Source organism: Ranitomeya variabilis, chromosome 7 (genome assembly GCF_051348905.1).
Source record: "Ranitomeya variabilis isolate aRanVar5 chromosome 7, aRanVar5.hap1, whole genome shotgun sequence".
NCBI lineage: Eukaryota > Metazoa > Chordata > Amphibia > Anura > Dendrobatidae > Ranitomeya > Ranitomeya variabilis.
The window spans coordinates 163643967-164146884 of NC_135238.1; the positions used below are offsets into that span (position 1 = coordinate 163643967).

Consider the following 502918-nt stretch of genomic DNA (forward strand, 5'->3'; position numbering starts at 1 on the left):
CATGCCGAAGTCACTCTGTTAGCACCTGAGCATGCTCACATAACACCTTATCTGTGCACGTTAAACCATCACTAATACCTAAGCTTTGTTGCATCGTCTACACTGCTGTTAGTGTATTAGACTGCGGATTGGTCACTGGACACATTAATATTGATGTTTCAGAAGCAATAGATTACCTAATGGAAATGCAATCTACATACTTGGTGAAGCGGGTGTGATAAAGCATTAACACAACGATCAGTTTGTAGAGCGGAACTGGTGAAAAATACTAAAACATGTCGACCAGTGGCCTCGACTTCTATCTGTAGCTAGACAATGCCACCTAGTGGTGAATATACTGTACAGCAGGCGTTGCATGGCTATTCTCAGTAAAGCTTTGCGCCTACAGTTATCAAAACAGTTGAAAAGAAAAGGTGAAAAGATGTGACATAAGACAGAACGTGTGCACAGCGATGTGTTGTCGTTTGGACTATGTTCATTTACTGGGGCACTCTTTTCGGGTTATTTCTTATGCAGAATCCTCTTGAAAAAGACGCAATTAGCTCCTACTTACTGTGTAAAGTATTAGACACTTTTTCCTAACTAGAATCACTCACGGGAAGCATTTTTTGATTTTTGGTAAACTTCATGACCACTAAACAGATTAATCAAAAGTAACAAACAAAACACAGCTATATTATAAAACACTAAAATGTACTCGCCTCTTTGTTTGTATCTTCTCCCTGTGTTTGCGTGGGTTTCCTCTGGGATTCTCCGGTTTCCTCCCACAATCCAAAGACATACTGATAGGGAATGTAGATTGTGAGCCCCATCGGGGACAGTGATGATAATGTGTGCGAATTGTAAAGCGCTGCGGAATATGTTAGCGCTATATAAAAATAAAGATGATTATTTCCCTGGCGATCCAGGGCTGCTCCTCCGATGGTCGTCTGATCTTTGTTTACTAGTAATCAGTACTGCAGCCAATAAGTGTCTCAGGGGTCACATACCGCAATACTGGCACTATGGCACCTATTGCTGAGGGGTGGTGCCAGTAATACTTGCATAGGAACGTCAGAGCATCCCACAGGTGCCGTTTTTTTTTTTTTTTTAAACAAAACTTGGATAAGCTCTTTAATAGCTGAACATGGGGGATTCCCAACAGCAGGACTCAACTATGAGGGCACACTCAGACGTCTGTATAACTCGGATGGAGACCAGAAAGCAGTGCACGGACTGGCAGGTGGCTCTCTCCACCCGAGAAATACATGAAGCTGTCATGCTCAGGTCAAGAGAGCGGCCAGCCATCCATACACTGCATTTCAATCTCCGTCCGATTTACAGTTGTACTCAAAAGTTTACATACCCCGGCAGAGTTTCTGCTTTCTTGGCCTTTTTTCAGAGAATATGAATGATAACACCAAAACTTTTTCTCCCTCTAACATCAATGACAGCTTGAAGTCTTTTGTGGTAGTTATGGATGAGGTTCTTTATTTTCTCAGATGGTAAAGGTGCCCACTCTTCTTGGCAAAAAGCCTCCAGTTCCTGTAAATTCCTGTGCTGTCTAGCATGAACTGCACGCTTGAGATCTCCCCAGAGTGGCTCAATGATATTGAGGTCATGCGACTGAGATGGCCACTCCAGAACCTTTACTTTGTTCTGCTGTAGCCAATGACAGGTCGACTTAGCCTTGTGTTTTAGATCGTTGTCATGCTGGAAAGTCCAAGTACATCCCATGCCAGCTTCCGGGCTCATGATTGCAAATTTGCCTCCAGTATTTGCTGACAATGTGCTGCATTCATCTTTCCTTCAACTTTGACCAAGTTTCCTGCGCCTTTATAGCTCACACATCCCCAAAACATCAGCGATCCACCTCCGTGCTTTACAGTAGGAATGGTGTTCATTTCATCATAGGCCTTGTTGACGTCTCTCCAAATGTAACGTTTATGGTTGTGGCCAAAAAGTTCAATTTTGGTCTCATCACTCCAAATTACCTTGTTCTAGAAGTTTTAAGACTCGTCTCTGTGCTGTTTTTTTATATTGCCAATTATAATTATATCTTTGCCATGTTTGTCTATATTCGTTGACAGTATCCATATTTTCATCTGTATGTTCAGCATACATACATTCTTTCTGCTTAGGGCATCTTGCAATTGTTCAGGAGACAAAGAGTCACAGGGCCATTTGTATGTGTTATATTTGTGCTATACCTGTGCTTTATTTAGTATATGATTATTATATCGATATGCCATTAGTTTTTTTGGATATGTATATTGCTTAGGTATATGACACTTCATTTTGTACACAGTTTCTATAGGGCATTTACCCTTGTTTGGCCACTATATTAGTCATGGATCATTGTGGGGATTTGTGGTGTGCCATTTGTTTTTAATGTTTTTATTATGTCAATAAAGTTTACCTTTTTATATTGTTGATACGTATTGTGGTGTGCAGCAGTTTTCAGTGGACTCTTTTCTTGTTTTTTCTCAGGTTTCTTTATATTGTTCTGCAAGATACTTTGTGGCATTTGCGCAGTAATGGCTTTCTTTTGGCGACTCGACCATGCAGCCCATTTTTCTTCAAGTGCCTCCTTATTGTGCATCTTGAAACAGCCACACCGCAAGTTTTCAGAGATTCCTGTATTTCAGCTGATGTTATTTGTGGGTTTTTCTTTGCATCCCAAACAATTTTCCTGGCAGTTGTGAACGACATTTTTGTTGGTCTACCTGACCGTGGTTTTGTTTTTACAGAGCCCCTGATTTTTCCATTTGTTAATCAAAGTTTGAACGCTGCTGGCTGGCATTATCAATTCCTTGGATATCTTTTTGTATCCCTTTCCTATTTTATACAGTTCAACTACCTTTTCCCATTCATCTGTTGACAATTCTTATGCTTTCCCCCATGACTCACAATCCAGAAATGTCAGTGGCTGGATGAAAGATACCAGAGTCTGTCTGGATCCCAGAAACTCACTCAGCTTTTATGCACACACTGATTACAAGCAAACAGGTCACAGGTGAGGATGTCACCTTTAGTAGCCATTCAAACCCATTTGTGTCAACTTCTGTGCATGTTATCAGGCCAAAATCACCACGGTATGTGATCTTTTGATCAGGGTCATTTGGATGTTTTGGGTTGTCATTATGAATTAAAAAGAGAAAACACAGTAGTTGGACAATAAATGGCTTCACCCAACCACTAACCATGAGTGGAGAAAAAGTTTTGGTGTTATCGTTCATATTCTCTGAAAAAAGGCCAAGAAAGCAAAAATTCTGCTGGGGTGTGTAAACTTTTGAGCACAACTGTATTCTACTGTCTAAATGCGCCTTTAAACGGTAGCCAGAGACCTAGTAACTAATCATTAAAACTTAAAGTGACCCAGATTATGACGGCATAACAACAATCACTATTGAATATCTCATTAACAACACTCAAAAGTGTTCGCATCTCGGCTTCAGGAAAATGGCCGCCGCGATCTCCATCTGCGCACGCGCGGCATCCCGCGGCCATTTTCCTGAAGCCCCGGGAAGCAGAGCACTCCATCTGCGCACGCACAGCCTCGGGAAGATGGCCACCGCCACCGATAACCAGGGGAATAGCACAGATCGCGCTCTTTTTCGGCTGTTGCGCATGCGAGAACCACTACGCCAACGCCGGGAAGATAAGCAAGAGGTGGGGGAGAAACAGCCATTTCACCACGCCCTTTTGACCAGACCAGCGTGATTGACAGGCGAAAACGGCGACTTTTGTAAGGTATTTCGTCAGCATAGGTGGGGAATCAGGGGACAAAAAATACACTATTGTAAAGCACAGCTCAGGCCCTATTTAACGGTATTTTTATCTCATACTGAAAAAACGGGGTGACAGGTTCCCTTTAAAGTGATAAAACAGGGGCGAACGCCAAGATTTTAGGCAAATATTATTTTACGCTTTTTTTTTTTTTTTTTTTTTTTTTTTTATAGTTGCAATTCTGTTTCCCTAGTGTGGCTGTACGAGTGGTTTTGCCGTATCAGTTATCAAACTACAGACAGACACAGTTATTAGAAGACCTTTATTGACCTATAAAAACAGTTGAGGTATAGACAGAACAGATTCACTGCTCTAAAGTCCCACTTAAAAACAAGTGTCATTTTTTTCTACAGTGGAACGGTGTAATATATATATTTTCTTTTTTTTTTTTTTAAAAAAAAAAAGGAAAAAAATCACTTATAGAAAACTAGTGACTTATGCATATCAAAATATTAATTGCACAGACCGCTCACCAAAAATTAAAATGTACTTCCACAGTGATGAACCAGCAATACCTAAAGGTGATTTCTCATAATTGGGGGTCCGATTTTCCTGTGTGAACAAAGGATGTGCACTGCCGATCCATACAAAGGCTATGGGACTGAGAGACAATGAACTCCGCTATTTCCAACAGTCCCCTAGACAATGAACTGAATGGCCTTCATACAAGCGCACAACCACTCCATCCACTGGGGGTCCCCCTTTTTCTTGATTCCAGGGGTCAGACCCCAATCAGGCTCTTACTACCCATCTGATTGGTGGGGGATAAGTTCATTTATGAGAAAACCTGCTCAGCAAGGCATATGGCACATTTATCTTAGTACTAAAGATGTCTACAGTCAAAGCCTGTGGGGTAGGGAGGATGGAGACATATAGGAGACAGAAGTATACGAATATCACACAACGTATCGTCATATTGGAACAGGAAAAAAAAACAAACAATGAACACAAATATTAAATGTGGTTTTACTACAAAAACCCAATAAAGACCCCTGTGAACATATTTTGTGCATTATGAGCTTCTTCACAACCCAGATTGTCCATGAATATACATGTATTCTCCGCACCAGTCTTTTCAATTATTTTTTATATATTTTTTCTTATCTCAAACTACTATTCGCTGTTGGTCATGTAACCCGTGTTAATACTGTGTTCACAAGAGACAGCACCAGAGCTAAGCCCGCTGAGGCTCTAAGGAAAGATATCCCACGTGAGAGTGCCAGAGAGTTAGACAGCACACAGAGGTTTTCCCTTTAAACCCTAGCATGGGATCCGTGGCCTCCCAGGGCAGGGGGTCTGTGGAGGTCAGTACACGATTTTCCAGTGTGTGGGCTGCTCACAATTCTTTTCTTTGTCTCCACAGAACCGGTTGTAGGTCGTCTTTGGATCGAAGCCTAAAATCTCTCGCTCTTCATGAATACGGAATGAGAAGGTGGAGACGGAGGTACCGATGAAGTATCTGTCAAGGATCAGAAGCGAGATAATGAAATAGGTCTACACACAATGATATAAAGACTGCCCAACATGAAAAACTAAACTCCAGACCAGGGCTGTCCTACTCCAGACAATGACCTAAGTGTTGGGGTTAGAAATGAAGCCTACTTTAGTATCAGTGGGATCCAAGAAGGCATAAGCGTCTCCACTACGTTGGGACCTAGAAGGACTGCACTATCCACCTTCTACCACTTGCCAGATCTATCTAGCTCAAGGAAAAAAAAACAAAAAACAGCTCGTTGCTGTCAGAGAATATTGGGGGGGGGGGGGGGGGGGGTTGGGAGGGAGAGTTTTGCAACTGCCAACGAGCCAAAGGCTGGAGACCACTGCTTTATACAATGCAAGGGATGACAAGGATTTTTTAACATGGCGATACAAAAACTTGAAAACATTAAGAAAGTCTGTCACCAGTTTTTTGCTACCCCATCTGAGAGCAGCATAATGTAAGGGAATAAACCCTGATTCCAGCGATGTATCACTTACTGGGCTGTTTGCTGTAGTTTTTATAAAATCAGTTTCATCACCAGGAGATTATCATTAAGGGACTAGTCAACCTGCTGCCATTTAGTCCTTTGTATTCATGAGATCTGTGTAAGGCTATGTTCACACTTTGCGGTTTTTGCTGCGGATCCGCAGCGGATTTGCAGCTGCGGATCCGCAGCCGTTTTCCATGCAGGGTACAGTACAATGTTACCCTATGGAAAACAAAAACCGCTGTGCCCACTTTGCGTTTTTCCACTTGAAAATCCGCGCTGATTTTCTGTGGAAAAAAAGAAGTAGCATGTCAATTCTTTCTGCGGATTCCGCAGCGGTTTTCCACCTGCACCAATAGGAAAGTGCAGTTGGAAACCCGCAGTGGAATCCGCAGTAGAAACCGCACAAAAAACCGCAGTGAAAACCACCGCGGTTTTGCAATGCGGTTTTTCCAAATCCGCAGCTGAAAAATCCGCAGCAAAAAAAGGAAAGTGTGAACAAGCCCTAGCCCCGCTCACACCACTGACTGGCAGCTTTCTGTGTACACTGGGCATAGGCGGTGTTAAATATTATTTAAGGCTATTCATTTTTACTCTTAGCTCTGTACTAAGTATATTTGCGGACATGTAGGTTATCTCTGTACACTTGGCTCAGGGTACATGGTAGCGCCATACATAGAAACAGGTGCTATGTGACATATATAAACCATGTGACACACAGAGGAGGGTGGTCTCTTCACTTGACTCCTCATTCGAGGGTCTGTATGCTGAGCCGCTGACATGTACTTCTAAAGGCCTGATCCACGTGCTCCCGCTCCTGCAACATTTTAAGCTATAACCTTCACATTGACACACACAAATTTCTATTCAGAACCCAGGAAAGATGAGGGAAAAAAAAAAAAAACTTAAACCTTTTTAATAAGCTAATTATGGACAAATTGACAATTTCTTTGTAACTACTTCACCTATTACTTTTGGGGGATAATCCAATAAACCACTACATTTTTTAATAAGAATTATTGTGATGTTTTCATTGGAGAATTGCATCTGGTAAGAAGTCCTGAATAAATGTAAAGTATATTTAACAGGCAGAAAGCTGCCAATCAGTGTTAGGGGAGTAGCTGGACTACATGGCTGCAGGTTTACTAGTCCTCTAGTGATAATCTCCTGCTGATAAAACAGTGATATTATTAAAACTATAGTAAGCAGCCTAGAAGGTGACATCACTGGAATCAGGGTCTCTGTCTCTTACATTACGTTGCTCTCAGATTAGGTGGGAAAAACCTGGTGACAGATTCCTTTTAATGGGATTTTCCACTTTATGGGGGAGTGGAGTGGCATATAAGGCTATGTGCACACGTTCAGGATTTCTTGCAGAAATTTCCTGAGCAAAGCTAGATATTTTCTGCAAGAAATCTGCATGCGTTTTTCTCGCGTTTTTACCGCATTTTTACCGCATTTTTTTTTGTGGATTTTTCCGGAGGTTCCCAATGCAATAATAAAGTGGGAAATCCGCAAAATGAATGAACATGCTGCGTTTTTTACCACGATGCGTTTTTTTTCGCAGAAAAAAACGCATCATGTGCACAAAAATTGCGGAATGCATTCTAAATGATGGGATGCATAATGTATGCGTTTTTTTCGTGTTTTATAGCGAAAAAACGCGAAAAATCTGCTACGTGTGCACACAGCCTAAAAGCATTTTGTGTCTACTTTCCTTTAAGTGGAAAAACGTTTCAGGTCCATTTACAAAAAAAAACAATATTCAACAAATGAGTATATATAAGAACACTTGTTCCTGATCATTAGGCTGTGTAACATGCTGCAGATTTTATGTGGGCCATTAAATCATTGCCACTTGTAAAACAGAGTACATGCATGTTGCATCGTGACAGCAATTCTATTAATGATTGTTGTATTCCGGTAAAGTTGTGTTGGCCCATGTTAACGGATGCCCATCACCTTACAAACAGACGATCGGTGCTCATGTATGGGCATAAGCAAATTGCCTCTTCAGAGAAAAAGATGACAAACTCTATAGCGCCACCTGTTGGAAGTAGCGATCCTACAAGTCACAATCAACCCTTTAACGAGTCGTGTAATATGACTTAGGTTAAAAGCCAGATCAGTCTCTCAATTCGCAGACACGGTGTTTCGGGCTGTTGGCCCTCGTCAGTGCGAAGCATGAGAACTAATTTGGCTAGATGAGAGGCTCTGGAGTGGGGTCTAAGGGGCAACGTTCTCATATGGTGAAGGGTTGATTGTGACTTGTAGGATCGCTACTTCCAACAGGTGGCGCTATAGAGATTAAGTCCGCTTTTCTTCTGAAGAGGCAATTTGCATATTTAATTTCCCAGAGGAGCATTGCACGGTGAATAATCCTCCTTACCCTAACAAGCCAGAGCTGGTATGTCACTCTCCATAAGGAGAAACGTTGCCCCATGTATGGGCAGAAATCTGCCCTTCTAGATGTAATTTTAAGACCCATATTTACACTCATGCTATTGGGATGAACAAGACGTGTGCGTTACCTGGCATGGGCACAGATCCACTGATCTATGATTGCAACTCCTCCGTCCTTGTACAGCTCCAGTTCCTCTCCGGTAGGTTCAAACCTCACCATTTCAGGGATCAGCTTTTGCAGCTCCTCAAGGTCTGACATAAAGGATTTAGAAAACACTTCATAAAAGTGGCATTACTCCATATTCCATGTGCTCGGGCTTTGTACACTTTTAAAAAGGTAGATAAGAAATAATCCAACAAAAATCAGAAATAAAAATAATGAGGGACAATTGAGAACAATGGTGCCGAAGGTTATTATACAAATCTATAAAATACACCATTCACCATGACATAGGTAAAGCAAACCTGCTTGGACAAGGCATTATCCGAGCATGGCTGTGTGCTAATAGAGGGTCTTCTGAGTGCTCGTATAACATGTTCCAGTCCCCGCAGCTGTACATCTCACAGCCGTAACACATTCATTCATTCCCTGTTTGTTAGACAATCCCTGCATGTGTTGTGGCTGTCGAATAGCCATGAGAGATGCAGCCGCAGGGACTCGGAACATAGTATTCGAGCACACTGAAGTCACTTGGTTAGCACATGAGCATGCTCAGATAACACCTTATCCCAGAACATTCTCTCATCACTAATAGGCCACTATATGGCATCCATCGGTGACTTCATTCGATGGATGATTCCTTCTGATAGGTCATCAATGTAAGATTGGTGGGGGTCCCATACTGGGAACCTTTACTGTTCATCCATTATTGGCTGGGTATAAACACTGAATGGAGCAGCACTGCACAACTCCGCTCAATACGTAGCAGTCACTGCTGGGTAATGTGCATCAGCTCCTATTCAATGATTCCATCTGGCCAGGGCCAAATACAGCAGGCTGGTGGGGGGGCTGGGTACTGGAACCCCACCGATGAATTATTGATGACCTGCACTAAAGATAGGCCATCAATATCACGTGACCGGAGAACCCAATTTACCGTATTTTTCGGACTATAGGACGCACCGGACTATAAGGCGCACCCAGGTTTTAGAGGTGGAAAATAGGGAAAAAAATATTTGAAGCAAAAAAAATGTGGTAAAATATTTAATAACATAAATAACATACTATTATATGTGGTGTTATTATATATAATAGTACGTTATTATGTTGGAAGCTGCGGGACCAGTGTGGTGTCTGTGAAGTACTATATGAAGATGCTGGAGGGTGAGTATAAGAATGGGGGCACAGGGCTTATAGTGAAAGCACCACTCCAGCACTGCAAAATAACACTGGAGTGCTGCTTTAAAATCCCATGGGAGAACTATAACTCCCAGCATGTCCTGCAGATCCTATGACATGCTGGGAGTTATAGTTCACCAAAGGAGTGGCAGAGTGCTTTATTGTGTTTTGTAAAGACTAACCTCTTAATTGTGGGAGCCAGCCTGTGGTGAGGTAAAAGCTGGAGCATCCCATGGCTGCACACACAGAGCCCTCTCTCTTGTTGCCTTTCCACAGCGCACGCGCAGGACATAGGAGGAAGCTGCAGATTCTAGGTGGGAGTCTGAAGGACCTGTGATGATGTCAGAAGAGGGAGGGCTCTGAGCTGCCATGTGATGCTCCAGCCCGCCCACTTCTGACATCACACAGGTCCTCCTTGTGCACCACAGACAGCTCAGCGTCCAGCACAGGCAGGTATGCAGCGATCTCCTGGCCCCTGCTGCTGCTGCCTCCTCCCCCAGAATCAGTGCTGGGGAAACTGTGTGGCTGCTTAAGTGCAGTATTCATTTGCTGCTCCTGGCTCACCGCTCAGCTGATCGGTGGGCGGGGAGCCGCTAATGAATATTCACTGCACTTAATCAGCGGGGCCATGTGGTTTCCCCAGCAGCTGATTCCGGCAGCGGGGACATCCTGAAGTGGGATATCATTGCGATCCCACTCGCTGCTGCCCCCCTCCCCACATGCTATATCCGTACTATAAGACGCACCCACACTTTCCTCGCAAATTTGGAGGAAAAAAAGTGCGTCTTATAGTCGGAAAAATACGGTATATGATGTAAAGAAAAAGATAAATCCTAATAAAATCTGTACACCTGCCTTGTCTGTCAGCATCTGTAGCAATAAAAACCTTCTTTAGCTTCAGTTTCTTCAAAAGACTGTGAATTTCTTCTGTTGCCCGTCGTAGGCTGGGTACATCATCTCTGTGCCCCCAAATAAAGTCTTTTCTTCTAAGGTGAACACCAAGGTAAGGTCCTCCTAATGGTGCGCTAGGCTTCTGCTATACAGAAAACACTGGACATGAATACTTTGCCTCCTTCTTGGCCGCTTATTCAGGTTATGCCCCAAAATATTTAGGAGATTGGTCACATTAGGTGATCTGCTAACACCACTATGTTTATTTCCATCACTAATGCAATAATTAGACATTTATTACCTTCGCTTTGGTCCAGTCTTCATTGAACACTGTTTTGTCATCTTCATCATTAGACTCCAGAAAGTTGGCCCTGAACTCATCCCCCACTATCCTCAGATGCCGAGCAAACACCATACTGCGACGTGTCTGCAGACAGAAAGTATGACATTGGGTTAAAATATATACATTTCAACATTAAAATTCTGATCATAAAGGAGTTATCCAGGACTAACTTAGTTTTTTGGCTCATAGTACAAAATACAAGCAGGTACCTTCCTGTTCTCTCCGGCGCGGGTTCAGAGCGGCCACTCATCGCTCCTGCAAGCCATTTAGCTCCTCCAGGTTGAGCAGCCAGCTTCCTGCAGTTTGGCAGTGGGGAGCTGGCTGTCAATCATCATAAAGGCAGTTATGCCCATCAACACAGCAGAGTGGAAGAGATGCTACTGCTCTGTCAACAGTCTGCATTGGGCAGAACAGGCAGGTAGTCAGCAACTACCTGCCTGCTAGTCCTTAAGCCCATAGTAAAGAACTAATGTAGCCTGGATAATCCTTTTATTACTTGAATAATACACAAAATACAGAATACATCACTCACAATTCTACACAGTACACACAAAACACATAAGCCTCAGTTCATTTGAAAGTCTTAATGAAGGAAATGATGGAGTAACAAGCGCCAAATTTATTAAGAGGTGTTCTCTTAGTGAATTTGGTTCAACTACTGTGCATCAGTGCCAGAAATGAACGCCAGTCAGTGATGGTCATGATTTATTTCACTTTTATGACATAAATGTTGATGAATTTGTCAGAGGAGACTGGTCTCGATCAGTCCGAGCTCTGCACACTGGTCTCGATCAGTCCGAGCTCTGCACACTGGTCTCGATCAGTCCGAGCTCTGCACACTGGTCTCGATCAGTCCGAGCTCTGCCCACTGGTCTCGATCAGTCCGAGCTCTGCCCACTGGTCTCGATCAGTCCGAGCTCTGCCCACTGGTCTCGATCAGTCCGAGCTCTGCCCACTGGTCTCGATCAGTCCGAGCTCTGCCCACTGGTCTCGATCTGTCCGAGCTCTGCCCACTGGTCTCGATCAGTCCGAGCTCTCCCCACTGGTCTCGATCAGTCCGAGCTCTCCCCACTGGTCTCGATCTGTCCGAGCTCTGCCCACTGGTCTCGATCAGTCCGAGCTCTGCCCACTGGTCTCGATCTGCCCGAGCTCTGCCCACTGGTCTCGATCTGCCCGAGCTCTGCCCACTGGTCTCGATCTGTCCGAGCTCTGCCCACTGGTCTCGATCTGTCCGAGCTCTGCACACTGGTCTCGATCTGTCCGAGCTCTGCACACTGGTCTCGATCTGCCCGAGCTCTGCCCACTGGTCTCGATCTGTCCGAGCTCTGCCCACTGGTCTCGATCAGTCCGAGCTCTGCACACTGGTCTCGATCAGTCCGAGCTCTGCACACTGGTCTCGATCAGTCCGAGCTCTGCACACTGGTCTCGATCAGTCCGAGCTCTGCACACTGGTCTCGATCAGTCCGAGCTCTGCCCACTGGTCTCGATCAGTCCGAGCTCTGCCCACTGGTCTCGATCAGTCCGAGCTCTGCCCACTGGTCTCGATCAGTCCGAGCTCTGCCCACTGGTCTCGATCAGTCCGAGCTCTGCCCACTGGTCTCGATCTGTCCGAGCTCTGCCCACTGGTCTCGATCAGTCCGAGCTCTCCCCACTGGTCTCGATCAGTCCGAGCTCTCCCCACTGGTCTCGATCTGTCCGAGCTCTGCCCACTGGTCTCGATCAGTCCGAGCTCTGCCCACTGGTCTCGATCTGCCCGAGCTCTGCCCACTGGTCTCGATCTGCCCGAGCTCTGCCCACTGGTCTCGATCTGTCCGAGCTCTGCCCACTGGTCTCGATCTGTCCGAGCTCTGCACACTGGTCTCGATCTGTCCGAGCTCTGCACACTGGTCTCGATCTGCCCGAGCTCTGCCCACTGGTCTCGATCTGTCCGAGCTCTGCCCACTGGTCTCGATCAGTCCGAGCTCTGCACACTGGTCTCGATCAGTCCGAGCTCTGCCCACTGGTCTCGATCTGCCCGAGCTCTGCCCACTGGTCTCGATCTGTCTGAGCTCTGCCCACTGGTCTCGATCTGTCCGAGCTCTGCCCACTGGTCTCGATCAGTCCGAGCTCTGCCCACTGGTCTCGATCTGCCCGAGCTCTGCCCACTGGTCTCGATCTGCCCGAGCTCTGTCCACTGCTCTCGTTCTGTCCGAGCTCTGCCCACTGGTCTCAAAGTTATCAGGGTTGACCAAGACTTACATAAAAATCCGCAAACGTTGCACAACTTAGAGTTGTGCAAAATGTTCTTGTGTCATTTCAAGCAGCTTTAGTTCAGAGTCCAGCTGAAATCTGCTTGATGGATCGCAGCCACAATGTATAATCGCAGCCCACTGCGACACACCACAATCGGCTTATCTTGGGAACACGGCTTCTAAAAACATGGACTTTGGAAACTATTCTGCACGTTTTTGTGTCTAAGTTACATAGTAAACACATGTGTTTAGCTGAAAGGGAATGAATCATAAGAGAACTACATTATTTTATCCACATTTTTATAAATATGCAGGTTCGATAAGGTTTTCATATAAAAAAAAAAACCTAAGTATTGGCCTCTGATATGGCCGCTTCTAAAAATTAATAGCTAAAATATTTTAAAAAATAAAGCAAAATGTTACTTCTCCACTGCAGAATACATCTTATTAAAGGGGATAAGTGTGTGATTGCTGGGGGCCTGAAAGCTGGGAGAGGATAAGAGTCCCGAGTCCCATGTTTAGATGGTACAGTGGTTATTCTGCGTCCGACCACTCTCCTCATATCCCTGATGGAGGTAACGGACTGCTTTACTTGGCTGACAAAAAATGAAGAACAACAACTTCTGCTTCAGAAATAGTGCAGAGGCTGAGCACGTACACCTGCGCTACATTCAAGACTGTTCTGGGGGTTTCTGAGCCCCATTCTCACAATGGCTGGGGTCCCAGTGGTCTGACTCCCAGCGATGAGCTAGCAATCCCTTATTTTTCGGACAGGTAAAACATGAGACTTTGAGAAAGCCCATTTAAATCAATATAAAGATGTGCGTCCCAGATACACACATCGTACACACTAGGCATAACACACGCTCATTAAATATTGGCTCATAACACGGATATCCAGGTTGTAAAGAATTTGGTGCATATACATACATTCCAGTAATTCCTTCCGGCATAGTGATCGTGTAGAAGGTTTTCAGCTCTGTCCAACATTATGGACCTAAAGATGAAAAAGCAGAGCAGTTAGCGGGACTGCTGGGACAGGGGCCTGCGGACCAGGGCTGGGTGAATGGGCGTTTGTCTGCTCACCTTGCAGTGGTGTTCTTCAGTAGTACTGGAGCCATGATAGAGGCAGAGCCTTGTATAGAGAGACAGCTGACATTAAGCCCTCTGGTCTCTTCATAGCCCCAGAACCATCCCCTGCAAATAAACACACGTAGTAGTACCACTGTAGCAGTCCTGCCATAATAATAATAATAATAATTTTATTTATATAGCGCCAACATATTCCGCAGCGCTTTACAAATTATAGAGGGGACTTGTACAGACAATAGACATTACAGCATAACAGAAATCACAGTTCAAAATAGACACCAGGAGGAATGAGGGCCCTGCTCGCAAGCTTACAAACTATGAGGAAAAGCGGAGACACGAGAGGTGGATGGTAACAATTGCTTTAGTTATTTGGACCAGCCATAGTGTAAGGCTCGGGTGTTCATGTAAAGCTGCATGAACCAGTTGACAGCCTAAGTATGTAGCAGTACAGACACAGAGGGCTATTAACTGCATAAAGTGTATGAGAACATGATGAGAGGAACCTGATTATGTTTTTTTTTTTTTTTTTTTATGATAGGCCACACAGGGATCGTTAGGTTAATGCATTGAGGCGGTAGGCCAATCTGAACAGATGAGTTTTTAGGGCACGCTTAAAACTGTGGGGATTGGGGATTAATCGTATTAACCTGGGTAGTGCATTCCAAAGAATCGGCGCAGCACGTGTAAAGTCTTGGAGACGGGAATGGGAGGTTCTGATTATTGAGGATGCTAACCTGAGGTCATTTGCGGAGCGGAGGGCACGGGTAGGGTGGTAGACTGAGACCAGAGAGGAGATGTAGGGTGGTGCTGAGCCATGGAGTGCTTTGTGGATGAGGGTAGTAGTGCCATGACCTGAAATCAATGCTAACCATAACAAATGTGCCATCTAAACGTCTTTAAATACGAATATTGGTTTTGCCAGAATTTTTGGACGATTGCCCATGAAAAGGAAATGGGATAAAATAAAGAAGTAACCTACACTCCCACATTTAAACCCACACTCACTCTGCCATGTTCCCATGGCTGCATGTCTAGTGGCTTTTCGACAGCCGCAATACATGCGGGGATTGCCTGTTTGTTAGGAAATCCCTGCATGTTTTGCAGCTGTCAAACAGCCACTAGACATGCAGGCGCGGGGACTCGAACATAGAGTATCTTCGTGTGCTCAAAAACTATTAGCACATGAGCATGCTCGGATAACACCTTATCAGAGAATGGTCGCTCATCGCTATCTATAAACCTTTGTAATACATTGTATATTGGCAGAGGCTCAGCCAAATAGGAGGATATTCCTTGCCATTTTAAGCATAGTCTGTGCTTGACAGGCATGCATAGAATTGGCGTACATCACTAGACCAGAAAGCTGGAAACATAAGTGAACGTCAACCTGTGATGACCCTAAAATCTAGAGAACGGAGAATGAATGGTTTTATCGTCCTGCACATGCCCCGTATGCAATGCGCTAACTACTAACTTGTCTATGGCCATTAGCGGCTTGCAATAGTCTCTCATGAAGTAGGACTCTCAGGTACAGACCTGTAGTATCCATGCTTGTCCTCCGAGTACATGAGCTGATCGATACATGGTCTCGGGTCCACCTTCTCCTCCCATGTGCCTTCCTTCCAGCCCTCAGAGTAACCTTGTAGAACATACACCTGCTCAATGAATGGGCCTCCAGATTCTAGAAATTAACAAAAATGCAGATTATAAGGCTCAAAAAAAAGGATTGTGCTAGAACTAAAAGTTTAGAATTGTACACTTGAATTAGTACAAAAAACAGACAGACTTGGACAAGAAAGGAAAATATGCTATTTTGCCCAGATTTAGCTCTCCTTAAAAAAAATAAAAAAAGTAAAAAAACTCAACAAGTGATACATTTATGATGAATTTGGGTTAAACTGATGGACCCACACCATTCATAAGAACAAGTGAACAAAGTGGTACTGCGCACATCGGACCACCACTCTGTTCACTGTCTACGGGGGGATGGTCACTGCTCCATTCACAAGGGACCTTAGGACCTGTTTTCGGGGTCCATTGGAGCCTCATTGGTTGAGCGCCCACTAACCATTCATTTCTAATCTTGGACAAATGTTGCTCATGAGACAACCACTTTAGAGTAAGGCTCTGGTGGGTCGGTCAGATTGCACCCGCAAACCTCAGCTGTTATGCAGCTGCACCGTCTGGTCTTAACCTAAATTTTAGTTTTGGGAATTAAACTTTTATCTTTTTTCGACTTTGTAATAGTCATTGTTTTTAGTATTAACCCCTTCACCCCCGGAGCTTTTTCCGTTTTTCCGTTTTCGTTTTTCGCTCCCCTCCTTCCCAGAGCCATAACTTTTTTATTTTTCTGTCAATTTGGCCATGTGAGGGCTTATTTTTTGCGGGACGAGTTGTACTTTTGAACGACATCATTGGTTTTACCATGTCGTGTACTAGAAAACGGGAAAAAAATTCCAAGTGCAGTGAAATTGCAAAAAAAGTGCAATCCCACACTTGTTTTTTGCTTGCCTATTTTGCTAGGTTCACTAAATGCTAAAACTGACCTGCCATTATGATTCTCCCGGTCAGTACGAGTTCATAGACACCTAACATGACTAGGTTCTTTTTTACCTAAGTGGTGAAAAAAAATTCCAAACTTTGCAAAAAAATAAATAAATAAAATTGCGCCATTTTCCGATACCCGTAGCGTCTCCATTTTTCGTGATCTGGGGTCGGGTGAGGGCTTATTTTTTGCGTGCCGAGCTGGCATTTTTAATGATAGCATTTTGGTGCAGATACGTTCTTTTGATCGCCCGTTATTGCATTTTAATGCAATGTCGTGGCGACCAAAAAAACGTAAATCTGGCGTTTCGATTTTTTTTTTCATTACGCCGTTTAGCGATCAGGTTAATGCTTTTTTTTTATTGATAGATCGGGCGATTCTGAACGCGGCGATACCAAATATGTGTAGGTTGGGGTTTTTTTTTATTGATTTATTTTGATTGGGGCGAAAGGGGGGTGATTTAAACTTTTATATTTTTTTTATTTTTTTCACATTTTTTTTAACTTTTTTTTTTTAACTTTTACCATGCTTCTATAGCCTCCATGGGAGGCTAGAAGCAGGCACAGCCCGATCGGCTCTGCTACATAACAGCGATCATCAGATCGCTGTTATGTAGCTAAAATGCAGGTGTGCTGTGAGCGCCGACCACAGGGGGGCGCTCACAGCCACCGGCGATCAGTAACCATAGAGGTCTCCAGGACCTCTATGGTTACAATATACAAGCATCGCCGACCTCCGATCATGTGACGGGGGTCGGCGATGCGCTCATATCCAGCCGCACGGCCGGATGCGGTAGTTAAATGCCGCTGTCTGAGTTTGACAGCGGCATTTAACTAGTTAATAGCGGCGGGTGATCGCGATTTCACCCGCCGCTATTGCGCGCACATGTCAGCTGTAAAAAACAGCTGACATGTCGCGACTTTGATGTGCGCTCACCGCCGGAGCGCACATCAAAGCGGGGGTCCCGACATGTGACGTACTATTCCGTCACATGTCGGGAAGGGGTTAAAAATGGCCATGCTGGCGATGGGGGTATATGGGGGTTTTGAGGGTCTTGAATGTGTCAACATAATCCCAGAGCAAGTCTAATGAGATTTGGAAGCCCAACTAAAAAAAATATATATACACTCACCGGCCACTTTATTAGGTACACCATGCTAGTAACGGGTTGGACCCCTTTTGCCTTCAGAACTGCCTCAATTCTTCGTGGCATAGATTCAACAAGGTGCTGGAAGCATTCCTCAGAGATTTTGGTCCATATTGACATGATGGCATCACACAGTTGCCGCAGATTTGTCGGCTGCACATCCCAAAGATGCTCCATACAAGGCAGGATGGATCCATGCTTTCATGTTGTTTACGCCAAATTCTGACCCTACCATCCGAATGTCGCAGCAGAAATCGAGACTCATCAGACCAAGCAACGTTTTTCCAATCTTCTACTGTCCAATTTCGATGAGCTTGTACAAATTGTAGCCTCAGTTTCCTGTTCTTAGCTGAAAGGAGTGGTACCCGGTGTGGTCTTCTGCTGCTGTAGCCCATCTGCCTCAAAGTTCGACGCACTGTGCGTTCAGAGATGCTCTTAGGCCTACCTTGGTTGTAACGGGTGGCGATTTGAGTCACTGTTGCCTTTCTATCAGCTCGAACCAGTCTGCCCATTCTCCTCTGACCTCTGGCATCAACAAGGCATTTCCGCCCACAGAACTGCCGCTCACTGGATTTTTTTTCTTTTTCGGACCATTCTCTGTAAACCCTAGAGATGGTTGTGCGTGAAAATCCCAGTAGATCAGCAGTTTCTGAAATACTCAGACCAGCCCTTCTGGCACCAACAACCATGCCACGTTCAAAGGCACTCAAATCCCCTTTCTTCCCCATACTGATGCTCGGTTTGAACTGAGGAGATTGTCTTGACCATGTCTACATGCCTAAATGCACTGAGTTGCCGCCATGTGATTGGCTGATTAGAAATTAAGTGTTAACAAGAAGTTGGACAGGTGTACCTAATAAAGTGGCCGGTGAGTGTATATCACATAAAAGACAATAAAATGGTGGTTATCTAGACATTATAATAGTGGTTATCTAGACATAGTTTGTAGATGTTAAACTTTGCAATAAAAAAGTATTATTACATTTCTAAATATACATTTGATGATTCGATATACCCGCCAAGAATTCTTCATATTCAATCACGGGGATATTTCGGCTCAGACTGTCCATATCGAAGAATTCAGCCCAAGGAATCCGCACTTGATGTATGTCAGGACTCTGCCAGTGATAGAGACGACCCCACGGGGGTAAGACCAGGACCCAGTCTGAGCTCCTCTGTAAAGTCTTAAGGAGGGAAGCCATGCGAATATACACATCTCTGCGCAGGTTAAATCCTTCTGGGGGGTTCACGTCGTACAGCAGGTATCTAAGAGAAGAGCAATCACTTTACTTTACAGCTTAGGTATAAAATAACCAACTGAAACACTAAGAAAATGTCAGGCTCTTACTTGTCTGCACCATGTGGCCATGATGGAAGATATCACAGTGTGACTCCAAAGTGAAGAGAAAACTGAGCAATTCATTGCACCTCTGCTAAGGTTTTAATAGAACCTGTCACCATGCTTTTGCCACCTCATCTGAGGGCAGCATGATGTAGGGACAGCGACCCTGATTCCAGAGATGTGTCACTTACCAGGCTGCTTGATGCAGTTTTGATAAAATCTCTGTTTTCTCAAACTGATCTAGCAGTTCTCTGAATGCTGAGCTCTGTACAGCCCCACCCAATCCACTGATTGGCAGCTTTCTGTGTACACTGTGCATAGGCAGAAAACTGTCAATCAGTGGTGAAGGCAGGGTTATACAGAGCTCAGGAATATGGACGACTACATGGCAGCAGGTTTATTAGTCCTCTAGGATCATCATTTATGATCATCTATTACACCAGGGATCTGCTGTGGAGAACACCTCTCGCTCAGGGGAACCTGACATCTTAGAGTTAAACTGAGTGCAGTGATTTCAGTGGCCTCCGGATAACGCTACAATTCCCCATTTGTGACCATGTAGGAGAATGTAATGTCACTGATCGCTGGGATTCTAGCAGCCGGACGTCATGATTGGCTATTGTCAGGGGATTCAGAAACAAAAGGGAAGTGTTCAGAGTGGATGGTCTCCAGTATTCCCCTTCTAGCCACGTTAATAATCTCCAGTGAAATCAATGCTGATCTCATATGGAATACATTGTGTCTGGCAGTGTTATGTGGGATCAGAGAGATTTTCAATAGCCAAGATCTGATTTTTATGCCTCACTGTGTAAATACAGTGGCATGTAAAAGTTTGGGCACCTCTGAGCAAAAGTACCGTTATTGGGAACAGATAAGCAAGTTGGAGATTAAATGATCTCTAAAAGGCCTAAAGTTACAGATGACACATTTCCTTTGTATTTTAGGAGAAAAAATATATATAGTCTTTTTTTTTACATTTTAAAAAATACAGAAAGGAAAATGCGCCGACGCAAAGAGATTTGAGGGTATGTGCACATGTTGCTCGGATTTTTCCGTACTGATTTTCGGAAATCCGCACTGCGGATTTACTGCGGAATTACAGCGGTTCTTGTGCGGATTCCACCTGCTTTTTTATACCTGCGGATTCCTATTATGAAGCAGGTGTAAACCGCTGCAGAATCCACACAAAAAAAATTGATGTGCACTGCGGATTTTGTTTTCCATAGGTTTACATGGTACTGTAAACACATGGAAAACAACTGTGAATCTGCAGCGGCCAATCCGCTGCGGACCCGCAGCAAAATCCGCAACGTGTGCACATAGCCTGAGTGTTCAGATAACTTTGTCCAAGGCATCAGACCTTAATTAGCCTGTTAGGGTTATGGCTTCTTCTTTATCATCGTTAGGAAGCCATGTGATGCTAATTCCCAACTTTATAAGAACCCAGCCTCCTCCAACCTGGTGCCAAAAAACAGCAGTGAATTGAGAAAAGCCCAGACGATTTCAAGTATGGAAATCAGCTGCATGTGGTCACAGGAATATTTGCACACACTGGAAATCATCACAGAATACAAATCTGGCAGTCTGCAGTCTAAGGCCATGTGCACACGTTGCGGATTGGCCGCTGCAGATTCGCAGCAGTTTTCCATCAGGTTTACAGTACCATGTAAACCTATGGAAAACCAAATGCGCGGTGCACATGGTGCGGAAAATACAGTACGGAAACGCTGCATTGTATTTTCCACAGCATGTCAATTCTTTGTGCGGATTCCGCAGAGTTTTACACCTGCTCCTCAATAGGAATCCATAGGTGTAAAACCGCAGGTGAAATCTGCACAAAAAATGCAGGAAATCCGTGGGTAATACGCAGCTAAAACGCAGGGCGTTTTACCTGCGGATTTTTCAAAAACAGTCTGCACAAGAATCTGCAACGGGGGTACATATCCATAGAGTGACTGCAGACTTCTGTCCCAAACCTGGACAACCCTTTTAACCTTCCATGACGTGTATATATACATATCATGGGGTGGATCAGGCTGACAAGCTGTGCATGCTCCACACAGGACAGGTGCTAGCTGTGTCATACAGCTGCCGCTAAGAGCAGTGAATGGAGATAGCTCCTGCTTAAATTCTTAAACCTCTTGTCCACGTTCAGGATTGCATCAGGATTTGGTCAGGATTTGATGCAGGTAAAATCCTGACCAAAGCTGCACCTGAGGTCACTGGCAGGTCACCTGCAGTGTTCTTGCGTGTTTTGCTCATTGTAAGGACATGCTGCGTTCGTAAAAGACGAGCCACATGTCCGTTTCCGTGGGTATGCCGCATGCGTCTTTTAATGCATATTAGAAGGGATTTCATGAAATCCCCTCCACTATGCTGTAAGGCTATGTGCACACGTTCAGGATTTCTTGCAGAAAATTCCTGAGAATTCCGGACATTTTCTGCAAGAAATCCGCAAGAAAACCGCATGCGTTTTTGCCGCGGTTTTGCCGCGGTTTTTTCCGGACACTTCCCAATGCATTTTGGAGTGGGAAATCCGCAAAAAACCCGCAAAAAGATAGAGCATGTCCGGATTTTGTGCTGTATGCGTTTTTTTTGCGGAAAAAAACGCATCATGTGCACAAAACATGCGGAATTCATTAAAAATGAGAGGATGCATAATGTATGCAGATTATTTGCGGTTTTATAGTGTTTTTATAGGGAAAAAACGCGAAAAAAATGCGAATAATCTGCAACGTGTGAACACAGCCTAACATCTGGACGCTGCGGGTTTGACGCTGCGGCTCTGCGCAGCGTCAAACACGCAGTGTTTCCTGAACATGGAAACATACCCTAAAAGGGAACCAGACAGGTCGCCCATGTCCTCAACTCACCAGCATTTGTGGATTCCTTCATAAACATCCAACCTAATAAGCCCTTTATAGTGTTTATTTATTTTAGTCACCTATATACCGCCATTAATTCCACAGCGGTTTACAGATAATATTTTATTTATATAGCGTCAACATATTCTGCAGCACTTTACAATATAGATATTGTTATCACTGTCCCCATTGGGGCTCACAATCTAGATTCCCTATCAGTATGTCTGTGGAGTGTGGGAGGAAACCGGAGAACCCGGAGGAATAGCCGGATTACTTACGGTAATGCTCTTTTAATGAGTCCATGACAGCACCCACTGGAGAGATAGGGATCCGCCCCAAGGAACAGGAAACCTACAGAGACATAAAAGGGGGCGGTCCCCCTCTCCTCCTCAGTTTAATTTCAGAGTACCCGGAGGACCGCCAGTGTTAGTCAACCATTACAATGTATCATCAGAATATAAACTTCATAGAAGTAATTACATTGGCTTTTATTAGGGAGGGATGTGACTGGGTGCTGTCATGGACTCATTAAAAGAGCATTACCGTAAGTAATCCGGCTATTTACCCTTCGCCATGACAGCACCCACTGGAGAGATTTCCAGAGACCAACACCTAGGGGGGGACCACCGTGCTGAGGATAGTCCTGCCAAAGTGTAGGTCAGAGTCGGAAGACAGGTCAAGCCTGTAGTGATTATAGAAAGTGGAAGGAGCCAACCAAGTTGCAGCCTTACATATATCCTCGATTGGCACGTTCCCTTTTTCGGCCCAGGAAGAAGCCATGGCTCTGGTGGAATGTGCTTTGATACCCTCCGGAGGTTCTTCATTTTTCATGGAATAGGCCAACCGGATAGCGTCTCTTATCCACCTGGATAATGTTGCTCTTGTGACTCCATATCCTTTCTTTTTGCCCTGGAAGGATATGAACAGATCCCTACTCTGCCTCCAACTACTAGTTTTCTCAATATATTGCAAAACTACTCTCCTGACGTCTAGAGTATGAAATTTTTGTTCTTCAGGAGTAGAGGGGTCTTTAAAGAAGGTAGGAAGATGTATCTCCTGTGACCTGTGGAACTTCCCTGCTACCTTAGGAAGGTATAGGGGGTCCGGTTTTAAGATTAGTCTGTCATGAAATGTGAGAAGGTAAGGTTGATCTATCGACAAGGCCTGAATGTCGCTGACTCTTCTAGCCGATGTTAAGGCTACCAAGAAGGCTGTTTTTAACGACAAGTGTTTCAAAGATGCTGTGTCTATAGGCTCAAAACGGAGATTCTGTTAGAGAGTCTAAGACTAGATTTAGATCCCAAGGAGCTACCCTAGGTATGTGGACAGGAGTAACTCGTTCACAGGCCGTGATGAAGCGGGATACCCATTTATTACCAGCAATATTATGGCCATAGAGGGCACCCAGAGCGGACACATGGACCTTTAGTGTATTAACCGACAGACCTAACTCTTTCCCTTTCTGTAGAAATTCTAGTATAGATTTTATTGGGACTTCAGAGGGGTTTGAACTAGTATGGAACTGAAGAAACTTTTTCCATATTTTGGTGTAAATTTTTGTTGTAGATGGTTTCCTGCTAAGCAGGAGTGTATCAATTAGGCCTTTTGAAACCCCCCTGGAATTTAATATCTGCCTTTTAAATTCCAGGCCGTCAGGTGGAGGCTGTCCACCTGAGGGTGGAAGAAAGGTCCCTGAGAGAGAAGGTTTGGGATTGAGGGAAGGACCCAAGGATCCGTCACCGACATTGACCGCAGGCACGAGAACCATGGTCTCTTGGGCCAGAATGGTGCTATCAGTATTATCCTGGCCTGCTCTTCCCTGATCTTTCGTATTACTTGTGGAAGCAGAATTATCGGAGGGAAAGCATACGCTAGTTTGAATTGCCAGGGTGTTTGAAGAGCATCTAGAATGTCCGGGTGATCTGCACGGGACCGAGATGCGAATTTCTGGACTTGTTTGTTCTGTTCTGTAGCGAACAGGTCTATTTGGGGCTTGCCCCATAACAATGTTATTTTGTGGAAAATGTGAGGATTGAGACACCATTCTCCTTGATGAAGAGTGTGTCGACTTAGAAAGTCTGCTTGTTGAATGTTCTCTCCTTTGATGTGGACTGCCGAGAGGGACAACAGATGCTTTTCGGCCAGGATTAAGGTACTGTTTGCAGAAGACATTAGAGCGTCTGATCTTGTGCCGCCTTGTTTGTTTAAATACGCCACTGTCGTAGTGTTGTCTGAACAGATTCTGACGTGGCTTCCTCGTAACTGTGGGAGAAATTGACGCAGTGCATAGTTTACCGCATTCAATTCTTTCAGGTTTGATGAATATAAATCCTCATTTTTATCCCAGATTCCCTGGCAGAATCTATCTCCCATGTGTTACATCCTCCGCTACGCTCCAGCGTCCTCGTTCCATCGCTCCAGCGTCCCGGTCTGCACGCTCCAGCGTCGCCGTTTCCACCGCTCCAGCGTCCCGGTCTGCACGCTCCTCTGCAGGTGTTCTTTCTCTGCGCAGGCGCTCTAGCTTCCCTGTAGCTCGCAGGCCCAGCGTCTCTGTTACCTCCTCCTGAAGTCACATGTTCTTTCCATCCAATCCTGTTCCTGCTCCTCCTATAAAAGGTAGTTCTTCCTGCTTCCTGGTGCCTGATTGTTTTAGCACGTTTGCTATTACGTTTGGCCCTTCGTATTCCCTGCTCAAGTACCTGCACTCTGTGCCTTACCGTGCTACCTTCCGGTTCTCTCTGGTTCACTCCGTTTCCTCCTTGTTGTTACCTGCAGTCCCCGTTCTTCTTTTCCTGTAGTTTTCCTATGGTCTTTGTTTTGTTTTCCTTCCCTCAGCTCAGCTCCATTCCTGCCTCCCAGCCCTCCGGGCTCTCTAGCTGCTTCCCGTATTTTTCCTCAGTATCCTGCCTTCGTTTATCTCCCTTCCTGGAGCCGTCCCTACTGGTATCTCACCGTGGGTAAGTGACCTCTGGGCTTGCTCCTTGCGGTCCCTGTATAGGGGTCGTTATCTCCTAGGTCGCTCGCCCAGGGGTAGGGCTCCCCACGGTCCAGAGGGTCCACTCTTGTCTCTCCTAGTTCGCTATAGTACAATCAGGCCATGGACCCCGCGGGTACCCCTCGGCCCAGAAAGAGCTAGCCCATTTGCGTGAAAACCAACGGTGCATAATGGCTTTTATGAAGTCTATGGAGTCCCGCCTTACCTCGATACAGACTTCAGACCCAGTTAACGCTGCCCAGTTAGCTAGTCTCCAACAAGAGCTTGCCCAGCAACGCGATACCCAATCCCGCATGCTGAGTTATATGGCCTCTATTGATGACCGTTTGTTTAATCTCCAGTCTGCCCCAGCTGTGGTCACACAAGCCTCTTCCCTTGACTCCAGTCCTCCGTCTACCGCTCACCCTCCCCCTCGTTTGGGTAAACCTCCCAGGTACTCTGGCGATCCAAAACTTTGCATGGGTTTTTTAAATCAATGCCGCCTCCACTTTGAGCTTCTCCCACTTCAGTATCCATCAGATCGGGCGAGAGTGGCGTTCATAGTGTCTCATCTTGAGGGGGAGGCATTAGCTTGGGTGAACCCCTTATGGGAGCGTGACGATCCCGTTGTCAGCCACCTGGAGGACTTTCTTGAGACGTTTCGGAAAGTTTTCGATGAGCCCGGACGTTTAGCCTCTACGACCGAGTCTCTCTTTAATCTGCGTCAGGGTTCTTCTTCCGTTGGACAATATGCCATCCGCTTTCGTACTTTGGCCTCGGAGTTAGGGTGGAACAATGAGGCTCTTGTGGGTGCTTTCTGGCGAGGCCTGTCCAGCCGTATTAAAGACGAGCTCGCCGGTCGTGACACTCCAACTACCCTGGAGGACCTTATCTCTCTCGCCACTCGGATCGACCTCCGCTTCCAGGAGCGTTCGCGGGAGTCTGCTAGAGAGAGGAGATCTATGCCTGTCTCCGCTACCTTCCGTCAGTCTAGTATTTCTCGTGCTCCCGTTTCTGTTCCCTCTACTGTTCCAACCTCTGAACCTATGCAAGTGGATCAAGTTAAAATGGCGGAACAACGCCGCAAAGAGAGACGCACCCAGGGCCTCTGCTTCTATTGTGGTATTGCAACCCATTTACTCCGCAGTTGCCCTGACAGACCGGAAAACTCTTCCGCCTAGGACAGGTAAGAGAGGCCTCCCTAGGTGCCCGCGTTTCCTCTCAACCTTTGACTCTTTCCATTCTTTTTTTCTCTAACCAGCATCAATCTTCCGAGGTGGCGTATGTGGATTCTGGAGCGGCAGGCAATTTTATCAGTCTTGAGGCGGTTCGGAGGCTTCGCGTACCAGTAATCTCTTTGGACACCCCCCGTCTAATCGCCTCTGTGGATGGAAGACCTTTACAAGATGCAATTTCCCTCGTCACTGAAGAGGTGGAGATACAAATTGGGGCCCTTCATCGCGAGAAGATCGCTTTTTATGTTCTGCCTAACCTTTCCTACGCCTTCCTGCTGGGTCTCCCTTGGCTTCGACTACATGAGCCCACACTGAATTGGCGCACTGGAGATGTACTTCGGTGGGGTCCTTCGTGCCATGATCGTTGCCTTCGGTCTGTATGTCCGGTTTCTCGTACCCAGCCTGCTGAAGTTCCTGACGGGTTACCTTCTCCTTACTGGTCTTACGCTGACGTCTTCAACAAGCGAGAGGCTGAGAATCTTCCTCCCCATCGTTCTTACGATTGTCCTGTGGAGCTTCTTCCCGGCCGTTCTCCACCTAGGGGAAGGATTTACCCGCTTTCTGCAGCTGAGACCAAATCTATGTCTGAGTACATACAAGAGAACCTAGCTAAAGGATTCATCCGGAAATCCTCCTCCCCTGCTGGAGCAGGGTTCTTCTTTGTGAAGAAGAAGGACGGTTCCTTAAGACCTTGTATAGACTATCGGGGTTTGAACAGCATCACGATTAAGAATCGGTATCCTCTGCCCCTTATACCGGAGCTCTTCGATCGCCTCCGTGGCGCTCGTATTTTTACTAAGTTGGATTTACGAGGCGCTTACAATTTGGTCCGGATCCGCTCTGGTGATGAGTGGAAAACAGCTTTTAACACCCGGGATGGACACTACGAGTATTTAGTCATGCCTTTCGGTCTCTGCAACGCTCCTGCGGTTTTCCAAGAGTTCGTTAACGATGTGTTCCGGGATCTTCTGTACTCTTGTGTTTTGGTTTATTTGGATGATATCCTTATTTTTTCTTCTGATCTTCCGTCACATCGCAGGAGTGTCCGCGAGGTCTTGCAACGCCTAAGAGAAAACCACTTGTATGCCAAGATAGAGAAGTGCTTGTTTGAGCAAACCTCACTACCTTTCCTTGGTTACATTGTCTCTGACTCCGGCCTTAAGATGGACCCTGAGAAGGTGAATGCCATTATTAACTGGCCACGGCCCTGCGGAGTGAAAGCCATTCAACGCTTCATCGGATTCGCTAATTACTACAGGCAATTCATCCCACATTTCTCCTCCATGATTCGTCCTCTCTCTTCTCTCACTCGCAAAGGTTCCTGCTCCAAGGATTGGTCTCCTGAGGCCGAGAAGTCCTTTGTCCTTCTCAAGAGATCTTTTTCTTCTGCCCCAGTCTTGCATCACCCGGAGGTGAACAAGCCTTTTATTCTGGAAGTTGACGCCTCCTCTACCGGAGCTGGAGCTGTGCTCTCACAAAAGACTCCTGAGGGTCTAACGGCACCGTGCGGCTTCTTCTCAAAAGCCTTTTCACCCTCTGAACGAAATTACACAATTGGAGATCGAGAATTGCTGGCCATCAAATTGGCTCTAGGCGAGTGGAGATATCTACTGGAGGGCTCGGTGCACCCGTTTGTAATCTTCTCCGATCACAAGAATCTTACTTACCTACAGACTGCGCAAAGATTGAATCCACGTCAAGCTAGATGGTCCTTGTTCTTTGCTCGCTTTGAGTTCGAACTTCGTTTTCGGCCCGGCAACAAAAACATAAGAGCTGACGCCCTGTCCAGGTCCTTCCAATCGTCAGATATCGTAGAGGAGCCAGCTTACATCATTGACCCTACTAAGATGGTCACCGTAGCCCCTTTACGGATGTTCCAACCTCCTCCGGGCAAAACTCTTGTCTTGGATGAAGACACTAAGAGGGTCTTATCTTGGGGCCATTCTTCCAAATTGGCTGGTCATGCCGGTACTAGAAAGACTTTTCTTCTCATTTCGCGTTACTATTGGTGGCCTACTTTACGTCAAGACGTAAAGGACTTCGTAGCCTCTTGTCCTTCTTGTGCTAGAAACAAGGTACCCAGGCGACTACCGCATGGAAATCTCCTTCCTCTTCCTGTTCCATCCGCACCTTGGCAACACATCGCAATGGACTTCATCACCGATCTACCTTGCTCTTCCGCCTGCACGGTCATCCTCGTCGTTGTGGACAGATTCTCTAAGATGGCTCACTTCATTCCATTATCCGGTTTACCTTCAGCTCCTGAGTTGGCTAACATTTTTATTCTTAACATCTTCAAATTCCATGGTCTTCCTCAGCACATCGTGTCAGACAGAGGGGTTCAATTTACTTCCCGCTTTTGGAGAGCTTTGTGCAAACTTTTAAAGGTGAATCTGGACTTCTCTTCCTCGTATCACCCTCAAACTAACGGTCAAGCAGAACGTACCAACCAAACCTTGGCTGCTTATCTTCGGCATTTTTCTAATGCTCACCATAATGACTGGGTCGAACTACTTCCTTGGGCGGAGTTTGCCTATAACAACCATTCCAGCGAATCCTCCGCAAAGTCTCCATTTTTTGTTGTTTTTGGACGGCATCCAAGTGTTCCCCTACCGGTTTCTCCTGCCTCTGGTGTTCCAGCTGCTGACTCTACGGCTCTCAACTTTTCTTCCATCTGGAGCGAGGTCAAAGGGACCTTAAATCTAGCTTCTTCTAGAATGAAGAGACAAGCAGACAAGAGGCGTTTAGATTCTCCTCCTTTTTCTCCTGGTGACAAAGTTTGGCTTTCTTCAAAATTCATCAGACTCAAGATTCCTTCCTACAAGCTTGGTCCACGGTTCATCGGTCCTTTTGAGATTCTACGTCGAGTCAACGATGTCGCCTACAAGCTGAAATTGCCTGCTTCGCTCCGTATACCCAATACGTTTCATGTCTCTCTTCTCAAACCAGCCGTCTTTAACCGTTTTCATTCTCCCTCTTGTTCCTCTTCTCAACCTGCCAGCACGGACAACATTTTTGAGGTTAAGGACATTTTGGCTGTTAAAAAGGTTCGGGGAAGAGAGTTTTTTCTGGTGGACTGGAAGGGTTTTGGTCCGGAGGAGAGGTCCTGGGAGCCCTTGGAGAACATTGATGCTCCTCGTATTCTCAATAGGTTTTTTGCTACTCTTCGTAAAGGGGGGTGTAAGAAGGGGGGTACTGTTACATCCTCCGCTACGCTCCAGCGTCCTCGTTCCATCGCTCCAGCGTCCCGGTCTGCACGCTCCAGCGTCGCCGTTTCCACCGCTCCAGCGTCCCGGTCTGCACGCTCCTCTGCAGGTGTTCTTTCTCTGCGCAGGCGCTCTAGCTTCCCTGTAGCTCGCAGGCCCAGCGTCTCTGTTACCTCCTCCTGAAGTCACATGTTCTTTCCATCCAATCCTGTTCCTGCTCCTCCTATAAAAGGTAGTTCTTCCTGCTTCCTGGTGCCTGATTGTTTTAGCACGTTTGCTATTACGTTTGGCCCTTCGTATTCCCTGCTCAAGTACCTGCACTCTGTGCCTTACCGTGCTACCTTCCGGTTCTCTCTGGTTCACTCCGTTTCCTCCTTGTTGTTACCTGCAGTCCCCGTTCTTCTTTTCCTGTAGTTTTCCTATGGTCTTTGTTTTGTTTTCCTTCCCTCAGCTCAGCTCCATTCCTGCCTCCCAGCCCTCCGGGCTCTCTAGCTGCTTCCCGTATTTTTCCTCAGTATCCTGCCTTCGTTTATCTCTCTTCCTGGAGCCGTCCCTACTGGTATCTCACCGTGGGTAAGTGACCTCTGGGCTTGCTCCTTGCGGTCCCTGTATAGGGGTCGTTATCTCCTAGGTCGCTCGCCCAGGGGTAGGGCTCCCCACGGTCCAGAGGGTCCACTCTTGTCTCTCCTAGTTCGCTATACCATGTGTGCGCCCCACCCGTGGGGACTAGCGTCCATAGTTATCGTGTGGGATGGTGATATTACCCAAGGGACACCCCCCGCTAGGTTGTTTTTATCTAGCCACCACTCTAAGGAGGATAAGACTTTCTCGGATAAAGTTATTTTTGATTCAAGGTGCCCCAGAAATTTTCTCTGTTCCCGAAGTATCTGGTGTTGCAACGTTCGGGTATGAAGTTGTGCCCACTGAACGACTGGAGTACAGGAGGAAAGGGATCCTAGCAAAGACATTCCTGCCCTCAGGGACATTTTTGGTTTGTGAATGGCCGCCACTACTTTACCCTCTATAAGAGATATTTTTTCTTGGGGGAAGTAGACATTTTTGTTTTATGGAATCTAGATTGAACCCTAAAAATGTCTGAAGAGAAAGTGGGATGAGTCTGGATTTTTTATAGTTGATGATCCAGCCCAGGTTTTCTAAGGACGAGACAGTGTCAGCTAATCGTTCCGCACACTGAAGGGACGAATTTCCTACAACTAAAAAATCATCTAAGTAGGGAATGATTAAGGTGTCTCTCTGGCGAAGGTAGGCCATTACTTCTAACATTACCTTCGTGAAGATCCTAGGTGCCGTGGAGAGACCAAAGGGCATGGCTGTATACTGGAAATGATGAATCTCCCCCTCAAGAGTTACTGCCACTCTTAAGTATTTTTGATACCTGCTATGGATAGGGAGATGGTAGTAGGCATCTTTTAAATCAATGCTGCCCATTTTACAATTTGGAAAAAGGAGCTTAATGGCCGATCTAATAGACTCCATTTTAAACGTATAATTTTTAATAAACGTATTGAGTTTTCTAAGATTTATAATTGTTCGAAATGAACCATCGGGTTTAGGGATTAAAAATAACGGAGAGTAGAACCCTCTACCCTCTTGTCCCTTTGGCACCCTAACTAAAACATTTTTAACTATGAGACTTCGAATTTCCAGTTCAAGGGCCTTCTGTTGCACTGGTGAGGAAAGGGCTGTTAAAATAAAAGAGTCATGGGGAATTTGGAGGAATTCTATCTTCATTCCTTCCTTAATAATATTTAGCACCCAGGAACTTGACGTGATTTTTCGCCATTGGGGAAAGAAAAATTTTAACCTACCCCCTACTGGGGTGTCTGGTGTTTTACAATTTATTGTCTCTACCGAAGGGGGGGCCTTTAAACATAGTGCCACCCTGTTTTCCCTCTCTTGTGGCCCATCGTGACAATCTTTCATTTTGTGTTCTTTTCCCGAACGGCCTCTTCCTAAAGGTCTTCCTATAGAAAGGAATTGAGGGGTCAGGAAAGGCTTTTTTCCTCTCCTTCGCTTTTTTGAGGATCTCGTCTAATGCTCACCCTCACATGGAATAGCACAGATCTTAGCCTTTGACTGCGTATCCCCCTTCCAGCTCTTCATCCATAACGCACGTCTGGCATTATTAATCAGACCCGCTGATCTTGCTGCAAGGCGAAGAGAGTCAGCTGAAGCATCGGCCATGAATGCTGCTGCACCTCTAATTAGTGGTATCGCATCCCGCAATTTTTGTCTGGAGACCCCCTGTTCGATCTGTTGATCCAGCTGATCAATCCAAACAAGCATGGATCTAGCTGTGCACGTGCTGGCAATTGATGGCTTAAATATGCCCGTGGAAGCTTCCCATGATCGTTTTAGTGACGATTCTGCCTTTCGATCTAGAGGATCAGAAAGTAGGCCCGCATCCTCGACTGGTAGAGCTGACTGTTTTGAAGTGGAGGCGACTGCATCGTCCACCTTAGGAATTTTAGTCCATGAAATTAACTCATCATTAAAGGGGTACTTCCTTTTGGAGGCTGACGGGAGAAAACCTCTCTGGTCCTGTTTCTCCCACTCCCTCTTTATCAGTGCCTTAACTGCAGGAATTACTGGGAATGCTCTTCTCTTCCTCTCTGCCAACCCTGCAAACATGATGTCTTGTGCAGTTTGGTCGTCTTTTGCATCCTCACAACCTATAGTATTCCTGATGGACTTTACTAGGTTGTCCACCCCATCAAGGGGAAAACAAGCTCTACCCTCAATGTCCGATTGTGTCGAGGAAGAGGATGACGCCTGCGAGGAGTCTGAGTGGATAACGCCTTCCTCCTCGGACTCAGAGCTGGATACTGCCTTTTCTTTACCGGATTTTTTAGGGGGGGGTACTGGTTTGTGAGATGGCCTGCAATTCTTCTCTAATTATGGCCCGTATATCTGTGACCGACATAGATGGACTCTGCATTGTTTCCGCTATACATTGATTGCAGAGTTTTTTGGGGTGGGAATCTGGGAGAGGCTCGTCACATAACGCACACTGTTTGTGCTTAGATTTTTGTCTCCTTTTGGCCTGGGTGAAGAAGACATTTGTGGAAAAGAGTGTCAGCTTTATAGGCAGAGGGGAATTACACTCACCCAGTGAAGCTGTACGGTACCGAAATAGGAGGTTGCGACTTTCTGGATCTTGAATCCTTGGTCTCGCTCCTGTGGCTGGCATCTGAGGACCTTTTGCTGGCTGGCTCACCTGCTGGGTCCACTGTTTTGCCTGGGGATGACATGTTGCATCGCCTGTGCGTTTGCAACTGTCCCCTTTTTATAGGCCAAGATCCGGTCAGCTTTTTTTTTTTTCGTACCCCACAGCTGTGTACCGCGCTTTCCCTCACCGCTGTGTGGGTGACCCGGAAGTGCTCACCCGCCCCAGGGCAGTATGGGGATTTTTTCACCGCTACCACGCACGCGCGGCCGCCATCTTGCCCGGCCTGCGCTATGGAGCGGTGTGCCAGCTGCCGCTGCAGCTGTGCCTCAGATCCCGGACCTCATACCTGCCGGTCCGTGTCTGGAGCTCCTTCAGGGCCGCACCTCTGCCGGGTTGCCTCGTGGAACCGAGCGGCCTCCCCGGACCAGGCGTTCCACATGCCGGCCAGACGAGGGGGGAGCCGTCTAGCGGAGTCTCCCCCAACGCTGCTTCTGGACTGCATCCCCTGCCGTTCTCGCGGAAACCGCACAGGCGGATGCTTCTAGCCCAGGTACGCTGTAGTTCGGAGAATCCAGAGATCCTGTCCCCTGGGAACAGGAAACCTAAACTGAGGAGAGGGGGACCGCCCCCTTTTATGTCTCTGTAGGTTTCCTGTTCCTTGGGGCGGATCCCTATCTCTCCAGTGGGTGCTGTCATGGCGAAGGGTAAAACCCACACTAGGGGAACATACAAACTCCTTGCAGATGTTGTCCTTGGTGGGATTTCATCCCAGGACTCCAGCGCTGAGAGACTGCAGTGCTAACCACTGAGTCACCATGAGGCTGTGTTTGACACTCTAAGAATGTTTAGAAAAAGTATTTCTAAAGTTCATTCTTAATATGCAAATTAACGTTTTGACTAATAGATGGGGCTGTAGACCAAGCTTGTTCGCTGCTTGCAGACATGTGTGGTGCACCTCCGGGGCCAGGAAGCGTACACCCAGCTTCAGAGTAGGAGTCTCATGTATGCAAGAAAGTCGCGCACGCCGCAAGCGATGACTCCGGCTGTTGTAAATCTCAGGGACATGGTAACCTGCTGAGTGGCACCAGTAGTCTGGGGAAACCAACGCCCCATCGACTAGTCAAAATGATAATTTGCATATTAACAATGGACTTTAGAAATACTTTTTCCAAAGATCTGCTAATGTGCCAAACACTATAAAGGGCTTGTTATAGGCAGGTAATTTATAAAGGAAGAAAAATGCTGGCGATTTGGGGGACCTGTCAGGTTCCCTTTAAATATTGTTAGAAATTTTTTTTAGTCATTAAAATAATGAAAAAAAAATCTACAACAAAACTATACACAATATTCCAGAAATCGCACCGTCCCAGGGAATCACCTCATCAGCTCCTTTTCACTACACTATAATTCCTGTGAAAACAGATCCCACAAAACAATGGCGGAACTGTGGATTTCCCACGTCATCCACTTGGAGGTTTTTGTTCTTCGTCCTCCAGTGCATTGTATGGTAGAATAAATGGGGCCGTCCAACCTACAACAAGTCCTCAACCCAACAAAAAGTCATGGCACCTGGAAGACGGGGATGAAAACATGAAAGTAGTCAGCGTCATTAAGGTCATTTCTGTCCTTCCACACACATCCTGCGGGGTTAGGAGTAGTCCCCTGGTCACCATGGCCGCCAGCAACCCCCCCCCCCCCCCGGTCACCATGGCCGCCAGCAACCCCCTGGTCACCTGCAACCCCCCCCCCCCCCCCCGATCACCACGGCCACCTACGACCCCCCTGGTCACTGCACCCACCTAGTCACCACGGCCACCAGCAACACCCCCTGGTCACCACGGCCACCTACGACCCCCCCTGGTCACCACGGCCACCTACGACCCCCCTGGTCACCATGGCCACCTACGACCCCCCCAGTCACCAAGCCACCTGCGACCCTCCTGGTCACCACGGCAACCTGCAACCCCCCTGGTCACCTGCGACCCCCCTCCTGGTCTCCACAACCACCTGCACCCCTCTGGTCACCAGGGCCCCGCACTGCTTCTCTGTTCCTCTATGAACCCTCACAGAAGCGCACACATATATACTCTGCAGTTCTCACTGCCAATACCTGCGGTCAGCTGCGGCAGTCACGACAGGCAGGGAGTGCACGGAGTGTCCAGGACTGAACTCTCCCTGGTGGCCACGGACCTTGGATAACAGGATGAAGAACCAAAGTCTGAAAACCTGGAGCCCGGCCTGATCCCTACCGGCCGCCATATCCAGCCAGACCGTACTTCCGCTGCCGGGACCTCGGCATTTCGTTACTATGACGACCCCCAAAATCAGGCTGCTCTCCAGCTCATAGCTGTGTTATTGTAGAGAGGTCACGTGGAGGAGGAGCGGGGAGACGCGGCGCTGTACTGGGAGGGGCGGGAGTGTGGACCTGCCCTCTGTGTGGGGGGTACGCTTGGTCCTGGGAGGGCAGGGCTCTATAAAGGGCGGACATGTGTGAGGGGGCAATTGGTAGGGGGGTCTGAGGCTGATGTGTGTATATAGAAAAGTCACTGAATGAGAAAACAGCTGACCGCACCATCCAATTTCAGGCTTTGTGAACCCACCGGCTGTCAGCAAACACTGGCCAGCTGATCTCGGGTGCTGAGCCCAGAAGAGAAGGAAGAAGTGGCAGCACTCACCGATCTTCAAAGCTGATGAATCTTTAGTGCATAAAAATCTTCACGGCTCGGGGGTGCATATACAACGGAGTGTATATGCACCCCCTATACAACGGAGTGTATATGCACCCCCTATACAACGGAGTGTATATGCACCCCCCTATACAACGGAGTGTATATGCACCCCCTATACAACGGAGTGTATATGCACCCCCTATACAACGGAGTGTATATGCACCCCCCTATACAACGGAGTGTATATGCACCCCCTATACAACGGAGTGTATATGCACCCCCTATACAACGGAGTGTATATGCACCCCCCTATACAACGGAGTGTATATGCACCCCCTATACAACGGAGTGTATATGCACCCCCTATACAACGGAGTGTATATGCACCCCCTATACAACGGAGTGTATATGCACCCCCCTATACAACGGAGTGTATATGCACCCCCTATACAACGGAGTGTATATGCACCCCCCTATACAACGGAGTGTATATGCACCCCCTATACAACGGAGTGTATATGCACCCCCTATACAACGGAGTGTATATGCACCCCCCTATACAACGGAGTGTATATGCACCCCCTATACAACGGAGTGTATATGCACCCCCTATACAACGGAGTGTATATGCACCCCCTATACAACGGAGTGTATATGCACCCCCTATACAACGGAGTGTATATGCACCCCCCTATACAACGGAGTGTATATGCACCCCCTATACAACGGAGTGTATATGCACCCCCTATACAACGGAGTGTATATGCACCCCCCTATACAACGGAGTGTATATGCACCCCCTATACAACGGAGTGTATATGCACCCCCTATACAACGGAGTGTATATGCACCCCCTATACAACGGAGTGTATATGCACCCCCTATACAACGGAGTGTATATGCACCCCCTATACAACGGAGTGTATATGCACCCCCCTATACAACGGAGTGTATATGCACCCCCTATACAACGGAGTGTATATGCACCCCCTATACAACGGAGTGTATATGCACCCCCTATACAACGGAGTGTATATGCACCCCCTATACAACGGAGTGTATATGCACCCCCTATACAACGGAGTGTATATGCACCCCCTATACAACGGAGTGTATATGCACCCCCTATACAACGGAGTGTATATGCACCCCCCTATACAACGGAGTGTATATGCACCCCCTATACAACGGAGTGTATATGCACCCCCTATACAACGGAGTGTATATGCACCCCCTATACAACGGAGTGTATATGCACCCCCTATACAACGGAGTGTATATGCACCCCCTATACAACGGAGTGTATATGCACCCCCTATACAACGGAGTGTATATGCACCCCCTATACAACGGAGTGTATATGCACCCCCTATACAACGGAGTGTATATGCACCCCCTATACAACGGAGTGTATATGCACCCCCCTATACAACGGAGTGTATATGCACCCCCTATACAACGGAGTGTATATGCACCCCCTATACAACGGAGTGTATATGCACCCCCCTATACAACGGAGTGTATATGCACCCCCTATACAACGGAGTGTATATGCACCCCCTATACAACGGAGTGTATATGCACCCCCTATACAACGGAGTGTATATGCACCCCCTATACAACGGAGTGTATATGCACCCCCTATACAACGGAGTGTATATGCACCCCCCTATACAACGGAGTGTATATGCACCCCCTATACAACGGAGTGTATATGCACCCCCTATACAACGGAGTGTATATGCACCCCCTATACAACGGAGTGTATATGCACCCCCTATACAACGGAGTGTATATGCACCCCCTATACAACGGAGTGTATATGCACCCCCTATACAACGGAGTGTATATGCACCCCCTATACAACAGAGTGTATATGCACCCCCCTATACAACAGACTGTGTATATGCACCCCCTATACAACGGAGTGTATATGCACCCCCTATACAACGGAGTGTATATGCACCCCCTATACAACGGAGTGTATATGCACCCCCCTATACAACGGAGTGTATATGCACCCCCTACACAACGGAGTGTATATGCACCCCCTATACAACGGAGTGTATATGCACCCCCTATACAACGGAGTGTATATGCACCCCCTATACAACGGAGTGTATATGCACCCCCTATACAACGGAGTGTATATGCACCCCCTATACAACGGAGTGTATATGCACCCCCTATACAACGGAGTGTATATGCACCCCCTATACAACGGAGTGTATATGCACCCCCTATACAACGGAGTGTATATGCACCCCCCTATACAACGGAGTGTATATGCACCCCCTATACAACGGAGTGTATATGCACCCCCTATACAACGGAGTGTATATGCACCCCCCTATACAACGGAGTGTATATGCACCCCCCTATACAACGGAGTGTATATGCACCCCCTATACAACGGAGTGTATATGCACCCCCTATACAACGGAGTGTATATGCACCCCCTATACAACGGAGTGTATATGCACCCCCTATACAACGGAGTGTATATGCACCCCCCTATACAACGGAGTGTATATGCACCCCCCTATACAACGGAGTGTATATGCACCCCCTATACAACGGAGTGTATATGCACCCCCTATACAACGGAGTGTATATGCACCCCCCTATACAACGGAGTGTATATGCACCCCCTATACAACGGAGTGTATATGCACCCCCTATACAACGGAGTGTATATGCACCCCCTATACAACGGAGTGTATATGCACCCCCTATACAACGGAGTGTATATGCACCCCCTATACAACGGAGTGTATATGCACCCCCCTATACAACGGAGTGTATATGCACCCCCTATACAACGGAGTGTATATGCACCCCCCTATACACCGGAGTGTATATGCACCCCCTATACACCGGAGTGTATATGCACCCCCTATACACCGGAGTGTATATGCACCCCCTATACACCGGAGTGTATATGCACCCCCTATACAACGGAGTGTATATGCACCCCCTATACACCGGAGTGTATATGCACCCCCTATACAACGGAGTGTATATGCACCCCCCTATACAACGGAGTGTATATGCACCCCCTATACAACGGAGTGTATATGCACCCCCTATACAACGGAGTGTATATGCACCCCCTATACAACGGAGTGTAAATGCACCCCTATACAACGGAGTGTATATGCACCCCCTATACAACGGAGTGTATATGCACCCCTATACAACGGAGTGTATATGCACCCCCTATACAACGGAGTGTATATGCACCCCCTATAAAACGGAGTGTATATGCACCCCCTATTCAACGGAGTGCATATGCACCCCTATACAAAGGAGTGCATATGCACCCCCCTATACAACGGAGTGTATATGCACCCCCTATACAACGGACTGTATATGCACCCCCTATACAACGGACTGTATATGCACCCCTATACAACGGACTGTATATGCACCCCTATACAACGGAGTGTATATGCACCCCTATACAACGGAGTGTATATGCACCCCCTATACAATGGACTGTATATGCACCCCCTATACAACGGAGTGTATATGCACCCCCTATACAACGGAGTGTATATGCACCCCCTATACAACGGAGTGTATATGCACCCCTATACAACGGAGTGTATATGCACCCCCTATACAACGGAGTGTATATGCACCCCCTATACAACGGAGTGTATATGCACCCCCTATACAACGGAGTGTATATGCACCCCCTATACAACGAAGTGTATATGCACCCCTATACAACGGAGTGTATATGCACCCCCCTATACAACGGAGTGTATATGCACCCCCTATACAACGGACTGTATATGCACCCCCTATACAACGGAGTGTATATGCACCCCTATACAACGGAGTGTATATGCACCCCCTATACAACGGAGTGTATATGCACCCCTATACAACGGAGTGTATATGCACCCCCCTATACAACGGAGTGTATATGCACCCCCTATACAACGGAGTGTATATGCACCCCCCTATACAACGGAGTGTATATGCACCCCCTATACAACGGAGTGTATATGCACCCCTATACAACGGAGTGTATATGCACCCCCTATACAACGGAGTGTATATGCACCCCTATACAACGGAGTGTATATGCACCCCCTATACAACGGACTGTATATGCACCCCCTATACAACGGAGTGTATATGCACCCCCTATACAACGGAGTGTATATGCACCCCCTATACAACGGAGTGTATATGCACCCCTATACAACGGAGTGTATATGCACCCCCTATACAACGGACTGTATATGCACCCCCTATACAACGGACTGTATATGCACCCCCTATACAACGGAGTGTATATGCACCCCTATACAACGGAGTGTATATGCACCCCCTATACAACGGAGTGTATATGCACCCCTATACAACGGAGTGTATATGCACCCCCTATACAACGGAGTGTATATGCACCCCTATACAACGGAGTGTATATGCACCCCCTATACAATGGACTGTATATGCACCCCCTATACAACGGAGTGTATATGCACCCCCTATACAACGGAGTGTATATGCACCCCCTATACAACGGAGTGTATATGCACCCCCTATACAACGGAGTGTATATGCACCCCCTATACAACGGAGTGCATATGCACCCCCTATACAACGGAGTGTATATGCACCCCTATACAACGGAGTGTATATGCACCCCCCTATACAACGGAGTGTATATGCACCCCCTATACAACGGACTGTATATGCACCCCCTATACAACGGAGTGTATATGCACCCCTATACAACGGAGTGTATATGCACCCCCTATACAACGGAGTGTTTATGCACCCCCTATACAACGGAGTGTTTATGCACCCCCTATACAACGGAGTGTATATGCACCCCCTATACAACGGAGTGTATATGCACCCCCTATACAACGGAGTGTATATGCACCCCCTATACAACGGAGTGTATATGCACCCCTATACAACGGAGTGTATATGCACCCCCTATACAACGGAGTGTATATGCACCCCCTATACAACGGAGTGTATATGCACCCCTATACAAAGGAGTGTATATGCACCCCCTATACAACGGACTGTATATGCACCCCCTATACAACGGACTGTATATGCACCCCCTATACAACGGAGTGTATATGCACCCCTATACAACGGAGTGTATATGCACCCCCTATACAACGGAGTGTATATGCACCCCTATACAACGGAGTGTATATGCACCCCTATACAACGGAGTGTATATGCACCCCCTATACAACGGAGTGTATATGCACCCCCCTATACAACGGAGTGTATATGCACCCCCCTATACAACGGAGTGTATATGCACCCCCTATACAACGGAGTGTATATGCACCCCCTATACACCGGAGTGTATATGCACCCCCCTATACAACGGAGTGTATATGCACCCCCTATACAACGGAGTGTATATGCACCCCCTATACAACGGAGTGTATATGCACCCCCTATACAACGGACTGTATATGCACCCCCCTATACAACGGAGTGTATATGCACCCCCTATACAACGGAGTGTATATTCACCCCTATACAACGGAGTGTATATGCACCCCTATACAACGGAGTGTATATGCACCCCCTATACAATGGACTGTATATGCACCCCCTATACAACGGAGTGTATATGCACCCCCTATACAACGGAGTGTATATGCACCCCCTATACAACGGAGTGTATATGCACCCCCTATACAACGGAGTGTATATGCACCCCCTATACAACGGAGTGCATATGCACCCCCTATACAACGGAGTGTATATGCACCCCTATACAACGGAGTGTATATGCACCCCCCTATACAACGGAGTGTATATGCACCCCCTATACAACGGACTGTATATGCACCCCCTATACAACGGAGTGTATATGCACCCCTATACAACGGAGTGTATATGCACCCCCTATACAACGGAGTGTTTATGCACCCCCTATACAACGGAGTGTTTATGCACCCCCTATACAACGGAGTGTATATGCACTCCCTATACAACGGAGTGTATATGCACCCCCTATACAACGGAGTGTATATGCACCCCCTATACAACGGAGTGTATATGCACCCCTATACAACGGAGTGTATATGCACCCCCTATACAACGGAGTGTATATGCACCCCTATACAACGGAGTGTATATGCACCCCTATACAACGGAGTGTATATGCACCCCCTATACAACGGACTGTATATGCACCCCCTATACAACGGAGTGTATATGCACCCCCTATACAACGGAGTGTATATGCACCCCTATACAACGAAGTGTATATGCACCCCCTATACAACGGAGTGTATATGCACCCCCTATACAACGGACTGTATATGCACCCCCTATACAACGGAGTGTATATGCACCCCTATACAACGGAGTGTATATGCACCCCCTATACAACGGAGTGTATATGCACCCCCTATACAACGGAGTGTATATGCACCCCTATACAAAGGAGTGTATATGCACCCCCTATACAACGGACTGTATATGCACCCCCTATACAACGGACTGTATATGCACCCCCTATACAACGGAGTGTATATGCACCCCTATACAACGGAGTGTATATGCACCCCCTATACAACGGAGTGTATATGCACCCCTATACAACGGAGTGTATATGCACCCCTATACAACGGAGTGTATATGCACCCCCTATACAACGGAGTGTATATGCACCCCCCTATACAACGGAGTGTATATGCACCCCCCTATACAACGGAGTGTATATGCACCCCCTATACAACGGAGTGTATATGCACCCCCTATACACCGGAGTGTATATGCACCCCCTATACAACGGAGTGTATATGCACCCCCTATACAACGGAGTGTATATGCACCCCCTATACAACGGAGTGTATATGCACCCCCTATACAACGGACTGTATATGCACCCCCCTATACAACGGAGTGTATATGCACCCCCTATACAACGGAGTGTATATTCACCCCTATACAACGGAGTGTATATGCACCCCTATACAACGGAGTGTATATGCACCCCCCTATACAGCGGAGTGTATATGCACCCCCTATACAACGGACTGTATATGCACCCCCTATACAACGGAGTGTATATGCACCCCCTATACAACGGAGTGTATATGCACCCCTATACAACGGAGTGTATATGCACCCCCTATACAACGGAGTTTATATGCACCCCTATACAACGGAGTGTATATGCACCCCCTATACAACGGAGTGTATATGCACCCCCTATACAACGGAGTGTATATGCACCCCCTATACAACGGACTGTATATGCACCCCCTATACACCGGAGTGTATATGCACCCCCTATACAACGGAGTGTATATGCACCCCCTATACAACGGAGTGTATATGCACCCCCTATACAACGGAGTGTATATGCACCCCTATACAACGGAGTGTATATGCACCCCCTATACAACGGAGTGTATATGCACCCCCTATACAACAGAGTGTATATGCACCCCCTATACACCGGAGTGTATATGCACCCCCTATACAACGGAGTGTATATGCACCCCCTATACAACGGAGTGTATATGCACCCCCTATACAACGGCGTGTATATGCACCCCCCTATACAACGGAGTGTATATGCACCCCCTATACAACGGAGTGTATATGCACCCCCCTATACAACGGAGTGTATATGCACCCCCTATACAACGGAGTGTATATGCACCCCTATACAACGGAGTGTATATGCACCCCCTATACAACGGAGTGTATATGCACCCCCTATACAATGGAGTGTATATGCACCCCTATACAACGGAGTGTATATGCACCCCCTATACAACGGACTGTATATGCACCCCCTATACAATGGAGTGTATATGCACCCCCTATACAACGGAGTGTATATGCACCCCCTATACAACGGAGTGTATATGCACCCCCCTATACAACGGAGTGTATATGCACCCCCTATACAACGGAGTGTATATGCACCCCTATACAACGGAGTGTATATGCACCCCCTATACAACGGACTGTATATGCACCCCCTATACAATGGAGTGTATATGCACCCCCTATACAACGGAGTGTATATGCACCCCCTATACAACGGAGTGTATATGCACCCCTATACAACGGAGTGTATATGCACCCCCTATACAACGGAGTGTATATGCACCCCTATACAACGGAGTGTATATGCACCCCCTATACAACAGAGTGTATATGCACCCCCTATACAACGGAGTGTATATGCACCCCCTATACACCGGAGTGTATATGCACCCCCTATACAACGGAGTGTATATGCACCCCCTATACAACAGAGTGTATATGCACCCCCCTATACAACGGAGTGTATATGCACCCCCTATACAACGGAGTGTATATGCACCCCCTATACAACGGAGTGTATATGCACCCCCTATACAACGGAGTGTATATGCACCCCCTATACAACGGAATGTATATGCACCCCTATACAACGGAGTGTATATGCACCCCTATACAACGGAGTGTACATGCACCCCCTATACAACGGAGTGTATATGCACCCCCTATACAACGGAGTGTATATGCACCCCCTATACAACGGAGTGTATATGCACCCCTATACAACGGAGTGTATATGCACCCCCTATACAACGGAGTGTATATGCACCCCTATACAACGGAGTGTATATGCACCCCCTATACAACGGAGTGTATATGTACCCCCTATACAACAGAGTGTATATGCACCCCCTATACAACGGAGTGTGTATGCACCCCCTATACAACGGAGGGTATATGCACCCCCTATACAACGGAATGTATATGCACCCCTATACAACGGAGTGTATATGCACCCCCTATACAACGGAATGTATATGCACCCCTATACAACGGAGTGTATATGCACCCCTATACAACGGAGTGTATATGCACCCCCTATACAACGGAGTGTATATGCACCCCCCTATACAACGGAATGTATATGCACCCCTATACAATGGAGTGTATATGCACCCCCTATACAACGGACTGTATATGCACCCCCCTATACAACGGAGTGTATATGCACCCCCTATACAACGGAGTGTATATGCACCCCCTATACAACGGAGTGTGTATGCACCCCCTATACAACGGAGGGTATATGCACCCCCTATACAACGGAGTGTATATGCACCCCCTATACAACGGACTGTATATGCACCCCCTATACAACGGACTGTATATGCACCCCCTATACAACGGAGTGTATATGCACCCCTATACAACGGAGTGTATATGCACCCCCTATACAACGGAGTGTATATGCACCCCCTATACAACGGAGTGTATATGCACCCCCTATACAACGGAGTGTATATGCACCCCCTATACAACGGAGTGTATATGCACCCCCTATACAACGGACTGTATATGCACCCCCCTATACAACGGAGTGTATATGCACCCCCTATACAACGGAGTGTATATGCACCCCCTATACAACGGAGTGTATATGCACCCCCTATACAACGGAGTGTATATGCACCCCCTATACAACGGAGTGTATATGCACCCCCTATACAACGGAGTGTATATGCACCCCTATACAACGGAGTGTATATGCACCCCCTATACAACGGAGTGTATATGCACCCCTATACAACGGAGTGTATATGCACCCCCTATACAACGGAGTGTATATGTACCCCCTATAGAACGGAGTGTATATGCACCCCCTATACACCGGAGTGTATATGCACCCCCCTATACAACGGAGTGTATATGCACCCCCTATACAACGGAGTGTATATGCACCCCCTATACAACGGAGTGTATATGCACCCCCTATACAACGGAGTGTATATGCACCCCCTATACAACGGAGTGTATATGCACCCCCTATACAACGGAGTGTATATGCACCCCCTATACAACGGAGTGTATATGCACCCCCCTATACAACGGAGTGTATATGCACCCCCTATACAACGGAGTGTATATGCACCCCCTATACAACGGAGTGTATATGCACCCCCCTATACAACGGAGTGTATATGCACCCCCTATACAACGGAGTGTATATGCACCCCCCTATACAACGGAGTGTATATGCACCCCCTATACAATGGAGTGTATATGCACCCCCTATACAACGGAGTGTATATGGACCCCCTATACAACGGAGTGTATATGCACCCCCTATACAACGGAGTGTATATGCACCCCCTATACAACGGAGTGTATATGCACCCCCGAGCCGTGAAGATTTTTATGCACTAAAGATTCATCTGCTTTGAAGATCGGTGAGTGCTGCCACTTCTTCCTTCTAATGTGTATAGAAAAGGTAGTAGCTTTACAAAGGGGGCACTTATAGATGAAGAGCAGTTCTGTATGAGGGGCTGGTGTTTCTGTATGGGGGCAGTTCTGTATGAGGGGCTGATGTTCCTGTATGGGGCAGTTCTGTATGAGGGGCTAATGTTTATGGGTCAGTTCTGTATGAGGGTCTGGTGTTTCTGTACAGGGCAGTTCTGTATGAGGGGCTGGTGTTTCTGTATGGGGGCAGTTCTGTATGAGGGTCTGGTGTTTCTGTACAGGGCAGTTCTGTATGAGGGGCTGGTGTTTCTGTACAGGGCAGTTCTGTATAAGGGGCTGGTGTTTCTGTATGGGGCAGTTCGGTGTGAGGGGCTGATGTTCCTGTATGGGGGCAGTTCTGTATGAGGGGCTAATGTTTATGGGTCAGTTCTGTATGAGGGTCTGGTGTTTCTGTACAGGGCAGTTCTGTATGAGGGGCTGGTGTTTCTGTATGGGGGCAGTTCTGTATGAGGGTCTGGTGTTTCTGTACAGGGCAGTTCTGTATGAGGGGCTGGTGTTTCTGTACAGGGCAGTTCTGTATGAGGGGCTGGTGTTTCTGTATGGGGCAGTTTGGTGTGAGGGGCTGATGTTCCTGTATGGGGGCAGTTCTCTATGGGGGCTGATGTTCCTGTATGGGGGCAGTTCGGTGTGAGGGGCTGATGTTCCTGTATGGGGCAGTTCTGTATGAGGGGCTAATGTTTATGGGTCAGTTCTGTATGAGGGTCTGGTGTTTCTGTACAGGGCAGTTCTGTATGAGGGGCTTGTGTTTCTGTATGGGGGCAGTTCTGTATGAGGGTCTGGTGTTTCTGTACAGGGCAGTTCTGTATGAGGGGCTGGTGTTTCTGTACAGGGCAGTTCTGTATGAGGGGCTGGTGTTTCTGTATGGGGCAGTTCGGTGTGAGGGGCTGATGTTCCTGTATGGGGGCAGTTCTCTATGGGGGCTGATGTTCCTGTATGGGGGCAGTTCGGTGTGAGGGGCTGATGTTCCTGTATGGGGGCAGTTCTCTATGGGGGCTGATGTTTCTGTATAGGGGCAGTTCTTTATGAGGGGCTGGTGTTTCTGTACAGCGCAGTTCTGTATGAGGGGCTGGTGTTTCTGTACGGAGCAGTTCTGTATGAGGGGCTGGTGTTTCTGTACAGGGCAGTTCTGTATGAGGGGCTGGTGTTTCTGTACAGGGCAGTTCTGTATGAGGGGCTGGTGTTTCTGTATGGGGGCAGTTCTTTATGAGGGGCTGGTGTTTCTGTACAGCGCAGTTCTGTATGAGGGGCTGGTGTTTCTGTACGGAGCAGTTCTGTATGAGGGGCTGGTGTTTCTGTACAGGGCAGTTCTGTATGAGGGGCTGGTGTTTCTGTACAGGGCAGTTCTGTATGAGGGGCTGGTGTTTCTGTATGGGGGCAGTTCTTTATGAGGGGCTGGTGTTTCTGTACAGCGCAGTTCTGTATGAGGGGCTGATGTTTCTGTACCGGGCAGTTCTGTATAAGGGGCTGGTGTTTCTGTATAGGGGCAGTTCGGTGTGAGGGGCTGATGTTTATGGGTCAGTTCTGTATGAGAGGCTCATGTTTCTGTACAGGGGCAAATCCAGGTTCAAAATAGAACTTTATTCCAGTGAGATTAAAAAATGAATGGTATGTTCAGCTTTATCCATTTTTTTCCAGTCAGAAATGCCTAGGAAATTTATTCTGTATTGCTGGACCAAATTGAAGATGTCATTCATTTTTATATATCACTGGAATAAAGTTCTATTTCTTTACGTGGATTTTCAGCTGGAGGAGTTTTGTCTATTGGGTCTTCAGATCAGTACAATCACGGTGATACCACACTTGTGTAGTTTTTTATTACCGTATTCCAGTGGTATTAAGAAATTAAGAACTGTAAGAAAAATAAATAAATTGTTTTTGTCACCACTTTCTGAGACATATACCTTTTTTACATTTCTGGCAGTGCGGCTGTCTCAGGGCTTGTGTTTTGCATTGTGATACGGGGAACATCTACTATATAATTGTCTAAGGGGTACTTCCGTCTTTCTGTCGGCAACTTCCGTCACGGAAATCCTGCATCACTGATTGGTCTCGCCAGCTGCCTGCCCTGGCTGCCACAACCAATCAGCGACGGGCACACGAGAATTAGTCCCTCCCTATTCCCGTCCAGTCAGTGCTTGGCGCCCGCTCCATACTCCCCTCCAGTCAGCACTGACAAAGGGTTAAGGACCGTTAACGGACCGCATTATGCCACGAGTAACGCACTCCATTAACGCTGCTATTAACCCTGTGTGACCAACTTTTCACTATTGATGATGCCTATGCAGCATCAATAGTAAAAAGATCTAATGTTAAAAATAATAAAAAAACCAAAAAAACCTGCTATTCTCACCTTCCGTTGAGGCGTGTGCGGCTGCCGGCAGCTTCCGTTCCCAGAGATGCATTGTACGCTACGTCCTCTGGGTAATTTTGCAATGCATCCTGGGAACGGAAGATGGCACCAGCCGGGCGCGCATCGACAGAGCTTCGCTGGATGACGGAGGGTGAGTATAGAACTATTTTTTATTTTAATTATTTTTTAAACAGGGACATGGTGCCCACACTGCTAAATACTACGTGGGCTGTGTTATATACTGCGTGGGCTGCGTTATGTACTACATGGCTGCTATATACTGTGTGGGCAGTGTTATATACTACGTGGGCTGCTATATACTGCGTAGGCTGTGTTATATACTACATGGGCTGTGTTATATACTACATGGCTGCTATATACTGCGTAGGCTGTGTTATATACTGCGTGGGCAGTGTTATATACTACATGGCTGCTATATAATACATGGGCAGTGTTATATACTATGTGGGCAATGTTATATACTGCATGGGCTGTGTTATATACTGTTTGGACTGTGTTATATACTGTTTGGGCTATGTTATATACTGTTTGGGCTGTGTTATATGTAGCGCCCCCACTGTCGCAGGGCCGAGGGGTACCTGGTACCGGGCCTGTGAGTCTCTGCTCTGGGGTTGTCACGGTGGCTAGACCCAGTCCGTGACCCTGCTGAGGGGCGCACAATGAAAGATGGTGGTATGGTGCTGATGTTACGGTGCGGTGTAGTGCCGGTCGCGGTCAATAACGAGGACACCAGGTTGCAGTCTCTTTACCTCTTTACTGAAGGCTTCTGAGTCCTCAATCCGGAATACGGTTAACAGGGCTGCGCAAGTCCGGCCGGTCCGATGGCACCTCCAGAGTTCCCTTTGCAGGTGGAAATCTGTGCCTACCTTCCTGCGCTTGTGTGTTGTGGTCCTCCCCTGCTGTGCTTACGGGATAGTACCCACAACTGTTGTGTCTGTTTCTCGTGTTCCCTCACAACTCGATTCTGATGTTCTCCCTCTACGTCCCCCTGATCTTACGGTTAGGACGCACCCGTATGACGGGGAGGCTCGGAGCTCTTCCGGGACACTAGCGTTGCCCCACTCCTGTTGTTACCCCCCCTGTGTCTTCCTGGGTCTGGGTGAGACAGCCCGCCTGTAACTGACTGTCCTGCCGTAGGTTTGAAGTTTGGCTTGGAGCTCTATACTTCCTCGGTTATGCGCCTCAATAGGATGTTGCCTCATCTTACAGCACGACTCCTACTGGTATTCTCCTTCTTGCGTTGATCTCGTTTCTCACTCAGCACAATAAACTTCGCTTCTTATCCTTTCTTGGGGTACCGCCGCTATATCGTGCAGGCACGGTCCCGTAACGTTCTCTCTGGTTGCTAGGCCTCTGTCAGGATCCCACCCCTGACAGGGACCCCTCTGAATCTTCCCCTACAACACCCTCTGCCACAAGGTGTTGCCTGGTTCCAACCCAGTCAGCTTTCTGTCTCACTTCCTGCCTGACCCCCAGTTTTACCAGACTGTGAGGAGTGGCCTACTAAATAGAACCCTTAGCTCCCCCTGGAGGCCAGACTGTGAAATTGGTATTGGTGTCTGTGATACCAGTGGTCAGATGAACTCCTTCAGTGCCATCAGACGTACCATAGCCCCCCTTAGTGGCGGAGCTACAGTACTGCAACGACCAGGACTCTGGGGCGCTGCATATATACTGCGTGGCCACTGTTATATACTGCGTGGCTTGTATTAACGCATCGGGTATTCTACAATATGTCGTGGCCTGTGCTATATACTATGTGGCTGCTATATACATACATACATACATACATATTCTAGAATACCCGATGCGTTAGAATCGGGCCACCATCTAGTTATGTTATAATCGCTTTTCATTGCATTTTTTCCAGACAGGTGCGGGGAGCAGAAAATGGCAATTCTAGCATTTCATTTTTTTAGACACTTTATATTGTTTACCGCATGCATTAAATATATATATATCTATTTTCACAGTATCAGTTTATGGATACGATGATTCTAGATAATTTAAATTTTTCTTTAGTTCTTTATTTTTAACCCATTAGTGACCACCGATACCCCTTTTTATGGCGGTCTTTAAGGTCTCTTAACTCCTCAGCGCCATTTTTTACAGCTCTTTTAACACCTTGTATACCGAGGTCAATAGCGACAGCATTATTTAGATAAACAGTAACCCTCATTTTAATTTTTATTTCATAAATCAACAGTACACATGAAAATAAGCAACTTTGTAACAGATCTTATCAGAGAAATTTGCTTCTTTCTCCTCCTGGACTGATCAGTCATTCCCAAAATTCTCAATTCAGGGGTAAATTCTGTATTCAGTGAAGACTGATTGTCCCATTACTGAGGAGAGGAGATGGCAGCTGCTACTGGTAAGATTCTATGGAGGGGGAGGGGAGGCAGGAGCTCTTTCTGTACCTTTTCCTACCCCTCACCTTTCGCCCTCTACATAGAACTTTATGAGCACCAACTGCCATCTCTTTCAGTAATGGGAAAAACTATCTTCACTGAGTAAAGTTTTTACTCCTGAACTGAGAATCTTGAAGCTGCTCACAAAAAGCAGGTTTTGCTGCATTTTTATCAGGTACACTTGTCTCTTCTGCATGCTGTTAAAGTTTAGTGCCGCCCCCCCCCCCCCAAAAAAAAAACACAATGCAACCTCCTGAGATTTCTGCACCAAAAATTCAGCAAAACCTGATACCTGCATTTTGCACTTATTCATTGCTTTGTAAGGGTGAACAAATGCTGCAAAAACACTGAAAAAAATGCTGATAGAAATGACATGCAGCAGTTTTCCAATTCAGTAAGGAAATAAAACCAAGCTGTGTGCATGAGACTTCTGAAATTGCATAGCTTTTGCTGGTACTGTAAAATACAGCTTAAAATTTGCATAAAAAATGCAGAATATACACCTAAGGGCTTGCTCACCCGAGCGTGGGAGAGAATCCAGTGGATTATGTTAATGACATACTGATCAAACTTTGATCACCCTGTCAGCTTAGTGTGAGGGTACCGTCTCACAGTGGCACTTTTGTCGCTACAATGGTACGATCCGTGACGTTCCAGCGATATCCATACGATATCGCTGTGTCTGACACGCAGCAGCGATCAGGGACCCTGCTGAGAATCGTACGTCGTAGCAGATCGTTTGGAACTTTCTTTCGTCGCTGGATCTCCCGCTGTCATCGTTGGATCGGTGTGTGTGACACCGATCCAACGATGTGTTAGCTTGTAACCAGGGTAAACATCGGGTTACTAAGCGCAGGGCCGCGCTTAGTAACCCGATGTTTACCCTGGTTACCATCGTAAAAGTAAAAAAAAACCAAACAGTACATACTCACATTCCGGTGTCCGTCAGGGTCCCTCGCAGTCTGCTTCCCGCACTGACTGACTGCCGGCCGGAAAGTAAGCAGAGCACAGCGGTGACATCACCGCTGTGATCTGCTTTCACTTTACGGCGGCACTCAGTCAGAGCGGGAAGCAGACTGCAAGGGACCCTGACGGACACCGGAATGTGAGTATGTACTGTTTGTTTTTAGTTTACTTTTACGATGGTAACCAGGGTAAACATCGGGTTACTAAGCGCGGCCCTGCGCTTAGTAACCCGATGTTTACCCTGGTTACCCGGGGCCCTCGGCATCGTTGGTCGCTGGAGAGCGGTCTGTGTGACAGCTCCCCAGCGACCACACAACGACTTTCCAACGATCACGGCCAGGTCGTATCGCTGGTCGTGATCGTTGGAAAGTTGCAGAGTGTGACAGTACCCTGACCCATATGGTGTGTACGTCTCCTGCAATGTATGTGCCCCCAGCGTCTCGTATGTATGTGCCCAGTCTCCTGTGATGTATATGCCCCAGCCCCTCTTGTGATGTATATCCAGCAGGGCCAGCTCCAGGTTTTCAAGGGCAAAAGAGTCTCAGTGGGCCCTTTTAACACATACCACGATTCATGATGCACAGATACGGCAGAGAAATATAGGTATGGTACAATGCCAAAGATTTCACTTCTTACATTACATGAGTGATGTCTATTGTAAATTTTACAATAGCTCAGAAACCGGACAGTATAGTCCTCTATACAGTATTCTGGGCACCACATAGCTCTTCATACAGTATAATGAGCCCCATATACTGCTCCATACAGAATAATGGCCCCATATATTGCTCCATACAGTATTATGGGCACCACATAGTGCTCCATACAGAATTATGGGCACCACATAGTGCTCCATACAGTTTTATGGGCACCACATAGAGGACCATATAGAATAATGAGCCCCATATATTGCTCCATACAGTATTATGGGCACCACATAGTGCTCCATACAGAATAATGAGCTCCATATATTGCTCTACAGTATTATGGGTCCCACATAGTCCTACTGTAATAATTATAGGGGATAACTCAGGAGACTCTTTGAGTGGAACAAGACAACTACAGGACACAGTTTTATAAGTGGTAAAGACTATATTATCACACGGTGATTCAAACAGGTGCAGAGAGAAACTCAAGTCCACAACACTTGGTGCAAATAATAAACGCAGCTTAGCAGTCTATAGGAAACTTCAGAGGAATCAAGCAGAAAGTCTATGAAGCACAGTTATTCTTGAGGATACTTGACAAATAAATCCTTGTCTTAGTCCAGACACAAATAGATATGCTTATTAGGCAGTTCAAATCATATCTTAGCTCAACCAGGGAGGCCTGGGTAATAGTCTCAGGTTATTGCAAAGCAGCAACAGCTTACATGTCCAACAAGTGCAGATGGAAGTAAACACGAGCAGCAGATGAAGGAGGATTACTGGAAACTTGTGTATGCAGCAGGAACTCAGAGCAGAGTAGCAGGATCACCACACAGGTTCACAGGAGCAGGTATATAGCCAGGGAGTAATCAGAGGTCAGGAGCTGGATGCAAGGCAGAATACTCTAGCACAGACTGAAGGCTGGGGTGGAGTTTTATAGCAGGAAGACAGAGAGCACATGAGACCAAAGACGCCATCTTGGAAAAGGGCAGTAATGCACAAAAGGTAAAAAATGTTCAGAGTCCTGACATTACTCCCTCCTTAGAAGCAGCCTCAGGACGATCCTGGACCTGGTTTCTCAGGGAATCTCTGATGAAAACGAGAAATCTTCTGTTGGACATTGATGTTTTCCACAGGTTCCCAAGAGTCTTCCTCAGGGGGATATCCCTGCCATCTTATCAGATATTGGAGCCGATTCTTGCGAATCCTGGAATCAATAATTTCCTCCACCACAAATTGTTCTTGCCCATCAATCACCACAGGCTGCGGAGGTGGCATAACACATCCCTGGAAGGTATTAGGAGATACAGGCTTTAGTAAAGATACATGAAAACTGGGTGTACCTTCATTGTCCTAGGCAGCTTCAGCCGGCAGGCCACAGAGCTCACAATACCGTTGATCTTGAAAGGGCCAATGAATTTCTGTCCAAGTTTTTGTGAAGGAACGTTTAACTTCAGATTCTTAGTTGCTAACCACACGGAATCTCCTACCTTGAACATGGGTGCAGGTTTACGGAATCTATCAGCCGATCTCTTATAACGTTCTTGAGCTGTGGTCAGGGATTCCTTCAGAACCTCCAGATTTTGTCTCATCGCAGTCAGCCTTTCCTCCACTGCTGGAACCGGAGAATTAATTGGAGACCTAGGTAAAATACATGGATGATAACCCAGATTGGCAAAGAAAGGTGTAAATTTAGTGGAGGCGCTCTGAAAATTATTATATGAAAATTCGGCTAACGGCAACAACTCCAACCAATCATCCTGGAGATGGCTGCCATAGCATCTTAGATATTGTTCCAGCGTCTGGTTGGTGCGCTCAGTCTGACCATTTGTCTGGGGATGGTAAGCAGAAGAGAGACAGACATTAATATTGAGTGCAGAGCAAAACCCCTTCCAGAATCTTGAAGTGAACTGTACTCCACGGTCAGAGATGATCTCATCAGGAACCCCATGCATCCGAAAGACATTCTGTATAACCAAGTTAACTGTATCTTTAGCTGAGGGGAGGCCGGTGCACGGAACAAAATGAGCACCTTTAGTCAGGCGATCAACTACCACCATGATTGTATTCATGCCCCCCGATGTAGGCAGCTCCACAATAAAGTCCATTGATATAGACCCCCAAGGGCGGGACGGAACAGGTAATGGTTGTAGAGGACCCGTAGGTGCCACATGAGGAGTTTTGTAACGGGCACATACCTCGCAAGAGAGAACATAGTCCTTGGTATCCTTCAGGCAAGTTGGCCACCAGAAGAATCGGCTCAGCAACTCTTGTGTCTTTTGTACCCCCCTGTGACCAGCCAACTTGGAGTCATGTACCAACTTGAGGATCTGCAGACGGATGACCTCCGGGACGTAGATACGTCAATCTCTGAACCACATGCCACCCTTAAAGACAAGATTAATATCCACAGGTGGGTTGGCCAGAAATACATAACCTTCATAGGCCTCCCTGCACTCCTTCCACAAATCCTGATCGTGGATAACTCCGATGAAATTGGCATCAGATAGAATGGTCTTGGATGGGGCTCCAGGTACGGAATCCGCAGCATGGATTCGGGATAAAGCATCAGCCTTCCCATTATGAGAACCTGGACGGTACGAGATAACAAAGTTAAATTGATTTAAAAATAAGTTCCAACGAGCCTGACGAGGAGAAAGACATCTAGCGGATCTAAGGAACTCTAGATTGCGATGGTCAGTTAGCACTATGATCTGTTGTGCAGCTCCTTGCAGATGATGCCTCCATTCTTTGAAAGCCGCAATAATAGCCAGCAATTCCTTGTCTCCCACGTCGTAATTCTTCTCTGCTGAGGTTAGTCTACGGGAAAAGAAAGCACAAGGATGTAGCAGACCCTTCTCTCCAGTTCTTTGGGAGAGAATAGCCCCCAAAGCATTATCAGAAGCGTCCACCTCCACAATGAAAGGAAGTGTTGGATCTGGGTGTATCAACAGCGGTGCTGATGTGAAACAGATCTTAAGCCGATCAAAAGCTTCTTGAACCTGTGATGACCACTTAAAGGGCTTTTCCTTCTTTGTCAAGGAAGTAATGGGACGGACAATATCAGAAAAATTTCGAATGAAGCGTCTGTAGAAATTTTCAAAACCAATAAAACGTTGGACCTCCTTAACGTTCTTGGGTACCGGCCAGTCAAGGATAGCCTGAATCTTACCAGATTCCATGTTCAGCCCCTGGGGAGAGATGATATAACCTAAGAACTGTATCTCAGAATGATGGAACTCGCATTTCTCTGGCTTAATATACAGATGTTCTCTTTCAAACGTCTTAAAACAGTTTTGACATGTTCTTCATGTTCCTGTAGAGAGTCAGAAAAGATTAGCATATCGTCCAAATAGATCACTACAAACTGGTCCAACAAATCTCTGAAAATGTCATTAGCAAGGTGTTGAAACGTTGCAGGGGCGTTACAAAGACTGAAGGGCATCACCAGAGATTCAAAGTGTCCATACCGGCATCTGAATGCTGTCTTCCACTCATCCCCTGGACGAATACGCACCAAATTATAAGCCCCACGAAGATCCAGTTTAGAGAACACCTTAGCATGGCGGACTCTTTCCAGTAATTCGGGAATCAGAGGCAAAGGGTAACGGTTTCGTACGGTTACCTTATTTAGTTCTCGATAGTCAACACAGGGTCTCAGGGTCCCATCCTTCTTCTTTACAAAAAAGATAGGTGCCCCTGCTGGTGAGGAAGAAGGACATATGAAGCCTTTGGCCAGATTTTCATCAATATACTCTTTTAAGGCTTGAAGCTCAGGTGCCGCCAAAGGGTATACGTTACCAAAAGGAATGGCTGCCCCGGGAAGCAGCTCAATAGGACAGTCATAATGCCTGTGTGGAGGAAGCTGATCTGCATTCTTCACAGATGTCAGAGAACTCTTTATAAGCTGGAGGTAAAGAAAATACCTGTACATGTGGTTCCGTAGCCGTGGACTCAGGGACAGCTTCTGTTAGCGCTGAGTTGCTCCTTGTTGGGAAGATAATCTCCTTGGTCTCCCAGTTGATAATTGGGTTCTGAGAATGCAACCAAGGAATGCCTAAAATCACAGGTAAATGAGGAGAAGAAATTAGCAAGAAAGAAAGTTGCTCCTCATGATTAGGCTCCAACAAAATTTCAAGGGGTACGGTCTCCTGATCCACAGGCCCAGAGATTAAAGGTGACCCATCCACTGTTTCCATGGTAATTGGAGAGGCTCTTTGCTGAATTTTAATACCATGTTCCTTGGCAAATGCGATATCCATGAAATTACCACCTGCACCAGAGTCAATCATAGCTGAACTGGAAATCCACTGTCTTGAACACAGGATCTTAATAGGGAGAGAACAGTGAGTTTTTTTCCTTCAGCTCCTTGGGGGGTGAAGTCATAGAAAGTGAATGGAATACAGCGTTTAAAGGCAGGCTACATTCAGAGATGTCAGATTCATCACCACAGTTGTCATACTCCCCTATTGCTGCTAGCACCTTGTTAGGCCGTCTAGGACACTTAGGACAATTGATCAAGAAGTGGTCAGACTGGCCGCAGTAGAAACATAGACTTTCACGAAGGCGATGCTCCCGGCGCTCATTGATCTCGCGCCTCTGAACAGAATCAATTTGCATGGGCATTTCCTCCACCTCCCGAGAGGTTTTACCTGCAGGCTCTTTGGAAGGAAGGGAAAAGTTAGAAACACGGTTATATGCAGCCAATTTCTCCTGCCTACGCTCAGTAAGGCGAATGTCTATGCGCACACAATGCTGTATAAATGTCTCTAGCTCTTGTGGTGACTCAGAGCGGGCTAGTTCATCTTTTACAATACTAGACAGACCCCTTTTAAAAATAGGCAATTGTGCATAACTGTCCCAATTGGTATCTACTGCTAATCTCCTGAATTCAGTGGCATACTCAATAACAGAACGTTTAGCCTGGCGTAAAGACAACAAAGCAGATTCAGCGGTTGCACGGCGATTAGGGTCATCAAACATTAATGCCATAGCGGCCAAGAAATCATCCAAGTCATTTAACCGTGGGTCACGAGACTCAATCATCGGATTTGCCGAGGCGAGCGCTCGTGAGGTCAGTAGCATTATTACACACAATACTTTGGATCTATCAGTAGAAAAACGGTCAGCATGCACATCAAAATATAGCATACATTGATTCACAAAGCCACAAAATTTGTCGCGAATGTAAATATGTAAATTGGCCACCAATAATTACTCCTACTATGTATACCCAAAGCAGCATATGACAAGAAAATAATGCATTATAAGGAGAACAAGCCAATATATTTATCAATGTATATATGTAGCAATATAATATAGCTCTGTCCACCAAATCCTCTCTATATTAAGGGCCAGTGTCTTATCCCCATATGTAGGTATATAAATATATGGTTAACCAGTAGAAGACCGCCATTGTCACATATAATAGGAATCAATGTGCAAATACTGCAGTATATGAAATGCTAGTGCCGACAATGACAGTCTCCTATAGTACAAGGGATTGCTGAAAAATGGCATTAATAGCAAGTGCCAGTGCCGATAGGTGGATATTATAAACAGAGAGGTTACCGCCAAATGATGCCTGTGTCTGGTGTCCTTCCCTCCCGCCCAACGGGCGCCGTTTCGCTTCTCGCTTCTTCCGGGGGCCCCTGGGTATACATAGTAGGAGTAATTATTGGTGGCCAATTTACATATTTACATTGTGTCTGCATAAATTGTCCCTCCCTATGGAGGTTTTTTAGCCCTGTTTATGGATTAGGTTTTTAATAATTTTTGCAATAAACTATATATTTTTTTAAAAAAATCTTTCTGCCTGTACCACTTATTATCCATGGGCAATTGCATATTGCTGTTGCATACAGAATAATGAGCCCCATATATTGCTCCATACAGTATTATGGGCCCCACATAGTGCTACATAATGAGCCCTATATATTTCTCCATACAGTATTATGGGCCCCACATAGTGCTACATACAGAATCATGAGCCCTATATTGCTCCATACAGTATTATGGGCACCACATAATGCTCCATACAGAATAATGAGCCACATATATTGCTCCATACAGTATTATGGGCCCCCACATAGTGCTACATACAGAATAATGAGCCCTATGTATTGCTCCATACAGTATTATGAGCCCCACATAGTGCTACATACAGAATAATGAGCTCCATATATTGCTTCATACAGTATTATGGGCCCCACATAGTGCTACATACAGAATAATGAGCCCTATATATTGCTCCATACAGTATTATGGGCCCCACATAGTGCTACATACAGAATAATGAGCTCCATATATTGCTCCATACAGTACATACAGTATAATGGGCCCCACATAGTGCTACATAAATGAGCCCTATATATTTCTCCATACAGTATTATGGGCCCCACATAGTGCTACATACAGAATAATGAGCCCCATATATTGCTCCATACAGTATTATGGGCCCCACATAGTGCTACATACAGAATAATGAGCCCTGTATATTGCTTCATACAGTATTATGGACCCCACATAGTGCTACATACAGAATAATGAGCCCCATATATTGCTCCATACAGTATTATGGGCCCCACATAGTGCTACATACAGAATATTGAGCCCTACATATTGCTCCATACAGTATTATGGGCCCCACACAGTGCTACATACAGAATAATGAGCCCTATATATTGCTTCATACAGTATTATGGACACCACATAGTGCTCCATACAGAAAAATGAGCTCCAAATATTGCTCTACAGTATTATGGACACCACATAGTGCTACATGCAGAATAATGAGCTCCATATATTGCTCCATACAGTATTATGGACACCACATAGTGCTCCATACAGAATAATGAGCCCCATATATTACTCCATACAGTATAATGAGCCTCATGTATTGCTCCACACATAGTGATCCCCAGATAATTCTCCATACAGTTTATCACACTTAAATGTTTCAGATCGCCAAACAAATGTAATTATTAGACAAAGATAACACAAGTAAACACAAAATGCAGTTTTTAAATGAAGGTCTTTATTATTAATGGAAAAATAAACCAAACCCTGCAGGGTCCTGTGTCAAAAAAATGATTCCCCCTAAACCTAGTAACAGGTTTGGCCACCGTTTGCAGTAATAACTGCAATCAAGCATTTGGGATAACTGGCAATGAGTGTTTTACAACCCTCGAATATTGGCTGACTCATCTATGCATAAATGTTGTAATTCAGCCACATTGGAGGGTTTCCGAGCATGAACTGCCTTTCTAAGGTCATGCCACAGCATCGCAATCGGATTAAGGTCAGGACTTTGACTAGGCCACTCCAAAGTCCTAATTTATTTATTTCCTAAGCCATTCAGAGGTGGACTTGCTGGTGTGTTTTGGATCATTGTCCTGCTGTATAACCCAAGTGCGCTTCAGCTTGAGGCCCTGTACATTGTTTTTTTCTTGTCTTCAGTATTTTGTGCTTTGCATGTTTTTGCACAATGGAACATGTCACTTCTTTCAGAGTTTTTTCAGTGTTTTTCACCCATCGAAATGAATGGGTGGTGAAAAAATGCACCACGCAGGTATCATGTTTTGCTATGTTTTTTGCGCCAAAACCCGATTCTGTGGAATGGGACATTTTTTTTTCAACACTAAACTTTATCAGCATGCACAAGAGACAAATCTAGCATGCCAAAACCACCGCAAAAAAAACAAACAAGAAAAAACAAGGAAAACATGCTTTTTTTTCTGCAGCGTTTTTCCTGCCAAGAGATCAGGTTTTGCTGCAGAGAAAAAAACACCTAGTGTGAACTTCCCCTTACATGTTACGGCTCACAAAAGAAGCCTTTTCTGCTGGTGCTTGTACTGTGCACTCAACTGCACAGAATTCTGCAAGTGGTAAAGACTGAGACGTAGCATGGCTTGTTAATGCCACTTTCTATCTTTCCAGCAGATGGCGATCTTGTAATAGAATTTCCTCGCCTTTGGAAAGAGGGGTTTGTAGTATTCCTCATTCCATTTTAGTAATTAACTCCTTTGTTACTGGCAGAAATTCTTTTAAAGGGGTTGTTCTGTGAAGATAGGTAATAACTTATCTTAAATAATTTGTAGATTCGTGGGGATCTGACCACTTGGATCTGCACCGATCAGCAGAACAGGGCGTTTTTACCCCCATTAGAATGGAGCAGTAGCGTGCTTGCTTGAAAGCTGCTCCATTCAGCCTTATGCAGCTGCTGCACTCAACTTTTTTCCCAACTGCCCCACAGAGAATTAATGGATCAGACTTCATTTAGTAAGAGAGATGAAAGTGTCCCGTTATGGATAAATCATTTATAGTTATGCCCTGTATTGCATCAGTGGATCAGTGGTTAGCACTATTACCTTGCAGTGTTGGGGTCCCTGTTTCATATCCAACGAAGGACAAAATCTGCATCAACTTTGTATGTTCTCACCATGTTTGCGTGATTTTCCTCTAGGTGGAGTTTCCTTCTGCATTCCCAAAGATATACTGATAGGGAATAGATAAATGTTGTTTGTTTTTTTCTCAACACATCCACTGTCCAAGTGGAAAAACGTTCACGTGGATGTAGGACTTATTCAGACATCAGTATTTTCCACGTACGGAGAAAACGGACCGATCATTCTGATCGGAGTGTGGTCCGAGTGGTGTCACTTTTTCTTGGTCTTGGAAAGAGAAAAAAAAGTTTTTCCACCTTCTTCTTTCTGTCAGTCTGTGGAAATCGGACAATCTTGTCGTCTGATCTGATCCTCTACCTTACATTGTTCCAGAACCTCCAGTCTACCAGTGATATGACAACCACTCACCTGAACTGCATTTAAAGGATATGTACTTATTTATGGATATATTTCTTTATGTAAATGTATGCAGTTTTGACTAAAGAGTTTTGGCCAGTTTGGCTTCTACTGCCTCTATGTATAGAGTACATGGCAGACTTCACAGAGGTCTTCTAACAAAAGAGTCTATAACACTTTTCTCCTGAATTATATAAGCTGATTTATGACCAAACCAGATAAAATTAGATGATTGTCCATAATTTTTTATTCTTTTTTAAACCATTTTGAGACCTCGGCTGCAACATTTTCCCCCACTAGGCAACTCAGTAAACTGTTTTTCTACATTACTAAAGACTGACTCCACCAGAAAAACTACTCTGCAGCCTACTCTGATTATGTCCTTTTCCTGCAGATCACTCACCTGTGCTTCTCGTGTTATTACAGCGTATATATCTCACGGCACAACTGTTGGGTGACCTGGGACCAGGGGCTCTTTCCCTGTCCCTAACACTAGGGGGCACCCTAGCTTGGTCTGCTCCCCGGGATACTTGAGATGGTGAAGATGTCGGGGCCTCCACCCTTGCCTTATCTCCTGACTTAGCCCTCCGTCTGTTCTCATCCCCCACCCAGGAAAGAGGGGGCACTACTGTGCACCACAGTACACCAACCTGACAAACAAGGCAGCACAAACAAGGGTTAAAAGAAAACTCCATGAATACAAAATATTTATTCACATGTAACAGAGGAATGCATCAGCGTGTGAAGGTAGGGGAATAAACAAAAACAGAGAAGGATAAGGAATTACCTCACATACAAACCAAGCAACAGTCACTAATAACTCCTCCAACTCTCCTTCTCATTTGTGCTCCTCTCCTACCATTAGCCATGCAGCAAATGCTAGCTCTGACAAGGATTTATAACAGAGCCCAGATTATAAAGGGAGTGACTAACCGAGCTCAGCTGTGAACACAGGGATTTCCGACATGGCCGATTAACGCCTATTCTGCCAGAAGAAATAAACACATTTAAAATGAAGGAGATGTGTTTTTTCTCAGCTCTGGAGTAGGAGCAATTAGATGCTGCGGTCTTTTGGCTCCACACTATTGCAGTAACCCTGTGACAATATACATATAATAGTCTCGTTAGCTGAGCACATTCTACTATTCTGTGCAACATGGAACAACATATACAGAAAATGGGGTGTATGGGAGGAACAAGAAAATCTGGCATATTTGCTAAAGAAATTTGCCATTTCTTTTTAGCAAATTATTGGTGTACGTCATTTATGTCAGTCATAAAGTGGGGCATGGAAAAAAGCCTATCACAAAAATCGAGTTAAAGGATCCCGTTTTCAATAAATCTGTGTATATGTGTATGTATTGCAGTGTGTATGTGTTAATATACTCATCTACCTCCACTCTTTCCAATATTCAGGGCCGTTCTTCTTTTTTCAGTGTCATCACCGCTCTGCAAACTCTGGATCGCGCTGTGCTCTGTTTGACCCAGAAGTGGCTTTTATAATGAACGTCTATGGAGCATCAGAACAAGGGTCCATAGACTTACATTGTATAAGAGTCTTCTGGCTCACCTATAGAGTGAACCAAATAGTCTAAAGAGCGGTGACGTCACTGAGAAGAAGAGCAGAACTGCGCTGGATACAGACAGTGGTAGATAACTATATTAATATATACACGCTACATTACATACAAATGTACACAGATTTCTTTACAGAAAAAACTATTCATGTGAGCTCTGAGGACCTTTCACCAAAGTTTTCATGTTGAATTGGATACACCAAATAATGGCAATACCAGAGTGGAATATTATTTTTTTATTTCGACTCTTCATTGCGGAGAAATTAGCAATCAAATATTTGGTACCTAATAAGTTAATTTTAGTTAAGTCCAAGTGGGTGTTGTTAGCTAGTTTTCAAGGGGGGCGTGTACTTCTGCCTCCTGTATCATGCTGACCAATCATAGGCAGGGAACAACACAGAAGGGTAGAAGGACCTGTGATGTTGTCATCAGGATCACATGACCAGAGTTCACAGGCCCTGCCAGCAGAAGTGTGCAGCCTAAATAAGCACTGAAGATATATTACACAGCACAGAAGTGTGGAACTATTAACTCCAGTCTTCTGTAGGCTGCTAAGTCATACCCACTAGGGTTGAGCGAAACGGATCGGACAAATTGAAAAATCGCCGACTTTCGGCAAAGTCGGGTTTCATGAAACCCGACCCGATCCCAGTGTGGGATCGGCCATGCTGTCGGCGATCTTCGTCGCGTTTCGTATGACGCTTTCAGTGCCATTTCTCAGCCAATGAAGGAGGACGCAGAGTGTGGGCAGCGTGATGACATAGGTATCGGTCCCCACCATCTTAGAGAAGGGCATGACAGTGATTGGCTTGCTTTCTGCTGCGTCACAGGGGCTATAAAGGGGCGTGCACGCTGACCGCCATCTTACTTCTGCCGATCTGAGCATAGGGAGAGGTTGCTGCAGCTTCGTCAGAAGCAGGGATATAGTTAGGGGGGGAAGATTAACCCCCAAACCGCTTGTGCTGTAGCGATTTCCACTGTCCAACACCACCTTTTTTTTGCAGGGACAGTGGAGGCTATATCTATGTGCATCAGCTCTGTAGCTTATAAGGCTCCCTGATAGCTGCATTGCTGTTTGTACGCCGCTGTGCAAACCAACTGCTTTTTTAAAAGCAAAAATCCTGTTGCTCCTTTCTGCACAGTTCTATTGTTTATTTGTCCACACTTTTGTGTGCAGCAGTCCTTTTTATTGCTGGCTGCCATACTCGTCCTGAGATCATTGTAGGGAGATCATTATTGTAGTACAGTCCCTTTTTTTATATATATATCTTCCAGCCACGTTCTGCCACTTACATTGTGTAGTGTAATACAGTGGGTCTGGTTTTTGCAGCAGTCTCCCACATAATAAAGGGAGATTTAAATTGCCCCTAAGTGGATCTGCGTCAGTTCTGTTTGTCGTATATCTGCCAGCCACTTTCTGCCACTTACATTGTGTAGTGTAATACAGTGGGCCTGGTTTTTGCAGCAGTCTCCCACATAATAAAGGGAGATTTAAATTGCCCCTAAGTGGATCTGCGTCAGTTCTGTTTGTCGTATATCTGCCAGCCACGTTCTGCCACTTACATTGTGTAGTGTAATACAGTGGGCCTGATTTTTGCAGCAGTCTCCCACACAAAAAGGGAGATTTAAATTGCCCCTAAGTGGATCTGCATCAGTTCTGTTTGTCGTATATCTGCCAGCCACGTTCTGCCACTTACATTGTGTAGTGTAATACAGTGGGCCTGGTTTTTGCAGCAGTCTCCCACACAAAAAAGGGAGATTTAAAATGCCCCTAAGTGGATCTGCATCAGTTCTGTTTGTCGTATATCTGCCAGCCACGTTCTGCCACTTACATTGTGTAGTGTAATACAGTGGGCCTGGTTTTTGCAGCAGTCTCCCACACAAAAAAGGGAGATTTAAATTGCCACTAAGTGGATCTGCGTCAGTTCTGTTTGTCGTATATCTGCCAGACACTTTCTGCCACTTACATTGTGTAGTGTAATACAGTGGGCCTGATTTTTGCAGCAGTCTCCCACACAAAAAGGGAGATTTAAATTGCCCCTAAGTGGATCTGCGTCAGTTCTGTTTGTCGTATATCTGCCAGCCACTTTGTGCCACTTACATTGAGTAGTGTAATACAGTGGGCCTGGTTTTTGCAGCAGTCTCCCACACAAAAAAGGGAGATTTAAATTGCCACTAAGTGGATCTGTGTCAGTTCTGTTTGTCGCATATCTGCCAGCCACTTTCTGCCACTTACATTGTGTAGTGTAACACAGTGGGCCTGGTTTTTGCAGCAGTCTCCCACACAAAAAAGGGAGATTTAAATTGCCACTAAGTGGATCTGCGTCAGCTCTGTTTGTCGTATATCTGCCAGCCACCTTCTGCCACTTACATTGTGTAGTGTAATACAGTGGGCCTGATTTTTGCAGCAGTCTCCCACACAAAAAAAGGAGATTTAAATTGCCAACAAGTTTATATACACCTTCTACCTTGTTTTACAGTACCATATAACGGTTGTTAGTTTGGTTACATTTTCCCAAAAATGAGGAAGTCTGGTGGAAGAGGCCATGGGCGGTCATTGCCAGCTGGTAATGATGGTGGTGGTGGTGGAGCATCTGGTGGTAGTGGGAAAAGCAAAATAGCACCTAAGGCTCGAGTTGTTCAGACAGCGTCATCGTCTGGCTACACAAGGCCTCGAAGGCTCCCTTATCTGGGAGTAGGAAAACCGCTTTTAAAGCCGGAGCAGCAGGAACAAGTTTTGGCTTACATTGCTGACTCAGCCTCTAGCTCTTTCGCCTCCTCTTCAGAAAGTTCGAAATATAAAAGCAGCGCGTCGTCAGTGGATGCTCCCGGTCAGGAACAAGTCGCTTCCTTGTGTCCTTCACCCAAAGCAAAAGTGAAGGATGCGGCAGGCGACACTACAGTTTACTCCATGGAGCTCTTTACACATACTGTGCCTGGGTTAGAAAGGGAAATAGTTAACATCCCATTACAAGATGAATCGGACATGGAATGCACAGATGCACAGCCACAGCTAGATTATTATGCTGTTCCATTGACTCAGATCACTACATTGCCCTTGCAGTGTACTGAGCCAGAATCTGACCCTGATGAGACTATGGTGCCCCGTCCCGAACGCTATAGCACCTTACACGGTGACACAGAGGAAGGTGCACAGGACATTGAAGAGGAGGTGATAGATGACCCAGTTGTTGACCCAGATTGGCAGCCATTGGGGGAACAGGGTGCCGCTGGCAGTAGCTCTGAAGCGAAGGAGGATGATCCGCAGCAGGCATCAACATCGCAACAGCTTTCATCTGGCAGGCCCGTATAAGGCCAAAAACGTATGTCTAAAACAAAAACAGTTTTAGGACAGCGTGGCCATCCGGTGAAAGTAGCACAGCGTGCAATGCCTGAAAAGGTATTCGATAGTAGGAAGAGTGCAGTGTGGCAATTTTTTAGCCAAGATCCGAATGATCAGTGCAAAGTTATCTGTAAGAAATGCTCAAAGACCTGTAGCAGAGGGAAGAATCCCCTAAATTTAAATACAACGTGCATGCGTAGACATTTAACCAGCATGCACTTGCAAGCCTGGACTAACTACCAAACGTCCCGTAATGTTGGTGCACCCGCTCAGAATGAAGGTAGTCAGCAACGCTACATTGCTTCCCTCACTGTAAGCCCACCGTTTAGGACACCACCTGCAGCAAATGTCGAGGTATCGTCGCAAGGCCAAGGCAGTCAGGGAATCACCAGGTTCTTGGTAGGAAACACTGTATTTAATAGAAGAGAACAAAGGAAGCTTTCTCAAATATATAAAAGCGATAAATTTATTAGTTACAAAAAACACTCATACAAAAAAGACCAATAAAATAGACATGATACAAAAACACATGAACACGTTATCTGTAAATACCCGTGTACAAAACACAAGAGTGTAAAGAAAGACACCAGGATTAATAGAGGAGCGTACCACATAAACCATTAGCTGTACATGTTCTTAATGTGGACCATAACTAAGGTGCTACCAAGCTAGTCCATGAGCCAAGAACCAAATTTGACGATATCGGTACCAAGCGGAGTGACTAATTCTCTTTGGTATTTTTAGGTAGATGCATGTCTGTAGTTTATTTTTTGATATGATAGCCCTTACATATACGTAGCTTATTAACCCCTTCAGCCCTAGGCCTATTTGTACCCAAGTGCCTAAGCCAATCTGACCTGTGCCACTTCATGGGCTAATAACTTTGGAACGCTTTCACCTATCCAAGCCATTCTGAGATTGTTTTCTCGTGACATATTGTACTTCACGTCAGTGCTAAATGGGAGTCAATATATTTTACCTTTCTATATAAAAAAATGCTAAATATTCGGAAATTTTGGAAAAATCGGCAATTTTTTAACTTTGAAATTCTCTGCTTTTTACAAAAATACTGATACCCCCCATAATAGTTATTAATTTACACTCCCCACATGTTTACTTCATATTGGCATCATTTTGAAAATGAAACCTTATTGTTTTACGACGTAATAGGGCTTATAGTTTTATGCGCAATTTTTCACATTTACAGCAAAACCCACTTTTCAAAGGACCAAGTCACTTCTGAAGTCACTTTAAGGGGCTTACATAACAGAAACCACCCATAAATTACCCCATTTTGCAAACTACACCCCTCAAGCTGTTCAAAACTCATTTTTAAAAACTGTTAACCCTTTAGGTGTTCCACAGGAATTTTAGCAGAATGAAGGCGAAATTTCAAAATTTCATTTTTTTTCCAGATATTACATTGTAATCCAATTTTACCTGCAACCTAGCAAGGGTTAACGGCAAACCCAAACTTGGTTACCCTAATTCTGCAGTTTATAGAAACACCCCACATGTACTCGTAAACTAAAGTATGGGCACACAGCACAGCTCAACACGGAAGGAGCGCTATGTGGTTTTTGGGTGGCGGATTCACTGGAAGAAATCTAGGGGGCCATGTCACATTTGAAGGCTGCCTGAGGTACCCCCACAGTGGAAACCCCAAAAAGTGACCCTATTTTGGAAACTACACCCCCAAGGAATCTTTTAGGGGGTATAGTGACCACTTTGACCCAACCAGTGTTTCACAGTAGTTGGAAACACTTGGTTGAGAAAATGGAAAAAGTGCATTTTTTACATGAAGGTGTCATTTTAGGCTCATTTTTTTATTTTTAAGAGGTGTACCAGCAAAAAATGCACCCCACTATTTGTTCACCAATCTCTCCCGAACACAACAACACCCGATATGTTGTCGTACACTGCAGTATTGGGGAACGGCAGGCCTCGGAAGGGAAGGAGCGCCAAATGACTTTTGGAGTGCAAATTTTACTGGAAGAAATCTAGGGGGCTATGTCACATTTGAAGACACCCTGAGGTATATTGACTCCCATTTAGCACTGACGTGAAGTACAATATGTCACGAGAAAACAATCTCAGAATGGCTTGGATAGGTGAAAGCGTTCCAAAGTTATTAGCCCATGAAGTGGCACAGGTCAGATTGGCTTAGGCACTTGGGTACAAATAGGCCTAGGGCTGAAGGGGTTAATAAGCTACGTATATGTAAGGGCTATCATATCAAAAAATAAACTACAGACATGCATCTACCTAAAAATACCAAAGAAAATTAGTCACTCCGGGTGGTACCGATATCTGGCCCGGCTCATGGACTAAGCCAAAATCTCCATGTGTAACTATGAATAAAATACTATGTCTATCACCCTCTGTGTGTCCTATGCCATATGGACACGAGTAGTGAAAGAGCTATAGACCATGCGTTATGTGCACCCTAAGGTCCTAGACACAAAAACCTTGTGGACCCTGGAAACGCTAGTGGTCCTGAAAAAACGGTTATCATATTGAACACATGGGAGGCATTGGGGTGCGTGCTGGAGCGTCCGCATACCAGGTGAGACCAGCCTCCCATGTGTTCAATATGATAACCGTTTTTTCAGGACCACTAGCGTTTCCAGGGTCCACAAGGTTTTTGTGTCTAGGACCTTAGGGTGCACATAACGCATGGTCTATAGCTCTTTCACTACTCGTGTCCATATGGCATAGGACACACAGAGGGTGATAGACATAGTATTTTATTCATAGTTACACATGGAGATTTTGGCTTGGTAGCACCTTAGTTATGGTCCACATTAAGAACATGTACATGTATTTTATTGGTCTTTTTTGTATGAGTGTTTTTTGTAACTAATAAATTTATCGCTTTTATATATTTGAGAAAGCTTCCTTTGTTCTCTTCTATTAACTATGATCTATAAGGAGGATGTTTATGGTTTTTTGTGACATATGGGGGTCACAATGATGTTTCTGGAAAATTGGTTATTTAGGAAACACTGTATGTAGGCCAACATCAAGAATGCCATCACCAACCCTCTCTCAATCTGCCATGTCCACCACCACCTCCGCTATTTCCACCATATGCAGCTCTCCAGTCCAGCTCACCCTACAAGAGACTCTCGTTAGGAAAAGAAAGTACTCATCCTCTCATCCGGGTTTGAACGCCCACATTGCTAGACTAATCTCGTTAGAGATGATGCCCTACTGGTTGGTTGAAAGCCAAGCTTTCAAAGCCCTGATGGCCTATGCAGTACCATGCTATGACCTACCCAGTCGACACTTCTTTGCGAGAAAAGCCATCCCAGCCCTCCACCAGCATGTCAAAGACCGCATTGTCCATGCACTCAGGCAATCAGTCAGTAGAAAGGTGCACCTCACAACAGATGCATGGACCAGTAGGCATGGCCAGGGACGTTACGTGTCCATCACGGCGCACTGGGTTAATGTGGTGGATGCAGGGTCCACAGAGGACAGCCATAGTGGGACAGTTCTGCCTAGCCCACGGTCTAGGAAACAGTTGGCAGTAGGCATTCGACACCCCTCCTCCTCCTCCTCCAGAAGCGAAAGCTCGTCCACAGAGCGCAGTCGCCCTACCACTCCATCCGCAGGTGTCAGTGTTGCACACGAGGTGTCTCATTATGGAACAGCTAGTGGTAAGCGTCAGCAGGCTGTGTTGGAAATGAAGTGTTTGGGCGACAACAAACGAACGGCGGAAGTACTGGCAGAGTACTTACAGCAAGAAACTCAGTCATAACTGGGCAGTGTACATCTTGAGGCAGGCAAGGTAGTCAGTGATAACGGAAGGAATTTTATGGCTGCCATAGCCCTTTCAGAACTGAAACACATACCTTGCCTGGCTCACACCTTGAACCTGGTGGTGCAGTGCTTCCTGAAAAGTTATCCGGGGTTACCAGCCCTGCTCCTGAAGGTGCGAAGACTTTGCTCGCACATCCGTCGGTCGCCCGTACACTCCAGCCGTATGCAGAACCATCAGCGATCGCTGAAGCTTACCCAGCACCGCCTAATAATCGACGTTGCAACAAAGTGGAACTCCACACTGCACATGCTTCAGAGGCTGTGCGAACAGAGGCGTGCTGTAATGTATTTGTGGGAGGATACACATACACGGGCAGGCAGTTGGATGGCAGACATGGAGTTGTCAGGTGTGCAGTGGTCGAAGCTACAAGACCTTTGTCAAGTCCTTCAGTGTTTTGAGGAATGCACACGGCTGGTAAGTGCAGATGACGCCATCATAAGCATGAGCATCCCACTAATGCGTCTGCTGATGCAAAGTTTGACGCACATTAAGGAGCCTCCTGGATCCACGCTACAAAGGGAAATTACAAAGTATCATGCCACATGAGAACCTTGAGCAAATATTGGCTACCAAACAAGCAACTCTTGTAGACCGTTTGGTTCAGGCATTCCCAGCACACAGCGGCAGTGATGGTTCTCACACGAGCTGCAGGGGGCAACATGGCAGAGGTGTTAGAGGTGCACAAATCAGAAGTGGCGTTGGACAGAGGGGTTTTATGACCAGGTTGTGGAGTGATTTCGCAATGACTGCAGACACGACAGGTACTGCTGCATCAATTCAAAGTGACAGGAGACAACATTTGTCCAGTATGGTTACAAACTATTTTTCCTCCCTTATCGATGTTCTCCCTCACACGTCATTCCCCTTTGATTACTGGGCATCTAAAATAGACACCTGACCTGAATTGGCAGAATATGCATTACAGGAGCTTGCTTGCCCAGCTGCTAGTGTGCTATCAGAAAGAGTCTTCAGTGCTGCTGGTTCAATACTGACCGAAAAAAGGACTCGTCTGGCTACCCAAAATGTTGATGATCTAACCTTCATTAAAATGAACCAATCATGGATTTCTAATTATTTCGCCCCACCTTCCCCTGCTGACACGTAGCTTGCCTGAAAAATGTCTTGCTTTTGGCCTCCTCTTACTGACTGTTCCAATTCCTCCATTTGCAGCTGCTGAATGTCCACCATAGGCCATTTTTTTACCTCCCTAAATGGGCTGACTCCCCCCACAGGGCCGTGGTCACCACCTAGGGCAAGCACCCGTGCGAGTGCCGTTTGCCTGGACAGGTGGGTGTGCCCACTCTTGGGCGACGGCACTGGCACATGGTCCCTCATAGTACAATGAAGTGTCTCTGACGGTAGTGGTGCACAACCAACGTCAGACACACCGTCGTAATATGAGGGGCCCAGGGCCAGTACCGCCGCCCACGAGAGAGTGTTCCTCCCCTGGTCGAACAGTGCTCTACCACTTGCAATACTTACCTCTCCCTGCTCCACCACAGTGTAGTCTGTGCTGATAAATCCTTCAATGGCACTGCCAATACAAATTAGTTGAAATGATAGATGATATTTAAAATATACAGGGGCCCTGGCCTCCATTTAGACCATTTAATACTTTGCGCCAACTACCACTGTCTGCTACTCAGCAGAGGAGCCCACCCCTGTAAGTAGCTATGTCACCTGTTTATTTTTGAACATTTTTTTGGCAGACATTTACCTCACTTTATTATTTTGGCCTACTAACTGTGTCAGCCACGCCTTACAGTTGTCCTCCGCTGAACAACGCTATGCCGCCTGTGTACCCCTGTAACCAATTTTAAACTGCATTGAGCCTACTTTTTTAATTTAGGCCTGCTAAGTCTGTCTGCGCCACTCATTACAATTGTCCCCCGCTGAACAATGCTATGCCGCCTGTGTACCCCTGTAACCAATTTTAAACTGCATTGAGCCTACCTTTTTATTTTAGGCCTACTAAGTCTGTCTGCGCCACTCCTTACAATTGTCCTCCTCTGAACAACACTATGCTACCTGTGTACCCCTGTAACCAATTTTAAACTGCATTGAGCCTACTTTTTTATTTTAGGCCTACTAAGTCTGTCTGTGCCACTCCTTACAATTGTCCTCCGCTGAACAACGCTATGCCGCCTGTGTACCCCTGTAACCAATTTTAAACTTTAATTTGGCCTACTTGTTTGGTTGGGCCTACTAACGGTGTCTGCCGCTCCTTGCTTTTCTCCTCCACTGAACAAAGCTGAGCTTCAATTTTCAGCCTATATCACATATTAAACTGCATTTGGCCTACTAGTTTGGTTGGGCCTACTAACGGTGTCTGCCGCTGCTTGTTGTTCTCCTCCACTGAACAAAGCTGAGCTTCAATTTTCAGCCTATATCACATATTAAACTGCATTTGGCCTACTTGTTTGGTTGGGCCTACTAACGGTGTCTGCCGCTCCTTGCTTTTCTCCTCCACTGAACAAAGCTGAGCTTCAATTTTCAGCCTATATCACATATTAAACTGCATTTGGCCTACTTGTTTGGTTGGACCTACTAATGGTGTCTGCCGCTCCTTGCTTTTCTCCTCCACTGAACAAAGCTGAGCTTCAATTTTCAGCCTATATCAAATATTAAACTGCATTTGGCCTACTTGTTTGGTTGGGCCTACTAACGGTGTCTGCCGCTGCTTGTTGTTCTCCACTGAACAAAGCTGAGCTTCAATTTTCAGCCTATATCAAATATTAAACTGCATTTGGCCTACTTTATTACTTGGCACTACTAACTGTGTCTGCCACTCCTTACAGTTGTCCTCCGCTGAACAAAGCGATGTCGCCAGTTTACTCCTGTTACCAATTTTGAACTGCATTTAGCCTACATACTTTTTGGGGCCTACTAACTGTGTCTGCCACTCCTTACAATTGTCCTCCGCTGAACAAAGCTATGCCGCCAGTGTACTCCTGTTACCAATTTTGAACTGCATTTAGCCTACGTACTTTTTTGGGCCTACTAACTGTGTCTGCCACTCCTTACAATTGTCCTCCGCTGAACAAAGCTATGCCGCCAGTGTACTCCTGTTACCAATTGTAAACTGCATTTAACCTACGTAATTTTTTGGGCCTACTAACTGTGTCTGCCACTCCTTACAATTGTCCTCCGCTGAACAAAGCTATGCCGCCAGTTTACTCCTGTTACCAATTTTGAATTGCATTTAGCCCACTTTATTATTTGGGCCTATATCTGTGTTTCCTCCTCATCCTGCCATTGCCCAGCCACTGCTAGATGAGTCTGCTGGTACATTGACCCAGACCACTACATTCCCCTTGCACTCTACACAGCCAGAATCTGACCTTGCTGAGAGTCAGGTTCCCCTTCCCGCATACTATACCACCTTACACGGGGACAAAGAGGAAGGTGCAGATGAAAGTGCAGGTTCCTTCATGAGGTGGGGGGCATACTTGTTGGCAACGTCACTGGCACAGGGCCCCTCATAGTACGCAAAAGTATCTCCGCCGGTGGGAGGTGCCCCCGCCATCAAACACACCACCGTACTTTGAGGGGCCCTGTGCCAGTGCCAATGCGAACGAGTGGGCCCCCCTGCTTGCTCAGGATCACAGCACTTGCAAAGTTGAAATACTTACCTCTCCCTGCTCCACCCCCGTGACGTAGTCCGCGTTTCCTGGGCCCACGAAAAACTTGAACCAGCCCTACCCCCCCCACAACTTTAGCCAAATGACCCCCAATTTTCAATGCGTAACTATTATTATAAAGTTAATTAAGATTGACAAGCTTCAGTAATAAGAATTGATGTTTTTGGCATTAAAATAGGCACTGTAGGTGTTTTCCTGTCCTCCATTCTCTGCCAACTTTGATTCCCCATTGACTTGCATTGGGTTTCGTGTTTCAGTCGGCCCCTGACTGTTCGCAATAATCGGCCGATTTCACCAGACCCGACTTTTGACAAAGTCGGGTTTCACGAAACCCGACTCGATCCTAAAAAAGTAAAAGTCGCTCAACTCTAATACCCACTTAACCAGTCAGGAGGAAATCATTTTTTAAAATACATAATGTTGTGTAAGGTATGTTCATCATCAAATTTATTTATCTGAGTAAATCTCCCTAAATGTGCAAATGTTCGCATACAACAAGAGGATTCTAGTATTAGCAAAAACTCGGTGTCTAATTTGAGCTATGATTTAAAGGGGTTGTCTGGTCACAACAAACTGATAACCTATCCACATGGTACGCCATCAATATGAGATTGGTGGGATTCCCACATCTGGCAACCCAACCAATCAGCTGTTATTTCCCTTGGCAGGGACAGGATGTAAGCACTTTGTAGTGGCTGCTGCTGGGTACTGCAGAACACATCTGTTCTCTTGAATATGAGATGATCTGCAGTACCCAGCAGTGGCTGCTACACATCTAATAGAGCCTTCTTTTCACATGTGGGGTGAAATGTTTTACTTCATGTGAACATACTCTTAGGCATCCGCAGCGTCCAACCTGCAGCGGCCAGATGTTAAAGCATAGTGAATGAGATTTGAAGGAATCCCATCTCCACTATGCATGCAGGGATGCCCCCGGCTTCCCTGCAGAGACTGATATGCGGCGCGTCTTTCAAGACCTCAGCATGTCAATTTATCTTGCAGAGATGCTCCGTCTTCGCAAGATAAATTTCCCATCCAATGTATTGGGCGCGGTAATTCCGCACGGTTCAGTGTGAACAAATGCGGAATCACCTGCGTTCAAAAGCCGGCAGCGTTTTGGACTCGGTGGACATGTGCTGCGTCCAAAGTGCTGCCTAGTACTAATACCCTTGAAAGTCTGTAGTAATGTAAACTTCCATGAGGGACTGTTCTGCCTTATAATCCAGTTTGAGCTTTTTTGTCTCACCATTTGCCTGTTGTGCGACTTTATGCCATTTGTCTACATTGAATTCACAATGCTGTTATTACAGGAGTATGAAAGATGAACTTTGTAAGAAATGGTCACATATACTGTCAGTATAGAGGCTTCACGAGCCTGTAGTTAGTTAGGTTACCACATGGTGTCATGCAATAATGCATATACCGTCCAGACATCCACAACAATATACACCATGCTAGACATTACTAAATCAAGAAAATAGCTAAGCCCTGAGCAAAAGAAAATGTTTCAGCCTTTTACATTCTATGCATTACTAGAATGGCTGCAAAAAGCATGCACACCATAAATATATCTTACATTCATTTCTTTAGCTTATTTTATGATAATGTGCAAATCAGCAGCACACCGACACGCCTTACAGAACAAGAACACAAAGATAAAATAAATAACATATACTACAGTGTGGAAAAAAAAATTAGTCAGCCACCAATTGTGCACGTTCTCCCACTTAAAAAGATGAGGGAGACCTTTAATTGACATCATAGGCAGACCACAACTATGAGAGTCAAAATTAGAAAACAAATCCAGAAAATCACCTTATCTGATCAAGGCTTGGTAAGATTTATTTTGCAAATTAAGGTGGAAAATAAGTATTTGGTCACCTAAAAACATGCCCAATCGCGGCCGGGTGTCAGCTGATTATCACAGCTGACACCAGGCACTATGTGCCAGGAGCGGTCATGGACCACTCCCGGCACTTTAACCCCCTGGAACACTGAGATCAAACAAGATTGCAGCGTTCCGGTGTGGCATAGGGAAGCATCTCACAGGGAGGGGGCTCCCTGATTGCTTCCCTGAGACCCTCAGAACAACGTGATGTGTTCGCGTTGTTCCGAGGGTCTCCTCCCTGCAGGCCCCCGGATCCAAGATGGCCGCGGGGTCATTTCGGGTCCTGCAGGGAGGTGGCTTGTCAGTGCCTGCTGAGAGCAGTACCTGAGAAACCTCCTTCACTGCCTGTCAGATCGCTGATCTGACACAGTGCTGTGCAAAGTGTCAGATCAGCGATCTGACTTTATATAGTGATCTCCTAACCTGGGACAATGTAAAAAAGTTAAAAAAAATAACGTGTAAAAATATTTTTTTTAAAAAAAATTCCTAAATAAAGACAAAATAAATAAATATTTTTCCAAAAAATACATTTCTTTATATAAATACAACAAACAATAAAAGTACACATATTTAGTATTGCCACGTCCATAACGACCCGACCTATAAAACTGTCCCACTAGTTAACTCTTTCAGTGAACACTGTAAAAAAAAAAAAAAAGAGACAAAAAACAATGCTTTATCATCATACCGCCGAACAAAAGTGGAATAACACACGATCAAAAAGATGGATATAACTAAACATGGTACTGCAGAAAACATTATCTTGTCCAGCAAAATCGAGCCGCCATACAGCATCATCAGCAAAAAAATAAAAAAGTTATAACCCTCAGAATAAATCGATGCAAAAATAATTATTTTTTATATAAAATAGTTTTTATTGTATAAAAGCGCCAAAACATAAAAAAATATATATGAAGTATCGCTGTAATCGTATTAACCCGAAAAATAAAACAGCTTTATCAATTTTACCACTGCCAAACAAAAACCCGCTATAAAAACCCTCTGTAAAGAATAAATCAAACCCTCTTTATCACCCCCTTAGTTAGGGAAAAATAATAAAATAAAAAACATGTATTTATTTCCATTTTCCCATTAGGGTTAGGGTTAGGGCTAAAGTTAGGGTTAAGGTTGGGGCTAAAGTTAGGGTTAGGGTTGGGGCTAGAGCTGGGGATGGGGTTAGGGTTTGGATTACGTTTACAGTTGGGATTAGGGTTGGGATTAGGGTTAGGGGTGTGTCAGGGTTAGGGGTGTGGTTAGGGTTATGGTTAGGGTTGGAATTAGATCGCATATGGATTATCCAGCAGAGTATTGGGAGAATGTCATATGGTCTGATGAAACTAAAGTAGAACTGTTTGGTAGAAACAAAACTCGTCTTATTTGGAGGAGACAGAATGCTGAGTTGCATCCAAAGAACACCATACCTACTGTGAAGCATGGGGGTGGCAACATCATGCTTTGGGGCTGTTTCTCTGCAAAGGGACAAGGACAACTGATCCGTGTACATGAAAGAATTAATGGGTCCATGTATCGTGAGATTTTGAGTGCAAGCCTCCTTCCATCAGCAAGGACATTGAAGATGAAACGTGGTTAGGTTGTTCAGGATGATAATGATCCAAAGCTTCGTAAGAAGTATATGAAGGTCCTGGAGTGGCATAGCCAGTCTCCAGATCTCAACCCCATAGAAAACCATTGGAGGAAGTTGAAAGTCCATGTTACCCAGAGACAAGCCCAAAACATCACTGCTCTAGAGGAGATCTGCATGGAGGAATGGCCAACATACCACCAACAGTGTGTGCCAACCTTGTGAAAACTTACAGAAAACGTTTGAACACTGTCATTGCCAACAAAGGATATATAACAACATTTTGAGATGAACTTTTGTTAATGACCAAATACTTATTTTCCACCATAATTTGCAAAATAAATCTTGCCAAATCAGACAAGGTGATTTTCTGGATTTGTTTTCTCATTTTGACTCTCATAGTTGTGGTCTACCTATTATGTAAATTACAGGCCTCTCTCATCTTTTTAAGTGGGAGAACTTGCACAATTGGTGGCTGACTAAATACTCCCCCCCCCCTGTATTTCTAGCACAAATGAGCATGTGGCCTGTCTAACTCAATGGTACCTGTCTAACTCCATGGCACCAGTCTAACTCCATGTCACCAGTCTAACTCCATGGCACCAGTCTAACGCCACAGGACCTGTCTAACTCCACTGGATCTGTCTAACTCCACGGCACCTGTCAAACTCCACGGCACCTGTCAAACTCCATGGGACATGTCTTACTCCTTGGGACCTGTCTTACTCCTTGGGACCTGTTGAACTCCATGGCACCTGTCTTACTTCATGGGACCTTACTTACTCCATGGAACCTGTCTTACTCCATGGCACCTGTCTAACTTCATGGTACCTGTCTAACTCCACGGCACCTGTCTAACTCCATAGTACCTGTCGAACTCCATAGTACCTGTCAAACTCCATGGCACCTGTCTTACTCCATGACACCTGTTTAACTTCATGGCACCAGTCTTACTCCATGGGACCTGTCTTACTCAATGGCACCTGCCTTACTCCATTGTACCAGTCTAAATCCATGGCATCTGTCTAACTCCATGGCACCTGTCTTACTCCATGGGACTTGTCTAACTGCGTGGCACCTGTCTTACTCCATGGGGCCTGTCTTACTCCTTGCAACATGTCTTAATCCATGGGACCTGTCTAATTCCATGACACATGTCTAACTACATGGAACCAGTATAACTCCATGGCAGCTGTCTAACTCCACGGGACCTGTCTAACTCCACGGGACCTGTCTAACTCCACGGGACCTGTCTAACTCCACGGGACCAGTCTAACTCCACAGGACCTGTCTTACTCCACGGGACCTGTCTTACTCCACGGGACCTGTCTTACTCCATGGCACCTGTCTTACTCCATGGCACCTGTCTTACTCAATGGCACCTGCCTTACTCCAGTGTACCAGTCTAACTCCATGGCATCTGTCTAACTCCATGGCACCTGTCTTACTCCATGGGACTTGTCTAACTGCATGGCACCTGTCTTACTCCATGGCACCTGTCGAACTCTATGGCACCTGTCGAACTCTATGGCACCTGTCGAACTCTATGGCACCTGTCGAACTCCATAGTACCTGTCGAACTCCATGGCACCTGTCGAACTCCATGGCACCTGTCTTACTTCATGGGACCTCTCTAACTCCATGACACCTGTTTAACTTCATGGCACCTGACTTACTCCATGGGACCTGTCTAACTCCATGGCATCTGTCTAACTCCATGGCACCTGTCTTACTCCATGGGACTTGTCTAACTGCGTGGCACCTGTCTTACTCCATGGGGCCTGTCTTACTCCTTGCGACATGTCTTACTCCATGGGACCTGTCTAACTCCATGACACATGTCTAACTACATGGAACCAGTATAACTCCATGGCAGCTGTCTAACTCCATGGCACCTGTCTAACTCCACTCCACCTGTCTAACACCATGGGACCTGTTTTACTCCATGGGACCTGTCTAACTCAATGGGACCTGTTTTACTCCATGGCACCTGTCTAACTCCATGGCACCTGTCTAACTCCATGGCACCTGTCTAACTCCATGGCACCTGTCTAACTCCATGGCACCTGTCTAACTCCATGGGACCTGTGTAACTCCATGGCACCTGTGTAACTCCATGGGACCTGTTTTACTCCATGAGACCTGTCTAACTCCATGGCACCTGTCTAACTTTATGGGACCTGTCTAACCCCATGGCACCTGTCTAACTGCATGGGACCTGTGTTGATCAGCATTATGATGGGTCGGGGCTGTGTCACTTTCATTGCTAACATTTTGACATCAGTTCTTTACTACATCTCAGTCCCATTCGAGTGCACACATCACAAATTTTACACATTTTAATACATTAGCAAAATGCATGTCCTGCAGACACTGTGATTGATCTGCCCAGCATAAATAGAATCGGCACAATTACTGTTGTGACTGCACTTTGACTTTGAATTGACATGCACAAATTTTATTGCTCTTTGATAAGAATTTTTCCAGGTGGGTAAACCTATTCATATGCTTTATTCGCTCTACTAGACTAGATGATTATGAATAACATGGTCACCTTTTCATTTGAATGTGTTATTCTGTGCTCATTACTCGGGTTTGCCTTGGGTGCTCGGGTATGCGGCGCTCGGTGGTTGGCGCTCATAGCAAGTGAGCAATTCTGCTACATACAGGTGATCTGATCATCACATGTGTGTAGCAGAGGTGAACAGGCTATCACAGCTTCTTGTCTCCCATGGAGACTATTAAAGCATGCAAAAAGTAAAAACAAGTTTTTAAAAAGATTAAAAAATAAAAAAATTAAAAAAGTTCAAGTCACCCCCCATTCGCCCCATTCAAAATAAAACAATAAAAAAAACAAACATATTTGGTATTGCTGCATTCAGAATCTCTCGATCTATCAAGCTATAAAAAGAATCCGATCGGTAAATGGCGTAGCGAAAAAAAAAGTCAAAATGCCAGAATTGCGTTTTTTGGGTCACTGCAACATTGCATTAAAATGCAATAACGGGCAATCAAAAGATCGTATCCACACTAGTATGGTATCATTGAAAACGTCAGCTCGGCACTCAAGAAATGAGCCCTTACCCACCCCAGATCACAAAAAATGGAGATGCTACGGGCCTCTGACAATGATGCAATTTTGTTTTTACTGACTTTGGATTTTTTTTCACCATTTAAAGGGAACCTGTCACCCCGTTTTTTAAAGATGAGATAAAAATAGCGTTAAATAGGGGCAGAGCTGTGCTTTACATTAGTGTCTTTTTTGTGCCTTTATTCCCCACCTATGCTGCCGAAATACCTTTGTAAAGTCGCCGTTTGGGGCTGTCACTCACGCTGGTCTGGTCAAATGGGCGTGGTGACATCGCTGTTTCTTCCCCCAAATCTTGCTTATCTTTCCGTTGGTGGCGTAGTGGTTTGCGCATGTCCAACTGCCAAATCCACTGCGCAGGTGAAGAAAAAGAGCGTGATCTGTGCTATTCCCCTGGTCATCGGTGGGGGTGGCCATCTTCCTGAGGCCGCGCGTGCGCAGATGGAGTGCTCTGCTGCACGGGACTTCAGGAAAATGGCCGCAGGATGCCACGCGTGCGCAGATGGAGATCGCGGCGGCCATTTTCCTGAAGCCGAGTTAATGGCTGCGGGATGCCGCGCGTGGGCAGATGGAGATCGCGGCGCCCATTTTCCTGAAGCCGAGATGCAAACTCGGCTTCAGGAAAATGGCCGCCGCGATCTCCATCTGCGCACGCGTGGCATCCCGCAGCCATTTTCCTGAAGCCACGTGCAGCAGAGCACTCCATCTGCGCACGCGCGGCCTCGGGAAGATGGCCGCCCCCACCGATGACCAGGGGAATAGCGCAGATCGCGCTCTTTTTCTTCACCTGCACAGTGGATTCGGCAGTTGGACATGCGCAAACCACTACGCCACCAACGGAAAGATAAGCAAGATCTGGGGGAAGAAACAGCGATGTCACCACGCCCATTTGACCAGACCAGCGTGAGTGACAGCCCAAAACGGCGACTTTACAAAGGTATTTCGGCAGCATAGGTGGGGAATAAAGGCACAAAAAAGACACTAATTTAAAGCACAGCTCTGCCCCTATTTAACGCTATTTTTATCTCATCTTTAAAAAACGGGGTGACAGGTTCCCTTTAAATAAAAAACAACCTAGGCATGTTTTGTGTCTTCGAACTTGTAATATCCTGGAGAATCATAATGGCAGGTCAGTTTTAGCATTTGGTGAACATGGTAAAAAAAAATCCAAAAAACAGTTGTGGGATTGCACTTTTTTGCAGCAATTTCACCACACTTGGATTTTTATTTCCTGTTTTCGAGCGCAAGACATTGTAAAACCAATAGTGTCATTCAAAATTACAACTCGCCCCCAAAAAACAAACCCTCACACGGCCATATTGAGTGAAAAATAAAAAAGTTATGGCTCTGGGAAGAAGTGGAGCGAAAAGCAAAAATGAAAAAGGGCTGCAGCGTAAAGGGGTTAAAATCAGCCTTCTATAGCCACAAAGGGCATTCAGAGGAATTCAAGCATCCTTTAATAACATATAGCATTTTGCTAAAAAAAAACCTTTTCTGATCAATATTGGCAATGTGCCCACTGTCCGGATTCCTCTCTATTTCCAACACGACTGTGGGGTCATTTCACCACAAGCATGAGACTGGCATATATGCGGTCACGTGCCGACCAGATTCTCACCCATTTCTTTCAGAAGATCATTGAGAAACTGGACAGCACATAGCCACAAGTATGTACCGTGTATATTTGTGGTCAGATGAGCGTCCACTCACACCAGACTCAGCAGTCTGCAGAAATGTGACTGCAGAAATGTCTCTGGTGCCCCCAAAACCCTTTAACCTCCTTTCTATGAATTTTTTCTAGTTCTTTCAAAAATTTTTATAATCTTGTGCCCCAAACTTGAATCCATGGTCAAGGTGCTTCTGTATCAGTCCTTTATAAAGCGCAGAGGTAAGCGCAGAGGTGAGCGAATATTTCAATATTCGGTTCAGATTATGATCGCTTGTATTTGCAATATTCACCAAATATAGCCAAACGCAGATGGAGTCAATGGGAGTAGAGATGAGCGAATATGTACGGAAACGATCAACAAACAGAAATTCGGCCCAAAAATGGTGCAAATATGGTAGATTTGTATTCCGCGATCGTTTTCCGAACATATTCGCTCATCTCTAATAAAGAGGTAAAATAACGCGAATATGTGATGTAAGAGTCATGTCGGTCTGGTAGTCGGGGGCAGGTATATCTCGCCCAGGTATTTGTCCTATGTGAATTAGGCCGCTCGGTATCTTCAGGATACCGAGGGGTTAATAAGTACAGGAATAAAGGCTGACCAGCTGGAGGTTTCAGGTGTCAGCCTGGGGCACACAGAATGCCTGTCTGTGTGAGACAAACGTGAGTGAGAGCTGTGCTCATTATCTGTGTAATGTTAGCTGGGAGGGAGAAGCCCCCCAGTTGTTAGATAGCAGCTTATTTGTTTAGTTAGTGCCGGACAGGCAAGGATTTATTTTTATGTTTTGTTTTTCCTATGTTGCTTTCACGTTAATAAATCTGACCTGAGGTCAGTCATCTTGGAAACCTGCTGTCGCCTCAGAGTTCAATGCACAAACCACGTGACCTTTGACCCCAACAAAGGCGATCCCGGAGTGTTTTGTCACATTGTGGTGGAGAATGCGGGCATCGCGTGGCACAGGCGACAGTATGGAAGACGTGGTGAAAGCCCTAGTACAGTCCACTGCCGTACAGCAGCAGGCCACTGCCGCACAGCATGAAGCTAATCGCTTGATGGCCGCACAGCTGAAGGAGTTAATGGACATGACGGTTGCAGACCGCCAGCTTCTCCAACAGGTGGCGCAGCGCCTGGTGAGCATGCCTGAGGTAGACCCGGAAGCAGAGTCCAGAAGGATCCATGTGAGTCAGTACTGGCAAAAGTTGACTGCAGAAGATGACGTCGAAGCATACCTGACAACGTTCGAGCGGACAGCGTTGAGGGAGAAGTGGCCGAAGGCACGATGGGCCGATTTGATTGCTCCGTTTCTCTCCGGCGAGGCCCAAAAAGCTTACCATGACTTGGACCCGGAAGTCGCTCAGGACTTTGAGAAGCTGAAAGTTGAGATCCTGGCCCGGCTAGGTGTGACGACGGCTGTCCGTGCGCAGAGGGTACACCAGTGGACATACCAGCCAGATAAACCGCCACGGTCTCAGATGTTCGACCTGATCTACTTGACAAAGAAATGGCTGCAACCCGAGGTACTGACAACCCCAGAAATAATCCAGCGGGTTGTCCTGGACAAGATTCTGAGAGTGCTACCTCCAGCGCTGAAAAGGTGGGTAAGCCAAGGAAATCCCACGACAGCGGATCAACTTGTGGAGTTGGTTGAGCGTTATTCCGTGGCAGAAGGACTTCCCGACGAAACAGCTAGCACCCGGTCTGTGCCTTCTCCTCATGGAACCGGTAAGACTGTTCCAGCAACTGCGGGTGAAGGAAAATCGCCAAAAACTGTGGGGGAGGAACCCGGGACTGCTCGCACTCCGAGACCGAGAGTATGGGATGGTGGTCTCAGTAGGGGGCCTGTTAGGTGTTTCCGTTGCCGTGAGAAGGGCTGTTGTGAATTTACCTTTTGGCTCCCTCTAGTGGCTACTAGTGATTTGACTCTGGGTATGTCATTCATCCCTTGTATGCTCACCTGGGTCGTTAGGTCAGGGGTGTTGCTATATAAGCTCCCTGGACCTTCAGTTCAATGCCTGGCAACGTTGATATCAGAGCTATCTGTAGTGCTCTTGTCTACTGATCCTGGTTCCTGCTTGATTAAGCTAAGTCTGCTTTCTTGCTTTTTGCTATTTGTTTTTGTTTGCATTTTTGTCCAGCTTGTATATAATCTGTTTCCTGACCTTGCTGGAAGCTCTAGGGTGACTGGTGTTCTCCCCCCGGGCCGTTAGATGGTTCGGGGGTTCTTGAATCTCCAGCGTGGATTTTGATAGGGTTTTTGTTGACCATATAAGTTATCTTACTACATTCTGCTATTAGTAAGTGGGCCTCTCTTTGCTAAAATCTAGTTCATCTCTGTGTTTGTCATTTCCTCTTACCTCACCGTTATTATTTGTGGGGGGCTACTATCCTACTTTTGGGGTCTATTCTCTGGAGGCAAGAGAGGTCTTTGTTTTCCTCTTCTAGGGGTAGTTAGTCCTCCGGCTGGCGCGAGACATCTAGCGACCAACGTAGGCATGTTCCCCGGCTACTGCTAGTGTTGGCGTTAGGAGTAGATATATGGTCAACCCAGTTACCACTGCCCTATGAGCTGGATTTTTGTACGTCGCAGACTTACTTGTTTCTCTGAGACCCTCGCCATTGGGGTCATAACAAAGGGCCATGTTTCTGCGAACTGTCCTGTTACCACTGAACCCATGCAGTGCGATGTTATAGACTCTAAGAAACGCATGTCTTTGGTTACACGGCTGGTGAATGTGAATGCGGGCCAAAATGATATAGCAAAACACCTGTGTGAATTATCTGTTGATGGGAAAAGTGTTGTGGCGTTACTAGACTCTGGAAGTGTGGTGACTCTGGTGAAAGCTAGTCTGGTGGCACTTCCGTCTGGTTCGTCTGACAAATTCTCTGTAACGTGTGTGCATGGTGACACCTGCTCGTACCTAACAGCGGTCATACCGATTTCCACTCCCTATGGGTCTGTGCAACACAATGTGGGACTCGTTCCCGCATTGTTACATGATATAATCCTGGGTAGGGATTTTCCCCATTTCTGGCAGTTGTGGGAGAATCAGTTGCTCCTTCACCGTAGCTGTGAATCTGTTCCCATGCCATCTGGAGATCCCGAACTCCTAGAGGAGGTCCCACAGGCAGACGTTACTGGGGAGGTTATTGAATCTAACCTTCAGTTCCCCTTCTCAGTTATGGCGGGGGAAACTGAGGAAACTGAGGAAACTCAGCGAGAGGCGGAGGCAGACAGCCATCCAGCACCCTGCCTACCAGATTTGGGAGTCCAGTTGGATGACTTCCACAGCGAGCAAATGAGAGATCCTACCCTGACCCCGGCTAGGAAAAATGTAAAAATGATAGATGGGGTACCCGTAGAACCTGACACTAGGCTAGCGTACCCGTACATGGTTCTTGAAAATGATTTACTCTACCAGGTAGAGAAAAAAGGGGAAGACACTGTGCAGCAGTTAGTGGTACCCAAACCTTATCGGCGGAAGGTACTGGACCTGGCCCACAGACATATAATGGGGGGACATCTGGGGGTACAGAAAACCACAGAAAGGATATCACATTGTTTTGTGTGGCCCGGAATACATAATGATGTGCGTAACTATTGTGAGTCCTGTCCAGAGTGCCAAATCTCTGCGCCTAAACCTCGGTTCTGCAGCCCTTTGGTACCTCTCCCTATCATTGAAGTCCCATTTGAGAGGATTGGGATGGATTTGGTTGGGCCCCTTCCCCGGTCCACACGTGGGCACCAACATATTCTCGTCATCATGGACTATGCCACTCGTTACCCAGAAGCCATCCCTTTGCGTAACACTGCTACCAAGACGATTGCCAAGGAATTGGTACAGGTGTTTAGTCGGGTGGGAATTCCAAAACAGATACTCACCGACCAGGGGACTCCCTTTATGTCAAGGGTGATGAAGGAGCTCTGCAGACTCTTGCAAATAGACCAGTTGCGTACGTCTGTCTATCACCCTCAAACAGATGGCCTGGTTGAGCGGTTCAATAAAACCTTAAAACAGATGCTCCGGAAGGCGATAGACAAAGATGGGAAGAACTGGGATTACTTGTTACCCTATTTGCTGTTTGCCATTAGGGAAGTTCCCCAGTCTTCCACAGGATTCTCGCCTTTCGAGCTATTATACGCCCGTCGTCCCCGTGGACTGTTGGACGTCGCAAAAGAAACCTGGGAAGGTCAAGTCACTCCCTTTAAAACGGTGATAGACCATGTAACGCAAATGCAGGACCGGATTGCTGCTGTCATGCCCCTTGTTAGGGAACATATGTTACAGGCCCAGGGAGCCCAGAGGCAAAGTTATGATAGAGGCGCCAAAGTCCGTACATTTGCACCCGGGGATAGGGTGTTGATCCTAATTCCTATGGTGGATAGTAAATTTCTGGCGAAATGGCAGGGCCCCTTTGAGGTCATGGAACGAGTTGGTGAAGTGAACTATAAAGTGCACCAGCCTGGTAAGAGAAAACCAGAACAGATTTATCATGTGAATCTGATAAAACCCTGGAAAGACCGCGCTGCCCTAACAGCGGATCTGCCCCCTCCGGTTTGCTCACCGACCGTACCGGAGGTGCAGATTGCCGAGACTCTCTCTGAACGACAAAAATCTGAGGTTAAGCAGTTTTTGTTACAGAACCAACAGTTTTTCTCGGAAAAACCTGGCCAGACTAGGCTAGTGAAACATGAGATTGTCACAGAGCCTGGTGTCACAGTTCATGTGAAGCCATACCGGATTCCAGAAGCACGCCGTGAAGCCGTCTCCCGGGAGGTGAAGGCAATGTTGGACTTAGGAGTCATTGAAGAGTCGCACAGCGCCTGGTCCAGTCCAATCGTGTTGATACCTAAGCCGGATGGCTCTATACGGTTTTGCAATGACTTTAGGAAACTGAATGCGGTTTCTAAATTTGATGCGTACCCTATGCCCCAGGTCGATGAGTTGATCGACCGGCTTGGTAAAGCCCGATACATTACGACCCTGGATCTAACAAAGGGGTACTGGCAGATCCCTCTGGCCGAGGCGGCCAGAGAGAAGACGGCATTTGCTACACCGGAAGGGCTGTTCCAGTATATCTACATGCCGTTTGGACTTCACGGAGCCCCAGCAACGTTCCAGAGATTGATGGATCGAGTCTTGAGGCACCACAGGCAGTACTCTTCCACCTACCTAGACGACATCATAATTTACAGCGTGGACTGGGAAGCTCACCTCCAGAAGGTACAGGCGGTGATTGATGACCTGAGAGACGCAGGCTTAACGGCGAATCCCAAGAAATGTCACATCGGCCTTGAAGAAGCCCGATACTTGGGCTACGTGATTGGCAGAGGAGTGGTTAAACCCCAGATCGACAAAATACAGGCAATTCAGGGCTGGCCGCAACCAGTGAACAAGAAACAAGTTCAAGCTTTCCTGGGCATTGCTGGCTATTATCGCCAGTTCATACCCAACTTTGCGGCCATGGCTACCCCCTTGACGGATCTTACCAAAGGGAGGGATTCCGTCATGGTAAAATGGTCCTCAGCGGCTGAAGAGGCCTTCCACAGTCTGAAACGGGCTTTGTGCTCTCAGCCCGTACTAGTGACTCCTGATTTCAGCAGCGAGTTTGTGGTGCAAACTGATGCTTCTGATACTGGTGTCGGAGCTGTACTTTCCCAGGTAAGGGACAGAGTCGAACACCCGGTCCTCTACCTCAGTCGGAAACTGAATGTACATGAGCAGAGGTATGCCGTGATTGAAAAAGAGTGCCTAGCCATCAAATGGGCTCTCGACTCCCTCAAATATTACCTGGCAGGTAGGAAGTTTAGGCTGGTCACGGACCATGCCCCTCTCAAGTGGATGCATCTCCACAAGGACCGTAATAGTCGGGTAACCCGGTGGTTCCTTGCCCTGCAGGCTTACTCTTTCACGGTGGAGCACCGCCCCGGGGTGCAGATGGGGAACGCTGATGCCCTGTCCCGAGTACACTGTTTTGAGAGTATTCTTGCTCGACCTGAGTGGTCTGAGCAGGGGGGGAGGATATGTAAGAGTCATGTCGGTCTGGTAGTCGGGGGCAGGTATATCTCGCCCAGGTATTTGTCCTATGTGAATTAGGCCGCTCGGTATCTTCAGGATACCGAGGGGTTAATAAGTGCAGGAATAAAGGCTGACCAGCTGGAGGTTTCAGGTGTCAGACTGGGGCACACAGAATGCCTGTCTGTGTGAGACAAACGTGAGTGAGAGCTGTGCTCATTATCTGTGTAATGTTAGCTGGGAGGGAGAAGCCCCCCAGTTGTTAGATAGCAGCTTATTTGTTTAGTTAGTGCCGGACAGGCAAGGATTTATTTTTATGTTTTGTTTTTCCTATGTTGCTTTCACGTTAATAAATCTGACCTGAGGTCAGTCATCTTGGAAACCTGCTGTCGCCTCAGAGTTCAATGCACAAACCACGTGACCTTTGACCCCAGCAAAGGCGATCCCGGAGTGTTTTGTCACAGTGACGCCATGCCTCTTCTTATATGAGACAATTTTAGGTTCGCTTTTAATGTGGCAGACTAGCTCTAGGAGCTGTAATTTAGTTTATTACCAACAATTATACTTTATGCTTCTACAGTAGACTCAGCCGGTGGTGATATACAGAGGGCATTATAACGTAAGTAATCCCTATAATTGGTGCCTAATAGGTACTCCAGCGCTGTGTTAAAAACCATGCATGTTAAAAGGCACAGAATGACTGCAAAACAAGTCCAGCCGCTCGGTGCACCCTTGGGGTGGCCAAACACTTCAGCACACTTCCCCACCTATTTGTTTTCCCTCAATCTCTGCCCTTCTCTGGCTCTATAAAACCAGATCTGTCAATCAAAGATGAGGTTCAGGGAGTGGAGGTTGCGGGAAAACACGTAGGTGGAAGTCTGGTTTGTGGCACAGTGGGGTCACAATCCTTGCTCGCGCCAACCAGTCTAGGCGCAAGCGTTACACTGACACAGTCCCTTTAACAATATCCTACAACAAGTCGTGGTGCTATCACGCAGTATCCATAAAGGGAACCCTTCAGCAGATTTTTCTATGTATTCTGACGGCAGCATGAGGTAGGGACAGAGACCCCGATTCCAGCGATGTATCACATAGTTTATTGGGTGCAGCAGTTATGGTGGAGCTCTGCAGATCTAGCAGTTGGCAACCCTGCCCACTCCTCAGCTTTCTGTATACATTGTATAGTGACATATCTGCTAACCAGTGCTGTGGGCATGGTTGGACTACTCTGCACAAGGCAGCTTGTCCACTAGTGATAATCTCCTGCTGATGAAACACTGATTGTATTGAAACAGCAAAACACAGTAAGTGACACATCACTGGAATCAAGGTCTCTTCCAATACATTATGGTAGATTACATAACGAAAATTTGCTGACAAATTTCCTTTAAGCGGAAGAGCTGCTTTGCCTGTTATTTAGGAGGAATGGACATGGGAGGAACAAAGAGCACATTAATGAACCTAGTTCATTGCCTAGATACTGTAACGTAGAATTCTCCATTTATTCTGTTTTGGCAGGTAATGAGATATGCTGGAGATTGAGGTGCCTTAGTCTTATTTCTACGGCACTGGAACATCCACCATCTCCATAGAGGACTAGTCTACATCTTTCTTGATCTTTACTTGTGGCTCACTTGGGACATTGTGGTTAGCTGCAGTCAAACCTGAATTTTCAGATTTGACTGATCTGTTCCATGTAACCGGGGAAAGCTACATAGACTCCTACACAGCAATACCCACAGATGTGTTTGCATGATATAATGTTGGTGGCCATAAAACATTGTAACACTGTAATATGTACAGGAAGAAGAGCAGGGAATTAGCAGCTCATGTTACATAAAAAATGATTAAGTGCCACAGAGAGGGACACACCTTGTACTTAGGCTTGTCGCATAATTTACCTGGGTGTTTAGCAAATATGTCACATCAGGATGTGTTATTATGAGTAGTAGGACTTCCTAAAAACTGGATTATGTACTTTAAAAAAAAATAAGTGAGCTAAGCATTTTCACAGATCTCAGTGTGTGTTCGGGGCCAAGATACATGTGAAAAGAGTCCAAAAACCACCTACCATTTGTTGTAAACAGGAAATCCGCGTTGCCATTAATGTGGCTAAATATTTTTCCCCCTACAAGAACTTATTTAGCATATGTGCATATGACTTCTTTTTAAAGCGGATTCCGCCATGAATCTTTATAAAATAGTCCAGCAAAACCAACACAAAAATGTACATAATGCACAGCAATGTAAAAGTTACATAGCTGTGCACATGCTCATTTTTTTTGTTACTTCTTTTAATCACTTCGGGGTTAAAAGAAGTGACGTGTTCATTCTTCATGCGCCTTCATTTGGAAGTCACCTCCGTGGTTGGTCTCACAGGCGTGTGAGCTGTAGTCCAAGCAGTGATAATCTTCTTGTGATACAACCTTCATTGTAAGTAAACAGCACACAGTCTGGTAAGTGACACATCACTGAAATCTGTGTTTCAGCCCCTAACTCCTGCTGTCTTCAGATTAAATAATACATTTGAAAAAACTGACCGTCACATCCAAACATAGACTAAGTGTGAACAGGTGCTGAACCTAGAGTCATCAACTCTTATATAGTCAAGCAAATAAGGCAGCACACTGCAGCGCTAAAACATGCAAACATGAAACACGAAAATTGAACTGCATTACTGCACTAGAAATATGAAAAATGAGACCGTTTAGCACATAAAAATGGCCAATTTTATGTGTACCTGGTAGCCACTTTACGGCATCTCTCTTATACCAGGTCCTACGCTTTCCTTTCCTCGCTGAGAATAAACTTCTCCATCTGAATGGGTACCTATGAAAACCTCTTCTTAGACTAACATTCTCTCTCTCTGTGGAGGGGTAATGGACCTGTTGCAATTAAAACACCTGTGGCTAGGAGGCGGAGTGCTCGGTCAGAAGGCTAAATAATACATTTGAAAAAACTGACCGTCACATCCAAACATAGACTAAGTGTGAATAGGTGCTGAACCTAGAGTCACCAACTCTTATATAGTCAAGCAAATAAGGCAGCACACTGCAGCGCTAAAACATGCAAACATGAAACACGAAAATTGAACTGCATTACTGCACTAGAAAAATGAAAAATGAGAGCGTTTAGCGCATAAAAATGGCTAATTATATGTGTACCTGGTAGCCACTTTACGGCATCTCTCTTATACCAGGTCCTACGCTTTCAGGTTTTCATAGGTACCCATTCAGATGGAGACCTGGTATAAGAGAGATGCCGTAAAGTGGCTACCAGGTACACATAAAATTGGCCTTTTTTATGCGCTAAACGCTCTCATATATAAGGATGCAGTGCCTAGTGAAAAGGCTATAAACGTAAGGATGAATGACCTCGTGGAGATCAAAACATCCAACACCGCAGAGACACCATCACGTGTTTCTCAACACAGTGATCCAGAACACTGCCCCCATCCCTTATGGGAAATATGGAAATGCATGTAGAAAAGCCGCGGAGACACCATCACGTGGTCCTAATAGCCAGTTTCCTACTCCACACTGATGAGGGGCAAATACCCCGAAACAGCTGTCTGTGGATGGATACCATGTTTTGGCATAGGTGGTTTTCCTTTATTGGATGCTGCCCTTCCCGTGGTTGTTCCTTCCCGGTGAAAGACCTGGCTATTCATTGCTTGCGTTGAGAAACACGTGATGGTGTCTCCGCGGCTTTTCTACATGCATTTGCATATTTCCCATAAGGGATGGGGGCAGTGATCTGGATCACTGCGTTGAGAAACACGTGATGGTGTCTCCGTGGTGTTGGATGTTTTGATCTCCACGAGGTCATTCATCCTTACGTTTATAGCCTTTTCACTAGGCACTGCTCCTAATAGCCAGTTTCCTACTCCACACTGATGAGGGGCAAATACCCCGAAACAGCTGTCTGTGGATGGATACCATGTTTTGGCATAGGTGGTTTTCCTTTATTGGATGCTGCCCTTCCCGTAGTTGTTCCTTCCCGGTGAAAGACCTGGCTATTCATTGCTTGCGTTGAGAAACACATGATGGTGTCTCCTCGGCTTTTCTACATGCATTTGCATATTTCCCATAAGTGATGGGGGTAGTGATCTGGATCACTGCGTTGAGAAACACGTGATAGTGTCTCCGTGGTGTTGGATGTTTTGATCTCCACGAGGTCATTCATCCTTACGTTTACTTCAGAGACTGGCAGGACAGCTAATTGCATGTTACTTGTCCGCACCTACACCCAGGAGGCACAGTGGCACCCCACAGAGCCGGCTTATCTAAGAGACCCTATAAACAGGCTCAAGTCACCAGTCATACGGGTTTTGTCCTATCCTATACGGGGGACAAATAGAGAGACACCACATCTGTGAGGACCTTATTTGAAGCTTATGCAGTAAGGGACTACACCACTACAGCGCTAGGGAAGGCTATTGATTTCCACCTGGATAAGGGGACTCCTAACTTGCCTCTGAACCGGCCGGACTCTGCCTGCCCTGTGATCTGGTGCTCTGGACTGTGGATGCTGAAGTCTTCAGTAAAGGTAAAGAGACTGCAACCTTGTGTCCTCATTCTTCACTGCACCATTCTCCATCTACACACTGGGAAGCCCTGGGGATATACTTCACCTGTGGAAGGTATACCATCTAGCTGCCATAACATCACCTAAGCGGACCCCTTAAAGCAGCGTCGGTCACCCTGACCGAATACCACAGGTGGCGTCACGAACATAAACTTTATCCCTTAAAAGACCTTTCCCTTTTATACGGATGTCCCTGGGCCACGGACCGGGTCAGCCACCGTGACATCCCCCCTTTGAGCCTACCGGACCCGATACCGAGTACCCCTTGCCTTTGCTGGGTGCTCCACATGTAACAAAGTTTGTTAAAGGGTCAACATTGACTTTTAGGATTGCTGCTTCCTATAGGTGGTGCTAGAGTTCTAGTCCTCTTCCTCTCTGAAAAGGCAGTTTGCATATTTCCCAGAGGAGCATTGCAGCTTGTCTCCTCATCTCAGCATGCTTAACATATTACTCTCCAGAAGGAGAAACGATACTTCTATGCTCCTCTGGGAAATTAAATATGCAAATTGTGTCTTCAGAGAGGAAAAGGAATTGAACATTGAACTCTATAGCGCCACCTATAGGAAGTAGCGATCCTACAAGTCACAATCAACCCTTTAATGAGCCTTGCTATATGACTTAGGATAAAAGCCAAATCAGAATCTCAATTTACAGACACAGTGTTTTGGGGTATTGCCCCTCATCAGTGCAGAGTATGAGATCTGATTTGGCTAGGTGAGAGGTTAAGACTCATATGTAAGCGGTAATGTTTCTCCTTGTAGAGAGTGACATGCCAGGTCTGACACTCCAGTATGAGGATTACATGCCACTCTGGGAAATTAAATATGCAAATTGAAAATTCAGAGAGGAAATCACATATTCATGTCTAACTTTAAAGCCTGTGATATATTATATTGTAGACTATCAGAAATAATGGAATTCAGATGCAGTGACTGCAATGGATACGGCATCTCCAGAGTTTTATGGTGAGTATTATATATTCTACAACACTCAGAGGAAAAGAGGGCCTAGGAACAGGAATGACACGGGGAACGATGGCCACCTCAACATTTTTAACTATGCCTGTGGCAAAGAGCTAGAAAGATGGGACTGACAGAGACTGTAGACATCGTAGGAACTGCCTGGTATGAAGATGTGTGTAACAAGACAGTACTAATAAGTTATAACCATCCTTCACTGATTTATATGAATTGGGGTGTCTGGATATTTTTACCATTTAGCAGGGAGTGTAACTGCTGGGATCCTAATGTACAGGATTCTGCTGTTTCTACACTGCCGGCACTCGTCATATGACAGCTCATCTCATCTCATCATGCAACCTTGCGATTCCATGTTGACCACTTTCTCTTCCAATTCTCTCAATGGTCTCGATGGTGAGATTTTGTTCAATCCTTTTAAACTGAAGGTCTTATTACCATAATCAGGAATTGGGGGTCCATGTGTGGGACCCCCTTTTTTGCTCTAATAGGACTTAAGAATAAAAGTTGCTATTAAAGCAATCGCTTTGAAAAGAAACTACAGAACCCAAAATATAATATGACATTGAGACAGAAGCTCCTGTCTGGGGTTCCAGTGAATATGCCGCCCTGTGAATATCAAGTGCTGGAGCAGCCCAGACATGGTGTCAGTTAATATGCAATCTACATAATTAATCGCCGCTCCTCCTGGAGGTAGAGCTGGTCTACGAGGAGTGAGACAATAAGCAATCGCAGCCATAGAGAGATTGAAATTCAACAGGAATCTTCTACAAGGTTTTACATTCAGCTGTGAGACATTACTACAAGACCTTCAAATGATGGAAATAAAATACCAGTAGCATCTCTCTAATTACTGGTCTATGTAGTGTCGGCTATAACACAGTGGTTTCTAATTTAGACAATTGAGTGAAACAGAATTGTTCAGATGAGACCCAGGGGTGTCGAGGGCTCAGCTTAGTTACCTTTAGGCTAAGTTCACATGAGCAGTACTTTGGTCCATGTGCGCAATGGAAAGTACACGGATCAATGTTAGCCCATGTGCTAGTGCTCATGCTTTTTTCCCACATGGATCTCATACACTAGTTTTGAGCTACAGAACAGAATAGTGCATGCAAATTGAAAAAAAAAAACAGACAGAAACATAATGATTAAATAAATAGCATAGTTCACAAAAATAATACACAGTACTTAGTCTCGGGACGAGAGTTCGTTGCAGAGATCTCAATCTGAGCATGCGCTGCCCATTTTCCTGGAGGCCCCCAGGAGTAGATCCATGGATCCATAATAGTAATGGATCCATGTGCAGCGCCCCAGAGTTCTGGTCGTTGCAGTGCTGTGGCTTCGCCGCTAAGGGGAGCCATGGTACGTTCGATGGCACCGAAGGAGTTCCTCCAATCAGGTATCACAGACACCAATATGTTTCACAGCAGGGCCTCCGGGGGGAGCTAAGGGTGCTATTCATTAGGCCACTCCCCACCATAGTGGGTAAACTGGGGGTCAGGCAGGAAGTTAGTAGAGAACGCTGACGGGATTGAACGGAGCAACACCCTGTGGCAGGGGGTGTTGTGAAGGGAGAGACTGTAGGGTCTCTGCCAGGGGTGGGATCCTGGCAGAGGCTTGGCATTGAAAGAACGTAACGGGTCCGCACAGGCTCCTGGAAGCGGCGGGACTCAAGAAAGGACTAGAAGCGAGATAGATTGTGCTGAGTGAGAAACGAGATCAAGCAGAAGGAGAATACCAGCAGGGGTTTTGTTGAAAGAGGCAGCACCCTGCTGAGGCGCAATACCGGTGGCCGGAACGCCGAGGGAGTGGATTAGAATACAGCTTCAAGCCATACTCCAAACAGCGGCAGGACAGTCGGTCTCAGGCGGGCTGTCTACCACATATCACCTATGAAGTCTTGGGGGGCAATTGCGGGAGAGGGGCGACTCTAGGGTCCCGGAAGAACTCCAGGCCTACCTGACAAACGGGTGCCATTCCAACCTGAATACAGGGAAGGGGTGGATTGCAGAGGAACATCAAATCGAGTTGTGAGGGAACTTAAGAAACAGACACAACCGTTGTGGGGTTACTTTCCGTAAGCACAGCAGGGAAGGACTACAACACATAGCGCTAGAAGGAAGGCACAGATTTCCACCTGAGAGGAGAACTCTGGAGGTGCCATTGGACCGGCCGGACTTGCGTAGCCTGGTGAACCGTGTTCTGGACTGAGGACTCAGAGATCTCCAGTAAAGAGGTAAAGAGACTGCAACCTGGTGTCCTCGTTATTTACCGCGACTTACACCCCACAACTGCACCGCTTCACCGCTATCATTACTACCACCTATTACACCGGACGTCCCCCACTGACGGACAGGGCCACGGACCGGGTCTAGCCACCGTGACAACCTCGAGACTGAGAACTAGAGGCCCGGCTCCGGGTACCCCTCGGCCCTGCGGCGGTGTGGGGGCGCGCCGCAGAACTTGGCGTCACGAACAGGATCTACTTAAGCCTGAAGAATCAGGTCATGTGTGCCTAGAGACTGTGATTTACTGTGCTTGGACTGTACTTTATTGCAAGACTGTGTGCTGTGCCATTTGCCGCCAAAATCCGCCGCCATTGCAGCGCTGAGGAAAGCGCAGGAAGAGAAGAGGGGCGTGGAGTGGGCGTAGACGAGCTGGAGAGCGCGAACAGTAATGGCCGCCCAGTCTAAATATTTCTGTGCAGTGAGGACGTGTCCGTCAGCAGCCGAGATCCGCCTCCTAATCCTTAATGGGGGGCGGAGGCAGAGAAAACGAAACTGCTCACGCAGGAGAGAGCGGGAAAAAGACCAGGAAGCGACCCACGTGGAGGACGCTATGGCCAGCAGCTCCGAACCCGACAGCGGGGTTGAAGTGGAAGTCTCCCCTGACTACCCGGCTGAGCCCAACAGCTTGTCCTCCGTGGATAACACCAAATTCCTGAGAGCCGAGATGGAGGATTTATATAACCAGCTCCTCCAACTGCATGTAAGAGTCCAGGCCCCGCATCAGGTGGGACCGGCAGTGGATTCCCGGACATCGGAAGAACCAGCGGGACCTGTTGCGGAAAGTGGAATCGTACCAGTGGGTGAGTCCGCCGATCCTACCCCACTAGCAGAGGGTGTGTTAGTGGGTCCCGTAGCAGCACCACCTCTCCCGGGGACCCATAGACTTCAGCGCCTGTTACCATGGGAGGAAGCCACGGGCATGGAACACCGTATGCGAGCCCCAATCACCCCTACTCCCTTGCCGTGTGAGGTCAGCGCGGAGCGCACGGTGTGCCGCTGGGTGAACCCTGGATCCAATCTCATGGGGTTCCCCGGGGTGGAGACCCAGAAGGGAGAAATGGTGCAGGCCCTAAGCTGGGAAGAATACCAGATCCAGCTAGAACAGCGGTGGCGAGAGGAAGAGAAAACACATCAGGCTAAACGGGAGGCCTATCATCAAAAAGATTTGGCGGTCAAGGACCGGGCCCGTAAGGACCCCACCACTCACCAGGCCCCGCGCAGGCAGGGCATCATCACCGTCTTTAAACTCCAAGGAGGCTGGGGCTTCATTAAAGAACCGGGGCTATACGCGGAGGTCTTTGTTAACCGACGGGATGTCGAGTCACACCTTAGAGAGGGTCACCCCGATCGAGACCTCTACCCGGGAGACAGTGTTACTTACACTCGGCATTTTGGGGAAAAAGGGTGGTTCGCCCTGAACGTCTACAAGAAAGAGAAACCAGCCCCTGTAGCCAAAGTGCCGCCGTGTGACCGACCTGTAACCACCCTGGTCGCCTCCACCTGCCCAACCACAGAACTTGCGATCTGCCGCCCGATCGCCGCAACCACCGTAGTGGCTAAAGAAGTTCCTCTTCGGGGGATCAATGTCCCTGATGTACCAGCACAAAGAGAAGTGGGGACACAGACCTTTATCGCCGCGCACGACCTGGTCGTGCAACAGACCCGAACCCATGGGGTGTATCTGGCAGCGGGAGTGGACCTGAAACCTGAATTGCAGGGGTCCGCCCGCCAGGTGGCGCCTCATGGAAATTTCTGAAAGAAGAGTAAGATTTTAAGATACTCTGAAAAATGTAAATAGTTACTGTTTGTTCTTTTAAGTTGCTGCTAAACCCGCCCAGGGTTAATGGATCCCTCTGTTAACCCGGGATCCTCTTTGTTTGTTTTCCTTTTCTGAAGTTGTTGCACAAGAGTTACACAAACTGCAGAAATCATGGACTGTGCATGATTCGAACTTCCTTTGTAAATAGTTTGCACCTTCTTAAAGGTGCTCCCTACTGGTTTTAGCCAAAGACACTTTGTGAAGATACCTTTCCTACCGGTTCTAGTTAAAGACACTTTGCGAAGATACCATGCCGGAACCTTTGCATGGGCCGGTAGGCTGAGAAGACGAGCTACCTTAGAAAGACTTGATCTCCTCTTAAAGGGGATGTGAGAAACTGAACGTGAGAGAGATACTGTTGCAGAACAGTAATGCCATAATGATGCTTTGAAAAGAAATGTAACTGTTTTACATGCTAAGTTATATGTGTTGAATTTGTTGAAATGTCTAAATAATGTTTTGCAGAAAGAAGAGATGCAGAGAGCCCGTAGGGGTAGAGATAGAGGTCTGCATAGTTGAAAGTAAGCGAAGTAATAATGAAGGTGAGGATAGAAGGTAAACCCCGCGTCCCCATTGAAAGTTACTTTGTTACTAAGGACAGAGAGTGAACCCGTAGGGGTTAGAGAGTGAGTCCTTAAAGGAGCCGAGTAGAGCTGGCTCAGAGTTCTTTAAACGAAAGGAATGTTATGTCTATACCATGTATAGTAGAGAAAGGCAGTAGGCCCTGGCTGAACGGGGCGGTCCTGTAAAAGAAAGGAGAGGCAGTAGGTCTGGTGCCATAGGGACAGGCGGTCCTGCAGGTTCAAAGTAGGAGAATGTGAAGTTACCTTACCCTGTAATGTGATTATAGGAAGGCCTTTGGTAAACTAAGAGTGTATGTTTCTTAAAGGCAATGTTAATTTATTGTTCCAGAATTTGCACTAAGTAGAATACCCGGTTGGGTAACAGGAGTTATGCATAGCCTGTAATTTATAATGTTGACCATGTTTGTAACGTTAAAAGTGTCCTCACCTCCCCTAAAGGGAAGCCTGTTCAAGTATACTTATTGTTTTGCACTCAACAAAATTGTATGTCTTTTTGCTAATCTGTATTGTTGTTTTTCTTCCCAGTCCCGGAGTACTGTGTTTAACCAGGGGGGAGTGCAGCGCCCCAGAGTTCTGGTCGTTGCAGTGCTGTGGCTTCGCCGCTAAGGGGAGCCATGGTACGTTCGATGGCACCGAAGGAGTTCCTCCAATCAGGTATCACAGACACCAATATGTTTCACAGCAGGGCCTCCGGGGGGAGCTAAGGGTGCTATTCATTAGGCCACTCCCCACCATAGTGGGTAAACTGGGGGTCAGGCAGGAAGTTAGTAGAGAACGCTGACGGGATTGAACGGAGCAACACCCTGTGGCAGGGGGTGTTGTGAAGGGAGAGACTGTAGGGTCTCTGCCAGGGGTGGGATCCTGGCAGAGGCTTGGCATTGAAAGAACGTAACGGGTCCGCGCAGGCTCCTGGAAGCGGCGGGACTCAAGAAAGGACTAGAAGCGAGATAGATTGTGCTGAGTGAGAAACGAGATCAAGCAGAAGGAGAATACCAGCAGGGGTTTTGTTGAAAGAGGCAGCACCCTGCTGAGGCGCAATACCGGTGGCCGGAACGCCGAGGGAGTGGATTAGAATACAGCTTCAAGCCATACTCCAAACAGCGGCAGGACAGTCGGTCTCAGGCGGGCTGTCTACCACATATCACCTATGAAGTCTTGGGGGGCAATTGCGGGAGAGGGGCGACTCTAGGGTCCCGGAAGAACTCCAGGCCTACCTGACAAACGGGTGCCATTCCAACCTGAATACAGGGAAGGGGTGGATTGCAGAGGAACATCAAATCGAGTTGTGAGGGAACTTAAGAAACAGACACAACCGTTGTGGGGTTACTTTCCGTAAGCACAGCAGGGAAGGACTACAACACATAGCGCTAGAAGGAAGGCACAGATTTCCACCTGAGAGGAGAACTCTGGAGGTGCCATTGGACCGGCCGGACTTGCGTAGCCTGGTGAACCGTGTTCTGGACTGAGGACTCAGAGATCTCCAGTAAAGAGGTAAAGAGACTGCAACCTGGTGTCCTCGTTATTTACCGCGACTTACACCCCACAACTGCACCGCTTCACCGCTATCATTACTACCACCTATTACACCGGACGTCCCCCACTGACGGACAGGGCCACGGACCGGGTCTAGCCACCGTGACAACCTCGAGACTGAGAACTAGAGGCCCGGCTCCGGGTACCCCTCGGCCCTGCGGCGGTGTGGGGGCGCGCCGCACATGCTTTCACAAAATGCCAGCGGAGCACCCCGCACCACAGAACACTTCCGAACTTGGCGCACCAGCCTGGTATGAGATTTCCCGGAGGCCACCGCATCACAGCAATGGATGTGCGGGGGGCTCCGGGCTTTCACAAAATGCCAGCAGAGTCCCCCACACCACCTAGGACCACCAAACCTGATGGACCAGCCTGGGATGGGAGTCATATTGCCGGACCACCGAACACTCCCTGTAACCACACTCTACCAGCGCTGCCAATCCCCCAGGAAGCTAAATTCAGACCCCCATTTGACACATTCATTTTTTTCCCTATTTTTCTTCTGAAAATTTGGGGTGTGTCTTATAGTCCAGTGCATCTTATAGTCCGAAAAATACGGTATACCTTTAGACTTGGGCTACAAAGTGACTATGGCCATGACACCTGTTGCACGACCAAAGTTCTCAAAATGGCACTGCTACATCATAGACCACACAGAGTATAATCCTTGTGTAAATATTTTATTAAAGGCAAATAAACTTGCACACATGAAAAATACACCAGAAAACTAAAAAAACTACTGGATACCACAATCCACAGGTGACGCCTCCTGAAGAAGTGAAAACGAAACGTGCGTTGGGGCGGCGGGGACCTCTTGTTTCCAGCACTGTGCCTGCTCACTACCTCTGTTTATACCTTTGTAAGTATTGCTCACCTTCTTATTGCTTGCTAGCTGACTTTCAGCTGTGACAAATAGCCCACTATGGGTATGTTGCACGTGGCATTGTTCTTTGTCAAAAGACGCTACTAAAATCTAACTAGCATATGCATGGCACAGCTATATATTATAGGTCATTCTTTTTAGAGGTTTGAGCATTATTTAGGCATTGTCACATGCTGGTTACAGGGTCCCTGTGGATTGTGGTATCCAGTAGTTTTTTTAGTTTTCTGGTGTATTTTTCATGTGTGCAAGTTTATTTGCCTTTAATAAAATATTTACACAAGGATTATACTCTGTGTGGTCTCTGTACCGCTTGTTGAACATATGCCTTATTGAGTTTATGTCCTATATAGTTTTGGGGTATTCTAGTTTTGTTGTTTAGACTGCTACATCATAGTGCAATATAGGTGAATGGGGTTGCATTGCAGTCCTGATGGTACTGCGACCACAACAAGCAAGTCACAAGAAGTCCAACTGTATTGGATTTTTACCTATCTACCTATTATCTATCTATTATCTATCTCTCTAGCTATCATCTATCTATCTATTATCTATCTTTCTATCTACCTATTATCTATCTACCTATTATCTATCTAGATATCTATCTATCTATTATCTATCTAGATATCTATCATCTCTCTACCTATTATCTATCTATCTACCTAGCTACCTATTATCTATTTATCTATCTATCTATCTATCTATCTATCTATCTATCTATCTATCTATCTATTATCTATCTATCTATCTATCTATCTATCTATCTATCTATCTATCTATCTATCTACCTATTATCTATCTATCTATCTACCTATTATCTATCTATCATCTATCTCTCTATCATCTATCTACCTATTATCTATCTATCTATCTATCTATCTATCTATCTATCTATCTATCTAACTATTATCTATCTATTTATCTATCTCTCTATCTATCATCTATCTACCTATTATCTATCAATCTATCTATCTACCTATTATCTATCTACATATTATCTGTCTATCTACCTATCTATCTATCTATCTATCTATCTATCTATCTATCTATCTATCTATCTATCATCTATCTGCCTATTAATTCAATTCAAATTCAATTCAAATGAGCTTTATTGGCAGGACTAAGTACACGTTAGCATTGTCAAAGCAAATGGTAAAAATACGGGGGTGGGGGAGGGAGGCATATAGAGGTCCAGGATATCTCAGACTCCTTTTAGAGGATAGGGGATGTTTCCAGAGTGGGGTATAGGAGTCCATGACATATCAGGCTCTTTAGTCGGGGGATAGGGATATGTCCAGTGTTGGGGTACAGGAGTCCATGACATATCAGGCTCCTCTTAGTCTCTGGTGGGCACTGACATATTCCGCTGCTACGGTCACTGCACTTTCCTCTTCCCCCAGTATTATTGGCAGTTTCTCTTCCTCCTCCATGGAGATGAAGTCTGGGAGGAGATCAGACAGTCTCTTGAAGTGAGTGTCCCTCACTGCGGAGTATTTGGGGCACCTCAGCAGGAAGTGGGGCCTCATCCTCCACGGCCTCCTGGAGGCACTGCTGGCAGAGTCTGCTCTCTCGGGGCTTGTAGTTCTGTCGGTGCCGCCCGGATTCGATGAGTAGGCTGTGGGTGCTCAGTCTGTACCGGCTCAGGATCTGTCGATCTTTGGGGTTTTCTAGTTTCTCTAGATATGGGGCCAGTTTGTACTCCCTCTGTAGATTCTGGTATATTGTCAGTTTCTTGGATTTGTTTATGTCATTCCTCCAGATGCTGAGATATTCCTCTTCGACTTTGTGTACCGTCTTCTGGATTTCACCTTTTGTCAGGCCATGTAGGTTGATGGCTTGGTCTGACTGGCTTTGGGTACTTTTTCTTGGGAGGCTTCCTGGGGCTTCCTGGTGTAGGAAGGCTTTGTGATGGTAGGAGCTGGGACTGCTACTTTGTAGATGAGCCTTGAATGACAGTGCCTTCTTCTTTATTGCGATGTAGTGGGAATCTGCTCAGCTCTGCTCGGCAGGCACTATTTGATGTGCTCCGATGGACTTGGAGAAGATGCTTGCAGAACTCTAGGTGGAATATTTCTGTCGGCCCAGCGTCCCACTTTGACCAGTTTGGGTATGAGACTGGGCCCCAGACCTCACTACCGTACAGAAGGATTGGGGCAATGATGGAGTCAAAGATTTTTAGCCAGACGGTTACTGGTGCCTTGAGATGGTACAGACGCCTTCTGATGGCATTGAAGGCTTTGGATGCCTTGTATTTTAGTAACTCTATGGCTTGCTTGAAGCTCCCTGACTGGCTGAGTTCTAGGCCCAGGTAGGTGTACCTGTTGGTTTCTGTAAGTGGACGGTTGTCTATCATAAAGGTAGGATGGCCAGTGGGTTTCTGCTTTCTTTTCTGGAACACCATGATATTAGTTTTTTTCTCATTGATTGGCAGTGCCCATGTGCTGCTGAAGGTCTCTAGGATTTTCAGATGATCTTGGAGGCCTTTCTCAGTTGGTGATACCAGCACGAGGTCATCTGCATACAGCAGAAACTTCACCTGGGTGTCATGGAGGGTGAGTCCTGGTGCTGAGGAGGACTCTAGGGCCACTGCCAGCTCATTGATGTAGATGTTAAAGAGCGTTGGACTGAGGCTACAGCCCTGTCTCACTCCTCGACTCTGTTGGAAATAGGCCATCCTCCTTCAGTTGACCTTCACACTGCAACTGTTCTCAGTGTAAGAGCTTCGGATGACGTCATATGTTTTGCCTCCTATTCCGCTCCCCAGCAGTTTTAGGAATAGTCCTGGGTGCCACACTGAGTCGAAGGCCTTCTTGAAGTCCACAAAACAAGCGTATATCTTCCCGTTCTTTGTATTGTGGACTGTTATGAGCTGGTGGTTTAGGAGCAACATGGGACGTGCTCTGGAAGAGGTGGTACCTGTACTGACCGCAGTTCCTGAGCTTAACACAACACTAGAAGTAGCCGTGGGATGTTCCTGTCACTCCCTAGACACCTCGTCACAGCCGGAGGACTAACTACTCCTAAAGATAGAAACAGGAAAGCTATCTTGCCTCAGAGAAAATCCCCAAAGGATAGGACAGCCCCCCACAAATATTGACTGTGAGTGGAGAGGGAAATGACATACGCAGAATGAAACCAGGATGTAGCAAAGGAGGCCAGTCTAACTAGATAAATAGAACAGGAAAGAATACTGTGCGGTCAGTATTAAAAACTAGAAAAATCCACCACAGAGTTTACAAAAATCTCCACACCTGACTAAAGGTGTGGAGGGTAAATCTGCTTCCCAGAGCTTCCAGCTTAACTGAATAAATCCATACTGACAAGCTGGACTAGAAAAAACATAGAAAGTGCAGAAAGATTAAGTCCACAACAAGTGGACTGCAAAAGAACAAAGCAAGGACTTATCTTTGCTGAACTGGACAGAATATCAGGGAAATCCAAGCAGAGATGTGAATCCAACCAGGAACCATTGACAACTGGCACAGGCTGAAGGATAGAACCAGGCTAAATAGTCGAGCCAGAAAGACAATCAGTGGAAGCAGCTGCTGACTACTAAATCCAAGGAGCAGCAGTACCACTTAAAACCACCGGAGGGAGCCCAAGAGCAGAACTCGCAAAAATGCCACTTACAACCACCGGAGGGAGCCCAAGAGCGGTATTCACAACAGTGGACGTGGCTCTTGATGAGTCTGTGCAGAGTGTAGATGTGGTCAGTGGTGCGGTGGTTTGGCATGAACCCTGCTTGGCTCTTGCTGAGGACGTTGTGCTCGGTGAGGAAGGTGAGGATCCTCTTGTTGAGGATGCAGTGGAAGAGTTTACCCAGGTTGCTGCTGACACATATCCCTCGGTAGTTTGCTGGGTCGTACTTGTCCCCATTTTTGTGTATAGGGGTTATGAGGCCTTGGTTCCAGTTTTTGGGGAAGCAGCCGGCCTGCAGTACAATATTAAATAGTTTTGTTATCGCAGCCTGGATGTCTGGAGGGCTGTATTTCAGCGTTTCTGGGAGGATCCCATCTGGACCGCTGGCTTTTTTACCTTCTGTGTGACCCTTTCTGTTATTTCTGTCAGTGTGATTGGTGTATCCAGAGGATTTTGGAAATCTTTGAACTTTTCCTCCATATCTTTCAGTTTTCTTCACAAGCTCTTTTTGTGCCAGGTTCAGGTCTTCACTTGGGATGTCATTGTAAAGGTCCTTGAAGTACTGGAGCCAGATGTTGCCGCTCTGGATGTGGAGGCTGTTGCTTTTCTGGTTGAATCCAACGTGATTCCACAGTTCCCAAAATTTGTTGTCTTCAAGGGCATCTTGGAGTTGGAGGAGTTTGGTAGAGATGTCGTTTTGCTTTTTTTTTTCTGAGGATGGCTTTGTAATTTCGTTGTACGGTGTGGTAGGCTTCTCTCAGAGTGGGGTTGTTGGGGTCTCTGTGTTTTTTATTTGAGGCCATTCTTAGGGCCTTCCGTATGGTCTTGCATTCTTTGTCAAACCAGTTGTTGGGATTTTGTTTACTCGGTCTCTTGTTGATACTTTTTTTCAGGTCAGACATTTCTGCCATGGCATATAGAATGTCGTTAAGGTCTCTTATCGCTAAGTGTACTCCTTCTGGGTTAAGTTCATACATGTTATTATGGAAGCATTGGAGCTTCTCCTTGATCTCTGGTCTGTTGATGGCATCTTTGTATTTTGGGGCCAACATCTTGGACCATTTGAAGGATGGTGGCAGGCTAAAGAGGCCGGTCTTTTGCGTGGTTTGTGAGGGTGATTTCTTTGTGGATTTGATGTATAGGAGCAGTTGGTTATGGTCTGACAGATGTGTTTGTGGGGTGACTATAAGGGCGCCAATATTTGTAGGGTCCATATCTGTGATGGCATAGTCTATCACACTGCTGCCCACATGGGAGTTTAGGGTATGTCTTCCCAGTGAGTCTCCCTTGGTGCGGCCATTGAGGATACGAAGTCCAAGGCTTCGGCATAGGTTCAACAGCGTTCTGCCGCTTTTATTAACTGTGCAATCATAGCTGTTCCTGTCGGTGTGCACTGGGTTGTCACAGTCGGTATCTGCTCCAAGTATATAGATGTTTCCATCATTGGTCAGGTAGTCTCTTTCTCTTCCCATTCTTGCATTGAGGTCTCCGTAGATGAGAACGTTGCCAAGAGTCTGGAAATGGGCAGCTTCAGTCTTTAGGGTCTCAAAGCTGTCTGGGTTGAAGTATGGAGACTCTGGGGGAGCTACGTACACTGCACAGAGGTAGCTGTCGGCCCAATTATTATCTATTATCTATCTATCTATCATCTATCTCTCTATCTATCTACCTATTATCTATCTACATATTATCTATCAACCTACATATTATCTATCTATCTATCTATCTATCTATCTATCTATCTATCTATCTATCTATCTATCTATTACCTATCTATCTATTACCTGTTGTGGATTCTGTTTGCGGGCTCCCTCTGGTGGTTACTGCTGGTACTGGGTGACTTTGGTGGGTTGCGGCCTTTGGTTTCCATCTGTCCATCAGAGGCTGGGTGTTTCCTATTTTACCTTGCCTTTCTGTCATTTCCCTTGCCGGCTATCAATGTGTTCAGATGTGCTCTGTTTGGTTCCTGCCTACCTGCTCCCAGATCTTTCAGGATAAGCTAAGTGCTGATTTTCAGTTGTTTGTTTTTTTGTCCAGCTTGCTTAGAATGTCTCTTTGTTAGCTGGTTGCTCTAGTGGACTGAGGTTCTCCCCATGTGCCATGAGTTGGCACATGGGTTCTTGTAATCTCAGGATGGTTTTTTGATTAGGGTTTTTTGCTGACCGCTCAGTCCCCTTTTGTGTCATTCTGCTTTCTAGTTTTCAGCGGGCCTGTATTTGCTAAAACTATATACATCATCTCTATGTGTGTGCCTTCCTCTCATTTCACCGTCAATACATGTGGGGGGCAACTATACCTTTGGGGTTAATTCCTCTGGAGGCAAGTGAGGTCTTTGTTTTCTCTGCAGTACTAGTTAGCTCTTAGGCTGGTGCGTGGCGTCTAGAACCAACGTAGGCACGCTCCCTGGCTATCTCTAGTTGCGTTTGTCAGGCGTAGGGCAGCGGTCAGCCCAGGTTCCATCACCCTAGAGCTCGTCCGATATTTATTATTACTTTGCTTGTCCTGTGCTATCCCTAGCCATTGGGGATTCATGACAGTATAGCCGGCCCACAAAGTGTTAATTGTTTGGGCTGAAGCAGGAGAAAAAGAAGTGTTCAAGGAAAATTTTTTTTTTTTTTTTTTCCTTCAGAGTTTTGCTGCCTAGCCCTTAATTGCTGTCTAGCTGCTTCTTACCTCCTCTTAACCCTTGAATGGCTCTGATCTTAGCTGTTTATCATGGATGTCCAGAGTTTGGCTTCCAGCCTGAGTAATCTCGCGGCAAAGGTTCAAAACATACAGGATTTCGTTGTTCACACTCCCATGTCTGAACCTAGAATTCCTATTCCAGAGTTTTTTTCTGGAGATAGATCTACCTTCCTGAATTTCAGGAACAATTGTAAATTGTTTCTCTCTTTGAAATCTCGCTCCTCTGGAGACCCTGCTCAACAGGTCAAGATTGTTATATCGTTCCTACGGGGCGACCCTCAGAATTGGGCATTTGCATTGGCACCAGGGGATCCTGCATTGCTCAGTGTGGATGCGTTTTTTCTGGCATTGGGATTGCTCTATGAGGAACCTAACCTAGAGATTCAGGCTGAAAAGGCTTTATTAGCCCTCTCTCAGGGGCATGATGAAGCGGAATTATATTGTCAGAAATTTCGGAAATGGTCGGTGCTTACTCAGTGGAATGAGTGCGCCCTGGCTGCAAACTTCAGAAATGGTCTTTCTGAGGCCATTAAGGATATTATGGTGGGGTTCCCTGCGCCTACAGGTCTGAATGAGTCTATGGCTATGGCCATTCAGATTGATCGGCGTTTACGGGAGCGCAAACCCGTGCACCAGTTGGCGGTGTCTTCTGAACAGGCACCTGAGACTATGCAATGTGATAGAATTCAGTCCAGAAGTGAACGGCAAAATTATAGGCGGAAAAATGGTTTGTGTTTTTATTGTGGTGATTCAGCTCATGTTATATCAGCTGTTATGGTTCTCAATGGCAAGAGAACATAGCCCAGCAAACATACGAACTAGCTCTTGGAAGGATGGAAACTAAACTGACCATGAACTAAACCTGCCGCACAACTAACAGTAGCCGGGTAGCGTAGCCTGCGTTTTATCCCTAGACGCCCAGCGCCGGCCGGAGGACTAACTAATCCTGGCAGAGGAAAATATAGTCCTGGCTCACCTCTAGAGAAATTTCCCCGAAAGGCAGACAGAGGCCCCCACAAATATTGGCGGTGATTTTAGATGAAATGACAAACGTAGTATGAAAATAGGTTTAGCAAAATTGAGGTCCGCTTACTAGATAGCAGGAAGACAGAAAGGGCACTTTCATGGTCAGCTGAAAACCCTATCAAAATACCATCCTGAAATTACTTTAAGACTCTAGTATTAACTCATAACATCAGAGTGGCAATTTCAGATCACAAGAGCTTTCCAGACACAGAAACGAAACTACAGCTGTGAACTGGAACAAAATGCAAAAACAAACAAGGACTATGTCCAACTTAGCTGGGAGTTGTCTAGCAGCAGGAACATGCACAGAAAGGCTTCTGATTACAATGTTGACCGGCATGGAAGTGACAGAGGAGCAAGGCTAAATAGCGACTCCCACATCCTGATGGAAACAGGTGAACAGAGAGGATGATGCACACCAGTTCAATTCCACCAGTGGCCACCGGGGGAGCCCAAAATCCAATTTCACAACAATCAGCATGCTCTAAACGCACAAAAAGGGTTGATAAATCTTTTGCCATTGATACTCTGCAGTCTAAGTTCATTTTGTCTGTGACTCTGATTTTTTCACTGTCTTCCATTTCCGTCGATGCCTATGTGGATTCAGGCGCTGCCCTGAGTCTTATGGATTGGTCATTTGCTAAACGCTGCGGTTTTAGTCTAGAGCCTCTGGAAGTTCCTATTCCTCTGAAGGGAATTGATTCTACACCATTGGCTAGGAATAAACCGCAGTATTGGACACAAGTGACCATGCGCATGACTCCCGTTCATCAGGAGGTGATTCGCTTCCTTGTACTGTATAATTTACATGATGTACTAGTGCTTGGTCTGCCATGGTTACAAACTCATAATCCTGTCCTGGACTGGAAAACAATGTCTGTGCTAAGTTGGGGATGTCAGGGGGTTCATAATGATGCACCTCCGATTTCTATCGCTTCATCCACTCCTTCAGAGATCCCTGCATTTTTGTCGGATTATAGAGATGTTTTTGAGGAGCCTAAGCTCAATTCGCTCCCTCCTCATAGAGAGTGTGACTGTGCTATAGAATTGATTCCTGGCAGTAAGTTCCCTAAGGGTCGTTTATTTAATCTGTCACTGCCAGAGCATACTGCTATGCGGAATTATATTAAGGAGTCCTTGGAAAAGGGACATATTCGTCCATCTTCGTCCCCTCTGGGAGCAGGTTTTTTTTTCGTGGCAAAAAAAGATGGTTCCCTGAGGCCTTGTATAGATTATCGCCTTCTGAATAAGATTACAGTCAAATACCAGTATCCATTGCCATTATTTACTGATTTGTTTGCTCGCATTAAGGGGGCTAGGTGGTTCACTAAAATAGATCTTCGTGGTGCGTATAATCTGGTGCGGATAAAACAGGGTGATGAGTGGAAAACCGCATTTAATACGCCTGAGGGCCATTTTGAGTATTTGGTAATGCCTTTTGGACTCTCCAATGCTCCGTCAGTCTTTCAGTCCTTTATGCACAATATTTTCCGTGAATATCTGGATAAGTTTATGATTGTGTATTTGGATGATATATTGGTGTTTTCTGATGACTGGGAGTCTCATGTTCTACAGGTCAGGAAGGTGTTTCAGGTTTTGCGGGCCAATTCTCTGTTTGTGAAGGGTTCAAAGTGTCTCTTCGGAGTCCAGAAGATTTCTTTTTTGGGGTACATTTTTTCTCCTTCTACTATTGAGATGGATCCCGTTAAGGTTCAGGCTATTTGTGACTGGACACAACCTACATCTGTTAAGAGCCTTCAGAAGTTCTTGGGGTTTGCTAATTTTTATCGTCGGTTCATTGCTAATTTTTCCAGTATTGTTAAACCTTTGACTGATTTGACTAAAAAGGGTGCTGATGTTGCTGATTGGTCTCCTGCGGCCATGGAGGCCTTTCGGGAACTTAAGCGCCGGTTTTCTTCTGCTCCTGTGTTGTGTCAACCAGATGTTTCACTTCCTTTTCAGGTGGAGGTTGATGCTTCCGAGATTGGAGCGGGGGCGGTTTTGTCACAGAGAAGTTCTAATGGCTCGGTGATGAAGCCATGTGCTTTCTTCTCTAGAAAATTCTCGCCCGCCGAGCGCAATTATGATGTGGGTAATCGGGAGCTTTTGGCCATGAAGTGGGCATTTGAGGAGTGGCGTCATTGGCTTGAGGGTGCTAAACATCGCGTGGTGGTCTTGACTGATCACAAGAATCTCATTTACCTTGAGTCTGCCAGGCGTTTGAATCCTAGACAGGCTCGTTGGTCGTTATTTTTTTCTCGTTTCAATTTCGTGGTTTCATACCTGCCAGGTTCAAAGAATGTGAAGGCAGATGCTCTTTCCAGGAGTTTTGTGCCTGACTCTCCTGGAGACACTGGGCCTGCTGGTATCCTTAGGGATGGGGTAATATTGTCCGCTGTATCCCCAGACTTGCGACGCGCATTGCAGGAGTTTCAGGTGGATAAACCGGATCGATGTCCACCAGAAAGACTGTTTGTTCCGGATGATTGGACCAGTAGAGTCATCTCCGAGGTCCATTCTTCTGTGTTGGCTGGTCATCCTGGAATATTTGGTACAAGAGACTTGGTGGCCAGGTCTTTTTGGTGGCCTTCCTTGTCTAGGGATGTGCGTACCTTTGTGAAGTCTTGTGAAGTGTGTGCTCGAGCTAAGCCTTGCTGTTCACGGGCTAGTGGGTTGTTGTTATCCTTACCCATCCTGAAGAGGCCTTGGACGCACATTTCCATGGATTTTATTTCTGATCTCCCGGTTTCACAGAAAATGTCCGTTATCTGGGTTGTGTGTGACCGCTTTTCTAAGATGGTTCATTTGGTGCCCTTGCCTAAGTTGCCCTCCTCCTCTGAGTTGGTTCCTTTGTTTTTTCAGAACGTGGTTCGTTTGCATGGGATTCCGGAGAATATCGTTTCTGACAGGGGATCCCAGTTTGTGTCTAGATTTTGGCGGACGTTTTGTGCCAGGATGGGCATTGATTTGTCTTTCTCGTCTGCATTCCATCCTCAGACGAATGGCCAGACGGAGCGAACTAATCAGACCTTGGAAACTTATTTGAGGTGTTTTGTTTCTGCTGATCAGGATGACTGGGTTGCTTTTTTGCCACTGGCCGAGTTTGCTCTTAATAATCGGGCTAGTTCGGCCACGTTGGTCTCTCCTTTTTTTTGTAATTCGGGGTTTCATCCTCGTTTTTCCTCTGGTCAGGTGGAGTCTTCGGATTGTCCTGGAGTGGACGTGGTGGTGGACAGGCTACATCACATTTGGAATCAGGTGGTGGACAATTTGAAGTTATCTCAGGAGAAGACTCAGCAGTTTGCCAATCGCCGTCGCCGCGTGGGTCCCCGACTTCTTGTTGGGGACTTGGTGTGGTTGTCTTCTCGTTTTGTCCCTATGAAGGTCTCTTCTCCTAAGTTCAAGCCTCGGTTCATCGGTCCTTATAGGATCTCGGAGATTCTTAACCCTGTATCTTTCCGTTTGGATCTCCCAGCATCGTTCGCTATTCATAATGTGTTCCATCGGTCGTTGTTGTGGAGGTATGAGGTGCCTGTTGTTCCTTCGGTCGAGCCTCCTGCTCTGGTGCTGGTGGAGGGAGAATTGGAGTATGTTGTTGAAAAGATCTTGGATTCTCGTGTTTCCAGACGCAAACTCCAGTATTTGGTTAAGTGGAAGGGTTATGGTCAGGAGGACAATTCCTGGGTGGTCGCCTCCGATGTTCATGCGACTGATTTGGTCCGCGCCTTCCATGAGCTCACCCTGACTGCCCTGGGGGTTCTCGTGAGGGTTCGGTGACCCCTCCTCAAGGGGGGGGTACTGTTGTGGATTCTGTTTGCGGGCTCCCTCTGGTGGTTACTGCTGGTACTGGGTGACTTTGGTGGGTTGCGGCCTTTGGTTTCCATCTGTCCATCAGAGGCTGGGTGTTTCCTATTTTACCTGGCCTTTCTGTCATTTCCCTTGCCGGCTATCAATGTGTTCAGATGTGCTCTGTTTGGTTCCTGCCTACCTGCTCCCAGATCTTTCAGGATAAGCTAAGTGCTGATTTTCAGTTGTTTGGTTTTTTGTCCAGCTTGCTTAGAATGTCTCTTTGTTAGCTGGTTGCTCTAGTGGACTGAGGTTCTCCCCATGTGCCATGAGTTGGCACATGGGTTCTTGTAATCTCAGGATGGTTTTTTGATTAGGGTTTTTTGCTGACCGCTCAGTCCCCTTTTGTGTCATTCTGCTTTCTAGTTTTCAGCGGGCCTCTATTTGCTAAAACTATATACATCATCTCTATGTGTGTGCCTTCCTCTCATTTCACCGTCAATACATGTGGGGGGCAACTATACCTTTGGGGTTAATTCCTCTGGAGGCAAGTGAGGTCTTTGTTTTCTCTGCAGTACTAGTTAGCTCTTAGGCTGGTGCGTGGCGTCTAGAACCAACGTAGGCACGCTCCCTGGCTATCTCTAGTTGCGTTTGTCAGGCGTAGGGCAGCGGTCAGCCCAGGTTCCATCACCCTAGAGCTCGTCCGATATTTATTATTACTTTGCTTGTCCTGTGCTATCCCTAGCCATTGGGGATTGATGACAATTACCTATCTATCTACATATTATCTATCTATTTATTTATCTATCTACCATCTATCTATCATCTATATATCTATTATCTATCTATCATCTATCTATCTACCTATTATCTATCTATCTATCTATCTATTTACCTATTATCTATCTATCTATCTATCTATCTATCTATCTATTAATCTATTATCTATCTATCTACCTATTATCTATCTACATATTATCTATCTACCTATTATCTATCTATCTATCTATCTATCTATCTATCTATCTATCTATCTACCTATTATTTATCTATCCATCTACCTATTATCTATCTATCTATCTATCTATCTATCTATCTATCTATCTACATATTATCTCTCTATCTATCATCTATCTACCTATTATCTATCTATCTATCTATCTATCTATCTATCTATCTATCTATCCATCTACCTATTATCTATCTATCTATCTATCTATCTATCTATCTATCTATCTATCTATGTATCTATCTATCTACATATTATCTATCTATTATCTATCTACCTATTATCTATCTATCTAGCTACCTACCTATTATCTATCTATCTATCTATCTATCTATCTATCCATCTACCTATTATCTATCTATCTATCTATCTATCTATCTATCTATCTATCTATCTATCATCTATCTATAAAGCAATCTCCCTACAACGCTGCCTGTCTGTTGTGCAGAGATTCTGCCGTGTCCCCTCATTGATTCCATAATTGCCCATCTTGCGGGCAGACTGTGGTAATTGCAGCAGCTTCTATGTATTGTATTTATTTGTGCCCAGATTTTCTAATGAAAAGTAAATGATGATTTGTAATTATCATCACTTATAAAAATGGAGTTAACATAATCAGGAGAAATTGTCAGGACAAGGACGACATTGCATTTGTTAGGAGATGTTGTGCTGTTTGTTCTGCCTGTAACATTCAACATGCACAAATTGCAGAGACGTCCCTGTAGTGCTTGGTATTCACAGAAGGAGAATGGAGGATCTCATCCTTGGGCACTTGCGCAGTAGGCCGGTTGCTATAGAAACAAACTGTGTCACAGCTGAGCGGAGAACAAACGAATGAACGAGTCTATTTGTGTGTCTGACAAATAATATTTGTATGGATCCTGTGGGATCTGAAGCCGTTCCGGGAACCTGACTGACTTTCTACCTTTTCAGAAACCTTCACATACAGATATATGCAGTTGTGTAGTAATTAGAAGAAATGTTCCCGTAGACACAAGAGGATATTTGTTAGGACCTTAGGGTGATTAGGTTTGGAGATGATGCTTTTCCACGTCATGACACCCTCCACTGAGGAAGATAAGTACCCCGAGGTCCCTGTATCACAGAAAAAGCCTACACATTCAAATGATCTGATGTTACCTTAGCTATTCCTCCGAAATCTTATCATGTTTCTCGACAAAACACAAACTGCTTCTTTTGCCGTCTTATTCTATTCAAGGGTCCAAATCCCTCTGCTGTCACAAGTGAAGCCCCTCTGACTTTTAATATTACAATTTCAAGTGAAGTATTTCTTTCACATCTTCCAAATTAGCTTTTCTGCTTATTTCCCCCTTTACTTACGTTACCACAAGGTCAAACCAGCCGAGAGCTCTACGGTCCTGGCCAAAAGGTTTGAGAACAATACAAATTTTGGCTGTCACACAGTTTGCAGCTTCATTGTTTTTAGATCTTTTACTCTGATGTTTCTATGGTTATTGAAGTACAATTATAAGAATTTCAAAAAGTTTGTACACTTTTTTTGCAAAGACTCAATATGTATAGGGATGATTTTTATTTTTCAAGACTACTGCACTTGATATTGGCACGTGGGATATCAGTTTCTAGTGTATATCTTGACTGATGACAACACATTCATTTCTCCACAGTGCTTGGAGTTTATCACATTCTTTGTGTTTTTGTTTGTCCATCCACTTTTTGAAGATTGACCACAGGTTCTCAATGACATTGAGATCTGAGGAGTTTCCTAGCCATGGACCCGAAATTCCAATGTTTTGTTCACTGATTCCCTTAGTTATCACAAAAATGCATTGTTCATCACCAAATCGCTCCTGGATCATTTAGACAAGTTGCTCTTGAGAAAGGCTCATTTGGAGCCGAAACGTTGCCCAGACATGTGGGTTCAATAAATCCTGCACAGTTCTATCTATCCCATATCTATCTACTATCTATCCCATATCTATCTATCTATCTATCTATCTATCTATCTATCTATCTATCTATCTATGTAATGGAATGTGGGTTGGACAAATGTAAAAGAGGAGGTTGGACAGAAATGACATCACAAATAAATAGGGGAGGGAGGGGTCTGGGTGTGTTTTGGAGTGGGTGTGCTAGGTGCTGGCTTACAGGCCAGTGCAATGCATCATGGAACTTGTAGTATTAGAACACAGTAAGTCAGGAGAAAGGAAGTTGTCGATTAACCCCATGAGAGCTGGAGCCAGCACTGAGGATAAAAGGTAATATTGCTAAAATAAACACAGTGGATGTTTTGAGTGGCACATAATAGCAAGATTTATGGAAAAAAAAAGTTATAGTACTGGACAACTTCTGTAACAGTTGTCAACTCTGGCCACCAGTAGCACACTATGAGTTTACCACTAGTGATGAGCGAATGTACTCGTTGCTTGGGTTTTCCCGAGCACGCTCAGGTGACCTCTGAGTATTTGTTAGTGATCGGAGATTAAGTTTTCATCACCGCAGCTGAATGATTTACAGCTACTAGACAGCTTGATTACATGTGAGGATTCGCTAGCAACCAGGCAACCCCCACATGTACTTGGGCTGGGTAGTAGCTGTAAATCATTCAGCTGCCGCGATGAAAACTCAATCGAACACTAACAAATACTCGGAGATCACCCCAGCAACGAGTACACTCGCTCATCACTATTTACCACTAAACCAACTTAGACATATTAGCTATAAACGTATAACTAAGGCCACAATGAACAACGGATATCAATGTTTGCCTTTTCAACATGCTAAGTCAATACAGGTACTAGATATTAACTCAAGATATTTTAGACCTTGAAGGGTATTACAGTAATACTATGATTAACCTGTGAAACCACAGCACACCAAAATATGCAATGCAGCACATGTTCTCATTCTATGAGCTATACAGTGCCTCTGTGCTGTACTGCATTCTGCACTAAAAGCAATGATTCTATAGAAATATTCCTTATCTCTGTAATATGGCATGCAAATGGCACCTGCTGCAGTTTTCTCTGCATGTAAGTGAAGGAACACACATAGATTATGGTCCCATAAATTTTCTAGCTTGTGAGCCTGAAGCCTCATTAACACACGTGAACATCTAGAGAACTAAATCAACGGACACGTAAACTAGTGCACAAAACCTTCCAGCAAAAAGAATTGGCATATTATTGAGGAAGGGATACTTTTCATTGTAAATCTTTTCAAGATCATGAAAGTACTGTTCAAGTTCAGGGATTCTTCTTCTACTGTGTCCACCCCTCGTCTCGAACTGTGTTTGTAACATTTTTAATGCCAGGCATTTTGCACATGTCAGACCAAAGCATGTTCATCTCTAGGACACAGAACCTGTCTCCTTCCTGAGCGGTATGATGGCTGGACATTCCCAGCTTGTTTGTACTTGGATATAATTGTTTGTATAGATGAACGAGGCACCTTCAGGTACCTTGAAATTGTACCCAAGGATGAGCCTAACTTGTGCAAGTCTACAATTCTCTTCCTGATATTTTGGCTGATTTCTTTGGACTTCCCATGATGCTACACAAAGAAGCAGTGTGTTTCAGGTGTGCATTAAACTAATTAACTCAGATATTGCCAAAAAAACTACCAGAAGCTCCCAAAGACATGACATCATATGGGCAGTCCAGAATTGTTTAAAGGCATTGTAATCTTAGTGTATGTAAAGTTTTGACTTTGCAGTAAGTAATAAAATGCCTTAAAACATTATCTCTCTCTCTCATTATTCTCAATCAAAGGAACTATAGGAGAAATCAGCACAAAAATAGGGTTTTATCCCAGAAACACAATAAGCTTTTGCTCACATTAAACTAAACTGATTTATCCATTAGGAAGACATGGAATGTTAGACGTGAGCTGCAGCAGATGCACGGGTCAGCAAGTGACCATTAGAACATCAAAGAAAATGAATTAGTGGACGGTTTTGTGCTGCTAAATGTATTGAGACATATAGCCCAGTAAAAGTTGGAAAGGTGGTGGTTTATTCAACACTTTTCAAAGTACAACGTTACTTCTTCTTCAGGAATGACCACATGTATTCTTCCTCAGGAAGAAGTAACTCTGTACTTCGAAACACCTGGAATAAACCTCCACCTTTTCAACTTTTACTGGGATATACGTCTCAATTTAGCAGCGAGGAAACCGTCCACTTAGGGTATGTTTCCACGTTCAGGAAACGCTTCGTGTTTGACGCAGCGTTGAGCCGCAGCATAAAAAACGCAGCGTCCAGATGTTACAGCATAGTGGAGGGGATTTCATGAAATCCCGTCTCCACTATGCAGTAAAAGACGCATGCGGCATACCCGCGGAAACGCACATGCGGCGCGTCTTTTAAGAACGCAGCATGTTCTTACATTGCATAAAAAACACAAGGACAATGCAGGTGACCTGCCAGTGACCTCAGGTGCAGATTTGGTCAGGATTTTACCTGCATAAAATCCTGACCAAATCCTGAAGCAATCCTGAACGTGGACACATACCCTAAGGGTATGTGTCCACGTTCAGGCTTGCTTCAGGCTTTGGTCAGGATTTTATGCAGGTAAAATCCTGACCAAAACTGCACCTGAGGTCACTGGCAGGTCACCTGCGGTGTGCCTGCGTGTTTTGCTCATTGTAGCAACATGCTGCGTTTTGAAAAAACGCACCGCGCATGCGTTTTCGCGGCAAAAACGAATGCGTTTTTTAACGCATAGTGGAGTCAGGATTTCATGAAATCCCCTCCACTATGCTGTAACATCTGGACGCTGCGTTTTTGACGCTGCGGAAGAACGCAGCGTCAAAAACGCAGCGTTTCCTGAATGTGGAAACATACCCTAATTCATTTTCTTTGAAAAATCTCTCATTATTCTGGCATTTGGGAAATACTAATAATTATGGTAAGCCTAATTGACCTAAAACGGGAAAGGTTTAGGCTATGTGCACACATTCAGGATTTCTTGCAGAAAATTCCTGAGAAAAACCTGAAATTTTCTGCAAGAAATCTGCATGCATTTTTGCCGCGTTTTTGCCGCGTTTTTTTCCGGACATTTCCCAATGCATTTTATAGTGGGAAATCCGCAAAAAAGACGCAAAATTAATGAACATGCTGCGTTTTTTACCGAGATGCGTTTTTTTCCGCGTCATGTGCACAAAAATTGCGGAATTCATTCTAAATGATGGGATGCATATTGTATGCTTTTTTTTTGCGGTTTTATAGCGTTTTTATTGCGAAAAAAACGCAAAAAATCAGCAACGTGTGCACACAGCCTAATTCTGATTTCATGTCAGATATTGAGAAAAACATGCAGATGTGTCTTTTCATATAGTGTATGTAAACTTCTTGTTTCAACTGTATGTATATTTTTTTAATTGTCTTATTTTTAATGGGGCAAAAGAGGGGTGATTTGACCTTTTTTTGTTTTACTTTTTTTTATACTTTTACTGTCTTCAATAGTCCCCTTAGGAGACTTAAAGCTACGATTGTCCAAAATTGCATCTCAGAAAATACAATCTTCTATGAATGTCAGCCACGAGCCAGCGTTCAAAAGAGTATTATAATGACAGGCACAGGGGTCTTCTGCAGAACTCTGGCTGTCATGACAACCCATCAGAGCACCGCAATCATGTGACAGGGACGCTGATGGGCGGGATTTGTGACGTGCTTCCGGCCAGCGTGTGTTAAATTCTGCTGTGATTGATAGTGGAATTTAACTGGTTAACAGCCGCAGGTGGAATACCGGCGTGCAAACCCACATCAAAGGCAGAGACACTACCTTTGATGTACATGTATGTCAAAGGTAGTGATGGAGTTAAAGTTCTCAAAAACATTTAGACAAGAATGTAACATATTGAGAGAATATAGCCTAGTTAGATGAGACCAAAATTGAACTCTTTGGATGCCATAATATACACAATGTTTGGAGGTAAAAAGGCACTGCATATCACCCCAAAACACCATAGCAACAGTTAAGTTTGGAGATGGGAACATCAAAATGTGGGACTGTTTTTCAACATACAGTACAGACCAAAAGTTTGGACACACCTTCTCATTTAAAGATTTTTCTGTATTTTCATGACTATGAAAATTGTACTTTCACACTGAAGGCATCAAAACTATGAATTAACACATGTGGAATTATATACTTAACAAAAAAGTGTGAAACAACTGAAAATATGTCATATATTATAGGTTCTTCAAAGTAGCCACCTTTTGCTTTGATGACTGCTTTGCGCACTCTTGGCATTCTCTTGATGAGCTTCAAGAGGTAGTCACCGGGAATGGTTTTCACTTCACAGGTGTGCCCTGTCAGGTTTAATAAGTGGGATTTCTTGCCTTATAAATGGGGTTGGGACCATCAGTTGTGTTGTGCATAAGTCTGGTGGATACACAGCTGATAGTCCTACTGAATAGACTGTTGGAATTTGTATTATGGCAAGAAAAAAGCAGCTAAGTAAAGAAAAACGAGTGGCCATCATTACTTTAAGAAATGAAGGTCAATCAGTCTGAAAAATTGGGAAAACTTTGAAAGTGTCCCCAAGTGCAGTGGCAAAAACCATCAAGCGCTGCAAAGAAACTGGCTCACATGAGGACCGCCCCAGGAAAGGAAGACCAAGAGTCACCTCTGCTTCTGAGGATAAGTTTATCCGAGTCACCAGCCTCAGAAATCGCAGGTTAACAGCAGCTCAGATTAGAGACCAGGTCAATGCCACACAGAGTTCTAGCAGCAGACACATCTCTACAACAACTGTTAAGAGGAGACTTTGTGCAGCAGGCCTTCATGGTAAAATAACTGCTAGGAAACCGCTGCTAAGAACAGGCAACAAGCAGAAGAGACTTGTTTGGGCTAAAGAACACAAGGAATGGACATTAGACCAGTGCAAATCTGTGCTTTAGTCTGATGAGTGCAAATTTGAGATCTTTGGTTCCAACCACTGTGTCTTTGTGCGATGCAGAAAAGGTGAACGGATGGACTCTACATGCCTGGTTCCCACTGTGAAGCATGGAGGAGGAGGTGTGATGGTGTGGGGGTGCTTTACTGGTGACACTGTTGGGGATTTATTCAAAATTGAAGGCATACTGAACCAGCATGGCTACCACAGCATCTTGCAGCAGCATGCTATTCCATCCGGTTTGAGTTTAGTTGGACCATCATTTATTTTTCAACAGGACAATGACCCCAAACACACCTCCAGGCTGTGTAAGGGCTATTTGACCAAGAAGGAGAGTGATGGGGTGCTACGCCAGATGACCTGGCCTCCACAGTCACCAGACCTGAACCCAATCGAGATGGTTTGGGGTGAGCTGGACCGCAGAGTGAAGGCAAAAGGGCCAACAAGTGCTAAGCATCTCTGGGAACTCCTTCAAGATTGTTGGAAGACCATTCCCGGTGACTACCTCTTGAAGCTCATCAAGAGAATGCAAGAGTGTGCAAAGCAGTCATCAAAGCAAAAGGTGGCTACTTTGAAGAACCTAGAATACAAGACATAATTTCAGTTGTTTCACACTTTTTTGTTAAGTATATAATTCCACATGTGTTAATTCATAGTTTTGATGCCTTCAGTGTGAAAGTACAATTTTCATAGTCATGAAAATACAGAAAAATCTTTAAATGAGAAGGTGTGTGCAAACTTTTGGTCTGTACTGTAAGTCATTGGAAAACTTCATATAATTAAGGAAGGACCAATGGACAAATGTCTGGAGACATTCATGATAGAAATCTACTGCCATCTACCAGTAAAACAATGATCCCAAACACACAGCAAAGGAAACTCTCAATTGGTTTCAGAGAAAGAAAAGAAAGCTATTGGAATGGCCATTGTGTGTATGTGTGTTTGTGTGTGTGTATATATATATATATATATATATACTGTATATACAGTATGTATTATGATGTATCAATACACTAGTGATTTCGGTATTTCTCTTTCTTTGCATGTACATCATAAGTGCGGTGTTGCCGACAACATTAACTCTTCATGAATAAATAATAACGGTGACAATAATTTTAATCATGTTGCATGCATATTATATCAGATCTTCGTCGTAGGTGTTCTTTATTCCTTAGTTAATTTACAGTCTGGCTAATATGGAGTGTGCGGAAGCCTCAGGATCTGTACATCTCAGAGGTATGTGTCAGTATCACTGGGGTCTGAATATGAGGTTATTAAAAGGGACAACTGCATTTCTTCTGAACTGAGAGCCATGTCATGAAATGTCAGCGTTTATTCACATGGACACAAGTGCGGCTCTTAGGAACATTTCTGCTCGCTTGTTTCTATGGTAACATAGCTTGGTAAATACAGCGGCGTCACCTGAAAAGAGACATGTATGGAATCGGAAGGTGATGGTTTAATTCATTTGCTTATCAGCCAATAGAAGGTTCTCTTTTTGTAATAGGCACCAGCTTATGACGCACATCGTGCTACAATAATATTTGTTCGACAGCTAGCAATGAAATTTATACACAGAGGTTGATAAATAAATATATAATACATCATAACATGACATCCCTGAAAAGACAACGTCCTTTTTATGCATTCACTCGGACAGTAGTTTTTTCTTTAAAAAATAGGCCTAACGTATCCAAAGGGACCTATTGGCTAAAAACATGCTAAAGAGTGTCCATGTGCCATTGCTTTACTGCATGTATTGCTTTACAATGGGAGCCTATGAGCGAAATATGCCGTACTATGCCTATACATTGGCTAATATCATTGCCTTTCATTGCTGCTGTAATAAGAAAATGAGTACTAATTTTTAAATAAGGTTTTTGAGTTAAATGTATTTCTTTATATTTTTGGCAAATATATATATACTAGATGGTGGCCCGATTCTAACGCATCGGGTATTCTAGAATATGTATGTATGTATGTGTATTAGAGAAGCGATTACAAGGGTGCTCACTGCCAAAAGGAAGGTGCTCAGGAGAAAATAAGTCGAATGTAGTATAAGTAAACTCCGGCACACTAAAGTTGCTTTTAATAATTGCTACTGTTTTATTTAAAAAAACATACGATGGTAGGATTCCACTCAAAAAGATTCTGCAAATTATATGATAGACACATGTAAAGTTTTCCCAACGTTTCGGCTTATTTAGCCTCTCTCAAGGGACATCTGTCTTTTTGTAGATACGATGAGGAGCAGGTGGGAATCCCACTTAAGTATGAGTCACTGGTGTATACCGAACATACGTTCGGTGGAATGCTCCGGGTGAGGACAGGTGACCGCTGAAGGAAGAGCAGGACCTGTAGGATTCCCACCTGCTGCTCATCGAGTAGCGAGCATTTGCGCTCAACACTAGCCTTTATATAGTCTTAATTTTTTTTTACTTTTGAAAAAAATCCATTTCTAACTCCAACCCTTACACAACACTAACTCCAACCCTAACCCAACCCTAACACAGCCCTAACCTAAACCCCAACCCTAACTCTAACCCTAACACAACCCTAAGCCCAACTGCAAAGAATAGAAAAAAACTATTTTTTTTATTTTCGAATTTTTATCTAACTAAGGGGGTGACAAAGTGTGATTTGATTTACTATTTTTTTTTCTTTTGATCACTGTGATACCAATAAGAAAAGTTCCCTATTGTTGCTGGGTGCCGGCCGGCAGAACTCTGAGGGCGCACTGCGCATGTGTCCCAAATTTGTTTCCAAGAAGATGACGCGGAGGGCCGGGAGACAAATATCAGGCAGTGGCAGATGTATCATGGAGGCTCAGGGGACCCCATTTTTCTCTTCTCTGAGAATTTTAAATCTGACTTTTTTTTACATTTTATTTGTGATCACTGTTACTCACTGAATAACGGCAATCACATGACAAGGCACCGTGAAAAATGGCCCTGATCATGTTCTCCTGGGTCAACTGAGACCTCAGAGACTTTCCAACGCTGGGGGCGTTATACCCTTATTTATAAGCGCCATTAAAAAGCTGCACTGAGAAAGAAGTACTCTTAACTGTCACCGTTAAAAGGCGTATCGGGGTGATTAAGCATTCCCTTTATTTATTTTATTAGTGTATATATATTGTGCAGCATAAATGAGTTCGAAAAGTAAGATTTCAATCAATATCTCACTCAACACAAGAATAATTTCCAAAATTTTGACAAGATTGAGTTTCATAGAATATTTTTTATCCCATAACATGAAAGTAAGGTTAATAATATAACTTTAATGGTTAATAATATAACTTTCAATATAACTTTCATTAGAAGTTTTACTCAAATTAGTTGATGCAAAAATAAATACACCCCACATCAAAAACTACTATATCTATTATTTTGTATGACCTCAATGATTTTTAAGGATAGCAACAAGTCTTCTAGTCATGGAATAAACAAGTTGGGGACATATTGCAACATCTATCTTTTTTCATTTTCCAAAAACAACCTCTTTTAGAGTCTGGATGCTGGATGGAGAGTGATGACAATTACAGTTCCCTGCACCACCACAATGACTGGCAGTGAGCAGCTGCAGGGAGAAAATAACATCATTATCTCCCTATAGCTGTGCTTTCAGTAAGCTTGTGAGATATGCTATTTACCTGCAGGCTACCACTTTATGTGCAGGTAAATAGCATTTTAAAAGATGACAGGTTCCTTTTAAAAGAAGTCTGCTAAGTAAACCAAGTAAAGAACCATTCCATGGTACTAAAACAGTACCATGGTGCCCCACCGTAATACCAGATGGTATCCCACTATGCTTGATAGCGCTGTACAGCAATACTAGTCAATGCCCCGCTGCAATTCCATAGAGTGCCCCACAGCAATGACAGTCACAGAGCCCCACCGCAATGACAGTCACAGAGCCCCACCGCAATGACAGTCACAGAGCGCCACCACAATGACAGTCACAGAGCCCCACCGCAATGATAATCACAGAGCCCCACCGAAATGATAATCACAGAGCCCCACCGCAATGACAGTCACAGAGCCCCACCGCAATGACAGTCACAGAGCGCCACCACAATGACAGTCACAGAGCGCCACCACAATGACAGTCACAGAGCGCCACCGCAATGATAATCACAGAGCCCCACCGCAATGACAGTCACAGAGCCCCACCGCAATGACAGTCACAGAGCACCACCACAATGACAGTCACAGAGCGCCACCTGTTGTGAATTTGGTTTCTGGGCTCCCCCGGTGGTCACTGGTGGTACTGAACTTTTGTGCTTCATCGCCTCTGTTCACCTGTTTCCATCAGGATGTGGGAGTTGTCTATTTAGCCTTGCTCCTCAGTCATTTCTATGCCGGCCAACAATGTTACCAGAAGCCTTTCTGTTGCATGTTCCTGCTCCTAGACTACTATCAGCTAAGTTGGACTTGTAGTCCTAAGTTTGTTATGCATTTTTGTTCCAGTTCTCTGTGTTTGAATATTTCTGAGGCTGGAAGCTCTTGTGAGCTGAAATTGCCACTCTGGTGTCATGAGTTGATATTAGAGTCTTAAAGTAATTTCAGGATGGTGTTTTGAAAGGGTTTTCAGCTGACTGTGTAGTTCCCTTTTCTGTCTTCCTACTATCTAGTAAGCGGACCTCAATTTGCTAAACCTATCTTCATACTTCGTATGTCAATTTCCTCTAAAATCACCGACATTATATGTGGGGGCTACTGTCTGCCTTTTGGGGAAAATTTCTCTAGAGGTAAGCCAGGTCTGTATTTTCCTCTGCTAGGGTCAGTCAGTTCTCCGGCTGGCGCTGGGCGTCTAGGGATAAAACGTAGGCACGCTACCCGGCCACTGTTAGTTGTGCGGTAGGTTTAGCTCACAGTCAGCTCGAGTTCCCATCTTCCAAGAGCTAGTCCTTTTGTATGCTTTACTACGGTCTCTTGCCATTGAGAACCATGACAGCCACCACAATGACAGTCACAGAGCTCCACCGCAATGATAATCACAGAGCCCCACCGCAATGACAGTCACAGAGCGCCACCACAATGACAGTCACAGAGCGCCACCACAATGACAGTCACAGAGCGCCACCACAATGACAGTCACAGAGCCCCACCGCAATGATAATCACAGAGCCCCACCGCAATGACAGTCACAGAGCGCCACCACAATGACAGTCACAGAGCCCCACCGCAATGATAATCACAGAGCCCCACCGCAATGACAGTCACAGAGCGCCACCACAATGACAGTCACAGAGCCCCACTGCAATGATAATCACAGAGCGCCACCGCAATGACAGTCACAGAGCCCCACCACAATGACAGTCACAGAGCCCCACCGCAATGATAATCACAGAGCCCCACCCCAATGACAGTCACAGAGCGCCACCACAATGACAGTCACAGAGCCCCACCGCAATGATAATCACAGAGCCCCACCGCAATGACAGTCACAGAGCCCCACCACAATGACAGTCACAGAGCCCCACCGCAATGACAGTCACAGAGCGCCACCACAATGACAGTCACAGAGCCCCACCGCAATGATAATCACAGAGCCCCACCGCAATGACAGTCACGGTGCCCCACAGTAATGACAGTCACAGAGCCCCACCTCAGTGACAGTTACAGATTCCCACCGCAATGACAGTCACGGTCAGGGCTGGATTGGGACAAGAAACAGCCCTGCCACACACCCCACCAGCCCACAAACTATAACACTCCCCACCCCCGATCAGAGAATTTTGCTTTACTTTGTCATGCCCCTCACACTCCTAAAAGGAATTATTTGAAGAGCCACATGTGAATGCCGCCACAGTGCGTATGATCGACCACAGCTGCATTTACAATGTGCTCTACAGAGCTCCGATTTTCAGGATCATGGGGATCCCAGCAGTATTATGGGCACCACATAGTGCTCCATACAGAATAATGATGCCCATATAAAATAATGGACCCCATGTAATGCTCCATACAATATAATGATCCACATATATTGTCCCACACAGAATAATGGACCCCATATAACGCTCCACACAATATAATGAACCCCATGTATTGTTCCTTACAGAATATTGAGCCCTATATTTTGTCCAATGCAGTATAATGAGCCCCATATATTTCTCCATACAGTATAATGAGCCCCATATATTGCTCCATACTGTTTAATGGGCCCCATATAATGCTCCATAAAGAATAATGAACCCCATATATTGCTCCATACAGTATAATGATCCCCATATAATACTCCAAACAGTACAATGAGCTCCATATATTGCTCCCTACATAATATGTCCCATGTAATGCTCTATACAGTATAAAGAGCCTCCTATATTGCTCCATACAGTATAAAGAGCCCATATAATGCTCCAAACAGTAAAATGAGCCCCATGTATTGCTCCATATGCAGCGCCCCAGAGTCCTGGTTGCAGTACTGATGCTCCGCCGCTAAGAGGAGTGATGGTACATCTGATGGCACTGAAGGAGTTCACCTGGCCAGGTATCACAGACACCAATACACTTCACAGTCTGGCCTCCAGGGGGAGCTAAGGGTGCTATGTATTAGGCCACTCCTCACAGTCTGGTAAAACTGGGGGTTAGATAGAAAGTTAGACAGAAAGCTGACTGGGTTGGAACCAAGCAACATCCTGTGGCAGAGGGTGTTGCAGGGGAAGATTCAGGGGGGTCCCTGTCAGGGGTGGGATCCTGATAGAGGCCTAGCGAACAGGAAAGAACGTTAAGGAACCGCGCCTGCACTACATCGCGGCGGTATCTCAAGAAAGGACAAGAAGCGAGGTTTATTGTGGAGAGTGAGAAACGAGATCAAAGCAAAAAGGAGATAACACCAGTAGGAGTCGTGCTGTAAGATCGAGGCAACATCCTACTGAGGCGCGTAGCTGGTGGCCAGAACGCCGAGGAAGTATTAGACTCCAAGCAATACTTCAAACAGAGGCAGGACAGTTGATTTTAGGTTGGCTGTCTCACTAAAATCACCTAAGAAGACATAGGGGGCAACTGTGGGAGAGGGGCGATGCTAGGGTCCCGGAAGAACTCCAGGCCTTCCCGTCATACGGGTGCGTCCTATCCATATCATCTGGGGGACGGAGAAGAAGATCAGAACAGACATAAGTTGTGGGAAATAACATCAGAAACAGACACAACAGTTGTGAGGACTATCCCGTGGTGCTCAGCAGGGAAGTACTACAACACACAGGCGCTAGAAGGTAGGCACAGATTTCCACCTGTCTCTTGCAGCCCTGTTAACCGTACTCTGGATTGAAGACCTTGAAGCCTTCAGTAAAGAGGTAAAGAGACTGCAACCCTGTGTCCTCGTTATTCATCGCGACTTGCACCATGCACCACCACTTACAACTTTCATTGGACGCCCCTTAGCAGGGTCACGGATCGGGTCTAGCCACCGTGACAACCCCAGAACTGAGACAGAGAGGCCCGGTGCCGAGTGCCCAGCGGCCCTGCGATTGGGGGCGCTCCAAACTCATAATGAAAACCATATAATGCTCCATACAGTATATGATGGGCTCCATATAATGCTCCAGTATATGATGGGCCCCATATATTGCTCCAAACAGAATGGGGCCCATATAATGCACCATATACAATGGGCCCTATATAATGCGCCATATATTATGGGCCCCATATGATGCTCCATATATAATGGGCCCCATATAATGTTCCATATATAATAGGCCCCATAAGACGCTCCATATACACTGCTCAAAAAAATAAAGGGAACACTAAAACAACAGAATATACCTCCAAGTAAATCAAACTTCTGTGAAATCAAACTGTCCACTTAGGAAGCAACACTGATTGACAATTAATTTGCAAATGAAATAGACATCAGATGGAAATTATTGGCAATTATCCAGACACCATCAATAAAGGAGTGGTTCTGCAGGTGGGGACCACAGACCACATCTCAGTACCAATGCCTTCTGGCTGATGTTTTGGTCACTTTTGAATGTTGGTCGTGCTTTCACACTCATGGTAGCATGAGACGGACTCTACAACCCACACAAGTGGCTCAGGTAGTGCAGCTCATCCAGGATGACACATCAATGTGAGCTGTGGCAAGAAGGTTTGCTGTATCTGTCAGCGTAGTGTCCAAAGGCTGGAGGCACTACCAGGAGAGAGGCCAGTGCACCAGGAGATGTGGAGAGAGCCATAGTGTCAGGACTCTGAACATTTTTTACCTTTTGTGCATTACTGCCTTTTTACAAGATGGCGTCTTTGGTCTCATGTGCACTGTGTCTTCCTGCTATAAAACTCCACCCCAGCCTTCAGTCTGTGCTAGAGTATTCTGCCTTGCATCCAGCTCCTGACCTCTGATTACTCCCTGGCTATATACCTGCTCCTGTGAACCTGTGTGGTGATCCTGCTACTCTGCTCTGAGTTCCTGCTGCATACACCAGTTTCCAGTAATCCTCCTTCATCTGCTGCTCGTGTTTACTTCCATCTGCACTTGCTGGACATGTAAGCTGTTTGCTGCTCTGCAAAAACCTGAGACTATTAACCAGGCCTCCCTGGTTGAGCTAAGATATGATTTAAACTGCCTTATAAGCTTATCTATCTGTGTTTGGACTAAGACAAGGATTTATTCGTGTCAAGTGTCCTCAAGAATAACTGTGCTTCATAAACTTTCTGCTTGATTGCATTTTCCTCTGAAGTTTCCTATAGACTGCTAAGCTAAGCTTTAATATTTACAACAAGTGTTGTGGACTTGAGTTTCTCTCTGCACCTGTTTGAATCACCATGTGATAATACAGACTTTACCACTTATAAAACTGTGTCCTGTAGTTGTCTTGTTCCACACAAAGAGTCTCCTGAGTTATCTCCTATAATTATTACACATAGGAGGGCAACAACCCAGCAGCAGGCCCGATTCCTACGCCTTTGTGCAAGGAAGAACAGGAGGAGCATTGCCAGAACCCTGCAAAATGAGCTCCAGCAGGCCACAAATGTGCATGTGTCTGCACAAATGGATAGAAACCGACTCCATAAGGATGGTCTGAGTGCCCAACGTCCACAGATGTGGGTTGTGCTCAAAGCCCAACACCGAGCAGGGCTATTGGCATTTGCCACGATACTAGGATTGGCAAAGTCGCCACTGGCTCCCTGTGCTCTTTACAGATGAAAGCAAGTTCACACTGAGCACATGTGACAGATATGACAGAGTCTGGAGACGCCGTGGAGAGCGATCTGCTGCCTGCAACATCCTTCAGCATGACCGGTTTGGCAGTGGGTCAGTAATGGTGTGGGGTGGCATTTCTTTGGAGGGCCGCACAGTCCTCCATGTGCTCGCCAGAGGTAGCCTGACTGCCATTAGGTTCCGAGATGAGATCGTCAGCCCACTTGTGAGACCATATGCTGGTGTGGTTAGCCCTGGGTTCCTCCTAATGCAGGACAATGCCAGACCTCATGTGCCTGGAGTGTGTCAGCAGTTCTTGCAAGATGAAGGCATTAGAGCCATAGACTGGTCCACCCGTTCCCCAGACCTGAATCCGATTGAGCACATGTGGGACATCATGTCTTGCTCCATCCACCAACGTCACGTTGCACCACAGACTTCCAGGAGTTGGCAGATGCTTTAGTCCAGGTGTGGGAGGAGATCCCTCAGGAGACCATCTGCCGCCTCATCAGGAGCATGCCCAGGCATACAGTAGGGAGGTCATTCAGGCACGTGGAGGCTACACACAATACTGAGCATCTTTTCCTTGTCATGAGGCATTTCCACTGAAGTTGGATTAGCCTGTAATTTGATTTTCTACTTTGATTTTGAGTATCATTTCAATCCAGACCTCCATGGGATATTAATTTTTATTTTCATTGATAATTGTTATGTTTTATTGTTCTGAACACATTCCACTATGCAATGAATAAACATTTGCAACTGGAATATTTCATTCAGAGATATCTAGGATGCGGGATTTTAGTGTTCCCTTTATTTTTTTGAGCAGTGTATAAAGGGCCCCATATGATACTCCATATATAATGGGCCCCATATGATGCTCCAGTATATAATGGGCCCCATATGATGCTCCAGTATATAATGGGCCCCATATATTGCTCTAAACATAAAAAAAAAACAAAAATGAAATATTCACCTTCCTCGCTGGCTGCTGCTCTGCTCCGGACTCCTCAGTGTCAGCATCTTCCGGCTCTATGCCTTATGACTGTTCAGAGCAGAAGGCCCACACTAGTGACATCATTGTGCCCTCTGACCTGAAAGGTCACAGTCAGAAGATGCGAAAGACGCTGTAGCAGAGGAGCTGGGAGAGGTAAGTATCGGAAATGCCGGGGCCCTAAGCAGGGTCGGACTGGCCATCGGGCACTTCTGGCAAATGCTAGAAGGGCCGGTGCCAGTAGTGGGCCGCTGCACTGTTCCTCCCCCTCCCCCCGCCAGTGCCGCCGCATTTAACTATACCGGCGTCTATGACGCCGGTATAGTTCAATGCAATGATGGAGGAGAGAGCGTCTCCTGACGCTCCCTCTCCCATCATTCCCCGCTCTGCCTCTGACAGTACACTGCGGGTGCGCGATGACGTCATATCATCGCGCACCTGCTGTGTCCTGGGCAGACTGCAGCCGCCGAGACAGGAGCAGGGAGCAGCGCGGGCAAAAGGAAAGGTGAGGAGAGTGTTTTTTTTTTTAACTGGACAGTGGGGCCATTACCGGGGGGGGGGTTGGTGAGGGAGAGATGAGATGTGGGCTGTGCTCTATATATCCCTGTGTGGGCTGTGCTCTATATATCCCTGTGTGGGCTGTGCTCTATATATCCCTGTGTGGGCTGTGCTGTATATGCCACTGTGTAGGCTGTGCTGTATATACCCCTATGTGGGCTGTGCTGTATATGCCCCTATATGGGCTGTGCTGTATATACCCCTGTGTGGGCTGTATTCTATATATCCCTGTGTGGGCTGTGCTCTATATATCCCTGTGTGGGCTGTGCTCTATATATCCCTGTGTGGGCTGTGCTCTATATATCCCTGTGTGGGCTGTGCTCTATATATCCCTGTGTGGGCTGTGCTGTATATACCCCTGTGTGGGCTGTGCTGGATATACCCCTGTGTGGGCTGTGCTCTATATATCCCTGTGTGGGCTGTGCTGTATATACCCCTGTGTGGGCTGTGCTGTATATACCCCTATGTGGGCTGTGCTGTATATATCCCTGTGTGGGCTGTGCTCTATATATCCCTGTGTGGACTGTGCTGTATATACTCCTGTGTGGGCTGTGCTCTATATATCCCTGTGTGGGCTGTGCTTTGTATATCCCTGTGTGGGCTGTGCTGTATATACCACTGTGTGGGCTGTGCTGTATATACCCCTGTGTGGGCTGTGCTCTATATATCCCTGTGTGGGCTGTGCTGTATATACCCCTGTGTGGGCTGTGCTGTATAAAGCACTGTGTGGGCTGTGCTGTATATACCCCTGTGTGGGCTGTGCTGTATATACCCCTGTGTGGGCTGTGCTGTATATACCCCTGTGTGGGCTGTGCTGTATATGCCCCTGTGTGGGCTGTGCTTTATATACCCGTGTGGGCTGTGCTGTATATACCCTTGTGTGGGCTGTGCTGTATATAGCACTGTGTGGGCTGTGCTGTATATAGCACTGTGTGGGATGTGCTGTATATAGCACTGTGTGGGCTGTGCTGTATATAGCACTGTGTGGGCTGTGCTGTATATAGCACTGTGTGGGCTGTGCTGTATATACCACTGTGTGGGCTGTGCTGTATATACCACTGTGTGGGCTGTGCTGTATACTACTACGCGGGCTGTGCAGTATACTACTACGCGGGCTGTGCTATATACTATGCAAGTTGTGCTATATACTATGCGGGCTTTGCTATATACTATAGGGGGTATATTATATTCTATGGGGGAGGCCGTGTTATATACTATGCGGCTGTGTTATATACTATTGCGGGGGTATATTATATTCTGTAGGGGAGGCTGTGTTATATACTGTGGGGGTATATTATATTCTATGGGGGAGGCTGTCTTATATGCTATGGGGGGCTGCATTATATTCTATGGGGGGCTACATTATATATTATGGGGAGGTGGGCTATATTATATTCTATGGGGGGCTGTATTAGATTTTATGAGGGATGATTGCATCATACTCTGATGGGGCTGCATTATATTCTATGGGGAGGTGGGCTGTATTCTATTCTATTCGGGGCTACATTAAATTCTATGGGGGCTGTATTATATTTATATTCTATGAGGGGTGATTTCATCATACTCTATGGGGGGGCTGCATTATATTCTATGGAGGGTTACATTATACTCTGGGGTGGCTGCATTATACTCTGTAGGGTTGTGGCTGCATTATACTGTATGTGGGCTGGATTATACTGTATCGAGGACTATGGGGAATACGTTATACTATATGAAGAACTACGGGGTGCATTATACTATGGGAAGTGAATTGTACTACATGGATGACTATAGCGGTGCATTATACTATATGGAGCACTATGAGGAGTGTATTATGCTCTGTGGAGGACTGAGCAGTGTATTTTAATATATGGAGGACTATAGGGAGTGTATTATACTATATGGAGGACTGTGCTGCGCATTATAATATATGGAGGACTATGGGGTGTATTTTACTAAACAAGTAAAATGCTGCATATTCAGATTGTTTTTGCCGGAACAAAAATCATTGTTCTCAGCAGCACATCGCCAGCGTAAACTGTAAATGTGCTGCTGACAACATGATACTGTATGGTAATCTGTTAGTGATCGTTCTGTCCCATCATTCTGTCTCAGACGGTGGAAAGAGGCCGAGAAACAAGCGTTGAACAACTTCAGTATGGTCGATCAAACTCATTTAGCGGCCTGAACTCAGCGCATGTAAATACAACCGAAATGCTTTTGTGTGATGTGCAATATGTTAGCATTTGGGGCCCCATTTTAAACTTTGCCTAGGCGTAGGGCCCCACTTTGCCTAAAACCCGCCCTGCCTACAAGTGTACAAAGATATTATACAGTCACCATGTGACAAGTGGGCCTGTGTAACTTCAAATGCCAGGGCTGAATTTTAGTCCCAGTCCGACCCTGGCCCTGAATGAGCAAGCAACATTTCAGTACCATAGCAGAGAAATTTTCTGTTATGGATAAGAAGCATTGCCACATGGGCTAATAAAGAGTCTGGCACTTTTTTTTTCACAATTTATATATACATACATAATAAGAGCAGATACTGAGAATTACAACATGTACAGTATACAGGACAGAAGTATACCCAGCATGCATAGCTCCACAAGATATACTGTATTAAGGAATATAGAGTGGAGCTGTGTATATAGTATATAGTGTAGAGATGTGCCAGTGTATATGTGACGCCCCAGGGTCCTGGTCGTCACAGTGGCATTGCTTTCCTCACTGGGAGAGTGATGTCACGCTTGGAAGCGATGAAGGATATCTTTCACCAGGTAATAACATACACACAACATGTTCATATTCCAGGCCAGAAGGGGGAGCTCTAAACCTGGTTTAAGGTGAACTCCCCTATAAATACATTCTGGTCTGGAGGGAAGGGGTTCAGTTCAGTCAGACTGTCAGAGGACAGAGATGAGAGCAGACAGACATAGAGTGTCAGAAGGTCTGAAGGGGTTCTGTAATCTGAGGTACTACAACCCCTGGAGAAAGAGAAACTTAGAAGGAAAGAACAACTTGTGGAAAGTGTGCATGAGAGAAAAGGCACAGAAGAGTGATACCAGCGGAGCAGAGCAATGAATTAGCTACCTCCCTGGCCTGCGCAGATTCCGGTAGCCGGAAGACCGTGGCTGTGCTGAACTCTAAGTGGCAGAGCTGAAACCGGCAGGACAGCTGAACTTCAAGTTACCTGTCTGCCCTTTACAACCAGAAGACACAGTGATACTTATAGGGCCCAGGCCGTGATAGAGATCCTATAAAAAGGCCTGCTTCACCTGTCATATGGGTTGTGTCCTAACCTTTATGGGGGATAGAGAGGAACTGTGAGGACCTTATCAGAAGTCATAGGCAGTAAGGGACTACATTACCACCACGCTTTGAGGAAGGCTTTCATCTCCACCTGGTAAATGGGAACTCTGGATTCGCTTCCAAGCCGGCCGGACCCTGCCTGTCCTATGATCTGGTGCCCTGGACTGCAGTTGCCTGAAGCTTCAGTAAACCAGGTAAAAGACTGCAAACCTGTGTCCTCGTTCTTCAAGGCATCATTCACCATCTCCATCTACACACAGGGGAGCCCTGGGGACCTACTTTACCTGTGGGAAGTTATACCATCTAGCAGCCATACCCCAGAGGACCCCTTTAAGAAGCGTCGGTCCCTACTGACCGAATACCACAGGTGGCGTCACGAACAAACTTTATTCTCAAAACCCCTTAAAAGACTTTTCCCTTTAATTGGGCGCCCAGGGCCAAAGACGGGGTCGCAGCCACCGTGACATCCCCTTTAAGTGTGACCGGACCCGGTACCGAGTACCCCACGGCCCTGGGGTATACTCGGCAACATACTATATAAACATCTGTACATTCTATATTATATATACACAATGCTACAATATAGTAAGACAGCATTATACTATATACATCACACAGGAGTCACACATATATATCACATAGGAGACACCACGACTGCTGAATATATATATATAACATGGACACTGCTGTATATACACATTACAGTATATAAGTGATACTGTGACTACTGTATATACATTATATAGGTGATTTTGCAACTATACACAGAAGTCACAGTATCATATTCATACTGTATATACAGCAGTCGCAGTATCACCTGTATAAGGTATATAGCCACTTGTGTATACATTATATAGGTGGTACTGTGACTGGTGTGTATAGTCGCAGTACAGATTCAGCTATGTAGCATATATACAGCAATATCGCCTATATATTGTATCTATAGCAGATGAAGTATCGCCTATATAATGTAGAGAGACTGCCGTATATACATATTATCAGGGGCGGATTATAATAGGGTCAATCTGGGCGGTAGCCCAGGGCCCAGTGGATTGGGGGGCCCTGGGCTACCGCTCAGATTGCCCGCCGCCATCAGGGCATTACTGCCCTGACTGGCGTATGGGCCCGGTGGGCAGAGAGGGGCCCGCATCGGGCCCCGTCTCATCTGCTCACCGGGCCCCTACCGGCGCTGAGGCAGCTTCACCTATTGACGTGCGGGCGCGCGCCCGCACGTCAATGATTAACAGCCGCCAGCCAATTGGAGGCTGTCAGCTGAAGTCGGCCGCAGGCGCAGCGCACACGTCGCCGGCGTCTGACGTCATTGTCAGTCGCCGGCAAGTGCGCGCTGCTGGAGGGAGCTTCGCCGTTGGAGCGCAGGTCAGGTGAGGAGAACTCAATTTTTTTTTGTTTTTTGCGAACGGCAATCCGGGGGGCCCAGGGCAATATGCTGGACACACTGGGGCAGATTGCTGGACACACTGGGGGCAAGGCTGGACACACTGAGGCAGAATGCTGGACACACTGGGGGCAATTCTGGAGACACTGGGGCAGATTACTGGACACACTGGGGGCAATGCTGGAGACACTGAGGCACATTGCTGGACACACTGGGGGCAATGCTGGAGACACTGGGAGCAATATGCTGGAGTCAGACACTGGGGCAGATTGCTGGACACACTGGGGCAATATGCTGGACATACTGGGGCAGATTGCTGGACACACTGGGGGGTAATATGCTGGACACACTGGGGCAGATTGCTGGACACACTGGGGGCAATATTGGAGACACTAGGGCAGAATGCTGGACACACTGGGGGCAATATGCTGGACACACTGGGGCAGATTGCTGGACACACTGGGGGCAGATTGCTGGACACACTGGGGGCAATATGCTGGACACACTGGGGGCAGAATGCTGGACACACTGGGGGCAATAAGCTGGAGACACTGGGGGCAACATGCTGGACACACTGGGGCAGATTGCTGGACACACTGGGGGGCAGGATGCTGGACACACTGGGGGCAGGATGAGGGACACATTGGGGGCAGGATGCTGGACACATTGGGGGCAGGATGCTGGACACATTGGGGGCAGAGATGCTGGACACATTGGGGGCAATGCTGGACACACTGGGGCAGAATGCTGGACACACTGGGGGCAATGCTGGAGACACTGGGGCAGATTACTGGACACACTGAGGGCAATGCTGGAGACACTGGGGCAGATTGCTGGACACACTGGGGGCAATGCTGGAGACACTGGGGTAGATTTCTGGACACACTGGGGGCAATATGCTGGAGTCAGACACTGGGGCAGATTGCTGGACACACTGGGGCAATATGCTGGACATACTGGGGCAGATTGCTGGACACACTGGGGGCAACATGCTGGACACACGGGCAGATTGCTGGGACACACTGGGGGCAGGATGCTGGACACATTGGGGGCAGAGATGCTGGACACATTGGGGGCAGAGATGCTGGACACATTGGGGGCAGGATGCTGGACACACGGGGGCAGGATGTTGGACACACTGGGGAAGGATGCTGGACACACTGGGGCAGGATGTTGGACACTGGGGGCAGAGATGCTGGACACTGGGGGCAGAGATGCTGGACACTGGGGGCAGAGATGCTGGACACACTGGGGGCAGGACTGGAGACATGGGCAGAATGTAGATACGGGGCATGATTGGAGACATGGGGCAGAATAAAAGACATGGGGCAGGATTGGAGACAGATCGTGCAGGATCATGGGGCAGGATGGATACGATGGAGACTGATGGGGCAGGATGGGGAGATCATATGGGGCAGGATGGATACTCATGAGGGCAGGATGGGAGAACATATGGCTGGAGCCAGGAATGAGATACACGGGGCCAGGATGGGGGATATTATTATTACCATAGGGGCTAATTAAGGGATATTATTACTGCAGTGATGTATTTATTTTATTTTTTGAGGACAATGTTTTAAATGGGGGGGGCGGTCCTGTTACTGTGTAGAGTGACACTATGTCGCCTCTTTTTCTTCATGTGGTGTAATGTAGAAGTTGGGAAAAATTAAGTAATGTGTTCTACAAGCGGAGCTCGAGATAACTGTGTTATTTCCTGCAGAGACGAGTCCTGGCTGGATGAAGTGATGGCGGTCTGTGCTGGATGAAAGATGAAGGACTTCACCTAGAGACGTCACTGGTGAGTCAGTGTTACCTATACACTGACACTATACACTGTATACTATATACTGAACTGAAGGGTAAATTGACTAGATCAATGGATGTTTGACAGGTTATAGTTTCACACAGCAACTATTTTTCTGGAATAATCTGGTTCAGGTATATAATGACCCCGTCGCATGACCCCGTCATGACCCCATCACATGACCCCGTCACATGGCCAGGGGGCCCACAATGTCTGAACAGCCCGGGGCCCTGGCTACCCTTAATCCACCCCTGCATATTATAGGTGATACTGTGACTGGTGTTGTTTTGTTAAGTTTGTAAGCTGCTGTGCTGCATCACAAACAGGGCACACCTGGCATTTATTTGTTTGTCCCAGTTTTCCATTTAAATGCTCAATAGCCGCACTAGAGGGATGAACAACTTGGAAAATTGCAGTAGGCAGTCAACATTTCTATGTCTACTGAGTGATGCAGCTCAGTGGTCCCGGTCAGTCCTGACCAGGTGTGTGTGAATTAACCTATTACATTTTGGTGGTTGGTGGAAACGCACTGAGTCTGAGTTTAACAGTAAAAGTTAATTTGACAATTTTAATGTTTACTGCTTTCGTTGTCCACGGCTTTGCTGTATCTGGGGAGCCCACCCTGGTCCACATGTGCCTCATCATATTGCCAGATACAGAGCCCCAACACGCACATTACCTTTACAGACAGCAGACGTGTGGAGAGACAGACTGGACTTTCTAGAATTGCTTCTACCTTAAGGGAGGGGTGGCACTACAAGGTCCTTGACGCTCAGTGGCAGCACAAATTTACTGTAAAACAAGCACAAATCTCTGGGTTATCTGTATTTTGTATAACCAGGGTGCATTTACACTATCGGATAGTGCACACCGGCTGCCAATCATTGAAATGATTCTTAGGCAGGATGTACAGTATGCTGCTGAGAACAATGACAGTCCATGTGTAATGCAGGAGACCGAATGCAACACACAGAAAAAGCGAGAAAATCAGGGAACAACAGAACTTTGTTAAATGCATCAATAATTTACAGCAATTCTGGATCGTAAGTAATAGGAATATGATAAACCAAACAATAAACCAGAGACTGCTATGAGTCACTTAACAACGGAAGTTCTTCACTTATGCGATACTGGAGTTCTCTGCACGAAGGAGGTACGCCCGTTCACTGAGGTTACCACATAGATGCTCTGGATCTCTTTTCAAAATTCTGGCCTTAGCGGGGGTCACCGGGTTTTCCCGCTAGGCCACAAGTCTCTCTCTGATGTAGTCTATTAGGGCACGTTGAGCATCCCGCACCCCAAATGGCCCCCTTCCAACCTATCATCCTAACCCCGGCCAACCCCGGTACCATATGTCCAGGTTGGAAGTTCACTGAGGTCGCAGTTGTGCCTCCTGTGCCTTATCTCCTCGAGGTGAACAAAAAAAGTGAGCACTGCTACAGTGGTGCACAGGTAGGTTCCCACACCTTAATACCATAAATGTACAAGAACCTGGCACTCAACTTCAATGCGTATAGCTTGAAAATGTATTGCGTAGTACCCACAAAAAACGTTTCGCTCTATTCGTCCTTCTTCAGTTATGTACTTAAACGAAGATTGCGTGTCACTTCGTGGAAATGTCCAGTGGGTATAGTTAGAGACACTGGAGTACCGGTGCCCTGCTAATGGGATGGGCTGAGTGCTGTATCCGTCTGGAGCTTGACGCGGTGTCCACCGCTGGTCAGCGAATGTGGAGTCACATTCGCTGACCAGCGGTGGACACCGCGTCAAGGTCCGGACGGATACAGCTCTCAGCCCATCCCATTAGCAGGGCACCGGTACTCCAGTGTCTCTAACTATACCCACTGGACATTTGCACAAAGTGACACGCAATCTTCGTTTAAGTACGTAACTGAAGAAGGTCGAATAGACCGAAACGGTTTTTGTTGGTACTACGCAATAAATTTTCAAGCTACACGCATTGAAGTTGAGTGCCAGGTTCTTTTACATTTATCTCCTCGAGGGTCCTCGCGGCCTGACTGTCAGCAGTTTTCTGCCAGACCTGGAGCGGAGAGGACTGGGACTTGGCTCTTGACTGGTGAAGTCTGGCCTCCGGGTCTCCTCAGACGTGGTCTAACCTTTAACAGGTGAAGTCCTGCATTGCGGTGGCGTAGGCGTCCCACTGAGGCCTATCGCGCAAGCCTTTACACCATTCTGGGTCTGCGCCTTCTTTCCTGCTGCTCTTGGCACCAAAACCCCTTGTGGTTTGGCACGCAAGGGCTTGTTCTTAGAGAGGTCAGTACGATTACACCAATACTAGATTTATATAATTTTTATGCTTTGCTCTTTTTACAGACTAAAAACAATATTTTACAAAAATTAGTTTGTTTTGCATAGTCATATTCTGAGAGCGGTAACTTTTTTATTTTTTTGCCGAATGAGCCATATTAGAGCTTGTTTTTTTTTTGCGGGACGGTTTGGCATTTTAATTTCTACCATTTTTTTTACTTATGACTTTTTGATCGCTTTTTATTCACTTTTTTGTGAGTCGGTATAATGAAAACTACATTTTTGGCATGTTTTTTATTTTATTTTTTTACAGCGTTCGCCAAACAGAATAAATAACATGTCAGTTTTATAGAGAGAGTTGTTCCGGACACGTCGATGCGAATTATGTGTACTTTTTTTTTCTTTTAACACAAACGCTGCGTTTTGACTGGCGAAACAGATTTTAGTGATTTCTGTGCCCTTTTTTGTGTTTTTTTTTTTACATTTTGACATAGTTTATTTAACTTTTTTCACTTTTGTACTTAGTCCCACTGTGGGACATGTATAATTTTTATTTTACTCACTTGTTTCATACACTGCTGTACTTACTGTCAGCTTATTGCTGGATCTCACATACCACAGTACTGTGAGGTCATCACATGACCTCAGGGTACCATGGGTAACCATATGGCCCCTGCGATTCTCATTGTGGGGTCTGATGGTTACTAAGGGGGTCTTGTTCTGATGGCTACTAAGGGGGTCTTGTGACCCCTTTGTGACAACATAAATACCGCTGTCACGATGCACAGCGGTATTTAAGGGGTTAATCGGCCCCAGTGGTCACAAAACCAGTTGGGGCTGATACTGCAGGGTGTCAGCGGTTATGTACAGCTGACACCCGTAGGAATCGCTGAAGCTCGGCTATACTCTTATTCCACATCACGTTTTAAAATGGCAATGAGAAAATAAGGCCCCTTAACGACCGCCGTTTTAATGCTTATCAACGGTTGTTAAGGGGTTAAATATACAATGAATTTCAACTATAAAAGCAAAGAAATACAATAATCGTGAAGGAGGATGACTGTGCCTATGTGGGCTTACAATTAACAATGAAGGAAAGGGAAAAATAAAAATGGGGATGAGTAGAAGTTGCTTTTGCAGATATTATTGCTGTACGTTGCTCCATTGTCTTGCTGTAAGTCCCGGAAGATTTATGGTCACTAGTCGGCTAGTCAAGTGTATGTAAATGCGAAATAATCATTCGCCCCTTTTCCCACCCATAATCCCACCTACCCCTTTGCGTCACTGTCAGTGATACTTGTGGAGGCATAAAGGTTGCTCTTGTCTGTTGGCCTGGCCAACTTTAGAAAAATGTACAGGCCAGGGCCCATCCCACTGAACGTACATGCTACTTCACCATGGACAGAACACTACTCAAACAACACAGGGTGAGGGAATCACATTCTGGAAAGACTTCATTGGATCACCAACAGTTATTAGCATATAGTACATTTCCAGCATGGACACAAGATGGTGCATGTGACATGTGACAGAGTCTCACCCTTCCACTGGCTCGCCAGGGATTAGAACCTCTGCGACTTTGGGGCATTCAGGGCCAACTACCACAATCAGCAGCACCCCACCCTGTTCGTTAGTTCAATTAGATTGCATAATTGTACTCCAAGTGATGCAGACTAGTTATCCTCAGGGGGATGATGAAATCCGCAATCAGCAGGCATTCCACAAATTAGCATACCAAAAGGGGCACCGGATAGTCTCACGTGAAACGATGGCTCATGTCCCCTGAATTTCTGAAAAAAGGAATAGTACGTTTGGCATAATTATCAATTTTTCACCCCCGCACAAGTGGCAAAATTTTCCTCATTGACGCTGAGTGGTCACAATAGAAAATAGTCAAGCATATATACATGAAAAATGAATAATCACCCCTTCCCCAGCAAATAATCCCACCCACCCCTCTACACCGACGTCTGTGATTAAGTGCAGTCAGACTGCCGTATTACTTCCTAGATGATTGCATCACAATGCTTGGACTGGCTATTACGCTGAGGTCAGGAGAGCAGACGGCCAGTCCGAGGACTGCGATGTGATCCTAAGGCGAGTAATATGGCACGCTAATCACTAATCATTGTCACCCGTGTAGAAATGTGAGCAGGATTATGGGCGGGGGAAGGGGTCAATATTAATTTCACATTTACGTGTGCTTAACTAGCCCAAGCACAATTATAGAATGTCTCTATGATCTGCACTCTCCTGATCCTGCTGTGTGCACAGACCAGTGTGTCTCTATGATCTCCAGTCTCTTGCACCTGCTGTGTGCACAGACCAGTGTGTCTCTATGATCTGCAGTCTCTTGCACCTGCTGTGTGCACAGACCAGTGTGCCTCTATAGGTACCTTCACACGAAACGACTCTACAACGAGAACGACAACGATCTGATCGCTGCAGCGTCGCTGTTTACATCGCTGTAGAGATGTCAAACACAGCAGCTCCAGAACGACGCAGGAGCGATCCTGTGACGTAGCGGTGACGCACTTATCGTTCTCACAGGTCGTTAGCTCCATGTTTAACATTGCTGGCATCGTTGCTTTTGCTGTCAAACACGACGATACACGCCGATCTGACGACCAAATAAAGTTCTGGACTTCTAGCTCCGACCAGCGATATCACAGCAGGATCCAGATCGCTGCTGCGTGTCAAACACAACGATATCGCTATCCAGGACGCTGCAACGTCACGGATCGTTGTCGTTCTCGTTGTAAAGTCGTTTCGTGTGAAGGTACCTTATGAGCTGCAGTCTCCTGCACCTGCTGTGTGCACAACCAGTGTGTCTCTATGATCTGCAGTCTCTTGCACCTGCTGTGTGCACAGACCAGTGTGCCTCTATGAGCTGCAGTCTCCTGCGCCTGCTGTGTGCACAGACCAGTGTGTCTCTATGAGCTGCAGTCTCCTGATCCTGCTGTGCACAGACCAGTGTGTCTCTATGATCTGCAGTCTCCTGCTCCTGCTGTGTGCACAGACCAGTGTGCCTCTATGAGCTGCAGTCTCCTGCGCCTGCTGTGTGCACAGAACAGTGTGCCTCTATGAGCTGCAGTCTCCTGATCCTGCTGTGTGCACAGACCAGTGTGCCTCTATGAGCTGCAGTCTCCTGATCCTGCTGTGTGCACAGACCAGTGTGCCTCTATGAGCTGCAGTCTCCTGATCCTGCTGTGTGCACAGACCAGTGTGCCTCTATGAGCTGCAGTCTCCTGCGCCTGCTGTGTGCACAGACCAGTGTGTCTCTATGAGCTGCAGTCCCCTGATCCTGCTGTGTGCACAGACCAGTGTGCCTCTATGAGCTGCAGTCTCCTGATCCTGCTGTGTGCACAGACCAGTGTGTCTCTATGAGCTGCAGTCCCCTGATCCTGCTGTGTGCACAGACCAGTGTGTCTCTATGAGCTGCAGTCTCCTGATCCTGCTGTGTGCACCGACCAGTGACTCTATGAGCTGCAGTCTCCTGATCCTGCTGTGTGCACAGACCAGTGTGCCTCTACGAGCTGCAGTCTCCTGCGCCTGCTGTGTGCACAGACCAGTGTGCCTCTATGAGCTGCAGTCTCCTGCGCCTGCTGTGTGCACAGAACAGTGTGCCTCTATGAGCTGCAGTCTCCTGATCCTGCTGTGTGCACAGACCAGTGTGTCTCTATGAGCTGCAGTCCCCTGATCCTGCTGTGTGCACAGACCAGTGTGTCTCTATGAGCTGCAGTCTCCTGATCCTGCTGTGTGCACAGACCAGTGTGCCTCTATGAGCTGCAGTCCCCTGATCCTGCTGTGTGCACAGACCAGTGTGTCTCTATGAGCTGCAGTCCCCTGATCCTGCTGTGTGCACAGACCAGTGTGTCTCTATGAGCTGCAGTCCCCTGATCCTGATGTGTGCACAGACCAGTGTGTCTCTATGAGCTGCAGTCTCCTGATCCTGCTGTGTGCACAGACCAGTGTGTCTCTATGAGCTGCAGTCCCCTGATCCTGCTGTGTGCACGACCAGTGTGTCTCTATGAGCTGCAGTCTCCTGATCCTGCTGTGTGCACAGACCAGTGTGTCTCTATGAGCTGCAGTCTCCTGATCCTGCTGTGTGCACAGACCAGTGTGCCTCTATGAGCTGCAGTCCCCTGATCCTGCTGTGTGCACAGACCAGTGTGTCTCTATGAGCTGCAGTCTCCTGATCCTGCTGTGTGCACAGACCAGTGTGTCTATATGAGCTGCAGTCTCCTGATCCTGCTGTGTGCACAGACCAGTGTGTCTCTGTGAGCTGCAGTCTCCTGATCCTGCTGTGTGCACAGACCAGTGTGTCTCTATGAGCTGCAGTCTCCTGATCCTGCTGTGTGCACAGACCAGTGTGTCTCTGTGAGCTGCAGTCTCCTGCACCTGCTGTGTGCACAGACCAGTGTGTCTCTATGATCTGCAGTCTCTTGCACCTGCTGTGTGCACAGACCAGTGTGCCTCTATGAGCTGCAGTCTCCTGATCTTGCTGTGTGCACAGACCAGTGTGTCTCTATGAGCTGCAGTCTCCTGATCCTGCTGTGCACAGACCAGTGTGTCTCTATGATCTGCAGTCTCCTGCTCCTGCTGTGTGCACAGACCAGTGTGTCTCTATGATCTGCAGTCTCTTGCACCTGCTGTGTGCACAGACCAGTGTGCCTCTATGAGCTGCAGTCTCCTGCGCCTGCTGTGTGCACAGACCAGTGTGTCTCTATGAGCTGCAGTCCCCTGATCCTGCTGTGCACAGACCAGTGTGTCTCTATGATCTGCAGTCTCCTGCTCCTGCTGTGTGCACAGACCAGTGTGCCTCTATGAGCTGCAGTCTCCTGATCCTGCTGTGCACAGACCAGTGTGTCTCTATGATATGCACTCTCCTGATCCTGCTGTGTGCACAGACCAGTGTGCCTCTATGAGCTGCAGTCTCCTGCGCCTGCTGTGTGCACAGAACAGTGTGCCTCTATGAGCTGCAGTCTCCTGATCCTGCTGTGTGCACAGACCAGTGTACCTCTATGAGCTGCAGTCTCCTGATCCTGCTGTGTGCACAGACCAGTGTGCCTCTATGAGCTGCAGTCCCCTGATCCTGCTGTGTGCACAGACCAGTGTGCCTCTATGAGCTGCAGTCTCCTGATCCTGCTGTGTGCACAGACCAGTGTGCCTCTATGAGCTGCAGTCCCCTGATCCTGCTGTGTGCACAGACCAGTGTGTCTCTATGAGCTGCAGTCTCCTGATCCTGCTGTGTGCACCGACCAGTGTCTCTATGAGCTGCAGTCTCCTGATCCTGCTGTGTGCACAGACCAGTGTGCCTCTATGAGCTGCAGTCTCCTGCACCTGCTGTGTGCACAGACCAGTGTGCCTCTATGAGCTGCAGTCTCCTGCGCCTGCTGTGTGCACAGACCAGTGTGCCTCTATGAGCTGCAGTCTCCTGATCCTGCTGTGTGCACAGACCAGTGTGTCTCTATGAGCTGCAGTCCCCTGATCCTGCTGTGTGCACAGACCAGTGTGTCTCTATGAGCTGCAGTCTCCTGATCCTGCTGTGTGCACAGACCAGTGTGCCTCTATGAGCTGCAGTCCCGATCCTGCTGTGTGCACAGACCAGTGTGTCTCTATGAGCTGCAGTCTCCTGATCCTGCTGTGTGCACAGACCAGTGTGTCTCTATGAGCTGCAGTCCCCTGATCCTGCTGTGTGCACAGACCAGTGTGTCTTTATGAGCTGCAGTCTCCTGATCCTGCTGTGTGCACAGACCAGTTTGCATCTATGAGCTGCAGTCTCCTGATCCTGCTGTGTGCACAGACCAGTGTGCCTCTATGAGCTGCAGTCTCCTGATCCTGCTGTGTGCACAGACCAGTGTGTCTCTATGAGCTGCAGTCCCCTGATCCTGCTGTGTGCACGACCAGTGTGTCTCTATGAGCTGCAGTCTCCTGATCCTGCTGTGTGCACAGACCAGTGTGTCTCTATGAGCTGCAGTCTCCTGATCCTGCTGTGTGCACAGACCAGTGTGCCTCTATGAGCTGCAGTCCCCTGATCCTGCTGTGTGCACAGACCAGTGTGCCTCTATGAGCTGCAGTCCCCTGATCCTGCTGTGTGCACAGACCAGTGTGTCTCTATGAGCTGCAGTCTCCTGATCCTGCTGTGTGCACAGACCAGTGTGCCTCTATGAGCTGCAGTCCCCTGATCCTGCTGTGTGCACAGACCAGTGTGCCTCTATGAGCTGCAGTCTCCTGATCCTGCTTTGTGCACAGACCAGTGTGCCTCTATGAGCTGCAGTCTCCTGATCCTGCTGTGTGCACAGACCAGTGTGCCTCTATGAGCTGCAGTCTCCTGATCTTGCTGTGTGCACAGACCAGTGTGTCTCTATGAGCTGCAGTGCCCTGATCCTGCTGTGTGCACAGACCAGTGTGCCTCTATGAGCTGCAGTCTCCTGATCCTGCTGTGTGCACAGACCAGTGTGCCTCTATGAGCTGCAGTCTCCTGATCCTGCTGTGTGCACAGACCAGTGTGCCTCTATGAGCTGCAGTCTCCTGATCTTGCTGTGTGCGCAGACCAGTGTGTCTCTATGAGCTGCAGTGCCCTGATCCTGCTGTGTGCACAGACCAGTGTGCCTCTATGAGCTGCAGTCTCCTGATCCTGCTGTGTGCACAGACCAGTGTGCCTCTATGAGCTGCAGTCTCCTGATCCTGCTGTGTGCACAGACCAGTGTGCCTCTATGAGCTGCAGTCTCCTGCGCCTGCTGTGTGCACAGACCAGTGTGTCTCTATGAGCTGCAGTGCCTTGATCCTGCTGTGTGCGCAGACCAGTGTGCCTCTATGAGCTGCAGTCTCCTGATCCTGCTGTGTGCGCAGACCAGTGTGCCTCTATGAGCTGCAGTCTCCTGATCCTGCTGTGTGCACAGACCAGTGTACCTCTATGAGCTGCAGTGCCCTGATCCTGCTGTGTGTGCAGACCAGTGTCTCTATGAGCTGCAGTCTCCTGCTCCTGCTGTGTGCACAGACCAGTGTGTCTCTATGAGCTGCAGTCTCCTGCGCCTGCTGTGTGCACAGACCAGTGTGTCTCTATGAGCTGCAGTCTCCTGATCCTGCTGTGTGCGCAGACCAGTGTCTCTATGAGCTGCAGTCTCCTGCTCCTGCTGTGTGCACAGACCAGTGTGTCTCTATGAGCTGCAGTCTCCTGATCCTGCTGTGTGCACAGACCAGTGTGTCTCTATGAGCTGCAGTCTCCTGATCCTGCTGTGTGCACAGACCAGTGTGCCTCTATGAGCTGCAGTCTCCTGATCCTGCTGTGTGCACAGACCAGTGTGCCTCTATGAGCTGCAGTCTCCTGCTCCTGCTGTGTGCACAGACCAGTGTGTCTCTATGAGCTGCAGTCTCCTGATCCTGCTGTGTGCACAGACCAGTGTGTCTCTATGAGCTGCAGTCTCCTGATCCTGCTGTGTGCACAGACCAGTGTGCCTCTATGAGCTGCAGTCCCCTGATCCTGCTGTGTGCACAGACCAGTGTGTCTCTATGAGCTGCAGTCTCCTGATCCTGCTGTGTGCACAGACCAGTGTGTCTCTATGAGCTGCAGTCTCCTGATCCTGCTGTGTGCACAGACCAGTGTGTCTCTACGAGCTGCAGTCTCCTGATCCTGCTGTGTGCACAGACCAGTGTGCCTCTATGAGCTGCAGTCTCCTGATCCTGCTGTGTGCACAGACCAGTGTGCCTCTATGAGCTGCAGTCTCCTGCTCCTGCTGTGTGCACAGACCAGTGTGTCTCTATGAGCTGCAGTCTCCTGATCCTGCTGTGTGCACAGACCAGTGTGTCTCTATGAGCTGCAGTCTCCTGATCCTGCTGTGTGCACAGACCATTGTGCCTCTATGAGCCGCAGCTTCCTGTGTTGTAGATGACAGTTCTCCCTGCTGTCAGCTCTTGTCCTTTCTTTGGGGACATGGGCGGGGACTATGCACTGACGTCATGCCGGCCAATTACACTCTCTACTTTACTCCAGAGGGCGGGGTTATGCTGATAGTGGGCGTGGTCTGCTATGTCCCCAGCTTCTCCCAAGCTGCAGCTGATCAAAGCGAGCAGAGCATCACAAGTGCAGCAGCCGGAGACAGCGAGCAGGTGAGTGCAGTGTGCTGAGGCCGGGGGTCGTGTGCAGGGTGCTGTGCATTACTGGGGTACACAGCTGTACAAGGCAGAGGTGGGCTACACCAGGAGCAGATGTGCTGCCTGCCCCATGTATGTCAGTGCCCGGGCCTGGGCAAAGGGGATCACTGGTGCCCCCTCACAGCCAGCACCCAGGGGAGTGCCCCAGTCACCCACCTACACCTGCACCTGTGTGAGGGCACCCATAATTACAGCATCACTAGCTCTCTTATCTGTCTATGTATCTATCTATCTATCTATCTATCATCTATCTCTATCCCATATCTATTATCTATCTATCATCTATTTATCAATAATCTTTGTACATATTATGTATGTATCATCCATGTATTAATCATCTGTTTATCAGTTATCCTGGTATCTATTAATGATCTATTTTCCTCTCTATCACTCATCGATCGTTCCTTCTGTCTTTCTTACATACACACTTAGGATTCTGAATCCTTAACCCTTTCCCACTCGGGCTTCATCCAGTCTCCCGCCTCACCTGCATCATTTATAAGCCATTTCTTACTGCCCCTATGAATGGGCCATGCTCGCTCACATCACTAGCTGCCTGTCTAAGCTCCTCTGCACAGGATTCTGGATCTCTCTGCTTCCCACATGCTTTGTGGTACCTCCACCTTGGCTTTGCATTATGCAAATGACCCTCTTTTACGGCCGTACTCCCCGGTACTCCGGATACCTCCCTTGGATATTGGCTGTCTGCATTGCAGTGTCTGACATCCATTGTCCAATATAAGTGACCATTGCTGAAATCCGTCCTGATGTAGCAGACATCTGTGTGATTAGACAGTGGGAGTTGTTACACTGCACATACCGGTACTTTTATGTCTAACATCCCTGCAATGCATCTACCTATCCACCCCAGCCCGGGGCGCATTATGCCTGCAGTGCACCAGTGCTACTCACTGACAGGCTTGAGAAATGGTCACATTACATTGTGCAGAGGACGGTAAGGAGGGCTCTGGGGACAAGTGCAATCCTACAACCCCAGAGTCCAGAATGGCACCTGTAGCCGGAGGCACCGCATCTGTGATAGCAAGAACATGGAAGAAAATACTAGGGGGCAGCATGTGCGTCTGCCCTCACCCATGTTATCATACCTGCAGGCCCCTATTGCAGAGACTTTAATGCCCATCTCCTTTAAAGCCCTGACTTTGGGTATCATCCGCACTGTGTCCATGTGGCGGAGATGAATCGCCCTCCGTGGACCATTTTTTATAAGATTTATTGCCTTTAGCGCATAAAGCCAGAGGTTACTATTAAAAGAGATTTCTCTCCATTAGTCCTGTGAATATAAAAGCTGACGATCCTTGTAACGTCTGCTCTGACTCTTCAGTAAGAAGAAAATGCAGCCTGGTGTTCTGTGCACATGTGTGACTATACCCGCCGGTGCCAGCCTGTACATGGCGTAGGTGCCAGGATCATGCAGAATAATAGGGCATCACATGCTGTCACCGCTCACACACGACTAGCACTTGTTAATTATTATCTAATGGTATAACTGCAAGTGCGATCCATCATAAGAAATCTGGGACCTAACAGAGGTGAGGGAAGAGACGAAGGAATATTCTAGATAAGATAATGCTGTTTGGAGAAATACAAGCAGGAGACAAAGGAAAGCAAAGCATCATCTCACTCCGGAACAAAGGCGCATGCTCAGAGAAAGGGAAGCTTCCTGATCCCTTGGTTAGATGCACACACAGCCCAGCCCTGCCTTCATGATGGCACCTGCTGGTGTGGGGGAGTCAGCATAGCCCCCTGTATACCGTGCAGCATGGATGACACTGACTGTGCACGTCGGGTTATGTCATCTTCTATCTATCTATTATCTATCATCTATCTATTATCTATCTATCATCTATCTATCTATCTATCATCTATCTATCTGTTATTTATCTATTTATCATCTGTCTACCTATCATCTTCCTTCCTCCCTTCCTTCCTTTCTGTCCTTCCTTTTTTCTGTTTCTCCTTCCTTTCTTTTTTTCTGTCCTTTCTTTCTTTCTTTTTCTTCCTGGCCTTCCTCCCTCCTTTCCTTCCTTTTTTCTTTCCTTCCTTCCTTCTCTCCTTACTCTTTATTTCCCTTTTTTTGGTCCTTCTTTCCTTCCTTCCTTCCTTCCTTCCTTCCTTCCTTCCTTCCTTCCTTCTCTCCTTCCCTCCTTTCCCTTCTTACTTCCCTCCTTCCTTCCTAACCTCCCTCCTTCCTTCCTTCCTTCCTTCCCTCCTTCCTTCCTTCCCTCCTTTCCCTTCTTCCTTCCTTCCTTCTTTCCCTCCCTCCCTCCCTCCCTCCTTTCCCTCCTTCCTTTCCCTCATTCCTTTGCATTACTTTTTAGGGTACGTTTACCCTCACCCTTATTACCATGATGACATCACACGTTTCCATTTATTTACTAGAACAATGACCTGTAATAAAGTGATATTTCATTTATGAGACATATTTCCAATCCTCCAATTCACACATTACGCTTTTATTCTTTGCTGGCCCTATTGTTTCTTCACACCCATAGAATGACACAAAGCCTGTTGATTACAATGCACGGGATTTAATTAGGAAATAAAATAGGATTGAAAACTTGATTGTTACTTCAGTGTATCATTAAAGGGCTTACATTGTAACAATATATGAAATGTAACTCTTGCTTCCCTGGAAAGAGCATCCTATAATCTTTCCGTCAGCAATTTACCAGTCCTTCTAAACCATTCAGTGGTGATATTTTCTATGAATTCTTTGTTGGCCTGGAAAGGGTTAGTATATAGATCTATACACTGCCTTGTCTCACAGCTGTAGAGATGGTAGATATAGTATGCATGATCAGACTGTCATCTGCCCTCTTCTACCTGTGATAAAAACAGATTTATTAAGCAGAATGTGAGATAAATGTCATCAGTGGAATATGAAGTCCCGGGGTTATAGCATGTGTGAGAGATGGCGGCGTGTGCATCTGGCATGGAGTTCTGCTTTGTCATATTCTAGCACCCAGATAGGGTTTATACCATCAGTGTAGTAGATGGAGAAGGGGAAGAAATGAGGAATGAAACCTGGCGGATGGTGCACACACAGAGATCAGGCCTGTAATGTTAGCAGTATCAATAATGCAATAATCAGGCAGAGCAGCGGTACCATTTTGCTAATGCACAATGCTCTTCAAAGTGCAAGTTCCATGTAGAATTATTTAGCATTTTATATGAAGAATTTGGTGTAAAAAATGGTGAGAATGCACATTTTCAGGATATTTGCTTTTGGGCTTCCATACTTCATTTCTATTTTTCTGCTGTTTGCACGATGTAAATCCAGCTATAAATTGCAGAATACGCTTCCTAACATCTACATCCTATTAGATAAGGTTGCCGTGCTACTCACGCCATGGATAATTCAGATCTGCGTCATGTTAGTTTAAAAGTCTTTAGCTTAATGAAAATAATCACTGATCTAAAGGGAGAAGAAGAAGAGTTGGCATCTTCCTTAGCCATGCCCCCATTGGGATTTGGGAGGGGTCATTCATTGAATAATATTACACCCAGCAACAGTGGGGTAACTGGAGTCCAATGGGCCCCGGTGGAAAATTTGGACCTGTGCCCCCCTGCATGTTTGTCTGATGTATGGGCCCTTGTAATGTTCCAGATCCTGTGAAGACATAAGTGTTTGCCCTCTATGTAATAGCGTCCCTCTTCCTGTAATAACATCCCCCATCCTATGCCCCTTTCCTGTAATAAAGTCCTTCATCCCGACCCCTTACTGTAATGATGTTTTCCATCCTGGGACTTTTCCTGGTATAATGCCCCCATCCTGGGCACCTTCCAGTAATATATGTCTCCTTCCTGGTATAATGTCCCTCCTCACAGGCCTCTTCCAGTAATATATGTCCCCCATCTTGCTATAGTGCCCCCAATCCTGGGACCCTTCCAGTAATTTTATGTCTCCCATCCTGATATAATGTGCTCCATCCTGGGCCCCTTCCAGTGATATATGTCTCCTTCCTGGTATAATGCCTCCATTCCAGCAATATATGTATCCCATCCTGGTATAAGTCGTCCCCCATCTTGGACCCCTTCCAGTAATATATGTCCCCCATCCTGCTATAATGCCCCCCATCGTGGGCCCCGTCCAGTAATTTTATGTCTCCCACCCTGATATAATGTGCTCCATCCTCGGCCCCTTCTATTAATATATGTCTCCTTTCTGGTATAATGCCCCCCATCATGGGCCTCTTCCTGGTATAATGCCCTCCATCCTTGGGCCCTTCCTAGTATAATGCCCCTATCCATGGCCCCTTCCAGTAATATATGTCTCCTTCTTGGTATAATGCCCTCCATCCTTGGCCCTTTCCTAGTATAATGCCCCCATCCTGGGCCCATTCCAGTAATATATGTCCCCCCTCCTGGTATAATCTCCCCCATCGTGGGCCCTTCCAGTAATTTTATGTCCCCCCTCCTGATATAATGTGCCCCATCCCAGGCTTTTTCCAGTAACAATGTCCCTGTTCTGCAGCTTTTCTCCACATATATAAAAAAATAAACAATACTGCTCACTTTCTCCCGCCCACGATGGGCAGCTCATGACATCACTACCATACGCCGCCACTGACTTGCACCCCAACACAAAGTCAGCAATGCTCAATATCTTACTGTGTTATGGTGACTGTAGTCTGCTCTTCACATGGTCAGTATTTTAACTAAAAAGGTGAATTATAAATGTAGTATTAGTGCAAAGCCTCATTCAGATGTCCGTGTAACACAGTTGCCGCCGGACTCCTGACCTGAGATATGAGGCTGCCATGTTCAGGTCGCGAGATCTGGGGCCAGTCCAGTATTTACTCAAGAATATTCACCTATTACTTTACATATGGCTGTCTAGACACATATGTAGGCTTTCGAGAAATGTGACTAATAAGATTTTGTTTTCAATAGCCCAGAACCATTAATTAGAGCAGCATGCCATATCATATAGTTTATAGACAGGACTTTTAGATTTTTTTTTATGGTAAATTTGTCAAGTATGCAAACAAATATATATAACATCATAAGTTGAAATTAATGGAATATAGTTCTGTAATGACCTCACCGGAATTTTCCATGAGCCGTTATGTTTTGTTACATTAATAGTCATCCAAGTGTAGGATTGTGATGTGTCTTGTGCTCCTGTGTAAGCAGGAGGAGGCAGGACCAGTGTCTAGACAGAGCTGCCTGCTGGCAACCCAGCTCCAAGACTACCCCAGCGCTGCAGTGTCTGCTTCCAGCTGGGTGGCTTAATCGCTGACTAAGTGGCTGACCTGCGGTCTGATTGAACGCCTAGATAGAGGTTGCTTCGCGTGAACTTTGCGTCTTTATCATATGTGGCTCCTATAATTATGTAGGAGGAGAACATGGGACCTCAGAATCAATTAGATGTAACCGATGTTTCAATATTTACAAATAAGCAGCAAAAGGAAATAAATATTCAGAAAACTAATAGATGCTAAAGAGTGTAAATGTATGCAGGCCCTCAATGTCGCGCACAAGAACAATAACGGTATCAGTAATGTGACCGTTTGCCTTTGTTCACAGTCGTCTTTAAACACTACAGTCTGTAAAGACGCCTTGGCTTCTCGGCCAGTGGATTGTAAAGCTGGCCCTTATCCAACCAATATACAGAGTAGCCGGGCTGAATGAGCGATACTGATGATTAGTCTTCGGTTTTGAAGGGCAGATCATCGGAGGGCTTCATCAGCTCCTGCCATCATGTTTTATGTATAATCACAAGGATACAAATTCATCATCTAAGATGATTTTTAGCGAGGGTCTGCATTTACCAGGGATGCCATAGGCAAACACATCTCCTTAGAGGGCTATGTAAATCAGCATGTGCATCCCTGTCATTATGTGATTTAGATTGAGGGGGTGTTTGATGGATCTGACAGCGGCGCTCCGAGCTGAGTTGTGAGTCAGAGCCACACAGGCAGATTATGGCGACACTTATTTTCTCCACGCTCAGTTGTATGCGCTGGGAACTTTCTTGCACTTTAGGAAAGTAGTGTCTTATTTTCAAGTGCAGCATAATCTTGGGGTAAATTAAGCGGTTCCCCGATGATACGATATTGGCGACCTATATTTAGGGCTCGTGCAGATGACCGTAAAAATCGGACAAGTGATATCCTTTCTTTTTTTTTTTTTAATAGCACTTGTCCCCATGTTATTGTGTGGGGCCGTGCACATTTCTGATTTTTTTTTCCGCGGGCCGAGTAGTCCTAGGAAAAAAAAATTGCAGCATGTACGAATTGCATCCGATTATTGGGTTACACTTGGCCATTCATGTCTATGGGTACGTGGAAAAAATCTGACCGGACACAGATAACATCTAAGCGCGATTCGATTTTCTCAAAAGATGGAGAACTTTTTAATTTTTTATTATTTTTCACATCCGATAAAATCGGATCACACTCTGATCAAGCAGTGATCGGCGTTTGATCAGAGTGCGATTAGCTTAATCAGAACGATATTCTCAGATGAGAGAAAAATGGATGTATGTCTCAAGCCACAGATCTCTTGGGGTCCGACACTCTGTGACTCCACGATCAGCTGGCATTAGCTCCATTGACCAGAACGTGGCTGCGATCACCACGTGGCAGCTGCTGCTGACTCATCACAGTGCGGCCAGTCTTTCTTATTTATCTGATCATACATATTTTTTTTATAATATTTAGATTTTTCTAACATGAAAGCTGCATTTTGCCATTGTACAGTATATGCCATGCACAACTCGAAATGGCATTTTTTTGTAATACAATTAAAGAGTATCAGTAACTAAATTTCACTGAGTACAGGCGACTGCATCTTTCCCCAGGGTGTTCTCTGCTACATTTTACTTAGCCCATGGTTATATTTCTCTATGACAATTAAATTATTTGCAAAATGCAGTTTTCTTAGGCTCAGATGGAACAAGTGATCCAATGCATCAGTTATGCAAACGGAAGCAGAAAGGCCCATTGATTATTCTTGGATCTTTTTGATCAATATTTTCTTAAAATAGGGTCACGCAGCCGTTTTTCCAACATTTGAGAAAAATGGCCCACTTACTCTGATCAGAGTGGGATCAGTTTTTCTCTGACGTGGAGAGAAAAAAAAAAGTTTCTCCATCTTCAATATTGTATAATTTTTTTTCTATGAACCCATAGATTTCCATTGCAGATTTTGATCCCACACTTGGATCAGTATCGGACATGTCTTGGACATGTGAACTGCCCCAGACAATGTTACAGGTATGAAAACATACCACAACCAATGAAATGAAGTAAAATACATATTCCTAAATCAAGGATAATCTCAAAAAATGCTATAAAAATGCATAAAGACCAAAGAGAGATTTAAAAAAAATAAAGCTTAGTTATTAGCAAATAGTTATTCTGTAAAGTTACAAACTGTCTTTATTAATCCAAATATCAAAATACAAACAAAATCCATGCAAAAATACAAAATTGAATCCATACTGAAAATCAATTTATATATAAAAGGGACAGGCGTACCGTAATGTAACCACGGAAGCAGTGGAAGCATACAATATGAACACATGGTGGAGCCTCAGACATGCAAAATAGAACACTGTTCATTAATAAAGTGCATAGTGCATAATGTATCAATAAATATACAGTATATATGCATGTACTGGGGTATCGCCATAAGTCACAAAAAAGTAGGGTGAAAAAACAACGTATGATATCAACACAGACTGTATTGAAAAAACGTGATGTCATATAGATGTGGCTATAATATAGTGACCCCAGCTGGTAATAGTGGTCAATCAAATGCCAAAAATACATAAAAAACAGTAACACCACAGCTTCTTAACCATACTGATGCCCAACCACTGCACTGGTGCCCCGACGCGCGTTTTGCTGTTGCTTCCTCTGGGTCTGCCGAGGAATCATTGCGTAATCAATGGACCCTCTGCTTCCATTTCCATAACTGATGCAATTGATCACTTATTCCATTTGTTTGTTCCTAAAACGGAATGGACAAACTGAAAGCCTTGTTGGACATGTGAACAGAACCCTATAGTTGCAGTGCACGCTGGACCCTTGCTTCTCAATCAGGTCAGCGCATGATGTAATAGATCACGGGTTTGGTCAGTTCGGGAGTGATTTATATTTTCAAGTGCTATTTACACTGTACAAATGAACTATAAAAAGCTGATCGGTTGGCATAATTTGCTGACACCCTCACGCCACCTAAACAGAAAATGATTAGCGCCTTTGATGTTAATGATTGAAGTCAATATTAATGCTTATTCTTTTTAATCATCATCATTGTGCGTTTAGCTCCAATACTTATTATGCAATTTATTATGAAGGTTGTAGATTGCTTATTCTACAAAGGCAAACATATCATTTTCATAGCTTTAACTCTGATGCATTGCTTGTTCCTAGAAGTACGTTTCAAGAATCTGCTGGAAGTCCAGTGCACACCATGTCTTTTTCAGACAGGTTTTTGAAATCCGCCTAAAAAAGAAATCAGAAAACGCTCAAAAGAAAAATGCAAAAATGTAAAAATGACTTACTGGTCAGGTTTTGAGTGTCTTTTAACTGCTTCAAAAGATGCCAAGCAGTTAAAAGAAGTGACCAGTCCGTTCTTCAGGCACATTCCGCTCTGAAGATGCTCTATACTTAGATGCTCTTGGAAAAACCGCTGGAGATCAAAAATATCCAAGCAAGGTCTCGGCAAACAGTCAAAATGTGGAGAAAAAGAGGCTTTAGGACAAAAATTCCGATATGTCCTGAAGTGACTTCCTCTTGTAAATCCCAGTGGATACATGATCAGCAAATAGGGATGTGTTAGATGCATAGTATCATGTTACTTCTCCATGCTTGGTCAATGTGGACTTGCATGTTTCTACAGTAAGTAGGGGAGACAAGCCACCTCCAGATCACTCTGAAATTCAAGATTGTTCTTTCCCAAGACATCTTCCATCTGGGGAGAGTTGGGATCCCTGATACACATTTGTTGATCGATCGATCACTTTGGAATTCATCCAACATTTATCAAATATAAATGGACATCCATAGACAATAGATTGTGGACTTGTATTGGTGTGTTTACACATAGTATAGTCAAAGGATATACATACAGTATCTGAGGGAGCATCTTAGAAAAATCATAGGTACGTCTTCACTCACTTAGGTGTCTTCCTAAAAATTTTAAGGTTTGTTTAGTTATCCAAGAATTGGTCATTAGGGACACCTCATCCAACCATTAGAACAAAAAGGCTGTGGGATGTGCGATTCTTCAGAGCAGCATGCCCCCTCCCTAATGCTGCTCCCTCCGGAGAGATCCAAGACCAATTACCGTATGGTGTTTTCATTCTGGTAATCAATGGATGTCTCAGCATTGATCATATCTTCCCTCATGTCTAGAAGATATCATTTTATACACAAAGGTGAATCTATACGTTAAATACCTCAAAGTTTTTTTTTCATGTACTGACATTGGGGCCTGTGGCTGAATTGAGGATTTGAGGAGGGCACTGTTTGTTAGCGTATTCTCACCATATGGACCATAAACTGTGTATTCTCTAATCCCTAGGAATATGACTAATACCTATTGAGAACTCCATCTTATGTAGACATATTTTATTTAACATTAAAAGGGTTGTCTGGAATGTTTACATTGATGGCCAATCTATAGGATGGCTCATCAATGTCTGATCGGCAGAGCTGCAACTCTCGACCGCTCAGCCATTCCTGGTGGAGATGGCTGTCAGAATTGCTCAATTGCCGATCAATATTGTATGGGCATGCAGTGCTCAGCCTCTATACTGTTGATTGAGTTGTTCAATGCAGCTCCACAACTGATCACTTCCGGCTGCCGCCAACATCGGGTACAACTGATCGACAGAGGTGCCATGTGTCCCACTCCTACGGAGCAGATATTGATGACTCTTCCCTAGGCCATCAATGTAACGCCTTTAAAAGGAATCTGCCAGCAGGTTTTTGCAATGTAATCTGAAGACAGCATTCTGTAGGGGTTAAAACACAGACTTCAGTGACTTCAGTGATGCCTCTTATTATCAATCTCTGTGGCTTTGTTTGCTTGCAATGATTGATTTAGCACCAGGAGCTTATCATTGCTGGACTCAGGAGCGAGTGCCTCATGGTCCAGGAACACCCCCTCCTGTGATGAGCAGCTCACAGTCTATGGCCTTTATCCATACAGAACCTGGTGTGGGCGGGGATAGCTGTGTTGTGGGCGGGATTAGCTTTCTCAGCTCTGCTTCATGCTAAATCTAAAAGCTCTGATTGTATCAGAACTGCTTCACCCAGTAATCTAAGTGATACATCGTTGGATTCAGCGTCTCTTTCCCTACATCAGGCTGCTCTCCCATGAGGTAGCAAAAAGCAGCTGACTGATTCCTTTAACCCCTTTCTGCCAGCTGACGGAATAGTACGTCAGCTGGCAGATCCCCTGCTTTAAGGTGGGCTCCACCTTAAAGCCGTGACATGTCAGCTGTTTTGTACAGCTGACATGTGCGCGCAATGAGCGCGAGTGGAATCGCGATCCGCCCGCGACCATTAACTAGTTAAATGCCGCCATCAAGCGCTGACAGCGGCATTTAACTAGCGCTCCCGGCCGCGCGGCCGGAGTTGCTCGCGCTGCTGACCCCCGTCACATGATCGGGGGTCAGCAGTGCATTGCCATAACAACCAAAGGTCTCCTTGAGACCTCTATGGTTGTTGATGGCCGAATGCTTTGAGCGCCACTCTGTGGTCGGCGTTCAAAGTACACGACCATTTCTACTACATAGAGGTGATCTGTATGTCACCTCTATGTAGCAGAGGCGATCGAGTAGTGCATGCTTCTAGCCTCCTATGGAGGCTATTGAAGCATGCCAAAATTAAAAAAAAAGTGTTCAAAAATATAAAAAAAAATAAAAAATATATAAAAGTTTAAATCACCCCCCTTTCGCCCCAATCAAAATAAAACAATAAAAAAAAAATCAAACCTACACATATTTGGTATCGCCGCGTTCAGAATCGCCAAATCTATCAATAAAAACAAAGGATTAATCTGACCGCTAAATGGCGTAGCGAGAAAAAAAAATCAAAACGCCAAAATTATGTTTTTTTGGTCGCCGCGACATTGCATTAAAATGCAATAACGGGCGATCAAAAGAATGTATCTGCACCAAAATGGTATCATTAAAAACGCCAGCTTGGCACGCAAAAAATAAGCCCGCACCTGACCCCAGATCACGAAAATTGGAGACGCTACGTTTATCGCACAATTTTTTTTTTTTGCAAACTTTGGAATTTTTTTCCACCACTTAAATAAAAAAATAACCTAGACATGTTAGGTGTCTATGAACTCGTAATGAGCTGGAGAATCATAATGGCAGGTCAGTTTTAGCATTTGGTGAACCTGGCAAAAAAGCCAAACAAAAAACAAGTGTGAGATTGCACTTTTTTTGCAATTTCATCACACTTGGAATTTTTTTCCCGTTTTCTGTTACACGGCATGGTAAAACCAATGGTATTGATCAAAAGTACATCTCGTCCCGCAAAAAATAAGCCCTCACATGGCCATATTGACGGAAAAATAAAAAAGTTATGGTTCTGGGAAGGAGAGGAGCGAAAAACGAAAACGAAAAAACGGAAAAAGCTCCGGGGGTAAAGGGGTTAAAATGAATGTGATGTTCTAGCAAAATTCTACTTGGTAATAGTCTGGCTTTTTAAACAAATAAAACTATTTCTGCAGTACGACCTGGTATCAGCCAGTTACTTCTACACATATACATATGTATACACACCCAGAAACTAAAGCTGTCTAATGTAACTGTGTCATGTTTGTTTCTCTGCCTGATTAGTGTGAGATAATTAGAGTTGATACAACATTTATAGGGCACAGATTGTGTTTGCAGGTTAACACATGATGCAATGTTTTGTCTTTGCGTACTTTCTGATTTCACCTATCTTCAATATGGACATAAAGACCTCTGAAAACTGGTCAGCGTTACCATTCTAGTGAAAATTTGTATTCTATAAAATGTATTATTCGATTTAGTGAAAGAAAACAAGTAACTTCATTCATAATGTAAAACTGAGTGGCTGCTGGTTGAGTTGTACCGAAAACATAGCTGTTATTTTAGATGACTGTTCAAAAACGCTGTCAAGTATGTGTATGTGAGGGGTAATATTTCTAGCTTTTATATGACTTGTGTCCTAGATTAGTTTTCTCCAACGCAGGCTCTATCTCTAATCTCCAGCTGTCTCAGAGCTAGTGAGTGGAAACTAGGTGATATGAGGTTCCTTATACACAGCACACATAGACATGATGGATTCCTGCTCTCCTGTTTTTTCTCTTTGTAGCTGAGGTTCAAAAGCGGCTGCAGCAAGGTCATTATTAAACAGCAGTACTGAGAATTGTTGCTGTGCATCTACCTCTTGGGTAAGACAAACACTTAGGGTATGTTTCCACGGTCAGGATTGCATCAGGATTTGCTCAGGATTTGACGCAGGTAAAATCTGCACCAAATCTGCACCTGAGGTCACCTGCGTTTTTGATGCGTTTTTACATGCGTTTTTGATGCGTTTTTCATGCGGATTTGTGTGTGTTTTTGTAAGCTAAATAAAGTTATTAAAAAAAAAAAAAATGGTGATGTCATTTCTTGTCCAACCTCTTCATTTACATACTCCATTGAAGAATAATGTTTAGACACACAGATAGATAGATAGATAGATAGATACGATAGATAGATCTATCTATCTATCTATCTATCTATAGCTCTATCTATCTATCCATCTATTATCTATCGTATCTATCTATTGTATCTATCTATTGTAGCTATCTATTATCTATATATCTATCTAGCTATCTATAGATATATCTATAGATAGATATATTTATAGATAGATATATCGGTAGATAACAGATAGGTAGATAGATAATAGATAGATACAATAGATAGATAATAGATGATAGATAATAGATAGATAGATAATACCAAGCCCGATGTTTAGTAATAAACATAATAAAATGTTAATAAAGAGTTAGGCCGGGATCACACATGCGAGAAACTCACACGAGTCTCTTGCCTCAATACCCAACACTGCCGCCGGCACTCGGGACCAGAGCGTGCGGCTGCATGTATTTCTATGTAGCACTCGCAAGTGTGACCCTGGCCTTAAAAGCAATATCTGTTTAATTTTAAAAAATGTGAAAAAAAAATGGCGTGGGCTCCCACGCAATTTTCTGCGTCAGAGAGGGAAAGCCAACGACTGGGGGACTGATATTTGTAGCCTGGGACAGGGTTAATACCCATGGATCTTTCCCAGGCTATGAATATCAGCCCACAGCTGTATATTTAGCCTTTACTGGCTATACAAATATGGGAACCCCCCCCAAAAAAATGACGTGAGGTCCCCCTATAATTTATAGCCAGAAAGGCTACACAGACAGCTGCGAGCTGATATTCATAGCCTAGAGAGGGGCCATGGATATTGCCCCCCCGGCTACAAATACCAGCCCCCCAACTACTCCAGAAATGGCGCATCTGTAAGATGTTAGCCTTTCTCTATTCCCACTCGCGAGTAGCGGTGGGGTAATAAGGGGTTAATGCGGACAAAGCCGAAAAGCATTACTGCGCATGCGCCCGCGCACTATGTCCCGGAAGTATTTTGCTGTGTTCCGGGACATGGTACGCAGGCGCATGCGCAGTAATGCTTTTCGGCTTTGCCCGCAGTAGGGCAAAGGATGCTGCGCGTGCGCCACCGAAGACTGCATGGCGCACGCATACTCATATTCACTAAAATATAGCGGAAAACAGGGACGGACGGGGTGGAGAAATGACGAGGATACGCCGCCCATCTGACCGGAAAAAAATCATTTTAATATCCCGCCAATTTGAGGTGACAGGTTCCCTTTAGAAAAATGTTTAGAATTGAGAGTAGAGGTTCCCTTTAATAACCCACAATGAGTGTCCCACAACGAGTCCAGCTCTGCTACATCTGGATGCCTGACATCCAGACATAGCAGAGCTTGTAGATAATCTCTGGAGATAACTCTGCGGCGATCACCTACACTGAAACATTCTCACAATCAGCTGATCATCTGATCGTGAGAACCAGATTAGTGACCGGAGATAACCCCCGGTCACATGCATGGCAGTTCTCGCGGTAAGCAAAGTTATCGCGAGAACTTAGCTTACTGCGAGAACTGCAGTGGACGCGGGACTTCCGGCGACAGGACAGGTAAGAGCTTAATTAAATTAGGAGACATGCGTAGTAAGCTGCCTTTGTGCAGTTACTACGCATGTGACTAATCATTAGATGCAATTTTACCGCATCTAATGATTATCTGTGGGAAATTTACGGAGCGTCGCCGCATTGTAAACAGACATGCTGCATTCTGAAAAGACGCGCCACATGTCCGTTTACGCGGGTCTGCCGCCTGCGTGTTTTAACACATAGTGGAGACGGGATTTCATGAAATCCCCTCCACTATGCTGTAACATCTGGACGCTGCGTGTTTGACGCTGCGGCTCTATGCAGCGTCAATCACACAGGGTTTCCTGACCGTGGAAACACACCCTTAGGCCTGTTTGACATATTCCAACAGTTACAGTCCAAATATGGACTGCAATGTTAGGACTGGCCACATGGGCCAAATTCAGCCTCATAAATGAGGCTATTGATTTCAGGTTGGAAAACATACGGCCATTCCAAATATTGTGGCTTGTACTCAGATTGTGAATGTCGAATGTGTGAAGCCGGCTTTCCTGGAAAGCAGAAACAGGAACCGTCTCTCTGCTTCTCTGTTTCACTTTACTCCTCTTCTGTTTCTCCCTCCACTTCCTCCCTCCATAGACTTCAATAGGCAGCTGTAATCTATTTTGTTTTTTTACCAAGACAGATTTTAGATGCTCAGGAGACTTGGGGAAGAAAAAGAAGTGAGAAGTGACCGATAAGTGGAGAAAGAAGTAGATATCTCTGATATGATATGTTATAAAGTTTCTTACATTTACCATATGCAAAGTTTGTTGGAACAGCAGTTTCCAATTAGAGGGAGGGGGATTTGCCATCATTTAAATTTTCATGTATTAATAGGATATAGGTATGTATATGAACATTGTAAGACTGCCACGATTTGTAAAATGAAGGTGATGTAGCATTCTTTCATGCTTGCCCTTTTTGAGGGAACGTCGGGTGGATTATCAATTCTTAGTGTCATGATCCAGACCGGGTTTTGAGTCTTGTTTTCCCTGTTTCCCGGTCTGGTCATGTCAAGAGTCAACCTTTCTCAGCCTCTGTCTGGGATCAGGTTGGCTATTTATCGCCGCTGCTTCCTGCAGGCGATGTCAGTTATAGTTTTTGCCTAGTGCTGCTGTAGCTGACTCTGATTGCTCTGATTTGTCCTGCTGCGTTTGCTGTCTGAACCCGTGTCTCTGTTTTCCCCTATTCCCGTCTTGACTCCGGGTTTCCCTTTAGAGTGCTGACTCCCTGGTTTTGACTTGGCTTGTATCCTGACCTGCTTCTGTATTTTGGCTTATCCGCTCCTGACGGTTACCGACTCCCTGGCTTGTCTCTGACCATGAGTTTGCTTTTTCCTTTGGTACTGCGCTACAGTCTAGGATTTGACCCGGCTTGTTTTCTGCTGCCACCTGTGATAGCCTCACTGCTGCACAGAAGGCCAGCTCTGTTTAGGTGCAGCCCTGCTTCCACTCTGCTGCCTTCTAGTGGAGCCTGCACCTACCTGCATTGCAGCAGCGTGACACTTACCGTATATTTTGGACTATAAGAAGCACTGGACCATAAGACACTCCCCAAATTTTCAGAAGGAAAATAGGGAAAAAAAAGTGTCAAATGGAGATCCGTCTTACAGTCTGAATTCAGCTTACCGGGGAGGGTTTTCGGCACAGGTGGAGGAGTGGTCACAGGGGTTGTTCAGTGGTCCAGGCTGGTGGCCTCTGGGAAATCCCATCCCAGGCTGGTGTGGCGGGGCTCCACCGGCATTTTTCGACAGGTGCTCTGTGGGGCTGCGGTGCTCTGTGGGGCTGTGGTGCTCTGTGGGACTGCGGTGGCCTGTGGGGTGGTGGTGGCGGTGCTCTGTGGGACAGGGGCAGCGGTGGTCTGTGGGGAATTTTGGGGGAAAAAAGTGCGTCTTAGGCCGGCCTCACACTAGCGAGTTTTACGGACGTATGAGCGCATAAACTACGTCCGTAAAATTCGCATTACACATGGCCCAATGATTCTCTATGTCCCAGCTCCTATCTGCCGTATATTACGCATCCGTAATATACGGTCTTGTACGGCCGTAGAAAATCGCAGCATGCTGCGTTTGTCACCGTATTGCGCAAAATAATCGCCAATGAAAGTCTATGGGGGCGAGAAAAATACGGATTCCACACGGACCAGCAGTGTGACTTGCGAGAAATACACAGCGGTGTTAGTGAAAAGCCGGTAATTCAATTGCCGGCTTTTCATTTCTCCTTCCCAAACCCGACATGATATGAGACATGGTTTACATACAGTAAACCATCTCATATCCCTTTTTCTTTTGCATATTCCACACTACTAATGTTAGTAGTGTGTATGTGCAAAATTTGGGTGCTGTAGCTGCTAAAATAAAGGGTTAAATGGCGGAAAAAATTGGTGTGGGCTCCCGCGCAATTTTCTCCGCCAGAATGGTAAAGCCAGTGACTGAGGGCAGATATTAATAGCCTAGAGAGGGTCCATGGTTATTGGCCCCCCCTGGCTACAAACATCTGCCCCCAGCCACCCCAGAAAAGGCACATCTGGAAGATGCGCCTATCCTGGCACTTGGCCACTCTCTTCCCACTCCCGTGTAGCGGTGGGATATGGGGTAATGAAGGGTTAATGTCACCTTGCTATTGTAAGGTGACATTAAGCCAGATTTATAATGGAGAGGCGTCAATTATGACACCTATCCATTATTAATCCAATTGTCTGAAAGGGTTAAAAAACACACACGCATTATTACAAAGTACTTTAATGAAATAAACAAACAGGTTGTATTAATATTTTATTGCTCTCTCAATCCATCCGGAACACCCTCGCTTGGCAAAATAATAAACACACAATATACATACCCTGTGATGAACTGTCACGTCCCACGAGGTAATCCATCTGAAGGGGTTAACTCAATTTACAGGCAGGAGCTGTGCTAAAGCACTCGCTCGTGTCTGTAATCCCCCGGGTGCTGAAAGGAAAGCTGAGTGATCTGTACTTACATTGAGTTGCGGTGAGGCGCCCTCTGGTGGATGTCCTCATGAACTGGAGCCTTGGAAAAGTTCCCACGCTCGAGTTCATATGAGTTCATCCACCAGAGGGCGCCTCACCGCAACTCAATGTAAGTACAGATCACCCAGCTTTCATTCATTCCCCAGGGGTTACAGACACGAGCGAGTGCTTTAGCGCAGCTCCTGCCTGTAAATTGAGTTAACCCCTTCAGATGGATTACCTCATGGGACGTGACAGTTCATCCGAGGGTATGTATATTGTGTGTTTATTATTTTGCCCAGCGAGGGTGTTCCGGATGGATTGAGAGAGCAATAAAATACTAAAACAACCTGTGTGTTTATTTCATTAAAGTACTTTGTAATAATGCGTGTGTGTGTTTTTTAACCCTTTCAGACAATTGGATTAATAATGGATAGGTGTCATAATTGACGCCTCTCCATTATTAATCTGGCTTAATGTCACCTTACAATAGCAAGGTGACATTAACCCCTCATTACCCCATATCCCACCGCTACAGGGAGTGGGAAGAGAGTGGCCAAGAGCCAGAATAGGCGCATCTTCCAGATGTGCCTTTTCTGGAGTGGCTGGGGGCAGATGTTTGTAGCCGGGGGGGCCAATAACCATGGACCCTCTCTAGGCTATTAATATCTGCCCTCAGTCACTGGCTTTACCACTCTGGCGGAGAAAATTGTGCGGGAGCCCACACCAATTTTTTCCGCCATTTAACCCTTTATTTTAGCAGCTACAGCACCCAAATTTTGTATATGCACACTACTAACATTAGTAGTGTGGAATATGCAAAAAAAAGGGGGATATGAGATGGTTTACTGTATGTAAACCATGTCTCATATCATGTCGGGTTTGGGAAGGAGAAATGAAAAGCCGGCAATTGAATTACCGGCTTTTCACATATATCGCGCTGAATTAAAGATAAATACAGAATATATATATATGTGTCTCAATGACATATATATATATATATATATATATATATATATATATATATATATATATATATAGTATATATGTTTTCTGAACATTTGAGCACATAAATCCATTAGATGTCGGTTTTGCAAGCCTGCGAGAAAATATCGCAGTACGGATGCCATACGGATTACATACGGAGGATGCCATGCGCAAAATACGCTGACACACCCTGACTACGGATGACATACGGACCACTATTTTGGGGACATTTCTGCGTATTACGGCCGTTAAAAAACGGATCGTATTTTTATACGCTGAGTGTGAAGCCGGCCTTATAGTCAGAAAAAATACAGTAGGTTGTTGTCATTTTGTACTAGGATAAAGGGGGAAGGGTTGATAAAAAAAAAACTTTGGAGAGGGAAATTGTCCATCCCCTCCTTGCAACCATAGAATTAACAGCAAAAAGTCATTATCGAACAGTCCCTGGTCTAGTGACTATTTTCCAGGTGTGCGTGTCAGACAATCATTGCCACCAGCCCTTTAACATTTTTAGATATGACCTCCTCATCCCCCGGTGTCAGGGCCGGCTAACAGTAAGGCCGGCCTCACACTGGGCGTAAGACAATACGCCACGTATTATACGTCCGTACTACGGCCGTAATACGGAGAAATGTTCCCAAAATATTGATCCGTAGTCAGGGTGTGTCAGCGTATTTTGCGCATGGCATCCTCCGTATGTAATCCGTATGGCATCCGTACTGTGAGATTTTCGCGCAGGCTTGCAAAACCGACATCTAATGGATTTATGTGCTCAAATGTTCGGGAAAACATATATACAGTATATATATATATATATATATATATATATGTCATTGAGACACATATATATATATTCTGTATTTAGATTTCATTCAGCGCGATATCTGTGAACAGCCGGTAATTCAATTGCCGGCTTCTCATTTCTCCTGCACAAACCCGACAGGATATGAGACATGGTTTACATACAGTAAACCATCTCATATCCCCTTTTTTTTTGCATATTCCACACTACTAATGTTAGTAGTGTGTATGTGCAAAATTTCAGCGCTGTAGCTGCTAAAATAAAGGGTTAAATGGCGGAAAAAATTGGCGTGGGCTCCCGCGCAATTTTCTCCGCCAGAGTGGTAAAGCCAGTGACTGAGGGCAGATATTAATAGCCAGGAGAGGGTCCATGGATATTGGCCCCCCGTGGCTAAAAACATCTGCCACCAGCCACCCCAGAAAAGGCACATCTGGAAGATGCGCCTATTCTGGCACTTGGCCACTCTCTTCCCACTCCCTGTAGCGGTGGGATATGGGGTAATGAAGGGTTAATGCCACCTTGCTATTGGAAGGTGACATTAAGCCAGATTAATGATGGAGAGGCGTCAATTATGACACCTATCCATTATTAATCCAATTGTAGGAAAGGGTTAAAAAACACACACACACATGATTGAAAAGTATTTTAATGAAATAAACACAGCGGTTGTTGTAATAATTTATTGTTCTCTCAAATCCATTTGCAGTCCCTCGCTTGGCAACATAATAAACGCACAAGATACATACCTTCTGATGTACTGTCAGGTCCAACGAGGTAATCCATCTGAAGGGGTTAACTAATATTACAGGCAGGAGCCCTGCTAATGCAGCTGTGCTCCGTGCCTGTAATCCCCGGCGAATGAATGAAATGTAGGTCATTGACCTACATTTCCTTCAGTCGCGGTGAGGCGCCCTCTGGTGGATGTCCTCATATGACCTGGAGCGTGGGAAAAAGTTCCCAGGCTGCAGTTCATGAGAACATCCACCAGAGGGCGCCTCACCGCGAATGAATGAAATGCAGGTCAATGACCTACATTTCATTCATTCGCCGGGGATTACAGGCACGGAGCACAGCTGCATTAGCAGGGCTCCTGCCTGTAATATTAGTTAACCCCTTCAGATGGATTACCTCGTTGGACCTGACAGTACATCAGAAGGTATGTATCTTGTGCGTTTATTATGTTGCCAAGCGAGGGACTGCAAATGGATTTGAGAGAACAATAAATTATTACAACAACCGCTGTGTTTATTTCATTAAAATACTTTTCAATCATGTGTGTGTGTTTTTTAACCCTTTCCTACAATTGGATTAATAATGGAGAGGTGTCATAATTGACGCCTCTCCATTATTAATCTGGCTTAATGTCACCTTTCAATAGCAAGGTGGCATTAACCCTTCATTACCCCATATCCCACCGCTACAGGGAGTGGGAAGAGAGTGGCCAAGTGCCAGAATAAGTGCATCTTCCAGATGTGCCTTTTCTGGGGTGGCTGGGGGCAGATGTTTGTAGCCACGGGGGGGCCAATAACCATGGACCCTCTCCTGGCTATGAATATCTGCCCTCAGTCACTGGCTTTACCGCTCTGGCGGAGAAAATTGCGCGGGAGCCCACGCCAATTTTTTCCGCCATTTAACCCTTTATTTTAGCAGCTACAGCGCAGAAATTTTGCACATACACACTACTAACATTAGTAGTGTGGAATATGCAAAAAAAAGGGGGATATGAGATGGTTTACTGTATGTAAACCATGTCTCATATCCTGTCGGGTTTGTGCAGGAGAAATGAAAAGCCGGCAATTGAATTACCGGCTGTTCACATATATCGCGCTGATTGAAATCTAAATACAGAATATAATAATAATAATAATAATTTTATTTATATAGCGCCAACATATTCCGCAGCGCTTTACAACTTATAGAGGGGACTTATACAGACAACAGACATTACAGCATAACAGAAATCACAGTTCAAAACAGATACCAGGAGGAATGAGGGCCCTGCTGCTCGCAAGCTTACAATCTATGAGGAAAAGGGGAGACACAAGAGGTGGATGGTAACAATGATAAGAATATATATATATGTGTCACAATGACATATATATATATATATATATATATATATACTGTATATATGTTTTCCCGAACATTTGAGCACATAAATCCATTAGATGTCGGTTTTGCAAGCCTGCGCGAAAATCTCGCAGTACGGATGCCATACGGATTACATACGGAGGATGCCATGCGCAAAATACGCTGACACACCCTGACTACGGATCACTATTTTGGGAACATTTCTCCGTATTACGGCCGTAGTACGGACGTATAATACGTGGCGTATTGTCTTACGCCATGTGTGACCCCAGCCTAACCCATACTTGTGGAGTCCGGAGGACTGTAATGAATGATTATATATTTCGCTAGTTCCTTATCAAGCTTAATTCAGTCAGAAGAAGATCGATAATCCCGACTGCATTGCAGCTAGGCCTGACATCTCCCGGAGGCGGCGTGTCTGGAAGTAGGAGATTGATGTGAAGAAATGACTTCTTCTTCGGTGCTGCCCAATAAGCGTCTCCTCCGTCCTGCCCTGCATATGGCCGTGCTCGGCACAGGCTGTGTAGGCTACAGCGTCTCTCTCAGGGTGGATGCTGTGAACAGTGTGATTCACGCCTCTGAATCATCCCTTGGCCTCAGGGGTTTCAGTGGAGGCCGATCATTTCTATATGAGCTTCTGGAATGGAGTGTGGTGCTCAGCCGAATATATCCCTCGAATGTAGAGTTATAACCATACGGTTAATAGAAATAATATGCAGCTTTCAATTACTCCCCATATGATGCTCATATTAACACCCCATACGGCAAAAAAAAAATATATATATTTTTTTAATCTTTTAATTATAGCTTTGACTTGTTTTTTTATATGTGTTTCTGAGTAATTGACCAGTAATTCTATTCTAATGATGTATAAATGTACTAGGCGTGTATTCTGTCTAGAGGAGCGAGCGCAGATTCTTAGCTCACACCAAGCCTATGTATATCTGCGCTGGCATCGCTAATTCAGATGAATATTGACCTCCATAACATACATCAGATCAGGACATTTTAACCAGTCTTACCAGGTCACACCTGATATTCCTAGCCCACGCCAGAAATGCTAGGCAGCACCCATACTTGTCTTAGCAACCGATGCGACTTATACAAACCTAGAGCTTTTATATGTATATAATGTCAGGTATAATCCTCCGACACCATATCTCACTTTTAGGTTCCATATAATTATGAAGACCATACGATCGCCTTGTAGTGTCTGTATTACAGCCAGAACATGCAGACCCCCATACTGTTCTGCAGAGCCAGTTTTAGATGTTTTTACGGTACTCCACATTTGACCATATTGCACCTTTTTAACCTCTAAATAGAATGATGGGAGCCCTCGGAGTATTACTGCCATAGGCATCATTTACATTTGTGTATATTGGCTTCGTATTTTATACATTGTGCATTCCTGTAGCCTTGTAAAGGGAATCTGTCACCATATTTTGCTGTTATCTGAGAGCAGCATAGTGTAGGGGCAGAGACCCTGATTCCAGTGTCATGTCACTAAAGCTGCTTGTGTCATGTCGGACACTGTCCAGACCAGGTTGTCTGACAGACAGCGGTAATTCCGCGTTTGACCACTGTTTGCTCATTGGCGTCGGCTAGTTTTCGTCTGGCTGCTCCGGGGTTAATTTACCTGATCCTCGGATTGGAAGCTGGGCCATGCCCATTTCCTTTAAATGGTTCTCCTGATCTTTGGGCGTCGCCGATTATAGCTTCTGTCTTATCCGTAGTCATCTCGGTCCGGAGTGGAGAGCTGGTTGTTGGAGAATCGTTGCTGGTGGTGTATTTTCCTTTGTCTTATTTACTCCTTCCTATATTTGTATTTATTTTGCCCTGCACATTTATAGTGTATTCCTGATTGACTGCGGCGTGGTGTATATTTTCCTTTATCCTTGTTTGTTATAACGGTGGGTATTGGTCTATTGCATTCACTGGGTGGTGGGCGGTGGTGTTCAGTCTAGGGCTGAATCAGGAGTCAGGGTGAGGGTGGAGGCCTGAACATGCACATCATCAGTGTAAACTTCAGGTAGAGGGTCAGACAGGGTTTCTCTAGTCTGAGGGAAATTGCAGGGGCCCGGGTTATTAGCTCTCGCTCTCCTTGTATCCTCGTGACAGCTTGCCACAGTTTTGAAAAAATCCTTGTTTTATCTGCTGCAGATCTACCATTTCTCTGAATGCTGAGCTCTGTATAACCCTGCCCACATCACTGATTGACAGCTTTCTGCGTACACTGTGCATAGGCAGGAAGATTATGTGATGCACAAAAAATAATCCTGTAGTGATAATCTCCTGCTGATAAAACATTGATTTTATTTAATTAACAAGCATTCTAGTAAGTGACACATTGCTAGAATCTGGGTCATTGCACCCACATCACGCTTATATAGCAAAAACCCACTGAAAGTTTCCTTTTGATTAGGCATGAACGTAACCAATATGTTTACCTATGTCGTTGAGTTTACTGGTCAATCTCATATAATTGTGAAATGTAATTTAATGTGTATGAGTCCAATATTAACTGTAGTCACTAGATGTTGCAGGAACTAGGGAGCCTATATAAAGAGCTGCTGGCAGGAAATGAGATTGTGAGTGGTCAAGTTGCAGCAGATGCCTAAAGGACCTGACCTGTGACTGGCATGTGTACCGGTTAGGCCAGGTTGTCGTGGACTGGGAATGAAATGGGCTTCTTCATGCTTTTGGAGGTCCACAAGTGTTTCATTAAAGAGGTTGCCCACTACTTTAGCATTGATGAGATGACCTATCATTTGGATAGGTCATCAATGTCTGATCGGTCGGGGTCTGACACATGGGACCCCTGCCTATCTTCTTCTCAGTGTCGGTGGCGGATGCCGGCTGGAAATGATCACTTGCGGATCTGGCCGTCTTCTGATAGTTGCTGCAGCTCGGTGCTACACGTCTGACTCATATTGATTGGAATAGGCTGATGGGCAGTACCCTGCGGCGGCCAGTATCAGAAGGCGGCAGCTCCGCAGATGAGCATTTTAGGCCGCTGACACTGAGAACTGCTGATCGGCAGATCTTTAAACATTGCCTTGCAAGATGAAGAAGCAGAAGGTGAGTGACTTAGGGATTTGTTTCGGCTATCATTGTAGCAGTGTTCAGTGGGTTTTCAGCCAAAGGGAGGATTCACTTCTCATGGAGTTTGATGGGGTTACTAGAGACGTTAGCATGGAGGTGAGCCAATGTGGCTGCTTATGGGTTGTGGCAGGCAGCAACCCTGGAGAGGCTACTGCCAATTCTAGCTTTATTTGTAAGGTTTATGTGTAAGACTTGGTACTTGACTCGGTGATTCACTAGGCTATGGTTTGGTACTTCCCTATTTGATATACGCATTGCAGCATCACAGCTTGTCAATGCGATCATGATGGGCATGTGACATAGTGCACACCAAAACCCAAACCTGCTGGATGTCTGGTCATAAGTCACACGCAACGTTGCCATAGTAAACTGCGCTGTAAATCATCTGTGACTGCATCTTCCTTGCAACTTGACTGCAATTTCATTCTATGTAAACTGCCAATTCCCAGCCTTATAATGGTAGCAAGGTGCAGGCAAACTGTGCAGTTTTTCTGGTTGCGTGATTTATTCATGACTTCACCATGTAGACTTAGTCTTAAAACGTTTAAAGGGAATCTGTCACCAGCTTTTTGCCTTTTAATGTGAGAGCAGAATAATTTAGGTGGAGACACCCTGATTACAGCAGTGTGCCACTTACTGGGTTGCTTAATGTAGTTTTGATAAAATCAGAGTGCTCTCAGCAGGAGATTATCACTAGAGGACTAGTAAACCCACTGCCATGTACTCAAGTATATTCATCAGCTCTGGATAACCCCGCCCCACAACTGATCGGCATCTTTCTGCCTATGCACAGTGTACACAGTAAACTCCCAATCAGTGATGTGGGCGGGGTTATACAGAGCATTTAGAAAACCAGTAGATTTGCAGCAAAGAAAACAGGGATTTTATCAAAATGATAGCAAGCAGCCCAGTAAGTGACCCATCACTGTAATTGGGGTCTCTGCCCCCACATAATGCTCAGATGGGGTAGCAAAAACAGGTAACAAATTCCCTTTAAACTGAGTTTTGGAGTGTTTACTTTTGCCATGCCACCAACTATGATCAGCAAAATGTGCCAATATGAGTCTATGGGTCCATGAAAAATGTACGGCACACAGATGGGATCTATGTGCTGTCCATATTTACCTTGGTAAAGGATAGGAGAAGCTTTGTATTTTATTTCTCCATCCATGAAAATCACTGATGGTAAAAAACGGACACACGGACCGAATACTGATGACACACTGATCCAAAAGCAGAAAAGATAAGGGGGTAATGTTCAGCTCACCAGTGTGAAGGCGATGTTCCTCCATCGATGATACGCGGTGCGCGGACTCCAGGACAGTGGCTGGGCAAAGTGCAATGTGAAAAAAAAACCAAAAAAAACATTGATGACACTGATGCCATTTATTCACATGTGTTTAAACCTGGACGTGTGAATAAAGCCTAAAACTGCAATGATTACTGATAGGGGAACCCTCGCCCTGCTATTACCTCTTCCAGACTCTGCCTCTTACATGCTAGGTACTTTAGTTGTTTCTCACATTTCCACGTATCTTTGTGTAGCCCCCAACATTTGTTTGCTATATAGGGGGCTCCTTGGTTTAATGCTCATGTTTATGTAAAGAAGATTACAAGCGAGCATGGAGTATTGAAAGTAAGTAGAGAATAAAATAACACAGAAGTGGAGCTGGATGGAGATTATGGGGAAGGTTACTGTCTGATAAATGCTTGTAATCACTTCCATGAAGACACCTATTTGTCAGGAAATAGTTACATACAAGAAATCACGGGAATATTCACATTTTTGGAGATTGGGGAAATATAGTCTAAATTTAAACCAAGTGGGAAGAGCTCTCCTGGAATCTCTCTGTAATTCCCAGTGTGGTTTGGGGTCAGCCGAGAATAGTCACGTTCTCAGGACCTCCAGACAACACTGTAACCCAGAATAATCCCGCTGCACGACAATAAGTCATCGCTTCTCTGTTGTAATTCACTCCGAGGATATGTGCATTGTACTGATCAGTGAGTCTGTCGTCACTTTCATAGGAAATAAACCTGACATGGCATGCAGGTTATTCACGAGGGATGAAAATGCCTAAAATCATCTCTGCTATCTGTATCATCAGCAAGCCAGGAGGTCAGCTAGAGATTAGTTCATGCAGGAATTGTCCAGGACTATGTTGCTCTTTTTTTTTACTATGGGCCTAAAAGATAATAGAGGCAAGTACCTGCCTGTTCTGCCCATTGCTGTCTCAGAGCAGTCACTGACCGCTCCTGCCAGAGCTTCAGCTGCTTCACACCAACAGGGCAGCTCTTCTTCTTCTGTGCTGCTGTGTCGGCGGGGCATGACTGCCGACATCATACTCATTGACAGCCAGCTTTCCACAGTTAGGCAGCAGGGAGCTGACTGTCAATCAGTATGATGTTGGCAGTCACGCCCCATCTACAGAGCAGAGTGGAAGAGAAGCCACTGCTCTGTTGACTTGAATCCGCAGAATCGCCGACAAGAGCGATCAGTGCAGAGGTCAGCACAGGGCACAGCAGGCAGAAAGTTAGCGACTACAAACCTTTAAGTCCTTAGGCCCATAGTAAAAAATACAATATGGATAACCCCTTTAATCACCTTGCCATGACATGTTGCTTGCTTGCTCTCTTGCTTACAATGTTGTGCACTTGAAGGTTAGGCAGGACTGTTCTTTGCCACGGATTATCCTTTGCCCAAACTTACATTTCTAATTTTCATAGATTTCAGGTTAAGAATCAAACCAAAGATCGACTTATAAAAGAATGTGAGAATATAGAATATGACCTGCACAATAGGTGATGATGATTCATGCAGGAGAAAGGGTGACAAATAATAGAAATAATAATGTCAGTATTATCATTATGTGCATTGCTGCTACTCTGGGGCCACAGTCTCGGGGCCCTGGGATGATTGGCGTGCTGCCAACTTTACTTACATGCCTGCCTTTGTAGGATGTGAGCACAGGCCGGCCTGATGCAGTGACTTCATTGCACTTACCTGGCCAACCTGCTGTCTGTAGGGACGTTAGTGGGACACTGTGGGTATATTATCAATTTTGGAAGTTTCCCCCTACATTTTCTTATATGGTCTGTATTTGGGTTTTTGGGACACTATGGAAGCATCATTACTGTGTAGTGAACAATAAGGCGGCATCATTGCCGTGTGGGCAGCATCTCGATGTGTGGGGCATCCTTCCTATGTATGGGGTTTTCTTACTATGTGCGAGCGCTAAGAAGTCTTTTTACTGTTCGGAAAAAACGAAGTGGGGTCCTGCCTTTGTAAGTTAAACCCTTTATTGTTGTTTAGGGAGTTATACTTGGCCAACATATGGCACGCTGTGGTGATTATCTGGGCACCGTCAGGGATAACATTTATTCTTCCTTTGAGCCTGTCAGCTCATCTAAAATGGTTTTAGACCTCTGTTTCATTTACAAAGTCGACTTAGACACTTCTGTTCTCAAGATTGCTGAAGATCACAACGGTAGGACCCCAGCAATCACACAAGCATCGGAAGAAAACCCCTTAAAGTGGGAAAATCACAAGGGTATAAGAAGAAATATTATTTTCACTGATTATTATTTGTTGATTGCTCTTTGCACCCTAATATGAAACAATCAGCAACTTTATTATACAGAAGGATTATTTTCTCTGGATCAATAATAGGGTACATTTGATGGATCTGTGTCTTTTTTTTTTAGCGCTGCTGTTATGTCTTAATAAATGTATTGCCTCTTCAGGCTTCATTCTCACATCCTTGTTTAAAGACTGCATGAAAAAATGGCACCGGTGTCATCAGTGTATTAGATCGGTGTCATCAGTGTGTGCTCAGTGTGTCTGTTTTTACTATCAGTGTGTTATGGACGAATATATAAAAAAAGACAAAGCTTTTCCTTTCCATTGTTAAACATGTACAGCAGCAGACTGTACACTGACGCCATCCGTGTGCTGTACGTGTTTAGATTTATATTGGCACTTTCCATCCATGATACCGGAAAAAAAAACAGACAGGTCCTCTGTGAAGAAAAAAACAGACACATGTATAAGACCATAGATTATAATGGGTACGTGCTGTATCAGTGAAAAATACGGATACAACACGGACGTCTGAATGAGGCCTTACACATCAGTGTTGCTTTTCAGAATGTCCACAGGCCCCTTTTCCTCTTGACTTCCTTTTTACACAAAGCATCTTTTTTTTGCATTGTCTACATATAGAATTGTACCTCTGAAAATCTGAACTAAGAACCTTTTTGAAGCTTGTTCGGTGCATTTTCTGGCCAGTTCATAAGATTCCAGTAGGTTGGAAGCAATCACTACTGGAGATGAGTACGTCGATTTGCAGAGCTTTGGTCCAATAGCCACACAGGTTCAGTGATCACTTGACGGGAGTCTGCAGGCCGCCTCCTACCTGCGGGCATCCCTGGCGCCTCTTCTGATTTCTGCAGGCTACCTCCTACCTGCGGGCATCCCTGGCGCCTGTTCTGATTTCTACAGGCCACCTCCTACCTGCGGGCATCCCTGGCGCCTCTTCTGATTTCTGCAGGCTACCTCCTACCTGCGGGCATCCCTGGCGCCTCTTCTGATTTGTAGGCTTCATGTCATCGTTCCGGAGTGACGCACACAGGATGTTACCCTGGACCTATTAATTAGAAAAGATGCCGGCAGCTAGGAGGCAGGTCCCTGGACTCCCATCCGTTGGCTATGGAATATGGACTGGGCCGCCGGACCAGGGTTCTCCAAACCGATTCGCTCATCTGAACGCATTTCATTACCATAGGTGATCAGGTTGTATGAATGGGCGGCATGGTGGCTCAGTGCAACCCTGGCGTCCTGGGTTCAAATCCCACGAAGGACGACATCTGCAAGGAGTTTGTATGTTCTCCCCGTGTTTGCGTGTTTTTCCTCCGGTTACTCCGGTTTCCTCCCACATTCCAAATACATAGTAATAAGAAATTTAGATTGCCCCAATAGGGACAGTGATGATAATGTCTGTAAAGCGCTGTGGAATATGATGGCGCCGTATAAGCAAACTAAATAATAATAAAAAATAATACTAATAATATGTAAATATCATTCATAAAAGCTAAAATATCTCCAAGTGTACAGCTTCAGTAGGATCGGACATAAATAAACTGGGGTGAAAGATAGAAGGTAGAAATTATGATGAATATTTTCTTAGAGGATTGTATTATTCTGTGGCTGCGCAGTATGAACATTCCTGGTAGCCTACAAACTGAATGTGTTATTAACCCAGCATTCTCACTGTTGTCTTTCTACGTTCATTATGTGTTTGTTTTCCTGATGAAAAATGTCACTTTTTCTTGGCCGCTCACCGTATCTGCTCTTTTTTTTTTTTTTTCCATAAATCCCTGCAGCCAGCAGCTGCATTGTGGTTGGCGAGATGAGCGGCGCTCAGACTAAATAACAGACATGGCTTATAGAGAAGAAATAATACATTCCTGCAGCGGTGAGAACTGGAAGAAAAACAAAGTATATCTAACGATAAAAATAAGATGACGCATAACCCGTACAATACAAGAAAAAACATGGCATCCTGGCACCAGACAGGATGGTATGACATGTCGCCATTAGTGAATTTAGTGAAGGCCATTATCGGTCACCAAAAATAAAACAGGTAGTTGTAATAAAAAAACTGAGTTTATTTATTTATGTATTTTTTTTGGGGGTGGGTTGGTTGGTACCAATGTTTTTAACGAGACAGCTGAGTTTTGTGGCCCGCTATGCTCTCCAAATAACTAGCAAATAAAGTTGCACCCTGTAATGCAGGGGTGGGGAATCTTTTTTCTGCCAAGAGCCATTTGGATATTTATACCGTCCTTTGGGGGCCGTACAAATTCCGCCCACAAAGTGCATCCTGGCTCTGGCACTGGTGTCTGGACGTAATCTTTCATTGCATGCCCTTCAGTTTTAAGTAGTGAACACTGTGTGTGTGTGCTAAGAGAGCAAGAAGAAACTAATGTGCTGGTTGTAATCAAAATACACCTCCCTGCCCAAGAATGCGGTCCCTGAGAATCTGCCCGGGGGCCCACTAAAAGGTCATCGAGGGCCGTAAATGGCCCTGGGGCCTGAGGTTTCCCACCCCTGCTGTAATGCTATAGCATGCAAACATGAAATATATGAAATTGGAATTGCATTACTGCTCTAGAAAAGCAGATTAAAATGAAGATACTTAGCACAGAAATTGGTCAATTCATATGTGCCCAGCAGCCACAACAAGGCAACTTTCTTTGCTGGGAACCTAACGTTAGTCCTCTCTTGGGCTGATAGCCAACAATTATATGGGTAGATAGGAATCTGCCGTTATTAAAACCACCAAAGGCTGATGAGAGGAATACTTGGTCAGAGAGCCAATGTATACAATTATCAAAGACTGACCGTGACTTCCAGACAGAGACCAGGTGTGAACAGGTGCTTACTAAGGCTACTTTCACACTTGCGTTTTTTTGAATCCGTCACAATCTGTCACTTTTTGAGAATGCAGGATCCTGCAAAAAAATTTGCAGGATCCTGCATTTTCCCATAGACTTGTATTACCGACGGATTGTGATGGATGGCCATTTGTCGCGTCCATCGTGCACTGGATGCGTCGGTATTTGGCAGACCATGGGCACAAAAAAACGTTCAATGTAATGTTTTTTCATACGTCGGATCCTCCATTTCCTACCGCGCATGCGCGGCTGGAACTCCGCCCCCCTTCTCCCCGGGACTTTACAATGGGCAACGGATGCGTTGAAAAACTGCATCCGCTGCCCACGTTGTGCATAATTTTCACAACGTGCGTCGGGCCGTCGCGCTACGGCCCCGTACCAATGCAAGTGTGAAAGAAGCCTAAGAGTAGCCATCCTGTAACGCTATAGCATGAAAACATGAACTCTGTGAAATCGGAATAGCATTACTGCTCTAGAAAGTAGGAAAAAGCAAAGATACTTAGCACATAAATTGGCCAATTCATGTATGCCCAGCGGCCATGGCAAGGTGATCCTCACAGCTACGACAAGGCGATCCTCACAGCCATGACAAGGCGATCCTCACAGCCACGACAAGGCGATCCTCACAGCCACGACAAGGCGATCCTCACAGCCACGACATAGCGATCCTCAGAGCCACAACAAGGCGATCCTCACAGCCACGACATGGCGATCCTCAGAGCCACAACAAGGCGATCCTCATAGTCACGAGAAGGCGATCCTCAGTAATGCAGTTCTAATTTCCTATACTCTTAGTAAGCACCTGTTCACACCTGTTCTCTGTTTGGAAGTGACGGTCAGTCTTTGATAATTGTATACAAAAGTTCTCCAAATATGCCTCATTCACATGTCCAATCCTTTAACGTATGAGTAAAGCGAACCAATTATTCTGATCAGCGTTTGAACACACTCTTGTCCGAGTGTCATCTGATTTTCTCGTACATGGAGAGATGAAGAAAAATATTCTCCACTTTCTCCATTCTGTCAGTCCGTGATGTAACCTGAGTGTGGTCCGATTTTTTGGTTTTTTTCACTAACCCATTGACTTGCATTGCCGATTTTGATCCGATCCTTGGTTCAAAATCGGACATGTCTGATATTTTCTGCAGATCACTTGGTCCAAGGAAAAAAATCAGGCATGTGAATAACCCCATAGACTATCACAGGTACACGAGTCCTATCCGTGAAAAGCACGGAGGCCTTAGGGTGGATGCTACAGCCCTATCTGTGCAGAAAGAATGCTGCAGATGATCATGAATCTCATTGTCACACCTGCATTTATTTGTACACCGACACTGTTTTATCGCACCGCAGGCTGTATGCAGCCATCTTCTAGCACAAGATAGTAGTAATCATAATCTCAGGTCTATGGTGCCAATAGATTCTGCAGCTCGTTACATGGCAGAAGGTTCATGAATAAATACAAATCAGACAGAGCTGAGGAGCATTTAAAAAACAAAATGATAGGAGTGAGGGTCCGGATCACACGAGCTTCCAATATATGCGGGGATAGAGGTTACATGAAAGGGAAAAGCACTAGTTCTGTAGCCATAAAATAACAGCATCGTATATACCGTAAGTCGCCATCCACTACCTGTGCCAGATATCAGGTGCCTGATGGGGCAACAATGAGGAGGACACTGTTAAATGAGGAATGTACAAACATCGGAAACTGAAGAGACATGGTATGCTTCTTGTGTCCAGACAAAAGCATTAAAGCATTGTTCATGGAAAAACCACCCCTTTAAGGCACAACCATGAATAAAATTGTAAAGATTTGGAACTGATAATTGTCGCATTTTACACTTGAAATTGAATCTGTCACCAGGTTTTTGTTACCCCATGATGTAGGGGCAGAGACCCTGATTCCAGCAATGCATTACTCACTGGGCTGCTTGTCGCAGTTTTTATAATACTGCTGTTTTCCCTGCTGCAAATCTGCCAATCCTCTAAATGCACAGCCCTGTATAATCTCACTCCCACCTTTGATTGGTGTACATTGTGCATAGGCATAAAGCTGCGAATCAGTGGTGGGGGCTGGTGTTATATAGAGCTTGATTAATATGGAGGACTACATGGCAGAAGGTATGCTAGGCCTCTAGTGATAATCTGCTGATAAAGCAGTGATTTTATCAAGACTACAGCATGCAGCAGAGTAAGTGACACATTGCTGGAATCGGAATATCTGCCCCTAAATAATGCTGCTCTCAAATTAGGTGGCAGAACCTTGTGATGGATTCCCTTTAAGGAGTAAATGAAAAATAAAGGACCTTTTTCTCCCAAATTTATGAGCCAAACAAAAAAATTGATAAAATTAAATGTGTGATCTAAATTATTATTATTATTATTATTTATTATTATTATTACTATTATAGCGCCATTTATTCCATGGCGCTTTACATGTCAGGAGGGGTATACATAATAAAAACAGGTACAATAATCTTGAACAATATAAGTCACAACTGGTACAGGAGTAGAGAGGACCCTGCCCGCGAGGGCTCACAATCTACAAGGAAGAGGTTTTAAAGGGAACCTGTCATCCTCTTTTGGCTTGTGAAGCCGGTGCCCTGCTCATACAGGTTATTAAATACTAAATTCAATCATTTCCTTGTAAAAGCCATCGCTTTTGCTATTTTCCCTCATTTAATCTTTATATGTAAGTCATCGGGCATGGTGGAGTAATTGATGCAAACACGACCAGTCCAGGTCATTCCCTGCCCCTGACAAAGCAATAGCGAAACGCAAACCTGCCAATTAGGCGGGGCATCTATGGTCTTTATCTACTACTGCACCTTTGATGTATTTTCTTCTAATTTTATCACACTTTTGATGACTAGAACTAGTTCTCACAAATTGATTCTGTTTTTAGGTGATAATATACACTCACCGGCCACTTTATTAGGTACACCATGCTAGTAACGGGTTGGACCCCCTTTTGCCTTCAGAACTGCCTCAATTCTTCGTGGCATAGATTCAACAAGGTGCTGGAAGCATTCCTCAGAGATTTTGGTCCATATTGACATGATGGCATCACACAGTTGCCGCAGATTTGTCGGCTGCACATCCCAAAGATGCTCCATACAAGGCAGGATGGATCCATGCTTTCATGTTGTTTACGCCAAATTCTGACCCTACCATCCGAATGTCGCAGCAGAAATCGAGACTCATCAGACCAAGCAACGTTTTTCCAATCTTCTACTGTCCAATTTCGATGAGCTTGTACAAATTGTAGCCTCAGTTTCCTGTTCTTAGCTGAAAGGAGTGGTACCCGGTGTGGTCTTCTGCTGCTGTAGCCCATCTGCCTCAAAGTTCGACGCACTGTGCGTTCAGAGATGCTCTTAGGCCTACCTTGGTTGTAACGGGTGGCGATTTGAGTCACTGTTGCCTTTCTATCAGCTCGAACCAGTCTGCCCATTCTCCTCTGACCTCTGGCATCAACAAGGCATTTCCGCCCACAGAACTGCCGCTCACTGGATTTTTTTTCTTTTTCGGACCATTCTCTGTAAACCCTAGAGATGGTTGTGCGTGAAAATCCCAGTAGATCAGCAGTTTCTGAAATACTCAGACCAGCCCTTCTGGCACCAACAACCATGCCACGTTCAAAGGCACTCAAATCACCTTTCTTCCCCATACTGATGCTCGGTTTGAACTGCAGGAGATTGTCTTGACCATGTCTACATGCCTAAATGCACTGAGTTGCCGCCATGTGATTGGCTGATTAGAAATTAAGTGTTAACAAGAAGTTGGACAGGTGTACCTAATAAAGTGGCCGGTGAGTGTATGTATTATTATGTATATTGACTTTTTAATTTACTTATTCTTATTCCTGTATTGTATCATATGCACCAGCATTTAACGATTGCTGATATATTTAAGATTTATGGTAATTTATTAATCATGGCTATCAATCGGGTCTAGATAACGGGTACTTATCATTTTTAGTTATCATTATAATTCCTATATGGATTATTGCACTTATGCTTTATTATTTTCTTATATATTGTATGTTGGAGTGACAGTACTAATAATTAATTTATCACACAATTTTTTTATTCACATGTATGGTGACCAGTTTATTTGTTTGAAATGTTTTTATGATACTTATATGTATATTCAAAAATAAAGTGATTTTTTTTATAAGTATTATAGAGAATTTTATTATGCTTACTTGTATGGCCACGACATGTATCACAGCACTTTACAGACATTATCGTCACTGTCCTCATTGAGGCTCACAATCTACATTCCCTATCAGTATGTCTGTGGAGTCTGGGAGAAAACCGGAGAACCCGGAGGAAACCCACACAAACACGGGGAGAACATAGAAACTCCTTGCAGATGTTGTCCTTGGTGGGATTCCAACCCAGGACTCCAGCGCTGCCGGGCTGCAGTGCTAACCACTGAGCCACCTTGAGGACATGAGATGGATTTCATACATGTTAGGGCTGACCTATTCATGCTAGGAGGATGCAATACATACATGTTTACAGCAATGACTCCATGACGCCACCTTGTTGCTGCAATGCCCGATAACTCAGGGTAGCTGATTAACATACATGGTGCTAAAATTTTAAAAAGTTACCTCTGAAAAATGGCAAAATGGTCAGTTTTTAGAGGACACAATAGCGTTCAGTATTTAATAACAAACACTCGCTTTATATGCCAAAAGACAGGTTCCCTTTAAGGCAAATCTGTCACCAAATGCCACAATACAGAACAGCATCCATTATTAAAGAAATCCATGTCTGGTTGTATAATCCTTCTATTACAATGAGCGTTTTATGAGTCCAACTATACAATGAGAGCGCTCACAAGTCCGAGTGTCTCCAGTCTGTACGCACCCAGCCTCACTGACAGTTGCAGCTTGTACAGAGCAGTGTGAGATCTCAGCAGCAGCAGAGTCACTGAGGAAATGTCAATCAGGCTAAAAAAGAGGAAATTTAGTTAATTTGAGTTAAATTTTTGCAAAGAATTATATAACTGTTCTGATACCATCAGCTCTAGATATATATATATATATATATATATATATATATACACTGCTCAAAAAAATAAAGGGAACACTAAAATCCCACATTCTAGATATCACTGAATGAAATATTCCAGTTGTAAATCTTTATTCATTACGTAGTGGAGTGTGTTGAGAACAATAAGGCCTAAAAATGATCAACGTAAATCACAACTAATATCTCACGGAGGTCTGGAGTTGGAATGATGCTCAAAATCAAAGTGGAAAATGAAGTTACAGTCTGATCCAACTTCAGTGGAAATGCCTCAAGACAAGGAAATGATGCTCAGTAGTGTGTGGGGCCTCAACGTGCCTGTATGACCTCCCTACAATGCCTGGGCATGCTCCTGATGAGGTGACGGTTGGTCTCCTGAGGGATCTCCTCCCAGACCTGGACTAAAGTATCCGCCAACTCCTGGACAGTCTGTGGTGCAACGTGACATTGGTGGATGGTGTGAGACATGATGTCCCAGATGTATTCAATCGGATTCAGGTCTGGGGAACGGGCGGGCCAGTCCATAGCTTCAATGCCTTCATCTTGCAGGAACTGCTGACACACTCCAGCCACATGAGGTCTGGCATTGTCCTGCATTAGGAGGAACCCAGGGCCAACCGTACCAGCATATGGTCTCACAAGGGGTCTGAGGATCTCATCTCGGTACCTAATGGCAGTCAGGCTATCTCTGGCGAGCACATGGAGGGCTGTGCTGCCCTCCAAAAAAATGCCACCCCACACCATTACTGACCCACTGCCAAACCGGTCATGCTGAAAGATGTTGCAGGCAGCAGATCGCTCTCCACGGTGCCTCCAGACTCTGTCACATCTGCCACATGTGCTCAGTGTGAACCTGCTTTCATCTGTGAAGAGTACAGGGCGCCAGTGGCAAATTTGCCAATCCTAGTGTTCGGTGGCAAATGCCAAGCATCTTGCACGGTGTTGGGCTGTGAGCACAACCCCCATCTGTGGATGTCGGGCACTCAGACCATCCTCATGGAGTTGGTTTCTAACCGTTTGTGCAGACACATGCACATTTGTGGCCTGCTGGAGGTCATTTTGTATGGCAGTGCTCCTCCTGTTCCTCCTTGCACAAAGGCTGAGGTAGCGGTCCTGGTGCTGAGTTGTTGCCCTCCTACAGCCCCCTCCACATCTCCTGGTGTACTGACCTGTCTCCTGGTAGCGCCTCTAGCCTCTGGACACTACGCTGACAGACACAGCAAACTTTCTTGCCACAGCTCGCATTGATGTGCCATCCTGGATGAGCTGCACTACCTGAGCCACTTGTGTGGGTTGTAGAGTCCGTCTCATGCTAGCATGAGTGTGAAAGCACAACCAACATTCAAAAGTGACCAAAACAGCAGCAGCCAGAAAGCATTGGTACTGAGACGTGGTCTGTGGTCCCCACCTGCAGAACCACTCCTTTATTGAGGGTGTCTTGATAATTGCCAATAATTTCCATCTGTTGTTTATTCCATTTGCACAACAGCATGGGAGATTGATTGTCAAACAGTGTTGCTTCCTAAGTGGACAGTTTGATAGTTTGATTTCACAGAAGTTTGATTTACTTGGAGTTATATTCTGTGGTTTAAGTGTTCCCTTTATTTTTTTGAGCAGTGTGTGTATATATATATATATATATATATATATATATATATATATATATATATATATACAGTATATATACTAGCTGAAGAGCCCGGCTGTTGTGAACTCTGTTTTTGGGCTCCCTCTTGTGGTCACAACTGGTACTGTGTGAGTGCTGTCTTTGGGCTCCCTCTGGTGGTTCTTTGTGTCATTCTGCAGGTCTGAGGCAGGATCAGCTGTCTCGTTATCTCTTAGCTGGTTTCCTATTTAGTTCACCTGGACTCTCAGTTGTTGCCTGCTGTCAATGTCTTCAGTGCTATTTTGGAGCTCTCCTGCAGTCCTTCGTTATCAGTCTCTTCAAGAGAAGCTAAGTTTTGCTTGGTTCATTTTTACTGTTATGAACTCTGTTTTTGGGCTCCCTCTTGTGGTCACAACTGGTACGGTGTGAGGGGAGAAACTCAGCCCCCTAGAGCTACCAGCAAGCAAGGAAATCACATATTAGCAAGCTGGACAAAAATAAACCAAGAAACATGTGACCACTGATGGTCAAAAAATGAACCAAGCAAAACTTAGCTTCTCTTGAAGAGACTGATAACGAAGGACTGCAGGAGAGCTCCAAAATAGCACTGAAGACATTGACAGCAGGCAACAACTGAGAGTCCAGGTGAACTAAATAGGAAACCAGCTAAGAGATAACGAGACAGCTGATCCTGCCTCAGACCTGCAGAATGACACAAAGAACCACCAGAGGGAGCCCAAAGACAGCACTCACACAGTACCAGTTGTGACCACAAGAGGGAGCCCAAAAACAGAGTTCACAACACCCGGCGTTGCCTGGGCATAGTAAATATCTGTGGTTAGTTATAGCACCTCACTTCTCTTATTTTCCCATCACGCCTTTCATTTTCCCCATCACATCTTTCATTTTCCCCCTCACATCTCTCATTTTCTCCCTCACACCTCTCATTTTCCCCCTCACTCCTCTTATTTTTCCCCTCACTCCTCTCATTCCCCCCTAACACTTGTCATTTCGACCTCACATCTGTCATTTTCCGATCACTCCACTATTTTCCCTCACTCCTCTCATTTTGCACTCACACCTTTTCATTTTCACCTCACACTTCTCATTTTCACCTCAGTATATACATGTTTGTCATCTCCCTTATATATAGTATACAACTGTATGTCATCTCCTGTATATAGTATACAACTGTATGTCATCTCCTGTATATAGTATATACCTGTATGTCATCTCCCCTGTATATAGTATATACCTGCTGTGTGTCATCTCCCCTGTATATAGTATATACCTTGTAAGAGTCATGTCGGTCTGGTAGTTGGGGGCAGGTATATCTCGCCTAGATACCTGTCCTATGTGTGTTAGGCTGCTCTGTGTCTTCAGCATACTCATGGGTTAATTAGTGCAGGTTTAAAAGATGACCAGCTGGAGGAATCAGGTGTCAGCCTGGGGCACACAGAATGCCTGTCTGTGTGAGACAAACGTGAGTGAGAGCTATGCTCATGATCTATGTAATGTTAGCTGGGTGGGAGAAGCCCCCCCAGTTGTTAGTTAGGAACGTATCTGTATAGTTAGCGCCGGACAGGCAAGGATTTCTTTTTATGATTTGTTTTCTGTATTTGCTTTCACTTTAATAAATCTGACCTGAGGTCAGTCTACTTGGAAACCTGCTGTCGCCTCAGAGTTTAATGCACAAACCACGTGACCTTTGACCCCAGCAAAGGCGATCCCGGAGTGTTTTGTCACATTGTGGTGGAGAACGCGGGCACTCCGTGGCACAGGCGACAGTATGGAAGACGTGGTGAAAGCCCTAGTACAGTCCACTGCCATACAGCAGCAGGCCACTGCAGCACAGCAGGAAGCTAACCGCTTGATGGCCGCACAGCTGAAGGAGTTAATGGACGTGACGACTGCAGACCGCCAGCTTCTCCAACAGGTGGCGCAGCGCTTGGTGAGCATTCCTGAGGCTAACCCGGAAGCAGAGTCCAGGAGAATCCATGTGAGTCGGTACTGGCAAAAGCTGACCGCAGAAGATGACGTCGAGGCGTACCTGACAACGTTTGAGCGGACAGCGTTGAGAGAGAAGTGGCCGAAGGAACGATGGGCCGATCTAATTGCTCCGTTTCTCTCCGGTGAGGCCCAAAAAGCTTACCATGACTTGGACCCGGAAGTCGCTCAGGACTTTGAGAGGCTGAAAGCTGAGGTCCTGGCCCGGCTGGGTGTGACGACGGCTGTCCGTGCACAGAGGGTACATCAGTGGACCTATCAGCCTGATAAACCGCCGCGATCGCAGATGTTCGACCTGATCTACTTGATAAAGAAATGGCTGCAACCCGAGGTACTGACAACTCCGGAGATAATCCAGCGGATCGTTCTGGACAAGTACCTGAGAATACTACCACCGGCGCTGAAAAAGTGGGTGAGCCAAGGAAATCCCGCGACAGCGGATCAACTTGTGGAATTGGTGGAGCGTTATTCCGTGGCGGAAGGACTTCCTGACGATACCTCCACCACCCGGTCTGTGCCTCCTCCTCGTGGAACCGGTAAGACTGTTCCAGGGACTGCGGGTGAAGGAAAATTACCTAAAACTGTGGGGGAGGTACCCGGGACTGCTCGCGCTCCGAGACCGAGACTGTCGGACTATGGTCTCAATAGGGGGCCTGTTAGGTGTTTCCGCTGCCATGAGAAGGGCCATGTTTCTGCGAACTGTCCTGTTACCGCTGAACCCATGCAATGCGATGTTACAGACTCTAAAAAACGCATGTCTTTGGTTACACGGCTAGTGAATGTGAATGCGGGTCAAAATGATGCAGCGAAACATCTGTGTGAATTATCTGTTGATGGGAAAAATGTTGTGGCGTTACTAGACTCTGGAAGTGTGGTGACTCTAGTGAATGCCAGTCTGGTGGCACTCCCGTCTGGCCCGTCTGACAAGTTTTCTGTAACATGTGTGCATGGTGAACCCTGCTCGTATCCTACAGCGGTCATATGTATTTCCACTCCATATGGGTCTGTGCAACACAAAGTGGGACTCATTCCCACGTTGTTACACGATATAATCCTGGGTAGGGATTTTCCCCATTTCTGGCAGTTATGGGAGAATCAGTTGCTCCTTCACGGTAGCTGTGAACCTTCCCCCATGCCGTCTGGAGGTCCCGAGTTCCTAGATGAGACCCCACAGGAAGATGTTGCTGGGGAGGTTATTGAATCTAACCTTCAGTTCCCCTTCTCAGTTATGGCGGGGGAAACTGAGGAAACTGAGGAAACTCAGCGAGACGCGGAGGCAGACAGCCATCCAGCACCCTGCCTACCCGATTTGGGAGTCCAGTTGGATGACTTCCACAGCGAACAAATGAAAGATCCTACCCTGATTCAGGCTAGGAAAAATGTAAAAATGATTGATGGGGTACCCGTAGAACCTGTCACTAGGCTAGCGTGTCCGTACATGGTTCTTGAGAATGATTTACTCTACCAGGTAGAGAAAAAAGGGGAAGACACTGTGCAACAGTTAGTGGTACCCAAACCTTATCGGCGGAAGGTACTGGACCTGGCCCACGGACATATAATGGGGGGACATCTGGGGGTACAAAAAACCACAGAAAGGATATTGCATTGTTTTGTGTGGCCTGGAATACACAATGAGGTGCGTAACTATTGTGAGTCCTGTCCAGAGTGCCAAATATCTGCGCCTAAACCGCGGTTCTGTAGCCCTTTGGTACCCCTCCCTATTATTGGGGTCCCATTTGAGAGAATTGGGATGGATTTGGTTGGGCCCCTTCCCCGGTCCGCACGTGGGCACCAACATATCCTCGTCATCATGGACTATGCCACTCGTTACCCGGAAGCCATCCCTTTGCGTAACACTGCTACCAAAACGATCGCCAAAGAGTTGGTACAAGTGTTTAGTCGGGTGGGAATTCCAAAACAGATACTCACCGACCAGGGGACTCCCTTTATGTCAAGGGTGATGAAGGAGCTCTGCAGGCTCTTACAAATAGACCAGTTGCGTACGTCTGTCTATCACCCTCAAACAGATGGTCTGGTTGAGCGGTTCAATAAAACCTTAAAACAGATGCTCCGGAAGGCGATAGACAAAGATGGGAAGAACTGGGATGACTTGTTACCCTATTTGCTGTTTGCCATTAGGGAAGTTCCCCAGTCTTCCACAGGATTCTCGCCTTTCGAGCTATTATATGCCCGTCGTCCCCGTGGACTGTTGGACGTCGCAAAAGAAACCTGGGAAGGTCAGGTCACTCCCTTTAAAACGGTGATAGACCATGTAGCGCAAATGCAGGACCGGATTGCTGCTGTCATGCCCCTTGTTAGGGAACATATGTTACAGGCCCAGGGAGCCCAGAGGCAAAGTTATGATAGAGGCGCCAAGGTCCGTACGTTTGCACCCGGGGATAGGGTGTTGATCCTAATCCCTACCGTGGATAGTAAATTTCTGGCAAAATGGCAGGGCCCCTTTGAGGTCATGGAACGAGTTGGAGAAGTGAACTATAAAGTGCACCAGCCTGGTAAGAGAAAACCAGAGCAGATTTATCATGTGAATCTGATAAAACCCTGGAAAGACCGCGCTGCCCTAACAGCGGATCTGCCCCGTCCGGTTTGCTCACCTACCATACCGGAGGTGCAGATTGCCGAGACTCTCTCTGAACGACAAAAATCTGAGGTTAAGCAGTTTTTGTTACAGAACCAACAGTTTTTCTCGGAAAAACCTGGCCAGACTAGGCTAGTGAAACATGAGATTGTCACAGAGCCTGGTGTCACAGTTCATGTGAAGCCATACCGGATTCCGGAAGCACGCCGTGAAGCCGTCTCCCGGGAGGTGAAGGCAATGTTGGACTTAGGAGTCATTGAAGAGTCGCACAGCGCCTGGTCCAGTCCAATCGTGTTGATACCTAAGCCGGATGGCTCGATACGGTTTTGCAATGACTTTCGGAAACTGAATGCGGTTTCCAAATTTGATGCCTACCCTATGCCCCGGGTCGATGAGTTGATCGATCGGCTGGGTGAAGCCCGATATATTACGACCCTGGATCTAACAAAGGGGTACTGGCAGATCCCTCTGGCCGAAGCGGCCAGAGAGAAGACGGCATTTGCTACACCGGAAGGGCTGTTCCAATATATCTACATGCCGTTTGGACTTCACGGAGCCCCAGCAACGTTCCAGAGACTGATGGATCGAGTCTTGAGGCCCCACAGGCAGTACGCTTCTGCCTACCTCGATGACATCGTAATTTACAGCATGGACTGGGGGACTCACCTCCAGAAAGTACAAGCGGTGATTGATGACCTGAGAGACGCAGGCTTAACGGCGAATCCCAAGAAATGTCACATCGGCCTTGAAGAAGCCCGATACTTGGGCTACGTGATTGGCAGAGGAGTGGTTAAACCCCAGTTCGACAAAATACAGGCAATTCAGCGCTGGCCGCAACCAGTGAACAAAAAACAAGTTCAAGCGTTCCTGGGGATTGCCGGCTATTATCGCCGGTTCATACCCAACTTTACAGCCATTGCCACCCCCTTGACGGATCTTACCAAAGGGAAGGATTCCGTCATGGTAAAGTGGACTTCAGCGGCCGAAGAGGCCTTCCACAGCCTGAAACGGGCTTTGTGCTCTCAGCCCGTACTAGTGACTCCCGATTTCAGCAGCGAGTTTGTGGTGCAAACTGATGCCTCTGATACTGGTATAGGAGCTGTTCTTTCCCAGGTGAAGGACGGAGTGGAACACCCGGTCCTCTACCTCAGCCGGAAATTAAATGTACATGAGCAGAGGTATGCCGTGGTTGAAAAAGAGTGCCTAGCCATTAAATGGGCTCTCGACTCCCTCAAGTATTACCTGGCAGGTAGGAAGTTTAAGCTGGTCACAGACCATGCCCCTCTCAAGTGGATGCACCTCCACAAGGACCGTAATAGTAGGGTAACTCGCTGGTTCCTTGCCCTGCAGGCCTACTCTTTCACAGTAGAGCATCGCCCAGGGGTGCAGATGGGAAACGCCGATGCCCTATCCCGAGTGCACTGTTTCGGGAGTGTCCTTGCTCGACCGGAGTGGTCTGAGCAGGAGGGGGGGATATGTAAGAGTCATGTCGGTCTGGTAGTTGGGGGCAGGTATATCTCGCCTAGATACCTGTCCTATGTGTGTTAGGCTGCTCTGTGTCTTCAGCATACTCATGGGTTAATTAGTGCAGGTTTAAAAGATGACCAGCTGGAGGAATCAGGTGTCAGCCTGGGGCACACAGAATGCCTGTCTGTGTGAGACAAACGTGAGTGAGAGCTATGCTCATGATCTATGTAATGTTAGCTGGGTGGGAGAAGCCCCCCCAGTTGTTAGTTAGGAACGTATCTGTATAGTTAGCGCCGGACAGGCAAGGATTTCTTTTTATGATTTGTTTTCTGTATTTGCTTTCACTTTAATAAATCTGACCTGAGGTCAGTCTACTTGGAAACCTGCTGTCGCCTCAGAGTTTAATGCACAAACCACGTGACCTTTGACCCCAGCAAAGGCGATCCCGGAGTGTTTTGTCACAACCTGTATGTCATCTCCTCCTATATATAGTATATACCTGTATGTAATCTCCTCCTGTATATAGTATATACCTGTGTGTCATCTCACCTATATATAGTATATATCTGTGTGTCATCTCCTCCTGTATATAGTATATACCTGTATGTCATCTCCTCCTGTATATAGTATATACCTGTATGTCATCTCCTCCTATACATAGCATATACCTGTATGTCATCTCCTCCTGTATGTAGTATGTACCTGTATGTCATCTCCTCCTCTATATAGTATATACCTGTGTGTCATCTCCCCTGTAAATAGTATATACCTGTGTCATCTCCTCCTGTATATAGTATATATCTGTATGTCATCTCCTCCTGTATTAGACCTCGTTCACACGTTATTTGGTCAGTATTTTTACCTCAGTATTTGTAAGCTAAATTGGCAGCCTGATAAATCCCCAGCCAACAGTAAGCCCACCCCCTGGCAGTATATATTAGCTCACACATACACATAATAGACTGGTCATGTGACTGACAGCTGCCGGATTCCTATATGGTACATTTGTTGCTCTTGTAGTTTGTCTGCTTATTAATCAGATTTTTATTTTTGAAGGATAATACCAGACTTGTGTGTGTTTTAGGGCGAGTTTCGTGTGTCAAGTTGTGTGTGTTGAGTTGCGTGTGGCGACATGCATGTAGCGACTTTTGTGAGATGAGTTTTATGTGGCGACGTGCGTGTAGCAACTTTTTGTGTGACGAGTTGCATGTGACAGGTTAGTGTAGCTAGTTGTGTGCAGCAAGTTTTGCGCATGGCGAGTTTTGCGCGTGGCGAGTTTTATATGTGGTGCCTTTTGAGTATGTGCAAGTTTTGTGTGAGGCAACTTTTGCATGTGTTGCAACTTTTGTGCATGTGGCAATTTTTCCGCGTGTGCAAGTTTTGCGTGTGGCGAGTTTTCCATGAGGTGAGTTTAGCACGTGTGGCGAGTTTTGCATGTGGAGAGTTTTGCGCATGGCGAGTTTTGAGCGGCGACTTTTGTGTTTCGACTTTTATGTGGCGAGGTTGGTGTATGTGTGGTGAAATGTGCGCTAAGGGTGGTATATGTGTTCGAGCACGTGGTAGTGTGTGGCGCATTTTGTGTGTGTGTTCATATCCCCGTGGTGGTGTGGTGATTATCCCATGTCGGGGCCCCACCTTAGTAACTGTACAGTATATACTCTTTGGCGCCATCGCTCTCATTCTTTAAGTCCCCCTTGTTCACATCTGGCAGCTGTTAATTTGCCTCCAACACTTTTCCTTTCATTTTTTCCCCATTATGTAGATAGGGGCAAAATTGTTTGGTGAATTGGAAAGCGCGGGGTTAAAATTTCACCTCACAACATAGCCTATGATGCTCTCGGGGTCCAGACGTGTGACTGTGCAAAATTTTGTGGCTGTAGCTGCGACGGTTCAGATGCCAATCCCGGACATACACACATACACACATACACACATTCAGCTTTATATATTAGCTATATATATCGTTCTTTTAAAAAAATGTTCAAGTACAAGCGTAAGAAAAACATTGCAGCAATTCGTTTCATAGAGCATAATTCAGGTGAACCAGGTAAGATGAGGAGGATGATAAAAAAACAATTACATAAAAAACATATGTGCTTGTGTAAATTACCAATTCAGCTTTTCATATAAAACATTATGCATACAAGTAAAGGGAAAGTGTCAGTGTGATTAACCTCCCCAAACCACATATATGAGCACGCAGGTCTTTGAAATGTGAATCTATCAACATCTTTATATGTTCTATCTGTTGTGAAATTAGCATTTTCATTCATATGCAAATGAAGCACTAAGTGCTTTGGGCGCGACAGAGCACTTAACAAACCACTGCCTCCTTAGGTTGTTTCCCCGCCTAGTACCAGCCTCTTTCTCTTGATTGATCTCATTTCCTTGCGTGACGTCACACAGTGGGCTATCAATCAAGTCGTCATGAGTGAGAGTGGTTTGGGAGGCATTCCAAGGGGCCAAGATTATCTATTTTTATGACCTTTTCAATTAGTGCATATGACTTTTTTGTAACATTGATTTGTTTTATCCCCTGAGAACAGGGAGGTGCGGAAGGAGCCTTCCATCCTTACAATACCTGTGCAAAGCCATGAATAAAGATTCTCGGAGCATGATTAACTGGTGGTGTGACCACAGATCAATGTCCTCAACAATACCAAATAGACACAGCTTGGGATCTAGTAGACGAGCAAAGCATATTCCCAGCAAACTGACTTTCAGAATGACAGGATTGGGGGGCAAGCCCAGATCTGATCCTCGAATTCACCATTAGAAGATCTATTTAATCTATGCAGTCTGCCTAGTGAAAGTTGTAATTCAGAAGGACCATAAGTGATGTTCCTAGGATCCACATATCTTTAAAACTTCCTATGATTCCTGGTGCCATCTGCAACTTCCGAGAGTGGTGTCAGAAAATTGAGAACCATGCACCACGTTTATGTTACGACCATGCACCACGTCTATGTTAGGACCATGCACCACATCTATGTTAGGACCATGCTCCACGTTTATGTTAGGACCATGCTCCACGTCTATGTTAGGACCATGCTCCACGTCTATGTTAGGACCATGCTCCACGTCTATGTTAGAACCATGCACCACGTCTGTGTTAGGACCATGCTCCACATCAATGTTAGGACCATGCATCACACCTATGTTAGGACCATGCACCACATCTATGTTAGGACCATGCACCACATCTATGTTAGGACCATGCACCACATCTATGTTAGGACCATGCACCACGTCTATGTTAGGACCATGCACCACGTCTATGTTAGGACCATGCTCCACGTTTATGTTAGGACCATGCTCCACGTCTATGTTAGGACCATGCTCCATGTCTATGTTAGGACCATGCACCGCGTCTATGTTAGGACCATGCACCACATCTGTGTTAGGACCATGCTCCATGTCTATGTTAGGACCATGCACCGCGTCTATGTTAGGACCTTGCACCACGTCTATGTTAGGACCATGCACCACATCTATGTTAGGACCATGCACCACATCTATGTTAGGACCATGCACCACGTCTATGTTAGGACCATGCACCACGTCTATGTTAGGACCATGCTCCACGTTTATGTTAGGACCATGCTCCACGTCTATGTTAGGACCATGCTCCATGTCTATGTTAGGACCATGCACCGCGTCTATGTTAGGACCATGCACCACGTCTGTGTTAGGACCATGCTCCATGTCTATGTTAGGACCATGCACCGCGTCTATGTTAGGACCATGCACCACGTCTGTGTTAGGACCATGCTCCATGTCTATGCTAGGACCATGCACCACGTCTATGTTAGGACCTTGCACCACGTCTATGTTAGGACCATGCTCCACGTCTATGTTAGGACCATGCTCCACGTCTATGTTAGGACCATGCACCACGTCTATGTTAGGACCTTGCACCACGTCTATGTTAGGACCATGCTCCACGTCTATGTTAGGACCATGCACCACGCCTATGTTAGGACCATGCACCATGTCTATGTTAGGACCTTGCACCACGTCTATGTTAGGACCATGCTCCACGTCTATGTTAGGACCATGCAGCATGTCTATGTTAGGACCATGCACCACGTCTATGTTAGGACCATGCTCCACGTCTATGTTAGGACCATGCTCCACGTCTATGTTAGGACCATGCACCACATCTGTGTTAGGACCATGCTCCACGTCTATGTTAGGACCATGCAGCACGTCTATGTTAGGACCATGCATCACATCTATGTTAGGACCATGCACCACATCTATGTTAGGACCATGCACCACGTCTACTGTATGTTGTTGTTCCAGTTCCATCTCGTAACAAAGCAGCAGACAGAAAATATCTATGCATCTATGGATTGTTTTCAGCTAATAATTTTTAATTGGAGCTTACAGAGATTAGTACTGCATTGTGTTTGATCATTCTCATCATTGCAGTTTTGTCCCCTTTATTGTCCCTGGGGTATCACTCGCCTCCCTAAATACAAAAGGAGGAATTCTGCTGTGTTTCTGATGTGTGAATAATGACTGCATTGTTTGTTCTCTGGTTTCAGAAAACTCTCCTGGCCTCAGCGCTGGATGCCTGATTGAACCCTGGTAAGCGCTCCGAGAAGCTTTCTATTGTTATAAATCATAAAAAATTAGGACAATTTCATGTATTCATTAGATGAAAATCAAGCTGATGAAACATTTTGAGGCAACCCCAACTAATAAAAGTAAGTAATCCACAGTGACTCCCTTCATTGATCACAGGATAGCCTGCTAATACAGTGATATTAGTGACACAAAAGGCAAATACTAAAACATAGTCCTGCGACCCTGATTCTGCCAGCACTATAGGTCCTGGAATATAAAGCATAGTCCTGCGACCATGATTCTTCCAGCACCATAGGTCCTGGAACATTAAAGCATAGTCCTGCTACACTGATTCTGCCAGCACAATAGGTCCTGGAACATTATATACCTCACTTCCTGGGACTGCATTGCTCCTACCATTGTCCAATGGATTGCCAGGCATTAATCTAAAAGGAAATCCCCTTTCATAAAAACGTTGTTTTCCCATAGACTCAGCTATCTGTATAAAAACAAACAATGCTTTACTCACCCTCACCTGGTCCAGATCTGTGTCTCTGCTGCTGCCTCAGTCTCTGTTGTTTGGCTTAAGAGCATTGCATGCAATCACTGAGTTCAGTTGTTCTTCCAATGTTTACTGCTTTGGCCTCTGAGCTCTGTATTTGGCTGCAGCACCGTCAACGTGGCGTCACCTCTACAGCCGATCAATAGACACCAGGACAGCAGTGGAGACACAGTGCTGGACCCCAGGAAGGTAAGTAAAGCTCAGGCTGTTTTACTTACAGATAGCAAAGTCTATAGGAAAATGTTTTTTGGAAGGGGACAACACCTTTGAGGCCTGCTTTCTGTTATGTTTGTCTGCAGTTTTGAAACATGAGAGAAAAGGATAAAGAGACAAAGACTCATCCTGACTTCCTGTCATTCGTAGTCTTTGCTGATAGATATGGATTACACTTGACAACAGGCAGTGTACGCCAACTTCTCCAGGAAGACTCCTAGTGGCTGAAAATTGGGAGTGATATTTGTGTGATAAGTAATTGTAAATAATTGATTGTCTATTAAGCACGAGTACAGTCATCAATTAATCGTCTGAAAGAACCAAACTGATGGTCTGAAAGTCAAAGGTGACACAAAGATAAAAGGAAAGATATCCGCCACCATTAGTGATAATATGCTTCATTGGTCCCCCATTTTACATGTTGTAGGGCGGTTTAATTGATTTCACACACTAAGGCTATGTGCACATGCAGCATTTTTGCAATGTTTTTTTTCTGCAGCCAAAACTTCCTCTCTTGACAGTAAAAACGCTGCGTTCACAATGCAGGTTTGCTGTGTTTTTGCATTTTTTTTTAGCTTTATTCTTTCTGGTTCACATTACATGTGTAATTTTTCTACAGTACATGTTTAATAAAGCTAGCTTTGTTAACCAAAAACTCATAAAAAAAGCACTGCAAAAGCACAGCAAAACCTTTTCGCTGTGTTTTTTTTTCCAGCGGTTTTGCTCTGCCTTTTTGCTTTTTATGGATAAAAAAAAAATGCTGCAGAAGCGCTGAAAGAATTGACGAGCTGGAGATTTTTAAAAAAGTTGCTATTCTGAATTGAGTCAGGACAAAAAAATTGCGCATGAGTTCTCTGACATTCATAACATTTGTTTGTACTAGAAAAAAATGCAGCTTCTTATTTGCATTAAAAAGCTGCAAAAACGCTGCATGTGAACATAGCCTAATATAGCTTTATGAGAACATCCTATATGTGCCCTGGGTCTCTTTTCTGACAACTTCTCTACCATCCACCATTTCTCACCATAAACATTACATAGGTTTTTGAGGGGGACATAATACCTACTTCCTCATGATGTCATAATATGTCATCTGTATGAAAAAAATCCATAACATTACAGGACCCAGAACAGGGAGTATTTCTTTCTACAGGTAATTGGGAAGCCCAAATTAGACATGTAGGAGAGCCCTTAATATTTCACATGTTTAAAGGGGCTGTCCACTACTCAGACAATCCCTTTTAAATCCCTATGTTTCCTCCAGTGAAATAATAACACCTATACTCACCTCCTGTGGCGTGTTTCAACTGTATCGGCAGTGTCTTTCCCAGGGATTGCATGACACTGTTATGTCACACAATCCCTGTGGCCAGTCAGCTCTGGCTTCACTCTCCTTCGGATGTAATTGACATCTGGAGGAAGTGAGAGAGCAGCAGCGGTTTTTACTTCCTCTAGATATCTGATTTGTCTTGTTTGAAAGCAGGGAGAGAGAAGCCAGCATTGATTGGTTTCAGGGATTGCGTGACATAACAGTGTCAGGCAATCCCTGGGAAACACAGTTAGAGACGACACCTTTGGAACGGCGCCGGCATGGGAGGTGTATAGGTGTGCATAGGTGTTATAGGTGTGTATAGGTGTTATTTTTCTACTAGGAAGAAATATAGTGATTGAGAAGGGGTTATCCGAGTAGTGGATTCCAGCTCATGATTGATTTGGATAGCGGCAGGTAGACAATTAGATGTACAGCTTAGGACCCTATAAATGTATAAACGTATAGTAGACATTTTTTGCACTAAACTCCCGATATATTCCATGTAATAGGTTTATTGCAGCGATTGCCTGCATTTGTTACATCAGTAAATCGTAGAAGAAGCTGCTCTGGGCTGATCTGTGTCTGTGACTTGAAGATATGATCTCATTACCGCGCTGTCTACCGCTTGTCCTGATGAGAGCGGAGCGCCTTTGTGACTGCTCGCTGCCAGAATTGATTACTTGTCTTAGACATTGAATTCACTTTGATCCCTGTCTTGTACCTATGGAGCGATAGGAAGTGATTCTGTCATCTGATTTCCAGAGGAGATTACTGCTTCTACCACTGTGATATGTCTGCGAGTTCAGACTGAGCCGTTGTGTGATGCTGTGTCTGTACTGTTCACCATATCTGCAATGTTAAGGCCATATTGCTTTGTTATGGAGACTTCATATGGCCATTTGCTGGCTTTGGGTAGACGATCTGATGACTACAGGGTCACTGTGATTTGACATTTCGCACTGTTCTGATACTAAAACGACACATTGGAATAAAGTCGTCTGTCCACACTGATCTATATCTCTGTGCTAGAATAGATTTCTATGTCATATGACGTGATGGAGAATGACACACTATCATCGCACTGGGGCCTTATTAGTAGCAGTACCTTAGCACATTGGGTAAAGGTCCTCCAGCGGCTCCGACAAAGCTGGATCAGTCATGGACTAATGTGTAGGTGATGGGGTTATTATGTTGGATCATTTTATTATGTAACTGTGTTGTGCTTTTCCTCTGTTAGCGCGTGTTCTCACATTGCATTTTCGCTGTGATTTTCCCATGCATCTTAGTGCGGAAAAAATGCCATGTTATACAGTAGCAGAAAAATAAACCAGATTTCTAAAATCTCACCATTTTTTCTTATTCCTTTTTTTTGAGCTGTGGTGCTTTTTTTTAAAATGCAGATTGTCGATTCTTCCTTCGTTAATGCTGTTTTTTTTACCAATAAAAAAGCATGAAAAATGCACGAAAAAAGCATGTAATGTACACAGCGTTATTCTTGCAAAAAAATCTGTGCTTTTTATGCAAAAAAAATGCTGCAAAAAAGCACTGTGTGAACATACCCTTATTCCTGTGGAAATGAATGAAGAAATTAACAACTGGCTATTAGGATTTTACTTGTCAGAAGGGGACGGCTCTCATTCATCATTGATTGGTCAGTGTCAGACTGTAACGATGCACCTCCGACCCTAAATTGTCAATTTGTTCTTCCAATTCTAGTAGGAATGACATAGAAATGATGCAGCCCCAGCTTCTAAGAAACGATTACTCTCTAGAATTGTTATATAAAACGGAATACATTTATTTACTAAACGAGAGCTGATATGTCTTCTACAATACAATGTTATTCATTGATACAATCTTTCCCACTAATAGAACCCCCTCCTCTATATTAATCTTGACAGACATATTATTAGTTATTGTTGTACTTACTCCATGGTCCTGAAGGAACAAATACCATTGCTGAATGGAAGCCCACCACAAAGGCTGAGGGGTAGAGAACCACCACCTTTGTTAATAATTTGGGCTACTATTTGGCAGTTTGAAGAGCTTCTTACTTGGTGTGATTGCACTTACTTAGGACTCCTGCAGACATACTTATTTTTGGTCCGTGTGCGATCCAAAAAAACATAAGATCGCCCTCGGACCAATGTTATTCTATGGGGCTATGCCTATGTCCAATTTTTTCCTTGTACCAAACAGATCCGAAGAAAAAATTGCAGTATGTCCGAATTTGATCTGATTATCAGATCGCACTCGTCCATGTACGTCAATGAGTCTGTGGAAAACATTTGACTGCACTTGGATGACATCCGAGTGCCGTTTGATTTTCACGGATTCACAGAATGGAGAAGATGAAGAATTATTTTTTTTCTACGTCTCTCCTCATCCAAGGAAATCGGATCACACTGATCACACTCTGAGCAAACTCTGCTCAGAGCGTGGTTAGCATAATCGTCCCGATTCTCTCGGATGAGAGAATATACTCTTGTCTGCACCTAACCTAATATAGTTGTATTGGAGCATCTTATACGTTTAATGGGAATGAATACAGGCCCAGGGTCTGAGTTCGGGATCAGTGTGAATGCAATGAGCACTTTAGCATATATTCAGAAAATGGCGAACAAGATTTTGCAGCAGCGCTTGTTCCTTTATATCAGCAAATCCAAACAGATCGGCAATCAAACCAAAAATTAGCAAAATGCTTTTTCGCTGGGTGCTATGATCTTTACACATGCATACAAATCTAAAAATCATCATTACTGGCTGCACATGCTCCGGTGTAAACAGTATATGTGCTGCCGATAGCATGGTACTGCCTGTGACAGAGTGATGGCATTGGCCATCATTATATCTCCATCATTGTTCATCAGACTGTATAAACAGGCCAGAATCAACCAACAACCACCAATGGGCGTGTAAATAGACGATTGTTAGTCACTTAATCGCTATTTTTCTACAAAGCCTCCTCATCTCAGGGTCAAAAGAAATTGAACAAATCAAGTTTACCTTGAATAAAATGTTCACTTTTAACACTTTGTAGAGAATCCTTGGCAGGCAATGACTGCCTGAAATCTGGAAGCCATGAGCATCACCCAATGTTAGGTTTCCTCCTTTGTGATGCTTTGCCAGGCTATTACTGCAGCTGACTTCAGTTGTTGCTTGTTTGTGGGTCTTTCCTCCTTAAAAGGGTTGTCCACTACTAGGAGAACCCCTTCGTCATCAAAATGTTTGGCCCCAATAAAATAATAATGCCTATACTCACCTCCTGTTTCCACAGTGTCGGCACTGGCTCTCCCGAAGCTCTTGTGACACATGACTCCGGTGCCCAATCAGAGCCGGCGTCACTGTCCCCGCCTTCGGACAAATAGAACATGAAAAGGAAGTCTGGGCTGCAGGTGATCTCGGACTTCCTCTTCCTGCTTTATTTGACAGGAGGCGGGGACAGTGACGCCGATGCTGATTGGCCGCCGGCGTCACGTGTTGCATCAATAGCCTGGGAGCTCCGGGAGAGCGAGTGCCAGCACTGCGTGAATGACGCCAGCACGGGGGGTGAGTATAAGCATTAGTATTTTATGGGAGCCAAGTGAGGGGTATGAGAAAAAGTTGTCCAAGTAGTGGACAACTTTTTTAAAATTTTGTCTTAAGCATGTGAAGTGCTGCTTGATGTGCTTGAGATCTGGTGATAGACTCAGACATTGCAGAATATTCCAATTCTTTGTCTTAACCCCCCCAAAAAAACAACTCTTTTCGCAGTGTGTTTTGGGTCATTTTCCTTCCACACTGTGAAGCACCATCCAGTCAACCTTGCTGCATTTGATTGACTCTGAGCAGGAAGCATTGCCTTGTACACTTCACAATTCATTTGGCTGCTTTTTGCAAAATGTACCAACTGTTGATTTGATCTCTTTTAATATTTCAGCCATCTCTCTAATGGATTTCTTCATTTTTCAGCCTAATCTGGTCTGTTTCACTTCTATTGAGAGTTTGACCACATTTAGTGGGTTCACAGAAACAATTTCCAAATGCAAATGCCACACCTGGAACTGCTCCAGACCATTTACCTGCTTAACTCATGATGATTAACGCGGGAGAAGCCAATCGAAGAGCTTTTGAAACAATTGTCCATTTACTTTTGATACCTTGAAAAAGAGGCAGCTACATATTAAACAGCTGTAAATCCTAAACCCTTACTCCAGTTAAGATGTAAATAACCTCAAATTAAAGCTGAGAGTCTGCACTTTAAGCCCCTTATTGATTATATAACTATATATTGAATATGTTTTAGTAAACCGCTAAAAAGCCAAAACTTGTGGCACTATCCAAATATTTCTGGACCTAACTGCGTATATACACATATACTGCAAAATGAAGTTCAAGGAGAACATAAGAGAAGCTTAATGTGCTTTCAGTGCAGCAGCCAATGCCCAAACTGCACTGTCTGAATAACAGAGGTATTCAGGCATTGGGATCAGTGATCTGAATCTTATTAAGATGGATGGCTCAGATCCTTGTGTGTAAAGTTGCACTTGAGAGCATCCGTCTAACTTTGAAAACCACCATATTGCTTCCAACTATGTTATTAAGGGTAACAAGTTTCTTTCCTTTTAGAGGCTTTTTTGCATAATAGATAAACAGATATATATTTTTTTCTATTTCCAAGCATTCTGAAATCTGTCCTTGAATCTTCCATGTGCTTGATAAAAAAAACCTCTTCTCTAACGTTCTTTAAAGTGCATAGGAACCAGACGCACAGATTTCCTAGCGCTACAAATCTGCCCCCCAGAAATGAGGAGTTAATAAGCAGAAGGTGGCATCTTGTTGGTGGCACATTGTCTCATTGAGCTTCTTCGCCCGTGTTTCAGCCTCTATTATCAGAGACAGTAAACGTTACTTGAAAGATGATGTGAATCTTGCTGAGTTGGTTTTTCTACTGTGCTCACATAAATATCTCCCAAGCTGTGCGAAAAATGCAGGTGCCACGGGGCTCGCTGGGTCGCAATTAATGAGGATGCAAAGATATTTATTAGAAGAAGAAAGGTAAAGGCGGAAAATCATTTGTTTTGGAAGGAGATCATCCATTTGTGCTCATTAGTTTTTTCCAAACTTTTAAAGACTATTTTGTGAAGTGATGCTATTACATTGTAGCCAAGGAATGCAGATAAAGATTAAAGTCAAAATTTGTATTGTTTAAAGTGTTTAGGCAACAGAGCTAATTGTTTCTGCAACAAAAACAAAAAGCATTCAGTCTGTCATAAAGCTCGGTGATGTCACCAGCCAAAGGGTGGAGCTGTTTTTTTTGTGAAAGCCAAGAAATGGGGCGAGGCTCTCTTTAATGAAGCATTGCAGACATACATGTCACCTTAGCTTTTGTATTGTATGTAGAGATTGTATACACCTAGTAAAACCCACGCCTTCATTCTGTAAATATTTTTGGCCAGACACGCCTCAAGGTTATCCACACTTAATAATACCAGACAAAATGCATGGCTGCATGTCACCGATTTGTTTTTTTCTAGATTATTGCAGGAATTTGTTGGGATGTTTTATATTTTACTTAAAATATAGTGATCTTGAAAAAGCCCATATACTATACATAGATGATTGCTGCTGGTTGCTGACCCTGAGATAGTTATACCAGAGCCTCTTTTGATTAGCGGGCCTGACGCTATGTAGTCGTAGAGTTATGTCCACTTTAAAAGAATCGGGTAATTTAAATGCCAAAATGCAACACAGACTTGTAATGACAGTAACGTTTAATGTTACTCCATTATTCGTTGTCATTTAATTAAAATATTTCATAATTTTGTTTAAAAAAGTTGTGACTTTAAGTTGAGAATTCAAGTTAATTCTGTCTTACAAATAGCCCTCTGTTAATGATCAATGCTTAAAGACGTTGTCCACTACTCGGACAACTTTTCATCATACTAATACTGAGGACAGAGAAGACCCCTGACCCACATAGCACAGGATGAACCAGAACTGACCAGCTCCAGTGATCCCACAGCCCAAGCCTCCCATAGTAGCTAGGATTACAGGTGTGCGCCATAGCACCCAGCAACTTTTCATCATACCCATGACTCTAGTATTATGCGCACCAGCCGCCATATTCACCTCTTCCCAGCGCCACTCCGATCCCCTGCTGCCACTTTGTAACTGCAATTTCTGACTAATCGGAAGTCAGTGGTAACTCTCACACACCCTCAGTGTAAGTCTACGAGAACCTCGTTCTGGCTCTCAGAGTTACATTGAGTTGTGACCTCTGGCTCGTCCAGCAAACAGTGGAGCTGTCACAACCTGCAGAAAATGACTGGAGTGGCGCTGAGAACAAATGAAGGCAACAGTTATATGACACTGGGGTCAGGGAGCTTACATTAGTGACACCACTAGAGTGCTGAAATAAAGAAACTGCTGGACTGGGGCTTTAAAGGGAACCTGTCACCCTCCCCCGGGTGTTTTTAAGTAAAAGAGCCACCTTCTGCAGCACTAAGGCTGCATTCTGTCAAGGTGGCTCTTCCCTGCTTCCTGCCTGTAAAAGCTGACTGGGAGAAACATATGACAAGTAGGAGTCAGGGGATACAGACTAAAGTTGCATTGCACACAATACATTGAGACTAAGTTAGGTGACAATAATTCTACATCCATAGTTATCAACATTTTAATGCATAAAATGGAGATATTCATATTGAGCCTAGCCATTAAAGCCAGCATAAATTCCTGTAAATTCCTATTTTGGGTGGTATGTGTACAAGGAGATGGAAATTATGCCCATGTTCCCCTTTGAAGACACTTGTATAGTTATAATGTGTGTGTTTTTATTGATTTACATTGTTAGTGATGAAGTTATGTTCTGCCAAGCAACAGGTAGTTGACAGGGAAAGTTAGAGTTAATGGTTGGGACTTGCCCTGGGTGGAAGGGGTTAATCTGATGGGACAAGAAAGATTTTCTTGGTAGTCAGGAAGAGTCCAGAGTGTGCAGAGAGAAGAGCTAAGGTCTAGTGTGAGCAGTACTGCATGCAGTGTGTGTCACTGTGGCCAGAGTGGAACTACTGGAGCAGATAGTAAAAGCCCGGAAGAGACGAGACAGCAGAGAATAGAAGCGGTCAGCAGTCCGGAATAGGAAAAGAGAGTGAAAGAAAGAATATTGGGGTCTGGGGCAGGAAGTCTAGCAGTATGGTACAGAGTCTTCAGACAGTGAGGTAACAGAAGACAAAGGTAAAGGGAAGCAAGAGGAAGAGATTATGTATGGAATCTATGACACTTCTGGACTGGACTTTGGAAGTGCTATTGAGGAGTCATATTGATGAACCCCAATTCATGGGGTCCTCATTAGTCATCTGGGAACTGAGACTAGCTGTGACAGGCCCTAGCGGTACACCTCGACCCGTACAGTCCCTAAAGAGGAAACAGTTGTGAGGGGCCATAGCGTTATACCTCGATCTGTGTGGTCCCAACAGAGGAAATTGTTGTGAGCGGACGCCTCGACCTGTGTGGAAAATGGAAGCTCCCAAGAGAGTGTGCTGGGCTGTGGAAAGAGTAAGCGACAGAGATAGTGTTTACAAGGAAGAAGGAGATGTGTGCCATGATGTCGCTTGTTAAAGAAACGTCTTTGAAGATAAATGCCTACTATCTGCTGTATGTAGTTCATATCAAGTTATTCTTCAGTAAAAAGAAATTTATTTTTAAATGGTGGTCTCCATCATTGAACTGTGAAACATCTGGTCCTGGCAAACCATCAACATCGATTACATGTGGCCAGCATGGCTGTAGCACCCTCACAACACAAGCCCACACACCCAGCCGGGACCGCCACTGTTATGTAATATGTATCGAACAAGTACCTGGCCCACGGCTACCGCCCCGAGCCATGTTACATGTGCATAACCCCCTCCCCTTATTGTCGTTCGGTTTGTGTTATCGTCCTGACAATATGCGGGACTGTAGGCAAGTTTCTATATCTCTGATGTATCACTACTGCCCTTACATAGTACTCAGAGCAGAACACGGGTGATGAAAGTCCAACTCCTTCTGCAAAGCCAGAGGAGTGATAGAAGTGGAGTCTGTGTTAGAGGAGCCATATCGGGGGGCAAAGGGGAGACAACCCAGACATGGCAATAGATTAAAACCAGTACACACAAGAGCCTCTACATTATTTTTTAAATCATTTTCTTGCCTATTTCAGCAAAGGCTTTAATTGTCCTGCATTAAAGTCCTAACTAGAGACATATGCAATATGTGTGATTACACTCTAACTATAGAAAAGAGGACATAATTATAAAAACAGCGCTACGTGTGAACTCTTCCTTTCATTTGTATAATGGAATTGGTTAAATAGTAATTTGTTATGAAGCATGTTTTCACAGAGAAATGTTCACACCGCTTCCATGGACTCATTGTATGACGCCCCCACCTCCTGCCTCTTTTCTTAGGGAGCTTTTAGGTTCTCGAAGTCAGCTAAGTGGTAACCGGCTCCATGGAAACTAGAAGAGAAGCAATTTAGATTCAAGCAAGTCAGGCGTATTTACCCTTTCATTTCCTATTCTACATCTCTTTATAAATTGTATTATGATATGGAATAGCTTAACACGCAACAAAATATCACATGTCCTGATATATGGCACAAGGGCTCAAAAAGAAGACTAGTATCTACCTTAGACACCTAAGATAGTTATGTTATTGAAGGATTAGCCATGATAGGTCTTAGGTTATCATCAGAGTCAGAAGATGGACTCTCGTATGAAAGATTGTGATCTGTAGTCAACTTTTCATCACATTTATGAACAAACTCATTGTGAATCTGCTCATAGTTTTCTATATGAGTAATCGATGTTTTCAATAAATTGGTTTTGCCTTTCTCTGGACCAACACTTTAGTATGATAGTGGATTATGATGCATCGGCATCATTTTTTTTTTTATCCTATATTACTTTAATATGAAATTGGCTGAAGAATGGGAAATTCACTCAGAGGACAATGGAAAAGTGTTCTTAAAATGTAACAATTAAAAGCAGTAGAACTGTTTCTCATTTTAAAACATTTCTATGTCTGTCCCAAATTAGATCAATACAAACCAACTGATTACTTTAAAGCCAGGTGATTATGTGTTGAGCTTGTATATCTTCATGAGATAGATTGCTCCAGATCCAGGGTTGGCAGTAATGAGTTTCGCCACATTTATAAGGAGCAAAGTCAATGGCGCATGACCACAGAATACATTTCAAAAGAAGCAAATTTGTTCTTTATAGTAATTTCAAAATAACCAATCACAAATACCGCAGTATGGATATTTCAGCATGACACAGGGCATTAAATTCAGTAATGACAAGGTTGAGGATGCACAACCTTCCTATTCATTTGTTTGAGTAGACAGGGGGTAATGAACTGCTTTGAGGGGCACTAATTCGGAACTGACATATTGATGTTTTGTAATGAGAAACTGTTAGATTGTTTTAGTTAAATCGGTTAAAATAAATAAAGAAATAAACTGCAGCAAATGCTATAAAAAAAGAAACAGAACAGTTCTTGCCTATTAAAGTGGTTGTTCACTACTTGGACATCCCTTCTCAATCTTCATGTTTCCCCCTTGTAAAATAATAACACTTGTACTCACCTCTGGCACCATTCCAGCAGTGTCGGCACTGGCTCTCCCAGGGATTGCATGACACTGTTATGTCACGCGATCCCTGCTGCCAATCGGCGCTGGATTCACTTTACCTGCCTCCAGACAAGTTGCATGCATCCAGAGGTAGTGAGAGCTGACATAACAGTGTTATACAATCCCCAGGAGAGCAGTCCCGACACCACTGGAATGAAGCCCGCACTGGAGGTGAGTATAGGTGTTATTATTTTACGAGGGGGCAACATAGGGATTGTCCAAGTAGTGAACGACCCTTTAATGATCCATTACAGACATGTCAGCAGTCCTCCTTGTCTTGTTATTAGGGGGCCAGCACATGACTGCTGCAGTCAATCAGTGACAGCAGTGCAGTACTTACTGGTATTTGGCTCAATGCTGAAAAGGGGTAACAGTTCTACGGCACGTGTCAGGTTCAGCCACTATAAAAAAGGTCCTCGTTTACAAGAGGCGAACCAGTGGCTGACGTTGACATGTGCCGTAGAACTGTTACCCCTTTTCGTGTATATATATTGTGGTCTGTGGACTGGAATCCTTACTAATGCCATGAGCTACGTATGGTCCCAACATTTATTACAACCAAACCTTTACACCTTTTTGGATTGTTCAGCTGTGAACAGCTAATTTGCTTCATTCCATGTAGGTTTTTTATTATGTAGATTTTACATCTGAGGTGCTGTATTATAGGGAATCTTCAATCTGTGTTGTAAGTCTGTATTCCCAGAACTATGATTATTTTCTAATCTACGTAGTGAAAAAATATTATTTAGTGCAAATAGCAGCTGACAATAATAATTATTACTGCAATTATACGAAGTACAGTTTAGAAAACCATGTCTAGCTGTTGGGATTTAATCGGTTTTATCAATATTTTTGAATAGCATTTTAGGTTTGCTTTTTTTCAATTATTAGTTCCAGATTCTTAAATATAATTACTCCAACAACCTTGTCCAGCAATACCATGTATGTTTTATTATTATTCTGTCTGCTTACGTCTCTCATAATTCAATTGGCACACTTTTCTTGTAGTTGTAGACTATGGGGTACATTTAAAGGGAATCTGTCATCAGGTTTTTGCTACCTCTCCTGAAAACAGCATAATATAGGAAAAGAAACCCTGATTATTGCAATGTATCACTCAATTTACTGGGTGCAACAGTTGTGACACTATCGGAGTTTTTAGATGTAGCATGAGGCAGAGGTCAGAAAGCTGCCCCCGCCCACACCACAACTTCCTGTATACATTGCCTATTACCAGTGAGCTGCTTATGAGAGGAGGGGCCGTGTTCAGCAAGGGCTCTTGTGCTCTGTGGTCCTGGCAGTGATAATCTCCTGTTGATAAAACCTTCATTGCATGTAAACAAAAGCACATGATCTAATAAATGACGCATCCCTGAAATCTATGCCTCAGCCTCAACACTATGCTGTACTCAGACTACATAGCAGAAACATGCTGACAGCTCTATTTTTTAAATGACATACTTGCACCTATGCCAAAGTGGCAATTCATTCTATCAATGGCGTACCACCAATGGCGGCAAGCCTTGCGACTGCTATTGGACCTGTGAGCAGGGGGATCACGGTGCTAGCGCCCACATCGGGGCTTCCCCACCATTTTTCATCGCGAGCAATGAGGATGGAGGAGGGAGTGTCAGCTGACACTTCCTCCCCCATCATTCTTCCTTGGCGTCTGACGTCTCAGCGCTGTAATGTCATCGTGCCTGCTGTACTGAGATGTGCGGCGCATCACACCCCATGCTGAGGAGTGCAGAGCATTGGGTGGAATGAGGAGGAGTGAGTGTTGTTTTGTTTTTTTTTTAAATCAGTAACTGGTGGCCAAAATGGAGCATGGAGGACCATGGGGAGTGCATTATATACTATGGAGGACCATGGGAAGTGCATTATATTGTATGGCAGACCATGGGTAATGCATTATATTCTATATAAAACCATGGCAAGTGCATTATATTGTATGGAGGACAACTGGGAGAGCATTATATTCTGTGGAGGACCATGCGGAGTGCATTATATTCTATGGAGGACCATGCAGATTGTATTATATTCTATGGAACACCATGGGGAGTGCATTATATTGTATGGATGACAAAGGGGAGTGCATTATATTCTATAAAGGACAAAGGGGAGTGCATTATATTCTATAAAGGACAAAGGGGAGTGCATTATATTCTATGGAGGACCAAGGGGAGTGCATTATATTCTATAAAGGACAAAGGGGAGTGCATTATATTCTATAAAGGACAAAGGGGAGTGCATTATATTCTATAAAGGACAAAGGGGAGTGCATTATATTCTATGGAGGACCAAGGGGAGTGCATTATATTCTATAAAGGACAAAGGGGAGTGCATTATATTCTATAAAGGACAAAGGGGAGTGCATTATATTCTATAAAGGACAAAGGGGAGTGCATTATATTCTATGGAGGACCAAGGGGAGTGCATTATATTCTATAAAGGACAAAGGGGAGTGCATTATATTCTATAAAGGACAAAGGGGAGTGCATTATATTCTATAAAGGACAAAGGGGAGTGCATTATATTCTATGGAGGACCAAGGGGAGTGCATTATATTCTATGGAGGACCAAGGGGAGAGCATTATATTCTATGGAGGACCATTGAGAGTGCATGATATTCTATGGAGGACCATGAGGATTGCAATATATTCTATGGAGGACCATGGGGTATGCATTATATTATATAGAAAACCATGAGGAGTTCATTACTTTGTGTGGAGGACCATGGAGAGTGCATTATATATTAATTAGAGACACACCTAGGGATGTATTTTAATGCAAACCTGAAATACGTGAATAATGTGATCCAGTGTTATCTAGATATATATTTGTTATATTCTGTTGTAATTATGCGTGTAATAATAAGATGAATGCAAAAAAGTGATTAAGAAATATCAGTCTAATATTTGGATTAGAGGCCAGAGTGAAAATTGTATGTATGTATAAAAATGTATGAAGGGTTGTGTTACATTTAAAAAAAAAATGTTAAAATCTGTAACAATTGTTTAAAACTGTGTTAAATATTTTCATAGAATTTAATAATTTTCTGATGCCGTTCCCCATTGGTAAAATTCAGTACCACAGGTGTTGACAGTTATTTAGATAGCGCCACCTATAGGTGTCAGTCAGTGTAATGGAAGGGTAAGAAACGTTTCCTGACTCTTCTTCACCACCACTGTATGATATGATTCCATTCTGCATTATTCTTAGGTTTGCAGTTTTGCGTTTGTCCCTCACTTTCTCTAAGGATCTTCCTTGCAGCTACAGAGCGATATTATTTGATTCAGCATATAAAATTCTGCTTCAAACAGCAAACGTATACATTTTTCGGATCATTGGATGGCAGCCCATTGTCACGTCTGGTTAATTCAGCATTAATTTTATTTTTACATCAAAAATGATCCTAAACAGAAACCCGCCACCACCACAACAGAGAATCTTTCCTGTGCAGATAAACTTCATAATTTTAACTCGTTATAGGTTTTTTATTATGCTTTTGTCCAAAATTCTAATTTCACAAGATTTTAGAATGTATAAAAAGAGAGGCAAAATCCCACAATCCCAACATATTGTTACTTCTTTATAAATCACCGGAGGGGCCACATCTAGATTATGGGATCCAGTTTTGGGCTCTACATTTTAAAAAGGATATTCAGAAGTTACAGTCAGTTCGAAGGCGGCAACTAGATTATTACAAGGAATGGAAGGCCTCTCATATGATGAGAGGTGGGAAATGTTGGGCTTGTTTAGCTTAGAATAAAGAAGTCTCGGATCTCTTTACATGTATAAATACAAGTGCTTCTCACTAAATTAGAATATCTTTAAAAAGTAAATTTATTTTAGTTCTTCAATAGAAAAAGTGAAACTCCCATATTATATAGAGTCATTACAAACAGAGTGATCTATTTCAAGTGTTTATTTCTGTTTATGTTGATGATTATGGCTTACAGCCAATGAAAACACAAAGGTCATTATCTCAGTAAATTGGAATAATTAACAAAAACATCTGCAAAGGCTTCCTAAGCTCTTAAAAAGGTCCCTTAGTCTGTTTCAGTAGGCCCCACAATCATGGGGAAGACTGCTGACTTGACAGATGTCCAGAAGGCAGTCATTGACACACTCCACAAGGAGGGTAAGCCACAAAAGTTCACTGCTAAAGAAGCTGGCTGTTCACAGAGTGCTGTATCCAAGCATATTAATGGAAAGTTCAGTGGAAGGAAAAAGTGTGGTAGAATAAGATGCACAAGCAACTGGGATAACCGCAGCCTTGAAAGGATTGTTATGAAAAGGCCATTCAAAAATTTGGGGGAGATTCACAAGGAGTGGACTGCTGCTGGAGTCATTGTTTCAAGAGCCACCACACACAGACGTATCCAGGACATGGGCTACAAGTGTCACATTCCTTGTGTCAAGCCACTCATGACCAATAGATAACGCCAGAAGCGTCTTACCTGGGCCAATGAGGAAAAGAACGTGACTGTTGCTCAGTGGTCCAAGGTGTTGTTTTCAGATGAAAGTAAATTTTGCCTTTCATTTGAAAATCAAGGTCCCAGAGTCTGGAGGAAGAGTGGAGAGGCCACAATCCAAGCTGCTTGAGGTCTAGTGTGAAGTTTCCACAATCAGTGATGCTTTTAGGAGCCAGTCATGTGCTGGTGTAGGTCCACTGTGTTTTATCAAGACCAAATTAAGCGCAGCCGTCTACCAGGACATATTAGAGCACTTCATGGTTCCTTCTGCCGACAAGCTTTTTGGAGATGGAGATTTCATTCTGCAGCAGTACTTGGCTCCTGTCCACACTGCCAAAAGTACCAATACCTGGTTTACCAACAACAGTATCACTGTGCTTGATTGGCAGCAAACTCACCTGACCTTAACCCCATAGAGAATATATGGGGTATTGTCAAGAGGAAGATGAGAGACACCAGACCCAACAATGCAGACAAGCTGAAGGCTGCTCTCAAAGCAACCTGGGCTTCCATAACAACTCAGCAGTGCCACAGGCTGAGCGCCTCCATGCCACGCCGCATTGATGCAGTAATTGATGTAAAAGGAGCCCCGACCAAGTATTCAGTGCATTTACTGAACATACGGTACATTTCAGTTCGGATTTTAAAATCATTTTTCAAGCTGGTGTTATAAAGTATTATAATTTACTGGGATAATGACTTTTGGGTTTTCATTGGCTGTAAGCCATAATCATCAACATTAACAGAAACAAAAAACACTTGAAATAGATCATTCTGTTTGTAATGACTATCTAATATAGGAGTTTCACTTTTTGTATTGAAGAACTGAAATAAATTAACTTTTTGATGATATTCCAATTTAGTGAGAAGCACTTGGATATGTGTGGTCAGTACAAAGGACTGGCACATGACTTATTCCTTCTAAGAACCAGGGGGCACTCATTACGGGTGGAAGAAAGGTAATTCCTGCAGCTACATAGGAAAGGGTTCTTTATAGTTAGAACATCAGACTGTAGAATGCCCGACCACAAGAGGTAGTAATGGCAGACACTATAACTATAGCTTTTAAAAAAAGGGCTGGATGATTTCCTCAATACACATAACATTGTGGGTTGTTATCATTAATTAATTTAGTGACAATTTTTTTTTTTTTGCAGCATTTTTTCAGCAAAAGATACATTTTTGATGCAGAAATGTCTTCATCAAATAGATGACGTGTATAAACCTTAGAATTTTTAATATATCCAATGTTATGCATAAAAGCAGTGGAGCGCTGTAACCCACGAATGTCCTTGGCTACATGAACTGTACCTGTATATGTGAGAGAATATAGGAAATGTGTCCGCTGCTGAGAGCGGAGCTCAGGCTGCAGGTTCTGTATGAGCTGGTGTCTATGTAAGTGCTGGGTGTTGGCACAGATCTCGGGAACATATGTGCTGGTTCTCTACCACGTGTTGCTGTTGTGCCATATGCTCCTACAATTTATTCAGTGTAGTTAAACAATACAAAAGTTTCTGAATAGGAAATTGCTGTTTCTGCACAGGGTTAAACTCCCACTTCTTCAGGATTGGATTGGATACCGCTATATGAATCAAAATAACCACATGTTATCATAATAAAAATGATCAAACTGGAAAGCAACGTGTATACTGTTGGTATTATGTACTATGTTTGTTTTAACCCCCACGGAACATATTGGTTATGGCTTTTTTTCAGTGTTTTTTTATTTATTTATTTATTTCTGGGGCTCAAATTTTTTTAGGTAAGAAATTCTAACTCATGGAATTTTACATAAAAAAAACAAATGGAGGACTGTTGTGTTAACGGTGTCACATCTAAAGAAGTTGTAAACGATTAACATTTTTTTTATGCTTCTATATATTTTTTTCGAGGGCCTGTGGAGGGCTTGGAGGGTGACGCAGCTTGTCCACCCTGGGCTATCGGGAAACTGTCACATCTAATTGACATTTTCTTGTAAAATAATGAAGTTGAAAGTGATTGCAAATTTTGCGTGCAAGAAAAAAAAACGAGAAAATCATTAGTGAAGCCTTGTTATGGAAAAGTAAAGACACTGTAACGTTATAATAAAGTATTTTACCTTTCATTACTTGTTCTAGTCCGTAACTATGGCATAATCATGGCCTTATGATTGCAGATATGTACGTTTTCATGTTGGCAGAGGTCTATGTATCACTATGGCAACAGCAGTTAAGAATAGAGATTTAGGATTCTAAGAGTCGGGACTAACAATCTATTTTAAAAATCAGTGGCTAGACATTAATGTAAAGATTAGCCATCGGGAAATCAACCCCTTAATGACCACCAATACACCTTCTTACTGCGGTCACTAATGGGCTTTATTCTGCAGCACTGTTTTACACTGGTGATTCAGAATAAGGCCGCGTTCACACGTTCAGTATTTGCTCAGTGTTTAACATCAGTATTGTTAAGCCAAAACCAGAATTAGAGGAAAATTATAATAAAAACACGTCATCACTTCTGTATTTATCACCCACTCCTCGTGTCGGCTTACAGATACTGACTAGACGTTTTGCCTATATGGAGGGCCCATACAATGGATAATGAAGGGTTTAAGGGGAATCTGTCAGCAGGCCTTTGCTATTTAAACTGAGGGCAGTATGAGGTAGGGCCAGAGTCACTGATTTCAGTGATGTGTCACTTATTAGGCTGTGTGCTGTTGTTTCTATACAATGAGTGTTTTATCAGCAGGAGATTAATACTACAGGACTACAGTTCACCTGCATCCTGGTCCAACTCTGCCCCCACCAGTGATTAGCAGCTTACTGTTAATAGACAATCCACACAGAAAGCTGTGGTGTTTGCGGGGTTAGCTTTCTGAACTCTGCTTCATGCTACATCTAAAAATACCACAGAACCTTGTAAATTTACGTGACACATCGCTGGAATTAGGGTCTCTTTTCCTACATTATGCTGCTTTCAGATGAAGTAGAAAAAAACTAGTGATTGATTCTCCTTAATGGCCCATAGTATGCAGCCCCCTGTGCCGCCCTACTGGCTGTGCAAGAAAATAATCGTGAGTGCAATTATATCTCTTTTCCTGGTGTTTTTTTTGTAAAGCTATTGGATCATTTTTGCATGCGTGCTGCACACAGTGGATTGCTATCTTACTTCCATGGTACAATCTGTAGCCAAGGATGCAAGGATGTACATGAGTTATACAGGGGCAGCCGTGTACCCTTCCATTCTCCATGCAGTAGTAGCATTCTTTGCTTTCAGATTAGGACACGGAGATAAACTTTCTAATTACACATAACAATGCTGGTCGTGTTAACCGCTGTGTCTTGGGGCTTACAGAATAACACATTAGACCACCTCCTTACAGCGACATAGGATTAGTATGGTAATAATATTATTCTGCTTTGTTACTAATTCTAGGAGAGCAGCATGTCGTCCTGGCACCTTCCCGCAAGCAAGCAGGAGGCAAGTGGTGGTCAGGAATGGGACATCACTGCAGCGTTACTGCACCGTGGTTATACATAAGAAAGAAAGGGGCATTCTGGAGTCTTGGATTTTAGGCTACGTTCACATTAGCGGCGGGCGCCGCAGCGGTGCCGCATGCGTCATGCGCCCCTATATTTAACATGGGGGCGCATGGACATGCGTCGCACTTGCGTTTTGCGCCGCATGCGTCGCTGCGGCGCCCGCGTCCGGGCGCAGAGGACGCAGCAAGTTGCATTTTTGCTGCGTCCAAAATCAATTAAAAAAAAGGACGCATGCGGCGCAAAACGCAGCGTTGTGCATGCGTTTTGCTGCGTTTTTGTTTGCGTTGTGCGCTGCGGCGCACAACGCAAATGTGAACGTTACTCAGTCGGCAAATTTTGTGCTCCAGACAGTAATCGGAAATAATACAATATTGTGTGCTACTTGTAATAATACAACACTGGCATCCCTGCTGAGCAGTCACAAGTGTAGGACGTTTTCCACCTAGTGTTACTCACCTGTCTCGGCTCCAGGACCGGACTTTGTTCCCTTTCCTAACTTTTTCAGAGCCATCACTTTAGGATCAGCACCTTCAGAAGCTCTGTCATTTGTTTGGAACTACATCTGTTTATTTTAAAAGCAGATGTCATGTAACCTCTCTCTGAGGCTAATATGCATCAGTTTGTGTGCGGCATATACTTTTCTGTCTCATAGTTGCTTAGTGGTTATGGTTTCATTGTAATAAAACCCATCTTTCTACCCTCTGCTTGTGGTGGGCTTTTGCTTAAAGGAAATCTCTCATCATGTTTTTTTATGTAATCAGAGAGCAGCATGATGTAGGGGCAGAGACCTTGATTCCAGTGATGTGTCACTTATTAGGTTATGTGTAGCTGTTTCAATGAAATCAGTGTTTTATCAGTAGGACATAATCCTTGCAGGACAAGATGTGTGCCTTCTAGATAAATATTCTGTATAACCATGCCCACACGACTGATTAGCAGCTTTCTGCCTACACACAGTGTACACACAAAGCTGCCAATCATTTGTGTGGGCATGGTTATGCAGGGCTCATCATGCTGAGCAGTGCTAGATCTACAGAGTACAAAAGTATGATTGTAATAAGACAGCATGTAGACCAGCAAGTGATACATCACTGGAATCAGGGCCTCAGTCCATACATCAAATGGATCACAAATTACATAGGAAAAACCTGCTAACAAATTCCTTTTAAATACAGCAGCTAATCTGAACAAGCAGAGCTTCAGTGTAAAATAGAAAATAACTTGCAAACAGCCAGGCCTCAAACTATCTACTGCTATTATTGCTAGCACTAATGTTGCGTTCACGGACTACATTCTCATGACTGCTTATCTGCAATTGTCTGGCCTGTATTAGGGCCTGTGCACACAGCCGATTATATCTGAAGAATGCTATCTGAGGTTTTGGCACATAGCACTGGTACCCATGTTTTTCTATGAGGCTGTTAACATGTCCGTTTTTTTCCTGGGACCGGGTGGTCCAAGGAAAAATTGTAGACATGTTCGATTTTGGTCCGAGTGTCAGATCAAAATGGATCGGAAATGTAAGTCAGTGGGTTTGTGAAAAACATCGGACCGCACTCGGATGAAATCCAAGTGCAGTCTGATTTTCCAGGACTGCCAGAAAAGCATTTAGCAGTTCATAGATTGACAATATTACAGCTTTCTTGCAACTGTGGCTTTTTTATAGCATATCACCATGTGATAAGGTTGACTCATAGCATTGCCTGTCACGTGATACATTAATTTAGGCGCTTTTGCGGGAGAATTGCTGACAATCCGGTAATGGTGCTCTCAGCCATTCGCACTCTTCAGGCACAGTGTATTAATCCGAAGAATCACTTGTATAGTGAAAGCTACAGAACAGGAAGGAATAGACCCGATTAAAAAATGCCTTGAGGATTTGAGAAATTAAAATTGCAGGTAGCCAAAGCGTTTATAGCATATTTCAGCCGATGCGATGAAATCATCACAATGGAAAGTAACTCTGAATATTAGCTCACTGTCGCCATACCTAAGGTGCCCACTCATCAGGGAACCATTTGCATTTTTTTTAACAAGAGTTAAATTAAAATCCGAGATAGACTTAGTGTATGTGTTTGTGTGTGTGCCCACATGCAGAGAACCTTATATAACGCCTAAGAAGCTACAACAATCGTGTAGATGCTGCTATGTTTGCCAGCAAAGTCTTTCCTTCAGTTTTTCCTACCACAAAGCTACTATTTCTTTGCTTCCCTTCCTGCAGCCATACAAATAAAAGGGGTTGTCCACCTATAGGACAATCCCTGTGTAACCCAACTGGACAACTCCTGCGTAACCAAACTGGACAACCCCGGCGTAACCAAACTGTGACAACCCTGGCGTAACCAAACTGGACAACCCTGGCGTAACCAAACTGGACAACCCTGGCGTAACCAAACTGTGACAACCCTGGCGTAACCAAACTAGACAACGCTGGCGTAACCAAACTGGACAACCCTGGCGTAACCAAACTGGACAACCCTGGCGTAACCAAACTGGACAACCCTGGCGTAACCAAACTGGACAACCCTGGCGTAACCAAACTGTGACAACCCTGGCGTAACCAAACTGGACAACGCTGGCGTAACCAAACTGGACAACCCTGGCGTAACCAAACTGGACAACCCTGGCGTAACCAAACTGGACAACCCTGGCGTAACCAAGCTGGACAACCCTGGCGTAACCAAACTGGAGAACCCCGGTGTAACCAAACTGGAGAACCCCGGAGTAACCAAACTGGAGAATCCCAGCATAACCAAACTGGAGAACCCCTGTGTAACCAAACTGGAGAACCCTGGCATAACCAAACTGGAGAACCCCGGCATAACCGAACTGAACAACCCGGCGTACCCAAACTGGAGATCCCCGGCATAACCACCTGGAGAACCCCTGCGTAACCAAACTGGAGAACCCCGGCGTAACCAAACTGGAGAACCCCGGCATAACCAAACTGAATAACCCCAGCTTAACCAAACTGGACAACCCTGGCATAACCAAACTGTAGAACCCCTGTGTAACCAAACTGGAGAACTCTGGCATAACCAAACTGGAGAACCCCGGCATAACCAAACTGGAGAACCCCTGCGTAACCAAACTGGAGAACACTGGCGTAACCAAACTGGAGAACCCCGGCGTAACCAAACTGAACAACCCCGGCATAACCAAACTGGAGAATCCCGGTGTAACCAAACTGGAGAACCCCGGCATAACCAAACTGGACAACCCCTTCTCAATCAATTCAGGCTCTCAGTTAAAATAAAAATAGTATTCACCTCCTACAGCGGCGCCTTTCAAGCAATGTCAGTGCCAGTGTTCCCAGAGGGTGACATGACGTTGCTGTATTACGTGCCTGCTGAAGTTTTTAGTATTTTGACGGAGCAAACGTCTACCCTGACACAATATTTATAAGCTGCAGCCAAATATATTATTCATACTGCAAGATGAACACCATAAAAAAAGAAAACTCCCCAAAATAAAGGAAGAAAAACTCCTTGTATGTTTAAAAAATATATAAACATTATGACTTTCAAAATGTGGAGATGAAAAAAAAATAAAAATCCTGATTTCTTAAAACCATACGTAATATAAATGCTTGCGAAGAAGATGAAAAAAAGAAAATCCTGACCAAACATCACGTGGCCTAAATCCTAGGAAAAGCAATTCTACCGTTCCTACTTCCAATGGGATTTTGAACAGTGACCTCAAAGGCTAATGAAGGTTAAAGGAGTTTTAACAAGTAATTTGTTTGTTCCTTTTCAATTAAATTCTCCTTTGGCTGCAATTTGCTGTAAAAAAACAACCTGCGCTGTACTCACCTTTCCTAGGTACAGCGGCGACTCTCCACCATGGTTCCTGTTGTCTGCCATTGGCCCAACGACAGCATGGGAGGCAATCAGTGAGCACAGCGGCTTGAATGGGGCGTTTTGTCTACACGGTCAGAGCCGCTGAGATCACTGATTTGCAACTGCGCTGTCAGGTTGATGCCCAAGACCATCAACAGTGGCGGAGACTCAAGGAAGTGCAGTTTGGTAAGCTGGGGAGAAATGGAATTGAAAGCTAAATATCCCTTATCTGCTAACGATAGGATATGGGAGAACCACTGATCGCTGAGGGTCCAACCTCCTACTTTACTAAAGTACAATAATTAGGACTTTTTCTGAATATTAACAAGGACATTAACCATATTCAGGATTTCATTTTTGATCAGCAGCTGTAAAAATATGTCTCTTAGAACAAGGGCGGTAAAGTTATTATATTCTCTCTAGTTGGATTTTTCTCTTTTCTTCCTTCTTGTAGAATGGTAGTAGTATTGTGTTCAGGATCTTGATCATGTACCCGTTCATGAATATAGGTTTTAATGCAAGTTATGATAAGTTGGAGTGCTGATAATAGTCACGGCACAATAATAATTATAATAATAAGAGGGGTGCTTCAGACTTTAAAATGCCAACATTGTAAAATAAAGTTTTAAAAGGGATTTCCCATTGTCATCCTTTTTAATACCTGTTTGCAATAAAATTATCCTGGTGATCGTCTCATAATCAGTGGGCTGGCTTCAGTCATCCCCAATTAGACATGCATTCCTCCTACAAAGACTGCAAGAAAAATGTAGTATTACATGCCGGCCATTCAAATATCTATGTGATACAATGGCAGGCTGGGTTTACCGGAATGAGAACCCGTGGTTGTAGTAACTCTCTCCGAGAGGTCTACCAGATGAGGGCATGTAGAACGGAGTTGTCCATTATAGGATATGCAGATGAGGGTGGTTGTAAGAAGACAAGCAATATGCCCACTATTTACAAGCACTAAAAATGTATGTATTGGGAAACTAGAATATTCAATATCAATGATAGGTGGAGAGCCACCACCAAGACATGTGCCAAATCACCGGGACTGAAAGCAGCCAACATTACCCCCAATCTCCAGCTCAGCAGGGGCTCCTCTAGAGCAAGTAATCTTCTCAAAATGGCACTTTAAATAAATCTTTGTGCCATGTATCAGTATGAGCATTGAGCTGCTGTATATTTATTTTACTCACTTATATAGCACCATTAATTCCACAGTGCTGTACAGACCTCATCTCCACTGTCCTCAATGGAGCTCACAATCTACATTTTCTATCAGTATATCTTTGGAGTGTGGGAGGAAATCGAAGAACCTGGAGGAAACCCACGCAAACACGGGAAGAACCTACAAACTCCTTGCAGATATTGTCCTTGGTGGGATTTAGAGCAACAGATCACAACAGATCCCCAAGTATAAGCACTGAATGACATTAACACTAATCTAATTGATGCCAAGTTGGGGAAACCAGTACAGGACTTTAACATTTGAACTTCCCTAAAGCCCAACAACTTTCCATTATTGGGTTTTTTCAACAGTTAAAAATTTTACCGTTCTACTAGGGAATTACTGGGTATGCAATTATATTTTCTGAACAGTACAGTAGGTAAAACCCACAATTAAATAGAGAATTATTTATCATATAGCCATTTACATCTCCTGCATGAATCACCTTAACAAGTGGTTTTACCGTGTATACATTCAGAAAACTCATTTCATGAAGTGCCAGAGTGTTGATGTCTGGTGATGCTCGTGGCAGGTAGTTATTAGAATAATTAGTCAGGGATGGTGGCATCCTGTAGAAAACCCTATTTAGAATAGCATCAAACATTCAACTTCAGTAATCATTGTTTGTCCCTTTCCTATCACAGATTAAGTCTTCCAGGTCTGATGTTGGTCTGTTAATCTCTTACAAGGACCATTTCATGCAATTGAAAACCCTCAAAGAGTCTCAATGTTTTTCCGACTCACTTTTTCTACTTATGGCTCCATGCCTTTCTTGGTGTCATGATTCTTGAATAAATGGACATTCAGCGCTTTAAAGAGAACCTGTCAGATCCCCTACGTCCTCCAACCCAGCAGCATTCACCTATGTATGACTAAATTCCCTGCCTAACCAGCCCTGTATAGCATTAATCAGTTAAATAAATGAAGCCAGGAAGCATACACTCGGCTACAGAGGCACAGTGATGCTAATTTCAATAGTAGAAGAAAAATCGGTATGCACTCACCAAGCCCGGTAAAAACACTCCTTTATTGGGACATGTGCGGTTCAGACAGGGAGAACATGTGAATGAAACAGACGACAGCTGTTTTGCGCTGAATGCGCTTCCACAGGTCCTGATGTCCAGTGGGGTATCATGCTCACAGGGGCGTGATAACATGGAAAGAGGGCCGACTAGTCTGGGGCAACTAACTTCCCATCGACTAGTCAAAGCCCTCGTTAGCATAGCAAAAGGGGACCTTATAATTGCTTTTTTAAAACATTGAATTAACTGAATAACTTTATACAGGGCTGGTTAGGCAGGGAATTCAATCATACAAAAGGTGAATGCTGCTGGGATGGTGAGCATGGGGGACCTGACAGGTTCCCTTTAAAGATGGTTAGTATATTCTAGTAAATAAGAGATCAGGTCCCATATGTCACGATTCCTCCTCTAATGGTGTCTTGGACACAGTGAGTGATCTTTTTGATACCCTATGGAATCAGGGTCGTGTTGAGCTGTCAATTTGGGGAGTGACAGCTCAATTACAATCACAAAGTGAGGACTTAGAAATCCTCCAAAATTATTCACAAAAAAACGGAAAAAGGGCAGAGATGCTTACCTGCCCAGGCCTCCAAACAAATGCACCCAGGGTGCAGCGGACCCAATTAAAGATGGCGGCACAGGTGCAGCAATACCAATGAAATAACCACTCTCAATCTACTAATCCATGGAGGGGGTGGCTATTTGGTATATTAGTGCACAAAAAATAATCTGTATGCGGCGCTGTTCACATACAGGTAATGCAGAGCATCTGGCTTACAGCCTATTAGTGACGCCCATACTTTTAGATCAGGCGGGCTGTCCAGTGCTAACCAAAATGCTTGCCCCACCTGGGCCCAACCGCACCCAGAAATATAAATAAAGTGCAAAAAACACATATAAATATATGTGAGGTATTAGTTGATGTAATGGCCAAAATATGGAAGCTCACAACCCACGTCAAGGTACCCCACACTTGCTAGTCCTATCACTAAACAGTTAAAACCACAAAAAGAGGACTTGCCCAATCTACTGCAGGTGTGTGCTGAGCTATCAGTATTTTAATAGACATCTGTCCCATCTGAGACTGGTAGGTGCTGAGATTCCTTCAGGTGTTCGTTGTTCTAAGTGATTACCCAGCTACGGTACTTAGCTAATCTGTCAGTCCCAGATCTCTGCCAGTTGTAGCATTTGCTTGGTGGTGCATGTTTGCCTTATATTTCTGTGCTCTGTTTGTTGATCTATTGCTGTCTGACATTGGAACTTCCTCTGACCATCCATTTTCCTAGCCCCTTTGCTTTGATTGCTATCTTCCTGGTATTCTGACCTCGGACCGTGACCTGACTATGCCTTTGCCTTTCGCCTTTAGTTTACGAGATGCTCTCTTGGTATCTGACCACTTTGCTTTGACCATCCGTTTGCCTAGCCCCTGTGCTTTGATCTGCTATCTTCTTGGTATTCTAACATTGGATCGTGACCTGACTACGCTGTTGTCTTTCCCTTTTAGATTATGACATGCTCTCTTGATATCTGACCCCGGAACATTTGTCTATCTTTCCTCACAGCTTGTCCGTCATACTTTGGTCTTGAAGAACATGACTGCATGGATAGAGGGATAGGGCGAGTAATGATTGCTTACATATACCGTAACACATCTATAATATTACTTAACTTATGGAACATAAAATACTTGTGTTTTCTTCCTTGTCTATGTTTCTCCTGCTGTAAGTGGTTCCAGAGATTTCCAGATCTTTCTGATAGGTGTTTATCACTACCATTTTTAAGATATAACATGCAAGCTCAGCCTAACTGCCATGTGAAAGTATACCTGTCATTGCAGGTAAAATGTCAGAGTAAGCTGTCAAGTGAGTGTGTATAAGGGCTCTTTCACACGTCCTGATATTTCCGGTACCGGAAAAAAACGGTACCGGAGATATCCGTGTCCGTATGTCCGTGTGCTCAAGTGGCAGTGTGGCACATACGTGCGGCATCCGTGTGCCGCCCGTGTGCCGCCTGAGGACCACACGGACCGTGCAGGAGAGACAGCGCTACACCAAGCGCTGTCTCCCCCGCATGTGGTGCTGAAGGCAGAATTCATCTCTTCTCCCCCAGCGTTCGTTGGAGAGAAGAGATGAAAGATCTTTTTTTTTTTTTTGTGGGGGGGGGGGTGAAATAAAGTTTGCATGTGCGTCCGCGTCCCCCCCCCCTCAGTGCGCCGCCTGGCCCCTTGCCGCAGAAATACTCACCCGGCCAGCTCCTGCGATGTCTCCTCTGTCCTCTCAGCGCCGGCAGCTTCTCCTGTGTGAGCGGTCACGTGGGAGTGCTCATTACAGTCAGTGAATATTCCCTGACTGTAATGAGCGGTACCACGTGACCGCTCACACAGGAGAAGCTGCCAGCGCGGAGAGGACAGAGGAGACATCGCGGGAACTAGGTGAGTATTTCTGCGACAAGGGACCAGGCGGCGCACTGAGGGGGGAGGCGGGGGCACATGAAAACTTTATTGTTCACAAAAAAAAATAAAAATTGATCTTTCATCTCTTCTCTCCGGCGGGGGAGAAGAGATGAATTCCGCATTCAGCACCACAGCGGGGGGACAGCACTTAGTGTAGCGCTGTCTCTCCTGCGGGCGGTATGTGCACACGGAGGAGAGTGCACACTGTTCTCCGTGTGCACGTGTGCTGACCGTATTGTGGTCCGTGCTGCCGGTAGAAAACGGACATGTCGACGTGTTTTCAGCATGGACATACGGTCCGTGTGAAAACACGCACATGTGCATAGACCCATTCATTTAAATGGGTCTACGTGTGTCAGTGTCTCCGGTACGTGAGAAAACTGTCACTACACGTACCAGAGACACTGACGTGTGAAAGAGGCCTAACAGCAATTTCTGGTCACACAACTTGTGTCCTGCGTTTTTCTTACATAGTTTTCTCTTTTGCAGGCTCAATCTCTAATTTTCAGTTATCTCTGATCTAGTGGGTGTAGACTATCTGCAGTGATGTTTTCCATGCAAAGTACACACGGAAACAGAAGACATTATACAGCAGTAGTGAGCAGAGTGGATGTGAATCCAGCTCTAATTTGAAATAAAATTGCTAGAAGCTGCACTAGATCTCATTGAATCTGCTTGGACTCTGATTGTGCCTAGTGCTACTCCCTCCTCCTTCTTCAACTCTCCCCTGCTGATCAGCTGTTTTTGGTGTCAACGGAGTCCAGACCTGATCAGTTGAGCTGTACAGCACAGCTCCGTAGACTGTATAGTGGCCACGGCCGGGTACTACTCATCCGCCACCTACTCAAATCAATAGGAGGTGGATGTGCAGTACCCGGCCGCAGCCACTATTTAGTTGGCTGACCTGTCAAGTGCAGCTCCACAGCTGAGCAGTTCTAGCCGACATCTGGAACAGCTAATCGGTGGGGATACCCAGTGTCGCACTCCTAATGATCAGTCATTTATTATTTATCCTAAGGATAGGCCATCAATGATAGTCCCGGACAAACCTTTTTAATAGGCTATGTAACCTGATCCCTCAGTGAGCTGACATTCTAGTTTGCTTTGACCAAGCAGAGTTTGAGCTGTTTTTTTCAGAGTGAATGATGAGTTCAGGAGGAAGGGGAAGAAGTGGCACTTAAATGAAGAAGGAAACACATTTTTCAGATAAGCTATATTGCAAAGTTTCTTGTATTTGCTTGTACTTTTCATATATCCAAAGTTTGTTGAATTGACACTTTAAGAGGGAAACTGGGAAAGATAGATGTTTGTTGATCCACTGTCTCTATGAACAGCTTATCTCGGGACTGCAAGGACATTATAACATATCTAGTTATGCTAGATGAGGTATATCATATCACACACATTATACCACTTTAACCCCTTAATGGCTGCTGATATACCTCTTTACAGTGTCATTAATTGACCTTATAGTATACAATCTGTAGTAACCCTTGTTCCACCATACTGCCGCATGACCTGCTCTACCCTCACCTATTGTATCCTCTCCCATCCCCGGTAGACTGTGAGCCTCGTGGGCAGGGTCCTCTCTCCTCCTGACCAGTCAGTGACTTGTTTTGTTCAAAGTTATTGTAGTTGTTTTTTGTTATGTATACCCTTTTTCACATGTAAATAATAATAACAATGCATTCTAAAGCACACTATATTTTACAATCCTCTACAATTCCATTTGCCCCAGTATTTACAAAATAATGTCATAACTTTTAGAGGTAACTAAAGGTAAGAAAGCTTGCATGGGAAAGTGGTTAAAAATTCTGTACTAATAAGAGCTCTTCAAGAAAACACTAGAAATCCACTAAAAATAATCAGGTGAGTATTGATTGTAGAAATGCACTATTCCATCAGTCATGAAAAGTGGACTATTCTTATAATCATAAATAGTCAAAATTGCAAAGTGTTTGAAATAAAAAACAAGGAAGATTGCAATTTACTACTTAAAAATCCTCTCTGTTCCCAACAATGGAAGGTTTTTTAATTTTATTGTTTACTCTTTGCCTAGATTAATGGCCACCTCTGAAGTCTATTAATGGTGGTCTCCTAGGCAATGTACTCAGCACAGTTCTTGAAGAGATGTTCTCGGCTCGTCTAAACGAGTCCTAACCTCTGTTCTATACACTGAAGTGGGGGCACAATACTTTTGGGGAGAATATCTTAGTAGGAACAAGCCACAACTTAGAAAAATCTCTGTACTAAATGAAAGTCAAATGGAAATACAGTAAGGTCCATAGACATGGAATATGGTGCACTGGAGGACACAGACAGGAAAGGGCCCCTGAGCAAGAACAGTATACAGGCACTTTCCAGTCCAATAGCTCATCATAATACACAATTCCTACTGCTTTGGAGGTGGAAACGGGCCCACTTATCTCTTAAGGTACCTTCACACTAAGCGACTTTGCAGTGAGAACGACGACGATCCGTGACGTTGCAGCGTCCTGGATAGCGATCTCGTTGTGTTTGACACGCAGCAGCGATCTGGATCCCGCTGTGATATCGCTGGTCGGAGCTAGAAGTCCAGAACTTTATTTCGTCGCTGATCACCCGCTGTCCATCGCTGGATCGGTGTGTGACACCGATCCAGCGATGTGTTCCTTTGTAACCAGGGTAAATATCGGGTTACTAAGTGCAGGGCCGCGCTTAGTAACCCGATATTTACCCTGGTTACCATTGTAAAAGTTAAAAAAAACACTACATACTCACCTTCTGATGTCTGTCACGTCCCCCGCCGTAAAGCAGTGCACAGCGGTGACGTCACCACTGCTGCCGGCGCTGACACATTCAGTCAGTGCAGGAAGCTCTCGGCAGCAGCGCGTAACCCTGTGGACGCCGGGGGACGTGACAGACATCAAAAGGTGAGTATGTAGTGTTTTTTTTTACTTTTACAATGGTAACCAGGGTAAATATCGGGTTACTAAGCGCGGCCCTGCGCTTAGTAACCCGATGTTTACCCTGGTTACCCGGGTGCTGCAGGGGGACTTCGGCATCGTTGAAGACAGTTTCAACGACGCCGAAGTCGTTCCCCTGATCGTTGGTCGCTGGAGAGAGCTGTCTGTGTGACAGCTCCCTTAGACCCCTGTGCAGTTGACCAATGATATGTCTGCCCTGTGTTGGCGCCATATAAAGATTATAATAGACTTCTGTGGGTGCCATATTACAGCTATACAGAACAGTGAGCTATAATTCGCCCAGGTTTGCCCATGACGGTGCAGCGTAGTTGATTGTCCATAGATTTCCCAGACACTGTCAGATTTGCTGTCCTCCCATGCCAGGCACTGCTGTGAGATTTCAGCTGTCTGATATGCACTCTCATGGACGGCAGACCTGGACGGACCATCTTAGGTCCCTGCTTTCTTCCCTACATTAGGGAAGCTGCCCAAGCTCATTTAAATGCTATTACACAGCCATCTGCTTCTTTAGCATGACTATGCACTGGGCCATGTGACATCAATTAATATTATTGTGAGCTTTTCATCAGCTCAGCCACAGTGTCACACAGACAGAGCAGCATCTGCTCCACTTTACCCTCAGCCTTCTTCATAGTGCTTCCCTTTGACCAGTCTAGTTTGCTTTGCAGTTGCTTTTATAGTTGGCATAAAATATACTGGAACACTGACACACAGATTTACTGTATGTTGCAAATCTTTAAATTTTCCATATATGAAAAATGTATAGTACAGTAAAAGAACAAGGGAATTTGAAGGTATGAAAAGCAAATACCATTGGGCAGAGTTATACATTTTTAGTGAGTGTAAACTTCGACTAGAAAGTCCTAAAGGGAACCGGTCGTGTAAAAAAATCCTATTAACCTGCATATATGGGATTAATCTGCAGGTTACTAGCTTTCTGAACCTGGCTGGCGCTCACACTGAGAGCCCCACTGCCGGGTGGAAACTAACTTTATTCCTTCCAGCAGGCTTGAGCTTTCATCATAGCGGTGGCATCGACGTGGGTTCAGTTACCGCTCAGTATATAGAGTGCGACGGCTGTAACCACGCCCCTGCACTGACTGACAGCCAGCTCATTATTAGGGTTGGCTGTCAGTCAGTGCTGGGGGTGTAGTTACAGCTGCTGCTCTCTGTGAGCAGAGCAGTGACTGAACCTGGCCCAACGCCACCCCTATGTCTGAAAGAACCAGCGTGCCGGTAGGAATAAAGTTCATTTCCTCCCGGCAGTGAGACTCTAACTCTAAGTGTCAGCGTCGGGGAGGTTCAGAATTATATTAACCCCCAAATTACCCCATATCTGCATGTTAATAGCCTTTTTTTTACATGACAGGTTCTCTTTAAAACACAACATATTTATCTCAATGACTCATGCTGGAAGATAAACTTGACACATCTGTAAACGCTTTCACCATTTTCATCAAGACCAGTGATTTTCTTGCCGATCTTGATGAGGGGGTGTTTAGAGTCAGACGCTCCTGATTCAGTATGATCCGTAAGACACGCCAAAGCTTGTCGTGAATTAAATCTGCTATGGCGTCGTGCCCCTGTCCAACCCCAGCTCCACCAACTTTTCTGGAGTTGGTAGAAACTAGCATGAAAATGCCAAGAGTCATCACAACCAGGATCTCCCAAACCCGAGACAGAAACGATCATTTGAGGTGAAGGTTGTATAAACCTCCCACGATACATACAGTTCTTCGCAATAAAGGAACTTGTCCGTGAATGGTCTACATAGAAGACATATACCGTCCCGGATGTGTTCATTTAGAAACAATCAGCACTGCTTTAATTAAATCACAAAGTAGAAGCAAATAATTTGTTTGTTTTTTTATAAACTTTATTTCAAAACACTTTGACAACACCACTTCCAATAAGTAGAAGCATTAGTTTGCTATTCCATTTAAAAGCCTTGTCCTTCAGTTGCTCACCCTTACATGACGCCATTAAATTATTGGATCAGCACAATCAGTTGATCTCATTAGTGCGTGTCTTTAGATGTCTACTGCTTGTGTACTACTTTGCAGATGTAAGGAATCATCTTTGGTATCTTTTTGATTCAAGAAATGTTTTGTAATAAATATACCATGTGCAGAATTACCGGTATTAGGCAATTTGTATTTTTGATAATTAATTTAATTATTGGACAACTACAGTGCTGTCAGTCAGTCCAAACTCTGAAACCTGAATATTTAAGAAATGACTGTGCAGAGTTATTATGCAATTAAATGTAAAACATAAATTTTACATTTCAATTGTTTATTTTCATCTGTTACAGTGAGAATAGCCAAACAAGATAAAATGTACCAAAATATATTTCTGACATTTCCCCCAAAAAATATCAGTGACCAATATAGTCGCCGTTCTTTTCAATACCAGTCATAAGTCTTGCATCCATGGAGTCTGTCAGTTTTGTTAATCTGTGATCAACTTTTTTGGAAGCACCAACCACAACCTCCCAGACACTGATCAGAGAGGTGTACTACTTTCCTTCACCGTAAATCTCCCATTTAAGAAGAACCCACAAGTTCTCGGTAGGGTTTAGGTCAAATGATGACGAGGCCATGTCATTATTGTTTCCACCTTTAAAGCATTTATTGGCAACCAAGAAGTGGAGACTTCGATGCTGCAATGGTAATTGTCCTGCATAAAAATAATGGTTTTCTTGTTAGACTCAGACATTTTCCTATATCACTGCTTGAAAAAGTATAAAACTGTGAGTAAGTTTGGGATTGGATTTTGAGTCCATATTCAAACTGAACATTCCAACTAGCCCATCTTTAATAATACCAGCCTATAGCAGTATCTCACATCCACCTTGATGGTGTCTGAGTCGAAAAGGAGGTCTTTGCCATTACTGATCCATCCATGGGCCCATTCATCTGGACCATCAGGAGTCACTCTCTTCTCATCAGTCCATAAATCCTTTAAAAATAACTGTCTTCAGATATTTCATGGCCCAGTCTTGGTGTTTTTCACAACTGTGCCTGGCTGGTTTTCTTTAACTCGGCCATGTCTCTGAGCCTTTAAGACCTTGGACTTCTGGTCGCTCCAGGGAGGTTGCACTTCTGGATTATGACAGCACTAGAGGATAATGGCTTCCTGGTCTTTTCACATTTGTTTCTTCACAAATCTTTGGCAGTTAATGTGTGTCTTTTTTTCTCAACACTTTTTGAGACTCTAATGACTATTTAAAACCAAACTTTTGATGGCTCTGTGATCACACCTCAATATTTTAGCAATTTCTAGAGTGCTGCATCCTCTGTAAGACTAGTAACAATCTCTGACTTTTCAAAGGTGGTTAAATCTGTTTGGCCCATTTTGCCTGAGGAAAACAAGCTGCCTAATAATTCTGCACACCTTAATAAAGGGCATAGATTACACAAAGGAAAGTGTCGCATGTCTGTAATGTACAAAATAATAGCCCAGTGGTGAAGATAACATGCACCTTATAAAGTCGGACTTACTCAACATGTCAGGACAAATCGTCAAAATATATTGCAAAGACAAACAGAAACTATCAAATGTCCTGGGTGATAATCAAAATACAAAAGTTTATTCAACAGATCAGATAAAAGGGGAAGAGGGGGAATATATGCACACATGCAGAATGGGAGTACATCACAAACAGGTAAGTCCCAGCAATGGGTGTCATAAAAGCCATTGCACAACCCCAGAAGGCCTACAGTACAGTGTCTAAGACATTATCCCAGATTAAAAATAAAATAGCATCCACAATAGTATGATACATACATAAAGAAAAATGGGGGACATATGTAGTTACCTAGTAATAGATGGTACCACGGGGTCGGGCTCCTAAATGGACATGCACCCACCCCTTGATAAAGGTTGTTGTATTCTAAGGCCACATCCTCCATCATTACACAAGTGTTGTGAATTCCGTTCTCGAACTCCCTCCTATGGTCATGAATGGTACTTCGGCGAGTTCTGTCCGTGGACTCCCTCTGGTGGCTGTGAGTGGAACTGCTGGTTCTGAGGTTCCTTCCTCAGCTGCCTTCGTTTGCGGTTAGGCTGGTTTCTCTATTTAACTCCACTCAGATCGTTACTCCATGCCAGCTGTCAATGTATCTGCACTGGTTCAGATCTCTCTCGGATCTTTCTGATGACCTGTCTACTCCAGCAGAAGCTAAGTCCCTGCTAGTTCATTTGTTGTTCATTGTGTACTGAATATATATTTCTTAGTACTTGCTAAGTTCTAGTCCAGCTTGCTAACATGATATTGCCTTGCTAGCTGGAAGCTCTGGGTTGCAGAGTGGCACCTCCGCACCGTGAGTCGGTGCGGGGGTCTTTTTGCACACTCTGCGTGGCTTTTTTGTAGATTTTTGTGCTGACCGCATAGATCCCTTTCCTATCCTCAGTCTATTTAGTAAGTCTGGCCTCCTTTGCTGAAACCTGTTTCATCCCTGTGTTTGTGACTTTCCTCTTAACTCACAGTTAATATATGTGGGGGGCTTCCTTTACCTTTGGGGAATTTTCTCTGAGGCAAGGAAAGGCCTATTTTTCTATCTTTAGGGGTAGTTAGCTCTTAGGCTGTGAAGAGGCGTCTAGGGAGAGTTAGGTACGCTCCACAGCTATTTCTAGTGTGTGTGTTATAGGATTAGGATTGCGGTCAGCAGAGTTCCCACTTCCCAGAGCTTGTCCTGTTTTTTAGTTTAACCATCAGGTCATTCCAGGTGCACCTAACCACCAGGTTCATAACACACAAGTACACATCACCTGATCTGCTTCATCCAATAAGCATTCATGTTTATATAGCTCGGTTTTGGAAAATGTACATAAAATGTATATGTCAAAATACTCACTTGCCTAATTATGCACACAGTATAAGTGTAATTTACATTAATTAAAGCCCCACTTCATACAAGATAAGAAATCTATTGATTGCACATTACCAGGACAATAGCATTTGTGTAAACTATCACCTATCCACAATATAGATGATAACTTATAGATTGGTGGGGTCTGACCAAATGGACCCACAGCAATAGGCAGAATGGGGTACTTTTATCCCTGTTAAAATGGAGCTGCATTTCATATGCTTGACCATTGCTCTATTTATTCCCTATGGAGCTTCCAAGCGCTGCACTCGAATTTATATGCCAGCCCCTGTTTTCTGGGACTCCCACTGTTTGGCTAATCGGTTGAAGTCCCAGCAGTGAGACACTCACCGATCTCTCAGTTATCACTTTTCCAGTGGATAGATGATAGTTTATTTTCATCAGACAACACCTTTAAAGGAGTGGTCCGTAAAGTGTATTTTCTAAATATCTATCCTTACGCCCTATCCACTTTTGTAATTTAATTTATTACACAGTGATATACACCTCCATATTTACTTAATCTCTAAAACCCGGTACTGCAGGTGCTGACCTCAGGGGTAAGGGTATGTGCACACGTTGTGGATTCTCTGCGGATCCGCTGCGTTTTTTGCTGTGCAGAAACGCTGCAGATCCGCAATTGATTTACAGTACAATGTAAATCAATGAGAAAAAAAAAATGCTATGCAAACTTTGCGGAAAATCCGCTGCGGAAACGCTGCGGTTTAAAAGAAGTAGCATGTCACTTCTTTTTTGTGAATCTGCAGCGTTTTTGTACCCATTCCACTATAGAAAATCGCAGGGGTAAAAAACACAGCAAATCCGCAATAAAATCGCAGCAAAAACGCACAAAAAACGCTGCGGAACCGCACAAAAAAACGCGACAAATCCGCAGGTGCTTTTTCTGCCAGGAGAGGCAGAATCCGCACCAGAAATTCCTAAGCCTAATGTGTGCACATAGCCTAAGGTTAGCTGACACTGATTAGGACTATGTTCAGACACACCAGTCTAGGATACTGGAACAGGGACTGGCCGCGCACGGACCAGGGACAATGTTTAGGAACTGGCCGCACCAGGACCAGGGGACTGGCTGCATCAGGACCAGGGATCCTCAGGATCAGGACTGGCTGCAACTGGATCAGGGGACTTTTGGACCAGGACTGGCCTCTCCAGGGCCAAGGGACAATGTTCAGGCACTGGCCACCCTGGAACCAGGAGACAAGATTCAGGGCACTAGTTGTACTGGGACCAGGGATTCAGATAGAGGTCACTGGCCACACCAGGACCAAGGATTCAGGTACAGGACACTGGCCACACCAGGACCAGGAATTTGGGTTCAGGATACTGGCTGCACTGGGACCAGGGATGATTTGGGTCCAGGATACTGGCTGCATTGGGACCAGGGATTCGGGTTCAGGAACCTGGCCGCACCAGGACCAGGGAACCTTACAGCTGCACTGGTACAACACCAACTACCTAATGCCTGTACACGCTCCTTGGTGACTCCCTAAGGGAGAAGGAGTCATTTATACCAGATGCCTCACAGCTATTACCTGGGAGGCATCTTGCAGGTGTAAACATTATGCTTAAGGCTGAGGGCATTTAGTACAATGTGCGCGCTACACTTTAAGAGATGTGCCGGGAGCTGCGGCGCACTCACAATCAAGAAGCAGGAAGCATGCCAGGGGCTGAGGCGGCGAGTAGCCGGCATCCCTGCATGGAGGGAGAAGGCAGCGCCATGCAGGGGTGCCGGCACTAGCGCTACAACTATGAAATGAGAACTGATACACCTTACTGTAATAAATAGTAATGTCTGCATAATGACAGATAATTGTCCCTTTTTGTCTTGTAAATCAGGCAGCAATTCTACCACAATGAAGTATGTCAAACCTCAGCCACAGATTGCTTATGAGCTTTTGGGAGTTATTACATTTAATTAAAATGTGAAGAAAAAAAATATTTCCAAAGTCGAATCAGCAGAAGGTGAATAAACAAAATCTCTAGGGACAATCCAGGATCTAAGGGGGTTGTTACTATCCTGGAAGCTGGAAAAACAAGCTGACCGCTCAATTAGTGAATTATTAACTCTGCAGTAGGTCACTAGCTATACGTGTGCAGTAATTGCCTTTGTTCTCGGGAAAGACACTGTAACTACTGTATGTTGTCCAGTTATGTAGAAATCGATAGGAAACCTTATGGGGCATAATTCTGTATGCTGACAGATCTAACCAAAAACTACAGTTTCCAGCATATCAATCCACGTTTTTATAGGGAATAGGATATAATTTGTAACATCATCATATGACCATATGATCATTATTTGATAACACATGGCGATTTCTTATTTTTGAGTCTTTCTAGAAAACCGTAATTATATTAGAATAACGGAGGGAAAACTCAAACCTCCTGAGCCCCAGTAGAAAGTCTGTAATAATGCCCCCCACATACCAAGTGTCTTTAATAATAATAATAATAATAATAATAATAATCATCATCATGTCACTTCATGTTTCATATGGACCTTTAGGTTTGCTCTGCTTTCCCTATAGCTATGTCCCTATAAAAACATGTGATTTCAAAAACTTTAAAAAAATTTGTGCCGATGCACTGATCTATTGGAAGAATATTCAGTCTTGCAGAGGGCTCAGGTTATATAAGTTATCGACTTGTTAAGTCCTTCTCAGTCCCTGGCTTACTAGAGGTAGGGATCCGAGTGAAATGACACGCAGCACAAAAGGTTGTGTGATCATATACAGGGGAAGCCCAGGAGCACGTCTGACTCACTGGGCTCTACCCCCTCCTTTTATATAGAAAAAAAGTTAAACATTTTACAGACATGCGTACAAGCGCTCATATTTCACATCCTTATACAATAACAGCCTATACTAGAGATAAGGTTCAGCTTCTAGTATGTAGGTAAAAGGTTACACTATCAAGAAGGAATGCGTCCATAAAAGGAAATGTCAACTTTGCTTAAGTTTCTTGAAATAAGCCAGATGTCTCAGGAGAAAGACACAATGGATTCTTTCAGTCTGATCTCCACAATTCCCCCCTTTGACATATTCTTTTATTTTTATTACCACAGGGCTAAAGACAAAGCCTTTATTTTTGGTATTACACATGTACATGCTTGTATTCAATAAGAGAATCAAATCTAGTATTAATTCTTCTATCGCAAATTATTTTCTTCTTTAGCAGTATACTAAAATATAAAAACAAAAATTAGTACGGTAATATTAATTTATACTCTTGCATCTATTACACAAAGTTTATCTGTGCATACTGAGATACCCTTGAGCACAATCTGGAATAGTACGTATATGACTACAATAATCATAACTATATGTATAATGCTCTGCATGATCCCAGCAACCCACCCACCGATTCCTCTGAACCAGTTGGCTGGGTTAAGAAAAGAAAAGGTATCTGACCACCAGCTATCCTTATTCTGGTCATTATCTTTGTCATACTGATCTCTGAGTCGTTGTACGTCCTTTAATTTAAATGTCATACTCATCAGATTCATTACAAACCAGGTTCCCCGGTTTGCTTGTACAATCGCTTGCATTACCTTGGGGGAACAACTCAGAATGTTCCCATTTTCTATTATGTATGTATCTTTCCAATACTACAGGTTTGAAGGCATCAGAGGAAGGGACGGTTGTACTGAAACTGAGCTGTAGATTTTCAGTGGGGACCTGTCCTAGATCAGTTAATCCAGTCTTATTCCTAGGTACCCATTTTCCTCCCTTGAATGCTAAATATTGTAGATGTGTATTACTCCCTGAGAGATTACCCTGCCACCAAGGAAATTCTACCCATCCCACAATTGGTATGGCGATTGTAGTATTCCACAGCCTAGTATTACCAGTTTGGTTGTTGGCCAGGTTGTCTGAACAATTAGGCCAAGCGAATATTTCTTCTGCTGATACGGGAACTGCTAGAAAAGGTATACTTGTGGCTGATACCGGTGAATGGGTACAGATCCAACAATCTGTCAGGGTTTGTGTATTGTTTAACAAGTCATGCACTAATTTTCTATGATGTTGTACGAATCTATTGTTCAAAGGGGTTAGAGAATTTAGTCTTTCCCATGCCTTTGTCGTGGTTAATACTATTAACATCAATATCATGGGTTTATACTGCTTTTTTTGCAATGGCTTGCATGTATCCATGATGCCTTTCCTTCAAGCTTGACTGATGTAGGTGTTGTCAACAGGACTTGGAAGGGTCCGTCAAATCTTGGTTCTAGAGCCTTTCTGGTGTGTCTTTTTACATAGACTTGATCACCTGGTTCCAACTTGTGACTTCCTTCAATGTTGTCAGGATCTGGAAGGGAAGCAAAAACTTGTGCATGCACCTTAGTTAATTGTTTCTGAAGATTTTGCACATAAGAAGTCAATGACTCAATATTTAACACAAGTTGCTGTGGAAAATAACATCCTAAATTGGCAGTCCTACCAAACAAAATTTCATATGGAGACAGTTTAGTCTTACCCCTTGGGGTATTGCGTATTGAGTAAAGGGCCAGTGGAAGGCATTCTGTCCAAGGCTTTCCTGTTTCAGCCATGGCTTTCTGTATTTTTAATTTTAAAGTTCCATTCATGCGTTCCACCTTACCAGAACTTTGAGGATGATACGGAGTGTGTAACTGACTTTCAACACCCAACATTTTCAGTACATTTTGAAATATTTCTCCAGTGAAATGAGTACCCCTATCTGACTCGATCACTTCAGGGAGACCGTAACGGGGTATCAGTTCGGCAACTAGCTTTACAGCAGTGTTTTTAGCTGAAGCCTTCCGAACTGGATAGGCCTCTGGCCACCCTGAGAACATGTCCACACACACCAACACATACTCATACCCATTACTTTTTGGCAGCTGGATAAAGTCTATTTGTAATCGCTGAAACGGATAGAGAGGTCGGACGTGGTGCTTCATAGGGGTCTTTGTTGTCTGTCCGGGATTATGTGCCAGGCATATAGCGCATGCAGCACAATAGTCTCTTGCATAGTTGCCAAAACCTGGAGCCAACCAGACTTGCTTTGCCAGTAGTGTCATTGCATTTGCAGACACATGAGTAGGGTGGTGTAGTCCACCAACTACAATCGGGTACCAGGCTCTAGGTAGACATATTAGTCCATCTTTCTTCCAAATTCCTGCTTGTTCTTCTGCCCCTTCCTTTTTCCATCTATCCCTCTCCTCTTCTCCTGCATCTTCCTGTGCTTGTCTCAGTCTATCTTCAGTATTTTCTGTGGGGTTTACAGTATGAACCTGTCGTAAGGGTTTGACTGCCGCTGCTTTGGCTGCTTTATCAGCCCTATCATTTCCCCTAGATTCCCTAGTGTCGAGTCTCACATGTGCAGCTACCTTAATTACTGCTACTTCTTTTGTTTCTTGTGCAGCCTCTAAGATCTGTTTGATCAAAGAAGCATGTTTTACAGGTTGTCCTGATGCTGTCATGTAACCTCTAGCTCTCCAGATTACTCCAAAGTCAAACACAATACCATGTGCATACCTAGAATCAGTGTATATATTAGCTGTCTGATTCTCAGCTATTTTTAGCGCTTCGATCAATGCTGTTAGTTCTGCTTCTTGTGCAGACTGTTTTGGTGGAAGTGGTTCTGCTTTGAGAGTTTCAGATTCTGACACAACTGCATACCCTGTATGGAAGTTACCTGTGTCATCTGCAAACCTACTACCGTCTATAAACAGCTCTAAATCTGGATTTTGAAGTGGTGTTTCGGATACATTGGGTAAGCCTGCTGTTTCTTGTAAAATGAGCTCTGTACAATCATGTGTGTCTGTAGGGAAAAAATTTGCGTGTGGATCAGTGTCCTTATTCCCCCCTTCAGACTCGAGAGGTAGCAGTGTTGCTAAATTAAGAGTCTGAAGCCTTGCAAATGTGATAGTAGAGGGGAGCAGCAAAGAACACTGTAGCCGCAAATGTCTGGCCATGGAAATGTGTTTTGGTTGGACCTGGTTTAATATCCCATAAACATCATGTGTAGTTTGAACTGTGAGTGGATGCTCTAGGACAATTTCTGATGCTTTGTCCAACAATAGTGAGACAGCAACAACTACACGTACACAGGTTGGCGCTGCTCTAGCTACGGGATCTAACCTTGCTGAAAGATATGCAATTGGTCTTTGTTTCCCTGCATGCTTCTGGGTAAGAACTCCTGTAGCATGAGAATCAACTTCTGCAGCCATAAGCTGAAATGGTTTGGTGTAGTCTGGTAGCCCTAACGCTGGAGCTGAAACAAGGGCATCTTTTAATTGTTGGAACGAAATCTGACCTTCTTTTGTCAACAAATAAGGTTCACAGTTACACAGTCATACAGTGGTTGCATTAGTTGACTGGCATGTATAATCCATTGTCTACAATGAGACACTATTCCTAAAAATGCTCGTAGCTGTTTATGATTTCTAGGCTCATTCATCTGTCTTATTGCTTCAGTTCTTTGAGGTGTAAGATGCTTTTTACCTTGAGAAATGCAATGACCTAGAAAGACCACTTTGGTCTGACAAACTTGTAGCTTTTGTCTATTCACTTTACACCCTTCTTTTTCTAGAAAACATAGTAAACTTACAGTGGACCTTTCTGCAGTTTCTAGATCTGGGCAGCAAAGTAGTATGTCATCCACATACTGTAAAATTACTACCTGTGGTTCGGGTTCAAACCTTTGGAGGACTGTTTGTAGGGCATTTGAATAAAGAGTAGGGGAGTGTATCATTCCCTGTGGAAGGCGTGTCCACGCCAACTGTTTGCCCTTAAATGTAAATGCAAACAAATGCCAACTGTCTTGGTGTAAAGGAACCGAGAAAAATGCATTTGAAAGATCTATTACAGTAAACACTTGAGAACTGGCTGATATCTGTGATAGTAACGTATGAGGATTGGGTACAACTGGGGTGATTGGATCTAGAACTTTGTTTATTTCTCTTAGATCATGTACCATACGATATTTGGGCATAGAACCCTTATCAAGAGTTCTCTTCTTGACTGGATACAGAGGAGTGTTAGCAGGTGATTGTATCTCTACCAAAACTCCTTTCTCTCTATATCCCTCTATCTGTTTTGTAATCGCTAATTCCTGCTGGGCACTCACAGGGTATTGTCTGAGCTGTGGGAGAACAGTTCCTGGTTGCACAGATAATTTTACAGGAGAAATATGCAATAATCCTACATCAGTATCTCCCTGTGCCCACAGTGTTTCTGGGATCATTGAGAGATCTAGATCTGTGGTGTACTCTTTTTCTTCAGTATAATCCTCAAAAGCCTGAATTCTAACATATTGTTCTAATGTTTCTGCATCATCAGGGATAGTCAGCATAACTGTGCCATCTTCCCTAAAATTGATGTTAGCTTCTAATTTCTTTAGTACATCAGTTCCTAACAGACATGTTGGGGCACCTCTGGCATACAAAAATCTGGATGCAAAACATTTAGGTCCTAATGAGACCTCTAGGGGCACAGTATATGGCAGTGTTCGAATTACCCCATCATAACCCTCAGCAAAAGTTGTTTGTTCTGAAATATCTTCCGGATTCGGAAGAAAATCTTGATTCAAAATTGAGGAAGTTGCACCTGTATCTATCAAAAATGGAATCTCTCTCCCCCCCACATTCACCTGTATCATAGGTCTTCTAGCTGGTAGGGAAGTTTGTAACACATCGAGTCAATCTGAATCTGGTATGGGACCATCTATGATGGTAGATTTCTGCTGGTTGTCCATTTGGGGAGGGTTATTTCTGGGAACAAATTTGCCTGACTTTATATCTGCCAACTTCTTCCTGCACTCTCTTTGGAAATGACCTGGCTTTTTACAGTAGTGGCAAGGAAAATTGTGTCTCACTCTTCCTCCTGTATCAGCTTGTGCTATTCTAACAGGCTTACGATTCTCTCTCATATCCATGGCTATTCCTAAACATCGTTGTTTCACAATATTTGGTTGTTCAATTGTTCTCCAATCTGGAGTAGAGGATTTAAATTTTTCTCTGATTTTCGGATCTAGCCCCTCTATTAATTGTTTTGTAAAAAGTCTCCTTACTGAAGCATCAGTCAAATCCAATCCTTCATCCCTAAAGCTATTTTCTAGTTCTTGACTATATTCTTCAATACTTTGCCCAAATTTCTGCATAATCACACCTGTAGACCCCCTTTCCCTCTGTTTTCCTCTCATGAAAATTATTAATGCCTCTGTGAACTGGGTACCTGATGCTTCTGTCTGTAAGGCACCCCCTTCTGCCACTGGTCTATTGGGCTGTAGGTGTGTCAATAATTCCTGAAAAAGTCCGGGGGACATTTTCATTCTACATAATTCTTCCCCGTCCGCCCAGACCCCAGCATGAGTCTGCATGATTTGTTGTATATACTGCGCAAACCTTATGGGGTATTGAGTGGGATCCGGTGCATTATGCAGGAGGGACATACCCTCAGCAGGGGACCAAGGAAAGTATCGTCTGGTCTGATGATATCTGGTGTTCATTACCCCGTCAGCACCAGGTTCCCTAAAGGGTCTTGGTACTACCCTAACAGGGGCAAGTACAGCGCCATATCTAGGTGTACCACAGGCTAGGCAATCATTTCTCCAATCTGGATTTTGTTGTCCACAGTGTGAACATTCCCATCCTCCTACCCCACCAAGATTGGGATACAAGGCTGGAAATTGTTTTCCTCCTTCTGCTCTTCCAGATGGTACAAATGATTGGGCTTTTGGATCTAGGTAAGGTGGCGGGATTATGTCACAACTTTTTCCCTTCCCCATGATCCATTTGGAAGTGTCTGGATCGTACTTCCAATTCTCCTCTCTAGCTGTTTTTGAGACCTCTATCATACAGTGTATGATTTCTTCCCACCCATTGTCTTTGATAATTCCACCTCGTTCTTTACTCAGTTTTTCCCATTCTGTACTGAACATAAGTGCTTCTGAAATTCCCAATTTTTCTCTTACCCTCCTAATCTGCCTTCTGACTATCTTTCCACATCTTTCCTGTATGATATCTGCTGCTTCCACTTGTCCTAAGACGGTTTTTGTCTGTTTATTTCCCATTTTTCTTTTTCAATATTAGCTATGACTACCCTAGGTGACGTTTGGACAACCACTTCCTCTGTTGGTGGCGTCTCGTTGCCTTCTCTCCTAAGGAGCTAAAATATTGAAAGGCTTGTCTGCTCCATTTCTTCTAATATGCAGGACGTACTTAAGTGCTATTATGCACGCAAACAGACCCAGCAACACCATACAGATCACAAAACTTTCTGTGTCAGTTAGCATACTTGTCCCAGGCTCATGAAACCGCGTCCTGGGCTCATTCTATCAAACCTTATCCAGAAATGAAGGAGGTTAAGCACTTAATTGAGAGTCAAGCATGGGCGGAGGTCTCCCAGAAGGACGCAACAACATGACCCAGTTAGGCTGACTTCCGTGTATAAGGCTTATACCCCAACTATTTCGGCTTATTTTTCTACGCACTTTTGCTCTTCTTTCACAACATACCACAACCTTCACACTGTTCACACACTGCCAGGGACAGGACTCATAAATCTATACAATATGGTAACCCGAGTTTTATAGGTATCTACTCACTACTAGACTGTTATGACCCCAATGGCGAGGGTCTCAGAGGAACGTGGAAGTCTGCAGAATACAAAAATCCAGCTCATAGGGCAGTGGTAACTGGGTTGACCATATATCTACTCCTAACGCCAACACTAGAAGTAGCCGGGGATCATTCCTACGTTGATTCTAGATGACACGCGCCAGCCGGAGAATCTAGCTACCCCTAGTAGAGGAAAACAAAGACCTTTCTTGCCTCCAGAGAAGGGGACCCCAAAGCTGGATAGAAGCCCCCCACAAATAATGACGGTGAGGTAAGAGGAAATGACAAACACAGAAATTAACCAGGTTTAGCACAGAGAGGCCCGCTTACTGATAGCAGAATAAAGAAAGGTAACTTATATGGTCAACAAAAACCCTATCAAAATCCACACTGGAAATTCAAGAACCCCCGAACCGTCTAACGGTCTGGGGGGAGAACACCAGCCCCCTAGAGCTTCCAGCAAAGGTCAGGATATAGATTTGGAACAAGCTGGACAAAAATACAAAACCAAAACAAATAGCAAAAAGCAAAAGGCAGACTTAGCTGATATAACTGGAACCAGGATCAGTAGACAAGAGCACAGCAGACTAGCTCTGATAACTACGTTGCCAGGCATTGAACTGAAGGTCCAGGGAGCTTATATAGCAACACCCCTAACTAACGACCCAGGTGCGGATAAAAGGAATGACAGAAAAACCAGAGTCAAAAAACTAGTAACCACTAGAGGGAGCAAAAAGCAAATTCACAACAGTACCCCCCCCTTAGTGAGGGGTCACCGAACCCTCACCACGACCACCAGGGCGATCAGGATGAGCGGCATGAAAGGCACGAACTAAATCGGCCGCATGAACATCAGAGGCGACCACCCAGGAATTATCCTCCTGACCATAGCCCTTCCACTTGACCAGGTACTGAAGCCTCCGCCTGGAGAGGCGAGAATCCAAGATCTTCTCCACCACGTACTCCAACTCGCCCTCAACCAACACCGGAGCAGGAGGCTCAGCAGAAGGAACTACAGGCACAATGTACCGCCGCAACAAGGACCTATGAAATACATTGTGAATAGCAAACGACACAGGAAGATCCAGACGAAAAGATACAGGATTAAGGATTTCCAATATCTTGTAAGGCCCAATAAAACGAGGTTTAAATTTGGGAGAGGAGACCTTCATAGGAACAAAGCGGGAAGAAAGCCACACCAAATCCCCAACGCGTAGTCGGGGACCCACACCGCGGCGGCGGTTGGCAAAGCGCTGAGCCTTCTCCTGTGACAACTTCAAGTTGTCCACCACATGATTCCAGATCTGCTGCAACCTATCCACCACAGAATCCACCCCAGGACAGTCAGAAGGCTCCACATGACCCGAAGAAAAGCGAGGATGGAAACCAGAGTTGCAGAAAAAAGGCGAAACCAAGGTGGCGGAACTAGCCCGATTATTAAGGGCAAACTCAGCCAACAGCAAGAATGTCACCCAATCGTCCTGATCAGCAGAGACAAAACACCTCAAATAAGCCTCCAAAGTCTGATTGGTTCGCTCCGTCTGTCCATTAGTCTGAGGATGGAAAGCAGACGAAAACGACAAATCAATGCCCATCCTACTACAAAAGGATCGCCAGAACCTGGAAACGAACTGGGATCCTCTGTCTGACACAATATTCTCAGGGATGCCGTGCAAACGAACCACGTTCTGGAAAAACACAGGAACCAGATCGGAAGAGGAAGGCAGCTTAGGCAAAGGAACCAAATGGACCATCTTGGAGAAGCGATCACATATCACCCAGATAACGGACATGCCCTGAGATAGCGGAAGATCAGAAATGAAATCCATGGAGATATGTGTCCAAGGTCTCTTCGGGACAGGCAAGGGCAAGAGCAAACCGCTGGCACGAGAACAGCAAGGCTTAGCTCGAGCACAAGTCCCACAGGACTGCACAAATGACCGCACATCCCTTGACAAGGAAGGCCACCAAAAGGACCTGGCCACCAGATCTCTGGTGCCAAAAATTCCCGGGTGACCTGCCAACACCGAGGAATGAACCTCGGAAATGACTCTGCTGGTCCACTTATCCGGGACAAACAGTCTGTCAGGTGGACAAGACTCAGGCCTATCAGCCTGAAATCTCTGCAACACACGTCGCAGATCCGGAGAAATAGCTGACAAGATAACTCCATCTTTAAGAATACCAACAGGATCAGCGACTCCAGGAGCATCAGGCACAAAGCTCCTAGAAAGAGCATCGGCCTTCACATTCTTTGAACCTGGTAAATACGAGACAACAAAATCAAAGCGGGAGAAAAACAATGACCAGCGGGCCTGTCTCGGATTAAGGCGTTTAGCAGACTCGAGATACATCAGATTTTTGTGATCAGTCAAGACCACCACACGATGCTTAGCACCCTCGAGCCAATGACGCCACTCCTCAAATGCCCATTTCATGGCCAACAACTCCCGATTGCCCACATCATAATTTCGCTCAGCAGGCGAAAATTTCCTAGAGAAAAAGGCACAAGGCTTCATAACAGAGCAACCAGGGCCTCTCTGCGACAAAACGGCCCCTGCCCCAATCTCCGAAGCATCCACCTCAACCTGAAAGGGAAGTGAGACGTCAGGCTGGCACAAAACAGGCGCCGAAGTAAACCGGCGTTTCAACTCCTGGAAAGCCTCCACGGCAGCAGGAGCCCAGTTAGCTACATCGGAGCCCTTCTTGGTCATATCCGTCAAAGGTTTCACAATGCTAGAAAAATTAGCGATAAAACGACGGTAGAAGTTAGCGAAGCCCAAGAACTTCTGAAGACTCTTAACTGACGAGGGCTGAGTCCAATCAAGAATAGCTCGGACCTTGACTGGGTCCATCTCCACAGCAGAAGGGGAAAAAATGAACCCCAAAAAGGGAACCTTCTGTACACCAAAGAGACACTTTGAGCCCTTGACAAACAAAGAATTTTCACGCAAAATTTTAAAGACCAACCTGACCTGCTCCACATGCGAATCCCAATTATCAGAAAAAACCAAAATATCATCCAGATAAACAATCAAAAATTTATCCAGATACTTCCGGAAAATGTCATGCATAAAGGACTGAAAAACTGAAGGCGCATTGGAGAGCCCAAAAGGCATCACCAAGTACTCAAAATGACCTTCGGGCGTATTGAATGCGGTTTTCCATTCATCACCTTGCTTAATGCGCACAAGGTTGTACGCACCACGAAGGTCTATCTTGGTGAACCACTTGGCACCCTTAATCCGGGCAAACAAGTCAGACAACAGCGGTAAAGGATACTGAAATTTGACAGTGATCTTATTTAAAAGCCGATAATCAATACAAGGTCTCAAAGATCCGTCCTTTTTTGCCACAAAAAAGAATCCCGCACCAAGAGGGGAAGAAGACGGACGAATATGTCCTTTTTCCAGAGACTCCTTGATATATGAACGCATAGCGGTATGTTCAGGTACCGACAGATTAAACAGTCTTCCCTTAGGAAATTTACTGCCTGGGATCAAATCTATAGCACAGTCACAGTCCCTATGAGGAGGCAGTGCACTGGACTCAGACTCACTGAAGACATCCTGATAATCAGACAAATACTCCGGAACTTCCGAAGGCGTAGAAGAAGCAATAGACACAGGCAGGGAATCCTCATGAATACCACGACAGCCCCAACTTGAGACTGACATAGCCTTCCAGTCCAGGACTGGATTATGGGTCTGTAACCATGGCAGCCCTAAAACGACCAAATCATGCATTTTATGTAAAACCAGGAAACGTATCACCTCGCGGTGTTCAGGAGTCATGCACATGGTAACCTGAGTCCAATACTGCGGTTTATTTGCTGCCAATGGTGTAGCATCAATACCCCTAAGAGGAATAGGATTTTCTAATGGTTCAAGAGTAAATCCACAGCGCTTAGCAAATGAGAGATCCATGAGACTCAGGGCAGCACCTGAATCTACAAACGCCATGACAGGATAAGATGACAGTGAGCAAATCAAAGTTACAGACAGAATAAATTTAGGTTGCAAATTACCAACGGTGACAGGACTAACAACCTTAGCTATACGTTTAGAGCATGCTGAGATAACATGTGTAGAATCACCACAGTAGTAGCACAAGCCATTCCGGCGTCTATGAATTTTCCGCTCATTTCTAGTCAGGATTCTATCACATTGCATTAAATCAGGTGTCTGTTCAGACAACACCATGAGGGAATTTGCGGTTTTTCTATCACATTGCACCGAATTAGGTGTCTGTTCAGACAACACCATGAGGGAATTTGCGGTTTTGCGCTCCCGCAACCGCCGGTCAATTTGAATAGCCAGTGCCATAGTATCATTCAGACCTGTGGGAATGGGAAAACCCACCATAACATTCTTAATGGCTTCAGAAAGGCCATTTCTAAAATTAGCGGCCAGTGCACACTCGTTCCAATGTGTCAGCACGGACCATTTCCGAAATTTTTGGCAATACACTTCAGCCTCGTCCTGCCCCTGAGACATAGACAGCAAGGCCTTTTCTGCCTGAATCTCAAGATTGGGTTCCTCATAAAGTAAACCGAGCGCCAGAAAAAACGCATCAAGATCAGCCAATGCCGGATCTCCTGGCGCCAGCGAAAAAGCCCAATCCTGAGGGTCGCCCCGTAAGAACGAAATAACAATTTTTACTTGCTGAGCAGAATCTCCTGATGAACAGGGTCTCAGGGACAAAAACAATTTGCAATTATTCACGAAATTCCTAAACTTAAACCTGTCTCCGGAAAACAGTTCAGGAATCGGTATTTTAGGTTCTGACCTAGGATTTCTGATAACATAGTCTTGTATGCCCTGCACACGAGTAGCCAGCTGGTCCACACTTGTAATCAAGGTCTGGACATTCATGTCTGCAGCAAGCATAGCCACTCTGAGGTAAAGGGGAAGGAGAAAAAAAAAAACTCAGAATCTTCTTTCTTATAATCCCTCTTCTGCAATGCATTAAACATTTAATACTGGCCTGGCAAACTGTTATGACCCCAATGGCGAGGGTCTCAGAGGAACGTGGAAGTCTGCAGAATACAAAAATCCAGCTCATAGGGCAGTGGTAACTGGGTTGACCATATATCTACTCCTAACGCCAACACTAGAAGTAGCCGGGGATCATTCCTACGTTGATTCTAGATGACACGCGCCAGCCGGAGAATCTAGCTACCCCTAGTAGAGGAAAACAAAGACCTTTCTTGCCTCCAGAGAAGGGGACCCCAAAGCTGGATAGAAGCCCCCCACAAATAATGACGGTGAGGTAAGAGGAAATGACAAACACAGAAATGAACCAGGTTTAGCACAGAGAGGCCCGCTTACTGATAGCAGAATAAAGAAAGGTAACTTATATGGTCAACAAAAACCCTATCAAAATCCACACTGGAAATTCAAGAACCCCCGAACCGTCTAACGGTCTGGGGGGAGAACACCAGCCCCCTAGAGCTTCCAGCAAAGGTCAGGATATAGATTTGGAACAAGCTGGACAAAAATACAAAACCAAAACAAATAGCAAAAAGCAAAAGGCAGACTTAGCTGATATAACTGGAACCAGGATCAGTAGACAAGAGCACAGCAGACTAGCTCTGATAACTACGTTGCCAGGCATTGAACTGAAGGTCCAGGGAGCTTATATAGCAACACCCCTAACTAACGACCCAGGTGCGGATAAAAGGAATGACAGAAAAACCAGAGTCAAAAAACTAGTAACCACTAGAGGGAGCAAAAAGCAAATTCACAACACTAGACTAACCCAGCGTGACACGGCTCATAGAGATCTTTCGGATAATACAGGGCAGATAAAAGAGAACTAATAATGTCTCTTACCTGGCCAGGTTTTTCAGTTCATTTGCCGTCCATTATCCCAGATCTCCGTTGTCCGTATCCGCAGGTAAATCTCGAGCAAATACTCTCACCTCAGGTCCCTGTTCGGTGCGCCAAAGTAATGTTAAGTCCTTCTCAGTCCCTGGCTTACTAGAGGTAGGGATCCGAGTGAAATGACACGCAGCACAAAAGGTTGTGTGATCATATACAGGGGAAGCCCAGGAGCACGTCTGACTCACTGGGCTCTACCCCCTCCTTTTATATAGAAAAAAAGTTAAACATTTTACAGACATGCGTACAAGCGCTCATATTTCACATCCTTATACAATAACAGCCTATACTAGAGATAAGGTTCAGCTTCTAGTATGTAGGTAAAAGGTTACACTATCAAGAAGGAATGCGTCCATAAAAGGAAATGTCAACTTTGCTTAAGTTTCTTGAAATAAGCCAGATGTCTCAGGAGAAAGACACAATGGATTCTTTCAGTCTGATCTCCACAGACTGCACATTCTGCTTGGAGATACTTAGAAAATTCTAGCGGTAATTGCACTAGCAAAAAAATTACCATATACACTCACCGGCCACTTTATTAGGTACACCATGCTAGTAACGGGTTGGACCCCCTTTTGCCTTCAGAACTGCCTCAATTCTTCGTGGCATAGATTCAACAAGGTGCTGGAAGCATTCCTCAGAGATTTTGGTCCATATTGACATGATGGCATCACACAGTTGCCGCAGATTTGTCGGCTGCACATCCCAAAGATGCTCCATACAAGGCAGGATGGATCCATGCTTTCATGTTGTTTACGCCAAATTCTGACCCTACCATCCGAATGTCGCAGCAGAAATCGAGACTCATCAGACCAAGCAACGTTTTTCCAATCTTTTACTGTCCAATTTCGATGAGCTTGTACAAATTGTAGCCTCAGTTTCCTGTTCTTAGCTGAAAGGAGTGGTACCCGGTGTGGTCTTCTGCTGCTGTAGCCCATCTGCCTCAAAGTTCGACGCACTGTGCGTTCAGAGATGCTCTTAGGCCTACCTTGGTTGTAACGGGTGGCGATTTGAGTCACTGTTGCCTTTCTATCAGCTCGAACCAGTCTGCCCATTCTCCTCTGACCTCTGGCATCAACAAGGCATTTCCGCCCACAGAACTGCCGCTCACTGGATTTTTTTTCTTTTTCGGACCATTCTCTGTAAACCCTAGAGATGGTTGTGCGTGAAAATCCCAGTAGATCAGCAGTTTCTGAAATACTCAGACCAGCCCTTCTGGCACCAACAACCATGCCACGTTCAAAGGCACTCAAATCACCTTTCTTCCCCATACTGATGCTCGGTTTGAACTGCAGGAGATTGTCTTGACCATGTCTACATGCCTAAATGCACTGAGTTGCCGCCATGTGATTGGCTGATTAGAAATTAAGTGTTAACAAGAAGTTGGACAGGTGTACCTAATAAAGTGGCCGGTGAGTGTATATTCATTATATGGACAAAACTATCAGGACACCATTCTAAATCCATAGACATTAATATGGAGTTGGTCCCCCAATGCAGCTATAACTTCTCCCTCTCTTATGTGAAGGCTTTCTAGATTTTGGAATGTGCCTGTGAGAAATTTTCTCATCCATCAAAAACAGTATTTATGATGCCAGACACTGATGTTAGATGAGAGGGCCGAGATCACAATCTCTGTTATAGTTCATCTCAAAGGTATTTGATGGGGTTGTGAGGTCAGTGCTCTGTGTGGGCCAGTGACATTCTTCCACATCTCTAAGTACCTCGCTTTGTGCACCGGAGAGAACAGTCATTCTGGCCTTCCCCAAACTGTTCCCAAAAGACATAAGCATATAAAATTGTCTGATTAGTCTTGATTAGTGATGGGCGGATTGGGCTCGGCCGAATATAAAACATTAGTTTGGTTCGGGTACCAGAACTCTGGAATCCGCATCCCATTCGAATGGGGACCTGAACTTCTGGTTTTTCCCACACTGACATCTGTGTGACAGCGCGAGAAACATCGGCTCTGATCGTTGGTAAGTTAGTTACCGCCGGTTAGAGTGCTGCTGTCACGGGTTTGTCACGTCCTGATGTGACTCCTGGAGGATCTGGGATCAGAAGGTCCCAATGTTAAATAGATCTTAGGTCCTCTTTAGGATCCGTCTATCGTTTTCCTTAAATTGGAGTGGATTTACATTTGTTTGATGCTGAAGGTCCTCCTTTCTCGTCTGGCTGTGAACTTGGAGCTTGAGTTCTCAGCACCTTGTGACTCTTCCTTCCACTATATAAACCCACTGATATCTTCATTCCTTGCTGGTTATAGTTCATCTATATTGACCTATTTGAAGGAGACTGTCTCTGGAGAGGCTGTGGTATTTGTTCCTCTTGCAGCCGCGAAGTTTCCTGTTGGAGAAGTAGAGGAGTGCTATTCATTGTGTCTTTTCCTCATTGTTTGTCTTACCTTCTTCATGTTGTCTTTTTTTAGTAGTGGGACTAGGTAGGTCTTTTGTAGTAGTGGGTCTCGCTGGCCTATGCACTAGACAGGGTAAGTTCAGGGCCTGTGAGGGCCTAGCCACATGATCGCACACGGGGGCAAGGACCCATCTAGGGACGATAGGGAGTACAGGGATCGGGCATAGGTTTGTGTTAGGAGGTGACCCCTCAACCTGCTCCCTATCACCAGGGTCTTCCTTGTACATCTTCCCTGGGGTTCCCCTTGTGTTGCGCCATACTCTGGGCATCCTCTTGCCCCAAGCGTGACAGCTGCGGTTCCCACGCTGTCACACAGATGACAGTGTGTGAGCCAGCAGCTGTGATCAGCGGTAAAAAAGGTTATTGCTGGTGAGAGTACTACTCTAATCATCATACGCCTGGTCTGACAAGAGCAGTCATACAAAGATGAGAGTATTCACCAACCGGCGCCTGTGCAATAAATAAAATTAACAAAATGGTGTCGGGTCCCCTCTATTTTTGATAATCAGAGCAGGCAAAACCGACAGCTGTGGACTGCATCCCTCAGCTGTCAGCATTATCTTTGCTGGTTATTTTACAGCTAAAGCAGACAGCTGGGGGCTGATAATCTCAGACTGGGAAGGGGGCATAGTTATTGGCTCTGTTCGCAGCCACCCCAGAAAAGGCACATCTATTAGATGCATCACTTCTGGTGCTTGGCCAGGCTTTTCCCACTTAACCTGATGCGGTGGCAAGTGGGGTAATAGTATTGGGGTTCATGTCAGCTTTGTAATGTCAGCTAACAGCTGGAGAACTGCAGCCTTTCAGCAAGCTTTGTTCGGGCTGCTGAACACAAATAGTAACACATACTTCCTGGAGAAGTCCATGTTCGTGGTCTGTGCACGGACACTAGGTGTTCATTATGGGCCCCAAACTTTACCGATCAGGTTCTCCCGTCCCTAGTTTTGATATGCTAAAGCATTTTTTCCTTCTCTGGAACTAAGAGGTTTTGTCAAACCTCTGAAAAACCACCCTATAGAAATATCCCTCCTCCACTAAACTTTTCTGTTTGCACAACTGCCACCAAACTTTTCTGTTGGCACAACTGGGTTCACCAACCCCAGACTCACCTACCAGACTGCCAAATAGAGAGGTGTGATTTGTAACTGTGCAGAACATATTTCCACTGCTCCAGAGTCCAGTGATGACGTGCCTTACAACACTCCATCATTCACTGGGCATTATACTTGGTGATGTAAGGCTTGTAAGTAACTGCTCGGCAATTTAAACCCTTGCCATGAAGCTCCCAGCAGATCGTTTTTAGCTGTTATTAATGGCTGAAGAGGTTTGTACTCTGCAGTTATTGAGTCAGCAGAGTATTATACAACTCCGCACTCAGCGACCCCTCTCGGCAAGTCGCTACAATATGGAAGCGTTGCTGTGGTTCCTAAATGCTTCCACTTCGCAATATTGCCACTCAAGAGATGATCGTGAAATATTGAAGAAGGAAAAAGTTTCACAAACTCATATATTACCATGGTAGCATCCTAATACAAGGCCAAACTCAAATTCAGAGAACTCTTTAGAACAGCCCAGCCCATTCTATCACAAATGTTTGTTAAGACAGACTGCTTTGATAGGTGCTGGATTTCATATATCCTTTGCAGATTCAGTTTATAAAAGGTGTGATTCAATACTTTAGTCACAACATCACAACAGAATGTAGTGCACATACCAAAAGTTGAACATTAGATTTTTTTCTATTTTATTTCAAAAAATTAAATCATTTAGAATTTGATGGCAGCAGCACATCACAAAAAGTTGGGAGATATATAAAATGGCTGGAAAAGTAAGTGATACTAATGAAAAACAGATAAAGGGTCAGTTTTAAACTATGCCAGATGGCTGTGTATAAAAAGACCATGTTAGAGAGGCAGAGACTCTCAGAAGCCAAGATGGTTAGAGGCTCACCAACTTTGAACAACTGCGTCTAAAAATGATGGAACAATTTGAAAAATGTTCCTCCACCTCCATTTAAAATCGCATTGACTAAATATTGCAAAATCTGCAGGACATAATATCATCAAAAAATTCAGAGGCTCTGGAAAAATCTATGTGCAGAAGGGACAAGGCTGACGGTTAATATTAGATGCTCGCGATCAATGACCTTTTATTCGGCACTGCATTAAAAACAGTCATAAGTCAGTTGTACAAATCACCCCATGGGCTCAGGAATACGTCCAGAAATCACTGTTAACACAGGTTGCTGTGCAATCCTTAAATGCAAGTAAAAGCTCTATTATGTAATGAATAGGCCATATATCAACACAATCCAGAAATCCTGCCTTCTTATTTGGGCGCCAAAACACATTTAAAATGGACTGAGGCAAAATAGAAAACTGTTCTGTAGTAAGATGAATCAAAATTTGAAATTCTTTACGGAAAGCACGGATGTGGTGTTCTGCGGACTTGAGCGGACCCATCCCACTTCATATCGGGGCATAGGTCAAATTACGGCATCACTGATGGTATGGGGCTGTACTAGTGCCTGTGGCATGTGCAGATTATACATCTTGATAGACACTGTCAATGCTGAGCATTATTTAGAGGTTTATAAACAACACATGCTCCATCCATACATCTATTTTAGGGACGACCTTGCATATTTCAGCAAGACAATGCTAAACCACATACTACTTCCATCACAGCACCATGGGTATCAAGAAGAAGAGTTTGGGTGATGAACTGGCCACTTGCAGTCCAGACCATTCACCAAGAGAAAATATTTGGCACATTTTGAAACGTCAAATTCGGCAAAGACCCCGGACTGTGAAGCATCTAGAATCCTGTATCAGACAAGAATGGCAGAACATCCCTATCCCACCACACCAGCAATTGGTCTCCTCACTTCCCAGATGTTTACAGACTGTTTAAAAAGAAGAGGGCATGCTACACAATGGTAGACGTGACCTTGTACAAACTTTTTTTGAGATGTGTTGCTGCAATCAATTTCAAAATGAATTATTTAATTATTAAGTGAACTAGAAAATGTCTAACTTTCCACTTCTGATATGTGCTCTATGTTCTGTTGTTATTTTGTCTTTGTCCCAACCTTTTTGGAACTGAAGACGCTTGCATACACATACATATAGATATTTATATATGAACATATATATATATATATATATATATATATATAGTATATATATATATATATATATAGATAGATAGATAGATAGATAGATAGATAGATAGATAGATAGATATATATATATATAGATATATATATAGATATACAGTTAGGTCCCAGAGACAACATTTTTCTCATTTTGGTTATAGACATTACCACAATTAATTTTAAACAAAACAATTCAGATGCAGTTGAAGTTCAGACTTTTAGCTTTCATTTGAGGGTATCCATATTAAAATTGGATGAAGAGTTTAGGAGTTTCAGCTCCTTAACCTGTGCCACCCTGTTTTTAAAGGGACCAAAAGTAATTGGACAATTGACTCCAAGGCTATTTCATGGACAGGTGTGGGCAATCCCTTCATTATGTCATTCTCAATTAAGCAGATAAAAGGCCTGGAGTTGATTTGAGGTATGGTGCTTGCATTTGGAAGGTTTTCCTATGAAGTAAACTTGCGGTCAAAAGCGCTCTCCATGCAGGTGAAACAAGCCATCCTTAAGCTCTGAAAACAGAAAAAAACCCATCCGAGAAATTGCTACAATATTAGGAGTGGCAAAATGTACAGTTTGGTACATCCTGAGAAAGAAAGAAAGCACTGGTGAACTCATCAATGCAAAAAGACCTGGGCGCCCACGGAAGACAACAGTGGTGGATGATCGCAGAATAATCTCCATGGTGAAGAGAAACCCCTTCACAACAGCCAACCAAGTGAAGAACACTCTCCAGGAGGTAGGAGTATCAATATCCAAATCTACCATAAAGAGAAGACTGCATGAAAGTAAATACAGAGGGTTCACTGCACGGTGCAAGCCACTCATAAGCATCAAGAATAAAAAGGCTAGACTGGACTTTGCTATAAAACATCTAAAAAAGCCAGCACAGTTCTGGAAGAACATTCTATGGACAGATGAAACCAAGATCAACCTCTACCAGAATGATGGAAAGAGAAATGTATGGCAAAGGCTTGGTACAGCTCATGATCCAAAGCATATCACATCATCTGTAAAACACGGCGGAGGCAGAGTGATGGCTTGGGCATGCATGGCTGCCAGCAGGGGCGTAACAACAGTCCTGCGGGCCCCGGTGCGAACTTTTGAATGGGGCCCCCCCCCCCCCCCAAAAAAAAAAAAAAATGATATACAGACACACGCATACAATGTTAAACTAAGAAGTAAATATCTATTGCAAAAAAAACACCCCCCCCCTAGCTGACCAATAGCACTATGCAGGGCACCCCCCCCCAGCTAAACGATAATGGCACCGGCTCCTGCCGCCCGGACATACCTGGGCCCGGCGATCGGCATCGCCAGGCAGCCCGGGACCTGGGAAGAGCATGGCGCACCCACATGTCGCACCCCCCACATGTCCCACATGTTGCTGCACGTACCTTCACCGCTCGAAGTCCCCCAGGCAGCGCGCGCGCGCCTGGCAGCCCCGCGAAAAGGAGGAGGAGGAGCCGAGGAACGTGACGCCGCACGGCCTGCCCCCACAGTCAGGGCCGTATTTAGAGTTTCTGCTGCCCTAGTCCATACTGTATAATGACCGCACATGATGCTCCATACACTGTATAATGACCGCACATGATGCTCCACACTGTATAATGACCGCACATGATGCTCCATACTGTATAATGACCGCACATGATGCTCCATACTGTATAATGACCGCACATGATGCTCCACACTGTATAATGACCGCACATGATGCTCCATACTGTATAATGACCGCACATGATGCTCCATACTGTATAATGACCGCACATGATGCTCCATACTGTATAATGACCGCACATGATGCTCCACACTGTATAATGACCGCACATGATGCTCCATACTGTATAATGACCGCACATGATGCTCCATACTGTATAATGACCGCACATGATGCTCCATACTGTATAATGACCGCACATGATGCTCCACACTGTATAATGACCGCACATGATGCTCCATACTGTATAATGACCGCACATGATGCTCCATACTGTATAATGACCGCACATGATGCTCCATACTGTATATTGGCCACAAATGATGCTCCATACTGTATAATGACCCCACATGATGCTCCATACTGTATAATGACCCCATATGATGCTCAATAGTGTATAATGACCCCCTCCCATCTTGTATGCATGGCTCATATCCCCCCGCGTATGCATGGCTCATAATTCCCCCCCCCCCGTATGCATGGCTCATATCCCCATATGCATGGCTCATTTCCCCCCCACCTCCTGTATGCATGGCTCATAATTCCCCCCCTGTATGCATGGCTCATATCCACCCCCCCGCCCCCTGTATGCATGGCTCATATCCCCCCCACCTCTTGTATGCATGACTCATATTCCCCCTATGCATGGCTCATCACTCCCCACTACCCCCCCCATGCATGGCTCATCACTCTCCCCCCCCATGCATGGCTCATCACTCCACCACCCCCCTCCGCTCCCCGCTCCTTCTCCCATGGCACGGGCGGCTTACCGTCCTCCTTCAATCCCCCCTGTCTTCTGTCATACTCACCTGTCAGCTGACAGTCTCACACCAAGCGGGCGCGCCGACGGCGACATCCCTCCGGCTCTCTGTCCCGACTCCCGGCGCACAGGCGCAGGCTCGCAGCTCCTGCTTCCTGCGTGAGCGGTCACGTGATACCGCTCTCATTAAGGCTCATGAATATGCGCATATTCATGAGCCTTAATGAGCGGTACCACATGACCGCTCACTCAGGACGCGCTACAGCTGAGCTAAGCTGAGCTTAGCTGAGACCAGGCATGAGTGACCGGCCGCTCAGCCTGCAATTCATCCTGGCGGCGGCCCGGTAAGCTGCGCCCACGGCGGACTACCGAGGTCGCAGAGGTCGCGGCGGCACCGGGCCCTCTTTTGGGCCCGGGCCCTGGTGCAGCCGCGACCTCTGCGACCCCGGTAGTTCCGCCCCTGGCTGCCAGTGGCACTGGGTCACTAGTGTTTATTGATGATGTGACACAGGACAGAAGCAGCCGAATGAATTCTGAGGTATTCAGAGCCACACTGTGTGCTCAGATCCAGCCAAATGCAGCCAAACTGATTGGTCGTCATTTCATACTACAGATGGACAATGGCCCAAAACATAAAGCCAAAGCAACTCAGGAGTTTATTAAAGCAAAGAAGTGGAATATTCTTGAATGGCCAAGTCAGTCACCTGATCTGAACCCAATTGAGCATGGATTTCACTTGTTATAGACTAAACTTCAGACAGAAAGGCCCACAAACAAACAGCAAACGGAAAACCTCCGCAGTCAAGGCCTGGCAGAGCATCAAAAAGGAGGAAACACAGCGTCTGGTGATGTCCATGAGTTCAAGACTTCAGGCAGTCATTCCCAACGAAGGGTTTTCAGCCAAGTATTAAAAATGAACATTTTATTTAAAATTATTGAATCTGTCCAATTACTTTTGGTCCCTTTAAAAACAGGGTGGCACATATTAAGGAGCTGAATCTCCTAAACCCTTCATCCAATTTTAATGTGGATACCCTCAAATGAAAGCTGAAAGTCTGAACTTCAACTGCATCTGAATTGTTTTGTTTAAAATTCATTGTGGTAATGTCTATAACCAAAATGAGAAAAATGTTGTCTCTGTCCAAATATATATGGACCTAACTGTATATATATATCCAAGACTAGGTAGGAGTGGTAAAGACCGAGTAACCTAAACGAATATTTTTCAGTCTGGGTGTTTGGAAGTCACCACTGATTTGGGTGGAGTTGGACTTTACTGCAGCGTTATCATCATGGCATATTTTTTTGCATAGAATAACTTTTGTTTTATTGACTATAGATAGAAGTCAGGATCTTTTAAAATACCCAGTCTGCAGGTTTACATTCCTATGATCATTGCTATTCTTATGATTAATCATTAAACAAAGCATGAATAGCTGTGATTCCACAGCTGTTGTGTAATTCTACGCACACACACCCTGTTACCTGGCATGTGTTAGATGCATGCTATATTCTTCTATAGTAAGTACACTAAATAGAAAAAACAGTGTGAAAGACAATGGAATAGTAACACATAATTCAATTAATTTCTAAATATAATTGAACTTATCCATTTAATAGTTTTAAACAATTCCTCTCTTAGGTCAATTTTGCAACAACAACAAAAAAACGTATTTACACAACGAATAGGTGCAGGTTCCTGGCCCAACCAGGAATCTAATGACTGGCACTTTCAGCATCATAGATCCCTATTTCCAGTCGTACTAAAACCTGTGGCTGTAATTTGGGAGCAGAGAGTTATCTGTATTATGCGCCATACTTTCATTTCCGAAAAAAGTTTCAATCAAAACCCACTATGTAAACCCATCTCTAACCATGAATGTAAGCTATATACATATTTCTATCGTCATTCTGCACCGAACACTAACTGGCTATTATTGGTTTGAAAACCCCCCAATAAGTATAACCACTAATTGTATCATCATAATTAAAAAATAAATAAATGTGATGCTAGTTTTGCCTTCGGGCTTGTACTAACAACCATTTAAATTGGACAAATGTTATCCGTGGTTTTGACGGATAGTGATCATATTGTGCATATGTCCGATTTTTCCTTAGACTGAGTGGTCCACAAAAAATATTAGCTATGTCAAATTTTGATCCGAGTGTCGAAAAAAATTGCAGCATTCACGACTTGCCTGCAAGAACTGAATAGCACTCGCCCATTCAAGTCTACAGTTCCATGAAAAAACATCAGGCAAAATTGTAGTCCAATTTTCATGGACTGGCATAATGAAAAAGGTGGAAAAACTTTTTTTTTTATTTCTCTCCACTTCCGAGAAAATCGGATCTTACTCTCATCAAACTGATCAGGGCGTGATTAGCATAATTAATAGAAAATCATTAAAAGGGGATACCAGCAGAATAACACTATCCAATTATTCAGGTTACTCATGCATAAATTATATAAATAGGAGGACTAGGAGTTTACTGAATATATTATTTATTAAATCCAAAAAGATTTACACAATAAAAATGGATAATAAATATCAAGTACATACTACATACAAAGTGAACTACCCAGGTGAGTATAAATGACCTATGAACCACACAGGAAAACAAGATAAAACTTGCTTGTGCACAATGTCGGTAACATAACAATGACTTAATATGGCTTTAACAATTGGACCTTTCACTTTGCGCTAAAATGTTCTATTAGTGGGCCACTCAGCATTGCATGTCAATAATATTGACTACATTAGTTTATATCCAAGTCAAGAGTTAATAGTAATAGTTACCCATGTGTTGTTTTCCAATTCCTGTGAGGACCTCGGTCACCCCAACGCGCGTTTCGCGTGCTAACAATAGCCTTGCTTCCTCAGGGGGTTCATAGGTCATTTATACTCACCTGGGTAGTTCACTTTGTATGTAGTATGTACTTGATATTTATTATCCATTTTTATTGTGTAAATCTTTTTGGATTTAATAAATAATATATTCAGTAAACTCCTAGTCCTCCTATTTATATAATTAATAGAAAGTAGACGTGGCGCATTCTCCTGCATAGCGGTGGACACCACATAACTCGTCCCTGCGCTGCTCATGCAGTTTTCCCTATTCCAGCTGACTGATGAAGGTCAAGTTTTAGACTGAAACGTCTCTTTATTGTCTGGAAAATACTACAAATAACATTTCATCTTTATTGATCACAAATTGAATGATTAGAATAATAGGACTGGTTTTCTCGGATGGAGATGTAACATTCGTCTGCACCTGCCCTTATGGTTATTTGTATTGTTAATTTCTCAGTTTAGTTTTTCTTTAAAGAGGATCTGTCACTACTTTTGACGTCTGTGAGTCACATACAGTACAGACCAAAAGTTTGGACACACCTCATTTAAAGATTTTTTGTATTTTCATGACTATGAAAATTGTACATTCACACTGAAGGCATCAAAACTATGAATTAACACATGTGGAATTATATACTTAACAAAAAAGTGTGAAACAACTGAAATTATGTCTTATATTCTAGGCTCTTCAAAGTAGCCACCTTTTGCTTTGATGACTGCTTTGCACACTCTTGGCATTCTCTTGATGAGCTTCAAGAGGTAGTCATCGGGAATGGTCTTCCAACAATCTTGAAGGAGTTCCCAGAGATGCTTAGCACTTGTTGGCCCTTTTGCCTTCACTCTGCGGTCCAGCTCACCAAACTATCTCGATTGGGTTCAGGTCTGGTGACTGTGGAGGCCAGGTCATCTGGCGTAGCACCCCATCACTCTCGATCTTGGTCAAATAGCCCTTACACAGCCTGGAGGTGTGTTTGGGGTCATTGTCCTGTTGAAAAATAAATGATGGTCCAACTAAACGCAAACCGGATGTAATAGCATGCCGCTGCAAGATGCTGTGGTAGCCATGCTGGTTCAGTATGCCTTCAATTTTGAATAAATCCCCAACATTGTCACCAGCAAAGCACCCCCACACCATCACACCTCCTCCTCCATGCTTCACGGTGGGAACCAGATATGTATAGTCCATCTGTTCACCTTTTCTGCATCGCACAAACACACGGTGGTTGGAACCAAAGATCTAAAATTTGGACTCATCAGACCAAAGCACAGATTTCCACTGGTCTAATGTCCATTCCTTGTGTTCTTTAGCCCAAACAAGTCTCTTCTGCTTGTTGCCTGTCCTTAGCAGTGGTTTCCTAGCAGCTATTTTACAATGAAGGCCTGCTGCACAAAGTCTCCTCTTAACAGTTGTTGTAGAGATGTGTCTGCTGCTAGAACTCTGTGTGGCATTGACCTGGTCTCTAATCTGAGCTGCTGTTAACCTGCGATTTCTGAGGCTGGTGACTCGGATAAACTTATCCTCCGAAGCAGAGGTGACTCTTGGTCTTCCTTTCCTGGGGCGGTCCTCATGTGAGCCAGTTTCTTTGTAGCGCTTGATGGTTTTTGCCACTGCACTTGTGGACACTTTCAAAGTTTTACCACTTTTTTGGCTTGATTGACCTTCATTTCTTAAAGTAATGATGGCCACTCATTTTTCTTTACTTTGCTGCTTTTTTCTTGCCATAATACAAATTCTAACAGTCTATTCTGTAGGACTATCAGCTGTGTATCCACCAGACGTCTGCACAACACAACTGATGGTCCCAACACCATTTATAAGGCAAGAAATCCGACTTATTAAACCTGACAGGGCACACCTGTGAAGTGAAAACCATTCCCGATGACTACCTTTTGAAGCTTATCAAGAGCCAAGAGTGTGCAAAGCAGTCATCAAAGCAAAAGGTGGCTAATTTGAAGAACCTAGAATATAAGACATAATTTCAGTTGTTTCACACTTTTTTGGTAAGTATATAATTCCACATGTGTTAATTCATAGTTTTGATGCCTTCAGTGTGAATGTACAATTTTCATAGTCATGAAAATACAGAAAAATCTTTCAATGAGAAGATGTGTCCAAACTTTTGGTCTGTACTGTACATGTTCTGTGTTTTCACAGCTAGAACATGTACCCATCATAGTCTATGAGTTTGTTCTCATGTCAGTGTTTTTTGGCAATCTAATATATAAAGCTGAATGTGTGTATGTGTGTGTGTATGTCTGGGATTGGCATCTGAACCGTCGCAGCTATAGCCACAAAAGTTTGCACAGTCACACGTCTGGACTCCGAGAGCGTCAAAGCTATGTTGTGAGGTGAAATTTTAACCCCGCGCTTTCCAATTCACCAAACAATTTTGCCCCTATCTACATAATGGGGAAAAAATGAAAGGAAAAGTGTTGGAGGCAAATTAACAGCTGCCAGATGTGAACAAGGGGGACTTAAAGAATGAGAGCGATGGCGCCAAAGAGTATATACTGTACAGTTGCTAAGGTGGGGCCCCGACATGGGATAATCACCACACCACCACGGGGATATGAACACACACACAAAATGCGCTACACACTACTACGTGCTCGAACACATATACCACCCTCACCGCACATTTCACCACACATACACCAACCTCGCCACATAAAAGTCGAAACACAAAAGTCGCCGCTCAAAACTCGCCACGCGCAAAACTCTCCACATGCAAAACTCGCCACACGTGCAAAACTCACCTCATGGAAAACTCGCCACACGCAAAACTTGCACACGCGGAAAAATTGCCACATGCACAAAAGTTGCAACACATGCAAAAGTTGCCTCACACAAAACTTGCACATACTCAAAAGGCACCACACATAAATCTCGCCACGCGCAAAACTCGCCATGCGCAAAACTTGCTGCACACAACTTGCTACACTAACCTGTCACATGCAACTCGACACACAAAAAGTTGCTACACGCATGTCGCCACACAAAACTCATCTCACAAGTGTCGCTACATGCATGTCGCCACACGCAACTCAACACACACAACTTGACACACGAAACTCGCCCTAAAACACACACAAGTCTGGTATTATCCTTCAAAATAAAAATCTGATTAATAAGCAGACAAACTACAAGAGCAACAAATGTACCATATAGGAATCCGGCAGCTGTCAGTCACATGACCAGTCTATTATGTGTATGTGTGAGCTAATATATACTGCCAGGGGGTGGGCTTACTGTTGGCTGGGGATTTATCAGGCTGCCAATTTAGCTTACAAATACTGAGGTAAAAATACTGACCAAATAACGTGTGAACGAGGTCTAATACAAGAGGAGATGACATACAGATATATACTATTTACAGGGGAGATGAAACACAGGTATATACTATATACAAGAGGAGATGACACACAGATATATACTATATAGAGGAGGAGATGACATACAGGTACATACTACATACAGGAGGAGATGACATACAGGTATATACTATATACAGGAGGAGATGACACACAGGTATATACTATATACAGGAGCAGATTACCTACAGGTATATAGTATATACAGGAGGAGATGAGATACAGGTATATGCTATGTATAGGAGGAGATGACATACAGGTATATGCTATATACAGGAGGAGATGACACACAGATATATACTATATATAGGTGAGATGACACACAGGTATATACTATATACAGGAGGAGATTACATACAGGTATATACTATATACAGGGGAGATGACACAGCAGGTATATACTATATACAGGGGAGATGACATACAGGTATATACTATATACAGGAGATGACATACAGGTGTATACTATATATAAGGGAGATGACAAACATGTATATACTGAGGTGAAAATGAGAGGTGTGAGGTGAAAATGAAAAGGTGTGAGTGCAAAATGAGAGGAGTGAGGGAAAATAGTGGAGTGATCGGAAAATGACATGTGAGTTCGAAATGACAAGTGTTAGGGGGAAATGAGAGGAGTGAGGGGGAAAATAAGAGGAGTGAGGGGGAAAATGAGAGGTGTGAGGGAGAAAATGAGAGATGTGAGGGGGAAAATGAAAGATGTGATGGGGAAAATGAGCGGCGTGATGGGAAAATAAGAGAAGTGAGGTGCTATGACTAACCACAGATATTTACTATGCCCAGGCAACGCCGGGCTCTTCAGCTAGTAAAAAATAAAATAGGCACTCAACTTAAGGATGAATTTTTTGACTTTTAATGTAGTCAAGGCAAAACGTTTCGGCCGCATTTGGCCTTTATCAATTGCAAACTATACAGGAGTGTCAGTGATTCGTGGGAATCCTGTGGATTTTAGTGAGGCACATCTTGGTATGGTCACTTTCACAAGAGTATGGGGAGTTTAAAGACTCCCCCTGATGTAGGAAGGAAAACCGAAATGAGCGTCGGGACGCGTGTGCACACATGGATCTTAAACCCCTCAAGGTATCCTGTATATTGTGATATTTGTTCTGATACATTTCTATTCGCACTTTCGCTAAAGCACTTGTACCGGTCTTCTATGTATTACTGGCATTTGGTTTTGAATCTATGTTGCACTTTTTGCACATTGGGTGTACCTGTTATTTTGACATTTTATTGCTAGGGTTTGCACATGGAGCACACATGTACTTATATATTTATTTAATTTCAACACTTTATTCACTCACACTTGTTTTTTATCAGAATATCAGGATTTTTTAACAATCTACTGAGAGGGCATCTATTTATTTTATAATTTAATGACTTTTTTATGTATCCTGGAGAGTGCACACTGTGGTTTTAAAACTTTTTATTGTGATTTGCTTTATTGCCATAGATATAAATAAAAATTAATTAATATACTGATTCCTGTGTGGTATTTCTCCTTTTAATTTGTGCTTTGGCCTTGGTTTGGACTTCACTGATGGTTTGATTTTTTTGGGTTGATATGCAGAGCCTTTTGTCCTCCAAATATGACATGTATTATGGCATCCAAAGAGGTCAATTTTGATCTCATCTGACCCGACTTTATTCTCCCAGTATTTCACAGACTTGTCTACAGTAAATGTTGTTGAGGAAACTTTAAACACGCCTGAACAATGGATGTCGTGCGTGGTGAGCATGCATACAGGCCCAGAAGGTTAAGTGCATTACTTATAGTTTTCTTTGAAACAATTGTACCTGCTGAGGTGTTGATGTAGCTCTCCACAGGTGGTCTTTGGCTCTTGAGACAGCTCATGGTTTTACCCATCGTAAGATGTTTCTTGGTAATAAGACTCCTTTTTATAGGCCATCAGTTGAACCAGCTGATATTATTTCTCACTAAGTGTTAGGAATGCTTTCTAATTACCGGTAGATTTTAGCTGGTGTCAGGACTTTCCATGGCTTTTTGCATCTCTCTTTTTTATGTGTTCAATACTTTTAATTTTATAGGTTACTGATCATTGCCTAGGTTACCTGCCACCTCTGTAATTAGCAATCCGGTTCTGAAGCTGGTTGAATTGGTGGATCCAGCCAGCTTCAGCTTCTCCTTAGATGCTACAGAAGCAAAGCTGCCTAGCCTTGTAGCATCGGAGAGAGGACTGTCAACTATAAGGAACGCACCTCCCCTCAGCAAGCAGGGAGGCGGGAGTCTGGCAAGCAGTGAACTCCGGCAAACACATAATGAGATTACCTCGTTAAGTAAAATTATCTAAAATTAAATGTGTTCGTTCATTTATAACATAGTAAAGAGAAAATATATAGATCTGTAATAAATAAAATTAATAAGAATAAATCACCTGCTGGTTCTGTTGTACTATTGGTGGGGGGCTTTATGTCATATGATGAGATGTAGGATTCTATAAAGGTCCAAATGCATGACTAATCACTATTTTTCTATAACCAAATCCAATGTATATGAATTCTATGAATACACGCAGTTGGGTAGAATAGATAGTCTAATTAGTACCATTAGAAAAGATGCTATAGGAAGAGCAGAAGATGGAGAAACTATCAGAAGATGTTTGGGTGCAGCGGCTCAGCTCACTAATAGGGCCAGACTTGAAAGAAGATTAGATAACAATATTTTTTGTAGATTGCTAGAAGCTGGGATGGTAAAAAAAAATCACAGTCTCAGCTTTATCTTTGATCATAGCAATAGCAATAGAGATTTAGTTGGAACGATTAAATCCTATGTGTGGGTTGCACTGAGCGGGATGAAAGTTTCTCTGGTGTTTTTATTGTTTTTCACACTTTTCTGCATTCATGCCAGTAGACAGGGGAAATGCATAGTTACAGATTAAAACATAGTCAAAATAAAACCCTGAAAAACCACTGACTGGCAGTCCATGCTGAAACAATGTGTGGGTGTTTTGCAGAGGGAGCCGAGCATGGCAGGGCGGGGAGCTAAAGCCTAACACTGCGGCTTTGAAGGTATCACGGCTGAAAAGTTTTATTCTTATTAGGACAAAAGGAAGATCCAGTTCATGAATGTGCGTATCGACACCTGTGTTTAGAAAGATGAATGAAGAAAGAACCTGACCCTATATAATGACATACTATTCTCATTGAGTCTGCCATTTTAGTCTATTGATTACCTCTTTTATGTTCTGCTCATTCACTAAAATGTCATCAATTCGCCACAATGGGAATGCAACAGAATTTATAACCCTACATTCGTACATTCATCTTGTGTGTGTGTGTATATATATATATATATATATATATATATATATATATATATAGGAATGCCCTTTTAAGTTGAAAAGTTCTATATAATGTATGTATCTTAATGGAACTCACATCTACATTGCGGAAAGGGCCCTGATGTGAGGTGGTCAGGATCTCCATTCATTTGAACCACATTCTTGAGATAGATCCCACTGGTGTAGTCCACATCTACTATACTTTTATCGCTCACAATTTATCAGCACAAAAAGAAAAGGAAAAACGACACATCCAAAATGTTTAAAGGAAATCTTTGTTTAAACTTCATAATTGTATGTTAAAACTTATCGTCCACATGATGTAGAAAACTGACACATGTTTGGCGCTATGATTAAGGGCTTTGTACCACCACAATGGCGTCAGTCTTCTGTATTGTGTGGACGATAAGTTTTAACATACAATTATGAATATTTAAAAATATATATATATCTTTCAGTTTTCTGGGCTGTCACCAGGCAACATTGAGTTTCAGCTCCCTTCAAAGATTTTCTATTGGGATCAAGTCTGAAGACTGGCTAGGCCATTTCTTACGGAGCTATTCCTTAATTGCCCTGGCTCTGTGTTTCGGGTCACTGTCATGCTGGAAGACCCTACCATGACCCATATCCAATTCTCTTACTGAGGGAAGGAGGTTATTGGCTAAAATCTCACAGTACATGACCCCATCCATCCTCCCTTCATTACGGTGCAGTTGTCCTGTTCTCTTTGCAGAAAACCACACCCAAAGTATGATGTTTCTCCACCATGCTTCACAGTTAATACAGTGTTCTTCGGGTTGTTGTCATCCTTCTTCTTCCTCCAAATACGGCTAGTGAAGTTGATACCAAAAAGTTCTATTTTGATCTTATCTGACCACATGACCTTCTCCCATGTCAACTCTAAATCATCCAGATGGTCATTGGCAAACTTCAAATGGGCCTGGACATGTGCTGGAGTGAGCAAAGGGACCTTGCGTGTCCTGCAGGATTTTAATCCCTGACAGTGTAGTGTGTTACTAATAGTAATGTTTGAGACTGTGGTCCCAGCTCTCTTCAGGTCATTGACCAGGTTCTCCCTGGTAGTTCTGGGCCGATTCCTGACCTTTCTCAGAATCATGCTTGCCCCATGAGGCAAGATCTTGCATGGATCCCCAGACCGAGGAAGATTGACAGTCATCTTACGTTTCTTCCATTATCTAATAATTTTGCCCACACCCATTATCTAATAATTTTACCAACAGTTGTTGCCTTCTGACCAAGCTGCTTGCTTAGTGATGTAGCTCATTCCAGCCTTGTGCAGGTCTACAATTTTGTCCTTGGTGTCCTTAAACAGCTCTTTGGTCTTGGCCATGGTGGAGACGTTGGAGAGTGATCGAGTGTGTGGTGGACAGGTGTGTTTTTTTATACAGGTAACGAGTTCAAACAGGTGCAATTAATCAGGAGGGCTTCTTAAAGAAATGCTAACAGATCTGTGAGGGCCCAAATTCTTGCTGGTTGGTAGGTGATCAAATACTTATTTCATGCAAAAAAATGCAATTTCATTATTTTAAAAATCATACAATGCGATTTTCTTTTATTTTTAATTTTTAGATTATGTTTCTCACAGTTGAAGTGTACCTGCAATAAAAATTACAGACCAAATTTTTTTTTTGTTTTATTTTGAATGGGGTGAAAGGGGGGTGATTTGAACTTTTATATATTTTTTTATTTTTTTCATATTTTTTAAAACATTTGTTTTTCTTTTGTCATGCTTCAATAGTTTCCATGGGAGGCTAGAAGCTGGCATAGCATGATCGGCTCTGCTACATAGGAGCGGTGCTCAGATGCCCAGATCGCTCCTATGGAGTAGAATTACAGCATTGCTATGAGCGCCGAGCACAGGGTGGCGCTCACATCAATCTGGCATCAACAACCATAGAGGTCTTCAGGAGACCTCTGGTTGTTATGCCAATGTACCGATGACCCCCGATCACGTGACGGGTCACCAGTGCGTGCATATCCAGCCGGATGGCCGGAAGCGCTTGTTAAATGCCGCTGTCAACGTTTGACAGCAGAATTTAACTAGTTAATAGCGGCAGGTGGATCGCGGTTCCAGCCGTCGCTATTGCGGGCACATGTCAGCTGTTCAAAACAGCCGACATGTCCCGGCTTTGATGCAGGCTCACCACTGGAGCCCACATCAAAGCAGGGGATCTGCCATCGAACGTACTATTCCATCCAATGGCAGAAAGGGGTTAAAAAAACCCATTGTATATGTTTTTGAAACTATTTAGTGCATGCAGCATTTTTTCTTTTTATTCTCAATTGTTTCATACTTTGGAACAGTTTTTAGTCTAAATAATTTATCAACTTTGCTGCTGTGTGATCGGTGCTTTTCTGAAATGGAGCACATTTGCTAATGCAAGTATGTTAGCAATCATTCTGCAAAAGCATCCTTACCGTCTCTGCCAAACTATCAATTCTCCAAGGAGATGCAGGTTAATTCAATTAAATATTCTAAGATTCAATTACTTTGGATTTTATTAAGGGTTGTGCCACTTTACTTATTGTATTGTCACTAAGGGATAGCGTAAGTAAATTTACTATATTACGGTACAATTGGGGACAGCAGAAAATGTTAAAATTTCCAAAGAGTAAATTTCTAAATGAGGAAAAGGAGAATAGCCGGTGCCAGATTACAATAAGATGCCCGTTCTGCACTCAGTTCTGTGTATAGACAGGTGGAGGCGTCAAGTACTGCTCTATGTCACTAGTGTACTTTTTTATCCTAACAGAGCTGGAGTGTTGCTACCAATTAAAGTTCCGGGCCTCTAGACTTGTACTTACCTGCCACCATCTTCATTTTTTACCTACGCCGTTCCTGTCAGTCTCCATAAATTTGTGACCTACGGGATCACTCCAGTGTTTGCTGGGTGATCTGGAAGTCGCTGCTCAATATAAGTCTGTGAGAGCCAGAACGAGGCCTGAGTGAGAGTCTCACAGACTTACATTGAGAGCTTGTGACCATTACCTCTGACTTCCGGACAGTCAGAAATTGTGGTCACACAATGACGGTGCTGGCATTAGTAGCACCACTCCAGTTGTGAAATAATAAAAAATTGTTGGTATGTGCTTTAAAGGGAACCTGTCACCCTGAAAATCGATGGTGAGGTAAGCTCACCGTCATCAGGGGCTTATCTACAGCATTCTGTAATGCTGTAGATAAGCCGCCGATGTTACCTGAAAGAGGAGAAAAAGACGTTAGATTATACTCACCCAGGGGCGGTCCCGCTCCGATGGGCGTCTCAAGTCTGGTACAGCGCCTCCCATCTTCATTCCATGATGTCCTCTTCTGGTCTTCACGCCGCGGCTCCGGCGCAGGCGTACTTTCTCTGCCCTGATGAGGGCAGAGCAAAGTACTGCAGTGCGCAGTCGCCTGAAAGGTCAGAGAGGCCCGGCGCCTGCGCACTGCAGTACTTTGCTCTGCCCTCAACAGGGCAAATTAGTACGCCTGCGCCGGAGCTGCAGCGTGAAGACCAGAAGAGGACGTCATGGAATGAAGATAGGAGGTCTGGGAGCGAACCTGAGACACCCATCGGACCCGGACCGCAGCGGGACCGCCCCTGGGTGAGTATAATCTAACCTCTTTTTCTCATCTTTCAGGATACATCAGGGGCTTATCTACAGCATTACAGAATGCTGTAGATAAGCCCCTGATGATGGTTAGCTTACCTCATCATCGATTTTGGGGGTGACAGGTTCCCTTTAACACCTTCACGGCCTTGGATGTATCCATATACCACGACTTTGGATGTATGGCTATATCCAGGCGATTTTTCGTGCACAGGATTGGGTCTCGTGCGATCGCTGCTGGGTGTTCAGCGATTTTCGCAGCTGACACCCGTCACTACCTGTCAGGAGTGGTGCCTGCTCCGGTCCCGACAGTTTAACCCCGTAAATGCTGCAATCCATATCGATTGCAGCATTTGGAAGGCAGGCAGAGTGAGGGAGCCCCCTCTGCCTTCCAATCGGTGCTCCCGTGACGTAATCAAGGGGGCCTGTGTTGTGAATTCTGTTTTTGGGCTCCCTCTGGTGGTTACTAGTGGTACTGGCTGACTTTTGTCTTGCACCTGTTCCCATCAGGAAACTGGGAGTTTCCTATTTAGTCTGGCTTCTCAGTCATTCTAGTGCCGGCAATCAATGTTACCAGAGCACCTCTGTTGCTTGCTACCTGCTCCAAGTCTGCAATTCAGCTAAGTTGGATCTTTGGCATTTTTTGTGTTTGTTTGTCCAGCATGCATTTATATTTCTCTTGCTGCTGGAAGCTCTAGTGATCTGAAATTACTACTCCGGTGTCATGAGTTGATAACAGAGTTAAAGTAATTTCAGGATGGCTGTTTAGGGTTTTGAGGTGACCGCGAAGTCCTCTTTGTATTTTCTGCTATCTAGTCAGAGGGCCTCTCTTTGCTGAATCTATATTCATACTGCGTACGTGTTTTCCTCTTACCTAACCGTTATTATATGTGGGGGGCTACTATCACTTTTGGGGTTTCCCTGGAGGCAAGTCAGGTCTGTGTATTCCTCTATTAGGAGTAGCTAGATCTCCGGCTGGTGCGAGGTGTCTAGGGATAAAACGTAGGCCCACCCCCTGGCTACTATTAGTTGCGTGTTAGGTTCAGCGTCGCGGTCATCTGAGATTCCATCATTCCTAGAGCTAGTCCGTTTTTGCCTGAGTCCCTGCCATTGGGAACCATGACAGTATTGCCGGCCATAGATGTATTAAAGGTATTGGCTGAAGAAAGAGAGAAAAAAAGAAGTTTCTGACACTTTTTTTTTTTTTTACTCAGAAGTTCTGTCTAGCCATAATTGCAATCTGCTGTTTTTTTTTCTCTCCTCTTAACCCCTGAATGGCTCAGATCTCAGCTGTTAAGAAATGGATATCCAGAGTTTAGCTACAAACCTGAATACTCTTGCTTCTAAGGTTCAAAATATCCAAGACTATGTTATACATGCTCCTATGTCAGAACCCAAGATTCCTATACCTGAGTTCTTTTCTGGAGATAGATCTCGTTTTTTGAATTTTAAGCACAATTGTAAATTGTATCTTTCTCTGAGATCTCGCTCCGCTGGAGACCCCGCTCAGCAGGTTAAAATTGTTATTTCCTTGTTGCGGGGTGACCCCCAGAATTGGGCATTTGCATTGGCACCAGGGGATCCTGCGCTGCTCAATGTGGATGCGTTTTTTCTGGCACTGGGGTTGCTCTATGAGGAACCTAATTTGGAGATTCAGGCTGAAAAGGCCTTGATAGCCCTCTCTCAAGGGCATGATGAAGCTGAAATATATTGTCAAAAATTTCGAAAATGGTCTGTGCTTACTCAGTGGAATGAGTGCGCCCTGGTGGCGAATTTCAGAGAAGGTCTCTCTGACGCCGTTAAAGATGTCATGGTGGGGTTTCCTACGCCCACAGGTCTACGCCCACAGATCCATGACTATGGCTATTCAGATTGATCGGTGTTTACGGGAGCGCAAACCTGTGCACCATTTGGCGGTGTCTTCTGAGCAGACACCGGAGATTATGCAATGTGATAGAATTCTGTCCAGAAGTGAACGGCAGAATTATAGGCGTAAAAATGGGTTGTGCTTCTACTGTGGTGATTCTGCTCATGTTATATCAGCATGCTCTAAACGCACAAAAAAGGTTGATAAGTCTTTTGCAATCGGCACCTTACAATCTAAGTTTATTTTGTCTGTAACTTTGATCTGTTCATTATCATCTATTACTGTGGATGCCTATGTGGATTCTGGCGCTTCCTTGAGTCTTATGGATTTGTCCTTTGCCAGACGCTGTGGGTTTAGCCTAGAGCCTTTGGAAGTTCCTATCCCTCTGAAGGGTATCGACTCCACACCATTGGCTAGGAATAAACCACAATACTGGACACAAGTGACTATGTGTATGACTCCTGACCATCGGGAGGTGATTCGCTTCCTTGTGTTGCATAACTTGCATGATGTCTTAGTGCTTGGATTGCCATGGTTGCAAACTCATAATCCAGTCCTTGACTGGAAAACAATGTCTGTGTTAAGCTGGGGATGTCAGGGGGCTCATGGGGAAGTACCTTTGGTTTCCTGTTGTGAATTTGCTTTTTGCTCCCTCTAGTGGTTACTAGTTTTTTGACTCTGGTTTTTCTCTCATTCCTTTTATCCGCACCTGGGTCGTTACTTAGGGGTGTTGCTATATAAGCTCCCTGGACCTTCAGTTCAATGCCTGGCAACGTAGTTATCAGAGCTAGTCTGCTGTGCTCTTGTCTACTGATCCTGGTTCCAGTTATATCAGCTAAGTCTGCCTTTTGCCTTTTGCTATTTGTTTTGGTTTTGTATTTTTGTCCAGCTTGTTCCAAATCTATATCCTGACCTTTGCTGGAAGCTCTAGGGGGGCTGGTGTTCTCCCCCCGGACCGTTAGACGGTTCGGGGGTTCTTGAATTTCCAGTGTGGATTTTAATAGGGTTTTTGTTGACCATATAAGTTACCTTTCTTTATTCTGCTATCAGTAAGCGGGCCTCTCTGTGCTAAACCTGGTTCATTTCTGTGTTTGTCATTTCCTCTTACCTCACCGTCATTATTTGTGGGGGGCTTCTATCCAGCTTTGGGGTCCCCTTCTCTGGAGGCAAGAAAGGTCTTTGTTTTCCTCTACTAGGGGTAGCTAGATTCTCCGGCTGGCGCGTGTCATCTAGAATCAACGTAGGAATGATCCCCGGCTACTTCTAGTGTTGGCGTTAGGAGTAGATATATGGTCAACCCAGTTACCACTGCCCTATGAGCTGGATTTTTGTATTCTGCAGATTTCCACGTTCCTCTGAGACCCTCGCCATTGGGGTCATAACAGTTTGCCAGGCCAGTATTAAATGTTTAATGCATTGCAGAAGAGGGATTATAAGAAAGAAGATTCTGAGTTTTTTTTTTTTTTCTTCTTCCCCTTTACCTCAGAGTGGCTATGCTTGCTGCAGACATGAATGTCCAGACCTTGATTACAAGTGTGGACCAGCTGGCTACTCGTGTGCAGGGCATACAAGACTATGTTATCAGAAATCCTAGGTCAGAACCTAAAATACCGATTCCTGAACTGTTTTCCGGAGACAGGTTTAAGTTTAGGAATTTCGTGAATAATTGTAAATTGTTTTTGTCCCTGAGACCCTGTTCATCTGGAGATTCTGCTCAGCAAGTAAAAATTGTTATTTCTTTCTTACGGGGCGACCCTCAGGATTGGGCTTTTTCGCTGGCGCCAGGAGATCCGGCATTGGCTGATCTTGATGCGTTTTTTCTGGCGCTCGGTTTACTTTATGAGGAACCCAATCTTGAGATTCAGGCAGAAAAGGCCTTGCTGGCTATGTCTCAGGGGCAGGACGAGGCTGAAGTGTATTGCCAAAAATTTCGGAAATGGTCCGTGCTGACACATTGGAACGAGTGTGCACTGGCCGCTAATTTTAGAAATGGCCTTTCTGAAGCCATTAAGAATGTTATGGTGGGTTTTCCCATTCCCACAGGTCTGAATGATACTATGGCACTGGCTATTCAAATTGACCGGCGGTTGCGGGAGCGCAAAACCGCAAATTCCCTCATGGTGTTGTCTGAACAGACACCTAATTCGGTGCAATGTGATAGAAAAACCGCAAATTCCCTCATGGTGTTGTCTGAACAGACACCTGATTTAATGCAATGTGATAGAATCCTGACTAGAAATGAGCGGAAAATTCATAGACGCCGGAATGGCTTGTGCTACTACTGTGGTGATTCTACACATGTTATCTCAGCATGCTCTAAACGTATAGCTAAGGTTGTTAGTCCTGTCACCGTTGGTAATTTGCAACCTAAATTTATTCTGTCTGTAACTTTGATTTGCTCACTGTCATCTTATCCTGTCATGGCGTTTGTAGATTCAGGTGCTGCCCTGAGTCTCATGGATCTCTCATTTGCTAAGCGCTGTGGTTTTACTCTTGAACCATTAGAAAATCCTATTCCTCTTAGGGGTATTGATGCTACACCATTGGCAGCAAATAAACCGCAGTATTGGACACAGGTTACCATGTGCATGACTCCTGAACACCGCGAGGTGATACGTTTCCTGGTTTTACATAAAATGCATGATTTGGTTGTTTTAGGGCTGCCATGGTTACAGACCCATAATCCAGTCCTGGACTGGAAGGCTATGTCAGTCTCAAGTTGGGGCTGTCGTGGTATTCATGGGGATTCCCTGCCTGTGTCTATTGCTTCTTCTACGCCTTCGGAAGTTCCGGAGTATTTGTCTGATTATCAGGATGTCTTCAGTGAGTCTGAGTCCAGTGCACTGCCTCCTCATAGGGACTGTGACTGTGCTATAGATTTGATCCCAGGCAGTAAATTTCCTAAGGGAAGACTGTTTAATCTGTCGGTACCTGAACATACCGCTATGCGTTCATATATCAAGGAGTCTCTGGAGAAAGGACATATTCGTCCGTCTTCTTCCCCTCTTGGTGCGGGATTCTTTTTTGTGGCAAAAAAGGACGGATCTTTGAGACCTTGTATTGATTATCGACTTTTAAATAAGATCACTGTCAAATTTCAGTATCCTTTACCGCTGTTGTCTGACTTGTTTGCCCGGATTAAGGGTGCCAAGTGGTTCACCAAGATAGACCTTCGTGGTGCGTACAACCTTGTGCGCATTAAGCAAGGTGATGAATGGAAAACCGCATTCAATACGCCCGAAGGTCATTTTGAGTACTTGGTGATGCCTTTTGGGCTCTCCAATGCGCCTTCAGTTTTTCAGTCCTTTATGCATGACATTTTCCGGAAGTATCTGGATAAATTTTTGATTGTTTATCTGGATGATATTTTGTTTTTTTCTGACAATTGGGATTCGCATGTGGAGCAGGTCAGGTTGGTCTTTAAAATTTTGCGTGAAAATTCTTTGTTTGTCAAGGGCTCAAAGTGTCTCTTTGGTGTGCAGAAGGTTCCCTTTTTGGGGTTCATTTTTTCCCCTTCTGCTGTGGAGATGGACCCAGTCAAGGTCCGAGCTATTCTTGATTGGACTCAGCCCTCGTCAGTTAAGAGTCTTCAGAAGTTCTTGGGCTTCGCTAACTTCTACCGTCGTTTTATCGCTAATTTTTCTAGCATTGTGAAACCTTTGACGGATATGACCAAGAAGGGCTCCGATGTAGCTAACTGGGCTCCTGCTGCCGTGGAGGCTTTCCAGGAGTTGAAACGCCGGTTTACTTCGGCGCCTGTTTTGTGCCAGCCTGACGTCTCACTTCCCTTTCAGGTTGAGGTGGATGCTTCGGAGATTGGGGCAGGGGCCGTTTTGTCGCAGAGAGGCCCTGGTTGCTCTGTTATGAAACCTTGTGCCTTTTTCTCTAGGAAGTTTTCGCCTGCCGAGCGAAATTATGATGTGGGCAATCGGGAGTTGTTGGCCATGAAATGGGCATTTGAGGAGTGGCGTCATTGGCTCGAGGGTGCTAAGCATCGTGTGGTGGTCTTGACTGATCACAAAAATCTGATGTATCTCGAGTCTGCTAAACGCCTTAATCCGAGACAGGCCCGCTGGTCATTGTTTTTCTCCCGCTTTGATTTTGTTGTCTCGTATTTACCAGGTTCAAAGAATGTGAAGGCCGATGCTCTTTCTAGGAGCTTTGTGCCTGATGCTCCTGGAGTCGCTGATCCTGTTGGTATTCTTAAAGATGGAGTTATCTTGTCAGCTATTTCTCCGGATCTGCGACGTGTGTTGCAGAGATTTCAGGCTGATAGGCCTGAGTCTTGTCCACCTGACAGACTGTTTGTCCCGGATAAGTGGACCAGCAGAGTCATTTCCGAGGTTCATTCCTCGGTGTTGGCAGGTCACCCGGGAATTTTTGGCACCAGAGATCTGGTGGCCAGGTCCTTTTGGTGGCCTTCCTTGTCAAGGGATGTGCGGTCATTTGTGCAGTCCTGTGGGACTTGTGCTCGAGCTAAGCCTTGCTGTTCTCGTGCCAGCGGTTTGCTCTTGCCCTTGCCTGTCCCGAAGAGACCTTGGACACATATCTCCATGGATTTCATTTCTGATCTTCCGCTATCTCAGGGCATGTCTGTTATCTGGGTGATATGTGATCGCTTCTCCAAGATGGTCCATTTGGTTCCTTTGCCTAAGCTGCCTTCCTCTTCCGATCTGGTTCCTGTGTTTTTCCAGAACGTGGTTCGTTTGCACGGCATCCCTGAGAATATTGTGTCAGACAGAGGATCCCAGTTCGTTTCCAGGTTCTGGCGATCCTTTTGTAGTAGGATGGGCATTGATTTGTCGTTTTCGTCTGCTTTCCATCCTCAGACTAATGGACAGACGGAGCGAACCAATCAGACTTTGGAGGCTTATTTGAGGTGTTTTGTCTCTGCTGATCAGGACGATTGGGTGACATTCTTGCCGTTGGCTGAGTTTGCCCTTAATAATCGGGCTAGTTCCGCCACCTTGGTTTCGCCTTTTTTCTGCAACTCTGGTTTCCATCCTCGCTTTTCTTCGGGTCATGTGGAGCCTTCTGACTGTCCTGGGGTGGATTCTGTGGTGGATAGGTTGCAGCAGATCTGGAATCATGTGGTGGACAACTTGAAGTTGTCACAGGAGAAGGCTCAGCGCTTTGCCAACCGCCGCCGCGGTGTGGGTCCCCGACTACGCGTTGGGGATTTGGTATGGCTTTCTTCCCGCTTTGTTCCTATGAAGGTCTCCTCTCCCAAATTTAAACCTCGTTTTATTGGGCCTTACAGGATATTGGAAATCCTTAATCCTGTATCTTTTCGTCTGGATCTTCCTGTGTCGTTTGCTATTCACAATGTATTTCATAGGTCCTTGTTGCGGCGGTACATTGTGCCTGTAGTTCCTTCTGCTGAGCCTCCTGCTCCGGTGTTGGTTGAGGGCGAGTTGGAGTACGTGGTGGAGAAGATCTTGGATTCTCGCCTCTCCAGGCGGAGGCTTCAGTACCTGGTCAAGTGGAAGGGCTATGGTCAGGAGGATAATTCCTGGGTGGTCGCCTCTGATGTTCATGCGGCCGATTTAGTTCGTGCCTTTCATGCCGCTCATCCTGATCGCCCTGGTGGTCGTGGTGAGGGTTCGGTGACCCCTCACTAAGGGGGGGGTACTGTTGTGAATTTGCTTTTTGCTCCCTCTAGTGGTTACTAGTTTTTTGACTCTGGTTTTTCTGTCATTCCTTTTATCCGCACCTGGGTCGTTACTTAGGGGTGTTGCTATATAAGCTCCCTGGACCTTCAGTTCAATGCCTGGCAACGTAGTTATCAGAGCTAGTCTGCTGTGCTCTTGTCTACTGATCCTGGTTCCAGTTATATCAGCTAAGTCTGCCTTTTGCCTTTTGCTATTTGTTTTGGTTTTGTATTTTTGTCCAGCTTGTTCCAAATCTATATCCTGACCTTTGCTGGAAGCTCTAGGGGGGCTGGTGTTCTCCCCCCGGACCGTTAGACGGTTCGGGGGTTCTTGAATTTCCAGTGTGGATTTTAATAGGGTTTTTGTTGACCATATAAGTTACCTTTCTTTATTCTGCTATCAGTAAGCGGGCCTCTCTGTGCTAAACCTGGTTCATTTCTGTGTTTGTCATTTCCTCTTACCTCACCGTCATTATTTGTGGGGGGCTTCTATCCAGCTTTGGGGTCCCCTTCTCTGGAGGCAAGAAAGGTCTTTGTTTTCCTCTACTAGGGGTAGCTAGATTCTCCGGCTGGCGCGTGTCATCTAGAATCAACGTAGGAATGATCCCCGGCTACTTCTAGTGTTGGCGTTAGGAGTAGATATATGGTCAACCCAGTTACCACTGCCCTATGAGCTGGATTTTTGTATTCTGCAGATTTCCACGTTCCTCTGAGACCCTCGCCATTGGGGTCATAACAGTTTCCATTGCTTCATCTACTCCCTCTGAAATTCCGGCATTTTTGTCTGACTATTGTGATGTTTTTGAGGAGCCTAAACTTAGTTCTCTCCCCCCTCACAGGGATTGTGATTGTGCTATAGACTTGATTCCTGGCAGCAAGTTTCCCAAAGGTCGTTTGTTCAATCTGTCTGTGCCTGAGCATGCTGCTATGCGAGAGTATATTAAGGAGTCCTTGGAAAAGGGACATATCCGTCCATCCTCATCCCCTTTAGGAGCAGGTTTTTTTTTCGTGGGTAAAAAAGATGGCTCCCTGAGGCCCTGTATTGATTATCGCCTGTTGAATAAGATTACAGTCAAATACCAGTATCCTTTGCCACTATTGACTGATTTATTTGCTCGTATTAAAGGGGCAAAGTGGTTCTCTAAGATTGATCTTCGGGGTGCGTATAATTTGGTGCGGATTAAGCAGGGAGATGAGTGGAAAACTGCATTTAATACGCCCGAGGGCCATTTTGAGTATTTGGTAATGCCTTTTGGTCTTTCTAATGCTCCTTCAGTCTTTCAGTCCTTTATGCACGATATTTTCCGTAAATACCTGGATAAATTTATGATTGTGTATTTGGATGATATTTTGATTTTTTCGGATGACTGGGAGTCGCATGTTCAACAGGTTAGGAAGGTTTTTCAGGTTTTGCGGGCCAATTCTTTGTTTGTAAAGGGATCAAAGTGTATTTTTGGGGTTCAGAAGATCTCCTTTTTGGGGTATATTTTTTCCCCTTCTTCTGTTGAGATGGATCCTGTCAAGGTTCGGGCTATTTGTGATTGGACGCAGCCTACTTCCCTGAAGAGTCTTCAGAAGTTCTTGGGCTTTGCTAATTTCTATCGTCGATTTATAACTGGGTTTTCAAGTGTTGCTAAACCTCTGACTGATTTGACTAAGAAGGGTGCTGATGTTGCCAATTGGTCCTCTGCGGCTGTGGAGGCCTTTCGGGAGCTTAAGCGCCGCATTTCTTCCGCCCCTGTGTTGCGCCAGCCTGATGTTTCGCTCCCTTTTCAGGTCGAGGTTGATGCTTCCGAGATTGGAGCGGGGGCGGTTTTGTCGCAGAGAAGTCCCGATTGCTCGGTGATGAGACCATGTGCATTCTTCTCTCGAAAGTTTTCGCCCGCCGAGCGAAATTATGATGTCGGTAATCGGGAGCTCTTGGCTATGAAGTGGGCATTTGAGGAGTGGCGTCATTGGCTTGAGGGTGCTAGACATCAGGTGGTGGTCTTGACTGATCACAAGAATCTGATTTACCTTGAGTCTGCCAGGCGTCTGAATCCTAGACAGGCGCGCTGGTCGTTGTTTTTCTCCCGGTTTAATTTTGTGGTTTCATACTTGCCGGGTTCGAAAAATGTGAAGGCAGATGCCCTTTCTAGGAGTTTTGAGCCTGACTCCTCTGGTGATTCTGAGCCTACGGGTATCCTTAAGGATGGGGTGATTTTGTCTGCTGTCTCCCCAGACTTGCGACGTGCTTTGCAGGAGTTTCAGACTGATAGGCCTGATCGTTGTCCGCCTGGGAGACTGTTTGTTCCAGATGAGTGGACCAGTAGAGTCATCTCGGAGGTTCATTCTTCTGTGTTGGCAGGTCACCCTGGAATTTTTGGTACCAGAGATTTGGTGGCCAGGTCCTTCTGGTGGCCTTCCCTGTCTCGGGATGTGCGTGCCTTTGTACAGTCTTGTGATGTTTGTGCTCGGGCCAAGCCTTGCTGTTCTCGGGCTAGTGGATTGTTGTTGTCCTTGCCTATTCCGAAGAGGCCGTGGACGCACATCTCTATGGACTTTATCTCGGACCTCCCGGTTTCTCAGAAAATGTCCGTCATTTGGGTGGTGTGTGACCGTTTTTCTAAGATGGTTCATTTGGTACCCTTGCCCAAATTGCCTTCTTCATCTGAGTTGGTTCCTTTATTTTTTCAGAATGTGGTTCGTTTACATGGTATCCCGGAAAACATCGTTTCTGACAGGGGGTCTCAATTTGTGTCTAGGTTCTGGCGAGCGTTCTGTGCCAGGATGGGCATTGATTTGTCTTTTTCGTTTGCATTCCATCCTCAGACTAATGGCCAGACGGAGCGAGCTAATCAGACCTTGGAGACTTATTTGAGGTGTTTTGTGTCTGCTGATCAGGATGATTGGGTCGCCTTTTTGCCGTTGGCAGAGTTTGCCCTCAATAATCGGGCCAGTTCTGCCACTTTGGTTTCTCTTTTCTTTTGCAATTCAGGGTTTCACCCTCGTTTTTCATCTGGCCAGGTGGAATCTTCGGATTGCCCTGGAGTGAACACGGTGGTGGATAGACTGCACCGGATTTGGAGTCATGTGGTGGACAATTTGAAGTTGTCTCAGGAGAAGACTCAGCAGTTTGCTAATCGTCATCGTCGTGTGGGTCATCGTCTCCGCGTTGGGGACTTGGTGTGGTTGTCTTCTCGTTTTGTCCCTATGAAGGTCTCTTCTCCTAAGTTTAAACCTCGGTTCATAGGTCCTTATAAGATTTTGGAGATTCTTAATCCTGTATCTTTTCGTTTGGACCTACCAGCATCTTTCACCATTCATAATGTCTTCCATCGGTCGTTGTTCCGGAGGTACGAGGTACCGGTTGTTCCTTCTGTTGAGCCTCCTGCTCCTGTGCTGGTGGAGGGTGAGTTGGAGTATGTTGTGGAGAAGATTTTGGACTCTCGCGTTTCCAGACGGAGACTTCAATATTTGGTTAAATGGAAGGGATACGGTCAGGAGGATAATTCTTGGGTGACTGCTTCCGATGTTCATGCCTCTGATTTGGTTTGCGCCTTTCATAGGGCGCACCCAGATCGCCCTGGTGGTTCTCATGAGGGTTCGGTGCCCCCTCCTTAAGGGGGGGGGGGTACTGTTGTGAATTCTGTTTTTGGGCTCCCTCTGGTGGTTACTAGTGGTACTGGCTGACTTTTGTCTTGCACCTGTTCCCATCAGGAAACTGGGAGTTTCCTATTTAGTCTGGCTTCTCAGTCATTCTAGTGCCGGCAATCAATGTTACCAGAGCACCTCTGTTGCTTGCTACCTGCTCCAAGTCTGCAATTCAGCTAAGTTGGATCTTTGGCATTTTTTGTGTTTGTTTGTCCAGCATGCATTTATATTTCTCTTGCTGCTGGAAGCTCTAGTGATCTGAAATTACTACTCCGGTGTCATGAGTTGATAACGGAGTTAAAGTAATTTCAGGATGGCTGTTTAGGGTTTTGAGGTGACCGCGAAGTCCTCTTTGTATTTTCTGCTATCTAGTCAGAGGGCCTCTCTTTGCTGAATCTATATTCATACTGCGTACGTGTTTTCCTCTTACCTAACCGTTATTATATGTGGGGGGCTACTATCACTTTTGGGGTTTCCCTGGAGGCAAGTCAGGTCTGTGTATTCCTCTATTAGGAGTAGCTAGATCTCCGGCTGGTGCGAGGTGTCTAGGGATAAAACGTAGGCACACCCCCTGGCTACTATTAGTTGCGTGTTAGGTTCAGCGTCGCGGTCATCTGAGATTCCATCATTCCTAGAGCTAGTCCGTTTTTGCCTGAGTCCCTGCCATTGGGAACCATGACAGGCCTGATCATTGCCATCATGACCCAATGTCATCATGGTGACATTCGGGTCATCAGGCTCTAGCAAATTAGTTAGATCATGCGCAGTGCATGATCTAACTAACTTCTGTCAGTGCAGCACTGATAGTTATGACTGCACTCAGAGTGCTGAAATTCAAATTCCCATAGTGGGACTGAGTGAAAAAGTGTAAAATAAAAAAAAACTAAAAAAAGTTATAAAAACATATTTAAAAAAAAAAATCACAAAATAAATTTAAAAATGTACCCATGAATAAATAGGAAAAAACAAACAAACAAAAAAATATACATATTTGGTATGTCCGGAATGACCAGTCCTATAAAAATGTCCCACTAGTTAACCCCTTCATTAAACACCGTAAAAAAAAAAAAAAGGCAAAAAACGATGCTTTATCATTATACAGCCAAACAAAAAGTGGAATAATAAGTGGATCAAAATGAGAAATTTAAATAAAAATGGTATCTCTGAAAACTTAATCTTGTCCTGCAAATAACAAGCTGTCATATAGCTCTATCAAGAAAAAATTAAAAAGTTATAGCTCACAGAATAAAGCGATGCAAAAATAATTGTTTTTTCCATAAATAGTCTTTATTGTGTATAAGCGTGAAAACCTAAAAAAAAAGATTTAAACATGGAATCACGCAATCATACTGACCCAAAGAATAAAGCTGCCTTATCAATTTTACCACATGCGGAACGGCATAAAAAAATCCTGAGTTGCTAGTTTTTGTTCTTTCTGCCTCCCAAAAATCAGAATAGAAAGCCATTAAAAAATGTGATGTGCCCAAAAATAGTAGCCAATAATGCCCAATACTAATTTTATTGAGCAATATAGTGCCCAATAAAAACATCAAGTCATCCCACAAAAAAACAAGCCTTAGCATGACTTTGTCAGCAGAAATATGGAAAAATTTAGCCATCAACATATGGCGATGCAAAAACTAGTTTCTGCAAAAAAAACAAAAAAAACGTGTCTTTTAGTGTGTAACAGCAACCAAATATAAAAAAAACTACAGGAGTCTGTTATAAAGGTGACTATGTAAGACAGCAGTCTTTAATGCAGGTAGCGAGTTGATTAGGAGCGTCTAACTGGTCTGTAGGAGCCAGAACGCTTAATGGTTGATAGGGGATCAAATACTTATTTCTCACTGTAAAATGCAAATAAATGTATGTAATTTATACAATGTGATTTTCTGGATTTTATTTTTGATATTCTGTCTCTCAATGCTAAAATTAACCTACCCTTAAAATTATAGACTGTTGATGTCTTTGTTAGTGGGCAAACTTATAAAAACAGTAAGGGATCAAATAATTATTTCCTTCAATTTATATAAATATCGTGTCACTGTAATTGCACTGACCAGAAGAATAAAGTCATCTAATCACTTATACCGCACAGGGAACAGCATACAAAATAAATATAATCAATTCTTCACCTGCTGTTGATTTGTTCATTCTGCCTCCCAAAGATCGCAGTAAAGCTCGGCTCACATTTATTCTGCACTCTGCGCTGAGCACTTAGACTGGGGTTTCCGTGTAAATCTCTGAAATACGTGATTCAGATGGAACCCCCAGCAGACACTTTTATATAATGAGGCAGATGGGAACACTGTGGACCCTGTCTAGCCTACATGTGTCCGTATTTTTAGGCATGCATAAAAGCGTAGTCGACCACAGTTTTGTGCACTTCTGAAAAAAAGGACATCAATGAACAGAGGCCAGACGGAGTCCAGAGAAACTCTGAGTTGAAACCCTTGAAGGATCCATTCACTATAATGAGGCACCAATCACGTCACTTGGAGATTTAGATAGAAACCCCGCTATAAGTGTTCAGCATAGAGTGCAGGAAAATTGTGATCCCAAATGTTATGTAAAATGTGCCTAACAAAAGCTTCAAATCAATCCACAAAAAAAGCAAGTCCCCACTCCGGTCCATCATCTGTCAATGGAAAGGGTGCTTCTACGTTACTGGTAGCACAAAGGCTCTAGAAGAGTGAAATGGCTCCTTGCCTCCTAAAAGAAATCCAACAAATTCTGCATTCCCAAATTCAAATACAGTATCTCCTCACTTCTGAGCCACAGTGTGACTAAATCACATTTAGCGTCCACATGTTTTGCATTTCTGTGGCTATGAGAGCCTGCCTAATTTATGGGTGTATGTCTCCAGAAGCATGAGCTGGGCACTACAACGTACTGGTGACTACAACGTACTGGGCAATACGACATATTGGTCACTACAGTGGCAGTTTGCAATTTTCACTCAGCAACATCCACTGCTGCTTGTTTCTGTAAAACTGGCATGTAATAAAAATCATCAATACACCTGTAGATAAATCCCCAGAAGGGTATAATTTCCAAAATGGGGTCAGTTGAAGGGGGATTCTGCTCTTCTAGCACTTAACGACCCTATCTATGGAGTCTGCAAACTATTCTAGGAAAATATATGCTCTAGGAAGCAAACAGCCCTCTGTCCTGCCCGAGTCTCGCTTTGTGGCTATGCAGTACTGTACAGCCACTTATGGGGTATTTCCACATTGTGACGTATCGCACAGGGGAAGGGGTGTGTCGACTTCACTCACCTCCGGTGAGGGGAGAGAATGACCCAGCAGGGATCGGCTCTCTGGTGCCACCACTTGCTACAGGTCAGTCAGGGAACAGCACCGAGGGCAAATAGTTGCCGGGGAAGCTTCCCTTATAGGTACGAGTGAGGGGAGATATATATCACCAGTCCAGGCTGGGGCATATATGTAAACCTCCTGGCTGTCACTGTCAGAGTTCCTCACTAACACCGTTAGTGAGGAACACAAGTTCCTCATTAGACATAAGCCATGTCCGACAACAGGCTTATGTCGGGTCAGAAACCAACCCAGGGTAGCATATAATTGACTAACTGAGCGTGCAGACGTGGTGATTCGTGAATCGTGATAAAAGAGCAGCCCACGATCAATTTTATATTTAATCGCCAAAAAGAAAAATACAGTTATATATATATACAGGAACAAATATACAGGTATACAGTCAGGAGTGCAGTACAAGGGTAGGGTACAGATAGATTGCAATTACCGTGTTATGTAGTATGTGACAAAAAGGAGGTGCTGATGGATCACAGGTCCAAATCTTTGTTACTTGATTCTCTCTGGCCGCGTCAGTTAATGGACCTCCTGCCAGTAGAAAACTAAATCCAAAATGAGGAGCTGCCTATTATCCCCTAAGCTGCACCCTCCCACACACTTTGTCAGCCTCTGGGCTGGGCAGCCTCCCTCCTCTCATATCTGAGAATATCGTTTCCCATCCAGAACGGTAGGTGCTCAGAGCTTTCCGCCCGAGGGTCTAACTAAGACGGCACTGCCTCCACTGGATTCTGCTGGATTTTATATGTGCAGGGAGACCAAATACAGCTACTTTATTTAATTCTTGGTCGCTATGCTTTATAACTCAATAACGCAGGGTTCTAGAGGAGGCTAAATGGGATGGGCTTGTGGGGAAAGTAATTCATATTCCGATTATGTGCTTGGCTAGGCTCAGAGTTATTGCATTCTGCTATTATAGGTCATTTTACAGATTCAATATCTCAGAGCCTGTGCTGGGATCTGTGGTGCCACAATGTGTCTGAGTCAAACAAAAGAAGCCAATACTACACAAGAGTTCACACCCTGGTGATAATTGCTGGGGACACAGGGTCTATGCCCTTCGCCCCCCCCCCCCCCCCCCCTCATGCTCTGGCACTGCTAATGTGACATGGCACCCTCAAACCATTACAGGAAAATATGAACTCCAACATGGCGCTTCTTCCCTTCTTCACTGTGCCTCAAAAGTAGTTTTCGACCACATATGGGGTATCAGTGTACTCAGGAGAAATTGTACAATAAATTTTGTAGTCCATTTTCTCCTGCTATCTTTGTGAGAATGAAAAAATTGGGGGCTAAAACAACATTTTTGTGGGAATGTTTTTTTTTTTCATTTTCACAGATCAACGTTGTAAAATTCTGTAAAGCACCTGTGGGTTCTAGGTGCTCATCACACATCTAGGTAAATTTCTTGAGGACACAAAAGAGCACAGTGAGGTCAAAAATACTCTGTTGTAAAAAAAATCATAGTAATCAGCAAGTGCTAGTCAAAAGATGTAAAGAAAACAGGGTATTTAGTTGATACATTTTTTTGCAAAAAAATGTATACTAAGCTGCTCCACCAAATCGTCAAGGTATACCCTTATAGAGCAGTCCTAACTAATGTATAGAATCCCTATGTGATGTATTTAAAACCTGATCATCTGTATAATACCTGTATAAGCAGGGTTCAGAGAAGGACTATCCATGTGGACATGCAGGATGGAGCAGTTAAATGCAAATGACCCACAGAGGAGTGGTGGACTCCCCAGTCTTGTAGAAACAAGAGAACAGTTATAGAACCAGAAACACATGGGCCACTTGCACATTGAACAAGTCTGTAGGAACCTGTTCACACCACCAGAATAAATTTCAAATTTCTTGAGGAGTCTAGTTTCCAAAATGTGGTCACTTGTGGGGGAGATCCGCTATTTAGGCACATCAAGGGCTCTCCAAACGTGACATGATATCCGCAGACCATTCCATCAAAGTCTGCAATCCAAAACGTCACTCCTTGGTTTCTGAGCGCAAACAGTAGTTTTCTTCCACATATAGGGTATATGCGTACTCAGGAGAAATTGCTCAACAAATCTTGAGTTCCACTCTCTCTTGTTACCCTTGTAAAAATAGAAAATTGGGGCTAAAATAATTTTTTTGTGGGAAAAATGTGTTGTTTTTTTCAAAGCTCAATGTTACAAATTTCTGTGAAGCACCTGTGGGTTCATGGTGCTCACCACACATCTAGATACATTCCTTGATGGGTTTACTTTCCAAAATGCGGTCACTTGGGGAGATCTTCTACTGTTTAGGCACATCAGAGGCTCCAAATGGGTCATGGCATCCGCTCTCTATTACGGCAAATTTTCCCTTCCAAGCCCTGCCATGCACCTAAACAGTTTAAGGTGCTCACCACACATCTAGATACACTCCTTGAGGGGGTTCGTTTCCAAAATGGGGTCACTTGGGCAGAGCTTTCACTGTTTAGGCTCATCAAGGACTCTCCGAATGTGACATGGGGTCTGCAAATGATTCCAGCCAATTTTGCATTTAAAAAGTCAAATGATGTTCTTTACCTTCCGAGTCCTGCCATGCGCCCAAACAGTACTTTTCCCCCACATATGGGGTATCGGCGTACTATGGAGAGAATTGACCCCAAAAATTGATCTACAATTTCTTCTGTTACCCTTGTCAAAACAAAAAAATTGGGGCTAAAAGAACATTTTTGTGGAAAAAATTTAATTTTTTTGTCTTCACAGTTCAACGTTAAAAATGTTTGTGAAGCACCAGGGGGTTCAAGGTGCTCACCACACACCACACACCTAAATAAGTTCCATGAGGGGTCTAGTTTCTAAAATTTACAAAATGAAGTCATCTGTGGGCGTTTACCACTGTTTAGGCACATCAGGGGCTCTCAAAATGTGACATAGCATTCATTCTCGATTCTAGCCAATTTTACATTCATAAACTCAACTGAACCTGTTCCTTCTCTTCTGAGCCCTGCACCCAAACAGTACTTTCCCCCCATATATTGGATATCAGTGTGCTCAGGAGAAACTGCACAACAAAATATTGGGTCCATTTTCTCCTGTTGCCCTTTTTGAAAATGAAGAAATTTTGGTCTAAAGTAACATTTTGGTGAAAAAAATTTGACTGTTCATTTTTTTCTTCCACATTGTAAAAAGTCTTGTGAAGGATCTGAAGCATAAATAAACTTCTTGAATGTTATTTTGAGCACCTTGAAGAGTGCAGTTTTTAGAATGGTGTCACTTTTGGGTATTTTCTATCATATAAGACCATCAAAGTCAAAAATTATGTTTCAAAAATTTTGCTGATGTAAAGTAGACACGTGTGAAATGTCATTTATTTACTATTTTGTGTGACATAGGGTAAATCTCTGATTTAAGGGCATAAAAATTAAAAGTTTAAAAATTGCTAAAAAATTTTAGCCAAATTTCTAATTTGTTTTCACAAATAAACGCAAGTCATATAAAACAAATTTTTACAACTATTATGAAGTACAATATGTCACAAAAAAACAGTCTCAGAATCAATGGGATTAATTGAAGCGTTCCAGAATTATTACCTCATAAAGGGACGCTGGTCAGAATTTTAAACTTTAGCTTGGTCATGAAGGTGAAATCAGGCTTGGGGGGTGAAGGGGTTAATATAGTACACTACATTTGAATATGTGAAAACATTTTTATATCTGTTTGTTCCCAATTCATGAAAGCTTTTTTGCCAGAATTCTTTAGTGAAAAGCTTTGAAAAGCTGCAAAATTTTTGTGCAACGCCATTTTTGCCCAGTGGAGTTGATGCTGAATGGGGGCATGATAGGATATGGAGATTCCCACTCATTAAATTAATGACTAACAGCAGTGTTTGTCCCTAACTGGAGTAAGATTTGTCGCAAGTTGCACACAAAGGCACGTGCCACTTTGCTTCTCGCATGCGCCTCTTAATGAATCAGAAGCCTTGCACTCCATCCCACCCCTTCATCAAGTGGAAAACACTGGTCTTGATTAATCGGGGGTTTTGTGTTAAATGCACTGCTATATGTATGCCATAAGGTTGGGTTCCCATCATGTCTGTGCCCCTGTTCAGGACTGCTGTCAAAATCCCCCAAAAAACGTGATTTAAGCTGGATCCATTGGAACCAATGATGCCAGTGAGGCAAAAAAAGTTTTGAGGGATTTTGGACATTTAGAGGAAGCCTCTGATGAATTCATGGATAGGATAGAGATGTGATGTGAACCCAGCCCAAAATTGAAATTACTTAAAATTGTTAATTATTGGTACTGCTGCTCTAGTCTTTCCACAGAGGTTACTCCAACTACTAAGGCTTACTAGTATTTGCTTTTGTACTGTGATGACATCAGGATCATCTTATCCATTGAACCTTATTTTCTTTATCCAGCACTTCCAATCTGTGTGCTGTGATTTTCTAGTGATGGGCTCATTCTTCTGCAGTGTTTTCCCTCATTTGGCTACTTTCACACTTCTGTCTTCTGGGCTCCGTCGCAATTTGTCGTTATGGGCAAAAACGGATCCTGCAAATGTGCTTGCAGGATGCGTTTTTTGCCCATAGACTTGTATTAGCGACAGATCGCAACGGATGGGCACACGTTGCATCCGTCGTGTTTTGGCGAACGCGACGCACAAAAAAAGTTCAATGTCACGTTTTTTTGTGCGACGTGTCTGCCCCCTCCTCCCCACTCATCACAATGGGCAGTGGATGCGTTGTAAAACTGCATCCGCTGCCCACGTTGTGCTAAATTTAGCACAACGTCCGTCGGTACGTTGGGCCGACGGTTTGCGACGGCCCCGTACCGACGGAAGTGTGAAAGTAGCCTTTCACAGAGCACATTAGCTCCTTTTCCCCAGATGGTGATGGTGTGTGCAGTTTAAAGCTCCCAGAGATGCCTGGAGTGGACTAGAAGTCAGAGTTAAGTCTTCCGTAGAGCTTGTACCTCACTGTAACTCTAATGGAATAGACTCTAACTCCATTTGAACATTGATCCAGATTATTAAAGGGATTTCTGTGACATTTCAAAAGTTGCATATGAGTATGGAATATTTTAAATATCCATTACTTACCCTTCCAATACGATGCTAGTTGCACTGTTCTGGTGGTCCCAGTTGGTTCTTCAGTAATCCGAATGCTGGATCCATCTGTCACCTAAATGCTTCATTTTGTTTTGTTTCCTTTAGTCATATATTAGCTCATTATGTACCCAAATGGTTGCAATAATATGCATACAATATTTGGGAAATCAGTGAACTACAGTAGGTAGTATATAAAAATGGTCTTTCCATGGAAAAATATGCAATAATTAAGAACAAAAGTAAGCAGCTTTTACCATACTACTTGCCACAAATTTGGGAAGAGCCTTAGATCGACCTGTAATATCCCTCAAATATATAAATTATTTTCTTATTGCTCTTGATCCATTACATTGTTACATATAAATGCATTCAAAGAAAGGAGGCTGTTTGAAAGCAAATGTTCGGCTTCTCTTAGGTACTTGAATCAGTATAATCCAAACTAAAGGAATCAACCAATTTGCCTACCAATACACAAAAGGGGGGGGGGGAAATTCACTCATAGGCACAATATTAACATATATTAATGTCATTATTATGTACAAAAGAGTCTCAGAACAGAGAAATAATAATGAAATGATGAAACAGTATAAAAATCATAAGGCATGCAATATTATTAAATGACACAATCCTGTTTACCCATTGTTCCCTGTGTTTGGGCCACCATGTCCCCGACGCGCGTTTCGCGTGGGCTTCCTCGGGTTCTCTTAGGTACTTGTATACTATTCATATATTATTAGGTGATATTGTTATTTTGTCTAATCCCTCTCGGCAAACAAGTAAAAACCATAAATTATACACAATATAATCATTGCTGATTGTCTGCTCCACTTCAGCAAATTCGTACAACTTCATCTCTGAGCACAGCTTCAAATTAGATCCTGAGAATTGCTTTCAGAATACCAGGGATTGAGAACAAGACATTGGAAACTCAACACTAGCTAGAAATTGTATTGATAATTCAAATATGGGAATCCCAGAATAGCTATAAGTCCATATGGACATGATCAATAGGTATATTCAGAAACCAGGGCTGGACATATCATTGGGACAACCCATGCAGCCGCACAGTGGCCCAGGAGGTAGCGGGCCACTTCTACCTCCAAAGCAAGTGGAAGTGTGCATTTTGATGAGTTATTAGACTGCAAAGGGCCCATGTGGGCCCATGTGCTGTTCTTGTACAGGGGCCCTCTTCTGTCTGTGTCTGCTAGGGCTGGAAACATCCATAATATTAAAATTATAAAATCAGGACAGATTAGCTATATCCATGGCCAGCCAACATTACCCAAATTTGTAAGGCTGTGTTCACAGCTCAGTTTATCTTTTCCATTGGTATGTTCCGCTAATAGCAAACGGAGCAGATAAATGCAATTAGAATCCTATGCATTCCTATGCCCCCCATTGATTAATATGGAGTCCCTATGCTTGTATTTTATTTCTAGAAAGGAAGAAAAAAAAGTTCTGCATGTCAAATTTTTTGTCTACGCAAATTATAAATGGTGATGAGCGAATATACTCGTTACTCGAGATTTCTCGTGCATGCTCGGGGGTCCTCCGAATATTTTTTAGTGCTCGGAGTTTTCGTTTTTCTTGCCGCAGCTGTATGATTTACATCTGTTAGCCAGCATAAGTACATGTGGGGGTTGCCTGGTGGCTAGGGAATCCCCACATGTACTTAAGCTGGCTAACAGATGTAAATCATTCAGCTGCGGCAAGAAAAACGAAAACTCCGAGCACTAAAAAAATACTCGGAGGACCCCCGAGCGTGCTCGAGAAATCTCGAGTAACAAGTATATTCGCTCATCACTAATAATAAACAAAAGCAGAAAGCAGATGGAACCCATATAAATCAATGAGGACACAGGACTGCACAGGATACTAATTTATCTGTTCTGTTTATGTGTTCTAAATGGAACAGATAAATAGAAAAGAATCCGAAATGTGAACTGAGCCTAACTGCCTATGGCATAGATTCACCTATTCTAAGATACCACACAAGTGGCTCTACCATAAAGATTGTATAAGTTCAGACAGCTTTACTAAAAAGGAATTATAAACATATTAAGTAGATAGTCCCTTAATGAAACACTCCTTTCAAAGTTTTTATCCTCTTAATACATTGCAATAATCACATTATATGGCACTGTGCACTCATAATTGCTCATTTTGCCCTTCTACTTAGTTCATCCTTCTCTTTTCCATTAGGTCTGTGACATCATGTGGTTAAAAACAGACTAGCTGAATCCTTCTAAGCTCTATGTAGAACCAGGAGGTATCTTTTTCCTGCATGAGTCATTACTAGAACTACAATTCTATGTCAATGACAAAAGGAAACCAGGAAGAGAGATAGAAGCAAGGGGTTGGCAGTAGCTGGGTCAGACATTGAAGAGGAGGTGGAGCTGGGCTGCCACGGACTTTGCTGCTAGTAGAATTGTAGTTCTAGTGATGACTCATACAGAGAAAAGAAACTTACTGTTTCTACATAGAGTGTAGAAGGATTCAGCTAGCCTGTTTTTATTCATGTGATGTCATAGACCTAATAGAAAAGAAAATAACTAAGCACAGAGTGGCATATAATATGATGATTGCAATATTTTAAGAAGATGGAAGTTCCCACTATGTAGAATTTATTTTAGTATTTGTAGTTAGGAAATCATTAATTACATAGAAGACAAGTTACATTTTAAAGTATTGCTTCTATGGCTCCAGTGTGGTAATAATATCTACAGACATGGACAATTTCAGGAGCCCGGTACTCAATGTGCCTTCAAACATCACTGCGGTTGCCTGCCTATTAAATATCTACAGGTATTCATAAAAGGAAATCTGTCACCAGGTTTTTGCTACCTTATCTGAGAGCAGCAGTAAAAGTGACCCTGATTCCAAGGACGTGTTACTTAGTTTACTGGGTGCAGCAGTTGTGACACAATCAGAGGTCTTAGATGTAGCATGAAGCAGAGCTTAGAAAGGTAACCCAGCTCATACCAGGCTCTCTACGTACATTGTCTATTGACAGCGAGCTGCTTATCACACAAGGGGGCTGAGTCGGACCAGGGCTCATGAGACAGCTAGTCACAACAATGATAATGTTATTCATTGTAAGTAGACAATAGCACACAGCTTGATAAGTGACATATCACTGAATTTAGTGCTTAAATCCCTACCTCATGCTGTCCTTAGATTTTATAGCAAAATAATGTCTAGCTAATTTAGAAATGTATGTAATCACCTACGGTGGTCTATACTGGACCTAAAACCTACAGAAATGTGTCAAATCCTGTAGTGGTCTATCAGTAATAAGTGTTACCACCAGACATATACAGCAGAAGATGCCAGGGTACTGTTAGCCTTTCAGGGTTGCCAACTCTCCAGCAGTGTCACATCTCAATAATCAGCAGTGGTCCTTAGGTCAATTGACTGCTTTCCAGCTTGTGGCTAAGTGATGATCAGTGGTGTGAGAAGCTGATAGTAATTGACAGGCTCTCCAGAGTAGCTGAGCACCGCCTATAGTAGCTTGGTTCGGGGGTATGAGGTAGAGCGCTTTGTCTTGTGACTCCCGATTAGAGGAGGCACCGGCACCCCGTGCGTCTGACACTGCATGACGGGCTCGATGCAATTACAATGCTTGTCAGGTAGTTGACGCTGGAATCTTGTGACAAGACGCTCCATGTAGACACCAGGGCAGCTTCTCAGGGAAAGTGAGCGATGACGCGCCTCTTGTCTGCTCTTCCTTCTAGAACGTTCCAGATCTAGAGGCGAGCTTCTTCTTATTCCTCGATTTCCGTCATCATTTTATCTGCTTTAATTCACCGACTGTCTTTTTTTTCCCTTCGACTGCCTTGTTTTTTTATTTATTTCCCATTCTTTGTTTCCTTCCATCTTAACACCTGCTCATTTCCCCATCATTCACCCCTCTCTCTCCCTTGTTCGTACGTCCCTCCTCCTCTTCGGGAATAGACGTTTTTTTCTCTTCTTTCCTCCACTGCTTCTCCTTTTCTCCCCCACCTCCTCCTCTTTTCCGCCCTCCCTCACCCCCTCTCTTCGGTACCACTGCAGGCTTCATAGAGACAGGCTGGTGGCTCACACAGTCCTGGGCAGCGAGCTGGTGGAGAGGAAGGGAGGGAGTGCGTAAAGTGTATGGTCGCCCCTGTATTCCAGGCTATTAGCCGGTTCTGTCAGGACCTTCTTCCTAAGCATCAGCTGAATTAAAACAAAGAGCATTATGCTGCAGTGCCAGGGAGCAGAAGGTGTGTTGTCAGAGCCCCATCATTGCTGTCTGTAGCTCAGGGAGTGCATCTTCCCAGTGCGTTATATGGGAAAAAAATCAGAAAAACGAAAAAATCTAACATCTCATCCTCTTGTCCCCTCTTGTTTCATTTCTCCAGTTCCTGCCTGATTCATCCTTTTGTTCCTGCCTCTCAATCCTTCTTCACCATCCGGATAAAGAGGTATTTATACCAGCGCTTAAGTATCTTTGCAGCGAGCAAAATGCTATTGTTGTTGTGCAGAAAACAGGCAGCCCCGTGCCGCCACCTCGAACTTACTTCTGCAGGAATCTATTAGCCGCTTTGCAGCTCCAAGGCCTTTAACATGCCTTGTTAAAATCGAATGAGTGTTTATGCTGCAGCCATATGCATTAACATGTTCAGCTTCCAGTGGAAAATGCAAGCAGAGAGATTGGGATGTCAAATGTATTATCTTGCATCGCTTTAACCCTTTCCGCATTCGTGAGTTGCCAGTTGTCACAGGGTTAACAGATACGTATCCAGTTGTAATCTATAATTGCGCTGTCACCATTGTGGGCGATTTTTTTTTTTTCCGCTGCATCATCCGTGTATTGCAGGACTAGTAAAGGTGCAGACAGATCTGCCTGCTGAATCAGCAGCCCACACTAGGCCTTTAACTATGCTTATATGTAAATTATGGCTGTTTCTCAGGTCGTTAAAGCCTAATTAGGAATTTGTATTACGATTCCCAACCAACTCATATAACATTATTAATGATTTGTATATATCTATATATTACGACTGATATGTAAATGCTCATGTATTTATATATTACGGCAGGTATGTAAATGCTCTAGTATTTATATATTACGGCAGGTATGTAAATGCTCTTGTATTTATATATTACGGCAGGTATGTAAATGCTCTTGTGTATGGAGGTTTATGGGATGCTAGTGCTTTAAGTAATTTGGTATTCATCATAGCCGTTATGGGTTTGTAGTAAGCCTCTGTCTACTTTATTTTGCATTTCTATACTGTAAAGAGTACGGTAATACATAATGCATTGAATATTGTCTGTGTAGGCTTATCCCATCCATTGCCGGTGTCCTGCCCAGTCATAATGGAATATAGTAATATTACTTTGGATGATAACTGCATCATCTATGAGATCATGGTTGTAATGTGCAATGGCTGCTTTATTCTGAAAGACACTGTGAATTGCAAGGCTGGTCAGGTATCCGTAGTTCAGTCTTTGATTAATCTGGTTACTTATTAATGTCATACTGTAAATTAAGTTCTGTAGAAAATAATGAAAAAGCATTTGCCATACAGGAAACATACAACAAATATGTCAAATGTTAGAAATTAGGCTAATGCCGACCTAACGACTCAGACTTCATGCGCACAACTGATTTTCACGTATGATTTCTATCCCTGGTTTTCATATTACTATAATATTCTATGGGGCTGTGCACGTGGTCAATTTTTTGTCTCTGAGCAAGCGGTCCATGGAAAAATTTGGAGACATGTCTGATTTTGATTTGAGTGACTGATCAACATCAGCAATGCAAGTCTATGGGTCCATGAAAACATCAGGCCGTATGCCGATGACATTCTCCAAGTTCGGTCCCATTTTCACCGACTAACAGAATGAGAAGAACTGATGTCACTCTGATCAAAGTCTGATCAGATTAATCCAACCGTTTTTGTCGAATATTGGCAAAATGGGCATGTACTCCTACCCTTACAGTCAAATTCTAAAGCAGGACAGATGCCTATGTGAATATTATAATTATTTCATCAGAATATGCAAATTGCCACTTCAGAGAGAAAGTGGACTTGAACTCTATAGCGTCACCTGTTGGAAGTAGCGATCCTACAAGTTACAATCAACCCTTTAATGAGTCTTGCAATATGTCTTATGATAAAAGCCAAATCAGAATCTCAATTTGCAGACACGGTGTTTCTGGCTATTGGCCCTCGTCAGTGCAAAGTATGAGATCTGATTTGGCTAGATGAGAGGCTCTGGACTAGGGTCTAAGGCGTAAGGCTTCTGCTTCTGGAGAGTGACATACCAGCTTTAGCTTGTCAAGGTAAGGAGGCTTATTCGCCGTGCAATGCTCCTCTGGGAAATTTTATATGCAAATTGTCTCTTCAGAAAGGGAGAGGACTTAAACTCTATATAGCACCACCTGTTGGAAGTAGCGATCCTACAAGTCACAATCAACCCTTTAACAAGTCTTGTCACATGACTTAGGATAAAAGCCAAATCAGAATCTCAGTTTGCAGACACGGTGTTTCGAGCTATTGGCCCTTGTCAGTGCAAAGTATGAGATCTGATTTGGCGAGGTGAGAGACTCTGGACTAGGTTCTAAGGTTTCTCCTTGTGGAGAGTGACATACCAGCTCTGGCTTGTCAAGGTAAGGAGGTTTATTCACCGTGCAATGCTCCTCTGGGAAATTTAATATGCAAATTGCCTTTTCAGAGCATATTAAATTTCCCAGAGGAGCATTGGACGGCGAATAAGCCTCCTTACCTTGACAAGCCAGAGCTAGTATGCCACTCTCCACAAGAAGAAATCTTACCCCTTAGACCCCTGTTCATCTGAATAGACATGTAACTTTATTTCCATGTACGCAAGGCGATGATCGCCAAAATGTAATGTTTGTCCCCAATCTGTGCCCAGTGTATACTTATCCAATGATCAAGTAACAAATCAGAAAACCCTTTGTAGTTGATTGCATGCTTTACGTGAGCGCAACATTATTGTTGGTTGGCAGTACCTCCCCTCGTGAAAGCAGGTGTCCTCCAATAATGGAATTGTGGGGGAGCAAATGATCACATGAACAATGAATATTGATACATTTAAATAGTAAACCAGCGCAAATCAGCCTCCTTATTGTCGATCAGCGATTGTTGCATGCAGTATATCGGCCTGTATAGATGGACATTTTAGCTAGCATTACGTGTGCACTCAAGTTTGTCAAGTTTATGGAAGCCATTTAAATAATCATTTGATAGATGGTTAAGCTCTAACAGTTCTATGCCGGTCATGTTCAACATAGTGTTGTTGTTTAGGCTTAGCTTAAGGGCAGAAAACATAAACTTGGAAGATTTTTCTATTACTATTTCTAAAGACCCTCTTGTTTTACAGTGTCTGGTAGGCCATGCAATACTTCCCTGGGAAAGTTAATATGGAAAATATCTTCTACAGACAGAAGGAGCAAGGTTTTTAGTGCCTCCTGTAGCTTTGATAAAATCAATGTTTTATTAGCAGGAGATTATTAGTATAGCACTGTCAAAGCTACTGCCATGTAGTTCTCCATATTCTTGAAAGCAATGTAACCCCACCCCCACCACAGATTGGCAGGTTTTTTGCCTATGCACAGTGTACACAGGAAACAGCCAATCAGTGGTGTGGGCGGGGTTATACAGAGCTCAGCATTCAGAGAACCGGTAGAGCCGGTGTTTTATCAAAACTGCAGCATGTAGCCCAGTAAGTGACACATCGCTGGAAACAGGGCATGTGCCTTTACATCATGCTCTTGTTCAGATGTGGTAACACAAACTTGGTGAGAGATTTCCTTTAAAGAGCCTGTATAAACACAAACCAGAATCTCCATTTGCATAAAGCTGTGTCAGGGGGTTTGCTCTTCTTCAGTGCAAATTAGTAGGACTGATTAGACCAAGAAAAGGGCTTTTGACTAAAAATGTCTTCTAAAAATGTTAATTGGCTAAAAGTGCTCATGTGTCTGAAATAGCTGTCAACTTTTCCAATTCTTCCATACATACTTCGGCAGATAGGGAGAGGACAGTGCACCACCAGCAGTTGCTCATCTCCACATAGACCAAAAGGATTGAAAATCAACACAACTGATCCTTATTTCCCCAAACATCGTCTGTCGGAGACAGCCAAGAGACCCCCATGCACATCACATGGTCAGCTCTTCTGCCAAGATTTGCTCCTCTGAATGCCTTTTCTCAAATGTATATGACGTATACTACATATTCTATCATTTGCCCTAAGTTGTCATGCTAAACACTCTCTGTAGACATGGAGATAACATGTAAAGGAGAACTTCCGAAACATAAAAGTCTTAATGGCAGATCTCCCATTGGTTAGCATTATAAGAAAGGACATAAAAAATCTTAATATACAACAATGTTTATATGATAATTACGATTATTATATATTTTTGTGGCCAGTGATTTTGATCTACATAATATTCATCAAGAATTTCAAATAGAGCAAATTCAGCACCAAGTTTTCAGAACCAGAAGGATAGACACAATTCACGCAACCATGTAGACTTGCTTGTAAGAAGGAGCTAAGCTATAAAAGGTTAATTAAACGTAAAATAAGACAGCTAGTTATATAATTAATTGGCTTGTATGAAAATGTTTTTATAGGTTCCCATAAGTAGAAATCTTATGATAAAGCAGTGATGGGAGCGGACATGGTTTTGGATCTTCTGGCAGTAGTCCCATCGGTGATGAAATCGGTTCCTGCCCAACCCAATATGGCTCTTTATATGAAACAATAGATTGTATTTAACTTCAGAATCAAATCATAAACAATAGGCTCTAAGGTTAGTATTCCTTGGAAGAATTAAGAGAACACACCACTTGAGCTCTTATTTCAGCTTTTGGAAGTTCTTCTCTTACGACCAAGTACATGACTCTAGGCAAATATTGAAAGTCCAAGATTGTTAACGCCCAAGCACTTTTATTATTATAATGGCTACTATGCAAACAAAATGATCAATGTGGTTTTAAAACAAGAATGACTTCTGCTATAATTTGTCTAGAAGAATAATACTTATTTACAATCATCTTTTGACCACCAAAAAGTTCTTCTTCCGCTAGATGTCCCTTGAATCGGATGCTGTCTTCCTGAACCTTTCATCCAATGATAATTTACATTGGATTTCTTGAGTCTGCAGTTGGCACCTCTTAGTGGCAATTTTAACACAACCACAAGTGTCTGAGTGAATATATTCACTGTGGAAAAGAAAGCAGATGACATGTGTTAATTATATCCAACACTCCCAGTTAGTAAGAAATAAAGAAGCGGTTCTGTATTGCTGTCATCTGTGTACAAAGCCACATCTAAAGAGAATTATCATCTTCTTTGATAATGAATAGTTGACATAGTGTTGAAGAAAACACTAGTCCATCAAGTCAAACCTACAATTCTAGAGTTTTGGCCGAGCTAAAGCTGAAAACCTTATAAAACAGGTGCCAATTGCATTATACAAGGCACATAAAACATTATTTTCATACTCAAAATACGGAGATCACAGTAAATCCTGGATTAACATCCCATCTCCTTTACATATAGGGCTTCTCTTAACTGCCCAGTGAATTGACCAACCCCTTGTACGAGGATCTTGTGTCAGGTCTTATGCTGTTAGATGCATCATATAATATTGAGAAAGACCTATTTTCATTGTCTAGTGTGTACGTTATGTACTCTAATATCTTAATTGTATACAGTTGTAAACCTTTCATAAAGGCAGATTACACAAACGCTTCGGATCCCCTGGAGGAGGCTTTATTTATTCTTCCTCACACCTATTTTTCTGTCTCTCACTTCTCATCATTTCGTCGCTCACCCCTACTTATATTGTAAGTATTTATACAATGCGTTATATAATATTCTGTTGTCTACTGTTGTTCATTTTTCTTTTTTACCCAGTTCCTTTTCTCTCCTATTTTTTTTTTGGCTTCAGTTACTTGCCATTGCATGGCTTTTTCTTTCTTTTGTTTTCCTTTGTGTTTCTCTTATGTCAAACCTGTTGGTTCGACTGGAGAGTCACAGAAATATCAGCATAGTGTAACAATAAAAATCCATTACATCAAAAGACTAATGTCCAACGCAGTGTACACGAACACAAACGCAAAGTGGTTACTGCCAGCGCCTTAATGTACAAGGCTATGTGAAGCAATATTCATATAATTTTACAATGTCACTTATGCTTTATAATATGTGATTCTTTTCATCATATTATATGGCTATCTACTACATCACACAGACCTTGTACAATTCACTTAATGTTTTTTCATGGTGAATAAAATAAAGCAAATGTCAGTCATTCTTGCCTATTGGGTCCTCAAAATAATTTCTATTCTATTCTCATTATGTAACTAGGACCGATACTGGGTGCAGTGAAGCTTAGATGTCATACAAAAGTCAATGACAGAAGTAGACACTCTATTTTCCATTCTGCATAATTTTCTTTAATAAACAGTTCTGTAGAAATCTTACAGACAATCCATAAGTTAATTTCCTTCACTTTCTTACTTTCTGCGTGTCAGGTGGTATAAAGAGGTGGGGCTTATTAAAGAGGAGGAGCTTAGCATTTCTGGTTTTCTATTTGGGACAGAACAGTTAAGTATGGCTAGAATTTTTTGTTTATATTCTGAGATTGCAATAGCAGATAGGGCAGGCTCCAAGTTGTCAATAATAAAGTGGCTCTGTTAATCGAATATGTTGTTCGGGCTGCATAAAACCACTAGTAGTAGCAGGGATAAGCGGATCAGGCAAAATTCAAATTTGCAGCTTTGTGTGGATTTTTACGGAAAATTTGATAAGCAGAGAAGTTGTTCTCCATGAATTGAGTGTCCCTTATTGTAATCTAAAGTATCTCCAGACTCTAGAGCATAAAAATGTAAGATGTAAAAAATGAGAAAATGCTTATACTTGCCTATCCAACCCCTATGCTCTTCACCATCACTCATCCGCTTCTCGTTGCTTCTACTTATCTCAGACACAGGAGCCGAATTCAAGTGCCTCTTCATGCTAATCCAGGAATATAGACTCTGATGAAGCCCAGGACAGTTCTGTGCAAGGGCATGCAAGGTCACAATGTCATGATGTGGCAAAGTTCAACGCGACCCTATGTGCGAATGCGCGAGAACACCCTGGCCTCATCAGAGCTGGTAGCCCGGTATAGCAACAGAGGGGTTTTCAGCACTTATGGCATGGATATGAAGGTGTGACAAGGATCAGACAGGTGACGATGAGGATTGGAGGGACCAAAGAGATGAATGGTAAAGGTGAGTATAAGTATTCATTTTATTTTGTAACCTTTTAATGGCCCTTTTTGGTTCAGCAAAATGATGGCCATTTTGCTGAATCCCTGTAGATGCGAATTACAAAAGAAAATTTGGCAATTGCCAATTTTTGTAATATTCAAGTAGAATTCAATTCAACTTGAATATATTTGCTCTTCTTTACCTAGTAGCCAATATGGGCACATAAAATATGTTATGCCATTTGCCTAGTGGAAGTTCTGAAATAATAGCCCTTAATGCATAGTTTGAGTCTTTTCTAAACAATTCTCTCAAATCATTTCTGCATCCCCACCCACCAATCTTACCTCTTAGGTGGGTGACTGATTGGTTGCTATATTTCCATATTAAGATAGCAAATCAACTTTAATGGGCAAATATATATATATAGCTCAAAAAAATAAATGGAACACTAAAATCCCACATCCTAGATATCACTAAATGAAATATTCCAGTGTTAAATCTTTATTCATTACATAGTGGAATGTGTTGAGAACAATAAAACCTAAAAATGATCAACGTAAATCACAACTAATATCCCACGGAGGTCTGGAGTTGGAATGATGCTCAAAATCAAAGTGGAAAATGAAGTTACAGGCTGATCCAACTTCAGTGGAAATGCCTCAAGACAAGGAAATGATGCTCAGTAGTGTGTGTGGCCTCCACGTGCCTGTTTGATCTCCCTGCAATGCCTGGACATGTTCCTGATGAGGCGGCGGATGGTCTCCTGAGGGATCTCCTCCAAGACCTGGAATAAAGCATCTGCCAACTCCTGGACAGTCTATAGTGCAATGTGACATTGGTGGATGGTGCGAGACATGATGTCCCAGATGTGTTCAATTGAATTCAGGTCTGAGGAAAGGGCGGGCCAGTCCATAGCTTCAATGCCTTCATCTTGCAGGAACTGCTGACACACACCAGCCACATGAGGTCTGGCATTGTCCTGCATTAGGAGGAACCCAGGGCCAAGCACACCAGCATATGGTCTCACAAGGGGTCTGAGGATCTCATCTCGGTACCTAATGGCAGTCAAGCTACCTCTGGTGAGCACACAGAGGGCTGTGTGGCCCTCCAAAGAAATGCCACCCCTCACCATTACTGACCCACTGCCAAACCGGTCATGCTGAAGGATGTTGCTGGCAGCAGATCGCTCTCCACGGTGTCTCCAGACTCTGTCATATCTGTCACATGTGCTCAGTGTGAACCTGCTTTCATCTGTGAAGAGCACGGGCCGCCAGTGGCGAACTTGCCAATCCTGATGTTCTGTGGCAAATGCCAATTGTCCTGCACGGTGTTGAGCTGTGAGCACAACCTCCATCTGTGGACATCGGACACTCAGACCATCCTCATGGGGTCGGTTTCTATACGTTTGTGCAGACACATGCACATTTGTGGCCTGCTGGAGGTCATTTTGCAGGGCTATGGCAGTGCTCCTCCTGTTCCTCCTTGCACAAAGGGTGAGGTAGCTTTCCTGCTGCTGGTTTGTTGCCCTCCTATGGCCCCCTCCACGTCTCCTGTTGTACTGGCCTGTCTCCTGGTAGCACCTCCAGCCTCTGGACACTACGCTGACAGACACAGCAAACCTTCTTGCCACAGCTCACATTGATGTGCCATCCTGGATGAGCTGCACTACCTGAGCCACTTGTGTGGGTTGTAGAGTCTGTCTCATGCTACCACGAGTGTGAAAGCACAACCAACATTCAAAAGTGACCAAAACATCACCCAGAAAGCATTGGTACTGAGATGTGGTCTGTGGTTCCCACCTGCAGAACCACTCCTTTATTGAGTGTGTCTTGATAATTGGCAATAATTTCCATCTGTTTTCTATTCCATTTGCACAACAGCATGTGGAATTGATTGTCAAACACTGTTGCTTCCTAAGTGGACAGTTTTTTTTCACAAAAGTTTGATTGCTTGGAGTCATATTATGTTGTTTAAGTGTTCCGTTTATGTTTTGGAGCAGTGTATATATATTTATAGGGTCATTTTGACAATATTTTAAAATACGCCGCACTTTTTCTATGTAACAAAGCACTCTTAATTGTTGGCATGTACCTTATTTTATTAATCTATTTGGCTTCACAACCCAAATATGAACCCGTATAGTTAGGTTTAGTTTGACCTTCTATTTCAGTCACTTTCTGTACTTATACCCTTATCGGTAATAGTTTAGCGCTGTTCACATAAAACACGGGTTAAGTTGATGCAGCTTTGAGAAGACCTGTCACTTACCATAAATATGTATATTTTTTACCTGGTGTAAATAACACCATTGTCCTAAATCTGTCACTGTTGACTTTTTGTTCCTGCGCCTCTACATTCATGAGCTATAATCCTCTCTTTCATATACGGTATATAACTCTAGTATTTTTTGCCATCTGGGGTCGTTCTTAAAACTCCCACAGAGAAGAGTTGAGGACCACACCCTCTTGGATAAAATTACAGGATTTACATACATGGAAGATTGGGCCATACCTCAGGAATAAAAAGGCGCAGTAACAAAAAAACAACAACACCAAATTAAGGTGAAAAACAGCATCTACACCAGGGGAAAAATACATATTTATGGTAAGTGACAGTTCTTCTAGAAATTGTAACAGAATGTACTCATAAGATCATCACTGGACTGCCACTAGGCAACATCCCTTTTCTGCAATCAGTTGTTGTGAACAGATGTCAAGGGAAATAGCCGGTGAGGTGAAAAGAATTATGGATGCTTCATTTATGACTCGCCTCAAGGACCTAACCGCAAATAAAATGTAACACCTTATTTTCTCTTGAGAAATAGGAAGAAACTGCTATGTACATTAACGCAATACGTAGACACAATATTTGTCATATCCATGTCGGTACCTCTTCCCTCCATTTCCGCTTCTGTTGCAGGCAATAATTCAGAAGTCCAATTATTCTTTCTTGAATTTGTGTTGTGGTCCAGTCTTGAAGCTTGGGGGTTATTTCTTATCTTTGGTTTAGTATTGAGACTCTACTGTCATCTCTGGGTGGGTCTGCATACTTTATCAACTCCTGACTCTCTGTCTTCCACTACCAGTTATAAGTACTGCTTTACCTGGTCCACACCCTTGTTCTCTGCTCCTACTATGTTAGGCTGGTTTCACATTTGCGGATGAGGGCTTTGCGGAGGGCTGTGTAGTTCCTCCATGAAGCCCTGCCCACGGCCGCTCCTCTTCCTTCTACTCCGCCTATGTCAGCATGTGTCCTGCGTACCCTATCTTTAACATTGGGTGCGCAGGCCATGGGTACAGGGTTCAAAAGGTGGAGGCCAGGGTTTAGCTGGTGTAAAGCTTGCCTATGGAAGCTTTATTTAGAGCTACCAGGCTACCACATATAGATCAACTTTACAACGGTATTCAATGACTCCCTGAATGAGACTCTATTTATACCATGTTTATGAGTTAGGTAGTAAGGATACTTTTGGTTCTTTAAGAAAATGTTCAAGGATATCAATGAGAAACTTAAAAGGGTGTCCTTTAATTATATTAATTCTTACCTTTTTTGGTATTTTAAAAGTGACATCCACTAACAACCATTATTCAGCTAAAGTAGGGGTTGTCACCCAACTTGTCCAATCTGCTAAATAGCAAATTTACATAATGATACAGTAATACATTGGTATTATGGAGTTATAATTTTGCTTTCTCTCTAGTGCATGAGACCTTCAATGTATCTCCATTTACCTCTAATTTCATTCAGGGGTATACCGTTTTTACTGGCAGATTCCATCAGATGGTGTTTCACCAGAAGGCTCCTTAGGGTACTGTCACACAGTCACACTTTGGACGCTACGACGGCACGATCCGTGACGTCGCAGCGTCGTATGAATATCGCTCCAGCGTCGTAGACTGCGGTCACACTTTGCAATCACGGCGCTGGAGCGATGCCGAAGTCCCCGGGTAACCAGGGTAAACATCGGGTTACTAAGCGCAGGGCCGCGCTTAGTAACCCGATGTTTACCCTGGTTACCAGCGTAAACGTAAAAAAAACAAACCGTACATACTCACATTCCGGTGTCTGTCCTCCGGCGTCTCAGCTTCTCTGCACTGTGTAAGCACCATAGCCGGAAAGCACAGCGGTGACGTCAGACGTCACCGCTGTGCTCGCTTTCCGGCCGGCAGGTGCTCACAGTGCAGAGAAGCTGAGACGCCGGAGGACAGACACCGGAATGTGAGTATGTACGGTTTGTTTTTTTTACGTTTACGCTGGTAACCAGGGTAAACATCGGGTTACTAAGCGCGGCCCTGCGCTTAGTTACCCGATGTTTACCCTGGTTACAAGCGAACACATCGCTGGATCGCTGTCACACACAACGATCCAGCGATGTCAGCGGGTGATCAAGCGACGAAAGAAAGTTCCAAACGATCTGCTACGACGTACAATTCTCAGCAGGGTCCCTGATCGTTGCTGCGTGTCAGACATAGCGATATCGTAACGATATCGCTGGAACGTCACGGATCGTACCGTCGTAGCGATCAAAGTGTGACTGTGTGACAGTACCCTTAGATGTGGTTTACAACAAAGTATACATGACTCCACACTGGAATTATGTGTACCTTTGTAAGCTGCTGTACAGACCCTGTTACACGCGACGACTCAGATGCACACTTGACCTTAATAGATAAAACCCAACCTTTCCGGAAACAAATATAACCAAGAAGCCACTCAACAGAATTTGTAACGACTTGACGAAAGAGAACAATTGACCTTTTATTTAATGGTATATTTTTGTTTAAGGGAAAAATGTTTTTTATTTTTAAGATAATGCTTTGTGCAGAGTCTCCCTACTGTGTGGTCAGTAACAATACATAGTGCAGATCAAGCAGTATGAATTTCACCGGAGGGAAGAGTTGTCCTTTTTACATGCACTGCACCAAATATCCAGATATATTGCAAAGCTTTACTTTTTATATCTGAGCATGTTATCAAATGAGCTGTAAAATGGCACAGTTTTGTAGATAAAAGATAAGAAGTTGTTGATATGTATAACTTTCTACCCACTTAAATGTAGTCCTTGGTTCTTATCACACTCCTTGTCTTAAAGCGAATCTGTCAGCAGGTTTTTCTATTCATTCTGAGAGCAGCAAATGAGCCTGATTCCAAAGCTGTATCGCTTAGTTTACTGGGTGCAGCAGTTCTGACACAACAAGAGTTTTTAGATTTAGCATGTAGTCAGAAAGCTAACCCCATCCGCACCAGGTTCTCAGTGTACATTGTATATTGACCAGTTCTCATGTGCACTGTGGTCAGGGCAATGATAATCTCATAGTGATAAAACCTTCATTGTAAGTAAACAATAGCACACAGCCTAATAAGTGGCACATTGCTGAATTCAGTGTCTCTGACCCTACACCATGTTGTCTTCAGATTACATAGTAAAAACCTCCTGACAGATTCCCGATAGCACAGTCCTGGCAATTTTGCACACACAAGAGCTGTTGCGTATGCTTCCAGCAGTTTAATCCCCAAAATGCTGCATTCAATATTCATCGCAGCATTTAGAAGGGAGAGGGAGGGTGTCCCCTCTGTCCTCCGATCGGCTGTCCTGCGACGTTAACGTCAGTTATAAATCATTGCAAGGCTGGTGTATTGCAATGTTTTATAACAGCGATCAGGCACATGAAAGCAAAAGTCCCGTAAAGGAACTAAGTAAAATTGTAATAATATTTAAAAATAAAAAAACACAAAATAATAATAATAAAAAAATAAAAGTACATTGTACCCATAAATTTGAATTTTATGTAAAAAAAAAAAAGTACACATGTTTGGTATTCCCGTGTCTGGAACAATCCGCTGCATAAAACTGTCACACTAGTAAACCCGTTCACTGAACACTGTAAAAAAAAAAAGGGTAAAAAACAATGCTTTTTCATAATATCGCTGAACAAAACGTGGAATAAAAGGAAATAAAAAAGATGAATATAAATGGAATAGCTGAAAACGCCCAATAAAACAAGCTGCCCTACAGCTTCATTGTTGGAAAAATAAGAATGTTATAACTCTCAGAATAAGGCGATGCAAAAATAATAATTTTTTTTATAAAATAATTTTTATTGTGTAAAAGCTCAAAAACATAAAAAAATAATATAAATGAGGTACTGTAATCCTATTGACCCAAAGAATAAAGGTATGTTTCCACGGTCAGCATTCACTGCGGATTGGACACTGCGTACATCCGCAGCGTCCAAATCGCAGCAGCCAGATGTTACAGCATAGTGGATGGCATCCCTGCATAAACGGACATGTGGCACGTCTTTCTAGACCTCAGCATGTCTATTTATCTTGTGGAGATGCTCAGTCTCTGCAAGATAAATATCACAGTCCAATGTATAGGATGAATACATGCGGAATCACCGTGCGTACAAAAGCCGGCAGCACTTTGGATGGAGCTGCGTCTAAAGCACTGCCAATACTGACCGTGGAAACATACCCTAAAGCTGCCTTACCACGTGCGGAACAGACAAAAAAAATCTTAAAAAACAATTCCTGAATTTATGTTTTTTGTTCATTCTACCTCCCAAAAATTGAATTAGATGATCAAAAAACTGTATTTGCCCGAAAATGGTACCAATTAAAACATTAACTCATCCTGCAAAAATCAAATTATAGCTCTCAAAATATGGCGATGCGTTTTTTGCAATAAAAAGCGTTTTTTAGTGTGTGAGAGCAGACAAATATAAAACTATCAGTATAATTGCATTGACTTGAAGAATAAAATTGTCTAATCACTTACTGTATACTGCACGATAAACAGCATAAAAAAATAAATAAAACCAATTCTTAACCTGCTGTTGTTTTGCTCATTCTGCCTCCCAAAGATCGCAGTAAGGCTCGGCTCACATTTATCCTGCATGCTACACTAAGCGCTTATGTGACACCCCAGGAGTTCGGTTGTCAAAGTGGTATTTCCTTCCTCACGGGGAGGGTGATGTCATGCTTGGAAGCGAGGAAGATCCCTTTAACAGGTAGTACGTACACACAGCACTGTTCTGACTCCAGGCCAGAACGGGGAGCTCTGATCCAGTTTGTGGGTGGCTTCCTTATATATTCTGGCTGGAGGAGGAGTTAGAGTCAGTCTGTCAGAGAGGAGTGAGGAGTGGAAAGCTGGGGCCGTGCAGACACGAGGTTCTGCAGCTCCTGGAAAGAGAAGAGAGGGACAGAGCAGTCTATGAGAGACTGTGAGAGGAGAAGAGGCTAAGGAGAGGAAAGATACTGGGAGTAGAGCTGCCAGAGGGCTCACTCCAGAATTGGCGCAAGTAACCGGAAGCCGGAATTCTGACGTTTTGGGGGTAACTGTATGCCCCACAGCAGAAAGCGGCGGGCAGGAGATTTCAAGTCGCCTGTCCACCATTACATCCGAAGACACAGCCTCATATAGAGCCCGGAATCACCGCAAGTTGGGAAACCTGTAAAAAGGCTTGAGTTGCCTGCTGTACGGATATTGTCTTACTAATAGGACAGAGAGAGAAAGAGAGGACCTTGTGTGAAGCCTCAGGCAGCAAGGGACTTATACCACAGCGCAGAAAGGAAGGCTTCCAACCCCACCTGGCTAGGGAGATTCCGAATCGCTTCCAGGCTGGCCAGACCTCACCATCACCTGTGATCCGTACCCTGGTCTATGGCTGCATACTACCAGTAAAAGGTAAAGAGACTGCAAACTTGTGTCCTCTAATTCTTTCCTGCACTTCACCATCTATAATCCTTACCAACTACACTGGGAGCCCTGGGGACTAATTTCTACCTGTGGGGAACTATACGACTTCTGCTGCAATACCATCATCCCCAGAGGACCCCTTTAAAGGGACTCTGTCACCTCAATTTGGCGGGATATTAAAATGAGTTGTTACCAGTCAGATGGGCTGCATATCCTCGTAATTTCTCCGTACCTTTTTTCCGCAATAGTTTAGTGCATAAGAGTATGCATGCGCCATAGTTGGCGCGTGCGCCTGTAGTCTTCGGTGGCGCACGCGCAGTATGCTTTGCCCTACTGCGGGCAAAGCCGAAAACATTACTGCGCATGCGCCCGCGTACTATGTCCCGGAACACAGCGAAATACTTCCGGAACATAGTGCGCGGGCGCATGTGCAGTAATGCTTTTCGGCTTTGCCCGCAGTAGGGCAAAGCATACTGCGCGTGCGCCACCGAAGACTGCAGGCGCACACATACTCTTATGCACTAAACTATTGCGGAAAAAAGGGACGGACGGAGTAGAGAAATTACGAGGATACACTGCCCATCTGACCGGTAACAACTCATTTTAATATCCCGCCAAATTGAGGTGACAGAGTCCCTTTAAGCAGCATCGGCCATCCCTGGCCGAATACCACAGGTGGCGTCACGAACATTCTTTATTCACAACAACCTCTTAAAAGACCTTCCCTTTAATTTGGACACCCAGGGCCACGGACCGGGTCACTGCCACCGTGACTACCCCTTTCATGACCACCGGACCCGGCCCGAGTACCACAGGGTCCTAGCGGGCTCTACACTTACACCAGGGTTTTCTTGTTAATCTCTGAAATACGTGATTCAGATGAAACCCTCGGTGGAAGGTTCACTATAATAAGGCAGATGGAGTCACTGTGGACGCCATCTGGGCTGTTATCCGGCAGTATCCGTTTTTTAGGCATCCATAAAAGCGAGGTGTGCCACAGTTTTGTGCACTTCTGAAAAGAAGCACACCACTGAACAGAGGCCAGAAGGAGTCCATAGTAACTCTGCTGCCTCATTATAGTGAATGGATTCCTCAGGTTTTCATCTGAATCATGTCACTCAGAGATTTAGATGGAAACCCCAAAGTAAGTGCTCAACATAGAGCACAGGATAAATATCATCCAAAGTGTTATATGAAATGCTCACAACAGAAGATTCAAATTATTCTACAAAAAAAAGCAAGTCCCCACTCAGGTCTGTCATCTGTTAACGGAAATATAAGGGCTTCCACCTTACTGGTAGTACAAAGGCTCTGGAAAAGAGAAATGGCTCCTCGCACCCAAAGAAAATTCAGCAAATAATGCACTCACAAATCCAAATGCCCCATCTCTTCCACATTTAGCGTCCATATGTTTGGCATTTCTGTAGTGATGAAAACCCACATAATTTACGGGTGCGTGTCTCCAGAAGCATGAGCTGGGCATAATGTAATGATCACTACAACAGCAGTTTACAATTTTTGCTGAGCAACATCCACTGCTGCTTGTTTCTGGAAAGCATCATTGGAGTCAAAATCATCACTACACCTATAGATAAACTCCCAAAGGGGTGTAATATTCAAAATGGCATCACTTGAGGGGAAAATCTGCTCTTCTAGCACTTAGGGGCTCTGTATATGGCGTCCGCAAACTATTCTAGGAAAATCTGCGCTCCAGGAGACAATAAGCACTCTGTCCCTCCCGAGTTTCACTGTGTGGCTAATCAGTACTGTTCAGAATAAATTGTGTGACAAATTTTGGTGGCATTTTTACCCATTTCTCTGTATAAAAAATGTGAAATCTTGGGCTAAAACAAAATTTTGGTGGTAAAAATGCAATGTGGTAAATTTTTGTTAAAGATTAAATTATTTTTCTTCACTGCCCAAATGTATAAAATGCTGTGCCACACCTGTGGTGTCAATTTGATAACTAGATGAATTGATTGAGAGGTACAAGGAAGAACTCAGACATGTGCACAGCCCAATAGAATATATGCTTTCCGTGAGAACCACGTACATAATACTCATACTTGAAAATCGGACGTGTGAGTGAGCCCTTAGTATGACACATAGGGCTGTTTTGCAATGCCTTTTTTACATTAATATTAATGCTTGTAAAAGGTTCAAAACTATGTTTTTTTACTATCAATTTGTACTTCTTTATTTTTTGAATCTGCAAATTTAGCGTAAAATAAAGTATTAGAATTTGCTCTCTATTTTACTTTATTTATTACTAGCTGAAGAGCCCGGCGTTGCCTGGGCATAGTAAAGATCTGTGGTTAGTTATAGCACCTCACTTCTCTTATTTTCCCATCACGCCTCTCATTTTCCCCATCACATCTTTCATTTTCCCCCTCACATCTCTCATTTTCTCCCTCACACCTCTCATTTTCCCCCTCACTCCTCTTATTTTCCACCTCACTCCTTTCATTCCCCCCTAACACTTGTCATTTCGACCTCACATCTGTCATTTTCCGATCACTCCACTATTTTCCCTCACTCCTCTCATTTTGCACTCACACCTTTTCATTTTCACCTCACACCTCTCATTTTCACCTCAGTATATACATGTTTGTCATCTCCCTTATATATAGTATACACCTGTATGTCATCTCCTGTATATAGTATATACCTGTATGTCATCTCCCCTGTATATAGTATATACCTGCTGTGTGTCATCTCCCCTGTAATATAGTATATACCTGTATGTCATCTCCTCCTATATATAGTATATACCTGTATGTAATCTCCTCCTGTACATAGTATATACCTGTGTGTCATCTCACCTATATATAGTATATATCTGTGTGTCATCTCCTCCTGTATATAGTATATACCTGTATGTCATCTCCTCCTATACATAGCATATACCTGTATGTCATCTCCTCCTGTATATACTATATACCTGTAGGTAATCTGCTCCTGTATATAGTATATACCTGTGTGTCATCTCCTCCTGTATATAGTATATACCTGTATGTCATCTCCTCCTGTATGTAGTATGTACCTGTATGTCATCTCCTCCTCTATATAGTATATACCTGTGTGTCATCTCTCCTGTATATAGTATATATCTGTGTGTCATCTCCTCCTGTATATAGTATATACCTGTGTGTCATCTCCCCTGTAAATAGTATATACCTGTGTGTCATCTCCTCCTGTATATAGTATATATCTGTATGTCATCTCCTCCTGTATTAGACCTCGTTCACACGTTATTTGGTCAGTACTTTTGCCTCAGTATTTGTAAGCTAAATTGGCAGCCTGATAAATCCCCAGCCAACAGTAAGCCCACCCCCTGGCAGTATATATTAGCTCACACATACACATAATAGACTGGTCATGTGACTGACAGCTGCCGGATTCCTATATGGTACATTTGTTGCTCTTGTAGTTTGTCTGCTTATTAATCAGATTTTTATTTTTAAAGGATAATACCAGACTTGTGTGTGTTTTAGGGCGAGTTTCGTGTGTCAAGTTGTGTGTGTTGAGTTGCGTGTGGCGACATGCATGTAGCGACTTTTGTGAGATGAGTTTTGTGTTGCGACATGCGTGTAGCAACTTTTTGTGTGTCGAGTTGCATGTGACAGGTTAGTGTAGCAAGTTGTGTGCAGCAAGTTTTGCGCATGGCGAGTTTTGCGCGTGGCGAGTTTTATGTGTGGTGACTTTTGAGTATGTGCAAGTTTTGTGTGAGGCAACTTTTGCATGTGTTGCAACTTTTGTGCATGTGGCAATTTTTCCGCGTGTGCAAGTTTTGCATGTGGCGAGTTTTCCATGAGGTGAGTTTTGCACGTGTGGCGAGTTTTGCATGTGGAGAGTTTTGCGCGTGGCGAGTTTTGAGCGTCGACTTTTGTGTTTCGACTTTTATGTGGCGAGGTTGGTGTATGTGTGGTGAAATGTGCGCTGAGGGTGGTATATGTGTTCCAGCACGTGGTAGTGTGTGGCGCATTTTGTGTGTGTGTTCATATCCCCGTGGTGGTGTGGTGATTATCCCATGTCGGGGCCCCACCTTAGCAACTGTACAGTATATACTCTTTGGCGCCATCGCTCTCATTCTTTAAGTCCCCCTTGTTCACATCTGGCAGCTGTTAATTTGCCTCCAACACTTTTCCTTTCATTTTTTCCCCATTATGTAGATAGGGGCAAAATTGTTTGGTGAATTGGAAAGCGCGGGGTTAAAATTTCACCTCACAACATAGCTTTGACGCTCTCAGGGTCCAGACGTGTGACTGTGCAAAATTTTGTGCCTGTAGCTGCGACGCCTCCAACACTTTTCCTTTCACTTTTTCCCCATTATGTAGATAGGGGCAAAATTGTTTGGTGAATTGGAAAGCGCGGGGTTAAAATTTCAACTCACAACATAGCCTATGACGCTCTCGGGGTCCAGACGTGTGACTGTGCAAAATTTTGTGGCTGTAGCTGCGACGGTTCAGACACACATACATACATTCAGCTTTATATATTAGATTTAAACTATGTGAGGGTTTTTTATTACTTTCGTTTTCTTTTTTTTTTTAAGCTTCTCTTACAAATGCAAAGTATCAGAAAATACAAATAACAAACAATCTAAAAGAAAGATGAGAGCTCGGTAACATAATACCCAACTTGTACATAATTTGCACTGTGACAAGGAAGCAAAAGCGGAAGAAAAGGTGGAAAACCGGAAAGATACAAGGGGTGAAATGGACAAGATCAATAGAATAATATTTGAGTATAAAATAATTAGTGTAAAAAACAACAACAACAGTTTATCTTAGGTTATTTTTTAATTCTATTTACTTTTGTATATATTTGTATATATTTTTTAACTTACCATAAATGACCTTGAGATGCCCGCTAGGGCCTTGGGGTACTTGGCACCTGGTCCGGTACTTAAGGGGATATGTCACGGTGGCCGCGACCCGGTCCGTTGCCCTGGACGCCCATGTAAAATGGAAAGTCTTAAAAGGGGCTTTGAGAATAAAGTTTGTTCGTGACGCCACTGTGGTATTCGGTCAGTGGGGACCGACGCTGCTTAAAGGGGTCCTCTGGGTGATGTTATGGCAGCTAAGATGGTATAACTTCCCACAGGTGAAGTAGATCCCCAGTGCTCCTGGTATGTAGGTGAAGATGGTGGGTGGTGCAATAAAGAACGGAGGACACAGGTTTGCAGTCTCTTTACCTGGTTTACTGAAGACTTTAGGCAGCCACAGTCCAGGGCACCAGATCACAGGTACAGTCAGGGTCCGGCAGGCTTGGAAGTGAATTCAGAGTCCCCCTTACCAGGTGGAGTTAAAAGCCTTTCTATTAGCACGGTGGTGTTGTAGTCCCTTACTGCCCATGGCTCCTGGCCAGGTCCTCACAGTTCTCTCTGTCCTCCATGAAAGTGGGACACAAATTCTTATGACAGGTGGCTCGAGCCTTTTTACAGGGTCTCTATTACGACCCGGACTCTATGCGCCACTGTGCCTCCTGGGTATTAGGGAGGACAGGTAACGTATAGTCCAGCTGTCCTGCCGGTTTCTGCTGTACCTCCTAGAGTATGACACAACCTCGGTCTTCCGGCTACCGGTATCTGCGCTCTGCCAGGGGAGATAGCCCAGTCACAGCTGTACTCCCCAAAGGTCACTCTCCTGTGCTTTGCTCTCCTGCACGCTCTCTACAATCTGTTCTTTCCATCTCAGTTTCTCTTTCCCCAGGAGCTGCAGCACCTCTGGCTTAACGGCTCCTTCAGTCCTTCCGACACTCACTGTCTGACTGCCCTCTTCTCTGTCCTCCTGACAAACTGACTGACTTCCCCTCCAGACCAGAATGTATTTATAGGGAAGTTCCCCCAAAACCAGGTTTAAAGCTCCCCCTTCTGGCCTGGAGTGTGAACATGTTGCATGTTTGTGTTTACCTGACAGAAGAGATCTTCCTTCGCTTCCAAGAGTGACATCACTCTCCCCGTGAGGAAAGCAATGCCACTGTGGCAACCAGGGCCCTGGGGTGTCTCAACCTTCCATGAAGTCATATGAGGCATTCACCTTTGCACTTAAAGGGTACCTGTCACCACAAAAAAATAAATGGTATTAACATGCAGAAATGGCATTAATCTGCAGGTTAATAGTGCTATCAGCCATGCGTGGCTTTTACCTTTATTTCCCCTGGCAGCATTCCGGCTTCAGTCACGGGGTGGATGCCGTCACGGATTCAGTCACCACGAGGGTTGGCTGTAATTGTGCCCCCGGCCCTGACTGACAGCCGGCTGCAATACACAGGGAAAGATAGGGCAGTTCCCCCATGACTGAAACTAGAACGATGCTGGGGGGAATAAAGTTCATTTTCTCCCGGCAGTGTTTGGGTAAGTGTAGGCCCTGGGCAGGTTAGTAATGCTATTATCCTGCAGATTAACCCCATATCTGCAGGTCAATAGCATTTTTTTCTGGTGACAGGTTCCCTTTTAAGTGTTTGTTTGTCACTACTGACCACTGACTCATCACTACTGACCAGCGGCTCATCACTACTGACCACTGTCTCATCACTACGGACCATTTGATCTTTTGAAATTATTTCTAAAAAATGTTATGCAAAGCTTTAATGTTAACATATTAAGGGCACAGGAGCCTGATTGTAATATTGATGCATTATTTTTTCTGTGTCCTCCCATTAAAGTTTGCTCTGCAGTATAAAGATATATGCATGAAGAGCTGATGTATTTGCTATTCTGGATCTGTGTAAACTTTACATTACAGTTTCTCTAGGCACTCTAATTTCCATGAATATTTGGAAATGTATGTTATGCCAAGATCAGTCTGAAATGGCTTAATGCTCTAAAGCTTCATGCTGTTATATCCAACAGTAATAGTAAGGTACCAGAAATAGGTTTCAGAAGATGCTTCTGTATAAAGTAACCTCTGCAGCTAAGCCTTGCCTAAAGTTAGTACAGTATGTGGTACATTGTGCAGGTAAGCCGAGGTCTATACACTTCACTGTATTGCATGGGCGACATCGGATGCTGTGGAGTTGGCTCGTATTAATGTATCTTGATCTTGGCTTGTTAGATGTCAATCAAGCCATAAAGGACATGCTAAGAATTGGACTGTATGACTTCTCAGTATTGTGCCACCACCCAGACGACTCTTCAGTTATTACCACGCAGTGCTTGTTATTTTATACCATATGATTTCATAGGCAGTCTTTACCAAGGCTTGTTTAGAAACATAATTCTTTCAGGTATCATGGCATAGTGACAGTTTTTGGCCTAAAATATTGATGACCTGTTTCCTTCAAAGTGAACCTGTCACTAGTTTTTGAGTATCTAAACAAATGCCACCACCTTCATCTACTCCTTTGCTGCAGTCCACAAATATGTACATCATCTGCTGACTCCCCCTGAATACGCCCAAAATACCATTTGAATGTCTCCTGTGCTGTATGTAAATTAGTATGGTCCAGTTCGATAGGCGTCATTGCTGCGAGGTCTTTGTCTCCTGCGTCATCCACTTAGTGCAAGAAATCTACCACCTGCGCAGAAGCATCGTGGGCGCACTTTGCTCTGCCCTACTCCAGTACATAGGATCCGGAATGACATCTTTTGGTGCATGTGCGATGATGTCCTATGCTCTGGCCTCAGTAGGGCAGAGGACTAATTTGCACATGCGCTGGCCGGGATGCTATTGCGTAGGCGCAAGATTTTGTTGCACTATGTGGATGACGCAGGACGCATCATCCACATCAATCAAAGTCAGATGACTGCAGTTAGGAAAACAGAGGCAGCACAGACGCCGCAGTCATGACGCCATCTGACCAGACCATGCTCATTTACATACAGCAGGGGAGAAATTTAAATGGTATTTTTGTTAATGTATGGCAGGAGTCAACAGATATACACGTTTGTAGACTGCAGTAAAGGACTAGATACGGTAATTGGTGGCATTTCTTTAGATACTGGTGAAAAGAAGGCCCTATAGGGCACAGTGGCAGAAGATGTGTCTTACATATCCATGTTGTAGAGTGGGCACTAGGGTTGAGCGACCTTTAGTTTTTTAGGGTCGAGTTGGGTTTTGTGAAACCCGACTGTCTTAAAAGTCGAGTCGAGTGTAATCGGCCGACCACCGTGAAAAGTCGGGTTTCGGCCGAAACACGAAACCCAATGAAGAAATTTTTTTAATATTATTTTTTAAATCTCAATCTCTCTCTCTCTCTCTCTCCCTCCCTAAACGCTGATTTTCCACTTTGCACATCGCTGTAATGCACGCGAAAAAAAATGCCTGTTGTTGTGTACGCCCCCTAACACCTACGTCAGCACTCTACCGCTCCTTCATTGGCTGCAAAAATGGCGCTAAACGCATCATACGAAACGCGACTTTCGCGCCTAGATCGCGTACCGCATGGCCGACCCCACACAGGGATCGGGTCGGGTTTCATGAGACGCCGACTTTGCCAAAAGTCGGCGACTTATGAAAATGAACGACCCGTTTCGCTCAACCCTAGTGGGCACTTCTGCATATAGGAAAGCAGCTGCAGTGTTATTTCCGTGGTCACATGCCATCTTCCTAGCTAATATGTATCTGCAAGCAGATATTACTAAATGGTGTAATTGGGAATCTCATAGTCAGTATACAAGCAGGACTGAGGGAAGCAGCCAAATGGTTTCCAACTCACTAGACAGATGTTGGGATGGCCGATAGTTTCACACTTTCAGTATTATGATACTTATAACTCAGGAGCCATGGGCCGCAGAACTAGCGGGGACTCAACCTCATGCGGAATGACATACTGTCCTGCAGGCTGATCATACAGGTTCTTGTAGGCACTGCTTCATTCCTCAAGGAGATCTTAGGGATTGAGTCTGTGGTCTGCTATTGTTTTCTGACCTCTTACATCTCTCTCCATGGAGGTGTGTACTGGATGACGTTGTACACACAGGTCCAGCCATGATAAACATTTTTACTGATTCTCAACATTAAAGCAGTTGCCTAGGACTTTTTTTTTTTTTTCACTATGGGCCTAAAAACGATCAACTATGCTCCTGAATGTTTAACCAGGAGCCATCTCAGAGCGGTCACTGACCGCTCCTGCCAGCGATTCAGCTGCTCCACATGAACAGAGCAGCTCTTCTTCTTCTGACTGCCGACTCCCCGCAGTTAGGCAGCAGAGAGCAGTTATCAATCAGCATCACATGAACAGTCACACCCGGTCAACAGCAGAAAGGATGAGAAGCTGCTGTGTTGATATCACATCAGTGGAAGCCACTGAATCGCTGGCAGAGATGACGCAGACCTGGTAAAGATTGGTACCGACAACCATCTGCCTGTTAGTTCTTTGGACCATAGTGAAAAAATGTAATAGTGCTGTATAATCACTATAAGTTTACACTGTGCTGGGATAAGAAGGATAAGTCCCTGTGTCTGCTGTGTGACTTAGGATTTGTAGGAAAATGAATTCTTTGAACTAGACCCTTGCCATAAGCCACTGGTGAAATGGACCATGCAATGGTGACGTCTAGTAGGTGTCTGTATTCATAAGGCTGAAGAAGGTATTTGCACTTTTGTTGCTCAATGTAGGTAAATAGTTAAAGCCGATCTGTCAAGTCTGCAATATCACCCTATTAGAAGGCAGCTAAAGATGTAGGGGGGTCAACGCTGAGCTTAGAAATCAGTATAGGATAGAGGGGAAAATGCAGAGATCAGAAACATATAGGGGTCAATTAATAAAAAATGGTGTATGTCTTAATCTAGGGTACGCTGGCATAAAACGCATCAAATGAATTAAAGAGAAGTACACCACTTCAGTTTGACGCATAATTTTGCTTCTGTGAAACAGCGTTAGAATTGTACAGTAGATGACTAGGAGTATATTTCTTTTGAGATTTTCTCTACTTTTCTGGCATAAAGTATGATGAATTTGCTCGCACTCGAACATGCCCTCTTCTGCTAAATTCCATCCACTTTTCAAAAAGTTGCCAGAGTTGGCGTAAACCATTAAAACTCACAAAATTAGTAACCTGTAGAACAGTTTTATGCCAGATTTATGGTTCAAGCTGTTTGTTGAATTAAATTCATACTTTTTTTGTACCGATTTTTCTGATGTGTAAAAAGAATGCCATCAATTCTAGGCTTTTTTGTGACTTTTTTTAAATACACATGAGCGTTGCTTTTCATGCATTTTTTTTCTTATATGGAAACCTCTGCGAAAATGAATGAAAAAATGAGCACACTCAGAGCATGGGAAGATTCACAGACTTTCTCTATTGAGTCCTACCAGAATGTTAAGAGAGTTGTGCAAGTGCTTCTCACTATACAATATATGAGTTTAAGTTTTTGTATTAAAGAACTGAAGTAAATTACTTGATGATATTCTAATTTAGTGAAAAGCTCTTATATATGGAAATATACTGAATTAAAGGGAATATGTCAGCCAGTTTTTGCTATGGAACCAGAGAGCTGTATGATCTAGGGACAGATACCCTGATTTCAACAATGTATCACTTACTGGGCTGCCTGCTGCAGTTTTGATAGAATCTCTGGTTTATCTTTTGTAGATGTAGCAGTGATCAGGATGTGGAGCTCTGTATAACCCCGCTCGCCTACACCCCTGATAGGCAGCTTCTTGTGTACATTGTGCATTGTCAGTAAGCTGTCAATCAGTAGTGAGGGCGGGGTTACACAGATTAGATGGACTGGCTTGCACCTAACATTCAGTCGGGCAGTGATAATCTCCTTCTAATAAAACTCTGATTGTTTTGAAACTACAACAAGCTGCTGAGCAAGTGACACAGCAATGGAATCAGTCTCTGCCCTTACGTTATGCATCTTAAATAGTTTCAATAGCAACAACCTGCTGACACATTCCCTATTAAGTTATATTTATTATCTCTGAGCTGAACATTTGCCTCCTATTATATACCTGACAAAGTTAATTCATAATCACATATTTTGCTTAAACCGGAATATTTATTTTTCTATCTTATAAAATATTGTTTGTACAATGTTCTTCTGCAATATATGTTCACATTATTCAATCTCTGTACAACCAGTTTTGACCTTGGTTGGTCTGCCTCCGCTTTGGTACAATGCCACTGACACTGGAAGAGCGCGGATTTAATTCTTGCTTTCTTGCTTCAGTTCCATTTTTTTGCACTGTGAGGCAGAACACTTTAGTAACTGTTTGGCAGGAATAAAGTCTTCTGTAATCTTTCCTAAAAGCGTTTACAAGTATTTTTCAGCATAATTTTCCAGCTACTACATAAATTAGGTATAATCTAAAAATGACGCCTAACGGCAAAGTACAAAGAACTGAGAAGTGAAAGACAGTGCTTGGTGTAACAGCATGCTCGCACAGCAGGATCTGTCGTGTCATGTAAGGACTATGTCATATAGTATTTAGTTTAAATTTAAAGGTTCAGCATTAAAGGGGTTGTCCACTACTGGACAAACCTTTTGAATGTCTCCAGTGTGCTAAATAAAATTCAGAAAAACATACCTAGCTCCCAGATTACTGCCGCTCCTCCGCTCTGAGCCCCCCGGCAATCTCATGACACTGATTATGTCACATGAGCACTGCATCTTTTAATGGCGGGCGGTGGGCTGCAGCCTACCCAGTTCTGTCAGACAGATAAAACATAGCGATCAAGCAGTAAGCCAATACCAGATAGAAAAATACAGTTACATAATATTTGGGGCATGGGAGATTGGTGGTAGAGATGGGCGGACCCCTGGATGTTCGGGTCCGGGCGGTTCAGCCGAACAGTTGAAAAAGAAAATTCAGGTACCACAACAGTAGCCAGACCCAAACCCGGACCCCATTCACTTGAATGGGGGCCCCGAACATCCAGTGTTTGCCATGCTGTCATGGGCATAACAGCGCGGCAAACACTGCTTCTGATCGGCAGTAATATCATTACCGCCGGTCTGAGAGCCGCGGTTCCAACGCTGTCAAATGACAAACAAGGGGCCTTGCATTAAAATTTGCCCCTGTTCTCCCATTATTTAAAGTTTAATATTCTATTGTTTACAGCTTGTTACAGAGGGAACCAACCACCGCTCAACAGCCATGGCCAAACATGCTCAGTGTTTACAAGTAGGTATGAGCGGACCCGTGGGAGTTTGGGTCTGATACCCGGCCCAAACTTTATTCCAAAGTTTGGTTCGAGTACCAGAACTGTATCTGAACCAAAACCAGAACTCTATTGAAAAGCATGGAGACCTGAATGCTCTCTCTCTTAATAGGACTTCTCTACGAACTCCGAACACTGCAACAGACGTCTGGAGAAAGTCCATGTTTGGAGTTTAGCACTGGACACTTACTGTCCAGTATGAACCCCAAACTTTTACGCTTGGGTTCGCTCATCTTTACTTGCAAATGCTTTCTTACTGAGCTTGCAAGTACTTCACTGATCCTGTCTGGGATCTCTGGAGCTCACAATTTGATCCTGATCCTGGCCAGCTTTAGCACCTCTGCACTTCCGATGCTACCTAAGCAAGGCTGCCTTATACAGCATCATTGGGCGCATACAGCTCAAGCCAGAAGAGAAGATGCTGCTGGCCTGAAATGTCATTCAAACAGGTGCACCTGCCCCTCCAGAATTCGGCAACTCCTCTGACTGTGGAGGCAATGCATAGATGAAAAAAGAAGACCGGAACAACCCTTAACTATAGGGCAAACTAATCTATATGGAAGAAGCTGGTACCTCAAAAATGCCTCCCAAAATAATCTACCGGTAAATAAAAGAAATCAAACACATTGATTAGAGATGAACAAATCTTTTGAAGTTAAAATTTACCGGATTCTAAAGTATTCTAAAGCCATCAGTTACCCTGAAAAACATATGTGATGATATTCTCTTTTCTTCACATACAAATCATTACTGTTTTGCTGTAACACAGCAACTGTACAGTTTTTTTCAGCATTTTATTTTCTTTCTCTTCCTATGTTTATAGCTAAGCTATGAGCTCTCACATCCTTTCACTATCCAGGTTCACTATAAACTGGTTGCTGAATTTCCTGCTTATGCTTGTCATGGTCCAGTCCGGAGTTTATTTTCTGCTGTTCTCTCTCTGGACTGGTCATGCGGGGGTTAATCTCTGGAGCTAGCTGGACTATTTCAGTCCCTCACAGCCTGCTGACCAGTGTTAGTGATAGCTCAAGCTTCCAGTTTAGAGCCTCTGACCCTTGTACCTTGGTGACCCTCCTGCCTTTGACTTGTATTCACGTGTATGACCCCGGCTTGTCTCTGCTGCTATGTTCTCTGTCTTGCTTTTTGATTCTCTAGCTTGTACCCCGACCACGTCTTCCGTCTCACGTTTTTGGATCCCGTGCTCATGTTTAGCTCTTTGACCCTCGACTTGGTATTTTGACTATGTGTATTGCTGCTCCTTCTTGTACTTCTGTTTTTGATCGTTTCTGACTCAGTTCGTCTGACCACTCTCTCATTACCTGTGACACCTGTGCTGTTGCTCTGTGTTGCTACGCGTAGTGTTTAAAGGGAACCTGTCACCCTCAAAATCGAAGGTGATCTAAGCCCACCGGCATCAGGGGCTTATCTACATCATTCTGGAATGCTGTAGATAAGCCCCTGATGTATCCTGAAAGATGAGAAAAAGAGGTTAGATTATACTCACCCAGGGGCAGTCCTGCTGCGGTCTGGTCCGATGGGTGTCGCGGTCTGGTCCGGGGCCAACCATCTTCTTACGATGACGTCCTCTTCTGGTCTTCACGCTGCAGCTCTGGCGTAGGTGTATTTTGTCTGCCCTGTTGAGGGCAGAGCAAAGTACTGCAGTGCGCAGGCGCCGGGAAAGGTCAGAGAGTCACGGCGCCTGCGCACTGCAGTACTTTGCTCTGCCCTCAACAGAAAAGTACGCCTGCGCCGGAGCCGCAGAATGAAGACAGGAAGAGGACGTCATTGTAAGAAGATGGGAGGTGTTATGACCCCAATGGCAGAGGGTCTCAGGAAATAATACCAAGTCTGCAAACACAAAAAACCAGCTCATAGGGCAGTGGTAACTGGGCTGACTGTTGTGAATTTGGATTCTGGGCTCCCCCGGTGGCCGCTTGTGGAATTGGACTTGTCATCCTCTTTCCTGTTTCACCTGATTCCATCAGTAGTGGGTGTCGCTATTTAAGCTCATTTCTCTGGTGGTTTCTTGCCGGTCAACAATGTTATCTGATGCCTCTCAATGCTTGTTCCTGCTTCTAGACAACTACTAGATAAGTTGGACTTTTGTCCATGTTTTGTTTTGCCTATTTGTTCCAGTTCACAGCTGAAGTTTTGTTACTGTGTCTGGAAAGCTCTCGTTGATCAGGGATTGCTACTCTGGCGTTATGAGTTAATGCCAGAGTTTAAGGTAATCTCTGGATGGTGTTTTGTTAGTGTTTTTCTGCTGACCATGAAAGTATACTATCTGTCTTCTGCTATCTAGTAAGCGGACCTCAAATTTGCTAAGACTATTGTTCTGCGGTCTAATTCTTTATGTGTGAAGGGGTCTAAGTGCGTTTTTGGGGTCCAGAAAATTTCCTTTTTGGGGTATATTTTTTCTCCCTCTTCCATTGAGATGGATCCCGTCAAGGTGCAAGCTATTTGTGACTGGACTCAGCCCTCCTCTCTTAAGGGTCTTCAGAGATTTTTGGGCTTTGCCAACTTTTACCGCCGATTTATTGCTGGTTTTTCGGATGTCGTTAAACCACTGACTGATTTGACCAGACAAGGCGCTGATGTTGCTAATTGGTCCCCTCATGCTGTAGAGGCCTTTCAGGAGCTTAAGCGCCGTTTTGCCTCTGCCCCTGTGTTGCGTCAGCCTGATGTGAATCTGCCTTTTCAGGTTGAGGTTGACGCTTCGGAGATCGGAGCTGGGGCAGTGTTGTCGCAGAAAGGTTCCGACTGCTCCGTCATTAGGCCTTGTGCCTTCTTTTCTCGCAAATTTTCGCCCGCAGAGCGGAATTATGATGTTGGGAATCGGGAGCTTTTGGCCATGAAGTGGGCGTTTGAGGAGTGGCGCCATTGGCTCGAGGGGGCTAGGCATCAGGTGGTGGTATTGACTGACCACAAAAATTTGATTTATCTTGAGACTGCCAGACGCCTGAATCCTAGACAGGCGCGCTGGTCTTTATTTTTTTCTCGCTTTAATTTTGTGGTGTCATACCTACCGGGTTCTAAGAATGTTAAGGCAGATGCCCTTTCTAGGAGTTTTGACCCGGACTCTCCTGGTAATTCTGAACCCACAGGTATCCTTAGGGAGGGAGTAATTTTGTCGGCCGTTTCTCCTGATCTGCGGCGGTCCTTGCAAGAGTTTCAGGCGGATAGACCGGATCGTTGTCCGCCTGATAGACTGTTTGTTCCGGATGATTGGACCAGCAGAGTCATCTCTGAGGTACATTCTTCTGCATTGGCAGGTCATCCCGGAATTTTTGGTACCAGGGATTTGGTGGCAAGATCCTTCTGGTGGCCTTCTCTGTCACGAGATGTGCGAGTCTTTGTGCAGTCATGTGACGTTTGTGCTCGGGCCAAGTCTTGCAGTTCTCGGGCTAGCGGACTGCTGTTGCCCTTGCCTATTCCTAAGAGGCCTTGGACACACATCTCGATGGATTTTATTTCAGATCTGCCTGTTTCCCAGAAGATGTCTGTCATCTGGGTGGTCTGTGACCGTTTCTCTAAAATGGTCCATTTGGTTCCTCTGCCCAAGTTGCCTTCTTCTTCTGAGTTGGTTCCTCTGTTTTTTCAGAATGTTGTCCGATTGCACGGTATTCCTGAGAATATTGTTTCTGACAGAGGTACCCAATTTGTGTCTAGATTTTGGCGGGCATTCTGTGCTAGGATGGGCATAGATTTGTCTTTTTCATCTGCTTTTCACCCTCAGACTAATGGCCAGACCGAGCGGACTAATCAGACCCTTGAGACATATCTGAGGTGTTTTGTCTCTGCTGACCAGGATGATTGGGTTGCTTTTTTGCCATTGGCAGAGTTCGCCCTCAATAATCGGGCCAGTTCTTCCACCTTGGTGTCCCCGTTTTTCTGTAATTCGGGGTTTCACCCTCGATTTTCCTCCGGTCAGGTGGAATCCTCGGATTGTCCTGGAGTGGATGCGGTGGTGGAGAGATTGCATCACATCTGGGGGCAGGTTATGGACAATTTGAAGTTGTCCCAGGAGAAGACTCAGCGTTTTGCCAACCGTCATCGTCGTGTTGGTTCTCGGCTTTTTGTTGGAGATTTAGTGTGGTTGTCTTCTCGTTTTGTCCCTATGAGGGTCTCTTCTCCTAAGTTTAAACCTCGGTTCATCGGCCCTTATAGAATATTGGAGATTCTTAATCCTGTTTCTTTCCGTTTGGACCTCCCTGCGTCCTTTTCCATTCATAACGTTTTTCATCGGTCGTTATTGCGCAGGTATGAGGTACCTGTTGTACCTTCAGTTGAGCCTCCTGCTCCGGTGTTGGTTGAGGGTGAGTTGGAGTACGTTGTGGAGAAAATTTTGGACTCTCGTGTTTCCAGACGGAAACTCCAATATCTGGTCAACTGGAAGGGTTACGGCCAGGAGGATAATTCTTGGGTCAATGCATCTGATGTTCATGCTTCTGATCTTGTTCGTGCCTTCCATAGGGCTCATCCTGGTCGCCCTGGTGGATCTGGTGAGGGTTCGGTGCCCCCTCCTTGAGGGGGGGGTACTGTTGTGAATTTGGATTCTGGGCTCCCCCGGTGGCCGCTTGTGGAATTGGACTTGTCATCCTCTTTCCTGTTTCACCTGATTCCATCAGTAGTGGGTGTCGCTATTTAAGCTCATTTCTCTGGTGGTTTCTTGCCGGTCAACAATGTTATCTGATGCCTCTCAATGCTTGTTCCTGCTTCTAGACAACTACTAGATAAGTTGGACTTTTGTCCATGTTTTGTTTTGCCTATTTGTTCCAGTTCACAGCTGAAGTTTTGTTACTGTGTCTGGAAAGCTCTCGTTGATCAGGGATTGCTACTCTGGCGTTATGAGTTAATGCCAGAGTTTAAGGTAATCTCTGGATGGTGTTTTGTTAGTGTTTTTCTGCTGACCATGAAAGTATACTATCTGTCTTCTGCTATCTAGTAAGCGGACCTCAAATTTGCTAAGACTATTTTCCTGCTGCGTTTGTTGTTTCATCTGAACTCACCGTCATTATATGTGGGGGGCTACTGTCTTCTTTGGAATATTTCTCTAGAGGTGAGCCAGGTCTTATATTTCCCTCTGCTAGCTATTTAGGTCTTAGGCCAGAGCTGGGCATCTAGCGATAAATAGGAAATGCTACCTGGCTATTTCTAGTTGCGCGGCAGGCTTAGTTCATGGTCAGTATAGTTCCATCTTCCGAGAGCTTGTCCCTCTATAGGCTTGCTATGATCTCTGCCTGCAGAGATCATGACAGCTGACCATATATCTAATCCTAGCACCACAAATAGAAGCAGCCGGGGAACGTGCCTACGTTGGTTCTAGACGTCTCGCGCCAGCCGGAGAACTAACTAACCATAGAAGGGAAAAGAAAGACCTTTCTTGCCTCCAGAGAAAAGACCCCAAAAGTTGGATACAAGACCCCAACAAATAATAACGGTGAGGTAAGAGGAAAAGACAAACATAAGCATGAGCTAGGTATTTAGCAAAGAGAGGCCCACTAGCTAATAGCAGAATATAGTAAGATGACTTATATGGTCAGCAAAAACCCTATTAAAATATCCACGCTGGATATTCAAGAACCCCCGAACCGACTAACGGCCGGGGGAGAACACCAGCCCCCTAGAGCTTCCAGCAAGGTCAGAAATCACATTTAGTACAAGCTGGACAAAAATAGGAGCAAAGCAAATAACTCAAAAAACAAAGAAGCAAGACTTAGCTTAATTTTGCAAGAGCCAGGACCAGCAAACAGGAGCAACAGAAGGATCTGATTACAACGATGCCAGGCACTGGACTAAGGATCCAGGAAGTTAATATAGCGACACCCCTGGACTAACGACCCAGGTGAGTTCCAAACTGAAGAAAGACAATCCCAGAGTCATACCACTAGTGACCACAAGAGGGAGCCAAAAAGTCAATTCACAACAGTACCCCCCCCTTAAGGAGGGGTCACCGAACCCTCACCAAGACCACCAGGGCGATCAGGATGAGCAGCGTGAAAGGCACGAACTAAATCGGCCGCATGCACATCAGAGGCAACCACCCAGGAATTATCCTCCTGACCATAGCCCTTCCACTTGACCAGATACTGAAGCCTCCGCCTGGAAAGACGAGAATCCAAGATCTTCTCCACCACGTACTCCAACTCGCCCTCAACCAACACCGGAGCAGGAGGCTCAACAGAAGGAACCACAGGTACAACGTACCGCCGCAACAAAGACCTATGGAACACGTTGTGAATGGCAAACGACACCGGAAGATCCAAGCGAAAGGACACAGGATTAAGGATTTCCAATATCTTGTAAGGACCGATGAAGCGAGGCTTAAATTTAGGAGAGGAGACCTTCATAGGAACAAATCGAGAAGACAGCCATACCAAATCCCCAACACGAAGTCGGGGACCCACACCACGGAGGCGGTTGGCAAAACGCTGAGCCTTCTCTTGTGACAACTTTAAGTTGTCCACCACATGATTCCAGATCTGCTGCAACCTATCCACCACAGAATCTACCCCAGGACAGTCAGAAGGCTCCACATGTCCCGCATGTCCCGAGGAAAAACGAGGATGGAAACCAGAGTTGCAGAAAAATGGCGAAACCAATGTAGCGGAACTAGCCCGATTATTAAGGGCAAACTCAGCCAATGGCAAGAAGGTCACCCAATCATCCTGATCCGCAGAAACAAAACACCTAAAATAAGCCTCCAGAGTCTGATTAGTTCGTTCCGTTTGTCCATTAGTCTGAGGATGAAAGGCAGACGAAAACGACAACTCAATGCCCATCCTAGCACAAAAGGATCGCCAGAACCTGGAAACAAACTGGGATCCTCTGTCAGACACAATATTCTCAGGAATGCCGTGTAAACGAACCACATTCTGAAAGAACACAGGAACCAGATCGGAAGAGGAAGGCAGCTTAGGCAAAGGTACCAAATGGACCATCTTAGAAAAGCGATCACATACCACCCAGATGACAGACATGCCCTGAGACACCGGGAGATCTGAAATGAAATCCATGGAAATGTGTGTCCAAGGCCTCTTCGGGACAGGCAAGGGCAAGAGCAACCCGCTGGCACGCGAACAGCAAGGCTTAGCTCGAGCACAAGTCCCACAGGACTGCACAAACGACCGCACATCCCGTGACAAGGAAGGCCACCAAAAGGACCTAGCCACCATATCTCTGGTGCCAAAAATTCCCGGATGCCCTGCCAACACCGAGGAATGAACCTCGGAAATGACTCTGCTGGTCCACTTATCAGGAACAAACAGTCTGTCAGGTGGACAAGAGTCAGGTCTACCAGCCTGAAATCTCTGCAACACACGTCGCAAATCTGGAGAAATGGCTGACAAGATAACTCCCTCTTTAAGAATACCAACTGGTTCTGCGACTCCCGGAGAGTCAGGCACAAAGCTCCTTGAAAGAGCATCAGCCTTCACATTCTTTGAACCTGGTAAATACGAGACCACAAAGTCAAAACGGGAGAAAAACAATGACCAGCGGGCCTGTCTAGGATTCAGGCGTTTAGCAGACTCGAGATACATCAAATTTTTGTGATCAGTCAAGACCACCACACGATGCTTAGCACCCTCGAGCCAATGACGCCACTCCTCAAATGCCCACTTCATGGCCAACAACTCCCAATTGCCAACATCATAATTCCGCTCAGCAGGCGAAAACTTCCTCGAGAAAAAGGCGCAAGGTCTCATCACAGAGCAACCAGGGCCTCTCTGCGACAAAACGGCCCCTGCCCCAATCTCAGAAGCATCCACTTCAACCTGAAAGGGAAGTGAGACATCAGGCTGGCACAAAACAGGCGCCGAAGTAAACCGGCGCTTCAACTCCTGGAAAGCCTCCACGGCTGCAGGAGCCCAGTTAGCAACATCAGAACCTTTCTTGGTCATATCTGTCAAAGGTTTAGCAATGCTAGAAAAATTAGCAATAAAACGACGGTAGAAGTTAGCAAAACCCAAGAACTTCTGAAGACTCTTAACTGACGTGGGTTGAGTCCAATCATGAATAGCACGGACCTTGACTGGGTCCATCTCCACCGCAGAAGGGGAAAAAATAAACCCCAAAAAGGGAACCTTCTGTACTCCAAAGAGACACTTTGAGCCCTTAACAAATAAAGCATTCTCACGCAAAACCTGAAACACCATCCTGACCTGCTCTACATGCGAGTGCCAGTCATCAGAAAAAAACAGAATATCATCCAGATAAACGATCATAAATTTATCCAGATACTTCCGGAAAATATCATGCATAAAGGACTGAAACACTGAAGGAGCATTAGAGAGCCCAAAAGGCATCACCAAGTACTCAAAATGACCTTCGGGCGTATTAAACGCGGTTTTCCATTCATCTCCTCGCTTAATGCGCACAAGGTTGTACGCACCACGAAGATCTATCTTGGTGAACCACTTGGCACCTTTAATTCGGGCAAACAAGTCTGACAACAGAGGCAAAGGATACTGAAATTTAACAGTGATTTTATTCAAAAGCCGATAGTCAATACAAGGTCTCAAAGATCCGTCCTTCTTAGCCACAAAAAAGAATCCCGCACCAAGAGGGGAAGAGGAAGGACGGATATGCCCCTTCTCCAGAGATTCCTTGATATACGAACGCATTGCGGCATGCTCAGGTACAGACAGATTAAATAGTCTTCCCTTAGGAAATTTGCTACCTGGGATCAAATCTATGGCACAGTCACAGTCCCTATGAGGAGGCAGAACACTGGACCTGGACTCGCTGAACACATCCTGATAATCAGACAAATACTCAGGAACTTCCGAAGGAGTAGAGGAAGCAATAGACACCGGCGGGGAATCACCATGAATACCCTGACAGCCCCAACTTGACACAGACATTGCCTTCCAATCCAAGACTGGATTATGAGTCTGTAACCATGGCAAACCCAAAACGACCAAATCATGCATTTTATGTAGAACAAGAAAACGAATCACCTCCCGATGTTCAGGAGTCATGCACATGGTTACCTGTGTCCAAAACTGCGGTTTATTTTCCGCCAATGGCGTAGCATCAATACCCCTCAGAGGGATAGGATTAACCAACGGCTCAAGAACAAAACCACAGCGCTTGGCAAATGACAGATCCATAAGACTCAGGGCAGCACCTGAATCCACAAACGCAATAACAGGGTAAGAGGACAATGAGCAAATTAAAGTTACAGACAAAATAAATTTAGGTTGCAAATTACCAATGGCGACAGGACTAACAACCCTTGTTAGGCGTTTAGAGCATGCTGATATAACATGTGTAGAATCACCACAGTAAAAACACAACCCATTCTGACGTCTATGATTTTTCGCTCATTTCTGGTCTGAATTCTATCACATTGCATCAAATCAGGTGTTTGTTCAGACAACACCACCAGAGGATTAGCTGTTTTGCGCTCCCGCAAACGCCGGTCAATTTGAATAGCCAGCGCCATGGAATCATTCAGACTTGTAGGAATGGAGAAACCCACCATCACATTCTTAATGGCTTCAGAAAGGCCATTTCTGAAGTTTGCGGCCAGAGCACACTCATTCCACTGAGTAAGCACGGACCATTTCCGAAATTTTTGGCAATACACTTCAGCTTCATCCTGGCCCTGAGAAATAGCCAGCAAGGCTTTTTCTGCCTGAACCTCAAGATTGGGTTCCTCGTAAAGCAATCCGAGCACCAGAAAAAACGCATCAATATTTGCCAATGCCGGATCTCCTGGCGCTAGCGAGAAGGCCCAATCCTGAGGGTCGCCCCGTAAAAAAGAGATAACAATTTTAACCTGCAGAACTGAGTCTCCAGATGAACGGGGTCTCAGAGATAGAAACAATTTACAATTATCCCTTAAATTCCTAAACTTAAATCGGTCTCCAGAAAACAGTTCAGGAATAGGTATTTTAGGTTCAGACATAGGACTACTGGTAACAAAATCTTGTATGCCTTGCACACGAGCAGCAAGCTGGTCCACTCTTGTAATCAAGGTCTGGATATTCATGTCTGCAGCAAGCTCAAGCCACTCAGAGGTAAAGGGGAGGAAGAGAGGAAAAAAAAAAAAAAACTCAGAATTTCCTTTCTTATTATCCCACTTCTGCAATGCATTAAACATTCAATGTCGGCCTGGCATACTGTTATGACCCCAATGGCAGAGGGTCTCAGGAAATAATACCAAGTCTGCAAACACAAAAAACCAGCTCATAGGGCAGTGGTAACTGGGCTGACCATATATCTAATCCTAGCACCACAAATAGAAGCAGCCGGGGAACGTGCCTACGTTGGTTCTAGACGTCTCGCGCCAGCCGGAGAACTAACTAACCCTAGAAGGGAAAAGAAAGACCTGTCTTGCCTCCAGAGAAAAGACCCCAAAAGTTGGATACAAGCCCCCAACAAATAATAACGGTGAGGTAAGAGGAAAAGACAAACATAAGCATGAGCTAGGTATTTAGCAAAGAGAGGCCCACTAGCTAATAGCAGAATATAGTAAGATGACTTATACAGTCAGCAAAAACCCTATTAAAATATCCACGCTGGATATTCAAGAACCCCCGAACCGACTAACGGCCGGGGGGAGAACACCAGCCCCCTAGAGCTTCCAGCAAGGTCAGAAATCACATTTAGTACAAGCTGGACAAAAATAGGAGCAAAGCAAATAACTCAAAAAACAAAGAAGCAAGACTTAGCTTAATTTTGCAAGAGCCAGGACCAGCAGACAGGAGCAACAGAAGGATCTGATTACAACGATGCCAGGCACTGGACTAAGGATCCAGGAAGTTAATATAGCGACACCCCTGGACTAACGACCCAGGTGAGTTCCAAACTGAAGAAAGACAATCCCAGAGTCATACCACTAGTGACCACAAGAGGGAGCCAAAAACTCAATTCACAACAGGGAGGCCCCAGTCCGGACCGCGACGCCCATCGGATCGGATCGCCCGCCCGCCCAGGTGAGTATAATCTAATCTCTTTTTCTTATCTTGCAGGTTACATCGGGGGCTTATCTACAGCATTCCAGAATGCTGTCGATAAGCCCCTGATGCCGGTGGGCTTAGCTCACATTTGATTTTGGGGGTGACAGGTTCCCTTTAACCTCTCTTCCCTCACCAGCTCCCCCTGGTGGAGGTTTCACTACAATGCTTTTATGCAGGCTATGATAGTCCTTCCTGATTGGCTGTGTCTTGCTATGTGATGTTCCAACAAAGTATAAATCCGCACAGCGGGGAAGCCCATTTAGTGCACAAGTATTACTGCAGGCATATATACAGCAGTAAGTGCTCCGCGAGCCGGGGTGCCACTCCAAAGAAAATAGCCACAATGGATACAAAAATTGAAAGAAACAGATGGCACTCATCGGTTAAAAAAATTCTTTATTCCAATACTTTAAAACATCGGCGTCGGGAGGATGGGAGCAGGAGTGGAATGGATGACAGCCGTTTCGCGCTGCAGTGGCGCTTCTACTGGTGTGAAGTTTTTTAACCTGTGAGTGCCATCCGCTTCTTTCAATTCTTGCCATGTGATGTGATAATGGCATGGCATTGTGGGGAAGGCTGCCTAAGGCTATGTGACCCTTCTCTGGTTAATGCAATTCTCTACAATGTGTACAGTAGGCCCTGTTAATCACAAAGTATTCAAGTTCGTTGGGTTCAGCAATCACGCAAATTTGATTATCATGAAATTGATTCACTAGTCTCTATTGATGACTATTGCCTTTTCGGTTGCCTGGTGAGTGGCCCTATAAGAAGGTCTTCTTTTTCCTATCCTAAGTCCATCATAGTAACACCTGCCCATGCTGGCACTCTGAGGTGAGAACATCTGAGGCTATGAAAAAAAAGGGTATTTGTTTCTGAAATTCTAGGGGCATTTACATATATGGACTACTCTCTGTAACATGGGAAAAAAGCATTGCTAAAACTCTGGTTGTCGGGGTATAAATGTGCAGGTATAGGTAGGGTCCACTTGTAACATTTTTGTTTTTGGGTTCACCAATGGATTATAACACCTTGGGAGTGCTACAACTCTTATTAATGGAAGAGCAGCATTTGGCTTTGGCATGTAGAGAAAGGTAAAGTTCTCTCCTTAGGGTACTAGGTAGTATAGTATCATTCCGATATATTCCGTGCTGACACTGCAGGCCTGTTCCTACAGCGCTAGACATGTAAACTCTGGATAATTGTATAAATTACAGCTACTTCTTTGTTTTGGTTAAATTCCTAAATACAGTGATAGCTTCCTAATTTTCTGCAAGCCTGAAGCTATGTGCATTGGATTTTCTCTGCTATACATAGCAGACATTTTTGGCGCTGGAAATGAGAACACATTCTCAGTGTCTGAAGTGCTGCTTATCAATATTTATAGAGTCAACTCTGTAAATGAGGAAAATTATGTGATAACAGTAATGACTAAAAACCTTCGTTAAGAAGGCATAAGGTGCGAGGGTTCTGCTGCGGTGTGATTTTGTGACCTTTCCATTTATCACACCTTACCTAACACAAAGGCCACAGCTCAGAGTATGTCTGCTGAGCCCAGATTCAATTTGGAAGAGATTAGCTAAATGTAATAGGAATTATGGGTAAAGCTATGCAAATGAACCAAAATCCAGAGATGGTAATTGGTGCCAGCAGTAAATTTAGAAGCTTAGCTACATAGATTCCAGGGAGAAGTTTGGACTGTGAAACACCTTCTAAGGCGATGTCTAACTAGTATTAATAGGGACCTGAAGAAAGCTACACATACGATAGAGATAAAAAAGAGAACTGTGTACACCCACAATATAAGAAAAAATACAAATAGTGCACAATTAAGAAGACTGTATGAAAACAAATGAAAATGTTACAATTTACCCAATTCTGTGATCTCACTATGGTGCTGGACTCGAATAAGGCAAAATCGGTACAGGCAAGTAAGACCTCATACACAGTGCTCCTAGATGTACAGGGTATAAAGCTATGACTAAAGAATAAAGAAAGCACCTGGGCTGCGCTTTAGCAATTGAGAGCTACCACTACTTAGTACTTGGAGCTGTGGTCCTTACATTGATGACCTATCCTAAGGACTGGCCATCAATATCGAAATAATGGACAAATCCTCCAATATCAATACTACATCAGATATTCAATAACCATAACGTGAAGCATATAGCAATAGGAGAAAAGTCAAAACAACACAAAGAAAAGGAGTCTGTCAGCACAAAATGACTGATCAAACCAAACACGTGCTCAAGCACCCTTGGCGTGGCCAAACATTTCATTGCAGCTTCCCGCCTGCTTTATTTTCCATGTGTCTTTCAAACCTCCCCCTCTCTTCTTTGATTGACAGTTTTGGCTTTATAGAGCCGGAGAAGGATGGAGATAAATGGAAAACAAGTAGGTGGGAAGGTGCACTTAAATGATTGGCCACACTAGGGGGGTGCACTGTGCACCTGTGCTTGGTTCAGTCAGTCATCCTGTGCTGACAGACTCCCTTTAAATGCATCTGGCCAATTCACACTATGGAGGTCAATGGCTGCATGATCTGCCTGCAAAATTGGCCACCGTGCATGGCTGTAGTTTGGCCATGTACGTTCATTCAGGCTTGTTATCTTTAAAGGGAACCTGTCACCCCCAAAATCGAAGGAGAGCTAAGCCCACCGGCATCAGGGGCTTATCTACAGCATTCTGTAATTTAGTTATGCAGCCGTGAAAATCATTGATGGTAATAACTGACAAACTGAACAAGCACGGATAAAACTTGGATTGGAATCACTGATATGACACTTACACTATTTTTTGTGTACATGAAAAAAACATAGATGTTTGAATGAGGCCTGGGATAGTCATCAAATCGCCCGATTCGGCTGACATTATTCCTATGTGTATTAGCACCTTTAACCATCTGAAAGGAAATACTTTTGTTTCCAGGAAAGAAATAATCAGTTAGTTTTAATTAAACCATTAGCAGTAGTTAAAAAAGACAATGTTTGGCCAAGGGCTAAAATAACTTCTGCTAGCTAGTTCACTTTTATTAGCCTCTCGGTTAATTGCCAGAGTCCAATTATTCCCCATCCGGACATAAGGCTGAAGCAGCAATGTTCAAGTTAGTTTACCAGTACCGAAAGTGCTTTTTGTAGACTCCTCATAATTCTCCTATAAATTAGCAATTATTGAGACATTTATATTGATTAGTTTTAAATATATATATGTGTTTTTTAATCTTTATTTTAACACAATAGGTAAACTATGAAATCTTGTGTAGAACTCTCTCTGAACAATACACTACTGGATCCTTAATATCTAGTGATGGCGCTAATTAGATTTTAATAAATGTAGTTGAGCAAACTGGAAATAATTAACAACAGATTTATGATTTTTTATATATTTGTAATTGTTCCCTGTACAGTACAGATAAAAATATCTATTCCATGATTCATGCAGAAACAGAAAGCTCTAGTTGTTTTGGCAAAACACCAGCACTTAGGGAACATAATGGCTAGAAACATAATTGTTAGAAACAAATGAAGACAAATCCCAAGGTTTTTCATACAGGTTTTTAAATGGCATGATTGTGAATGGGAAAGCATCTTCCCATATGGCATGACTTGCTGATCAGGAAGGTCTGATCTCTTGGAAATTTGCTAGGAGAGCAGACCAGCTCAACCGTCCTATGTGTGTATAACTCCGAAGAACGAAAGCACACTACCCCCTGGAGTGTTAGAAACTAGTGATGAGTGAGTGTGCTTGATACTCGAGATTTCTGAGCATGCTCGGGTGTTCTCTTGAGTATTTTGGGCGTGCTCGTAGATTATGTTTGAGTCCCCGCAGCTGCATGATTTGCGGCTCCTAGACAGCCCGAATACACATGGGGATTCCCTAACAAACAGGCAATCCCTGCATGTGCTCAGGTTATCTAACAGCCGCAAGTCATGCAGCTGCGGCGACTCAAACATAATCTCCGAGAACGCCCAAAGTACTCTGAGAACACCCGAGCATGTTCGGAAATCTCGAGTAACGAGCACACTTGCTCATCACTATTAGAAAGGCCAGAAAGATTAGAAATAAATCCAGCTTCAAATATTAAAACACATCTTTTATTGGTTCATCTAAAAGAAAGGTGGATACAGTGCACCAAGGAGAACCAACGCTTTTCAAAGATGGCATCTTTCTTAGGCTTGCCACTAAGAACTTTTCCACATTTGGTTTTCCCTGGTGCACTGTCTCACCATGATTTTTAAAAGATGGACTTTAATGTTTTGAAGAAGTTCATCCTTTGAAGCTGGATTATCTGTTTCTAATCTGACCTCTGGGACCCTACAGTTACTAAAATGAAGGGTATAATCCAGAAAAATATTTAAATTCTATGGCAGTAATGTAAGTCGTTTCTTACTTTTGTCTGTATGTAGGTCTCACATTGTAGTCTGGACCGCCTCCTTATTAAAGTAAAAGAGGGATCACTGACAAAGATTATTAGTACATCTCACAGATCGTGAAAAAAGGACAAATACAGTTAAAAACATCAAAAAACTACCCCTCGCAACTGTTCTAAAATATTTAAGGAGGAACGTCCAGAAGGCTGAAGGCTGTTCTTCAACTTTTTTAGTTAATTCTTTTTCTAATTAAATAGAGGTGAAACAGTTATAAAAATAAGTTTAACCATGCAAACCTACTTTTGGCTTGGGAGACCTGAAAATCTGTTTCAATAAACCCATGTGGATATTCTTAGCAGGAAGACCAAGGAGGGGAAGTTTTAGTCCCCTCCCTGTAACCTCAAGTGCCCTAAAAGTGTTCCCGCCATGTGCAGTGCCCTAGGCTTTCTGCACTGAGTTTCCTCCGCTTTTAGTGATAACTTTTGTGTCCAACCAGGATAGTGTTAGAGCCAACACTCAAGAGCAGAGCGCAGAATTTTTATATTTATAGGTTGAGGTTATATTTCTGAAACTATATTTTTACGGTAAACCAACAATTAAGGTGGATGAAATTGATAATTGAGATTGTGACGAGATGCTGCACATGAATATGTATGGCTATGCCGGCCTGCAGTAAGTAGTTGTAACTCAAGCTGTATGTAGGGGGCCTTGAATTATTTATTTATAATTAGGCGAAGAAAGTATTTAAGCTTCAGAGCTCATATTTCAGAGTAGGAGAGTATCAATATTAACAACCTACTTGTTCTTCTAGTATGTTGCTCAAAGTGAGACCTACATTTCGGTTCTCTCTGGTGTCATCTTAGTACTCTGTATAGTAGATAAAGCAGCCGATATATATCTCAGAGGTATAATAATCCCGACACAGAGTTTAGTGGACTCATCAGAATCAGGTTTTAATGGATTTCATGGACTCGCATAAGATAGACTGGATTAAGTTAACAGAAAATACGGTGGCTGGCTATAAATGTTCTGCACAAAACCATTCACTCTCGGTACGATCTGTATGAGACATGAATGATACAAATCTATGGAACTACATAGTACAGTTTATACCAATAAATGCCAAGTGAACTAAAAGATCTTCCTTATTCCTTATCTCTGTTTTAGCAAATTCATTTTTTAAGTAAAGTAACAAATCATTTCTTACAAATCCTAGAAATGTATAAAAGAACTGAAAAATGACTTTTACTTCCACCTTGTCAATGTTACGGGCCCCTACACATTTTGACATTGTGTTGATCACACACACCAAAAAACAAGGAGTGCCAGCTATAGTGAGAACAATGAGACAATGATAAATGGTCTGAGGAGTGCAGGGAAGAGACACAGACGAGAAATGGGGTTAAACCACAACGCGTTACGACGGAGGATCCGTCTTCATCAGGTAACATCCACCTGATGAAGACGGATCTTACGTCGAAACGCGTTGTGGTTTAACCCTATCTCTCGTCTGTGTCTCTTCCCTGTGCTCCTCAGACCGTTTACCATTGTCTCATTGCTCCCATCCTCCATTAGAGGTTCTCGGCTGGAGCTGCGGTGGAGACCTGACATCCTGTCCACCCCTGGGCTGCTTCCTAAGAGCTCCTATATGACCGCTCATCACTGACTCTGAGCCATAGTGAGAACGTCACTTGCTTATTAAGGGTCGCCCTTAGTAAGTGGCATTCTCACTCCTTTTTCTATCTTGCTATCCTTTCTCAGTCCAGTGCTCCTTGGTTTTATTTGTTTTGGTTTACAGATTATATGGGATCCGGTTCTTTAGGATTTCCAGAATTGGAAACTGCAGTCTGAAATGAGAGCGTGAAGAGTTTTGTTTTTATAAATGACTGTCTGTTTTGTCACTCAGAGTATAAATGTACTCACCAATTTATCTCTAATTTGATAACATCTAATTTTCCTCTGGTATCACAATCCATCATCAGATGCATGTAGAAAAGCCGCGGAGACACCATCACGTGTTTCTCAACGCAAGCAATTAATAGCCAGGTCTTTCACCGGGAAGGAACAACCACGGGAAGGGCAGCATCCAATAAAGGAGAATATCCAATAAAGGAAGACCACCTATGCCAAACATGGTATCCATCCACAAACAGCTGTTTCGGGGTATTTGCCCCTCATCAGTGTAAAGTAGGAAACTGGCTATTAGGAGCAGTGCCTAGTGAAAAGGCTATAAACATAAGGATGAATGACCTCGGGGAGATCAAAACATCCAACACTGCGGAGACACCATCACGTGTTTCTCAACGCAGTGTTCCAGAACACTTCCCCAGACTGTGTCAGACTGTGTATGGAGTGGGATACATGCTTTTGGCAAGAGGCTATGTAGCACCCCGTTGTCAATTTATCCATACATCTCCACTAGGAATAACAAAGTAATGGCATGCAGCGTTTTTAAAGGATTGTGCAACACTGGCATAAAGGATATGTGTGGGCATGTTTTTCCTATTTTAATCTGAAGACAGTAGGAGATAGGAGCTGAAACACAGATGTCATCAATATGTAATTTATTAGGCTGTACTGTTGTTTACTTACAATGAAGATTGTATCACCAGCACATTATCACTGCTCAGACTACAGCTCACGAGACTGCTAGACCGACACTCCCTTCTTTGATTAGCAGCACACTGTCAATAGACAGCGTACAGAGAAATCTGTCTTGTGGGCGGGGCTAGCTTTCTGAGCTCTGCTTCGTACTGCATTTAAGAACTCTGATTGTGTCAAAAGTGCAGCACCCAATCAACTAAGTTATACATAGCTGGAATCAGTGTCACTTTTCCTACATTATACTGCTTTCAGAGAAGGTACCAAAAACCTGGTGACAGATTCCCTTTAATTGTGAGCTTATGGAGGTGAGAAGAGGTGAGAAAAAAAGGATACTCACCCAAGTTAATGACAGTGTCATCAGAAAATGATCGCTTATTTAAGGAGGACCTGTCACCAGGAGTGGTCAGTTTTAGCTATTATTTTCTTCTTGCTGTTCCCTTGAGTGTTCAGGTTTTTCTTTAATCCACCATACTGCCTCAGAAATATGGTCCTTTTTATTTAGTGCTAATTTTTATGGTCTTCATCAAAAGTGCGTGGCTCACAGGATTCTCTGGGTGCGAGCCTTCAGGCTGCTCTATATTATTACCCTATGAACTACTTTTCCTTGAGCAGAAAATGTAGCAATTAAATAGAAAAGTCAATAATACCTCTAGAACCATACAAAAACTGCAATACTCAGCTGGAATAATATAAGAATTAAAATTGTCCATTTTAAGCTAATGACAGGTCCTCTTTAACTCTGTTTTTAATGTTGTGCATTTTTTACGTTAGTATTTTTATTTTTTTCATGTCATATTATGATCTACATTTAAAATAAAAATATTGCAATTTTCAGACTGGCCATTAGACCTAATATTTCCCTCGTACTTCCTGTTCATTTCAGCAATTGAATTCACATTAGCACAGTAATACACTAAGGCACACCTTATTTACTTGTATAGAAGCATTATCTGAGTACGCTCCAATTGGAGAAATGTCATTTTGAAGAGGGGGGAGAAGGTGAGCTGTGACAATAGTTATTGTAAAAATTGGATCCTGTGTTATTACCTTTCATTATAATCCTATCTGTGATGAGAATGAGATAGTGTGAGAATTGGAAGATTTTGATTTTTTTTATATAGTGATATGGAAAATTTAAAAAAAATATCAACCTTTTTTTTCAAAAATACATTTCACCTGATTTAAACAATTAGTCATTTTTTATTATTATTACCGTACATTCCCTTTAATTCCTCCATTTCCTCAAATCAACAGGGAACTTTTAGTTAGTTGGTAGGATTCTTTTTTCTATTTTCTTTTCATTAAACCTCGGTGCATCTTAGTGCAGTCTGAAAAATATGTTTGTTTTTTGTTTTTTCGCTGTTCTCTTGTACTCGACTCATATGGCCGAGGAAACAAGGTGGGATCAATAAACACATAAGATAGTTAAGGTCAGATAGTTGATGTTATTCTACCAGAAATTAAACTAATGGTTGTTGTTAATCACTGACATAAATAACCCAATAAACAATTAATTGAAAAAAAAATAATTCCAAGAATGACAAGTATAAAATCAAAGCAACAAACTGATAGAGTATCCACCAAAGACCAATACAGGTAGTGTCAGACTGTTCTCTGGCCAATCCTCGATCTACGCAGAACAGATCTACACTTAGGACAAATCATCAATAAGTGGATCAACCCATAAGATGACAATTGGAGCAAGTGATTGGCTGCAGATGGGGTTGTCTTCTACTGGACCTTTAGGCCCCATTATTTATTTTAAACCCTTGCTTCACTGGTGAACCTGAAGAAACAACAAAGACACGCAACAAACTCTCCATATATTCTAATGCACCCACAACAGTGTGCTCATTATTTTTGAGTCACAGACATGACTTGTTTTTTTTTCAAATATTAATTTAGCTTACGTTGTTGTCAGCATTGGCCTTTTCTCAGATTTCAGCAAAAAAATAAATATATTGCATAAATGCATATTTTCAAGTAATATTATTATGTTATGCATTGGAAAGCAGGAAAAAAAAGTCCAAGTTTGTTAAAATTGCAAAAAAAAGTGCAATTCCACAATTTTTTGGGGGGGGATTTTTATGTACCATGTTCACTTTATGGTAAAACTAACAAGGCAGTATGATTCTCCAGGTCAGTATGAGAGTGCAGATACCAAACATCTATAGCTTTTTTTTATTTCGGTGGTGAAAAATTTTTTGGACATATGTAACAAAAAGTTTTTTGCTTGTGTCGCCATTTTCTGAGACCTGTAACGTTTTCATTTTTGGGATATGGGCCTGTGTGATGGCTTATTTTTTGTGCCATGAACCAATGTTTTTTTAGATTATTGTGGGACAGATACGAAGTTGCGATCTCCTCTTATTGAATTTTATTGCAATGTTGCAGCGACAAAAAAAAAAAAGTGGGCATTTTGATTTTCTTTTCTCGTTATGCTGTTCAGGGATTGGATTAATTTTTTAAATATTTTGATAGATGGGAATTTTACAAATGCAGCAATATTAAATATGTATGTATGTATATATATATATATATATATATATATATATATACATATATATATATGTATATATATATATATATTTTTTATTTTTTTTTGCTATCTTATTTTTAATGGGCAAAATTTGGACTTTTGTGTTTTTCTATTTTTTTCATATTTTGTAATACATTTTTTTCTCAATTTGTCTCTTGAGCAGCTAAGAGCTAGGCAGTCTCCCTACTTCCTAGATGATTGGAGGACAGGCACTCCTTGAATGACAGTTCTGATCCAAGAGCTTAGTCTTGCTGCTACACATTATCGGTCTGTCCATTTTCTGAGTCTACAATGTTATCACTATATTTGCATATATAGGTGACAGGTATTTTACTCAAGCACAGGGTTTAGGAAAGTGAGAAGCATGTGATTAGCAGAACTGCTTTAGAAATTGTCAGTGCTGAGGGTTGGAGGATTATGATTCTACAGGACTGAGAAGAGCTCCTTGGTCAGGAGCTGAGAGGGAAGAGGAGGAAGATGAGCAGCTACCTTGGTCAGGAGCTGAGAGGGAAGGGGAGGAAGATCAGCAGGGCTCAGGAAAATGAGAGGAATGTGATTAGGAAAACTGCTCTGGAACCTGTCAATACTGAGGGTTGGGGATTGGGTTTCTACAGTACTCCGGGGGAGCACCTTAGTCAGCAGCTAAGAGGGAAGTGGAGGAAGATGAGCAGCTATCTGCTGTATAGAAATCCATGGGTTGCAGAGAGCAGACTTGGATATTAGGAGTTAACTCCTCTCCTGGAATATAACTACTGCACACACTTGGCAGGCTCTAGTGGCTGAGCTCCTTGAAAACAAGCTGAGCACTAAGTAAGATAAAAGCTCTCATAGCAGGAGAATGACAGCAGATAGAAAAAGTCAACTGCAAACTTGCTTATTTTCACTCTCTATAACAAACTTGAGCAATTTAATAATATGAGAATACCCCTTTTATCAAAGGCATTGACGGATACAAATAATCTAGAGATGAAAAACGGATCATGATTGAGAAAGGTTGAACTTGATTGTGTCTTTTTTAAACCTACGTATTTATGTAACCCTTCCATCTTTATTTATGCAAACTAATGAATCTGAAATGTTGTACCTGATGTATATACAGAAATGATTTTATGATGAAAGATTGTGAATCCTACAAATGAATTATTAAAAGTTCTTTCTCATTCTGGTTTTGCTAGGTGACATATTTCTGATCTATACTCGGATCGATCTTTGCTCTTCAAGAAAAAAGAAGGACCCTGACTACCACAAGGGGTAAGCTGATGGAAATCTACGACAACTTGTGCAGAGAGACGTCCGCCATTGGGCATCGTATTACTAACAGACTCAGGCCACTGCATGCTCACGCTTATATAATGGTGTTCTGCACATGATGGTCATTTTATTAATGTATTTGTATCACAGGCTGAATACATATATAATACTTTGCTGATACTCTGCCCCCACTTGCTGCTCTCCAAACGACACATTCAGTGTCTTTAGTGTCTATCCCATTGACATCTTTGCAGCCTGGTGGTATAGTTATGATAATGGCTGCACATATACTATAGTGTGGTTGCACAATGCTGAAGTTTGCTATATCCTAACCTCCTGCCCCATGCTGTGTTTTATGATACATCAGACTCAGGTTACACCTGGTGCTTGACTGCAGGTATTCTGCTTATAACCCAGCCACACATTTGCTGAGTGTACGCTTTCTGAGCCTAATTAGTTTAAGATATATAGATGCCGGTTGTTTGCACTGGGTGAGTAAATTGGCAAAATGTATTAATAGTATATATTGCTTTTCAATTTTTGCATTCACTAAGCGAGAGGTCTCACTGCAGAGCTCAAGTAAGCTAAAATACTGCATTGCAGTCGCTTTGCTAAGCCCTAACTATTTAATTGCTGGCTAGTAAAGCAGTGATGAGAATCACCTCTCGCACTGTGTATCTGATCGCTGCATTCAGGGTTTGAAAATTTCTTAAAGTATTATTTATTATGTAAGAAATTGGGTGTACCGGTAATCGCTAAGCCAAGTCTCAGTTCAGGAAATATAAGAAAGATTACTCAACTCAAATTCAGACTAACATAAAATATACAGCCGAACGAAGAGATCCATTAATAATACAATACTTTATTAGTAACAAGATAAAACAATATTAAGAAATCAGGAAAAAAAGCAAGATGAACAAAAATAGCAGAGTGCCCAGTCGGAAGGTTCAATCTGTGTGTCCTGTATAGAGTGTATGGTATATGTTAATGTGTAATATTGAGGTAATCTATAAATATAATGGTGTGAAAATAATAAACACACTCACAATACATACAGCCAAGGAACAGAAATATAATCAGAAATAGATGTAAATAGACACATATAAATATATATGATGGAGGTATGGCTACTAAGTGTCACTCTGTAACTATCAGGATAAGGTAAAGGATCCCTATGTAGGGAAATGCGGCTTGCAAAGACATAAATCAGGTTATAATACGCTATACATGTTAAGTAACTGGTAGGTACAGTATAAGCTGAAAAGACCATTACCTGAGTAAAAGGCCCAAAGATATCACCTGCAGGACAGGCCAGATGTTCCCCCCTCACCCCGACGCACGTATCGCAATTCAAAATCTTCCCGGGGCGTTGAAGTGCCATTACCCATATTTACATTTTGGACACCTTTGTATTGAATCAATATAAGAAAGACGTAGGCGTCTTCATTAAAGCAGTGTTGGGGTCTTATAAGGGTGGTTCAAAACTAAAGTTGATTTTAATCCTAAATGTCCATTTATGTAATGTAATAATTTAATCGTTTTACTAATATGCTTCGATAAAAAAATTCCCACCATTCCTCTCTACTCTACTTTATATATATATATATATATATATATATATATATACACTCACCGGCCACTTTATTAGGTACACCTGTCCAACTTCTTGTTAACACTTAATTTCTAATCAGCCAATCACATGGCGGCAACTCAGTGCATTTAGGCATGTAGACATGGTCAAGACAATCTCCTGCAGTTCAAACCGAGCATCAGTATGGGGAAGAAAGGTGATTTGAGTGCCTTTGAACGTGGCATGGTTGTTGGTGCCAGAAGGGCTGGTCTGAGTATTTCAGAAACTGCTGATCTACTGGGATTTTCACGCACAACCATCTCTAGGGTTTACAGAGAATGGTCCGAAAAAGAAAAAAAATCCAGTGAGCGGCAGTTCTGTGGGCGGAAATGCCTTGTTAATGCCAGAGGTCAGAGGAGAATGGGCAGACTGGTTCGAGCTGATAGAAAGGCAACAGTGACTCAAATCGCCACCCGTTACAACCAAGGTAGGCCTAAGAGCATCTCTGAACGCACAGTGCGTCAAACTTTGAGACAGATGGGCTACAGCAGCAGAAGACCACACCGGGTACCACTCCTTTCAGCTAAGAACAGGAAACTGAGGCTACAATTTGTACAAGCTCATCGAAATTGGACAGTAGAAGATTGGAAAAACGTTGCTTGGTCTGATGAGTCTCGATTTCTGCTGCGACATTTGGATGGTAGGGTCAGAATTTGGCGTAAACAACATGAAAGCATGGATCCATCCTGCCTTGTATGGAGCATCTTTGGGATGTGCAGCCGACAAATCTGCGGCAACTGTGTGATGCCATCATGTCAATATGGACCAAAATCTCTGAGGAATGCTTCCAGCACCTTGTTGAATCTATGCCACGAAGAATTGAGGCAGTTCTGAAGGCAAAAGGGGGTCCAACCCGTTACTAGCATGGTGTACCTAATAAAGTGGCCGGTGAGTGTATATATATATATATATATATATATATATATATATATATCACTGCCCCAGTATCTGCCCCACCATGAAACAAAGCATCTTCAGTAATGTCTGTTGCAGTAGCTGGGCTAGTCTCTGCTCTACTGAGCATGTGTCGTATGTGTCGTTTGTCAATTCCTACACATGCTCAGTATCAGATCCCTATTGACTGTGTGATATTCCTTTTCAGTGCACAATGACAGTGCACTCCATTTCCAACTCTAATGAGAAGTATCAAGCTGGCAATACAGGGCACTGTCAGTGTGTATTGTAAAGGAGTGAGTAGACACCAGCACAGCCTTCAATATAAATGTCTGATGACTGCAGCCCCGACCCCTGGATGATGTCCCGTTTGAGTAACAAAGCATGCACTGGTATAATCTCAAAAAAAATATAATCTAGCTGTGAAAAAATTTAAAAAGTAGGTATAATAGGATAGGAACTTTTTAATGAATTTGTATTAGAAAAGAGATTTAGATATATGGACACTTAGGATTAAAATCAACTTTTGGACCATCCCGGAAAGAGAAGTTGCTGTGGCTGTTGTCCCTCATAAGAACTCTTCTTTTTCACATTTTGTAAAAATATCGTCTGTTGGGCAGATGAAAAAAGAATTGTCCTATAAAAAATTTTTTTTTCTGTTTTGTTTATCATATTAGCTTGATGCTAGAGAAGTACATAAAGGTGAAAAGAGCTCCTAGCAAAAATGAAAATTGTGTCGCCATGTGGGGCTCATTAATGTTTTTTTCTGCTTCTTAACCCGATATATGCATTTCTCGTGTCAGGTGCCAGTGTGTGGGGAAGGCTCAGAAGCTGAGCCTGCGGTTGGTGTCGGCTGTGTTATACAGCCAGCACTCCTCTGTAACTGAAGCAGTTTAAGCTGTCTAGCTCTCAAAGTTACCGTAATTTGTCATTTTTTTAAAATAAAATGAACACTTTAAAGAAACAATAGCTGAGCAACAATGGCAGAATGCTAATTTTCTCTATGGACCCTTACAAATAATATTTTTTCCTATTTTTCAGTGCATTATATGCTAAATGATACTCATGGGCTAATAGGGAAACATAAGAATTAATTATGTTTTATATAAAATATACCTTTATTGAGCAAAAAAATGGGTAAACGGTAGTACTGCAACAAAAAATGTGCCCGTACTTGGAATATAAAGTCAATAATAAATAGCATTATAAAAACATATATAGTCAAGAGAAAACAGCGGACCAAAAATAATAATGATAATAAATCAAGACACAATACAAACAGGTGGATGCATGGTAATAGGCAGCAATATAGAATGGTAAAGTGCAAGGTGTAACAGTGCAGTAACAGCAGCTAAAAAAGATAAGAATGGCTCACACCTATTTGGTCCGCCAGTCCAAGTACAGCACACACGCCATCGCTCATTTCAGAACTGAGTTCTTCGTCAGGGTATCTACCCATTTTTTGCTCAATAAAGGTATATTTTATATGAAACTTCAATTGAGTCTTATTTTCCCTATTAGACCATAAATTTGAGGTTCTCTTTGTTCTGTTTCTTCAAATTTTCAAATGGTTTTCCATTCATCTACCTACCATCTATATATCATTTACTATACAATTGATTCATACTTTACTTTTTTTGATATATAGGTATTGCTACGTTCGGTATGTGTTTAGCCTAAATGATACTCATGCTGAAAGAAAAAGAAATAAGTTCTGCCGGTGAAAAAATAAAGGATCGTCATGGTTGTTTGTACAGTGCGAGGGTGTCAAAGTCTAAGCACCCACAGTTGCTTAAAGGAGCCGCACAACACTCCTGTAGCCTTTACAGTTTACCAGGCACAGCTCCGGACTTTTGCTAGTGGCTGTTCCTAAGTATTACTGCTCAATCATACTTGATGAACTGTTTCATGGCCTTTGGGTTAAATACCACCAGTACCTTTGATTGCTTTAGTTGTAGGACCTGTCTAGGAGGAATCCCACCAAAGGTTCACGCCAACCATTATACCTTAGGGCTAATAGGGGCTGGAGTTTGGAAGCCTTGTAGGAACCATGTAGGCCAGAGGTGTCAAACTGCATTCCTCGAGGGCCGCCAACAGGTCATGTTTTCAGGATTTCCTTGTATTGCACAGGTGATAATTTAATCACCTACACAGAATTATTCCAGCACCTTGTGGAATGCTAAGGAAATCCTGAAAACATGACCTGTTGGCGGCCCTTGAGGAAAGCAGTTTGACACCTCTGATGTAGGCTGTCTCTATGGTATGTTTGTCCTGATCAATAAGTAATTAACAATTAGGGACAGAGTTTTGAGCATTAATAAACTGGTTCCAAGTGAGTGGACAAATACATTTTGATACATTGTACAAGATGTTATGCTGGAATTTTGGGATCTTGTTAAAAACAATGTACCGTATTTACTGAACTCATAAAGATTGGTCTTAGGTTAATTCCTCTAATACCGATTAGAATCCATCAAGACTGTTTCCTTTTGTTTTTATCTCCCTCCTCAGTTGAGCTTTATGATTGCTACATTAAAATCTGAAGATTAAATTTTTATAATTACATCCAAATAGACATTTATAGATACAAAGAGCAAGTGGGTATTAGATTTAAGGATGTGTAAAAAAATCCAAGCGGTGGCTTTTGCTGAACAGTGGGAATGCATCCATCCATGCGCAGCCTAGCATATCAGCTCGGAGATATCATTCGTGCAGGTGTCATATGTTCAGCAGAAGCCAGTAGTCAGCAGCAGTGATTAACAAGATGTAAAAATTGACCTGCTTTCTTTAAACTCATTCAACTGTAGCACCAGCCAGGCCTGGAGGTGGAAGACACTGCTGATAGCCAGTGACCTCGACCTGTCTGGACACAGTGTGTCCAAGGCGCATGTAATCCACTACCAGGGAGAAAAGAATCTGCGATATGCCAATTTATGTAAGAATATAAGTGTTATTTACTAGCAATTAGGTTTGCAGATCTTTTTTTTAAGGCTGAGAAACAAGCATTTATTTAAACAATCAGTGTTAGGCTGCCGTCACACTGGCAGTATTTGATCAGTATTTTACATCAGTATTTGTAAGCCAAAACCAGGAGTGGGTGATAAATGCAGAAGTGGTGCATATGTTTCTGTTATAATTTTCCTCTAATTGTCCCACTCCTGGTTTTGGCTTACAAATACTGATGTAAAATACTGACCAAATACTGCTAGTGTGACGGCAGCCTTAGATTCCTGATAGTTATAGAACATATAATAGGAGGAAACTTTTTTTTATTAAAAAACATCCATAGATTCTTTAAACAGTCCTTTTTCAGAACATGTTATAGGATAACCAATGAAGTACCAGTAGAAGTAGCAGTTCTAGTAGTGATCTTCTGTCATGTAATGATTATGTGTCCAAATGTCAAAGTATAAATTAGATATCCCCAATATACAATGAACAAATATTACAAAAATAAGATAAAAAATGTAATACAAAAATTTCATATATATAAGATCACATAAGGCCTCATTCAGACGTTCGTGTTACACATACTCGTTGTATCCATGGATTTTTTTTCACTCACCCATCAGTCTATTAACATGTTCATTTTTCTATAGCATCACGGATGAAAAGTGCCAATGTAATTCTATGGGTCAGTGAAAAACACGTACAGCACACGGATGGCATCAGTATGTCATCTGTGTACTATTTGTATTTAACATTGTAAAGGATAGAAGCTTTGTCATTTATTTATCCATCTGTGAAAAACACCGATGACACTAATGGTAAAAACAGACCAAACACTGATGACACAATGACAGTAAAAACAGACCAAACACTGATGACACAATGACAGTAAAAAGAGACCAAACACGGATCACACAATGACAGTAAAAACAGACCAAACACTGATTACACACTGACGGTAAAAACAGACCAAACACTGATGACACACTGATGGTAAAAACAGACCAACCACTGATGACACTAATGGTAAAAACAGACCAAACACTGATGACACAATGACAGTAAAAACAGACCAAACACTAATGAAACACTAACGGTAAAAAAAGACCAAACTCTGATCACACAATGACAGTAAAAACAGAACAAACACTGATGACACTAATGGTAAAAACAGACCAAACACTGATGACACAATGACAGTAAAAACAGACCAAACACTAATGAAACACTAACGGTAAAAAAAGACCAAACTCTGATCACACAATGACAGTAAAAACAGAACAAACACTGATGACACTAATGGTAAAAACAGACCAAACACTGTTGGCACACTGACGGTAAAAACAGACCAAACACGGATCACACAATAACAGTAAAAACAGACCAAACACTGATGACACACTGACGGTAAAAACAGCCCAAACACTGATGACACACTGATGATAAAAACAGACCAAACACTGATGACACTAATGGTAAAAACAGACCAAACACTGATGACACAATGAAAATAAAAACAGACTAAACACTAATGAAATACTAACGGTAAAAAAAGACCAAACTCTGATCACACAATGACGGTAAAAACAGAACAAACACTGATGACACACTGATGGTAAAAACAGACCAAACACTGATGGTACACTGACGGTAAAAACAGACCAAACACTGATGACACACTGATGGTAAAAAACAGACCAAACACTGATGACACACTGATGGTAAAAACAGACCAAACACTGTTGGCACACTGACGGTAAAAACAGACCAAACACGGATCACACAATAACAGTAAAAACAGACCAAACACTGATTACACACTGACGGTAAAAACAGCCCAAACACTGATGACACACTGATGATAAAAACAGACCAAACACTGATGACACTAATGGTAAAAACAGACCAAACACTGATGACACAATGACAGTAAAAACAGACCAAACACTAATGAAACACTAACGGTAAAAAAAGACCAAACTCTGATCACACAATGACAGTAAAAACAGAACAAACACTGATGACACTAATGGTAAAAACAGACCAAACACTGATGACACACTGATGGTAAAAACAGACCAAACACTGTTGGCACACTGACGGTAAAAACAGACCAAACACGGATCACACAATAACAGTAAAAACAGACCAAACACTGATGACACACTGACGGTAAAAACAGCCCAAACACTGATGACACACTGATGATAAAAACAGACCAAACACTGATGACACTAATGGTAAAAACAGACCAAACACTGATGACACAATGAAAATAAAAACAGACTAAACACTAATGAAATACTAACGGTAAAAAAAGACCAAACTCTGATCACACAATGACGGTAAAAACAGAACAAACACTGATGACACACTGATGGTAAAAACAGACCAAACACTGATGGTACACTGACGGTAAAAACAGACCAAACACTGATGACACACTGATGGTAAAAAACAGACCAAACACTGATGACACACTGATGGTAAAAACAGACCAAACACTGTTGGCACACTGACGGTAAAAACAGACCAAACACGGATCACACAATAACAGTAAAAACAGACCAAACACTGATTACACACTGACGGTAAAAACAGCCCAAACACTGATGACACACTGATGATAAAAACAGACCAAACACTGATGACACTAATGGTAAAAACAGACCAAACACTGATGACACAATGACAGTAAAAACAGACCAAACACTAATGAAACACTAACGGTAAAAAAAGACCAAACTCTGATCACACAATGACAGTAAAAACAGAACAAACACTGATGACACTAATGGTAAAAACAGACCAAACACTGATGACACACTGATGGTAAAAACAGACCAAACACTGTTGGCACACTGACGGTAAAAACAGACCAAACACGGATCACACAATAACAGTAAAAACAGACCAAACACTGATGACACACTGACGGTAAAAACAGCCCAAACACTGATGACACACTGATGATAAAAACAGCCCAAACACTGATGACACACTGATGATAAAAACAGACCAAACACTGATGACACTAATGGTAAAAACAGACCAAACACTGATGACACAATGACAGTAAAAACAGACCAAACACTAATGAAACACTAACGGTAAAAAAAGACCAAACTCTGATCACACAATGACAGTAAAAACAGAACAAACACTGATGACACTAATGGTAAAAACAGACCAAACACTGATGACACACTGATGGTAAAAACAGACCAAACACTGTTGGCACACTGACGGTAAAAACAGACCAAACACGGATCACACAATAACAGTAAAAACAGACCAAACACCGATGACACACTGACGGTAAAAACAGCCCAAACACTGATGACACACTGATGATAAAAACAGACCAAACACTGATGACACTAATGGTAAAAACAGACCAAACACTGATGACACAATGACAATAAAAACAGACCAAACACTAATGAAATACTAACGGTAAAAAAAGACCAAACTCTGATCACACAATGACGGTAAAAACAGAACAAACACTGATGACACACTGATGGTAAAAACAGACCAAACACTGATGGTACACTGACGGTAAAAACAGACCAAACACTGATGACACACTGATGGTAAAAAACAGACCAAACACTGATGACACACTGATGGTAAGAATGAACCATACACTGATGACACACTGATGGTAAGAATGAACCATACACTGATGACACACTGATGGTAAGGCTGCCGTCACACTAGCAGTATTTGGTCAGTATTTTACATCAGTATTTGTAAGCCAAAACCAGGAGTGGGTGATAAATGCAGAAGTGGTGCATATGTTTCTATTATACTTTTCCTCTAATTGTTCCACTCCTGGTTTTGGCTTACAAATACTGATGTAAAATACTGACCAAATACTGCTAGTGTGACGGCAGCCTAAGAATGAACCATACACTGACACTGGTGCCATTTTTTCATGTTCATGTTTAAACATGGATGTGTGAAATGAGGCCAAAGGCCACGTTCACACGTTCAGTATTTGGTCAGTATTTTACATCAGTATTTGTAAGCCAAAACCAGGAGAGGAACAATCAGAGGAAAAGTATAATGGAAACAAGTCACCACTTCTGTATTTATCACGCACTCCCGATTTTAGCTTACAAATACTGATGTAAAATACTGACCAATACTGAACGTGTATGTTTTACATGGTGTAAAGTTATCAGGTCTTAAAAATATATTAAAAAGATACAAAAATCACAGATATGAATCACATATGTAATAATGTTTTTTTTACTTAATTTTATGTCTGTTTTTCCCTTAAAGCATATCTACCATTTCATGTGACTTTTCTAATAAAGCAATTTATGGGCAGGATTCACCAAGGTGTTTTCACCAGAAATATGGTGTAAAACATTTTGAAAAGTGTAAAATTTTAGCGTATCTCGAAGTTGTGCAACATTTAGAGGCTTTTGGTATTTTCACACTAGTCTCAGTCAGATCCACCTCAGTAAGCAGAGTTTGGCTAGGATGAACTGTGGCGGAACCTGCGTAGCAAACTTTTCAAAAGTTATTCCAAGTCGTGTGGCACTACTTAGGCCAAATATGTACTCCATTCTCTAACTAGAGTAACATTTTTGGCAAGGCACACGCCACTGTAAGCGCCAGGGTGTAAGTCTGATTTTCAGTTGTTTCTGAGTAGATATTTGCTGCTTATGCACACATAAACATCAAGGATTCCTGCACTTCTGTCTCTATGTAACACATGTTGACATTCATCAGTAACAGTGGAAGACAACATGCTAATATACTGAGCAGTGTAGCTGTGAATCCAGCTGAGTTGATATTGTCACTTACTAGAAAGTTTCAGCACCTCTCTTGCTCTGCTTCTCCTTCGCTGTTCCCTTCCTATAGACTTAAATAGTCAATTGGATCCCTCAGTGATAGATTTATGCATTTTTTTTTTTCAGAAAGAATGATGAGTTAAGGAGGCAAGGGTGAGAGGAAGAAAAAAGTTGCTCATGCAGTACAGACCAAAAGTTTGGTCACACCTTCTCATTTAAAGATTTTTCTGTATTTTCATGACTATGAAAATTGTACATTCACACTGAAGGCATCAAAACTATGAATTAACACATGTGGAATTATATACTTAACAAAAAAGTGTGAAACAACTGAAATTATGTCTTATATTCTAGGTTTTTCAAAGTAGCAACCTTTTGCTTTGATGACTGCTTTGCACACTCTTGGCATTCTCTTGATGAGCTTCAAGAGGTAGTCACCGGAAATGGTTTTCCAACAATCTTGAAGGAGTTCCCAGAGATGCTTAGCACTTGTTGGCCCTTTTGCCTTCGCTCTGTGGTTCAGCTCACCCCAAACCATCTCGATTGGGTTCAGGTCTGGTGACTGTGGAGGCCAGGTCATCTGGCGTAGCACCCCATCACTCTCCTTCTTGGTCAAATAGCCCTTACACAGCCTGGAGGTGTGTTTGGGGTCATTGTCCTGTTGAAAAATAAATGATGGTCCAAAAAAATGCAAACCAGAAGGAATAGCATGCCACTGCAAGATGCTGTGGTAGCTGTTGTGAATTTGACTTTTTTGGCTCCCTCTTGTGGTCACTGGTGATATGACTCTGGGATTGTCTTTCCTCAGTTTGGCACCCACCTGGGTCGTTAGTCCAGGGGTGTTGCTATATAAGCTTCCTGGATTCTCAGTCCAGTGCCTGGCATCGTTGTAATCAGATCCTTTCTGTTTGCTCCTGTCTGCTGGTCCTGTTTCTTGCAAAATTAAGCTAAGTCCTGCTTCCTTGTTTTTTGGTTATTTGTATTGCTTTTATTTTCTGTCCAGCTTGTACTAAATGTGATTCCTGATTTTGCTGGAAGCTCTAGGGGGCTGGTATTCTCCCCCCGGGCCGTTAGACGGTTCGGGGGTTCTTGAATATCCAGCGTGGAAATTTTGATAGGGTTTTTGCTGACCGTATAAGTCATCTTACTATATTCTGCTATTAGTCAGTGGGCCTCTCTTTGCTAAATAACTAGTTCATTCTTACGTTTGTCTTTTCTCCTTACCTCACCGTTATTATTTGTGGGGGGCTTGTATCCAACTTTTGGGGTCTTTTCTCTGGAGGCAAGAAAGGTCTATCTTTTCCCTTCTAGGGATAGTTAGTTCTCCGGCTGGCGCGAGACGTCTAGAACCAACGTAGGCACGTTCCCCGGCTGCTGCTATTTGTGGTGCTAGGATTAGATATACGGTTAGCCCAGTTACCACTGCCCTATGAGCTGGTTTTTTATGTTTGCAGACTTGGTATGTACTTTTGAGACCCTCTGCCATTGGGGTCATAACAGTATGCCAGGCCAAGGTTGAATATTTAATGCATTGCAGAAGTGGGATAATAAGAAAGGAAATTCTGAGGTTTTTTTTTTTTTTTTTTTCCTCTCTTTGTTCCTTCCCTTTACCTCTGAGTGGCTTGTGCTTGCTGCAGACATGAATGTCCAGACCTTGATTACAAGTGTGGATCAGCTTGCTGCTCGTGTGCAGGGCATACAAGATTTTGTTACCAGTAGTCCAATGTCTGAACCTGAAATACCTATTCCTGAACTGTTCTCTGGAGACAGATTCAAGTTTAGGAATTTCAGGAATAATTGTAAATTGTTTCTATCTCTGAGACCCCGTTCATCTGGAGACTCAGCTCAGCAAGTTAAAATTGTTATCTCTTTCTTACAGGGCGACCCTCAGGATTGGGCCTTCTCGCTAGCGCCAGGAGATCCGGCATTGGCAAATATTGATGCGTTTTTTCTGGCGCTCGGATTGCTTTACGAGGAACCCAATCTTGAAATTCAGGCAGAAAAAGCCTTGCTGGCTATTTCTCAGGGCCAGAATGAAGCTGAAGTGTATTGTCAAAAATTTCGGAAATGGTCCGTGCTTACTCAGTGGAATGAGTGTGCTCTGGCCGCAAATTTCAGAAATGGCCTTTCTGAAGCCATTAAGAATGTGATGGTGGGTTTCTCCATTCCTACAAGTCTGAATGATTCCATGGCGCTGGCTATTCAAATTGACCGGCGTTTGCGGGAGCGCAAAACTGCTAATCCTCTGGTCGTGTTGTCTGAACAAACACCTGATTTAATGCAATGTGATAGAATTCAGACTAGAAATGAACGGAAAAATCATAGACGTCAGAATGGGTTGTGTTTTTACTGTGGTGATTCTACACATGTTATATCAGCATGCTCTAAACGCCTAACAAGGGTTGTTAGCCCTGTCGCCATTGGTAATTTGCAACCTAAATTTATTTTGTCTGTGACTTTAATTTGCTCATTGTCTTCCTACCCTGTTATGGCGTTTGTGGATTCAGGTGCTGCCCTGAGTCTTATGGATCTGTCATTTGCCAAGCGCTGTGGTTTTGTTCTTGAGCCTTTGGTAAATCCTATCCCTCTTAGAGGTATTGATGCTACGCCATTGGCGGAAAATAAACCGCAGTTTTGGACACAGGTAACCATGTGCATAACTCCTGAACATCGGGAGGTGATTCGTTTTCTTGTTCTGCATAAAATGCATGATTTGGTCGTTTTGGGTCTGCCATGGTTACAGACCCATAATCCAGTCTTGGATTGGAAGGCAATGTCTGTGTCAAGTTGGGGCTGTCAGGGAATTCATGGTGATTCCCCGCCGGTGTCTATTGCTTCCTCTACTCCTTCGGAAGTTCCTGAGTATTTGTCTGATTATCAGGATGTATTCAGAGAGTCCAGGTCCAGTGCTCTGCCTCCTCATAGGGACTGTGACTGCGCCATAGATTTGATTCCAGGTAGTACATTTCCTAAGGGAAGACTATTTAATCTGTCTGTACCTGAGCATACCGCAATGCGTTCGTATATCAAGGAGTCTCTGGAGAAGGGGCATATCCGTCCATCCTCTTCCCCTCTTGGTGCGGGATTCTTTTTTGTGGCCAAGAAGGACGGATCTTTGAGACCTTGTATTGACTATCGGCTTCTGAATAAAATCACTGTTAAATTTCAGTATCCTTTGCCTCTGTTGTCGGACTTGTTTGCCTGGATTAAAGGTGCCAAGTGGTTCACCAAGATAGATCTTCGTGGTGCGTACAACCTTGTGCGCATTAAGCAGGGAGATGAATGGAAAACTGCATTTAATACGCCCGAAGGTCATTTTGACTACTTGGTGATGCCTTTTGGGCTCTCTAATGCTCCTTCAGTGTTTCAGTCCTTTATGCATGATATTTTCCGGAAGTATCTGGATAAATTTATGATTGTTTATCTGGATGATATTCTGTTTTTTTCTGATGATTGGGACTCGCATGTAGAGCAGGTCAGGATGGTGTTTCAGGTTTTGCGTGAGCATGCTTTGTTTGTTAAGGGCTCAAAGTGTCTCTTTGAAGTACAGAAGGTTCCCTTTTTGGGGTTTATTTTTTCCCCTTCTGCGGTGGAGATGGACCCAGTCAAGGTCCGAGCTATTCATGATTGGACTCAGCCCACGTCAGTTAAAAGTCTTCAGAAGTTCTTGGGTTTTGCTAACTTCTACCGTCGTTTTATCGCTAATTTTTCTAGCGTTGTTAAACCTTTGACGGATATGACCAAGAAAGGTTCTGATGTTGCTAACTGGGCTCCTGCAGCCGTGGAAGCTTTCCAAGAGTTGAAGCGCCGGTTTACTTCGGCGCCTGTTTTGTGCCAGCCTGATGTCTCACTGCCCTTTCAGGTTGAAGTGGATGCTTCTGAGATTGGGGCAGGGGCCGTTTTGTCGCAGAGAGGCCCTGGTTGCTCTGTAATGAGACCATGTGCCTTTTTCTCTAGGAAGTTTTTGCCTGCTGAGCGGAATTATGATGTTGGCAATCGGGAGTTGTTGGCCATGAAGTGGGCATTTGAGGAGTGGCGTCATTGGCTCGAGGGTGCTAAGCATCGTGTGGTGGTCTTGACTGATCACAAAAATCTGATGTATCTGGAGTCTGCTAAACGCCTGAATCCTAGACAGGCCCGCTGGTCATTGTTTTTCTCCCGTTTTGACTTTGTGGTCTCGTATTTACCAGGTTCAAAGAATGTGAAGGCTGATGCTCTTTCAAGGAGCTTTGTGCCTGACTCTCCTGGAGTTGTAGAACCAGTTGGTATTCTTAAAGAGGGAGTTATCTTGTCAGCCATTTCTCCGGATTTGCGACGTGTGTTGCAGAGATTTCAGGCTGGTAGACCTGACTCTTGTCCACCTGACAGACTGTTTGTTCCTGATAAGTGGACCAGCAGAGTCATTTCCGAGGTTCATTCCTCGGTGTTGGCAGGGCATCCGGGAATTTTTGGCACCAGAGATCTGGTGGCTAGGTCCTTTTGGTGGCCTTCCTTGTCACGGGATGTGCGGTCATTTGTGCAGTCCTGTGGGGCTTGTGCTCGAGCTAAGCCTTGCTGTTCTCGTGCCAGCGGGTTGCTCTTGCCCTTGCCTGTCCCGAAGAGGCCTTGGACACACATTTCCATGGATTTCATTTCAGATCTTCCGGTGTCTCAGGGCATGTCTGTCATCTGGGTGGTATGTGATCGCTTTTCCAAGATGGTCCATTTGGTATCTTTGCCTAAGCTGCCTTCCTCTTCCGATCTGGTTCCTTTGTTCTTTCAGAATGTGGTTCGTTTACACGGCATTCCTGAGAATATTGTGTCTGACAGAGGATCCCAGTTTGTTTCCAGGTTCTGGCGATCCTTTTGTGCTAAGATGGGCATTGATTTGTCGTTTTCGTCTGCCTTTCATCCTCAGACTAATGGACAGACGGAGCGAACTAATCAGACTCTGGAGGCTTATTTGAGGTGTTTTGTTTCTGCAGATCAGGATGATTGGGTGACCTTCTTGCCGTTGGCTGAGTTTGCCCTTAATAATCGGGCTAGTTCCGCTACTTTGGTTTCGCCTTTTTTTTGCAACTCTGGTTTCCATCCCCGTTTTTCCTCGGGACATGTGGAGCCTTCTGACTGTCCTGGGGTAGATTCCGTGGTGGATAGGTTGCAGCAGATCTGGAATCATGTGGTGGACAACTTGAAGTTGTCACAGGAGAAGGCTCAGCGTTTTGCCAACCGCCGCCGCGGTGTGGGTCCCCGACTTCGTGTTGGGGATTTGGTATGGCTGTCTTCTCGATTTGTTCCTATGAAGGTCTCCTCTCCTAAATTTAAGCCTCGCTTCATCGGTCCTTACAAGATATTGGAAATCCTTAATCCTGTGTCCTTTCGCTTGGATCTTCCGGTGTCGTTTGCCATTCACAACGTGTTCCATAGGTCTTTGTTGCGGCGGTACGTTGTACCTGTGGTTCCTTCTGTTGAGCCTCCTGCTCCGGTGTTGGTTGAGGGTGAGTTGGAGTACGTGGTGGAGAAGATCTTGGATTCTCGTCTCTCCAGGCGGAGGCTTCAGTATCCGGTCAAGTGGAAGGGCTATGGTCAGGAGGATAATTCCTGGGTGGTTGCCTCTGATGTGCATGCGGCCGACTTAGTTCGTGCCTTTCACGCTGCTCATCCTGATTGCCGTGGTGGTCTTGGTGAGGGTTCGGTGACCCCTCCTTAAAGGGGGGGTACTGTTGTGAATTAGACTTTTTTGGCTCCCTCTTGTGGTCACTGGTGATATGACTCTGGGATTGTCTTTCCTCAGTTTGGCACCCACCTGGGTCGTTAGTCCAGGGGTGTTGCTATATAAGCTTCCTGGATTCTCAGTCCAGTGCCTGGCATCGTTGTAATCAGATCCTTTCTGTTTGCTCCTGTGTCCTGGTCCTGCTTGCTTGTTTTTTGGTTATTTGTATTGCTTTTATTTTCTGTCCAGCTTGTACTAAATGTGATTCCTGATTTTGCTGGAAGCTCTAGGGGGCTGGTGTTCTCCCCCCGGGCCGTTAGACGGTTCGGGGGTTCTTGAATATCCAGCGTGGAAATTTTGATAGGGTTTTTGCTGACCGTATAAGTCATCTTACTATATTCTGCTATTAGTCAGTGGGCCTCTCTTTGCTAAATAACTAGTTCATTCTTACATTTGTCTTTTCTCCTTACCTCACCGTTATTATTTGTGGGGGGCTTGTATCCAACTTTTGGGGTCTTTTCTCTGGAGGCAAGAAAGGTCTATCTTTTCCCTTCTAGGGTTAGTTAGTTCTCCGGCTGGCGCGAGACGTCTAGAACCAACGTAGGCACGTTCCCCGGCTGCTGCTATTTGTGGTGCTAGGATTAGATATACGGTTAGCCCAGTTACCACTGCCCTATGAGCTGGTTTTTTATGTTTGCAGACTTGGTATGTACTTTTGAGACCCTCTGCCATTGGGGTCATAACAGGTAGCCATGCTGGTTCAGTATGCCTTCAATTTTGAATAAATCCCCAACAGTTTCACCAGCAAAGCACCCCCACACCATCACACCTCTTCCTCCATGCTTCACGGTGGGAACAAGGCATGTAGAGTCCATCTGTTCACCTTTTCTGCGTCGCACAAAGACACGGTGGTTGGAACCAAAGATCTCAAATTTGGACTCATCAGACCAAAGCACAGATTTCCACTGGTCTAATGTCCATTCCTTGTGTTCTTTAGCCTAAACAAGTCTCTTCTGCTTGTTGCCTGTCCTTAGCAGTGGTTTCCTAGCAGCTATTTTACCATGAAGGCCTGCTGCACAAAGTCTCCTCTTAACAGTTGTTGTAGAGATGTGTCTGCTGCTAGAACTCTGTGTGGCATTCACCTGGTCTCAATCTGAGCTGCTGTTAACCTGCGATTTCTGAGGCTGGTGACTCGGATAAACTTATCCTCAGAAGCAGAGGTGACTCTTGGTCTTCCTTTCCTGGGGCGGTCCTCATGGGAGCCAGTTTCTTTGTAGCACTTGATGGTTTTTGCCAATGCACTTGGCGACACTTTCAAAGATTGCCCAATTTTTCGGACTGACTGACCTTCATTTCTTAAAGTAATGATGGCCACTCGTTTTTCTTTACTTAGCTGCTTTTTTCTTGCCATAATACAAATTCTAACAGTCTATTCAGTAGGACTATCAGCTGTGTATCCACCAGACTTCTGCACAACACAACTGATGGTCCCGACCCCATTTATAAGGCAAGAAATCCCATTTATTAAACCTGACAGGGCACACCTGTGAAGTGAAAACCATTCCCTGTGACTACCTCTTGAAGCTCATCAAGAGAATGCCAAGAGTGTGCAAAGCAGTCATCAAAGCAAAAGGTGGCTACTTTGAAAAACCTATAATATAAGACATAATTTCAGTTCTTTCACACTTTTTTGTTAAGTATATAATTCCACATGTGGTAATTCGTAGTTTTGATGCCTTCAGTGTGAATGTACAATTTTCATAGTCATGAAAATACAGAAAAATCTTTAAATGAGAAGGTGTGTCCAAACTTTTGGTCTGTGTTAGTTGTATAAGAGACTTATTTATCTGATATAATACATAACCTCCTATATTTGCCTGTACTATTGAGTTATGCAAAGTTTGCTGAAATGACGTTAAATGTGATTATGCAGAATTTGCTGAATTTGTATCTGTAAATAAAATTTGTAAACCCACACAGTCATTTGTAATCTGTCCCTAAGCTTTTTAAATGTTCTGTCATATCTTTCCTGTAATCTGATGTACTGATGTCACTGTCGCTATTTTTCAGACAACAAAGTCTTTTGATTTATTAATTTGTTGATCTGCTGCTGCGAGGAGAGAAAAAAAAGGTTTATGGGTAGATAATGCGTGAAAATAACAAATAGTTATTGCTTCTCTGGTGCGCGCCCGCAAACTTTGCTTCCCTGCTGCCTACATTTTTTTGTTGTCAGGACTCAAGTGTTGAAGTCCCTTCTCCAATATGTGGCCCGGTGGCCATTCACTGACTTCAGTAATCTTATGCTGTCTGCCTCTGCATAAGGCCGGGGTCACACTAGACCGTAATACGGACGAGTGCTATGCGATAAAAAATCGCATAGCACTCGGCAAAATGTTAACCTATGGTGCAGCTCCCATCATCCGATATTTTCTCCACCGTATTTCGGATCCGAGGGAACTCGCAGCAGGCTGCGATTGTCAGCGTATCTCGGCCGAGACTCGCCAATGCAAGTCTATGGGTGCGAGAAAAAATCGGATTACACACGGACCATGCGTGTGCATTGCGAGAAATACGCAGCGGTGTTCTATAGAAAAGCCGGTAATTCAATTGCCGGCTTTGCATTTCTCCTTCACAAACCCGACAGGATATGAGACATGGTTTACATACAGTAAACCATCTCATATCCCCTTTTTTTTGCATATTCCACACTACTAATGTTAGTAGTGTGTATGTGCAAAATTTGGCCGCTGTAGCTGCTCAAATAAAGGGTTAAATGGCGGAAAAAATTGGCGTGGGCTCCCGCGCAATTTTCTCCGCCAGAGCGGTAAAGCCAGTGACTGAGGGCAGATATTAATAGCCAGGAGAGGGTCCATGGTTATTGGCCCCCCCCGTGGCTAAAAACATCTGCCCCCAGCCACCCCAGAAAAGGCACATCTGGAAGATGCGCCTATTCTGGCACTTGGCCACTCTCTTCCCACTCCCTGTAGCGGTGGGATATGGGGTAATGAAGGGTTAATGCCACCTTGCTATTGTAAGGTGACATTAAGCCAGATTAATAATGGAGAGGCGTCAATTATGACACCTATCCATTATTAATCCAATAGTATGAAAGGGTTAAAAAAACACACACACATGATTTAAAAGTATTTTAATGAAATAAACACAGCGGTTGTTTTAATATTTTATTGCTCTCTCATTCCATTTTCAGACCCTCGCTTGGCAAAACAATAAACACACAATATACATACCCTCTCTGATGAACTGTCACGTCCCACGAAGTAATCCATCTGAAGGGGTTAAGTAATATTACAGGCAGAGCTGCGATAATCCACTCGCTCGTGCCTGTAATCCCCCGGGTGCTGAAAGGAAAGCAGGATCTGTACTTACATTCAGTCGCGGTGATGCGCCCCTGCTGGATGTTCTCATGAACTGCAGCCTGGGAACTTTTCCCCAGGCTCCAGGTCATATGAGGACATCCACCAGGGGGCGCATCACCGCGACTGAAGGAAATGTAGGTCAATGACCTATAGTTACCTTCAGTCGCGGTGATGCGCCCCCTGGTGGATGTCCTCATATGACCTGGAGCGTGGGAAAAAGTTCCCAGGCTGCAGTTCATGAGAACATCCAGCAGGGGCGCATCACCGCGACTGAATGTAAGTATAGATCACTGCTTTCCTTTCAGCACCCGGGGATTACAGGCACGAGCGAGTGGTTTATCGCAGCTCTGCCTGTAATATTAGTTAACCCCTTCAGATGGATTACTTTGTGGGACGTGACAGTTCATCAGAGAGGGTATGTATATTGTGTGTTTATTGTTTTGCCAAGCGAGGGTCTGAAAATGGAATGAGAGAGCAATAAAATATTAAAACAACCGCTGTGTTTATTTCATTAAAATACTTTTTAATCATGTGTGTGTGTTTTTTAACCCTTTCAAACAATTGGATTAATAATGGATAGGTGACATAATTGACGCCTCTCCATTATTAATCTGGCTTAATGTCACCTTCCAATAGCAAGGTGGCATTAACCCTTCATTACCCCATATCCCACCGCTACACGGGAGTGGGAAGAGAGTGGCCAAGTGCCAGAATAGGCGCATCTTCCAGATGTGCCTTTTCTGGGGTGGCTGGGGGCAGATGTTTTTAGCCACGGGGGGCCAATAACCATGGACCCTCTCCTGGCTATTAATATCTGCCCTCAGTCACTGGCTTTACCGCTCTGGCGGAGAAAATTGCGCGGGAGCCCACGCCAATTTTTTCCGCCATTTAACCCTTTATTTGAGCAGCTACAGCGGCCAAATTTTGCACATACACACTACTAACATTAGTAGTGTGGAATATGCAAAAAAAATGGGAATATGAGATGGTTTACTGTATGAAAACCATGTCTCATATCCTGTCGGGTTTGTGAAGGAGAAATGCAAAGCCGGCAATTGAATTACCGGCTTTTCACAGATATCGCGCTGAATGAAATATAAATACAGAATATATATATATGTGTCTCAATGACATATATATATATATATATATATATATATATATATATACTGTATATATGTTTTCCCGAACATTTGAGCACATAAATCCATTAGATGTCGGTTTTGCAAGCTTGCGAGAAAATCTCGGCATACGGATGCCATACGGATGTCACACGGATGTCACACGGATCATTTGATGCGAGGAAATTGCATCCTTGCACTGCACACGGATCACTGTTTTTGAAACATTTGTGCGATTCTCGGCCGTGAAAAACAGACCGTTTTTTTATACGTTAAGTGTGTCCCCGGCCTAAATGTTAACCTCAGTGATTGGCTGCAGCAGCAAAATTATGGGCAGCATATTGGTTAAGTCTAAGAAATACAAATCCTGGTCATGATGATCATGCTGGTCCTTGGCTTGTTACAGTGACAATACAATTATCAGTTCTCTCTCTTTTAACGAGCTGTCCACCAATGTGATTTTTACATGTACAGGACAGATTTTATTTGGAAGTGAACAGTGATGGCTGAAATTAGATATTCTAAAATTGTGAGTGATTAACAGGAATCTGTCAGCAGGATTTCACCCTCCAATCTACTCATATGTGCTTGTAGCTCTTTCATAAACAACTCCAGCAATACCTTTACAATGCCAGTCAGTTTCTCTGTATTGATATTTAAATGGATATCCGAAGCCTCTGTCACTCCAGCTCTATTCCCTGCCCAGTGCTACCTCCTCAGTGCTACGTGACTTAAGGCATAGGAACCAGCAGTCAACCAAGAGGCTGTCAGTCGAGTAGGACGAGGCAGAGCTGGGCGAAGAATAGAAATAGAGCTGGAGCGACAGAGACTTCAGATCTACCCCAGCTCTTCAGCCTCATTTGCATATCAATTTAAATTATTTCTCAGTAACGGAGGAGCAGACTAGTCATGCAAAGGTATTGCATCTCTTACACCATGGAAAAGTTACACAAAGGTGGTGGGTTAAGGCAGGGTGTGTGGACTTGTGCTGTGAGGGACGCATGTAACAGATGTTGCTGGTTGGCCAGGGCCAGATGTTTGACAATTCAAGGAAGGAGACTATCAGTTTAAAATAACCTTTTTAATGAGCATTAACTTGAGGGAGGGTTATATACAGTCCATAGTAGTTACATATCTTCTCAAACGCTTCCTTCATAATGCGTAACATTTTCCTCACACAAATTCAGTACCTTTCCTTTCCTCTCTCTTTACTTGTTCACTGGTCCTCACTATTTCACCACAACCTGGCTCAACAGTGTAGTTCAGCTAGCAATAGTCTCTTACTCAACCTGCGGTTCCGCATCTTCTTTCCCCTCTGGGGAACTATGGTACCAGTATGGCCGATACTTATCTTTTATCCTACTGATGCTCTCGAACTCCCACCAGGGACACTCTCTTCATCACAAGTACTCAGTCTTGACTAGGCCCTTTGCCTTTAGGAGTTATAATCTCTGGACCTTACTTCTAGGCGTCCTCTCCCAGGACGTATCTCCAATTAATCTCTCTCTCCATAAATCTTCCTCTTTTCTGCTCCGGATAACACTCTTTCTCTCTATCCTCTCTTTTAGGGACATCCAAGAAATCGGCACTGCTCACACCAGACCTTAGGTCTCTTCTCTATGCACTCTAGTCCTTATCTGACATTCTGACAGGGATTGTCTCTTGTCCTTTCAGCTTAAACCCTCCCACTCAAGGCTAGTCCCAACCATTAATGCTAACTCTGTCCCGGTCAACTACCTGTTGCTGGGCAGAGTACAATCTCGTCACCAACAACACAGATCGCTACCCATATAAACATCATCAACTCATATCACTATTCACATTACACATTATAACAATATACTTGTTTCTTCAAGGGGAAACATGGGCAGTATTTCAATCTCCATATAGGGGGTGAAGTCTTGCTGATAGATTCCCTACAGAAAATAAATTAGAAAATTCTATGCAGTATTATATTATTACATGGTATTTAATTATAAATTATATATTCTATTTTTATCATAAAGAGAATAGCTTATTTGCTAAAATAGTTCTCTATTCTCTCTCTATGTCAATGAGAAGGTTAGGTTGTATTCATCCCTTATATATTTTTTAGCCAGAGCCTTCCTTACCATACTTTAATTGCATTCTTTCCTGTGGCATAAATTGCTTTTTTGTACAATTTAATGGTCTGTCAATGTATGTTAAGCATTGTGTAAAAAGAGGAAATTAATATTTTATTAACTCGCTGAATGGAGGGCTATGTCCAGAAAAGATTAAAGGAATCAGTTTAACCAACAATCATTGACTTTAGATGGAGTAGTGGTGTCTGGCCTTTTCCTTTCTTGCCACACAATGCGACCCTTTCACTAGTCCACGACTTCTTTTCTCATTGCAACTAGCTTTTCAGACAAGAAAAGGAGCATTTGTTAAAACGTTGTAAGAAGCAATTGGAAAGATTTATGTGACTATAACTGGAACAATGATGGTCTGTTGTAGATCACAGTTGCGCTTCTGTTTGCCAAAAAGAGTCCGAAGGTAAAGCGGGGTTTACTGGTTTTCACAGTAGTTTTATGCAGATACTGTGTTTTCCCAAGGTAACCACCACAATTTGTCGTGCTTCGTTCAGAAGTTCATATGATATATTGAAGTATTGTTGGTCCATGTCTAATAAATGTGTAAATTGCTGTCAACCTTTAATAAAAAAAAAATACAAAAAATACCAAACAAAAACCCCAAAGATTATATAACCATTTCAAAAAAGCATTTTATAATCCAGAATATGTTCTAAATCCAGTATGTACTGGTCATCCTTCCTGCTGTGGCCAATTTTTATTTTACACTTTCATTTTTTTAATCCTTATTTTCCAAGAGCCTTTCTTTTTTTTATTTTACAGGCAATATAGCAGTAGGAGGGCTTGCTTTTTTGAGAGTATACTGGTAGTTTTGAATGTCATCATTCACTTTATAATGTACTGAAAAACAGGACAAAAAATCTGTATTTGGAAGAAAAATTTTATTTCAGCATTGTTGCTTTAGTTTACATTTTCTTGTGTTCAATGTTCAGTAAAAGGAGCTTCTAACTTTATTCTGTACTTTTTTATGTTTTACATTTTGTAGTAAAACCCTTGCACTTTATTAAGTAGCTTAGTACAATTATGGCGTTTCCAAATTTATGTTTTTTATGTTTTATGGCTATTGTAAAATAACAAGAATATTACTTTTTTTGTTATTTTTTTAAGACCCATAACCTTTTTTATTTGTTTTGAGCTGTGTGCATTGTGGTTGCAGGTTTCTGGCTGGAGGAAGTATGACGGATAATAGGCAGGATGAGCCCAAATCATCCCACTGGGCACCAGGACAGCTCAGTGAGGCTTCACCTCTCCCGCACGCAACAGATATGAAAGAGCAAGGGGGAGCAGGAGATGGTATGGTCCACAGCTCCAATGGCATTCCCTTCAGAGGGACAGAAGCAAGAGGGTATGGAGAAAGGGCCCTGCAGGACTCCCATCCAACAAGCAAGGAGAATGGCATCAACGGAGAGATGCCATCCGGAGATTCAGAAACTGCAGGTAAGAATGTGTATTCAGGCAACACAATTCTCTATATTGTTGTATGTTTTAGGTTTTGTTCACATTGCATTGCTTGTTAACAATCGATACATACACTATAAAAAAATCTTAGTGATATTTATGTTGCCCATAGGCTTCCATATGAAAAACTTGCTTTGCCGAACCAGGTAGCTGTCCAGACCAAGGTCTGACAGTTCTGCAATTTTGTCAGCATTGTCCTCCTTTAGTATATAATATTTTTTTCAAACATTGAAGAATTAGTTTTCTACTCTTTCATCAATAAACACTAGAATTTTCATGGAAGAAAGTGTCATGGCTATCCAATCTATTCTATTACCATATGTCAGATAAAATAAGCCCTATATATACATCGAGCATAAGCGGCAGTAGCATTCTAGCTGTATACACCAAATGTAGAATTAAATTGCTATGTGAACATTGCCTTAGGCATATCTATGTGCAAATTTGGGAGAATATATATCAAAGCTATCGTAAAGATTATTTGACAAAAGGTTAGGAACTGCATTTCAGCTATCATTATTTGCAACCACTTAGGAAATATCAATTGCTAGATTTATCCTTTTCTATTTTCCACTAGTTATGGGTTCAGTTAACTAGGTAGCAATATTTGGTAAGAAAAGTGTTTTGCATGATGTGTTTGCCAAAGAGGAATCTGTACAATGACTTATTAAAATCACAATAGGCGCATAAGAGTATGTTCACACGTGGCATTTTTGTTGTATTTTTACTTGACTTTTTACATGCATTATTGCTGCATTTTTATTTGCGTTTTTCAATCATTCATTTTAATGGGTAAAAAAGCGTCAGAAAGAAATGCTGAAAGAATTGACATGCTGCTTTATGGCAAAAAGAGCACCAGGACTCAAAATACGCACGGAAAAGGAACGCAGTGTGTGCACGAGATTTCAGAAATCTTATTGAGTATGCTGGTGCCGTGATATGCTGCGCATTTTAAGCATCAAATACATTGAGTAAAATATGCAGCAAAAACGCCAGATGTAAACATACCCTAATTGTGCAAACTTCATGGAACCCTACAGCTTCAGAAGGATAGTCCAGATGAGTCAAGTAGGGCTGGGTGAACCCGAACTGTAAAGTTCTAGACCCGTACCGAACACATAGTGTTCGATCACAAGGTCCCGAACACGGGTTTCCATGGGAAATCCATGTTACAGTTCGGGTCCAGGGCCTGTAAAAGAATAAAATTAATAATAAACATTATAATTATGCCAAATCCAAAGAAAAAAGAAAGTGGCACAACTCCCCAGCAGAGGATACGAAGGGTGTATAAGGCACAGGAAAATCACAGACGTCTTACATCGGAGGTGCTAGCATTAGAAAAAACACAATCTTGAGTAGCAAAATCAGAGAAAAGATAACGCAGCACTCACCAGCACCCAGGTCAGATGTCTTCTTTATTACGGCATAAAAAGTTACAACTTCACGGCACGGGGGAATGACGAGGTGAGGAGCATGTGAGGCGGGACGACGGCCGTTTCACGCTGATAAGTAGCGCTTCTACGGGTCCATGTCCGGGAGGAAGTCACGCCGAGAGAAAAAGGTAAGATACCCCTCCCCTATAGCGTAGCCTCCAATCGGACAACAGGAAAAGTGCTATGTGCATAAAGTGAAAATTAAAATCAAAGGAATCAGGCAGGATATATACAAACTACATTTGATAATGGACATGTATAGAAAAGTATATTATTTAGTAACACTTGATCAGAAGCCATATTGCTTTAGGTTATTTAAGAGAACCCTACCTGCAGGCACATAGTACGAAAACCATGAAAACCGATATAACTAAATCCGGCTTAACCTGTCAATGTAGATCCAAGGACAAAATGTTATAAATGAAAAGATATGACTAAACAGCCTCAGTTCTCATAGAATACAATGCTAATGTTTTAAACTTTTTTTTAACTTTTTTCCAGCAACTATATTTAAAAGACTACAGGGGTATACAAATTTCCCAATCTACCCGTCATTCTAGTGAAGGGGTTAATAGAATCATACTATAAGAAAATGGACATATCTGTCCTATCATTAAAGCCAGCAGGGCCAGTGGCCCGAGTCCTCATAATCCACCTGGCTTCTTGTCGGAGTAAAATTTTTCCCAAGTCACCTCCTTGAGCAGTGGGAATAACCTTTTCTAACCCTGCAAAAGTGAGAACAGTCGGATCTCCTCCATGACATTCTCTGACATGGTTAATGAGCCTAGGTACTCCTTTACCTGAGGAAATAGATTTAAAATGTTCCCTGAATCTGATATATAACTTGCGTATAGTTTTCCCTATGTAGAAGCGTTTACAAGGGCAGAATAATACGTAGACAACATATTCCGTTTTACAGGAAATAAAATGATGGACATGATGTATACAAGGGCCAATTTCTAGGGTTTGTCCTGTCCTATGATATTGGCAGAACGAACATTGTCCACAACGAAAGTTTCCTTTAAGGGCGGTCTGGTTCAACCATGTGCTTTTTTTATCTTTTGGAACTCTATTGCGTACTAGCACATCTCTAACTCTGGTGCTCCTCCTGTTAGATATCAGAGGACCTGAGGCAGCTTTACTAGAGAGGTCACAGTCCCTCTCCAAAACGTGCCAATGTCGGCGAATGGTGGAACGTATCGCGTCATCCATAGGGCCGTATTGGAAGCAGAAAGTGAACCTCTGTTTGGAAATGTCCGAGGATGTGTCACTATGCTGTATTTCAGTATTAGCTCGTTTCACTGCAGATTTAAGTACGTCCTCCGGGTATCCTCTATCCCGGAATCTCTGAAAAAGTTCCCTGGATTGTGCCTGGAAACCACTCGGTGTATTATTGAGACGCCGTACTCTAAGAAACTGACTATATGGTAGAGATTTCTTTACATGGTTAGGATGGTAGCTATTGTAGTGCAAGAGAGAGTTCACCGAAGTAGGTTTGCGGAAAATGGAGGTACAAATCTCTCCCTCCTCCACCTGAATCGATACATCCAGGAAATCTATAGTTTGACCCCCAAAATTGTGTGTGAAAGACATGCCCATAGTGTTGCTCTCATTGAGATAGGCAACGAACATAACAAACTCACTTTCAGTGCCGTCCCATACTATAATTACATCGTCCACGTACCTCATATAGAGTTTGATGTGTTTTAGAAAACTGTTCTTATGAGAATAAACGTAATCCTCTTCAAAAGCCGCCATGTATAAATTGGCGAACGTACATGCGACCGGGGTCCCCATGGCAGTCCCTGTGGTCTGCCTGTACCAACTGTCCAAAAACGTGAAGGCATTATGTGTGAGTATGAAACTCAAACCTTCACACACAAAATTAATGTATTCAGGACTTTTGGCAGTTGTATGTAATACTCTTCTGATGGTGTCTACACCCAGGGTTTGGGGGATATTGGTGTACAGGCTGACCACATCAATGGACGCCAAGGAGGAGTAAGGGACGTAAAAGCCAATCAATGTATTGGGATAGGGGCTCAGTGAGCGACCCGATCCCAGATCACAAATCTGTTGTTTGCCCCCCAGGCAGACCGATCGTATCTGGGATCGGGTCGCTCACTGAGCCCCTATCCCAATACATTGATTGGCTTTTACATCCCTTACTCAAAGACATCCCCTCGTACCTCAAAGATACGAATTCTTTTCTTAAACATATTCGAAATTTTGTCTGGCAGCCGGGGTTCTCCTTGGCGTCCATTGATGTGGTCAGCCTGTACACCAATATCCCCCAAACCCTGGGGGTAGACACCATCAGAAGAGTATTACATACAACTGCCAAAAGTCCTGAATACATTAATTTTGTGTGTGAAGGTTTGAGTTTCATACTCACACATAATGCCTTCACGTTTTTGGACAGTTGGTACAGGCAGACCACAGGGACTGCCATGGGGACCCCGGTCGCATGTACGTTCGCCAATTTATACATGGCGACTTTTGAAGAGGATTACGTTTATTCTCATAAGAACAGTTTTCTAAAACACATCAAACTCTATATGAGGTACGTGGACGATGTAATTATAGTATGGGACGGCACTGAAAGTGAGTTTGTTATGTTCGTTGCCTATCTCAATGAGAGCAACACTATGGGCATGTCTTTCACACACAATTTTGGGGGTCAAACTATAGATTTCCTGGATGTATCGATTCGGGTGGAGGAGGGAGAGATTTGTACCTCCATTTTCCGCAAACCTACTTTGGTGAACTCTCTCTTGCACTACAATAGCTACCATCCTAACCATGTAAAGAAATCTCTACCATATAGTCAGTTTCTTAGAGTACGGCGTCTCAATAATACACCGAGTGGTTTCCAGGCACAATCCAGGGAACTTTTTCAGAGATTCCGGGATAGAGGATACCCGGAGGACGTACTTAAATCTGCAGTGAAACGAGCTAATACTGAAATACAGCATAGTGACACATCCTCGGACATTTCCAAACAGAGGTTCACTTTCTGCTTCCAATACGGCCCTATGGATGACGCGATACGTTCCACCATTCGCCGACATTGGCACGTTTTGGAGAGGGACTGTGACCTCTCTAGTAAAGCTGCCTCAGGTCCTCTGATATCTAACAGGAGGAGCACCAGAGTTAGAGATGTGCTAGTACGCAATAGAGTTCCAAAAGATAAAAAAAGCACATGGTTGAACCAGACCGCCCTTAAAGGAAACTTTCGTTGTGGACAATGTTCGTTCTGCCAATATCATAGGACAGGACAAACCCTAGAAATTGGCCCTTGTATACATCATGTCCATCATTTTATTTCCTGTAAAACGGAATATGTTGTCTACGTATTATTCTGCCCTTGTAAACGCTTCTACATAGGGAAAACTATACGCAAGTTATATATCAGATTCAGGGAACATTTTAAATCTATTTCCTCAGGTAAAGGAGTACCTAGGCTCATTAACCATGTCAGAGAATATCATGGAGGAGATCCGACTGTTCTCACTTTTGCAGGGTTAGAAAAGGTTATTCCCACTGCTCAAGGAGGTGACTTGGGAAAAATTTTACTCCGACAAGAAGCCAGGTGGATTATGAGGACTCGGGCCACTGGCCCTGCTGGCTTTAATGATAGGACAGATATGTCCATTTTCTTATAGTATGATTCTATTAACCCCTTCACTAGAATGACGGGTAGATTGGGAAATTTGTATACCCCTGTAGTCTTTTAAATATAGTTGCTGGAAAAAAGTTAAAAAAAGTTTAAAACATTAGCATTGTATTCTATGAGAACTGAGGCTGTTTAGTCATATCTTTTCATTTATAACATTTTGTCCTTGGATCTACATTGACAGGTTAAGCCGGATTTAGTTATATCGGTTTTCATGGTTTTCGTACTATGTGCCTGCAGGTAGGGTTCTCTTAAATAACCTAAAGCAATATGGCTTCTGATCAAGTGTTACTAAATAATATACTTTTCTATACATGTCCATTATCAAATGTAGTTTGTATATATCCTGCCTGATTCCTTTGATTTTAATTTTCACTTTATGCACATAGCACTTTTCCTGTTGTCCGATTGGAGGCTACGCTATAGGGGAGGGGTATCTTACCTTTTTCTCTCGGCGTGACTTCCTCCCGGACATGGACCCGTAGAAGCGCTACTTATCAGCGTGAAACGGCCGTCGTCCCGCCTCACATGCTCCTCACCTCGTCATTCCCCCGTGCCGTGAAGTTGTAACTTTTTATGCCGTAATAAAGAAGACATCTGACCTGGGTGCTGGTGAGTGCTGCGTTATCTTTTCTCTGATTTTGCTAAACATTATAATTATACTTACCTGTCCAGCGACGCGTCCTTCCGTCCTGCTGTCTCCCGGCCGCATCTGCTTCCGGGGCCACTCATTAACGTCCGGCGGTATTCACTGCACTCGGCAGTCTTCGGCTTTTTCCGACAGTGTTGGTGCGGTGACGTCACTAAGTATAATTATAATCTTTATTATTAATTTTATGCTTTGTTTTACAGCCCCCCGCCCCATCCCATATCTGTAAAATCCAAGCTCCGGGTTCGCATACAAGTTCGCATCATCTCCGGCCCCGAACTCGAACTTTACAAAAATACTCGGGCAAACCCGCCGATCCCGATCATCGGGGGGTTCGCCCATCACTAGAGTCAAGCCCTCTGTACTACTCCATCCTGGCCTGTGTATACAGGGAAGGGGCTCACGTGTTCTTGGTTCTGACTGATGCCACGTTCCCCCCTTCAGTATTTAGTCAATATTTTACCTCAGTATTTGTACCAAAACCAAGAGTGTAACAATCAGAGGAAAAGTACGATATAATAGAAACACGTCACCACTTCTGCATTTATCACCCACTCCTGGTTTTGGCTCACATTATATTTATGATGTACCAATTACTGTGATGTTTTTCTTGTTTTTAGGACTGCTCAATTTTCTTCCTGAAGGATTTGACTTCTTAGGTTACAATTAGTCATCTGCAGTTGAGCTTTTTTTTATTATTTCTGAAGCTCCACGTGTAGTTTGCTGTGGACAGATTGTTAAAATGAATCTTGTGCTGGAGGCATGAAATTACATTGTTGAAATTCTTTGAAGTATGAAAAGGTCAGCCCTGGTGCCATTTAGATTTTGTTATGATGTTTTGGCTGGAGGGAATGTGCTATTCTAGGTGCAAATATGTTCTTTTTTGCCATTTGGTTATCATAAATGAGTTGGTGGCACGCGTAACGGATGCCTGCACAATAGCTCAGTGAGACGTGGGCTCTAACAGTGTCACATTATGGGTTTGTTCATATATTTTGAAGCTGTGTGACACTGAGGTAATAATATGTTCTTTAATTCATACTCTAGTATAAAGCGAGATTTTACACTAATCAAGATACTTTGGTTTTGGAACCAATAAAAAAAATACCCCTAAAAAAAGGACAAATGAAGTTAATTTGAGCTCCGTTCATCTCATAGCAGTGTATGGTACCGGCGTGGGTTCCCATCAGAGTCCCATTTCTCACAGATTCAGAGAGAAATCCCTGCATGAAATGCAGTGTGAACAGAGTTTTATCATAACTGTATTCATTGCTATGTCCAACATACTGTGCCTTGAAGCGTAATATTCTAGCAGGCATTTTTCAATTGAATTTTTATTTCAGGCATTTTTCAATTCAATTTTGATTGGGATAGTAGCAGCCAACAGAGTGTTTTTTTTCTTAATTTATGTGTGCCTCGAGGCAAACAAGGGAAAGCTTATGAAACAAAGGGGAAGAAAGAAGTGACAGTAATTCAGTTGTGTGCTGCTAATCCATGACACCTGCTCCCTCGTCCGCTCTGTCATGAGAGGTGCCTTTCAGGTTAGAACAACCAGGTTTACACACGGCCTATTTGTTAGTAGTTTTTGGGTGTTTCCTTATTATTATTATTAGTAAAATTGAGCGTGGACAAGAGCATGGTTTTGGGGGACCACATATATTAAGATGTCACTCTCTATACCATATTCTTAACTCATGACATACTAGACTCACTTATCTGCACTCCTTCGAGGAATGTTTCTAAAACTTGCCACCCGCCCATCGCACATGAGCGCTCATTTTCTACTGGGAAAGAGGTGAAAGCAGCCGCCAGACACATCTGGCAATGGCTAACCTTCCCTGAAAACAAAAGGATCGGGCATTGAAATTTCAATTTCCCCATCCTTCTTTCTCCTGATATCGTCTATTAGAGGGAGATTTGGGAGGCCCCTGTACACATCAGATGGTCTTCTGGTCCTGTTGAAAGGTAATTTAGTCTCATCTCATGTGTATTGTGATCCTTAGCCTAGGGCTGTTTTAAGGTACTTCAGTTTGGAGCAGTTGTCAGGGGTCTTGGTTTCCACTGATGTGCCTGATAACAAAAACACTTGGAACAACTTGGGAACGGGACTTTGTGGTCATTTTCAGTAGTCTGGCAAACATGTGCTCTTTAAAGTTGCGTTCACATAAATGTATTACAAAGTCCATGCACAGACAGCAATGCTTGGACTCGACCGCAGGTCTTCTGCCCGGAAATAACAGTCATATATATATGAGTTGGGGTCAGGGGACCCAGGGTTAGTGCAAGCATTGGGTCCGTAGTTCGGGTCAGGGGACCCATGGTTAGGGCAAGCATTGGGCCCGTACATGTACCATGTAATATGTTCAGATGATTGTATGCTTACACTGAGGCAATAAGAGAACAGAGCCACTGTTACATCACAGTCGCACAGCCCTTTGTGTAACAATCAGTGCAGGGAACTGGTAGATGTCACCCTCCTGTTTACTATGAAGTGTGGACTATGACACTATTGTATGGACTGTAATGTTAAAAATAAAAGTAAATGTGGTATAAAATCATGAAAGAACATATACGCCTAGGAGTACACAGCCCTTAACTGCAGAGACTAGTGATTGGCAGCAGCAGGACATCACCACCACTGATGCCAAGTAGATAGAGATCAGCAGGGAGCATCAAAACTGTGGATCTGAAATAATGAGGGATATTTTTTATCATTTTCTGCATTTGTCCCATTTTTTTTTTATCTTGAAAACCCGCTGCATATGTAGTATGGAGATACTATATCAGTGTTTTAATAACCCATTGTATGATGGCATATGTCAGCAGATTGCTTGATTGTTTGATCCCAACCTTACTAGAATAGAAGACCTTACGTGGCAAGTGCTCTGCACAGTTATGTTCACGCATTTTTTTTTCAAGCGGGCCGTTTCCTGAGTTCTTTTTCAACCTTTTACCGCTGAAGGTTTCTTTTTAAAATCGTTTTTCCAGATTTTTTTTTTGGCTTCTTCACACTTTTTTTTTAACTCCATACAACAATGAAGAAACCACTTGTGGTTTTTGAAACAAAAATGCTGACAAAACTCTCAAAAATATACCTGGGCATCTTTTGAGTCTTCCCTTTGGCTTCTTTATAAAGAAGCTGCCTGAAGAAAATAGTCATCTTGCTTCTTTTAACAGCTTGGCGTTTGTAGAAACCTGAAGAGGTTAAAAGATGCTGAAAAGTCTGCACATATGCATAGCAAGTCATTTTTACATTGAGATACATAGGTTCAATAGTTGGAGAATTTTTTTCAGTTTTTTTTTTCAGGTGGGTTTCAGAGCAGACCGGCTCCGAACCTGTCTTAAAAGAACATTGTGCGAACATAAACTCATACAGTTTTTTGCCTGCCACAAAGACTCCAGCAGTCCAATCTTCATGATGGGAGCAGCACATATAGAGTGGTGCTAGGAATAAATAAATTAAGTTCTTCTGCCATGACTGATCTGATCCTATGTAAAGAGTCTCGAAACTTTCCTTCAGTAAAGTTCCTGACAGATAACCTTGGGGACCTGTATATGGTTGCACATCATGGATTTACTTTTTTTTTATTAAGAGCCTAAGAACTTTGCTCTATACCCGAGTGCACTAAAAAAGTGACTAAAAGTGCTTCAAGAAAGTGCACTAGGATGCGGTCAGTCTTAGCCCTCTCCAACAAGAGAAAGGCCCCCAATAAGTGATCCCCATCCCTCCAAGCCAGAAGGCCACAGCAAGGGTCAGCAACTGTGACCTCCCCTAGCCCACCCAAGGGAAACCCATTCTTACTCTCAGCATCCGCCTTGGGCTGCCTGCAAAGCCGAAATAGGGGCCATCTAGGTTGGCTCCCCTCCCAAGAGAGGAGAGTCAGGGGCTTTCTGTGGGGAGTAGGATCTGATGGCCACACACTCCCCACCCTAGACCGATCAGGTGGGAACCCATAAGGGAACCGCACCCTGAGAACATCATGGATTTACTGAACCACTTGGATTCATGGATATGCCAAATTGTCATACTGAGGTATATAAGCCATACAATGCTCCTGTGGGAAAATATTTATTCAAATAACCTCTTCAGACAAGAAGAGGACTAGAACTCTAGTGCCCCCTATTGGGGGTAGCAATCATAAAAGTTGATATTGACTCTTCAATGAGCCTTGCCCTATGATTTCAGCTTTAATGAACTGCAAACAATCTACTTTGGTGTTAGACATTCACAGACATACATATAGTACCCTCAGTGCCCCAGAGAGGTGTTTGTCGAGCACTCCCCTGCTTTTGATCCCATACATTTACATACACACATATCAAGTCACCAAATTCAAGCAGCAAAGAGGGGGTCTTTCCCTGCTGACTGATCCCCTCACACATGATAACCCCCTCAGGGGGTGTTGTTTATTCTGGCTGCCATCATTGTTTAGATCATGAGATCTGAAATTTGGTGTACCGTCGTACAGCAAAGGTCTCCGATGACCAGAACTGCCAGTGTTTAATGCCATAATATATTGTATAGGTTTGAGCTGTTATATCTGCTCATTTTGGTCATGTATACTGTATATCTGAGCATGAAAGCTTTGTTGTTAGGAAGATAATGAGTTTTGATGAAACAGTTGTCTCTGTTCCTGGTTGCAGGCCTAAAACCAGCTGCTTCCCACCATTGTTGTCATGACAACCGTTCAGCCAGCGCAGTTGTATGCACATAGGCTCAGCATTCAGTATCCCTAGAGACAGACAGATAATTAACCGTATCTATGCTGGAGACTCAAGTCAGTGACCGCAGAAGTGGGCTGGAGGCTATTGGACACTGCGGTCATTACACAGTGAAAATGTCGGTATACTTCCCCGTTGGAGAGACTTGAATTCAATTAATAATGATGCATTCTTATTGGTTACCACCAGCCCTGAGATTTTGTGCTCGCATCTTACGGAAATTAAATTAATTCAAAATGTCTGTATGAAAATATATGAGCATAGTAGGGTATATGAAACTAAAATAGAAAAAAAGATAGAAAAATATGAAGTTGAATCTCATTGTTGCCTAGTAAAGGGCCCAATACACATTAGATATCTGCTAGCTGCATGATCGTCGGTGGACAGCTATCTCTGCTGATTACCCCCATAGACAGGAACCCTGTGTCCTCTATAAGAAAGCCGGACTCACATGGCAGCAGCTTATCTCTCTGCTGAACAAAAGGATCAGCCAATGAAATTCCAACTTCCGGATCCTTCTCTTTCCTGACAGTCAGGTGTCCAGTACATTAGACAGTCGGGAGATTTCTGCAGGTCAAATGTGTATGTGGCCTTTATTGGGTAAAAAAATTAAGAAAGTCTTTTACCAGGACAAATAATAGACTGTAAGAGTATGTGCACACAATGTCTTTTTCAGAAAGGTCTGCTCCAAAACAAGGTGAAAAAGCAATAAGAAAATGCTAAAAGGAATGAACACAACGCAATGCAATGTAAAAACGACGTGCTGTGCGAATGTTCAGTCTTTTGCACTTCTTTCAATTGCTTCTTGTTTCCAAAGATGTGAAGTGGTTATTAGAGGTGATCGGTCCATTGTTCGGGTGACTTTCTCTTGGAAGCCGCTCTCTAGTTTATATATGCAAGTTTAAAAAAAAAGTTTCCGGTGCCAAAACCGCCGCAAAAACGACTGAAAACATGCCACAGTTGACACTTCAGTAAAAACATCGTCGGCATTTTCCTGAAGCATCTTCAGCTTAAAAACTTCGGCAGGCACGCCAGAGTGTAAAATACATTGTATGCACATACCTTAAGGCGAGTAAAACTGTGGCCTGTCTACACCTAAGACTCCTTTCACACAGCATTTTTGCCCATGTTCATTGGTACCTTCGGAGCTTGCATCTGAACCCCCCCTCAAAACTGGATTCAGGCGTATGTGCCGATGGGGCAGTAGACTATAATGATGCCAACAGAGTCAACGTGTGCTCTGTCAGTCATTATTTTCGGGCATATACACCTACTGAAGGCAGACACTCAGACCTAGTAGACCTGGTCTGGATGTTCGTCTCCAGTAGGCGTATGTGTCTGAAAATTATAACCAACTGAGCACATGTTGATTCCGTCTACACCATTATAGTCTATGGTCCAGTCGGTGCATACACCCAAATCCCATTTTGCAGGGGATTTGGATGCAGGTCCAATGGGATCATTGAAAGTGGGCAAGAATTCAGTGTGAAAGGAGCCTATGTTTAAATGGGATATCTGAGACTTTAAAGAAAGATTGTGCTTAAAGAAAGACATAGCTGAACTGGAGCGGGTGCAGAGAAGAGCGACCAAGGTTATTAGAGGACTGGGGGGTCTGCAATACCATGATAGGTTATTACACTTGGGGCTATTTAGTTTGGAAAAACGAAGACTAAGGGGTGATCTTATTTTAATGTATAAATATATGAGGGGACAGTACAAAGACCTTTCTGATGATCTTTTTAATCATAGACCTGAGACAGGGACAAGGGGGCATCCTCTACGTCTGGAGGAAAGAAGGTTTAAGCATAATAACAGACGCGGATTCTTTACTGTAAGAGCAGTGAGACTATGGAACTCTCTGCCGTATGATGTTGTAATGAGTGACTCATTGCTTCAATTTAAGAGGGGACTGGATGCCTTTCTGGAAAAGTATAATATTACAGGGTATATATATTAGATTCCTTGATAAGGCGTTGATCCAGGGAACTAGTCTGATTGCCGTATGTGGAGTCGGGAAGGAATTTTTTTCCCCATGGTGGAGTTACTCTTTGCCACATGGGGTTTTTTTGCCTTCCCCTGGATCAACATGTTAGGGCATGTTAGGTTAGGCTATGGGTTGAACTAGATGGACTTACAGTCTTCCTTCAACCTTAATAACTATGTAACTATGTAAAGGGAACCTGTCACCCCAAAAAATCGTATATGAGCTAAGGCCACTGGCATCAGGGGCTTATCTACAGCATTCTGTAATGCTGTAGATAAGCCCCCCGATGTAACCTGAAAGGGAAGAAAAACAGGTTATATTATACTCACGCATGGGTGGTCCCTCTGCGGTCCGGGTCTGATGGGCGTCGTGGTCCGGGTCCGGCGCCTCCTATCTTCATATGATGATGTCCTCTTGTCTTCCTGCCGCGGCTCTGGCGCAGGCATACTTTGTGGGGGTTAGGGTCATACATACTGTGTGCCAAGGATCCTATAACTTTTGGGGAAGCTATCGGTTGCATGGGAGCGGTCACTGAAGCATTTAGGGTGGGTCTATACGGCAACTTTAGCCGTGGCACAGGTAGTGTGGCCAAAGATTACAGTGTACTGCTGCTACATCATAGAATAATGCAGGTGAATGAGATCTCATTGTGACCACATTGCAAATCGCAAAAAGTTGGACCCAATTGGATTGTTTGTTGCAGTCATAGTACCTATGGAGTCACGATGCGACCCCACTCACTTGCGAAGTAGCAGCGTCCCATAGAGAGCTTTGACCACAAGACCTATGTCACGATCAAAGTTGCCTTGTAGCACCAGCCTTAATTCCTCCCTCGAGAAGCACAGGCCAGCAGTTTATTAGGCACATTTCTACATACTGTATTTTCTAATCTATATTGGACAATCAGCGGGATACATTTTCAGTCTCTGGTTAAGAGTCAATAATGGGGCAGGAAAGTCCTATGTTAACTCGAATCACCTAATGTTTTTTTAACTCTTTGAGCTCCATAAAGCAATCTTCACAAAAATAGTAAAACACAGCCTTGAAAATAATATTACTGTATATAGAATTAAATTCCAGTAGTTGCGATTTAATTTCAATGATTAATGAAGGATCTAAAGGGTCAGGTCTTCTTCTTGTGCAGAGTGACATGCCCATTTTACATTTTTTTTTGCCTCCTAATTTTCTGTAATCATTTACTTTATTCATTTTTAACATTTTTTTTCTAGTTAAATTATTAATCTTTAATGTTTTGTGTTACCATACTGTGCTGTTACATATTTATATGACATTATTGCCTGAACATTTGCATCTGTTAGTGCTTGCCTAAGATATGCATTAACACAGACTACTACTAGACAACCCTGGGGGCTGTTGTTAGGCCCTGGACAGAAGGACTCTCCTTTTTTCAGTCTGTATTGAGATCAGTACTGATCTTTATGCATAAACAGGTAAATGGCTGAAATTTGATTTATTTTTTTTATTTGGCTGTTTGTACAAAGATATACCATAGTTGTTATTCTCAGAAAAACTCCTGCTATTGATCATGTAGGCACACATCTATTTTCCATACAGTCACCAATGGCATATATACAATGCCTTGAAAAAGTATTCATACACCGTGACCTTTTCCACCCACAAACTTACGGTAAATGGTTTTTATTTGGATTTTATGTGATTTATTAACACAAAGTCGAAAGTATTTGTGAAATGTAAAGGAAATAATACAGGGTTTTCTAAATATTTAAAAAATATAAGTCTAAAAATTGTGACTTGCATTTGTATTCAGCCCCCCCCCCCCCCCCCCACCAATTATGTAACAATTGGCCAATTGGGATTTTGTTTAGGGGCATCAGAATATAGGGGGCTGAATACAAATGCACATCACAATTTTCAAATTGATATATTTCAAATAATTAGAGAACCATGTATCATTTTCTAACATGTCACAAGTACTTGCTGCTTTCTGTTGATATATCACATAAAATCCAAATAAAATACATTTAAGTTTGTTTGTGCAATGTGAAATAATTTGAAAAAGTTCACTGGGTATAAATACTTTTTCAAAACCCTATAAGTAACCAGATTTCTATTTTTATTTTCCGGTATAGATTACAAAATGTGTTAAAGGGAGTCTGTCAGCAGAAAATGACTGATCGAACCAAGCACATGGGCTCGGTGCACCTCTGGCATGGTTGAATAACTCAGTGCCCCTTTACACCTACTTGTTTTCCATCTATCCCTGCCCTCCGCTGGCTCCTGTAAAGTCATGACTGTCAGTCACGTAAGAGGGAAACTGAAATAAATGCAAAACAAGCAGGTGGACTGAACTGCTCGTCCATGCCAAGGATGCACTGAGCACCTGTGCTTGGTTTGATCAGTCATTTTGTGCTGACAGACTCCTTTTGAATAATTATTTTTTTTTTTCATAGACATTATTTTCATTATTTATTTATTTTTCATTATTTTTATTATTGGTTATTTGACTTAACTTATTTTCTAGGTTCTGACCTCTACTATAAGAAGGAGCTGTTGTCTTTTACATAGGGCATTTTTTTTTTTTCCTCGCTTTGAAATCTCATCAACCAGCCTCCATGTTCAACAGTTCATAGAGCTCAGGGTGCTTCTGTCATGGCAGCTTGTATGCCCACTTTAATCTGCTAATTGAATCTTCTACTATTAGTTGTATGACCTTATTCACTTAGGAAGATCCAAATTGGCTTGTGTTTTAGTGTCACGTTCAGTTTGGGACACCTTTAATGACACATAGTGTAGTTTAAAGGGGTATTGCCATCTCCAATATCCTATGGCAATATGTAGTAGGTGTAATAATAATAATATTAGCAAATGCCTCCGATTAGAAATATGTTTTAGTTTTTCTGATTAGCTATGTCTCTTTCCTCATGTGCAGTCACTGCAGGACCATAGATATCCATGGTTACGACCACTAATTTAGTGGCAGTTAGCTAGTTGCTAGAGGTCATAACCATGGATTCATAAGGTCCTGCAATGCCCTGCACATGAGGAAAGAGACCTAGCTAATCAGAAAAACTATACTACTTTTCTAATTGGAGGTATTTGCTAATATTATTATTATTACACCTACTATATATTGGGATAGGATCTTGGAGATGGCAATACCCCTTTAACCCCTTTCTGACCAGAAGCCCCGCTTTGATACACAATTTTTTTATTTATTTTTTTTGCAAAGTTTGGAATTTTTTTTCACCACTTAGGTAAAAAATAACCTAGTCATGTTAGGTGTCTATGAACTCGTAGTGACCTGGAGAATCATAATGGCAGGTCAGTTTTAGCATTTAGTGAACCTAGCAAAAAAGCCAAACAAAAAACAAGTGTGGGACTGCACTTTTTTTGCAATTTCACTGCACTTGGAATTTTTTTCCCGTTTTCTAGTACACGACATGCTAAAACCAATGATGTCGTTCAAAAGTACAACTCGTCCCGCAAAAAATAAGCCCTCACATGGCCAAATTTACGGAAAAATAAAAAAGTTATGGCTCTGGGAAGGAGGGGAGTGAAAAACGAACACGAAAAAACGAAAAATACCAAGGTCATGAAGGGGTTAAAGCTCCTTGGGAAGAATGTAAAAGCTATACTTGGCACTAGCTGGCAATGAAGTAATGTAGTTCCTTGTAGTAAAATCATTTATTTATTTATTTTACTCATTTATATACCGCCATTAATTCCACAGCGCTTTACAGTTTGCACACATTATTGACACTGTCCCGATGGGGCTCACAATCTAAATTCCCTATCTGTTTGTGTTTGGAATGTGGGAGGAAACCGGAGAACCCGGAGGAAACCACACAAACACTAGGAGGACATACAAACTCCTTGCAGATGTTGTCCTTGGTGGGATTTGAACCCAGGACGCCAGCTCTGCAAGGCTGCAGTGCTAACTACTGAGCCAGCGTGCCAACATCTTATATGGCATCATATTGTGCATAATATGCATCATATATGACATCATATTGTGCATAATCCTTATAAATTATTTGTAAACACTCTTTTTCGGTCATTACTTTGCATCTCTGTTCATACTGCACCCACACACACAAATGATACACCATTTGAAAGGTAAACTTGCCCCCTTCAGCAAGAAAATAGCCAAACAAACCACGCATCCATGATGTGATCACAAAATACAGTTTAAACATTAATTTTCATAAACCTACAGTAAGGAAAAATGACCTGCAGGTGACACCACACTACCCCAAAGCACACTACCACAAAGCTGCTTACAGACATCACAAACAAATCCTAACATTTGCCTTGGGGGCTTTCCAGCTTGCCGAACTCCTTGCCCAGCCGATTTCAGGCACATTGGAGGATTGCACACTTCACTGCAGGCGAGTCACATATGCAAACACATTTGTAAACATGCACTGCCTATTCAATTGCACACTTGCTCCGTTTATACTCTACCTACGCACACAAATGATACACCATTTCAAAGGTCAAATTACCTGCATGTTGCACTTGCCTTGGGGTCTTTGCAGCTTGCTGAAGTGCTTGCCCAGCCTATTTCAGGAAAATTGGAGGATTGCACACTTCACTTTAAGAGAACCACATATGCAAAACACATTTGTAAACGTATTGCTTTTTCGATGATTACTTCGCCCCACACGCACAAATAATACACCATTTAGAAGGTAAACTTGTCCCTTCAGCAAGAAAAGACACAAACAAGCCACACATTTACGATTTGATCGATAAATACAGTTTAAACATTCATTTTTTAAACCTACAGAAAAAAACAATAACCTGCAGGTGGCACCACAACCTCATGTTGCTCCGTTTATACTCCACCGACACACACACAAATGATACACCATTTCAAAGGTCAAATTACCTGCAGGTGGCATTTGCCTTGGGGTCTTTCCAGCTTGCCAAAGTGCTTGCCCAGCCTATTTCAGGCAAATTCGCACACTTCACTGCAGGTGAGTCACATATGCAAACACATTTGTAAACATGCACTGCTTTTTCAGTGATTACTTTGCCCCACACACATAAATGGTGAGTCATATATGCAAACACATTTGTAAACATGCACTGCTTTTCCTGTGATTACTTTGCCCCACACACACAAATAATACACCATTTGAAAGGTAAACTTGCCCCCTTCAGCAAGAAAAGACAAACAAATCACACATTCATGATTTGATCAATAAATACAGTTTAAACATTCATTTTCAGAAACCTGCAGAAAAAAAACAATAACCTCTACTTGTAGTTAGCCTCTACTTGTCAAACCAATTTATTGTATTACCAATCTACATATAGAAATGCCTCTCTGTGTTCATCATCTCATTAAATACATTAACATTTAACCAGCTTGATTTTCCTGAAATTGCCTGCGCCCCCGACAACCAATGTGCGTAAATTTCGCACAGGCCAACTAGTCTGTACATACTTAAAAATGAGGTTGCTCCATCCTGCTTCATTACAACACTATTCAGGTTGTCCTTGTGCCAATCTGCTCATAATGTGCTTCCAATGCTAGATTAGACTGGTTCTGTCATCAGATTTCACAATACAGACTGTATATTTATTAATTAGATCTCTTAAACCTGATGAGGCTGATATACTTGTTTTAATAATCCATTTCTGGATGGCTGTACAATCCTTTTTTGAAAGTTTTTCAGCCCGATATTAAAATAGAGCTAGAGTTAGACTCACAAAGCAAGAGGTGGCAGGAATTTTTTTTTTTTAAATAAAAGGACTAAACAGCAATTCGGATCTGGATTGTCAAAGTAAGTCAAACAGCCTCATCGGGTCTAAAAGATCTCTTTAGAAATGAGGACAGCTTGTTTTGTAAAATCCTTTTCAAGAGGATAGCTGCTATTTCTGCGCTATTGTCAGTGATATTGCCAGAAAAAAAAAAAAGTTTTTTTTTCTTACAGCCTCATGAAAGCACATATTTTTGTGAAGACATTCAGGATGGTTTAGTAATCAGAAGTACTGTATTTTTATCAAGGCATTTGTACATGGCAGTCTATAGATGTGTATTATTGTGAGGTGCTTGTATTATAGCGTGATGATTGAGGTGTGTTACTATTGCATATACGACTGGACGACATCCCGCTTATTAGATGAAGGGTTTCGGAAATATGTTACCAGACAACCCAGTCATTGCTTATTCCATTCACGTTCTTGTAAAGCTTTAGCCATGTTCATGTTCTTAAATTGAATTTCATATTTTCTTTATTCTGTTCATGTAGTAAATCTGGTGATGCATTACAGGAAGGACAAATTTCGCTGATCCCAGCTAGAAGTTTCTGCACAGACAGTGGATGAATGTGATCATACAGTCCTTGTGATAGAAATGATCATAGTCTCAGCAGCTCCATGGATGGTGCTTCAGGATAAAGTACTTGAAGAAATGTCAGTACAAATCTTTAGCAGTAATTGCCGGGTACTCACATAGACGTGGAATGTCAGGAAAAGTGCAGCCAATATTTAGTAAAAATAGAATTTGTATTGATTTAGGCATACAGCAGTATGAGAGGCTTTAGATTATGGGGCATAGTGTCCCTTATTATCTAAATGTACAGTACATTTTTGATGGCAGTTTGCATTGGAAATACTGTAGTTATAGGGTTTAGTCCCCAATTTTTTTTAGTGTGCTTAAAAAGTTGCAGACAGGCAGTTGCTAACTACTTGTCTGTTCTACCCAGTGCCGACACGGAATGACCATGACTAGTGTTGAGCGATACCGTCCGATACTTGAAAGTATCGGTATCGGAAAGTATCGGCCGATACCGGCAAAGTATCGGATCCAATCCGATACCGATACCCGATACCAATACAAGTCAATGGGACTCAGGTATCGGACGGTATTCCTGATGGTTCCCAGGGTCTGAAGGAGAGGAAACTCTCCTTCAGGCCCTGGGAACCATATTAATGTGTAAAAGAAAGAATTAAAATAAAAAATATTGCTATACTCACCTGTCCGACGCAGACGGGACCTCAGCGAGGGAACCGGCAGCGTTGTTTGTTTAAATTTCGCGCTTTTACTTGGTTACGTGAAGTCCCGGCTTGTGATTGGTCAGGGCGGCCATGTTGCCGGGACGCGGACCAATCACAGCAAGCCGTGACGAAATTACGTCACGGCTTGCTGTGATTGGTCCGCGTCCCGGCAACATGGCCGCCATTAACCAATCACAAGCCGTGACGTCACGGGAGGCTGGACATGCGCGTATTTTGAAAAGCGCGCGTGTCCAGCCTCCAGTGACGTCCCGGCAACATGGCCGCCATTAACCAATCACAAGCCGGGACGTCACGGGAGGCTGGACATGCGCGTATTTTGAAAAGCGCGCGTGTCCAGCCTCCAGTGACGTCCCGGCTTATGATTGGTCACGGCGCCATGTTGCCGGGACGCGGACCAATCACAGCAAGCCGTGACGAAATTACGTCACGGCTTGCTGTGATTGGTCCGCGTCCCGGCAACATGGCCGCCATTAACCAATCACAAGCCGTGACGTCACGGGAGGCTGGACACGCGCGCTTTTCAAAATACGCGCATGTCCAGCCTCCCGTGACGTCCCGGCTTGTGATTGGTTAATGGCGGCCATGTTGCCGGGACGTCACTGGAGGCTGGACACGCGCGCTTTTCAAAATACGCGCATGTCCAGCCTCCCGTGACGTCACGGCTTGTGATTGGTTAATGGCGGCCATGTTGCCGGGACGCGGACCAATCACAGCAAGCCGTGACGTAATTTCGTCACGGCTTGCTGTGATTGGTCCGCGTCCCGGCAACATGGCCGCCCTGACCAATCACAAGCCGGGACTTCACGTAACCAAGTAAAAGCGCGAAATTTAAACAAACAACGCTGCCGGTTCCCTCGCTGAGGTCCCGGCTGCGTCGGAGAGGTGAGTATAGCGATATTTTTTATTTTAATTCTCTTTTTTACACATTATTACATTAATGTTGTTGCGATACCCGATACCCGATACCACAAAAGTATCGGATCTCGGTATCGGAAATTCCGATACAGCAAGTATCGGCCGATACCCGATACTTGCAGTATCGGAATGCTCAACACTAACCATGACCGCTCCTGCCGGCGATTCAGCTGCTCAAGTCAAAAGATCAATCAGCTTTTCATCTTTCACACTGCTCTGATGACGGGATGGGACTGCCAGCGACAGCCGGCTTCCTTCAATTAGGCAATGGGGAGCCCGCTGTCAATCATCATGATGTCAGCACTCACGCTTCGTCAACAGAGCAGAGTGGAAGAGAACCTGCAGCTCTGTTGACGTGACGTCAGCTGAAGCCCAAGGACCGGTCTGTGATTGCCCTGTGCCAGCAGAGACCGGCATCGGGCACAACAGACTGGTAAGTAGCAACGACCTGCCTGTTAATTTTTAGGCTCATAGTAAAGAAAAAAAATAGTCTTGGATTAACCCCTGAAAGTGGCGTGCACAAAGGACAGCCATTGACTTTGACAGTGCATAGACATTGATTAAATGGAATCCACTCTGAAAAGAGATGACAGTTTCATCGCTGCTGTCCTTTAGTCAAAATGAGAGATCTGTCCACATTGAATGGCTACAATTTATGGATGTTAAAGACTATTCTTTCAATATTCGGACAATACTGAAACCCAAACATAGGAGAGAGTAAAGATACTGATTGGTGATTTTCTGGGAATGGCTTGCTTGTATTTTTGGGGCTTCGATGCTCAACATGATTTTTGAGAATTAAAGGCAATATAAAAATTACCAGCTAACAACTATTTCTTTATTTCTGAAATATAGGGTGCAATTTGTTTAATCTCAAAATATAATGTCTAAATATTACAGAAATGATCTCTCTGATGGAAGGAATGAAGCTTAAAAGACTGATTTGAAAAAGAAAGCTAAATACAGAAATGTATGGGATATTTTAGATTTGACTGTCAGAAGGGTAGATTAAAGAGAATCTGTTACCTGGTTTATGCTGTTCCACCTGAGAGCAGCATGCCGTAGGGGGAGCGATGCTGATTACAGCAATGTGTCACATACTGGGCTTCTTTCTGTAGTTTTGATAATCGCACTGTTTTATCTGCTGGAGCTCTGCCAGTCTTCTCAATGATAAGCACCTGCTATGTGGCATACCAAATTTATTAGCTCTTGCACCCACTATATATTGACAGCTTTCTGCCTATGCACAGTGAACACAGAAAACTGTCAATTATTGGGCTCCGCTTTGAGAGGACCAATGGAGCTGCAGCAGATAGAACTGATTTTAATAAAACAACAGCAAGGAGCGCACAGTGTGTGACAATGCTCTCAGATGTGGCAACACAAACCTGGTGACAAATTCCCTTTAGTCCCAAGAGCTATTTAAGCATTAAAATCTACGGGCTCAAGCCACAAAGGTTTAGCGGAACCCACCAGTAACATAAAACAAGTATTCTTTATTCAAATCCTTGAAACATGGCCGCGAGGAGAGGCGTAGCGGGTGTGGCTGTGCAGACGACATCCGTTTCGCATCTGAGTGGTGGAAACGGACTCGGACACAAAATGACCGTCGTCTGTACAGCCACATTCGCTACCCTCTCCTCGCTGCCATGATTTAAGGATTTGAATAAAGAATGTTTGTTTCATCTTTCCGGTGAGTGCCGCTAAACCTTTTTTTGCTTCCGACATTCTTTTTGCTTTTCCCGGTTGGGACTTTTAGCAGAGCACTATTGGATTTTTGGCTTACAAAGACCGTCTGTCCAGTAGACAGTTTTTATTTACTGATCCGTACCCTTCCTATATTCCTTGAACTATGAATGAACCCTCAGAAAAAATACAGTATTAAGCCTTCAAGGGTAAATTAAAGTGGCTAGCTCTGCTATTTATAGAGGACGTCCATTAGTTCAGAAGTGTCTGTCCCTTTTTCAGCATCATTAATAGTAAAATCACAATTTCCGCCGCAGTGCTCCTTTCTCTTGTCTCTTGAAATAAGCATCAAAGTGAAGGATATGAAGCAATGTTGCTCTTGAGGAAGTCCCTGGAGGCAGTCTGGTTACTTTTTGCCAGTGCGAATATCTGTGTATTCTTATAAAGTTACATGCTTTCTATTGTTATAGTTGGGTTTATATTATTAGAATTGTTTTTAGTATAATACAGTTTGGACTCAAAGTATTGGTTGAGTGTCTGTACAAACAGTGTGGAAAATAAGTATTTGATGCACTGCCAATGTAGCAAATTTTCCCACTTACAAAGAATAGAGAGGTACTTATTTCATGTAATAAAATGCAATTTAATTATGTAAAAATCACACAGTATGATTCTTTGGATTTATTTTTAAGATTCTGTCAATCACAGTTGAAGTATACCTATGATAAAAATTACAGACCTCTCCGTTATTTGTAGATGGGAAAACTTGCAAAATCGGCAGTGTATGAAATACTTATTTTGCGCACCATAGGGATTCTTGTGTGGGCTTCTGATAGAGTTAGTTTACTGTTTTTATAGTAAGAAACAATCTTAATTTTAATGCCTGAAATATTCCGCCAATATGACCATGCCAACAGTCGTGTCTTCTTAAAAAGTAAAATAAATGTAAAATAACACAGTTTGGATGAAATAACGTAATTTGAGCGTGTAAGTACTTGCTGATAATTCTACTGCACAGAGTGAAAATATTAGCATATACCGTGCTCCAATACCATGACATGCTGTGCTCATGCTTTACTTACAAAATGAAGTACAGGAAAGATATACATCTTGGTACCGTGTTAGCCAGTAGATAGAAAAATATTTAGAATTGAGAGTCCTCAGTGGTTGATACCTTTTAATGGCTAACTGAAAAGATGGTAACAAATTGCAAGCTTTCGAGACTACTCAGTCCTCTTCATCAGGCATAGACTAAAAGAAATTCTGGAGAATCACATATTTATACACAACACTGCACAGAAAAAAAAAACATGGATAAGACAGGTGACATGAAGCAGAATTACCATGGGTGATAAACAGTTATGTCCATAAATATTGAACCAGTTCTTAGATAGGGAATGTTTTATTGTCCTCTAATTGGGGTCTGGTTCTGTTGTGATGACCCCACATTTTGTCTCCCGGATCATAACATTATGGACATGAAACTACTTGTTTTAAAAGGTAACTTCAAATCTCAAAGAGACAGAAGAGTATGGGAATATAAACTGATGATGACCTTTGACAGTCTTAGTGCAGGAATGAATGTGTCGCATGGATTTATGTCTTTTTACATCAACTAAGGAACTAAGGAATTTGCCCTTCAGACCATGTGGGGTCATCACAACAGAACCAGATCCCAATCAGAGGACAATAAAACATTCCCTAGAGTTTTTATTAAAGGGAATCTGTCTCCTCATTTTGTCGCTATAAGCTGCGGCCACCGCTATTAGGGGCTTATCTATCTCATTCTGTAATGCTGTAGATAAGCCCCTGATGTAACCTGAAAGCTAAGAAAAACAAGTTAGATTATACTCACCCAGGGGTGGTCCGGGTCCGATGGGCGTCGCGGTCTGGTTCACCGCTTCCTATCTTCATGCGATGACGTCCTCTTCCTTGCTTCTGTCGCGGCTCCTGCGCATGCATAATTCTCTGCCCTGTTGAGGGCAGAGCAAAGTACTGCAGCGCGCAGGTGCCGGGACAGGTCAGAGAGGCCCGGCGCCTGGGCACTGCAGTACTTTACGATGTCCTCAACAGGGCAGAGAATTACGCCTGCACAGGAGCTGCGACAGAAGCAAGTAGGATGACAATATCGTATGAAGATGGGAGGCGCCGTACCCGGACCTGCGATGCCCATCGGAACCGAGCCGGACCGCCCCTGGGTGAGTATAATCTAACTTGTTTTTCTTATGTTTTAGGTTACATCGGGGGCTTATCTACAGCATTACAGAATGCTGTAGATAAGCCCCTAATGGCGGTGGCCACAGTTTATAGTGGCAAAATGAGGTGACAGATTCCCTTTAATGGAGGCAATCGAGGTGTGGGGGTTTGGGTTTGACCACCAGAATCAACATTACCAGGGACAAGTACTTTGGTAGACCAAGATTTCTGGTGTGGCGTAAAGAGGCATGCACCTCATTATGAATCTGGAGCGTCTGACTCCAGCACGCCCCCTCATCAACAACACTGGTCTTGATGAATCGAGCCCATAGTTTTTGACTGGCAGAGAAAAACTCAATGTGAACATATCCTTAGATAAGCCTCAGCCACTTAGATAACCCTTTGGCCTCGGCCCAATCTTTGTTTTGTGTATATTTTTTTATGGTTATAGAAAAATGTCTCCAATGATTTTCCAACATATAAAATATATCAAAAACATCTAGAGCAGTAGTAGAAAAATGTGAGCGTATAAAAATAAAATTTCAGCCTCCACTCATAAATCTATCGAATGTATAACCTAATAGTGTTCTTCCTGGAAATGTATTATTCCTGATGTTACATTTCATATGTCACAGATGAATTGTGCTGTGGATTAGGAGATTCCCGCTGGGCATTATTATATGGATAATTGTGCTACCTGGTAGAAAGAACAAGAAGTGTTTATGATCCATTTGCAGTTCGTGTACAGTCAGGCTCTCATTTCTGTTCTCTAGCTGTGCTCTTAAATATTTTCTCAGTGAGAAGATTTAGGCCTCCCTGTACATACATAAAACTATCCTCTTAAAGGGAATCTGACAGCAGGTTTTTGCTATGTAATCTGACGCCAGCATGAGGTAGGGGCTGAGACACTGTTGTCAGCGATATCTCACTTATTAGGCTGTGTGCTGTTGTTTCTGTGCAATCAATGTTTTCTCACCAGGAGATTATCACTGCACCGACTAGCACCCTCATGCCAAGTGGTCTGACCATGCCCCTTTCTCTGAAAAGCAGCTCACTGTCAATATACAATGTATAGAGAAAGCTGTGGTGTGGGTAGGGGCAACTTTCTGAGCTCTGCTTCATGTTACATCTAAAAACTCTGATTGTGTCACAACTGCTGCACCTAATATACTACGTGAGACATTGTTTTAATCAGGGTTTCTTTTCCTACATCATGCTGATCTCAGATGAGGTAGTGACAGATTCCCTTTAACAAATACTCAAAATTTGAATAACTTTATCCTTGTTACTAGCTTTGTATGAATAATCGCTTATTATCATCCTTTGTCTTTGTCATGATTTAGTCTTTTCCATATACAATTACGTTCTATTATATTTATAATATGATCTGTGTTATATATACCTCTCCCCTGTGCACAAAATCTAAGTTTCTGTTTTCTTGTCTACTTGCTATTCCATTTTCGGAATAGACAAATGGAATAAGTGATCTGTTGCATCATTGTTAAGCATGCAGGATTATTGCTCAATTCTTAAAAACCGATTGCAAACGGACCCCATAAAAATCAATGTGGTCCCTTTGCTTCCATTTGTAGAACTTGTGCAATGGATCACTTATTCAGTTTTTTTTTCTAAAGCAGAACAGATGTGCGGAATTTCCAAGCGGACTTGTGAGCAGAGCCTTACTTATCTGGGCTCTTATACCATGGAGATATCTGGGTGCTCTCTCTTTATCAAACACTATGGTCAAGGGATGCAAGGGAGCCTGCATAGGATCTCTCCCTGACTTATCTGTCTGGACTGCTCATAAATTACCGCTTTGAACTAATATACTGTATCTATGTAGTCATTCACTTCTCTGGAAGGGTCAAGGAACCTTGCATGTCTCTGCACTACTAGAACCCAGGTAACCCTCTATGTGATGAGAGGGAGGTCTAAAACTACTCTAAATAAAATGTAATATTTTTTTTTCAAAACTACTGTATATTCCAATATTAAAGAGTCTGTCCACTTCATTGATACTTGGGACCTATGATTTCAATAGAAGCTGAACTTCAGTTCTCAGCAATATCCACTATACTGCTGTTCTGACCCTTATGTTGCCTATAAGAGATGGTCACTAGTCATAAGCCAAAAATCTTTCATCTCCCAGTGTCTTCATGACAACACTTCCTCTTCCTGTCTGTTACTCTGACAGTTCAACCTTGTCATAATTATTTTAATTACCATCTGTATCAATTTCACTGTTTCATATATTTGGATTCTTGTTTCATATTCATACCATATGAATTGTCTATTGCCATTTTTCTTAAAGTGAATCTGTCAGCAGGATTTCACCCCCTCCCCCAAACTATTTGTATGCACATGTAGCTCTTTCAAAGACAAATCAAGCAATACTTTTATCTAGACAGACCGTTCCTTTATTACAGGGAAATCAGTGCTTTAAATTAAATGCAATTGTGTCTGTTGATCTGGAGACTCTGTCACTCCAGCTCTATTCCCTGCCCAGCGCTGCCTCCTCCTGCTTGACTGATGGCTCCTTTGTTTGAAGTCACACACCATAGAGGCTCTCAGGCAAGTAGAAGGAAGAGCTGGGCAGGGAATAGAGCTGGATGTCAGAGACTTGGGAAGAGCTCACAGGTGCAGAAAGGACTTTAGCCTCATTTCCGTGTCTACACAAAAGCTGATTTTTAGGAGTGGAGGAATGGACTGGACATGTAAAGATATTGTTGGATTTGTCTTTGAAAGAGCTACATGTGCATATAAATAGTTTGGGGGAAGAAATCTTTCTGACAGATCTTTTCACGATACTGTAGCATGATTTCCTGTCCCTCAAGCTAGGGGGACCTAGGCTATCCCTTTTCCCCAGATTACCCCTGATGATGGAAATACTGGGGTCTCGTACCTTCTTATGCTCCTACATGCACACTGCACTGTTTCCTCCCCCAGCCAGGGAGGTACGGAACAAAAGTTTATAGGATAACACAAACCTGACAGACAAGGGAAACAGACTGGGATAAAAGACAACAATCATCAATCATACAAAACTACAATAATACAAATACACTAACAGAACAACCAAGTGGAAATCAAGGGAACAGTAGGAGGGACAAACCAAATGTGAAGAAGATTAGGATAAAACGCACAATACCAAATCCACACAGATATCTCCTGAAAACCACAACAATCGACTGTTACTAATTCAGACTACTCCTTCAGCACTAAACCAGGAATTTTTAAGCTATACCTTGCTGGGTGGGGAAGGAAACAGTTCATAGTTCATATAGGAGCATTGCAAGGTACAAGACCCCGGCATCTCCACCATCAGGTGTAATCTTGGGAATAGGGATAGCCTATAGCCCCCTTAGCTTGAGGGAAAGGGAAGGAGCCCTTTGTCCTGGGAAATCCCGCTACAGTATTGTGACAGATCCCTTTTAAAGCAAATCTGTCATTTTGAACATAGTGTCTTATTTGCCAGCATCATGTAATAGAACTTGGTCAGATTATCAGATTGATATATAGTTATTAACAAAAAGATTCAATATAACTTATATATTGTAATCATTGAAACCATAGTTGTTTTCTATGCTTAGGAGTCCAGTGGGCGGACTTATTCCATGATTGACAGCCTTCCCTGTGTGACTGTCTACTGGATTTCCAGAAAGATGAAATTAATTTAATATAAGTCATACCACATAATTACCCCTCAAACTATATACTAATCTGCTGTATACAATGCTATCCACAGATAGGACTGCATGTACAAAGTGACAGGTTACCTTTAAGCAAAACGTTAGATTTCTTAAAAATAATCTGATAATTGTTCCTATCTCCTAGTATAGTACTTTCCACTCTTAATATTACTTTGTACCCTCCCTGCCCATTTATATTAACACTGTCTGTATTGTTTGCTTGTCTTGTTTTGCCCATTTGGTGCTTCGGCAGAGGAGGTATCTGCACGCATAGTCCAAGTAGTAACTGCTGATGCTGTAGCGGTCCTGAGAGGTGAACAGGAGAAAGAAGTCCAACTCAAGGGCCCGCCAGGAGATCTGCCATTAGGTAAATCAGGGTGTATTGGGATGTGAGTGCGGTTTGTACTGTCTTGCAGAGTCTTGTCCAGCAATGGCTATGGTGCCCGATTTCTTCCGCACCATATGCCATTCTTTACACCATCCCTACTTCCTTCTTAGTTTTATTAAACAAGTAAGACAATTAGAACTCATGTTGATATATCATTGTATTGGCATCGGTGTCTGCAACCATAACATACAGTGTTTCAGTTTTCCTTCTTCATGTTCATTAACCACTGCTGACATTATCTCAAATCCATTGGCCACCTAGTAACAACTACCATATGATACCATCAATTCTTTTTGGAATTTTTTTTTTGGCTGATATTTAGTAGCCGGAAAGAGATATAGAAATACAACAGCAGCCTTAACGGGGCTGTAGTATTAAAGTGTGATAAAGTTATCTTCCGCTTTCTCTTTCAGGGGAAAATACTTGATATTTTTTGTTCTAAGTATTACATTGGTTTAACATTATTGGTTATATTGGCTCAAAGGGGTTGTCTGGTGGAAAAAAGTTATCACCTATCCAAAGGATAGGTGATAACTTGTTGACTGGTGCTGTTTCAACAACAGGGACCAGCACCGATCCGCAGAACAGGAAACTTTTATACCTGTTAAGTAGGTTCACGCAACCTATTTTTCAACATCTGAGAAAAACGGTCCAATTTTTCTGATCGGAGTTAGTACAGAATGGCATCAGTTTTTCTCTGACGTGGAGAAAAAAAAGGTTTCTTCATTCTGTCAGTCCGTGGAAATCAGACTGCACTTGAATGTCATCTGCATTCGGACCGATTTTCAACATGGACCCGTAGACTTGCATTGCTGATTTTGATTCAACATGGATCAAAATCGGACATATCTCTCTGATTGTTTCCGTGGATCACTTTGTCTGACGAAAAAATTGGACATGTGCTTGGCCCCCTAGAATATCATAGGTATAAATGATATTTGTAACAACCATGGATAGCGCTCGTATGAGAAAATAGGTCGTGTGCACGAGCCGTTATAATGGAGCAGTCGTCCATATGCTCGATCAATGCTCTATTCATTTCCTGCTTGGCTGCCGAGTGCTGTGCTTGGCTTTTTCCGGAAGCCCAGCTTAGAATGAATGGAGCAGTGGCCTACCGGTTGGTGCAGGCTCAAGTGGTGGCTCACCCATTGATCAAGTTATCACCCAATCACCTATCCTGGATAGGTGATAGCCTGTTTTCATTAGACAACCCTTTTAACAACTTCTGAATTTACAAAAGTGAGGCAAACAACAATCTAAACCACCTAAAATAAAAGCAGTGCCCACTATAGGTATTATCCAAGAAAGTATGATGTACGGTTACATTCCCACCACAATCTCCATGCCTTATGTGCTCCCTTTTTCCTGCTACCCTGCTGCCTAGTGCATCACTAGTTTTTGCAGATTCGCTTCTATGGTAATGAATTGAATAATGTAACACTTGGGTTAAATCTAACATACTGTACTCAGTAGCCATACACATTGGATAAAGTCTGCCAAAATGATAGATCTGGAGCAATTCAGCTGACTGTCAGTTCAAAATGTTATGCAAATTGCGAATTGCGATGGGCAGTGATAGATGTCTGTCTGCAAAAAATGTGATTTGTCATGTTGGAATAATTCCAGTGTTGTTAAATTGAGACTTTTTGTATATAGCAGGATCAGCTGTTTACAGCTGAACACTTGCTACTCTGCACAAGGGCATTGAATTTTTTTTAATATGCACTGTCCATGACAGTTTAGCTTGTCGTGTTGTTGCTGAGATCGTTCTTATGAATCCGCTGGTTATTTACTGAATAGTTACCAATTATAATTCTATATGCATGGCCGGCTTCATGCCACGTGCAGGGTCTTAGGAGGGCCTTGTGAATGACTTGGTGGTTCTTTTTCTTTGGTGTTCTTTGAATCACAGTTTGCAGATCAGCTCTCCTCTAAGAGGATGAAGGGTGGCTCCCCAGTGCCGCCGATTGGATATAGATACCTTACAAATCAATATCTGATTCTTTAACGATCCTTGCAACATGACCAAGATTATTTATCAAATGAGAATCATTTAAAAAAAGCATTGGTTGGCCTATACAGTAGCATGTAAAAGTTTGGGCACCTCTGGTCAAATTACTGATATTGTGAACAGTTAAGCAAGTTGAAGATGAAATGATCTCTAAAAGGCCTAAAGTTAAAGATGAAACATTTCCTTTGTATTGTAGGCAAATAAATATATATATTTTCATCTTTTACGTTTTAAAAATTACAAAAATGAAAATGGGCCAATGCAAAAGTTGGTGCACCCTTAGGGTTATTTGTGCTCAGATAACTTTGACCAAAGTTTCAGATCCTTAGTAGCCTGTTAGGGTTATGGTTTGTTCACTATCGTCATTAGGAAAGGCCAGGTGATGCAAATTTCCCAGCTTTATGAAAACCCAGCCTCCTCTAACCTTATGCTAAAAAACAGCAGCCATGGGTTCTTCTAAACAGCGGCCTAGCACTCTGAAAATGAAAATGGTGGAGGACCACAAAGCAGGAGAAGGATATAAGAAGAAAGCAAAGTGTTTTCAAGTTCCCCTTTCCTCAGTTCAAAGTGTAATTAAGAAATGGCAGTTACCAGGAACAGTGGAGGTCAAGATAAGGTTGAAAGACCAAGCAAAATTTCAGTGAGAGCTGCTTCTTGGAGGCAAATTAGAGCCACTGCTTGACTGCAAAAGACCTTCAGAAAGATTTAGCAGACTGTGGAATTGTAGTACATTGTCCTGTTCAGATACACCTGCACAAATATGGCCTTCATGGAAGAGTCATCAGAACAAAATCTTTCCTGCATCCTCACCATAAAATTAAGCATCAGAGGTATGAAAAAGAACATATAAATAAGCATGATGCATTTTGAAAACAAGTCCTATGCACCGATGAGATTAAAATAGAACTCTTTGGCCACATTGATTACAGGTATGTGTAGAGAAAATGTCAGGAAAAGAACATCTCGGTAACAATTGAATATGGGGTGGATCAATCATGCTTTGTGGTTGTGTTACAGCCAATGGTACAGGGAATATTTCACGGGTAGAGAGAAGAATGGATTCAATGAAATTTCATCAAATTCTTGATGCAAATATAACACCATCTGTAAAAATCTGACATTGTTATAAGATGGCTTCTACAAAAGGATAATGATCCTAAACATTCAAAATCCACAATAGACAACCTCAAAGGGTGCAAGCTAAAGGTTTTACATTGGTCCTCACAGTCCCCTGATCTGAACATCATTGAAAATCTATGGCTAGACCTCAAAATAGCAGAGCATGCAAGACGACCCTGGAATTTAACAGAACTGGAAGAATCTTCTAAGGAAGAAAATCCCTCATAAGAATTGAAAGACTCTTGCCCGACTACAAAAAATGTTAACAAGAGGTGATACTTTTAAAAGGGGGTGCTACTAGGTACTAAACATGCAGGGGACAGCTTTCTGCATCCAGATGTAGAGCTTTATTTGCATACATTATTCCCAAAATGCATTGCCTGGCCTAAAAATACTCCCTGTCCAAGCTGGTACTTGCCACAAGCAGACACAATACCCCATAAAATATGTCCATCAGGTAGAGGATAAATGCAGTGTGTGAATAAAGAAAAATAAAACAGAATTTAATTTTAAACAAAAGTTAAAAAAACAAGATCAAAAACTAGAAAAAAATCCTGTTCTCTTCAATGAACACTTATTACTACAGTATGGAAATATGTTTATAAATGAAGTAGAAACATCGCACCGACCTTTCCTTTATCTTCCTGTATTTGTACCTTTGTCCGTAGGGTGCTAAAATGGGGATTCCATAATAATGGTTGCCATATTTGTAGCATATAATAGGAGCATATTTACTATTTCAGTCTATCAACTCTGTTAAATTTACTATTAAGTCCCATTTATAGCCGCCAACCCCATAGTATACTGGCCAGGTTATTACTGAAGGCATAACACATGGCTGACGGTGCTTGCTAGACATTTATCATTCCCTGAATCCACCAGGAACTCATTCCAATGTTACATGCTGAGCGATCTCTGGCTCCTTCATGTAAAATGAAGTCATTGTGCCCCCCCCCCCCCCACCTAGGGCTGATGGTGGACTTCTCTACACAAGAAATGACAACAGTATCATAGCGCTGATTACAGCAAAATGGGATCCATTCTAATTGTGTTCCCCTCTATCCCAGATCTCATGATCCTAGGCGCATATTGGCCAAAGCCTGATTTCCAGAAAATAAGCAAATTTCCTATTTCTTCCATTATCCATAAAGTATGTAAAGTTCCTTGGGTTCTGTGACGACATTGCCCACTGAGCATGTTGTAAAGCCAGGTTCTCCAGCCAGTCACTCGGAAGCCCCATATGGCTCGTAGCCATCCTGCTTGTGGCTTCTCAACTGTTGGCAACTTCACAAACTATTTTGCATCTATTTCAGGCAAAAAGAAAGGATTACTAGAACTTGGTATTAGAATCAAAAGTGTATCACTGGCAGCTTACAATAAACACCACATCACATTGATCATATGTTTTATAGACTTTTTTTTTTCATTTTAATATTCCATATGGCTAAAAATCACTTGTCAAATTTGGAGGTGTCTCTCAAGATTGGGCATCTCTGTCTAAAACGCCAATCTGTTCATGTTAGCCAGAATAAAGGCTACCTGATCTTCTGGAGCTAGAGTTATTTATTCTCTTCCTAATTAATCTCCATGGGATTAGGATTACATAACTAACACTAGTTTTCTTTAATTAATTCCCTTTCTGCTAAAATATGTTTGATTAAAATTCACCATCTACCGGTATAAATTATACTCTATAAAATTGAAAGCCTTAACTTTACTCTTCGAAATATCATTCTATATTTATGTTTATACTTTTTTGTTCTTTTATGCAAAACTTTACAGATATTATCATTGCTCTACTCATTGTACAATCTAAATTCACTATCCGTATGTCTTTAGGGTATGAGAGGAAACCAAAATACTTAAGGAATCCCACACAAACACGGGGAGAACATACAACCTCCTTTGCAATTGTTGTTTTTGGTTGGATTTGTATCCTAGACCTCGAGTTCTGCAAGGCTGCAGTACTGACCACTGAGCCACAGTGCTGGCCATAACATATATGATTCCAACTTCTTCAACATACTGCCTATTTTTGGCTTTGAAGGCATTCTGTCATCAGATAGTCATCTGTGGGTGGCCATACACTATTCCTCCTACCACATACACAGTCACACAATGTGCATGTGTTCAGAATGAGGAGATGGGAATAAGCTGCTGCAAGACATACAGTATGTCAGAAACTTAACCACCCTTGAGAACAAAAGGATCGAAAATGTAAATTCAATAAGCCCAATTGTTTTTTTGTCCTCACATCAGCTGTACATCCACCATTAGTCTAATGTGTATAGCTAGTCTTAACGGTAAAGGAAAGTTCTACTTGTACAGATGCCAGGGAGGGCTCGGAGGCAGAAACTCAATACAGGTGAAATACAAGGAGTCCAGAATAGTTGCTGGCTCTGAACAAGCAACTAAGCAATAGGTCATTTATGGAGCTTTTTCCCAAATACCAATGGAGCTTCCGGTGCTCCAGGCCACTTACGCGAGCCCAGGTTGCACTGTGAATGCTCTGTAATGTCTCTTTCCTGTACTATCTATTTATGAGGTTTTATCGTTGTAATTTATTTTACGTTTTATTGTGTTGCAAAATTAGTAGACTCTACTTTTTCTGGTAACATACTTAGCTGACTGTATTAATGGATGGTTTCTCCTTTTACTTGCTAGTATAATTATATGATGTAAACTGTAGATATATCTTTTGACCATTGTATCACCACTGTTGGAGACTCCACTTATACCCAGTGGATATGACTTGACATTTATCTATATGCGCACAATTTAACAGTGTTTTTCATCTGTCTGCTTGTTTTTTTTTTCACCTTGTACAGTACATACTAATTTTCTGTTCAATAATAGAATTTTTGTAATTACTAATGTATGTATATATATATATATACTGTATATATGTGTATATATATATATATATATATATATATATATATACGTATATATATATATATATATATATATATATATATATATATACACTGCTCAAAAAAACAAAGGGAACACTTAAACAACAGAATAAAACTCCAAGTAAATCGAACGTCTGTGAAATCAAACTGTCCACTTAGGAAGCAACACTGACAATCAATTTCACAAGCTGTTGTGCAAATGGAATAGACAACAGATGGAAATTATTGGCAATTATCAAGACACACTCAATAAAGGAGTGGTTCTGCATGTGGGGGCCACATCTCAGTACCAATGCTTTCTGGCTGATGTTTTGGTCACTTTTGAATGTTGGTTGTGCTTTCACACTCATGGTAGCATGAGCCACACAAGTGGCTCAGGTAGTGCAGCTCATCCAGGATGGCACATCAATGTGAGCTGTGGCAAGAAGGTTTGCTGTGTCTGTCAGTGTAGTGTCCAGAGGCTGGAGGCGCTACCAGGAGACAGGCCAGTACAACAGGAGACGTGGAGGGGCCTGTAGGAGGGCAACAACCCAGCAGTAGGACCACTACCTCAGGCTTTGTGCAATGAGGAATGGGAGGAGCACTGCCAGAGTCCTGCAAAATGACCTCCAGCAGGCCACAAATGTGCATGTGTCTGCACAAACGGTTAGAAACCGACTCCATGAGGATGGCCTGAGTGCCCGACGTCCACATATGGGGGTTGTGCTGACAACCCAACACCGTGCAGGACGCTTGGCATTTGCCACAGAACACCAGGATTGGCAAATTCACCACTGGCGCCCAGTGCTCTTTACAGATGAAAGCGGGTTCACACTGAGCACATGTGACAGACGTGACAGAGTCTGGAGATGCCATGGAGAGCGATCTGCTGCCTGCAACATCCTTCAGCATGACCGGTTTGGCAGTGGCTCAGTAATGGTGTGGGGTGGCATTTCTTTGGAGGTCCGGACAGCCCTTCATGTGCTCGCCAGAGGTAGCCTGACTGCCTTTAGGTATCGAGATGAGATCCGCAGACCCCTTGTGAGACCATATGATGGTGAGGTTGGCCCTGGGCTCCTCCTAATGCAGGACAGTGCCAGACCTCATGTGGCTGGAGTTTGTCTGTTACTGCAAGATGAAGGCATTGAAGCTATGGATTGGCCCGCCCATTCCCCAAACCTGAATCCGATTGAACACATCTGGGACATCATGTCTCACACCATCCACCAACTGTTGCACTCTCCAGGAGTTGGCGGATGCTTTAGTCCAGGTCTGGGAGGAGATCCCTCAGGAGACCATCCATCGCCTCATCAGGAGCATGCCCAGGCATTGTAGGGAGGTAATACAGACATGTGGAGGCCACACACACTACTGAGCATCATTTCCTTGTCCTGAGGCATTTCCACTGAAGTTGGGTCAGCCTGTAACTTAATTTTCCACTTTGATTTTGAGCATCAGTCCAACTCCAGACCTCCGTGGGATATTAGTTGTGGAATATTTCATTCAGTGATATCTAGGATGTGGGATCTTAGTGTTCTCTTTATTTTTTGAGCAGTGTATGTATGTATATATATATATATATCTATATATATAATTGTCTAAGGGTTTTTCCGTCTGTCTGTCTTTCTGTCTGTCTGTCTGTCTTTCTGTCTGTCTGTCTGTCTGTCTGTCTGTCCTGGAAATCCCGCGTCTCTGATTGGTCGAGGCCGCCAGGCCTCGACCAATCAGAGACGGGCACAGCATGGCGACGATGATGTCATAATGGAAATCCCACGTCTCTGATTGGTCGAGGCCGCCAGGCCTTGACCAATCAGCGACAGGCACAGTATCGACGTAGATGTCATAATGGTTGCCATGGCAATGATGATGTCATAAAGGTTGCCTCAACCAATCAGCGACGGGCACAGTCTGCCGCGAATTCTGGAATCATCATTGTCCATATACTACGGGGACATGCATATTCTAGAATACCCGATGTGTTAGAATCGGGCCACAGTCTAGTATATATATATACAGCTCTGGCAAAAATTAAGAGACCACTGCAAAATGTTCAGCTTGTCTGATTTTTCTCTCTATAGGTATATTTTTGAGTAAAATGTAAATTGTTCTTTTATTCTATAAACGTCTGACAACATGTCTCCGAATTTCCAAGCAATACATTTTGTATTTTTTTCTGAAAAGGAGAAATGGTCAAAATTAAAAAAAAAAGCAACAGTGCTTTCAGACCTACAATAATGCAAAGAAAACAAGTTCATAATCATTTAGAAACAACAATACTAATATTTTAACCCAGGAAGAGTTCAGAAATCAATATTTTGTGGAATAACCATGATTTTTAATCACAGCTTTCATGCATCTTGGCATGCTTTCCACCAGTCTTTCACACTGCTTCTGGCGCAAAAATGTAAGCAGTTCTCCTATGTTTGATGGCTTGTGACTATCCATCATCCTCTTGATTACATTCCAGAGGCTTTCAATGGGGTTCAGGTCTGGAGATCGGGCTGCCCATGACAGGGTTTTGATGTGGTGGACTCTTTATTTGTGCCAGAGCTGTGTGTACATATATATATATATATATATATATATATATATATATATATATATATATATATATATATATATATATATAGTGTATATATACAGTATAAAACCTTAAACTCCACGTGATCTTATTGTTTATATACATTCACTAAATAGGTTCAGAGGAGGATAGCATAATCATATCCATGAGCCTGTTGTGTCTTGTTTCTTTGGCTACTTTAATATTTTGTCTTCGTTATTATTTTTCTCAGTAGAATTGCTGTTCTGATTCATTGAAATGTGTTCAGTAGCAGATTTCCTTTTGGGAATTTGTTTAAGCAGATTTTATGAGAAATCCTTTGAAGGGCAGCTTTACTGCCACTCAGTGGCAAAATTAGCTGGCATTGAATGCAAGTGATCATGGAGTGGCACACACAGAGAAAATGGCTTTTTAAGTATTTTTCTCTATAGGAGGAAAAGCTGAAAAATGATAATAGTTAGTCGGTGTATTTTGAAAAGCCATTGAGTGAATAATATTAGCTTGTTATGCGATCGCCTGTGGGGCAGAATCAGAGAAACAGTAATATTTATAGATATGGACCATGAAGACTGGATGAAAATGTTGCCGCATTATACAGAGCATAAGCCATCCACAAATATTTTGTATTACTTACGTTATCCTGAACTTAAGATGATGTTGTTCTTTTAAGATTTAGTCTGCCATTACAATGACAAAGGATTTTATTAATGATGTATTATTACAGTGGTGCTTGAAAGTTTGTGAACCCTTCAGAATATTCCATTTTTCCACAGTAGTGTTCCCCAAACTCCAGTTCCTCGTGGCTCCCAACCCATCATGTTTTCAAGATTTCCTTAGCATTGCACAATTGAGAGAACTTGTGACATTTTCTCCTAATGGGTGAGCTGAAATATTTTCTTCTATACATTTTCTGATGCCTTGACAATAATTCCATCACCTGTGAAATGCTAAGGAAATCCTGAAAACATGACCATTTTGGGGGCCATGAGGACTGGAGTCTGCGAAACACTGGTCTTCAGCAATTTGATCTAAAACTACTTCTGATTTTCAAACAAGAACCAAAAGTAGATCCAAATGAAACAAAGGAGTCAAAAATATTACAGTGTGTTATTTTTTATTGAAGAAAGTTAGACAATATCTAATATCTGTGAGTTGCCAAAGTATGTGAACCTTTGCTTTCAGTTACTGCATCTAAACATGTCCGGTAGTTTTAGATTTAGTCCTGCACATCAGCTTGGAGGAATTTTGGAGTATTTCTCCTCATAAAATGACTTCTACTCTATGTTGGTGGATTTTCAGGTCCTTCTACAACATTCCTATCGTCAGGAGTTTGACCTGAACATTCTAAAAACTTTAACTAGTTTTAATAGTCTTCTTTAACTTTTCTTTTGTTGAATGACTTGTGTGCTTTTGGATTGCTGTCTCACCCCATGGCCCACATTCTCTTGAGATTCAGCACATGGACAAATGTCCTGATATTCACCATTAGAAGTTGATAAAAAATCAGTATTCATTGTTCCATCAAACATGGCAAGCCATCCTGACCCAAATGCAGAAAAATGGACCCAAACCAGAACCATTTTTTAAAGAATTCTTTATTTATTAAACAACTTACATAATAGAAACATGTTATGTAGAAATATAAAAAAAAAGTGAAAAAAGTGGTAGTATAAACAAAGCCTAATAGATCAACATGAGTGGTTGTGCCTAAGTACAATGAACAAGTAACAAATATTTGTAATGATAAGAATGTCCATATCAATGCGGTTGACTGAGGTGGGACAAAATTACGGGAAGATTATGTTACAGAAGGCAGAAAAAAAGACCATCTGGTGGAAGGGAATATAGGAATAGAGAGCATCAGTGTGTGGGGAAGGTATTTTAGGGTGGGTGCTATATGGGATCCATGTTTTTTGGTAGCACGTCTAAGGCTTTCTTAGCCCAAGGTTAACATATTTTGAGAAACTGTGGATGTTCCTGAGATTCCCAACTACAGAGCTCTTCAAGGCGGTGTATCGAGTGTATTTTAGTTATCCAATCTGAGTGAGTAGGAGGTGTTGATTGTTTCTAATGCGGAGCGATTCGATGTTTTGCAGCTCCAAACAAAAATGTTAGTAAGTCATGTATTTTAGGTTTAAGGTATTTAGAAAGGCGAGATAGTAAGACTTCTGCGGTGTTAAAATATGTCTAATTAGGCCTAGATCTCGTAATGTCAACTCTACCTCTGCCCCAAATGTTTTTTTTTAGAACAGAATCGCAATATATGAGAAAGCATTTGTGGGTACCACATTTCCAGCATAAATTTGATTCTATTAAATCTATGTGGTGTAGGAATTTAGGAGTTCTATACCAGAAGGGATGATATTTTATAGGAATTTTCTTGTAAAAGTATATATCTGGAGAAGCTATGTGAGTTAGATAGAATAGCACTGTGCGCTGCTGGGATTCACCGGTTTCTGAGCCGGGTCCGGTGGGTACATATGTGTTATACATACTCCCAGTCAGAGCCTGTCCAGTGGGAGCAGCCTCACACCATACACTTATATGGAGTGAGGCCGTGCCCTATAGTTGGCCATGCCAACTGGACACCGCTTCACTAGTAAGTGTGCGGCCTTGCTCTATACAAGTGTATGTAGCGCGGCCTCTCCCACTCGACAGGCTTTGGCTGGGAGTATGCATAGTGCATACATACCCTCCAGTCCTGGCTCAGAAACCGGCGAATCCATGCTGCGCACAGTGTGTCTGCTGTGGGGATCCATAAGTCTGCAGTCACACAGAGTGAATGAAGATTTAGCAATTTGGACAAGACAACCTCTTTAACTCTTTTTCCCAAGAAATCAGAAAATTCGGCATATAAGGATTCATTGGGAAGATTAAGTAATTGGATATCTTTGAGATCCCTCTGGGGATAGGAATGGTAAGTCTTAAATGTAGGTCAAGCCAGGACCATTCTCTAGTTGTCGGGAATTTTGTTTTACAGAAAGTAATAATATGAGAGACATTTAGGAAATTACATGGGCAACTTGTAGCCACTTTTGGCCTAGAATCTACCATAACGATTTTATTGGTTAAGAGTTGGGAAATGTTCTTATTCAGTAAATAGGACCATAAATTATATGTTAGAATACTTTAGATGTTAAAGATATGGGATGGTAGAAATAGAGGGTAATGCTGAGGGATAATTTGAAAGAATGAAAAATTTTTGAATAACTCTTTTAATAGAGAGGTAGTACAAGTAATGCTATCCCAGCATATGGAGATGACAGGAGGGAGTTGGTCCAGATATATCAATAAGTGTTTTTATCTAATAGTAGGAATTCTGTCTGATTTGTTGTTCTGTTTTGACGAGTTAGCGAGTTTCAACCATCTACTTAAGTGGATTGCTTTGTAGTACATATAGATATCTGGAAGACCAATGTTTCCATGTGGTTTTGGTTGGTTGAGAAGTCTATATGGTAATCTTGATTTTTAATATTTCCAAATATATTTAGAAATAAATTGTTTGATCTTAGGAAAGAAGGAATTAGGGAGATTGATGGCCAGCATATTTATCCTAAGATGGCCCACTGCAAAATTAAAAATTCCTTCCATTGTACCATACAGCACAAAAATATAAAGGCTATGCGCACCTAATTTGAGTGACCGAGTCTTCTTCTCACATGCACATAGAGTATGCCGGCAATTTTGTTAGAAGAAGAACCTTCCCTGTTGCACCATGTCCACGTTACACTACTGCTGATAGTAGTGTGTTCATTTGAAAAATTGTAATTGGGAATTTTTTTTTGTAATTTGCTTGATTAATTCAGTATCTTTTATATTTGTTCCTTTTTATGTTTAGTAATAAAGTGGCAAGATAAAATACCAGTGCATGGAAAAGAATATCTTCGTTATAAGCCGAGATAGAAAGAAAGAAACAAGATTCAGCAGTTGCTTTGCCCATAAGTCTTTATTCCTTGAGCATCCACCTGAAATTTGCTCATATATTTCTGTTCTTGTGGTCCTTAGTCAGATCGCCATGTTATGACTAAGGACCGCACAGTCAGTCGCGTAAGCAAGTTGCAGATGACTGTCTCTAAAATGGTTCTTGGCAAAGCAAGAGCTGCATCTTTTGCTATGAACAGCTATAACAATGTTATTACTTGCTGTTATGTGACAAAACCAATATATGGTCTAAGTATAGAAAGCTGTTCAAACGGAAATCATTTGGACTAGAGCACCTACATTATTTAATGGATTGTGTTTAACAAACCATCAGTGTACAAATTCTTCTTTAGTTCATCTATTTTTGCATAATTAAGCTTTTTTTGCTATTCCAACCACCTATTGCTGTTGACAGATCCGTAGCGCCTTCGTGTATATTTCAAAGTTGAGGCTTGCTTAGCTGCATACTTACAAACAAACAGATGGATAACACTTCTGCTGGATAATTTATACTCAAAATGTTCTGTTATACAGAGCTGTGTAAGGGAACCCAGAATATGCATCTCCATTTACAAATCTCCACTAATTGACAGTGACAATAATACTGCATTGTTCATCATGCTGGCTCAACTGTTTTCTGTATTATATGAAGTCAGAAAACAGAAAAGACATTGTCTGCATGGCCAAATATTGGTGAAACGTAGAGAGTAGTTCTTCTAAATAAAAATTAAAAAATCATTAGACTTTTTGATATCCTGCGTCCACAGCCTTATCAGTCGTCATCCTGTTTTCGCAGTAAAATGAAGACATTTTTGTTAAAATAGAAACTAAAGTGGAATAGATTTCTCGGTAACTTGAAAGAGGAAGAAGATAAAATGAGGATCAATAAGCAATGATGTTGATTTCATGATTTTAGGAGAAACTTCTTTTTAGGGAGCAATCAAATCTTCATGGTGTTCTTAACTGTACATATTGATTATAGATCTCTTCTATAGGTTTTATATTCAGTTTTTTTTTATTCTACTGACCATTATTTCTTTACTTTTTATTCTAGCTGTAGAAGATACAACTAATCTTCCTCCTTCTCCTCCTCCATCACCAGCTTCAGAACAGATGGGAACAGTGGAGGAAGGTAAGGCCATGTCGTCAGATTAGCGACCTGTGAATCTGGAAATTAGAAAAGTATATGAGTAACAGTACAGAGCGTAAAAGGGAAAAAATGCTCAGAAGAACTAGTGGGCAAAATTTAGGAGAACCAGGCCCTCAACGCATGATGATATTTTCTTCTTTTTTTTAATCTTGTCTACCTTATTAATATCAACCATATCCATTCATACATTGATGGTGTCTTGACTAATTCTCATGCAGGAAAATTAACATGCTAAATTGATTCACATGACCCTAACGTCAAATGTCTAATTTCTCAATTATTTTTCCTTACATGACAGTCACCCATAAGTATTTGTCACCACATATGAGCAGAAAACAACATAGAAAACAGAAGTGATGTTTTCCAGATGCCATATGCTGTATATCACACATATACAGGCCGTACACACTCCCTTACTCAAGTAGTCTATTCCCTACGACAGTGTGTTCTCCAAAAATCTCCAAACCCATTAACATATTGGAACAGTTTGGCACAAGAGTTAGTACAACCATCTTTCAGGCAAATTAACAGATTGCAGAAGTCAAATGTTATCTGGAGATTTGAACTGAGAAACCAGATCTTATTACATTTTTGGTATTGAAACATTTTTTTCCTTTATGAAAACCTCCTGAGAAATATATGTTTTTGGCATTTGCCATTCTGAAAAGGGTTGCTATAAATCTTATCGATGTTGGTTTCCATTACTGGTGCCATGCGACCAAGTCCTATTCTTGACATAGATGCAAGTCCCATAGTAATTCCAGAATCAACCAGGAATTTAAAGCATATCCTCTGGATATGGTCAAATATATGACATGGGACCAGCAGCATACTAAGAAAGTTGCCAGACCATGTGACTGCTATAACTGTGAGCTAGGAGGTCCTGGTGCAAAACAATCCTGCCCCCTGTCTGGTGTCCACACGCTTCTCATGACATCCACCATATATGTATGGCAAAAGTCAGGAGGATTTGTATGGTGTGATGGTGTGTGCTCCAGCGCTTTGCTGGTACCATACCAAGCAGGTGCTGGCTGTTTAACACAGCAAACACTATCTGACAAATGCTGAGATTGGAACTATCTCTGATTGCAGCAGTTTAAACCCTTAGAAGCCAAGGTCAACAGTTACAATGGCATCTAAACAAAAACACGGAGGAAAAAAGTCCACTTAAACATATTTAGAAACAATATTCAAAAGGTTTATTAAGTAATCAATCATGTACAAATGCAAATATATAAAATACAAAACATGGGTGTATTGTCAATACAGCCATATAGCAGAAGACACATAAAGGAGAAAATGCGACAATGACCAAGTCAGGGGGGAGCTCACAAATAAACCTTTTGGGTGGCAGCGTCAATTCGAAGTATAAAGAAAACGTATGACCAAATGCAATCACTATGTCTAACTCACATGGCTAAATAGCCCAAAGTACAAGATCATATCTTCATAAGTGCATATAGTTGCTGCTTACCCATTGTGGATCAGGTATGTCCTCCCCACCTCACTCGGTCCCCCCGGACGCGCGTTTCGCGTGGCTTTTTCAACAGGGTGTTGAAAAAGCCACGCGAAACGCGCGTCCGGGGGGACCGAGTGAGGTGGGGAGGACATACCTGATCCACAATGGGTAAGCAGCAACTATATGCACTTATGAAGATATGATCTTGTACTTTGGGCTATTTAGCCATGTGAGTTAGACATAGTGATTGCATTTGGTCATACGTTTTCTTTATACTTCGAATTGACGCTGCCACCCAAAAGGTTTATTTGTGAGCTCCCCCCCTGACTTGGTCATTGTCGCATTTTCTCCTTTATGTGTCTTCTGCTATATGGCTGTATTGACAATACACCCATGTTTTGTATTTTATATATTTGCATTTGTACATGATTGATTACTTAATAAACCTTTTGAATATTGTTTCTAAATATGTTTAAGTGGACTTTTTTCCTCCGTGTTTTTGTTTATGTATTGGTTTGGAGTAGTCCCAGAAGGGCACCTGAGGAGTGCCTAGAGAGAGTTGGTATTTACCACTCATTTATACAAAGTATATTGGTGCTTCATGACTGTAATATTAAACAATGGCATCTAAGTGGTTAGATGATGGTGAACCTCTGTCAGTCACCTTGGGCCCTCAATCGGACCTTTGCTGTGGGACCTCCCTATTTTTGTGTACGTCCCAACATTGGACAACCCTTTGAACTCCAAAAGATAGAACAACTGAACAATTTAGTCTCAACAATTGTCCACCATAACTTACAGATGCAATGTTTTTTGTCAGTGGTTAAAATATGTGGTTTGTTCTACTTGATTGCCTGCAGAGTCCAAAATTAATGAAATCTGACAAGGATTTCTGAAAAATAGTGTCATCTTCACAGTTTATAAAAAATTATCTGCTCCCTAGTAATACGTTTCCTGAAGTTGAGTAGGTATTTAGTAAGGACCATCCACTTTAACAGAAACGAGGAAATCGTAACACAATATTGGCTGTCTCTGTCATAAGCATATATTATGTTCTTTGATCACATAATGTTCATTTCTACTTTCCAGACTGAGAGTAGCCAATAATAAAGGAAGGTTTTATCTACACATAGCAGCTGATTCATCAACAGTTTTCGCCAAAATTATGGCATAAAACAGCTTGAAGTGTCACATAATTTTTGAGCAACTCGAAGTTGCGCAAAACACATTGCAACCTTTTATCATTGTTATGGCAGTCCTTTATGAAAAGTGGACGGAGCCCTAGTGGATCAGATCACTCGCAGCTGAAAGATCCTCCAAGTTTATTAAGAGGTGCACTCCTCTTAATTACTCCAGTGCTCTATATATTAAGACTAGCATACCAAATACCACAGTCTTAATGAATTGGGGCTAGAGCGTTTAAAGCAGAAGTCTAGTAAAGCAATGTATAAGTGGAAAGAACATGATTTCTGAGCAAGAAGACATAAAGGTGTTGTCTACTGTGTAGTCTGTTCTTAGATGGGATCCCTAATGTTAAGATGATCATAGGGTGTCCTGCTACTGGTTTCCACCAGTGATCAGTAGGTCTGTGGTGGGGCACAACAGCAAATGTTTTATTGTTTTATTACAAATTTCTTTTTAAAATCAATGAGCTGTACAATTCCTATATACACATGGCGGGTCATACAAAGAGAGGGATTGCTCTGAAGCCAATTCGATCTAAAGGACCCTAAATGGAATGAACCCTCTATTAACTCAAAATGCCCTAATATAATATATTAAATGCATTTTCTTTAATCAGACAACTCCTCTAAGTTACTAATACAGTCATTAGATATCTTTATACTATTTAACTATTTTAAGAAAAATAACTAAATAGTTGTCACAAGTCTCCCATGATCACACGATCTTGTCCGGAATTTTCATCTTACAGTTAGCATTACAGTCTAGAAGCTTCCTGCTTGCATTTAATGAGCATCCCTAGTTGACATGAGGTTGAATGTTTTATGATGCGACATTAGATTTGGCAGAGCTGGGAGAAACTGGCATGAAAACTCCAAGAGTGGCAACATTTTTGTGACTTTTCAAAGCAATTTACACCATTTGTTTTGATCAATCATGCCTTTAAATTTGTTAAATAAAAGAGTGCTGTCACATTCTTTAATTAATGCCTAGACAAGCTAAGTCATGTCATCAAATAACAATTAATGGCAGTGCGTCTCAGTTACATGTCTGCCCAGCCATACTTGCTTTTTCACTTTTTATTGCTGTACCTGCTGCAGATCATAAATCTTTATTTATTAGATGAAACAATGAAGATCAGGTACATTTGCATGTAAGAATCCACCTTGAAGTAGAAGTAAATGATTCATCCTTCTAATTAACAATTCATTTAAAATCGTAATATACAGTAGGTGCATCATAGGCCTGAATTTAACTAATATCATCTCTATGTAGCCAAATGTATTTAATTTTTATTATTATTTTTTTAAATTCTAACAGGTTTCTATGATTCCAGAAATATGATAAAGAAATACACATAACCACTATTAAACTGGTAAATCCCCTACAGTTTCAGCACCAAAAACACTTGTGTTCCATACTGGTCTTTGCCTATTTGTCCAGCAGTGATAATCCATCCATTTGACCGCTGCAGACAATCACTAGTCACAGCAGGCTCAGCTGTACATGTTAGAAATAGTTGGCCTTACCAGACTCAAGGATGACCAGTATGTCATTACAGCAGCAAAGATGACAAAGACCAGCTTGGAGCATCATAATGATAGCATTGGAATTTAACAGTAAAGTATTGTTTGCTTTTGTGTTTTATTACGTTTCCTATTGCAAGGTTATTTTTGAAACTTCAAAAAAAAAAAACCTTTTGGGGTGCTCAAGTAACCCGTGAAAGCAAAGCTCAGATCACAACATGCATTAAATGAACCGAACCCAAATCCTTTTGAAGTGATGAGAAGAGCATAAATCAGAGTTTGTAAGCCAATATGAGATATGATAGAACCTCGAAATCCCAAGTACCAATTTATGAGTGGCATCAATAGCTCCAATGCTGTCCTTCTGAATAAGCATGTGAGCAGGTAGATGGGACTGGACGATGTTTCGGGCTTAGAAGGCTATTGAAGTACTGCAGAACCACGGCTCGTTTAGTGTAGAACAATTAGCAGCAAGAGAACGTCTTGCATACAAATCCTGTACAGCTGGCATCTACAGAATTTAGGGAAACATGTAAAAGACTTGTAGGAACGCTCTACTTTTTTTAAGCCGAATTTAGCTTTTAGTAGTGAAACCTGTAGAATTTCAGTCTACGCACCAAACATAAGTCTATTTCGAGGGGAGGTAGTCAGGAGCGTGCAAGATCAACTAAGTTTTGGAGTTTTCTCAGTGCTGAATTGCATTCTTATACTTTAAATATAGATCATAACGTTAAATATTTTTCCGTTTAGGACATTAAACTAGAAATCATATTGTTCTGGCTCGAGTAAATGTTTAATTGGTCCAGTTGTAGCAATATTACCTTACTTGTATGTCATAATGTCCATACGTGATGGACTCGTTAGGGGCAAGTGTTGCTACATTCAATGAGTCCCTATAGAATCTATGCACACATTTTGGAATGTCACTAGTGAAGTGCGATGTCACCTGCATATTTTTCCTGTCGATTTCTTGTCTGTTCTCTATGTGTCATCTTGTTTTTCCATCCCTTAAGAAGAGACAGTTAAGGGTCTTCTGCCTGAGAAAGAAGAGGAGGAAGCGCAGGGGGGAGAAAGCAAACCTACTGAGTCCTCCATCGTGGGTCTAAGCGAGTTCCAATCAGATTCAGGCTCTGATGAGACACAATCCCATGAAGAACATGTTGTTTGCCAAATAAGCGATGACAATAATATTGCAAAACATGAGAGTGACTTCTCTGCTGTTTTGTTGCCTTCCTTACCAGGGGAAGGTGTGTCCTTCGTATTATCTGCATGTAGCTTCCCCCCAGTTCAAGCTCTTAAGTGCATATCCAAGGCTGTTCCATTCTTACATGTGCTCATTATTATTGGCTTTGTCTTTCTGCTAAGCTGACTGCAATCTGTTCCTGTGTATGCCACAAAAAGGGCGTTGATGATACCTTGTCCTTTTTTAGTAGCTGGCTGCAAGTTACTTTGCCATGATACAAATATGCTTTGCTGCTAAGCTGTTGCTTCATGTTAGTTTTCCTTTGCCATCATAGACGTGTTTGCCAGTCACATTGCTGATAACTGTACAGCTCTCTGTTTTATTTTTTTTTGTTTTTATTTTCAGTTACTATTTCAATTGATTCTAACTATTTTCGTATATATGCTCTAAAACTTGTTTTATTTCATTTGTTTGTGTTTTTTGTATTGCTTAGTTAACTTTTTTTTTTCAGCAACTGCTATTTCCTACTTCTTTATAGCATGTCCTTTTCCATTCATTGCAGTCTGCGGCTGCCCATTAGAAAGCTATAAGTTAAACTGTGTATCTCTTCTTGTTTATTTTTTCTGTTTGTATGCTTTGTTTCATTTACAGATATATGTGACTATATGGTGTTTATCTGAGAAAATATTAAATATTGGATTCACAACTTTATGCAGAAATGGGACATACAGTCATGGCCGAAAGTGTTAGCGCCCTTGAAATTGTGTCAAAAAATGAAGTATTTTTCCCAGAAAATTATTGCACATGTTTTGTAATACATAGGTTTATTTTCTTTGTGTGTATTGGAACAACACAAAGAAAAAAGGCTAATTGGCCATCATTGCACACACAACTTCAAAAATAGGCCGGACAAATTTGTTAGCACGCTCAGCTTAATATTTGGTTGCACACTCTTTGGAATAAATAACTGCAATCAATTGCTTCCTATAACCATCAACAAGCTTCTTACACCTTTCAACTGGAAATTTGGACCACTCTTCTTTTACAAACTGCTCCAGATGTTCAATGGGATTTAGAACCGGAATCCTTGCTGCCACTTCAGAACACTCCAGCACTTTGTTTCCTTCCATTTCTGGGTGTTTCTTGAACTTTGTTTAGGGTCATTCTCCTGCTGGAAGACCCATGACCTAGGACCCAAACCCAGCTTTCTCATACTAAGCAATACATTGTGACCCCAAATCCTTTGGTAATCTTCAGATTTCATGATAGTCAAAGCACCCAGTGCCAGAGGCACCAAAACATCCCCAAAACATCTTTGATCTTCCACCGTATTTGATTGTAGGAACTGTGTTCTTTTCTTTGTAGGCCTCATTCCGTTTTCTGTAAACTGTAGATTGATGTGCTTTATCAAAAAGCTCTAGCTTGGTCTCAGCGGTCTATAAGATGCTTTACCAGAAAGATTTTGTCTTACGTACATTTGGTAAACTGCAGTCTATATTTTTTATGTCTCTGTGTTAGCAGTGGAGTGAGTCCTCATGGGTTTCAGTTAAATGTCAATAGATAGTATGGGGTGACACTGATGCACCCTGAGCCCGCAGGACAGCTTGAATTTTTTTGGAACTTGAAAGATGCTCCTAATCCACCATCTGGACTATCCTGTATTGCAAACTTTCATCAATTTTTCTCTGCGGTCCACTCTTAGGGAGATTAGCTACAATGTCATCGGTGGTAAACATCTTGATTATGTTGCACACCATGGACAAGGTAACATCAAGATTTCTGGAGATGGACTTGTAACCTTCAGATTGTAGATATTGTTCAACAGTTTTGGATTTCAAGTCTTCAGACAGTTCTCTTCTCTTTTTGTTCTCCATGCTTAGTGTGGCACACACAGACAAATAATGCAAAGATTGAGTCAACTTCTACCCTTTTTATCTGGTTTCTATCTGGTGTGATTTTCATATTGCCCACATCTGTTACTTGCCACAGGTGAATTTGAATGAGCATCGCATGCTTGAAACAAAGTTGTTTACCCACGGCTTTGGAAAGGTACCAACAATTTTACCAACCCATTTTGGGGGTTTTGGGTGAAATTATGTCCAATTTGCATTTTTCTGTTGTTCCAATACACACAAAAGAAATAAACGTGTATAACAAAACATCTGTAATTGCAATAATTTTCTGGGAGAGATACTTAATTTTCTGGAACAATTGCAAGGGTGCCAACACTTAAAAGATAGTGTAATGGCCACCAACAAACTAACAGAATACCCCAATTGCCTCCTAACATCTCTAATAGGGAAAATAGTGATTGGAAATTGTCACCTGTTGATGTAACTAGTGGTTGCCTATCTCCCTGCAACAAATAAAACAACATAATATTCAGCCAGGCCAGAAAGGACAATTTAGTAGAAAAGTTGAAGAAGGTGGCTATCAGCCAAACTGCTATTTTATGTCGGTGGCCATTTAGGTCTTTGCAGTTAGAATAGACTAAGGCTCTTGGGACGTTTTATTTTTCTTAAAAAAAATATATACATATGTATGGAAAGTGGATATTTCAAGAGGATCGTTAATTATGAACTTTATTAAAAATGTACAAGTATAAGTAATGCTGGAAAAGTCAAGAGACCATATGCAGTGATCCTCCAAGGGCCCTTCACTTTTAGTTCCTTACACTGGTTTGCCTTTGCTTATTTTAAGAGCATGGGAAAGATGACTACATTCTAGAAAGAGATCAGGATGAAAAATTTCCTTTGTAAAACGTCATATGTCTTGTTTGTCTCCCTGAAGTGTACATCTGTAAAATCAAGAAACTAGACCTAATGCTAAACTGTGCATCACATGTGTGAATTCATCAAGCAGTGTCTTACTTGGACTGGCAACAATTGATTTGGATTGATATATTGCATTCAGGTTTATGTTACAGAGTTGTCCCTGAATTCATCTTCTAAGGCATAATTTCGTAATCTAGAATCAAGGAGTATGTAAGCGGTATTAAAAACCTTGTCTGTATGGCCGCTGATATAGAGGTAGCTGTCAGACATTGAGTGACGCTACCCCGGACTGATAAGGTAACGGTGGTTATGCACATGAGATAGCTGTTGGCCTAAGGTTCGTCTCTCTCCCAACCTCCCTCTACATATGAACAGTATTTTTGGATCTCAAAAGAGAGAAAAGTTAAAGCTACTGCCAGAAAGATCTGCGGCTTATCTCCATAAATTAGATTAAATTCCATGTGCCCAATCCTTTTTTCCCCCAACAGAGTCGGGAAGCCCTCATTCACATCAGATGATTGGCCGGTTCGGCTGACTTACATCTAATCTATAAGAGGCCCATTAGGGTGACAAAATATTATTATCAATAAATTACGGTAATACTTATGCTAAATAAAAAAACAAAATAAATCCACCTGCTCATTTCCTCCTGCTTAATAGAATGCTGCCTGCAAATGAAACAATATGTTTAAAGTGCCAGATGTTTTAATGCCTCAGCATAGACAGTGCGAGGTAGGTCATCATCCTATAACCTTTAGATCTTTGGGCACGTGTGTTTAAGGCCTTTTAATTCAGCTAGTCAATGCTAACATTAATTCAAAACAAATTTCTTATTTTACATTTTACCGATGCATCTAAACTTGCTTTGATTTTTTTTTTATTTGATACAGTGTAACCTGATTCATTTTAAAAATGAGCATTTTTTTAAATTTGCTAGCAAGTTTAAATAAAATTAATCTCTTATGTTAAAGGGAATCTGTCAGACGGTTTTTGCTGAATCCAACGATGCATCACTTATGTTACTGGGTGCAGCCTTTCTGACACAATCCGAACTTTTAGATTTAGAATGAAGCAGAGCTGAGAAAGCTAACCCCACCCACACCACAGTTAACCCCGCCCACACCAGGCTGTCTGTGTACTGTCCACAGATAGTGAGATGCATATCACAGGGGGAAGGGGCATTGCTGGACTAATGTAGTCCAGCAATGCTAATCCCTTAGCGATAAATCCTCCACAGTTAATAAATAACAGCACACAATGTGCCAAGTGACACATCCCTGAATTCTGTGTGTCAGCCTGTTTCTTCTGCTGTCTTCGGATTACATAGCAAAACCCTGCTGACAGATTCCCTTTAAGTATAACAAAAATACTTTAACAAAAAGTTAACAAAAATTCATTGTTTCCTATAGCAAACAATCAGATTATTTATTTTTCCTGCCCTAAGCAAAAAAAATGCTTTAGTATGATTGGGTTCAATTGTCTTTTTTCCTATACATCCCACTTGAAAAAATACAAACTTAATGTGTAGGTTCTGAAGCTGGTCATGGGGATACATTTTTCTTTGTAATAGCTATAAAAATTACAGAAACCAGTCTGATCTATATAGGAAATGGTTGATGATCTCTTTCCCCTACTTTCCCAATGGGGAAAACTATCAACTGGTTAAGTCCTGTTGATTCTCCCAAGCAAAATTTGATTATTTAAAAAGAACCTGTCACCAGTGTTTTGATCACTAAACCAACATCATAATGTTGGAGTGCTTGTGCATACCTTTTAGACATGCTCCTGTCGAAATTGCCTCTTTACTATCCGGGGAAAAAAGAAGATATAATGTGACGTCTGCTGTATTTATATAGCATACCAGGAGTCATCTGGGCAGGGCTGCTGTGTTGTAGTGCCTCAGTGTCCTTGCTGTTATCACAACCATTTTCTCTTTTTTTGACATGTCTGTAAAGTCAGCACTGGCTGTGCCCATTGGCGTGTCAGTCAAGGTTAACGAGCATGATCAGGACACCATGATGCCTCATCCCTCCAGCAAAAGTACATCATTGTAAAATGGGTGATTCCAACAGGGACATATCTATCAAGATATTTACAAGCACTTCAGCATGATGGTATTTGTTTAATGGTCAAAACTTTGGTGATAGGTTCCCAGTAAAAAGAATCAATCAAATTTTTGGTTGGAACTTGTAGGTAGAAGACCGTGGTGCTCTGTAGTAAGGGACATCTCTGATACCGAGCACCACTGTCTTCTAGAAATATCAGCGGATTTCCTTTGCTTCACAGCACCTCTGTTTTTCTATTGCTAACCAGAAATTTGTTTGATCACCCTGTAAAAAGTATGTGCATCAAATTTTTTTGCTCTAATGCATCTAAAATAAGATCATATAACCTCAGAAAAAACTGGAGAAAAAAGGATCCAATGAATAAAAAATGGAAAATATTATTTCAAACCTTTTAAGAGATCAAAATAATCAAAACTAGAACAATAAATCCAGGAAGCGGCCAGGTATATCATACCTATTTACATACATGGTTCAATTCATACAGCCGCATTACTGGTCAGTGCATTTTTTCTTATTATTCCTAATTAGGTATTTTTATTCTCCGATCTTTGGCATTTGATTTAAATCATGATGTTTTATTATCTGAATTATCTTCTCGGAGAGACATTGCTATGTTAATTACCAGTATTTTTTTTTTATAATAGCACAGTTCATCTATGTCATTTCTTGCATCTCAACATGGGCAGTGCTAATATTTATATTATCTCTATCTGCGATCCATAGTCCCAATTTTATGCATTTAGCAAGGTGTCTTTTACTTTTTTTATTCTTTTTTACTATCTCTACACATGATGAATTGCTGTTTTAGGCCATTTTTGTTTTTTGAATAGTACATATTAACTCAGTCTAATTTCCGTATATAAATAGGTATAATGTATCCAGATGCTTACATAAATGCATAAATCTGGTTTTCTTGTTTGTAGATTTATTTATTTTGGACTCTTAATATGTTTTCAATATTCAAATTTGCCAGTTTTTATCAATTTGATTTTTTTCCCCAGTTTTTTTTCTGTGGTTATGTGTGCTTATATGTTTTTTAGGGCTCCTCTTACCTCTTTGTTGGATGTACTGTGTGACTTATTATAAAGTAAGAACAGAATCAAATTTGCAAATATTTTAAATATTTCAATGGGTTCTTGCAGCCGAGTGCCCAGAATTTCACATACTACTATTCTGTCAAATTGCATAGTATAACAGAGTTCACAACTTCGTCAGCATCTCAGTATGTAATAAGTTAAACATATTTTTTAGGCTCATAAATGCCCACCCTTTAGCTTCTAAACAGCATAAATTCTTCTAGGTAAACTTGCCCACCATTTAAGAAGGAACTTGGCAGGGAGGTTGTTCCAAACATCTTAGAAAACTAACCACAGATCCCTGATCTCAACATCATCGAGTCTGTCTGGGGTTACATGAAGAGACAGAAGATTTCGCATAAACCTACATTCACAGAAGATCTGTGGTTAGGTCTCCATTATGTTTGGAACAAGCTTTCTATTTTAGCAATGAAGCATTAGTACTAGTACTTCTCCAAAAGAAAATTATTATTTGTATTATACATGTTGTAATCAGGTTACAATGTATGTGGCATTTGCTTCAAGTTACCCTATTTTACAAATGTGTTTGTATTTTCTACTTTTTACATTGGCTGTTTATGCTTCTGTTTTCTATGGTGCCTATATGTTTTCTTTATTTGTATTGTGAAAAAAAATCAAACTGCTTTAGATGTATTTTCAGCCTCGAAGATGGGGGCACAAGGACAGTTGGATTCTCTGCCCTACTCTGTGGAAGCTGTAGACACTGTTGAAGATATTCAGAAAACTAAGGCTGAAGAAAAGAGTAAGCAAGATACCATGGGACTAGGATCTTCAGAGAAGGATGAAAAGAAATCCGAGAAAGAAGATGAGAAATTTCCATCAGCGCTACAGATCTCTAGCACTGATGTCATGTTTTCAGTGCCACACGTTTATTCATTTTCTGTAGAGCCTTGTACTCCAACATCTCCTGAAGCTGAACAACTTGACTTTAGCAGGGTTGAGGTTGAAAGCAAAGACAATCTTTCACCAGACCACTCAACCAGCGAGAATGAAAATATTTTCTCTAGTTTTCGGTCAAGTCATATTGAAATGTCTTTGCAACATTCTTCTTTATTAGACCAGACTGTGACAGAACCGGTTGAAGAAGATATAAGTACAACTAAGCCAGATATTTTAGACGCAACCAAAGATAGAGCAAGTGATAGCTACCAGGGAGGGGCAGACACTATTAACGTTACAAGTATTCAGAAACAAGAGAACATCCCAAGTTCAGATGCATCTAACATTGTTCTTGAGAAAGAATCTGATAAATATATTGAAGACAGGGGTGACGGTCATTTCAAGTCAGATATCCTTGGTCAATCAGACATTCCAGTAAAACAAGACGAGGCAATTGTTAGCAAATCTAATGATAACTCAGAGCAGCTGAAAGACATTTCTAATAAAGAGTCCAGCATAAAAGATAGAACCAGTAGTCAAGATGCGCTGATAAGCTCAACAGCTAAAGGTCACCTTGAAATGCACGATACAGAGAAAATGGATGTCCCACTGGTGAGTAGTACAGACCCATTTCCACATGAGGAAAAGGAAATAGTTGTATCAGAGATTCAAAGTGACAGCAAAGCTCTAGATGATCCAAAAATTAAACTCGATGAAGATAAGTCTGGAATGTCTACATATTTTGAAACATCTGCATTGAAAGAGCAAGCCTTAGGGAGTAATGTCCAACAGAGCAGTGATTACTATGAGCTGACCGATGTCAAAGAACCACCATATGAAGCCTGCTCAATACCACATATAGCCAAAGGTGATGATGAAGAAGAAGAAGAAGACTTAGCCTCAATGCCTGACGAAAAAAGCAGTGCCACAGCTCAAGGTGTTGGTTATAGCTCACTTACAACTACAAAACTCCAGTCAACTATAGCAGCAGGAGATCGTCTTTTTACAATTGATCCAAATATTTATTCTGACAAATCACAGTTCCTTAGTAAAAATAAAGATGATCTAACCCTGAGCCGCAGTTTAGGACTTGGTGGTAGATCTGCCATTGAGCAGAGAAGTATGTCCATAAATCTCCCCATGTCTTGTCTTGACTCCATAGCACTAGGCTTCACTTATGCACGTGCCCACGATCTCTCCCCACTGGCTACTGATATTCTTTCTAACACAAGTGGAAGCTTGGATGAAGGAGATGAAGCTGATTTTCCAGCAACCACTCCTGCATTAGAAAAAGCGCCTTCATTCCCTGAAGAACAGGAACAGGAGGAAGAGAAAGAAGAAACAGTTAAAGACACTGGAAAAGAACGATTTGAGCTAGAGCCATTATGTGAATCCCAGTACCCAGCAAAAGAGTACTACAAAAATGGTACAATTATGGCACCTGACTTGCCTGAAATGTTAGATTTAACAGGCCCCAGGTCCAGATTAGATTCAGGTAGTACAGAATCTGATGCTGCTAGAAGAAAATCTGCAAGTTCTGAAATCACTATAGATGAAAGTAATGTAAGTCAACAAGCAACTGTGATAGAAGGTACCAACCTTCTTGTAAAGACAGATAGCCAGCAAGAAGAATTGGGCTACTGTGTTTTTAATAAATACACTGTCCCTCTGCCATCCCCTGTACAAGATAGTGAAAATATAAGTGGTGGCATGTCTACCCTTTATGAAAGTCTTGCTGTTGACCCATCCATTATTCAGGCAAAACTTGCTGCTGCAGAGAAGCTTGGAAAAGAAAGACAGGACTCTACCGGCGACACTGTTTCTGTGGGATGGGAGTCAGAGTCTGAGAAAACGATTTGTGAGATTAAGTTTGGCAGTATGGGTGAAAAGGTTGAGGAACAGATTGATTTAAAGGAAAATCAGGATACAGTTGAGCAAAAAATGCAACTGGACAATGCCGAAGCTGTAATAATAGAGGGAAAAGATTCATTCTCAAAGACGTCAATTGAAAAGGATGATGAAGTAAATAGAGATGATAATATATCTGTTCATGCCTCAAAAGAAGAATCCACAGCTAAAGAGTCTGAAATTGATACATGCCCTATAACTGAGTCAGATCTGGAAGAAACAAAGTTGTCTACTGAGGAAACATTTAGTCACCAACAGGTGACCGAATCAACCAAAGCTGAGCCACAGGAATCTGAGGCAGTGAATGAAACTCAAGATACTAAGGAATCCAATTCTGCTTTGGTGAAAGAAGAAGCTGAAGAAGAAGTTTCTCCAGTTAAAGAAGTCTCCAAGCTTTCTGAATTGGACTTGAAAGAGAAAGGTGCAAAACCCGACTTAGTGCATCAAGAAGCTGTTGACAAAGAAGAATCTTATGAATCCAGTGGAGAGCCAGAACAAGCCCCAGATTCATCTCAAGATGTAACCACCACTGATGTACAGAAACCAGACAGCAGTGAAGCCCCTACAAACATCACAAATGAGCCCTCAGAAAATATTGTTACTTCAGCACCTGAGACTGAGGAAGATGGCACAGAGGAAGTGCAAATTGAAAAATTGTCTGAACCTCAGGAAGAACAAACTGTTGAAGTATTAATAACAAAAGATGAAATGGACCTGGAGGTCCAGGCTGTAGGTGATCAAGTAGTGGTTGTAGATGATAAGGAGGACCTTGAGGTAGAAGTGATTGAGGAGTGCAGCAAAGATATACCACTAGAAATACCACAGCAGTCTGGAGAAGAAGATAAAGAGCCATCTGCAGAATGTCTGGAGGAAGCAACAGCTATTATTGAGTCAGTAGTCACAGTAGAAGAGGACTTTATTCAAGTAGTACAAACTGCTACAGATGAAAGCGAAAGTATGTCTCACAATGTCCGCTTTGCAGCATCTGAGCCTTCAGAAACAGAAGAAAGGCACATGACAGAAGAGGAGGAAGAAGAAGAGGAAGAAGTACTAGAAGAAGAGTCTCATGAAGAACCCAGAGAAGGTTCACCTTGTATGCTTGCCTCTCCAGAACAGGAAACTGAATACAAGACAGAAACTCAGGATGATTACAAAGATGAGACCACCATAGATGATTCAGTATTGGATACAGACAGCATCTGGGTAGACACGCAAGGTGGGTAACAATTCAATAATGTATTATTAAATAATCAGTGGAATCACTAAATCCCACAACAATGAATAACTGTACCTTAGTACAAAATGTTACTGTTGAATTTTTTAAACTGTGATATTCCCAAGTAGGTCAATTGGCATGATTTACCGAATGCATTCAAAACATTGGCTGAGATAAGAAAAAAAAAAACTGCAGAGCCACTGCTATACTTGGGCTGTGTCTGATATTGCAGCCCAGCCCAATTCAAATTCACATCTTATCCAAGCAGAGCTGAGTGGACCAATTGAAAGCCACACTTGCACTTTCTATTAAAGAAGCAGTTCCAGGAAATGTTCCCAGAACTGTTTTACATTTGCATGTGATGTGCTTGTTGACTTCAATAAAAATAATGCATCAAACAGATATGGACACCTTTCGTTTGAAAAAATGCAAGGCTTTAAAAAAGTGTGACTTTCAGAAGAAAAATGTGAATTAGATTTTTTTCAAACCCTGTGTAGTCACTTAAAGTATAAATTAAGGATACTATACTTGACTGATTATTTCAGTGATAGAGAATCCAGACATATGTCTTGATAAGTATATGCCAGGATAGCAGCTTTTCCTGCTGAACCTCCCTCCGTGAAAATATTCTGTCTTCATTGCTCATAAAGCTGCAATGAATTGGGCACAACAGCTACCAACAATGCAATGATTTTACCAGTTAACGGCTGTCAGCAATCAGAGATGACTGCTGTATAATTACTACTTTATTAAGGAGAGGGGCGTATTGGGTTACCCAGCAGACACATCCACTGCTTCTATTTCTACAAAATAATTTGTACTTTGTTATTTACATTTCAGTGAATCACTAAATTCAAATGAAGAATCTTTAAATATCTAAAATGCAAAGGAAAATGTATATCACCCGATATAGGAATGCTCGATAATTTTGTAGTAGTTAGGGCTGTGCACCGCTGAGTTAAGGCTAAGGCTACGTTCACATTTGCGTTGTGCGCCGCAACGCACAACGCAAACAAAAACGCAGCAAAACGCATGCACAACGCTGCGTTTTGCGCCGCATGCGTCCTTTTTTTGATTGATTTTGGACGCAGCAAAAATGCAACTTGCTGCGTCCAATGCGCCCGGACGCGTGCGCCGCAGGGACGCATGCGGCGCAAAACGCAAGTGCGACGCATGTCCATGCGCCCCCATGTTAAATATAGGGGCGCATGACGCTTGCGGCGACGCTGCGGCGCCCGACGCTGCAGCGCCGACCGCAAATGTGAACGTAGCCTTAGTTCAGTTTTGGAGCCAAAGACAGGAATGGATTCACAGAGTGGGAAATCTAAAGTTTGGACTTATAACTCCCCTTTCTCCTTGATAAACTTATGGCTTGGGCTCAAAATGCATAACAGTTGAAGAGTTTTTTTTGACCCACTGCTAGTCTCCTGCATCCCCAATCATTTGTTAATATGTCCTTCATAGTGTCAAATCATCACCGCTGCAGGCAATGATGGGCATATACCATCATTTCATGTTTTCTCACCATGACATGTTATTACACAGCATCTGAAACAATGAGCAGTGGGGGATGCAAGAAACAGCAGGCAATCAGAAAAAAATTCAGTAAGTGTATTCAAAAGTGTATTACTTTTTTAAATTATTTTTTAAAAAAAGAATTTTTTTTTTAAATTCCCTGAAAAACCCTTTAAAGTGAACCTGTCACCATGGAAATACCATCCAAGCTACAGACATCATGTGATAGATCAGAAGGAGCTGAGCACATAGATATATAGTTTTATGAGAAAAGATTCAATGTACCCTGTTTTTAATCATTTAAATTTGTGTCCTTTCTGGGATTTTGGGTCCAGTGGGCGATCCTATCAGTGACTGACAGCTTACTTTGTATGAGTGTACATATAGAGAGAGCTGTCAGTCACTGATAGGACCGCCCACTGGACCCAAAATCCCAGAAAGGGCTCAAATTTAAATGATTAAAAACAGGCTATTCTGAATCTTTTCTCATAAAACTATATATCTATCTGCTCAGCTCCTTCTGCTCTATCACATGATTCCTGTAGCTTGGATGGTATTTTCATGGTGACAGGTTCCCTTTATGAAAACTAGCTAGACCTGTAAATGTTGGAAAAACTGCAGATAGCTGATGCATCCAATGACATACTCCGCTCTGTTACTTTTCATGGATATATTTTGTATATAAAATCTTCTGCTGCTGTCCTAACTCTTCTCATGTGCACAGATGAGGACAGGAGCCTTATGACTGAAGCAATAGAACCCATTCCTAAGGAGGAGAAGGTTGAGCGAGAAATCCAGAAGGTTCCTATTGAAAGACACAGGAAAGACAAGCCTTTCAAGACTGGCCGAGGTCGCATTTCAACACCTGAAAGGAAAATAAGTAAAAGGGATCTTAGCGCAACCTCCAGAGATGAAGCGAGACGGAAAAAAGGTCCATCACTTACTCATCTTTTGCCTCCAAGTACAGCTTGGCGACTCTGCCAGGGAACCTAACTGTTTAACACCATGCAATCTAATGATAACTAGCTATGTGTTAACTCCCCTGACTATGTGCTTCTTTCTTTTCTTCCCATCTTCTCTAGCAGTTCTAAAGAAAACAGAAATTGGTAAAAAATCAGATGCTCAGCCCCACTCTCCCTCCAGGAAAGTAATTTTAAAACCTGCGGTCAAGCAGTCTAGACCGGCCCATCAGGGCTGCGTGAGGAGGAAGCCTGCAGGTGACTGCTTTGTTCCGTTTTTTGCAAATGTGGCTGGCAAACATTGTTTTGGATGGTTTCATGTTATGTGACTTGCAGATTTCATCCCTGCAGACTTTCTTATCTTTTGTTATTTTTTTTTCAGTTTTTTTTCTATTCCATTGAAGAAATTTCAGTATTCCATAATAATGAAAGTCCATGTCAGAGGCTTGCAGACATTTTATTTTACGTTGCTTCTTAATTTCCTATTCTATTTGTTTATTTATGGATTCTTGTTCATTTCTTTGCAGAACTCATGATCACATTCGCTTGCAAGAGCCATAAGCGTGCATTGGTTGTATCTTGGCATAGTGACTTAGTGCTTTCTTAGAAGTTTGTATATCCATGTCTCTGTTCTGGTGGAAACTTCATGATCGATTGCAACCATGGTACACATTTCCATTGATTTGCCTCCGTCTCATACATTAACTACATCAAATCTATTTTACATTACTGTGCAGATCAGTGTATTGAAACTGTTGGCGTCTTCAGCTTAAACATCTTGTAAATGCATGCCTGTGTTCATTTTTTCCTACTTCCAGATCTAAGCTAGCAAAACTTTCAGAATATAAAGTTTCGTTAAGGGCTTTTAGATCATATCCCAGTGAAGGATGAATATAATTAGGTAGCAAAGCTAATTATTCAGCAGCTCCTTACAGCAACAGAAACGACCAAGCAAAAAGTCTCTGCCCAATATTCTGCGCATGCTCAGGTCAAGGAGATGGGAGTGATATATACGGTGTGTGTATATATATATATATATATATATATATATATATATATATATATATATATATATAGTATCTTGGAAGCATTCATCTCTCCTGTATTAATAATTTTGGATGACGTTGTGCATTTTCCTAAATACTATATATCCCTATTTCCAGATCAAGATTACATTTTTCAATTTTGTTTCCTGTGGATCTAAAAGTTTCTGAAAGCGAAAAAACATCTATTATTCACATAAACATCCGTATTTGATTTTTTGAATATTGACTTCGGGAGCAATGTGACTTAGTGACTATTTGTTACCTATGAACATTTTGAAGTTTATTCAGGAAAGCTGTTTGGCAGAAGATATAATATTAACTGATGTGATATCGGTGTTTCATTTTTCATGAAGCTTCCCTCTCGTATGTTAAGTTATTAAGATATCAGTAGTTACTCTTTTCAAGACTAGTGAGCAATACACATTGTTCTTGGTATTAGTCATTACACTTTTTCAAACCAGCCGTACATGTTGACTTACACTGGGCGAGAGATCGTCGATGTATTGTCGATAACACTCTCATTTTAATCGATATTTCCCAAAACATTTTTTGTGTTGGTCATACAAGCCAAATACAGTTAATTATTAGCCAAAAATTTCAAACACTGCTCCCTTTTCGACAGCGACATGGTGTCATCAGTTGGCAAAATTAAATTCGCTGTTTAATTTCACTCAGTGAACCTTTGTTTTGGTTAAATATGAAACTATTTTTTCACTTTTAGGGTAGACTCACAAGACAGTTCTCTCTCCATCTGAGAACAGTGGTCAGATTATTCTGATCAGATTTTGATCCCAGTGGCATCAGTTGTATCTCGGAGGTGAACAGAAAAAAAAGTTTCCCCACCTTCTCCATTCTGTCAGTTCACACACTCGGATGTCGTCTGTGTGCAGTCCGATATTTTTGATGGATCATCACAATTGAACATGTCTCCTGTTTTTTCCTCAGACCACTCAGTCAGAGGAAAAATCGGACATGCGCTTAGTCCCATAGAATATCATGGGTACAAGTGCTATCCATGAAATTCATGTGTACAGTGGCATGTAAAAGTTTGGGCAATCCTGGCTAAAATTACTGTTCTTGTGAAGAGTTGAGGAAGTTGAAGTTTATATGATCTCCAAAAGGGGTAATGATGACACATTTTCTTTGCATTTTGGGCAAAAAAAATATATATTTTCATCTTTTAAATTTTTGAAAATTGCAAAAATGGGCCCATGAAAAAGTTTTGGCACCCTGCATTATTGGACCTAGTAGCACACGCTTTTGAAAGTATCACTGCTTGTAAATGCTTTTTGTAGACAGGCAAGTGTCTTTCAATTCTCATTTGAGGGATTTTCGTCCATTCTTCTTTGGAAAATTCTGAGATTCCTGTGCCATCTTACATGTGCTTCTATTTTGAGGTCTATACACAGATTTTCAATGGTGTCCAGATCAGAGGACTGTGAGGGCCATTATAAAACCATCTGCTTGCACCCTTTGAGGAAGTCTGTTGTGGATTTTGACATGTGTTAAGGATCATTGTCTATTTGCAGAAGCCATCCTCTTTTTTTAACTTTAGCTTTTTTACAGATGGTTATGTTTGCATCAAGAATTTGTAGAAATTTCATTGAATCCATTCTTCCCTCTACCCATGAAATGTTCCCTGTGCCATTGGCTGCAACACAACCCAAAAGCATGATTGACCATGCTTAATGTTTGGCAAGATGTTCTTTTCCTGAAATTATGTGCCCTTTTTTCTCCACACATACCTTTGATCATTGTGGCCAAAGAGTTCTATTTTAACCTCATCAGACCACAGGACTTGTTTCTGAAATACATCAGACTTGTTTAGATGTTCTTTTGCATACTTCTGACTCTGAATTTTATACTGAGAACGCAGGAGAGGTTTTCTTCTGATCACTCTTCGATGAAAGTCATATTTGTGCAGGTGTCTCTGAACAGTAGAACAATGTACCACAAGTCCAGAGTCTGCTAAATCTTCTTGAAGGTCTTTTGCAGTCAAGCCGGGGTTCTGATTTGCTTCTCTAGCAATCCTATGAGCAGTTCTCAGTGAAATTTTGCTTGGTCTTCATGACTTATCTTGACCTCCACTGTTCCTGATAACTGCCATTTCTTAATTCGTTTTTGAACTGGGGAAACTTGAAAACGTTTTGCTATCTTCTTATAACCTTCTGCTTTGTGGGCCTCCACCATTTTCATTTTCAGAGTAGTAGGCAGCTGCTTAGAAGAACCCATGGCATCTGTTTTTTTGGCACAAGGTTAAGAGGCTGAGTTTTTATAAATCTGGGGAATTTGCATCACCTGGCCGTTTCCTAACAATGATAGTGAACAAGCCATAACCCTAACAGGCTAATTAAGAGCTGAAAACTTGGTCAAAGTTATCTGAGCACACAAATCTCCAAGAGTGCCCAAACGTTTGCATCGGCCAATTTTCCTTTTTGTAATTTTTAAAATATAAAAAATGACAATATATACATATTTTTTACTAAAATACAATGGAAATGTGTCATCTTTAACTTTAGCCCTTTTTAGAGATCATTTCATCTTCAACTTGCTTATCTGTTCACAATAACAGTAATTTTGACCAGGGGTGCCCAAACCTTTACATGCCACTATAGCACTCCTCTGAGATAATTAGTTGTGTGCATGAGCTCTTAGTCTTTAGTACAAATGTTCACTTCACTTTACTGTTTGAAAAAACCCTTAAGATACAAAGATATTCTAAGTATTGGCTGGTAATGTTGACGAGCCGGCTGAACACACCTTGTGGCTATAGTAATATTGTGTATTTGCCGGTGCTAGCAGCTGCGCTTGTGGAGTTAACACTGAATGACAAGGCACTGTTGACTAGTCTTGATTCTTAGGTCACCAAACATCACTGTGACATGGAAGGTTGACTGCTTCCGGTAACCACAATAGTTCCAGGCCAATGTGAGCCCGGCTTGTAACTCCGTGTTGAAGAAAAAATTGGTTTCTATTAAAATTTTAGTGAATAATAAGCAACAGTAGCATCAGATTCTATAATGATTAAAACATACTATTCAAATCATGACGTGATTATTCTCACCTGTGAATGTCCAAAAAGTGTTAAAAAAAACCAAGACCTTTGTTTGAGACTTGATATTTTTTACAGAACACACAAAAACATAAAGTCTCAGATCATGTATTCCAAACCTGCATTCTGCGCCTTTCTACAGGATACACATGTCTAAACTATCGGAACTGTTATCCCAAGCGATTGGTTTGCATGGTCCTGTGATTTCCACTTCCTATTACTGACTTATAGCTGTAGAGAATATCAAATGTATTCCAAGTAAACTATGTCATAAATAAGACACCGTATCCAAACACTATATGAGTAGCAGCAAGTGCAGCCATAGATAGCGATCTACCCATGATCAAATCTACTCCTGGTGGTTCCAGAATATTTAAAAATATCGCTTATAACCATTAAGTTTTTCTTTTCCTTCTTGTCTTTGCTGATATCTACAGGGGGTGATTCCCAACAAACTCCTAGTGGCATTCGGCAGTCCAGAGACAGAATTACTGTGAGTAAAAGAATTTTTTTCTCTGTGCTTTTAAGTGCCTGTAATAGTCAGTATTTAACATTGTTAGTACAGGATAAATGTCATGTATATTGTGAATATTGCCCTGAGTCTACTCCTAAAAAAGCATTAATGTACTATTTCCAATCTAGGGCTATTGTTTCACCCACTGAGTTATTATATTTTTTAGCTTTAGAAAGCTTGTACATCATTTGGCATTAATTATCCATCATCTCCACCATGAAGAGGTTTTCTGGGAATAGAAAAAAAAAATCCGAAATGGCTGAAATTAGCAAATCACTCTTGTTTTGTCTAAGGACAGAGACCTGTCTTGGGATTTTAATAGGACAAGTGTTTGTGAGCAAGTGCAATAGGAAGATCCACTGCAGTGACCTTTTTCCAGCGATGTGCCACTTTCTGGGCTTCAGGCTGTAGTTTTAATAAAATCAATGTTTTATCAGTAGGAGAATATCACGACAGGACTAGTAAACCTGATGTCTTGTAGTCCTGCACACTCATGAGCTCTGTAAAGCTCCGCCCCCACCACTGATTGGCAGCTTTCGACCAATGTCCAGTGTACAGAAAGCTGATTGGCAGCTTTCGGCCTATGTACTGTGCACACAGAAAGGGAAGCTGCCAATCAGTAGTGTGGGCGGGGTTATATAGAGCTCAGCATTCACAGAACGGGTAGATCAAACTGTGATTTTATCAGAAATAAAACACAGAGCACTCTGTTAGGATATTGCTGATGGACTACCGTGTCTCTGCTTCTACAATAGATTGTCGATGATTGCTGACAGTGGTGGGTGGGATGCCCTCATGAATACAGCAAAATTCAACCTATGTGTCTGTTGTACTCTTTGAAAGTTGCTATTAGCCAAATGTCACTTTTTTACCATTTTGGCTAAGAGAAAAGAAATTATTTCTTCATACCAAACTGCTCTTAACCAAAAAAGAATCGGATAATGACAGATCTGCTTTCATTAAGAGAATGCATATGTATTCTGATAGACTGCCTTCATCTTCACTGTTTTTGTTTTGTTTTTTTCAAGGATGGAATGTCCAAGAGCCCAGAGAAACGTTCCTCTCTGCCTAGACCTTCCTCAATCCATCCAACCAGGAAAATTATCCCTATAGATAAAGAAGAAAACTCATTGTCCACCAGCACATCCTCTGTGAGACGCACCACAAGTATGTCCGTCAGAGTTTGTATTTAAAAGAAGATTTTACTGAACTAATAATTTAGTCTAAATATGTGATTTCTTAGTTCTAAGATGCAAATTGTTGTCTGAAATCAAAGAGTCATAGTGGGGGAACTGTACCGTACCATGCAATGGCTTCTTGTTTTTGATAGCACACTCTTTGAAAATATAATTTAAAAAAGTACATGTATACAGTTCATTCAATATTTTTATTCATATTATTTATCATATGGCCTATTTACTTCTAATCAACTAGACAATGTTAAAAATATTCATTTAATCTTTGCTAAAAATCAACCTAGGTTAAAAAAGAGCTCTTGTATTAAAGGTAACGCATCCTGAATTATGAGAATTCTTATTTGTAATAATTACATTGCTAAACAAATAAATGGAAGACTTAAGTTGCACATATGATCTGGATGAACAAAAAAATTCAAGTTGAAAATCTTTGCTGATATAAATTTGTAATCAGTTGAGAAGAAAATAATGAATCCACAGTCAATGGAAACCAATATCATCAACTAATTGAGGACTGGATTCCAAATCACCCAAAAAATCAATATAACACATTGAAATCACAGGCAGAGCCAACTTGCTTGAATTTCAGAAGTGTGTATGGCCCCATCTGCCTGTAGGCACTACCAACAACCCCTGGGCATGACACTGTTGAGACTTTGGATGGTGTCCTGGGGAATCTTCTCCCAGGCCTGGATCAGGGCATCAGTGAGCTCCTGAACAGTTTGTAGCGCTACTTAGCATCTGATATATCTGATGCACTAATACATAATGTCTTAGAGGTTCTTTATTGGATTCAGGTCTAGAGAATATTGGGGCCAGTCAATGCCATCAATGTCTTTGTCATCCAGAAACTGCCTACACAGTCTGGCCATATCAGGTCAGACATTGTCCTGCACTAGGAGAAACCCAGGATCTAAATCACCGACATATGGTCTGATAATGGCTCTAAGGATTTCATCCTGGTACTTAACATCATTTAGGGTAATATTGGCAATTTTGTGGAGGGTTATGTGAAACTCAATGTAAATGCATCCCCAGACCATCACTGACCCACCAACAAACCGGAACTTGTTCTGAGAGAATGGGATGTCAGACCTGCAATTATTTTGTTCTCTAGCACATGATGTGCTGGGCTGTGAGCACAGACCCTATTATATGACGTTATATATCCCACCATAATATAGTCTGTTTCTGTCAATTTGGTTAGAAACATTCACAACAGTATCCTGCTGGAGGCCATTTTTAACGGTTCTGGCAGGTCTTTTCCTGTTCCATTTTGCGCAAAAGAGCAGATACTGGTCCTGCTACTGAGCTAATATCCTTCTTTGGCACTTAATATGTTCTGTATATCTGCCTTTTGATAGTCCGTGTCCTGATATCTGCCCAACGCTGTTGATACTATGTTGGGAGACACAACAAACTATTTTATGATGGCGCATAATGTTGTACCATCCTGGTTGAGCTGTGTTGCTTGTGCAAACTGAATGGACTGCAGGTAACTCCTCATGATACCAATAGTGACAAGGACACTAGCAAAATTCAAAACAATCAGGAAGGATAAGGAAAAAGTGATTGTCGGCTATCACCTGTAAACATTTCCCTTTTTTGGAGTTGTCTTGCTGTTGCCTCTTCGATCTAGCTTTTTCTTGAAGTGTAATTGACCTTAGGTTATACCATGGTGATCAAATCTTCCCTTAGTTTTTGAAACATGTATTTGGAAAATATATTAATAATAATTTTTAATTCCTCTTTCTGTACCATTTTGTCTTAATCATTACATAGGATCTGAGCCAATTTGGAGTCGAACAGGAAAGAGTGGAACGTCTACTCCTACAACGCCTGGGTCCACAGCTATAACCCCAGGAACCCCACCAAGTTATGCTTCTCGAACTCCTGGTACACCAGGCACACCAAGTTATTCACGTACACCCCGCACTCCAGGAACTCCAAAATCCGCCATTTATGGAATGTCTGAGAAGAAAATTGCTATCCTGCGAACACCTCCCAAGTCTCCTGCCACTCTAAAACAAATGCGGTTAATGAATCAACCACTCCCTGACTTGAAGAATGTAAAATCCAAGATTGGATCTACAGACAACATTAAGTATCAGCCTAAAGGTGGACAGGTAAGAGCATCCACAAAAAATAGAAAACAAAGATCTCCACACATTTTAAGATTTACTTCTATAGGATGACATTTATTTTTGCAGTCACATATTTTTTTCTATTTCAGATGCATTATACATGTATTTTGCGCTCAGAATATGTTAAGCATACAAATCTGAGATTTTCAGTAGAATAAGTAAATCATAGATCAAATGATGGCATCTACAAACACCAACAAGACACCTTTATAGTTACCATATATTGTATTAAGAGACAAAGACTTAAGCCTAAGTGTGGCCTTATGGAAAAGTGCAGAGAACTGATAAGAGTCACCTTAGCCGGAGGTCACATCTGCACTATGATTTAGCGGTCTTTTCCATCATAAAAGCAAAAAATCTCAAATGATCCCTATTTATCACATGATATACACCAACGTGGTGGACCTACCCCCTTGACTTTCCATAGGTTCTGTTTGGTTCCTCCTCGGCATCCGTCACTTTGATGGGAAAGACAGTGTTTTCTGTGTTATTCTTTCCATCAAATACAATGTAATCTACACTGCTGAACACTGAAATTACAACACCAAGTAAGAAAAGTCATTGAAGTATGGAAATCACAGGATGCATAGACATGTTAATGATATGACAATGATGAAATCATAGAAGCAAAGTTTTCAAAACATCTCCATTATTCAGTATTGAGAATGAGTGCCACATGCAGGAATACCCGCACTTACACACCTTGGCTGTTATCAAAGAGGTTATTATTATAGGGGTTGTCCACCTTTGAGTACAATTTTGTTTTCTTACTTAAATACATGAAATTGGGGCTAAAAATCAGTTTTACAATTGGGTTTCATTAAAAAATATTGCACAATTTGCCTCCTACAGGCTCTGTATTAGACTGTCTACTGCTGGCTGCAGAATGGATTATCAGGGTTGGCCACAATATCTTTATGTTAAGAGATGTGTTGGGGACACGATTTTGTGGCACTTTCTATTATATAGGTATGAAAGGTTCTCCTCCTGCTCTTGTTAGGCTTGTTAGTGCAGCTTTTTTCATAGACTGCACAGCTCTCCAGCCCACAAAATGGCTGCGGGTGGAGGAGCACGTGACCAGAGCAGTCCATCAGTCTCCTCCAATTGAAAACCTCACATGATAAAACTGCTTTTCTATTGGAGGAGGTTGATGGACAGGTCTGATCACATGCTCCTCCACCAGCAGCCATTTTGTGGACTGTGCAGTCTGTGAGGAAAGCTGCACCAACTAGAGCAGGAGGAGAACCTGTCATATCTCTATAATATTAAGTGCCACAAAATCATGCCCTCAACACATCTGTTAAAATAAATGTGGCCAGCCCCAATAACTCATTCTGTAGCTAGCGATAGACCGTCTAATACAGCAGCTATAGAAAGTAAACGGTGAAACATGTTTAATGAAACTCAATTGCAAAATGATTTTTATCCCCAATTGCATGAATTTAAGTAAGAAAAAAAGTTGTCCCCAAAGGTGGACAACCCCTTTAGTGATTGTGTGAGGAATGTTCTGCCACGCTGAGTGCACTTGGACAGAAAATCATCAAGGTCCGTTGCTGACCAGTGATGTCCTAGATGTCATGTTGAAAAACAGGCTTCTGGCACACTTTCACGATCCCTGATGAAGGCCTATTCATGGAGTTGTCAAGCCGTGTAAGTGCGGGGATTTCTGTACATGGCACTCATACTCAGTACTGTATAAATCGAGATGCTTTGAAAATTTTGTTTCCATCTCTTCATCATTTGCAAATCATTAACATGTCTAGCAACCCTGTAAATTTTCCTTCTCGGATTTCCAATATCAATGTTGAGGAGTGTAGAATGGAGGCTCCTGACAAAGCGCCCAACGCAGGTGTGAACAGAGCCCTATAAGGAACGTGTGAAGGTTTTTCATGAAGAGTGGCTTTGCTGAGTTATTGGATGACTTGTCTTGCACTGGTCATAAGTTAAAGCCTACAGTATTGTCTAGAGCTACTGTCACAGTTGGTTGTTATTTGAAACTATTGGCAAATACATTGACATGTAGTCGCCTAGCAGCTTAGTCGTGACTTGTATGTAAGTCGGGTCTCTCATTATACCCTATCTGCTAGCTAAAAATCATAAGCACATTGTTCTAGGACACTATATCTTAGGAGCGTCCTTACAATCTTCCTACCCGTACTGATTTTACATGTTTAGCTGACCATACAGCTGACACAAATGTGAGAAAAAAGTTCAACAGACCAATGTTACCCATTTTCAATATTGGGGTACCCAGATTGTAGTCCACTAAATTAACTTCCTAATATTTGCCAATACTCCTCTCACAATGGCTGTTAAAGGGATTGTCTGTCCTTAGGCTACAAGTCTGCAGTCACTCTATGTCCTCACATCACGCACACTGCATGCTGTGAGGATTCGCCGACGTTGGGAGCGGCAGGTGAGTGAACGCAAGCATGTTATTTGTATACATGTGGTCACATGCCGACTAGATGGGCACAACCTGAATTAAACGAGGCCGGATACAGTTTAGTCATAATGTGGCCAGACGTATGCAAATTGCATAATTGTAGTCACATGACCACCCGCTCCCTCACAGTGCACTGTGAGCGCGTTGTGAGGATTCACAAGTCTGCAGTCATGTAGCCTAAGGCCGAACATCCCCTTTAAAGAAAACCTGTCAAGTCCCCAAAGTGTCCCTAACTGCTACTATGGTGATATGGGTCCAGATTTTATTAATCTGATACATGGTATATATTGCCTGCATAAGGGATTTTCTGATTTTAGAAGACCCCTGTTCCCGGCTGCAGTCCGTTTTAAATAACCAACTCTGAAGCAGTTAAAAAAGCCAAAAAAGACTGAACATACAGTTTGCACGACAAGTCGTTTTGACATTGCAGTGCATGTGTTTATTCTTTTTAGCATTTCTTGAGCGCTTTTTTGGTGGATATCAGGCGGAATCCACCTGAAAACGATGCCGTTCGCACGTACCTTTAGTGTTAGTGCTTCCTTAGCAACAGCCCATTTTATAGTGACACACATCAAAATGTTTTAGCATATATGAATATGCAAATACATTATTTTTTTGTTGTTTTTTTATTTTTTAAAGAACATTTTACATAGTAATCCTTTAGTAGGATACAAAAAAAAGTAATACAAAATACCGAGGAAGATTTTTAAAAACTTTCTAAAGGAAAGACCATCTTTGTTGCCCATAATAACCAATTACAGCCTAGCGCAGAATACAAAATGGAATCTACATTGACAGTTTTTATATTAAGCTGCTTTATAAATCTCCAGAAACTGTCTGCTAAAAATATTACTAAAAATATTGAAACTTAAAAATACTCTTTTATACACATATAAACAAAAATCTATACTTATTAGTTATCCAGATAAACACTATAACATAATCAATGCTGTATCAGGTAGTTCAGAGTGAAACCGGAATAGTGTGAAAGATAAAAAAATATATACAGTACAGACCAAAAGTTTGGACACACCTTCTCATTTAAAGATTTTTTTGTATTTTCATGACTATGAAAATTGTAAATTCACACTGAAGGCATCAAAACTATGAATTAACACATATAATATATAATATATATACCGAATATGTATTATTTGCACTGCAATGTCAATATATATAAACACACACATCACACTGTATATATGTATGGTATATATTTTTTTGTGAGCTCAAATCTATATACTGTATGTGTGTATATACTCGAGTATAAGCCCAGATTTTCAGCCCACTTTTTGGGGCTGAAAGTAACCCTCTCGGCTTATACTCGAGTCATACCCAGGGGTCGGCAGGGGAGGGGGAGCGGAGCTGTGTAATAATACTCACCTGCTCCTGGCGTGGTCCCTGCATGTCTTTTGCCCGGCGCCGGCAGCTTCTTCCTGTAGTTTGCGGTCATATGGTACCGCTCATTACAGTAATGAATATGCGGCTCCATTTCCCATAGAGGTGGAGCCGCATATTCATTACTGTAATGAGTGGTACCATGTGACCGCTCACTACAGGAGGAAGCTGCAGCGCCGGGAAACAGACGTGCAGCGACGGCTCCAGGAGCAGGTGAGTATGATGGGGGGCAGCGTGCGATATTCACCTGCTCCTCGTTCCACTGTTGGCGCCGCTGTGTCTTCTGTGTCCTCAGTGACGCTCATGTCAGAGGGCGCGGTGACGCGATTAGTGCGTGCCGCCCTCTGCCTGATCGTCGGTGCAGAGGATGGAAGACACAGCGGCACCCGGCAGCGGTGGAACGCGGAGCAGGTGAATATAGCAAGTGCCGGGGGCCTGAGAGGTGAGTATGTGATTTTTTTAATTTTTTTAATCGCAGCAAAAGCATATGGGGCAAATATCTGTATGGGGCATCTTATGTGGCCATGTGCACCATTATATGGGGGCAAATATCTGTATGGGGCATCTTATGTGGCCAAGTGCACCATTATATGGGGGCACATATCTGTATGGGGCATCTTATGTGGCCATGTGCACCATTATATGGGGGTACATATCTGTATGGAGCATCTTATGTGGCCATGTGTAGCATTATATGGGGCAAATATCTGTATGGAGCATCTTATGGGGCCATAATCCACATTTGTGCAGCATTATATGGGGCATATTTTAATATGGAGCATCTTATGGAGCCCATCATGAACTGTATGGAGCATTATACAGGGCTCCCGATTCAATATGGATATTCAAAAACACTTAAACTACTGATGTCTCAATTAATTTTACTTTTATTGGTATCTATTTTTATTTTTTAAATTTACCAGTAGCTGCTGCATTTTCCACCCTAGGCTTATACTCGAGTCATTAAATTTTCCCAGTTTTTTGTGGCAAAATTAGGGGGGTCGGCTTATACTCCAGTATATACGGTATATATATATATATATATATACATATATATATATATTATGAGCTAACAAAAATATTTACATTACAATCAAACAGAACAAAAAAATGCAATTTCTCTCACATAAAAAAGCTTCACACAGCTAGGTCAATGAAAAAAATAAAGTAATGACAGCTCAAATGCTGAGAGGCAAAAATGAAAAAAAAATGCTAGACGTTAAGGATGACCTGCCAGGAGGAAAAGTGGTCAGTTTTTGCTCTTGTTTTTCCCTCGGCTCTCCTAAGAATTCATTTTTTTTTTTCCTTTTTAATCCGGCATACAGTTACAGAGAGATGGGCCTTTTTATTTAGTGTAAATTCTTTTTGGTCTTTACCAAGTAGGTGTGGCTCGCTCCCAGGATAATAAGGCAGAGCATCCTAAACACATCTCGTTGGTAAAGACCGTAAAGGTTGGCACTGAATAAAAAGGCCAATATCTCTGGAACCGTATGGTAGATTTAAAAAAAAAAAAAAAAAAAAAAAGAATGCCCAGGGAAGCATCAAGAATAAAATAAGAGCAAAAATTGGGCGCTTTTGACCCAGTGACAGATCCTCTTTCAAGCCAAAAATGGTTTGGCCATTGAGAGATTAAGATTTGCACCTATGGCCCACAAGAGCCACAAGATCTGGGTTCAGCAGAAACAGTAAATCACATTCTATTATTTTCTGAGACAATACAGTACAAAGTGTGTTACTGTGTAAGATGCACATTCATTGACGTACAAAACTGCTAATATTGTGCATCATAGAAAGCCTATGCTATAAGCTTGTGGATTGCTTCCTATGTTTAGGACCACCCTATGGTAGCAATAAGTGTTTTGGTGCTACCTTTTGTCATTAGAACACGCTTACTTTGCCTCCTGTTCCTTTTAGGTAAAAATCTTAAGTGAGAAGACTGATTATAGTGGTGTTCAGTCTCGTTGTGGTTCCAAGGATAACATCACTCATAATGCTGGGGGAGGTGATGTAAGTAAGGGCACACTCTGTGATGGGATCTCCTCCAACACTTCCTTGGTGCTCCTTCTGAAGGTCCTTTAAGGCTCCACCCTTTTGAACCACATTTAACCTTTCGGCACCTGTTCTGTCTTTTGTCTGTCTCTTTAATGTTCACCTTTTAGGATATGTTCACACCATTATTCATGTGAATTTCGCCATGCATTCCAACTAAATAAATGTCAAAAACATCCACAGACCGTCTCGCCCTGCACTCAGTGGGAAATCTACATTGCCTTTCATACAGGCACAGAAAATTCTACCAAGTATTTGAAAATCGCTTAAGAAAGTGACGTGTGATTTATTGCAGTGGTTTCCATTCAGAATCAGCAGAGGATAGCCAAATGTGGATGAGCCCTGTTGAATGGGGCTGCTCTTCAGGCAGGTCTTTGGCAACTGAAACTGCAATCCTGCCAAGAAATTCAATGTTCAGCCACCGATATCTGCAGATTTTTACTTAAATTAGTGTCGGGTATTTCCAGCCTTATAAACCTTCTGTGTGAACATGCCCATACCATTGTCCACATCATCATGCTAATAGGAATTGTCTATTTGTCTGGTAAAGTTAAAAAAAGAAATATGTGGCCATCGTTGCTTGGCTAGAAGAATCAGTGAAAAGGTAATCCATGGTGATCAACTCACTGCCATGGATTAGGCTGGTGAAACTTCCGTTAATTAGATGATAACACCTGCATAAGCAGTTATGAATAGGAGTCAAAGTCTACCAGATGAGCAACTGCTTTTTGCAGAATTTCCCATAAGGACTTGTGCAGACGACCATAGTTTTGGTCAGAGTGCGATCCGACAAAATGTCTTGGACCAATGTTACTCTACTGGATCATGGACATGTCCGATTTTTATTTCCTTGGACAGGGTCTGTTTAAGAAAAAATAGCAGCATGCTCAAGTTGCATCCGATATTTGGACTGCACTCGGCCATCCAAGTCAATGAGTCTGTGAAAAAAACTCACCATGATATCTGAGTGTTGTCCGATTTTCACGGACCGACAGAATGGAGAAGATGGAGATTTTTTTCCCATCTTATCCTTGTACAAGAAAATCAGATCACGCTAAGATCTTACTCTAATCAAACTCTGATCAGAGTCTCATTAGCAAAATCGACCCGAATCTCTTGGATGAGAGAATATGAACCCGTCTGACCCTTGTCTAAAGAAGAGGCTTGGAAGTAGGAAATAAAGTTATGTCCTAATCCAACATCTGGAAAAGGACAACCCCATACACAACCACAATTAGAAGTACATATTTTTCCTATACATATCATTGGGATGTTTGTGACCGAAATTATAGTTGGTAAAGAAGAATTTTGAAGGAAGAGGTAATGGGAAAGAAGAAGGTCCATCCACAGTCAGTTACTTTGAGGATATTTTCCTCTAAATAGAATGATGGCTGAAGGTCAGATGAATCCCTTACTCCTATATTAATAATTTGTATTTAATCACCTTTTTGCACATTAACTGATGTCTTGAATACAATCTACCTACTTGTTTCATTACTTTCTGCACCTCTGACCTCTGTCTGTATTCACTACCACTATGGCATGAATCAGTTCTTGACTTCAAATTATCCTGCTATTCCTTGTCTAATCCTCTCCAGGGTCATCCAGATTCGCTTTCTATATGACTAACGTTATTTCTTAAATCTATTGTTACAGATACAGATTGTTAGCAAGAAGATTGACCTTAGTCATATAACATCAAAATGTGGATCTCTGAGGAACATTCGTCATAGACCAGGTAAAGAGATTCTCATTTTTGTAACTTCTAGGCAAGTTCACGCATTGCGGAAAATCTCAGCTGTGAATTTGGATAAAATTCCGCCACATATCCATATGTGTAATTTGCGGATTTCCTTGTGATTTTGTTGTGGATTTCACCCTACTCCATTTTCTAAGCATTGAATAATGTGAAAATTTCAATGAAAATCGTCATGATCGTGAGTGTGCAGCAGATTTGATTTTTCTGCAATGTGTGACTGGGATTTAAAAAAACCCATTTTCTTGTATTGTACTGTAAATTTCTGTGGGTTTGTGCTGCAGAATCCGCAATGCAAATCCATGACAAAGCCACAATGTGTAACCTTGGCATTAATAATAATAATAATAATAATAATAATAATAATAATAATAATGTAAATGTATTAGACAGGCACAGAAATTAGAATTTTTCAAATATGTTTCCTCACATTTCAAATGTATTAACCAGAAGTAAAAATGTAACTAGCCTTCATAGATAAATATGTGTTGGATATGGCCCTTTAGAAAAAATGGCTCAGTGGTTAGGAGAGTTGCCTTCCAGCACTGGGGTCCTGAGTTTGAACAAGAACATTACCTGTGTGGAGTTGTTGCAATGGTCTTTAAGGGCATTGTCTCATCTGAGACATTTTTGGTAATAAACAAGTTTTTCTATAAATGTCCAATAGATGTGGCTCCCTCGTCAAAAGACTCACTTTTATCTTAAGAAGGGGGGTATGGAGAGCATGACTTGCTCCATTAATGTCTATGAGAAACCTTATTCATATGTTATATATGTCCCTGATGGAAGCACCCCTCTAGGGTAATAACTGTTATCACCATTATTGTGTGGGTGCCTAGTCTGGATGACTGGAGAATGCTGAATTTGCAAAGTTGACATGGGACTGCCGTTATGTAGTTATTGACTTGGTGGCACTAACTGGACATTCAACATATGGTATTTTTCTGAGATGTCCAAAGTCCCTTATATGCTAGACATCTCAATCTGTACTCTGTCACTCCTCTCACCTGATTTTCATACTGTGAGGAATTCTCCTGGCTGCCTCAGCCATAGTGACCATCACCTAGTCTTCTCGAGCGCGGGACCTAAATTCTCCTAGTTTGCTGATCTGATCATCTTTGGCCTAGGTGCTCAGCCTGAACACTCAGCCTGGTCATCATGGCTCATGTGCTGGTCAGTCTTCATCTCCTACTGTGGTTTGGCTGAGGCCAGCTATAACTTCAGCACCACAACCATGGTGCTAAATTTTACCCCAGCGGCCCCAAGTGTCATTGGCTGCTGTATGAGGAATTGAGCGCAATGCAAAGTATATGGCTCAGTGTGGCAATTTAACGGGTTGGCCACCTTGCAATAATTTTTACAAATGTCCATGAAATGTACATGTAATCTGCTAACTCACAAAATGTATAACATGTATTAACCACAGAGGCGCCTATTTCCTCATTTCATATGTGCTGCCCCCTCGCAGTGCAACTCACTGCTCCGGACATAGAGGGGTATATGGCCGGCGACCTCTATTAAATAGCACTGCATGTGGTGTTAGAAACTAGCTCATGCACAGTGCGTCATTGGAGGTTGCCGGTGGACATCCATCAGCAGTCATGTCCGGAGTGGCACATTCTCATGTTGCTGTGGTAAATGCTTTGTATGAATTACTGGAATAAGTGTACTGAATGTGTCTTCGACATTTATAAAAGTGATTAATATTAACAGTCACTGTTCTCATCATCATAAGCTTAAAGAGAACCTGTTAGTACGATTTTGTAATGTAAGCAGCAGTACTCAATGTCAAGCAGCAGCCGCAAAAGCATACAAAATTTTAGGGAGTATAAAGATAGAATCCCGCGATACCAACTTATTGTTAGGCCTTTATAAATCACTGGTGAGGCCACATCTAGAATACGAGATCCAATTTTGGGCCCCAAATATAAAAAAGGACTTTCTGAAATTAGAGTCAGTTCGAAGGCGGGCAACTAGATTATTACAAGGGATGGAAGGCCTCTCATATGATGAGAGGTTGGAAAAGTTGGTCTTGTTTAGCTTAGGAAAAAGATGTCTCAGAGGGGATCTCATTTACATGTATAAATATATGAGTGGTCAGTACAAGTGACTGGCACACGACCTCACGGGGAAGAAAGGTAATTCCTGCAGCTACATAGGAAAGGGTTCTTTACAGTTAGAGCAGTCAGACTGTGGAATGCCGACCACAAGAGGTAGTAATGGCAGACACTATAACAGCTTTTAAGAAAGGGATAGATGATTTCCTCCATACACATAACATTGCGGGTTATAGATAAATTAGTGACAAAATGAACAATTGGTGGAGAAAGTTTGAACTTGAATGGATCTAGGTAAAACATATCAAGAAAGAAATGCAGTCCCCTTAAAGAGGCGGCAGCATGCTCTGCATAAATGTTTGATTTGGCCTGTGCCACATATGGAAGTCGCTGCAGATTTGTAGGCGATTACTTTCATCCCTACGTGTATCGTGAATGTTGCATTTTGTTGTGTGACCCCACTGATCTCTAAGTGTAGGCGCAATCATATAGTACAGGATTTAGCCACTGATTGGTCGATCATGTGACCTCACATAACTGCTGAGCAACACTTATCTGATTGGTCTGAGCCGTCAACATACCTATTGAAAAACTGAAAACTAAAACCTACCATGTAACCCAATGCCCACAAGGGAATGAATCATAAACTAACACTGATTTACATCCCCCAGAACAGCTGCAATTTGTCAAACCTCGGCTAACGTTTGATGTTTTCAGACTTTAAGTAAGAAGGTTAGAAAGACAATTGATCAAGATTTTAAATATGACCACAAGAGACCAATTTATACCGGGATCCATTTTCAGCAGAGAAAAATTGATTGACACAACACCAATACGATAGCACAGCGGTGGCTTTTAGCCTTTTGCTATGGTCGCTGGACAGAAAAGGAAATGATACTTTGTGGTCTAGCTGACAGCAATGTAAAGAAAGAATTGTATTCAGCTAACTTACTTTGGATACTCAAGTTGCCAAAACACCAATAGCATGCATTTTATTTATGCATTCTATGTTGGAGAATTATCGTTATAAGTCTCTAGTGTTTGAGAGATCCTACAAATAATTGTATCAGAATATCAGAATAAATTAAGGAAAAATAATAAAGGTTAAATCTTTCATTTTGCATTGATCTTCATCAACAGTGTGTAAGAATCATAATGGCTTAGTTGCTGGTATGAAGAGCTGAAGTGAGTAAAGCAGACCTTTTATACAGTATTTAAATCATCCACATTGTATAAATATGCCTCTGAACCACTGAATCATTGACAACAAAAAATGTTCTAATTTGCTATGGAAAAAGATCGGACTCCATAACATACAATGGGGTCTCTTGAATTGGAATTTATTATGAAACATCTCGGACCCCATTGTAAAACAATGAGATCCATCAGTGTTATTCATTGTCTGGTTATGTGAGCAGAACCTTTCACTTAGCTGGTTGTTTAGCCAAATGCATTACAACAGATTGCTTTTTTGTTTGTTTTTTTTGCTGCCTGTCTATTTCAGTGACATACGACCAAGCTTATTTTACTTCATTAAGGTAATCTCATACTTATTCTGTGCAGGTGGTGGAAATATTAAGATCGAAAGTGTTAAACTGGATTTCAAGGAAAAAGCCCAGTCAAAGATCGGCTCACTAGATAATGCTCACCACATTCCTGGTGGTGGAAATATCAAGGTGAGAAACTAAAATTGTTAGTGTTGCTTAAAGAATTTCTAAACTTTTATTTTTTTCCCCATAAATCAATAGCACAAGTGAAGGTAAAAACTTTATGAATTATGATATACACTCACCGGCCACTTTATTAGGTACACCATGCTAGTAACGGGTTGGACCCCTTTTGCCTTCAGAACTGCCTCAATTCTTCGTGGCATAGATTCAACAAGGTGCTGGAAGCATTCCTCAGAGATTTTGGTCCATATTGACATGATGGCATCACACAGTTGCCGCAGATTTGTCGGCTGCACATCCCAAAGATGCTCCATACAAGGCAGGATGGATCCATGCTTTCATGTTGTTTACGCCAAATTCTGACCCTACCATCCGAATGTCGCAGCAGAAATCGAGACTCATCAGACCAAGCAACGTTTTTCCAATCTTCTACTGTCCAATTTCGATGAGCTTGTACAAATTGTAGCCTCAGTTTCCTGTTCTTAGCTGAAAGGAGTGGTACCCGGTGTGGTCTTCTGCTGCTGTAGCCCATCTGCCTCAAAGTTCGACGCACTGTGCGTTCAGAGATGCTCTTAGGCCTACCTTGGTTGTAACGGGTGGCGATTTGAGTCACTGTTGCCTTTCTATCAGCTCGAACCAGTCTGCCCATTCTCCTCTGACCTCTGGCATCAACAAGGCATTTCCGCCCACAGAACTGCCGCTCACTGGATTTTTTTTCTTTTTCGGACCATTCTCTGTAAACCCTAGAGATGGTTGTGCGTGAAAATCCCAGTAGATCAGCAGTTTCTGAAATACTCAGACCAGCCCTTCTGGCACCAACAACCATGCCACGTTCAAAGGCACTCAAATCACCTTTCTTCCCCATACTGATGCTCGGTTTGAACTGCAGGAGATTGTCTTGACCATGTCTACATGCCTAAATGCACTGAGTTGCCGCCATGTGATTGGCTGATTAGAAATTAAGTGTTAACAAGAAGTTGGACAGGTGTACCTAATAAAGTGGCCAGTGAGTGTATGTTATCAAAGAAAAATGTCTCTTTCCCCATTGATCAGTCACTTCTTCCCTCCCTCAAAAACTGGCCAAATCTGTCCTCAGTGCTGTTTTCAATAAGAGATCAAATTACAACTGCTGCCTATAGAAGTATATGGAGGAGGAAGATTCTGGGAGAAGAAAGAGGCAGAGCATTCACAAAAAGAAATAAATGCTCCAGGTTCAAAACTTTCCCTCTTCTCCGCACCATAAAGCTTTTTTGTCTGATGATCTTACACAGTTGGGTTTTTCCAAGATAATAAGTTCAAATCAAAGGATCAAAGGTGCGCCTGCTCTGACCCCACTCCATTCATTGTTTATAAAACTGCCTGCTATATCCATCAGTCCCATTGAAAATGAATGGCGCTAAAGGCGAGAATGTTTACCACCATTCTACTAAATCCGGGGCTGTGCAGAACATGGTTCCCAGGTTCCAGAGCAATCTGAAATCAGACCCCAGAGATCGGTAAATTATTCCCTATCCCGTAAAATAACTTTTTAATTAACTTTATTACTGTGGTTTATGTAACCCCTAAATACATGTGGGCAATTACCCAAGCCCTTAATGAGAATCTGTCACCAGGTTTTCACTACCCCTTCTGAAAGCAGCTTGATGTATAGGCAGAGACCCTGATTCTAGAGATGTATCACTTTCTGGGCTGCTTGCTGAAGGTTTCATAAAATCACTGTTTTATTTGCAGCAGATCAACAGTTCTCTGAATGCTGAGCTCTGTATAACCACGCCCACACCACTGATTGGCAGCTTCCTGTGTACACTGTGCATAGGCCGAAAGCTGCCAATCAGCTTTCTGTGTACGCTTTGCATAGGCCGAAAGCTGCCAATCAGTGGTGGGGGTGGGGTTATATAGAGATTGTGAATATGAAGGTCTCTATGGTTGCAAGTTTACTAGTTCTCGAGTGATAGTCACCTTCTGGTAAAACAGTTAGTTTATTGAAACTACAGCAAGTAGTCCAGTAAGTGACACATCGCTGGAATTGGGGTCTCTATCTTTACGTCATGATACTCCCAGATTAGATACCAAATCCTGGTGACAGATTCCCCTGAAAAATACTTCAGTTGCCAGTGCAATACAATGGCTTTTTATCTGTGGATTTCAATGTCTCAGGTGTTAAATAATCCTTTCAAGATTAGATCAGAGTATAGATTTCTGCACTGGCAAAAGAATATGCTGATAACTTTTCTTTTTTTTGACAGATAGACTGTCAGAAATTGCATTTCCGAGAGCAAGCCAAGGCCCGAGTTGACCACGGTGCTGATATAGTCACGGAGTCTCCAGGTCGTTCTAGCATTGCCTCTCCACGGCGTCTCAGCAATGTGTCCTCTTCTGGAAGCATCAACCTTCTAGAATCACCACAGCTTGCAACCCTAGCAGAAGACGTCACTGCGGCTCTGGCCAAACAGGGCTTATGAATGTGTTATACCGTTAGCAGTGTATGAAGCTAATCTTAAATAATAATAATATTAATAATGAAATTATTTACGCATGAGCTCTTGGCAGGATTTGGGCTCAAAGCAGGTGTCACATTCATTTTTCAGATCCTTTTACACAATGAGAAATTATCACATAATGCCAAACCTATACGCAAGTAGGTTTCCATTGTATACATAATTTTCTGAGTGAAGATGCCAGATTTCCCCTTTATGTTACTGGCATAAAAAAATAAAATCCTAGGGTAACTGTAGACAGATAGTAACTGCTCATAACTTGTCATCTTCCACAGGAATTAGAAGACCAAACGTCACATATTAGGATACTTTCCAAGCATCACCCAAGTCCTTATCACTGCTCTTGACTAGTCTTGCATGGAGCCCTACAATACTTGGTGTTATTTCAACATGTGCCTGCCAGCCACCCGAACAAAGTTTGCGTAAGAGCCATGTCCTGTTAGAGCGGCTGCTCATCTTCCCGTTCAGTTCAGATAGTGGTCAAGCTCTTTGTTCTATCAAAACCCCCGTCCCCCAAGCTAACAAACCCATTGAAGCTTTCTGCAGTGCGAAAGGCCGAGGTGCGAAACGTTCAATGAAGAAGACAAACACTCGCCACTATCCAACATACCGGTAAATAAGCAGTTCTTGGTAGTGTATAGACGGCCATGTTGGTACAGTGGGAGAAATGCTCCCTATTGGAGGAGAGTGCTTTAAGAAAAAAAGTGGAGCAGCATTGAAAGGGAGCAGCTGTTAACGCACTTATTTTATGACTAGTACCTGTATATTTAACGGTCTTTCAGCTACTAGAATGCCTGCTTTGCTTTGTAATATTGTGCATTGCAGACCTTACGAGCAGCAGAGGCCATAACTTTAGCTTTGTGCATAGGCAAAACATTTCCAACACCTTTTTTTCCACCCGTTTGATACAGTATTATTAATCTAGATGTATATATTTCTCTGTGGCCATGTTTTCATTCATTCTCCCAAAAACCTTTTCATATACTTGAAAAAAAAAATCCATTTCTTACTCACAGTATCTGTGTCTATTGCACCATTTGGTAAAGCAGTTTTAGGTAGGCATAATTTAATATTAGGAAAGCTTCTTTTTTTCCTACGTAAAAAAATGCAAAATTATAAAAAAAAAAATTAAAAAATGTGTACTTAAAAGAAACTCAGAAAAAAAACACAGCAAAGCTCTTTAGCATGAAATTGCTCTGTTTGGGGTCTTAAGAAGCATTGGCTGTTTTGATTTTCTTTTTTAAGCTGGATTGCTCCAAAAAAAAAAAAAGAGCTGTTTTGTCAATGACTGCTTTTCTCTTGCTCCTCATTTCGAAAGGGCTGAAGTGTGAGTTGATTTTTAATCCTAAAGGTTCCTGTTTTCTTTTCTATGTGCAAAGATCCAGTCACAAAGTGTTGCTGATTTTTTTTATTTTTCTACTTGCTAAAGTTGAACAACACTCTTGATTCTGGGTAGAGAAGTGTGAAGATGTACAAAACGTTCTGAGATGGTAAATAAGTGAACTCATAACTTTAACACATTGCTCCGATCTACAGCAAAGGGCTAGTAAGCATATACTACTGAACCCAAGAAGACAGAGGCCAAACACATTGTAATTCTAGTGTCAGCTAGGCATGTTCTTAAATGTTAGAACTCCAAACCATCGTAAATTCTAAAGTGTCTTTATGATGATTACTCAATTTCAAACTCTATAAGATCTCCTCCAGGCTTCCTGCTGAAGAAAGCCAAGTCCAGGAATGGTACAATATACAATATGGATAATCCATTATTGTTCAAGGACTAACATAAGCAAATTAAAATATGTATCTAAGTCTAGTACGTAGAACATGCAGAATACCCATAATACTACGAATACTACAGAAATCATTGAATCGCCAGAGAGAGATTTAAGAAATCAGTGAAAGGAAAAAATCAAAGAAATGAGATGAAAGTTCGGGACTAGAGGTGAGCTGATTAATTAGCGTAGGGTCGAGTTTGAGTTGAATTTCCTGAAATTTGTAGCTTCATGCAAATTCTAACATTTTTAAATTTGATTTGTGATTCACGGTTCACAAAAAAATGTGTCCGGCACCATTTCCCATGCTGCTGATGCATTAGTGAATGGGCTAATGTCGTTTTGCGTTGCTATGCGGGCTTACCCACCCATAATGCCCTGCAGATATGACATCCTACAGATTGTCATACTTTGTGCAGCGGTGGTCAGTACCTGAGCTATCACATATCAGCGGTTCCCAGTGGAGTACGGGTTGTACGGCAGAGATGTTTTCCATCTCCAGAGGCACTGGGTGAGTGTCTCTCCTGTAGAGTGAAAGCTATTATGGACAGTAGGAGCCTCTCTCTCTCACTCTTCTATAGAGTGTAAGCTCTTGTGGTCAGTGAGGTTCCCTCTCTTCTGTAAGTTGTAAGCTCTTGTGGTCAGTGAGGTTCCCTCTCTTCTGTAAGGTGTAAGCTCTTGTGGTCAGTGAGGTTCCCTCTCTTCTGTAGGGTGTAAGCTCTTATGGTCAGTGGGGCTCCCTCTCTCTCTTCTGTAAGGTGTAAGCTCTTGTGGTCAGTGGGGTTCCATCTCTCTCTTCTGTAAGGTGTAAGCTCTTATGGTCAATGGGGTTCCATCTCTCTCTTCTGTAAGGTGTAAGCTCTTATGGTCAGTGGGGCTCCCTCTCTCTCTTCTGTAAGGTGTAAGCTCTTGTGGTCAGTGGGGTTCCATCTCTCTCTTCTGTAAGGTGTAAGCTCTTATGGTCAATGGGGTTCCATCTCTCTCTTCTGTAAGGTATAAGCTCTTGTGGTCTTTGAGGTTCTCTCTCTTCTGTAAGGTGTAAGCTCTTATGGTCAGTGAGGTTCTCTCTCTTTTCTGTAAGGTGTAAGCTCTTATGGTCAGTGGGGTTCCATCTCTCTCTTCTGTAAGGTGTAAGCTCTTATGGTCTGTGGGGTTCTCTCTCTTTGTTTTGTAGAATAGAGTGTAAGCTCTTTTGGTCAGTGAAGTCCTCTTTTTCTCTGTCTTGCCTGTAAAGTATAAGCTCTTATGGTCAGCGGAGTCCTTTCTCTGTTTTGGAGATTAGAGTGTAAGCTCTTTTGGTCAGCAGTGTCTTCTTTCTCTCTGACTTGCCTGTAGAGTATAAGCTCTTATGGTCAGCAAGGTCCTCTCTCTCTTTTGTAGAATAGAATGTAAGCTCTTATGGTCAGTGGGGTTCTCTCTCTTACCTACATGTATCTTCCAGGCAATTACAAGCTTTCCAGTATTGAGATTCGCAAAAATTGGGAAAATTCGGCAAAGTTAGCAAAATCAAATTTCAAGAGATCCACTCATGTTTGTTTAGAAGGCAGAGATAAATAGTTATCATATTTAGATGCAGGTAATAGTTTTTTAGTGATTAGATAAATGTAGACAATATAATTTAAATGCCTGTGAAAAGTAAGGAAACACAGTAAGTGCTAGATTGCATTTCCTTACTTTGCCAAATGAAAAATTTCAAGTAATATAAAGTATTTTTAGAAAAAAGTAGGCACCACCAAATTGTAGAGGAAAATTTTAAAATATCTTTTGAGATGATGGATTTATGTAGGGACCATCATCAGGCTCTTTTAACATTGTGTTATGCAGTGTGTCTTGGAGGTATTCTCGGGAGGATCTACTGATATATACCTTCACGGATGACATTGTATAGGCATAGTCGCATTACCCATAGGCTTCCACTATAAAAAATGTAGATCAAGTAATATTTACATTTTTTTTTATCAATATACAGTATATATAAAGCAAAACAATTGGTATCCCTAGTTTATACCTGTCTGACAGAGGCCAAATAGACCTCTTTTGGCCTTCAACAGAATGGAAGCCCACCGGTAAGTTTTGGTGAAGATGGCCTTAGTTATTCTTTTGAACTATTTTCATGTTTGTCAGCACAGACTTGTTGAACTTGTGCCATTACCAGCTTTTTTGCAGAAGTTAAGATTTTTTTTGGCCTCATCATAAAAAGCTGTTATTGGTGTCAAAGGTAGTTTTGATATATGAGGCCCATTGTCCAGTTTACAGTACCAGAAGGCTAATGGAGTTTACTTGGCCAGGAACCCTTGTAGAACTCTAATTATGTAGTGTTACAGGTTATTCTGGTGACTGTTGGCTTTACAAAACTATTTGATGTTAAAAATCAATGAATCTGTACAATAAGTTATATTAATGTTTTTGAAGTGTAATCTATACAGTTCTCCCAAAAAATGAGAATGGTTGCTGGCTCCTACTGTAATGCACAAAGCTAGTTTATTGGTATTTCTATGGTTTATTCTTAAGGTCAGATGTAAGAGTCGAGATTTAAATATAGAGTAAGTCAAAGTTTAATTGACATGGTTTTTCAATATTGCATATGAAAATGGCAGTTAAAGGAGAATTAATAACTTAGATATTTATCGCATATCCACAGAGTATACCATAATTGTATGATATGTGTAGATGCCACCTCTGAGACTCACAATGTGGACCCCTAGTGAGGTGCGGAATGGATGGAGAGGGCTCATGCTTATCACTCTCTCTTCTCACTGCTATGAAAGCTACAGAAAAAGTCCAGCGTCCTTCAGCCAACTACTGTTCTTCACACATAGTTGCAGGCCCCATAGGTGGGACCCCTATATTTAAGAAATGGATGACATATCCATAAAAGTTCCATTTGAAAACGTCTCTTTTAGGTAGTACCCCATATCTGGTTTCGCTGCTTGTCTTTTAGCTCCTCATTGGTCTTCGAAGCAGCAATGTGCTAGTGATGCATCTAATGTTTCCAGCTTGTAAAGTCTTAGTTCTTGATGATTAGTTAGGTACCAGAAGTTTGAGAGCTTCTTTTTTTTTCTTTTTTTACTGATGAAGAAACATTGAATTGAACGCTCCTGTTCTGGTTGGTTAGCTTCCCTTTAACAAATTAATTTGTGTAACAGGAGTAACAGGATATTGTTATGATGTATAGTTTATAGCAGTAACCTACATGATTATTTATGTCAGGTCTATAGGGTTAGAGAGTATAAAGTATCTAATATAAAACTGGGCAACATATAAATAAACTATTGTTGCTTGAGAGGCTCGTCCGCTTTGAACAATCCTTTTTGTCAGAATGGTCCCTTGATAATAAGCTGATGACAGTGCCCTCAACTCCTGAGCCCCCAAATAAAAAGTTGTAAGCAGTAGCATAAACCGAAAAGAGGCGGCCCCATAACTAGATCAAACAGGGCCAACCATTTTGGTGCCCATGTTTAGCACCCAGAACAGAATGGCCAGTTTTTTCTCCCTTTGTACTTTTTCTAAGACACTTGGACAAGTTCCTCAACCACCAGTTGACTATTGGGTGGCGAAAACATGTTGCATTTTTAGAAAGATGGACTAAGCCCCCTTTTCTCTAAGTACCTTAAAGCAAATGATTGGGCTACCTCTGGTTCTTAAGTCCATGGCTGAATCTCTTATGGAACCTAGCAGCAAGTTTTCAATTACCCTCTTAGACCCTGATAGGGTCAACCTTAGACCCCTTTAACATGGTTGATTAACTTAGTCATTTAATAGTTAACATATTAAGGGTAGTACAGTGTACTAGTAAAGAAATCACAATACTTTAGGGCAATATTCATAAACAAGTGGTGTCAAAGCATTTTGTAATTGTGTTTGCGGGCCAAATACCATTAAATGAGTCCATAGAGATGACAACCTAGTTTTTAGGTGTGTAAAGAAGAGGACTTTAGACAATAATTTATTTTTATTTTTTGTGTTTAGGTACAGGAACTATTTGTACTTTTCTACATTACTGAAGTAGAAGACATTTGTAAATGATTTTGCCTGCTCTGACTCATGGGCTCCATGAATGCTAGACACCCTGCAAAACGAAATGAAAGCCTATACTTAATACACATCTAATATTAGAGCAATTTGCCTTTAGACAGAAGATGAAAATATATTTTAGTAGCAGATAACTTTGATAAAATTATCAAAAATGTATGGCAAGTATGTTAAAATAATAACTGAGCATGGCGTCAATGTGACAACCATAGACTTACAGGGTAAGAAGTTGCGGTCTTAAGTATGATGTACCAAAAATAAAAAAAATAAAAAGTTCAACTTTAGCAATGGGATAGAAAATTCAGTCCATCACTTCTGTCTTGGATTGTGAGGGGTGTGATTTACAAATCTGTGCATTTACCTGATACCTTTAAAGCCCGTAAACATAGGGAGGTGTTTATTGAATGGCTGGTGGTAGTTAGTTCATGTTTTTTCAATCCAATTTGCAATTGTATTTGTTGCTGTATAGTGATTGTTTTGCAAAATAAACCGCTTGTCATGGTCTGTACTTTATTTATTTTGTTTTTTTCAGATGCAAAATTCATTTTTAACATTTTATGGGAATCTGCCACGTTTTGCCACTTAATATAAGAACAGTATAATGTAGAAATAGATCACTGTAGTCAGGGTCTCTGCCCTTTCATCATGCTGCCCTCAGATTAATGTTACAATAATCTGGAGATAGATTCCCTTGAAACAGAAACAAAGACAATAGTTTTCAACACATGGGAATGACATTATAAAAAAATTAAAATGAGATCCTATTCTGTTAGTCGCACCTTCATAAAGTCGTCCTTGGCGCGTGGCATATCAGTAAAGTCTGTAGAGTGATTCCCAATAAATTCAGATGTATGCAGTCTGATGTGTGATACCAAATGTGGAATGAGGGCTCCAGTGCATTGCAAAATGTGAAGACTGTTTTGTAAGGGCTCCCTCTGCAGATTGTCTCAAATGCGTGATGCCCAGAGGAGGAGACCACCTTTAGGGATGGGATGACCTTGAAGAAAGAAGAGATGAGAAAGAGAAAAGAGAGGATGCTATGGAGTGACTATTTCATTCATTTATTTTAACCATTTGCATATTACTTATTGCTGTAGCTTGCTTATTACTGTCAGCTGTGACAGTTTTAGACACTTTCCAAAATGTTACACAATGAAAAAGTACAGGACAAAATAATTGATTTAATTGATTCCAGTTCCCTGTCAACACAATGCCTGTCTTGACTTGTGGAGAAGTTCTGCACCTTTTTAATGTATGTCATGACCTATCCACAAGGACTGCACCCTACTATTTTCTACCATGACCTACTATGAGACTTACACCCTTCTAATCCATATCATGAGCTACTCATGAAGTCTGCACTCTTACAATACCTACAATGACCTATCCGTGAGTTCTGCACCCATCTAATGCCTATCATGACATATCCATGAGGACTGCACCCTACTAATCCCTATCATGAGGACTGCACATTTCTAAAGCCTATCAGGACCTATCGAATGAGACCTGCATCCTTCTAATGCCTACCATGACCTATCCATGAGAACGACACCATTCTAATGCCCATCATCACCTATCCATATATATTGAGCCTAATGCTTACCATGACCTATCACTGAGGATGTAGTCTTCTAACATCTACCATGACCTATCCATCTAGACTACATTCTTTTGATGCGTAGCATGACTTATTTATGAAGACCACATCCTCTTAATGCCTACCATGACTTATCCATGAGGACTGCACCTTTTTAATACCTACCATGACTTAGCCATGTGGACTACATCCTTCTCATGCCCACTATGACGTATTCATGTGGACTGCACCCTTCTGATGCCTACCATGAAGACCACATCCTTCTAATGAATACTATGACCTTTTCATGAGGACTGCAGCCTTTAAACATAGGGCACTCTTGGCTTGGATATTAAAGAGACAATGACATGGGCATCTCATGTATTTACTGTCTTGCAAATATTCTAAAATTAAGGCTGGCAGCATTATCGAATCTTCCAGACAGGCAGTTCATACAACTGCTTGTTTGCCATGAGACAGTCACAGTAGCTATCTGCAGTTGCCACTAGTGGGAGCATCCTTCACACAGATGTAGGTTACATCCAGATGATGCAGTCAGATGAAGTGTAAAATAAATGTTTCACTTTTGAAGATACAACTACGTCATAAACTGTGCACAAGGCATGTGCATTTTTAGATGGTGCTTTTGATGTGTTTGTACTTGTACCTCAATGTTTGAACATACCCTTCTACAGCTTCAGCTTAGATCAAAAACCACATGCAGATATTTTTTCTGTTTTTGTCTGCACACACCCATAATTGTAGAATTTATCAATTCATGAAAATTAAGCTCCACTAAATGGACATGAATGCATTGAACTTGGATCTTAACTTTCATAAAGACAATGTACGTTTTGAAGGCTTTACAGTAGGGCGTGAGGCTCATCATGAGTTTTGCTATCGAACAAAGTACCTAAAATCTGCGTCAATTAATAGTGTTTTCACATTTTTATTGGATTGCATAGAGCTTAGCTACCTTACTTGCCAGTACATTAAAAATGGATAGAAAGAAGATAATTTACTAAACTTGCTGAGTGCACCAATATAATTACATTTTTATATAATAGGCTGTAAAGCAATCCTCCAAGCAATGGTCAAAAATTAAGGTTTTGAGATATTCTAAAACCTTAGAAGAGAGATGTTTTTTCAAGGTGCTGTTCTGTAGAAAAAAATTACGCATGTGTGGAGAAAATGTTGAAAAGTAAGAATGCTTGCACATAGAGAAGTGTTAATAGTTTATTTTTATTACCGGTAATTAAGAAACTGCAAAGTAAATGAACATACGAATAATCTAAATTAACCTCTTCACCCCCGGAGCTTTTTTCGTTTTCGTTTTGTCGCTCCCCTCCTTCCCAGAGCCATAACTTTTTTATTTTTCCGTCAATATGGCCATGTGATGGCTTATTTTTTGTGGGACGAGATGTAATTTTGAACGATACCATTGGTTTTACCATGCCATGTAACAGAAAGCGGGAAAAAAATTCCAAGTGCGATGAAATTGCAAAAAAAAAGTGCAATCACACACTTGTTTTTTGTTTGGCTTTTTTGCTAGGTTCACCAAATGCTAATTTCTTAAATTCTCCAGGTCAGTACGAGTTCACAGACACCAAACATGTCTAGGTTCTCTTTTATCTAAGTGGTAAAAAAAAATTCCAAAGTTTGTTAAAAAAAAAAAAAATTGCGCCATTTTCCGATACCTGTAGTGTCTCCAATTTTCATGATCTGGGGTCGGGTGAGAACTTATTTTTTGCGTGCCAAGCTGGCGTTTTTAATGATACCATATTGGTGCAGATACATTCTTTTGATCGCCCGTTATTGCATTTTAATGCAATGTTGCGGCAACCAAAAAAAACGTAATTTTGGCGTTTTGATTTTTTTCTCGCTACGCCATTTAGCGATCAGGTTAATCCTTTGTTTTTATTGATAGATCAGGCGATTCTGAACGCGGCGATACCAAATATGTGTAGGTTTGATTTATTTTTTTTATTTATTTTGATTGGGGCGAAAGGGGGGTGATTTGAACTTTTATATATTTTTTATTTTTTTTTATATTTTTAAACACTTTTTTTTTTTTTAAATTTTGGCATGCTTCAATAGCCTCCATAAGAGGCTAGAAACATGCACTACACCAGAGGTCCCCAACGTTTCGGATCTTGAGAGCCACATTCAGCCCTGACAGAGGGTCGTGAGCTACATCCAGTCTTGAGAGAGGGTCGCGAGCCACATTCCGCTCTCGCCCCCTCACTATAGTGGCAACCAAAGCCCCCATTACAGGCATAATGTTTACCAAAGCTTTTCCACAAAAAGAAATCACCCCAAAACAGTGTACAAAGATCCAGGGGTTCCTACAATACCCCCCATTCAGTATTCTCCTATAAAGCACTCTCAAGACTGTCACTTCCAGCTTCAAACACCTCCTCTGACAGGTGGTGTCATCTTGTCTCCAGCGAACCATACTTAAATCATCTCAAAACCCCTAAGACCAGTACATGTGCTTCCAGATCTGCTCTTCTGTGCAGGGCTGCTCACAAAATTCACCATTTTCAGATGTGCTCTTCATACCTGTTTGATAGAACAGGAGCTAATGCACCAAGCTGACAGACAGCCACGAGCCACAATTCATGGGACCGCGAGCCACATGTGGCTCGCGAGCTACAGGTTGGGGACCGCTGCACTACACGATTGCCTCTGCTACATAGAGGTGAAGCACAGATCACCTCTATGTAGCAGAAATGCAGGGTTGCTTTGAACGTCGACCACAGGGTGGCGCTCAAAGCAATCGGCCATCAACAATCATAGAGGTCTCAAGGAGACCTCTGGTTGTTATGGCAATGCACCGATGACCCCCGATCATGTGACGGGGATCAGCGGTGCAAGCACCTCCGGCCGTGCGGCCGGGAGCGCTAGTTAAATGCCGCTCTCAGCGTTTGACAGCGGCATTTAACTTGTTAATGGGCGCGGGCAGATCGCGATTCCGTTCGCGCTCATTGCGCGCACATGTCAGCTGTACAAAACAGCTGACATGTCGCGGCTTTGAGGGGGGCTTACCGCCGGAGCCCACCTCAAAGCGGGGGTTCTGCCAGCTGACGTACTATTCCGTCAGCTGGCAGAAAGAGGTTAAATCAATATTTGGTGTGACCGCCCTTTCCTTCAAAATAGATGTCATACAAGTGTTGTGCGTGCCGCAAATAAATGCACGAGGAATATAAATGGTTAAGTAATATACTAGAATGTAATTAAGTTCATTTGCAGGATAATGCAAATCAACATATAGTATAAAGTATCAATAAGATTGAGTAACTCAAATCAAGATGCAGCTCCACAGGCCGTGTGATGGCGACGACCCATCAAGTTTTAATAGTGTACAGTAGGGTAAATTAAGTATTTGACTGCCGATTTTGCAAGTTTTCCCACCTACAAAGAATGGAGAGGTCTGTAATTATAATTGTAGGTACACTTCTTCTGTGAGAGACACAATCTTAAAAAAATCCAGATATTCACATTGTATGATTTTTAAATAATTAAATTGCATTTTATTGAATGAACTAAGTTTTTGATCAACTACCAACCAGCAAGAATTCTAGCTCTCACGGACCTGTAAGTTTTCCTTTAAGAAGCCCTCCTACTCTGCACTTGTATTAATTGCACCTGTATGAATTTGTTACCTGTATAAAAGACACCTGTCCACATACTCAAGCAATCACACTCCAACCATGGCCAAGTCCAAAGAGCTGTCTAAGAACACCAGGGACAAAATTGTAGACCTGCACAAGGTTGGGATGGGCTACAGGACAACAAGTGAAGGCAACCTTGGTAAGAAGGCAACAACTGTTAGCACAATTATTAGAAAATGGAAGAAACACAAGATGACTGTCAATCTTCCTCGGTCTGGGGCTCCATGCAAGATCTCGCTTCATGGGGTAAAGATGCTTCTGATAAAGGTCAGGAATCAGCCTAGAACTGCGTGGGAGGACCTGGTCAATGACTTGAAGAGAGCTGGGACCACAGTCTCAAACATTATTGTAAGTGAAACATTATGCCGTCATGGATTAAAATCCTGCAAAGCACGCAAGGACCCCATCTCATGCCAGCACATGTCCAGGCTCATTTAAAATTCACCAATGACCGTCTGGATGATCCACAGGAGGCATGGGAGAAGGTCATGTGGGCAGATGAGACCAAAATAGAAATTTTTGGTATCAACTCCACTCATCATATTTGGAGGAAGAAGAAGGATTTGTACTCATCCCCCCAAGAACATCATCCAACCGTGAAGCATGGTGGGGGAAACCAGCATAGCAAAACTGAAAGCTGTGGGCTGCAACCCTCAGCTGTCAGCTTTATCATGGCTGCAAGCCTTAGCTGTCAGCTTTATCATGGCTGGTTATCAAGAATAGAGGCACATGGGGTCCCTCCCATTTCTGACAATCAGCTAAGCTAAAGCAGACAGGTGGTATTCTTAGGCTGGTAACGGGCCATGGATATTGCCCCCTCAGCTTAAAAATAGCAGCCCGCAGCCGCCCCAGGAAAGGCGCATCTATTAGATCTGCAAATTCTGGCGCTTTCTCGGCTCTTCCCACTTTCTATGTGGTGGTGGCAAGTCGGGTTAATGTTTGTGGGTTTGATGTCTGCTGTTTTATGGCTGCTGATATCAAGCCCACAAGTTAGTAATGGAGATTTGTCTGTAAGATGCCTATCCATTACTAACCCCATAGTCAGATTGTAAATAAACACACAGCCAAAATAAAGTCCTTTATTTGAAATAAAAATACACACCGTTTTACTTTTTTATTTAAAAATAAAAACAAACTTATATTTCCCTTACGCCCATTCCATTGAACTCCTAATGTCCCGTAAAAAAACATAAAAAAGAAATATATCCCTCCCCTGTCCAACATACTGTGCAACGCCGTAATCCATGTCTGTGATAAGTGGTTTTCAACCTGGACGGTGCCAAGATACAACCGCCCAGGCTGAAAACACAGGAAAATGAACTGCTGCAAGTGCAGCGTCATTGACAAATGGTGACGTCATCGAGGTTATTGCAGGTCACTGAGGCTGCGATTCCAGCTGATTTTGCTGTGATCCGGACCGATGATCTGCGGTGACCTCAGTGAGATCACCACTGGCGCCGTGAGAAAGAGTCTCATGATGCAGCGCTGAGCTCAGTGAGTTCACCACAGTTCACTGTGAGAAATTTCTTACAGTTAACTGCAGTGAACTCACTGAACAAGGAGTCCTGGAAGTGATTATATGGCCCTCGGAGCCCTGAACGCAATATCTTCAAGTCAGTCTGGGTTTACATGAAAAGACAGAAAGATTTGCATAGTCCTACATCCACAGAAGATCTGTGGTTAGCTCTCCACAATGTTTGGAACAACCTCCTTGTATAGTTCGTTTAAAATACTATGTGCATGTGTACCTAGAAGAATTGATGCTTTGATGCTGTTTTGAAGGCAAAGGGTGATCACACTAAATATTGATTTGATTTGTATTTCTTTTGTTCACTCATTTATTTTTAATTTTTTTTATCAATTAACAAAATGCAATCAACGTTTCTATTTTTTTCAGTATTCTTACTTTGCAGAATTTATTTCACACAATACTATAACTTTTGCACAATACCATAAGTCAAATTAAGCAATTGTTTTCAATATTACGATAGATTAAATAAACAGAGGATTTAATCCAGAACAATACATTTGTATTTGAAATTCCATGTACGTGGCGTCTGGAAAGGTCAATGTCTTGGCTGTAGCCATTGCCCTTTTACTACATTAATGACAAAATTACAACCCGTTATGATGACGAAGGGAGATATTTTGTTGTGAATTTCATGCTTAGTGATAAGGCGGGCATACACAGAGTCTGAGTTGTATTCCTCTCTGTATCCTTCCCTGTCCTAAATACTGGCTATACTGTTAATATCCAACAAAGGTTGCTTTAAAACAAAGGATGCCTCATTTTAACATCATGGTAAGTAATTTTTGCATGTGTTCTTGACCCCTCAAGATTGCATCAGACAATGGGAAGTTGGAAGGAAACTAAGTGATCGTTTAACGATTCTCAAAATATAGAGAATAATCATACAAAAGTAATATTAAAGTGAAGACTTCATTGTGACTAATACCTGATCATCCTATATCACCAAGGCCTCTTTCACATGGCAGTATTTTGGTAAGTATTTGTATCAGTGCACCTGTTAGGTAAGGTTCTGAACTTGTAATTTATCAGGCAGTAGTGTGCCCAATGCCAAAAACTGCAAGTCACGGGCAGTTTTATTGTGCAGTTACTGGCACAAACCAACTCACGACAAATGGCCCGTGAAAACCCAGCTCAACTGTATTAAAATGGTTGTGATGGAATTGTAAAGGCTGCAGCCCATCAAGAACCGCTCATAGACTGCAGCGCTCACATGATATAAATAATGTCACAAGATTGCCAGGGAACACAACTCTTGGACTGGAGGAACTGCACTGTTATGACCCCAATGGCAGAGGGTCTCAGGAATAATGCTAAGTCAGTAAATACAGAAAACCAGCTCATAGGGCAGTGGTAACTGGGCTGACCATATAACTAATCCTAGCACCACAAATACCAGCAGCCGGGGAACGTTCCTACGTTGATCCTAGACGTCTCGCGCCAGCCGGAGAGCTAACTACCCCTAGAAGGGAAAAGAAAGACCTTTCTTGCCTCCAGAGGAAATACCCCAAAAAGTTGGATAGAAGCCCCCCACAAATAATAACGGTGAGGTAAGAGGAAAAGACAAACATAAGAATGAGCTAGGAATTTAGCAAAGAGAGGCCCACTAGCTAATAGCAGAATATAGAAAGATAACTTATATGGTCAGCAAAAAATCCTATCAAAAATATCCACACTGGAAATTCAAGAACCCCCGAACCGTCTAACGGCCCGGGGGGAGAACACCAGCCCCCTAGAGCTTCCAGCAAGGTCAGGAATCACATTTAGTACAAGCTGGACAAAAATGATAGCAAACAAATAACCCAAAAAACAAAGAAGCAAGACTTAGCTTAATTTAGCACGAACCAGGACCAGCAAACAGGAGCAAACAGAATGTGTCTGATAACACCGATGCCAGGCACTGGACTAAGGTTCCAGGAGGTTTATATAGCAACACCCCTGAAGTAACGACCCAGCTGGGTGCAAACAGAGGGAAGGAAATCCCAGAGTCATATCACTAGTAACCACTAGAGGGAGCCAAAAAAGTCTAATTCACAACAGTACCCCCCCCTTAAGGAGGGGTCACCGAACCCTCACCAAGACCACCAGGGCGATCAGGATGAGCAGCGTGAAAGGCACGAACCAAATCGGCCGCATGCACATCAGAGGCAACCACCCAGGAATTATCCTCCTGACCATAACCCTTCCACTTGACCAAATACTGAAGCCTCCGCCTGGAGAGACGAGAATCCAAGATCTTCTCCACCACGTACTCCAACTCGCCCTCAACCAACACCGGAGCAGGAGGCTCAGCAGAAGGAACCACAGGCACAACGTAGCGTCGTAACAAAGACCTATGGAACACGTTGTGAATGGCAAACGAAACCGGAAGATCCAAGCGAAAGGACACAGGATTAAGGATTTCCAATATCTTGTAAGGACCGATGAAGCGAGGCTTAAATTTAGGAGAGGAGACCTTCATAGGAACAAATCGAGAAGACAGCCACACCAAATCCCCAACACGAAGTTGGGGACCCACACCGCGGCGGCGGTTGGCAAAACGCTGAGCCTTCTCCTGTGACAGCTTCAAGTTGTCCACCACATGATTCCAGATCTGCTGCAACCTATCCACCACAGAATCCACTCCAGGACAGTCAGAAGGCTCCACATGTCCCGAGGAAAAACGAGGATGGAAACCAGAGTTGCAGAAAAATGGCGAAACCAAAGTAGCGGAACTAGCCCGATTATTTAGGGCAAACTCAGCCAACGGCAAGAAGGTCACCCAATCATCCTGATCTGCCGAAACAAAACACCGCAAGTAAGCTTCCAGAGTCTGATTAGTTCGCTCAGTTTGTCCATTAGTCTGAGGATGAAAGGCAGACGAGAAAGATAAATCAATGCCCATCCTAGCACAAAAGGATCGCCAGAACCTGGAAACAAACTGGGATCCTCTGTCAGACACAATATTCTCAGGAATGCCGTGTAAACGAACCACATTCTGAAGGAACACAGGAACCAGATCGGAAGAGGAAGGCAGCTTAGGCAAAGGCACCAAATGGACCATTTTTGAAAAGCGATCACATACCACCCAGATGACATACATACCCCGAGACACCGGGAGATCAGAAATGAAATCCATGGAAATATGTGTCCAAGGCCTCTTCGGGACAGGCAAGGGCAAGAGCAACCCGCTGGCACGGGAACAGCAAGGCTTAGCTCGAGCACAAGTCCCACAGGACTGCACAAATGACCGTACATCCCGTGACAAGGAAGGCCACCTAAATGACCTAGCCACCAGATCTCTGGTGCCAAAAATTCCCGGATGACCTGCCAACACCGAGGAATGAACCTCGGAAATGACTCTGCTGGTCCACTTATCAGGAACAAACAGTCTGTCAGGTGGACAAGAGTCAGGTCTACCAGCTTGAAATCTCTGCAACACACGTCGCAAATCAGGAGAAATGGCTGACAAAATAACTCCTTCTTTAAGAATACCAACAGGTTCTGTGACTCCAGGAGAGTCAGGCACAAAGCTCCTTGAAAGAGCATCAGCTTTCACATTCTTTGAACCTGGTAAATACGAGACCACAAAGTCAAAACGGGAGAAAAACAATGACCAGCGGGCCTGTCTAGGATTCAAGCATTTAGCAGACTCGAGATACATCAAATTTTTGTGATCAGTCAAGACCACCACACGATGCTTAGCACCCTCGAACCAATGACGCCACTCCTCAAATGCCCACTTCATGGCCAGTAATTCCCGATTGCCCACATCATAATTCCGCTCAGCAGGCGAAAACTTCCTAGAGAAGAAAGCACATGGTCTCATTACCGAGCAACCAGGGCCTCTCTGTGACAAAACGGCCCCTGCCCCAATCTCAGAAGCATCCACCTCGACCTGAAAGGGAAGTGAGACATCAGGCTGGCACAAAACAGGCGCCGAAGTAAACCGGCGCTTCAACTCCTGGAACACCTCCACGGCTGCAGGAGCCCAGTTAGCAACATCAGAACCTTTCTTGGTCATATCCGTCAAAGGTTTAACAACGCTAGAAAAATTAGCGATAGAACGACGGTAGAAGTTAGCAAAACCCAAGAACTTCTGAAGACTCTTAACTGACGTGGGTTGAGTCCACTCATGAATAGCTCGGACCTTGACTGGGTCCATCTCCACAGCAGAAGGGGAAAAAATAAACCCCAAAAAGGGAACTTTCTGTACTCCAAAGAGACACTTTGAGCCTTTAACAAACAATGCATTCTCACGCAAAACCTGAAACACCATCCTGACCTGCTCCACATGTGAGTCCCAATCTTCAGAGAAAACCAGAATATCGTCCAGATAAACAATCATAAATTTATCCAGATACTTCCGGAAAATATCATGCATAAAGGACTGAAATACTGAGGGAGCATTAGAAAGCCCAAAAGGCATCACCAAGTACTCAAAATGACCTTCGGGCGTATTAAATGCAGTCTTCCATTCATCACCTTGCTTAATGCGCACAAGGTTGTATGCACCACGAAGATCTATCTTGGTGAACCACTTGGCACCCTTAATCCGGGCAAACAAGTCCGACAAGAGAGGCAAAGGATACTGAAATTTTACAGTGATTTTATTCAGTAGCCAATAGTCAATACAAGGTCTCAAAGATCCGTCCTTCTTAGCCACAAAAAAGAATCCCGCACCAAGAGGGGAAGAGGATGGACGGATATGCCCCTTCTCCAGAGACTCCTTGATATATGAACGCATTGCGGCATGCTCAGGTACTGACAGATTAAATAATCTTCCCTTAGGAAATTTACTACCTGGAATCAAATCTATGGCGCAGTCACAGTCCCTATGAGGAGGCAGAGCACTGGATCTGGACTCACTGAATACATCCTGATAATCAGACAAATACTCAGGAACTTCCGAAGGAGTAGAGGAAGCAATAGACACCGGCGGGGAATCAGCATGAATTCCCTGACAGCCCCAACTTGACACAGACATTGCCTTCCAATCCAGGACTGGATTGTGGGTCTGTAACCATGGCAGACCCAAAACGACCAAATCATGCATTTTATGCAGAACAAGAAAACGAATCACCTCCCAATGTTCAGGAGTCATGCACATGGTCACCTGCGTCCAAAACTGCGGTTTATTTTCCGCCAATGGCGTAGCATCAATACCTCTAAGAGGAATAGGATTTACTAACGGTTCAAGAACAAAACCACAGCGCTTGGCAAATGACAGATCCATAAGACTCAGGGCAGCACCTGAATCCACAAACGCCATAACAGGGTAAGAAGACAAAGAGCAAATTAAAGTCACAGACAAAATAAATTTAGGTTGCAAATTACCAATGGCGACAGGACTAACAACCCTTGTTAGGCGTTTAGAGCATGCTGATATAACATGTGTAGAATCACCACAGTAAAAACACAACCCATTCTGACGTCTATGATTTTTCCGTTCATTTCTAGTCTGAATTCTATCACATTGCATTAAATCAGGTGTTTGTTCAGACGACAACACCAGAGGATTAGCGGTTTTGCGCTCCCGCAAACGCCGGTCAATTTGAATAGCAAGCGCCATAGAATCATTCAGACTTGTAGGAATGGGGAAACCCACCATCACATTCTTAATGGCTTCAGAAAGGCCATTTCTGAAATTTGCGGCCAGAGCACACTCATTCCACTGAGTAAGCACCGACCATTTCCGAAATTTTTGGCAATACACTTCAGCTTCATCCTGACCCTGAGAAATAGCCAGCAAGGCTTTTTCTGCCTGAATTTCAAGATTGGGTTCCTCGTAAAGCAATCCGAGCGGCAGAAAAAATGCATCAATATTCGCCAATTCCGGATCTCCTGGCGCTAGCGAGAAAGCCCAATCCTGAGGGTCGCCCCGCAAAAAAGAAATAACAATTTTAACTTGCTGAGCAGAATCTCCAGATGAACGGGGTCTCAGAGAAAGAAACAATTTACAATTATTCTTGAAATTCCTAAACCTAAATCGATCTCCAGAAAACAATTCCGGAATAGGTATTCTAGGTTCAGACATAGGACTACTGGTAACAAAATCTTGTATACCCTGCACACGAGCTGCCAGCTGGTCAACACTTGTAATCAAGGTCTGCACATTCATGTCTGCAGCAAGCACACGCCACTCAAAGGTAAAGGGGAGGAAGAGAAGGAAGGGAAAAAAAAAAACCTCAGAATTTCCTTTCTTATTATCCCACTTCTGCAATGCTTTAAACATTCAATATTGGCCTGGCATACTGTTATGACCCCAATGGCAGAGGGTCTCAGGAATAATGCTAAGTCAGTAAATACAGAAAACCAGCTCATAGGGCAGTGGTAACTGGGCTGACCATATAACTAATCCTAGCACCACAAATACCAGCAGCCGGGGAACGTTCCTACGTTGATCCTAGACGTCTCGCGCCAGCCGGAGAGCTAACTACCCCTAGAAGGGAAAAGAAAGACCTTTCTTGCCTCCAGAGGAAATACTCCAAAAAGTTGGATAGAAGCCCCCCACAAATAATAACGGTGAGGTAAGAGGAAAAGACAAACATAAGAATGAGCTAGGAATTTAGCAAAGAGAGGCCCACTAGCTAATAGCAGAATATAGAAAGATAACTTATATGGTCAGCAAAAAATCCTATCAAAAATATCCACACTGGAAATTCAAGAACCCCCGAACCGTCTAACGGCCCGGGGGGAGAACACCAGCCCCCTAGAGCTTCCAGCAAGGTCAGGAATCACATTTAGTACAAGCTGGACAAAAATGATAGCAAACAAATAACCCAAAAAACAAAGAAGCAAGACTTAGCTTAATTTAGCACGAACCAGGACCAGCAAACAGGAGCAAACAGAATGTGTCTGATAACACCGATGCCAGGCACTGGACTAAGGTTCCAGGAGGTTTATATAGCAACACCCCTGAAGTAACGACCCAGCTGGGTGCAAACAGAGGGAAGGAAATCCCAGAGTCATATCACTAGTAACCACTAGAGGGAGCCAAAAAAGTCTAATTCACAACACTGCACCTTCCAGGGAGTGGGTATTCTTTTTTCTTATTGAACTAAGTACACTGGGAACACTTAAAAGGGGTTGCCCAGTAGTGGGCAACCCTTTCAAGTCTAGGTTTTCATACACGGTGGGCGATTTATATGGATACCCCTAAATAAAATGGGAATGGTTGGTGATATCAACTTCATGTGTGTGGCACATTAGTATATAGGAGGAGGAAAACTTTAAGATGGGTGGTGACCATGGTGGCCATTTTGAAGTCCACCATTTTGGATCCATCTTTATTGTTTCCAGTGGAAAGAGGGTCATGTGACGAATCAAATTTATTGAGAATTTCACAAGAAAAACAGTGGTGTACTTGGTTTTAACGTAAGTTTATTTTTTCATGAGTTATTTACAAGTTTATGACCACTTATAAAATGTGTTCAAAGTGCTGCCCATTGTGTTGGATTGTCAATGCAACCCTCCTCTCCCACTCTTGACACACTGATAGCTACACAGAAGAAATGCTAGCACAGGCTTCCAGTATCTGTTGTTTCAGATGCTGCACATCTCGTATCTTCACAGCATAGACAATTGCCTTCAGATGACCCCAAAGATAAAAGTCTAAGGGGGTCAGATCGGGAGACCTTGGTGGCCATTCAACTTGCCCACGATGACCAATCCACTTTCCAGGAAACTGTTCATGTAGGAATGCTCGGACCTGACACCCAAGATGGTGCACCACCACATTATGCCACTTTGCGTCTGAGTTACTGTGGACCCTAAACGCTTCGACTTTTCAATAATACCACTCACAATTGATCATTCGATATTTAAAATGGAAGAAATGTCATGAACTGATTTGTTACAATGACAGCGCCCTATTACAGGACTACACTGGCATCAGTGAGCTATTTAGAATAAAATATTTTATTCACATATGTTTGTAAAGGCATACAGAATGACTATGAACAGCACATTTCCAGCATTAGTGTAGTGGGGTCAAATAAATCCCACCAAGGACAACAACTGCAAAGAGTTTGCATGTTTGCCCCATGTTTCAATGGGTTTCTTTGGAGTCCTTTGGTTTCCTCCTAAACTCCAAGTATAGGGCATTAATATTATGAGCCCCAATGAGGACAGCAATGATGATGTCTGTAAAGCTCTGTGAAATTTAATGGTGCTCTATAAGCGAATAAAATAAGGGCTGGATTTTATACACTTGTGCCAAAGGGACTGAATGAAAAACCTGAATTTCACAACTTAGCAGTGTGACCCAATTCAATATGGTATATATTGGGTCTATAGACGCCAATGGAAACTTTCAGCATTTCCCATGCACAGAAAACACATCATATACATAACTTAATTGTATGAATCCTATAATAGAAGTGCTTCTTACTAAATTGGAACATAATCAAAAAGTTAATTTATTTCAGCTCTCTCAATACAGTGAAATTCATATATTATACAGAGTCATTACAAACAGTGATCTATTTCAAGTGTTTATTTCTGTTAATGTTGATGATTATAGCTTACAGCCAATGAAAACCCAAAAGTCATTATCTCAGTAAATTAGAATACCTTATAACACCAGCTTGAAAAATGATTTTAAGATCCGAAATGTAGGCCTACTGAAATGTATGGTCAGTAAATGCACTCAATACTTGGTCGGGGCTCATTTTGCATCAATTACTGCATCAGTGTGGTGTGGCATGGAGGCGATCAGCCTGTGGCACTGCTGAGGGGTTATGGAAGCCCAGGTTTCTTAGATAGCAGCCTTCAGCTCGTCTGCATTGTTGGGTCTGGTGTCTCTCATCTTCCTCTTGACAATCATCAACATTAACAGAAATAAACACTTGAAATAGATCACTCTGTCTGTAATGACTCTAATATATGAGTTTCACTTTTTTGTATTGAAGAACTGAAATATATTAACTTTTTGATGATATTCTAATTTTGTGAGAAACACTTGTATGTCGTGTAATTAAGGGTTGTCATTGATTAAATTGTGTTTTAGAACATTGGTGTCAGTCTTAAACTGTATTAACCTAAAATGTGACCATGACCACTTCTTAACCACCGTGTGACTGTTTTCTGTATGTATGAGGGTATTATTATTATACTAATATTTTGTATACTTTATGTAAGGACATCCAAGCACGAAGCTCAGCTATTCTTCAATAATATTCCTGACAACACCCATACAATATATATTTTGCCTTTTCACATTCTGAAGCCTTTGCAGTATTAACTAAGTTTACTAATGTAATTGAACCCTTGACAAGGAAACTGGCACATATAGATAATGCGTCACCATATATATGGGTTAAAAAAACAATATAACGGACATTCCACTGTAACTATGGCAACAGTGCAGCCAATCATAGTAACTGCTATGCTAGACTCGTGTGCGGCATGATCTGCAGAATTGATAATGTGCAGGAAAAAGCTGGAGGAAAGCAGAATAAACAGCATTATAAGGAAGTGATTGTGATAGGAAATCTGATGTATATAGGAACAAGCTTGGGAAGGGAAGGAAAAACGGCCAACCTTAATGGACGAAATTAATTTCCTATGATTGTTCTGGAACAGTATATGAATTACATTCTATTAGCACTTGTTTTAAAGATAATTTATGGGAAGTCATTTCCTATAAAGCTCCTGTTCATATGTCATCTATTGATCGCCATCGTATACCGCTATATATGTATCGTCATCAGCCACTGTAATCATTCTGCAACAGCTATGAAAGCACAAGACTAAACGAAGAGGAGGCAGCCGCCCTGTCCGTGTAGGGAGACATAGGAATCATGTTATCCAGGAGAGCTTTTATCCCCTGAAACAATAGTCCAAGCTGCCAATGGACCCCGCTGACGATACCGCTATAGCTGTCAGTTACTATTGTCGTTATTAGCTGCCTATGGGTTTATGTGCATCATATTGTTCTTGAAGAATTACATTCATGATGATCTTCTTGGATTTTATTCTTTTTCTACAAAAGGGCATATTAAGGGTTATTGAAGACTAACAACTAGGATGTCAAATTTTAAGTATTAGCACGTTAAAGGGAACCTGTCACCAGGTTTTCCCCAATATAAACTATTACCTCCCTCCACCTTTAACTGCACTTGTACAGCAGTCTAGCATGCCCCAATTCCCTCTGCATAGCCCAAAAAATGCCTTTTATAATCTCGCCATACAGCACAGTCTGGTCCGATGGGCGTCACTGGTTTTGCTTTGGAGCCTCATCTCTCATCGCAATCGCCATCCTCCTGCTTGCTTCATGTGGCTCACGCGTCCTACATCAGTCACAGAGTGTCCCCAATCTTGCTCCTACGTGCCGTCCTGCTGAGGTCAGAGCAAAGTACTGTAATCTACATATGACAGCTCTACTTCTGGTGTAACAGACCATATAACCTCTGCCCAGATTAAATTCGGGTATAATTTGGCAAAAACCAGGGTATACCCAAGGGGCAAACTGTCCTAGGCCAAACTATACCTGGGGGAGTAAAATAGCTTAGGCCATATATTACCGCTACAATATACCTCTGTAATTTATGAGCACTTGCAAATGGCATAGATTTTAGATGCCATTTTTAATACCTTAAAACTGACTTACACGTAGTGGGAGGGTATTTGTGTTGTTAAACACATTACAAAGACCAGTAGAAGCGCAATTGCACGAAACGGCCATCATCCTCAAACTCCATTGTCCACTGTCCTACCGAAGATGTTTTAAAGGTGACTAAATAAACGTTGGATTTTATTCTGGTGAGTGCCACCCTTTATTCTATTTGCATGGACATATAAAATGAGTGTCTGCTAGCAATAGTGAAGCATAATGGAGGGTCCTTGTAAGTTTGAGGCTGCATTTCAGCAAATGGGGTTGGGTGTTCTGTCAAGATAAATGCTGAGAATTACAGTCACATATTTATCCATCATTGAGGCATCTGATTGGCTACTGTGGAGACACAGCATTGTATCCTAATTAACCAGACAACTATTTTTAGCAAGCCAGGAAGAATAGACTGTTATCTATATGTTGACTTTTGAATATATGTGTTTATTTCTGGTTGGTCAAGAAAACAGACTTTTGCTTGTATAAGCCTGATATATCGACTTGTAAGTTGACCTTTGATGTAACATTGTGCTCTTATCCTTGATGACTAGTGATGCTTACTGATATGCTAATTATGTATTGTCTAGGCCAGATAGTTTATTGGCATTCCAAACAAAGAAGGACAATCTATGCAAAAAGATTACATAATCAAACCATGCAACTTGGTTGTCACCATTCTTCCCCTTATTTGTGATGTTGGATTGAAGGACACTCGTTAAACATAAAAAAGGTGATATACCTCTCTGAGAGTGAGCCAGACAGAGATTCATCCAAGACATCAAAATATCCAAAGGACCAGAGACAGGACAGCAGCCAATACATCATGGCTCTATCACAATGGTCACAGATTTATTATTCTACAGGATGCCAACTTAGGGGACCTCGGACCTGGTTGGAAGAATACATATTTGCTCCATGGACCATCACTGAACTATTGATGCATTTGTGAAACCCAGGTTGGGACCATCCGTCACCTGGCACCTATGGATATGTTTGGAGAAACCAGGTTGGGACCATCTGGTCACCTGGCTCCTATGGATATGTTTGGAGAAGCTAGGTTGTGACCCTCCGGTCAACTGGCCCTTGTACCTTAATGGACTGTCATCTTCCTATGCTTTGAAGGTACAGATGATTGACCTCGTGGAGACCAAAACATCCAACACCGCAGAGACACCATCACGTGTTTCTCAACGCAGTGATCCAGAACACTGCCCCAATATGCAAATGCATGTAGAGTAGCTGCGGAGACACCATCACGTGTTTCTCAACGCAAGCAGTGAATAGCCAGGCCTTTCAGTGTCTCCTACTCCACACTGATGAGGGGCAAAACCCCCGAAACAGCTGTCTGTGGATGGATACCATGCTTGGCATAGGTGGTTTTCCTTTATTGGATGTTTTCCTTTATCAGACGCTGCCCTTCCCGTGGTTGTTCCTTCCCGGGGAAAGGCCTGGCTATTCACTGCTTGCGTTGAGAAACACGTGATGGTGTCTCCGCAGCTACTCTACATACATCTTCCTATGCTTGTCATTACCACCTCTCTGTGTGTATGCCACAGGTGGGGTAGTCGACCCTGGAAGCTTTGAAGTTACAGCTGCTGTTATCCCGGCGAGTCAAGGGTGAGACTCTGTAATGTGCACCATCTTGGGATATTTTTCTGGGACTGTCCTACGTGTTATCTGCCTGTTTTGTGGTTCAATAATGCATTGCCACACTGTTTAACCCTCACCCTGTGTTGTTTGAGTAGCGTTCCACCCATGTTAAAAGGAGAGCGGACGTGCCGTGGGATGATCCTTGGTCCATGCGGTTTCAGCTAGTGGACCGGTTTCGGCTAGTCGACCGGGTCTCCACAGCAACATATTTATTTTCCAGCAGGACAACGAACCCAAACATACAGTGCCTTGCGAAAGTATTCGGCCCCCTGGAACTTTTCAACCTTTTCCCACATATCATGCTTCAAACATAAAGATACCAAATGTAAATTTTTGGTGAAGAATCAACAACAAGTGGAACACAATTGTGAAGTTGAACGAAATTTTTTGGTTATTTAAAATTTTTGTGGAAATTAAAAAACTTAATACTTTGTTGCGCCACCTTTTGCTGCGCTTACAGCTGCAAGTCACTTGGGTTATGTCTCTATCAGTTTTGTACATCGAGAGACTGAAATTCTTGCCCATTCTTCCTTGGCAAACAGCTCAAGCTCAGTGAGGTTTGATGGAGATTGTGAACAGCTTCTTGATTGGATTGAGGTCTGGACATTGACTTGGCCATTCTAACACCTAGATACGTTTATTTGTGAATCATTTCATTGTAGATTTTGCTTTATGTTTGGGATCATTGTCTTGTTGGAAGACAAATCTCCGTCTCAGTCTCAGGTCTTTTGCAGACTCCAACAGGTTTTCTTCAAGAATGGTCCTGTATTTGGCTCCATCCATCTTCCCATCAATTTTAACCATCTTCCCTGTCCCTGCTGAAGAATAGCAGGCCTAAACCATGATGCTGCCACCACCATGTTTGACAGCGGGGATGGTGTGTTCAGGGTGATGAGCTGTGTTGCCTTTACGCCAAACATATCGTTTGGCATTGTTGCCAAAAAGTTCGATTTTGGTTTCATCTGACCAGAGCACCTTCTTCCACATGTTTGGTGTGTCTCCAAGGTAGCTTGTTGCAAACTTTAAACCACACTTTTTATGGATATCTTTGAGAAATGGCTTTCTTCTTGCCACTCTTCCATAAAGGCCAGATTTGTGCAGTGTACGACTGATTGTTGTCCTATGGACAGACTGTCCCACCTCCGCTGTAGATCTCTGCAGTTCATCCAGAGTGATCATGGGCCTCTTGGCTGCATCTCTGATCAGTCTTCTCCTTGTTTGAGATGAAAGTTTAGAGGGACGGCCGGGTCTTGGTAGATTTGCAGTGGTATGATACTCCTTCCATTTCAATATGATCGCTTGCACAGTGCTCCTTGGGATGTTTAAAGTTTTGGAAATCATTTTGTATCCAAATCCGGCTTTAAACTTCTCAACAACATTATCATGGACCTGCCTGTTGTGTTCCTTGGTCTTCATGATGCTCTCTGTGCTTCAAACAGAACCCTGAGACTATCACAGAGCAGGTGCATTTATACGGAGACTTGATTACACACAGGTGGATTACATTTATCATCATTAGGCATTTAGGACAACATTGGATCATTCAGAGATCCACAATGAACTTCTGGAGTGAGTTTGCTGCACTGAAAGTAAAGGGGCCGAATAATATTGCACGCCTCACTTTTCAGATTTTGATTTTCCACAAAAATTTAAAATAACCAATAAATTTCGTTCAACTTCACAATTGTGTTCCACTTGTTGTTGATTCTTCACCAAAAATTTACATTTGATATCTTTATCTTTGAAGCATGATATGTGGGAAAAGATTGAAAAGTTCCAGGGGGCCGAATACTTTCGCAAGGCACTGTACATCCAATATCATTAAGGTGCATCTTCAAATAAGGAAGAACAAGGAGTCCTGGAATTGATGGTACCTCCCCCCCCCCCCCCCCCCCCCACAGAGCCCTGATCTCCAGATCATCAAGTCTGTTTGGGATTATAAGAAGAGACAGAAGGATTTGCACAATCCTACATCCACAGATCTGTGGTTAGTCCTCCGAGATATTTGAAATAACCTCCCTGCTGAGTTTCTTCCAAAACAAGTCTAGCTAGAAGAATTAATGTTGTGATGATGTTTTGAAGTCAAAGAGTGAGACCATCAAAGATTGATTTTGATTTCTTATTTGTTCATTCACTTAGCATTTTGTTAATTAATAAAAAATATAAACTATTAATAGTTCTATTTTTTAAAGCATTTTTACTTTTCAACATTTTTTCCACTCCCACCTAAAACTTTTACACAGCTCCATATCTGTTTCACATCACTGTAATTAAGTCCAACTCCATGTATATAAACAGCAAAGTGCAAAATATTTATACGTTCTGAGGAGATGCAGAGTATTCATAATCTGTATTCAGTGTGAAATCAGACCTGCACATCATGACCCAGAAACCGAGCTGCAAACCTGCTGGTAAAAATAGCCATGAGCTTTTATGTGATCATGTCGCAAGCTCAAATAAGAAGAAAATCGTAACCAGTTAATATATAAGCAGCAATAGAAGTCATCAATTAAAAGATTGAGTATTTAAAGCAACCCACCAAAATGGACACTACTAGTGTTGCGTGGGGGAACACTGAAAAGTCTGAATTAAGCTTTCCTTGCTTTGATAGAGAGACATATGCAATTGAAAAAGTGCTGATGTAATCCGAGTGCAGACCAATGTGTTCTGCTCATCCATAGACTTAAATTCTCGATTTTGATCGAACTGTCGAACCAAAGTAGGGCATGTCTCCAATTTTTTCCACGGTCTACTCTGTCCAAAGAAAAAGATCGGACATGTGCACAGCCCCATAGAATATCATTGGTGTGAGTACTATTCGTAAAAAATAGGGATAGCACTCGGACAAGAAAACCGGTTGTTTGTATGAGCCCTTAAAATGAGACTAGAATCGCACCTGTAGTCGCAACACAGAGATGTTATAGGTGAAATTGAGAGCTACATGTATGCCTGTGACTCTCGCTCCTGATTCTTTCTTTAGCCTGTGATATCTCAGGCTGGGTCATCTTTAAAATGAACCCTGGATCATGGTTGTATTTGCTATTCAGGCTGAGATATAACTTGTTAAAATGCACCAAACTCCCCTTAGGCTCCTTTCACACATCAGTTTTTTGCCGTCAGTCACAATCCGTTGGCTTGACGGATCAATGGATCCATGGCAGATTGTGAAAAAAATGATGTGACGGATTCGTTTTTTTCGACGGATCCGACAAGCCGATCTGGCTAATTGGATCCTAAATAAATCGGAGCATGCTCAGTTAAAAAAAATGGAATCCAGCACCGGATTCCTTCATTTGACGGATCCGGCGCCCATAGGCTACCATTCTAGCAAACGACATACGGCGACGGACCCGTCGCTGCCTGATTTTGCGACGTACACAAAAAACGTTACTTTGTCGTCTCCGGCTGCCGGACAAACAATTTTCAATGGATCTGGCGAACTACGGATGAAACGTGAGGCCATCCGTCATAATCCATCGCTAATACATGTCTATGAGAAAAAACGGATCCGGCGGCATCGGTCGCCAGATTTGTCTTTTTCAAAATTCGACGGATTGCGACTGATAGCAAAAAACTGATGTGCGAAAGGGGCCTTATCCCCACCTTCTGACTTTATCCATTGTCAAGGGGGAATGGAGGGCAATGGGGAAGCGGACAGGCTGCACGAACAGGAGAGAGGTCTATTATGTGCCACTTTCCTCCTGTTCCTGTGTAACACAGGTTTTGTCTGTATCACACCCACTAAGTAAAAGAAAAAAGTTTAGAAAAAATGTTAATAGTTCCCCAGGGCCGGTTTTAGGCAAAATGGAGCCCTAGGAAAAAGTTTAAAATGGGGATGGGGCCCCAAATGCTCACATATTGTATATCACACAGAAGCATTTCAGTTGTATTTACATGCGCTGAGTTCAGGCCGCTAAACGAGTGTGATCAACAATATTGAAGTCGTTTGACACTTGTTCCTGGCCTCTTGACACCAACTGAGAAAGAATAATGGGAACAAAACAATCACTAATAGATCAATCTGTCCCCATACAGTATCATGTAATCAGCAGCACATCTACAGTTTACATCGGCAATACTGCTGAGAACAATGATTTCTGTTCCTGCATAAACAAACCAATCACTCGATGAATATGCAGCATTTTGCTTGTTTAGTCTTTAGTATAACACACCCCATAGTTCTCCATATATTATGATGTGCACCACAGTCCTCTATATTGTAAAATGCACATCCCATACTCCGCCATATAATATAATGTGCCCCATAGTCCTCCATATAGTACAATACACTCCCCATAGTCCTCCATATAGTATAATACACTCCCTATAGTCCTTCATATAGAATTATACACTCCGTATAGTATTCTGTATATTAAAACACACTCCTCAGTCCTCCATATAGTATTATACACTTCCGATAGTCCTCCATATAGTATAATACACTCCTCATAGTCCTCCATATATTAAAATACAATGCTCAGTCCTCCATACTCCATATAGTATAATACACTTCTCTTAGTCCTCCATATATTAAAATACACTGCTCAGTCCTCCATATAGTATAATACACTCCTCATAGTGCTCCATATAGTATTATACACTCTCCATAGTCCTCCATATAGTATAATACACTCCTCAGTCCTCCTTGTAGTATAATACACACCTCATAGTTCTCCATATATTAAAATACACTGCTCAGTCCTCCATATAGTATAATACACTCCTCATAGTGCTCCATGTAGTATAATGCACTGCCATAGTCATCCATGTAGTACAATTCACTTCCCATAGTACAATGCACCCCATAGTTCTTCATATAGTATAATGTATTCTCCATAGTCCTCGATACAGTATAATGCAGCCACCCCACAGAGTAAATTGCAGCCACTTCAAGAGTATAATGCAGTCCCACCATTCAATATAATGTAACCCCCATAGAATATAATGCAGCCCCCTTCATATAGTATAATGCAGCCCCTCCATAGAATAAATGGTAGCCCCCTCATAGAGTATAATGCAGCCCCCCATAGAATATAATGCAGCCCCTCCATAGAATATAATGCAGCCCCCCTATATAGTATAATGTAGCCCCTCCATAGAATACAATGTAGCCCTGCTCATATAATATAATGCAGCCCCCCACAGAATATAATGTAGCCCCCTCAGAGTATAATGAAGCCCCCATAAAATATAATCTAGTCCCCCATAGAATATAATGCAGTCCCCATAGAATACAATGTAGTCCCCTCATATAGTATAATGTAGCCACCTCATAGAGTATGATGCAATCCTCCCTCATAGAATATAATACAGCCCCCCACAGAATATAATGTAGCCCCCATAGAGTATAATACAGCCCACCTCTCCATAGAATATAATGTAGCCCCATCAAAGAGTATGATGCAATCCTCCCTCATAGAATATACTGTAACCCCTCATAGAATGTAATACAGCCCCATACAATATAATATAACCCCTCCATAGAATATAATACAGCCCACCTCCTCATAGAATATAATGTAGCCCCATCAAAGAGTATGATGCAATCCTTCCTCATAGAATAGAATACATCCTTCCCATAGAATATACTGTAACCCCCCATAGAATATAATACAGCCCCCCATAGAATATACTGTAAATCCCCTATAGAACATAATATGGCCCACCCATAGAATATACTGTAACCCCCCATAGAATATAATGCAGCCCCCCATAGAATATAATGTAACCCCCCCATAGAATACAGCCCCCCCAAGAATGGCCCCACAGTCCAGTACTCACTCACTGATATATTTAAAAAAAACCCACAATCATCACCTCTCCTCGTGCCCTGCGCTGCTCCAGTCTCAGCTCCGGTCTCAGCGGCGGCACGCAGTGGGTGCATGATGAAGTGACATCATCGCACGCCCTCAGTGTCAGAAGCAGAGGGGAAAGATGGGAGACGGAGCATCAACTGACACTCTCTCCTCTATCGCTACTTTGAACTGTACCGGCGTCATAGACGCCGGCATAGTTGAATGCAGCAGCGGCAGCTGCGAGGGGGAAAGTCGGCGCTGGCGACAGGGGGGCCCCCCTGACTCACGGTCCTCATAGCGGGTGTGTTATGTGCCGCTATTAGTGGCACGCCACAGGCTGGGGGCCCCTGGGGGAGCGGGAGCCCTAGGCAGCTGCCTGGTCTGTCTGCCGCTAACGCCGAACCTGTAGTTAACATATTTATTATTTTTTAAGTCAAGTATTACTGGAAAAAAATTACATATATATATACAGTACAGACCAAAAGTTTGGACACACCTCATTTAAAGATTTTTCTGTATTTTCATGACTATGAAAATTGTACATTCACACTGAAGGCATCAAAACTATGAATTAACACATGTGGAATTATATACTTAACAAAAAAGTGTGAAACAACTGAAAATATGTCTTATATTCTAGGTTCTTCAAAGTAGCCACCTTTTGCTTTGACTACCTCTTGAAGCTCATCAAGAGAATGCCAAGAGTGTGCAAAGCAGTCATCAAAGCAAAAGGTGGCTACTTTGAAGAACCTAGAATATAAGACACAATTTCAGTTGTTTCACACTTTTTTGTTAAGTATATAATTCCACATGTGTTAACTCATAGTCTTGATGCCTTCAGTGTGAATGTACAGTTTTCATAGTCATGAAAATACAGAAAAATCTTTAAATGAGATGTTTTATATATATATATATATACCGTATATATATATATACCGTATATATATATATATATATATATATATATATATATATATATATATATATATATATATATATATATATATGTATATATACATACAGCCCTGGCAAAAATTAAGAGACCCCTGCAAAATGTTCAGTTTGTCTGATTTTTCTCTCTATAGGTATATTTTTGAGTAAATTGTAAGTTGTTCATTTATTCTGTAAACTTCTGACAACATGTCTCCGGATTTCCAAGCAATAAATTTTTTTATGTTTTTATGAAAAAGAAAAATGGTCAAAATTACGAAAAAAACAGTGCTCTCAGACCTCAAATAATGCAAAGAAAACAAGTTCATAATCATTTAGAAACAACAATATTAATGTTTTAACTCAGGAAGAGTCTTGGCATGCTTTCCACCAGTCTTTCACACTGCTTCTGGCGCAAAAATGTAAGCAGTTCTTCTTTGTTTGATGGCTTGTGACTATCCATCATCCTCTTGATTACATTCCAGAGGTTTTCAATGGGGTTCAGGTCTGGAGATTGGGCTGCCCATGACAGGGTTTTGATCTCCTAATTTTTGCCAGAGCTGTATAGTCACCTCTGATGTCGCCATTCACTCTCCAGGGACTCACATGACATTGCGCTGACTTCACTGTCCCCACCTTCGGAGAAATGAGACATCAAGAGGAATTTTTTTTTTAAGAAAAAAAATACAAAATGTATTGCTTGGAAATTCGGAGACATGTCAGAAATTTCTAGAATAAAAAAAAAAATTACATTTTACTCAAAAATATACCTATAAAGAGAAAAATCAGGCAAACTGAACATTTTGCAGTGGTCTCTTAATTTTTGCCAGAGCTGTAAGTGTTGTTATTTTACAGGGGGCAAACATAGGCAATGAGAAGGGGTTGTCCAAGTAGTGGACAAACCCTTTAATTAATACAATGAAAGGTATAGTTTCCAAAAATGGGGTCACTTCCTAAGTATCTTTGGGGCTCTGGAAATTCAACTTGGTGATAGGAAACCATTCCATCAATATTTGAGCTCCAAATGGTTCACCACCTCTTCTGAGCTGAACTGTGCACACAAACAGTAGTGTATGACCACATAATATAGAGTACTTCCATACATTGGAGAAATTGTGGGTTTTTTTTCTCTTATTACTCTTTTTGAAATGACGATTTGGGGCTAAAACTGCATTTGACTGTAAAAAGTTGAATTTTTCATTTATTCATTCCACTTTGCATTAGATCATAGGAAGCACATAAAGAGTAAAGAAACTTACTAAACACTATACAGAATACTATGAGGCATGTACGTTTTAAAATGGTGAGGTTTGCTTGTGGGAGGGGTTTATATAGAGGTCCCTCAAAGGCACTTGAGATCTGAATTGACACCTTAAAAATTGGTTTCTGAAATTTCCTTGAAAATTTGAAAAATTGCTGCTAATCTCATAAGCCATGTAACGTCCCCACAAAAAAGTATGAATCAAAAATGATGTAAATGTAAAGTACATAGGTTGGGAATGTAAATTAGTAAAGGGGTTGTCTAGTCCAAATCGATAAGTCTCAGGTCTGCAGTCACACAAATTGACTGCAGACTTATCGATTTAGACCGGACAACCCCTTAAACTAGTATTTTGGAGGGTATGACTATCTGCTTGACATATATGACACACATGACATCTTCAAGTCTAAAGTGACCAATGTATGAAAATATACATGATGCCTAAAGAAATAGATAAAATAATCAATCAAGTAATATTAATCATGATAGTGTGTTTCTTGATGACAAACATAAAAATATATAATATTGATAAAGTGACATCTGCCAATACTTAAATAGATAAGGAAGGTAAATGTAATAACTAAATTTAATTATATAGGAAGTTAGGAACAACAAAAGTACCTGAAAATATATAGTTAATTTGCACAACCCCCAAACATGTAAATAATATGGTCATGAAGGCATAGGTATTAGGGATTAGCGAACGTGCTCGGTGATACTCGGCTATCACTCGAGTATCACGGTGCTCGGATGTGCTCGGTACTTGGTGAGTAATGGGCGGTGCTCATTGTAAAACTCAAATTCCCACCCCGAACTTTAGCGAATGTTACACAGCCAATTAGGAGGTGGGGATTGCCTGTGAGTCACTGTAATGCCATAGCCATCTTGGTTGTGGCATTATTGTGATTGGCTAGCCATCTGACCAGTGGCGTAACTTGAAACTCATGGGCCCCGATGCGAAAGCTCCAATGGGGCCCCCAAATATTTTAAATCTTTAATAGCAATAGTCTTTTCATATAGGACAAAGGGAATTTTATGGCCCCCTAGGCTCCAGGGCTTGAGTGCGATTGTAACCCCTGCACCTGTTGTAGTTATGCCCCTGCGTCTGACATCATCAGGGATTACAAAAGGACAGGCGCTGCCTGGCTCGGCACACTGACATCGTTGCACATGTTACTCCCCAGGAAGCCAGTTGTTACAGTGGTATTGCCTTCCTCACGGGGAGGGTGATACCATGCCTGGAAGCGTCAGGGATCCCTTTAAAAGGTAACATGTACATACAACACGGTTCTGACTCCAGGCCAGAAGGGGGAGCTCTAGACCCAGTTTCAGGGTAGCTTCCTTATATATTCTGGCTGGAGGAGCAGTTAGTGAGTCCGAGTGAAGATTGGTCAGTCTGTGAGGAGAGCAGGAGCCTTGCAGACACGAGGTTCTGCAGCTCCTGACAGAAGAGTCAGGCAGATTGTAAGAGACTGTGAGGGGAGAAGAGGCAAAGGAGAGGAATCAGCACAAGAAACCGGAGGCCAGAATTCCGAGGTTGTGGGGGTAACTGTTTGCCCCACAGCAGAAATCGACGGGCAGGAGATTCCAAGTCTCCTGGCCACCATTACACCCGAAGACACAGCAGCAGATTGAATGTAGAGGATGGGAGTTATTGTGGGTGTTGGGGTATGCAAGGGGGACAGGGCACTGTGGGGGTGAATGAGAGAGGATGGTGGTATTATGGGAGGGGGACAGGGCACTGGGAGTGAATGTGAGAAGATGGATGTTAGGGTAGGGGAGGGGGCACAGGGCACTGGGGGAGCTGATTACTAGGGTTGAGCGACTTTCATTTTTTTAAGATCGAGTCTGGTTTTGTGAAACCCGATTTAGTCCAGAGTCGAGTCGAGTGAAGTCAGCCGATTATCGCTAAAAGTCGGGGATCGACCGAAACACGAAACCCAATGCAAGTCAATGGGGAAGCATAGCCGGCAGTGAGTGGAGGCCAGGAAAACACCTACAGTGCACATTTTACTGCCAAAAACATCCATTCTTGTTTTCTGAAGCTTGTCAATCTTAATTAACTTTATAATAATAGTTGGGCACTGGAAATTGGGGGTCATTTGGCAAAAGTTGTGGGGGTAGGGCTGGTTCAAGGTTTTAGTGGGCCCAGGAAACATGGACTACGTCATGGCGGTGGAGCAGGGAGAGGTAAGTATTTCAACGTTGCAAGTGCTGTGATCCTGAGCAAGCAGGGGGGGCCCACTCGTTCGCATTGGCACTGGCACAGGGCCCCTCAAAGTACGGCGGTGTGTTTGCATGGCGGGGGCGCCTCCCACCAGCAGCGACACTTTTGCGTACTCTGAGTGGCCCTGTGCCAGTGACGTCGCCAACGAGTATGCCCCCCCACCTGATGAAGGAACCTGCACTTTCATCTGCACCTTCCTCTTTGTCCCTGTGTAAGGTGGTATAATATGCGGGAAGGGGAACCTTACTTTCAGCAGGGTCAGATTCTGGCTGTGTAGAGTACAAGGGGAATGTAGTGGTCTAGGTCAATGTACCAGCAGACTCATCTAGCAGTGGCTGGGCAATGGGCAGGATGATGAGGAAACAGATATAGGGCCAAAGAATAAAGTAGGCTAAATGCAGATCAAAATTGGTAACAGGACTAAACAGGCGGCATTGCTTTGTTCAGTGGAGTAGCAAACCCAAGAGCAGCAGACACTGTTTCAAGGGCCTAACCACACTAGTAGGCCAAATGCAGTTTAATATCTGATAGTATAGGCCGAAAGCCAGAATGTGGAAGCTCAGCTTTGTTCAGTTGAGGACAACACCAGGGAGGGGCAGACACCGTTAGTAGGCCCTAACCACCATTTTGTTTTTTAAAAAACACTTAATGAGAGCCAGAAGGTTGAAGCTCAGCTTTATTCAGTTGAGGGCAACACCAGGGAGGGGCAGACACCGTTAGTAGGCCCTAAACACCATTTTGTTTTTTAAAAAACACTTAATGAGAGCCAGAAGGTTGAAGCTCAGCTTTATTCAGTTTTTAACTGGGTGGTACACGTTTTGGTTTTGTTTTGGTCACGTGGAATTGGTATTGTTGCCTTTTTTAATAATAAAGATTGTTTCGTTGGGTTTATTTATATGATTCAACACCAGGCAGGGGCAGACACCGTTAGTAGGCCGGAACCACCATTTTGTTTTTTAAAAAACACTTAATGAGAGCCAGAAGGTTGAAGCTCAGCTTTATTCAGTTGAGGGCAACACCAGGCAGGGGCAGACACCGTTAGTAGGCCGGAACCAGCAATGTGTTTAAAAACAGCAGTTAATCAGAGCCGGAAGGTAGAAGCTCAGCTTTATTCAGTTGAGGGCAACACCAGGGAGGGGCAGAAGCCGTTAGTAGGCCCTAACCACCATTTTGTTTTTTAAAAAACACTTAATGAGAGCCAGAAGGTTGAAGCTCAGCTTTATTCAGTTGAGGGCAACACCAGGCAGGGGCAGACACCGTTAGTAGGCCGGAACCAGCAATGTGTTTAAAAACAGCAGTTAATCAGAGCCGGAAGGTAGAAGCTCAGCTTTATTCAGTTGAGGGCAACACCAGGGAGGGGCAGAAGCCGTTAGTAGGCCCTAACCACCATTTTGTTTTTTAAAAAACACTTAATGAGAGCCAGAAGGTTGAAGCTCAGCTTTATTCAGTTGAGGGCAACACCAGGCAGGGGCAGACACCGTTAGTAGGCCGGAACCAGCAATGTGTTTAAAAACAGCAGTTAATCAGAGCCGGAAGGTAGAAACTCAGCTTTATTCAGTTGAGGGCAACACCAGGGAGGGGCAGACACCGTTAGTAGGCCGGAACCAGCAATGTGTTTAAAAACAGCAGTTAATCAGAGCCGGAAGGTAGAAGCTCAGCTTTATTCAGTTGAGGGCAACACCAGGGAGGGGCAGACACCGTTAGTAGGCCGGAACCAGCAATGTGTTTAAAAACAGCAGTTAATCAGAGCCGGAAGGTAGAAGCTCAGCTTTATTCAGTTGAGGGCAACACCAGGGAGGGGCAGAAGCCGTTAGTAGGCCCTAACCACCATTTTGTTTTTTAAAAAACACTTAATGAGAGCCAGAAGGTTGAAGCTCAGCTTTATTCAGTTGAGGGCAACACCAGGCAGGGGCAGACACCGTTAGTAGGCCGGAACCAGCAATGTGTTTAAAAACAGCAGTTAATCAGAGCCAGAAGGTTGAAGCTCAGCTTTATTCAGTTGAGGGCAACACCAGGCAGGGGCAGACACCGTTAGTAGGCCGGAACCACCATTTTGTTTTTTAAAAAACACTTAATGAGAGCCAGAAGGTTGAAGCTCAGCTTTATTCAGTTGAGGGCAACACCAGGCAGGGGCAGACACCGTTAGTAGGCCGGAACCAGCAATGTGTTTAAAAACAGCAGTTAATCAGAGCCGGAAGGTAGAAGCTCAGCTTTATTCAGTTGAGGGCAACACCAGGGAGGGGCAGACACCGTTAGTAGGCCGGAACCAGCAATGTGTTTAAAAACAGCAGTTAATCAGAGCCGGAAGGTAGAAGCTCAGCTTTATTCAGTTGAGGGCAACACCAGGGAGGGGCAGAAGCCGTTAGTAGGCCCTAACCACCATTTTGTTTTTTAAAAAACACTTAATGAGAGCCAGAAGGTTGAAGCTCAGCTTTATTCAGTTGAGGGCAACACCAGGCAGGGGCAGACACCGTTAGTAGGCCGGAACCAGCAATGTGTTTAAAAACAGCAGTTAATCAGAGCCGGAAGGTAGAAGCTCAGCTTTATTCAGTTGAGGGCAACACCAGGGAGGGGCAGACACCGTTAGTAGGCCGGAACCAGCAATGTTTTTAAAAACAGCAGTTAATCAGAGCCGGAAGGTAGAAGCTCAGCTTTATTCAGTTGAGGGCAACACCAGGGAGGGGCAGAAGCCGTTAGTAGGCCCTAACCACCATTTTGTTTTTTAAAAAACACTTAATGAGAGCCAGAAGGTTGAAGCTCAGCTTTATTCAGTTGAGGGCAACACCAGGCAGGGGCAGACACCGTTAGTAGGCCGGAACCAGCAATGTGTTTAAAAACAGCAGTTAATCAGAGCCGGAAGGTAGAAGCTCAGCTTTATTCAGTTGAGGGCAACACCAGGGAGGGGCAGAAGCCGTTAGTAGGCCCTAACCACCATTTTGTTTTTTAAAAAACACTTAATGAGAGCCAGAAGGTTGAAGCTCAGCTTTATTCAGTTGAGGGCAACACCAGGCAGGGGCAGACACCGTTAGTAGGCCGGAACCAGCAATGTGTTTAAAAACAGCAGTTAATCAGAGCCGGAAGGTAGAAGCTCAGCTTTATTCAGTTGAGGGCAACACCAGGGAGGGGCAGACACCGTTAGTAGGCCGGAACAAGCAATGTGTTTAAAAACAGCAGTTAATCAGAGCCGGAAGGTAGAAGCTCAGCTTTATTCAGTTGAGGGCAACACCAGGGAGGGGCAGAAGCCGTTAGTAGGCCCTAACCACCATTTTGTTTTTTAAAAAACACTTAATGAGAGCCAGAAGGTTGAAGCTCAGCTTTATTCAGTTGAGGGCAACACCAGGCAGGGGCAGACACCGTTAGTAGGCCGGAACCAGCAATGTGTTTAAAAACAGCAGTTAATCAGAGCCAGAAGGTTGAAGCTCAGCTTTATTCAGTTGAGGGCAACACCAGGCAGGGGCAGACACCGTTAGTAGGCCGGAACCAGCAATGTGTTTAAAAACAGCAGTTAATCAGAGCCGGAAGGTAGAAGCTCAGCTTTATTCAGTTGAGGGCAACACCAGGGAGGGGCAGAAGCCGTTAGTAGGCCCTAACCACCATTTTGTTTTTTAAAAAACACTTAATGAGAGCCAGAAGGTAGAAGCTCAGCTTTATTCAGTTGAGGACAACTTGAATTAGGGACTGCATACAGACTTAGCAGGCTGTCCCCTGTGTGGACCATGCATCCAATACATTAACCCATTGAGCCACAAAGGACACGTAACCTTCCGTGGCCATGCCTACAGGTCCATGTGTCTGTTGTCAGGTGTACCTTTGTCAGTGTAGGCCTATTGGAAGGAGGGACCGCAGACAGGCTTCGAAGGCCTAACACAATAAAATGGGCTGGCTGTAGGCACTTTAAAATTGGTTCCAGGGGTACACGGGCAGCAGTGGTCTGGTCAGTGGAGGCCTAGTGGAAGGAGGGACCGCAGACAGGCTTTGAAGGCCTAAAATAACAAACAATAGGCTCATGGCAGTTTTACAGCGGTTACATGGATACACGGGCAGGCAGCTTGGTGGTGAGTGGAGGAGTATTTAAAGTAGGGACCGCAGACAGGCTATCAAAGGCCTAAAATAACAAACAATAGGCTCATGGCAGTTTTACAGCGGTTACATGGATACACAGGCAGCTTGGTGGTGAGTGGAGGAGTATTTAAAGTAGGGACCGCAGACAGGCTATCAAAGGCCTAAAATAACAAACAATAGGCTCATGGCAGTTTTACAGCGGTTACATGGATACACGGGCAGGCAGCTGGTGATGAGTGGAGGAGTATTTAAAGTAGGGACCGCAGACAGGCTATCAAAGGCCTAAAATAACAAACAATAGGCTCATGGCAGTTTTACAGCGGTTACATGGATACACGGGCAGGCAGCTGGTGATGAGTGGAGGAGTATTTAAAGTAGGGACCGCAGACAGGCTATCAAAGGCCTAAAATAACAAACAATAGGCTCATGGCAGCTTTACAGCGGTTACATGGATACACAGGCAGCTTGGTGGTGAGTGGAGGAGTAGTGCAAGGAGTGTCTGTCCCAGTACTCCCAAAATATAAATAGATGTTAATGTCTCGCAAAACAACCAAAACAAAAAAAAAGGTGGCATACTTAGGTACAGGGGTGGGCTCATCTACTGAGTTTCTGACATAGTAATTTGGCAGTAACTATTTAATGGTGCAAATATAGGACACAGACACAGACTACTTTAAGTTGCATCATAGATGTCTACAAATTTGTATTGTCAGTGCCAGACATTGAATGATGTCAGCGAATAGACTAAAGATTGGTGGAGCTGTGCGACATAATTTTGCACGTGGTAGAGCACATTTTGAGCTGGGGTAGGGGGGAACTCTCTTGAGGCCGGCGGGACCGCCCCAGGGCCCCTCATGTTACAACGGTGTGTCTGACGTTGGGTGCGCACCACCACCGCCAGAGACACTACATTGTACTATGAGGGACCCAGTAGCAATGCCGTCAACCAAAAGCGAGCACACCCACCTCTTCAGACAAACAGCAGTCTCACGGGTGCTTGCGCCAAGTCGCGATACCACGGCCCCGTGTGGGGAGTTTTGCCATTTAGGGAGGTGTAAACATGTCGTATGCTGTACAATCAGCTGCAGCAAATTAGACATTAGAAAAGTAATTCACAGGCAAGAGCTTTTCATAGGAAAGCTAGGTGTCGGCCGGGCAAGGTGGGGCAAAAGATTTCGAAATCCAGTTGTGGTTCATTTTAATGAATGTTAGATCGTCAACATTTTGGGTAGCCAGACGAGTCCTTTTTTCGGTTAATATTGAACCTGCAGCACTGAATACTCTTTCTGATAGGACACTTGCTGCCGGGCAAGCAAGCTCCTGCAATGCATATTCTGCCAATTCTGGCCAGGTGTCTAATTTGGAGGCCCAGTAATCAAATGGGAATGACGGTTGAGGGAGAACATCGATAAGGGATGAAAAATAGTTAGTAACCATACTGGACAAATGTTGTCTCCTGTCACTTTCAATTGATGCAGCAGTACCTGTCCTGTCTGCGGTCATAGCAAAATCACTCCACAACCTGGTCAGAAAACCCCTCTGTCCAACGCCACTTCTGATGTGTGCACCCCTAACACTCCTAGTCTGCTGCCCCCTGGAGCTCGTGTGAGAACGATCACGTGCGCTGTGTGCTGGGAATGCCTGAAGCAAACGGTCAACAAGAGTTGATTGTTTGGTTGCTAATATTAGTTCCAAGTTCTCATGTGGCATAATATTTTGCAATTTGCCTTTATAGCGTGGATCAAGGAGGCAGGCCAACCAGTAATCGTCATCGTTCATCATTTTCGTAATGCGTGTGTCCCTTTTTAGGATACGTAAGGCATAATCCGCCATGTGGGCCAAAGTTTCAGTTGTCAAATCTCCGGTTGTGATTGGTTGAGGGGCAGTTGCAGGCAAATCTACGTCACTTGTGTCCCTCAAAAAACCAGAACCTGGCCGTGACACGCAACCAATTTCCTGTGCCCCCGGGAAAGGTTCGGCATTAAAAATATACTCATCCCCATCATCCTCCTCGTCCTCCACCTCCTCTTCGCCCGCTACCTCGTCCTGTACACTGCCCTGACCAGACAATGGCTGACTGTCATCAAGGCTTTCCTCTTCCTCTGGTGCAGACGCCTGCTCCTTTATGTGCGTCAAACTTTGCATCAGCAGACGCATTAGGGGGATGCTCATGCTTATTACGGCGTTGTCTGCACTAACCAGCCGTGTGCATTCCTCAAAACACTGAAGAACTTGACACATGTCTTGTATCTTAGACCACTGCACACCTGACAACTCCATGTCTGCCATCCTACTGCCTGCCCGTGTATCCTCCCACAAATAAATAACAGCACGCCTCTGTTCGCACAGTCTCTGAAGCATGTGCAGTGTTGAGTTCCACCTTGTTGCAACGTCTATGATTAGGCGATGCTGGGGAAGGTTCAAAGACCGCTGATAGGTCTGCATACGGCTGGCGTGTACAGGCGAACGTCGGATATGTGAGCAAAGTGCACGCACTTTGAGGAGCAGGTCGGAGAACCCAGGATAAGTTTTCAATAAGCACTGCACCACCAGGTTTAAGGTGTGAGCCAGGCAAGGAATGTGTTTCAGTTGGGAAAGGGAGATGGCAGCCATGAAATTCCTTCCGTTATCACTCACTACCTTGCCTGCCTCAAGATCTACTGTGCCCAGCCACGACTGCGTTTCTTGTTGCAAGAACTCGGACAGAACTTCCGCGGTGTGTCTGTTGTCGCCCAAACACTTCATAGCCAATACAGCCTGCTGACGCTTGGCAGTAGCTGGCCCATAATGGGACAACTGGTGTGCAACAGTGTCATCTGCCGATGGAGTGGTTGGCAGACTGCGTTCTGTGGAAGAGCTGTAGCTTCTGCAGGAGGACGAGGAGGAGGAGGAGGAGGGGGTGCGAACGCCTACAGCCAACTGTTTCCTAGACCGTGGGCTAGGCACAACTGTCCCTAAATTGATGTCGCCTGTGGACCCTGCATCCACCACATTCACCCAGTGTGCCGTGATGGACACATAACGTCCCTGGCCATGCCTACTGGTCCATGCATCTGTAGTCAGGTGCACCTTTGTACTCACAGATTGCCTGAGTGCATGGACGATGCGCTGTTTAACATGCTGGTGCAGGGCTGGGATGGCTTTTCTGGAAAAAAAGTGTCGACTGGGTAGCTCGTATCGTGGTTCAGCGTACTCCATCAGGGCTTTGAAAGCTTCGCTTTCAACTAACCGGTAGGGCATCATCTCTAACGAGATTAGTCTAGCTATGTGGGCGTTAAAACCCTGTGTACGCGGATGCGAGGATAAGTACTTCCTTTTTCTAACCAGAGTGTCATGTAGGGTGAGCTGGACTGGAGAGCTGGAGATCGTGGAACTTTCAGGTGTGCCGGTGTACATGGCAGACTGAGAGACGGTTGGAGACGGTATTGTTTCCGCCGGTGCCCTAGATGCAATATTTCCTCCTACAAAACTGGTGGTTCCCTGACCCTGACTGCTTTTGGCTGGCAAAGAAACCTGCACAGATACTGCCGGTGGTGCGGAAAATGGTGGCCTTACAGTGACGGAAGGGATGTTGCGTTGCTGACTAGCTTCATTGGCCGAGGGTGCTACAACCTTAAGGGACGTTTGGTAGTTAGTCCAGGCTTGAAAATGCATGGTGGTTAAGTGTCTATGCATGCAACTAGTATTTAGACTTTTCAGATTCTGACCTCTGCTTAAGCTAGTTGAACATTTTTGACAGATGACTTTGCGCTGATCAGTTGGATGTTGTTTAAAAAAATGCCAGACTGCACTCTTCCTAGACTCGGATCCCTTTTCAGGGATTGCAGACTGAGCTTTAACCGGATGGCCACGCTGTCCTCCAACAGGTTTTGGCTTTGACACGTGTTTTGGGCCAGATACGGGCCCGGCAGATGGAACCTGTTGCGATGTTGATGCCTGCTGCGGCCCCTCTTCCACCTCCGCTTCTGAACTACTGCCGCCTGCACCCTGTTCCCCCAATGGCTGCCAATCGGGGTCAATAACTGGGTCATCTATTACCTCCTCTTCGAGCTCATGTGCAACTTCGTCTGTGTCACTGTGTCGGTCGGTGGTATAGCGTTCGTGGCGGGGCAACATAGTCTCATCAGGGTCTGATTGTGGATCTGTACCCTGAGAGGGCAATGTGGTGGTCTGAGTCAAAGGAGCAGCATAGTACTCTGGCTGTGGCTGTGCATCAGTGCACTCCATGTCAGAATCTACTTGTAATGGGCATGGCCTGTTAAATGTTTCACTTTCTAAGCCAGGGACGGTATGTGTAAAGAGCTCCATGGAGTGACCCGTTGTGTCGCCTGCTGCATCCTTCTCTCTTGTTGTAGTTTTTGCTGAGGAGGACAAGGAAGCGACTTGTCCCTGACCGTGAATATCCACAAGCGATGCGCTGCTTTTACATTTACCAGTTTCGGAAGAGGAGGCAAAAGAGCCAGAGGCTGAGTCTGCAATGTAAGCCAAAACTTGCTGTTGCTGCTCCGCCTTTAAAAGCGGTTTTCCTACTCCCAGAAAAGAGAGCGTTCGAGGCCTTGTGTAGCCTGACAACGAAACTGGCTCCACAGCTCCAGACTTAGGTGGAATATTTTTATCCCCACGACCACCTGATGCTCCACTACCACTACCATCATTACCAGCTGACAATGAACGCCCACGACGACCTCTTGCACCAGACTTCCTCATTGTTTTAAAATCTTAACCAAAGTAACTTTATTTGTTGCTGTCAAACAACTTACACGGTGAGCTATAACTTCAGTATGATTTCAATATCCCTTAACAGGTTGGTGAGACCACAAGGAAAATCAGGCACAATGTTACACACTCTGTTTTCTGTGGCACAAAATCACAGAGATGACACACACGCAGGACTGTCACTCAAGCACTAATGTCAATATTAATCTCCCACCTAATTAATTTTTTTTTTTTTCTCAGGGAGACTTTAGAAACCAAATAATATTTAAAAAAAAACAAAAAAAAAAAGGCTTTCTATGGCCCACAATTAGAGAGAGAGAGGTGGCACACCCAGGAGTCAAGACTGGCGCACAAGCTGAAAGGGCAATATTACTCTCCCACTGTTTTTTTAAGTTTTTTTTCTTTTATTTTCAGGGAGACTTTAGAAACCAAATAATATTAAAAAAACCAAAAAAATAAATAGCCTTTCTATGGCCCACTGAATGAGAGAGAGGTGGCACACCCAGGAGTCAAGACTGGCACACAAGCTGAAAGGGCAATATTACTCTCCCACTGTTTTTTTAGGTATTTTTTTTTTCAGGGAGACTTTAGAAACCAAATAATAAGAAAAAAAATAAATAAATAAATAGGCTTTCTATAGCCCACTGAATGAGAGATAGCACACACAGCAGTGGCACACAAGCCCTGACTGAGGCCAATATTTTTCTCCCACTGATTGATGTAGTGTTTTTGTGTTGAGGTAGATTTTAGAACACAAATCAAGGAAAAAAATAAATAAATGCTTTCTATGGCCCACTGAATGAGAGAGAGGTGGCACACCCAGGAGTCAAGACTGGCACACAAGCTGAAAGGGCAATATTACTCTCCCACTGTTTTTTTATGTATTTTTTGTTTTTTAAGGGAGACTTTAGAAACCCAATAATATTTAAAAAAAAAAATAAATAGGCTTTCTATGGCCCACTGAATGAGAGGGAGAGAGGTGGCACACCCAGGAGTCAAGACTGGCACACAAGCTGAAAGGGCAATATTACTCTCCCACTGTTTTTTTATGTTTTTTTTTTTTTTCAGGGAGACTTTAGAAACCAAATAATATTAAAAAAACCAAAAAAATAAATAGCCTTTCTATGGCCCACTGAATGAGAGAGAGAGGTGGCACACCCAGGAGTCAAGACTGGCACACAAGCTGAAAGGGCAATATTACTCTCCCACTGTTTTTTTATGTATTTTTTGTTTTTTAAGGGAGACTTTAGAAACCAAATAATATTTAAAAAAAAACAAAAAAAAAAAGGCTTTCTATGGCCCACAATTAGAGAGAGAGAGGTGGCACACCCAGGAGTCAAGACTGGCGCACAAGCTGAAAGGGCAATATTACTCTCCCACTGTTTTTTTAAGTTTTTTTTTTTTATTTTCAGGGAGACTTTAGAAACCAAATAATATTAAAAAAACCAAAAAAATAAATAGCCTTTCTATGGCCCACTGAATGAGAGAGAGAGGTGGCACACCCAGGAGTCAAGACTGGCACACAAGCTGAAAGGGCAATATTACTCTCCCACTGTTTTTTTATGTTTTTTTTTTTTTCAGGGAGACTTTAGAAACCAAATAATATTAAAAAAACCAAAAAAATAAATAGCCTTTCTATGGCCCACTGAATGAGAGAGAGAGGTGGCACACCCAGGAGTCAAGACTGGCACACAAGCTGAAAGAGCAATATTACTCTCCCACTGTTTTTTTTATGTATTTTTTGTTTTTTAAGCGAGACTTTAGAAACCAAATAATATTAAAAAAAAAAGAAAAAAAAAAAGGCTTTCTATGGCCCACAATTAGAGAGAGAGAGGTGGCACACCCAGGAGTCAAGACTGGCGCACAAGCTGAAAGGGCAATATTACTCTCCCACTGTTTTTTTATGTATTTTTTGTTTTTTAAGGGAGACTTTAGAAACCAAATAATATTAAAAAAACCAAAAAAATAAATAGCCTTTCTATGGCCCACTGAATGAGAGAGAGAGGTGGCACACCCAGGAGTCAAGACTGGCACACAAGCTGAAAGGGCAATATTACTCTCCCACTGTTTTTTTATGTTTTTTTTTTTTTCAGGGAGACTTTAGAAACCAAATAATATTAAAAAAACCAAAAAAATAAATAGCCTTTCTATGGCCCACTGAATGAGAGAGAGAGGTGGCACACCCAGGAGTCAAGACTGGCACACAAGCTGAAAGGGCAATATTACTCTCCCACTGTTTTTTTAGGTATTTTTTTTTTTCAGGGAGACTTTAGAAACCAAATAATATTAAAAAAACCAAAAAAATAAATAGCCTTTCTATGGCCCACTGAATGAGAGAGAGAGGTGGCACACCCAGGAGTCAAGACTGGCACACAAGCTGAAAGGGCAATATTACTCTCCCACTGTTTTTTTATGTTTTTTTTTTTTTCAGGGAGACTTTAGAAACCAAATAATATTAAAAAAACCAAAAAAATAAATAGCCTTTCTATGGCCCACTGAATGAGAGAGAGAGGTGGCACACCCAGGAGTCAAGACTGGCACACAAGCTGAAAGGGCAATATTACTCTCCCACTGTTTTTTTATGTATTTTTTGTTTTTTAAGGGAGACTTTAGAAACCAAATAATATTAAAAAAACCAAAAAAATAAATAGCCTTTCTATGGCCCACTGAATGAGAGAGAGAGGTGGCACACCCAGGAGTCAAGACTGGCACACAAGCTGAAAGGGCAATATTACTCTCCCACTGTTTTTTTATGTATTTTTTGTTTTTTAAGGGAGACTTTAGAAACCAAATAATATTAAAAAAACCAAAAAAATAAATAGCCTTTCTATGGCCCACTGAATGAGAGAGAGAGGTGGCACACCCAGGAGTCAAGACTGGCACACAAGCTGAAAGGGCAATATTACTCTCCCACTGTTTTTTTATGTATTTTTTGTTTTTTAAGGGAGACTTTAGAAACCCAATAATATTTAAAAAAAAAAAAAAAAAAGGCTTTCTATGGCCCACAATTAGAGAGAGAGGTGGCACACCCAGGAGTCAAGACTGGCACACAAGCTGAAAGGGCAATATTACTCTCCCACTGTTTTTTTATGTATTTTTTGTTTTTTAAGGGAGACTTTAGAAACCCAATAATATTTAAAAAAAAAAAAAAAAAAAGGCTTTCTATGGCCCACAATTAGAGAGAGAGGTGGCACACCCAGGAGTCAAGACTGGCACACAAGCTGAAAGGGCAATATTACTCTCCCACTGTTTTTTTAGGTTTTTTTTTTTTTTTTCAGGGAGACTTTAGAAACCAAATAATAAGAAAAAAAATAAATAAATAAATAGGCTTTCTATAGCCCACTGAATAAGAGATAGCACACACAGCAGTGGCACACAAGCCCTGACTGAGGCCAATATTTTTCTACCACTGATTGATGTAGTGTTTTTGTGTTGAGGTAGAATTTAGAACACAAATCACGGAAAAAATAAATAGGCTTTCTATGGCCCACTCAGTGAGAGATGGCACACACAGGGATGGCACTGTAGCAGAAATGCCAATCTTAATCTCCCACAAAAAAAAAAAAAAAACAGGGACTGTCCTACAATTACTATCTCCCTGCAGTAATCTAAGCCAGGTATGGCAGGCAGCAATAGGAGTGGACTGATGCACAAATTAAATAAAAAGTGTGGACAAACAAAAAAGATAGCTGTGCAGAAAGGAACAAGAGGATATGTGCTTTGAAAAAAGCAGTTGGTTTCCACAGTGGCGTACACACAGCAATACAGCTATCACGGAGCCTTCTAGGGCAGCCCAATGAGCTACAGCGCTGAGGAAAAAAAAAAAAAAATAGCTTCCACTGTTCCTGCACACCGAAGGTGGTGTTGGACAGTGGAAATCGCTACAGCACAAGCGGTTTGGTGGTTAGTGGACCCTGCCTAACGCTATCCCTGCTTCTGACGAAGCGGCAGCAACCTCTCCCTAAGCTCAGATCAGCAGCAGTGAGATGGCGGTCGGCGGGAATGCCCCTTTATAGCCCCTGTGACGCCGCAGACAGCAAGCCAATCACTGCAATGCCCTTCTCTAAGATGGTGGGGACCAGGATCTATGTCATCACGCTGCCCACACTCTGCGTTCACCTTCATTGGCTGAGAAATGGCGCTTTTCGCGTCATTGAAACGCGACTTTGGCGCGAAAGTCGCGTACCGCATGGCCGACAAGCACAGGGGTCGGATCGGGTTTCATGAGACGCCGACTTAGCCAAAAGTCGGCGACTTTTGAAAATGATCGACCCGTTTCGCTCAACCCTACTGATTACTAGGGTTGAGCGACCTTTAGTTTTTTAGGGTCGAGTCGGGTTTTGTGAAACCCGACTGTCTTAAAAGTCGAGTCGAGTGAAATCGGCCGACCACAGTGGAAACTCGGGTTTCGGCCGAAACACGAAACCCAGTGAAGATTGATTTTTTTTTTTTTTAAATCTCTCTCTCTCTCTCTCTCTCTCTCTCTCTCTCTCCCCTCTCTCTCTCTCTCTCTCTCTCTCTCTCTCTCCTCCGTGCATATATTGTATTTGACTCCGGAAATCACTGCAGCCCAAACGGTAATATGGCTCTATGACGCCGCAGAAACCGGGCCGGAACCTATGTCATCACGCTGCCCACAATTAATTGGCTGAAAAAATGGCGGGGAAGGCGTCATTCAAAACGCGACTTTGGCGCCAAGATCGCGTACCGCATGGCCGACCCCACGCTGGGGTCGGGTCGGGTTTCATGAGACGCCGACTTTGCCAAAAGTCGGCGACTTATGAAAATGACCGATCCGTTTCGCTCAACCCTACTGATTACTATTATACTGTTTATTGTTATGATCAGGGCCGTATTTAGAGTTTCTGCTGCCCTAGGCACTTTTAGTGCTGCCTCCCCCTTCGCCTTTTGCAGCAGATCCGGCAGTTTTTCTGCATGTGCCGCGTAACGGATCACTTACAGCAACACTGCGTTCGGCCTCATTAATTCCCTATGGGATTTGTGGCACTTGCCATGATCTGGAAAATGCGGTACCATACCTCCCAACTTTTGAAGAAGGGAAGGAGGTATAAAATTTTAGGCCACGCCTCTGACCACACCCATTTCACAACTAGTCACACCCATATCCACGTTCCAACCACAGCCATTTAGCACTGCTGATCACACTGTTTTACATACAATAATTATAACCAAAAAAAAATATGGCCACAGTGCTCCATACTGTATAATGGCCAGACATGATGCTCCATACTGTATAATGACCGCACATGATGGTGCATACTGTATAATGGCCACACATGATGCTCCATACTGTATAATGGCCACACATGATGCTCCATACTGTATAATGGCCATTGGCCACACATGATGCTCCATACTGTATAACGGCCACACGATGCTCCATACTGTATAACAGCCACACATGATGCTCCATACTGTATAACGGCCACACATGATGCTCCATACTGTATAATGGCCACACATGATGCTCCATACTGTATAATGGCCACACATGATGCTCCATCCTGTATAACGGCCATACATGATGCTCCATCCTGTATAACGGCCACACATGATGCTCCACCCTGTATAACGGCCACACATGATGCTCAATACTGTATTATGGCCACACACAGTTCTCCATACTGTATATTGACCCCCCCCTCCTGTATGCATGGCTCATATTCACCTCCCTGTATGCATGGCTCATATTCACCCCCCTACTGTATGCATCGCTCACATTCCCCGCCCCCTATGCATGGCTCATATTCACCCCCCCGTATGCATGGCTCATATTAACCCCCCTTCTGTATGCATGGCTCATATTAACCCCCATTCTGTATGCATGGCTCATATTAACCCCCCTTCTGTATGCATGGCTCATATTAACCCCCCTTCTGTATGCATGGCTCATATTAACCCCCCTTCTGTATGCATGGCTCATATTCCCCCCCTCCTGTATGCATGGCTCATATTAACCCCCCTTCTGTATGCATGGCTCATATTCACCCCCCTGTATGCATGGCTCATATTCACCCTCCTGCATGCATGGCTCATATTAACCCCCCCCGTATGCATGGCTCATATTAACCCCCCCCTTGTATGCATGGCTCATATTCACCCCCCCTTCCCCGGCCCCGCCGTATGCGTGGCTCATCTCCCCCCCTGGGCCTGGCTCTGGCTGTATGCATGGCGCCACGGCTCATCGGCTCACCGACGCTCCCATCCTGTGTGGCTCGGCTCCCTGTCCACCGCGGGCCTCCTACATCCAAAACCCGCCCCCTCCCTCCTCCCTGGCTGACGCTGTCAATCATCATTCATACTCACCTCACACACACCGCGCAGAAGGACGGAATCCTCGGAGTCGGAATCCTCCGCCAGGCTCTGTCCCTGCGCAGCACCGTCCTCCTCGCCTCGTCCTGTGTGAGCGCCGCGGTCAGGCGGCACCATGTGACCGTTCACACAGGGCGAGCTGCAGTCGTGCAGTCGCTGAGAGCAGACCAGCTGGCACCGCTGGAGCAGGTGAGGTGAGTATGAGACAGACAGTCAATGGGGGCTGTGCCAGCAAGGAGGAAGGGGGGGACCGGACCGGACAAAGTGATATAAAAAAATAAAAAAAACCTGGTCAGGTGCCGCGCCCACGCATTGCCCCGCCCTAGGCACGTGCCCTCATGTGCCTAGTGGCAAATACGGCCCTGGTTATGATATTATATGCACTCCATCACATGTAATAGTTGCTGTCTTGAGGGGCTGGAGATGGGGAGGTCGGGGGCTTTTTATACTTGCGAGCTTGGTATTTTATAACTATTAGCATAACAAACATAACATTACAGGTTAATAGCATTAATACATTAATAATAGGTTAATATTTAAGTATTAGTATAACAAGGATAAGTGTTAGCATAAGGGCACAGACAGACAGCCGTATAACTCATGTGAGGATCAATCCACGGACTGGCCCGACACCTCTCCTGACCTAAGCGTGACAGCACAATGGATTACTATGCAGCTGTCACGCTCAGGTCAGGAGAGCCAGCGGTCAGTCCGAGGATTGCGATGTGATCTTTGCACGAAAAAAATACGTCCGTCTGTCTGCCCCCTAACAAGTATAACAATACAGTAATCACTGGCAGCATTCTATGTTATAATAATAAATTGCTTATTATGAAATTATTAAGTTATTAAAGGCTTGGGATAAATGTCTGCAGTCAGTCTGAGACTACAGACTGCCAAAGCATGATGGGGTGTGCCTGTTGTCATGAGACCTCAATACCACTGGTGCGATGAGGGGGTCATGCAACCACGTTTGCAATTTGCACGTGTCGACTAGATAAGTTTGACTTCTCTCAATAGAAGAGAATTGTCACACAGCCCACTGCTCACATCAGCTATGCTGGGGCCATGATTACTGCACATGGGGGCACTCATTGCTAAACATTTACTAGGCACTTAAGAAGCATTATTATTTGTAGGGCAGCTACTGGGTGGCAGGCGGTGCTGAGCCGGCTGTCAGTCAGTGCCAGGGTGCTGTTATAGCCGCCACTCTCGATACACAGAGCGGTGACTGAAAACACGCTAGCGACACCCCTATGACTGGAAGAGTCAGCAGCGGGGCTCTCAGTGCGGGCGCCGCACGGTGTCAAAACGCTATTAACCTGCAGATTAACCCCATATCAGGTTAATAGCATTACTTTCTATGACAGGTTCCCTTTAAGCTCTGGAGTAGAGCAAGGAGACACGATCTCCCTGCACTACTGCTCTCCGTTTTGTAGAACACAGGTCGCTTTAAGCCTGTGGTCCACAGAATGGCAGGGTGATGCAATGGCTGAGTCACCAGCGCATGCACAGAATGTCAGAATGCGAGCTAACGAGAGGGTCACTATACAGTTTGGGGGCCATCATACAACGTGGGAGCCCATATACAGTGTGGGGACCACTGTAGGGGGCCATCATAAAGTGCAGGGACTACTGTGGGGGCCATTATACAGTGTGGGAGCTAATTAGAGGGCCATTATACAGTGTTGACTACTATGCATGGCCCTCATAATGTGTGGAGACTACCGTGGCAGCTATTATGAAGTGTGAGGGACATTATACAGTATGGGGGCTACTGTGAGGACCAATAAACATTGTCAAGGCTACTGTGGGGGCGAATATACTGTGTGGGGGACATCATAAAGTGTGAGGACTTATGTGGGAGTCGTCCTACTTTGTTTTGGGACAGCAGAGGGGACATAATTCTATGTATAGAGGAACTCTGGGCGACATCATACCATATGTAGGGGAGCTGTGAGCCCATAATACTGTGCATAAGGAAGCTGTGGGGCATTATACTGTGTATAGTGGAGCTCTGTCAGCATTATACTGTGTATAGGGGAGCTGTGGGGCCATCATACTGTGTATAGGGAAGCTGTGGGCATACCATACTATGTATAGGGGAGCTGTGGGCCCATCATACTGTGTATGAGGGAGCTGTGGGCCTATCATACTATTTATATACCACATTGATATGTAAGGAACCATAGCAGCAGGAAGTGACCAAAAAATGGAAGAAAGTAGATAAAATTATATCTTTATTATTACAAATATAAAAACATGAAAACATATGTTGTAAAAAGGCAGGGGAAAAAAGGAATTACCTCCAAGAAAAAATGAGGGAGGAGACAGCAAAGAAAGACAAAGATCTGCACCAAAATGGAAAAGGTTGGGAGAGTAATAGTGGATATTCCGAGAATATAAAGGGCAAACTGCATATGGAACCGGAAAACCTTAGGCGTCCAAAGTAAAACCTCCCTGCTAGTGAAATGTATGAGACCAAGCAGGGTCTAGTGTCGCTCCCCCAGGCAAGGGCAATGGGGTACTCGGTACCGGGTCCTTCGGTTCGGTAGGGATGTCACGGTGGCCCGACCCGATCCGTGGCCCTTTGAGGGGGGGCGTCCAACAAAAGTAATAGTCTTTATGGGAATAGTGTTCGTGATGCCACCTGTGGTATTCGGTCAGGGTGACCGACGCTGCTGTGAGGGGTGCGCTGGGGTGATGTTATGACAGCTAGATGGTATACCTTCCTACAGGTGAAGTGTGTCCCCAGGGCTTCCCAGAAGTGTAGATGGTGATGGTGGATGATGTAAGGTGCAGTGAATAACGAGGACACAAGGGTGCAGTCTCTTTACCTTTACTGAAGGCTTCAGCATCCACAGTCCAGGGTACAGACCACAGGGTAGGCAGAGTCAAGCCGGTCTGAAGGCAAATCCAGAGTTCCCTTATCCAGGTGGAAATCAGTAGCCTTCCTCTAGCGCCTGTGTGTTGTAGTACCTCCCTGCTGTGCTTTTCGGTAAGGTCCTCACAACTGTTGTAGGTCTTCTAGATGTTATTTCTTCCTCTCTGTCCCCCAGATGGTATGGATAGGACAAAACCGTATGACTGATGGCCTGAGGCTTGTTTATAGGGACCCTAGAGACGCCCCGACCCTCACAAGTTGCCACCGTGTCTCCTACTGTAGGTATTAAGGTCGAGCAGCCAACTTGGAATTGACTGTCCTGCCGGTCTCTGGAGCAAGGCTTGGAGACTGTTGCTCCCTCAGTGTTCCGGCCACCGGCTACGCGCCTCAGAAGGAGGCAGCCTATTACAGGGCAGAACTCCTTCTGGTGTTATCTCCTTGTGCTGTGACTTTGTGTCTCACCCTCTACAACACAATTCTCTTTGTGTCCTTTCTTAGGATGCTGCCGCACGTGGGGCAGGCGCAGCTCTGTGTTTTTCTGTCTTGCTAGGCCTCCGACAGGATCCCACCCCTGTCAGGGACCCTCTGTCTGCAGCGCTGATGTTCCTCCTTTCCCCCTGTCTGCCTGACAGGTGTTGCCTGGGCAAAGCCCAGTCAGCTTCTCCCTCACTTTCTATCCAGCCCACCAGTTTTACCCTTCTGTGAGGAGTGCCCTAGTAGATAGGATCAAGGCTCCCCCTGGTGGACTGGAGTGTGAAGTGACGTGTATGGTTTGTGATACCTGGTAGGAAGATCTCCCTTATTGCCATCAGACGTAATATCACTCCCCCTGGTGGAAGACTGGCATTACTGCAACGACCAGGACCTCTGGGGCGCTGCACCCCCCCCCCCCCCCGTTAAATCCAGTACTCCCGGACTGGGAAAAGAAGACAACAATTACAGGTTAACAAAAGACATGCAAAATTTTTGAAATGCTATAAAACAAGTTAATATAACAATGCTTCCCTTTATGTGAGGTGAGGACACTTGAACGTTGCAAACAAGAACATATTTACATTGTCAGATGCGCTAACTATGAAATACTATTACCCATACAGGCATACTATCTATTAACTACTAAGTGCAATTACAAAACAATAAATTACCATTTTCTTTATTCAAGCATCAAACAGTTATTCTTCTCCAAGTGCAAACTCTTTTAACTAACTACCTGAGGCTCACTAAATGACTCACTAACTCCTACGGGTTCACTCTGTTGAAATGCAGAACAGGTGTCACCCCCCTATGGGTTCACTGTATCTTTCTTTCAATCTGTTTTACCTCTATTTTGTTTAAAGTACATCATCTAACATTTCCTATTCTTAGCTACATACTATCAGCTATGTATGCACATTATTACTATCTAACTATCTAAAACAACATTATCACTCTCGAGCAAAGTGCAACAAACTAACATTCCCTTTAAGAGGAAATCCAAGTCTTTTTCAGAGGTAAGGCAAACAATCACATCATCAATATTCAAGTCAGTTCAAAGGTGACGTGATGCAATATGGGGGACCCGTTACGAACACCCGAACGTTGGCCTTGGGTGGGCTACAAGACGTGTAATCCTGACCCGGAATTCTGCCACACCAACGGGTTTTTCTTCAGGTCTGTAAGGCAAAGCAGTTATTTTTACAGCATAATTAACAGCAGTTTCTGTTAAGAGGCAGTCTCTGTAAAAGCCTCCTTTGTAAAACCAGTAAAAAGCACCCTTAAGAAGGTGCAAACTATTTACAGGCACAGTTTGTGATCATGCACAGTTCATGATTCTGCAGTTCTTTGGTAAAAGTAGAAAACTTGTGCAAAACATAGGATCCCTTTAAACAGGGGATCCCTTTAAAAGTTAACCCTAGACAGGTTTAAAGGAAAGAAAAGAAATTGTTTTTAAGAACTATTTACAATCAGTCAGTGTTTCGAGGCTTAGTTGGACGGCTTCCAGGGCTGGACCTGGCACACAATCCTTCCTGGCCTGGGAAGGGTAGAGTCCAGGGTTACACCCGGTGCCAGGTAAACCCCATTGGTCTGTCCTTGTTGCTCCCTCGGTGTTCCGGCCACCGGCTACACGCCTCACAAGGAGGCAGCCTATTACAGGGCAGAACTCCTTCTGATGTTATGTCCTTGTGCTGTGACTTCGTGTCTCACCCTCTACAACACAATTCTCTTTGTGTCCTTTCTTAGGATGCTGCCGCATGTGGGGCAGGAACAGCTCCGTGTCTTTCTGTCTTGCTAGGCCTCCGACAGGATCCCACCCCTGTCAGGGACCCTCTGTCTGCAGCTCCGATGTTCCTCCTTTCCCCCTGTCTGCCTGACAGGTGTTGACTGGGCAAAGCCCAGTCAGCTTCTCTCTAACTTTCTATCCAGCCCACCAGTTTTACCCTTCTGTGAGGAGTGCCCTAGTAGATAGGAGCAAGGCTCACCCTGGTGGACTGGAGTGTGAAGTGTCGTGTATCGTTTGTGATACCTGGTAGGAAGATCTCCTTTATTGCCATCAGACATAACATCACTCCGCCTGGTGGAAGAATGACATTACTGCAACGACGAGGACTCTGGGGCGCTGCACTAGCAACCAAGGGGGTGTGAGGACTGGTAAGAATCCAAGCAAAATATAGCCTAATTAATATTCTCTAAGGGCAAGTCTCCCTTCAGCAAGCATAATTGCACTAAACCTTCAGTCACTATTAGAATGCTAAGGTATAAAAATATTACCTGCCAAGGGTGTGCAGTTGCTGCCAGATGGTGCGGCCAAGAGGAGGTGCTGTGTCCCACCCCGCGCCCGACAAGCGCCGTTTTGCAATGAATGCTTGTTCCAAAAGGGGCGTATATATGTATAGAGGAGCTGTGAGGGCATTATACTTTGCATAGAGCAGTTCTGAGCCTATAATGCTGTGTATGGAATAGCTGTGGACCCATCATACTGTGCATAAGAAAGCTGTGGGGGCATTATACTGTGTATAGGGGAGGAGCTGGCTCATTATACTGTGTAGAGTGGAGCTCTGTCAGCATTATACAGTGTATAGGGTTTCTGTTGGCCCACCATACTGTGTATAGGGGAGTTGTACATGGGGAACTCAGGGGACAGTATTAAATGTTAAGGGGGCACTTAAACATTATTATAAAGAGGGGTAATCAGTAATGTGATCATCAAAGTTGCACATGGCGTTTTGTTACTTTCTAGGGACAAAATGTGGAGGGCACATAATATTTTCTAGGGGGCAATTTTACCATCTAGAGAGCACAGGAGCGGGATTATTACTATGTGAGGGCACAGTGGTGGCATTACTACGTGGGGCACTAAAAGGAGCCGTTATTGTACCACACAGCAGCTGCAGTAATAGGGACACATATGGCGGCAGCGGCTCAGTATTGGGGTATCAGGGGCAGTAAAAGGGACACATACGGCAGCAGCGGCTCAGTATTGGGGTATCAGGTGTAGTAATAGGGACACATAGGGCAGCAGCAGCGCAGTATTGGGGTATCAGCAGGATGAGGAGTTTGTGCAGGTTGGGAATAGATGTGATGGGGCTGGAATATGATAAGTGAAATGATGTCTTTGTTGTATTCTCTGCAGACGAGTCCTGGCCGGAGAAGTCGACATGTCGGTTTGGGCCAGATGGAAAAGACGGGAAAAGTGAACGATTCCATCAGAAAGAACGTCAGCGGTAAGTCATTATCTGTAACTGTGCTGTGATATCTATATGTCCTGCCGGACTGGTATCTACCACTATATGTCACCATATGGCGGTAGTATCAGTGCTGGTCTGTGTATAGAGATTTATTTTAAATAACAGTGTGGTCATCTCCTGAAGTTCCCCTATACCCACCGTAGTTGTAATCATAGTTACCTGGTTAGGGGCCACAGGTGGACACAGACAGAAAAGGGCCCATGTGCAAGAACAATATATGGGCTCTTTGCAGCACAAGAGCTCCTAAAAATGCAAAACTGCACCTTATTTAGAGGTAGAAATGGGCCCCCTTATCTCTTGGGCTGCCGCACAGTTTGCACTAATGATATGTCCGCCTGTTAGGGGCCCACTCACATGTTTCGCCTTCCCCTGAGCTGAACCCCTAGCTACGCCTCTGGCTGAGATGTAATGCCTAATGCTGACATTTGTATGAATAAGGACTTAAATTAGGTCTGAAATACATAAGCAGCTTTTTCATTTCTTTAGTGCGCCATAAATAATGTTCTGGTATATTACACTCTGAAAAAACGTATAGTGTTTCTAACTGATGCGCTAATGGGGAGTTCAGATTCCTGAATGACTAATTTTTCTAAAATAATAAATAAATAAATAAATAATAAATAATAATAAATAAATAAAAGTTCTCCATTGACGTTTAGTCAATGGAGAACTTTTATTTATTTATTTTTTCTGGAAAGGTTATCAAAAAGTCTCGGACAGACAATATTTATTAGAAATACATTGGAAAACATAAAAAATGATTA

General features: G+C 43.3%; 2 protein-coding genes and 1 long non-coding RNA gene across 35 annotated transcripts; 2 read left to right on the plus strand and 1 right to left on the minus strand.

Annotated features, from left to right (window-relative positions):
• Positions 1-4165: 4165 nt before the first annotated feature.
• On the minus strand, positions 4166-35011 carry POFUT2 (protein O-fucosyltransferase 2). Of its 3 annotated transcripts, none has more exons than XM_077272164.1 (9): positions 34648-35011; positions 18742-18992; positions 15571-15715; positions 14029-14139; positions 13873-13939; positions 10670-10795; positions 10333-10513; positions 8267-8390; positions 4166-5227 (listed from the first exon to the last, which is right to left on the minus strand). In XM_077272164.1, the coding sequence occupies exons 1-9, from the start codon at positions 34794-34796 to the stop codon at positions 5074-5076; spliced, it is 1308 nt and encodes a 435-aa protein (XP_077128279.1). In that variant the 5' UTR covers positions 34797-35011; the 3' UTR covers positions 4166-5073. The 3 variants fall into 3 exon arrangements, with proteins under 3 accessions (XP_077128279.1, XP_077128280.1, XP_077128281.1); XM_077272165.1 differs by having other exon boundaries at positions 10333-10510; positions 34648-34924; XM_077272166.1 differs by lacking the exon at positions 34648-35011 and adding an exon at positions 33916-34080.
• A 111479-nt stretch (positions 35012-146490) lies between these two features.
• Positions 146491-447295, plus strand: MAP2 (microtubule associated protein 2). Of its 31 annotated transcripts, none has more exons than XM_077272167.1 (18): positions 146491-146592; positions 194554-194596; positions 291335-291397; positions 339683-339758; positions 363500-363780; positions 392016-392129; positions 405710-405787; positions 410986-411219; positions 417721-421095; positions 423335-423541; positions 423693-423827; positions 428105-428160; positions 429210-429348; positions 431160-431503; positions 437280-437372; positions 439071-439152; positions 442791-442903; positions 445144-447295. In XM_077272167.1, the coding sequence occupies exons 5-18, from the start codon at positions 363519-363521 to the stop codon at positions 445357-445359; spliced, it is 5448 nt and encodes a 1815-aa protein (XP_077128282.1). In that variant the 5' UTR covers positions 146491-146592; positions 194554-194596; positions 291335-291397; positions 339683-339758; positions 363500-363518; the 3' UTR covers positions 445360-447295. The 31 variants fall into 31 exon arrangements, with proteins under 31 accessions (XP_077128282.1, XP_077128286.1, XP_077128288.1 ...); XM_077272171.1 differs by having other exon boundaries at positions 423696-423827; XM_077272173.1 differs by having other exon boundaries at positions 417733-421095.
• Positions 447296-448071: 776 nt separating this feature from the next.
• LOC143784221 (uncharacterized) lies at positions 448072-451710 on the plus strand. The gene is made up of 2 exons (XR_013217740.1): positions 448072-448206; positions 448252-451710. It is a non-coding gene; the product is annotated as an uncharacterized LOC143784221 (long non-coding RNA).
• Positions 451711-502918: the final 51208 nt, after the last annotated feature.

Bases quoted from the DNA above. Each gene is read 5' to 3' on its own strand.
- MAP2 (XM_077272167.1), top strand. From the start codon at position 363,519: ATGACGGATAATAGGCAGGATGAGCCCAAATCATCCCACTGGGCACCA. The intron at 421,096-423,334 runs GTGGGTAACAAT...TCATGTGCACAG, and splicing joins CATCTGGGTAGACACGCAAG to ATGAGGACAGGAGCCTTATG. The intron at 428,161-429,209 runs GTGAGTAAAAGA...GTTTTTTTCAAG, and splicing joins AGTCCAGAGACAGAATTACT to GATGGAATGTCCAAGAGCCC.
- POFUT2 (XM_077272164.1), bottom strand. From the start codon at position 34,796: ATGGCGGCCGGTAGGGATCAGGCCGGGCTCCAGGTTTTCAGACTTTGG. The intron at 14,140-15,570 runs GTCTGTACCTGA...GTTTATTTGCAG, and splicing joins GACAAGCATGGATACTACAG to GGGATGGTTCTGGGGCTATG. The intron at 10,514-10,669 runs GTAATAAATGTC...TTTTCTGTATAG, and splicing joins AAGACTGGACCAAAGCGAAG to CAGAAGCCTAGCGCACCATT.